The following is a 565259-nucleotide window of genomic DNA, read 5'->3' on the forward strand; positions in this document are numbered from 1 at the left end:
CCAGTTCTATTCCCGTGGATGAGGACATAAATATCCTGGCCAGAGGCTCAGCAATCTCTTCCCTCGCCTCGTGGAGCAGCCTGGGGAATATTCCGTCAGGCCCTGGGGACTTATCCGCCCTAACGTGTTTTAACAACTCCAACACCTCCTCTCCCTTAATATCAACATGCTCCAGAACATCAACCTCACTCATACTGTCCTCACCATCAAGTTCCCTCTCATTGGTGAATACCGAAGAGAATTATTCATTGAGAACCTCACTCACTTCCACAGCCTCCAGGCACATCTTCCCACCTTTATCTCTAATCGGTCCTACCCTCACTCCTGTCATCCTTTTTTTCTTCACATAATTGAAGAATGCCTTGGGGTTTTCCTTTACCCTATTCACCAAGGCCTTCTCATGCCCCCCTTCTTGCTCTTCTCAGCCCCTTCTTAAGCTCCTTTCTTGCTTCCCAATAATCCTCAATAGACCCATCTGATCTTTGCTTCCTAAACCTCATGTATGCTGCCTTCTTCTACCTGACTAGATTTTACACCTTATTTGTCACCCATGGTTCCTTCACCCTACCATTCTTTATCTTCCTCACCAGGACAAATTTATCCCTAACCTCCTGCAAGAGATCTCTAAACATCGACCACATGTCCATAGCACATTTCCCTGCAAAAACATCCTCCCAATTCACACCTGCAATTTCTAGCCTTATAGCCTCATAATTTGCCCTTCCCCAATTAAAAATTTTCCTGTCCTCTCTGATTCTATCCTTTTCCATGATAATGCTAAAGGTCAGGGAGCAGAGGTCACTGTCCCCCAGATGCTCACCCACTGAGAGATCTGTGACCTGACCCGGTTCATTACCTAGTACTAGACCTAGTATGGCATTCCCCCTAGTCGGCCTGTCCACATACCGTGACAGGAATCCGTCCTGGACACACTTAACAAACTCTGCCCCATCTAAACCCTTGGAACTAATCAGGTGCCAATCAATATTAGGGAAGTTAAAGTCACCCATGATAACAACCCTGTTATTTTTGCACCTTTCCAAAATCTGCCTCCCAATCTGCTCCTCTGTATCTCTGCTGCTACCGGGGGGGGGGGGGGGCTATAGAATACCCCCAATAGAGTAACTGCTCCCTTCCTGTTCCTGACTTCCACCCATACTGACTCAAAAGAGGATCCTGCTACATTACCCCACCCTTTCTGTAGCTGTAATAGTATCCCTGACCAGTAATGCCACCCCTCCTCCCCTTTTTCTGCCCTCTCTATCCCTTTTAAAGCACTGAAATCCAGGAATATTGAGAATCCATTCCTGCTCTGGTGCCAGCCAAGTCTCTGTAATGGCCACTACATAATTCCATGCACATATCCAAGCTCTCAGTTCATCAGCTTTATTCCTGATGCTTCTTGCATTGAGGTACACACATTTCAGCCCTTCTACCTTACTGTCTTTACACCGTTTATTCTGCTTCTCTTTCCTCAAAGCCTCTCTATATGTTAGATCTGGCTTTACTCCATACACATAACCTCTGTCACATTTACTAATCAAGAACTTCTCAACCACTGCTTTAAATATACTTGCCTTCACAGCCTCCTGTGGCAATGAATTCTAGATTCACTACCCTCTGATCCCAGACATCCAAGAAGAAATATAGGTCAATTTTTGAAGGACAAATTTGCAGATTTCTGCAAAAGCTGCTCAAACTAAAACTCCTGGAGACCAGATCGATATCAATGGTAACCACTTGCTTATGCAAACTTCATTTATCCAATTGTTTTAAAAGGTCTGTAATACTTCTATACTTTCTTCATTAATAATTTAAGCTTAATGATTCTCTGCAAAGGGAATTTATCCCTGGCATCTAACCCAACTATGAAACAGGTGACAATGGACACAATCTCTTTCACCAATTACAATATCCAGAAAAAAAAATTCACAAGATCAGTGGAAATGCAACTCATTTGCTTAGTACCTACCCATGAATGCAAAAAATTTAGATAGCACCTTATCATGAGCACGAGGCTAGAATGGTATTGACCCAATTACTTATTTTGCCTTAAGGGCTTATACGTACATTAATGAATATTGGTACAGGATTTTTAAAGCACTTCAATCACTGATATTATACTAGATGAACAATGAACCACAAAAGCAGAAACTGTCAATAAAGAATTACTATTCCTGCTTACATAACCTGCTTGTCATTTGCCTTCGAAGCAGAACTTTCCCCATTTCCAATAGGATTCTATCAATTGCTAATTCAAATAGGAAACAAGTTCAAGCATATACGTACTTACCACATTAAATATAACTGCACTGTTTATGAAATTGGTACAAAATATTTGAACCAAGCTTTATAAAATACGAAATTCAAATGAATAAAATGATTCCCTTGATGAATACTTGAAGGCATCCATTAGTCTTGTGAGACCATGGATCTATGCCTGGAAAGTCTTCACTCTCCAGGGCAAGGTTGTATGGAAGACCGGCAGTTGCCCATGCTGCAAGTCTCCCCTCTCCACGACACCGATAGTAAGGGCAAGGGCCGATATAGCTTGGCACTGTGTGGTTAAGTGCCTTGCTTAAGGACACAACATGCTGCCTTGGCTGGGGCTCGAACTCACGACCTGCAGGTTGCTAGCCGAATACCTTAACCACTTGGCCACGTGCCCAAACATGAATACTTACTCAGTGGTATTCATTTATCATCACATTGCTCAAATATTTAATTGAAGAAACATTTTGACAATAAAGAAAACATAGCTGGAAAACAGCTTGATATCAGACTGCAATGGGAAAAATTTTGTCAGTAGGTTCACCAAGTGGGCAAATAAATATTGCAAAAAAAACCTTTCCATATGAGAGAAACAAAGGTAATAATTTGCTTCATAACATCCCAAATAGTTAAGTAAACTTTAAGCAAAAGGTACTGAATTGCAATCCTCTGTTAGTTTTACATTGTTAATGCTAATCCTTTTGGTAAACCAGTTAACTTCGGAGTGAGAAGGTCAACTGAAATTAGTACAAGTGTACATATGACAAATTCATTCAACCATGCAGTACTAGACTTCTCAATACAATTTCTAAAAAATTGAATTCACTAGAAATGATGGTTTAAAGTAGAAGAAATTAACAAATTGCATCTCTTCTTCAAATTACCCAGAAAGGTGCCATGGAAATTTTGACGAAAAAAAGTCAATCTAGCAAACTATCTGCAGGGAAAATAAAGTATAGAATAAAGAACACTGATTACACGTTTCTTCGTACTCTTTAATTTCATATTTTCAATCAAAATAAGACAATAACAGATTCAGCTTTAAAATGTTTTAAATTCCTCCAATTTATATTATAGCGTTGTGCTGACAGGGACTGCGAATAAAAATATACATTATCATAGATTCTTCACCAGCCTATAAAAAGGACTTTATGACTGTTACTGCCTAATTTTATTATGCAAAGACCAGGCAACACCTTTTCTTCCAATTTAATGAAGTGTACAGTACATGATACATGCAAAACTGCATGAACAGTTATATCCTTTAAAATGGCCACTCTCCATAAGCACTGTCTTAGCAAGACAAACCGATTCTGTACACAGTCAGAGGATAAGCTTATGAGCCAAATCTTCCATCATCAAATACACGATTCTTCACTGGAAGACTTTTCAGTGACGTTTAAAAAAAACACAACTGGACTTATTCCTTCTGAGAATAAGCTTCTGGAAAAATAAAAGGACTTAAAATGAAATCTCTCCAACATGGGACAACCACTTAACAAGTTAAATTACCTTCTTGCTTTGGTTTCCTCGTTAGAACACCATTACTATAATGAGCTGGTTTGTTACTTTAACAAATATATTTGTAAAGTTGTGTAAGTCACAAACAACAATTTAGGATCTACCTAAAATGAGTGTAATGACAATAGGAAAAGTAAATGAACATGTAAAAAATAAAACAAAATGACTTTTTTTTAAAAAGCTAACAAAGAAAAAAGGTAATTTATAGTTAGTCAAGTTACAGTAAGTGTTGTCTTGTCTGCTTTTTTGTAAAGTCTATTCTCTTCTCAAAGTGGAAATGTCAGCTCACTGTAGATTCTCCCTGGAGAACATGTGGACTACTCCCTCCCCATCACAGGAAAAAAAAAATTCCCCATCCCTCCCCGATCAGGCTCTGCAAAGGACTATCCAAGCCACTCAGGACGACAAAGCAGTTTCCTTCTGTGTTTGCTGTGCTTGTGAACGTTGTTGCATTAACTTCTGATTTTCCAAATCTCTAAAATGTTTCTCAACCTAAAAGAAAGGAAGAGATGAACAAAAATGAGCAAAACACTATGTCTTCCTTTCTTTTTTTTAAATATAGTCTGATAGCTTCACTATACTAATAGAAGCCTTCCCCCCCCCCCCTCCATTTATCTTGCACACAAAGTTACAAATGACAAAGCTGAACATTTATGGAGTAAAAATGAATTTGATTATTTAGGGCAACCTAGTAGATCTGGTGCACAGGTCCAAGTAACCAAACTACTGTTAGAATATTGGCTAATAAATCAGCTCCATTCAAAATGACATTTTCTGCTCCCTCCTACCCCCCAGCCAATTTCTCTTAACCTCTGCAGCAATAGGTACTATTTTATTCCTTCCCAAATACACAATGATTTACTAATAGTTTGATGTTTTACTAGATATATACCAGGGTTTAAAAAGTTAAATTACGAAGTTTGTTAAGACTGAATTCCATGGAGTTGATGACAAAGATAATTTCTTTAAAACTATCAAAAGGATTCTTTAGAGAGCAATTAAAATTTTGTTTACAGTGGTAGAAGGAGACTGAACAAAGTGGCACTAATTCAAAATTAGAGAGGGGCCTTTCAGAGTGAAACATACAAAAGCAGTGGAAGGGCATTATCCATAAACTTTACAATCCATCATACTTTCTTCAGACAAGCCGTAGATGCTGAGTTAACTAAGATTTTCAACCCCCAAAAGGTTTTGAGGGAAATGAAACTGGTTAATTATGTAGAGATTAGTCCATAATTAACCACTCAATGAAATTAGTTCAGGACTGAAAGTTCAATGTTTGCGTATCTGCCAGCTTTAAAAGACTATTTTTACTTGACAAGCATAATGCATAATAGAGCACATTCAAGAATAAAACAGCCTTAATACATTGGAGGTCAAATGAAAGAGGAAAGTATACAGTAATGGTAGAACACTCAAGGGCATTAATCGAGAAAGGGATATTGCAGTCAGCACAAGCACATAGCTGCCCAAAATTGACAACACAAGTAGATAGGATGGTAAAGGTGGCAGATGGGCTTACTCCAGTCCTGTTCTACAAAAATATTTACCCAGAACTTTAGTGAAAACATGAACATTATACAATAATCTCAACTGGAATTTGAAGTCAGTTTATTTAATTACAAAATTAAAATTAAGATGAGAATAATTTTGAGAGATATTCTGTTCTAATAACGTCAAACACTTGACTAACACTGTACTTTGAAAGTAAATGAGTGTCACAGCCACTATGGAAAAGGCACATGCAGAATCTGAATGGCCTTGTTTCTAATTCAACACTTGCATGACACTGACCCATGCACCCCCATTTAAAATACATCTGGAATATAATAAATGCTTAACTTTAAAGTACTGTTTTCCAAACACAGAACCATTGTTTTGTATTTAGTAAAGGAGTACATCGCCTGTTTATGACATACTGCATCATCTGTCACTGCCTAAACTTTAGTAACTGCTTCTCCTCCTCTGCCATCAGATTTCTGAACAGTCCATGACTAACTCACTATTCTTAGGAAATATTTGTTTCATCATTGTCTATAAAGCAATGCTCCCATTTTCTTTAACCTTACCCACCAATCAATTCCATGACACACCCTGAATGAATAACTGACTCTAAAAATTCATGCTCAAGTGCCTAGCCACTCTACAGCTAATTAAAGATTCCAATACCTTCCCCACAATGCATGCCCAACCAACAGATTCCCAGAAAATGGTCGTATTCTAATATGAAAAACAAAGCTTTTCAAAGAAGTCTGTTCTTCCTGTGCTTTTGGGAAACATTGTCCTGGAACACCACCTCACCAAATCACATAAAAATTAGCGGAGTCTTTAATATTTCACAACACCAATCCACCCCACCCCCCATGCAGTTCTCCTTTGCCCCCTACCAATTACTTACTTTTTTAAAAAATCACATGATTTACCTCCACTTTTCCTTGCATTTGTAGGGTTATTTTCTTTTGGTGTGATACTACATGTTATCCTATTTGTTGGGCACAGCTGCTTAATTGGCCAAATGGAATTTGTCTTATTGGTATTATAACTAACTGATTAATTGCCGTCTTTGAACTGTGAAGCCTAGTTTACTATGGCTAATATATTTTTCATCTCTTCTGCTTCTTTTGCTGATTCAAATGCAATCATACTATCATAATTCAAAAGATCTTCCCGGTTGAATAAATGATATTATTAATCTACTAATACTCCTGCATTGTTAGTTCTTATCATAGGGACAACATAGATCAAAACGGTTCCTGTGTCGGCCGTAAATATTTATTAATGCCAGCTTTAAGTATACTCAGCAACCAAGTATCCACACTCAAAAGGTAGAAAGTGTTAAGTGTTCCAGAATACTGCCCAGAATATATTCTGATTATAAAATGTCTTCAACAGTTAAGCTGCTTAGCTTCCATCAGTCTCTGAAAGTTTAAATACAATTTCTGATACAAGATTTCATGATCTCCATATCTATACTTCCCTGCATGTATCATGACTACCTGGAGGACTTTCGGGAATTTCAAAGTCTTGCATTCAAGGTTCTTCTTAGTTCTGTCTAGTGTGCTTTGAAGCTTGCCCTCCCTCTTATTATTTAATCCAGTATTTAACATAACAAAAAATAAACTACTCAATACATGGAATATCAACTTGTCACCATCTAAATTCCTACAAATGTGTACAATTATAATGGGTCTGTCTAGTATTTTTTAAGATGCAAGGTACACTAGCAGCACAAAAACAAATGATAGGTGGAGATTGACATTTGGATTTTAACCAAACTGCATTCTATTTCACCTACTACTTCATAACAAAAGTTAATTAAAAATTAAGTACCTACCAGATTTAATTACCTGACAAAATTGTCAGTTCAACAGAACTTTAAACATGTTATAAGCAACCCCAACATTATCAAAATTTAAGATGTTTATTAAATATCTTATGAACACATACTTATAACAGTTATAAAAACCAGCATGTACTAACAAAATCCTTTGGTTAGATGGTGCCCATTCCATCATGAGCTCTCATTTCTCTTTTTACTCAAAGCAATTCCCAAGCACAAATGCTAGTTTAAGACACAGAATGGCAATGCCCAACTCTCACAGCTCTACAAATTATACTTAAATTGGTTACTTTTAAAACAGCCAAATAAAATATACTGCAAAAGACAACATACTGTGCAATCATAAGCAGCTTAGAAGATGGGTATGAGAATTATGAGAAATGCCGATTTCAGCATTGAGTAGTGGAAGTGGACAAACTCTTTAAATGTACAGCCTTCTTAGTCTAAATATAAATTAATGAACTAAAGTTCAGATCAGGCCTTCGTGCAAGGGCAATTCAGGTTGGAAATTTGATTCCGTTATTGGTACTAATACATGCTGTCCTTCAATATTAACTATTTTAGATTTGACTATAAAGCACAACTATGGGAAGCTTAGCACATCAGAATAACTCAAGGTTAAAACAAAAGCAGCTAACAATCAAGTATTTTCAGAAATGTAATAAAATAACATTTTCAGGGAAGTTTGATGATTTGCAAAACAAAATCAATTTTGAAGAATTCAAAAAGAAACTGCTGGAAAAACTTGGTAACAGATGCTCACCCTCACTCTTCTCCTCTGTCACTCGCATGTATCTTGTTTTGGGCAAATTGTAACATAGAACAGTACATAACAAGTAGTCCCGTCAACACATGATGCCAAATCAAACTAATCTATTTGCATGCACGTGACCCATATTCATTCATTCATTCTCTACACACTTATGAGCTTGTCTTATCTGCCAGTGTGCATACTTTCATTACCTTCCCAATTGTTTCTCCAACTGCTGGCAGCACAAAAAATAATGCAATCATTCCAACACTATGGATACAGCGTGGTAAGAAACCACTTGCAAAAATTTAAAGCACTGAAATATAAAGAATGAGCATGTGCTCAAACAGGTTTCATCTATTTTTTTTTGGAGGATGGAAGATGTTAAAGGTTAAATAAAAATTCTCCAAGCTCTGACTCCACTGACAGAAGAAATTCGCAATGCTTTCACTCTATTGGCAATTTCAGATCACTGAATTTAATTAGCCATAGAGAACTATTTGCTCACAAAAATGCCACAAAATTTGCCTGGGTATAAAAAGTGTCTACCAACGATCAAAGAATATCATGAGTGAGACCTTAAACAGGGAGAGAGAAAATGTACGTGTACTTACTATTTTACGTACGTGACTTAATGCGCTTCCTTCTTTGCCTCTACAGTTCTCAACTTGGTAAGGTGGTACAATTACAACTTCGTCCATGACAATTATGCTCTTCTCTTGCCATTTACATTCCTTGATGCTAAAAAAGTATACATTACATAAGAATGCTGGTTGACCAGACAATTAAATGGATTTCCGATCCATTTACCATTAAAATTATTTCAAACTTTGTTATCAACTAAAAGCTGTTGTAACTTCCAATCAAAGCACAATAGCTTTTGCACTCACATATGTCTGCAAATCAAATTAACAAGCTTGAAGGGCACCAACTGGGAATACAAACATCCTTAGTGTTAGTCACCATCACCAATACAAAACCCTGGCTCAAGACAACAAAATAAATTTTTTAATTCAAAGGGAAAATAGGATGTATGCTTGGAAAATTCCTGGCAGTTATAATAGAGCAACTTTATTCTCCTCTGTAACTGAGTATTTAGAAGCTCCGTGCAATCTTGCCCAATTGGCCATTATCTATGCAAGACAGCAGACAAAAATCATTACTTCAAAAGCGATTGGCTAATGCCTGTCTTTACTTACTGTTGTGCAGGCAAATATAACAGGCAATTTGCACACTGTAAATAAATAGATAAAATAATGCAGTGTTGATTAAGAAATATTGGCTATAATGCTAGCAGTACAGCCTGCATTTCTTCAGAAAGCAACATGCTTTTCAAATCCATTTACTTGAAAGGGACAATGACACTCACTTGGTGCTACACTGAGCTACCAATTTAAGATTACATGTTTATGTTCCTGAAGTGTGCAACAATAACTTTGCAAGCTTTTACACTGATCTTCTCCATTTTTGGCTCATTCTTCCTTGTCCTGATGAGCAGAAGCAGAGCATTGGCAAAATGGAAATTCAGGGCCTAGTTCAATCATTAGACAAGAGCAATGATTGCGTGACAGTGATAATATTGGAATACCTGACTAATGCTCTGCCAGGGAAAGCCTGTTCCTCTCATGCAGATCTATTGAAAATCTTAACCCCACAGTAAAATTCCTGGCATAAATATTGAACATCATATGATCTTTGCATTTCCAGAAATAATGCAAAACTTTAACACCACTCTAAACCTGTGTTAAGTGAACTATAATGAGGAACACGTGGAAAAAGAAAAAGTTAATGTATTGAGATAAAAAATGTTGAAAAAAATAATTTAAGCTTAGAGGAAGCTTATTCACCCAAGACACTGTTCAACCATGAAACTGTAGTACTATAACCATTTTGTCACCAGATATGGAAAACTAATTCCAAAATTTTCTTCTTTCTCCAATATCTTTCAAAGTGGCCATTTTCAAAATATTCACACATTTCCTTTCAGTAGATTAACTCCAAATTATCTTAAGGTTAAAACAGATAACTTGCAGCAGCAGTCAGTTTTACCTTGTTTAACAGTAGGGTTTTTTTTAAAAAGCAAATTCCTATCATCCCAGCTACACTATTTAACAATGACCAGTTAGATGGGATGGGGCGTATATAAGCTCTGGAATGGCGTGTTCTAGTTTAAAAAGTGAAATTGTGTAGCGATCCACTAAAAAGAAATAGATGCAAAAGTAAATTTGAATACCAGGGCATCTTACTTAACAGTTTATACAACCAACAACTCATGTAATCCATAAATCATATCTCTTAAGAGCTAAAATTTCAACATCACAAGATTGTGACAGAAAAGGTGAAAAAGAATAGACAGCATTCTGATCTCAATTGTTATCCAGCAACAACTGCCTGACATGCGCATGGATGTCACCAATGTACATAATCAAAATTAGCTTCAAGTTCAGAAAGAAAAGCCACTTGGACAGTTACTGAAGAACAAGTGTTGTTCAAAAGGTGTACAATTTCAGAAAGACATTGGAACTGAAAGAAGATGGAAAGTGGAATGGAGTGCAGCTAGGAGGAACATGGGTAGGGAGCGGAAGACAAAAATGGCATGGATAAAACAATTAGATGTTCTTTATTAAAAAATGTACATTTTGTGAAAAAATTGCATCTTGCTGGAGAGAAAAGTGGTTGATATTATTGCATCCTTGTAATAACGGAACTAATCGAACATTCTTGTTATAATCAATCCTCAGGCTGAATTTAAACAGAACAGATATTATGCAATAATGGCTTAATTCAATTCCACTGATAGAAAAATGTTTTGCATTATCCAAGGCAGAATTATACAATAAATATAATTAAGAATTTATGTAATTACATAATTTATATAATATTCTGGCAGTTAAGCAAGCAACTGAACAGAATTTATATTGATTTTACATTATGCCTCAAGTAAATATTATCAACTGATTGAGATAATCAATGAATGCCATGATTGCATAGTGTGTTTAAATTATTTAAAATCAATATTGGTTCAACTGGATCAGTACCCAGAAATTTATTCCTGCTTGGAAGCACTAAATCTACTTTACAGTCATGGCAATGCACCATACACCACTTCCAGAATGCACTATGTTAAATTCAATATAATGAATTTGGGAGGCAGTAACAAGCTCTGACATGACTATATAGTAAGCACTACAGAACAGGGATGAATCTTTAAGTATATATTGCTTTGACTTTTTACTTGAACAGATTCTCAAAATGTTTTCAAATTAAATCAACTGCTGTATCATACCACAACCTTTTTTTTAATTCATTGAACTAGAAAATTTCTCTATTTTTGATGAAATAAGCCATTTAGAAAAAAAAATGAACTTACGTCTTATGGATAGTCTGAAAAAGCTGCTGGCCTTCTGGAGAGACTCCGGCACTAATTGCATAAGCTTGGCTTAATTTCTCTTCCTTCTCTGTCCGTGCTCGATTGGCAAGCTAGTAATAAAACAACAGCTTAATCATCAGACACTGCCATCCTGAAGCAAGCAGCTGAAACAATTCAAATGGTTACCAAAACTGTTAGCACCAAGTTTTTAAATGGCAATTTAAAGCTAGCAAACAGATCTGCTGCAGTCATCGTATCAAAAGAAACATTTAATCATTCCTCCAATTAACATCAAAGTGTACAGTTCATTAAAAAAATCTTAGGCAGCAATTTTACAAGTTTGGAAGACAAAACTGGCAATATGGGTAGGCAATGGATATGGCATATATGGATGTTAGTAAAGCACTTGACAAGGTCCTTCATGGCAGACTGACCCAAAATATCAAAAAACATGGGAACCACAGTGACTCGATAGACTGGATTCAAACCTCTATGACCAGCAGTGTTCTGCAGTGATCAGTACTGGGACCTATTGTTTGTGCTTAGACATATGTAAATAACTGACAAAACAAGTGTTGGGTGGGAGGGGGGGGGGGAGAGAAAAGAGGAGAAGAAGAATTAGCTTGCAGACAACACAAAGGGAGAGCTGTGGATAATGAGAAAACTATTGCATCAGGAGGATGCAATAGAAAAGGCACCTCAAAATTAAAGTAGGAATTGATCTGAATAGTATTTGATCCACAAAGAAAACATTGCTTAAGATTTAATCTGTGCTTGCAAAAGTTTTGTCTATGGACTTGCAGTTAGGGAATTCAATTCTGCATATCATTCACTCACTTGCTCCACTGACAAAAACATGCAAAAGTCATGCAAATCTGAAGCCAGAACCTGGCTGCAGATTGGTTTTACAAGTTAGAGGTATCAAGGGCTGCGTTAGTTTAGGGCAGTGGAATCAGATACTGCAAACCATCAGGAAAGGGTAATGATCGGAAGGTCATCAAGATATTAACGAGCCTGAAAGAAAGTCAGGAAAATAAATTTATGGGGAACTAACTTAAGTGGTTCCCAATATCAACCTGGGACTTCCCAAACATCACCCCAATTTGGCAGAATTTATAGCACATTGAAATAAAATGGAAAGAACATCATGGGCTATACTTTTAAGCAACTGAAAATCCCAAATGTGAATTTAATTTCATTGCAACACACATCAAAGTTGCTGGTGAAAGCAGCAGGCCAGGCAGCATCTCTAGGAAGAGGTACAGTCGATGTTTCATAGAAACCATAGAAACTACGGCAGAAACAGGCCTTTTGGCCCTTCTTGGCTGTGCCGAACCATTTTCTGCCTAGTCCCACTGACCTGCACACGGATCATATCCCTCCATACACCTCCCATCCATGTATCTGTCCAATTTATTCTTAAATGTTAAAAAAGAACCCGCATTTACCACCTCGTCTGGCAGCTCATTCCATACTCCCACCACTCTGTGTGAAGCCCCCCCTAATGTTCCCTTTAAACTTTTCCGCCCTCACCCTAAACCCATGTCCTCTGGTTTTTTTCTCCCCTTGCCTCAGTGGAAAAAGCCTGCTTGCATTCACAAGGGTTTCAGGCCAAGACCCTTCGTCATTTCATTGGTCATTTCTGTGTACATTTGTGATAATCTGCAAACATTGTGAACCCCAGACTCAAGTCTGGTCAGAGAAACAACTGCCTCACGATCTGAAAGGCAAAGACTGATTTTCATTTTTTTTTAAAAATACAACTTCAACTGTACACTGCACCCAAATTAAGAACCACACAATCCAATTTCTAGACAGATACAAGACCATAAGATATCAGAGAAGTAGACCATTCAGCCCACCGAGTCTGCTCCGCCATTCAATTGTTCCAGTCATACCCACTCCCCTGCCTTCTCCCCATTCCCTTTGATGCCCTGGCTAATCAAGAACCTATCTATCTCTGCCTTAAATGCACCCAATGACCTGGCCTCCACAGCTGCTTGCAGCAACAAATTCCACAGATTTACCACCCTCTGACTAAAGGAATTTCTCTGCATCTCTGTTCTAAATGGACGTCCTTCAATCCTGAAGTCGTGCCCTCTTGTCCTGGATTCCCCTACCATGGGAAATAACTTTGCCATATGTAATCTGCTCAGGACTTTTAAGATTTGGAATGTTTCTAAGATACCCCTTCATTTGCCTGAACACCAGGGAATACAACCCAAGAGCTGCCAGACATTCATCATACAGTAACCCTTTCATTCCTGGAATTATTCTCGTGAATCTTCTCTGAACCCTCTCCAATGTCAGAAAACCTTTCTAAAATAAGGAACACAAAACTGCACACAATACTCCAAGTGTGGTCTCGCGAGTGCCTGAAAGAACCTCAACATCAAATCCCTGCTCTTATACTCTATGCCTCTAGAAGTGAATGCCCAACATTGCATTTACCTTCTTCACCACCGACTCAACTTACAATAAGAGCTATATTCTGAAGAGAGACAAGCCCAAGAATACAGATTAATCTGAATTAATGTTTTTGAAATGGGTAGCAAGCATCACTAACAACTGTTTTTGGAAAAAAGCCCCAACATGCAAGAATAACTATTATATCCACTGCAATGCAGCAAGCAAGGGAGATTGAAGAAATTGGGCACAAAGATGCAGGAATTTAATGTAATTAGTTTATATAATCGAAAATAGTTTGCATCCAGCAAGGGGCACACACAATTGATGCAATTTCAATAAGTAGCTTAAATGCTTATTCCAAAGGCTTCTAGAAGCACACCTCAGAATGTGAAAAAGCATTTCCATAGAGGACAAATGGAATGCGAAGTTTTAGGATATGCTTTTCAAAACTGATGGGTATTTAAACAGTGTGCGAAAAGATGGTCTTGGTGAATCTACATTTAATGAAATGAAAAAGATATTACTATTTCCTGCCAAGAGGAAACACACATCTGCAAAGTCACAAATTCAATCCTAAGCAAATGCTAACTAGATTGCCACTGAGGCAGCTATAAACAACAGTGACTCTTCAATATGAAACAGTTTTGCTCTTCCCATCCCACTGTGCCCGATGTAAATTACATGCACATAGATAGCACAATTAAGTTACATTCCAATGCCAACTGTATAAAAATATCCTGTTGACACATTACCAGAAGGAAAATATTGACTAATTACAAAGCTATCCAGGGATGATCTCTCAGATCTGTCACCTTCAGGAAGAAATACTTTTTCTGCAAACAGCATAAAGTAGCCTATATCTAGTACCTAGCACTTTTGACAGTGTACTTCCACAAAACAACATGCAAGCTATTTCCATTATGCCTAATTTGGTTCGTTGTGAGGCATAATTGGCTATGTGAATTGTCAGGCAAAAATCCTTTCAAGTTGAGAGGGAAAAGAGCTAGTAGCATCTAGTCTCCTCCAAAAATAATACCTAGCAGCTAAAACCAAAATGCACTGGAACTTCCAGAGGATGCATTCCAACGATCTAAGAACCATTGACTTCACTTGTACATTTCAGAAAAAGGAAATTACATTTCATGCAAATTTTGACAAAGATTACTGAGAGCACATTAAAAGAGGAAGAAGGGAAGACATACCAGGGTGGGGTGGAGAGAAATCAAGATTCTCAAAAGTAGAACCAAGCCAGCAAGCAACTAATAACATAGCAATCAGGTAGAAGTTGAGCGCAAGAGAGAAGAGAGTAGGATAAAAAACATCTATAAGACTACATTTAACTTCTTAATCAAGCAGCGGTAAGAGAAACTCAGATCTGGCTTTGATTTACACTCATAGTAGGCTTGACTGAGGTGACAACGGTCAAGGATAAATTTTCCAAGGCTCCTGACATCTAGAAAGGGCTAAAATTAGAAAACAAGCCCCAATAAGTAAATACATGTGAACCCTTCGCAATTACCTAGTTTTCTGCATTAATTACTCAAAATGTGGACTGATCTTCAAATAAGTCACAATAATAGACAAACTGCCTAAACTAATACAAACAATTGTACTACTTCTCGTCAATACCGAGTACACCATTTAAACAATCACAGTCTAGGTTCAACAAAGTACGTGAACCTTTGGGGTAATGCCTTCTACAAAACCTATTGGAGTCAGGTGTTCCAATCAATGAGTTGAGATTGGAGGTGTGGGTTGTAGATGTGATCTGCCCTACATATTAAAAAAAAAGACAGTCAGGTTACTGACAGAGTCTGCTCTTCTCAAGATCTATTTACAGTCGGCCCTCCTTATCCGCAAGGGATTGGTTCCGGGACCCCTCGCGGATACCAAAAAACGCAGATGCTCAAGTCCCTTATTCAACCTGTCTCAGTGCGGTGGACATTAGGACCCAGCAGCGGAGCTCTGAAGCCGCAGGGTTTCTGTTCATGAAAATAATCACTATTTAAAATAAAGTGGCAATAATAAAGTGATCGGAAAGAGGTGAAACGCCATCGGTCATTGGAAAAGCATTAGGCTACAGTTGGTCAATGATCGGAACAATTTTAAAAGGATAAAGTGAGAAGGGCCCTGCCCCGATGAAAGCTACAATTATTACTAAGCAACACAGTGTTTTAATATTGGGTTTTGGGGTATTGTGTTTTTGATCCTCCGTATCAACCCGGCATGGCTGGAGAGCGCGCTTGGGAGCACTCTGCCACTGGATCGAACTTGGGAATTTCCGTTTCCGAACCCGGCGCTGTAACATACGTTTCTTAAGTGTTTTATATGCATAGAAAGGTAAAATATATACTATATACTAAGACAAACGTTTGACTGACGCTAAATAATACCGGAGGTACCTGTTCCGACTTACTAAGAGAACTTCCGTTTTTTTTCCGATCCCGATCCACAATGACATACGCACATCCTTCCGTATACCTTAAATCACCTCTAGATTACTTATAATACCTAATACAATGTAAATGCGATGTAAAATAGTTGTTACACTGCATTGTTTAGGGAATAATGACAAGAAAAAAAAAAGTCTGTACATGTTTGAACAAGTGGCAGGGAGATTAGCGGGGGCTACTGAGGTGACTTTAAACTAGAATGGTTGGGGGGTGGGAATCAAATTAAAGCGGCTAGGTGTGAGGAGGTTAGTTCACAACAGAGGGATGGGAACCAGTGCAGAGAGACAGAGGGGTGTAAAGTGAGCGTAGAAGCAAAAAGTACAAAGGGGAAAAGTAAAAGTGGCAGGCCGACAAATCCAGGGCAAGCATTAAAAAGGGCTAAGAGAGTTGTAAAAGAGTGCCTGAAGGCTTTATGTGTCAATGCAAGGAGCATTCGTAATAAGGTGGATGAATTGAAAGTGCAGATTGTTATTAATGATTATGATATAGTTGGGATCACAGAGACATGGCTCCAGGGTGACCAGGGATGGGAGCTCAACGTTCAGGGATATTCAATATTCAGGAGGGATAGACACGAAGGAAGGGGAGGTGGGGTGGCGTTGCTGGTTAAAAAAGAGATTAACGCAATAGAAAGGAAGGACATAAGCCGGGAAGATGTGGAATCGATATGGGTAGAGCTGCGTAACACTAAGGGGCAGAAGACGCTGGTGGGAGTTGTGTACAGGCCACCTAACAGTAGTAGTGAGGTCGGAGATGGTATTAAACAGGAAATTAGAAATGTGTGCAATAAAGGAACAGCAGTTATAATGGGTGACTTCAATCTACATGTAGACTGGGTGAACCAAATTGGTAAAGGTGCTGAGGAAGAGGATTTCTTGGAATGTATGCGGGATGGTTTTTTGAACCAACATGTCGAGGAACCGACTAGAGAGCAGGCTATTCTGGACTGGGTTTTGAGCAATGAGGAAGGGTTAATTAGCGATCTTGTCGTGAGAGGCCCCTTGGGTAAGAGTGACCATAATATGGTGGAATTCTTCATTAACATGGAGAGTGACGTAGTTAATTCAGAAACAAAGGTTCTGAACTTAAAGAGGGGTAACTTTGAAGGTATGAGACATGAATTAGCTAAGATAGACTGGCAAATGACACTTCAAGGATTGACGGTGGATATGCAATGGCAGGCATTTAAAGGTTGCATGGATGAACTACAACAATTGTTCATCCCAGTTTGGCAAAAGAATAAATCAAGGAAGGTAGTGCACCCGTGGCTGACAAGAGAAATTAGGGATAGTATCAATTCCAAAGAAGTAGCATACAAATTAGCCAGAGAAAGTGGCTCACCTGAGGACTGGGAGAAATTCAGAGTTCAGCAGAGGAGGACAAAGGGCTTAATTAGGAAGGGGAAAAAAGATTATGAGAGAAAACTGGCAGAGAACATAAAAACGGACTGTAAAAGCTTTTATAGATATGTAAAAAGGAAAAGACTGATAAAGACAAATGTAGGTCCCCTGCAAACAGAAACAGGTGAATTGATTATGGGGAGCAAGGACATGGCAGACCAATTGAATAATTACTTTGGTTCTGTCTTCACTAAGGAGGACATAAATAATCTTCCAGAAATAGTAAGGGACAGAGGGTCCAGTGAGATGGAGGAACTGAGCGAAATACATGTTAGTAGGGAAGTGGTGTTAGGTAAATTGAAGGGATTGAAGGCAGATAAATCCCCAGGGCCAGATGGTCTGCATCCCAGAGTGCTTAAGGAAGTGGCCCAAGAAATAGTGGATGCATTAGTGATAATTTTTCAAAACTCGTTAGATTCTGGACTAGTTCCTGAGGATTGGAGGGTGGCTAATGTAACCCCACTTTTTAAAAAAGGAGGGAGAGAGAAACCGGGGAATTATAGGCCGGTTAGCCTAACATCGGTGGTGGGGAAACTGCTGGAGTCAGTTATCAAGGATGTGATAACAGTACATTTGGAAAGCGGTGAAATGATCGGACAAAGTCAGCATGGATTTGTGAAAGGAAAATCATGTCTGACGAATCTCATAGAATTTTTTGAGGATGTAACTAGTAGAGTGGATAGGGGAGAACCAGTGGATGTGGTATATTTGGATTTTCAAAAGGCTTTTGACAAGGTCCCACATAGGAGATTAGTGTGCAAACTTAAAGCACACGGTATTAGGGGTAAGGTATTGGTGTGGGTGGAGAATTGGTTAGCAGACAGGAAGCAAAGAGTGGGAATAAACGGGACCTTTTCAGAATGGCAGGCGGTGACTAGTGGGGTACCGCAAGGCTCAGTGCTGGGACCCCAGTTGTTTACAATATATATTAATGACTTGGATGAGGGAATTAAATGCAGCATCTCCAAGTTTGCGGATGACACGAAGCTGGGTGGCAGTGTTAGCAGTGAGGAGGATGCTAAGAGGATGCAGGGTGACTTGGATAGGTTGGGTGAGTGGGCAAACTCATGGCAGATGCAATTTAATGTGGATAAATGTGAAGTTATCCACTTTGGTGGCAAAAATAGGAAAACAGATTATTATCTGAATGGTGGCCGATTAGGAAAAGGGGAGGTGCAACGAGACCTGGGTGTCATTATACACCAGTCATTGAAAGTGGGCATGCAGGTACAGCAGGCGGTGAAAAAGGCGAACGGTATGCTGGCATTTATAGCGAGAGGATTCGAGTACAGGAGCAGGGAGGTACTACTGCAGTTGTACAAGGCCTTGGTGAGACCACACCTGGAGTATTGTGTGCAGTTTTGGTCCCCTAATCTGAGGAAAGACATCTTTGCCATAGAGGGAGTACAAAGAAGGTTCACCAGATTGATTCCTGGGATGGCAGGTCTTTCATATGAAGAAAGACTGGATGAACTGGGCTTGTACTCGTTGGAATTTAGAAGATTGAGGGGGGATCTGATTGAAACGTATAAGATCCTAAAGGGATTGGACAGGCTAGATGCAGGAAGATTGTTCCCGATGTTGGGGAGGTCTAGAACGAGGGGTCACAGTTTGAGGATAGAGGGGAAGCCTTTTAGGACCGAGGTTAGGAAAAACTTCTTCACACAGAGAGTGGTGAATCTGTGGAATTCTCTGCCACAGCAAACTGTTGAGGCCAGTTCATTAGCTATGTTTAAAAGGAAGTTAGATATGGCCCTTGTGGCTACAGGGGTCAGGGGGTATGGAGGGAAGGCTGGGTTCTGAGTTGGATGATCAGCCATGATCATAATAAATGGCGGTGCAGGCTCGAAGGGCCGAATGGCCTACTCCTGCACCTATTTTCTATGTTTCTATGTTTCTAAGTGCTGGAAGAGCACTTCCGGGTTTCTCAATGCGGTTGGTTGAATTTGCACATGCAGAACTCGCGGATAAGGAGGGCCGACTGTATGTGCACCATATTTCTTGATTAAAACATCTTTCAGAAGGAACTCAGAACTGTAGAGATGTATGAAACTGAAAAAGGCTACAAAAGCATTTCTGAAGACCACAGTAAGAGAAGCAGTCTGTCTACAAATGGAGGAAATTCAGTACTATTTCTACTCTCCCTACGAGCGGGCATCCTGCAAAGATCACACCAAGAGCACAATGTGGAATGGTGATGGAGGTGATAAAGGACAAGGTTAACAGCAAAAGACCTGCAAAAATCTTTAGAACTTGCTAAAGTCTCCATTCGTGTACCCACTACGAGAAAGACACTGAATAAGAATGGTGTTCATGGAAGGACACCATGGAGGAAGCCACTGTTCTTAAAATAAATAAATTAATAAATCATCCTTGCACGTCTCAAGTTTGCAAAAGACCACCTGGATGTTCCACAATGCTTCTGGGAGAACATTTTGTGAACAGATGAGACAAAAGTTTAACCTTTTGGCAAAAATGCACACCACAGTTTTTGGAGGAAAAAAAAAGCACTGCACACCAACACCAAAACCACCACCTAACTGTGAAGCATGGTGGAAAGAACATCATGGTTTGGGGCTGCTTTGCTGCCTCAGGGCCTGGACAGCTTGCAATTGTTGAGGGAACAATGAATTCAAAATTGTATGAAGACATCTTACAGGAGAATGTCAGGGTAGTGGTCCATCACCTGAAGCTTAACAGAAGTTGGATGATACAGCAAGACAGTGATCAGAAGCACAAGAGTAAATCAACAATTGGTTTAAAAAGAAGAAAATTTGTGTTTTAGAATGACCAAGTCAGAAGTCCAGACCTTAATCCAATCGAGATGCTGTAGCATGACCTGAAGTGGAACTGAAACAGTTTTGTATGGAGGAATGGTCTAAGATTCTTCTTCACCATTGTGCAAGTCATTTCAGCAGCTACAGGAAATATTTGGTAGAAGTTATTGCTGCTAAAGGAGGCTCTGCTAGTTACTAAATACAAGGATTTACATACTTTTTCCCGCCTGGACTGTGAATGATTAAACAACATGTTCAATAAAGACACGAAAAGTACAACTGTTCGCACATTATTAGTTTAGGCAGATTGTGTTTGTCTATTATTGTTACTTAGATGAAGATCAGACCACATTTTATGAGTAATTAATGTAGGAAACCAGTTAATTGCAAAGGGTTCACAAATTTTTTCTTGCAACTGTATATCTTATTTAGTGTTTGCCATTGCCCATCTACTTTCAACTTTTTAAAATAAATTGCTGAATTCATACCACATACTTTCATAGCTTCTTTTAGTTAACCTCAGAAGCAACATGATTTTGACCCTTCGAGTTTTATTTCTATACTTACTATAATCCTTAAGCTTCCTGCTATTAGGTTAACAGTGTCTCACTTTAACTAATTTGATTAAATCCAGAACACCCCAAGAGTGTGAACAGCCCCCATTTGTTATTTAGTTCAACACATCCAACTTTATTTGATAATCCTTCAACATATACAGTCGGCCTTCCTTATCCGCGAGTTCAACCAACCGCGAGTCGGGAAAACTCAGAAGTTCTCTCTCCAGCACTCGTTGTTCAAGCATTGTTCACCTCGTGTCTCGCTCATTCACTACTTTGTTTCTGTGGAAAAAAATGGCTCCTAAAAAGCAAACGACGTGGTCAAAGCAATTCCTCAAAGGCTAAGAGGGAGCGTAAAGTGCTATCTCTCGCCAAGAAATTAGAAATATTAGATCTTTTGAAAAGTGGCATGTTGCATTCCGAAGTGAGCCGTAAGGTCGGTAAGAACAAATCGAGCATTCGTACAATAAAGCAGAAAGAAGCTGAAATTCATGGAAGTGCTAGTGCTAGGGATAGCTGGCTGGCTACGTAAAGCGCTACAGCCTCAAGAACTGAAAGATCACGGGAGAATCGGCATCTGCGTTCCCAGAAGAGCTACGATGGTTGTGTCTGTACTGAATATGTACAAACTTTTTTTCTTGTCAGTATTCCCTAAACAATACAGTATAACAACTATTTTCATAGCATTTACATTTTATTAGGTATTATAAGTCAACGGAACAGAAACACAGAGTGGCGGGTCCTGTGCTGTCCTGGGTCCTAAAATCCACCCACACTGAGACAGGTTAAATAAGGGACTTGAACATCCACGTTTTTTTGGTATCCGCGTGGGATCTTGGAACCAATCCCTTGCGGATAAGGAGGGCCGACTGTACATGACTTTAACTGAGTAAGGAAACAAGGAGGAAAAGGTTACTTGAAGGACCGCAAATTGTTTGAAATGCCTACACCAAGATTGGGAATGCTTAGTCATTTAGTATATTCAAACTGAAATAAAAGTTTTTTTTTAATGCATTTTCTGTCTTTATTACAAAGATTGTGTTCAGGCTCTCAAATTACAAAAGGAAAAAGGTTGCCTTAAATAATGGTTAAATTGCACTTGGCAGGAAACCACAATGCATAACAGGATTGTGGTGTTGTAGTTTACGGGATAATAAAATACCTTCCCTTGTATTTGCACCATCCAGTTTTCTTTAAAAAAAAATAAAACAGACAAATAAAACAAAATCACAAAGATTCACAAGTTGTGTTGTAATAGCAGACTTGCATGGAACTAGATTGCAGCTGAAATGTTTGCACTGGCTGTGTATGGGTGCAGTGTCTGGCGATCAATACCAAAGTTTATTATTCTGCCCCAACAAAAGCCTCTTCAAAAATAAATACAAGTTATTTTGATATTAAAGGATTTGGTGGACTGAGCAAGAAAGAGGACCTGATGCATGATAAACTATCATCTTTGTCACATGACCAGATCAAAGTAATTTGGCTTAATCCTTTTTCCACTGTGTCTATTTTTCAATCATTTACAATTGGAATTGTCTTTACCAGCTGAAGTTTTCCATAATTTTCACAAACAAATATCTATACAAGTCTGCAGAGACTTACAATAACCATGATCCATTTTTTGTTCCAGTGAAAGGGGGAAAGTATTACATTCTCAGAAATCTGAAAATGCTGCAAACAATGTAAAAGCTGCATTACCACAAGCATGTTGCATGTTCTATTGGTACATTAAGATCATGATTATACTAGAGGGCACAGCCTCAGATGAAAGGGGCATCAATTTGGAAAAGATGAGAAGGAATCTCCTTAGCCAGAGGTTGGTGAATCTGTGGAATTCATTGCCATGGACTGCAGTGGAGGCCAGGTCATTGGGTATATTTAAAGCAGAGGTTGATAGGTTTGTGATTAGTCAGTGCATCAAAGGTTACAGTGAGAAGGCAGGAAAATGGGATTGAGAGGTATAATAAATCAGCCATAATAGAATGACAGAGCAAACTCGATAGGTCAAATGGCTTTGTTCTGTTCCCATGTCTTATGGTCTAACATTTAAATCAATTCAACAACTCACTATCAAACTTTGTTATACTATAAAACTTCATAGAGAAGCTCTTAAGATTAATCAAACAATAGTTATACCACTCTACAACTAAAACATCTCAGGAGCTCCTGCATTGAAAATTACATTCTCAAATAATTTGAGGGAATTAATATCTTTGTAGTTTAAACATTGAGTCATGTAACAATGTTAGTACTCAAAAGAAATACAAGAATGCAGTATGTAATCTGCAGGACAAAAATTTCCAAATTCACCTTGGGTGGAGAAAAGGGTAAATAATTTGCTTTGATGCAGAAAGTATACTGTAGCAATGCAATACTCTGAAGCTGATGAAGACCGGAAATATAGTAAAAGTGGGACTCACACCACTTCCTTCTCTCAAAGGAAAATTATAAACATAGATCACAGTTCAAATTAAATGTCAAGTAATCAATGTCATGATAATCATTTGAAACTAAAATAATTGTTAAAATTGTTAACTTTTCCAAACATTCTATAAATTTGTACTTTAAAAAAAACACACACACAATATTGACAATTGCAATTTGGACTGAAATTCAGAAAACTTTAATTATGGCACAATTTCTAGTAGTTCCATTTATCCAGAAGATGGGTGACCTATAAAGACTGGGACAGCCTAACTCAATTCTAGATCTGTGCTAAATTAGAATTTCTCAACAGAACTGACCCCAAGGGCTTCAACTTTAGATAACTAACATTGCTGCAAATAAACAAATTACTAAATTGTACTGACAACTAAATAATCAGCATTTATGGGACCATCATGTAAATTGTAAGGATATCTGGCAATTTCCTAGTTTAGCTTAAATTTATAACAATGGGCAATCAGAGATCCAAAACACAAGACATAGCTCACCCAGTTTCACCGATTGAGTATATAAGGCATCGACTCATGGTAGATTGTTGTTTTGAGCAGCAGCTAATCAGCGGTCACGATTGGCAACAAATTAAAATACGACAGGGGCAAGTGGAGCTGCCATCGTTGGAGTGGGGATTTTGATGCTTTAGTTCTTTGCGACTTCAGTGAGGAGAGGCTCGAGTGAGAGAAAGTGAAAAGCTATAGATGGATTTTCCACCCCCAGTTTATTGTGTTTCTTCCTTTCCATTTGCTCTGCTAGGACAGTAGAATGCTCCTCTTACAGGATGTGAGAAGGCAGGGAGATCTCCAGTGCCTCTGACGACTACACCTGCGAGAAGTGCATCCAGCAGCAGCTTCTAACACTCCACACTGAGTTGGAGCTGGAACTGGAACTGGATAAACTCCAGATCATTTGGGAAGCTGAAGGAGTGATAGATAAGACATATAGAGAGGTAGTTACACCCAAGGTGCAGGACAAAGGAAACAGGCTGACAGTCAGGAAGGGGAAAAGAGGTTAAATAGCCAGTACAGAGTACCCCTGTGGCCATCCCCCTCAACAACAGGTATACCACAGAAAGCAAGTTCTGTGGACGAGAACGAGACTCTTGGATGGTATGTTCCCTTTCAGATGCCAGGGTCCAGGACATCTTGGATTGAGTTCTCAGCACTCTTAAGTGAAAGGGTAAACAGCCAGAGGTCATGGTCCATGTAGGTATCAATGATATAGCTAGTGACAAGGTTCTGCAAAGTGAGTTCGGTGCTAAGTTAAGGGAAGGACCTCCAGGGTTGTGATCTCACGATTGCTACTCTTGCCACGTGCCAGTGAGGCCAGAAATAGGAAGATTATACAGTTTAACATGTAACTAAAGAGTTGGTGCAGAGAGAGGGAGTCAGATATTTGGATCATTTGACTCTCTTCCATGGAAGGTGGAGGCTGTACAGAAAAGACAATTTGCACCTAATCTGGGGGTGAGGGAGAGATGCGGGAAAGAGGAGTTAAATGTAACCAGAGTACCAGAACAGATAGTGGAGAGGCTGTGGAGACAGGTCTTAACACCTCAGACAAAGTCAGAGATCAAAAGATTGAGCATAGTGTGACTAACATCCTGAGCTGTGTACATTTCAACGCAAGTATCATCGCAAGAAAGTCAGGTGAGTTCAGGGCATTATTAACAAACACATGGAATTATGATATTGTAGTCATTAATGAAACATGGTTGCAGGAGGGGTAGGACTGGCAGCTCAATATTTGGGGGTTCCACTGTTTTAGATGTGAGAGTGGGAGGGATTAAAGGGGGAGGGACAGTGTTACTAGTTAGGGAAAATGTCATGGCAGTGCTCAGTCAGGACAGACTGGAGAACTCACCCAGTAAGGCTTTATGGGTCGAACTGAGGAATAAGAAAGGTATGACCATGTTAATGGGGCTATATTATAGACCACCCAACAGTCCACAGGATTTAGTGGAACAAATTTGTAGAGGGTTCACAGACTGCTGCAAGAAACACAAGGGTGTTTTAGTAGATGATTTTAGCTTTCCACATATTGACTAGGACTCTCCTACTGCAAAAGGACTAGATGGGATAGAGCTTGTCAAATGCGTTCAGGAAAGTTTCCTTAACCAGTACATAGAAGTCCCAACAAAAGAGTGTGCGATACAGCATCTCCTATTAGGAAATGAGACTGGGAAGGTGATAGAAGTTTGCGCAGGGGAACACTTTGCATCTTGATCATAGTGCCGTTAGTTTCAAAGCAAGTATGGAAAAGGATAGATCTGGTCTGCAGGTTGAGATTCTCAAATTGGAAAAAAGCCAATTTTGATGGTATCAGAAACGATCTGGCAAGTGTGGAATGGGACAGGCTGTTTCCTGACAAGGTGTACTTTGTAAGTGGGAGGCCTTCAAAAGTGAAATTTTGAGAGTACAAAGCTTATATATGCCTGTTAGAATAAAAGGTAAAGATAACAAGTTTTGGGAACCTATTTTCAAGGGATACTAAGGACCTAGCTAAGGGGGGGGGCGGGGGAAAGAGGTGCATAGCAGGTATAGGCAGACAAGAACAAATGAGGTACTTGAGAACAAGAATAACACTTAAGAAAAAAAGTCAGGAGGGATAAAAGGCAGCATGAGGTTTCCCTAGCAGATAAAGTGAAGATGAATCCCAAGGAATTCTACAAATATTTTAAGAGCAAAAGGATTGTGAGGGACAAAATTGGTCCTCTGGAAGGTTAGAATAGTAATCCATGTGTGGAGCCAAAAAGAGATTGGGAGATCTTTCATGGAGTTTTTGCATCTATATTTACTCGGGAGATGGACACAGAGTCTATAGAAGTGAGGTAAAGCAGCAGCAAGGTTATGAACCCAATACAGATTAGAGGAGGTGTTTGCAGTTTTTAGGATGGATAAATCTCCAGGGCCTGACAAGGTGTCCCCACGCACCCTGTGGAAGGCAAATGAGATATTTAAACCATCCTTAACAGGCAAGGTACTGGAGGATTGGAGAAGTGCTAATGTTGTTCCGTTGTTTAAGAAAGGTTCCAAGATTGAGCCAATAAGTTATAGCCTGGTAAGCCTGACATCAGTAGTAGGAAAGTTATTGGAAGGTATTCTAAAGGACCGGATATGAGCATTTGGATAGACATGCAACTGATGAGGGATAGTCAGCATGGTTTTGTGTGTGGTAGGTCATGTCCAACCAATGTTATAGTTTTATTTTAGGAAGTTACCAGGAAATTTGATGAAGGCAACACAGTGGATGTTTTCTACATGGACTTCAGCAAGACCTTTGACAAGGTCCTACATGGAGGGGTTGGTCATAAAGTTGCTTGGCATTCAAGATGAGGTAGTAAACTGAAATAGACATTGGCTTTGTAGAAGCCAGAGTATGGTAGTAGATGGTTGCCTCTCTGAATGGAAGCCACAGGGATCAGTGCTGGATCTGTTGTTGTTTGTCATCTATATCAATGATCTAGATGATAATATGGTTAACTGCATCAGAAAATTTGCAGATAACACCAAGATTGGGGGTGTAGTACAGTGAGGAAGGCTATCATGGCTTGCAGCAGGATCTGGACCAGCTTGAAAAAAAATGGACTGAAAACTGGCAGATGGAATTTAATGCAGACAAGTGTGAGGTGCTGTACTTTGGTAGGATCAACCAGGGTAGGTCTCACACAATGAGCAGTGGGGTACTGAGGAGTGCGGTAGAACAAATGGATTTGAGAATATAGGTCCATAATTCACTGAAAGTGGCAGCACAGGTAGATAGAGTTGTAAAGAAAGCTTTTGGCACATTGGCTTCCATAAATCAAAGTACTGAATACTAGAGGTATTGAAGTTGTACAACATGTTGAGAAGGCCTAATTTGAAGTATCATGTGCAGTTTTGATTACCTACCATCGGGAAAGCTGAAAATAAGGTTGAAAGTGGAAAGAGAAGATTTGCAAGGATGTTGCTGGAACTGGGGGACCTGAGTTATAAGGAAAGATTGAACAGGTTAGAACTTTATTCCCTGGAACATAGAAGATTGAGTAGAAATTTGATAGAGGTATATAAAATTATGAGGGGTATAGATAGGGTAAATGCAAGCAGGCTTTTGCCACTGAAGTTGGGGACTGCAACTAGAGGTATGGGTTAAAGGTGAAAGGGAACACAAGTGGAATCTTATTCACTTAGAGGGTCATGAGAGTGTGGAGTGAGCCGTCTGCAGAACTGGTGCATGCAAACTCGATTTCAATGTTCAAGAGAAATTTGAATAAGCACATGGATGGTAGGGGTGTGGTCCAGGTCAAAGGGAGTAGGCAGTTTAAATGGTTCTACACAGACTAGATGAGCTGAAGGGCCTGTTTCTGTGCTGTGAAAATTAATGCAAGTGATGAAACTGCCAAAGTGGACTTTCAACAGAGCTTGAGATCATATCAACAGTTGCTTGTCAAGACTCATGCCCGAGACCACACAAGGTCATGCAGCTTCAGTTCCCTATGGCTCATTCGGGAGAATGAGATGATAGATAGGAGCTACACAGAGATAATCACACTCAAGTTGCATAAGGAACATCACAGACACACAGAGGTAGGGAAAGGTTGGATTGATTTCAGGGTAGGTTAAAAGGCTGGCACAACATTGTGGTCTGAAGTGCCTGTACCGTTCTTTAAAAACACAAAACATTATCAAGATTGAAGAAAAGTGTTAAATTCATTTTGGAGAAGTACGTTCCTTTGGGTATAGGCAAAAACTATGCAGTTGAACATCTATGAATGAAGGTCCTCATCAGGTTATGAATGCCTGACTTATGGACATCCATACGTACAATCGAGCATTTGGGAGACCAGCAAGATGGACTTGCCAGTCATCTTGCTGGCAGATTAGGGAAAGCTGAGAAAAAAAATTACAGGTTTGTTATAGTGGATAAATTCAATTTCCCCAATACAGGTTCAGACTTCCCTACTGCAAGAGGATAAACGGGGTAGAATTTGTTAGGTGCATCCAATACGCTCTATAAACATTGTGTGATAGCCCATAATAAACTTTGCACTGGGAAATGAGCCTGGCCAGGGGGAGAGCAAGTTACAAGAGTATTAGGCAGATGCTAGGAAGAGTAAATTGGGAGCAGCTGTTTTTGGGCAAGTCCATATCTGACACATGGTGGTTGTTTAAGACCAACTACACTGAGTGTAGGACCAGCAAGTTCCTGACAGGATGGAAAGGGAAAGGAACCTTGGGTGATGACCAGTTGTGAATTTAGTCATGATAAAGGAAACATACAAGGTTAAATAAGCTACAAGCAAAGAGTGCCCTTGAGGAGTATAAAGAAACTAGTAAAGAACTTGAAGGGAATTGAGAGCCAGGAGGGCCATGAAAAGTCTTTGGCAAGTAGGATTAGAGAATCCCAAGTTATTTTGTGACCAAGAGCAGAGGGTAGGACTACTCAAAGATAAATTTAAAGTCATGCTCTCACGATAAAACTAAGTTAATTTTGTATGTACAAATTCATAGCACATCTAATTGGAAAAGTTATCAATTTAAGCATTTTTGTTTCAAATGGTTGCCTGAATATTTGAAATACACATTGGTAAAATCCTGTTTTTTTTTTGCAAAACTTAAGGATAAGTAAAGATAATCAAAAATTTCAAGATGTTATCTTTCCTTAGTTAAGATTCTTACCTTGCTAACATTCAGTGAAGCTAAGGGTGGTGGAGTTTCTGTGCGATCATTAATTGTTTTAACATCCGAAACATAAGCTAAATTAATCAGTAGAACATCATTATGGTTGGGCTTCCCACTGGAAGAAGGACATTCTGAGAAAATGGTTAAGGAATACAAATAATGAATGGTAATTCCTAATACACATATTGCATCTGAGTTCAATCAGTTCAATGGATTCATGCTGGCTCGTAGCAGAATATCCCAACAGTACCAGTCACCATTTCCCTGTAGCCCTGCAACTTATTCCTTGTTACATCCTCATCAGCATACACCTACAGTTTTGGCAAATGGAAGGAAAGTGAAGAACCTCGCAGAAACCCTCATGGTGGTAGGAAGAATGGTAGAATGAAGCAGCACCCAAGATCAGGAACAAACCTCAATTCCTGCAGCTGAGGCAACAACAGCAATCACTGCAACACACATAAAAGTTGCTGGTGAACGCAGCAGGCCAGGCAGCATCTCTAGGAAGAGGTGCAGTCGACGTTTCAGGCCGAGACCCTTCTGAAGAACTTCCTTCAGTTAGTCCTGACGAAGGGTCTCGGCCTGAAACGTCGACTGCACCTCTTCCTAGAGATGCTGCCTGGCCTGCTGCGTTCACCAGCAACTTTTATGCGTGTTGCTTGAATTTCCAACATCTGCAGAATTCCTGTTGTTTGCGTTTAAAAACAGCAATCACTGCACCACTTTACCACCCTTTGCCCATCTCCACTGCCAAATTTCAATAAATCTGTAAAAAGGAAAAAATTGAAGTACCGTTATTGTTCAACAATAGATACTCTAAGACGGAGAGAGATGAACAGCTGACATTTCAAGCCAAGACCCTTCACCAGGAATGGAAAGAAAGTTGCATGGAGCCAGAACACCCCACCCTTTTATTTTGGCTTCTGACCTTCCTGGTAGTCTTTCTGACAGTCCTGAGGGGTCTCAGCCCTAAACACCGACCATTCATCTCCTTCCATAAATACTGCATAACCTGCTGAGCTCCTCCAGTGATGTGTTGCTCCAGATTTCCAGCATCTGTAGTCTTTGCGTTTCTTCAAACCCAAGCACCATCTTTTCCAACTAAAATTTACAAATGTTGTAGACAAGTTACACATTGCACAATATTTCAGACTGCTTTGTTTAAAAAAAATTTGCTTTGTAGTATTGATGTATACTTGATTCAAAACAATCGCATGGAAATAGCATTATCCAATATTTACAAACAAGAGAAAATCTGCAGAAGCTGGAAATCCAAGCAATATACACAAAATGCTGCAGGAACTCAGCAAGCCAGGCAGCATCTATGGACTGGAGAAAAAAAAAGTCAGTGTTAGAAGGTTGGGAGGTGGTGGGAGAGGGGGAGGAAGAACAAGATGATAGGTGAAACTGGGAAGGGGGGTGGGTGAAGGAAAGAGCTGTGAAGTTGATTGGTATAAGAGATAATGGGTTAAAGAAGGAGGAACCTAACAGGAGAGGACAGAAGGCTACAGAAGAAAGAAAAAGTGGTGGAGCACAAGAGGAAAGTAATGGGCAGGTAAGGAGACAAAGTGAGAGGGGAGAGAGAAAAGGGAAAAGGAGTTGGGGGGGGGGTTGCGGCATTATCGGAAGTTCGAGAAATCGATGTTCATGCCATCAGGTTGGAGGCTAGCCAGATAGAATACAAGGTATCGCTTCTCCAACCTGAGTGGGGCCTCATCGCAACAGTAGAGGAGGCCACAGATTAACCAGTTGGAATGGGAAGTGAAATTAAAATGGGTGGCCAATGAGAGAGCTAGCTTTTTCTGGTGGATGGAGCAAAGGTGCTCAGCAAAGCAGTCTCCCGATCTACGTTGGGTCTCACCGATATACAGGAGGCCAATTCAGAATGCTGTGGGATAGCATTTGAAGATGGCAATTCTCCCATTCTCTTGCTGCCCTTGCCCTTCTCACTAATGACAGTGAAGGTTTGAAGTCAGCGTGGAAGAAATCTTAGCAGGCCATTTTTTAAAAAATGGGTATAAAGCTTGACAATGTCACCCAGCATCAAAAGTGAATTCCCAGTGACAGATGAAAACAAGAAAGTGGAGCTTACTTCAAACTGATCCTGCAGAAAATATGTTTATACAAACTTTTGATTTATATTCAATTACTTTAGGCAGGACTGAAATGTTATCTATCCTGCTAACATACACATTGTTTTAAAATTGATCGCTAATCCAACATGTAAAATATTCGAAGTTTAAATTAAAAACTAAGATATTACTCTACAAACTAAAAGCCTGATTAAATTCAAAATATCAGTTTTGCAATGTCAAGTTTAATAGATACATTCACTGTAACTATCTACCTAGTTCTGTTGTTTTATTAATTTGCCTGATCTGTGCATTTACATGTTTACTTTCTTTTACAGAACCACATGCTAATTCAAGATGGAACTTAAATAACACACACAAAATGCTGAAGGAACTCAGCAGGTCAGGCAGCATCTATGGAAATGAAAAATAGTTGACATTCTGGGCCGACACGCTTCTTCAGGACTGGAAAGGAAGGAGGGAGACAATAAAAAGGTTGTGGGAGAGAAAGGAAGACTAGCTAGGTGGTGACAGATGGGTGGGAAAGGTAAAAAGCTGAAGAAGGAATCTGATCAGAGAGGAGAGTGGACCATGGGAGAAAGTGAAGGAGGGGCAAAAGGGAAAGTTTTGGAGAAGAGGGAAGAGGCCAGAGTGAGGAATAGAAAAAGGGGGAGGAAAAAAATTACCAGAAGGAGAAATCAATGCTCATGCCATCAAGTTGGAGACTACCTAGATGGAATGAGATGTTGCACCTCCACCCTGAGAGTGACCTCATCGTGGCAAAAGAGGCAGCCATGGACCAACATGTCAGAACAAGAATGGGATACGAATTAAAAAGGTTGGCTACGAGGAAATTCTACTTGTGTTGAGTTTCACCAAGTAGCGGATGCCGCATTGGAAGCACTAGCTACAATAGCCGACCCCAACAGATTTACAGGTGAAGTGTTGCCTCATGTGGAAGGACTGTTTGGAGCCCTGAACGGAGGCAAGGGAGGAGGTGAATAGGTAGGTGCAGGTATCATGGAACTTAAAACATCCAGAATATTTTGGGGAAAGCACTAGGAAAAGATTCAGAATTTCAAAGGTCTTTGTGAAGACAAGAATCCCAGGTTGTTTAACTGCACTTTGAGGCTGAATCTGACAGCTTTAGCTTTTTCCACCTAAGCGATTCTGTTTAAACATCTGCATGAACTTCCTCTGATTGTATAAAATCAGAAAACTTGGGATTTGTATGGCATCATTCACAGAATGACTATTCACCTCAAGAACATTTCCCTACGTGCTCCACGGCTAACAAATGTCTGAATCATGACCAAATCCTCAAACCCATGCATTTATTGATGAATGGGTGCAACAGCCTTTCAGTCCAATATATCCATTATACAGTATGAAAATGAGTGCACATTTTCAAATGAACTGTCCTTGCATTTTCTAAAAGACTTCTAAAAGACTACACATCAATGATAGCTGAAAACCCATGTGCTAGAGTAACACAAATCTTGGGTTAGGCTACAAGCTTTACCATCTGTTCTTAACATACAAGTGGAGAAATATACAAACTCCATTCCAAAACCACCACATCCACACTCCAGACACCTTAAACCATACTAAATTGTTGACAATCTCAGTATCATTTCAACTTGTTATTTGTGCCACATCTCTTTGAAAGAGTTACTTTATGACATTACCTATGCCAACTTTGCCTCAATAGCTATTATTCACATCCCCAAATTCAAATCCAATCTTCTTTCAGCACTTGGGCATTGATCTGAGCCACCAGCTCATTTTTAAAATTCCCAACTTCAAGTTCTATTCCCAGTATGCGCACAGCCTCCACTTTCTCTTTAGTCTCACAAACCTGCATAAATCCCACACGCTTCCAATCCCGGTTATTTAGGATGCCTCACTTCCTTACTTTAATACATTAGGAACAAAATAGCTGTGTAGTTCCTTACCTAAATGTCACCTTTCTTTCCTCCTTTATATTTAAAATCTAGTTTACAAAGCTTTTGGTCAACTGTTATAATTTCTTTCCCTGCAGTTCTACCTTTTTTTCCTGCATAAACCCAAGATTTTACTATGCATACTATACAAAACAAGTTATTACTTTTAAAATTCAACATAATCCTAATTAAGTCCCAAAGGTTTAGGTGCAAATTTAAAACACCCATACTTCAATACCCTAGTTATAGTAGCACATTAACAGTAAAGTAGCGCATTGTTGGAAAATACCAAGTCGAACACAACCTTGTTTAAAACTGCATTTTAAATAAAAGTAGCTTTGCAGATCTGAAACTATAGCTTTACTAACCTGAGCAAGCACTTACTCGATGTAAACTACGAAAAATATTCTTCCCAAAATAACTAACCGCATGCCGATCATCTCAATCTACTTTCGATACCTTTCACGAATATATAAAAAAAATCATTTGTTTATTCTGAGACATTTGCGTTGCGATTTACCTATTTGGTAGAATTTAACAGCAAACAGAAAACCAAGACGGCGTACTCAAGCTTTGCCCTACCCATGGTAACGACATTAGCAGTTTGTTACCCTTACTGGGATGCAACCTCACGGTGCCAAGGCAACCCTTGGCCAAATTTTTTTTATATATATATATATATATATATATATATATATATATATATATATATATAATTTAAGGATTTCTATCGACGCAACTCTACCGTCGCTTAACAGTTGCTATAATCAAGTGCCACATAAGGGATTTTTCATACAATGAGCAGGGCCATGATGCAACCACCGAACTGCCACATAGTGTTCATCCAACCTCACCTTATGCCAAACAACGTGGTGACAATTAAAATGTGAAAGATTAGATTCAATCCGGAATTCTGGGAGATCACAGCAGAGAATGGCAAGGGATGTATTTTGCAGGTTACGGGCAATGATTATGGTTTCTCAAGAAGACACTTTGTGGCAGAGGCCAGAGGGTAGGTGAGCGCATGCGCTGACCCACTATCTGGCAGGACACCGGCGAAGGCCGCTCCATCCCCGCATTCGCTGGGCCTGCACCCGCTGACTTACACATCCCCTACCATGCTTCGTCCGAATCGCCGCGCACTCCAGACAAAGGATACTTAAAGTTAACATCTTGGATTGGTAATCGAAGGCAACCACCTCCCCGTGCAGCTGCTGGCCCAGGCACGTCAGACAGGAAACCTGGCTTCCGACGCTAAAGTATTCTCCCGGAGCAGCCATCTTGTTACTGCCGGGCCAGCAGCGCTTACCCAGCAGCCTTTCAGCCGACCTGAGCATGCGCAAGGGGAGGAGGCGGACGAAAGTCTGTCAATCAAGGAGGAAGGCGGATGGACTCTTCAAGGTCTGCAGTGAGAAAGTCATGGCAGCACTGTGTTAGTTTTGCCCAGAAACAGAAAGTAACTCGGCAACCTTCAAAGCCCTAATCAGCAGAACAGTGGAATATAAAAATGAGCACTCAGTCTATACCATCCACAAAGTGCACAACGGCCTCTCACTGTGGCTTATAGGTGATATTGGTGTTATAGTTAAAAACATGTTAACTACTGAATGTATTCAGCAAATAACACAAGGAAAATAAAAGGTTTTTGCACTCTTTTTTTCTGTATATGTATTTTCAATATAAAATTTATTTTTGAAATTAAAAGGAAGCACCTCACACCCGTGACCTTCATCACCCAGGAGGACGAGGGCACAAAGCACATGGGAAAAAAACAACAATCTTCCTTACAACACATGTACTCTGAATAAAATAGAATTATATTTGAATTCCGTAGCCTATTTAAAACTGAAAAGTGAGGTTATGATTGTATCGCCATTATGTATGTATTTATTTATCTAGAGATACAGAGCAGAAGAGGTACTTCCAGCCCTTCAAGTCACGCCGCCCAACAACCCACCTATCACGGGATAATTTACATTGACCAATTAACCTACTAATCGGTACATCTTTGGACGGGAAGAAACGTACAAACCTGCTTACAGAGGACGCCGGAATTGAACTCCAAAGTCCTAAACTGTAATAGCGTCGCAGTAACTGCTACCGAATGCACTCGATTGTGAAAGCTATCCTTCAAAATCCACAAAGATTCGTTCCTCAGCATTCCGGTGAATCAAGCTGTGCATTCTCATTGTGACTGAGCACCAGAGAATAGATTCTTCCCATTAGGTATTATTCTGGAGTTATGAAATTATGGATAACAGATGTTTATCAAATTGAAGACACATAACGAATGTCTTCACAATGTAACTTCAATTGATATTTTAGGGCTATTGAAACCAATCAATGGGTGTGGAGCATTCTGATTCCGTCTCATTGAAACTATGCAGGGGAGGACAATAGGTGAATGTTCTTGACAATTGGTTCTCAATAAAAATGTCAGGAAGTGATCAGGGAAGGCATTAAATGATCATCTCTTGCATTATCGCATCATTAAAGGCGTATCGCTGCCACTCAATGCATAGTTCAGGAAAGGTCTGCTTTGTCACTTAATATTCTGATTAGTTTTACATACATGGAGTCATCCCACTAAACTGTAACAAAAGAGGTATAATATGGGTGTATGAAATTTATACTGATAAATTTTGGACGAGCCACCTGTATTTAATATTCAAAGCAACACACATAAAATGCTGGAGGATCTCAGCAGGCCAGACAGCATGTATGGAGAAGAGTAAACAGTCAACATTTCAGGTCGGGACTCTTCATCAGCACTGTTTAAAAAAAAGATGAGCCTGGTCTTCTGCCTGCTCTGGATCTTTTCATTGCTAACTGCTGACAAGACATCAACTGCCTTAACTTTAACACTCCTCTCTCCAATTCCAACCTCACTCCTTCCAAATTCTCTGCACTTATCTGAACCTCACCATCAAACCCACAGATGGTGGGGGTGTTGTAGTAGTCTGGCAGACTGACCTTGCTGAGGCTAGGTGACAACTGTCAGACATCTCCTCTTAACCCTTGATCAGGATCCCAATAAGTACCAGGCCATTGTCACTTGCGCCATCACGGACCTTATTAACTCCGGGGATCTCCCACCAACCTCATAGTTCCCTTACCTCTTGTTTCTACCTCCTACCCAGATCCATAACCTGCCTGTCCAGGTAGACCCATTGTTTCAGCTTGCTCCTGCCCCACCAAACTTCTATCTGCATACCTTGACTCTGTTTTATACCTCCTGGTTCAGACCCTTCCTACCTACATCCGTGACACTTAACATGCCATGGATCTTTTCAATGACTTCAAGTTCCCTGGTTCCAATTGTCTCATTTTTACCATGGACGTCCATTTCCTATACACCCCCATCCTCCATCAGCTGGGCCTTAAACTCTCCTCTTCTTTCCAGCCAACAGACCCAACCTGTTCCCCTCTACCACCGCTCTCCTCCTTCTGGTGGAACTGGTCCTCACTAACACTAATTTCTCCTTTGGCTCCTCCCACTTCCTCTAAACAAAAGATATAACCATGGGCACTCGCATGGGTCCCACTATGCCTGTTTTTTTTGTTGGCTACATGGAACAGTCTGTGCTCCAAACCGACATTGGTGTTACTCCTCAACTTTTCCTATGCTACACCGACAACTAGATTGGGGTTGCTTCCGGTACCCACGGAGAGCTCGTCAACTTCATCAACTTTGCCTCCAATTTCCACCTTGCCCTCAAATTTACCTGGTCCATTTCAGACACCTCCCTCCCCTTTCTTGATCTTTTGAGACAGTTTATCGACTGGTATCTTTTACAAACCCACTGATTCTCACAGCGACTAGGACTATACCTCTTCCCACCCTGTCATTCTTAAAAACGCCATTCTCCTTCTCTACATTCCACCGTCTCTGCCACATCTGCTCTCAGGATGAGGCTTTTCACTCCAGAACTAATGAGATGTCATCCTTCCTCAAAGAAAGGGATTTTCTGTCCTCCACCATCAACACTACCCTCACCCGCATCTCTTCCATTTTGTGTACATCTGCCCTCACTCCGTCTTCCCGGCACCCCACCAGGGATAGGGTTCCTCTTGTCCTCACTTACTGCCCCCGTAGCCTCCATGTCCCTTGTCCATTCAATCCTCCCCACTGATCTCCCTCCTGGTACTCATCCTTGCAAGCGGAACAAGTGCCGCCCACCCCTACACCTCCTCCCTCACTACCATTCAGGGTCCCAAACAGTCCTTCCAGGTGAGGCGACACTTAACCTGTGAGTCTTTTGGGGTCATCTACTGTGACTGCTGCTCCTAGTGTGGCCTCTTCTAAATTGGTGAGACCCAAAGTAGATTGGGAGACCGCTTTGCTGAACACCTATGTTCCATCTGCCAGGAAAAGCAGGATCTTCTGGTAGCCACCCACTTCAATTCTACTTCCCATTCCCATTCCGACATGAGAGTCCACGGCCTCCTCCACTGTCGTGCTGAGGCCACACTCGGGTTGGAGGACCAACACCGTGTATTCCATCGGGGTAGCCACCAACCTGGTGGCATGAACATCAATTTCTCGAAATTCTGGTAATTGTCCCCCTTTCACCACTCCCCATTCCTGTTTCCCTCTCTCACCTTATCTCCTTACCTGCTCATCACCTCCCTCTGGTGTTCCTCCTCCTTCCCTTTCTTCCATGGTCTTCTGTCCTCTCCTATCAGGTTCCCTTCTCCGGCCTTTTATGTCTTTCCCCTGTCACCTTCCCAGCTCTGCACTTCACCCTCTCCCCCTCTTCCGGTTTCACCTACCACCTTCACTTCTTCTTCCCCTCCCCCCACCTTCCTGCTCTAACTTCTCATCTTTTTTTCCCCCAGTCTTGATGAAAAATCTCGGCCTAAAACTTCTGACTGTTTGCTCTTTTCCATAGATGCTGCCTGGCCTGCTATGTTCCTCCAGTATTTTGTGTGTGTTGCTTGGATTTCCGGCATCTGCAGATTTTCACGTGTTTATGCTACACAATACTCCAAATTAGGCCTCACCAATGTCTTATACAACTTCAACGTAACATCTCATCTTCTATATTCACTACATTGATTTATGAAGGCCAATGTGTCAAAAGTTTTGCTGATGACCCTATCTACCTGTGACACTACTTTCAACGAATGATGGACTTGTATTCCCAGATCCCTTTGTTCCATCTCACTCCTCGGAGCCCTACCACTCACTGTGTGAGTCCTACACTGGTTGGTCCCCTCAAAGTGCAACACCACACACTTATTAAATTTCATCTGCCATTTTTCAGCCCATTTATCCAGCAGGTCCAGATCCTGCTGCAACCCATGATAGACTTCCTTGCTATCAATGACACTCCCTAGTTTGGTGTCATCTGCAAATTTTCTGATCCAGTTAACCACGTTATCATCCAGATCATTGATATAGATGACAAACAACAACGGACCCAGCACTCCACTAGCCACAGGCCTCCAGTCAGAGAGGCAACCATCTACTACCACTCTCTGGCTTCTCCCACAAAGCCAATGTCTAATCCAATTTACTACCTCATCCTGAATGCTGAGTGCCAAAACCCATTCTTGATCAACCTCCTGTGCAGGACCTTATCAAATGCCTTGATAAAGTTCATGTAGACAACATCCACTGAGTAACCTTCATCAACTTCCTCGAAAACTCTATAAGATTGGTTGGACACGACCTACCACACACAAAGCTATGCCAACTATCCTTAGTCAGTGCATGTCCATCCAATACTCATATAACTGGTCCCTTAGAATACCTTCCAATAATTTTCCCAATACTGATGTCAGACTCATCGGCCTATAATTTCCTGTTTTATTTTTAGAGCTTTTCTTAAACAGCAGAACGACATTGGCTATCTTCCAATTCTCTGGTACCTTTCCTATTGCTAAGAATGATTTAAATATCTTTGCTAGAGCTCCAGAAATATCTGCACTTGCCTCCCACAGGGTCCAAGAGAACACCTTGTTAGGCCTTGGGGATTTATCCAGCCTAATTCACCTCAAGGTAGCAAACACCTACTCCTCTGTAATCTGTATAGGGTCCATGAAGTTGATGCTATTTTGCCTCACTTCTATAGACTCTGTGTCCATCTCCTGATCAACGTTCTCTCCAATTTGTAATGACCAGTGCGCGCAAAAATCTCGTGCTCTACAAATTTTTTGCCCAGTGACAACAACATGGTAGTACTAAATTTTATATATAGAGGTATTCATTTTAGATAGATAGATAGATAGATATACTTTATTGATCCCGAGGGAAATTGGGTTTCGTTACAGCCACACCAACCAATAACAGAGCATAAATATAGCAATACAAAAACCACAAACAATCAAACAACAAAATGCAAACTATGCCAGATGGAAAAAACTCCAGGACCAGTCTATTGGCTCAGGGTGTCTGACCCTCCACGGGAGGAGCTGCAAGTTCGATGGCCACAGGCAGGAACGACCCCCCGTGCCGCCCAGTGTTGTATCTCGGTGGAATATGGCCAAAGTCCAACAGTAAAAAGTTCAATATCCGGTCTACAAACACGTTCCTCGATTGTAATATAACCCGGATTGCACCATCTGTTGTTAACCAGAACAGTAATCACCCAACTCCTTTACGCTTACCGCTCTCAGTGCACTTCCAGTCAGCCGGAACGGTCTGGAAGCCGTCCATGGAAAAGTTTTGATCGGGGGGTATGTCCTTGTGCAGCCCCGTTCCAGTGAAACACATAACACTGCACTCCCGAAATGTTCTCTGATGCCTGGCTAGCGCCGGGAACTCATCCATTTTATTACCCACCGAATTCCTCTTCTCCATAAGTCTCTGTTGTCTCGACCCGGTCCTCTTTCCTCGACTTTGTGATCCCCCTCTGCATCCTCTGTATGTTTTCCTCCGGATTTCAGCAGGGGTGTCCGCCGCTCTGCTCGCTAAACCGGCTGGCATTAGCGCAAGCAGCTGGTCCCTGGAATGAACAATGTGACCATGCTTCTGTCCCACGTGTCGGGATGTAACTATTTCCAGCGCTAAAAACCCAAATAAAACTCTCTCTACCAGCATGTTAGAGAGGGTGCAGCTTCGACATGTTATCGTGAGAAAAAAAACACAAAAAATAATGTAGGTTAAAAAGTAAGAAGAAAAAAGTAAGAATCCGATCAGAACGGCTGTAACAGGCTGCATGCCCGACTGGCGCATGTGCACTAACAGCTCGCAAAACATGATCTCCTCTGAGTTTGACCGGTTTTGTTCTTGTTCATTTGCACGTATGTAGCAGGCCTGTAGCAGGTAATGGGTAAAACAGTGTATTGGCATCTATTTGAGAGAACAAGTGAAATCTTGGGTTTAGTGTATCATCCAAAATTCAACACCTTTAACAGTATCAGTCTAGATTTTTACGCGTCCCAATTCATGGGTCAATTGGTCATTGTAAATTGTCCCTTCATTGGACTCAGGTTAAATTGGGAGCTACTGGGTGGTGCGACTCAAAGGGCTGAAAAGGCCTATTCTGAGCTGTATCTCTAAATAAATAAACAAACTCAGGAACAGCTGACAACATCAATTTCTTCTGGAAAAATGCTTTGAATTATTACCAGTGCTGAGGTACAATGTAGGCAGCAAAGCTGGGGTTCTGCCCTAAACTCAAATATTGAAAGATATCTAGTGATAAGATGTTCATCTGGCTTGACTACTCCCACCCTTAACATCAAGGTCTGGACGCCACCCACACATTGGGTGTGGACTCAACCACCTTGAGTACATTAACACAGTAGCCTAGCATCTTTTTCTTCCCAGAGGTCAGGTAATGAAGACTGATAATCCTCACGTTGCCTTCTTCGTGTACAAGCATTTTTATCCTGCAAAGACATATATGAAGAAAGAATTATCTTTAGCTATTTCAGCTAATGGGATAAATTAAGGAATTTAATGGTCTACACCTCTCCAATTAAAATCAACAATATCTTTGTCACTTGTGTCTACTCCTGAATGCATGAGGGCTAGGATATGGAGAAGCTGAAGAGATTGTCATATCTTCAGTCTTCTTCCATAGCACTGAGCTCATCTCTCTCTGCCACGGCTGTTTCTTATGAAAATATATCACTTCACACTTTTTTACTAATGAATTCCATCTGCCACTTTTTATTTCACTCTCCAGTATTCCAGTACACATCCACATTCAATAAAGTCTTGGTAATCTACTGCATCGTTTCCCTCAGGCTCTTGGAATATATCCTATTGCGATTTGGCATCTTCTCTTTTTATTAAACTAATTTATCTGAATTTTCATTTTACTCAACATCTTCCTCTTCACCACTTAAAGATTCATCTTCTCTCTACTCTCCATGAAGGCAATGCACATGTCGACCAAACTGCCAGAGAAAGTAGTTGAAGCAGGTACAATAACGCCAGTTAAAAGACACTCGAAAAAGTAATAGATAGGAAAAGCTCAGAGGGATACAAGCCAACTTCAGGCAAGTGGGACTAGCCTAGGTGGGCACCTTGGTTGACATGCTATATTATTTTTTGACTCTGAGTTATTTTCTCACGGAGACAAAAGCAAAGTATTATAAAAGATCTCTGCTATTTCTGCTGTTTTAACAACTCTCTTTATTGATATACTTCTAAAATTACTGTAGCTTTTGTTGGACTTAAATTATTTTCTTTCCACATAACTCCACTTGTCTCTGCAAGTTCTCCTTGAAATAATTTTGCTTCCTTTTTCATATTATCTTTTTTATCATCTATACCATTCATAAATCCTTATAGTTCTACAGCACTTCTTCACTTATAACAGATTTCTATAACCATAGCACCTTGAAATGGTGCTGTCCACACTTCTCGCTGCCTCAGTAAAGCAGGCAATAAAGCATAATTAGAAATTTCACCCACCCCAGAAATTCTTTTCTTTTCAAATCTTTTTATTGTTATATTATACAGGAAAAATAACACAAGTACATTGAAGTAACAACACTTACAATGTCTCAAAAAAGACATTCTCTCTTCTCCTCTTCCACCAGGCTGAATGTCTGATAGCATGTACGACCAGGCTCAACGGTAGCCTCTACCTTGCTGTTATAAGACTACTGAATGGTTCCCTAGTATGATAAGAAGGACTCTTGACACCACAATCTACCTTGTTGTGAGCTTACACCTTATTGTTTACCTGCACTGCACTTTCTTTGTAGCGGTTACATTTTATTTTGTATTCTGTTATTGGTTTACCTTGTTTTGTCTCAATAGATGAGCAGTATACAAGACAAGCACAAGAGATTCTGCAGATGCTGGAAATCCAGAGTAACACAAACAAAATGCTGGAGGTACCTCAGCAGGTCGGACAGCATCTATTAAAAGGAATAAAGAGTCAACATTTCGGGCCTTGACCAGTGACCCTGATGAAGGGCAAACACGAGGAAATCTGCAGATGCTGGAATTTCAAGCAACACACACAAAAAATGCTGGTGAACACAGCAGGCCAGGTAGCATCTATAGGAAGAGGTACAGTCAACGTTTCGGGCCGAGACCCTTCATCAGGACTGACGAAGGGTCTCGGCCCGAAACGTTGACTGTACCTCTTCCTATAGTGGATCCTGATGAAGGGTCCTGATTAAGGGTCTCAGCCTAAAACATCAACTCTTTATTCCTTTTTGACCTGCTGAGTTCCTTCAGCATTTTGTGTGTTTTATTGTGCAAGTCGAGCTTTTCACTGTACCTTGGTACATGTGACAACAATAAACCAATACCAATTCCAAACTGTTGTCCTTTCTGTTTATGTTGGAATAAACAGAGTGTGAAGTTTGTTTTTGTTGCAGGATTCCTGTGTGGTTTCAGTGGCAAATATCTTTTCAAGAAAGTAACCATGCAAATAATTTAGAAAAGAGAAACAAAGGAAAATTCAGAATTCAAAAAATCCATCTTCTGCTCAGTGATTCCAGTCAGGAAGTGCCAGGGTGCAAATAGAATCACAGAGAAGATACAGCATGGATTAAGCCCACTGGCCGTTTGAGTCTACACTAACGATCAAGCACTTGTTTTTACTCTAATCTTCCTCTAACCTATTTAATTTTCACATTCCCATCAATCTCCTCCACCATTCATCTACACACCAGGTTTAAAGCAGTCAATTAACCTACGAAACCTGATGTTTTTGGAAGAACCTCTCACTATCACATGGAGAACATGTAATTGCCATGCGGAGTTTAGGACAGAACACTGTTAGCAGGAGCTGTGAGGCAACATATCTACTAGCTGTGCCACTCTACCACCATTTAGAGGTGTACAATCAGAATATATAATACTGGATACATAATTAGATATTTATTTTTGTTTCTACCTTTCTCCTTCAATTTGTGTTAAGCTCATGAATCACCAGCAGAGCAGGCTACAGACCAAATGCTGGTAAAGGGATTGATATGTGATGCTTAGATTGGACACAGCCGGTGAAGGGCTCTTGTTTTGTGCTGTATGAATCTAAGGCTTTGGCCTATTGCAGTTGACCCAAAAGCACCAACTGGATTGTTATCAATATCAAAAGCAAACTACTAGAAATGCCAGAAATCTGAAACTATATAAAAAAGGAAGATACAGCAAGTTAGGCAGCGTCTGTGGAGAACGAAACAGAGTTTACCTCTTTTGATGGTCAAGGACCTGAAGCGTTTCTCTCTTCCAGAATGTTGCCTTCCTTACCAGGTATCTCCGACATTTTTGTTGCTTTTCCCTCTTAAGATAGCAATTATTAACATTTACCTTTGCGATCTTTATCCAGTGAGAGCAGGCTATTTAGCAAGATCACGATCTCATTCTCCAGGTTTCACGGATATTTCACTAAACGATTTCATTCGTCCGACAAGTGACATCAACAGCGACGTCAGCGTTGAGAGGTTGAAACTTCAAGGAGCGTATGATTTTGCCTTGATTGTAATCGCCGTATGGAAAGCGAGGTTTGTCACCGTTGGTTTGCTGTCCGACAAACCCGGGGAAGAGAACGTAAGTGGTTCAGTCATTGAGACGTCCGGTGTTATTGCTGGCTGCGGTTCGCCGCGCTTGGCCGCCCTCAGAACGCGATGGAGCCGCTTTACAAGCACGGTATCCAAATGGCTGAGTTTCTGCAGCAAACTCTCGGTGGCTTTGAAAAGAGTATGCTCTTTATGAGTTGGATCGGGGATCCCAGAACCTCTTTTTTTATTTACTTCCCTGTAACGTACTACCTCAACAGAAAGATTGGGATTTCAGTGTTGTGGATCACTGTACTTACTGAATGGTTGAACTTAGTATTTAAATGGTAAGTTTCTCTTTATTGGGTCCAATTTTCTTTCTCCCTTCCAATGTATCCACGACCACTGTCGTTTCCCATTCTCCAAGGATGGTGATTGAATCATTGATATGCCCTTTGATGCTGTAACTCAAACATTCTTATTTGCACCTAATTAATGGCTTTTTAAGTATGCAGTGAACGGTCATTTCTAGTGCTGAGGTATTTTACTGCCTATCTGTTAGTGATAATCATCAGGTGAGATGAGGGAGTGCCCTTTTCGTCGCTGGATTGTTTGGGTCAATGTTAAAACCGCTAATTCACTATTGGAATGTTGTGTTGAGGAAACTTATTGAACAGCTTTTATTGCTTTTGCAAAATGGTTGCTTCATTGGCCTTCATAAAAAACTTTATTATGTAAAGCTTGTTTCAAAAAATAATCATGTATAATAGAATATAAACCATATATTTTATAGTTGAGATTACAAACTGAAGTGTCAAAATTGAAAGGAAGAGATTCGGTATCAAGCTCTAATGTCTTAAAATTGTTAGCCTAGAAGATAAAGTGAAGATCAACGTCTGTAACTATAGTTCCTCTTGAGGAAGGCGTTAGTGTAAAGTAGAGCTATCAACTTTGGGAGGATGTATCCTTGTAAGTTCAGAAACATTACTTCCTCTCTTCAAACCTCATGTCCCTACAAGCGACACAAATTATATGAGAGCGTGGCCATCCAAGATAGATTGGGTGTGTATTCTGGTTGCTATCCAGATCAGAATAATTTACCCAGTAAGATTAACATTAAGAGAGTTGAAAGTTTCAGATGTAATTGTGTTTCATCCTTAGATATTTCAGTTGTATGTTTGAGGTTCTTGTGTTTACAGTGATGGTTGAGATGGGTATAAAATGATTAGGTTTTGATTGTTTTGCTTTTGTACCTGAGAACAGCTTTAAGGGGTGTCCTCACAAAGCCCCTCCTTCTCATTCAACACACGCAAAATGCTGGAGGAACGCAGCAGGCCAGGCAGCATCTATGGAAAAAAGTACAGTCGATGTTTCGGGCTGAAACCCTTCGGCAGGACCTCCTCCTCATTGCTTGATGCTTTATTGATAGAGTACATGGTGGCATAGGAGCAATTGTTGCTTCCTCGCAGCTCCAGATTTAATCCAGAACTCAGATGCACCTGTATGGAGTTTGCACATTTTCCCTGTGATTGTGTGGGTTTACACTGGGTGTTTGGTTTTCTCCTGTGCTGATGGGTTAATTAGCTACTGTAGAAAAACTGTAAGGGACTAAAGGGGAATTGATGGGATGAAAAAAATGGCAATGCAATAGGCAAATAAGGAGCAGAAATGGAACTGATGGGATAGCTTTGGCAGCCAGCCACAACTTGATGGCCTGAATGGCCTCCTGTATCACAATAAGTAATCCTTCTCATTGCAGAACACTATAGAGACATGGAATATCCAGACACTATTAGGCACAGAGTATCTGTTTCAATATTAATTTAGAAAATGAGTTAAATTAAAATATAACTTTCTTTACTCCTCTTCTCACTAGACCATCTTTTTATATATTTAAGATTACATAATGTTGAAACCATCCCTGTAAAGATGAAAGAAGAGCCTGCCATTTTAAAACTAAACTACATAGTTCAAAAACCTGCCAAATTTGATTACTGGGCAGCATTGTGTCAGAAGAGTAACTTGAGGACGTGGGGTGTTGGGTATTGAATGTAGTTGGATTCAACAGTGGGAGAGACAAAATATTGGCAATATTTTCTGATTATGATTGCTGCTGCACAATGAGCTTATCCCACCATAAATCACTTACAGAGAACAGAGAGTAAAACTGGATTATTTTGAACAGTAAATTGAAAATATCATCAAACACGTTTTGGCAAAAAGATCGTATCCTTAAATGTGAATATAAATATCTATTAAGGGGAGTTAACTTTTTTCCTTTTTGTTGACTATTTCCGTATTTTAACTTTGACTACGTTATCTGTTTGCTGTAGATTAATGCTTCAATCATTTCTCAGTTGACAACAATTTATGTGCAATTTAATGATGAATGTTGAGAGGATATTTTAATGGGAGAGTCAATTGCACTTGAACTATATTTGCCTAGAAATTCAATAACATAACATGATTTTTTTCCAGTTTTATGCACTTTGAAATAAGATTTTCTTTCTGCAGTGAAATGCAATAGTAACATATTTAGATACAGTACTTTGAAAATTCAGCTGAATCACCTACATTGGAAGATTGGCATGAAATCATTTTGGGAATATTTAAAATGGAAAAGATGATCTACTCTCTGAGAATTCAAAAGGAAAAATTTTTATCAAATTTGGAACAAATGGATTGAATTTATAACCCCAGAGCGAGCAGACTTTAGGTGACTCTCCTAATGGTTTATATTGTTTGTCTCACCAACATAGTAATAGTGTTAACGTAAGCACCCTTGGCTCGAATGTTTACTGTTCTTTTTTTTTAGAAAATGTGGAATTAAGACAAGAAAAGATCTGGGGAAATTTTGGACCAGAAAGAAATGGACCAAAAGAGATGCATGGAAATTAGTATTCAACTACTATTATTAATATTTTTTATAACAACTATTATCATTACTTATTTTAATAGAGTGGAATTACAATTGCACATAAACATCTATTTGAGTGCCTAATTATTTTCTATATTATCTCAATGTGCACTTGTGAATGTACAAATTAATATAGATTTACTCACATAAAAAAATGGAAAAGGTTATATATGTAAAAAACAGTTTGTGTATTACTTGTGAATACCTTATCTAAATAAAAATAAAATTTTAAAAAAGAAAATTCAGCTGAATATGACTCTCCCTTGCACTGAGGATGGGGCTGCAGGAAATGCCATTCTTCATTTTTCCTTTTGAACCCTTATGGGAATATTTGGACAAAATTGTCACTGAAATTACTATTGTTTATTATTCCTTGAAAAACCCTGTCCTGCATCTCCCTCAGTTTAATGAAATAAATTTCTTATCATGGTTTTGAAGAGTGGCTGAAATGAAATCTTGAAAGTGTAATCTTGGCAAATATCAGTTTTACAGATCAAATTTGAGTGTTTCTTACTTTCCTAATAGGTTGCTGTTTGGTGAGCGTCCATTTTGGTGGATTCATGAATCGGGGGTCTATAGTAAGCACCAGATGCCAAAGTTACAGCAATTTTTCTGCTCCTGTGAAACTGGTCCAGGTTTGTTACAATGGAGTACAATATGACTTTTAAATGTATACTTGCTAGCTGCTTATTTTCAGAGAGTTCAGTCACAAATTAACATTTTAAATTTATTTAGAGGAATTAGGTTTCAAAGTTTGTAGTTAGAATTATTTTTAAAAATGTTTCAATACATATCTCTACTGTTAGGGTTTGTTTTAAATGTCACACGTTTACCCAAATCTTACTTCTATGAGAAAATAGTTGCAGTAAATTATCAGTCTAAGAACACATTTTATTGAATGCAGAACTGACTTGAATCTGCCAGTTTCAATATGTTTTATTAATTAGCAAATTAAAATTGAAAATTTGCTAATCTTCTCACAGTGTGGTCATTTTTAATGTGTCCAGTTGTTCGCTGTTCATTTGGTTGCTATTCAGGTAATTCTGACCTTCAATTAGAAGGCTTACCTTGAAGAAGCTTACATTTTCTCTCTACACCCCTTTAACATCTTTCAAAGTTTTTCTTTTTCACTGTATTAGTCTTTGCATCAATGCAAGTAGCAACTGGAGCTGTCCATTTGGTTCCCTTTCCAAATATCCTATCTAGCAAACCTCCTGGAAACTACCAATGGAAAAACCTTTCCTGTGCTGACATTGTGGACTCTGCCATCAATGACTTTTTGCTACCCCTCCCCCTTCTTCCTTTAGAATATTTCCTTCCTTGTAAAATCAGATTCCTGTCTTCCCTGACCCAATTGCAGATGATTGAAGTGATGGGAATCTGGCAAAGAGCTGGTGTTTTTCACTAATGAAACTTCCTTACCTAATTGTGCTTTTCATGGCTTTCCTCACCCACACTCCTGCATTTATAATGTGACTTTTCATCGAAAAATATTTTGCTCCACTCTTTTGACATATTTTCTTGTCTGACTCTCCAATCTTATTTCAGTTCTGCCAACTATTATTTAATATTCTTAAACTCTACCACCTGCTCAAGTACCACACTGTATTTTTGACAAGGCATCGTCACTGCTTTTCTTACTCCCTTTCTGTTCCATTTCATTTTATTCTCAGTAATTTCAATTTTTTATCTCTATGCACTCTCTCCTCTGAGTTTACTATCTTCCTTTTAGTTCATACAGCTCCTCGCCTTCCCCATAAAAACACCCTCATCTGTACTTACCATCTCACAAGCCTCACTACTGTGCCAATCACATAAATGGTCAAATAATGTTTCTTCTGTGCACCAATCTCCATCTGCATCCCATTTTTCCTTCCTAATCTCACTTGTTTCTGTGACCAGATGCTGCCTGACTTGTGGAGAATTCACAACATTTTCTGTTTCTGCAAAAAGGTGACTATTTCCTCTCGCCCTTTCTCAGGCTTCCACATCCTTCCTACAATGAGGTGACCAAAACTGATCACAAAATTGCAAGTGTGGTCTAACCAGGGTTTTATAGAGTTGTAGCATTACCTTGTGGCTCTTGAACTCAATCCTCCATAGATTCCTGAGATTATGTCCATGGCTGTGAACTGGTACCTTTCCTTCCTCTTTCCAAATTTATCTTGTCTATCAGGTCCATTTTTTCCCCTGAACCTTACTCCACCCAAACTGGTGAGCATGTAACTTTTCTTCCTGGCCTGTAACTAGCTTAATTGGGCACTCTTCCCTTTTCTCGGTTTTATCCCCCACCTTACAAATCTGCCATCTTCACCCTCAAGCTATCATGCTGTCTCCAAGCAACCTTTTATCTCCAAAATTGTAACATAGAACAGCACTACACAGGAATAGGGCCTTCAGCCCATGATGTCTCTGCTGACCATTTTGCCAAGTTACACTAATACAGGTGTCGTTGTACATCAGTCACTGAAAGCAAGCATGCAAGTACAGCAGGCAGTGAAGAAAGCTAATGGCATGTTGGCCTTCATAACAAGGGGAATTGAGTATAAGAGCAAAGAGGTCCTTCTGCAGCTGTACAGGGCCCTGGTGAGACCACACCTGGAGTATTGTGTGCAGTTTTGGTCTCCAAATTTGAGGAAGGACATTCTTGCTATTGAGGGAGTGCAGCATAGGTTCACAAGGTTAATTCCCGGGATGGTGGGACTGTCATATGTTGAAAGATTGGAGCGACTGGCTTGTATACTCTGGAATTTAGAAGGCTGAGAGGGGATCTTATTGAAACATATAAGATTATTAAGGGATTGGACATGCTGGAAGCAGAAAGCATGTTCCTACTGATGGGTGAGTCCAGAACCAGAGGCCACAGTTTAAGAATAAGGGGTAGGCCATTTAGAACGGAGTTGAGGAAAAACTTTTTCACCCAGAGAGTGGTGGATATATGGAATGCTGTGCCCCAGAAGGCTGTGGAGGCCAAGTCTCTGGATGCTTTCAAGAAAGAGATGGATAGAGCTCTTAAAGAGAGCGGAATCAAAGGTTATGGGGATCAGGCAGGAACTGGATACTGATTGTGGATGATCAGCCATGATCACAGTGAATGGCGGTGCTGGCTCAAAGGGCTGAATGGCCTACTCCTGCACCTATTGTCTGTTGTCTAATCCCATCTGTCTTTGTGTGGTCCATAATCACTCATTGCTTGCCTGATCATGTGCCTGTCTAAATGCCTTTTAAATGTCACTATCATATCTAGTAGTGCATTCCTGGCATCTGTTACTTAAAAAAACTTGTTTCATGTCTCCTTTAAATTTTCCTTCTCTCACTGTACCCCCTAATATTTGATATTTCCATTGTAGGGGAATAAAATAACATCTTGAAATTGTTCTCTTCTCAAATGCATACCCATCTTCTCTCCAGTTGTTGATTATCTGCCCCTCTATCTTCTACTGTAGCACCTGTGAACATTCCTGGAATTTTGTTTTGGATGTTTCAGTTTGTTAAAGTCCCAATGTAAATGCAAGTCATTATTGATCATTGGACAATGACTGCCCACTGGTATTGTGGTCCCAAGAATTGTTTACCCCATCCTGTGGTTCTGGCTTTGACTAAGATGTTCCATTCAGCTCAAGGACTCAAAATGCTAACTCAATCCACTATCCCTATCATACAAATGCATGAATCTACAGTTGTTTATTGTGGAGTAATACAGGTATAAATGGTTGTTAATGAACAAAAAAATAATAAAAGTATACTCACAATTTTCAATCTCTACTAATGACAGCCACAGAAGGCTAGAACTAACAAGTGACAGGAAATATTTTATTATAATTAATTCATGAGTGCATTCATTAGATTCCTTTTTATTTTTAATTAAATGTAGCTGTGAATTATTATCAGGACACATTTTTAAAACTGAAGTACTGTTATAATTCACACTATATTTCAGGTATGCAATTATTTTCATAATTGACTGAGATCCTATGAACATTCTATGGCCTGGTTACTATACCTATCTCTGCATTACAGACAGCTCGGATTCAGCTCTTGGAATCATTGTTGCATCAGATCTGTGACTTGTGATCTGGGAAATAAAATGCGAGTTCACTTGTAATGTTTGTTTATGCTTCAGGCAGTCCGTCAGGCCATGCGATGATCACAGCTGCAGCTTGGTGGCTTATGATGACCAGTTTTTCTACATTCATTTACAATCGCACTAGGAGGTTTGTGCTGCTTTAACTGATTAAACATAAAAATAGTTAAGAAATGTCACAACCCTGAAACACCGATTGTATAACTCACCCCCCTCACTGACAGTTACCTCCCTTTCTGAAGGAATTGAATGTTGTTTGCTTATTGTTTCATTGGGATCATTGGGCCCTGGTGATTTATTGTCTTCCAGTCAAATTAATTTCTCCTATACAGAGGCTCCTCAAATTACTGATGGCTTGACATATGGAAATACAACTTTCTTGAAATTCCCCTGTGTATGTTTAAACCTTTTTTAAGCTAGTAATAATAAAATGTTTATTACGTTCATTAATAACTGGATGTGGTATACAGTATATTCCATTGCTATAACAATGGATTACATTAGAGTGATCATTCAATTAAATGAATGAATTATACCAAGTGTGTGTAAAGCAGTACAATATGAGTACTATAGAAAATAAACAATTAAATTAAATTACAGACAGTTCACAAGAATGGCACATGGGGACTACTGTACTTATTTTCAGCAATATTAATTTCTTTGAGCTGCTCATTTACTCCAGACCTACACCCTCCTCCATTTCTGAAACGAAAATGAATAAAGCTGCAGATGCTGGTATCTGAAGCAAAAAATATTGGAAGAACTCAGCCAATCAAGCAGCATCTGTGGAAATAAATGTTAATATGCACTATTGCTTCCTGATGATTCAAAGTACATTTATTATCAAAGTATGTATACTATATAAAACCTTGAGATTTGTTGCCTTACGGGCAGCCACAAAACAAAGAAACCCAATAAAACCCATTTTAAAAAAGACTGTCAGACACCCAATGATCAGAAATTGTGCAATCTATAAAAATAAGCAAACAACATTCAGAACTGAAGTTCACAAAAGTGAGTCTACAGTCACAGCTGATCCAGGAGCCTGTTAGTTGCAGGCCACAGCCTCAAACAGCGGGTTGTTCCTCGCTCACAGACCCGGGCCTTGCTCCTTCGATAGGTTCTTGGGGCTCGAGCTCCACCGCTTCAATTCGGCCCATTTATGCCACACTGCAACGTCCTGCACTTTCATGACTCCAGTTCATGCTGCAAAAATGTCAGGTCATACAGGCAGTTCAAAAGCTCGACTCCAAAAGGGAAGTCACAGGCTATTGATTGAATTGATTGTTTTCTAGAAAAAGTGTGATTAATAAGGTAGTTAATAGTTGTTTTTGCTGTTAGCAAGTCATCGTCGTGCTTCATCAGTGCCATTTTCAATGGGAAAATTGTGGGGTTTTCATTAGCCATTTGGCTACCAGTACTGCTGCTTTCACTTTCTAACTTCCTCCTCATCAAACCCTCCCACCAACTATTTAGATTAAGGGCAATATGCTAACTTGTAGTTCACTGGGACACTAGTCCTAGCTTTATTCCTGCTTTTGCCTTTAAGGAATCTCTCTGTTCTCCCTGTAACCATGTGGGCTTCCTCCGGGTGCTCCAGTTTCCTTCCACAGTCTGAAGATGTACCATTTGGTAGGTTAATTGGTCATTGTAAATTGCCCCGTGATTAGGCTGGGATTACATTAGGGGCTTGCTGGGGGGCGTGGCTTGAGGGTCTGGAGGGGCCTATTCTGTGCTGTATCTCAATAAATAAATAAAGATAAGCCCATCCCAATGGAACAGCTTCCTCTTTCCCAGTACTGTTGCCAGTGCCCTATGAATTGAAACCCATTATTCTAATATTAACATTGAATCCCACATCCATTTTCCTTACTTCCTCTTTGCCAATTTTCACATATTTCAGACAGTAATCCAAAGATTATTACATTTATAATGCAGTTTGTCATATTTTAGCAGAACCTGCTTTGTCCTTTCAATTGTCATCGGTTCCTTAGCCCTGGCACTAAGCTGACAACACAGCCTTTGGGATTTGCGCTCATACCTGTAGAGAATATTACCTACTCCTCCAACTGTACTGTTGTTATTACACCACTCTTCATTCCCCCAGGGAAAAGCCATACTCTTCCTGTGTCATTTGACTATCAATTTTCATCGGACTAAATCTCAGTAGGGCGATTGTTTCAGATGGTTCTCCACTCCCTGAGGCAGGGTTTAGTGTCAAACCCTAGTTCATCTAGTTCATTCAAAGTGTCCTGTATATATGATGCACTTGCACACTGAGACTGCTGGTAAGACTCCAAGCCATCCATTGTCTCTTTTAACTTTTAACTTTTCATTGTTAGTGAAATCCTGAAGTCAATCTCCTTCTGCTCTCTGTCGATGCCCTCCAGCTACCCTGTTCTTAGACTTGATTTTGACATTGGGTACCTAAAGTGCAGAATCCCTTCCTAGTTAATCAAATATTGTATTTCTATACATTTCAACAATTAAAATATGCCAATAATAATGTTTTTTTTATCTACTTTAAGCACACTGGCAAGGAACATTCCTGTAGTATTGTATATCGCTCTGCTGCTGACAATTGGCATCTCCAGAATATTTATTTTGGCTCATTTTCCACATCAAGTACTTGCTGGAATAATTACAGGTTAGATCTTTAATTATCATGGGTGAATACAAGTGTCTGTATCGAAAAAGTGCATTGATATTTGTCTTTAATTTTCTCATTTGAAATTCATTCTCAAGATATGCCTCCTACTGTTCTTGTGGTGGCACACCAGTGGGTCTCAGGAGCTGCCGGTGCCTAACAGAATGAGTTGCAGAAAAAGCAGTTTATTAACATCAACACCTCTACCACTGCCAATTCTAAACACAAAGACATTGGCATATCATCCAAGATTACGAGCAGAACTCTGTATCCGCATATGCATCAGAACACTTTAGGATTTTAATCCTTAAATTAATTCAAAGAGATGCAAGTTAACATAGCTGCATCAGATAGTTCAAAGATTGGAAAAGGTGTTCAATATCGATATTGCGATTACATACAGAACCTAATACCCGATCCAAGGACTGCTGGACTACTTTAAGATGTAGATTCTTTGGAGGATTGTACAGAGTTTGTAACTGTAAGTACACACTTACACCTCCTATTAAAGGGAGTGAAGTGCCAGTACATTTTTCAATTAAAAGTGAAAACTATAACACACAGAACTTGGAGGGCACAGTGGCCTGAACTTTGAAGACAGTGAAAGTAGAGAGCTAGTGATCTCTTTTCCAGTCTTCCCCTTTTCCAACATTCTTTGTTGTCATGGAACACTTGGAAGGATCTATGGCAACCAGAGCAGCCAGTCATTGTCAAAAAAATTATTACAAGGAAGAAGAACTTAAAGCCATATGAAGCATTTTAATCTAACTTGAAGCATTTTACAGACTGTTTAAGATAAAGATTAGGGCATCAGATAAGTTCAAGGTGGAAGTGAAAATATAATCAACTTTCTAAACATTTAAAAAATATTTTGAGCTTCTCTAACTTCCGCTAATGTCCTACCTCCCCCTCGTACCCCATCTGTTATTTATTTATATATATACATTCTCTCTCTCTCTCTCTCTCTCCTTTTTCTCCCAATGTCCCTCTGACTATACCCCTTGCCCATCCTCTGTGTCCCCCCCCCTCTGTCTTTCTCCCTGGGCCTCCTGTCCCATGATCCTCTCATATCCCTTTTGCCAATCACCTGTCCAGCTCTTGGCTCCATCCCTCCCCCTCCTGTCTTCTCCTATCATTTTGGATCTCCCCCTCCCCCTCCCACTTTCAAATCTCTTGCTATCTCTTCTTTCAGTTAGACCTGACGAAGGGTCACGGCCCGAAACGTCGACTGTACCTCTTCCAATAGATGCTGCCTGGCCTGCTGCGTTCACCAGCAACTTTTATGTGTGTTGCTTGAGCTAATTACAATCTACATTGAATTATTATAGGATTGAAGCATTTACTATGCAATAATCATGGCATAATGCAGAATTTAAAAACTCAACAAGCATTGTGGAACAAAGTTCTAACCTGTACAAGGTTTTGTAATGAATACAATTGGTAAATATATGAAAAATTTATCATCTCAACAGACTTCTCTTTACTCCAGGGTAGAAGATTACAGCCAACAGAACTTGTCAGTGGTTAAATTCCCCTGAACAGCAACTTCAGGATTTAAGTGGTTCAAATCCTAAAGAGGCTGTTGGTCTCATGTGCAATGATGTCATTACTGGTGGTTTTCCAAAATTTGAACCATAGTAAACTGTGCATGATTAATGTCCAAAAATACAGAAATAGAGCAGTGCAGTCACTAGGCTTTTTTGCGCAGTTATCTCCATTCTGGCTGTTAGCTCTCCATGAGATCTTTAATTTCCAACTGGGTGTGATATTTATTAGTTAGATGTGTTTCCCTAAGCGGTGAATTAAAAAAAAAACAGCAAGGGATAATAGCTGTGAAAGCATCAGTATCATTTAGACATTGTGATGTAATATGGAGTGAATAAAATATGTAGTGTCACATTTTCAAATGCAAAGTTGGCACAATGAAGAAATTTGTAAGTAAGAATAATCATTTTACAACCTGCTCTGTGGAGCTTGCCACAGAGCAGGTTGTGAGAGGATTATTCTTATCGAGAATGATGTGGGGGGGGGGGGGAAAGAATTATATTGGTCCTGATGAAGGGTCTGGACCCGAAACGTCGACTGTACTCTTTTCCATGGATGCTGCCTGGTCTGCTGAGTTGCTCCAGCATTTTGTGTGTACTATATTGGTTCTGTTCCTTTTACACCACGAATATAGGTTTAAATCCATTTTAGACTGATAAGATATGTGTTTTCACCCGTTTCGTATCTTCGAGCAATGCTCAAAATGGGAATCCAGTTCTCATTCAGTTTTTAAAAATATAAAATAAGAAAACTAATATTCAATCATGGCACAAATATTATTGTACTTTTGATCTTTTAAATGTGTTTTGCTCATCTCCATCTACCTTAGGCCACAAACTTATTAATCACTCCGATGAGTTATTAACTGATGTGTTATTAATCTCAAACTTTCTGCATAATCACTGAAAGAGTTGGACTGCATGTGCATGTAACGAGAGCTGTATAACTCATCTCCTTCTACCTTAGGCCACGAACTTATCAATCACCCGTGCTGGAGGCACTTTCTGGAGGTCCAAGATCCGTATGCTCCACGACTGCTGGACTAAGTGTGTAAATGTAGAAGGGGTCTACGTTGAAAAATAAATGTGCTAGGTTTTCTAAAATTGACTCCTTCTACCTTAGGCCACGAACTTGTCAATCACCCCTCGTACACACTTTGTTTTTATGTGCTGAGTTGCTATATTTGGGGTTTGGTTTTCTTACTGCCCCTTCTTTAGCCAACTCAGCAGGTAGCAGGAAATAGAGGCAAGACTGCTGATGTGTTCATTTCATTCTTAAGGAATATGCTGTTAAGCCATTAAGTCATCAGAGAAGGAGAGATTGAGTCCCATTTCTCTTTTGAATCCTCCCTGATTTTTCTTGGCCAATGATCATATACAGCTGAGGTAAAGTTACCATGTGCTTCAATATCCATGTGAAACTGGATGCTACTGAGACTGATCCATGGTTACCTTTGTTGTCACGTTTTCTTGAGGTGTAGTATGACACTTTAGTCATACTGTTGATACCCCCAGGGTAAAATGGTTAGACCACGTATCACATCAGAATTTTAGTGGTAGGTGTTTAACATGTCATTGTGATTTAACTGTTCAACCAACTATTTAAAGATTATCTTGATGTAAAGGCTTAAAAGAAGGCAAATATTCTGTGAGCATTGATGTAAATAGTCATTAAAATTTCAATTTGGATTTTAGGTGCTGTACTTGGTTTTCTGCTAGGCCAACGTATACCCGAGAATTTGAAATTAATTCAATACGTTGTGACCTCAGTTGTATTGCTGCTCAGTGCTATGTGCCTGTACTGGGGATTGCATTACTTTGGAGTCAATGTTGCCTGGTAAGTACAGAATTTTTTACTCGTTGTCATTCTGGCAGTTATTGCTTGTGTGAAGTTTTATTTTGGAAAATTCCTGTGTGTTTTATGTGGCAAACTTCTTTAAGAGAAAGTAAGTACAATTAGGAAAGAGATGAAACACTGGTTTCCTCGGCTGCATAAGCCTAGGGAAGACAATCTTCAGCCCTGTCAAACGTGTGAGATTGAGGTGCGAGATCTCCCCCCTCCCCCCCAAGCCCCTGTTTGTGTGGATGCTGTGTAATTGGCTACGCTGTTACAAATTAGTGCTACGAAATAACAGACAGTACACTACATGCAATTAAAGGAATTATATTTATGAATCTTAACTAACGGGTTAGTAAAGAATAATAAAAAGAAAAGGGCCCATTTTAATTAAACAGTCAAATGTGCACAAGTTGGAGCTCATCTTGAACTTCTCTGTCACTCACGCACTGGGCCCTCGATAAACGTGAAAGCACACACCACCTTCCGAACGTCGCTCACAATGCATCTCGAACAAACGGGTCTCCCATTGGATCATATGTTATGACCAGTTCTCCTCAGTGTCTTCTCTCTTCATCTCCTCTCGAACAAACATGATCCCTTATCTTCAACAGTAACCTAAACAGGCTGAAAGTAGAACAAGCAGCTCTTACAAAGCTGCTAAATGAAATACCTACAGCATAACAGTAAAGATGTGAACCAGGGCACTACAAGGGGGAAAAAAAACAGATTTTAGGGAGAAGAAAATTTTTCTGCCCAATGATTGTAGTTAGAAGGTAGAGGTGAGAAATACAGCATAAAAACAGACCCTTCAGCTCACCAATCCCTGTTGACCATCAAACACTGATCCTCCCCTAACTCATTTTCTCCACTCCACATTCCAACCTGTCATTCCCAGATTCTACCATCTGCCCGCCAGGGGCAATTTACAGTGGTCAGTTCACGTACCAATCCACGCATACTTGAGACATGGGAGGAAACCAAAGCACCCAGAGAAAATCCTGACATTTTTATGCACCCAAACTCCACACAGACAGCATGAAGATCAGCATTGAACACAGGAAGCTGGATCTGCGAGGCAGCATTTCTACTAACTACACCATCTTCTACTCTCATGAAGAAAGTAAAATGCACATTTCTTAAATAGAACCAGCTCCTAAATTACTTTTTTTTAAAAGGTTATGGTATAGTTTAGTTGAAGGGACCTTTGCTGCTAAATAGTAAAAGATGTGTTGTTCAGGCAAAGCTAAAAGAAACACTTCTAGAACATCATCCCCAATTAGTAGCTAAACATGCTGTATAACAGCAGTGCTGCCTTTTACTTGGCTTGCAAATATAGTTCCATGGAAGCCAATGAAAATGAATTTTGGAAGTTGAGGGAAAATTCTTGACAAGGATTGCAATTTCTTACTTTTTTCCCCTACCTCATACATATTGCTGTGGTTTGAATATTGGCTAAATGTATTAACACCATAGTAGGTCAGAAGTTGCAGCTGAAAGTCAAGAGGTTATGTTGTTACTTTATAGAACTCTGGTTAGGCCACATCTGGAGTATTACATACAGTTCTGGTCACCCCACTCTAGGAAGGATGATGACGCTTTGGGGAGGGTGCAGAAGAGGTTTACCAGGATGCTGCCTGATTTAGAGGGCATGTGCTATCTTAAGAGGTTGGACAATCTTGGGTTGTTTTCTTTGGAACGGTAGAGGCAGAGGGGAGATCGTTAGAGGTTTATAAGCCTACAAGATAGATAGCGTAGACGGGGGAGATCTTTCTCCCAGGGCAGAAATGGCTAATACCTGAGGGCATGCATTGAAGGTGAGAGGGGGTAGGTTTGAGAGGGATGTGAGGGGTAAGATTTTTACTCAGAGGGTGGGGATGCCTGCCATCTGCTGCCTGGTATGGTGGTAGAGGCAAATACATTAGAGGCTTTTAAAGAGACATTTAAATAGGCACATGAATGTGAGGAAGATGGATGGAGATGGACATTGTGTAGATAGAAGGGATTAGTTTTTTTTGGGGAGGAGTGGTTGGTTTACTTTTCAGCTGATTTGGCGTGACATTGTGTGCTGAAGGGTCTGTTCCTGTGCTGTACTGTTCTATGTTCTATTTGTCAGCAACAGAGATAAGTGAGAAGGACAAAATAAATAGAGACACTCAAAAAAAAAAAAAAAAAAAAAAAGGGGGGGGGTTGGGGAAGACAAAGTTACAAATCAGCATTGACGGTGGATATGCAATGGCAAGCATTTAAAGGTTGCATGGATGAACTACAACAATTGTTCATCCCAGTTTGGCAAAAGAATAAATCAAGGAAGGTAGTGCACCCGTGACTGACAGGAGAAATTAGGGATAGTATCAATTCCAAAGAAGTAGCATACAAATTAGCCAGAGAAAGTGGCTCACCTGAGGACTGGGAGAAATTCAGAGTTCAGCAGAGGAGGACAAAGGGCTTAATTAGGAAGGGGAAAAAAGATTATGAGAGAAAACTGGCAGGGAACATAAAAATGGACTGTAAAAGCTTTTATAGATATGTAAAAAGGAAAAGACTGGTAAAGACAAATGTAGGTCCCCTGCAGACAGAAACAGGTGAATTGATTGTGGGGAGCAAGGACATGGCAGACCAATTGAATAATTACTTTGGTTCTGTCTTCACTAAGGAGGACATAAATAATCTTCCAGAAATAGTAGGGGACAGAGGGTCCAGTGAGATGGAGAAACTGAGTGAAATACATGTTAGTAGGGAAGTGGTGTTAGGTAAATTGAAGGGATTGAAGGCAGATAAATCCCCAGGGCCAGATGGTCTGCATCCTAGAGTGCTTAAGGAAGTAGCCCAAGAAATAGTGGATGCATTAGTGATAATTTTTCAAAACTCGTTAGATTCTGGACTAGTTCCTGAGGATTGGAGGGTGGCTAATGTAACCCCACTTTTTAAAAAAGGAGGGAGAGAGAAACCGGGGAATTATAGACCGGTTAGCCTAACGTTGGTGGTGGGGAAACTGCTGGAGTCAGTTACCAAAGATGTGATAACAGCACATTTGGAAAGCGGTGAAATCATCAGACAAAGTCAGCATGGATTTGTGAAAGGAAAATCATATCTGACGAATCTCATAGAATTTTTTGAGGATGTAACTAGTAGAGTGGATAGGGGAGAACCAGTGGATGTGGTATATTTGGATTTTCAAAAGGCTTTTGACAAGGTTCCACACAGGAGGTTAGTGTGCAAACTTAAAGCACACGGTATTGGGGGTAAGGTATTGGTGTGGGTGGAGAACTGGTTAGCAGACAGGAAGCAAAGAGTGGGACTAAACGGGACCTTTTCAGAATGGCAGGCGGTGACTAGTGGGGTACCGCAAGGTTCAGTGCTGGGACCCCAGTTGTTTACAATATATATTAATGACTTGGATGAGGGAATTAAATGCAGCATCTCCAAGTTTGCGGATGACACGAAGCTGGGTGGCAGTGTTAGCAGTGAGGAGGATGCTGAGAGGATGCAGGGTGACTTGGATAGGTTGGGTGAGTGGGCAAACTCATGGCAGATGCAATTTAATGTGGATAAATGTGAAGTTATCCACTTTGGTGGCAAAAATAGGAAAACAGATTATTATCTGAATGGTGGCCGATTAGGAAAAGGGGAGGTGCAACGAGACCTGGGTGTCATTATACACCAATCATTGAAAGAGGGCATGCAGGTACAGCAGGCGGTGAAAAAGGCGAATGGTATGCTGGCATTTATAGCGAGAGGATTCGAGTACAGGAGCAGGGAGGTACTACTGCAGTTGTACAAGGCCTTGGTGAGACCACACCTGGAGTATTGTGTGCAGTTTTGGTCCCCTAATCTGAGGAAAGACATCTTTGCCATTGAGGGAGTACAAAGAAGGTTCACCAGATTGATTCCTGGGATGGCAGGACTTTCATATGAAGAAAGACTGGATGAACTGGGCTTGTACTCGTTGGAATTTAAAAGATTGAGGGGGGATCTGATTGAAACGTATAAGATCCTTAAGGGATTGGACAGGCTAGATGCAGGAAGATTGTTCCCAATGTTGGGGAAGTCCAGAACGAGGGGCCACAGTTTGAGGATAGAGGGGAAGCCTTTTAGGACTGAGATTAGGAAAAACTTCTTCACACAGAGAGTGGTGAATCTGTGGAATTCTCTGCCACAGCAAACTGTTGAGGCCAGTTCATTGGCTATATTTAAGAGGGAGTTAGATATGGCCCTTGTGGCTACGGGGGTCAGGGGGTATGGAGGGAAGGCTGGGGCGGGGTTCTGAGTTGGATGATCAGCCATGATCATAATAAATGGCGGTGCAGCCTCGAAGGGCCGAATGGCCTACTCCTGCACCTATTTTCTATGTTTCTATGAAACAATGTAGCAAAGATATGAAAGACTTCAGTACACTTGACTTGCTATTGCATAGATACTCCAGACAATGGCAGTGGTATTCTATGTATGCCTGGATACAATTTCTGGAACTTTGTCCATAGCTTCCTGGTTCCTCAGCTCCTCCCCCAACCACCCTGTGCTTCAGTGAGATCCTCCTTCTCAGAAATTTCCTTCTCTATTCACCTCTGTCCAGCAGTGACTGTGCACCCCACATCGCTAAATACAGTCTTCCCAGAAGACCCCATTCAGTGATTATCACCCATCCCAATCCTCCACTGAAACCTACCAAATATTGAAACATCTAGATAGCGTGGACATGGAGAAGATGTCCTAGAGGGTACAGAGGGGACATCCTCAGAATACAAGGATGTCCCTTTAGAACAGAGATGAAGACGTATTCCATTAGCCAGAGGGTGGTGAATCTGTGGAACTCATTGCCATTGATGGTTCAAATTCAAGTTCCAAGTTTAATTATCATTTGACCATACACATGAATACAGCCAAACAAAACAGCATGGAGGCCAAGTCATTGGGTATATTTAAAGTGGATATTGATAGGTTCTTGATTAGTAAGGGAATCAAATGTTACAGGGAGAAGGCAGGCCATGGGGTTGAGGGGGAGAATAAATCAGCCAGGATTGAATGGTAGAGCAGACTTGATTGGTCAAATAGCCTAATTCTGCTCCTATGTCTTGTGGTCTAAAATCCACACCTCCACACAAGCCCCCAACAACCGATACCAGTTTCCCCTGCTCACCGCCCACTCCAACAACTGATTTCTTTTCATCTATACCTCACCACAGTCTCCAGCAGCTGACTCTGAATGTACGTCCATTGGTCCCGTTCCTTTACCAATCACAACCTCCCAGCTCTCTAATCCCTATCCTTACCCCACTTCTCCCCAGCCCCAAGTCAATCTTCACTATGGTAAGGCTTTTGCTGAGGTTCTGCACAGGCTTGTGCAGATGATTTGGGCATAAGTGATCAGAGGCATGTTAGAAAACTGGATCTATAATTGGCTTTGTCATAGGATGAGGGTAGTGGTGGATAGATGTTTTACTGACTGGAGATCAAGAGGTGTACTAAAGGGATCAGTATTATGACCATTGTTGTTTGTAATATACAGTACATAAATGACCTGGATGAGAATGTAGGTGGTATAAGTTTGCAGATGACATGAAAATTATTGAAGTCATAGGTTGTGAAGAAGGTGTCTAAGGATACAGCAGGACACAGATCAGCTGGAAAGTTAGGTGAAGCAACGACAGATGGAATTTAATGCAGACCAGTATGAGGTAAATTCTGATGGGATATATAAAGTAAGTGGCAGGGACCATAGGAGTGTTGTTGTATAGAGAGACCCTGGAGTAGGGGTCCAGAGCTCCCCGAAAATGGCAACATTGGTGGACAGTTTACTGAAATATTCATTTGGTATGATTGCCTTCATAGGATGAGGGACTGAGTGTAAGAGTTTGGATGTCATATTGCTTGTTACAAAATATTGGTAAGATCACACTTAAGTATTGTGTACACTTCTGGCCACCACACTATTGGGAGGATGTGGTTTCAATACAGTGAGTGCAGAAGACATTTAGTAGGATATTGCTTGGAATGGAGGGGTGTAAGGAGAGATTGGATAGGGTTATTCTCATTGAAGTAACATTATAGTGATTGATGCCTTGTCTGGGGTTCTTGGGGAGAGGAGACTGGCAGTGGGGGGGGGGGGGAGGAATCTATTTGGGAATTTTGGTGTGGATAGAGTTCAAAGCTTGAGAGGGGAAGGAACCTAGAGATTTAAGAAGGAATGGCTTCCTGTGCCTGGTGGATGCTCTCTGGCTAACAAATAGATCAGGTATGCTTAAAATTAAAGGGGTCCTACCAGAGCTGGCTTATTGGAGCTCAGGTCTGAATGCTGTGGGAGGTCTCCTTTAAATTAGCAAGCATACCTTGGAACAACATGTCCTAATGTCTCTGACAAAAGAGCACTTTATGGGAAATAACATCTTCGTACATGCTACTAGCGCATACAATGCATGGGACTACATGGTAAAATTTCTGAAATGAAGTGATTCAGTGTGGTCGCAACCACATTTCAGTCTGGAAATAAGTGATTTTAACATGCATGCTGCTGAACCAAAGAGCACACCAGAAATTCAGCACAAAGGTGTGACAAAACACAATATATGGGTGGGGGGGTGGTGGGTGTGCAATGCTTTGTAGGATGAAAGTGTATACAAAATGCATGGCACTGAGAATTAAGAGCATGACTGATGTAAGACGTCTCACCTTGATGCTGCTTCATAATGTAATGTATCAATCTTTTAATTAATACAATCAGAGCAATTTCAGTTAATTATTTTCATGCCAGACTCGTATAGGTAGTTTGTTAATTTTAGGTGGACATTATAATTTCAGAATGAATCTGAAACTGACTTTGCAATCAACAGGTGAAATGACTGAGCCTGGAAAATGTTGTGAATAGTTTTGTAACTGCAGTAGAAGTGTTTATTTAGTTTTCAGCTTTCATTTGGGCAGGCTTTCAGATCTTTTTAAATTCATTGCACTGCACATAAATGTTTCAAATGCGTTTGGCTAGTAAAGGAATTAAGCCTTCTGGATTTGAACAACTGCAGACACACAATGTTTCTTGTTTAGCTTTTTTTTTCAGTAGCAGGTCAAGTAATTGCTCAATAAACTGATTATTTTCATATTGCTAAGAGATGCATTGAAGCCAGACTAGTTAATTGATTATAACAGCAGCCCTTGTGGAAATTTCTCTTCCAAGAAATTCTTCACTCCAATTTTTATTCAAAGAATTCCACTTTATCCAGAAAATGGCAAGAATGAGACTGGAGCAGGGAAGCAACATCCTGTGCATGTTAACTCAACATTATTTCCTTTTTGCTTATAAAAGCATTCAGAAAATCTGTTGATTTTCTCTGAGTTCTTTTCTAGCTCCCTAAGTTGTTTCAGTAATTATTAAATAAATGAAGGCTGTTGAATAATTTAGCTTGGTGGTATGTTGATTACCTTTTATTAATAATCATTTGAGGAATATCCCTCAATTTACATCATTATTTTCCAGTTAGGCTTGCGTTAAAACAACACAGCAGGCCACTTCAGCCCATCAGGCTCTCAACTGAGCAATCCTGTTAGAATGTTTTTCCTGTCTTTATTTCTCTGTAACCTGCTCTTTTTCACATAAGCCCATCAGTGTACAGTGTATTATTCTTTTTTGCCATCCACCTCAGTCCAGGGTAATTTACAATGGCCATTTAATCTTTGCTGTTGGAGGAAAATGGATCACTCAGAGAGAAAGCCCACAAGGTCATGCTGAGAGCATGTAAACTTCACGCTGTCAGTAGGCGAAGTTGGGCTTCAACCTAGTTCTCTGCAATGCAAGCAGCCTCTGTGTCATCCAAGTACCTATAATCTCACACACTGAGTTCTTTATTTAGAGTGGAATTAATACCAGGTACTTTCCTCTGCAAGAAGAAAGACTTCAAAAGAAAAATTACTTCACTCCTTCAATTTTCAAGGAAGAGTTTACCTTTATGATTTTGAAGTACTTTAGATGAATTTTTTTTGTTGCAGCCTCTGAATTTACTACACCCAGCAAACATATGCCCAGTGATTTTTGTTCCCTTCATTATTTTGTTAACAACATCTATTATCTTTGCCAAGCAGGGAGAAAGTGACTATTTTCTTCCTGTGATGGAAATCTTTTCTTTTAACAGTTGATATAGTCAGTGTTTTGAAGTTGAGAAAGTGTTCTGAAGTGTGCAGAGTTCCACACACAGAAATGCTTACAAAGCACTGTTTTGCAACACAATTTGAAATTCTTATCATATGGTTTTATGCCAATCTGATCAGAGCTTTCAGGCAGGGAGAAGTGATGGTTAGTCTGATATTTTTCACAAATGCACATTGTTGCAGAGCCAATATTTAATGTCAGCATGTCCACTCTTCAGGCTTTTCCCACAGTCTGCAGGAATTAATCTTCTAAACGTTGCTCTAAGCAACCAGGTTTAAAAAAAAAGTGGATTTCTAAATAGGTATTTTTCTCCTTTCTTTTGTACATGTGGGAGCAATAGCTATTGATTGGCTGAAGCACATAATGAAAATTCCAATAAAAATGTTGCCTTGACTCTGGTTGCAAATTAAAGTATGTAAGAATTTTATTATGTTTAAAGGTGCATGCTCATTTGAAACTAATTCAGTCTTGGGTGTTCTAGGACAATTTTGCTTGCTACCAAGTGGTGTGCCAATCCTGAATGGATCCGACTGGACACTAGGCCGTTCTCCTCACTAAGCAGGGATGCAGGGGCAATCCTCGGACTTGGCATTGGACTCTCCTCACCGTTGTATGCAAGTACACTGGGATGGAAGATGACATGGAAGATGAAAGTAGTCTGCATTGCTCTCTGTGAGCTCATCATTGAGATAATGGATCAAGTCCCGATGCCGAAGTACTCCACTATTCTGTTTTATGTTCTGTGTTACCTGAAGAATGCATTTGTTCCCATTCTGGTGACTGCCATTATGCCCTGGCTGGTCCATTCCATTTTTCAAATTCAGCCAACTAAGAAACAACAGTAACAACCAAAAAAAGTATTTTAAAATGCTTTTTGCCTTCTCCTGATGCACTATTAGTACTAATATACATCACTCAAGACCACCTCAATATTGTATGCTCATCTGAATCAAAGCTGTGAAACTTTTGAGAGTGTGGATGGTCCTTACATTGAGCTATACTGTTTAGTGATATGCACTGCAGATGTGTCTAACTTCTAGCTCCCCTTCTACAGCTCTAAGTTTCCATAACCAGAGAAGCAACTACCTGACTACTACCCTTCATATATGATGTGTCAACTTAGTTAACTAAGACATACAGTACTGTACAAGTCTTGGGTGTGTCTGGTCCACCAGGCAAAGTGTCATTTGATTTTAGACAATTAGTTTATTGATCATTACAGAATGTCTCTCTGGTGTTTCCCACTCCCTCCCCTCTCCCTTCCCCTTTTTTCCAACCATGATTCCCCTCTTGCTGCCCCCTTTCCACTCAGCCCACAATGGAGACCCATATCAGAATCAGGTTTATCATCACTCACATATGTCATGAAATTCATTTTTTTTGTGTGGCAGCTGTACAGTGCAATACATAATACTACTACAGTACTGTGCAAAATTCTTAGGCACCCTAGTTATATATATGTGCCCAAAACTTGTACTGTAGGTCAATTTTGGCCCTTCCATTGTTCAAATGCATTGTTGACTTTCCCCTCCTTCTGCTAATTATTTCCAACTTCCCTGTTCTGCTGACTTTTCTGCCCATATTTCTGGCTATTCTTCCTAGTCCCTCTATAACTTGATCTCACTTTATCAAGTCAGAAAACAGGCCCTTCAGCCCAACTCATAATGTCTCTCAGAATAATTTATTTGCCTGTACATACAGTAGCCACTTAATTAGGTACAGGAGTGAACCCGGTGTGGTCTTCTGCTGCTATAGCCCGTCCATCTAACATGTTGTGCATTCAGAGATGCTCTTAACACCACTGTTGTAATGTGTGGTTATTTGAGTGACTGTCACCTTCCTGTTAGCTTGAACCAGTCTGGCCATTCTCTGACCTCTCTCATTGCCTCTACAACCTCCTCTGGTAGCTCATTCCAACAATCCACCAACCTCTGTGTTTTAAAAATTGCCCCTTTAGTTTTCCTTTTAATTACTTCCCCTGTCACCTTAAATGTATACCCTGTAGATTAGACTGTCCTAGACTGGGGTAAAAAAGACTCTGCTCCTCATGATTTTATATACGGTAAAGTCACCCCCTCAGCCCCATACACTCCAAGAAAAAAGGAAAAAACAGCCTATCCAGCCCTTCAGTCCTGGCTGGTAACATCCTCAAGAATCTTTTCTGCATCCTTTATGTTATGGCTACCATATAAAATTTTCCAGTGTCTCCTTGATCTAGAGGCAATCATAAGCTTACATTTAAAATTAAAATGTTAGGATGATACCATTGTCACTTCATCTGAATTTTCCAGGTTCTGTTCATATCTTCAATTTTGTTAGGTGTAAGGTGGTTATTGGGTTGTAACAGAAATAGATTAGGTGCAGCAAAGATCTACAAACATCAGAGAAGGAAAACAAAACACTCATTGTGTCTTAAGATGGATAAGCCTTTTTAAGACACAATTCTTAAAAGAGTGATCCTAGTTCTAGGTTCTCCTTTGAGGAAGCATCCTCTCCATATCCACCCTGTCAACTACACTCAGGACCTTATTTGTTTTTATCAAGTCCCCTCTGATTCTTCTTCATAACAGTTAATGCAAGTCTAACTTGTCCAACATTTCCTCATAAGACAACCTGCTCATTCCAGATGTTATTCTATAAGACATAGAAGCAGAATTTGACCATTTGGCTCATCGAGTCTGCTCTGCCATTCTATCGTGGCAGATTCATTATTCCTCTCCTGCCTTTTCTCCATAACCTTTGATGCCCTGACTAATCAAGAACCTGTTAACCTCCACTTTAAATATACTTAAACACTTGGCTTTTACAGCCATCTGTGGCACTGAATTCCACAGATTCACAAGCATCACACACAAAATTCTGGAGGAACTCAGAAGGCCAGGCAGCATCTATGGAAAAGAGCACAGTCGATGTTTTGGACTGAAACCCCACTCTTGGCCTTTCAATATTTGATGAGTCTCGATGAGATCCCCTCATTCTTCTAAACTCCAGTGAGTACAGGCCCAGCGCCTCATACATTAACCCTTTCATTAAACCTTTGTTAACCCCTTCGACTAAAACCTCTGAACTGCTTCCAAAGCATTGACATCCATACTAAAACCAAAAAAAACAATTTTGTTCAATGTATTGTAGATGTGATCATACCATTCCTCCCCACATTTCTATTCAGTTCCCTTACCTATAAATAATGATATAATTTCCAAATAATTTGCTGTATCTGCCTATCTGTTGTTTTGTGGATCATGCCCTAAGATACTCTGGTTCTTCTGCATTTAAAGTCTCCCATTGTTAAAGTAAATGTCTTTATTTTTGTATTTTCCCTGCCAAAATGGGCAACTTCATATTTTCTCATATAATCCATCTGCCAGCTTTTTGTGCACTGAACCTGTCTATATCTCCTTTGTCCTCTTCATGACTTGTATTCATATGTACCATTATATCATTGGCAAACTTAACAATCACATCTTAAACTCTAGAAGGAATGGTAGTATCACACCACTTGATATCTCTTGGAAGTATAGTACATTCACTGGTATCCACAGAACATGTTACTCTCTAAAGAACCTGAATAAATTGTTCAAACAAAATTTCCCATTCGCAAAACCATGTAGATTTTACCTGATGACCTTGAATTTTTCTAAGTTTCCCTGTGATAGATATTAAATAGACTCAAACCCTCGGTGAGATAGGGAGATGTCTATCCCAGCATGTGAAGACAGACTCCGGCGGATTGAGCGGACGAGACCAATGGAAGATCCAACGGTCAAGAAGGCGGTCTCTGCAAGCGTCGTGGAACGTGTAGAGCACGACAAGACAGAGAAGACGTCCTGGTCATCCACTGCGCCTAGTACCATCTCCAGCTGTCTCGACTCTGTCTTGCCACTGGATCCAGATGGGAATTGGGTAGAGAGAGTGAGGCTGACGCTGCACAACTCTCCCTCACTTAAATCCAAATCATGCGCGAGTCTCGACACCATCAATGGTGTTGAGGTCTTCATCAACGACGACGGACAAACTTTAAATAGACTGGCCAGTAAAGTCCTGTTTTCTATCTTCCTTTTTGAATTTAAATTGCTTGTGCTCGTTTTCAAAGTATCATTCAGTCACATGGAATTGAATTTGCTTGTAAGGTTAAATATTGGTGATCATAGTATTTTTAGATGTTATTACTGTATCAAAGTCCTCTCATGTTTGTAGGACTTTTTTCCCCAATGATTGATATACCTATTATTTATTTTAGGTGTTATTAATAGACTATAATGGAGTTTATTCGCTGCTTATTGTAATTTTCTCTAATTCTGCTTGCAAAACTAATAGTTGCAGGAAATTAAAAACAAAAGGAAAATGATTACATTAATTTTAATGTGATAAATCCACTAATAAGAAATTAGATGGTGTATTTCCTTTTTTTAGAAACAGCTAACCACATAAAATATGATTTCATTGCCAGCAGACCATACAAGCAATCATTCCTGGGTGAAATCACACCAAATGTGAAATTGTAATTTTTTTTTTAAGCCAGAGTGTGATGAATCTGTGGAGTTCATTGTCATTGGGTATTTTTAAAGCAGAGGTTAATAGGTTCTTGATTATAAAGGGTTTCAAAGGTTACAGGGAAAAGGCAGAAGAGTGATGTTGAAAGGTATAATATGTAAATCAGATATGATTGAATGGTGGAGCAGTCTTGATGAGCTGAATGGCCTAATTTTACTCCTATGCCTCATGTACTGGGTGCTTCCAAATGTCATCCACAATAAGGCACTTAACCTTTTTTCCCAGAGACAGATGTGACATCACTCTTTGTATAGTGTATTTCCCAACTTGTCCCGACTTGTCCTAACACATTGGAACTTAAAGCTCCACACTATGTCTGTCATGAAGTAGTCCCAGTAGAACTGGGAAAAAATTGGACTATAGGGACATTCCAAAGTCTATGCGAACAGTGAGTGCAGCATTTACCTTGAAGATGTCAACTCATTGCAGCATGCCATTATTGTTATGGCAATAAATGGCTACTTTTCAGAGCAAGAGGCACAAATGTGCCCATTTGTGAAGAGTCTATACATGCAGAGTTAAAGAAGAGTCACGTCCTACCTGTATCCCTCTGATGTAGGCTCCAATAGTCCAGCACTGTCATTGAGATACATGACTTTAGAAAGACATTCAGTCATACTCTCCCACCCAGACTGCTCCCTGTATGGAGCTCAAGGTTACTTTGAATCTTATCTACCTCACTATGGGATCTTATCAAGCAGCCACAGCAAATCTTTGTCTTGTTTCCTAATTTGCTGCTCACTGCTACATCAGTATTCATAAAGAAATAATTTTGTCAACTTTTAATTGCAACTGGGATTTTGGAGCACAGCACAAGTCCTTTGGGCACAATGTTGTGCCGTCCTTTTAACATTCTCAGCTATCAACCTTTCCAATAGCTTTTGCTTTCATCCATGTGCCTATCTAAGAATTTCTTAAATGTCCCCAATGTATCTGACTCTACCACCACCCCTGGCATCTCATGCACTTGTCACTCTCTGGGTAAAGAACTTCCCTTTGACATCTCCCCTATACCTTCCACCAGTCACCCTAAAAAATATGTTCTCCAGTATTAGCCGTTGCCACTCTAGGATTTTCCATCACTGCCGCTTTCCAACAAGTGCAGGCATCTACTGACCACACTCGTCTGTTCATAGTGCACCCATTGAGAACACAAACATTACCAAGAGAAAAAGATTTCCACCCTCTTATTATGGTTGTTGTGAATCACGAAAAGAATTTCTTCATGGTGAAGCAACATACATCAAAGTTGCTGGTGAATGCAGCAGGCCAAGCAGCATCTATAGGAAGAGGCGCAGTCGACGTTTCAGGCCGAGACCCTTCTTCATGGTGAATGCTATGTTTCTGGAAAGCACGCTTGACTTCACCATCCTACGTTTTCAGTGCTGGTGATGGAGGGATGAATCCCAGCACACAAGAGCTACCCTCTAATTCCAAGGCTGCTCACAGCAGTACACTCTGCTACGACAGAAGCTGAGCACAGATACAAGAGCCAAGCAGGAACCTGGGCAAAGATGAAACTTCGTTGCCTGCATTGGTCCACGTTTGTAATGTAGTATGCAGCAAAGAGATGTAGAGACTGTTGTACGCCATGTGCTGTACAATCTTGCATGAAGAAGAGCAACAAGGAGAGCTGGACCCTGAGGGCAATGAGCTGAAACCTACAGGACAACATAAGCATGGAAAGGAGGGGGGAAAAAGAAAGGTGTTGGGGTATATCCTTTCCCAGTATTTCCAGCCTTGTCTTCCAGCTCAGCACAGAAGGGAAGCACATGGAGTACAGCTTATAAGGGAGTTTGTGATGGTGATGCTCCTTAAGATTTTATAAAAGGGAGGGCCTCAATGGAACCAAGTGCCCATCTTTGTACCCCAACTATCAGGGGAGCCCAGGTCACACAAAATATCACTCACACCCAGCTTTGCAGGTACACTGCAATGAGCAGAACCCAAAATCATAAAATGCTGGAAACACTCAGCAGGTCCAGCAGCATCTGTGGAAAGAGAAACATTTGATGTTTCAGGTTCAGGCTTTTTGTAGAACTGATTTTCACACATAACGAATTGTTTCTCTGGTTACTTAAATAGCCTGTGTTGTTGTGGATATTGAGTGGCACTTGGTTTAACAACTCAGGACCTCTATAATAAAAAAACTATGAGGATTCCCTCTCTGTATATCTTATTTATTTTATTTAGAGATACAGCACCGTAACACGGCCTTCTGCCCAATTACACCCATGTGACCAATCAACCTTCTACCCTGTACATCATTGGGATGTGGGAGGAAAGCAGGGCACCCAGAGGAAAACCACACGGTCACGGGTAGAACATACATACTCCTTACAGACAGCAGCAGGAATTGAACCTGAGTCGCTGGTGCTACAGTGCAGCGATCCCCAACCACCAAAGTATGTGCTACCGGGCCACGAGGAAACGATATGAGTCAGCTGCACCTTTCCTCATTCCCTATCTCGCACTGTTGAACTTGAACATAGGGTTGCCAACCATCCCGTATTTGCCGGGACATCCCGTATATTGGGCTAAATTGGTTTGTCCCGTATTTCCCCCGCTGAGGCAGAGCGTACCTATGAAAACTTTTGTGCCAAAATGGCGTGAAGCGAAAAAGCAATTACCATTAATTTATATGGGAAAAATTTTTGAGTGTTCCCAGACCCAAAAAACAACCTAACAAATCATACCAAATAACACATAAAATGGAAAATAACACTAACATATAGTAAAAGCAGGAATAATATGATAAATACACAGCCTATATAAAGTAGAAATAACATACATACAGTATAGTTATAGTTGAGAAGATTAAGCCAAAACCAATTTGTGGGGGAAAAAAATCGGCACGTACGCGCATGCACACACAGGTGCCCATGCAAGGCTTCATAGTCATGGTAGTTTTACAGGGTAAACCCAAGTGTCCCGTATTTGACTGTTACTTTTGTCCCTTATTTGGGAGTGCGAAAGTTGGCAACCCTAACTGTAAGAGACATGTTGAGGTGAGTTTAACCCTACTTGAACATCCCCCCCCCCCCGGGTTGGCCAGTCCGCGGTGCAAAAAAGGTTGGGGATTGCTGCTATAGTGGCGTTACGCTAACCATTTGGCTATCATGCCACCCATGTCTAAGCAATGACAGCCTGACATATCTTGTGAGGATATGAACTTTCTTTCCTGCATCATCCCTGCTGGAAACGACTGTAGCTGCTCCTACTAGGCTCTTCCTACATAGATATCGTGATCTCTTTGCCACACAGGATTACCCTCCTGGCAAATCTTTCATTGACTGTGAATGACATTGTCCTTTGAAGTGAAAGTGGGAGTGTCTCCCTCTCACCCGAGTCATTGTGGCCTCTATGGCAACCATGATGTGTTACTGGTGTGTGGCTCTCATAGATACTGTAAAATTGAGGGGTGATCCCCATTTTATATTTCTGCACAGCAAAGGGTCAGGAGCTGGGATAAACTGAAGGGTCAGGTAGGAATCATGCAAATCTCAATTTAGTGCTTGCTTCTGCTTGTAAACCCCTAATTTTGCTTCAAAGTATTTTGGACAGTTTCACACTTGTTGCAATGGATAGATTTGGCGCAAGGAGTGTTTTAGCATCAAAATTGATGGGATCCAATTTCGAAGCAGATACATGCAAAGACCATAAGACATAGGAGCAGAATTAAGCCATCCAACCTGTCATGTCTGCTCCGCCGAATACAAAAGTATTCATCCTCCTGTGACATTTCTTTAAAGTTTCTACAAACATACAGTATACAGTTAGTTAGCCTGAACAGATTTGCAATGGAATATTAAATATGCTATTCCTACAAATATAAGGTCAGGGTACATTGGCCACAGACCAGATGCAAATCCAAACTCTGCAATAAAATTGTGCAGACACAGCATATGTTGAATAAATTGCAGTGCAGTGCAAAAAGGAAGCAAAAAGTCTTCATTACATAAGACATAGAATATGCCAGTACAGCACAGGAACAGACCCTTTAGCCCATGAGGTTTGTGTCAAGCAGGATGTCAAATTAAACTAATTCTCTTCTGTCTGTACACAATCCATATCCCCCATTCCCTGCATATTCGCGCATCTATCTAAAAGCCTCATAAATGGCACTATCTGGCAGCCTGTTCCACACAGCTATCACACTTTATGTAAAAAAAATACCATGCATATCTTCCTTAAACTTCCCCCATTACATTTTAAATGCAAGTCCTCTAGTTCATGAGATTACTACCCTGAAAAAAGAATTTGACTGTCAATGCCTCTCATGATTTTATAAATCTCTATCTGATTTTAGTATTTCATATTCCTTACATTGACAGATTTGGTTAACATTATCAGTGATTATTGTTTTAGTCTGCAGATCAGAACAGTTAAATTGCATTCAGTATTGACTAAATAAGGAGGTTTTACTGTATTCTACAAGAGGTATACACATTATGTTTCTGTATCACTGGAAGTTTGTGCTGATGTGAATTACAAATTGCTATATTATGTCAATTCTATGGAAACAAAATACCTGGAAATGTCATTTAAAATTGCCACTCTATTGTGGCCATATCTTATTGATGTAGAGTGTTCTATAGGCATTTCAAAAAGTAATGTTTTTTTAATCAATTATATTCCCTGTTGTGATCTCCTGGTGAGATGCAATTCCATGTAAAGTAAAAAGAAAATGGTGAAATTTGAACATCAGAAGCCTTGGTGATTAGTGTTATCCATTAGTTGTGCAGACACTCAATTAATGAAACATGTATATCATGGTGTTAATAGTTATTTTGTACTCTCTTTTAGGTCCCAGAAAATGAAAGCTGGTGCCTAGTGATGAGGTTAAAATGACTGCCTACAGAAGCTTTGCAACTGGTTATTAAATCTATTCATACTATTCTTTGGTCTTAACAGTCACATACTTACAGATTCTGATTGCGACATTTCAACGGTAAACTTGATTAACTTAATTAACCAATCAGAAATAGCAATTCAGATCCAGCCAATCAGGATTAAGCATTAAGCCCCACCCATGCCCTGCTCACTTGAGAGGGTATATAAGGAGGTGTCTCTAGGAGAGTTTGTCCTCGTGGCGGTAATGCGCCATTAAGCTGGATGCCAACCGCCGTAAAACAAGATACAGACAGAGTTTGTCCTTTTAACCAACTTGTGCTTGAGGAAGATGGCTCAGTTTACCATTGAAATGTTACAATCAGTATTTGTAAGTGTGTGACTGTTAAGGCTAATGTATAGTATGGATAGAGGTTAGAATGAGTTACAAGACAGTAACAGAGTGGGCTGAACTGGCTTCCCCATTCAAGCAAGGCCTGGACGTATGTGGTACTCCAGCAAGTCTTGGACATATTGAAGATACCACCGCATTTGTTGCTCTGCTCCATTGATGGACTGTTCATAGAACAGCCGATCCCTTAATGTTCTGTCAGTCATACCAGGCAAAGGGTCAAAGACCCTACAGACTCGATGACAATTCTGGGCCTAGGGCAGCTAATTGTTTAAATAATTTAAATCATTTTATTTTAACATTAATTTGTATGTTTTAATTAAAACAATATAAATATTTTGCTGTATGTCTGCAAAGTATTTATCTACATTACTTGTAATAGTTCTTACATATCCCTCAATTTCAGAAATATTTAAAAAAGGCTTTTATAAAGTTCCCAGCTTTGATGGAGATGAAGCTCCACCCACACCCTTGCTTCCTATCAAAGGAAACTTCACCTACTCACTATTGAGGCCTCGCTGTATAACTCCAGGGTGCAGAAGGTCAGCAAGATCACCTCTCCCCATCTGGGTCAGGTACTGTAGGTGGGAATATGCTGAGTGATCCCAGATGATGGATTAGATTCATAGGGTCAGCAAATTCTAAATTATCACAGCAAGTTCAATCATTTAAAGTATATACAGTGGCATGCAAACGTTTGGGCACCCCTGGTCAAAATTTCTGTTACTGTGAATAGCTAAGCGAGTAAAAGGTGAACTGATTTCCAAAAGGCATAAAGTTAAAGATGACACATTTCTTTAATATTTTAAGCAAGAACATTTTTTTATTTCCATCTTTTACAGTTTCAAAACAACAGAAAAAGGAAAAGGGCCCAAAGCAAAAGTTTGGGCACCCTGCATGGCAGTACTTAGTAACACCCCCTTTGGCAAGTATCACAGCTTGTAAACGCTTACTGTAGCCAGCTAAGAGTCTTTCAATTCTTGTTTGGGGGATTTTCACCCATTCTTCTTTGCAAAAGGCTTCCAGTTCTGTGAGGTTCTTGGGCTGTCTTGCATGTACTGCTCTTTTGAGGTCTATCCACTGATTTTCAATGATGTTTAGGTCAGGGGACTGTGAGGGCCATGGCAAAACCTTCAGCTTGCACCTCTTGAGGTAGTCCATTGTGGATTTTGAGGTGTGTTTAGGATCATTATCCTGTTGTAGAAGCCATCCTCTTTTCATCTTCGGCTTTTTTACAGAGGGTGTGATGTTTGCTTCCAGAATTTGCTGGTATTTAATTGAATTCATTCTTCCCTCTACCAGTGAAATGTTCCCCATGCCACTGGCTGCAACACAAGCCCAAAGCATGATCGATCCACCCCCCCATGCTTAACAGTTGGAGAGGTGTTCTTTTCATGAAATTCTGCACCCTTTTTTCTCCAAACATACCTTTGCTCATTGCGGCCAAAAAGTTCTATTTTAACTTCATCAGTCCACAGGACTTGTTTCCAAAATGCATCTGGGTTGTTTAGATGTTCCTTTGAACCTTTTGATTAGAACTTCTTGGCTGTAATGAGCAAAGGTATGTTTGGAGAAAAAAAGGGTGCAGAATTTCATGAAAAGAACCCCTCTCCAACTGTTAAGCATGGGGGTGGATCAATCCTGCTTTGGGCTTGTGTTGCAGCCAGTGGCACGGGGAACACTTCATTGGTAGAGGGAAGAATAATTTCAATTAAATACCAGCAAATTCTGGAAGCAAACAGCACACCCTCTGTAAAAAAGCCGAAGATGAAAAAAGGATGGCTTCTACAACAGGATAATGAACCTAAACGCACCTCAAAATCCACAATGGACTACCTCAAGAGGCGCAAGCTGAAGGTTTTGCCATGGTCCTCACAGTCCCCCGACCTAAACTTCATCGAAAATCTGTGGATAGACCTCAAAAGACCGCAGCTGTTTACAATATATATTAATGATTTAGATGACGGGAAAAAAAGCAAATTTGCAGATGACACAAAGCCGGGCGGCAGTGTGAAATGTGAGGGGGATGTTATGAGAATGCAGGGTGACTTGGACAGGCTGGGTGAGTGGGCAGATGCAGTTTAATGTGGATAAATGTGTGGTTATCCACTTTGGTGGTAAGAACAGGAAGGCAGATTATTATCTAAATGGAGTCAAGTTAGGAAAAGGGGAAACACAATGAGATCTAGGTGTTCTTGTACATCAGTCACTGAAAGCAAGCATGCAAGTACTGCAGGCAGTGAAGAAAGCTAATGGCATGCTGGCCTTCATAACAAGGGGAACTGAATATAAGAGCAAAGAGGTCCTTCTGCAGCTGTACAGGACCCTGGTGAGACCACACCTGCAGTACTGTGTGCAGTTTTGGTCTCCAAATTTGAGGAAGGACATTCTTGCTATTGAGGGAGTGCAGCGTAGGTTCACAAGGTTAATTCCTGGGATGGCGGGACTGTCATATGTCGAAAGATTGGAGCGACTGGACTTGTATACTCTGGAATTTAGAAGGCTGAGAGGGGATCTTATTGAAACATATAAGATTATTAAGGGATTGGACACGCTGGAGGCAGAAAGCATGTTCCTGCTGATAGGTGAGTTCAGAACCAGAGGCCACAGTTTAAGAATAAGGGGTAGGCCATTTAGAACGGAGCTGAGGAAAAACTTTTTCACCCAGAGAGTGGTGGATATATGGAATGCTCTGCCCCAGAAGGCTGTGGAGGCCAAGTCTCTGGATGCTTTCAAAAAAGAGATGGATAGAGCTCTTAAAGATAGCGGAATCAAAGATTATGGGGATCAGGCAGGAACTGGATACTGATTGTGGATGATCAGTCATGATCACAGTGAATGGCAGTGCTGGCTCGAAGGGCCGAATGGCCTACTCCTGCACCTATTGTCTATTGTCTATAAAAGAGCAGTGCATGCAAGACAGCCCAAGAATCTCACAGAACCAGAAGCCTATTGCAAGGAAGAATGGGCGAAAATCCCCCAAACAAGAATTAAAAGACTTTTAGCTGGCTACAGAAAGTGTTTACAAGCTGTGATACTTGCCAAAGGGGGGTGTTACTAAGTACTGCCATGCAGTGTGCCCAAACTTTTGCTTCGGGCCCTTTTCCTTTTTTGTTATTTTGAAACTGTAAGAGATGGAAATAAAATGTTTTCTTGCTTAAAATATTAAAGAAATGTGTTATCTTTCACTTTATGCCTTTTGGAAATCAGTCCATCTTTTACTCGCTTAGCTACTCACAGTAACAGAAATTTTGACCAGGGGTGCCTAAACTTTTGCATGCCATTGTATAATCAAACCTCTGGTTATATTCTATTCATGAACTACACTTCAAAGTTCAAAGTAAATTTATTATCAAAGTCATATAGGTCACCATATACTACCCTGAGATTCATTTTCTTGCAGGCATTCACAGTAAATACAAAGAAACACAATAGAATCAATGAAAAACTGCACGTAACAAGGATGGAGAAATAACCAATGTGCAAAAGACAACAAATTGTGCAAATACAAAAAGAGGAAGGAAGCTAATTGATAATAAATAAATAAATGAACAATAAATAATGAGAACATGAGTTGTAGAGTCCTTGAAAGTGAGTCCGTAGATTGTGAGAACTGTTCAGTGTTGGGTTGAGTGAAGTTGAATCCTCGGGCTCAAGAGCCTGATGGTTGAGGGGAAATAACTGTTCTTGAATTTGGTGGTATGGGACTTAAGGCTCCTGTACCTCCTTCCTGATAGCAGCAGTGAGAAGGGTGTGTTCCTGGCGGTAAGTGTTAATACATAAAGCATGTTTTCCAACTGCACACCATTTTGAAATATTTGGTTGCAAGTCTTCACAAGAAATAAAAACATTGGTTTCAATGAACAAATCATGTGAATTCATATTTGCAATATCTTGTACATGCGTAATAATTACACAATATAAAATGGTGAGAAAATATCACACGAGGAAAACGTATTTTATTTATCAACATCATAATCTTCAAAGGTTTCCTCATATTGCAAAATACAGTCATGGAGGGCAGCTCAGGCTTGTTGGGCTGTAAGAGCCTATTACCATGCTATACAGTATATCTCTAAATAAAATAAAATTAACTGCATTCAATGAAAAAAAAACATTACACTCTTAAGCCTCTCCAGGAGACCAATCATAAAAGGAACACACATAAAAGTTGCTGGTGAACGCAGCAGGCCAGGCAGTATCGCTAGGAAGAGGTGCAGTTGACGTTTCAGGCCGAGACCCTTCATCAGGACTAACTGAAGGAAGTTCTTCAGAAGGGTCTCGGCCTGAAATGTCGACTGCACCTCTTCCTAGAGATGCTGGCTGGCCTGCCGCGTTCACCAGCAACTTTGATGTGTGTTGCTTGAATTTCCAGCATCTGCAGAATTCCTGTTGTTTGCAATCATAAAAGGGCCAGGTTTTCAAGATCACTGCCCTGCTTGAATGGACCACAACCTGAAATATTCAGCAAACCCTGGAAGTATGTTGGAATGTTGCAGATGTGGTTGCAGGACAATGCTAGTAACAAAAAAAAACATGCTACTGTATACTCTTCTCTCAAGGCTGAGCTCAGAAAGTTGAGTTGGTATTGTGGCCAAGGCTGGAAGTTGGTGACGGGGAGAAGGAAGGAGGGAGGGCACGGAAGCACAGCATATGGGTGGGTAGTTTGTGACTGGGGAGACTGATGGCACCATTGGGGCTCTGGAAAGCAAGGAGAAAATATTATTGCTGAAGAGGACAGCAGATGGGAAGTTGAGGCACCATCCAGAAGCAGAGACACGTTGATGTTGCCAGTGACACCAGATGGACTGCGAATCCTAGCTACAGCATGGAAACAGGTCCTTTGGCCCACCAACACCACAACCAATCAGAAAATTCCCATTATTACACTAGTCCTACCCTGATCTATTCTCCACACACTCCCATCAAATACCACCCAAATTCCACCACTAACCTACAGAGTAGGAGAAGTTACAGTGAGCAAGCCATACATTTTAGGAATGTGGGAGGAAACCAGAGAAACGTATGCAATCACAGGGAGAGCATTTAAACTCTGCACAGACAGAATTGGCGATCAGGGTTGAATCCGGTTTGCTGGATCTGTGCAGGAGCTGCACCACTGTACATCCCCTAGTCTAGGGTCAGAAATGAGATTGGGGGGGCTGGGGATTGAAATTCCTTGTGGGGAATGGCCTTAGAATTTAGATAATTTACAGGAACACACTACGACACTGTTCCCAAAGAGGTGCTTTATGACTGGCCAATGTCTACACCTATCCACTGTAGTTCAAAAGCATTACACGGATGATAAATTCATGCCATGCAGACTGATATGCAAATCAGGACAGAGTTGCAAGAGTGACTGACAACAGGATGATTTTAATAATTGACTAGAATTTGACCTGAAACTGATCACAAACATGGCTTACCAGCATTTGATTGACTTTCAATGCTATGTAATCCAAGTTCGAGGTGCGTCAACTAAATTATATTGATGGCCAACCTTACCTATACAAAAATAAAATTCCACAGTTTAGCCAAAGAATAGTCCAGAGGGACGAGGGCTAGTGGAAGGTACCTGGCTTCAGGAAGATCTTAAGACCATGACATAGGAGCAGAATTAGGTCATTCCACCCATATCATGGCTGAATTATTATCCCTCTCAATCCCATTCTCCTACCTTCTCCCTGTGACCTTTGGCATCCTGACTCATGAGCCTCCGCTTTAAATACACTCAATGACTTGGTCTCCACAGCCATCCACGGCAATGAATTCCACAGATTCACCACCCTCTAGCGAAACAAATTCCTCATTTATGTTCTAAGTGGACATCCCTCTATTCTGATGCTGTGCCCTCTGGTCCTAGACTCCCCCTCTATAAGAAATATCCTCTCCACATTCACTCTATTTAGGCCTTTCAATATTTGATAGGTTTCAATGAGATCACCCCTCATTCTTCTAAACTTCAGCAAGTAAAGCCCCAGAACCATCAAATGCTCCTCAAACATTAACCCTTTCATTCTTGGAATCATTCTCGTAAACCTCTTCTGAAACCTCTCCAATGCCAGCATATCTTCTTTGATAAGGGGCCCAAAACTGCTCACACTACTCCAAGTGTGGTCTGACCAATACCTTATAAAGCCTCAGCATTACATCCTTGCTCTTATATTGCATTCCTCTCAAAATGAATGCTAACATTGCATTTGTCTTCCTTACCACTGACTCAACTTGCAAGTTAACCTTTAGGTAATCCTACCCAAGGACCTCCAAGTCCCTTTGCACCTCTGATTTTTGAATTTTCTCCCCGTTTAGAAGATAGTCTATGCCTTCATTCTTTCTACCAAAGTGCATGACCATACACTTCCCTACTCTATATTTCATCTGCCACTTCTTTGCCCATTCTGCCAATCTGTCTAAGTCATTTTTCAGACTCCCTGCTTCCTCAACACTACTTGCCCCTCTACCCAACCTTGTATTATCTGAAAACTCCATCATCCAAATCGTTGACATATAATGTGAAAAGAAGTGGTCCCATACTGACCCCTGCAGAACACAATTAGTCACCGACAGCCAACCTGAATATGCCCCCTTTAATTCCACTCAATCTCCAAACAGTCATCCAATCTTCTATCCATGCCAGTATATTTCCTGTAACACCATGAGCTCTTATCTCGTTAAGCAGTCTCATGTGCAGCACCTTGTCAAAGGCCTTCTGAAAATCCAAGTAAACAACATCCACTGACTCTCCTTTGTCTATCCTGCCTGTTATTTCTTCAAAGAATTCCAACAGGTTTTTCAGGCAAGATTTCACCTTAAAGAAACCATACTGACTTTGGCCTACCAAACACTGCAATCAGGCTACTGGTTTATAATTTCCTTTCTCTGCCTCCGTCCCTTCTTAAAGAGTGGAGTGACATTTGCAATTTTCTTGTCCTCCAGAACCATTTCAGAATCTAATGATTCTTGAAAGATTATTACTAATACCACCACAATCTCTTCAGCTACCTCTTTCTGAACCCTGGTGTGTAGTGCAACTGGTCCAGGTGACTTATCTATCTTTAGACTTTTTAGCTTCCCAAGCACCTTCTCCTTAGGAATAGCAACTACACTCACTTCTGCCCCTGACACTCTAGAATTTCTGGTATACTGCTAGTGTCTTCCACAGTGAAGACTGACATAAAATACTTAGTAAATTCATCTGTCATTTTTTTGTCCCCCATTACTACCTCACCAGTGTCATTTTCCAGCCGTCCGATATCCATCCTCACCTCTCTTTAACTCTTTATATATCTGAAAAAGCTTTTTGTATCCTCTTATGTTATTAGCTAGCTTACCTTCACATTTCACATCTTCTCTCCTTATGGCTTTTTAGTTACTTTCTGTTGAAGCCTCCCAATCCTCTAACTTCCCACTAATTTTTGCTCTATTATATGCCTTCTCTTTGGCTTTTATGTTGTCTTTCACTTTCCTTGTCACCCAGGGTTGCCTCATCCTTCCTTTAAAATACTTCTTCATCTTTGTGATGTATCTATCCTGCACATCCCGAATTGCCCCAGAAACACCAGACATCGCTGTTCTACCCTTATCCCTGATTGTGTCCCTTTCTAATCAACTCCTCTCTCATGCCTCTATAACTCCCTTTACTCCACTGTAATACTGGTACATCTGACTTTATCTTCTCCCTCTCAAACTGCAGGGTAAATTCTATCATATTATGATTACTGCCTCCTAAGGGTTTCTTTACCTTAAGCTCCCAAATGAAATCTGGTTGATTACACAACACTCAATCCAGAATTACCTTTCCCCTAGTGGGCTCAACCACAAGCTGCTCTAAAAAGCCACCTTGTAGGCATTCTACATATTCCCGCTTGGGATCCAGAACCAACCTGATTTTCCCAATCTACCTGCATATCAAAATCTCCTTATGACTATTGTAACATTGTCCTTATTACACACCTTTTCCATCTTCTGTTATAATTTATATCCCACATTCTCGCTACTCTTCAGAGGCTTGTATTCAGTGCCTATAAAAAGTATTCACTGCCCCTTGGAAGTTATCACATTTTATTGTTTTACAGCACTAAATAACAGTGGATTTAATTTGGCTTTTTTACAATGAACACTGATCAACAGAAAAAGACTCTTTCATGTCAAAGTGAAAACAGATCTCTACAAAGTGATCTAAATTAATTGCAGATATAAAACACAAAATAATTGATTGCATAAGTATTCACCTCCTTCAAGTCATTATTTAGTAGATGCACCTTTGGCAGCAATTACAGTCTTGAGTCTGTGTGGATAGGTCTCTATCAGCTTTGCACATCTGGACACTACAATTTTTCCACATTCTTTACAAAACTGCTCAAGCTCTGTCAGATTGCATGGGGATCGTGAGTGAACAGCCCTTTTCAAGTCCAGCCACAAATTCTCAATTGGATTGAGGTCTGGACTATGATTTGGCCACTCCAGGACATTAACTTTGTTGTTAAACTATTCCTGTGTAGCTTCAGCTTTATGCTTGGGGTCATTGTCTTGCTGGAAAACAAATTTTCTCTCAAGTTGCAGTTCTCTTGCAAACTGCATCAGGTTTTCCTCCAGGATTTCCCTGTACTTTGCTGCATTCATTTTATCCTCTACCTTCACAAGCCTTCCAGGGCCTGCTGCAGTGAAGCATCCCCACAACATGATGCAGCCACCACCATGCTTTACGACAGGGATGGTATGTTTTTGATGATGTGCAGTGTTTGGCTTATGCCAAACATAGCATTTAGTTTGATGGCCAAAACGCACAATTTTGGTTTCATCAGACCATAAAACCTTCTTCCAGCTGACATCTGGCAAACTCTAGCTGAGATTTCATGTGAGTTTTTTTTTAACAGTGGCTTTCTCTTTGCCACTCTCCCATAAAGCTGTGACTGGTGAAGCACCCAGGCAACAGTTGTATGCACCATCTCTCCCATCACAGTCACTGAAGCTTGTAACTCCTCCAGAGTTGTCATAGGTCTCTTGGTGGCCTCCCTCACTGGTCCCTTTCTTGCGCAGTCACTCAGTTTTTGAGGACAGCCTGCTCTAAGTTCTAAGACAGATTTACAGCTGTGCCATATTCTTTCCATTTCTTGATGATTGACTTAACTGTACTCCAAGAGATATTCAGTGACTTGGAAATTTTCTTCTATCCATCTGCTGACTTGGGCTTTTCAATAACCCTTTTGTGGAGTTGCTTAGAGTGTTTTTTTGACTTCATGGTATAGTTTTTGCCAGGATACTGACTCACCAGCAGTTGGACCTTCCAGATACAGGTGTATTTTTATCAACTCAAACACCTCGACTGCACACAGGTCTCCAAAAACAGATCGCCATTTAACTAACACACATAAAAATTGCTGGTGAACGCAGCAGGTCAGGCAGCATCTATAGGAAGAGGTACAGTCGATGTTTCGGGCCGAGACCCTTCGTCCGGAGTAACTGAAAGAAGAGATAGTAAGAGATTTGAAAGTGGGATGGCGTGAACATTGACTTCGCTAACTTCCCTTAGTGCCCCACCTCCCCTTCGTACCCCATCTGTTATTTATTATTATATTTTTTTTTTTCTCTCTCTCCTTTTTTTCCCTCTGTCCCTCTCACTATACTCTTTGCCCATCCTCTGGGCTTCCCCCCTCCCCCTTTCTTTCTCCCTAGGCCTCCCATCCCATCCCATGATCCTCTCATATCCCTTTTGCCAATCAATTTTCCAGTTCTTAGCTCCATCCCTCCCCCTCCTGTCTTTTCCTATCATTTCAGATCTCCCCCTCCCACTTTCAAATCTCTTCTTTCAGTTAGTCCTGACGAAAGGTCTCGGCCTGAAACGTCGACTGTACCTCTTCCTATTGATGCTGCCTGGCCTACTGCGTTCACCAGCAACTTTTATGTGTGTTGCTTGAAATTCCAGCATCTGCAGATTTCCTCGTGTTTGCGTCTCCACTTAACTAAATATGTGACTTCTAAAACTGATTGGCTGCACCAGTGATGATTTGGTCTGCCATATTAAAGGGGGAGGGGTGAATACTTATGCAATCAATTATTTTGTTTAATATTTGTAATTAATTTAGATCACTTTGTAGAGATCTATTTTAACTTTGATACAAAAGAGGCTTTTTCTGTTGATCAGTGTCAAAAAAGCCAAATTAAATCCACTACGATTCAATGTTGTAAAACAATAAAACATGAAAACTTCCGGGGGGGGGGTGAACACTTTTTATAGGTACTGTATAACTCCCAACAGGGTCTTTTTACCCTTGTAGTTTCTTAACCCTACCCACATGGATTCTACATTTTCTGATCCTATGTCACCTCTTTCTAAGGATTTGATTTTATTTTTAACCAACAGAGCCACCCCACTCCCTCTGCCTACCTGCTTGTCCTTTCAATAAAATGTGTACTCTTGGATGCTAAGCTCCCAACTATGATTTTTTCTCAGCCATGACTCAGTGGTGCCCACAATTTCATACCTGCCAATCTCTAACTGCACAACACGGTCATTTACCTTAATCTGTATACTGTGTGCATTCAAATGTAACACCTTCAGTCCTGTATCCTTCACCTTTTTTGACTTTGCCCCCATGTTACACTTCAACTCATCCCACTGAATGCAGATTTTTCCCTGCCATCTCCCTGTCCTTCCTCACAATCTCACTGCACAATGCATTGACTTGTATACCAACTGCCCCATCCTCAGCCCTATCACTCTGGTTCCCATCCCTTTGCCAAATTAGTTTAAACCCTTCCCAACAGCTCTAGTAAACCCACCTGCAAGGATATTGGTCCCCCTTGGGTTCAGGTGTAATGCGTCCTTTTTATACAGGTCATACCTTCCCCAGCAGAGATCCCAAGGATCTAGAAATCTGAAACCCTTCCCCCTGCACCAATTTCTTAGCCACTCTTTCATCTGCACTATCATCCTTTTCTTACTCTGACTATCATGTGGTACTAGGAATAACCTAGAGATTACTACCTTGAAAGTCCTGCTCTTCAGCCTGACTCCCTATACTCACTGTACAGAACCTTTTCCCCCTTTCTACTCATGTTATTGATGCCAATGTCCACCACAACCTCTGGCTGCTCACCCTCCCTCTTGAGAATCTTCTACATCCACTCTGAGACATCCTGGACCTAAGCACCTGGGAGACAACACACCACCTCTTTCATGGCCACAGAATGTCCTGTCCATCCCCCTAACTATAAAGTCTCTTATCACTCTCGCTCTGCCTGAATTTGCCTTTCTCTGCTGAGCCTCAGAGTTGTCACAATCCCACTGGCCTGGCTGCCGCTGTGCCCTGATAAGTCATTCCACCCCCACCCCCAGCAATATCCAAAGGGATATTGCTGCTGAGGGGATGGCCACAGTAGCAGGTAAACAATGAGCTAGAAATGTAAAACTGTCCCCTCTGAGGATCTGTATTTGCCTCATCTTTGGAAAATCAAGGAAATTTATTGATTAGTAAAACTTCCTTGACATGTATTAGTTTTAGTGCTATACAATTAGTTTAATTCAATTTCATACCTGAAAATTGCGGCTACCACAGATACTTGAAAATTCTAGTTATGCCCTCAGGTACAATTGACTTGGCATTGCTCTAACTTCCAGTGGAGGCCAGGATCAGGGCACAGTGTCAAATCTCTGCGTTGCTCTAGCAGGAGTGAGTATAGACAACACAACCTGGTATTTTGGATATTGAGGGGACAGGGGCTGGAAAGCAGAAATTGGGGCTGGAGTTTAGATGCTGCGGATGCAGATGGGGATCATGATCCATTCAACAGTCACTCAGACTGGGATGAGTGTAGCTGATTGGGACTGACATTTTCAGGTAGTCGAGGGATTGTCAGGGATCAGATTTGTGTATCCAGATCACTGTTCAGATAGCTAGTATTGACATCATCATTTTCAGTTGATATGTGGCATAGCAGTTAGCGTAACGCTATTGCAGTGCCAGAGACCTGGGTTCAATTCTTGTTGCTGTCTGCAAAGAGTTTGTACGTTCGCACCGTGACCGCGTGGGTTTCCTCCCACATTCCAAAGAAGTAAAAGTCAGCTTGTTAACTGGTCACATTGGTGTAGTTGAGCAGTGGGTTCATTGGGCTAGAAAGGCCTATGCTTTATCTCTAAATAAAAAAATAATAAGCGTGGGATTGGAAATGTCATTATATTTCCTTCTGGGGAAGAATTATTTTCTATTGTATGATGCAGAAAAATAATTGACAACTATGTCTGTATTAGGAATGGAGCCTACCTCATGGAAAATAAATGTTTCAGCCCAACTATTCTTTAATGGTAACTGTCCCCTCCACACAGCTACCTCATGCCACATGTCACTTAACGTCAGAGCTGAACTTCTGCTTTGAAATTTCTAGCTCTGGAAATAAACCTAGTAATTTGGATTGCTCATTTCTACAAGTCATTTTATTAACTTACATTTAATGTCTGCACCTTTGCTGCTGAGTTCCATTTTAAACCTTATTATCCCAGTAAAGAATCATAGAGTCATACAGCATGGATACAAGCCCTTCAGCTCAACATTGGCCATCAAATATCCATTTACATTAGTTCTACACAAATCCCATTTTATTCTCCCCATGTTCCCATCAGCCTCTCAGATTGAACCATTTATCTAGAGCAATGATTCATAGTGGCTAATTAGCCTATCAACCGAGATGTCTTTAGAATGTGTGAGGAAACCAGAGCACCTGTTTATCATGACTCTGTTCCAGTGCTCTAGTTCCCATCCCCCTGCAGTTCTAGTTTAATATTCCAATAATCAGTTATATTCATTGCACCTGGAACAACTTATCGAAGGAATAAAAAAAACAGTAAATCCTCTTTTAAAATACTTCACAATAGTTATTGGTCACATTAAAAGCACACCAAGATTTTGTGACTCCTTTGTGAGTCAAAAAAGTTTCAAATTCAAGTCTTACTTCAAAACTACAATGTACAAACATGCAGAAATGAGAAGTAAACCATCAGAAATGATGTAGGTAATTATGACAAAGATAAGACCATATATTACATAATTGTTTATGTCTATGTGTTTGTCTTGTAACATATTGTGCTGTTGAAAAAAGCTAACTTTCATAGTATTTATGTCCAGTATATGTATGCCTATGACAACAATAAACTTGGAACTTGAAGTAGATATTTGAACTTAAATAAAAAAGGTATTTTAGAACACACTTCACAACTTCAAAATGCCCTTAAGTGCTCTATAGCTGACAAAGTAAATCTGACATCACATCATTCGAGGGAGACTGTTTAATCTATACATAGTAAGAAATACAACAGCAAAGTAATGATGCCTAGATTACCTTATTCACTGATATTAGTTGAGGATAGATATTTAAAATAAAAATAAATTCAGACCAATTAATTTAGCACGCAGTGAAAAACGTATTTTTATGTGGCAGCAACATTTTAAGCACAGCGTCAGGAACATGTACCTAAAAAAAAGCTCAATTGGTCTGACAAAATAGTTTGACAGAGCAACCAGTATTCGTTTTCATTCAAACCAGTTAAAAGTTTACATGCGGGCAATATGAAACTAGCCTTTTAAAAATATGCTCATTCAATGTGAGGTACATTTTAGGGCAACACCAGTGGTTCGAGCAAGCATTCAAGTCTTCCAAAGGCACATTTGGAAGGGCAGGTTGTTCTTGCCTCCTGATCAAACAACAAGAAGAAGAAACTGAGCCAGAAACTGTGGAACTAAAACAAAGAAATTAAACAAGAAATCAACGAAACCAACGTCATCAAAAGGAAAGTCCTAAAGTGGCTCCTTTAGCCACTGAGACATGCTGACTTTCCCCATGCAAAAGCATTCACTTACTCCATTTTGTAACACGACTACGAATGGGGATCATCCGTCCTACTAAATGCAAACCTTTGCCTTTCACCACTGCCGCTGCTGCGCTCCCCTGGGAGGACGCTTGGGGGCGCATTAATCTGCAGCGACAAAATGAATTGTTAAAACATGACAACATACATTGGGCAAACCGTCCTTTACATAATTGTACAGTGACTTTTTTGAAAAATCATACTTTTCCTTGAATTTCCTTAAATTACTTTGAAGTGTACTTTGCAATAAATCAAAGTTTTTCTCCATGAAATCAAAATGGAACGAATTGGCTAGTACTTAAAGTTGTTCACATTTGCTCCTTTACAGGCAGTTTTCTCCCAGTCGGCTGCTTCTCCGTTATCTTCAGATGCGAGCGGATGCCTCATAAAATGTTTGACCTGAAGGGCAGATACATCAGCACTACAAGCAGAATTAATTGCATTTTTACATTTAAATTCACTTTAATTAGAGTCGGCGAGAAATTAGGTGAATGAAAAAATCCCGGTGTATTAATTTGCATGTCCGTTCAGACTGCGTCGCCAGTCCGTATAATTTAGCAAAAGAGCAAATAAAAGAGAAATACATTTTTTAAAATGAATTTGCAATCTAGAGTTAGCGGTCGGTAGTACAGAATCAACAAAGGAACGGCCTGTGGTCATCTTATGAAAAATGCACATTAATTCTTATGAGCAGAATTCAAACAGATGTTTAGAATCCACAGAGCATTTCATTTCTGGTGGAAATCTATCAACGCTATATCTACGTGTTACAACCTTAAAATAATCTAAAGCCTAAAATTCTTAGTCCGACCAACCAACTGAAGTGACTAATGTTTAAGCAGAGTTATACTTCACAGTCCGAATTCATGATGTCTCAAAGTGTAACCTTTCCATCTTTTGTTCCTGAATCGCGAATTCCTCCCGATTTAACCACCGCCGGCCTTATTTGCAAGCTTCGTTAACATGAAACGCTTTGTAGCCGGGTGCATTCCACTAAGATATCCTTTAAGATCAACTTTATTCTTTGGGAAAAAAATGGGAGTTGGTCCGCAGGCTGATTTTATACAGATGTTAGTGGGTGTTTTCTGCTCTGTTTGCCAACAGAATACTCCCACTCATTAGAGGGAATGTGGCCCAATCAGTTCTGAGCTTCCCCAGGATGTGGGCCCTCTCTTGGATCTTGAAAGCTAAAACCCCCACGAAACCAGTGAAAGATAGAAAGAAGAACTAAGGACCGCTGGGAGTAAAGTTGTTAAGCACATCTGTAAGTTTGTTTATTTTTACAAATTCACCATTTCTATTTACAGGGTCTGTTTTCCCTGCTTGCTGCCGCCAATCTTCGAAGCTTGGTTGACCACAATATGCAGGAGGATTCCAATTCCCCGTTTTCTCCTGTGGACAGTTCAAGCAACAGCGAGGGGGAACAGGACGCGCAGCAGAAGAGAAATGGCAGAAAGAGGCGTTCAGGCCAAAGGTCTCATAGACCCAGTACCGGGAAGAAAGGCATGAAAATTTCTCCTCTTGCCCAAAGTTTGGAAGATATTCATACCCAGAGAGTTGTAGCCAACGTGAGGGAACGCCAGAGGACACAGTCCCTGAATGATGCATTTGCAACTCTTCGGAAAATCATTCCCACTCTGCCTTCAGATAAACTCAGTAAAATCCAAATCCTTAAACTGGCCACTAGGTACATCGACTTCCTTTACCAAGTGCTGCAGAACGACGAAATGGACAGCAAGGTGACGAGCTGTAGTTATCTGTCACACGAGAGACTCAGTTATGCTTTCTCTGTCTGGAGGATGGAGGAATCTTGGCCCTTGTCTGCTGGGCCTTAGCGACTGCTACCAATCAGGTAAATGTGAAGGACTTGTTGTCGAGATGTTTTCAAAATAGGCCCCTTGTTTCCACTATGTAACCGAAACAGGCAGCTGCTCGAAAAGATAATGACATGTATAACCCGTGCTATGTAGAAGGGGTTAAATAAACACCTAGCAATAATGAGCTCTTTTCATCTGAGTTTCAAGCGTTCCCAGATGATACCAGCCGCATGCAGTTTAGTTACCCTTTCACGTATGCCCCCTTCAAACTATGTTTTCTCTCTGTTTTTTTCCTTGTATGTGTTTATTTGCTTTGCGTCCTGTCCTCTGAGTATAAGAAGGAATTTAGGAGAATAACTGGTAAGATCAAACAGCATTTTAAGTTGTGAAACTCAGCAATTGCGTATTTCCCTTGTCCAGGCTATTTATTGGTTGTGGATGTATAGCGTAAATGAAAGTTTAAGTCAACATGCGGCAATGGAGCGACCCCGGTTCTCACTGGTATCTTGAATTTAAATCTTAGCAAATGTTACTGTTACAGTCACCGTGTATTCTAATCTGCACACAGTCCAATACTCAAAACACCCCAAATCTGCTCTCTCCCAAAAAACAAAATTTCCAAATTTGATTACTTTTATAATCTGCAAATTCACACTCTATCGATACATCTTCCGCACTTTTTAAAAACAAAATATGTGTTTCACTACATCCAAATAATGGTCGGCCGTGGCGGTCCATACTGCACGTGAAACAAAACATCCGCATTCGTTTTTATGACTACAAAGGTCTGGTACACCTCAGAAGCGCCCAGTGAGGGGCTGGCAACTGGTATTAAAATTGTTTACTGTTAGTTCCTTTTCGATTAATTCACGCCACTTTCTCGTTGACTTTCAGGCACATTGATTTGCTACGTGGGAACTCTACGCCAGCACATTAAGAACATTTTAAAGATGAACTAAGTGTAATCAATTGTCAAGAGCACTTAAATACTGGGTTGCGGATGTGGGTATACCTAGAATTCTACCGGGAGATCAGGCAATGTTGGTCCGTGGATTCAATGTTATCTATTTATTTGCATGTCTTCTGCAAGGCTTCAATCCCACCGGATACCGTGTGGCGAGACTGGGAAATCGTGTTGTAAAACAAGGAAGAACACTGCGGGCACAAACTCAGAACTTTGTTGTGAAATATTATTATTTTTTTATACTTTAATTGGAAACCAAACTTTTATTTCTTGAGACTGGGCTCTGAATGTTGTGAAGTTCTTGATTTATTTTAAGAAAAGCTATATGGCGTTGTGTTTTGTAATAAATGCATATTGCATCCAGTTCCCTTCCCCCCTGTTTTATATATTGCCGTCGAATTTTGGTAACTCTGTTACTCCCTGGGGACCACGGAGGCCTTCAGTAGTTAAACAAAAATAATTTTTTCTTACAGATGCTCATAAGCTTCAAGAGAACTATGTTTTCCATATGCTTAAAGTGGTGATCTCTTCATAGAAACAAATATACTACACGGTTATCAGACAGGATAAAACAATATATCCATGAAGAGCTGTTTCTGAGGTTGTTCACACTTAACGTTTTATGCCGGGGGAGCGCAATGAAGACTCCGACTCATTTAGAACAATTCTCTTTTCCGAAAAAAATAATTGGGGTTAGTGATTCAGGAACGGAAAATAATCTCACTTTTAGTAAAGGATATCAAATTATGATTTGCTGATCACTTCCTATCAGTTCCTCCCCAGACTTAGTACATAACCAGAATTTTCAGCTTTAATTTAAAGTTCGCAGCAAATACAAGTTAGGCTTTGTTAGGAATTCCCTTTATGAAACTGAAGTTTTTATATAAAAATTATTGGGTGTATTATTAAAATCTATTTATTTCCTAAATGGTTCTTTCCCAACACTCGGTAGCCAGGTTACGTCAGTCTGAAATTCGGAAACACCGGTGGCTATTTTCCTAGTACAGGTGCAGACGGGGTTTACGCTGACTTTCAGTGGAAAAAGGGAGAAAGCGAGGCCGAAAAAAGGCATAGGATTCAACTAAAACAAAAGTTAACGACTCAGAGATTTGCTTTACTACCGTCAAAACAAGGAAAGAAAATGAAAAAGGGTAATTTGGTTTACACAATGATGCTGCTTCTATTTGCTGTTATCCAACAAAACTAGGTTTGTTGATCAAAGACAGAATTCAATGAAATGTTAAAATGTGCAGGATTACATGGTGCAAAAATTACTAGTTCTATTAAACGTTTGCAATATACTCTAAAATTTAGTCACGAACGATTTAAACTTGTGACGCATTTACCTTTTAAAAACAAAAATCAGATTTGCTTTTAATTTTTTTATAACTTGAAATAATAAAGCGTACAATAAAATAGAATAGTGCTTTGAAAATATTGAAACAGTACTTTGGTTTATTTACTATGCAGTCAATGGTTCCTGCTCGTTACCTAGCGATTTAGCATTTTAATACTGGAGTACACCTCTAATACAAACCAATGTTAATCATCTGCCCTGCTCGGCTTTGTTTGTACCCTGTAGAAATATAATGTTACAGAATTCTATTATAAAAAAGTAATTCTGGAAATCAGAGTAACCCTTTGTGCATTTCTCATTCTCCTCTGCATCTGCACTTCTAACACTGGGTTGTTCAGTATTTGTAATAAATCGTTCTACTTTTGACAACAGCAAACGTTATGTTTTCAGCTGGTTTTTATAAGATGGGGAAGGCTTAAAATTCCCAGCCGTCACTGGAGTGGGTTCGTTTCCTCTCTCTGACCCTCTTTGTGTAATTCCAGTTTCCTTGGGAGAAATTCTGCTCTATGACAGTTTAAAGCGCATTGCAAACACACAGTGTCTCTCTCGCATTGGGGTTTCAAACCACATCATTACACGAACAGAATTCAAAAGAACTCTGTCCTTTACCCCACCCAAGTGCAGATCCCGGAGTACATAATAACATACGCACCTAGACCAGGTTTAAAAAAAACACTCAAATCACAATCAAAAACAAGGCTCTTACTTTGTCCTACATATTTACCTTTGATTTTTTTTATTTTGTGTGATCAATATCAAAACCACCCAGACAAAAATCACTAAACCTCCATTGAAAGGAGATTGGGTTGTTTGTTCTTAATTGCCAGGATAATGAGAATAAGGGTTTCTGAATTCTCTCTGAAACGTTCATCTCAACATGTGTCTGTCTCCTGCAAATGTAAAGATTTTTAAAAATCCTCCTTTTGTTGTGATTTACAACAAAGCGGCTGTTCGCGTGGAACCCAACTCCTTTTTTTAGTCCATCATGGGCTAACCTCCCTAGTATCGAAGACACCTTTAAAAGGCGAAGCTACAAAAAGGAGTCATACATCATTAAGGACCCCCATCACCCTCTTGTCATTGCTACCATCAAGTAGGAGGCAAAAGAGCCTGAAAACAGACACACACTCAACGTTTTAGGAACAGCTTCTTTGCCTCCGCCATCAGATTTCTGTACACTGCCTCACTATTTTCTTTTTTGCTCTCTTTTTGCACTACTTGTTCAATTTGATTTTTAAAATATTATTACAATTTATAGATTGTTTTATTATTGCAAAGTTCTGCTGCCGCAAAACAACACATTTCACAGCGTATGCTCGTGATATTGATATTCTGACATTTTAACGTTCAAAGACAGGTCATGCAATGATTGAAAACAAATCGAGAGTAGGCAGATCAGATTGACAACTTTTTCTTGGAAGGATACGGAAAGTAAAGCCATCGAAGACGGCGAGAGATAAGACAGAGCATAACCATACGATGGACCCCAGGATGACCTGTAAAATCCTAGTGTTTTCATCTTGTAATACCCAACTGTAGAAATGGAGGACGCCCCCACATACACTTCACCTTGGTAATTCTTTTTCATTGGGACTTTCTCTGCAGCAAAGGAGAAGAGGGAGCAGAGCTTTCATTAAGGTTAGGGAGAATCGGAGGATGCTGAAGTAAAGGTCGCCTCTGGGCGGAGAGATCGTGACCGTGGTTAGCCTCATGGTTAACGAGGGGAGGAGGACTAGGCGAGATGGAGAGTTACCTCTAAATGTGGGGACAAAATAAACAGGAGGCGGAGGTTGCTGAGGGGTGAAGTGGGAAGGAAGGACTGGTGACCCAGATTTTGAGGGGTCCGATGTGTGATTATATTTGAATATGCAGACAATGGAAGGACATGGACCATGTATAGGCAGAATTGATTAATTGTGATTAGTTTAATTAGTTCGTAACAACATCGTGGGCCGAAGGGTCTGTTGCGTGATATACTGTTCTATGTAACATGACATCAAATTCATTCACGCTGTTCCCCGGGGAGCAGTAGATGAGACCCAGTGCTGATATTGCCAAGACTGACTGGTGTCCACTGTACTATCCTGGATGGATGGAAAGTTTAGATAAATCAGTTTTCCTGCGCTTAGGTTACTTATAATATCAACATTTTGTGTGCAAAGGGCCCTTCATGCAGTGTGTAATTTGATTTATTTTATACGACAGCTTATATCCGGAATAACAGTTTACAGATTAAGATAAACTTCCTCTTTTTTGTCAGTTTGATTTCCCATAAACCGTTATCAAACAACACTTTACCAATATCAGTCTTTAAGAAAAAGTGACAACTTTGTACTAATAACGGAGTGATTTATCTAAAAACCCTCATGCGTCCAGTTAACAGTAAATGAGGTGGTGACCGCGGCTGAACCGCGTGTAAAATGTGCGTGAGCTGCACCTAGTGGCGTAATTGATCATTGCACCCAAGCCCTGCTGAAACACTAGCGGATGCGCTGAAAATCAGTTATTCTTAAGAATGGTCGAAATTGACTTGCAACCTAAGTAAAACAACACCCACGAAGACTGGAAGTGAAAAGAATATTGAGCATTTCATTTACTCCACTTTTTTTTAACTTCTTAAAATGCTGTTCACGTCAGCAATTGAGGTATTATCTTTTTAATGGACCAAATTATCACAGGAAAGTTCCCAGACTCATCCTGATAAATTTGGTCTGGTAATGCATATAGGAATTGTTTTTATTAGGCTGAAGAACAGAAGTGGGTGACAGAAGTTATCAGATTTTCACTCGTTGGATCACCCGCTTTAAAACATTCACGTTGCCAAAACAGAACCTGTCCTTTTTACCATCATTAGCCGTTCTCCCGCCGTTTCAAAGTTTCCATTAAGTGGCTAAAATGCACCGCATGTCAGAAATTCGTCAACTCAGATGTAAATAGACGTGAAACTCATATTCAGAGAAGTTTCAGTTGAAAGCATCAACTAAAAATAATTTGATCCAGCAAATGCCAGCAAGATATTTATTGCATGTTGGATTTTACCAAAAGTAAAATGAATAGAATTCAGGTCCGCTGGCGGGTAAATTTTCAACAATCCATCTTCCATAATACTTAACGCTAAATGGAGACCCTGATTTTTTATCATCGGCTCGGTCACCGGACGCAGATGAAAGTCAGAATAAGAATTCTCACACAAATGCAGTACAATACGAGAGCTATCATTAGCTAAGAGATTGCAAAAATTGGCCTTTTATCGTGATAAGATTACCTGTTATAACTTGTTTGTGAAGTCATTGAATCTCTGGGGACCTATTTGCTTTATTATCTTTATATATTTCTTATATTATTTACGCGGATTAACTTGAATTAACGATTTTTTAACGAAACATTGAGCTTGTCAAAACAGAAAATACGGGTTGACAATTCACAAAAATATACCCGAGCCTAACGCTGCTCCTTCCCTGCCACATGCTTGCAGGCTGGTTGATTGGCTACATATGTGCTCTTTGTCCTTAAGCTCCTTCGCCAAGATCAAAGCCATCAGAAACCTCTCTTTCAACCGAGTAGAGAACAGCGTGGATTGTTTATGGGGTGTTTTTATGACCAAATCTATTATTTCACTGCGAATCCGACCCAGTTAAGATCACCATTTGTGCAGCGTACGATTAGGAAAATTATTAACTATCAACTTTGAAAGAAGTGCTTTGTTGCATCTTTTAGTCACTGGTACATAGCATGCTTTGAACTTTCCAGTCTCTAATTTGGGTCCGCCACGTTCCTTCAGTATGTAACAATACTTGTAATTTTGATTCATTCTGATAAGATTGTAGCCCTATGAGATTTATTTATTTCTTCCCTCCACTGTAAAATAGTTTGGCTCTAGAGGATTTGGCAGCATTTCAAGTATGTATTTGATGAAATCATGGATCACAAAACTTTAAAAGAGGCTGCAGTGAAACTCATTCACTCAAATCAAATTCTGCATTACACAAACATTTCCATTCTGTGAAATGCAACATATCACGTAAAGGTCATTTCTAAATGGTAAAATCTCACTTGCAGATCAACATTTTAAACTGTGCTCAAATTCCTGCTTTCTTTCCCATACCGCAGCAATGCACTAATCAAATCACCATGTGGCTGCAGATCAGAATCAGAATCAGGTTTATTATACTGACTTACATGACGTGAAATTTGTTGTTTCACCGCTGCAGTACAGTGCAAGGACATAAATTATTATAAATTACAAAACAAATAAATAATGCGAAATAAAAGGAATAAGGACATAGCATACATAGGTTCAAGGACTGTTCGGAAATCTGATCATGGAGGGGAAGAAGCAGTTCCTAAATAATAGTGTCAGTCTTCTTGTTCCTGTACCTCCTCCCTGGTGGTGCTAACGGGAAGAGGGCATGTCCTGGATAGTGAGGGCTCTTAGTGGTAGATGCCACTTTCTTGAGGTGTCACCCCTGGAAGATATCCTCAGCTGTTAGGAGGTTGTGCCTGTGATGGAGCTAGTTGAGTCTAACATTTCTCATCGGTTAGCTGCTCTGAAGCAGGAGGTTATCTGGCACTTCAGTATTACTTAACCAAAAGTTAAGACTCCAGTAAACTCTTATAAAAGTCTAGTAAACACCAGTTCAGCTACATCTGCAATATTGCATTCAATTCTGGTTACCCCATTATAGGAAGGACGTCGAGGCTTTGGAGAGAGTGCAGAAGAGATTTATCAGGATGTTGCCTGGATTAAAGGCATGTGCTATAACGAGAGGTTGGACAAATTTGGTTTGTTTTCTCTGGAGCAATGGAGGCCGAGAGGAGATCTGATAGAGGTTTATAAGATTATGATAGCCAGTATCTTTTGAAATGTCTAAGAGAGGGCATGCATTTAAGGTGAGAGTGGTAAGTTCAAAGGAGATGTATGGGCAAGTTTTTTTATACACAGTGGTGGCTGCCTGGGTTATGGTGGAGACCAATACGATAGAAGCATTCTCGAGGCTCTTTATATATAATTATTCATAAATTCTATTTAATTTCTTTATTTTCCTGCAAATGCCCACAAGAAAATAAATTTCAAGGTAGTATATGGTAACATATATGTACTTTGACTTTGACTTAGATAGGCACGTGAATGTGCAGAAAATGAAGGGTATGCACATTGTGCAGGTAGAAGGAATTAGTTTAGTTGGGCAGTTGATTACTAATTTAGTTAGTTCTGCACTACATTGTGAGCCAAAGGGCTGGTTTCTCTGCTCTGCTGTTCTATGCTCTATGCAAAAGACACTAGCATTAAAGGGTGAAAGGTCGTTATTTTTTCCCCAAAACTTTCAACAGCAACATCGTCACTCAGTGGGTAAATGTAACTCAAATATGATACTGAGTTACCCAGTTAGTTTCAGGCTTGTGGAGATATAAGAGACTACAGATGGTGGAATCTGGGGTGAAAAACAAACTGCTGGAGGAAGTCAGGGAGCATCTTGGTGGCAAATGAATAGTAAATGTTTTGGGTTAAAACATCGATTGTCCATTTCCCTCTATAGTTGCTGCCAAGTTCCTCCAGCAGTCTGGTTTTTGCTTTCAGCTTCAGGTTTAGTTCTCAGCTTGTGTTGAGTTAACTGATTTCTGTTAAAACACAAGCAAACGTGGCACAAATTGCTTCCAAGTGAACTTGGGGCACATGGAGATAAAAATAAAAAGAGCTAGGGTTCCTCTCCATACAGCTTGCCAAGGGCTTCCGCGGGAAAGTAAAGACATTTGTGCAGAATTGCATTCAGAGCTGGTGCCATTGAAGATGAGTAGTCCCCAGACACCCATTGCCGAAGTAAATATGTGAAAAATGGCTAATTATGTGAGCTTAATGTCAATCTGCAGGAAAACATAAAACCACATTGCAATATCTTTGGAATGAAGAACAAAGGGAAGAAATTTGGGCATCGGGTGGGGTGCATATTTACAATGTGCTTTGCATCATGGGAGAAGGACTTGCCAAGGCCTCTTGAAGTAAACAGTAAAATCTTTACATTACTACATTCCAGCATCAGAAACTGCCACTGAGACTGCTTTTAAAGAGTAGTAAAAAAAATGTTCTTGGCATAAAAAGTAATGATGGTATTGTCCATTGAAGAAGGTACTTTTTAAGAGGAAAGCAAATTAACTCTGATGGTTAAGGAATAATACGAAAGGATGTTGTGTTAGAATGGATGCATCATTCCCATAAGCAAGGGGACTAGTGTTACAGACATGGTAAGAAAAGAAAATGGTAGAAATACTCACCAGGTCCGGTAGCATCTGTGCAAAGCCAAAGGAAGTTAATATTTCATGTTTGAGACCCTTTATTAGTTCTTACGGATGGTCTCATACCTGAGACGTTAAATCTATTTCCCTTCAGAATCAGAATCAGGTTTAATATCACCAGCATATGTTGTGAAATTAGTTGTTTTGCAGCCGTACCATCCAATACATAAGAACTATAAATTAAAATAAAAATGTACATCTAAAACTAAATTAAATAAGTAGGGCAAAGAGGGAGCAAAAGATAATGAGGTAATGTTCATAGTTTGGTCCTTACCCATTTAGAAATCTGATGGCAGAGGGAAAGAAGCTGTTCCTAAACTGTTGAGTGTATATCTTCAGGCTCCTGTACCTTCTCCCTGGTGGTAGCAGTGTGAAGAGCGGATGCCCTGGGTGATGAGTGTATGAGTGCCCTTAATGATGGATGCTGCCTTTTGGATGCCTCACCTTTTGAAGATGTCTTTAATGCTGGTGTGGGGGGAGGAAACTGATGCCTATGATGGAGCTGGCTGTGTTTGCAGCTTTTCCCGATCCTGTGCAGCGGCCCCTCCATACTGGAGGGTGAGGCAACCAATAGATACTCTCCACGGTACATCTGTAGAAATTTGCTAGAGTATTTAACGGCATACTAAATATCCTCCAACTCTTCATGAAATATAGCCACTGTTGTGCCTTCTTTGCAATTACGTCAATATGTTGGGCCCAGGATAGAGCTTCAGAGATGTTGACACCCAAAAACTTGAAACTGCTCACTCTCCACGGCTGATCCCTCGATGAGGACTGATGTGTGTTCCTCGACTTCTCCTTCTTGAAGTCCACAATCAACTCCTCGGTCTTACTGACGTCGAGCGCAAGGTTGTTGTTGAGACACCACTCAACCATGGATCGATCTCACTCCTGTACACCTCTTGTCACCATCTGAAATTGTGCCAACAATAGCTGTGTCATCAGCAAATTTACAGATGGCATTTGAGCTGTGCCTAGCCACACAGTTGTGGGTATAGAGAGAGTAGAGCAGTGGGCTAAGCACACACCCCTGAGGTGCTCCAGTGTTGATCGTCAATGAGGAGAAAATGTTATTTTTGATCTGCACTGACTGTGGTCTTCCAATGAGGTAGTTAAGGATCTAGATGCAGAGGGAAGTACAGAGGCCCACATTTTGAAGTTTGTTGATTAGTACTGAGGGTATGATTGTATTGAACGCTGAACTGTAATTAATAAACACATGGGTATTGCTGTTGTCCAGGTGATGCAAGGCCCAGTGGAGAGCCAGTGAGATTGCACCACCGTAGACCTATTGTGGCAATAGGCAAATTGCAGTAGGTCCAGCTCCTTGCTTGGGCAGGAGTTGATTCTGGCCGTGACCAACCTCTCGAAGCCCCTCATCACAGTAGATGTGAGTGTAACTGGGTGATAGTTGTTGAGGCAGCTCACTCTGCTCTTTTTAGGCACTGCTATGATTGTCGCCCTTTTGAAGTTGGTGGGAACCTCTGACTGCAGCAGTGAGTGATTTAAGATGCCCTTGAACACTCCAGCCAGTTGGTCAGTGCCCTACCAGGTACACCATCAGGGCCTGATGGCTTGCGAGGGTTCACCCCTTGTAAGATGTTCTAATGTCAGCCTCCAGGATGGAGATCATAGGGTTACCAGATTCTGCAGGGATTTGTGTGGGTGTAGGTTTATTCTCACTTTCAAGCGTACATAAAAGGTGTTGAGCTCATCTGGGAGTGAAACATCACGGCCATTTATGATGTTAGTTTTCACCTTGGAGGAAGTAATGGCCTGCAAAACCTGCCAGAGCTGATGTGCATCCAATGCCATCTCTAATTTGAATTGGAGTTGTTTTTTCGCTCTTAAAGTAACCTTCTATAGGTTGTACCTAGACTTCTTGTACAGTTCTGCATCATTGTTCTTGAACACCACAGATTCTATCCCACAGATACTGCCCGACTTGCTGAGTATTTACAGCATTTTCTGACTTTATTTCAGATTTTCAGTATCTGCCATTTTTGTCTTGATTTTCGGTATCTCATCCCGTAGTATCTCAATTTGAAAAATAGGATGGTGAGAGTACAGGTTAAATTTTAATGTTATCTTAGACAATAAAAATGGACCTTTTGTATAATAACAAACCCCTTATAGCCATTGTGTATCCGTCTGTAATTCATGAGGAAAAATGAGAATTCTCATGAAAATTTATGAGAAGGGCCAGGAAGTGCTGTGGATGAAGACCCACAAGGGCTGGTGGTCCCCCTCCAGGTAGGTGGCTCCTGGGATAGGAAGTCCATGGAGGCAGGAGGAACAAGGGCTGATAATCAGAGAGCCCAGAGTTTGAGGCCTAGGGTTCCTGGTCCCATCATCAGGCCTGGAGGCGGCATGTCCTAGGGTTGGAGGTCTATCTGTGTGTGAGAGTGGGTGGGTGTGTTGGTGGGAGAGATGAAAAGGGGTTGATTTGCTGCTATTTTCTTGTTGCTGTTGTTCTGTTGGACATTGTCGGCATGCTATGTGGGCACTGCAATGTGTGGTAGCGCTTGTGGGCTGCCCCCAGCGCAAGCTTAGGTTGTGTTAGCTGTTAACAGAAACAAAGCGTTTCACTGTGTGTTTCAATGTACATGTGATAAATAAATGTATCTGAATTGAATCACTAATATAGCTGATCACAATAATATATAATTCAGATATAATTTGTGGTTCAGTACAATACTAACATAGGCTCAATTTTAACCTTGGAAGGAAGAAACATTTTGATATAACGTTTTATCTGTCTACTTGACAGAATAGCACCACTGCTTCCCCATCTCTTTACAAATTTGGATGATGAAATTGATGACTTTGTGGCCAAGTTTGCAGATGATACAAAGATAGGTGGTGTTGAGGAAGCAGAGACTCTGCAAACGGAACTGGACAGATTAGGAGAATGGGCAAAGAGGTAGCAGATGGAATATCATTTAGGCAAATGCATAGTCGTGCACTTTGGTAGAAGGAATAAAAGCTTGGATTATTTTCCAGGTGGTGAGAAAGTTCAGAAATCAGAGATGCAAATGAACTTGGGAGTCCTTGTGCAGGATTCCCTAAAGGTTAACTTGCAGGTTGAGTCGGCGGTGAGGAAGGCAAATGTAATGTTAACATTCATTTTGAGAGGACTAGAATATAAGAGCAAGGATGTGATGTTGAGGCTTTATAAGACACTGGTCATACTGCACTTGGAGTATTGTGAGCAGCTTTGGGCCCCGTAGCTAAGGAAAGATGTGCTGGCATTGGAGAGGGTCCAGAGGAGGCTCGTGAGAATGATTCCAGGAATGAAAGTGTTAATGTATGAGGAACTTTTGATGGTTCTGGATCTGGACTCTCTGCGGTTTAGAAGAATGAGGGGGGGATCTTAATGAAACCTATTGAATATTGAAAACCCTAGACAGAGTGGATGTGGAGAGGATATTTCCTATAGTGGGTGAGACCAAGACCAGAAGGCACAGCCTCAGAATACAGAGATGTCCGCTTAGAACAGACAAGAGGAGGAATTTCTGCTGCCAGAGGGTGGTGAATCTGTGGAATTCATTGCCATAGACGGCTGTGCAGGTATATTTAAAGCCGAAGTTGATAGCTTCTTGGTTAGTCAGGGTGTCAAAGGATATGCAGAGACACCGGGAGAATGGGATTGAGAGGAATAATGACTCAGTCGCGATGGAATAGCGGAGCAGACTCGATGAGCCGAGTGGCCTAATTCTGCTCCTATGTCTTATGGTCTGATATGTTTTCCCTATATTTTCAAAAACTAATAATCTAAATGTGCATTCCCTCATTTACTTTTTGCCTCAAGGGTATGGAAATTTTACCTGCAATATGTGGAACCTAATGTTAGAGAAGGCACTGAAAACAAACTATAGTATTATTAATTACATTCAGCCTTATGTGTAGCGAGCCGTGAAGAGGTAATGGGGCAATTAATGATCAATTATTGAGGAACAAAAGTTTTTCCTCTGTATCTCAGTATATGTGACAGTAATAAACAATTCAGCCAATACAACAACGCGACGTCAAGTATTCCAAACTGAGATTTTGTTTAGGTTGGGAGGACTGTGAAAATTTCCACAGGAAAGTACACAGATTACCTGTAACAATAGTAGGAGCATTGCTGAACTGCCTGCTCCACTGAAGCTGATCTGGAGTACCGTGAATGGACTGAACGAGGGTCTCCATGCCCTTCTTTTACGGGGGCAGTGTTCAATCAGAATTGAGATCGGAGTTTTCCCTTGAAATTTAATTTTCTAACTCTGAGATGACCAAGGCTGATATAATGCTTCACAGTATCTGAGAAATACACAGAATGTCAACAGAAAATGGGGAAAAATTGTTAGAATGTTTGTGAGCAGCTAATTTGTTTTTCTTTTGTTTTATATAAAAAGCAAAACCGTATAAAGCTATGAACTTTAATTGAGTCAAAAAAGCAAACTGCTGGTGGAAGGTAGTGGGTCAGGCACCATCTGTGGAGACAGAGGGATAGTCATCATTTCAAGCGGCAGTCCTGGATGATCTCTCACTGCACAGATGCTGCCTGACTCATTGAGTTCCTACAGCAGTTTGCTTTTTGCCCCAGATTCCAGCATCTACAGTCTCTTGGGTCTTAACATTTCATTGCACTCAGTTTGAGAAAAACATGGCTTTTTATAAATATATATAATTGACAATTATTCTTTGACCATCTATGTCTGCATTTTGATTTGTTTTTAGATCACAGCATCATTTTATCACTGTTCACACTAAAACAGTCTTCAGGGTCTCTTTTAGCAAGTATCAGCAGCAAACGTTTTGAAATTTTTTGACATTCCTGTCTTAGATGATTGAAAATCTATTGCTTCCACATCAGTAAAATACAGATGATCTTTGAACTAAAATCCTGTTTGTATTTGACAAGCGATAGCAAAGTTGTGCAGAACATAACATGCGAGAAAAACGTGGATTATTTTTCTGGCAGTACTTCAGTTGTGTTCAGGGCCAAAGGCTTTCTCAATTACACATCTGGCAGATGAAGGAGCTTAGTAATATTTGACCCATGCAACTACATTTTAAACTATACCTCTTGTTGTTTGCAAGCAAATTCCTTAAGCACATCAACCAATCAACAAATCATATAAGACAGTGATAAAAACCCCAATACTGAAATTCAGCATCTGGCAGTGCAGAATTTGCATATTCATCTATTAACTATACTTTGCATTTAGGTTAAATACACTTACTCCGGGCCCTGCTTGATTCTCAGTGTTCATTTGGTGACTTCTCAGTTTGGCAATCCCTACCATTTGAGATGCTGTCAGTGAGGCTGATGTTTGAAAGAGAAGAGAATCCTAGCCAGTGCAGTGCTGACATACAGGTAGATGATTGTTTTAATCAGCACATCACAGAAACGAGCTTCCCCTCCTTGGACACTGCCTCAGTAAACAGTCAACATGATCAAAGACCCCACCCACCCCAGACACTCTCTCTTCTCCCCCTCTGAAAACACGTACTACCAGGCTCAAGGACAGCTTCTATCCCACTGTTATCAGACTATTGAATATTCCCCAAGTGCAATAGGTGAATGCTTGACCTCGCAGTCTACCACGTTATGATCTCGCACCTTATTGTCTGCCTGCAAAGGGGGTGCAGAATCAGCATATAGGAAGGAGACTGAAAACCTGGCTGAGTGGTGCCACAACCTCTCACTCAACATCAGCAAGACCAAGGAGCTGATCACTGACTTCAGGAGGAGGAAACCAGAGGTCCACGAGCCAGTCCTCATCAGGGGATCAGAGGTGGAGAGGATCAGCAACTTTAAATTCCTTGGTGTTATCATTTCAAAGGACCTGGGTCCAGTATGTAACTGCAAATACAAAGAAAGCACGGCAGCGCCTCTACTTCCTTAGAAGTTTGCAAAGATTTGGCATGCCATTGAAAATTATGAGAAGCTTATATAGATAGGTATATGGATAGGAAAGGAATGGAGGATTATGGGCTGAGTGCAGGTCGGTGGGACTAGGTGAGAGTAGCGTTCGGCATGGACTAGAAGGGCCGAGATGGCCTGTTTCCATGCTGTAAGTGTTAAATGGTTATAGATGTGTGATGGAGTTGCACCATGGCCTGGTATGGAATTATGAATGCCCTTGAATAGAAAAGCCTACGAAAAGTAATGGAAACAACCCAGCCCATCATAAGTAAAGCCCTCGCCACCATTGAGCACATCTACATGGAGATGCAAGAAAACAAAATCCATCACCGAGGACTGCGGTTCAGGAAAAGTTCTTACCGCTCATCCATCAGGCTCTTGAACCAGAGGAGATACCTTTACTCACTCCACCACTGAACTGTTCTCACGACAAATGGACTCACTTTCAAGGACTCTTCAACTCATGTTCTCGATATTTATTGCTTATTTTATTTTTATTTTTGTTTCTTTGTAACTACTGCGAATGCCTGCAAGGAAATGAACCTCAGGGTTGTATATGGTGACGTGTGATGTGCTGAGTTGTGTCTACAACACTCTGGAGTTTCCTGCATTTATGAGCCACACCAAGCCATGGTGCCTCCAGACAGAATGCTTTCTACAGCACATTGTTAAGAATTGGTAAAGTCATTCTAGGATTGTTTTCCTTTGTATTACCCCAATGTACTGATGTGATGGAACAATCTGCGTGGATGGCACGCAAAACAGAACTTTTCACTGTACCTCAGTTCATGTAACAATAATAAACTGATTTGCCGATTTACCAACTTTGAGGGATGTTATCAGCATTATGAAGCAAAGGCAGCCAGAGTTAGGATAGCAAGCTAGCTGAGCAGAGCTGAGCTATTGCTTGCTGGCTTCAGTCACCAGGGAAATCCTGACCTCAGGGCTTTCTTTGCACATTCTTCCTGTAACTGAGTGGCTTCCCACAGTGCTCTCCTTTCCTCTCACCATAAAGTTTGCAGGTTGGTGAACCGGGAACTGTAAGTTGTCCTGGTGTGTAGGAATGTGGTAAGATCTAGGGAAATTGATGGGAAATTAAATATGATCAGTGTAACCAGGAGCTTGGTGGTTGGCACCGACTCGGAGGGCTGAAAGACAACTGTAATGTTAACTGACCTTTATAGGAATTGTTTGTTTCTGGATTATAGAAAAATCTGTTTACAGATAGCCCTCAGGACCACAACTCTGCTTGTATTTAACATCTCAGGAAGCAGTTGATGGGAGAATAGGATTAACTAAATTGGGGAATGTCAATGACGGGACTGGTCTGAGAGCTGGATTAGCCAAAATAAACTCAATGGGCCAAAAGGTCGGCTTCTATATTGTATGAAGATATGAAAAAAAAATAAAACATAATCCCCAATACTGAGACAAAGGGGTAGAATCCAAGTTTGAAAATATTGGGGTGTGGATTGAATTGTGATGAGACAGTAGACTGTAGGTCTAGGTGTAGCTGGGTCCCGTTTACCATGTATTAACCACACTCTTCATCTCCCATATGAGTGGTTGCAAAACCTGATAATGTTCTGCTTGGGTGAGAATGATGTGGACAAGGGACTGGGATATGATACAGGATATAATTACAAGACAGAAGTTGGCAAATTCGAATCCCCAGAGTTTACATGTCTCCAAACCAATATCACCAAAAATCAGTTTTACGTCATCCTCCCTTTTTGAACAGCTTCATTTGTGTGTATAAGTCAGTTGCTACTTTTTCCTAAATTATAATGATGATTGCACCTTCAAATAATTTATTGGATTATAAAGTACATTCAGATGTTCTGAAGTCATGGATGTATACTGAATCAATTTTTCTTCAAGGCGTGCCTTTGTCTGAAAAGACTATACTTTGGATCATTGCAATCATTTTCTTGTCTGACATCCACTGAGAAATTCCAATTTTGAACCTGAATGACTGAAGTTAATTGTAAGGAAACAATTATATAGCTGCTTCAAGTGTTATAAACTTTTAGCAACCATAACATTTGCTCTGAAAACCTCTTTCTTACTTTAATTTTAAATACTTTTGTACTGCAAGTTACAATTTATCAGCAAAAATAATTTCTGCTCATTTGGAAAGCACAATTAACTTCCTATAGCTTCGAATTTTCTCATGTATTATAGTATTAATATATAATCCCCCACCCAAAAAAGATTGATAAACCAGAACTTGATGTTTTCAACATAATGTAGCAATTCTTATCAGAATTAATTATTGAGTTGGATGGCACATTTTTCCAATGACTTTAACACCATGATTTATTGTAATGGAAATATGTAAGGAATAGAGAATGAAGTTTTGCACAAAGAAGTTTTGAATCAGAAGTAAGTTGTTAGGAGATTTCTTGAGACCTATGAAAGATAATCATAGCAAAAACAAATACTGTAACTGAAATAATAAAAAAGCAGCAAGTGAACATTTTCTAAGACTCTACCATATCATGCTGCATTATAAAACAGTGAGATTTATTATTTTGCTGTCAAAGCTTATTTTGAGAAACTTTTCAATCAGTTTTGCAGCCTTGTTAGTTACCCAAAACCATGTTACAAATGCCCCTGGCTAAATGTGTGAGCCAATTTACTCCCCTCGCTCACCTGCTCCTTTCTGATATGGCCTCCCTACAGCCATCTGCTGATGAAACCCTTATGCATGACACTCTCATCTCAAGATTCTTCCCTCCCCTCCTCTTCAGCCTAATATCCTTCACTTACCACAAACTTTAACTTATCCAAACCTTTACTTCACATACCTGGTCCACGATCAGTTCTAGTCACTCATCAAACCTGCTGTATAGTGGCTTCCTGCCCCTCCAACAATAGCCCCTTCTAACTTTCTTCATTTTTACAATAGTTCTTCCCATAAGCTTCTCAAACTCTCCAACTCTAGCGTAATGGATCTAACTCCTCACTTTTATTTTATCATTACCCAAGACCCTAGGTGTAAGAAATGGACCAAATAATAACTTGAATAAATTCTGACCATATTTCCTACGGCTAAATTCAAATAATTATTGAAAACAGTATACAACCTCAAACAAGGTTCATAATTTTAAGGTGATTGCAGGAAAGTGTAGGGGGGATGTCAGAGATAGGTTCTTTACACAGAGAGCAATGAGTGCTTGAAATGCCCTGCCAGGGGTGGCAGTAGAGGCTGATACATTAGAGCCATTTAAGGAACACAAGATAGGCACATGGATGACAGCAAAATGGAGGGGGATGTAGGAGGAAAGGGTTAAATTGATTTTAGAGTGGGTTAAGAGGTTGGCACAACATCGTGGGCTGAAGGGCCTGTACTGTGTTGTAATGTTCTATGTCACAGAATAGAATCAAAGAATCAATAGAATCAAATGGTGCCAAAAGCATGGTGACACCATGGACTCTCTCAAGCACATCCTCTGAGTTTGCTAGTCGTTGATGCAAACGGTGCATTTATTTATATATTTCGATGTACATGTGACAGATGAAGCTCCTCTCTCTATCTCCCCCTCTTGCTAATAGGGAAAACCTGCAATGACATCCAAATTGCAATTCCCCTTTAAATGGTGTTAGTTTCTTTTAAGTAGTGCCAGGAATCCTGGTAGTCCTGATTCTATTGTGTAAGTGACCAAGCAATTCCCGTAGTACTAATAACCCACTATTTGAATGCTAATAACCCACTATTTGAAGATGACAACTCTGATCAGTTTCATTTCCCAGTGACATCCAGGCTATTTGACCTGAGCTACACTTGCAATGTCCATTGTGGGCTTGAATGTGGGACCAAGATTACAATACACGTTGTTGTGAAACGAGAAGAATCTATTAACCATTTAAACCTACTTCTGCTGATGGACGTTTTGCTATTAATCACTTTTTATTGATTTTTTCACACAAGAAAACCAAAACCCTGCAACATATTTTCCAAATACAGATAAATACGAAATAGTCTGCTTTAAAACGGGGCCAGGTCTCTTGTGGAAGTTGTGGCTAAACAGAAGCTTATATTTTGGTGACTTCAGTTGGAAGTTCTCATTCAGCAGTAGTTCCATAGAATGATAAATTGGATCCTTGGCCTCACAACCTATCTCGTTATGATCTTGCAGCTTGCTATTAGCCTGTACTGCACTTTCACTGTAGCTATTATACTTTATTCTGCAATGCTATTGTTCAACTTGGTTACAGCACAGAAACAGTCACTTTGATCCATCTAGCCCACGCTGAACTATTACTCTGCTTAGTCCTATCCATCTGAACCTGGACCATAGCCCTCATACCCCTCCTATTCACATACCTAGCCAAATTTTTCTTAAATGTTGAAATTGAACCCACATTCACCACTTCTGCTGGCAGTCTGTTCCACACTCTCACCATCATTTGAGTGAAGTTTCCCCTCATGTTCCCTTTAAACATTTCAACTTTCACCCTTGACACATGACCTCTAGTTTTAATCTCAACCAACCTCCATGGAAAAGCCTGCTTGCACTTACCCTATCTATACCCTTCATAATTTTGTATACCTATGTTCTATGTTCTAACCTGCAGGAGTTGGTATGGAGCTAAAGCAAGAGTAGCCTCAGATTATGAAATTAATTCAGTTGCAGCGTGTGTGAAACTGAGGCAAGCCAGTGATCTGTAGCTGAAACCGATGTAATAACCGAGCTATGACAAATGATCAGACAGTAGAAAAACAAAAGGTACCAGAGACAAGGGTAACATAGGAAAGTGAAACCCGTATACATGCTAACATACTAATATGAAGACAGCCAGGAAAGTATAAAAAATTCTATGGCACGGCTGGGCAGACAAAGAATTGAGACACAAGTGACTGCAGATGCTGGAGAAACTCGATGGGTCAGGCAGTATCTATGGAGGGAAATGGACAGCCAGTACTTCAGGTCAAGACACTTCACCTGGTTTGAATCATTGAGGAATATTGGCACAAAGAATCATTGGGGAATCCAAATAACCCTTTCCTCTGTCACAGTCTCCTCTCTCTCACACTCATCCACTAAGATACGAGAGGATAGCTGGCAATTTACCCAGAGAAAGCATTTTATTAAACAAAAAAGTAACAGAGCCATTTCCTCTGTTTGCATTTTTCTTACGTACCCAGACCAACTTTATTCTGTTCTACACTGAAACAAGGGAGAGCACTTGGTCACGTGACACAACTCTTAAGAGAGTGCACACCCAATATTACATCAGCTGTAATGAAAACTGAAAATGCTGGAAACACTCAGCAGGTCACACTGCATCTGTGGGAAGAGAAACAAAGTCAATGTTTCAGGTCAGAGACTCCTTTAAAAACCCACTCCTTTGTCCAACCTGCAACACTCCATTTATATTTCTCTGCTTTGGTTTCGCAATTATTCTTATTTCAATGATTACTGAAAAGTACCTTGGATATTGCTCTGCATTTAAGATGCTAAACAAATGCAAGGTACATCTGATACTCAAATTGATTGAAATTCATTTGCAGCAAGCCAGAATCCAGCATTTGGTATGACTTGATCTTAATAACATGAACTAAAAAGATTTTCATCTTAATACAATGAAGTAACAGAATTCCATTTTTTAAAATAATCTGAATTAGTTCTAACAGGATCCTTTGATATCAATGTAACTTAGTGGCTGGAAACGTTTTAGCAGCTGAATGGATTGAAATAGGAACTAAACAGAAACAGCTTTTGCCTCTGCCTGTGTCTTGAAAGTTGCATCGTTTTTTTAAAATTTCAAAATATGTTTTATTCATTAAAAGTTCAAATGTAGTTAACAGAAAACATTCAAGTTACTATTTTCATCACAAGTCATGTGATTTCAATTATTTAACATTAGCACATCGGTTATCGTTTATATACGAATCATTGAGAACTAGTTCATGGGGTTTCAACACAGATGTGAATCACGTAATGTGCATTAGCAGGAAGCTCTAACACTGTGTATCTTCCCCTCTGCAATGGCTATACTCAGCGTTAGTGCATCCTTCTTCACCTAGCTTTGGATCTTAGTGGGCGACAGTGGCAGCATTCGACCGTGGGCAACAGCATGCTCTTGAAACACCTGTCATTTTTAGGCAGACCAGAGAGCATCTTTCACCGTGCTGATCTTTGTCTCCAGGAACAATCCTTGCAGTACAGGATCCTTTGTTAGACAAAGCTCAGCAAACACTCCAGCACCTGATGTTAGATTTTCCAGGCAAATGCATGTTCCAGAGGGAATTGGGCTAAAGTCTCATTTCTGATTGCACCATCATGAGGGCAGTGCTGTGACCATACATGAAATATCTGTTGGGGCCTTTCTCAGCAAACCAGGGTCTTGGCGCTTGTTGGAACACTTTGGTGCTGAGTTGTATTACACTTAGTAGTCTGGTCAGGAAACTGTCCCCGTTTCCTTTTCCTCGAGGGTTCTGATGATATTTTGCACAGACCAATGCCTAACTGACTTCTTGTCAAGTGTCAGGTCAAAGGTACTCAGCAATCTACAGATTGACAGGGGCCAAGGTAGGAGATAATGATGTCATTGTGTACAGAGAGGGTTTGGTCTGAGTGCCCTCACTGCCTGGGATTGTCACACCTCAGACTGTTGGATTATTCCTAATGGATTTGGTGAGAGGTTTTGTGCAGCACACAGATAGGGGAGCAGAGGGAGCAGCCTTGCCTAACTTCAAAGTTAATCAGTCCACCCACTGTTCAGGACATCACTACAGAAGTCAGTGCAGGACTGTTGTCATTTCCTAATTTTAGCTGATGACTTCAAGTTCAGGCATTGATCTCCTACAGATAGTCATCACCTTTTTCAAATAAGTGGTGAAACCTTTACAAGAGTAAACATTTTACTGAACATTCCTTACACCATGATTATCTCATATTCAGATGGAAGAAAGAACATGTAAAAACCTTAGCTTTTGAAATAAAAATAATCTCCTGGCAATAGAATTTCACAGTTAGACACAAAAAATCAGTTCTACCAATAAGCACTCTTTTGAACCCAACCACAAACTCAGTAAGATCCCAGAAAAACAATCTCAACAGAAAATTGCCTTACTGAGTTTCAATTTCCAGATTGTAAAGTGAAACTTTTCAAAATCTCTTATTTTTCCATCCTTATTAAGCATTCTGCAATAGTCCTGCTTCAATTTGCCATCAATATCAGACTGTGTCTTCATCACCTTAAAGCTGCCTTATGTACAGTCCTCTTATCTAATCTGCAAAGTCCAGTGAAGGACAACATACTGGACTCATCTCTGTTACTTCAATTTCCTTTCCAGTTTGTTCCTATTGCTTAGTGATTGAAACAATACTGAGGAGAGATCCAAATAAGTTAGCTCCATCAAACATTTGCAGTCAGACTTGCTTAAAGTTCTTCCTCTTGAAAAGACAACTCAGTGTGACCTGGATGATGGAATTGGTGGCTTTGTGGCCAAGTTTGCAGATGATACAAAGGTAGGTGGAGGGGCAGGTAGCGTTGAGGATGCAGGGAGCCTGCAGAAGGACTTGGACAGATTAGGAGAATTGGCAGAGAAGTGGCAGATTCAAGAATCAAGATTGTTTATTGCCATTCTTCAATACATGAGTATAAAGAGAACAGAAGGACTGTTCCTACAGATCTGATGCAGCATAAAATAACACAATAAGCATACAAACACAAATATAAATGTAAAAGCAATCCTATAAAACACAATGTTCAAGTAAATGTTGAATGTGGCCGTATATATGTACCTAAAATGAGCTTGTATCCATCAACTGATTGTATGAAGTGACACTAGATGCAGGAGTATATGAATATAAGGTGACTATAAGGTGCAATATAGTGTAGGCAAGCGTATGGTCATGCACTTTCGTAGAAGGAATAAAGACATAGACTATTTTCTAAAAGGGGCGTGAATTCAGAAATCTGTGGTATAATAGGACTTGGAAGTCCTTGTGCAGGATTCCGTAAAGGTTAACTTGCAGTTTGAGTTGGGAGTAAAGAAGGCAAATGCAGTGTTAGCATTCACTTCGAGAGGACTGGAACATAAAAGCAAGGATGCAATGCTGAATCTTTATAAGGCATCAATCAGACCACACTTTGGAGTATTGCGAGCAGTTTTGGGCCCCACATTCATGAAAGGATGAACTGGCATAGGAGAGGGTCTTGAGAAGATTCATGAGAATGAAAGGGTTAACATGTTACACTAATAGCTAAAAGATCCATCTTACTTAAATGGAAAGATTCTGATCCTCCTACTAGTTTTCAATGGTTTTCTTAAACTATATTATGTTTAAACCTGGAAAAAATTAGGTGTGATATGGTTGATTCTTCAGTTAAATTTGAAGAAATCTGGAGACCATTTATTCAACATTTTCATATGATGTAAGCTGTCCCTTTCAAAACCCTTTTATTAATAATCTTTTGTTCATCTATGGAGGGGTGGAGTTAATGACAAATAATGTTCTTATCTGAGGGAATAGGACATCCAAGTTTTTGTTTTTTTAGTTTAGGGGGTTCTTTATAAAACTCTTTTTTCATGTTCAATTACTCAGACTGGGAGGCTTGAATTATATATTTTAATCAAATTATGTTTGTATATGTTAACCATTATCAATGTTACACCGATCTCTTTGTATCATTAGTATTGTTATATATATTAATCTGAAACCTAATAAAAAGATTGAAAAAGAAAAAAGAAAGGGTTAACATATGAGGAGTGTCTGATGGCTCTGGACCTGTGCTTGCTGGAGTTTAGAAAAAAGAAGGGGGGCATTTTATTGAAACCTACAGAATATTGGAGAACCTAGAGAGAATGGACGTGGAGAGGATGTTTCCAATAGTGGGAGAATCTAGGACCACAGGCCACAGCCTTAGAATAAGAGGAAGTTGCTTTCAAGCAGAGATGAGGAGGAATTTCTTTAGCCAGAGAGTGGTGAATCTGTGGAAATTATTGCCAGAGAGGGCAGTGGAGGCAAAGTCATTAGATCTATTTAAATGAGTTTGATAGGTTTTAGATTAGTAAGGGTGTCAAAGGTTATGGGGCGAAGGCAGGAGTGCAGGGTGAGAGGGGTCACAATCAAATGGCAGAGCAGACTCAATGAGCCAAATGGCCTAATTCTGCTCCCTTGTCTTGTGGTTGCATTGTCAACATGTTGTTAAATGGCAAGAAACTCAAAAATTATAAATGTTTCCTGGTTCTTAATTTTATTAACACTTTTCTAATATTGACAACATTTTAATAATGTAAAAATAGGATCTGAAAAGTAACTTCTTCACACCAATTTAGCTTTGTGATTGATTCCTTTAAGGTATCGTGGGAGTGTTAGAAGCACCTGTAGGAATTCTTCCCAAAATTTAAATTAACAATGAAATACTTTGAAATGTATGGATACATTTGGCTCATTGTAAGAAACTAACAACATCAACTTCCTTTTATATAGCATCACTTATTAGCAAAAACATCCCAAGACACACTACAGGAACTTTGTCAATCAAAAAAAAAATGATGCTAGATTACATGAAAGGTATTAAGGAAGGTGACCTTAATTTAGTCACAGTGATAGATTTTAAGGACCTCCTTAAAGGAGTAAACAGTTACAGAGAAAATTAGGAACAGAACTACAGTGGTTAGCTTCTTGGCAGCTGATGATGGCGCAGTTGCCAATGGTGGACTGATAAGATCTAAGTACATTCAAGGGACTGAAGGAGCATTTTCGAAGGTGTTAAGGCCAGGGGAGGTGGCAAAGAGATGGAGGGCAAGGCTACAGAGGAATCTGCAAACAAGATGAAAAATATTAACACCATGACATTGATTAACAAGAAAGAATGTGAAGAAAAATAGAAGCCCATGATGGGAAGCAAGACATAGAGGCAAGCTTGGATACACGATTAACTGATTGTCAGGAAACAAAAAAGGGGTTTGGATTAGTGCTGGGTCACCTCTTTCTGATACTTATCATATGTAGACTGTGAATGCCAGTGTGGTTGGTTGTGAGAAAGAATATTCTCAGCAGGAGGAAGCTCCAGCTGCTCAAAATGAACTGGTCAAATGGAATTCTTTGTGAATAAACAGTTGACAAGGACCCGATGAAAGGTCTTGGCCCAAAACATTGACTGTTTATTCACTTCCATAGATGTTGCCTGACCTAATATCCTCCAGCATTTTGTGTGCGTTTATCCAGGATGATTGCTTTGTTGATTGAGACAGCCACTGGTTTATACCCACTCGCTTTTAGAATATGAACCAGAGCTTGAACATTGGTCTGATGGTCACATTGTAGGACAGATGTGACAATGATAGAGAGATTGCATAGGAAATTTAATGGGATTTTTCCAAAGCTGCAGAATTTATTTTTTTTGCGAGGATAAATTGGTGAGGCAAGGATTGTTTTCTTTGAAATAAAGAAGGCTGAGGAGATTTAAACAAAACTATAACAGTATGAAAGAGCTGGGATGGGTAAATGGAAATAACTTATTTTACTTTACAGAAAGGGCAATAGTTGAAGGATGTAAAATTAAATAATTGGTAGAAATCAGATTGAGGAAATGAGTGGTGGATGGAAAATGTGATTGCACTGGAGAGGATGCAGAGGGGATTTAAAAAGATGTAAAGACTGGAAAATTATAGCTATGAGGAAGAATTGGATAAGTTGGGGCTGTTTTCTTTGGAACAGAGGAGGCTCTGGGGAGACATAATTGAGGTGTATAAAATTATGAGGGGTCTAAATAGAATATATATGAAGACTTTGCTTCTTGAGCTGAAGGGTCAAAGAGCAGGGGTCTTAAGATTGATTGAAAGTAATTGGCATAAGGATCGGAGGGGAGTTAAAGAAGTATTTGTTTACCCAGAGGTGGCAGGGAGCTAGAGCTCACGGTCGGAAAGAGTGCATGAGGCAGAAACTATCATTTCATTCCCACAGTGCCCGATGTGTACATGAAATGTTGGGATGTCCAGAATACAGACCTGCTGCTGGAAGGATTAGGCAGGGGAGCTTCATCTAGCAAAGCCACAACAGCTCAAATTAGCATTCGCTATTGTCATAAAGCTTTCATGCTTTTTTGAAGGGAAGTGGACTGGGAAGTGGGAAGTGGCAAGTTTTTTTTCCTGGTTGGCATGCAAATTAACAGAATGTTCTCCTTGCCTGCTATAAATTCCCATGATCCAATGAATTACCTGGGAAATTAAAAGTTTCTGAGGTTTCATGGTAACTGTGCTAAAGAAAAATACTTGAAAGAAATATTTGGCATAAATCCACTTCCTACTAATTTTATTGGAAGAGTCTTCAGAATCTTAAAAATTGTTATGGGTCTAAACTCAAGCTTCTTTTAATTTAAAAAATAAATTATATTTATATTAAAAATGCATACAAGTGCATGGTACATTCATAGGATTGCTCTGTCTATACATCCACTGTGTCACTGGGTCTTTATGTCAGTAAGTGGTCACACGTTTTTATGTACATAGTGCCATTGACACTCGCGTGTCATCCTGGGACGATAGAAACTTCATATGTTTGAGTGGCTTCTACCTGAATTTCTCCCCTCAATGTGCAGCAGCACAAGGACTCTAGACTGCAGTCTTTTCCCATGAATCCTTTTGCTTTTGTCGCATCAAATTCAGTCAGTTCCTCGGCATGTACTCCTGCAGCCTGGAATGTGACAGGCATCACATTTTCTTATGGTCTTTTGTTGTACTGGAAAACCAACAGGTTTCCAGCAGACTGAAGTGTGTGTTCCACCATGTTGATGATCTTCCAGAAGTACTTGACATCCATCTCTCTGTGTGTTCCTGAGCCCGGTAGAGTCCTCAGAGTCCTCTAATGCAGGTGATAAGGCACCTTGCGTCCTTTTCCAGACCTTTGCAAATACACAGCCGCCAAGAGATGGATATTTTTCTCCTCCTTGTCACAGCTATCCGAGGGCAGTGTGCATCGGCATTGAAATTCCAACCAAACTTAAGGGATAAGACAGTGAGGGCTCCTCTCACTGCCAGTCAAGTGAAGCCCTGGTGCTTACTGGTGAGTTCTGGCAACAAGGCGTTCTGTCAGATGGCTTGTACAGTCTGTTAAGGGAACCACCCCACCCACCCACAAAATCCATTGTCTTTACCCTGCAGCATCTGCAGGATGTTCTGTGCTGAATGCTGCCTGAAAGACACGTGCTCCAAAGTATCTTGCTGAAAGAAGATTTCTTCAAAAGACAGGTGGTGCGTCAATGCCCTATGACTGAGACATTACACGACATCAGAGCCTGGCCTATCCTTTGCAACACAGGGGACAGGGTGCATGTAGTCACACTTGTTGCCTGCATAAACACAGCCTGCTGCAGTCACATAAATAGGTGACCATCAGGTTAATGGTGACGTTGGGTTCACTCTTGTCCTGTTCTCCAGGGACCTGTGCATTATGAGTCATTAGACCAGTTCTGTCTTGGATCCCCAGATGAACCAGACGACGACTCGGGTGACTACCAGCTAAGAGGAGCAGGCAAAGAACCAGACCTCAGTACCAGGAACAAGTTTATTCACACTGACATGTCATGAAATTTGTGGTTTTTCTGCAGCAGTACAGTGCAAAGCATAACAGTTACCATAGGTTACAATATAAATAAATAGCGCAATGGAGGAACAACGAGAACATGTCTGTGCGTTCATGGACTGCTCAGAAATTTGACAGCAGAAGGGAAGAAGCTGTCCTTAAAACAGTTTAGTGCGGGTCTTCAGGCTCCCACATCTCCTCCCTGATGGTAGTAACATGAAGAGGGGACATCTCGGATGGTGAGGGTCTTTGGCGCCCTTGATGTTGGGCAGGATTATGCCCATGATGAAGCTGGCAGGTCATACAACCCTTTGCAGCATCTTGCGATGTACATTAGCACTGAGAACTCCTTGCACCTGATGACCATGGTTTTACCAGTTATTGAGAGGGAGTGCCTCTCCCTCAGATCTAAATTTTGTTTAATCTTGCCTGTCCACGCCAGCTAATTTTGGTTACCTAAAACCAGGTCCCCAGCAGACAGATGGTGAAGGGGACAGAGGGCTGTGGTTGAAGAGCATGGCATCATTCTTGTTGCAGTTGACTCTGGTCCCAATTGAAACCAGTCACAAAAGTGGATCAATCTACGGACCGACCGTGAGTCTGAGCAGAAGACTGTGACAGCCCATTTACAGGGGAGCTTTGATCTGGGTCACCCCACTGATTGGCAACACCAACTCTCTGATGCCCTCCTCCTTCATGTTGAACTGGCAAGGGATTCAATGCAACAGGGAGAATGGGCAGCCCTACTTCACAGCAGACTTGATGGGGAAGTTGTTTGCCACCCGCTCATTTGAACTACACTATGGGTATCTGTGTGAAACAGTTGGTTCTAATTTCTGATTCAATGAATGTATTAGCAGTACACATTTAAAATGAAAACAACAGGATAATTTAATTGGCATGTAGCTCAAGAATACTTATCCACATTCTAGTAGGTGATACGATGATTAGGTTTTATTAATGAATTTGTCTACTAGGCAGCCATCGATCCCAGGGGATCATGGGTTTGCACCTCTGGTGGACTGTGTCCTCTCCAGGTCGCAAGCCTGGGTGGGAAGATTTGAAGAACCGGCTGTTCCCTATGCAGTGGGTTGCCCCTCTCCACGTCACTGATGTAGTCCAAGAGAAGGGCAAGTGTCGATACAGCTTGGCACCGGTGTTGTCGCAGAGGTTGCCAGAGTGAAGCTGTAAACAACATCAACCTGCCTTAGGGACCCCGGCTCCGGATTTCTTCCTTGGGGTTTACTCCCAAAGTCTTTCCCATGGGTGGGTATGGCTGCAAGGCAGCGGAGGTTTAAAATCTTCTCCAATAAAGTGTCTATGCAAATATATAATATCTTTAAAAAAAAAGTACGAACTTTTGTGATTTCCATATGTCAAATAAAATCCAGGCCCAAACCAAAAACAGTGTTGATTAGGGGTTGTTGGATAATAATTTAGATCGGGTATCCTGGCTAAATTTTCATTTGCTAATCCAAGGGATTATTTAATTTTCCATTATAGCTGACCCCTATGTTATGAGCAAAACACATAGTGGTCCAGCACTTGATGACTGTCCAGGACCCCATACATTGTGGCTGACCTATCAACACCACAGCTGAGAACCAGAAATTCCTTTGTCCTGCAAAGGTGCTGATTACTAAACAGCATTCTTTCCATGAATAATTATGATTTAAATGCTCATCACACACTTAAAAATCCTTGTAGTGAATGGCAGCAGGCTAGTTTTATTTTTATTACAAAGCTCAACAGAATTGAACCCAGTTATGTTCCAGGTGACATCCTAATGTATAGGCCTCTGGACAGTCATCAAGTGCTGGGTTACCACGTGTTTTGCTCATAAAATAGAGATCAGTTATAATGAAAAATTAAATAAAACTGCAAGTGCTGGAAATCTGAAATAAAGCAGAAATATTGTTAATGCGGCAGGATAGACTAAGTCCATGGATAAGGGATCTGAGTTAATGTTTCAGGATGAAGGTCATTTGCCAGCAACACTATCACTTATATTATTTCTACTGCAATCTGCTAGTCAAGCTAATTTTACACAACCTAGAACCTTCATGGTTCCTTAAGGTTGTTATAGCCAGGGGTGGTAATGGGGACAAGCTCCCACTACCTATCAAATAATTCCAATGACGTGCGTCTCAAATAGCCTCTGACAACCAAGTCGAGCTCCTGGCCTTCACATGTGGCTCCTAAACCTGGAGGAACTGTTTCTACTGACAGAAGAAAGGGCAAAGGTGGGTTTACTGGAGCCTTAAAACCAGTCGCTTCCTGCAGATGGGGCTTGTCAGCTGTGGTTGGCAGCTCATCTACAAGAAGGAAAACTGCCGCTGCCTTGCAGCTATACCCACTCATAGGGAAGGCTTCGGAAGTAAATACAGAGGGAAAAATTTGGAACTGGAGCCACACTGTATTGGTTTCTACCATTCCTTTGGATTCATCAGCTGCGTGGAGATGGGGAGGCCTTGCATGGGCAACAGCTTGCTCTACAATCATACTGCACTGGTTTGTGTAACTGGTTTGCATATCATGTGGACAGCTGGGATGCAATATCCACGGTCGACCCTGACCAACAGAGGGCCCCAGAACCTTCATAATCAATTTGGCTCAGCTGGTTAGCCACTCATTCTACTAGAGTCACAAGAGACTGGGTAGCAGTGGAAGGAACTGTCACCATTCCGGTCAAAACCTTGAATCAGGAGGTAGCCATGAAGGGAACTGTCCCTTCACAGTGCTGGTTCTGGACTCTTCAGCCTGAGGAAACAGTTGTCAACCATTTATTTAAACCCCTATTAGATTCTTTTTGTGAATCAATGAGATGACCTCCCACTTTTCTAAACTTCATTGAGTGTAGGTCAAAGGACAAACCCTCAGTCTCAGAATCAATGCAGTGACTCCATGCTCAGTATATCCCTACAAATCTACCAGTTTCACACATTAATGCTGGTTGCATGCTTTCCCAGAGTCTGATTGCTTCTCTCTTCTAAAGAGAATCTAAACTAACCATAATTTTCCTAACCAAAGCTGCTGGGCCTACATTGGACAAAGGGAAATCTGTTGTCTGTGGTATCCCAATTACATTTTCCCAAACTTTCTGTACTTCCAGTAACTGCAAGCATTAATTTTGTAAGACATCCATGCTTATTATAATTGACTCCAGCTGCACTGTTGTCATACAAACATGAATATATTTTATTCAAACTGGTCTATCTGATTGGAGGAAGCTAGTGGTAAGGACCGCTGCCAACTGTACTTAGCTGGGATCCTCCAACTTGATTCGACCGAGGACATTACTGCTGGGCTGTCATTCACTTACAGTACTGATCTGTGGAACTTCAGGCTAACAGTAAGAGACTTTAGCCAGAAAGGAAAAGAGCTTTAAAGGAACCTTAATGCATGCACAATGAGAATAGCTAGAATCTGTCTAACACCTTTCATTCCTCAGCGTGGTCTAAAATGCTTTGACAGCCATCCCACCCTGCAAAAACTCATTTCAGGAAGGTAGCACCATCAATTTGCGGGAGACTTCCAGTACTTCCGGGAGAGGTGGAATGTCTGCATAGAGTAGCTCCTTTGCAGCTAGCCAGCTAGCTTAAATAACGTTAGCTATGTTACGAACTATACCTGTTAAACTCACCTCAACATGTCTTTTACAGTCTTAACCCACCACAGGCAATAGAAAAGTCACTGTTGCAAACAGTGTAGCGAGCAACACTATCATTATTTCTGACCCCTATTAGGCAGGGGTACACTTTAGTGTAGTCTGGGGTGACGTACGTTTTATATTTTCTTTTTTTGGAACACTCTGCTATGGCACGCATGCTCTCTCTCTCTCTCGAAAAAATCAATTTCCAGGATATTGTCCATAATTTGCGGGCATCAGAGATCTGCTATCAATATGCGGGAGATTACCGGAACTTCCGGGAGAGGTGGGATGTCTGCTTTGAAGCCAACAAATTACTTTGGATTTTCTGCCTGGCTCATTTTGCAACTTTCTGAATTCAATCACAGTAGTTTTTTGTCCTTACCTAATTACTCTGGAGAAAGATCGCAGTGAATTCCCTGCTTATACCCCTGCAGTCCTTTTGGTAAAATATACTCGTGGTGGGTGGAGTTTTCCTGGATTTTTGAGCTGGTGGTAACAAAGAATTAGCAATTAGTTCTAATTCAGGATGATGCATGACTTGGATGGTGCTGGAGAAACAATCTGTTGGGGGAAGTCAGCGGGTTGAGCAGCATCTGTGGTGAAGGATGGGGATGAATTGTGGATGTTTTGGGTGGAAACCTTGCACCAACTTGTCAAGCTGCTCCAGTCCTGAAGAGGGGGCTTTGATTCCATACAGAATTTTCCCAGTACAGTCAGAACAGATACTTCTGCAATAGGGAAAGTGGGGAAGACTAAGTCAAGTAAGTTTGTCCCTTTGTTTTAGTTCACCATTCAACCTGGTAGATAATTGTTACCCAGTCCTAACAGAAAAATCAGCAAACTATTTCTGATGTAGGACAAGCAAGGATGTTGATCAAGGTGCCAGTACTTTCTTGAATAGTGTCTCGCTTATTTTAAGTTTACAATTACTAAGCTTCCCCATTGTTCAAAATGTAATGCAGATTAAGTACCCCTTATCCGAAATTCCAAAATGCAAACATTTTTTTGATGCTGACGTGACGTGACAAATGGAAAATTCCACAAGACACTCAGTAGATTCCCAGGCGATGGGCAGGTCTCTGCGCACCACAGACATTTCTGATAAGTGACTTCACATGTTGCATGTAATGAACAGAAGTTAATGAAAAACTGAAAACACCGCATAATGTGAAAAATGAAGATCTCAATAGTGTATTAAAAGAATGGATTCGTCAGCATTGGAGTGAACATATGCCACTTAAAGGTATGCTGATCATGAAACAAGTAAAGATCTATCAAAACAAACTGAAAATTGAAGATAATTGAGAATACTCAGCAGGCTGGTTGCAGAAATTTATGAAAAGGCACATTACATTTTTAAATGCAGCAGGCCAGGCAGCATCTCTAGGAAGAGGTACAGTCGACGTTTCAGGCCGAGACCCTTCGTTAGGCCTGACGAAAGGTCTCGGCCTGAAACGTCGACTGTACCTCTTCCTGGAGATGCTGCCTGGCCTGCTGCGTTCACCAGCAACTTTGATGTGTGTTGCTTGAATTTCCAGCATCTGCAGAATTCCTGTTGTTTACATTTTTAAAGATTTATTTATTTTATGTAGTGATACAGCGGAGAGTAACCCCTTACGGCCCTTTGAGTTACAACCCTGATTAACCCTAACCTAACCCAGGACAATTTACAATGACCAATTAACCTACCTGGTACCCCAAGGAACACTTACACATTCCACAGGGGGGACATACAGAGACTTCTTACCTGGAATTGAACTCCAAACACTAGAGTGACACAAGCTACAATAGGGTAGTGCTGACCACTACGTTACCATCGTTGTGATAAAGCATCTGCTGATCACGAAGCAGCAGATAAATTCATTGATGACTTTGTCAAGATTGCCGCTGATGAAAATCTAACATGCTGAATGGCTGCATCAGTACATGTGTGATAAACAAGTGCAAGACAAAGACAGCTTACCGGTAGCACACAAATTCAGAGCTGGAAATGATAGTGATCCCAAGCTATCTCATTATATATTCCAAAATCTAAAACACTTCTGGTCCTAAGCATTTTGGATAAGGAGTACTCAACTGTACATTTCTCAAATGGCATTAACCACTTACCAGTTTCATACTAATGGAATATTCATCATTCTGGCATCTTTCCAGCTTTTATTAGTTTGTCATATGTAAAAGATAATATTCTCGTGGTTGACAAGGTCAGATGATTCATATGCTATGATTTTATGTACTAAGGAACTACAGAAAATGTTAGTTCTAAAGGTGGCTTTAATTTCTTAAAACTGGAGTACATTTTGCAGTACATATTGAGCTCACTGTACATCCTGTGAAACTGATAAAAAAACCTTGAACCTTTTCGGTAGAATTCATTAAAAGATTTTAACAATGTAATGCTGCTCAAGTTATTTACTGCTGTTTTTACAGAGCCTTGTAAGAATATTAGTATGCTTAACAATTATTGTAATTTTATTTTACTTCAAAATGTAAATAAGCTTAAAACACATTACATGACGAAGAAATAACTCCTAGCAGAATTTTATAGAAACCATGAATCAATATTTCAGGGATTGACATGTTGGAATGAAAAAGGATACAAAATTTAGTGATAGGTCTTGCTTAACAAGATCCTCCTAAACCAACTATCAAGTTTCAAAGTAGTTTGGACAGTGAGATGTAGGGTTTAAAATTCTCGAGGGTAGGAAATAGATAATACTTATTGTAATGGTGATAACTAATTAGTAAAAGCATTTTGTACCTCAAAGTATCAACCTTTCACAATGAAATCCAATACTATTTACTTAGTACTAATGACCTTACAAACTAATCAATAAAAGTTTCTGATTTTTGGGGTTATTATTGAGGTCTGTAATTATACTAAGAGTAAGTTGTACTGATTCAGCCAGGTTGGTACTGTCTGAATACTTGATTCTTCATATGTGAGTGCTTTGAAAGTACAGGGCAGTGCAGTGGAACCTTATCTCACAAACACACACAAATTTTCAATGAGGTCACTGGACCACAAGTAGAAGTGCCAACTTCAGCAAATTCTTTATCCTGATATGAAACAGCCAAATTGCTGCTCATTGCAGTTGTGCTATCAGAGCCTGCACCATCCTGCATGTGGATTATCAACATTTTCACAGCACGAACAAAATTATATCAAATATTCCAGGACCACTGACACAAATGGGCAGCCTTATTCAGTAGAGAGAAGATTTTTCTCCTTTCTGTCGCACATCATTTCTCTGTCAGCATTTTAAACTTTGTTAAATGTGTGTATTCTTAAACATACATGTCAGATGATTGGATATGCAACAAACACATTTTGCCAGAAACAAATTATTTTATTTACACAAACACAAATGTTATAACATGATACAAAATACTGGACTCCAAACAATACAGAAAGGGAAGATGGAGTGAGAGGGGAGAAGGAAATTTGAGATTTACGTCAGCTTGATTATGACAAAAATTATAAACATCTGCTGCAATACAATACTGTTAATAAATCACTATACACACACTTAGCACTTCACCTAAATACAGACATTTAACTTATTGACAATTCTATTAGTGACACTGGGTGGTGTCAATGGATACAAAAACAATAAAATGTGGTTTAAATGCAAATTTAACAGTTTTTGTAGTTATATATTTGAAAATAAATTCAAATAGATTGTTGCCAACATAGCAAGGAAATTGTTACAGACAGACTGTTTCACCACATGATACATCCATCCTCCAGTAGATTCTAGATAAAGGCTTTTTACCTCATTGGAACAAATATATATCAAGGCAGAATAAAATCAACAGGAAAAGAATGTTCCATAGTCAATTATGGGTGCCAAGACTGTATGGTGAAAAGGTTAAAGCAACACAGTACACTTTAATAACACAAGCTATATCTGCACTTTGCTGTTATACAGTGTAATGCAAGCTGTCATCAAAACTTGCTTTTGTTCCTCCAACAGAGATGTCTATTATAATTGTACATTTGAACACCAAGCTATACCCTAGTGGAAAATCTAGCATACAGAATTTTGGCAAAGTTACTTTGCACCTGTAAAGAATCCTAAAGGGAAATAATGACTACACCTCTCCCAGTTAGAATGCTTATACAAACTAGGTAATTAATTAGAATGGCCTTTTGACTTATATTTAGTATTGCATTTCAATCTTTGTTGAAGGCATTTGATGTAACAAAAGAAAATTATGAAGCAAGTCCATCTATCACTAAAATCTACAGGGTGGGCTCTGGAAGAAGCATTTTCCAGACACGAGGCACACATTGGAAAAATCAATATTTGTACAGGAAACCCAGTTTCACTGTTTAAAACACATCACCTCCTCCATCTTACAGCTGAGCAGTTATGTTATATTTATCTTTAAACTGTATTTAAAACAATGTAACAGCACAATTTTTGTACAAACATTAAGATCTGAACAAATAATTTAAACCACCTCCCATCTTTACCCCAGTCTTGTACATTTAAGGTCACCATAAAGTCCATATTTCATATCAAATCACACTATCTTTATCAAATGAAATCGCTCCTTTCATCTTGAAAGCTAATACGCTGCAGCATTCTTATGGTCAGAAAAGCCCATCCAGTGGACCTTAAAATCAAAGCAACTTCTTATTAAAACTTTCCATCACTTCATAAATAGAGGAATGAAAACGGGATTCAACTAAAACTGAAAGAGGAATGTACGCAATAACTATTAAAACTGGAATTTTCAACTGCATTCCAGCTGAGACTTTAACATTACTATATCCACCCAAAGTCATTATTGAAAAAGTTATAGTATTTAATCCACCCAAACAGCAGCAAATCTATGAATTTAAACAATATATTCTATATATACAATTATTTATATTGTATGTTTTCAAGCTAAAAATGTAAAATATATTTTGTTTACTAAAATACATCAATACCAAGCTGCTTGCGTGAAAAAAAACACCATTTTACAAAATTCACGCCAATGTTGCAGATGGCAAGTAAAGCTTCATTTTACTGTTGTGAAATGCATGGCTGCACTTCTTTTACCTTCTATGGCCAACCCAAGTACGGCAGCAATTCTTAATTAACCTGTATTGAGAGGCCCAGCCTTTCACTTCAATCATTTACAGATTCACTGAATCAATCTTATAGCTGTCTGTCTATTGAAACAACTACTACCATGCTTAACACAGGTCCCGTCTGTCATCTCTTTGATGGTATATTTTTGTAACTATTGATTTAATGACAGGACGATGTTCACAAACATTCATTCAGTCTTGGTGTCTCTCACTTAGTTCTCATCAAATAACCCAACTTTTCTCTACTGGTGAAACTATAAAGCCTACTTCTCTCTAACCTTTACATTATTAAATATTTAAGATTTTGCATAAACCAGTTTTGAGAAACTCCTTCATTATTTTACCAGCGTTTGCAAATGGCTTGTTAATCAACTATATTGTCATGTTTTGAATTCCCTGCCAAGGCAGTAAAATGTTCTGACTTTTTAAAAACAGAAAAATAATCTATTTTACCATTTACTGTTCAATGAAAGAGTGAAATCCCCCATCCGCTGTTTAACTACTACATTCACATGAGTACATAGCTGTCTTCTGTAAGCCTTTAAAAAGCATGTATCTAATAGAATTCCTACTGCTAAATGCATCAATTCAGTCACACAAAATTATCAAGGTTATCAATTTGCTTCCATCTGGACATTACATTTAGTGCTACAATTCAACAATCGTTGTACCCGCTCTTTTAAAATCCGGCTGACTTAATTAGTTTGCCTTCTAGTTTTAGAAAAGCATTGAGATAAACATACATCATTTATAGCCTTCTTGATTGAAATATGAATTCTCTGAGCTTGGTGCTCAAATTAAACACTACGTTTTGTGAAGGAAAATGATTACAAGGACCTCTGAAGTTCAGCTGAAAATATTCCAATGTTAGACCTGCAGTCCAAAGAGCTCAGTTTGGTTCTCCTTGCCAGGTGAACCTCAATACAGAAAGCAAACAGCAAACCACCTTACCCAGCAGAAACTACAAGCCTGTTAAACATATTAGGAGTAAAAAAAAGACAAAAATAACAATTTTCTGAATATATAAACAATAAAATTGTATGAAAATTATATTGTGTTAACCTCTCTTTTCAAATTTTAAAACTTTAAGGTAACAAAGAAGGAAACCAAAATTAGGGTTCTTCAAACGGCAACTGGAGAACTTGAAAGGACATATTACAAGAGTATTTACACAACTAAACTGAAACAGTTGGTCATCAGCAAATACACAAATAAAGTTTAAGAAATTTTACAAAAAGAAATAAATAAACCAAATGTTTATACAGAGAGGGGTGTTGTTCATCTGTGACTAAAAGCAGCTGAAGATCTTTCAATCAGATGATCATGCCATTTTTGACTATGTTCCAAAAATCAACAGCAGTATTTCATTGATGTAAATTAAGGCATTTAAAAATGAAGTTGTGAGTTTCAACCATTTTTTTTTTAAAGGCACAAATTTCCTTTCAATTTTCCTGACAAAATTATTATACTGCTTCCTCTCCATCGTTTTTTCTTTCCTGCTTTTCAACATCCTCTAGGAAGCTGATTCATCAACTCTCATAAGCATTTCAAACGCTAATATCTTACCACTGCATTTAGGCTAGGGATCTGAAATCAAAGCCTCAAGTGTTTTGTAACCTTTAAAACATTATTCTCCCTTAAGGGAGAACAGATGAACTTTGAAGAAATACAAAGCTGCGGTGTCCCTTTAAACTCTTCAATTTCAGGTCTTCAAATACAGACAGATTGGCTAGTGAATCTAGCTTGAAGACTAGATGTTTTTCACAACAGTTCAAGTTCAATACAATAACACTGTCAGAGGCAGACAATGGACACTGTATGTCTGATAGACTTTAAAGGAGGTTACAAGAAAGATTCACACAGGTGACGGTAATATGACCATTGGCACTTTACATTGCTGGCTCTTCTTCCATTGGTTCGTCCCCTTGCCTGAAAAATAATAATGTCTTAATTTATCTCAATGGAAGTGGCCAGAAGAGTCCTACAATGTTTCAAACTTCCATGTACTGTGCCTTTTAAAAATAAATCAGTTTTTAGCACTTTGCAGTTTCAGTTATCTTTAATATCTTTATAGACTTTTCATATTAAAAAGTCAGCTGATTCGAATAACTATTTTCATGGTAAATTATCATGGTAAATTCCAAAGTGAAAAATAAACAGCATATTTAATTCACTGTATTTCTTGTTAAAGATGTAGAGTTTAAGTTATGGTACCCTACATTGTTAAATATTTTCAGATTATTAAAGAGGAAGAGGAAGGTGAATAGATCGCACATTTTTTCCAGTTCTGACAAACAGTCTCAGACCCGAAATGTTAACCGTTTCTCTTTGTACTTTGTTTTTATTTCTGATTTCCAGCTCCTGCAGTATTTTAATTTTCACATGACTTTTAATTGTGGCTAAAAAGCTGACAAAGAAATGGAGATTCAATTGAACATTCTATGCATTTAGCAAAATTATGAGAAACGGTGGCTCTTCCCATTAAATCAAAATTATCTCTCTTTACCACCTCCTCCCTCCCCTAGTTTTTTTTTAAAAAAGACTTAACCAATCAATTTAAAGTGTGAAGATAAGGTCAAAAACATTGCCAGATTTCAATGATGGAATTGACTCATGATGAATTGAACTCCAATAAACTGGATTGTACTGAGAGCTACCTGGAAAATCAGTGCCTGGCTAAAATGTATGCGTCAACATACTCCAAATTTCCAAGGCACAGAACATGTGGGTGCATTAGACACCTCACTAAAAAGTGAAGATAAGTTTTCAACTATTTTAATTATCTTGAGTGAACTTACATATTTAATGTGGTTTTATGCAAATTCATTAATAATTTTATTCACCATTTAAAATTATTTACATATTTTATTTTGCTGTTTCCAATCACCAGATTCATTCAGAAACTAACAAAGACCTTTAGTAGCATGTGCTAACACAAAGCCATTAGGGTGGTCTGCAAGCAAGGCCTTATTTTAAATTACCTGTGGCCTAGTCACTGCTGACAGATTGTTCTATTTTATCGATTGGTTGTGGCACTGGGTGGACATTGGAGGCTCTGTGACCTTGGGACTACCTAAGAGTAGTCAACATAAGACAAGGTTCACATCCAGCACAATCCAGGCCAAAAATGATGAAGCATGCAGCAGTTAAAAACTGCCAAAGTAGCTATCAGCATTTCTGCAGTCTATGTCATTGTCGTAAGTAGCCAGTTTGGATACTGAAAATGAAAATCTTGTAACTTGAACAACTTTAACTAACTTGACGTTTGGAGAAAGCTTGATTCAAAATACCAATCAAGCTACAATCTAAAACAGTTTCCAAATTCATACAACACTGCTTATGGTAAAAATCTCTTCCCTCAAAATCACTTCTCTCGTCAGCGTGTACTGACAGAAGTGGGCTGGAACATCAAAAGCACCATTTAAAGGGAATCACAAAGTGTCATCAATCAAATAAAACCATGAATATAGTTAATAAGATTTACTTCCAGGTTTGCTGGTGGCTCTGCCACTTGACATTGCATTTAGACTTAAACATTACAATGTCTACTAGACGCTTCTTATGGTGTAACTTCAACATTTGCTAGAAAATCTGAACACAGAAGATTTTAAGATGCTGCCAGTGGGAATTAATGACAAGAGTTTTATGTCTGTGCTGGCAACAAATTTACCAATTACTTCATGCTGGGAGGTTCTTCTGTCATATTAAGAACTGAAAGCCCAGTGACCAAGAGGACCAGATCATCAAAACACTCATGAACAAAATACAAGATCCCCACAAAAAGATTTTGTCCGAATTGGAATTTTGATTGAGTGAAAACCTGCAGAGGCCTACTAATTAGCTACAGCCAAGGATAGATGAAAAATTTCACTGGATTAAAAACAAAGGTAAACTTTACATAAAATCAATTTAGCATCTCTTCTATTATTTAGAAATAACCATAGCAAAAAAAAAATTGGTAACATTCAGCAGATTAAGCAGCAAGAGCAGAGGAAAAAAAAATCGAATCAATGTTTGGGTCATCGGAACTGGAAAAGTGAGAGAATATGAGGAGTTTTAACGTTGCAGAGAATGGTAAAGGTGGAGAAAGCAGAGGGAATTTCTATGAGATGTGCAGACCCAAGTTGTCAAGATAATGATTCCTTTAAAAAGCAGCAGTTACAAAGAGAGATCTTCCATCAATAGTCTTTTTTTCATCTGGTTGTACCTGCTCTTGCATTAAGCAACTTCCCCTTCAAATCAATTAGTTTCTCAAAATCAAAGTTTTAGCTATAGAATCTTGCACAGGCTCAAGCTATGCCTACCACTTTACTGAGAAACTAAGAGGTAAGCATAGCACTGGGTTAGCACTGTGGGAAATACCCATTTTCTCATTTATTCAGACCACGTACCATAATTCTTTCCAACTAATCTATATAATACTAAAACTCTCATGCTCTGTCTGTGACCTCCAATCAGCACAAAATGCGCATACAGCGGCACTTTTTTTGGCTAAATTGAATTAAAATGCGCTAACTTACAGAATGCAGGCAAAGTTCAGGGTTATATATTCGTATAAAATTGCTCATTTGCCAAAAAATCAACAGACTGACTTTCACCCGAGAGCTGATCGGCCATTATGGAAATCGGGGCGTGACAGCCTGATGCATGTGCACGGCTAGCCTCAGCAGCGACACCTACCGGAGCAAAAGGGCAGGGTAGCTCCATTTCGAGGGGTCACATTCTGCTTATCACCATCAGCATGTGCAGGATTGGGACAGATCTAACTGCCACCCATCAATAAGAGGTAATTACATCTTATTGTAATGACGTACTTTGAGACACTCATAAAACCCTTTGCTGAAGGACAGCGGTGACTATATCACGTCCATTTAGGAGAGCGCCAACCACATCAAGAATAATTAGCATCCTTTGGTGTTAGTGCTTCGTATCTTCTATCCAGCATTAGGGTAAAAAAAAAATGGTCAGCCTAATTATGCCGTGTGGAAAGGGAAGGGAGACATTACGGTCAAGAGATGACACCAAACGTCGGTGGGAAGCAGCAAGGCGAGGGAGAGAACAAGAATTGGATGAGGCCAGGGACTCCAGGATCAAAGAGTCAGGACAAAATAAGACGAGAGAAGAGGAGAGGTATGGACGTCTCCAGGATCAGAGACAAAGAATAAACAGAAGAGATGAAGAGACGGGATGAAAGGACTGCACGTCTCCAGAATGACAATGAGAGGCGCAAGGGTGGCAGGTAAACCAGAAATGATGCCATTAAAAGTGTCCTTCGTTAAATGAGGAGCTATATTTGCTTTGCTACGCATCGTTCTTCTTTAATAAACTGAGGTTTTCTACTTCAGTTTCCAAAGCAAAGCGATATCAATAGCATTCAGGAAAATTTAATGTTCATTCTGGTCACCTCAGACTGCACTATCCTTCTCTCAAAGTGTGCCCCAACGGGTCACCCCGTTGTCTAGTATTAAATATAACCTTTTTAGCTCCTGCTGCAATTGTGACTACAACAACTTTCAGTACATTTCCTTGTAAAAACTTTATTCCATTCTTTTAACTTTGTTATCTCTGTTGTACATGCTCTGACTCTGAGACTTTCCATATGAGTGCCTTAAGGCTGTCTTTCTTTTCTTTAACCACAACTTTTCCCCTCCTTGAAACTCAAGACTTCTGAACTGCTTCTCTACTTCTCACACTGCTGCTCCCAGCCAGCACAAGGATGAGATTCCTCCTGCCCCACCTTCAATGCTACCAGCCTCTATATTGAACAGATCATCCTCTGCCTACTTTAGTCAGATTCAACCAGATACAGTACTGAGCAAAAGTCTTAGGCACTCCAGATTTTTATATGGTTTCAGATGGTATGGCCTCCACAGAGCCCTGATCTCAACAGCATTGAGGCTGTCTGGGATTAGCTGGGGAGACCGAAACAAGCGAGACAGCCAAAGTCTGCAGAAGAACTGTGGGAAGTTCTCCAAGATGCTTGGAACAACATATCAGCTGAATTTCTTATACAACTGCACGACAATGTACCAAAGAAAACAGATGCAGTTTCAAAGGCAAAGGGTGGTCACACCAAATATTGATTTGCTTTAGTATTTTACTGTTTACTGCCCTTTATGGTAATTTTTTTGATACTTAGAAACATTTCACGTAATTTTTTTAAAGCATCTTTGCTTTAAAGATTTTTTTTAACATATGCCTACAACTTTTGCACAGGACTGTATCTTCTCATTTTTCTCTTCAGTATCCTGAAGGACCATTCCCTCCATAACTACACCTGGATCACTCTTCACTTCCACCAAGAATTCCCTTTCCCATGGAAGTATGGAACAATGACAAACCTGCTGTTTTATCACTTTCCTTCCCAGCATACAGAGACCCAAAAAGTCCTTCCTTGTGAAGCAGCTATTAGCTTGCACGTCCCCTCTTCTTTGACAAAATACAGATTTAGTGACAGTTTTGCAGAAAATCTCCATTCAGTTTACAAGGGGTATCCTGAGTTTCTAGCTGCCTATCAGTTAAATTCTCCATCCCACTCCGCCCCTTTATTATTCCTTATTTATATAAATTGATTTGAAGGCAAAAGCGCAAGGTTTGATCAATAAGTTTGTGGATGACATGAACTTAGGTGCTGTTAATAGTGAAGAAGGTTATTATGGATTAAAGGTGACCTGGGTCAGTTAGGGAAGTGGGTTGAGGAGTTGCAAGTGCATTTCAATACAGTTAAATGTGAAGTGATGCATTTTGGAAAGTTAAACCAGCATAGGATTTACCTTATTAATGGAAAGGTGCTAGGGAGTGTAATGGAACAGAGGGACTTAAGAGTACAAGTACACAGCTTGTTGAAAATGGTACCATAGGTAGACAGTGTGGTGAAAAAGGAATTTAGTACCCTGGCCTTCATCAATCAGGGCATTAAGTATAGGAGTAGGGGCATTATGTCGCAATTGTATAAGTGAGGCCACACTTGGAGTGCTGTGGACAGTTCTGGTCATCCAGTTATAGGAAAGATGTATTTAAGTTGGAAAGAGTGCATAAAAGATTTATGCAGATGTTGCCAGAGTAGAGGGCTAAAGTTACAGGGAGAGCTTGGTCAGGCCAAATTTTTATTTCTTGAAGTGTAGGAGAATGAGGGGACCTTATAGAAACTTTTAACATTATGAGAGGTATAGATAATGTGGATGGTAAGTCTTTTCTCCAGGGTAGGGAAGTGCAAAACTAGCTGACATGCAGAACTAGAGGGATTAGATGACAGCGCGAGAGGAAAGATTTAAAAGGGAGCTGAGGGACAACGTTTTCATGCAGAGAGTGGCAGGTATATGGAACAAGCTGCCAGAAGAAGTGGTTGAGGAAGGTACAATAGTATCATTTAAGCAGCACTTGGTAAGTGGGGTTTGGGGCTGACAGGGGCATGGAGGGAATGCAGGAAATTGGAACGAGCTGGGTGGGGCACAGATTCTTGGGCCGTGCTTTATTAATCTATGACTCTTGTATTGCTCCAACAATGCCCAATACAAGTGCAAAGAACAACACCTCAGTCTATGCTCTGGGCATGTTGTAGCTCTTGAGATTTATTTTATTTACTTATCTACTTAGGGATACTGCGCGGAGTAGGCCCTCCGGCCCATGCAACCCCCGACAACCCAATTAATCTTAATAGAATTCAGGGATTAATCTAACCGGTACATGTTTGGGCTGTGGAAGGAAACTGGAGCACTTGAGGAAAACTTATGCATTCCACAGGGATGACACACAGAGGCTACTTACAGACAGTGTTGTAATTAAACTCTGACACCCAGAATGGTTATAGCATCGTGCTAACCGCTATTTTTTCACTTTGAAGGATCCTTGACCCAAAAATGAAACTTCAAGTGTTTCTGTCCCCACTGCTGCTGCTCAACCTCATGAGTGCTTCCATCATTTTTTGTTTTTATCTTGCTTTGCAGCTTTTGCTCCGATTCTTATTCATTAGGCAAGAGATGAAATAATTACCTGGCCTCTGGTTCAGAACTGCTCTGCTCGGTGTCTACTGTCAGAGAGGCTAATGCTGTAACAGTTGCTGCTTCTTCTTTCTCGTGCTTTTGGGCCTCCAGTAGGGAGTAACTCACTGTGGAAGCAAAACGCTTCACCGAACTCCAGTGTTTGCCTGAAAGTCAAATTATCAATGCTTGGAAAATTTGTCAAGTTTTCTCATTAATGGGACATAAACAACTGCAGCTCATGTATATAGTGCAACTATTGTGCATATGGTGTACCTATCATTGCTGCAAAAAGATACAAGACTATATATGCAGTCAGTATTCAAGAAATTTCCTTTCTTCAATCAAGGCAGAGGAGTTTGAGATAAAGCACAGAATCATAATCTCACTGCACATTCTGGAAAGGATAATTTCCCATTGGCAATCTTATTCTAAAGATGCCCAAATTGGGGAATCCATCCAATGAGCATACATTCGGATCGAACAGTAATCTTCTGGTCTTTGTTTATTTTAATACAGACTTTACCAAGCAATCACTGGGAGAAGGTTGTGTCATTTACAAAAAGTGAGTCAGGATGGCATTGGTTCTACTATTGCCAATCTATACAACTTAGGCCCATTTTATAGCTGCATTTGAATTGCTTCAGATGGAGGCAGTTTTACAAATGTCAGGGGACTGTTCTGTTTATAATGCAGTGTAGATTTCAGAGCACTTTTGGCAACACAGCAATGGCTGCCCCTTTGAGGCTATTGATCAATTGCAAACATGGAAGGACAACCTAATTTGTGGCTCTTGATGTTTACGGAAATAAATGATTTATGGAGCTCTGTAATGTAAGAACATTCATATGGCATACTGTGCCCTCAGAATTAATGGCAGTTTTATGTTTGCGTGGCTGATAGCTTATATGTGCATGGTTGCTCTGAAGCTACAAGGAAAACATTTTCGAGGCACCATCATCGGATCAATTTTATTACAATGTTGCTACCAAGCCACTGTTGTGGTGAAGAGGAAGTACAGTCGGCCCTCCTTTTCCACGAGGGATTGGTTCTGGGACCCCTCGCGGGTACCAAAAAACACGGATGCTCAAGTCCCTTATTCAACCAGTCTCAATGCGGTGGACCTTTAGGACCCAGCGGAACCCCAGACCTTATTTAACCCCTCTCAGTATGGTGGACACTAGGACCCGGCAGCGGAGCTCTGAATCTGCAGTGTTTCAGTTCACGAAAATAATCACCATCACGATTTAAAATAAAGTGGAAATAATAAAGTGATCGGAAAGAGGTGAAACGCCATCGGTCATTGGAAAAGTGTTAGGTTACAGTCGGTCAACAATTGGAACAATTTTAAAGGATAAAGTGAGATAGGCCCTGCCCCGATGAAAGCTACAATTATTACTAAGCAACACAGTTGTTTCATTATTGGGTTTTGGGTTCTTGATCCTCTACATCAACCCGGCATGGATGGAGAGCACGCTCGGGAGTGATCTGTCACTGGATCAAACTCGGGAATTTCAGTTCCCGAGCCTGGCGCTGAAACATATGTTTCTTAAGTGTTTTATATGCATAGAAAGGTAAAATTTATACTATATACTAAGACAAATGTTTGACTAACTGATGCTAAATAATACCGGATGTACCTGTTCTGACTTACTTAGTAAGAGAACTTCCAGTTTTTTTCCGATCCCGATCCACGATAACCTACGCACATCCTCCCGTATACTTTAAATCATCTCTAGATTACTTATAATACCTAATACAAAGTAAATGCTATGTAAATAGTTGTTATACTGCATTGTTTAGGGAATAATGACAAGAAAAAAAAGTCTGTACATGTTCGAACAACAAGTGCTGGAAGAGCACTTCTGGGTTTTCTCGGTTGGTTGAATTTGCGCATGCGGAATTTGTAGATAAGGAGGGCCGACTGCATTAAGGAGCTTACTAATGTAATTTCTAACATTCCTGTCCATAAGCAGTACATCAACGAGAACATTAAGAGGTTACTTAGAGCAAAAACTTACTTTGAATCTCAATCACCTTCTCTAGTGATGCTACTGCATTTGCATTGGGTTTTTGCTGAAGTATTTCTTGAGGCAGAGGATCCAGCTGGTAAGATTTATTTAAAAAAACAAGGTATAAATTTTATATATACATATATACATTAATTATTCTAGCACTGGTAGGTAACAAGGAAGTAAAACTTACAAGGTAATTTATGTCAGAGGAAAAGGATCAAATTTCATAATTTACGGACAGCATTAAGGGGCAAAAGCCACTGCCTTCTATTAATTGAACTTGTAAAGGACATTCAATTAGTTATAAATTACAAGCAGACATGTTTATGAAAAAGAAAAAAGTTATGGTAAAATTCAAATATTCTATGGACTAAAAGTGATTTCAGCTGTGACTCTTCCATTTCATTTAATGTTATATTACCTTTCAAAGCGCACTGAATGCATCAATATATCAAAAAACAATTGTCAGTTTAGCACCTCTGCTGTTAAAAATGTATCTTTACAACATGATCTGGTTTTGATTTTGACTGTTCTGCATACCTCATTACCCAGCAGGGCTGATACACAGGCTTCAGATGCATCACAGATGGCAGTGAGATCATGTCCTCCTTCCAAGGCAAGAACCACACGTCCCGCAGCTAACTTCATCAGCTGTTTGGTCAGGTAGCCAAAACCTGAGAAAGAAACACACATGAAGTATACAGATTAGTTGTGAAAACATTTTGAGAAGTTATGTTATACAGAAATATTTTGATGATACATCATGAATTGACATCATGCCCTTGAACATAATTACAATAATTAAAATATGGATCATGCTTCTTGTCCCATCTTCTGAAAACAAAAGCACATACAAAAGCCACCAAGAACATTAGATAATGGCTTTATAAAGTAGTCCAATGAGTTAGACAGGGCTAAGTTTTGAAATTGGAAAACAGGTATAGCTGTTGCTATGTAGCATGCTTAATATTATTGATAAGGGGAGAATCTTTAGGAAGAAGTACTTTATTCATGCTAACAAGTTATTAACCTTTATTTAATCTGATAGGAACTACAACAAAACGTAAAAGCATTTCTGTTAGCTGTCAAATATCATCTGCAATAATTATGTTGATATATAAGGTAATTTTATTGTTAAGCTTTACAGCTGTCACATTTGTTAGATTTAATGACCTCTCATTCATTAACAAACTCATGAAGATACTTATAAATATCAGAAAACAAATAAAATTGCAGATGCTGGAAGCTCAAACAGAAATGCTGAAAGAACTCAGCCAGTCAAGCAGCATCTATTGAAAGGGTCTTTGACTTGAAATGTTAACTGGTTTCTCTTTCCCCAGCTCTTCCAGTACTTGTTTTTGTTTGCCTACAGATATTGCCTGACTTCAATGACAGAGTTTATCACAAAATTATAGATTATTGATAGAAGTTCAATGTATTAGTTAATTATTGTAAATTAAAACTATAGAATACAAAAAACTACTCCTTGTTATACGGAGTTCTTCTGAATTACACATTTGAGTTCATTTCATTTCAGTCCTTGAAAGGCTAATAAGATAAACACTGAATGCAAACGTTCCATTAGGTCACAACTTCCATGGTTTTCCACTTTCACTACAATACACAATCCATAAATTTGTATGAAGGTTGAATGATAAACTGGATGACATTAAATTGCACAATGAAAACATATTTAATGGGTAAACAAACTCATGGCATTGAAGCTACTCACTATCCTGCTTGCCAAAATATCAGTAATTTTTTTTCTGCACTTAACCTTAATAACCTCTGGTTTTAATTCCACAGTCCATGGCAAGGGACATGATATACTTCCCAAGTTGTATTTCAACTACAATTAAATATAAACAAATTTTATCTATGTACTTCTAAAGGAACTTAATGGATATATCAAAATATTTCTATGCAATGTGACCAATATATTGGTATATTTGAATGCTTTCTTCAAACTGCTACCTTTAATCTAATTCTGGAAAATGAAAGAATTAACACAGTACAGTTCATTACATCTTATCAAATAAGCTTTTTTAACATTTTAATGAGTAATAATCAATTTAGTGTCTAGTGTCTATTAACTTTGCTCAATAAAGGCTTATACAGTATAAAACCATTAATAGTTTTGTTTTAAAATGCGTACTTTTGCAGGAAGCTTATTGTGTGCACATGGGAAAGACTAGTACTTTCTATATAAGTATCTCTAGGTTTATTGAAGAAGTCTCTCTACAGCTACTTTTATAGTTCAGGTAAGATCATGAGGTGTTAATGTTAATAAACTAGCTTCTGTTTATTACACTTCTACCATGTTAAAAACCTGTATGTGAGCAAAGTGAATTGGAAACTGTGCTGTAAGTAACAGTATCCAATTCTTGAATGCCCGTCTTGAGGATTTCAAACCAAAGATATATTACTGTAAATTTTACATTCGGTAATTTAACATTGATATTTTTCTGTTACCTTATTAATATTTTCATCCAACTGTTATGTTACTTAAAATTTGGACAATACTTTCAAAATGTGAAAATTATCCAAATCAACATTATATGCACTTGACTCATTATACTTCAGTTTTCCCTGTATGCAGTCACAGTCAAGAAGATGAAGGCAGAATCATTGACTTTTTTGAAAAAAGTTACTGGTAGCATATAATCATTTGCTGTCCTGGGTAATTTTGAAATAGACCTGAAAGCTCAAGGCAGGAAATTATAAGTTAGAAATATTTTTATGTAACAAAGCAAGCTTGAAATAAATAGGGTATAAAATAACTTTTGCAGAGAATAGATTAAACTAATTTTATATTTTTAAATCTGAAAAGGTATTTTAATATTTAAAGCATTTTGTGTCTGAGATAACAAATACTGAAGTCCAAATATATTTGATTGATTTTGAATCAAAAACTAGAATTTGAACATGGTAGATTCTTGTCATCTCAAAACAGTGATGACTGCAGTGATTAAAGCAGAAATGCTTTAAATTGTGGAGGAATCATAACAAATGCACTCATGGAAATCTCATGAGACATGCTCTCTTATCTGGGCAGCATTCTGGTATATCTCCTCTGCACCCTCTCTGAAGCTTCCACATCCTTCATATGTAACATCCTTCCTATAAAGAGGTGACCAGAACTGAACTCAATACTCTAAGTGTGGTCTAACCAGAGTTTTATAGAGCTGCAACATTATCCAGCAGCTCTTGAAATCAATCCTGACTAATGAAGTAGTCAGTGACAACAGAAAAAATACAAAAAACTCAAGACGTCATACTGTCTAGTGCAGAATACCAATAACCCAATGACTTGGCAGATTTTTTCCCACTGACCCCAATCTAGAAATTGGTAAACTAAAGGTCTCACAAATAATATGCTGATCTCCAAAGTAACCTCAGATTACACTAGCAACATACATCAAAGTTGCTGCAGCATCTCTAGGAAGAGGTACAGTCGACGTTTCGGGCCGAGACCCTTCATCAGGACTAACTGAAGGAAGAGCTAGTAAGAGATTTGAAAGTGGGAGGGGGAGGGGGAGATCCAAAATGATAGGAGAAGACAGGAGGGGGAGGGATGGAGCCAAGAGCTGGACAGGTGATTGGCAAAAGGGATATGAGAGGATCATGGGACAGGAGGCCCAGGGAGAAGGAAAAGGGGGAGGGGGGGGGAAACCCAGAGGATGGGCAAGGGGTATAGTCAGAGGGACAGAGGGAGAAAAAGGAGAGAGAGAGAAAGAATGTGTGCATATAAATAACGGATGGGGTACGAGGGGGAGGTGGGGCATTAGCGGAAGTTAGAGAAGTCAATGTTCATGCCATCAGGTTGGAGGCTACCCAGATGGAATATAAGGTGTTGTTCCTCCAACCTGAGTGTAGCTTCATCTTTACAGTAGAGGAGGCTGTGGATAGACATATGGGAATGGGATATGGAATTAAAATGTGTGGCCACTGGGAGATCCTGCTTTCTCTGGCGGACAGAGCGTAGGTGTTCAGCAAAATGATCTCCCATTCTGCGTCGGGTTTCGCCAATATATAGAAGGCCACATCGGGAGCACTGGACGCAGTATATCACCCCAGCCGACTCACAGATGAAGTGTCACCTCACCTGGAAGGACTGTCTGGGGCCCTGAATGGTGGTAAGGGAGGAAGAGTAAGGGCATGTGTAGCACTTGTTCCGCTTACAAGGATGAGTGCCAGGAGGGAGATCAGTGGGGAGGGATGGGGGGACGGACAAGGGAGTCGTGTAGGGAGTGATCCTTGCGGAAAGCGGGGGGGGGGAAGGGAAAGATGTGCTTAGTGGTGGGATCTCGTTGGAGGTGGCGGAAGTTACGGAGAATAATATGTTGGACCCGGAGGCTGGTGGGGTGGTAGGTGAGGACCAGGGGAACCCTATTCCTAGTGGAGTGGCGGGAGGATGGCGTGAGAGCAGATGTGCATGAAATGGGGGAGATGCGTTTGAGAGCAGAGTTGATGGTGGAGGAAGGGAAACCCCTTTCTTTAAAAAGGACTTCTCCTTCGTCCTGGAATGAAAAGCCTCATCCTGAGAGCAGATGCGGCGGAGACGGAGGAATTGCGAGAAGGGGATGGCATTTTTGCAAGAGACAGGGTGAAAAGAGGAATAGCCCAGATAGCTGTGAGAGTCAGTAGGGTTATAGTAGACATCGGTAGATAAGCTGTCTGCAGAGAGAGAGACAGAAAGATCTAGAAAGGGGAGGGAGGTGTCGGAAATGGATCAGGTAAACTTGAGGGCACGGTGAAAGTTGAAGGCAAAGTTAATAAAGTCAACGAGCTCAGCATGCGTGCAGGAAGCAGTGCCAATGCAGTCGCCAATGTAGCGAAGGAAAAGTGGGGGACAGATACCAGAATAGGTTCGGAACATAGATTGTTCCACAAAGCCAACAAAAAGGCAGGCATAGCTCGGACCCATGCGGGTGCCCATAGCTACACCTCTAGTTTGGAGGAAGTGGGAGGAGCTCCCAGGGAGAAGGAAAAGGGGGAGGGGGGAAAAGCCCAGAGGATGGGCAAGGGGTATAGTCAGAGGGACAGAGGGAGAAAAAGGAGAGAGAGAAAGAATGTGTGTATATAAATAACAGATGGGGTACGAGGGGGAGGTGGGGCATTAGCAGAAGGATCTCCCCCTCCCCCTCTTAAATCTCTTACTAGCTCTTTCTTCAGTTAGTCCCGACGAAGGGTCTCGGCCCGAAACGTCGACTGTACCTCTTCCTAGAGATGCTGCCTGGCCTGCTGCGTTCACCAGCAACTTTGATGTGTGTTGCTTGAATTTCCAGCATCTGCAGAATTCCTCGTGTTTGCGTTCTCAGATTACACTATATAGTCATGGAGTCATACAGCATAGTATACAGTCACAGTGTTCCAACTTACACTTGGCTGTCGCAGAGTATCCACCAAGAGGTGAGGGATGTCCTTCGACAGCATCAAAACCAGCAGACACCAACACAACATCAGGGGAAAACTCACTGGCTATGGGCATCACAACCGTCCTAAAAAAAATCAAAACACATTCTATGCAAGGGGAAATAAGTAAATCCACTCAAGAAGGACTTCTTTTCTGGAGAATTTATGCTTTTAACAATTAAAATGGTTACAGTAATAAAATTCTGCACACTTTTCAAATGTATTTAACTGGAATAGATTGTACTTACTTTAAAAGTATAAACAGATTATATTTGGCGGATTTAATTTAATAGCTTTTACTTTCACATCATACAGGTTTACAAAAGGGACCCTATCTCTAATGCTATTCTGAAAGCAGTTTGCTAAACCCAAGTATGAGTTCATATCCATGAAATGGTTGAACAGTAGGTGGCTGCTACTCACATTTGAAGGACTCTGGACTAACAAATACCACATGCCCATATCGTGTAAACTTTAGTCCAACAGCATTATATCATTAATAGTGTTGGCACCATGCATATAAAAAGCACATGCAGTTCTATAAACTCTCTGCTGAAGGAGATTTTTTTCAATATGTCTGAAAGTTAGTTTTAATGCAAAATTCATTGATATGAGGTTTTCAATGTAAGAAGTGATTCAATTTGTATAACGTAAAGAACAGCACAAAAACACATAAAAACACATTTATGTTGCATAGAGTTGGATTATTCTGTCAATAGTTTGCCAGGTTCAATTCTTGATCATAATCAATGTAGTTGATCTAAGTTGTGGCAATAATGAAGCCACTTCAGTTTACTTCAATATTTTCATGCTTGGTTTGCTGAAGGACTGGGTGGTTGATGGTTGTGGTTGTGGGGATGCAGGGGAAAGGAAGTGCAAAGAAATTCTACTGAAGTCTAGTGACAGGAATGCCTGCAGTTGTAATAACTCCAATGGTCAAACCTACATAAGACTACTTGTCACTGGGATGGATTTAATGAACTGTTGGAAAAGGGGGAACTCAACCACAATGAGTTATCATCTCCTTGAAGACCTCAGGGATTAATATCTGTATATTTGCTTGTTGCTGCTCATAAACCAAAGAATTACAAATACAGAACATTTGATGAATATAGCTCTTAAAGAGATCATGAATATTGATCCCAATAAGGGACATCAGTGCAAATGTGGTCATAACATGTTAGGTATCACTACATGCATGCTGCCAGATGTAGTAGAAACATGTCTTGTTCAGATAGTCTGTAGTATCTATGATAGAATCTTTTGTCATTTCTGGACAACAAAAATAAAATTTTAACAACAAACATAAGGTCCTTTACACAGGAAATATATGCACAGAGTCTCCCATGAATCATAATAAACTTCGCAAAGCCTATGTAAAGGTTCTCTAACCAAAACAATTTAGATAAAGCTTGCTTGCAACTTTTCAAAATGATGCTGTTAAACAACCAACTCAATTTGTTTGCCATTATTAAAGACCATGCTATAAGTACAGCAATGCTTGCACCTTTTTTTTGTTTGCAAACAAGGAAACAGCAGACATATGGCTCTTAAAGTCAGTAAAGTCAGCTGAACTTCCATGATTGAAAACAGCACCAGGATAATTTTCTAACATCAAACAATGATGGCCTCAAAGACAGCAGCTGGAACTACACAAGTGTAAGAATGAACCTAAGTCTACAAAATTTGTGATATGCTGGGTATGCAAAAAGGAAAAAGGGCAGCCTTCTGGATTTCATTATATTCAATTATCTGATCCAACTCCAGCCTGACCCTGTAGCATGCAAGCAAGGAAATTTGGCTTCTAGTCTGTTTAGTGTTATCCTGCCTGAGGCTCTTGACCATTTCCTGAAAGCCCCTTTTACCAAATGTTAGTTCCTTTTAATAAAATATTTTCGCAAATTCTATAGACTTTTTTTGCTTGCACTTTATTAGACTCTGCCTAAATCAAAGGATTTACGTAGTATTTGTGGATGGTTCTTTTGATCGTAAACTAAAGTAGTACATGACTAAATATACAACTTGTACAATTAACAATTCCCCAACCCAGATAAAATTGCAGCAGTGCTAATTACATGCAGGTGAACACCTGAAGCAATATTCTAAGCCTGATTTCACTATAAGTAAAATAATTACAAGGTTCAGAAAAATAACTTAATTGTAGCAATCAATCAATATTTAATCCTCAGGCATTTAAATTAAAGCTGTTTTGTATGATTCTTAATGAATTTACCTCCATTTTAATTGCATTTTTTATATTTCTGCAGGAGAGTATTATGTAGGGTACAACTATTATACAAAAGAACACATGTATGTGGTAAGAGTACATGTGGGTACTGAGAGAAACACAATAATGTCATGCACATACTGTTATTAAGGAAAAAAATCAATCTTGCTAACACTGTTTTCTGACAATATAGGTAGTTCCATGTAATGAATGATCACCTGAAAGCTGTCAAGTACTCCACATCTCCATTAGAGGGATCCACACCACCTGTCCAAGCAATGTTGACATTGAATCCTACTCCAAGTCCTGTTCCAACCTTGAAAAGTCAATAAACAAAGGAGGATGTCTATAATAAAGCTTAATAAAAGGTAACTGCCAGAAGCAATTTTACTGAAGTGTGCAAATTCTGTTCACCAAGTTTAATTACTCTTATAGTTTCAAAGAAGATCGGAATATATGATGATAAAACATCTTTTATTTATTCATTTGTAGGATGCAGCTGTTGCTAGCAATGCTGGTCAGTCATATCTTTCATATTGCCTTTGGGGCTAGCATAAATGCAAGACTGAAATATAAAACTGATTCACTGACAAGTGGATGGCTTCTTCTGGTGAAAACATTTATCACCCAATATCTGCAAATGTCCTTATCCCAGGATGAATGTGACAGTGAGACAAACCTGATGCATTTTGGCAAGTTTCATTTAAAAAGTTAAGCCATGAAACAAAAATATGATTGCCAAGAAATCTCAGTACGTATTTGGAAGAATAGCTGCTTTTGCATGGAATCAGACATGGTGAATCTTCCTCTCGGAAAAAAAAACTCTGGGCCTCTTGTGAAGATTTCCGTGATGCTCATGATATCTTTGCACTATGTACAAAGTACATATGTTGCATTAAAGAACATTACAGCACAAGGACAGGCCCTTCTGCCCACAATGTTGTTTCTCTAACATAACCATTTACACATTCTGGAACAACACACATAGTGCTGGAGCAATTCAGTGGGTCAGGCTACACTTATGGAGGGAAATGGACAGTCAATATTTTAGGTCGAGATTCTGATGAAAATATCATCTGTCCATTTCCCTCCATAAATGCAGACTGACATTGAATTCCTCTTGCATTTCGTGTGTTGCTCCAGATTTCCAGCATCTGCTGTGTCACTAGTCTCTATTTGCACATACTGTTAGTAAATGCTAAGTATATTGTCATATAATTAAACTAATACAGGTACTCCCCAAGGTTCCATCCATGTGAACTGGTTATAACCTGAACTGTTTCGAAGTTCAAAATGCTGTAGTGAACTAAGTTCCTACACAGATGTCTGCAGCCCCCTAGCACCAAGTACATCCATCCCACAGGTCTACCAAACTTGTCAATGTACCAATACAGACACGGTTTATCAGATTCTTGCTGATAGGCTGGCATAAAAGAGCTAACAACATTGTATCACATTATATAAATAATATGCATTTGGACCATGAGGTTCTTGTCCACCTATAACCTTGGATTTGGTATAAAATTACTTCTTTGGCAGATTCCAGTGTTGGATACATCTTGTTGATGGTTCAAAAAGTGAAGTGAGATCAGACAATGGTCAACAAGTAAAAAACTGCTCCCTATAGCTTGAAGTCCAATTTGACTGAAATACAATGATTTAAAAATCGATGCATTAACATGAACAAAAGAAATGTGTAAGTGTCCAAATTCTATGATCAGTATATCTGTGACACCATTGGTTTACACAGAGAAATGGTATGGTGATAGTATAAACAATATTTTGTATGCGAAAGGTAGACGACCATTACGTACACTACTGATCTGTGTAAGGTAGGAATATGAGGTTGGATCCAGCAGCAAAATCTCATAGATGTTCATTATGTAGCACTGCATTAACCTAGCTGTAGTCCCAATGGGCACATTGATTTCAAATGGAAGTAGCAAATGTTAAGAAAGTAGCCAGTTGCCTTTTAATTTAAATGTGTTTAATTGTTTAACTACATGAGTTCTTTAATTTTTTAAATCAAGAAAAAGTATATTTTTCAAAAGTGCTTGAATATCACGTGTTCAATTTAAACCATTGCTCCAACTGTTATTATGATCTGAGGGCAAAGTGTTACAAACTGTCAAGTGGACCTGCGGAAGGTCCACCACTGACACTCCCTGTGTTAATCTGTGCCTCTTTGAGAACCACGGCCCATCCTCAGAGCAAAAGTACAGGCAGCAAAAAAGACATGCACTGCACGTGTAGATGATTGGCAAACTTGGCCAGCTTGTGGATCACCCCAATATGCTTTACTGTAGTTTGCAAGACAGCTAGGGCTTGCTAACTTAAAAAGTGCAAAAGACAGGGATTTGGTAAATGTAGTAGTTGGCTAAAAAAAAAAGGAACGACTCATCTTTACATCTCCAATACATGCGACTTTTGTTAGCTGAAGGCTGGAAGTATGTCTTAGTATAAACCAGAGTTTTATATTTTAAAAAATCATTAAACAGTACTATCAGGTATTGTGTATTAGTTCTTAATTGTTTTCAATGAATCCAGTGTAGGTTGCCGTGTTCTTTTGACTGTAAATGAACAAAATCAGCGCAGACAATTAGTGTACATAATGGACTGCCTTCATGCAATTTTTGCATCTTTCAAATCTTCATTTTCAATTTAACATTCAAGATGAATATTGATACTTACAAATTCTTTGTAGTTCCTAACTTGTTGAAGTAGTGAAATAGTTTCATTTTCACTCCTAGTAGTTCCTCGCATCTCCAAGCCTCAATGCTTGAAACCACAGTGAGCAAAATAGTTCAGAATCGTCTTACTGCTTATTTCTTGGCAACTATCAGTGACAAAAATCACTGCTTTTTGAACATTACCACATGGAACTGACACTATTTAAAAAACTGTTCACACTAAGCATGGTGTAGTGTTTAACAGCCACATAAGTGCATGTGTCTGACACTAGTTAGAAACTATTCAGCAAGTGTCTCCTGTCCCAGTTAAGTGGTATAGTATCCCAAATAAACTTTTTGGGGTTTAAGAGTTGTCCCAAATAATGGCTGTCCCAATTAACCAGAATCCACTGTATTGAGAGTTTCTGTCTCTGTCAGTCTTTCAGATAATAAGGTCCAGATTCACACAAACACATGGGTGAAAAATTCTTGCTCATCTGCACTCTAATCTTTCCACCATTTATGAAAGCCCAGGAACACCACACATTTCTATTACACATCTTCAGATATTGTTTGTATTCCAGAAACTTTAGCTGAGTGTTTAAGCTGGAGTCCTGAGTTGTTCTGAGTAGGGGCAGAATCTTCAAAGGATAGATATATTCTCTTCAGCTTAGTCTCAAAGGCTGTGTGGCTTGTCAAGTTTAAGGAAATCTCGTCAGGGTTAAAGAAGAACTTAAAGAGGGAGGAGAGGATGCAGTTTTTGTGGTGCTTGTAGGAACCAATCATCTAAGACTAAAGAAAACAGTCCTGTTGAAGTATGAGTATTTGGCTCTAAACTATCGATCAGCATCACATAGATAACGATCTCCTGGGTCATATGCAAACTGGCACAGACAAACTAAACATGTCAGAAAGATAAAAGGAGAGGAAAGAACTTCCAGTCAAGATGGTGTTGAGCTGTGATGTCTGTTGATATTGTGGCTCAGCATTTTTAGGTTCACAGGGATGGTTTTGGGACAGTGCAGATAGTTAAGTGTCACGTTTGGGTTTAGGGACAGGGATGAGGGAGAGATAGAGGTCAGGGATAAGAGCTAGTCTTCAGAGTCCAGGTCAGAGATTTCCAAAGTTGAAGTCAGGACATCAGGTGTTGAATAGACCAGACAGACAATCCCTGGGATGGCAAGTCCCAGATTAGAGGTCTACATGGGCAGGAGTCACAAGGGTCACCAGGGGTGGAGGTCTGTCTGTGCATCAAACCAATGATCAGTGGGTTCTGGGGTTGAGACCTGAAGGTCAAACTCATGACTGGTGAGTCCTAGGGTCGAAGCCTGAAGGTTGTCAAAGACAGGAGGACAAAGCCCAAAGGTCAAAGTCCAGAACTCAATCAATCTGGAAGTAGATGCCCCAAGGTGAAGCCCTGGGTCAGCACGTCCACAGTCAGAGGCCTGATGTCTCCAAGTCCAGGACAGAGACTAGAGGTTGGAGGACTAATGTTTGCAAGTCTGAGATTCTGGGGCCAAGGACGAGAGTACCTGAGGCAGCGTGTCCTGTGGTTGGAGGCCTGTGTATGTGAGTGGGTGGGTGGCAAAGGGGCTTGTTTTGCTGTTGCTGTCTTGTTTTTGTTGGTGCTGCTTGTGTTGCTCTGTTGAACATGGTGGGCATGCTATGTTGGCACTGAAATGTGTGGCAACATTTGCAGGCTGTGTTAGTTGTTAAAACAAACAAGGCATTTCTGTGTATGTTTCGATGTATATGTGATAAATAAATCTGAATCTGAAATTTGACTTTCAATTCACAGGTCACGGGGAAAGAGGGAGCTGTTCCTCTGGAAATGGACTTTATTTGAATTTTGCTGAGACCAGCATTCTGGCAAAATGAGCAAAAGGACAAGGTGATAACAGCAATATAGTTAATGATAAGCTGTTTGTGGCATGAAAGTCAACATGTACAATGATAAGGATGCAGTAACAGATCTGGTCAAAATAGAGAAAGATTGGAAAAGGTCAAAAGTACATGGTCTCCATCTGAACATGTATATTTGAAACAGAACAGATAAACTTATTACGCAAGTAGAGAAAAATGGATAAGATTTAAAAGTTATTGCAGAGATATGGCTGCAGGATAGTATGGGTAGAACAAAGAGAGAGGCACAGTACACCTGATAATAAAGATGCTGTTAGTACAGTGGTGAAACATGATCATGATTCAGAATATTGGGAAATAGATTGGCTGAGATACAAAATAATAGTTTGTAGAAATAAACTTTAGGTCATTTAACAGCTTTACATTGCACAGGGCATCAGTCAAGAAATATAGATGTGACTCTCAAAGCAGTGTGATATATGTGCATAACTTTTGGTCTATTAATGAAATCAAATTGGCCAAGGCAGTCCTGAGGTTGGAATACGATTGCCACTGTTTCCTGGATAACTATATCATGGACAAGAACAGGGAACTGTCTATTTTAGATCTGGTCATGTGTAATGAACATCCTATCCCATTATGGAAAATACCTACTGTACAGGAGGCATTGCCTCAAAAAGGCAATATCAATCAGAAATCTCCACCATTTGTTCTATGCTGTTTTCTTGCAGTTATTATCAGGCAGGAGGTACAGAAGCCCAAAGTCCCATACCACCTTGTTTAAGAATAGCTATGTCCCTTCAACCATTAGTTTCTAGGAAAACCCTAATCCGCAATCTCAGTATAACAACACTTTTTTTCATTTCTAATTGCTTTCTTTTTTGTATAATTCTGTATAATTTGTGTAACTTATGTTTCTCATGTGAATCTTATATCACTAATGTTATGTGCCTGTGATGTTACTGCAAGTAAGTTTTTCATTGCACTATGCATATATGTACTTATGCATGAGACAATAAACCTGTCTTTCGCATTTGACAAGGCTTCCTGTGGCAGGCTCATATAGAAAGTCAGGAGGCATGAAATCCAGGGAAACTTGGCTGCATGAATTCAGAATTGTCTTGCCCATAGAAGGCAGAGGGTGGTAGCAGATGGAGCTTATTCAACCTGGAGGTTGGTGACTACTAGTGTTCCACAGGGATCTGTTCTGGGACCCCTGCTCTTTGTGGCTTTTATAAATGATTTGGATGAGGAAGGGTGGGTTAGTAAGTTTGCAAGGTTGGTGGTGTTGTGGATAAGGTAAGAGGTTGTTGTAGGTTACAATGGGATATTGATAGGAGGCAGAGCTGGGCTGATAAGTGACGGAGTTCAATCCGGAAAAGTGTGAAGTGATATACTTTGGAAGGTTGAGCTCGAGGACAGAGCTTGAAGGGTTAATGGAAGGATTCTTAGCAGTGAGGAGGAACACATGGCCATGGGTGGTAGTAAATGCAGATATATTAGAGATATTTAACAGACTTTAACAGATAAGCATATTGATGAAAGAAAAATAGAGGGCTATGGGAGGAAGGGGTTAAATTGATTGATCTTGGAATAGGTTAAATGGTGAGCACAGCATCATGGGCCGAAGGGCATATACTGTGCTGTACTGTTCTATATTCTAACAACTCATGAACTGTTTGAGAACAGTGACTGTAGTGTGACAGAATTCAGTTAAAATATAACAAACAGTTTGAGACTAGGGATTTAAAGTTAAATGTTTTCAAAATTAGATTAAAAGATATTACTATGAATAACAGTAGCATATATTTGATATTACATTATAAAAAGCCATTCAAATGTAGAAATGATAAAAGAATAATTGTATTGGCATGAAAGATGTGGATTACAATGTGTTGTCTTCTGAAGATCTCCCTATTATATTTGACCTTATAATAGGGAGAACTTAAAAATATAATAAAAATGGATATAAGCTAGCAAGGAACAGAAAAAGAGGTTTTACGAGCTTTTATGATAATGTACAAATATGAAACTGTGAAAATAAAGGTTGGTCTCTTAGAAGCTGGAACAGTGTAATTAATTAAGAACATAAAAGTGTAGAAAACTATTTTGCATCGGTATTCATAGAGCAAGATCCCAAAACATTCCAAAAATTATAAAAAAAAACAAGACAAAAGAGATGAAGGGAGAAATGTAAAACAATTATTAACAAAGAAAACATACTCAGTAAACTAATGTGATTACAGGCTGACAAATTAACTCTGTCCAGGGTCCTTAAAAAATTGGCTGCAGAGATGGTGGATATATTGGTTATGACCTTTCAAAATCCCCAAGTGTCAGGAAGTGCCCTAATAGTTTGGAAAACTGCACATGAAGCCTCACTATTCAAGAAGGGAAGGGAAGTTGGCTTAATATATGCTGATGAAAAACTGCTGGAGTTCTTTATTAAGGAAGGAGTAACAAGACACATTATGAGATCATTTACTGATCCTGTCTCATTGCATATGACCAGATCTAAAATAGCCTATTCCCAGTTTTGCTGATGACATAATATCTTAGGAAATGGTCTCAATGGCATTTCATGAACTCATACTTAACATTACATTGATTTTCTCAGTCTACATTAAAAAAGCACGACAGCACCTCTGCTTCTACAGGAGTCTGCGGAGGTTCAGCATGTCAGCGAATACCTTGGCAAACTTCCATGGATGTGTGGTGGAAAGTGTGCTGACTGGCTGCATTACGGCCTGGTATGGGAACACCAACACTTTTGAGTGGAAAATCCTACAAAAGGTAGTGGATTCAGCCCAGTACATCACGAGTAACACCCTCCCAACCATTAAGCATATCCACACTAAATGCCGCCGTAGCAACCATCATCAAAAGTCTTCACCACCCACATACTCTTTTCTTGCTGCTGCCATCAGGTAGAAGGTACGAGTACCTCAGGATTCACACCACCAAGTTCAAGAACAGTTACTACCCCTCAACCATCAGGCTCTTGAACAAATGGGGATAACTACACTCATTTAAGGACTCTGTTATATTGATGGATGTTATACTGTTATTTCATGCTCGTTATTTATTGCTATTTATTTATATTTGCATTTGTACAATTTGTTTATAGTTAATAATTACTGTTCTATAGATTTGCTAAGTATGCTTGCAGAAAAAGAAACTCAGGGTTGTATGTGGTGACATGTATGTACTCTGATAGCTTCCATTTAGCGCGGGAGGGGGGAGCTGGGGGGTACTTTGGGGTTCTAACATTTAACTGTTCATTCTTTGGGGCACTCCTCTGTTTTCATGGATGGTTGTGAAGAAAAAGCATTTCAAGATGTATATTGTATACATTTCTCTGACATTAAATTGTACCTTTGAACCTTTTGATAATAAATTTCACTTTGAACTTTTGAAAAAAAAGAGCCAGCATGGCTTTATGAAAGGGCAACAGATCTTGACAACTTTATCAGAGTTTTTTTCCCCCCAAAGAGCATAAAGGAGAACCCAGAGATGCAGAATATTTAGATTTCCAAAATGCAATCATAGATTTAGAAATAACCTTTCAAATTATCTTTCGGAAGAATTGAAAAATTTAGAGCTAAACAGATTTAAAAATTTACTGTATGTAAGTGGAGGAAGAGGAGAAGAGAGCAAAAACATCTGTGAAAGGATGCAAGGCAAGACAAAGTAAATGACGTAAAGGACGACTCTTTCTCAGTGCAGCCCTAGTGCTTCACTTTTTGCTTTCAGGAGTTATGCTAACTTTAGTTTGTTGAATTAGGTGACCCAATTATGACTTGACTATTTCAAGGGAAACATTATACTCAAATATTTAAAAGCATTAAGTTAATGGTAGCTGACAGTAACTCACTTCATCTGGGGCACCACTGCCAGGAAAGAAGTTTCCATCATCATATCGATGAAGCGAAATGTATAACACATTAGGATCATTGTAAAAGGCCTGCTGTGTGCCATTTCCATGGTGAATATCCTGCAAGTAATGCAAACAAACAGATCAATTTCAAAAGCATAAAAATGGAGGAACAACAATATTGATTAATTTCCTGAGCCCTCCAAAATTACCTTTTAATTATCCAAGCTAGTTCATACATTCTTTGTACCAGAAATTGCTGCCTTAAACGTTCAGAATTCATATTTTTCCAAATATACAATTAGACAAAGCTTTCCGTCCAGTGATTAAATTGAACGAAAATTTAAGACAGCTACCATTGTTGTCTTAATAAACACAATCACTTGTACTGCAGAGATGTTGCCTGAATTTTAATATTATTTATAACTCTTTAATCAAATGTAAAACATACCCAATCCACAATTAAAATTTTTCCAATGCTAAGTTTCTGCTTGAGTAGTTTAGCTGATATTGCCACTGAGTTGAAAAAGCAAAATCCCCTGGAAGAGAAAATCAAAAAGACAGGAAAGCAAATTTAATCTAAAGGTAATGGTCATAGGTATCAAAATAACTTGGGGGTTAATGATTTTTGTTCCTAACAACAAGAAAAAACTTATTTTCATCATTATCACAAATATTAAGTTGTCAAAATTAACTTCAGATACTCTTTTATTTAGAAATTGTAAAGGCAACTATTATAGAATATGTTAAAAAACATTGAATTGTTCAAAAAGAACACTATTTGTTTAAAAGGGTCCATTTACCTCTCGTATTTCTTGAGAAAAATAATTCAATCCTCCAATCCAAAATATTAGAAGGCAATATACAATGTAATACAAAGCTAGATATTAAAATCTAACTTTAATATTACGGTAGCATGGCAGTTATTATGATGTTATTACAACTTGGGGCATTGTAGCTTGGACTTCAATTCCGACACCATCTGTAAGGAGTTCGTATGTCCCTCTCTGTGAATACGTGGGCTTTCTCTGGGTGCTCCAGGTTCCTCCCATGTTCAAAGATGTACCAGTTAGTAGGTTAATTAGTCATTATACATTTTCTGTGATTAAACTAGGGTTAAATAGATGGGTTGCTGGATGGTGCGGCTCTTTGGGCCGGAAGGGCCTGTTCCGCACTGTAACTCTAAACAAATAAACAGAAATTGTCTTTTGAGTATGCACTGCTATCTAGGCACTCTGAATATATTAGTTTAGTTCTGTGGACATGTCACCCTATGGATTTAACTTTTGTTGTAGAACTTACATTGCAGTGGATTCTTCTGCATGATGTCCAGGTGGTCTGACAACAGCAAAACCATTCTGTGCAAAACAAAATTCATCATAAATCCTGAAACATATACTTCACACAGATGACAAACTTCAATTCTTTTTGAAATTAATTTGCACATTCAGATTATACAAATGGAAAAAAAAATAATTGTATAAACACAGCACATTATGTAAATACAGTACAACGAATGCTCCACGAGCAAAAGGTATTTAAAACTATATACAGATTATTTTTCCTGATGGTTCACTTGAAGATTCTGTAGAATATTATAAAACTGAATGATAATAAAAAAAACTATGCTTATTTGATGAGACATAATTTAAGACTTATATGGGCGTGACATGGTATTTTCACAAGGACTCTGCAAGAACAAAATAACAGATAATTTTCTAGACTATCATCTCTCATATTGTGTGATGGATAGAAGCTGAAGCATACTAAAGACCTTATCTAACCGCCTGCAAAAGTCAAGCTGCAGGTGAACAGGATGAAATAATCACTGTTCAATGGGGCTATGTTTTAATTACCTAAGAATGCTATTTGATTTCAAATTATACTGAAACAAAAGAATCACCACACTGTTCCTGGCTTCCCAGGATGCCAATATAGGCATTACACATCTTTGGGCAAAAAAAAGCTTAAGTTAGTTTTTATGAATAGAGTAAGAAATGGTGAAATCATCTAATCAGGGTTAATAAACATAGAAATGGAAAAACACCCGAAACATTTGAAATTTGGTTAAGGACTACTAAAATTTAAGGAATGTTATATAATACTTAATTTGTTTGAATTGAGTAATACTGGATTTGTGGGATAGAACACTATTAAGCTTAAACCCATGATTAACTTCAAGGAGATATTCTGATGAGATACTTGCAATAAAAGCACTCAATGACAAGAGGATAGAGAGGCAAAAGTAAATGGGTGCTCCCACAAGGTATTCTCTCAATTTTGTGGATGCTCAGTTACAAGATAGACTATAATGAAGTTTTCCTCTAATTAGTTCCTCAACCGAAGGCTGATAAGAGATATTTAGAAAAGATAACTTATTTAAACTATTGTTAAATACCTTATGTAAATAAGTAAATAATGTTTCAGATTTTGTTGAGCATTTACGGCTGTCCTCATTTTTGGAAAAATATTACACACTTGCTTCCAGTGATTCTCCTACTTGAACTTAGAGAATTCTAACACCAAGGATATGACCAGAACTAAAATAGCCTATTCCCAAATATTCTTTTCATTTCCTGAGACGTGGCAGTATCAGCATCGAGTTCCTTCTGTTAGTTGCAGCTTGTAAGCCTAAATTCTTATGCCTATGCTGAGTTCAATGGTGAGCACAATTTACAGGATTGTGGCAAACCACTGATGGTAACGTAGATTTCTTGCATTTGAAAACTTGTGAAAAAATCATAGGGTTTCTGAGGGTTTCAAAGAAACCAAGAGTTTCCAACAGTGAAGCTACGCCATGTTTTTAAAAGCCATATAAGGGTTCTGTTCTTGTTCACAATAGATACAATAGTCCTCGTCATACCTTGAGCTCCCCTGCAGCCACCTTGAATGAAAGTTCAATGACACAGCCAACTGCCATGCGAACAGCGCTAGAAGAATGCATCTCATTCCACACAGTGTCACTGTCCACCTAGAAATATCAAAAAATCTTATTTTCTAATTATAAATTAGACATTCTAGAATCAGTTAGCCAAATAATTTGGTCACAAAAAATGGGTAAATTAGTTCATTATTATAAATAGCTACTATTTACATGCTTTTCTTCAATGGAAGGAAATGCTGGAATGTATATTTCAGATGTTATTGGACAGAAAGTGAGAGAATTTCAAAGCTGAGGTTTCCAACAACTCTAGCACAGCTAAGAATTGTTGGCTGAGGGAAGCTAAGAACACTAGAATTGAAGGAAAGCAAAGTTAGGGAGACGATATAAATTTGATGCAAGTCACAGAAATACTGAGAACCAAGCAGTGAACGGATATGACATAATTTTTATAGTTTGTGGGCTTATAGGTCAGTAAACTCAAAGGGATGGGTGAATGGGTCTTCCTCATTATAAAATGAACAGTAGAGTTTTGAATTTGTGCAGGTTTGCACAACATAAAATATTGAAGCCCAGGAGAGAAGAAGCATGGTTAAGTATAATGAAGACTGTAGCATAGCTGTGACCGGAGCAGCAGGTCTCTAAGGGCAAGGGTAAAATGTGGCAATGCTCTAAAGTTGCTAATCTTGATGCTGGAGTGTTTTTGGATTGAAAGGTCAGCCAGTACCAAATCCAATACCACAGATGCATTCTACAGGCCTCCAAAATAATAGTAATAAAACATAAATACATGTGTGAGCAATCACATTTTTGAGAAGCATTGCAATAAATGATATTGAAAATTTCTAGGTAGAACACGTGCTTGGTTGTATCTTGTTAAAAGTTTCAAAAAACACTCTCTGATGGCTGGCTTAAGAATACTGCTTAAAAATACTAAAAGTCTTAGCACTGTTATTGAGTAGCTGAGCTGGCTTGTTAACTTGCAGGTGTTTCGTTACCCAGCTAGGCAACATCATCAATGCAACTTTGAATGAAATGTTGGTGATCTACATTGTGAAGAAAATAGAGTTGTTCCCGTGTGGAGCTTTGCCAGCTAGCAAAGGTTTCCCATTGACAAGCAAGTTTGAGCTTGTTGCACCTGTGGGTCTTTAAGATGTTGGAAAAGATTTGTAGCTCGGGTTGAGGATGTTAATGTAGATAACCAACATTTCATTTGAAGTTGCACTGATGATGTTGCCTAGCTGGGCAACGAAACATCTGCAAGCTAACAAGCCAGCTCGGCGAGCTACATCCTCAACCCAAGCAACATCTTAAAGTCTTAGCACTCCTTATGCCAAAGGAAATTCAGCATAATTATTAATTCATAGGGTGCGACATCAGTAACAATGTCAGTATTTGCTCTTCATCTTCAACTGCTCTTTTCCTGAAAGACTGTTAGGAAGCAATCTGATTAATGAGTCTGGAGCTTCATTTGACCAGACCAGGTGAGGATGGCAGATTTCTTTTCCCAATGAACTTCAAGAATCAAAAGGGTTTTTGCATCAACTTACTAGATCCATGGATACCACTACAGTTGCTGGAAATCTGAAATAAAGGTGAATGGTGCAAATACCCAACAGGTCAAGGAGCATTTATCTCCTATTTAGACTTTCCTCAGACACAACCACTGCTATTAACAAGCCTTGAACAGCTTCTCTCAGTTGTGTTATCTAGTCAAATCACTTGTGTCATTTATTTTCTCTTGCTCTCTAGCTAATCACAGAAATTCCTTTTGCTTTCTCCTCCTCCGATGCAATTTAAAATATGTTTGAATTTAATTTTTCTTAGTTCTGATGAAAGGTCGGCCAACAGAAATTTTAACTTATTCTGATTGCCAGATTCTGCCAAACCTGCTGGTATTTCCAGCAATTTCCACTTTTAGTTCCGAATTCCCGCATCTGTCATTATTTTTGTTTTTCCATAGTGCTGTCACACTCTAATTTCCCTCAGGTTTATTTATTTCCAATATAAGGGCATATAATTCATAAACTTCAACAAATTCAGGTAAAAGTCATGTAACTTATTACACTCCAAAAAAACTGAAGATTTTGCTGACTGTACCATAAGCCTGCTTGATGAAAACACAACATAATCAATAACCATTTAAAAAGCAAAAAATACATTTAGTGCATGAAATATATTACTTTCACGAACTCCGTATTACAGGTGCTTCTATTTCTCAAGGAAACACTATGCAAAGTTTCTCCCGATCTCCAAAAGATAAAGGAACTAATTCCAAACTATCTAGTTAACTTACATACTTTACTTTTAAGTCACTTAGTTACTTTTGCAGTTCTAGCAGTATTTTTATATTTGAACTGATATTTAGAAATTACAGGAAGAAGATAATTCAAAGGAAACGTTTTAATAAAGAAGAATATCAGTGTCGATCAAAAATACAACTTAATTGCAGTGGAAAAATAGAGCTCAGTGGTACTTTGCACCTGCAGACAAGAATAAAATGCTTGGAATGTACAATTTTGGCTCCATTTATAAACCAATTTTGTATGAGAATACAGGTTTCCCCCGCCATCCAAAGGTAGAGCGTTCCTATGAAATGGTTCGTAAGCCGAAATGTCGTAAAACGAAGAAGCAATTACCATTTATTTATATGGGAAAATTTTGTGAGCATTCACAGACCCAAAAACAACCCACCAAATCATGCCAAATAACACATAAAACCTAAAATAACAGTAACATATAGTAAAAGCAGGAATGATATGATAAATACACAGCCTATATAAAGTAGAAATACTTTTCCACAATCATTACTGCACTGTTCTCCGTAGCGAAAATCTCACACAAGCGCCGTCGGCAGAAAATCTCACACAAGCGTTGTTGGCAAAAACACGCGCAAGCGCTCTCCAGTAACCTTTAAGCTATGAAGCTGCCAAATCATACCAAATAACACGTAAAAATACACAGCCTATATAAAGTAGAAATAATGTATGTACAGTGTAGTATCATTTACTGGAATTGGTTCAGCGCCGAGCATGCTGATGATGGTGTGTTAGACTGAGTCGTCACAGGTTGGGGTGGTGCAGTGGCCCCCCACCCTCCGGGCCGCTGACCAATACATTGCCGCGAAGCATGCAGGGGTGCGGCGGTAGCCGGGAGGCACACAGCACATCTTTAAGAAAAAAGCCGAAATAAACATGCTAATTAATTAGGTGCCGCCCAGCATGTAATTGTCGGCCCAGATCAGTGCCGATTTCCGACTGCGTTGTCTCTGATCTGGGCCGACAATTACGTGTCGGGCAGCACCTAATTAATTAGCATGTTTATTTCAGCTTTTTTCTTAAAGATGTGCTGTGTGTATCCCGGCTACTGCTGCATTCTCCGTGAATCGGTATCTCTCTGCGGCCTGGGTGTTGGGGTGGTGGGACACTGGGGTGTCATCTTGTCGCCTGTTTCCATTGGAGCAGGCAACTCATCTTCTCCTATGACTGGCTGGCTCGATTTCGAAAGTCAAGGTTCGTCGTCTGCTGTGGCTGATGTGGAACGCTAACTTGACTGCTGAGCCTTGCGCATTTTTCTATCATACAGTTCTTTGTAAGGACTCAAACCATCTTGCAAATATCCCCTAAACCTACGTACCCTTTCAAAATTAAAGTCGTACTTTATCATTGCAGCGAAAATCTCATGCAGTTGCTTCACGTTCAGTTCGCTACTGCATTCGGTTTCCATTGTTATCCTTTCTTCTTCCAATTGCATCAGCTCTTCATCTATCAGTTCTTGGTCATGGGATGCCAAAACCTCTTTAACATCATCTTCGTCACCTTCCACAAGCCAAACTCACGTTGTCCTTACTTTGTTCACCACGATCGAAATGCTTAATTATGTCTAGTTTTACGCTAAGTGCAACACCCTTACGAGCTCTTTTAGGCTTTTCGGATACCATAGAACTCATTTTGCTAAAGGCTGCTCACAGGCACGTGTTTAAGCAATGCCGGCGAGAATGCCGTTCCGAATCCGGGGGAGAGCGGCTGCCCGGGGCGCGCGCTGGTTTTTTATCGCGCACTGCTTTTTTTTCGTAACAGTGAAAATACCTTCTGAAAGCGAAAACAGGGAACTAATGTAGGTCTTTTGTAACAGTGAGGTTTCGTAAAGCGAACGTTTGAAAAACGGGGGACACCTGTAGTTAATAATATCAGGCAAAGCATTAGAGGATAATTTGTGCACAGTACAGACACACATAAATAAAGTACTGATGGCGGTGGATTCCTCATGGAGAACAATCATATAATGTTGGCTTTCAACATCAACAGTCACCTGTGAATGACACTCCTCCAGTGTGAAAATAAATTGATGTCAAGACATCCTCAATAAAATGTGTGCACAGCAGTAGTGAAAGAATAGAAACCAAACAATAAAAAAGTTTAAATTGTGACTTTGCATTGTAACAAGATTACTGCCAAATCTTGCTGATTCTTCATACCATTTAAGGCTTTAAAAGGGATATCATTTTTGAGAAACAGTGCCACTTTTTGATCATTGTAATTTGTGGTAACTAAGTACACACAGACATGAATGTAAACAAAAATCCTATCTTAATTAGAGTTATATAGCACAGAAACAGGTCCTTTAACCCAGCTTGTCTGTGCCAACGAAGGTGCTTTCCTGAGCTAGTCCCACTTGCCTGCATATGGACATTAATCCTTAAAACCTTTCCTATCCATGAACTCATCCAACTAAATGTCTTTTGAATGTTGTAATTGTACCCGCCCCTACCACTTTCTCAGGCAGCTCATTCCATGCACCCACCACTATCTGTACAACAAACATGCCCCTTAGGTCCTCTTTAAATCTTTCCCCCATCATAGTCGACCGTTATTTTGATCTTTGACGAGGTTATTTCCTGGCAATAGGCTGACAGTTGGCAATTGGATGACTGGAAGCCAGATGCTCATTATTACAACACCAAGTAACAATTCCATGAGATAGCTTGTCTAAAATTTCAGAGTACTACAAAGTCATTGTAACTTTTGTATTTTTTTTTAAAAACAGCTGGAATAAAGCTCTGAATGATCATGATTTAGGTAAGTCTGCCGTTTTAACTTTGTTTCTCTAATCTTCTTAGTAAATAAAGGTACTTCTGGGTAGACTTTCATTGTCATTGGAGAGATCCAATGGATGGTTCTACAGTAGTTCAGTGCTTGCCCAAACGACAAATTCAACTTTTAGTTTAGAAGTGAATGTTTCTCAAGGAAACTGTGCTTTGAACATAAATAAAAATGCATCAGGAAACCATGCTCATGTGAAATCTGGTGGACAGCTGTTAAATTCAATGGCTCCCAAAATCTGAAGAATGATGCCTTATTAGTCTTTGTTAATTGCAAATCTGCTTCCCCAGAGCAGGTACAGTGAACATCAAATTAAACAGGAAGCAGATATGTTTCTAACAAGTTGTGGTTGAACTTTACATGTTTGCTGAATTGATCTTCTGCTGCACATTGAAGACATTAAAATCTACTCCTACATAATCTAGCCACGCAACATTCGTATTATTTCATGAGCTTTAAACTCCAGATTTGTTTTTTCCTTTACGTCTGATCTTCCTATTTCCATTTCTTCTCTTTGCAAATTATTTCATCTTAACCTTTCCAGGTCCTTCTGTTCCATTTGTTTTTTTACCATTTTCTTTCATGGTAGTTACCAACAAATTTACTGCTCACTTAGCACACACTGTCCATTTCTTGTTTTTGTCAAGCCACATCAACATTTTTCCTTCTGTTGAAGTTTACAACAATATTTGGCATAAGTTTCACATAATCAATATGGGTGGTGTATACTTTGATTCAGTGGTATCAAGTCTTAGAGTTACATTCCAATTCAGCAATTTCCCTGGGTCAGCAAATCAGTGAAGGGCTGAACTACTGGAGTTATTCTCTGTGAAAACTGTTTTAGGAACATAATAAACAGGAACAGGAAGAGGCGCATTCTACCCTTTGAGAACACCTTGCCATTCATCAAGATGATGGGTATTGTACTTCAGCACGATACCATAATAAATGGATTCCTTGATACCCAGAAATTTATCGATCACAATAACTGAGCTTTCACAATCATCTTGGATAAAGAAATCCAGAAATTCATCACTGTAAGACAAGAACTTTCTCCATCTCACTGCTTATCATTCTCCCTGCATTTAACTCTTGAAACCCTTAAGAAATTATGTAAATTTCAATGAGATCTTGTCATATTCTCTGAATTCTAAAGAATACAGTCTCAGTACTCAATCCCTCTTGAAAAGGCAACCCCACCATCCTTGAAACTAGATAAGTGAATCTCCTTCACAATGCCTCTGGCATGTATTTCCTTTCTTAACTAAGGTGATCTAAACTAGACAATACTTCAGATGGAATCTCACCAGGGCTGTAAACAATTAAAGCAAGTTGTCCTTACTTCTGGAATCAAACCCTCTGCTTAGAAAGGCTGAAACCATTTGGTCCTTAATTGCCTGCTGCATCTGCATATTGGTCTTAGTAACTTGTGTACTTTGGTCTCTTTGAACATCAATCCTATTCATCTCTCACAATTTACCAGATACTCTTCTTTTCTGTTCTGTGCATCAAAGTGGATAACCTCACATTTTTCCACCTGGTGTTTCATCTGTCATGTTTTTGTTCACTTAAGTAGTTCATCCAAATCCGCTTGAAGTTCTCTACTCATAATCCCAACCAGTTTAGTGTTATCAGTGAATTTATAAATATAACAATTTGTCCCTTCAGACAAATCATGAATTGCTGGAGGCAAACGCTGATCCCTGCTGATTCCAACTAGATCTTAGTCTGTCTAACCTAACAAGGATACATTTAATCCTTTTCTCAGCTTTCTGTTCAATAACCAATTCTCAATAAGTACATGGCCCTTAATTTCTAGTGGTCAAACCCTGTTGATCAATTTCTTGTGCAGGACTTTATTAAATGCCCTCCAGGTATCTACTGGTTACCTCTTATTTACTCTACTAGTCATATCTTCAAAGAACACCAACAGATAAATCAAACCTTATTTTTCCTTCATAAATGAATGTTGACCCTGATCAATGCTTTTCTTCTTTCCATGGAGCTTTGTTATTACATCTTTCACTACCCATTCCAGCATTTTACCAACCACAGATTCTGGGCTACTGGGCTGGTAGTTTACTCTCTCTCCTTTGTTAAATAGTAAATAGCCATTTCCTTCCATTCCTCATTCTCATTATCTGGCAAGTTTTGTGCATCTTCTGTGAAGATAGACACAAAATAATTGTTTAATTTCTTTTCTTTTACCCCATTGCAAGCCACCCTGTCTATTAACTGCAGGAGTATCACATTTTCTCTTGTTATATCTTCCTTCTATAGAATCCTTTTGAGCATGTATCTTCGCTAGTCTATACTCAATTTGTATCTTGTCTTCCTTTATAAATTCCTTGGCTCTTTTCTGATGAGTTCCACGATACCCTCAATCTCCTGGTCTACTATCATTTGTGGCAAGTTTGTAAGCCTCTTCTTTCAATTCAATGCCACATTTAATTTCTCTGGTCAGCCACAGATGAATCACTTTCCTTTTTGTGTTTTTGCACCTTAAAGAAGTGCAATTCTTCTGTAACTTGTGTATATTTAAATGTTAATGCTATCAACTGTCAATTTTTTCATGTATTTTTGTAATCAATCAAAGCTAAACTCTCATATCAACACACACAAAATGCTGGAGGAACTCAGCAGGCCAGGCAGCATTTATGGAAAAAGAGTACAGGCGATGTTTCAGGCTTAGACCCTTCATCAGGACTGGAGAGAAAAATAATCTCCTGATGAAGGGTCTCGGCTCAAAATGTTCCTCCAGCATTTTGTGTGTTGCTTGGATTTCCAGCATCTGCAGATTTTCTCGTTTGTGATTAAACTCTCCTCTCATCCAGTTGTTAAACTGACACCCCATATAGAAGTAAAAAAAAATCTATAGTACTATTCAAACAGGTGCCTTGGCATACTTTTATTCTTCAAATAATACTCAAAGTCCATATCACTTGGGCATTTTTAATAATATTATTTGTGACACTGCAAATGTGCTCAATGGTTCGTACTTTTTATTTAAATTGATTATTCTTCTTAGAACATAGCTGTGTGAATTCTTTTTGTATTGAGTAGGGCATTCCACCTGAACTGTGTTGACACGTCCATAGCTTTGGCAAATGATGTCTTGAGTTAGCAGGCGAACTACAGAATACCCAAGTCTTGAAAATGTACAGAGAATTACATGCAATTACCACTGGCAGTGATAACTGTAACAGTTTTTGAAAAGATATTGTTAACTGTCACACTTAAAGTGCAGGTACTACCACAGCAACACTTGGTTCCTGTGTTTGTATCCAATGAAAACAAAAATCAGTGATATATTTCCAAATTGGAATGATATGACTTGGAGGAAAACCTGGAAGTGGTGTTCTCCTCAAGCACTCCCTTGTTAGTTTTGGTGGTAAAAGCCACAGATTTGAATGGTAGATTGAAAATATATTAACAGGTTGCTGCAGGGTAAACATGACACATCATGAGGAGAATGAATATTTAAGTTGGTGGATAACTTGCTAATCATGCAAGTTGTTTTTTCAAGAATGGCACTCATATTCATTTGCCTTACGACAGGGCCAGTTAACCCACCGAGTTTATAATCGGCTTTCAGAGCAATCCCATCAATCCCATTCCATTACGTGTTCCCCTTCAATCTATCCTTTCTTCCCGATTCATCCACCACTCACCCACACGAGTGATGATTTACATTAGCAAATTACCTACTAACTAGCAAGTCTTTTGGATATGCTAATAGAGGAAACAGAAGCATTCAAGGGAAACTAACACAGTCACTGGGAAAACACACATTCCACACGGACAGCATTGGAATTCAGGTCGTAGAGCCGGGAGGGAATCTTACTTGAACTGCAGTATTTGAACAAAGTGTTCATGTCTAATTGCTATAAGGGCTGCTGAGATTTAGCAGTTGATTCATAGCACTGGGTACCCAGTTTATGACCTATTTTACAGTATTTATATTACTCCTTCTGTTGAGATTCTGGTCACTGATAATATTGAGATGGGGGTATGAGTTTCTACTGAATAATGAGAAGTGGTTGGACTGCTGATGGAGCAGACGCTGTCACAAGCATAACAAGAATGATACTTGCCAGTTTCAGTTCAAACCTACGTACTTTTACATTCAGGCACAACTTACTCTGTTAGCTGGGCTGCATAGCCCCTCAGCACCCTTGTTATATCTTCTTTGGGAAATGGAACTGATTAAACTAGAATCAGCCCATTTCAGATATTTTAAAGGGCGAAAGATTATTGAAAAAGGATATAGATCAATCAATTTTAAATGAAACATTGAAGGGAGCGATAAAGAATATAGAAAATAAGGAGAGTTATTCTGCGTGGCTGCTGGGTGAAAACATATGGTAGAGCTTTTACAAAATGCCTCACCGTTTTACTACAGTCAACTCAAAGACCTCTTCAGAGTCTAACCAGGATCCTTTTATAATTTACAACAAATAAATGTGGTAAACAGTAAGGGATTTAAAGAGGTTTCAGAACACCTTCCAGATGAAGCAATAATTTATTACTTCCAATTTGGTGCTCACAATCGGGGGACAGGATGACTCTAAGGTCAAGAGCTGTGTTCTCCCTGCCATCAGGAAGGCAAAGCGAGAACACACAGAAAAAATTCACAGACACCTTTGTGACACCAAGGACACACAGTGCATGTGGCAAGGCATACAAACCATAACCAATTAAAAGTCCACCCTGCGCTTCAATGACAGCGACAGCTCTCTTCATGATAGGCCGAATGCCTTCTATGCACAATTTGACACACTGAATGATGTAACATCGAGGAAAGACTCCTCTCCCCCTAGGAACAGGAAACCTCTCAGGCAGCAGCCAAGGTGAGGAGGATCCCATGTAAAGTTGCAGGGCCAGACAACATGCCTGGTCAGGTGCTGAGGGACTATGCAGCCCAGCTAATAGAGGTCTTAATGAGGTCTTTAATATATCTCTGAAACAATCTACTGTCCCTGCAGACTTCCAGGTAGCCACCATCATTCTGGTGCCCAAGAGGGCAACAGTAACTGGCCTAAATGATTACAGCCCAGTGGCACTGACTTCAACAATCATGAAATTCTTTGGGCAGCTGATAATGGATCGTACAAAATCCCACTTTAAAGCTACAATGGACCCTTTTCAGTTCACCTACCGCTCAAACCAGTGCACTGATGATGCTACAACCACAGCCTTCCAACCCATCCTGTTACACCTAGAAAATGATGCATATGCCAAGATGCTGTTCATCAACTTCAGCTCAGTGTTTAACACGATCATTTCTCAGAGGCTGGTAGGTAAACTGTCCTTGATGGTACTCAAAACCTCTCTCTGTAACTGAATCGGGGATTTCTTGATGGAAATACCCCAGACAGTTCAAATTGGCAGCAACATTTCAAGCTCCATCACACTGAGCACTGGTGCCCCCAGGGCAGTGTGCCCAATACTGCTGACTCATGACTGCACTGCCAGATCCAGCTCAAACCACATCAAGTTTATTGATGATACAACAGTGGTTGGCCTCATCAGCAACAATGATGGGTCAGCATACAGAGTAAAGAGGCTTGTCAAATGGTGCAAGAACATCAACCTGAGTCTCAACGTGGACAAGACGATGATGATTGTGGACTTCAAGAAGGCACAAGTCAACCACTCTCTATTGCACATTAATGGCTTTGCTGTGGAGAGAGCGAAGACCACAAAGGTCCTTGGTGTGCACATAACAGATGATCTAACCTGGACCCACAACACCACCTCACAAGTCAAGAAGGCACAACAGTGTCTACACTTTCTGAGAAGATTGAGGTGTGCAAAACTCCGTCCCCATTCTAATAACTTTCCACAGGAGGACCATTGAGTGTCCTATCTGGCTACACCACTGTGTGGTATGGAAGCTGCAAGGCATCTGCAAGACCTTATAAAGTACTGCAAAAGATGCTGAGAGGATTATCGGGGATTCTCTTCCCCGTTATTTTTGTAATTTACCTGGAATGTTGCAGACAAAGATCTAGAAGCATTATTGAGGATCCCTACCACCCATCCCACAATCTCTTAGACCCATTACTGTCAGGAAGGAGGTACAGGAGCATTAGGATTAGGACTGCCAGACTGGGCAACACTTTCATCCCTAAGGCTGAGACTAATGAATACCCTGCCACCACCAAGGTCTTGTCACTAGGACAGTGAGCTGTTTACTATTTACTACACTGTTTACTTGTGCTGTACATAAACATGCATTTTCAATTATATTTTATTGACTTACTTATGATAATGTTTTGGTTGATGTGCTGTGTGTGATATGCGCTTTGTGGGTGCACTGTGGTCTCGAGGAACATTCTTTCACTTAGTTGTATATATGTACAGTCAGATGACTATGAACAATGTATCCTCTTCTACATTGGAGAAACTAAAAACAGATTTTACAGCTGCTTGTTACCTTCTAACTAGTTCTCAGGACTGAACAAGCTTCAACCCCTTTCTCAGCCAGCAGCATCAGCACTTGTGTCATTCATTGTCTTAGGAGTTGTACCCTATCACAGACATTTTGTTTGCTTTCTCTTCGATTTTTAACTTTTTCCAGCTCTGACAATTGTTTATCAACTTGAAACTAACTTTTCCTCCCTCCACATCTGCTGCCTGACCTGCTGAGTATTGTTAGTTCATTCTCCATTAATAACATTCTCTGTTATAACTGGTCTACAAACTTGGTCTGCCTCTTTGAGAGATAGAATATTTCCCTGCTATGATCTGTCAATTTTGTACATTATGACCAATAGCAAAGTAATGAAGCCAGTAAGCTGGAAGTGAACACTGCTTAATGTCTTATATCTTTGTGCATCATACATCCATTTGCTGCTGTAGCTTGAAATTTAACATGATCTGTCTCATTTGTAGAGTTGTGAAAGGAACATGGTTATGGTGCAGAGTAAGAAGAAGATATTTCAGAAAGAGAAAACACTTTTGAACCTACTGCATGCAGTTTGCCTGGTCTATTATATTGCCTAGCTAAGTCGGAGACATCATTCAACACGTTCTAAGGAAATTTTGAAAACTATGCCAAAAAATCCATATCCAGATTTATATTACTTTAACTGCTTTAAAAATTATTTGTGGTTTGGCAGATACATAAATGCCAAAGCCTTGAGGCTTTGAATCCCTCATGCAATGGGTTCATTGTTTGCAACCCAGATGTCTTACAGATTCATCACATTTTTTTAGCTGATGAAACACTGCAAGTGATGTGGTTTAAAATGAATGTTTTTTAAAAATTGAAGCACCATCCTAAGCTTTTGCCTTTGCGTAGTGAAAATTGCTGAAGATTATTCATAGGTGAACTTTGATTATTTTCAACAAAAAGTAATCTCCAAGACCATACCATCTAATAATCTTTGTCAAAGCAACAGTATATACAGTAATACAAACAGAAAAATACAGGAAACGTTCAACCAACAAAGCTTTGAAGTCTTTGACTTGAAATGTTAACAGTTTCTTTTAACACAGATGCTTCCTGATCTGCTGATACTTTCCAGCATTTTTGCTTTAAAACAGATTTCCAGAATTGCAATTTTCAAAATTTTCATAAATAGAATCTGTTTTGCACTGACTTTGATTAAATTATGCTCTTCATTGAAAGGTTGGTACACACACAATTTGAAATGAAATGGTAAATATTATGTATTTCAAGACCAAAGCTGATTTAATGACATCTTAATGATCTTATTTATTATTGTGTATAGCTATGATGATAAACATTCATTTTTAGAACAAAAATGTAACAGTGAGAACTACTTGACTTAAAAAAAAACAAATTTTGTCACAAAGCCAAAATATATTAATAACTATGTTAAATAAGTGCATTCGATCCAACAGCGATAGTATCAATTAAAATGGAAATGTTGCACCTCAATGAACAAATACCATAAACAACTTTATTAGATAATAAAGAAATATGAATGTTGAAAATTTATAATATTTTTGATATTCACAGAAACTGAATGGAAAAAAAGACTAATTAATAGTTCAGATGAAGACTGAAATTCTAATGGAGGCCTGCTGTGTACGTCCAGCCACGTCATCTTACTCTAACATAGATAAATGCAGTTCTGTTAGAAAAGGCACATAACATATTCACTACATAAATAATAAAACAAAAGGAGCATTAATATTAATTTCAATGGGCCTATTTAGGATTTTAGTCTATTTGAAATTGATCCTGCTAACTTGTTCCCATTCTTTGTTGCAATCTGAAAAGTTTCACTCAATTGATTTACCTTTTATCTATAGAGATCATGCTTAATACAACATGGTAACAAGCCTTTTTACCTCAAGTTTAATGCTGATGCCTTGAAAAGTGCAAGTTAATATTCAACATTTTTAAAGGCCACTTAGGTTACAAGGATATGGGGAAGCACAAATCCCTTCATTATCAGTGGTTACAGAACCAGGAATTGTGATATGCCCCAGCTGCTCATACAACCATTCACCACTTGCTCTCATGGCTGCACATGACCCTGATCAGGAGTCTAAGCAGGTGCTACACCTCGCCCAAGGGTGACCTGCAGGCTAGCGGAGGAAAGGAGTGCCTTGTACATCCTTTGGTAGAGACGTATCTCCAACTGCCACACAACCTATCTACACCTCTCATAATTCTAAACATTTATACAAGGTCATCCCTCATTCTCCTATATTCCAAGGAATAAAGACCTAGCCTGGCCAACCTCTCCTTAAAACTCAGATCCCCTAGTCCAGGCAAAATTCTTGTAAATCTGTTCTGCACTCTTTTTATTTTAACTACTTTCAGTAACTTTAAAGAGGTTTTCATCTTTGGGATTGTTGTTTATGGCTTTGATATTGAAGGAGTCATGTGAAATATTGTTGAGCATGGAAAAGGCCATCACTTTAAGAGAATTTTGCTATTTAGTGCGAGGAACGTATTCGTTTTCAAGATTGCTTTGTATCCATCAGACTTGAAAGGAGGCAATGCATGAAATTAAACAATAATCTGGCGAAAGTTGACTTTGATAGGTTTGACTGAAACTGCATCTTTTAAGTGGACATTTAAGGGTATATGATCATGTCTATCATTAGGAGGAAGGCCCACCAATCTAATTTTTAGAGCACAGCAGATGACATACTTTAGGTCTGAAATTTTGGTTAATGAGCCTGATTTGCTAGCCCCTGCCAGCTTAGAACTTGCTGTAGATGCTGAAAGTGCAAATTCTGATCTTGAATGAGATAACCTGGCATGATAATTACGTATTGATGTGCAGTTTGAATCATTCTAAAAGCCTAAAAATAATCAGTATTATTGTCTTTTAACACTTTATAAATGCCAATGAAAAGGAACATGGATCAATAAATTTTAAATGAAAACATTGAAAGGAATTATAAGAGTATACAGACTCAATTTTATGTGATGTTTTGAATATGGCATAGAAGGGGTAATTTCACTTGCCCCATCATTGAAATGTTCCCACAACTCATGGACTTACTTTCAAGAACTCTTTATCTCATGTTCTCGATATTTATTGCTTATTTATCTTTCTCTCTTTTTCTATTTGCAGTTTGTTGTCCTTTGCACACTAGTTGAATGCCCAAGCTGATGTCGTCTTTCATTGATTCCATTATGCTGTTATTCTATTATGAATTTACTGAGTATGCCTGCATGAAAATTAATCTCAGGTTTGTATATGGTGACATACATGCACTTTGTTAATAAGTTTACTTTGAATTTTGAAGTACTTCTGTAAGCTTCAAAAAAATGATCATATTCTCTATATATTATGCATGGGCCATTCTTCAACCACAGTAACTAAAGAAAATTCTGCAGACACTAATTTAAAACATAGAAAATGAATTGCAGCAGACATGGGATGCAATGTAATCGATATTCTGGGTTACTGAATTGGAAAGAGTTAAATGAAAAGCTGTAATTTAAGATCTAGTCAAACGTTCCACATTCCATTCTGCAAAAATGTTTGCAAGGTTTCAATTGCTAATATGCAAAACATTTTGTCCTGGTGCAGCAGCTTCCAAAGTTATAAGTGAAGAATAAAAAGCAGAATTGAAGGGACAAATCATAGCGTTATTTGATTCCCTCTTAAACCACATCAAATATAAAGAAAATAAAGAATTGTGCTTAGTTTTACTTACCCCAAGTCCACCACAGGGTAGCAGGGCATACATTTTCTGTGTAATAGGACCTAGACAAACATTCCAACACAATACTCTTCAGTCAATGATGAAAGCTGACAGAGGGGTTCACTTTCATTTCTTGACAAGCAATATAAAATCCTTCAATAATATTTAGAATACAAGGCCTGTCAGTAGATGATATTACTTTTCGGGTATTTTCAATTGTCAAAGTGTCCAATTTATAAACCTTCAAGCATTTGTATCCCAACAATGTAAGAAGCTCATTCTGCACAAGAAATCATATAGGAACAGCCTTCTTTAAAACCAGCAAGTAAGTCTAATATGAAAAACTTGATGCAAAGAGAACTCCTAACATGGACAATGAAAATGAAGTTCAACTGCTAATCTTTTGTCAAGTTTATTTTTCATTTGGCCTTTAAGTGATGAAGTGCAAATTATGGATTGGTATACATACCTAGCAACTTCTTACTGTCTAGTTTCTGTCTGTTCAGAGGGCTGGTGCCATACAATAATGTGTGATGTTCTGAATGCACAGTTTGAATTTCATCCAAAGTTGCTTTTCTACCTCGGATCCGCTGCAAAAATAAGTACAGAATATTAACTCTTTGAGGTGTGAAACAGCATTTCCTTACCATAATAAGATATGGAGCTTTTAGCAATTTATTCCAATGGATACCTTTAAATTAAAGGTCAAGGTAGTCTCTAACATTTAGAATATTTGCCATGCAAGCTTTTAATTTCTGAGGGTTTTGGAGATATCAGAAAGTGAAAAATCTCTGAATCAGAGGAATTATCATTTAGTTTGTACGTGAGAAATTTGCTGGCTGGGAAATGGCAATGACAATAAACACAAGGAAGAAGTTTCCAAATTGATTTGTTTCCTGTGAATAATGGCTTCAAACATGTTCCATAAATATGTATAAATCAGAGACATCAGCAGCATAAGTATTAGATTTGACATTTATTAGATAGTGTATATGGATACCTCGCAACTAAACACATCACTTTTATGTTGATTTTGAAAGTTCATTATGCTTTCAGGTTCAAACTTCTAAGTTGATTGTTTTACATCCCCATTTTCCTGTTAATAGTTAAACATCAGAAATTTAAAACTATGACATGCCCTGCAAGCTATCAATACCACATCTTTTCTCCACTAACAGATAAAACAATTGCGTGTATCTATTGATAAATATTCATTCTGAGATTCACTGCTGTGAGCGGAATGTTAGCAAGATTTTTAAATTGCGGCACAATGACCTTTGCCTTTGGTTATGGCTTCTGAATTAGCAATTATTGCAAAATAGAACATCAAAATTTCTTAAGGGTAGAACAATAACTTTTTGTTAAACTACAAAATATATATTAATTCAAATAATGCTTAAATTTGATTTAAACTATTTCAAAGTTGTGCTGTCAATTTCATTTACAGATTTGCTCAACTTTTTTTAATATAAAGTATACAATTTTCTGTCTTTCCAATGTTCTGTCTTTAATAGTGTTTTAGTGAAATTCTTGTGTGATGAATTCTCATAATGAAAGTACAATTACAACTATTCCTATATCATTTATGTACAGCTTAGTTACTCTGCTCAGAACAAGAATAATTTACAAAATATAACTAGAATGCATATTATCAAGATGTATATGTATTAACTAAATTTGTAAAATGATTTCAACAGGGATCTTACGTTTCAGTCTAACAGAATTTATGTAGTCCAAATAACAGACAAAATACTAAAAAGTGCAAGCAACAAGTTTTAATTATTTGCAGATCTTCATGTCAGTTATTTAATATAATAAATGTTGCATAAGTACGTAAATAAAACATATGAACATTCTCTAAGTGACAGCACACTACCTCAGCCAGTAGGTTTCCTAATAGACACAATAGCAGGGTATCTAAACTTCACTGTCCAAGAATGTTTCTTCCATTTCTCATCATTTAAGCTTTGTATGTTATTACCTGTATAAGTTTATGGGGCATCTTTGCATTATGTCTCTTTATATATTGTGAAATAAACTAAAACCATTCATTAGATCTTAATCATCAACTCAAAAACATTTAAAACTCCAGGCTTGAGGTTGTAAAGGACAATATGCTCGATTTACGCTATCCCAATTCTGCCTTTATTTTGAATTGATAGCCGGGGGGGGGGGCGGGGGGGGGGTTGTACTATGTAATAAAGATAAACCACTCGGCAGGATTATGCTTAATCTGACCCACATCTTGCTTTTGCCCCATGCATTATCTCAGAGCCCCACAAAACAAATCAAGTTCCAGGTCTTCCCACTGCAATCACTCTGCGAAACAGAGGCCCATGAGTAGTGACTGGGCCCTGAACACCATGGTGACCTTTTGATAGCTCATGCTGTCAAGGACCTTTCCAATGGTTCCTAAAAAAATTTAGAGACATTCAAAAAGAGTTGATTCAGATAATTAAAATATTTTAAAAAGTTATTTAAAACATATTTAGCTGCTGGAAATTCGGTAAAACATTACCATTAACTGAAATAAAGAAAAACAACCATTTGCTTTGTAAGTGATTGTGGTGGAGACAGATACATCAGGGACTTTCAAGAAACTCTTAGATAGGCACATCAATAAAAAAAAAAGCGGAGGATGATGCGAGTGGAAAGAGTTAGACTGATCTTGGAGAAGGTTAAAAGGTTGGCACAACATTGTGAGCTGAAGGGCCTGTAATGTCCTGTGCTGTTCTGTATACTTTTTCCATCCAGGTTGGGAATCCTGAGCCATGTATGACAGCCAAGTAATGCTAAAGAATTAGATACAAACTATATCCAGCCCTTAGACATGGTGCTGTATTCAGCAGGGGACCAGGGACAGGCACAGGTACTGTGAAAGTGATGACCAGTATAACACAAAAAGTCTTCACAAAGTTGCTAGTTGAAGTGGACACAACCATTGATGACAGATTTTTACAGTACATTAACCCAGAATATATCAGATGATTTTGAACTTTTATTTTTGCTTGCCATTTCTTTCCCAAATTTGTATTTTTATGTGGGTGCTGCAGTTTTGTCTTGATATTTCGATTACACATCATTTCAGACCTGTCAACTGAGTTCATAATGGAAATTTGCAAGTTTTCTTGGTACTTCTCCAAGTTTTAGTAATTTTAAACTTAATGATATTAAATGGTTAGTTAGAAGCTTAGAATTTCTTGCCAGATTCTGCAGCCTCGAAAGAGTTGGCTGGACAATTCATAGAACTGACAGATAGACTGAGGGGTAATAGGTTCATATTCGATTTGGTAATTGACAATCCTAATCTTAATCCTGAAAGAGGCGAGTTGATGTACAAGTTTTACTGCACAACTGCTCATTCTTGTTGCCCAATACAATTTAAACAAAGGTTTTCAAAAGATCCTCGTCTTCTTTTTAGTTTTGCACAAGGTGGATATTTGCAACAACCAATGAAGTGATCAAGACTTAAAATGTTTCTTTAAATGCAATTATAGACCATTCCAGTAAAGCTGCAAATTGTCATTCAAAGCAAAGTAAATCATATATACAGCAAAGCAGTTACTTCTTTAAACAGTGAAAAATACCATTGATCAAATTTCAGTTTTGGATTAGATCAGTGTTGTCTGTTGTTGTACATTTCACTCCTTTTCAGGTGCAGGTCCACATTTCCAAATTAATCAGTTTTGAGATTTTTTGGCCTGCAAACAGAATCTTCAAATAAAATTCAGGTTGTTTGTTCATAATGATTATTTCAGGGTCAGAGTTAAAATGCTAACATTTGCAAATTGAAACAACCCTCTGTTATTCATTCACTTCTGGGAAACTGTACTTAACTAATGTACAAACATATTTTTGGAAGGAATAAACCATAGTCAACAGTTCCCCTGGCTTTCTTACCTCACACTTGTTGATTAACCCTGTTTCCTGAAGCCTAGACCAGATGCTCTGTATTCTTCCTGCATGCTCGGGATGGTTGTTAGTATTCCCACAAGTGCACTGGTGTTTCAGCATAAATGTATCATAAACCAAACCTACAGAGGAGCAAATTTAACAGAAAGAGGAAAGATTAAAAACATCATGTAACTCACTTTACTTACTTATTTAACTGTGCAACATGTATGAATCAGTCACATAATATAGATTGATGGTCAGATTAATGAACAACCTGGGACACCATTTAAATATAGCTGGTGCACAATTTGTAGATTTTATTGACTGCTTCTTGTTCCACAGATGCTTCCTAGCCTCAGGTACTTTGATTTTAAGCAATACAAAGTTAACAATATTGCTTTTGTATTGAACTATAAACCGGAAGAAATGATGGCGAAGAACAAGACAGTACTGTTGAATTTATAGTATATGTGGCAATATTGACAACCACTCATCCAGTTATTCACCCTTTCTCATCTGAGGACAGAGAGACACACACTTAAGGGTATATAGATTATTGAGATACTATTTGGAACTTGATAAAACAAAACATGAGAAAGCCATATAATGCAGCTGCTAAAGGAGGTCATAATATACTGTTTAGTGAAACACAACATATAGCCAAAGACCATTTTGGAGAATAGCTTCCCCACGAAATGCAACAGATAGCTTGTTCAACAATAAGAACTTCTGCCTTGCTGGGTGCTAACATATGACTAGGCCACTGAGAGAAAATAGTGATTCTGATTAGTTCTTTCATTGCTTCAAGGTATCCAACGTAAGATAGAGAAAAGTAATGAAAGCCTTCAAGTTTTAGAAGACTGTATTGCAAAGATATTGTCAAACTAACTCTGGAGTATACAGGTCTAAAAGCAACTTGATAGACAGTTGTGATGTCTGGAAGTCTATTCTACCAAGTCAAAATTCCATACTCGTCAGCAGACATTGTTTGTGCACGTCAAAGTGGCTACCTTCTTTCGTGCAGCTACCTGAGATTATCTAAAGTGGGAGTCCATCTTTGAGTGTCAGGTTGCATTCTGCATTGTCATGCTTTGTTGTGGCTCTACAAGAGGGAAGACTATTATGAGAAATGTGTTACAGTCAGTGATTAATGTTTAATAATAGTATCATCATGCTTAGATGTTGGGTTTATGCTGGAAGAAGTTCAATGACCTAAAAAAGCAGGTCTTAATATAGCCCTTATTCTCTTCTAACAATACTTTCAGCTCCCTCTCTTACAACCGTCAGGATAAATCATAATAGTGTACCATAATGTATCTTCCAGAAAAAAAAATCACGTTCGCTTTATTCCTAACACACATTAATAAGTATTTTCTTTTCACGTCCTATTATTTGCGCAATCAGGAATTATTTCCACACAACACACTTAAGATACAGCTTTACCTCATTTACCTTGCCTACCTCATTTAATTTTGTTTCTTTTCCAGCTTGCTGGGAGTCTGTGGCTAAACTCTTGTAACTCTACTTGACATTTCAACAGCTGCACACCAACTCGTGTTTTCTTTCTCCAGAACAAGACTACATTTATTGTGAAAGATTACAAAACATATCAGCTCTTATCCAGATGGCAAGGATACCCTGGGTAGTTAAGGCCTGGAAAAAGCTATGCTAACCAGGACGTTGATGTTGGGTTTCTGATGAGGGAATATCCAAATTATTTTCACCTTGGCAAGTATGCAAATTTCACAAATTTTAGCTGCATATTGAATTATTGGCATTATTACCTGCTATAACACAGAGCTTGCAATGCTCCTAAATTGGTAACCACTTAGTCATCTTGTTTATTGCAGTCTTCCAAAACACACTTTGACATAACCCAGTACAGTACAGCACAGAAGCTGACTCTGCACAAGTGGGCTCTCTGAACCACTTTCACAATCAATGAGTCTTTGCACTCATGGTCTATCAAAGCTATGTATGACCTTTGACACAACCATACAGCAACAATTGAGACGTGTTAAAGATATAAAACACTTATAACTATTATTTTAGATTTAAAACTATGAAAACACATTTCACAGACTAAAAATCAATCTCAAACATTGAATATAGTCGAATGCACAACTCTTTAACTCCTCAATTTTCTTCTGGCAGCCTATTTCCCCTAGTGGGGACCACAATGGTTTCAGTAGGTTTAACCTGACACATGCTCAATAGGTAGGTTTTACAACCCAAGAGCTAGAAGTCTGTGTAAGCTCATGCTGTTGTTTCGGGTTCCACAAGTAGTAGATTGGCACTGAAACACAAGGACAGCGATAGAAATCAGAGGTGGATGCCAAGGGCTGGAAACCAGGATTTCTGCTGGGATCTCGAGGCAAGTCCTGGTAATAAGAGCTAACATAGTAGCACAAGGTCTACCCCAGTGTTAATCCTGATGGGGCTTTGTGCAGGATTTTAAGACTGAGACATAAGCAGTTCATACCTGTTACTGTTATGAATTATACCTGGGCTATTCAGAGGGATGTACAAGCCTTTATGTAAAAATGACCCCATGTAACTATCTTGGTATATTGATGGATTGTTCAAATACAGAAATGCTTGAGCATCCAGGATAAAATGATGATGATAGAAACGTGGATACACTGCACAATCTTAATACTGCAATAAGGGATTAGTTGGTCATTAACAGTGGTAGTACTCCCAATTCATACTATAAATGCTGTCTATTGTCCCAGCTGTGAGATCTGTCTGCAGTTAATAAATTCATGGAGAGGAGGGAAAACAATTGCTACTCAAAACTGCCAACCATTATTCCATTGACAATTAAGATTAGTAGGACAAAAAGAGCAACACTGACCTGGTTAATGCAGGTTTATACAGTAGACAGACAGACAAGAAGATGCCTTCTTCAAAGTCACTAAGGCTCCTTACCAAAACCACATATCCTTCCTTATGTGGGAAGATGCTACTTAAGTAAAGGGTTACGGGAATACTAACAGGTAGTACAGCAAAATATAGCCCCTGGTTCACCAGGTTCTGTAAGAGTTTAAGTAGAAGTGTGCTCTTTGATGTGCTACTCTTCAAACAGACAAAAGAAACTAACTCTTGGCTTAGCCATTTAATATACAGGACATGGCCTCCTTGAAGAAATCCCTTTAATTTGTTTTTCATCCTTTTACAGCTGCCCTTTAAACAGGCTATGAGAATTCTGTTAGCTTTCTTACTCAAAGCTTTCCCTCAATCCAAAACAAAAACATTGGTAGACCCAAAGTAGAAAGAGCTCAGGGGCGAAGACAAAAACAAAATCAGAAAGTTGCAATTCCCGATTTGTCATTCTGCAATCCAACAGTACCACTTAACAGATCCTTTGATGATTTGCTTCTATTTTTATATTGCTTCAGAGGCACTGAGAACGAACTCATTTAACCTCACTGGTAGGTTAAGTACTGGCTAGGTCATTGACAATTCATTTCAAATTCTGTTACAGGCAGCTCCAATTTGCACACACAAAGTCCCCGTTAATCTTTGGCGGACACTTCAACTTACTAAATTAGTGAAGGACAAAATACAGCCATTTTAACCACCCAACCACCACACCAAACAATTTGAATTGGATGCACACTGTTGCATTTGTTTCATTTGTCTGTTCCTTACTCATCTATGATGAGAACCTGATAGGATTTTCCATCATGGACTGAAGGAAAGCAGGTTTCATGACTATTTGAGTAGTAATATACAAAGTAACCATATTCATAAAGAATTTGAATATGAATTTAAAAAACTGCTGTCATTTATTAAAATGAATCATTGAAGATCATTAAGCTCATCTGCAAGCAATTCTAGTCCAAGAGTTCTGTGAACTCTGTATCCATGCAATTCACAACTTCTATGGATTTCGGACTCCTTTCACCCCATCAATTGCGCCTGGACCCCAAGTTCTGAAACCTCTTTCCTAATCTCTCCGCCTTTCTCATTAAATTCCACCCCCTTGATCACGGTTTCTCTAACAATACCTTATCTTTTGCCTCGGTGTCAATATTGTTGTGATTATATAATCTATGCATATGGGATGTCTTACTACATTCAAGGCATGATATAAATGTAAATTTGGAATATTGGTACAGAAACTGCTTTTGATTAACTTCTTATTAAATAGAACATGTGATATTAAGATGAAGGATTGGTCTATGGTCATACTTAGGTGAGAGGAGATTTTATGAAAACCATCAAGACATTGGTAAGATGCGACGGATTTTTGATGCACTAAACTTAACCAATGTGCATTATTCGTGCAAATAAATCCGCCTTGCAGATATTGTCACCACACCCATTGCTCATCAGTCATCTTTCACCGTTGGGAATAATCACCAGCAGCCTTCCCAGCGTAACACATGGGACATTTTTTTTTCTCTGTTAAGATATGAAGGACACATGCTTTCACAACTTGTGTGGCAATGCTATGCATGTAATGCAACATCCAGCCTTGGCAGACATCAAAATCTTTCATTTTCATCATGAAATGAAATACTTAATTACAACAAAATTGTACACAACCATAAACTGTCATTGACAATGTCCAGAAAAGATTCATGAAGTAGTAGGAAGAAAATTGTGTTGGAATGTTCCAAGTAATCATAGCATAATCTGACCAAAGAAATTAGAAACAAAATAATCAAAAACAAGAATGGGTAACACAACAAAGTGAATTATTTCCATTCAACAGAACTTGCATGAACAGTGATAATGCTTCTAAAACACATGAATACAATTAGAAAAAAATTAGCAGCTGATAGCTTTATTTAGATTGCTGCCGACAGAAAATGTTATTATTAGAGGGTTATTCTGTAACTGAAGCAAGTTGCTTTCATCTTTGATTGGTAATTCCATACATTGTGATCAATATCATCATTTAAATGCAAAGTCTAATTACAATTCCACTTGTTAGGTACTTTGAGGGTCAATTCTGCTACATTTCAAGAAATTCAAAGAAAAGCAGCTGCAAGTCTGATATCTCAATCATTACATTAATATAAATCCCTAATATTTGAATGGTTTATTTTTCATATACTTGCTCCCAATAAATTCTTCCAAAGAATCACCTAGAAATTAGGTCATACAGTACTACATTGGTCCTGAGCAATTTACAAATGCTTTTCAATAATGAATTTTTCTGTCCTTTCACATCGCCCCAGAAATTCAACTAGACACTTGCCATCAAGTCACACTCACAAGGGAGAAATGATTCTTCATTTATATCATGCTCCTTTTCCAGCATTCCAAGAAGAGGTGTGAAAAATTAGATCAAGAAGTCCTTGAAGCAACAATTATTAGGTACTTATGGGACAAGTTATTCATCATCCACTTTCTGACTGCCACTCAATTTCTACACCAAACTATTATCCCTTGGAATTCCCTCCTAGCCCCATCCCACCGGTGGCAAAAGCCCACCTACCAGAAAATAGGTCTCACTGCTACCTTCTAACTTGTCTCAAGGCTAATGCATTGACCCACCAGTTACCAACATCAAAATCCTGAATTCCCCAACTCAACAGTCTTCATCATCCACAATAGCTCCTGACTTATTTCACCTACCAACTTCCCTGGCGAATCACCAATTTCTACCATTCCCACAATGATTAGCCCAGGCTGATCACAACATTCACTGATTTCCTTCCAACCCTCTGATTGGTCTAGGCCCAATTCCCTACAACCCACTAATCAGCACCCTCAAATCTCTAATTAGCTCAAGACATACCTCACAATCTACTGATTTTGCCTTTTCACCTCATCCTGACCCTTCAATCACTCCTTTTCCCATTAAGTCGGCTAAGTGACATCCCTAATCTTTCAGTGAGCTTGCGATATGCCCATCTCCCGAACCCTTTATTTGTCCATTAAGTAATCACCATGTGACCTTCGAATCTGAACCTGATATCCTTCTTGCCCTTGGACACTTCCAAGGTCCAGATTGGGTCTATGACTACAAAGTTTCATTTCACAAAATGTGCAAAAACAATCCAGTTTTCAAATTTGATAATGTTTACAGTTTTTTTTAGTTTGTGGGAACTGGCCCACAACCAAATTTCTAGGTCTATTGTCTTCTAACTAATTCACATTAGCGCAGATGTTACTTTGAGATCTTGAAGCTATTTCTGAGGTTTCCTTACCAGTAGTGAAAAGGTGCTTGACAGGTTTCTCAGTACTAGGATTTTTTAAGTTTGCAGTTGCTGGAGAGGACTGGGCTCTGCAGAGTGGTTGATGCCTGTCCGTCACAGACATGCTTCCCATAGCTACAGAAGCCTGATACACATGAAGCTTTTGCATGCGCTGCTGGTCCAAGAATTGCTGCTGTAAAAATTGAAAACAAAACGCTGAACTTACTTTTTATTACAATAAAAAATGCAAATAAAGATAGTTCAAGTAAAAAAAAATTAAATCACTGAAAGTTTTAAGAGAAAAAAAGTACTTTCTCCAGGGTTGATGAAATGAAAAAAAAACAAGCCTTTCTCTTCATCTAGTTCACTATAACAACAAACATATGGATTTTTCAAAGTTGCTTTTCTTTCCACATTTGACATCTTACAACTTTTGAATTATTTCTTTATTAAATAACCTTGTGTTATTGGTATCCTTACCTAATGTTTAAAGATCAACGTTCTCTCAAAGAACACCATTATCTGGACCTACATGTTTTGTTTTAACCCAGATACATAAATCCATAATGATAGTTTTTATTTCTCTCAAAATTATTTTCCATTTTCTCTAGATGAAGGTGTGGAAATGATCCTGCTCTTTAACAGTTGTATTAGTACAAATATAAGTGACAAGGAACACTATTATACCTATTGAACATTCTTTTCTTTGGGGATTTTGTAATACTTAACTTCTTCCAAAAGTCAGAGCAAGGTTAGAAGATTCATAATTGCAAGCTATTTGCGCCATGTAAGTAAAAACTAATCAAACTAGGGTTTCCACATTTATCCCTCGGAAACCAAAGCATCATTTTATTTAAGCATTAACTGAACCCTTGTAATGATGTTTAAGACTCAAATAAGATAACTTAATTGATACTTTCTATCATGCAGTTTATCAGAAGGGTACCTTAATTAATTTTTTTTGAGATACAGCACAGAATAGGCCCTTCCAGCCCTTCAAGCCCAGCAACCCTGATTTAACCTCAACTTAATCAAGGGACAATTTACAATGGGCAATTAACCTACTAACTGGTGTGTCTTTGGACTGTGGAAGGAAACTAGCGCACCTGAGGAAAACCCATGCCTGAGGACGTACAGACTCCTTACTGATGACGTCAGAACTGAACTCTGCACTCCGACGCCTAGCTGTAACAGTGTTGCACTAACTGCTATGCTACTGTAGCACCCAAGGTTGGACTGACAGTCAGATTTCTGTCTGGTAAGGAAACAATATAAGTAACAAACATCGACCCCCCCCCTCTTAAATTTTGTCTTTGTTCCTTTATTCTGCTTAGAGCTTTTGTTGACAATCATATCAAGAGCTAGAGTTTACCTTATATAGAAAATATTTATGCAATTTTTGGCTGACTGCACCTTTATGCAGAAAGAGGTCATTCTAACCCTTTCACTTCACTATAAAACAGGTTAGGTTTGGATACTTACCAAATCTGAATGAGATATTATCCTACTCGTTATTTGTAGGAAGTTTTGCATTTAAAAAAAAGATTTGTGGCTAAAGCAGATTGCTAACTCCTTTTCCTTAAAATTCATCCCTTCCTAAATCTGCCTTAAATCCAATTACTGCAGGAAGACCTATTGAGCAACATTATAACACACAGAAAATGCCTAAAGCAAATCAGCATTTATCATAAACCTTTTTAGCTGCTGTCAAAAGCAGGAAATCTGAAAAGATGATTCGCTGTTTCTGAAGGAAGACATTTGATGTAAATACTAGATCCTTTGTACTCAGAGGTTGGAGGCCAAAATATCATATGAAAAATATCAGTTGCCTTTTTCATTATGTTGGGAAAAAAATTGAGTTTGTGGCCAAGTCTTTTGAAGAATGCCAAAAGTCAGTGACAGACATCTTAAAATTCCCCAGTCTATCTATCCAATATGTTTACTTAGGAGACACTATAAGCTAACTTTGAAAATATTTTAATATTGCCAACAGAACAATGTCAGACAGCAAAGAATAAAACAAAAAAGCATCTGTTCCATATAAACTGCTTAGACCTACATACCAACATAGAAGGGAAAGGCAGTGACAGCCTTTCCACACAGAAGGGAATTCCACCCAAAGAATGTTAATTGAGATTGTTCATTTTCTCACTTACTGAATATATGTAGCTTTCTTGACATTATACTTAAGGATGCATGGGATTTTATTTGCTCCAATTAACTCTTTTCCCTGTATCTTTTCACTTGTGTGGCAAACATACACAGCTGCATAATTACAAAAAAGCAGTTTTCTATTAATATCATTTAATGATCTTTATTTTTTTGACTTCCAAAAAATTAACAATCTCAACATCAGGTCAAAGTATGACAGCAGTTTTTCCATTTAATATGCAAATAATTACAGCTATTTAGAAACATGTCATTTCAGTTCTGGAATTTAGGCTCCATTCCAAGTCAGGAGAAAGATTTAAAAAGATCCTCAACTTGCTGGTGGTTCAAAGAATTAGAACCAAATTGAATTTGATTAGATGCAAACCTCTTTTGTTGGTTACAAATGTACAGCATATATAATTAAACTTCCAATTCTAATAAGCCTGCAGTGACATTCTCAAGGATTTTTAAGATGATGCATAATATATTTCTTACTATACTTGCAGAGAAAATTTAAAGAAATGTTGATTTAGTTTTGAACAAATGATAGGAGTACCCATTCAGTCACTCAAGTTATTCAATTAGAACATGACTGATCAGTATCACAATACTGCTCTCTGTACTCTTTAGTCCTTGTACCTAACAAAAAAGTTAGCAGTCTCAGTTTGAGGTTTTCTACTGACATAGACCTGACAGGTTTTTAGAGGAGCTCCAGACTTCCATCACCTATCTGTGAAGAAATATTTCCTGACATTACCTTGACCATGCTGAGGAAGGACTTTATATAATTTTTTTAAAACCAGTCACTGAAGGATATGATTTTGCTATCTGTCGAATTAAATATTCCAGTCACTTAAACACATGCCTTACCTTTCAGAGCAAATAACCTTGTCTATGTGATATTTCTTGTTTACCATTTTGGTGAATGGATGCTTTAACCACTCCAAGGTCAATACATCCTCTCAGAGTCATAGAGTCATACAGCATGGAAGCAGGCACTTTGGCCCAACTCATTCATGCTGACCAACACGCCCATCTAAACTACTCCTACTTGCCCAGATTTAGCTCATATCCCTCTAAACCTTTCCTATCCATGAACCTGCCCCCACTGGTCTCTTTTAAACCTTTCCCTTCACACCTTAAATCAATGATCTCTAGTTTCTGATACCTTTTCACTGGGGACAAAGATTGGTGCATTCACCTGATCTCATGATTTCATATACATCAACTTTGTCACCACTCAGTCTCTTATATTCCAATGAATAATGTCTGCCCAATCCCTCCCTATAACTCAGGCTCTCAACATTCACTGGGGTACTCACAGTTGAATGTACAACTCTCAGTCGAGAATTATAGACAATTAGATACCGGTTTGCATCTCTAATATCCTTCAGATTACGCATTTTCACACTTCAATGGAGATTCTCAGGTTGATCAGGTATTAAATACAGTCAATTCTCCATTGGAAAAGGAAAAGGGAGTATATGAAACACACCCAGTGGATTCCATCAGATTAAGTGATAAATTCTTACAAGTACTGGTCACTAAAAACTACCTCAGCTGGAGAGATTTGTGGAATTAAAAGTAAACAACATGCATCTATTTACTTCAAGGGCGATTTTTTTTCTTAAGTCAAAACTGTAAGGAGACATGTATATTTACTTGCAGCTTTTGCTTCTATTTTCTCAACATTACAGCCAAGACTCGCTATTATGACATAACCAAAAGTATATGGCCTGAAACGTCTTTTCCATAGATGCTGCCTGATCTGCTGAGTTCCTCCAGCATTTTGTGTGTGTTGTATATCCTTGATTGATCCACTGCAATTTTCATTATTACAAACCATTTATTTTTATTTAAAGATACAGCACAGAATTGGCCCTTCAAGCTGCACTACCCAGCAACTCCCAATTTAACCCTAGCCTTATCATGGGACAATTTATAATGACCAATTAACCTACTGATCCATTCATCTTTGGACTGTGGAAGGAAACTGGAGCACCCAGAAGAAATCCACACAATCGTGGGGAGGAGGTATAGACTCCTTATAGATGACGTCAGAATTGAGCTCTGAACTCCATCACCCTGAGCTGTAAAAATGTCCTGCTAACTGCAATGCTACCAATTATAACATGAACATTTATTTACTGTCTTCTCCTGTGTATTTACAATGGTATAGAATCAATTTCCTGCATCCAATGACTAGATTTGATGGCGGTGAAATATCTGACTAGATTTGATGGCAGTGAAATATCAATGGATGCTACATTGCTTGACAAAGTGTTTTGCAAGTGTCAATAGAAGAGATTTACCTCCCCAGTTCCCAAAGCAAATCTCTTAAGTGGGCTCCCACAATGAACTGGCAGGTGCATTCTGAAAGGCAATGCTTTGGTTTGATTACTGTGGAGAGAATACATGCACACAGTTTTCTTTTTGAAGACTGGTTGTCTTTTGAAAACTGTTGAAAAAAAATTAAACACTGCTTCAAAAATTAAAACCAGGCATAAGTTAGGAAACACTTATTTCAAGAAAGCGACAGCAATTTGGATTTTTTTCCCCTGCAACTGACCATTTTATTATGCAAATTGGTAAGTTTAAAGATAAGATTAATAATGGGGCTAGAATTCTGTTCCTCAAAGTTTACATGTGACCTATCCAGAATCCCATCACATTTATTAGAAACTTGACTAGTTTCAAATTCCATGTCCTTCAATAGAAACATTACTTTGCTGGCAGTGTTAATTAGTTTACCAATTATGATGATTTTAATGATTTGTTCATTCTTTGACCTAAATCTGGTCTGTCCCACCCATTTCACTTTATATTGACTGGTCTCTAGTCAAGAAGTCTTTATCTAGCTTCTCTTTTGCATACAAAGATAACATTAGCTATCTGTCTTGCTTCTTCAAAGGAACTTTTGTATATATTGTACATATAAAGTGGTGCTTCTGAATTTGCTTCTTTTACTTCCCCTAGACTTGGAACTTCTAATCATCTTCCTATTTTCTTAGTTTCTATTTCAATACATTACATTCTCAAGTCAACTACAAATTTCTTTAATGATAAATTACTTGTTTTTGAATATTTCTGCTATTTTCCATTACCAGTATGTTAACTTTATTCATTGGTTTTTAGCTGTTCATTTCCTACTTTATTTTTCTTTTTGTTATTTGTGCATCCATAGAAGAGTTTATTTCTTTTATCCCCTTTCATAGCGAGATTTTATACTTTTACTTTGGCTCCCTGATTAAGTGTTCATGACCTTTCCTCTATTCTTTAAGCACCTGTACTTTCGTCCTAGCTTTAGATCAACTGCCTCCATATTCCGTTGCATAACTACTAAAATAAAGTATTGCTATACAGTTGAAAATCAGCGTCATTCAGAGAACAGCAACATTGTACCCATTTCTGCTTGCCTCAGCAACTGTGGAGAAATTCAACCATTGACTTTTTGTTATGATTATTTGCTCTATTTCAGAATAAAACTTCCCTAAAATGATGTCAACAGAAGAACAAAATGCAAAATCTGTCTCCAGTGTGACTTTCTGGTCTGCAAAACACATTCTTAATTACTCAGGGAACCAATAGGTTTTATAAATGCTTTTTCCCTAAAACCACACAACTTAGCTGGTTAATATTGAAAATACGTTCTTGTCTTCATAACTTCAAGTGTGCCTGAACTACTTGCCAGCGGATGTCATGATCATGGCCACACTCAGCTTCCTTAGAATCATTCCAAACTCCTGTTGGTGATCTCTGCCCATCTCATGGTTTCTTGCTCAATGCTGTATTAAGAAGGTCACCTTAGCTGCACACTCAAGGAGACTTCATCTCTTAATGCTTGAACCCAGCAGGCAGAGCAGACATGAAAAGTTGCATCCATTGCAGGCTTTCCCAAAGTGGAAATTGTCATGCAGTATAACTTCTTTTACATACTTTCCTGGTAACCTCATATTAGAAGCATTTGGCTGGTAGCCACTGTGGTTCTCCATGATCCCCATGGATAAAAAGCACTGTTATGCACACACCATTTTTCACCTAGCCTGATCAAGGACCTTTGCTTTTGACTGGGGGCACTCATCCATCATTGTGACAATTATTCATTTAGTAGCAGCAACTCCTTGAAGCTGAAGGAGTGTACTGTTGTAAATCAGATCATAGTGTACATGAGTGAGGCTAAATTCTGGCAGCTAGGAGAACTTTCCTATTTTCCAAAACTATGAAAGCTGAGCTATCTCCTTAAACTGCTACAGTTCACTACAAGACCAGATATCCTCCAATATCTTGCAGCAAATGACTTGCTTAATACCCAGAAGCCTATCTACTTTTTATAGAGCACAAGTCAAAGGAGTGATAGAATACTTTTCACTTGCCTGGACAAGTGCAACTCCAACTACAGTGAAGAAGCTAAACATTATTTAGGAGAAAGTAGCCAGCTTGATTTGCATCTCACCCACCCTCAACATTTATTCCTTTCAACGCCACTGTTGAAAAGTGACTTAAAATATATTGCTACTGTTTCAATATTGATGAGGTTAACCCCTGGGATTCCCTATCCAAAACCATTGAGAGAAAACCCTCAACAGAAGGGCTGCCATAGTTTCCTCCTTCCGAAGATCAATTTTGTATGATGGTCTTGCCAGTGATGCTCACATCTTAAACAATGAAGAAATAAAGGCATGTGTAGTGAAGGTGCACAGTGGAGGGAGGTGTAATTGGACTCTTGTTGAGATGGTCATTACCTGCACTTGCCTGTGCCAAATATCACTTATCAGGTTTTCTAACTCAAAAGTTCAAAATTGAAAGAGAATTTTATTATCAAAATATCAACATATACTACCTTGAGATTCATTTTATTGCAGGCATTTATAGTATAACAAAGAAATAAAAAAGCAATGAAAAACTATGCACGAACAAAGACTGAAAAACAACCAATGTGCAACAGAAGATAAACTGTGCAAATACAAAAAAAACAGGTAAATAAATAAATAATACTGAGAACATGAGTTGTAGAAACCTTGAAATTGAAAGTCCTTGAAGGGTTGTGGAATCAGTTCAGAGTTGAGGGGAATGAAGCTATCCACACTGTTTCAGGACCCTGATGATTGAAGGGTAATAACTGTTCCTGAACCCTGTGGTGTGGGACCTATGGCCCCTGTACTTCTTTCCCGATGGCAACAGCATGGCCTGGATGGTGGGGGTACGTAATGATGGATGCTGCTTTCTTGTGGCAGCCCTCCTTGTAGATATGCCCTTTGGTGGGGAGGACTTTGCCTGTGATGGACTGAGCTGTATCCACCACTTTTCTAAAGCTTTTCTGTTCAAGGGCATTGGTGTTTCCATATCAGGCCATGATGCAATCAGTCAGGATACTCTCCACTGTGCACTTATAGAAGTGCGTCAAAGTTTTAGATGACATGCTGAATTTGCGCAGACTTTTAAGAAAGTAGAGGTGCTGTTGTGCCTTCTTTGTAAAGGCACTTACGTGCTGGTCACAGGACAGACCCTCTGATATGATAATGCCAAGGAATTTAAAGTTATTTGCTCATGCTACCACATCCTTCCAATAACAAGCTTTCACATCAAACGATGTAATATATCATTTATACCTTAACCACCTTATTCATCTATTCTACTGCATTCTAGCACCTATAGATTCGCAGTCTAAGGACATCCAGTTTCTTTAACCTTTCAGCATCCTATTACTCACAATACATTCCTGTGCTTCATTTGCTCTCCCCAAAATGTACTACCCAAGTTCTCTAGAAGGAAATTAAGTTGCAACATACACTTTAGATATCTTCCTGCAATCTGTAGCTTTCTTTCTTATTATCAATTACATTCATATTTTTGTGCCATCTACAACGATTAAACATGGTCCTCACATTTAAAATTAACTGAATGGTCTTTTAACAATCTGTTACTCAGCCCTTGAAAATCCCCCTATTGATTTCCAGTCATCATAGCACCTGCTGACAATTGCCTTTTGCTCCATGTCATTGAAATAATTCTGGATCTACTGGCCAGTCTCCCTTGGAAAATATGGACTTTTACTTTTCTGACAATCTGCCATGTGAGACCTCCTCAAAAACCTCACTGAAATTTACGAGACTATTGAAAACATTAATCTCACTGAACCTCCTTAGGCTTGTTAATAAAGGTTGTTAGACATTTCCTTCCCCCTCCATTTTACTTTGACTTGTACAGTCTTTCAGAACTGCCCACTTATAATATTAGGCTAACTGGTTGGCCCACAGTTATACAATCTATCTCTGGCTCCATTGCTGAACATAGATAGCACATTTACAGCCTTATAGTCCTCCAGTACCATAACTACAGCTAGAGGATTGGAAAAAGAAATTCCAAGCCCCTGTTATTTCCTTTCTTCCTTTCTAATGATAGATTGAGGTAAATTTCATCCAAGATTTCAAAGATACTTTCTTAATAATTTTTCAAAGTTGCTTGTGAACACAGCAGGCCAGGCAGCATCTCCAGGTAGAGGTACAGTCGACGTTTCGGGCCGAGACCCTTCATCAGGACTAACTGAAGGAAGAGCTAGTAAGGGATTCGAAAGTGGTAGGGGGAGGGGAGATCCAAAATGATAGGAGAAGACAGGAGGGGGAGGGATGGAGCCAGCTGCTGCATTCACCAGCAACTTTGATGTGTGTTGCTTGAATTTCCAGCATCTGCAGAATTCCTCGTGTTTGTGTTCTTAATAATTTATCCATTTTCAAGCGTACTATATCTCTTAACATTTTCATTCACTACTTTAATTCTGTCCATTACTCTGCACTTCAACAACTCTGCATTGTTCTTGTAAAGAAAAAGGTGACAAAGCACTTATTAAGATCCATACATAAATCTTGCATCACTATGAATACAAATTCAATTTGTTCCAATATACTGGGTCTCCTAGAAATCAAATTTTCAACATTATACAAATATCTTATCTGTAAAAATCACATTTGGTACCATTTCTGGATCAAATCATACTAACCAGGAAATGTGACTGGGCACATATGTGTGAATGATGTGATTTTGGCATCAGGAACACAGGTGATGATAATAATTTGGAACATACTGTAGATACGCTTTCCTAGGGGCAACATCGAGAAATTCTTGAAGCGGAAGCAATTAAAAAAAATGAACCAAGAAGATGGGATTGCCTTACAGACCCAAAAATCACTAGAATTCAGAATAATACCAGTGATCTTTTTGAAATGTACTAGATTCTGAACGGACTTGACAGGATGGATAAGAATGTATTGCCTTTTAAAGCAAGCTGGAACTTAAGGAGCATAATTTTAGACGAAGGGGTTGCCAATTCACGAATCTGAAATTCTCTACCTGTGGATGCTGCACAGGTTCAGTCATTGAGTATCGGCCAAGGTAGACAGATTTTTGGGATCAAGGAGGAAGTTAGCGTGGACACTAAGATCAGATTAGCAATGATCTTAATAAATGGTGGAACAGACTTGCAGGGCTGGGTGGTTTCTTCCTACTCTTACATCTTATGCTCTATAGAATTCATCCTAGCTCAACATCAATACACTTTTCTACCCTGTTTCTCTCATAGATATGCAATCTTCCAATAAGAAATAGATTATCAAATGTAAAACTTAAACTATTAAACATAATAAAATCAATGAAATTTGCTTGCATATTGCACATATAGAAGTGATTGCACTGAATAAAATGCTGCATCTGCTTGAACTTTGCTCAAAAATATCTTGTTCTGTATTTTGGAAAACCAATGGTAGTTATTTTGTTACCCAGTGAAATCATCTCATAATCAACTCCAGACATCCAATTTTAAACACTGCTTCATACTGTATCAAAGTAATTCAAAGGAAATGTTTTAAGCAATGCTCTCCTGCCACATCTCTCCGCCACTAAAGAATCCAATCCTCAAAAGTTATATTGGAAAAATGTCAAATAAATAAATAAATATTTTCATCTAATACCACACTGCAACAAAATTGATTTTCTTTTGGAAGATAATCTGAGTTTGCAATTGTGGTTACATTTCATTTACTTTTGCAACTTCCAGATAGATTACATTATGTCAAATGAAATTAACTGACAGGCTAAACGGTTGAAGGCTAAACAAATCGTTTTGTTTTAGCACTGATAAACATTTTACTCATGGAAACGGTTTTGTGTTTAAATCATGATAACTCTTTGTGCTAACCGAATTATGATTGCAATGAGCTAATACATTCAATTTTTCATTCACTTTTGCTAGAGCTAACAATCATTAGAAACACAGAGAGAATGGACACACACAAGGCTTACTAGAACGACAAATGAGAACTGATAAGTTATACCTTTCAAAAAGGCCCGATATGACAGATGTTTTCAGTTGCTGACATAATTAGAGTTAGGGGTGATAAATTTAAATTATAGTTGTAATAGATCCAAAAAGGAAGTCAGGAGAAATCTCTTTGTTCTCCATGCTGTAAATACATAATAATATTTTGCAATTTTTGGAACAATCACGACTCATGGTGGCAGTCAGCCAAAATAAATTTAAAACATTAATAGTTTGTTGTGTCCTCGGGTAATGCTGTATTCCTGTTTTGAGTCACCCTTGAAATCCTGATGTGATTTCCATGTCAGGAACGTGCATATATGATTTCCTCAAACCCTCTGCAGTGCGCTGCTAGGATGCTGTTTTAATCACACAGCTTCTCTGTGGAAGGCCCACAGCTAAATATAACACGTAACTGAATCTTCAAGCCATTTCTCTCTCCCTCTCTCATTGTATTGTTGCTTAACCCAGCCTTATCTCCCATTTCAGGGGACAGCTGGTCAGCAATTTTCTGCTCAATATAGAATCTGCTTGACTAAATATGTATAGTTCTATCCCTGAACATGGCTGGGAAGTTTCACCAGGAATTAGTGAAAAATGCAGCTCTAAACCACCACCCTGTATGACTGTCTAACCAATCTTCATGTCAGGTCTGTAGTATCTATTACACTATGTTTGCTGCTTGATATAATACATCAGTTAATATAAAAGTGATTGTTGAAAATCTTGTTTTGCTTATTACCTTTTGTGAAAGGAACTTCAAGTGACTTGTGCCCATTGAAATTCCTACCACAGAAAAGGAGAAGAAATACAAGATTTTCACCAAAAGAATCGGTATATTAGTTTAATAAACCCTTAAGACTGCTGGAGGTGACTCTGAAAGTCATAAGCCCCTCATGTTCTCAAATAGTCACAGACCAACTGTGGTCTCAGGTAAGCTCCAATTTTATGGCCAATTATAAGGCATTCAGGACTAGGCCTGGCATGGACGTGCCCCTGTATTCATAAGTCCAGGTGCACGAATTCAGGCTGGCACTGCTTGGATTGACGGTAACAGCAGCAAGGTCCAGGAGACTCCCTGAACTCAGCTAAATTAATGGAGAGCGAAATAAAAGATGGACAAATTAGGACCTTGCCCATTTGCTTGTCGTTCAACAAGTGATGAATGTTATGGTAGCAATGGTTGGTGGATCCTTGAAAGATTTGGTCCAAAATGTCAAATCAATTCTGTATTCCATACACCTTTCTTGCTTTTCTGTAACTTTCATTTTGCACCTGCATTGCTCTACTGGGGAATTTAACACAGAAAAATAAATCCTTAACTTTACATTGGGCATGCTGTTGTTATTATATTAATCTTAACTCTACGATGAATGGGTATACAAGTTAAAAAGGCATGTGAATGAAATATTTCTCACACTTCGTCCAAAAAAACTCGTAAATCAAGATAACACAATTGTATATATTGATATTTAAAATCTTTATTTTCACTCTTCAAATCAGACTGACATTCCCAGCAAGAATGGCATCTTTCTTGATTTTAAAAAACATTTAAACTTTCAAAAATAAAATAATCAATCTTGTTTCCTCCCACAAAAACTAACCTTAAATAATGAGGTTTATGAGGTATTGACTTAAGAATTATGCAGTGAATGAATATGAAATGAAAACTAAAGCATTGGAATTACCTGATTAAATTGCAAAGATTGCTCCTCAACTTCTTTCTGATCTTCTAATTGATCTTCCTCTTCACTATCTGGTGGCTCATCCTTCACTTGCATTGCAACCTGTACAGGATTTTCATCAGCTGCTTCATTTCCTCCAGTATTAATGCTGCCACTTCTTGGTGCTGGCTGATCCTCTTGCATGTCTTGTTGCTCACACAGTTCTTCTTCTGTTTCCTCAGGATGACTTGGAGGCTGCCGAGGTTGTTCATTTGACTTGGAAAGCATCTGTGAAAAAGTCAACCATAAAATGAAATAAAGCAAGAGTTTTTCTTTGCAAGTGAAGAACAGGGAAGCAGCTCATTAGTACTTGTCCCATCATGCTCATACCAGTAATTAGTCACAGTCCCCTAATCCTTGCTCTCTGCATATTCCTTCAAGTAATCATCCAATTCACTTTTGAATGCCAAATCTAATTATATTACTGAGTACATGGTGCTACAGATTAAAAATATTTGATATGCCAAAACCACAAGACTTCACAAGTTACCTTTTGCTTTTTTGCCAATCACCTTAAATTTGTTCCCGTAGTTATTGATGCATCAGGTAAAATATTATTTGTACTGGTCAACAAAATGGAAATGAGTAGCTCATAAACTTAAGGTTAATAATGGTATAAACAGGAATACAATTTTAGCACTCTTAAACTGTGTTAATCTTTCAATTTGTCAGAGCATTAGATTCCAGAAAAAAATGCATGGAGAAAAAATGAAGCCATGAACACCAATCACAGGCAAGTGTACCCATTACAATGCCCCAATGCACCAAAAGCCATATTTAGTGTTGAACATTTCATGACTGTTCAGAGGTCATTCCCTGCACAACTAATGGGAAAGAACAGGGACATGTGTCTAACTGGATGACTTTTCAGAAGGTTGGCAACTGCAATCTTTTGTCATATTATGGTAAAGCATCCAAATGTTTGCCTGAAAAATAAGATCTAATCATGAAACATGTCATTTACTGTAAATTGTAGATTCAAAATTTGAAATGCCGTCCCTTCAAGTTTAACTCTTTTTCGCACCTTAAGCTGCAGTTGTTGTTGGTACTGTTTCTGTTTCTCCAAAAACTGTTGGTGTTGTTGCTGCATTACCAGTTGCTGTAAGGCCTGGGGACTCTGGGGTAGAGGAGCTGACTGAGTTCGACTGAGTGGGCGGTGTCGAGGCAACTTGTTCACTGTTCGAAGACTAGTTGAAACTCTCTCACCCGTTACCAATGGTGACTGAGCATGCAGTGGCACTAAGATAAATAACAGGAACATTGTTATTCGTATGCTACAATACTTCAAATTTGAACATTTTCCATGACCAGTTTTGTAATATTTCATCTATTTATCACTGTGAGGTTTATGTAATCACTTTTAGTTTCACAGAATCAATCCTTTTGCAATGTTAATAACAGGAAGGCAGTAACCTAAAATATGAATCATAAATAATATTTCTTAATATTTGTGTGTTAAATTTCATACTTATATGTTGTGTACTTCAGAAGGTGTAACAGCATGAGTCAAGTGATAGTTATAGAGCAGTTATAATATTACCTGAAGGAGGAATCCTCATTTCAATAAAGCCCAAATGTTGCCCATATAACTAAAAGGTTATGGTTATTATTTATACTTTCTTCTATACATACAGTTCCTCAGTCCCATAGAGTTATTATATTGAAACATGAAAGATAAAATGGACAGTGCACCTATTTGATAAAATATTGTGATAGTGAGTTGTGTATTTGATTAATACATGGGAATTGATGATGTTTGATAATTATTTCTCCTTGAACGTTCTGGTATTTGTAAAGAACAATATAGAAACACAATTCTGGGCTTAAAAGAGAAAGCTGACCTTTCAACAAAAACTATAAAGTTCATTTTTCTTCTTACTGATATATGTTTATTCATTAATAAAGGGTATGGGATGTCTACAAGCTTTTGTTTTAGATTTTTCCTGACTGAATTAGGCTGGAACTTGCTGTGAAATGCTGGCAATTCCACAATTTTGTTCCTATCCTTCAGTAGATTCTCAGAATCATATAGTAGAGCACTGCAGTTACACAACAGGCCCTTTGGCTCATTTAGTCCATGCCGAACTGTTATTCTGCCTAGTCTCATACAATTTCAACATAACATCCCAACTCCTATCCTCAATACTCTGACTTATGAAACTCTCTTTACAACCCTATTTACCTGTTACGACACTCTCAAGGAATTACAGATCTGTATTCCCAGATCCCTTTGTTCTAATGTATTTCTCAGTGCACTGTGCAAGTCCTCCACTGGTTTGTCCTCCCAAAGTGCAACTCCTCACACTTACCTGTATTAAATTCCATCTACCATTTTTCAAAGCAACATGTGCAAAATTCTGGAGGAGTACAGCAGGTCAGGCAGCTTTTAAGGAGAGGCATAGACAGTCAATGTTTCAGGCTAAGACCCTTCATCAGGACTGGAAAGGAACGGGCTAGATGTCAGAATAAGAAGGTGGGGAGAGAACAAACTAGGTGACAGGTGAAACCAGGTGGATGGGGGAGGAGGAATAAAGTAAGAAGCTGTGAGGTGATAGGTGGAAAAGGTTAGGGCTGAAGAAGGAGGAATCTGATAGGAGAGGAGAGTGGATAGGCAGGTGAGGAGAAGAGGTAAGCAGGGAGCCAGAGTAGGGAATTGAAGAAGAAGGAAGGTGAGGGGAAAAATTACTGGAAGTTGAAGAACTCAATGTACGTGCCATTAAGTTGGAAGCTACTTAGATGGAATATGAGGTGTTGCTTCTCCAAGCTGAGTGACCTCATCATGGCAAAAAAGGAGGTCATGGACTGTCACGTTGGAATGGGAATGGGGATTGCAATTAAAATGGTTGGCCACCAGAAAATCCAGCTTTTTGAGGATGGAGTGAAGATGAAGTGAACTTAAGTCTTAAAACTCCACAAGGAGCTCTGCAATTGAACATGAGCTTGCTTTAACTTCCCATTAGTCATGCTGAGTATCTGCCTATTGAACTTACTACAGGTTTAGAGTTGTACAGGAACAGCAAACCAATTAATAGAATAGCGATTAGCTGCGAAGAAAAAGATTATTTACATTTTAAAAATAATATTTGTTTAAAATTATTTATTTCTCATTTAAAATATTTTAAACATATTTGAATAATTTAATATTTGATTACATTTTGAAATAGAGTTGATTAATTGATTTTTAATAGATTTTGAAAAGGGACATTTTCAAAGCCTTCAGAAATTGGAAAAACTGTAGATATTAGACATCTGAAATTTTAATATATATATATTGCTCAAAAATGATAGAATTAATATTTAAGGTAATCTTTCCACATATGTGATCTGACCAGAGTGTTTCCAACATTCTCTGTTTTTTTCCCCCTCATGTATGCATGCTAATTTTGCTAAGATCAAAAATTTTTCCACGGTTTTACCAGTTGGCATTTTTTTTTAGGTTTTAATTAGAGGAGTTTATTTTGCCCAAGGTGTCTTTTTCTTTGCAGGACTTCATCATTTTGTATAAAAATACTTACCAGCAGATTAATAGTTGGACATCCACAAAAAGTACAACATTTATGTCAGTGGTAACTGTCAAAATAACTAATGAAGGATTTCAACCACAGAGGAAGCCAATTAAAATTCATATTACATTTGGTGACACTACCTTTCTGCAAGTCCTCACAGAAATTGAAAAATGGAATGGCATGCATCTACAATGTAAAAATTTGAAGATCTGTATTTCAAATACCCTTAGTAAGGACAACGTACACTCAAATTTCACTGTACCTGTATTTGGAATCAATAGGATTTATGTCACAGTTACAGAGCAGTTAAGCTGATCCAGTTCTCCCAGCCAATTTTCATTTTTCTTATAATTTTCTTTTCTTTCAAGAACACATCCGGTTCTCTTTAAGTATCATAATTGAATCTACCTCCACTACTAGTCCCTACGATACAAACCTACTCACTCCTTGCATAAAAAAGTTTACCTCATGCCACTTTTGGTTCTTTAGCCAATTACTTTGTCAGTTGCTTCTTGACTCCTGCATCGATAACAACAGCTTCCCTCTAACTAACTCGTCAATACTTTCACCATTTTAAAACAGCTCTGTGAGATTCCCTCTCAACTTTCCCTGCTCTAAAGAAAACAACCCTAGCTTTTCCAGTCGATCTAACAATTTAAGTCTCTAATTCCTGGCAACATTCTTGAAAATCTTTTCTGTTTCTTCTTTCCATTAACTTCACTTCTTTCTTAAATTGTGCTGCCTGGAATTGGACATAATACTTGAGTTATGTTTCAGAAGGGTTCATCATGACTTCCTTATTCCAGTGGTCAAGTGCCTTGGTTTGTATAGCCCAAGATCTTGCCCTGGCACATTCAATAATCTCTGCACAAATTCCCCTGATCCCGCTGTTTGTATATTCTTTTAGAATATTTTATTGTATACATTAAAGTTTATTTTGCTTTTATTTGTTTTTCCTTTCAAAATGTAATACTTGGCATTTTCTCTTTTAAATTTCATCTGCTTATTTCCCCATGATATTTGCAGTTATTGTCCTTGCATTTCACAACTCTTTCAAACTGTGTACTGTTACAAATTCGGAAATAGTGTCCTACTCAGCCAAATTATAGTCATTAATATACCTCACAAGGACTGGTGCTACTATTGATGAACGGGGAAACCATTGCACAGTACCTCCAGTCAAAAAACAAATCTGTTCGTTATTACTCCTGTTCCCTCTTTGTCCTTTTTTTTTTAACCCCTACTGCTCCTGCACCTTGTATTGGGTGACATTCATCAGCTCAAAGCTGCCTTGCATCATTTTTTCTTGAGTCTTTTGAAAGAACAGGTCAAATCAAGGAAGTCTAATGCTTCCATAATGAACAATTTCCACTAGTAGGAGAGTCTAGGATCAGATGGCACAGACTCAGAATAGAAGAAAAGAGATGAGGAGAAGTTCCTTTAAGCCAGAGAATAGTGAATCTGTGGAATTCATTGCCACAGACGATTGTGGCGGCCAAGTCATTGGATATATTTAAAGTGGAAGCTGATAGGTTCTTGATTAGTAAGGGGGGGGTCAAAGGTTACGGGGAGAAGGCAGGAGAATACGTTTGAGGGGGAAAGAAAAATCAGCCATAATGGAATGGCAGAGCTGACTCAATGAGCCGAATAGCCTAATTCAGCTCCTACTAAGGAATAACCTCATGGGGACTTACATAATACATACTCCATTTAGAACAAAAGAAAGGTATCAATATAAATACTTAGTAATAAATACTCATCAACCTTCCCCATAAAATCAATTGTTCATCCCAGAGGTTCTCAGAATATTCTGTTTTGTCCACACTTTAATGTATGAATATTTTGTCCATACCTTAACACAACTTAGCTGCTCTCATACATTACTCACATATCTAGACAACATTATCAGACTACAAACAGTCTCTCCATGGATTTTGTTTTGTTTTCAAATAAAACTATTCACCAGCTATTAAAGCATTTTGTTGTCGAGCCTGTTCTAGTAGCAGCACATGTTGTAGAAGGGAGGGGTGACTGTGAGTATTGGCTTCTCCTTCAATTGCTGTTGTTGGCAAGCAGGATGGGAGTGAAGTGGTACTCATAAACTTCCCTGTTAAGGCACCACCTTGACGCAAAGACTGAATAGCCTGTCGCTCTGCTTCTTGCTGGGCTGATATCTTTTGTGAGGGCTATAACGAGAAAAGAATGACATTAACAAAATAAAAATGTAGTTTTGAAAAAAATGTGTTTCCTTCAATCTACTAATTCAAAGAAATATTTATCAGTTTCACTGCTTTCAGCTTTGTTTGTAGAAAGCAAACAAAAATCAAAACAGGAGCTACAAATTTTCAAAATTAATCATGGCTGCATTAATACTCAGTATATACGCTCCACCAGCAGAAGAATGGCCTGAATGTTAACTATGAGAATAAGCTTATGACTGCAGTTACCTTCACTTGGGTAGACCTTACATTTAAAAAAAATCAGCAATTGAAGGATCTCTGCACATTCTGTAGCTTCAAATGCAGATCTGCTCAGTGAAGGTTCTTGATTATGAGTATTAGTCTTGCAAATACATTTTGAATACAAAGGGAAATACTTTCAACTGTCATACAATTTATTGTACTGGAGTACTAGAAAGTAGATTCAGTTTTCAACTATTCTTGGCGATTCCATAAGAGTACATTATTGGGACGAACCTACATATGGGCCTATAGCTCGTGGAACCAGCTTTATGTCAAAAATCAATGGACAGCTGTACTTTTGAAACACAATTCCTTCAAAGTTCATTCCCAGTCAGTTGCTCTAATCATATCAATGTGTTTTATTCCATCTTTGAAATAGATTTCATTGCCTCTAACGGAATGAAGTATGAGACAATACCATGTGATGACCTGACTACATAGCACGTTTAGGAGTGAATAAGTGGAATGAATCTCAAGGCAAAAATAATAAAGCCAGTTTTTCTTCACTTGAAATGTTATTTTTTTATTGCTGGCTAATTCATTAACACCCACTAGTAGAAAGTCAATTAAAATAAAAGATACAAATCTAAAGAAATCTCATTTTTATTCAATTCAGTTCACTTAAAAGGATATATGGTGCCATAAATAGACATTGTCTACTTACATTGATTTGTGAGTTGGATCCTGTGACCGTTGCTGGGAGCCCCAGGGAAATGTTAGGCAGAGAAGGGGATGTGTAAAGGGTGAGCTGACTTGCTGACCCATCAGTGTTTACTGCTTTGTGATGTGGGGGCATATGCTGTGGATAACAACAAAACATTGCTTTATGTTCATTAATAAGAATATTTGACCAAATTTTTTCTTATTTTTTGTACCAGGGTTCAAATTCACACCATCTCTTCACTACACTTCATGAGAAACTGGATTCTTCACTATTCATTAAAGTGCCTCTCAATTCCACCCAATGGATGTCCAACTTTTTATATGGTTACTGAAGAGTTTGGTTGGAACTTTGATATCAACAGGTGCTCATTAAATATACCAGGTGAATACTCTGCCACTGACAGTATTCTGTTTTAATGTGAAGTATGTTAAGATTTGCACGAGATTTCCTTGTCCAATAAAATCATCTGTTAGCTTGAATATTTAATAAAGAATTATTCAAAGCACACTATGAAGTATATGTCAGCACAAGTACCAAAGATGAGCATTAAAGTATTTTTGAATCATAACCTTTTTAAAAACTTAGAAATATGTGAAATACTTAGCATATATTACTATTTTCAAAGTATCAATAACTTGACTGTGAATAATAAAAGTAAATTTATATTGGAATTCTTCGTATTAAGAGCAGTGATTTGCAAATCCCAACAGGGATACGAGAGCAAATTATATTTTAGTATTTGTTTTCAAGGAATTCTAGGAGATATGATTATTTTCAAAGTAAATTATGCCTACAACATGGAGGTGAATACTGAAAGCAAATACAGTCATGTCAAATGGTGGATTCACTGTCTGTATCTGCATAATTGAAAACTAAATCTCTGAGGTACTCTAAGATGCAACATACAATTAAATTGATCTGAAAGACCATCTTTTTGGTAACTGGTTAATTAGTCCGTTCATGTATCAATACACAATAAACCCAATGGATAATGTAAATACAATCCCTATGCCTAGCACGTACAAGTGAAACCTTCCTGCTGCATGAAATTACTTCGCATTACTTCACTTCTTTTGTCTCCAGTTTCTCTCTAAAATATGGCAATCAAATAAAAATGGAAACTAAATATTGGTGCTTACAATAAGGTAAAAGCCAATTAATTTAACTGCTGAGACAAATTAATCTCTATATTTCATTCTGAAAGGCATCTCAGAAGGGTAGAGTATATTTGTGTGACAAACGTTCATTTATTTCACACATCAGGACCTGATAATTGTTTCTCAACAATGATGGAGCAAGTAGTGAATAGTTAAGTAAGTGGCAGGCTTCTTCTAATATTTACATTTGGTTTTTGTGTCGTCCTGCCAAATTGTTGGGTTTCTCAATGTTGATATTTCAATTACTATGTAGAGTCAAGTTACTTGGCATACTTCAAGATGATATTGACATTGACTAACATTTTTCAAACGGAAACATACTATAAATATTATGCCAACAAGTTAATACACCACTACCGGATTTTTCACTTGATACTTTGGGAAAACAGTTTATGGCCCAACAATATACAAGAGAAAACCTAGGTCGCTGGACTAAGGATATTTCATATTGCAATTTATTACAGAACTTTGAACAACTATTATGCTTACAAACGTACACCTAGGTAACAGTTCAGCTTTTTAATCAACACAGTATTCTTGATCATGAAGCAACAAAACTATCCTCCACAAAATTTTGTCAACCTCTTCTCTCCCCCTAAATCATTACTTAATCTCTTGCAGCAAAAAAATCCTTTATAAAGCTTAAATAATGACAAGCCTTGACAAAAATCATTATTCTTGATATGAGGAGTGAATCATCATTTGTCACAATACTTGACATTTCACACAAGGTTCTTCATTTTATAAATGTTTGCTCTCTACAGAAGTTTCAAGGTTAAATTACTTGTAAATGGTCCTACTGTGCATGCAACCTCAAAATAACTGAGCTTAACAGTGCGATAGTGTAATCTAAAAGATAAAAATGTTAAACTGGAGACCGAAAATCTTTTTATCTGACTGCAGTCTTACATGTTACTGTATGTTTCAGTTGTTACCATGTAAATACAACTATATTACCCAACACAATCTCTAATGAAAAATATGTACTGTATTATTCTTAATAAATCAAAAATATTTGAAAGCCATATTGAGCACATATTTGAAGAGAGTAACACTGAAAACAATCTTGATTCAGATTCAAATAGGAGACACAAAATAACTCCCATATACTAGCAACAGTAGTCCTCAGAAAATCAAACATTAGCCAGCTGAATCTTTGCGCTATTTTAAGTATTTTCAGTAAATAGCTCAAAATATGTGCAATGTGTACAACCATGCAAATCAAACTGCAGAGGTGGAGCCATATACATATGAATATTAAATATCTAATTTAGAGCAAACTAGTAAAGGACTACTATAAAATAAATACAGTCAGTCTTGATCTAGATTATATTGGACTCTATCCCAAAAGAATAAAACTCATTCTAAAATCAGAAAATTTGCACTGGTTCAATTGACTTGGCATAAAACACACTGGTAAGCCAGACTGTGAATTTTAGTTTTAACTCCTCATATTCTGAATAATTGGAAGGGAGAGAAGAAGGAACTACCTACAATAAACTATTAAAGGATATTAGATTTTAAATAACTCAGTTTACAAAATCAGTATAGATAGTATATTGTATACATAGTTCAAAATTACTGAAGCCTATTACAGCGCAGTCTGGAATATCTGCTATTTTTAAGATCTAATGGTTTTCATTAATCTTAATTTGACTCTGCAGTCTTGAATACGAAAGCAAATGCACAACATAAGGTACAAATTAATTTATGCGAATACTTATAAGGCCAAAACTCAAAATTACTACCTATAGACTTTAAAGAAACAGCTTATAAAAAGGTTTGTTATTATATACTTGGAAATAACTGGTTTACAGATTTAATGGTAGGTACAAGCTATTACCTCAGCATGAATATTGGGTACAGAACTAGTTGTTCCGTTCTCTGCAGGAATATTGTTTGAATTGTTCGGAGAGCTAGGGCCAGAGCCAGGAGCGCTATTACAGACTGAGGAAACTGAAACAATCAAAACAAAGAAACTAGCATCAGGGAAACAGCAGTTTCATCAGATTCTAGTTAAATGCTCAAGAATAAAAAGCATAGTTTAACCCCTATTACTCAACACAAGCCATATTTAGACATTTCAAGGGATGATTTGTTCCCACCCACCCCCCAATGTAAGGTGTAATACCTTGATTGATTCATAAGCTACGTTTATCAACTCCTGCACTTGCCAACTTGGAACTTTCCAACTATTTGTATTAATGGGTGGAAAATTTCTGGTTGGCCAGTGGAGGCAGAAAATTTCCAAACACAAAATAATAACACAAATGTTTTTACAAGCATATAAGAAGTCACAAATGATTTTCTTGGTTTTAGTCTAAAATAAGGATTGTATTGAAATATCATGAAGGCAGATATGGCCTTCTTCAAATGTTCCCTTATGGTCAATGATTTAAAGTAAGTTGAAAGCATACAGAGCCTGTCTGAAAACACCTTTTGTATGAAAAAACATTCTGGTGAGGCACATCCATTTACAGTACATCTTTATGGTAAATATAATTTTTTTCCCACAACCTGTTTAGAACAGCGGATGCAATTTAGTTTATTTGTAAAATCCTTGAATTGAAACTTCCACCTTTCACATTGATAATGGGAAGCAGCTCTGCATTGCTTGCAATTACTCTGTTGCAAATGCTACAGGACATTTCTCATGACAGACATTAGGCAGCAGTAAGGAGAGGAGCAAGCCTTGCTGAAGGATCACAATTTCTCCAATTCACGTATTAGAAACAAAAGTCAATGATAGTCTATAAAAGAGTAAGAACTTAATAAGATGTTCTTTCTTCTATGAATAAAACACTAAAAATAAGTTTTTTCTTTGTTCATCATACATGTTAGCAATTATCATTCAACTTTTTAAACAAACCTATTACAATTGATCACCATATTAAATACACCTCAAACATGTGTATCTTAAAAACTGAGCATTAATTAGTTTTCACCTAACCCACCTATGATTTGGGGTAGATTAAGGAAACTTTGCAATACTTAAATGATGCAGCGTATATGACAGTTTTTCCAGCATTTTTTTCCTACCAGCCCATCCCGGATTATAAAATTACCAAATTACCCTTACAGTTACCAGGCACTGTGTGTGTGTGTACATATATACACACACACACATATTTTATATATATGAGAGAGAGAGAGAGAGAGAGAGAGAGAGAGAGAGAGAGAGAGAGAGAGAGAGAGAGAGAAAGAAAGAAAGAGACAGACAGACAGACAGACAGACAGAGACAGGTTCAGCAAATTTGAAATCATTTATGCACTGATGCATTAACGTTAAAAAGCAAAGAAAAATAGTGTCCTGCTTCCATGGAGTATAATGAGTTTGTGGGAGCTATTTTGTCTTTTTTCTCCTCCTAGCTTCAAGAGATACAATAATGGGAGATCCACCTCTCAGTTATTAAAGGACAGAAAACTAATGGAAGAATAAAAATCAGGACTAGGCATGCACACATATCACTTTGGCAGATGATTAGTGGGTCCAAGGCTTCATTCCAAATGGAGGATGTGCTCATATTCGTGTAGGCCTAGGAATGAAACACATATTACAGCACTAGAATTATAGCACTCATGTTTTTAGTAGTACAGGTGTTCAGGGTGGAAAAAGAATGGCATCAGCCAGCATAGCTTAATCGTCTAGAGCTCCAAAGATGGTCACCATATTTGAAATTGCACAATGTCAACTTAGTAATGACCATAGGGAACTGTCTTTGGTGAATCTGGAACAGTAGAAAGCAGATGCAGAGTTCTGGCATACGCTGCAAAGTCACTACTGTTAATACATATCAAATAACTTGCACAGGAATTAACAAAAGGCAATTACAACTTTAATTCTGCATCAATTATTGAAAGGATTCAGAAATTTTAATCACTGAGCACTGTAAGGGAGTAAATCACATGGGCAAGTCTTCTCAAAACCATCTAATTCAGCATCACCTTCAGAGTCCTGGCCTGACGAATCTTAATTATTATTTGTTTCCAGTCTTGCCAAAAGCTGCTCATAGATTTGTGTACCTTTTGATTTTCCATGGGAAGTTAAAAGCTAAATCCTCCTATTATACCATTTCTATTACATTACTTTTGTTCCTATACACATTCTCATCATTAATGTGGTCCTAGCACCTGTTTGAATCTACACCTATTGCTGAGGGCAGAAAAATTGGTACTTGGTTTATTTTTGTCACATGTACTGTGCTACAGTGCAATGCTGAAAGAATAGACAGTTGTCATTATCATACCAGGTCTACCAGTTGTGAACAATTTGGAACTAATTTAGATGGCCAGATTGCATTCATTGTGTTTTATGAATTCATCAAAAATGGAGGGAATCTACAACATTAAGATGACAACCCAAGTATTATTGGGATACCGATGTACCAAAATACTCCAGTTTCAGTACCATTAACCAAGAAACATTTTAATACACAACCAGATTACCTATACTCCCCATAACACTGGACAACAAAAATCTTGCTTCCTGAATACTTTTGTGTGTATCTTATGGATTTTGCCTGCCAATCATAATAATCAACATGAAATTGCCCTATCACGCATCATATTTTGTTTGAAAGTGCCTATATTTGTTATTTCAATTTGTAATTCAAGTGAATTAAAATGTTGCCCACAATGCAAGCTGAAAAGTTTTCTATCTTCCCAGGCATGCTTAGGCAGGGCGGATGCTGCACGGCAGAACAGGTTTAGAGAGGCTATAAAAGCACAACCACACACACTGTTCTTTGCATTGCATTTACATGTATAATGGGTTTGTGATCATGTTGATGCACATGCTCTACACACATAGCATACTGTGTGTACTCATTATAATAAAGTGATTGTATTTTCAGGAGTATTTGTGATAACAAAATATCATGCCAATGTTGCAACTTTCTGTTATTTGTGGCAAGTATATGCTTAAATCTCAAAGATGGAGCCTGACTCCTCTTATTAAAAAAGCTATGAGCTCTACTTGGGTGTAAAATTGGTGACCAAGTCAAAGCTTTGGCTCCTCACATTTCTTGTGCAACATGTACTGTCAATCTCAGAGCTTGGCGTAAAGGTACTTAGAAGTCAATGCCATTCGCTGTCCGGATGATATGGCGTGAACAGAAGGATCACGTGACCTGACTGCTACTTCAGTCTGACCAGTGTGTCTGGTTTCTCTGCGAAAAGCAAGAAATCTATTGAATCTCTCTTCAGCCACAAGACCTGTGCTGCATGATGATCATCTTCCTGTATCGAAGCCACCAGAGACATGGAAACCACAGGAGGCAGGCGAAGGTGCCATGATGCACGAGTCTCATCTGATAACTCAGAGTTACTGTAAATGATCTGGTCAGAGACTAGAGTTTACCAAAGGCAAAAGTAAAATTACTGGGTTCAACACTGCAAGAATGGAATCTGCTGTCACCAGGCACAAAAATTTCCGTGAAGTATTTTGATATTTGAGACAGATGTTTCCCAGAATAACTGAAGCCAAGATTAAGGACGGTATTTCTGTTGGTCCACAAATCAAACAGGTCATCAATGACAGGCAATTCGAAGAACTTCTAGTGGGACCAGAGAAAATCACATGGAAGGCATTCAAGGATGTTATTGAAAATTTTCTTGGCAACTACAGAGCACCAAACTACGTGCAGCTGGTTGACAACATGCTTCAAGCATACAAAACCACTCAGTGCAACATGTCACTAAAAACTTATTTTCTACATTTCTATTTAGACTTCTTCCCTGCAAATTCTGGCAATGTTAGTGACGAGCATGGTGAAAGGTTTCACCAGGACACTGCAGTCATGGAGAAACGGTATCAGGGCAACTAGAATACATCAGTGCTGGGTGATTATTGTTGGACACTTAAGCGAGAAGCCTCAGACATTGAGTACAAATAAAAATCATCAACAGAACGCTTTTAGCTTAGTTGAACTATTGTAAAGTGTCAGTACTGTTATGCAATTAAACACATTATATTCAATAAAAGTTAATTTCTTGTTTCTCCAAATTTCTTCATGATACAAGTAGCCTGAAATTATATTTGGGTTCAACTTCAAGCGGTCTATCATAACAAAAAAAATTTTGAGGATGCATCACTTCTGAAAAAATTTGCTGTTCAGTGTAATTAGAACACCCTATCTGGATTTAAATTATTTTATTTGAATATTCCAAAAATGGATATATGTAATTTATTTTAACTTGCTGCAGACACAAAGAATGTGGATCTTCTATCACATTAAAAATCTCTTACTCAGTACCATTTAAAGAACTAATGCTCCATAGTTTGCAGAGAACTCCAGGAACTGGGTAGGTGTTGCTCCCAAGGTCCACCAATTTTACACATTTTAGTTAGCTGAGTTAACATAGATTAGGAATGTCCCATCTTTGATTTCATCATCTTTGGACTAAGAAAAATAAATCATCTGGATACCCGACCACTAGCTGTGACCACTCTTAGAAGTTGCTTCTCCTGACTTCCAGTTAGTACAGTTCTGGGCACTTAGTTATTGTGTATGGATGACACAGTGTTGTTGCCTCACAGATCTGGATTCAATCCTGGACTTGGATACTGTCAGTGTGGAATTTGTATGTTCACTCTATTATCCCAAAGATTTCTCTGGCTGCTCAGATCCTAATTCCCTAAAATATGCTGGTGGGTTGGTTACTGTCTCCTGTAAAGGACCTTTACAGGAGGCTGGCTATGGGGAGTTCATGAGCATATGAGAAAGAATAAGCTACGTGAAAATAAGAAGACATGAGAAACAGCCAGGTTAAGTTCACAGGTCACATACACATGGATAATGATTTCATGGAGACCAATTTGCTCCCATGAAATCTTACAGGTATTTAACATTTTAGGAAAGGAGAGAAAATATTAGTAAAATTACTAAAGTAATGTGAGCAGTGTATTGAATATATGCCAACAAAGCTATTTGTTTAATTTCCAGATTACACAGTTATAAAGTGATGTTCAGTGCATTATGTTGTTTCTGTAACCTTACCTGTAATTTCGATTGCTCTCTTCTTGAATGTGCTAATTATTGTGCCATCTTTCCTCCTCAATAATGGGCTGCTTCTCCTTTCAGCCACTTTCTGTTTTAATCTGGAACGCACCTTCAAATTAGGTTCGGAAGCTGTAAATATTATTTGAACAAAAATGTAATTAAGCCTTAGATTTGTTGATTTTTTTTATCAGTCTTGAACAGCAAGTGCTAAAGATTTAATATTCATTAAGACAAACAGATGCAGAGAGGATGTTTAGCCAATTATTTTTAATGATACCGCCTAACAGAGTTTCTTCCTCCTGTCCTCTCTAAAATTATTCTAAATAGTGATGCAGGGATAAAGAACAGTATAGCACAGTAGAGGCCTTTCAGCCCATGATGTTATACCAACCCTTTAAACTACACCAAGATAAATTTAACCCATCCCTCCCACATAGCTCTCCATTTTTCTTTCATCCATGTACCTATCCAAGAGTCTCTTAAATGGCCCTAATGTATCTGTCTCCACCAGCACTGTGCTCAAACACCTACCACTTTCTGCACATAAAAAACTACCTCTGACATCCTCCTATACTTTTCCACAAATATCATAAAATTATGTCCTCTTATATTAGCCATTTCCGCCCTGGGAAAACATCTCTGGCTGTCCACTCTATTTAAGTCTCTTATCATCTTGTACACTTTTATCAGTCACTTCTTATCCTCCTCCTCTCCAAAGAGAAAAGCCTTAAGCTCGCTCACCTATCCTCACAAGACACGTTTTCTAATCCAGGCAGCATCCTGGGAAATCTTCTCTGCACCTTCTCTAAAGTTTCCACATCTTTCCTGTAATGAAATGACTATAATTGAACACAATACTCCAAGTGTGGTCTACCCAGAGGTTTATGGAGCTGCAACATTACCTTGCAATTCTTGAACCCAATCCCTGACTAATGAAGGCCAACATACCATATGCCTTCTGAACCACCCTAACAACTGCACTGCAACTTTGAGGGATCTATGAATGTGAACTCAAGATCCATCTGTTTGTTCACACTGTTAAGAATCGTGTCATTAACCTGTATTTTGCCTTCGAGTCTGTTCTTCTAAAGAAAATCACTTCACACTTTTCTGGATTGAACTCCATCTGCCACTTTTCAGCCTAGTTCTGCAACCTATTAATGCCATGTTGTAACCTAAGACAATCCTTACTTGAATGAAGTTTCACTTACCTCTTGTTGACCCACACTGCTGATATTAAAGCTATCATTATTGTTTGTCAACCATCTGTTGTGTCCCTCTCTATCTCTGTAATTGCTTCTAGCCCTGAAATTTTCTAAGATAGCTCTGTTCTGAGCTCATGAACATCATGATTTCAAGTATTCCACCAGTTGGAAGCTCCAAACTCCAAGCATTTCTTCTGCAAGTATCCACACCACTTTTCCTTCCTTAAAGATGATCTCAGAACCTTCCCCCATGAAAGCTTTTGGTCATGTGCTGTAACATATCCTTATATGGCTATTTTTATTTGATAATACTGTTGAAGCACTTCTGGGCAATTTAGAAAATTAGAAGCACTCCATTAAAAACACTTTTAGTGGAATTCCTGCATATTAATGCCCCAAAAATACATTGCAATAAGTTACAAGTTCTTGTTACTACTCAAAGAAATATACTATACATAAAAATATTAATAAATGTGGCTTATTACATTTGATTCAAGATTGTTAATGTCATTTCCAGTTTACAAGTGTAAAGGGTAACAAAATGCAGCACAGAAATAAAACACAATAAATATAAATACATAAGATAGCTTATATACATAAATTGTATGTACAGTATATAAAGCAATGCTTGGTACAGAATTGTCTATACATAAGGATATTGACAGTAACTGATAAAGTAGTGGTGGTGGGTGGGGGATGTGGAAGGCTGAGTTATTGGGTGAAGGTGTTGATCAGTCTTACTGCTTGGGGCAAGTAACTGTTTTTAAGCCTAGTGGTTTTGGCATGGATCCTCCCTGATGGGAGTGGGACAAACAGTCCATGAGCAGGGTGTGTAAGATTCTTCATGATGTCATAGGCTCTTCTCTGTACATACAGTACGTCTTTGATGGCGGGTAGGTTGGTGCGTTGGGCAGTTTTGACTACCCATTATAAAGCATTCCAGTCCGCCACTGTGAAGTTTCCGTACCATGCAGTAATGCAGCTCTCTACTGCTCATCTGTAGAAGGATGTAAGAATAGATGTACATAGTCCAGCTCTCTTCAGCCACCTCAGGAAGTAGAGGGATTGGTGAGCTTTCCTGACTGTGTAGGATGTGTTCTGGGACCATGAGAGGTTGTGTGAGATGTGCACTCCTAGGTGTTTGAAACTGATTGCAGTTTCCATTGCTATGCTGGCAACGTAAAGAGGGGTGTTAAGTAGTGCGGGAATTCCCAAGTCGATAACCACCTCCTTTATCTTGTAGACATTAAGGAAGAGGTTATTTGCCTGGCACTGGGTCTCGAGCACTTCCAACTCCTCTTTGTTGGCCCTCTCATCATTGTTGATGAGTCCCGCCACTGTCATGTCATTGGCAAACCAGACAATGTGATTACCCGGGTGTTTGGCCGTGCAATCATGTGTGAGTACAGTGTACAGCAATGGGCTCAGCACACAGTCCTGGTGGGGGGGGGGGGGGGGGGAAGCACCTGTGTTGAAGATGATGGGGAGGAAGGAACAGTTGTGCATCCTGACTATGTGAGGTCTACTCGTTAGTTAGTCCAATACCCAATTGCCCAGGGGTGTATTTAGACCAAGGAGTAGGAGTTTGTTCACCAAGGTCTGTGGGACAACAGTGTTGATTGCTGAACTAAAATCCAGAAACAGCATTCTGTCACGTGTTCTTGTTTTCTTGGTGTTTCAGGGCCAGGTGCACGACAGATGCTGTGATATCTGTCATAGAGCAGTTCTGTTAGTAAGCATATTGGTGAGTGTCCAGTGTGGTAGGAATGGAGTTGCTGATGTATGCCATTACCAGCCATTCAAAGCACTTCATAATGATTGGTGTCAGTGCCACTGGGCGGTAGTTGTTTAGCTCTGAAGGTGTAGAGTTCTTTGGTACAGGGATGATGGTGGCTGATTTGAAGTATGTGGAGACAGCAGCCTGGATGAGTGAAGTGTTGAAGATACCCATGAAGACATCAGTGAGCTACTGGTCTGCACTCAACCCAAGAAACTGCAGAGAGTTGTGGGCACAGCCCAGCAGATCACAGGAACCAGGGTCCCTTCCATGGATTTTGTCCACACTTCTCGCTGCCTCAGCAAAACAGCCAGCATAATCTAAGCAACACACATCAAAGTTGCTGGTGAACGCAGCAGGCCAGGCAGCATCTCTTGGAAGAGGTACAGTCGACGTTTCAGGCCGAGACCCTTCGTCAGGACTAACTGAAGGAAGAGTTAGTAAGAGATTTGAAAGTGGGAGGGGGAGAGGGAGACCCAAAATGATAGGAGAAGACAGGAGGGGGAGGGACGGAGCCAAGAGCTGGACAGGTGATTGGCAAAGGGGATATGAGAGGATCATGGGACAGGAGGCCCAGGGAGAAAGACAAGATCTCGGCCTGAAACATCGACAGTACCTCTTCCTAGAGATGCTGCCTGGCCTGCTGTGTTGTGTTGCTTGAATTTCCAGCATCTGCAGAATTCCTGTTGTCAGCATAATCTAAGACCCCACCCACTCTGGACATTCTCTTGAACTCTCTCCCATTGGGCAGAAGATATAAAAGCCTGAAAAACACCAGACTTAAGGGTAGCTTCTATCCCACTGCTGTCAGATTCTTGAACAAATCTCTTACACGATAAGATGGACTGAGTCTCACAATCTCTCGTTATGATCTTGCACTTTAGTGTTTACCTGTACTGCACATTTTCAGCAGCTTTTACACTTTACACTGCATTGTTATTATTAACCTTATTCTCGCTCAATGGACAATACAATGAATTGACTTGTTTAAACAGTATGCAAGACAAGCTTTTCACTGTATCTTGGCACATGTGACAATAATGAACCAATACCAATACTGCACTTTGAAAATATTTGAATGATCAGAATCAAAATATGAACTCCACAGTGTGAGGGGAAAAAAAAGCATACAAACATATTGGGAAGATCTATACTTTGCACTTTCCACTCAACTTTCAATAATTTTTCCAGCTTTCTGCATACCAAAAAGTAGCAGTGATATGCTTTTAGACTTTATTAATACTGCATATATAAAGATCATTTTCATCTAATTCTAATCAGTCTAATGTGATATCAAGAAACAATGGAGTACAACTACATGGCAAAGGCTATGGGCTCTGGCACCATGTAGCTTGTTGCTCTGAAGAGTGCTCATCACAGACACATTTGCATGATAAACTGAAAAATTGCCCAGATATGCCCTATTCACTGAAAGCAGTATGCATTTATCCTGCCAGTTATCACCCAATCAATCCACTCTCAATCCTAAAAATGATCGAAGGACTCGACAACAGTGTGTGGTGAGTGGTATGAATAACAAGACGACTGAAGCTCACTTTGGATTTCATAAGGATAACCTTCCTTGACACTTCACTACAACCTTGGTCTGTTCGGAGAAGGAAGTCTGAGAATCGGAGTGGGAGTGCGGCAGAAGTCATTTTGAATTTTTCGGTTTTTTTTTCATTGGAGTTCAGAGAGGCGGGACTGCGCAGGCATGTCATATCGGGCAGTGAAGCGCGGAAGATTTAAAAGGTCAGAAGTCCTGATTCGGGTTTAATTCAGAGAAGGAAGTCTGAGAATCGGAGCGGGGGTGCGGCAGAAGCCATTTTGAATTTTTCAGTTTTTTTTCCCCATTGGAGTTCAGAGAGGCGGGACTGCGCAGGCGTGTGACATCGGGCAGTGAAGCACGGAAGATTTAAAAGGAACACAGCCTTATACAGCAGGCAGCGTCGTTTGCGGGCTGTGGAGTGAGCCGGGAGCAGAGTGAGGGCTTAAGGGCTTTGGCTCAACGGGCTTAGGTGGAAATGGGCGAGGCGAAGAAGGTTTGGTTTTCATTTTTTCCTGTTATTTGAGGAGAGGGGGAAGTATGAGTGTGAGGGCAGTTTGTTGTTCTCGGTGTCGGATGTGGGAGGTCCTGGAGTCTCCCAGCCTCCCGGACGTCCACATCTGCGCCAGGTATACTGAGATGCAGCTCCTAAGGGACCGCGTTAGGGAACTGAAGCTGCAGCTCAATGGCCTTCGTCTGGTCAGGGAGAGTGAGGAGTCGATAGAGAGGAGTTAAAGGCAGGTGGTCACACCGGGGCCACAGGAGGCAGACAAGTGGGTCACGGTTAGGAGGGGGAAGAGGAAGGGTCAGGTACTAGAGAGTAAGTACCCCAGTGGCTGTGCCCCTTGACAATAAGTACTAAATATTCCAGGATTTCGTTGCTTCAGGTGTGATAGAATAGGAGGGGCAAGGGGGGAGGTGTTGCATTGCTTGTCAGAGAAAATATAACAGCAGTGCTCTGGCAGGATAGATTAGTGGACTCGTCTAGGGAGGCTATTTGGGTGGAATTGAGGAATGGGAAAGGTGTAGTGACGCTTATAGGGGTGTATTATAGACCACCTAATGGGGACCGAGAACTGGAGGAGCAAATTTGTAAGGAGATAGCAGATATTTGTAGTAAGCACAAGGTTGTGATTGTGGGAGATTTTAATTTTCCACACATAGACTAGGAAGCCCATTCTGTAAAAGGGCTGGATGGTTTGGTGTTTGTCAAATGTGTGCAAGATAGTTTTTTGCAACAATACATAGAGGTACCAACTAGAGAAGGGGCAGTGTTGGATCTCCTATTAGGGAATGAGATAGGTCAGGTGACGGAGGTATGTGTTGGGGAGCACTTCAGGTCCAGTGATCACAATACCATTAGTTTCAATATAATTATGGAGAAGGATATGACAGCACCCACGGTTGAGATTTTTGATTCGAGAAAGGCTAACTTTGAGGAGATGCGAAAGGACTTAGAAGGAGTGGATTGGGACAATTTGTTTTATGGGAAGGATGTAATAGAGAAATGGAGGTCATTTAAAGGTGAAATTCTGAGGGTACAGGATCTTTATGTTCCTGTTAGGTTGAAACGAAAGGTTAAAAGTTTGAGAGAGCCATGGTTTTCAAGGGATATAGGAAACTTGGTTCCACTACCATGCCCCTGCTGTCATGACATGACCATGAGCATGTCAACACACTTATGTTCCTCCACCTATGAACACAGGACCCAAGCCGGGCGACTTGCCTGAACCCCGGAAAGGCTCACAATGCTGATTTTAGTGAATTCTGAGGGGGTCTGTGCAGGGTAATGTAATTGATGGAAACGTATATTATTCACAACTACCGATAATGCACTGGGGTTCACTTTAAGAGGCTGGTCTTGACATGATGAGGTAATTACATAAAGGAATTTTACCTCCCCTGGTGTTCAATAAATGAGTTGCCAAAGATTTTCTTAAACATGAAATGCCTTTGATGTTTGTAAAAACCAACAGTTTGAACTGCCTTTAACTGCTTCAGTTGTTTGAATTAGTGCAGCTTTAACAACACTCAAGCAACTCCACATCCTCTTAATTAGCAATTTATCTGCTGTCTTAATCATTCCCCTTCTCCACCAATGGTGCTTGTGGTTGCAGCGCTCATCGTCTAAGTACAGGTATTGAACGTTTGCTTTACAAAACCTCACTGTTACGAAAGACCTACATTAGTTCCCTATTTTCGCTTTCAGAAGGTGTTTTCACTGTTACGAAAAAAAATTCAGCGCGCGATAAAAAATCAGCGTGCCACGAGCAGCCGTTCTCCCCTGGATTCTCGCCGGCATTGCTTAAACACGAGCCTGTGAGCAGCCGTTTGCAAGATGAGTTCTATGGTATCGAAAAAGCTTGAAAGAGCTCGTAAGGGTGTTACACTTAGCGTAAAACTAGACATAATTAAGCGTTTCGATCGTGGTGAACGAAGTAAGGACAATGTGAGTTTGGCTTGTGGAAGTTGACGAAGATGATGTTGAAGAGGTTTTGGCATCCCATCACCAAGAACTGACAGATGAAGAGCTGATGCAATTGGAAGAAAAAAGGATAACAATCGAAACCGAATGAGTAATGATAAAGTACGACTTTAATTTTGAAAGGGTACGTCAGTTTAGGGAATATTTGCAGGATGGTTTGAGTCCTTATTAAAGAGCTGTGTGATAGAAAAATACGCGAGGCTCAGCAGTCAAGCAAGCCTTCCACATCAGCCACAGCAGACGACGAACCTGGACCTTCGACATCGAGGCGGGCAGTCATAGGAGAAGACTAGGCTTATACTCGTTGGAATTTAGAAGATTGAGGGGGGATCTTATTGAAACGTATAAAATCCTAAAGGGATTGGACAGGCTAGATGCAGGAAGATTGTTCCCGATGTTGGGGAAGTCCAGAACGAGGGGTCACAGTTTGAGGATAAAGGGGAAGCCTTTTAGGACCGAGATTAGGAAAAACTTCTTCACACAGAGAGTGGTGAATCTGTGGAATTCTCTGCCAAAAGGAAACAGTTGAGGCCAGTTCATTGGCTATATTTAATAGGGAGTTAGATATGGCCCTTGTGGCTAAAGGGATCGGGGGTATGGAGGGAAGGCTGGTACAGGGTTCTGAGTTGGATGATCAGCCATGATCATACTGAATGGCGGTGCAGGCTTGAAGGGCCGAATGGCCTACTCCTGCACCTATTTTCTATGTTTCTATGTTTCTTTGTGCTGCCTGCTCTAATGGAAACAGGCGACGAGATGACACCCCAGTGTCCCACCACCCCAACCCCCAGGCCACGGACAGATACCGATTCACGGAGAATGCAAAGGTAGCCGGGAGGCACACAGCACATCTTTTAAGAAAAAAGCCAAAATAAACATACTAATTAATTAGGTGCCACCGACACGTAATTGTTGGCCCAGATCAGAGACAACGCAATTGGAAATCGGCACTGATCTGGGCCTACAATTACGGGCGGCATGTTCGTTTGGGCTTTTTTCTTAAAGATGTGCTGTGTACCTCCCGGCTACCGCTGGACCCCTGTGTTCTTCGCGGCAATGTATCGCTTAGTGGCCTGGAGAGTGGGGGGCCACTGCACCACCCAAACTCCGACGACTCAGTCTAACACACCATCATCAGTGTGCTCGGCGCTGTCCCGATTCCTGTAAGTGATACTACACTGTACATACATTATTTCTACTTTATATTGGCTGTGTATTTTTACGTGTTATTTGGTATGATTTGGCAGCTTCATAGCTTAAAGGTTACTGGAGAGCGCTTGCGCGTGTTTTTGCCAACAGCGCTTGCGTGAGATTTTCTGCTGATGGCACTTGCGTGAGATTTTCACTCCGGAGAACAGTTCAGTAATGATTGTGGAAAAGTATTTCTACTTTATATAGGCTGTGTATTTATCATATCATTCCTGCTTTTACTATATGCTACTGTTATTTTAGGTTTTATGTGTTATTTGGCATGATTTGGTAGGTTATTTTTGGGCCTGCGAACGCTCACAAAATTTTCCCATATAAATAAATGGTAATTGCTTCTTCGCTTTATGACATTTCGGCTTACAAACTGTTTCATAGGAACACTCTACCTTCGGATGGTGGGGGAAACCTGTATACGATACATTGGAGCAACTAACCAATCCTTAATCAATTATAAGATCAAAGGCAGAAGGCACTTGAGAACACCAATACCTTTATGTACCCTCTGAGTAATGGACCATTCCAACTTGCAAATTTTGTGCATTGTTTTATTATCAGTGTGTTAAAATTCTGGGAGGCTAATAACTTCTTACTTTATTTACACATTATTTAGAGCTTGAGCCTAACCAATAAACTAACATGAAGAACAGAACAGTTAACTAGGCTGAAAATATTTTTAAAATTCAAATACAAACTGCCTAAGTATTACTGAACATGTATTGGGGCACACTTTGCTCTTTTCATTTTTACATGGCATAAAAACTAAGCAAATGGGATTTGTGATTCATTGGGAGACATCATTTCAATTAATTCATCTATGGAAATTGAGCATAGCTGGTAAGGACAATATTTATTCTCCATCTGTGACTGCCTTTCAGAACTTGGTGGTGAGTCGCTTCCTCGACCACTATTGTAGCCCACAACTAATGACACATCTAAATGGTTGCTGGGTAGGCAGTTCTAGGATTTAGATTCAGTTATAATGAAGTAATTACAGTATTTCCATATCAGGATGGTGTATAGCTTGAAGGGAAAAGCAGCATGCACCTTCTGCTCTCGACTTTCATGGTAAATGGGGTCATGGGTCAAAGAACTACTATTGTATTAGCCCAGCAATGTATACTATAGATAGCACAAATAGCCAGTGTGTTCTGCACATGGAGGATAAGAATGTTAAGTAGAGCAGATGGGGTGGTGATCAAGTGAGCTGTCCTGTCCTGTGTGATGTTGAGCTTATTTTGCTTTTGCAGCTGTATGTATCCAGACAAGTGGACAATGTTCCATTACATTTCTGACGTGACTTGTATTTAGTGGATGGCTTTGGGATATGAGAAGGTCAATCACTTGTCAGAATACCTAGCATCTAACCAGCAATACTTGTAGTTCAAGTGCTTATCAGGCTAGTTGAATGGAAATTCTAGTCAATGTTGACTTCTAGAATGTTTGTTTTTTTAGGACTTAATGACAGTCAAGTCATTAAATGTGACAGATTAGTGGTCAGACACTCTCTTGCTTTTTATACCAGCCACTACCATCCGGGAAACGGTATTGCAGGATGAAAGCCAGGACCAATAGGCTCTGGGACAGCTTCTTCCACCAGGCCATCAGATTGACTAACTCATGCTGATTTGAGTGTATTCTATGTTACATTGACTGTTGTATTTATTATGAATTATTATTACAAATTATGATTGCACATTGCACATTTAGACGGAGACGTAACATAAAAGATTTTTACTCCTCATGTATGTGAAGGATGTAAGGAATAAAGTCAATTCAATACGCATCCCATGAAAGAATTTTAAAAAAAAGATGTTTATCAATGGCTTGATATTCCTCGGTTATCTAGAAGGAAATCTATTTTACTTTCTAAAATGGGATAAACCAGCCATCTACAATTTTTAGTTTTGATTCCTCAGAATCCCTTTTGTGGTGGAATGCAAAATGCAGATAGTTACAGTCACAGATGCATCACAAGAATCCTTCTGAAACACAGAGAAAGGCATTTGTTTGCAAACTGTGATGGTAATTTCAGGGAAAAAAAATCAATTTTCCTGGTAAAAAATACAAATAAGGAAATTATTTGAAAGTTATAATAATATGCACTTTCCGATATTCTAGTCATCTGCTGCAAGAAAACGCAGGTGCTGGAAATCTGAAGCAAAAACAGAAAATGCTGGAAGTACTCAGCAGTTCAAGCAGAATAGACAATATAGAAAGAACCGACATTACAGATTAAGGTCTTTGATACTTTGCAATTATTTGTATGCCTTTCCATATTTTCAAAGGTAATCTTAATTGCAACCACAGCTGGTTGAATATTTATAAACAGATTAAATACATCTTACTTAACCACTTATTACTGTTTAACAACTGCAAATGCATGAGAAAACTCATTAAACTGATGTACAAAATACAAACTTTTGTAAGTAATTCACTTATTTGCAAGTAAATAAAAATACCAAACAACTGAACCATAATGTTGATTAGAACTAAATTCCTGTCATTGTAGTTGACTTAGACTTAACCTAACTTTTAACATTAGTTCATTACTGCCTGCTACATTACTGGCATTTAGGGCAGCAATATTTAACATTATACTAACATTATTTCTATGACTCGAGTAAAATGGACATTTACTCTTCTTTGCTTTGAAAATAATTGTCATTAAATGCTGACTACTTACCAGTTTTTCGGAGTGGAAAGTCATCTTTACCATCATATGATCCCAGCAACGGAACTTTATAGGTGGGAGGTGTTGTACTCTGGGGTGGGGAGCTCTGGTCCAGTGATGCATGATGGGCTCCCCTGATAGAAGCAAGAGAAAAGCTTAACATTATAATGGGGTACTTCCAATTGCACACTTAATGTGTACATGGAGTGGACGAAGACTATAACAGTCAGAAGTAACCTTGATTTTCCAATTACTAAGAAAATAATGCTTACTGAATGAAATTCCCTGCAATTTATTTACTCACTTTAGTTCAACCATCCAGAAACACACCAACTTTATTCATTTCAACATTTAGTTAAATGATTCGAGGATTTTTGTCTCTACCATTAATGTGTGAAATGATGAGGTACAGTAACAAAGCAGTCATGTTAGTAGACTGCTTTGTAGAGGCCTAATTTATAACCTGGTGACAACAGATAGGATTATCTCAAACTATGGCTTTAATTTCAAATAATTAAGTGAATATGGAAGTGAAAAGCTAGAACATAGAAATATTACAGGCCCTTCGGCCCACAATGTTGTGCTGACCATGTAATCTACTCTAGAAACTGCCTAGAATTTCCCTACTGCATTTCCCTACCCGATTTTTCTAAACTCCATGTACCCATATAAGAGTTGTTTAAAAGACCCTATTATATCGGACTCCACCACCATCGCTGGCAGTACATTCCACGCACCCACCACTCCCTGTGTGAAAAACTTACTCCTGACATGCCTTCTGTACCTACTTCCAAGCACCTTAAAATATGCCCCCTCATGTTAGCCATTTCAGCCCTGAGAAAAACCTCTGGCTATCCATACGATCAATGCCTCTCATCATCTTATACACCTCTATCAGGTCACTTCTTATCCTCCAGTCAAAGGCTGAGTTCACTCTACCTATTTTCATAAGGCACACTCTCCAATCCAGGTAACATGCTTGTAAATCTGCTCTGCACTCTTTCTAGAGTATCCACATCCTTCCTGTAGTGCGGTACTTCAAGTGGGGTCTGACCAAGGACTTAAATAGCTGTAATATTACCTCACAGCTCTTGAACTCAATTTCATGGTTGATGAATGCCAACATACCATACACCTTCTTAACAACACCGTCAACCTGTGCAGTAGCTTTGAGTGTCCTATGGCCACGGACCCCAAGATCTTTCAAATCCTCCACACTGCCAAGAGTCTAACCATTAATACTATATTCTGTCTTCAAATTTGACCTACCAAATGAACCACTTCACACTTATCTGGGTTGAACCCCATGTACCACTTCTCAGCCCAATTTTGTATCTTATCAATGTCCTGCTGTAGCCTCTGACAACCCTCCAAACTATCCACAACACCCCTAACCTTTGTGTCATCAGCAAACTTACTAAGCCACCCTAGCTAGCTTAAAAGATAGTGACAATAACTGCTGTTAATATCCATTTGGTTCATTGCTGTCCATCAAAAAAACCTGCCACTCTTAACACTGTAGAACATATGTGACCAAGGACCATAGCAATGCTTCTAATGTTAAAATACCTGCAGAAATTGTATCAGCAGTTCAGGGACAGTTAGGGATTGGTTTTAAATGCTGGTTGAGTTAATAAACCCACTTTCTTTAAATGGATAAATAAAAAATAACCACTATATCTGTTACCAGCTTAAATCTGTCACTCCTTAAATTAACCTTGGAATTAATTGAAAATAATTTTTCAAAACTATCACTGCAGAACTTCCTTTAGCATGAGAATCTCAGATTTCTTTCAGCCTTTCTAAATGATGCAGATCTTCAAGACTCGGACTCAACCCTGTGATGCTTTGCTGCATCATCCCCAAAACTTACCAATGTTACTTCGAATATGCCTCAAGTTACCAACACTGAACTAGCACCAAAGTTGTGATTTGATCACAGTACGAAACAGTTTCATCGTTATTTTTACTCGAATAACGCAGTTCAACAGGTTGAGCATCTAATCCACTGTCACTTTTGACAATAAATATAGAAACATAGAAAATAGGTGCAGGAGTAGGCCATTCGGCCCTTCGAGCCTGCACCGCCATTTATTATGATCATGGCTGATCATCCAACTCAGAACCCCGCCCCAGCCTTCCCTCCATACCCCCTGACCCCTGTAGCCACAAGGGCCATATCTAACTCCCTCAAGACAAACTTCGAATTAAATTCTATTGTACTGGATTGACAGTAAAGAAGCTTAGATTCTGTCTGTGAGTATCTATTTAACTGCTGTGTCATAGCTTTTAAATAGTCTATACACAGAAAAGATCTAAGTCTCTCCACTTAAATGCACAATGCTTAAAAATCTTGTCCCGATTTAACAGCTTGTGTATCAATCTTGAACTCTGAACTTCTGATTAGAAATTTTAATTGTATTTTTTTTCTTGGCAATTAGGTCCCCACGTAGTGAAAACATTGAAAGAGAATAATGTTGTAATTAGATCACACCATATAATTTTGCACTGAGATTTTTGTTAAGTCAAACTGTCCAAAATAGATAATTAATTTTTATCCAGAAGTCATTTCAGCAACAGCATTACATTGATTCTGAGACATAATTTTGATCCCAGTATGGCAGTGTGGAATTTAAATTCAAATAATTAAATTAATTAAGGCTGATCAGTGTGGTTTGTGTAATGGACTGCCTTTTAGAGGACACTGCAGTTCATGTTACATGTGTTTCTGGTTACTCGGTTTTTTTAATTGCTATTTTGTGCAATTTTGATTGGGGCAGACTGGCTCTGCGGCCTGCAAAAAACAAACAACAGCGCTAAACTGAACTGAACATTCCCAGACTGTTTCAAAGACTCTGCGGTTTGATGTTCAATATCCTGTGTATTATTCGCTCTTTTTTTTGCCGTTTGCGCGATTTGTTCTTTGTTTGCGCGTTGGGTGTTTCATGTTTCTATGGTTTTTTTTGTTTTGTATACTGCATACATATTTTGATAATAAATGCACTTTGAATCTTTGATAAATCCACATTATAAATTTAGAACAGTGATTGTAAAAATAATATTTTGTTATATGAAGCTATTTTGCTATTATCCTTCACGGAAGGAAGTCATGGAGTCATAGAAAAGTACAGCACAGAAACTAGTCCATGCTGAACCATTTAAACTGCTTACTCCCATCGACCTGCACAAAGACCAGAGCCCTCCATACCATTACCATCCATGTAACTATCCAAACTTCTCTTATATGTTGAAATTGAGCTCACACACAACACTTGCACTGGCAGCTCATTCCACACTCTCACAACCCTGAGTGAAGAGGTCTCCCCTCATGTTCCTCTTAAACTTTTCACCTTTCACCCTTAACTCATGACCTCTGGTTTAGATCCACCAACCTCAGTGGAAAAAGCCTATACCCCTCATAATTTTGTATACTTCCATCAAATCTTCTCTCAGTCGTCTTTGTTCCAGCCAAGTTCTAACCAATTCAATTCAATCTTTCCTTACAACTCAAGTCCTTCAGTCCTGGCAACATCTTTGTAAATTTTTTTCTGCACTCTTTCAATCTTTCTTACATCTTTCCTGTATGTAGGTGACCAAATCTGCACACAATACTCCAAATTAGGCCTCACCAATATCTTATACAACTTCATCATAACATCCTACCTCCTATACTCAATACTTTGACTTATGAAGGTCAATGTGCCAAAAGCTTACTTTATGACCCTATCTACCTGTGACACCACTTTCAATGAATTATGACCTGTATTCCCAGATCTCTTTGTTCTACCACACTTAGTGCCCTACCATTCACAGTGGTCCTACCAAAGTGCAACACCTTGCACTTGTCTGCATTAAATTCCATCTTCCATTTTTCAGCTGGTCCAGATTCCACTTCAAGCCACGATAGCCTTCCTCACTGTCCACTACACCCCCAATCTTGGTGCCATCTGCAAATTTGCTAATCCAGTTAACCACATTATCATCCAGATCATTGATATAGATGACAAACAACGGACCCAGCACCGATTCCTGCAGCAATCCACTAGTCACAGGCCTTTAATAAGAGAATCAACCATCTACCACTCTCTGGCTTCTCCCACAAACCCAATGTCTAATCCAATCTACTATCTCATCCTGAATACCGAGTGATTGAAACTTCCTGTCCATCCTCCCATGTGGGACTTTGTCAAATGCCTTGAAGTCCACGTAGGCAACATTCACTGTCTCGCCTTCATCAAGTTTCTCGGATATCTTCCTCAAAAAACTATAAGGTTGGTTAGACATGACCTACCACACACAAAGCTATGCTGACTATCCTTAATCAGTCCATGTCTATCCAAATACTTGTATTAAACTCGTCTCTCCTATTTCACCCAGTCTAGCCTGGTTACAAAAATAGCCTTCTGTATTATGTAGAGAAAACAATATTAAATATTTCTTAGGTGGATTTTCTCCATTCCTATACTAAGGATGCAGAAGCTTTGAGCAGCACCCAATCAGAGAGGTCAGAACCTCGAGAAGTCAAAGTTCACTCAGGTTCACCAATTGAGTTGAAAAGGCAGCGACTCACGGCAGTTTGGAGCTTTGAGCAGCGCCCAGTTAGAGAGATCAGAAGCCTGAGAAGACGTAGTTCACTCAGGTTTGCTGAATGGTAGAAAAGCCAGTGACTCGCAGCAGTTTTGAGCTTTGAGCAGCTGCCAATCTGCGATCAGGATTGATTGGCAAGAACAAGTTAAACTGAGGCAGGGGCAAGCGGAGTAAGAGTGGGGATCTTGAGGCTTTAGCTCTTTGAGGCTTCAGCGAGAGAAGGCAAAAAAAAAGCTGTAGGTAGAGTTTATTGTTCTTCCTTCTTTATATTTGCTCAGTTAGAACAATAGAAATGCCAGGCAGGATAGTAGAATCCTCCTCTTGCGAGATGTGGGAAGTCAGGGAGACCTCCAGTGTCCCTGTCAACTACACTTGCAAGGAGTGCATCCAGTTGCTGCTTCCAACACTCCATGTTAAGTAGGTGGAAATGGAGCTAGATGAACTCTGGATCATTTGGGAGGCTGAGGTCACGATAGGTAGGACATAAAGAGAGGTAGTTACAGCCAAGGTGCAGGATACAAGAAACTGGGTGACAGTCAGTAAGGGGAAAGGGGTTAAGCAGCCAGTGCAGAGTACGCATGGGGTAATCACCTTTGATAACAGGTATACCATTTTGGATACTGCTGTTGGGGGAGGGGTGACCTAGCAGATGAAAGTCGGAGTGGTCAGGTCTATGCTACTGAGTCTGACTCTATGACTCAAAAGTGAAGGGGTGGGGAGGAGAGACTACTGTGGTGATAGGCGATTCATTAGGAAGTTCTATGGATGGGAACAAGATTCCTGGATAGTTTGTTGCCTCCCAGGAGCCAGGGTCTACGACATCACAAATCAAGTCCTCAGCATTCTTTAGCAGAAGGGTAAACAGCCAGAGGTTGTGGTGCATAATGACATATGCAGGAAGAGTGACGAGGTTCTGCAAAGTAAGTTCAGGGAGTTAAGTGATAAGTTAAAGGGCAGGACCTCCAGGGTTGTGATCTCAAGATTGCTACTCATGCTGCATGCTAGTGAGACTAGAACTAGGAAGATTATACAGTCTAATGTGTGGCTAAGAAGTTGGCGTAAGAGGGAGGGCATAGGATTTTTTGATCATTGGGCTCCCTTCCAGGGAAGGTGGGACATGTACAGAAGAGACAGTTTGAACCTGAACTGGAAGGGGACTAATATCATAGTGGGAAGGTTTGCTAGTGCTGTGGGCGGGGTGTTTAAACTAGAGTTGCAGGGGGATGGAAACCAGAACAGTTAGTGAAGAGGTTGTGGAGACAGATGTTGTTAACACCTCAGACAAAGTCAGGAATCAAAAGGTTGATCATAGTGCAACCATTGCCCTGAGTTGCATATATTTCAATGGAAGTAGTATTGTAGGAAAGCAGATGAGCTCAGGGCTGGATCGACACTTGGAATTATGATATTGTAGCCAGTGGTGAGACTTGGTTGCAGGAGGGGCAGGACTGGCAGCTCAATATTCTGGGGTTCAGTTGTTTTAGAAACGACTAGAGCGTGAGGGATTAAAGGAGGAGGAGTGGCGTTATTAGTCAGGGAAAACGTCACGGCAGTGCTCAGTCAGGAGAATTTGTCTTGGTGAGGCGTTCTGGGTGGAACTGAGGAATAAGAAAGGTATGACCATGTGAATGGGGCTATATTACAGACCATGCAACAGTTCAAGGGATTTAAAGGAACAGAATTTGTAAAGAGATCACAGACCATTGCAAGAAACATAACATTGTTGTAGTAGGCAATTTTAACTTTACATATATTGACTGAGACTCCTATACTGTAAAGGACTGGATGGGACAGAGTTTATTAAATGTGTTCAGGAAAGTCTCCTTAATTAGTACGTAGAAGTCCCAACGAGAGTGTGTTTGATACTTCATCTCCTATTAGGGAATGAGACTGGACAGGTGACAGAAATTTGTGTAGAACACTTTGTATCTAGTGATCACAATACCATAGGTTCCAAAGTAAATATGCAAAAAGATAGATCTAGTCTGCAGGGTGTGATCCTAAATTGGAAAAAAGGCCAATTTTGATGGTATCAAAAAGAATCTGGCAAGTGTGGATTGGAACAAGCTGTTTTCTGGCAAATGTGTGCTTGGTAGATGGGAGACCTTCAAAAGTGAAATGTTGAGAGTTCAAAGCTTGTATGTGCCTGTCAAAATAGAAGGTAAAGATAACAGGCGTAGAGAACCTTTATTTTCAAGAGATATTGAGGCCCTGGTTGAGAAAAAAAAAAGGAGGTGCATAGCTGGTACAGGCAGGTAAGACCAAATGAGGTGCATATGGAGTATAAGAAATGCTTAAGAACATCTGAGAAAGAAATCAGGAAGGCTAAGAGGCATGAGGTTGCCCTCACAGACAAGGTGAAGGAGAATTCTCAAGGATTCTATGGATATGTTAAGAGCAAAGGGATTACAAGGGACAAAATTTGTCCCCTGGAAGATCAGAATGGTAATCCATGTGTGAAGCCAAAAGAGATGTGGGAGATTTTAAATAAACGTTTTCCATCTGCATTCACTCAGGAGATGGACAGAGAGTCTATAGAAATGAGAAAAGCTGCATCAACTTCCTGGATGCTATAAAAATTACAGATGAGGAGGTGTTTGCTGTCCTGAGGCAGATTAGAGTGGATAAATCCCCAGGGCCTGACAAGGTGTTCCTTTGGACCCTGCGGGAGGCAAGTGCAAAAATTGCCAGGGCCCTAACAGACATATTTAAATCATCCTTAGCAACAGGTGAGGTACCAGAAGATTGGAGGATAGCCAATGTTGTTCCACTGTTCAAGAACGGCTCTAAAAATAAACCAGGAAATTATAAGTTAGTGAGCCTGACATCGGTAGTGGCAAGGTTATTGGAAGTTATTCTAAGGACTGGATATATAAGTATTTGAATAGACGTAGATGGATTAATAATAGTCAACATGGCTTTGAGTGTGGTAGGTTATGTCTAACCAATCTTACGGAGTTTTTTTGAGGAAGTTACTGTTGATGAGAGCAGGGCAGTGGATACTGTCTATATAGACTTTAGCACGGCATTTGACATGGCCCCACATCGGAGGTTGGACAAGAAGGTTCAGTATCTTGGCGTTCAAGATGAGGTAGTAAATTGGACTGGACATTGGCTTTGTGGGGGAAGACAGAGAGTGGTAGTAGATTGCTGCCTCTCTGACTGGAGGCCTGTGACTAGTGGAGTGCTGCAAGTATCGGTGCTGGGTCTGTTGTTACTTGTAGATGGAATTTAATGCAGACAAGTGTGCGAGGTGTTGCACTTTGGTAGGACCAATCAGGGTAGGTCATATACAGTGTGTGGTAGGGCACTGAGAAGGGATCTGGGAATACAGGTACTTAATTCATTAAAAGTGGCGGCATAGGTAGATAGGGTCATAAAGAAAGCTTTTGGCACATTGGCCTTCATAAATCAAAGTATTGAGTGCAAGAGATAGTAGGTTATGTTGAAGTTGTACAAGAGATTAGTGAGGCCTAATTTGGAGTATTGTGTGCAGTTTTGGTCATCTAATTGATTGCAGGAAAGATGTAAATAAGATTGAAAGAGTACAGAGATGCAAGCAGACTTTTTCTACTGAGGTTGAGTGGGACAACAACCAGAAGTCATGCGTTAAAGGTGAAAGGTGGAAAGTTGAAGGGAAATATGAGTGGAAACTTCTTCCCTCAGACTGTCGTGAGAGTGTGGAATGAGCTGTCAGTACAAGTGGTGCATAGAAGCTTGACTTCAATGTTTAAAAGAAGTTTGGATAGATACATAAGTGGTAGAGATATGGAGGGCCACGGTTCCGTGGCAAACCAACGAGAGTAGGCAGTTTAAATGGTCTGGCATGGACTAGATGGGCTGAAGGGCCTGTTTCTGCGCTGTACTTTTCAATGACTCTATTCGCTAAGTACTATTCAGAAATTCAAAATTAGATTTTGACTTGACTTCCTTTTTCGTATCACTTTCAGAGGTGGTATTCCATAAAAGTTATATTGGACTAAACAGCCAATTTGAAAAAAAATATATAAATTATTCTTTGAGGTCTCTGCCAGGATATATTTAAATTTAGTGGAAAATGACGCTGAACTCCAAAGACTAAAGTATATGTGGTTAACACACATAAGGTATGCATAACCGACAGTACAATATACACATACAGTACCAGTTTTTTGGATGCTGGGGGATGGAATGATTCAGTCCACTGGTCATAGAATCCTTTGAAGCTGTTTTACTTAATAGGAACTCCTGAAGTTTTAGTTTGACTTCTGTACTAGCTATTGCACCTAAAGAGTAGAAGGGGAACATATGAGAATACACAAGTCATAACAAATACTTTTTTCTTAAGCAGCAACAGTTAATTGTATTGTCCTTAGTACCACAGTTTTACAGTTGTTCTTCCTCATAACCTGAATGTTTCAGAAAGTTAAAACTTGAATCTGTATTGGTTTGGTTCAGCAACTGCAGCCTCTTGTCTCCACTTACCACCTTCTAGTCTCTGTCTCAAGCTCCATCCTTCCCTCTCTGCCCCACTCTTACTTCCCCTTTCCTTACCTGTCTCTACTTTAGGAGTTTGTAAAGACTTGGCATGACATCTAAAACTCTGACAAACATCTATAGATGTGTAGTGGAAAGAACATTGACTGGCAGCATCACAGGTAAAGTTCTCTCTACCACTGAGCACATCTATATGAAGCATTGTTCAGGAAAGCAGACCCATCATCAGGGACCCCTCACAACCCAGGACATGTTCTCTTCTCGCTGCTGCTGTCAGGAATGTGGTACAGGAGCCTCAGGACTCACACCACCAGGTTCAGGACCAGTTATTACCCCTCAATCATTAGGCTCTTGATCCAAGGGTATAACTTCATTCAGCTTCACTTACCCCATCATTGAAAAGTTCCCACAACCTATGGACTCACTTTTGAGGACTCTTCGTTTTATGCTCTTGATATTTATTGCTTATTTATTTATTGTTATTATTCCTCTCTTTTTCTATTTGCAGTTTGTTGTCTTCTGCACACTGGCTGAATGTCCAAGTTGGTGTGGTCTTTCATTGATTCTATTATGGTTGTTATTCTATTATGGATTTTTTGTGTATGTTTGCAAGAAAATGAATCTCAGGGTTGTACATGGTGACATATATGTACTTTGATAATAAATCTACTTTGAACTTACCGCCCACTAGCTGTTGTCTCCTAACTATATCCTATCTACACCTGCATTTGGCTCCACCGGTCATCATTCCCCCTCCTCACCTGGTTCAACCTACCACATGCCATTTTGTACTGGCAATCTTCTCTCCACAGACTCAATCTTGATGCTTTATTTTTAACCCAAACATCAACTATCCCTTTACCTCCACAGATGCATCCTAACTTACTGAATTTCTTAGTTTGCTTTTTGATCCAGATTACAGCATCTTTAGTCTTTTGTGTCTCTTAGTTTAGTTGCTTAATGCTTAACTTTTACATGCTTTTGAAAACTCTACCATTTATCAAACTGTACCAAAATTATAAAATAGGGCAACAAATAATATAATATGAAAAAAAATAATGATACTACATTGAACATTCTAACCAGCAGACATAGAAAATTAGTCAAATTTTTTTCAAAAATATAAAACATATTGTATCCTGTGTTTTATGGTAGCTCATCACGAGTGGGGGCGTGGTAAAAACAAAAGGAATAAGGTATGTATTTGTGCTATGTTGGGGCAGTTTGCAGCTGGGGGCCAAAGGATGGCATATTTTTTGTTGGATGCTCAATTACGTTTAATTTTGTTTATGTTTCATTGATTCAAGATTGCGTGTTTGCTAAATTGCTAATAAAGGATCAAATACATATTTTTGACTTTTGGAACAATTATTAGAGCTGAGGGAGCATAATAGAAGTATAACAAATCCATGGGGGTTGCCAGCAGCAGCAATTTGGTTTGGTTAGAATTGGCCACTACATTCGGTCAGCAAAAGATTTCGACAATTATACCTAAAGAACATCAGCATTCAGATTGATCTCTGAAATTACAGGCACTGAAACTAGGAGCAGCTTGTGGCAAGTAACGACATTTTGTTGATTCATGTTGGGTGTTTGGGTTTGGACCACAGTTTGAATGCCTGTCCAATTGGGGAGCCTAAGCTTTATAGTGTGGTGTTTGCCTTAGTGTTCAGCACTTGGTTCTGTTGAAATGCTGAACTATTTTGATTGTCGCCATCTGAATTGAATTGCCATTGCTTTGTCTGCTTCGCGCACTTGGAAAACAACATGAGTCAAGCTGGTAGCAGTGACCTTGAAGTCAGGACTAAGACAGAAATAAAACTTACTGGGGAAGCTTTGGTGACTAGAATTGACAACTTTTGAGACGAGTATAATAAAACTGTTAAAAAGATTAAAGATTTAGTATCATTAATTATTTACAAGTTGAGCAAGATATTTCACAAGTGCAGTGTCATTTGGATGATCTAAAAAATTTTCATGAAGATGTTTCTAAGTGATATAACTTGTTGTTGTCTTTAATGCCTATCTCTGAGCAAGATAATAAACCGAAAGCTATGTAAACATTGATACACTTATTAACAGTCACAGCAGAGCTAAACAATGGTTGAAACAAGCATGTGATGTTGAAGGTCAAATTACTGGAGGAAATGAAAATATTTATAAAGCCACAGAGCATGCTGTCACTACGCATAAAGCTGATGACTTTCAGGATGAAGTGTACTCTGAAGACAGCGCGTCTAATGTGTGTGCAGCAGGTTCTTTTGCTAGCAGAGCGACCCATGCGCCAGATACCTCCTTGGCACGCATTAGAATGGAGGCTGATTTAGCTGAGTTATGCGCAAGACAACAAATATTGAGGGATAAACACGCACTGGACGAAAAGATGGAACAGTTTTGGAGAAGCCATGAAGAAAATACGGAACAGCTTTGGAGAAGCCAGGAGCAGATGGAAGGACAGCTTCAGAGAAAGATGGAGCAGCTTAAGCTGCAGGAAGAAATTCCATCCAAGATGGCCACAGCTAAAGTGCAAAGGGCTTTAAATGCGGTGGGTGTGAAACATGCTCCAGCAGGAAAGTTCTATGGTGTGAGTTCCTATGTTGACATGGCACAGAAAAAGTCCAACATACGTGATATCAATGTGGATACATTTATTCCTTGAATATCTATGAGCCTCAAGTTTGAACCCCAAGGTGCAGTTCAGGGTGTTCACTCTCAGCCTGCACCAAGGAGGCACTCTGAATCTATGCCATATCCAATAGCACAAGGTGCTTCTGAGGACATTCATTTACAGTATAGTGACACTTGTGTTGCAGATGATAAAAGTCTAAGGCCATAAGGACACAAAAGCAAATAACAAGCATAGTGAAGCAATAACAGCACATTGAATCTCTGCCTAAAAGAGAGATTCAAATCTTTGATCGTGATCCATTGCTGTATCATTCACTTGAGGGGTTTCAAGACTGATAATTATGGTCTCTGTTTTCTCCAACAGTTCACTGGAAATTACGTTAAAGAGCCTGTCAAAGGTTTCCAGTGAGCCAGCCCAGAGCAGGGATATCTAAAGGCCCAAGCTTTTCTGCGGGAACATTTAGGTGATGAGTACAAAATTGCTGCGGCCTACAAGGTAAAGGCTCCTTCTTGGCCGCATATCAAATCAGAAGACGTGAAAGCTCTTCAAAATTAGTTTTTTTTAAAGAGGCTGTTGCAATGCCATGGAAGATGTGCAGGACATAACACGAGTTGGACATGCCTGCTAATATGTGGATTGTTGTAAACAAATTGCCCCGTAAACTCAGAGAAAAATGGAGGTTGGTAGTCTGTAAACTGCAAGAGAGGCACAACCGTAAGGTCACTTTCACTGATGTTGTTGATTTTATTGAAAGATAAGTAAAGATTGCTACACACCAAGTGTCTGGGAACGTACATGATGCTACACCACCAGCAGTAAGCAAGCCGTGAACAAAACTGTATCACAAATTCATTCTAAGGCTAAAGGAAGCAGCTTTGCCACTACTGTAGCTCCGGTGTAAAGTGAAGCTGCAACTGAGCCTGGAGCTGATGAAAAGTGTTCAAATTCGCAACAAGCCGTAGAAGAATTAATGACAGCAGCAAGTAATGCCCTGGTATCTAATGGCCTTACAGGGGGCTGGTGATCATGATTATAAACTTCCGATAATTCCAGTTTAGATAAAGTCTAAGAAGAGTAACAGTGGTTACTTATGCTTTCCTTGGTCAAGGAAGTACAGTGTTCTGCACAGTGAGCCTTAAGAACAAGCTCAACCTGACAAGACAAGGAACATGTGTTCTCTTACGCACCTTGGGTCAAGAGAAGGTTGTGAGTAGTTATCTCGTTTCAGGATTGGAAGTAGCTGTCTTAGATCGTGAAAACTACTGTAAACTGCCTAATGTCTATACGCAGGAAGGGATAGGTATACCTGTTTATGAAGGGAACATTCCTCAACAGAGGGATTTTCAGGAATGGTCTCACTTGAAGCATATTCATTTGCCAGAAATTGAGCAGCTGATAGGGGTGAATGTGCCAAAAGCACTGGAGCCATTGCATGTAATTTGCAGTGTTAATGATGGACCCTATGCAATCAGAACAATGTTGAAAGGAGACCATGGTGGTAGAAGAGACCTTGCTTAGCCAAAGCTGACAGTTAACAAGATTTCAGTTTTGAACTTCAATGAGCTTTGGCAGCAGCCATTCAAAGTGGATTTTCCTGAATGCAGTCAAGAGGAACAAACTGGCTTGTCAGGAAAAGATCATGATCCAGGATAGTCTGCTCACCAGAGAAAGGACATTTGTGTGACTATTGAGGTTTCATGACTCCTGCGTCTTGGTTGCCTGTAGTTGTAATTATTATAGTACAGTAATTAGGGGGCTGGAATGTAGGGGCCACACATCTGTTCTCTATCTGCATTGTATTCTGTGTTGCGCATTTATTATGGTAACTAGTCATATGAGTGGAGGTGTGGTAAAAGCAAAGGAAATAAGTTGCATATTCGTGCTTTTTTTGGGGGTAGTTTGCAGCTGGGGGCCGATGGATGTCATATCTTTTGTCGAATGTTCAATTATGCTTAATTTCACTTCGTTACGCTTAAAATTCATTGCTTCAAGATTGTATGTTTGCTAATAAAGGATAAAATACATATCTTCGATGTTTGGAACAATCATTATTGGAGCTGAGGGCACTTCACACAAGTATAACAAATCCATGGAAGTTGCCAGCAGCAGCAATTTGGTTTGATTAGAATTAGCTGCTACAATAATACTTATTCAAAATGCCCATTTATTTAATCAAGAAAATTAAATTTTATACAAATGAGAGTAGTGAAGAAACCAATCCTTTGTAGTAACTATTTAGATTAGTGTTACTCTATTGAAAAGATCACCTAACTGTGGGTACAATGCCCCATTGGTGGAGTTATAGATGTAAGCAATATAAAATTTAAATGAACAAAGTTCAATTTGTTCTATTTTGATTACTTCTTGCAATATCAAATAGATTTTTCTTAAACTAAACTTTCTGAAGTTCAAAATACAATGCTGACAACATAATATTCAGTTCTGAAAACTCAGAAGCTATTATTTCCTCACTGCAAGATATTCTGTTTGCATCATCAGGATGAATACAGAGCTAATGGCAATAGAAAACGGTATTGCAGAGCCCTCTTGTACCTCCTAGTGGTAAATTGAAAGGGGTACTATCTGAGTACTGAAATCAGGTTATTGCTGTTCAAACTTGATTATAGACTTATTAATGTGCACTACTAGGATATACCACCAACAAAATACTAAATATGAAGGTGTTCATAGGAAGGGAAATTTTGACAAAGATATATTAACATTTTTGAATATATTAATAAATTTATTAGATCATTTGTTTTATTTTCTGAAATATGGGAGAATGTTCTTTTTTTTAAATAAGTTGAGTGAAAAACTCAACTCTCTGCTTAGCTTCAAATCTGCGGCAATGTGTTTCACAGACTGCCACGTCAGTGTAACATAAATCCTAGTCTCCAAAGTAAATTCTCTTGTGCATCATAGATCTTCTCCCTGTACTCTTGGGAGCTCAACTGGGGCAGGTTTTGGAATCTGAACAAAAGCTCAGATTCACACACAGATTCCTTACTTTCCTTGCCTTTCTCTTTGTTCCGAAGCATAAGTAACTGCTGCTCCAGCCTCTGTTTCTCCAATTCTTCAAGCCGTTGCTGTTCAAGCTTGCGCTGTTGTTCCAATTCTTGCTGACGCTTCACTGCAAGGATCTCCTGTTGTTGCTTACACAAATGACATAGAAGTCCAGGTAAACAGGAAATTTTACAAATTTAATAGAACCATTTACAAGCCATTCATAGAGTACCACCAACTTATTTGGAATACATCAGAGTAGAATAATAATTCATTAGTCCAACTGCAAGGAAGCCTACCAAGAAAAACTCAGCTGTTCCCAAGAAATACTTATGTTCCATACGACACTATAATTATACAACAAGCTTATCAGACAAGGATATAAATACTGTAGTACTGGATGCAATCAACTATACAGTCTCATCAATTGCATCTTTGAATATACCGACTATAAAGGATGAGATGGCTGACAATATTCCAATTTTTCCCCAACATCACAGTGTCTTATTGAGAGTTGTAAAAAAGATTTCCTTCAAAGTTTAATCTGACAGAAGTTCAAACTCCATTTTTTAAATTAGGCTTAAATCAAAACTGAAAAAGCTGGAAGCACTCAATGGGGGGGGGGGCGGGGGAGTAGATTAGCTTCTGTGAAAAGAGTAACTCAGACAATGTTTCTAGTCTGAGACCTGAAACAATAACTCGGTTTCTCTTTCAATGGATGCTGCTTGTCCTACCAAGTGCTTCCAGTATTTTGCTTTTATTCCAGTTTTCCCAAGATCAGCATTTTAAAATAAAATTCCCAATTGAGCTTTTATTATTCTAGCTACCATATTTATAACTAGATATGAAGTCCAAATTTAAAATAAAACTGTTTTCATACCTGTAACAAAAATGTTTCTACTCTTGGCAAAGGTAATTGATAAATTTAAGATTGTTAAATAGATTAAACTTACAAAAATGCATTAAAATATCAGATTGAGATTACTGCAGGTAGATCACAAGGAATAAGGGAGAGAGACTGTAATGCCTGAAAAAGTCTCGGAAATACTTTTGATGTTTTCATGAAAAGTGTAACCCCACCATGGACGGTCCTAAGCCTGGCTGCAAAATGAGGGTTCGGCATAGGGTTAGCAACTCCATTCCATATAAAAAAAGTTACAGAAACGCCAAAGACCTCATCCCCAGGAGAGGCAGGATACACCAAGATGATGGGCCATACCTGCGGATAATTTGAAAGACTGGCACAGGACAGAGGACTCTGGCAAGCTGCTGTCGGTGGCCTAGTGTTCAGTAGGGGTGATGGGCTTAACAAACCATTAAAAATGTGACCACCATAAAAAGTGCAATCAGCCATAACTGACTAAATATCCTGTGCATCAAACTATGTTCACTTTTCAAATATAGCTTATTTTATCGTGTCTTTTAAAAAATATGGCAAGATTATCAATAGAAGAAGAGGAAAGCCCTTAAGTCCGAGTGGAGTCATCGGGACGCCGTCATGACGGCATTTTTTTTTTTTAGCAGGCTTTCTTATTTTTATGAGGCTGAGTTGCTAGCTCGACGCTCAACCCAGCACGGATGGAAAGCGTGCAAGGGAGCTGGCTATATTCGAACTCAGGAGCCTTTGCTCCAAAGACCGGCACTGATGCCACTACGCCACCAGTCGGCAAGTTTATCAGTAATGCAATAAAATTTAATGAACAATCAACTTTTATTGATAATGTGAATTTGCCTAAATATGTAAAAACAGTGGAAAAAATAACATGCAAGTTCACACAGTGAATGTTTACAATAAAATTAAAAATATTGTTTAAGTAATATAATCAAAATTATTTTAGGTAACATAAAAATACAACTATTGGAAAAGTTAACAGGTAGAGTCATAGAACACTACACATAGATACTGGCTCTTCAGTCCCGCAAGTCCATGCTGACCAGGGAACCCACCCACCTAGTCCCAATTTCCTGCATTCAGCTTGCACGTACCTGTACTTATCCAAGTGCTTTTTAAATAATACTACTGTACCTCCTCAAGCACCATCTTTGGCAGCTTGTTCAATATAATTATTCCCTCTGTGTGAAAAAATTACCCCATAAGTCCCTTTCCCTTCTCCCACTAAATCTATGGCCCCTACCTTGGACTCCGCAGCTCTGTTCCCAACAACCTCATCTATGCCCCTCATAATTTTAAAACCTTCTGTAAGATCATGCCTCATTCTCCTACGCTTCAAGGAATAAAGACTTAGCCTGGCCTACCTCTCCCTATAACTCAACCCGCTAGTCCTTGTAACATCTTTGTGAGATTTATATGATAATCTTCATAAATCTATAATTATAATTTTCTCAACAAAAGCACTGTTAATCTGTGATCTACAATGATAACTTTTCAGCAGTCTACAAATGAATTATTCTTTTCATACAGGTAGCATGCGGTAGGAAGTGAAATATTATGTCGAACTTCCTAATCTCTTGTTTCGGAACATTTCTAGAAATGATATTCAATAGAATGCATATCAAAGATAGTGTTAAGGTAAAGAGTGTCATTAAATTCTTAGCTTACATGAATAACTTGGAATAATCAAAGTACCTTCAAATGTTCCTGTATCTGAACCTCATGTTGTCTTGTCAGATGTTCATGTTGTTTCTGGAACTCAGCAAATAATAGCTGCTTCTGGATCTGCTGCTGCTGCTTAAGCATCAATAGTTCATGTTGCAGCTGCTGTTCGCGAAGGAGAGGGTCAACGTTCGAAACTGGGATTCTTGGATCTGTTCTCAAATCAACTGGAGTGGCAGTCTGCATAGTGACGGGCAGGGAGGATTTAACTTCAACTGCTGTGTGAAAGACAAAATAGATTTTAGAAAACAAAGCAACATTTTAAAATCACTAGACACAGAAAATGTTATGAACTAGATACAACAAATAACTGCATAACAGTTTAATCTAATCAGAAATAGGAGATGATTACTATGCCATTTTGCCATGAATAAAATTTTGCAACAGTTCTTTAGTAATGTCAAAAGAACCCAAAAGTTTGCAGTTGTGACCCCTACATGAAATTTAGATATAGTCATTTACTTCTGAGCTGAAGTAGTACAGGATGAAGAAGCATTCTGTGGCACGGAACTCCTAATGGCCTGCTACGTTTTGAATCATTGTACAGATCTACACTAATTAGCGAACTCTAACTAAGATCTAAAATGAACTAAGTCTGTACTAATCTGTAGCTAATTAACCTACCAAAACAACTTTTGCAATCTTAGCCGACAGCAATCTTAGTCAATTTATGGAAACTTGGGGTTACAGATTAGTCCTCAGAACCCTTATTTGACTCACGCAGTGTCCATATTTAAAAATATTATTCTCAGAGAAAGATGATCAAGGGCAATTTTGGTGGTCTGGTCCCAAGGCAGATAAATAAAAGTTTCAATCTGCCATGACTTCCGAAGTGGTCTATAAACACTGCATATAGAGACAAAATATCTTTTTATGTCTCTTCTACAAAAAAAAATTTGAAATGAAAATGAATTAACAAAGTTTATTAAAAAAAAATTGAATACCAAACTTAGTAACCAAATGCTAAGAAATGCAGCAAGGAGTTGTTGAAGAAATGTACAAGCTCATGTTGTATGTTGATGAGAATGTTTGGGCAAATACATCAAGAAGGCCATTGCATAACAACAGGTGTAATCATTAGGGAGCGCCTGTTAAGCACAAAGTTACTAATGTATTACAAATAAAGTTCTCACGAGCTTAAATACATTTTCATGAAAATTTTTGTCACAAGCTGCAATGCACTACTTGCTGAAGGAAGAAGGAACAACATGTAACATTATGATGTCATTAAGGTCCAAAGAGACACATTAAAGTCCTCTTTGGCTTCCCGAAATGGGGTCTAATAACATTATTTGAGATAAGCAGGGTAAGTTCTCTCTGCCTTGGTGAAAAGCAAATGAGTTATAAGCTTGGAAACTTGGTTTGAACACAGATAGAAGTGCTGTGTATAGTTCTAATCTCCTGAGATCTAAAAAAATTCTGAAGGGATTTGATAGGGCATACAGAGGGAAGATGTACCTAAGCATGGGAGTCTAAAATGAGAAACCAAAGTACAAAATAGCCCGGTTTAAAATAGAAATTGTTAATTAAAGTGGTGAAAGTGTGAAATTCGCCATCACATGGAATAAACAAGTCAAAGTCAGTTTGCAATTTCTCCCTTAGATCCCTTCCAGAAATTTTTGCTTCTCACTTAAACCTGTCCTCATTTTTGACACCTTTGCTATGGGGAAAAGTTTAGAGTCATTGACTCTGAATGTACAACACAGAGAAAGGCCTTTTGGTCTGTTTCTGTGCATGCCATTTTACTTACCCCATAGCGATTCCATTTCCCCATATTTGGTCCATAGCATTCTGTGCTTTGGTGATTCAAGTGTTTATTTCTTAATATCTACCCTATTTATGCACCTCAATTTTATACATCTCTATTGAGTCTCCACTCAGCCTGCTCTACTCCAAGGAAAATAAGTGCCTGTCCAATTCCTCCTCACAAATGAAACATTCCATTCCGGCCAACATTCCAGTGAATCCCATTTGCAACTTTCAATAGTAGCCAAACAATGTTTCATAAAGTTCTAGTGACCTTCCTGTTCTTATACTCTATGCCTTGGCTAATGATGAGAAGCATCCCATATAATACATATTTTCTTAACCATAGTATTTACCTGTACTGCCTCTGTAAAGATCTTTTGATATAAACACCAAAGTCCCTTTGTTCCTCAATACTTCTTAGAGCCCTACCATTTGGCCTTCCAAAATGCATCAACTTCACACTTAACAGGATTAAAATTTATCTGCTATTGCTCTGCCCAGCTTACTAGCTCATCAGTATCATTCTGTAACCAAACACCAACTTCCTCACCAGCAACACTACCACTATAATTTTCATATCATCTGCAAACATACCTCCTACATTGACATTTAAGTCATTAATATACAGATATCTGTAATATGCCACTGGTTGCAAGCTTACAACCTCAAAAGTAACCCTCTATCAATATCATCTGTCCCATATTACCAAGTCAAATTTAGATCTAATTTGTAATTTACCTTGGATTCCATGGTCTAACCTTTGGACTTTCTATGTGGGAACTTCGCAGAAGTCTTAATTAAGTCCATGTAAATTGCAACAACATCAATGTATTTAATCAGGTCCTCCAAAAAAAAACAACTCAGATAAATTCATGAGACCGGATCTACCACCAAAAGAAAATTTTGAGTATCCCTGACCAATCCATGCTTTTGCAAATCTACATTAATCTTATCTCTTGGATTGTTTTCCCAATAATTTCACAACCACTAACATTAAACTAACTGATGTATCTGATTTATCCTTTCATGAATAAGGGCAACGTATTTGTTATCTTCCATTTATCTGGCACGTCACTCGTGGGCAGAGGTTTAAATATTTCCATTAGGGCTCCTCTTCCCCTACCTTGCATAGCAGCCTGGCCTGGGGGATTTATTCACTTTTATGCTTGCTAAATATATATAATAAAATAGAAGGTCCATGTTTCCCATACATAGCTCAATAACATAACAACCTGGAAATCTGAAATCTTGCATCTAAGTTAGGTTTAGCATAAAGATGTGCACTACCCTCTCATTTTTTTCTGAAATTCCCATAGGAGTCCCTCTGTCAGCCAAAGGGGGCATAATTTTAATTTCTTTGTAGAAAATTGACGTTTTCCAGATCTGTGTTTGAGGTACTAAATGTTTGGATGGACCTGACCCAAATACTTTTGGTCTACCTGAACCACAAAGAGAAACCAAATATTTTCGCTCTGAGTTAGACAAATATATCTGAGAACTCTGAGATACTGGTAAAATGTTTTACATACTATTACAGAGACTGTTGATGATGACTAAGTGACTAAGGAAACATATTTCTTTTGGATGTTTCTGGAGCAACATAAAGACTTCCCTTATTAATCTATCTTTGGCTAAAAGTTTGAAGACAAAAACATGATAGCCCTGGCTGTGTCAGCATCAGGCACTGCTTCAATGTTTTTTGACAAGAGGGGTGTTATACATTTGGCTTTTAAACTGCCTTTAAATTTGACAAATGTGAAGGTTCCAATGTGTAACAGTGGTCAGGTAAGCGTAAAGGAAAGTATTCTAAAACATTACAAAATTATTGTCTGGGATGAATATACAATAGCTCACAAAACAAACACTGAAGGATTAGACTGAAAGATCTAAGGCATAATAAATTAAGTAGAGGTGTTACTTTATTACTAGCTAGATATTTTCGTCAAATGCTACCAGTAATTCCATTTGATATGAAAGTAATTGAATTGAAAGCATATATTCAAGCATTGTGTATTTGCAATTACACTGGAAAACTAAAATGCAAGTGCATTTGACAGATGATCTGTGACAAAGTTACTCAAATTAGGAAATGGGGAAATTATACATGTTGGCTCAACAGCAATGATTTTGATGAAAAACTTGTGCCATTTTACAAATATGGTGCTGGTGCCTCACATATTTTATTAATCACATCCTCAAATTTTGTTTAATAATCTCCTGTATAGTACCTTAAAGTCCAAATACAGTATGTCCACCGACTTTGCTAGCTACAGGCTGCAAAGTCCAACAGATTTCCAAACATGATTTTCTCTTCATAAATCTCTGCTGAATTTTATTATTTCTTATTGGCCTGCTACCGCTTCTTTAACAAGTAATTCAGAAGGCAAATAGTATGTTGCTCTTCATTACAAGGGAATCTGAGTAGAGTGGAGACATCTTGCTCCAAATTACATAGAACCCTGTTGAGACCAAATGGGAAAATATCAGGATAGATTTGTTTTAAGGAAAGTGCAGTGGGGGTTCAGCAGACTGATTCCAGGAATTGTGTGTTTGCTGTATGAAAAATTAAGCAGAATGAACAATAGCTCCTTGACTTTGGAAGAGAAGAGATCAAATTCTTAGGAAGCTGAGTCAGTAAATTCAGGGATTACTTTTCTCATGGTTTGAGTCTCTAGCATCAGAGATCACAGACTCAAAATATGACAAGAAGATTTTTTTTCCAGAATTGAGGGTAGTGAATCACTGGAGCTGCATGGGGCTCAGTCATTGAGATATTCACAACAAAGATCAATGGATTTTTGGATATTCTATGGATGTGTGAGTACTGAGATAAATGATTGGTCTTTTCATCAACTTAATTATGCAAAACAAAAGGACTGGATTTAAAATATCTTTATTACCTTGCAAATGGGAAATAATTACCCCTTATATAAATTTTATGGATCATTTAAGAACTTCTGATCAGATATCATAAAGGCCATTTCACAATTAGCAGCAGAATCATGCATATTGCAGAACCGTGAGGGGATTTAAGGCTGTAATCATGTTTGACGGTGGTTTATTTTAAAAAATATGTATTTCATCTTGCAGCAAGGAATACAGCAGAGTATGTAGATAATGTACTACACTGCAGAAAAAGAAATCATGGAATTGAGACTATATCTATTATTTTTGAAACAAACAGAACAAAAGTTCTACAGTAAGGGTGTGTTAACAATTTTTTTATGAAATGAATAGAGTGAAGCACCATATTCAAACATTGAGAATGGTCCAGTTAAAAAAAACGCAAGATGTCTTCCAGTAAGACATTTTCTATAGCAGTTTACATCCTGTTGTAATAAGATGTGGAGATAATGTGTGCAAATTTAACACATAGCTACCAGGAGCAATAACATAACAATATAACAGAATTTTCAGTGCTTTACATTTTTGATCCTCTTTCAAGTAATTTTATTAAAATGATGACAAATAAATACAAATAATAATGAAATCCCAAATTTGGATTTTGATAATCACACTTTAAGGAATCTATCTGATAACCCGTTGATTAAAGAGGGCTTATCGTGCATGATACATTTAATTTCAAACCCTTTGACCTCAGAATGTCCTGACACATAAATGATTTGCTTTCCTTCATTATTCAATCCTAGGAGTGAAGATTTTTTATAATGCAGCACAAGGTTTCCATGAGCCGTAGAACTGAACCTTCATCAAAAACCCTTTGCTCATGCAAAATTGATCAATGTACTTTGCATATATAACCTGTGCTGATAGAGGCCACTAGGCATGTACAGTGACATCAGAATCGAGTGTGCACTTTTATGTCTTGTTCAAAACTATTTATAGCTATAACGGCTGCACACATTATGAGCCCACACTAGGTTTCAAGCTTTAACTGAAATTTGAACTCTGCATTGGTATTATAATCCTACATGGCCAACTGTCAGAGAGCATAGATATCTTCTCCTTCAAGTGGTTTACATAACTTTCGTTAATACGCAGCTCTATCCCTTTTATCGCTAGTATCTTCTGGATCCAAATTGCCTGACTAACCAACCTCACCCCAATCACCTCTCCAACTTGATATTGGCCCAATAATCCAGCATGTTACCTTTAGTCAATTGATCCTTTCACATACCTGCTATCCAATACCCACTGACTTTATTAGATAGTTCTGTAATGGACACAACAAATGGCTTGAGACTGTTGATTGCAAGACTGGCTCTGTTCTGCACAAGATATGATAGAAATTTCAGCTAATGACCTTTGCCTAAAACAACCATTTGACCTAGCTTTGGTGTTCTAATGAAGCAACTTCTAGCCCCAAATGTTCTTCTGCCTGCTAACTTTTTTCCTTTAAGTGAAAAAACAGAAGCAAATTCATAATTGTGAGAAAATACACTCTTTGCTCCATGCATTAAGCGTTGATTAAAACTACTGTGGAAATAGTGCAAAACCAGCAAAATAATCAAATTATGCAAAAGACCATCACTAGTAATGAAAAGTGCTTCTTTCAAAATGGAGAACAACTACCAAATGAAAAACAAAACAACTGCAGGTGCTGGAAATCTGTTGAAAAAAAGAATAGAAAATGAAGGAAGCACTCAGCTAATCATGAAATGTTATTGGCCTGAACTCTGTTGCTTTCTGAAGATGTTACCTACCCTCCTGATAATTTTGTTCTTATGTCAGTACAACTGCCTGTTTGCATAAAAAATTATCATTCTGAATATTTACTGAATTAGAAAACAGTTACGTAATGGCATTTCAAAGTTCAAAGTAAATTTATTATCAAAATACATATATGTCACCATATACTACCCTGAAATTTAATTTCTTGGGAGCATTCAATGAAATACAATAGAACAGAATAGAAAAGCCACATACAACAAGATGGACAAACAACAAACGTGCAAAAGACATCAAACTGTGCAAATACAAAAAAAAATTAATAACAGTAAATAAATAAGCAATAAATACTGGGAACATGACATACAGAGCCCTTGAAAGTGAGTCCATAGGTTGTGGGAAGGTTCAGTGTTGGGGAGAGTGAAATTGGGAGTGATGTTATTCCCTCTGGTTCAAGAGCCTGATTGTTGAGGGAGAATAAATGTTCCTGAATCTAGTGGTGTGGGTCCCGAAGCTCCCGCACCTCCTTCCTGATGGCAGCAGTGAGAAGAGAGCATGGCCTGGATGGTGGGTATTCTTAATGATGGATGCTACTTTTCTGTGACAGTGCTCCATGTAGATGTACTCAATGGTGGGGAAGGCTTTACCCATGATATACTGGACTGTATCCACTACTTTTTGCAAGCTTTTCTGTTCTTGGGCATTGGTATTTACATACCAGACCGTAATGCAACCAGTCAATATACTCTCCACTGCACATCTGTAGAAGTTTGTAAGAATTTTAAATGACATGTTAAATCTTCGCAATCTCCTAAAAAAGAAAGTAGAGGTACTGCTGTACTCACGCAGGAAACAGAAGAATAAGAATAAAGATATCCTACCACATTCTAAAGATCTATTGCTACAATATCCTGAATTTCCAAACATCAAATTTTACCATAACAAAGATGCAAACTCAACTGTGTAACCAGTTTGGAGGTCTGGTCTAGCATAGCTTCCCTATGTAAAATCCTAAAATTCTAAAATTCTGAATAAAGTTATTAATATAATATTCTGGATATTAGTAAACAATAGTATCGCAACATAGTTGTAGCATGTTGCATAAACAGCATGTTGTAGCTTGCAGAGGATCACTAATTAATGGAAACTATTCTGTACTCTTACACTATATACTTAACAGTTTTGATATTGTAAAAATTCCATCCATATTACATATAGTTTATTTATTTAGCGATATAGCATGGAGTAGGCCCTTCCAGCCCTTTGTGCCATGCTGCCCCAGTGACCCCACAACCCTGATTAGCCCTAACCTGATCACGGGACAATTTACAATGACCTACCTAGAAAATAATTTAACTACATGAATAATTTTCAGTCAAAATAGTCAATTTATGATTGGTCTTATCTGGAGATGTCAGAATCTCCTACCAGAAACTGGGATGTCATCACCTTGTTATTTCAAAGTACTGATAAGAAATGTTTTATCTATTTGTCAAGCAAATTTCTATAAATCTTAATAACTGCCCATATATTTTAACTACAGGTACAATACGCAATCCTGTTACAAAATGTAAAAGGCTTCTAAAGAAGATAGCCCTTTCAGAAAATGCTGTCACTTAGAAAATGGATGTTTCATTTCTATTTCCACCCTCCTCAATCCTTAAAGGCTTTCCCTCACAAGAACTGATCAATCACAGTTTGGAAAAGTCCAACAGACTTGACCTCAACTTGCTATTTGTGGAGTGTTCTAGATTTCCTCTACCCTTTGCGGAGGGAAATACTTTCTGATATCATCAGAACAGCATAGCTGTAATTTTAAGGGCTTTTCCCTTTGCTCAGGACCTCCAGGCCAGAGAGCAAAAAAGTTTTATTGACCTTACAATTCCGTTGACTGCCTTAAACTCTTAATTGGATCATTTGCTAATATTCTACATTCCACACAATGTTACCTTATACAATCTATCTTCTTATACCATTTAGCTTTGAATTATTAGGGACAATATATCTTTCCTAAGATGCTGTCTGATTGCAAATGAGTTCCAATCAAAGCTTTCTATCTGCCTTAACATAAATGCCAGATCAAGATTAACATTCCAACAACTTTTGAACTATCTTTAATAGTTACTGGCTATACCTTGCAGGCTTTTATTTGGATTTACAAATATGTTGCAATATTGTTTAATGTTATTGTTGTTAATTAATACATTTCCTCTATTAGACTAGACAATTTTCTCAATGCCCAATGACATAGCCTCTCTTTGCTTCTGGAGAATGATATGGGGTACTGACCCACTCATGATTAGTGCTAACTAACATTGTTTAACCTATCAAATTGTAAGGAATGCTAGCAGGGATCTACTTTCCTTCTTTCCAATGGCAAAGCCAGCATTGACTGTCCATCCCAATTTGTCCGGCACAGCTGCTGTCTTAAACTGCTCAGTTAAGCAACATTGGTCTCACAAGAAATCTGACCGGAAAACTATGTCAAGGCAAATTTTCCACTCTTCACATGTAGGAATTTGGTAAATAGAACAATGCACATTGCTATAACCTGTATTATCTAACAGCCATTTTGCTCTACCTTATGGTTCAACACTGACTATAAAATGAAAATAGAAGTACAAATATAAAAACAATCAAACTTAATTTGATTAATTATTCAAAGTGTTAGATACTAAAGCAGATTTTAACAAATAATCATGTTGTTGTTCATAACAAGTTGAAGCATGGATTCTTTAATGTGATGAGGGACTGAGAGAATGCAGATGGAGTGGAATGATGTTGCAAAGGCAGAGGAGTATGTCAGGTAAGAAGCATGTGAGACAGCTGAAAAGTCTAATGACAGAAAGGCCATGACAATGCATCTTTGCATAGGCTTTCTTATTTTCATCTAGAGAAGTAGTGAAGGGGAAAAGGCAATGGGAGAGAGCTTTCAACAGGTAAGACTGACACCAAAGAATAATGTTGCGAAAACACAAATTACGGTTTTATTACAGAAGTGGATACAAATAATTAAAACTTTGAAATATGTTATCAATTACCACCATAATCACTTTCACACGTCAAAGGCTTTTATGTTGCACTTCATCCTGTGGAAGTGATTATGGTGGTCATATACAGCATATTTCAAACTTTTAATTATTTGTATGCACTTCTATTACAAATCTTAATGTGGGATAGATTGAAAGCCTAAAAGTAGAAAGGTCATATTTACATAAAGGTTTGCTTTTCTTTGATACCAATCTTCATTGAGATTGTCTGTGCTGCAGAAGATGGGGCTTGCATGCCATATTGAAGCAAACTTGCAACATTGAGAAGAGTGCTGCCTTGTTGATGGAGTTAAAAGTTTTAGACAGATTGATAAAAGGCTATATATGGTGGCTGAATTGCTTCTTTCATTTTTCATGTGGTTGTACAATGAAGGGCAATGTGCTGCATACATCTAGAGCACACCAACATTGATCTACACTGATTTGGAAAACAGCTGCTCAGCCACTTGGAGAAGATGGCTCAGGAGGGCTCTGACAATGATTTTCCCTGTTGCAGTCAGCAGGGAGACTCCTCACTATTAGACTTGTCTTTTTTGAAGATAATCACAATTGCAGCATTGGTGAGCTCCCCTGGTATAAACACCTCTTCCCAGATGTGGACAAAAGGATTGTGGATCTAGTGACTGGAGCTTGAGGAGATCTTTAGAGTTTCATCCTACAGGAATCAACTGCTTTTGAGCTTGGTGTTCTTAGCTCTCATAGGAGAGGGGCCTTCATTTTCTTGGGCTGTGAACAGCCTTGACAATGTTGAAGAACCCACGCATATCATAGCTGTCAGTGAATTGCTATGGCTCCTATGTTCTTTCCATCCAGCTTCTATTGTTTAGTCACAGGTTTACTTATTGGACCTCACTCTTCTCAGTGTCTGCAGCTGTTTCCTCCTTTCCATTGAGGACTGATGGGCTTCCAATCCGGGAATACCTTCCCTTTGTGGTTAGTTAGCTCATTGAACTCCTGGTATTCTCATCAAACCAAACCTACTTCAGCTGGATCAATCATGTGTTTGGGCTTCTGGTTTTGGTTGATTTCTTGCTGCTAATTATAGAATCAACTAGGCCACAAGCAAGAATTGATTCAAACATTCACAGATATTTCAAGTAAATCCAGCTGTTTTCATTTAGATATCATTTACCTTAGCAATTTTGGCAAGAATTTATCTTTCAAAACTCCAAGCACATGAAGAATAAAAAACAGGCACTAGGTACGAAGTACAAGACAGAACAGCATTTGTTTGATCAGCATAAAATGCCCTCATATCCCAAAGTGTATAACTACATTTCAATGTCATCCTTTCCTTGGGGAAACTCCCTTGTTACAGTTATTTTCAAACACTTAAAAAATAAACCTATTAGGTCATATCATTTTCTGATCTCATGATAACAGGTTGGAAATGTACATTTATATGTACTACTAATTTAGGATTTAATCTCAACATTAACCTAAGTTACAACAATACTTAACAAGCAGATTTTCATAATACTTCATTGCATTTTACTACTTTGCAATTTCATGGGGAGAAACTTGGAAATGATAGATCAAATTTTGCAGGCTTTCCTTGGCCGGAATCACCATCACAATCTCTCCACTACTATACTTGGATCTGCTCCATTTTGCCTACCAGAGCAACAGGTTTGACAGCAGATGCCATTTCATTAGCTCTTCACTCAACCGTGGAACATCTGCACAGCAAAGATACACACATCAGGATGCTCTTTATTGACTACAGTTCAACATTCAATACCATCATCACTTCACAACTAATCAATCCTTGTGCAATTGGATCTGATTTCCTCTCTTGCATATCCCAGTTAGTACTGATTGGCAACAACATCTCCTCCATGATCTCCATCAGCACAGGTGCACCACAGGGCTGTGTGCTTAGTCCCCTGCTCTACTCACTTAACACTTATGACTATATGGCTAAGCACAGCTCCAATGCCATAGTCAAGTTTACAGATGACAACACTGTTGTAGACCATATCAAAAGTGGTGATAAATCAGCATATAGGAGGGAAATTGAAAATCTGGCCGAGTGGTGTCACAACAACAACCTCTCACTCAAAGTCAGCAAGACCCAGGAGCCAATTATAGACTTCTGGAGAAGAATACCAGACAGCCATGGGCCAGTCCTCATCGGAAGATAAGAGGTGAAGAGGGTTAGCAACTTGATGTCATTATTTTGGAGGACCTGTCCTAAACCCAGCGGGCAAGTGCAATGACGAAGAAAGCATAGCAGTCCCTCTACTTCCTGAGGAGTTTGCGGCGATTCAGCATGACATCTAAAACTCTGACAAACTTCTATAGATGTGTAGTGGAGAGTATATTGATTGGCTTCATCACAGCCTGATATGGAAACACGAATGCCCTACAAAAAGTAGTGGATACAGCCCAGTCCACTGCAAGTAAAATCCTCCCAACCATTGAGCACATCTACGTGAAATGCTGTCGCAAGAAAGCAGCATCTGTCATCAGGGACACCCGCCACCCAAGATATGCTCTCCTCTTTCTGCTGGCATCAGGAAGAAGGTACAACAGCCTCAGGACTTACACCACCAGGTTCAGGAACAGTTACTACCCCTTAAACATCAGGCTCTTGAGCCAATGTACACTCACCTTCACTTGCCCCACCACTGAAATGGTTCCACAACCAACAGACTCACTTTCAAGGGCTCTTCATCTCATGCTCTTGATATCTATTGCTCATTTATTATTATAATTTCTTCTTTTTGTATTTGCAGTTTTTCCTTCAGGCCTTGGTGAGTAGGGTAAAGGAAAACCCCAAGGCATTCTTCAATTATGTGAAGAAAAAAAGGATGACAGGAGTGAAGGTAGGACCGATTAGAGATAAAGGTGGGAAGATGTGCCTGGAGGCTGTGGAAGTGAGCGAGGTCCTCAATGAATACTTCTCTTCAGTATTCACCAATGAGAGGGAACTTGATGATGCTGAGGATAATATGAGTGAGGTTGATGTTCTGGAGCATGTTGATATTAAGGGAGAGGTGGTGTTGGAGTTGTTAAAATACATTAAGACAGATAAGTCCCCGGGACCTGACGGATTATTCCCCAGGCTGCTCCACGAGGCGAGAGAAGAGATTGCCGAGCCTCTGGCTAGGATCTTTATGTCCTCGTTGTCCACAGGAATGGTACCGGAGAATTGGAGGGAGGCGAATGTTGTCCCCTTGTTCAAAAAAGGTAGTAGCGATAGTCCGGGTAACTATAGACCAGTGAGCCTTGCGTCTGTGGTGGGAAAGCTGTTCCAAAAGATTCTTAGAGATAGGATCTATAGATATTTAGAGAATCATGGTCTGATCAGGGACAGTCAGCATGGCTTCGTGAAGGGCAGATCGTGTCTAACAAGCCTGATAGAGTTCTTTGAGGAGGTGACCAGGCATATAGATGAGGGTAGTGCAGTGGATGTGATCTATATGGATTTTAGTAAGGCATTTGACAAGGTTCCACATGGTGGGCTTATTCAGAAAGTTAGAAGGCATGGGATCCAGGGAAGTTTGGCCAGGTGGATTCAGAATTGGCTTGCCTGCAGAAGGCAGAGGGTGGTGATGGAGGGAGTACATTCAGATTGGAGGATTGTGACTAGTGGTGTCCCACAAGGATCTGTTCTGGGACCTCTACTTTTCGTGATTTTTATTAACGACCTGGATGTGGGGGTAGAAGGGTGGGTTGGCAAGTTTGCAGACGACACAAAGGTTGGTGGTGTTGTAGATAGTGTAGAGGATTGTCAAAGATTGCAGCGAGATATTGATAGGATGCAGAAGTGGGCTGAGAAGTAGCAGATGGAGTTCAACCCAGAGAAGTGTGAGGTGGTACACTTTGGAAGGACCAACTTCAAGGCAGAGTACAAAGTAAATGGCAGGATACTTAGTAGTGTGGAGGAGCAGAGGGATCTCGGGGTACATGTCCACAGATCCCTGAAAGTTGCCTCGCAGGTGGATAGGGTAGTTAAGAAAGCTTATGGGGTGTTAGCTTTCATAAGTCGAGGGATAGAGTTTAAGAGTCGCGATGTAATGATGCAGCTCTATAAAACTCTGGTTAGGCCACACTTGGAGTACTGTGTCCAGTTCTGGTCACCTCACTATAGGAAGGATGTTGAAGCATTAGAAAGGGTACAGAGGAGATTTACCAGGATGCTGCCTGGTTTAGAAAGTATGCATTATGATCATTGATTAAGGGAGCTAGGGCTTTACTCTTTGGAGAGAAGGAGGATGAGAGGAGACATGATAGAGGTGTACAAGATAATGAGAGGAATAGATAGAGTGGACAGCCAGCACCTCTTCCCTAGGGCACCACAAGAGGACATGGCTTTAAGGTAAGGGGTGGGAAGTTCAAGGGGGATATTAGAGGAAGGTTTTTAACTCAGAGAGTGGTTGGTGCGTGGAATGCACTGCCTGAGTCAGTGGTGGAGGCAGATACACTAGTGAAGTTTAAGAGACTACTAGACAGGTATATGGAGGAATTTAAGGTGGGGGCTTATATGGGAGGCAGGGTTTGAGGGTTGGCACAACATTGTGGGCCGAAGGGCCTGTACTGTGCTGTACTATTCTATGTTCTATGTACTCAGGTTGAATGCCACAGTTGGGCAGTCTTTCATTGATTCTGCTATGGTTCTTATTCTATAGATTTATTAGGTATGCCCACAAGAAAATGAATCTCAGGGTTGTATAGTGTGGCATACGTACTTTGGTAATAACATTTACTCTGAACTTTCTCATATCCTCAAGCAGAGCACTCTGGCCCGAGGAATCTGAACAAAGGAACACATAACAAACGCTAATTATAAATACTTAGCACACAAAAAATGAAAACTTTTTAACTGATTTAAAAAGTGAACCCTTTCCAACCCTTGCTTTTTTATTTTGTGCTCCACAATCCAAAATTGAGTTGATGGAGTCTCAAATTTTGCTTTGTCAAATTTGGCATAGGATCGGAGGGACAAGCCACCAGTGTAATTGCTAGACAATCTCAGTTTGTCTGGGCTCAGTCCAGTTACAGAAATTCCAAATCTGTCAGAATATCTGGGACACAACAACACATGACAAGGTGTCCTCGTCTTCAATTAAATTGGTAAACGCCAGTGTTACAGTAAGTGTCTAACTTAGCCACTCAGTGAAAGCTCTTCCTACCTCTTGCCATTTAACTGATGATGTCGCAGTGCTGGAATAGTTTAAATCTGTGGGCAGTAACCACGTGGCCTCTTGTTGGTCTCTGGGTCACCATGGGCCAGGGTGCCATGGAAACAGTAAACAGTGGGGGTGTACTGCAGTAAAGAGGGCCTGGGTGCACACTTTAGATAAGTGTTTGCCACTGTGTGTATGTTTAATGTGTTTAGATAAATATTTGTAACCGAGTTTAGCTTGAAGGGTTTACTGAATGTTTTGTGTCTGTCTTGTAAATAGTTAACCTACTTACTGGTCGTGAGTCTCTTCTGTCCACATTCACCAATCTCATGAACCTGATTTCACAAAACAGCTAGTAGTTTTGAAACTTAAATATTTGATTTATGTTGAAAATATCTGTCTTATTTCAGATTTTCACCATCTAAAATATTTTAGTTTTGTATAATGATCTAGATTTTGCTGAGTAGAGCCCACCTTTCACCTTTGCTGCTGAACTTCACTATCATACATTCATCTTGTCTACAGCCAGAAAGGTAATCTTCCTGGCCAAGACTATCTTGGAGCTGAAAATCATCAGGGCTCATGTCTCTTATCTAAGACAGGTTCCAAACTTTGACTTTAGTAAAGATAAATGCTAGCAATTATACATAAAACCTCTGGCACAACATGGCAAACTACAGACTGATAGGTCAGCAAGTTTAATATTTGGTAATTATGCTACATCTACCACAAGAAATTTCAGGTATAATTAGATTTTCATGAATTATGGAAAGTTTCACACATTTTTCTGGAGGTGGTGGAGCATTGGGGTTGGTGTATAGATCTTTAACAACATTTATTTTGTCATTTATCTGTAATCAACTGCCATATTAAATCAAAAGGGGAAAAACTTACAACTCTTGCAGAGGTTCTGCAGAAGGAAAGAAACTAAAATTCATAAATGGTTCATGAGAAATCATTCAATGCAAATATCATTACAATATTTTTCAACAATGCTCACGTTCAAGATTATCACCTATACTCCAGCAACAGAAAGGAACTGAGCTACAGTCTCTCTATTTTATGAAAATTAATCCTCCCAGCCAATATTCACTAAAATTGTTCCAGATTCAGATTTGATGTCAGACAAAACTATCACCTTGCCTTTTCAAATGCTGTATTACAAAGCTGCTGAAGAATAGTACCTTCCAGTTATATTGACTTTTGTAAAGACTTAGTTATAGAAACAAATATTGCTAATCCATATAGTTGTTGATCACACCCTGACTAATCAAAGCACCACTATATAGTAATTGTCACACTGGAACAGTCTTTGAACAAAGTAAACTGCACAAGGTCAATTCTGCACTCCCTTCAGTGGTTAAGACAGTAAAGTTCAAAGTGAAATTTATTATCGGAGTACATGCAAGTCACCACATACAACCCTGAGATTCTTTTTTCCCTGAAGGCATACTCAGCAAATCTATAGAACAGCAACTATAAACAGGATCAGTGAACGAGCAAGAGTAAAGAAGACAAGCTGTGCAAATGCAGCTATAAATAAATAGCAATAAATAACAAGAGCATGAAATAAGAAGATAAAGAGTTCTTCAAGTGAGGTCACTGATTGTGGAAACATCTCAATAGATGAGTGTAGTTATCCCCTTTTGTTCAAGAGCATGATTGTTGAGGGGTAGTAGCTGTTCTTGAACCCAGTGGTGTGAGTCCTGAGTCACCTTCTACCCGATGACAACAGCGAGATAAGAACATAGCTTGTGTGGTGAGGCTCCTTGATGATGGAAGCTGCTTTCCTACAACAGCATTTCATGTAGATGTGCTTAATAGTTGGGAGGGCTTTATCCAGGGGCCAGTAACAAATAGTCTCTGCATCTTGCAAGACGGAACTTTGCTTTTTATTCATGCTTTGATACACAATAACTACAGAGCCACACTGTAGTTTCATACACTAAATCAAAATGCACATGGTTATTTTATAATTGGGTAACCCTGTGAGAACACCTGAACATTCACAAAGAACTTGTTCAAGTGACAACCATGATACATGCCGTGCTACTGTTGGCACTATCAAAACTGAATAACTTATAAAGGGGATTAACACTGTATTCAAACAGCAGTCATGGTCTGACTTCATGGGTCCAACAAAATGCCCTTAGAGATAATGTAAAACAAATATTGTATTGACTTTAAAGAACACAATATAGTTGTTGGCACAATGTGAAGTAAAACAAACAAGGTGGTGACCACAGGTTGCTTCTTTCTACTCAGGATCTAATATGAGAATGTTAAAACGAGCAACAAGAGGTTGGTTTCCAATCCAGACCTTTCAGTACACAAATTTAACATAGAGGGCAAACACGTAAACAAAACAGCAGATTTAAACCAGTGTATTGTGCTTGCTGTGCATCTTTGAACAGCTAACTAAACAGAACTGAACTGTTGAAAACTGAAGGATTACTGCTCTGAATAGACGTAATTGTGATAGCAGGATTATTACCGTACCAGAGATTATCTACTTTATACAACTGTAATCTCTTGAAAAGCTACACTAAATATAGATTGTATTCAGCAGCAGCTGTTGATGGAGATGGGTTATCTGTTCAAAAATAGAGCTTACATCAGCAGACGATGGCAACATAGGCTTGACTCATTTCACAATTCAATAAACATTACAGTCAAATCTTATCAGGATTACCATTCATGAACACAAACAGCCTGGACTCGAATAGTAGATCTCCCTAAATTTGTGATCTGTCTCTTCCATAGTAACTATGTTGGTGTTTTGACGTCAAAGGGCCAACAATGAGACAGGTGACCCTTTCGCTTCAATATTTTTATTGCAAAATAAAGTATATTAATCTAGTGCAGCTGCTACTAATGCCTTGCTGTAGGTGACTCCCACACAGTGTTTCTGCTGCTTTGGATTTAACCAAGTGCACTTGGTTCAATTAAGCTAATTGAACCAAATTATTTTATTGCAGCAAAGATAACACAATATTCAGCATTTTTGCCACTATAAATCAAGCAATCTCATATTCCCTGGAGTTCAGGAGAATGAGGAAGGATCTCATAGAAACATTCCGAATGTTAGAAGGCCTGAACAGATTAGATATGGCAAAGTTATTTCTCATGGTAGGGGAGTCCAGGACAAGAGGGCACAACTTCAGGATTGAAGGACGTCCATTTAGAACAGAGATGCGGAGACATTACTTGTGTCAGAGGGTGATAAATCTGTGGAATTTGTTGCCACAGGCGGCTGTGGAGGCCAAGTCATTGGGTGCATTTAAGGTAGAGATAGATGGGTTCTTGATTAGCCAGGGCATCAAAGAGTATGGGGAAAGGCAGGGGAGTGGGGAAGACTGGAAGAATTACATCAGCCCGTGATTGAATGGCGGAACAGACTGGGTCAAATGGACTACTTCTGCTCCTATATCTTATACACACACATATACACACACTATGTTCAGAATCATAACCTAAAAAAAAAATCATGCTTATATTTCACTAGTGCTAAACTGACTGTGTATTACACACTAATGTTGTTTGGAAAATCAATCTTTTATTGCATGGTTCCCAGATTAGCATGGTTGGGTTCCCCAGTATAAAGTTGTGCTATGTTAGTTTCAGTACAAGCTATTGCTTTGATCTTCTGCAAGATCTCACAGTTGCTGGCACTTCGCCTTGCAAATGGAACTTAAGGAGCTAACTATCAAAGAGGCAAATCAATAATACAAGCAACACTTCTCCAATTACTAAAGAGTGCTGCTGGTTCAAGAATGGTGCTGCAATAATGGGAGAGGAAAGGGTGTACTCCCAAAATCTACAAGATGCATTGAGATAGGTTTAATAAAGAAGCTCCAAGGTAACAATCAGGTACTCCTGTAAGGAGATTGCCTGGGAAGCCTCTAAACAGTAATAGCAGAAAAGCTGATGAATACCTGTACTTTGAGGAAGCAAGTGTATGTGTCAGCTTCCATAATTCCTCGAGTAGAGTTTGGGTGACCTCCATGATCTAACATTGAGCAACAAATTGCAAAAAACCGTAAGACCATAAGACATGAGAGCCGAATTTCACCATTCAAAATACTGAATCTGCTCCACCATTCTATCATGGCTGATTTATTATCCTTCTCAATCCCATTCTCCTGCTTTCTCCCCATAACCTTTGACACCCTTACTGATCAGAACCTATCAATCTCCACTTTAAATATACCCTCTGACTTGGCCTCCACAACCATCTGAGGCAGTGATCTCTTGTCTGAGAGTCATCCACTATAGTAAATTTCTTCTCCACATCCACTCTATGTAGGCCTTTCAATATCTGAAAAGTTTCAATGAGATTCCTCCCCCTGCTCCCCCCCCCAGTCTTCTAAATTCCAGCGAGTACCAGCCCAGAGCCATCAAATGTTCCTTTTACCCTTTCATTCCTGGGAGTACTCCAGTGAACCTCATTTGAACCCTCTCCAATGCCAGCACATCCTTTCCTTGATAAGAGGTCTCAAGCTGCTCACAATATTCCAAGTGTGGTCTGACCAGTGTCTTATGAAGCCTCTCAGCATTACGTCCTTGCTTTGACATCCAAGTCCTTTCGAAATGAATGCTAACATAGCATTTGCCTTCCTTACTACAAACTCAATCTGCAAGTTCAACTAGTCTATGCCTTTATACTTCCTATCAAAGTGCATAACCATACACTTCCATATACTGTCCAGCTCTTGGCTCCATCCCTCCCCCTCCTGTCTTCTTCTATCATTTTGGATCTCCCCCTCCCCCTCCCACTTTCAAATCTCTTACTAGCTCTTCCTTCAGTTAGTCCTGATGAAGGGTCTCGGCCTGAAACGTCGACTGTACCTCTTCCTAGAGATGCTGCCTGGCCTGCTGCATTCACCAGCAACTTTGATGCGTGTTGCTTGAATTTCCAGCATCTGCAGATTTCCTCGTGTTTGCAGCTGATCTTCTATCCATGCTGGTATCTTTCCTGTAATACCATGGTCTCTTATCTTGTTCAGCAGCCTCATGTGCAGCACCTTGTTAAAGACCTTCTGAAAATCCAAATAAACATCCACTGACTCTCCTTTGTCTATCCTGCTTGTTATTTCCTCAAAGAATTCCAACAGATTTGTCAAGCAAGATTCCGCTTTAACGAAACCATGCTGACTTTGACCTATTTTATAATGTGCCTCCAGGTGCCCTGAAACCTCATCCTTAACAATGCTCTCCAACATCCTCCCAACCACTGAAGTCAGGGTAACTGCCATATAATTTCCTGTCCTTTTAAGAATGGAGGATGGAAGAGTAGAGTGACATTTGCAATCTTCCAGTCCTTCGGAACTATTCCAGAATCCAGTGATCCTTGAAAGATCACCACTAATGCCTCCACAATCTCTTCAGTTACCTCTTTCAGAACCCTGGGGTGTAGATAATCTGGTCCACGTCACTTATCTATAGTACCTTCATACCTTTCAGCTTCCCTAGCATCTTCTCCTAAGTAATAGCAACTACACTCACTTCTACCCCCTAACACACTAGAAAACGTGTGCACATTTTATTCTATATCTGTACTTTAACTTCTAACTTAATCTTATACCATTCTTTATAACTGTTGTTGTTTTAATTGCATGTTGTATCAAATCACAAGTTCCTAATACATGTAAATATATATGGCGAATAAAGATGATCCTTGAAAATAGCAGCAATGGCATACAATGATTTTGAACCCGAGGAAGCTTTCTCCACCATTTATCGAGACCACAGCTGACTTTCTACCTCAGCATTTTCTTGCACTCAACTCTAAAGAATAAAGGGCAACTTTACACACTCATTCTAACCCCTATAGAAAACCCACAATTCTTGGAACTGGTTTAGTAAGTCTTTACTGCATTCTGTTTTTGGCAGGGCTATCTTTCCTTAGATAAGGAGACCAGAACTATACATAATATTCCAGCTGTGGTCTCAACAGGGGCACTGAGTCTTGCAGTAAGTCACAGATCTTAGCAAGGCCCTTCGTGCTGAAGCCTAACCTGCATTATTCCACAGACAAGTTTGGTACTATAGATCCTTGTAAGTGTCTTGATGAGCTCTTCTACACCTTCTCCTTATGGAATTTATGGCTGCTTGCAAGGTCTTCAGTATCATAAGGCAGGCATTGTTAGGTCCAAGCAAATTTCCACTGAAAGTCAATTTTCAGTATTAAAAAGATTTGTTTATGCAAGACCTAACAGCAATTAACATTTTGAATCAATGGCCTTACATTAGAACTGGATGAATCTATAAGATATAGAGGAATGGCAGGTTTAAAGTTTACCACAGGATGGTAGAGTTTAAGCTGAAAACCTGAAATAATATTTTGGTCAATGACCTTCATACGTAAATTTCAGAGCTCTGCTGAAACATTATTGACCAGATGTTAACTGTTCTTCTCTCCCCAAATGGTGCTGGCCTGCTGATCATCACAGTTTCACTCTGTTTACTGTTTTTATTTCAGTATGCAGCCAGTATTTTTGAGAAGTTGGATGTCGTGCAATGTAACTAGCATACACACACAATATCAAAACGCTTCATTTTAAATTGATGAAATGCACCAATATTTGTTAAGATTTTATTTCAACTTTTGTCTCTAGCAGCAAGATAGCTGAATTATCAATCAATTGTAAGCATTAACCCAAGACACAACACATGGGATTATTTACGAACAATATTTGACAAAATGGAAGCTTTTTGAACAGTAAGAATCACATAAGACAAGGTCATGCTGGAAGATACCAGCTCTACTTTTGTTCAATTACTGGCAACTCCAACCATTCAGGTGACAGCAATTTTCCCTTACAGAATTCACAAATAACTCCCCAAAATTGAGATGAGGAATCAAATTCTGAGAGTGAGTGAGAGAGAGTAGAGAGAGTACAGACAGAGAGACATTTCTTGTTGCATGTGCAGATGACACAAGAAAATAGGAAGTGTTTTTCAGGAACACAACCCTCCCCTGGAGCAGGAGTTGACTTTATATTAAAATAAACTCAATTCTGTTTTTGAAGTTATGACTAAGTGTGTTTCCATCATCCTTTGCACAATATATTCCAGATCCTAATATCAATATGCTTAAACAAAAAGATCACCCTTCAGATGCATGCTTGAGCCTAGCTTGAATATGTAGATATTAAGAAAGAGGATGTGCTGGAGCTTTTGGTAAGTACCAAGTTGGCTAAGTCACCAGGACCAGATGAGGTGTACCCCAGGCTACTGTGGGAGGCAAGGGAGGAGTTTGCTGAGCCTCTGGTGATGATCTTTGCATCATCAATGGGGACGGGAGAGGTTCCAGAGGATTGGAGGGTTGTGGATGTTGTTCCTTTATTCAAGAAAGGAAGTAGAGATAGCCCAGGAAATTATAGACTAGTGAGTCTTACTTCAGTGGTTGGTAAGTTGATGGAGAAGATCCTGAGAGGCAGGATTTATCAACATTTGGAGAGGTATAATATGATTAGGAATAGTCAGCATGGCTTTGTCAAGGGCAGGTCGTGCCTTACGAGCCTGATTGAATTTTTTGAGGATGTGACTAAACACATTGATGAAGATAGAGTAGTAGGTGTAGTGTATATGGATTTCAGCAAGGCATTTGATAAGGTACCCCATAGAAGGCTTATTGAGAAAGTAAGGAGGCATGGGATCCAAGGGGACATTGCTTTGTGGATCCCGAACTGACTTGCCCACAGAAGGCAAAGAGTGGTTGTAGACGGGTCATATTCTGCGTGGAGGTCGGTGACCAGTGGTGTGCCTCATGGATCTGTTCTGGGACCCTTACTCTTCGTGATTTTTATAAATGACCTGGATGAGGAAATGGAGGGATGGGTAAGTTTGCTGATGACACAAAGGTTGGGTGTGTTGTGGATACTGTGGAGGGCTGTCAGCGGTTACAGCAGGACATCGATAGGATGCAAAACTGGGCTGAGAAGTGGCAGATGGCATTCAACCTAGATAAGTGTGAGGTGGTTCATTTTGGTAGGTCAAATATGATAGCAGAATATAGTATTAATGGTAAGACTCTTGGCATTGTGGAGGATCAGAGGGATCTTGGGGTCTGAGTCCATAGGACACTCAAAGCAGCTGTGCAGGTTGACACTGTGGTTCAGAAGGACACGGTGTATTGGCCTTCATCAATCGTGGAATTGAATTTAGGAGCCGAGAGGTAATGTTGCAGCTGTATAGGACCCTGGTCAGACCCCACTTGGAGTACTGTGCTCAGTTCTGGTCGCCTCACTACAGAAAGGATGTGGAAGCCGTATAAGGGTGCAGAGGAGATTTACAAGGATGTTGCCTGGATTGGGGAGCATGCCTCATGAAAGCAGGTTGAGTGAACTCTGCCTTTTCTCCTTGGAGTGGAGAGGTAACCTGATAGAGGTGTATAATATGATGAGAGGCATTGATTGTGTGGATAGTCAGAGGCTTTTTCCCAGAGCTGAAATTGTTGCCACAAGAGGACACAGGTTTAAGGTGCTGGGGAGTAAGTACAGAGGAAATGTCAGGGGTAAGGTTTTTACTCAGAGAGTGGTGAGTGCGTGGAATGGGCTGCCAGCAACGGTGGTGGAGGTGGATATGATAAGGTCTTTTAAGAAACTTTTGGATAGGTACATGGAGCTTAGAAAAATAGAGGGCTATGGGTAAGCCTAGTAATTTCTAAGGTAGGGACATGTTCGGCACAACTTTGTGGGCCATAGGGCCTGCATTGTACTGTAGGTTTTCTATGTTTCTATGCCTTTCAACCATAAGACCATAAGACATGGAGCAGAATTAGGCCACTCAACCCATCAAGTCTGCTCCGCCTTTCCATCATGGCTGATTCCAGATCCCACTCAACCCCATACATCTGCCTTCTTGCCATAACCATTGATGTCCTGACCAATCAGGAAATTATCAATTGTTGCTTTAAATATACCCATGGTTTTGGCTTCCACAGCTGTCTGTGACAGAGCATTCCACGGATTCACTACTCTCTGGCTAAAAAAATTCATCCTTACCTCTGTTCTATCCGTGCCAGTATCTTTCCTGTAATGCCATGGGATTTTATCTTGTTAAGCAGCCTCATGTGTGGCACCTTATCAAATGCCTTCTGAAAATCTAAGATACAAGAAAGATACTGACATGGAATGGCTGATAGGCAGGAGGCAGTGAGTAAGAATAAAAGGGGCCTTAGCCTCAAAACCATCAATACCATTATCTAAATTATTGACAAACAATGTGAAAAATAGTCGTCCCAATACTGACCCCCTGAGGAACACCACTAGTCACTGGCAACCAACCAGTAAAGGCCCCAGTAAAGGGTCAGTATTGGGACGACTATTTTTCACATTGTTTGTCAATAATTTAGATAATGGTATTGATGGTTTTGAGGCTAAGTTTGTGGATTATACAGAGATAGGCGGAGGGGTAGGTAGCGCTGAGGAAGCAATGCGATTGCAGCAGGGCTTAGACAAACCGAAATAAGGTGGTGCCAGTAACTGGCGACTCTGCGTGTGCTCTCCCGAGCAAACTGCCCTCCACACTATCCTATATCCGAGAAACCCTTCTAAACCTTCAGTCTGCTATATCTAGCAAGATCAACAACACCCTGGCGAAGCTACTGACCCAGCTGGAGACCACCACGCCAGAACTGCTTCTTAAACTTCGAACCGCACCTGGACCCGACCAACGAGGCCTGGTCCGAGGCCCACCACGTTCTCGGAGACCCGCGGTCTGCTACCGTGCCAGAGCGCTTGGAGACACGGCCCATTCCGACCAGCACCTCTCCGGAGCAGACGACCACACAGAAGTGATGACGGAGACCTCAAGGTGCCCCAGACGCTTCTCCGGAGCGACCACCGTAAAGCCCCGTTGGTGGCCATCCACAGCCGCCGGAAGTGAGGCCTCTGCAACCGTGACTCAGTTTACGGACTTGTTTCAGCCAGGAGCCCGGCCCTCCGGGATTAAGTGTCGGCTTCGGGGCCTGACCCGATCGACAGCCCGGGCCCCCGGCAGCTGGAAGTGGCAGTGGAGCCTCCCCCGTCACTCGACCCGACCCGCCGATTGATCCCCGTGGGATGCGTCCACCAACCTCAAAGAGCTGACAACACACTGCATCGATGGAAACCTGGAAAGATGCACTATTTACTGAGGAAGCGTGGGAAACGAGCTGGGCTGCTGGTCAGATTGAAGCTGAGGGGCTTCAGGGTCCCTGTGCCCACCATCCTACTAGCTAATGTGCAAGCCATAGAGAACAAGGTGGATGATCTTAAAGGGAGACTCACCTACTGCAGGGAGATGCAGAACTGCTGTGTATTCTGTTTCACCGAGACCTGGCTCTCCCCTGCCACCCCCGACTGTGCCATCCGACCAGAGGGATTTTCGATCCATCGGATGGACCACACGGCGTCTTCCGGCAAGACAAGGGGAGGTGGTGTCTGCCTACTGATCAACACTGCGTGGTGCTCGGACACAGTGGCACTGACAAGCTCCTGCAGCCCAGACCTGGAACACCTGTCGTTGAAGTGTTGTCCCTACTATCTGCCACGGGAACTCATCTCGGTCATACTGAGAGCGGTCTACAATCCCCCCCAGGCGGACGTGGAGTGTGCTCTGAACATACTGTATGCCAACATCAGTGAACTTGAGACCAGGTATCTGGAGACTTTGCTCATTACAGCCGGGGACTTTAACCAGGCCAACCTCAGAAAGGCACTGCCAAAGTTATACCAACACGTCTCCTGCCCCACTAGAGGCACGAATATACTTGACCACTGCTACACAGCAGTCAAGGATGCCTACCGTTCCGTCCCATGACCTCACTTCGGAAAATCGGACCATCAGGCCGTACTCCGTATCTTGGGTAATGATGAGTTTGAGTACAGAGAGGAAATTAAGAACCTGGTGGCATGGTGCGAAGACAATAACCTATCCCTCAATGTCAGCAAGACGAAGGAATTGGTTGTTGACTTCAGAAGGAGTAGCGGACCGCACGACCCAATTTACATCGGTGGTGCGCAAGTGGACCAGGTCAAAAGCTTTAAGTTCCTCAGGGTCATTATCAAAAATGACCTGAGTTGGTCCAACCAAGCAAAGTCCACTGCCAAGAAGGCCCGTCAGCGCCTTTACTTCCTGAAAAAGCTAAAGAAATTTGGCCTGTCCCCTAAAATCTTCACTAATTTTTATAGATGCACCATAGAAAACATTCTTCTAAGGTGCATCACAACCTGGTACGGAAGTTGTCCTGTCCAAGACTGGAAGCAGCTGCAAAAGATCGTGAACACGGCGCAGCACATCACACAAACCAATCTTCTGTCCTTGGACTCACTTTACACTGCACGCTGTCGGAGCAGTGCTGCCAGGATAATCAAGGACACGACCCACCCAGTCAACACACTTTTCGTCCCTCTTCCCTCCGGGAGAAGGCTCAGGAGCTTGAAGACTCGTATGGCTAGATTTGGGAACAGCTTCTTTCCAACTGTGGTAAGACTGCTGAACGGATCCTGACGCGGATCTGGGCCGTACCCTCAAAATAAACTGACCTGCATTTCGTTTTTTTTGTACTACCTTACTTTCCATTTTTCTAATTTTTCTATTTATGATTTGTAATTTAAATTTTTAATGTTTACTATCGATGTGTAATCCAGGGAGTGTGAAGCGCAGAATCAAATATTGCTGTGATGATTGTACGTTCTAGTATCAATTGTTTGGTGACAATAAAGTATAAAGTATAAGTATAATTGGAAGAATGGGCAAAAAAAGTGGCAGATGGAATACAGGGTTGGGAAATTATGATAATGCATTTTGGGAAAAGGAACAATACTGTGAACTATTATCTAAAAGCGGAGAAGGTTCCAACATAAGAGGTGCAGAGGGAATAGAATATAAGAGCAAGGAGATAATGTTGGGCCTTTATAAGACACCAGTCAGGCCACTTGGAGTAATAGTCTTGGGTCCCATATCTCAGAAATAATGTGTTGTCATTGGAGAGAGAGTCCAGAGGATGTTCACGAGGACGATTCTGGGAATGAAGGGGTTAACACATGAGGAGCATTTGGCAGCTTTTGGCCTGTACTCACTGGAATTTAGAAGAACACGTGGTGATCTCATTGAAACCTACCGATTGTTGACAGGACTAAATAGGGTGGATGTGAAGAGGATGTTTCCTATGGTGGGGGTATCCAGAACTAGAGGGCACAGCCTCAAAATTGAGGAGTGACCCTTTAGAACAGACGTAAGGAGGAGTTTTTTTTCAGCCAGAGAGTAGTAAATCTGTGGAATGCTCTCCCACAAACTGTGGCGGAGGCCAAGTCCGTAGGTGTATTTATGGTGGAAGTTGATGGTTTCCTGATCGGTCAGGGCATCAAACGATATGGTGAGAAGGCAGGTGTAGGAGGTTGAGGGGGTCGAGGATCAGCCATGATGGAATGGCAGAGCAAACTTGATGGGCTGAATGGCCTAATTCTGCTCCCATGTCATATGAACATCCACTGCCTCTCCTTTGTCCACCCTACTTGTTACTTCCTCGACAAATTCTAACAGATTTGTCAGGCAAGATTTCCTTTTACAAAAACCATGCTGACTTTGACTTACTTTATCATTAGTCTCCAAGTACCCTGAAATCTCATCCTTAATAATTGACTCCAACACTTTCCCAACCACTGAGGTTAGGCTAACTGGCCTAAAATTTCCTCTCTTTTGTCTTCTTCGCTTCTTAAAGAGTGAAGAGACATTTGCAATTTTCCAGTCCTCTGGGGCTATGCCAGAATCAAGTGATTCTTTAAAGATCAAGACCAATGCATCCATTATCTCTTCAGCAACCTCTCTCAGGACTCTGGGTCCAACAGGTCCAGGTGATTTATCCACCCTAAGACCTTTCAGTTTGCCTAGCACTTTGTTCCTTTGTAATAGCAACAACACTTACTCCTGCTCCCTAATACTCACAGACCTCTGGCATACTGCTAGTGTCTTCCACAGTGAAGACTGATGCAAAGTACTTATTAAGTTCATCCACCATTTCTTAATCCCCCATTACTACCTCACCAGCATCATTTTACAGTGATCCTATCAACTCTCACCTCCCTTTTTCTCTTTATATAACTGAAAAAACTTTCAGTATCCTGCTTTATATTATTGGCTAGTTTGCCCTCATATTTCATCTTTTCCCTTCTTATGGCTTTTTTAGTTGCCTTTTGTTGGATTTTAAAAACTTCCCAATTATCCAAAAATTTTGCTACAATATATGCCCTTTCCTTGGCTTTAATGCAGTCCTTAGCTTCCCTTGTCAGCCAAGTTGCCTACCTCTGCTATTTGAGAACTACTTCTGTGGGACATATCTATCCTATGGCTTGTGAACTATTTCCAGAAACTTCAGCCACCTCTGCTCTGCTGTCATCCCTGCTGTATCTCCCTCCAACCCACATGGGTAAGTTTCTCTCTCATGCCTCTGTAATTCCCTTTATTCCATTGTGATACTGATACATCTGACCTATGATTTTTCCCTCTCAAATTGCAGTATAAATTCAATCATATTATGATCACTGCCTCCTGAGGGACCCTTTATCTTCAGCTCCCAAATAAAATCTGGATTATTACACAACACCCAATCTTAGATGGCCTTTCCCCAAGTAGGCTCAAGCACTTTAAAATTATAGCGAAAGTTATGCTCTCAACCACTGAATCTCTTGCCAATGCTTTTATCCAACTTTTTTTTTAAAAAACACTTTCAAGAAACTACAATTTCCTTTGTTTTTGTATAACTGAACACAGAAGCCTTGGAAATTTTTGATAGAATTTTTGCACTCATTTATAAACAAGAAGTCTCTTCAATTTTTTTTTATCCCTTTAAACTTGGAATAGCCTTTTGTACTCTGTTGCCTGAAAGTTCAATTGCTTCATGCTGCTTTTTCAGTGTTATGCAACTAAAGGTAGACTGTATCTAACCAGACTGAAATGCATTGACAGCCATTTTAAGCCTGTTTTGCCACAACGGAAATTTTGAGCACATCTGGGCATAAGATTGTCTGGTGTCAGTGGCTCAGAAACTTGTGTTCGAGACAACCAGAATAATGTTTTGTTTGCTAAATATATTTTTATTGAAGGAATGACACAATACAGAATACATAATGGATTACATTTTCCTCTATTTTTGTTTTTATATCTTACCCCTAAACAAACCTCCCCTCACCCGCCCTCCCCGAACATACCATGGCAGCTAATATACTTACAACAACTCACAAATACAAGTACGGATATTTCACAGCCATACCTCCACACTACTTCAAGACGAAGGCCCACACACATCCACAACATGTCAGATGATCCAAAATACACTCATATTTACAATGCATCAACCACCCTGTGAGGTAAATTGTAAGCGTGTTAAGAGGGAGGCAACTTCCCAAGTACAATCAAATGCCCTCAACTAGTAGGCAATTCCTTAAGACTCCCAAAATACGACAAGAAAGGTCCCCATTTCGAATAGAACTTTTTCATAGACCCCCTCAAAGTGAATTTAATCTTTTCTAGTTTCAGAAAAAACATTACGTCCTCTAACCAAGCAGCAACAGATGGGGGAGTGGCAGATTTCCAAACCAGCAAGATTCTTCTACGGGCCAATAGCGATGTAAATGCAATGATATCCGACTGGCTTGCATTTAAACCCAAAGCATCATCTGCCACATCAAATACAGCTATAAGCGGGCAAGGTCTCAGTGTCACCCCCAAAACCTCACTGATAATTTTAAAAACCAGTGCCCAATAGCCATCAAGACCAAAATGCATGCACTAAACCAGCCGGAGAGAAGGAACACATGTCACAGCCAGCGTCTGTCCCAGGATATATGTCAGCAAGCCTGGCTTTACTTAAATGTACCCTGTGTAAAACTTTAAATTGTATGAGCCCCAGTCTAGCACATGATAACGAGGAATGAACCCTATTCAATGCTTTTGCCCAATATTCCTCAGCCAGATCCATACCAAGGTCGTCCTCCCACCTAGTCTTGTTTAGATCTTGAACTCCCAAAGACATCAGCTGAGAGTATAGTACAAAGATCAGCCCTTTATTATTAAAGCTAAGAGTGAGTTTTTCCCACAACATAGCAGGTGTTAGATCAGGAAAAGAGGGAAATTTTTCCTTGACAAAGTGGTGAATCTGCAGGTATTTTAAAAAAATGATTATGCGGAAGGCCACATTTACTGCACAGGTTATCAAAACTATCAAATATGTTATCAGTGTACGAATCCTTAATGCACATAAGACTATTCAAACCCCATTGTCTAAAATCTGACTCGAGTGTGAAGGGAAGAAATAGATGGTTTCTATGAATGGGACCCAAATCTGAAACTGATGTGAACTAATAGTGGCAGCGAAATTGATTAAAAATTTTGAGGGTGGAGAGCACGACCGGGTTAGATGTGAATTGAGAGGATTTCAATGGTAAGGAAGAATATACTAAAGCTGGGAGAGACGAGGAGTGGCAAGACCGTGTCTCAAGCAGGCACCAGTTTATATCTGGCCGGTGGAGCCAAAATAATACCTTTTGAATGTTCGATGCCCAGTAATAATGAATAAAGCTAGGAAGGCCCATTCCACCTACGTCACGACCTCTTTGGAGAGTGCTCTTATTAACCCTTGGGACCTTATTTTCCCAAGGTTATAGCTTGTTCACACATGAGGAAATCTGCAGATGCTGGAATTTCAAGCGACACACATAAAAATTGCTGGTGAACGCAGCAGGCCAGGCAGCATCTATAGGAAGAGGTACAGTCGACGTTTTGGGCTGAGACCCTTCGTCAGGACTAACTGAAAGAAGTGATAGTAGGAGATGTAACAGAGATGTAAAAGAGCAAGTAATGTGTATTCCTAGGTATACAAAACCATCTTGAGATAAAGGAAAAGGCAAAGATTCCTGTCGGATCTGTAGGGCCAAGTTATTAATGGGAAAGCATTTGCTTTTTTCAAAGTTCACTTTATAGCCAGAGAAGGCTCCAAATTGACCTAATAATGACACAATAGCAGGATTACCACCTACAAGGTCGCTAACATAAAGTAAGAGGTCATCAGCAGAAAGGGATATACAGTGTTCCATGTTCCCTCTCCTAACACCTTGAAATAATGTAGTTGACTTAAGTGCAATAGAAAGAGGCTCAATTGCAATTGCAAAAAGAGGGGACAATGGGCAGTCTTGGCGAGTGCCACGTGTTAATGGGAAATAATCAGATCGAAAGTAATTTGTCTGCATACATGCTATAGGCGAGTGATATAATAGCTCAACCCAGGCTACAAATATTCTGCCAAATCCAAATTTCTCCAAAACACTAAACAAGTATACCCACTCCACTCTATCGAACGCCTTCTCCACGTCCAAGGAGCTAACAACCTCCGGACTTGAGAATCACTGGGTGAATAAACCACATCAGTCAGTAGACGGATATTAAAAAAAGAATGGTGATTTTTAATAAAACCTGTTTGATCATCTGAAATTATCTTGGGAAGGGGGCGTTCTAAATGGCATGCAAGCACTTTAGCCAAAATTTTCACATCCACATTCAAAAGTGAGATGGTACAATATGATCCACATTGAGTCGGGTCCTTGTCCTTTTTAAGAAGAAGTGAAATAGATGCCTGTGAAAGAGTAGGGGGTAAGGAACTGTCCTCCAAAGATTCCTGAAACACTTCTACAAGGACCGGTATGAGCTTATCCTTAAATTTCTTATAAAATTCTATCGGATAACCATCAGGACCTGGGGACTTACCACTCTGCATAGCCATAATGGCATTATTAATCTCTTCCTGCCCAAGAGCCCGATCTAAATTCTCCACCTCCTTTGGTTCAAGAGTTGGTATTTCCAAAAATGTTCCATATTTGTTATATCTGAGGGAAACTCTGAGGTACACAGAGAGGAATAAAAAGTTGCAAAGATGTTATTAATCTTTTTTGGATTGCTTGTCAAGTTTTGGCGTGTGTCTCTTATCTGGGGAATAAGTCGTGATGCAGCTTGACGCTTCAACTGATGAGCCATAAGCCGGCTCACCTTGTCACCATATTCATAACAGAGGCCATGTGTCTTAAGAATTAATTGTTCTGATAGGTATGTAGATAGAAGATTAAACATCGCTTGCAAATCAGCCCGGTTTTTATATAATGCCGCAGTGGGTGCCTCAGAATATTGCCTATCCAGGTCCAAAATAGATTGCAATAACACTTGCATTTTCTTCCTACACTCTTTATTAGCATGTGAAGTATAAGATATTATTTGACCCCTCAAGTAAGCTTTTAAAGTTTCCCAAAGTAAAGAGTACAATACCGACTGAGTTTTGTTAGTTTTGAAGAATGTGTCAATGTTAGCCGATATATAACTACAAAATATCTCAATGGAAAGCAAAAGGGGGTTAAGCCTCCACCGAAGCAGTTCTCTAATGTTTAAAGGAAAACGTAGGTTCAGCTTCACGGGCGAGTGATCAGATATAACTGTAGCAGTGTATTCAATTTGTCTAATCATTGGTATCAAGGAGTTGTCTAGCCTGGAATAGGAGTGGTGAACATGAGAAAAGAAAGAGAATTGCCTAACTGATGGATTCAAAAATCTCCAAGGATCCACATAACCATTTTGTTGCATAAACATTGAGAAGGCCTTTGCCATACCAGAAAATGTTCCCCTAGAGCTGGACCTATCAAGCAGTGGGTCAATAGCACAGTTCAAATCTCCTGAAAAGATTAGCTGGTGTGTATTCAGGTTAGGTATTAATGACAAAACCTTATTTGCAAAGTGGACATCGTCCCAATTGGGGCATAAACATTTACCAAAATGACAAGTATCTGAAAGAGAGATCCAGAGACTATAATAAAGTGAACATTAGGGTCACTGATTACATCAGATGGAGTAAACTGCATTCTTTTGGTGATTAATATTCCCACCCCCCTGGACCTACTATTAAATCTGGAATGAAAAACCTGACTAATGCATGCTTTACGAAGTCTATTATGGTCTTCCACTCTTAAATGTGTCTCTTGTAGAAATAGTACATCTGCTTTTAATTGTTTCAGGTGAGAGAAAACTTTAGCTCTTTTAACAGGACCATTGAGCCCCTTTACATTCCAAGAAACAAACCTCACAGGGTGGCCTCCATCAGCTGCACTCAGGTTAACCATATCAAAAGACACACAGGGCCTACAATCCAAAACAGTGCAAGGGTATAAGTTGCACACAATAATGTACAATGAAAAGAAAGTCTGGCCAATCCATAACACACAAAATAATAAGCTGCCATGGTAATCCCCCAAAACACTCCCCCCACCCCTTTACACAAACAACAAAAAAACCCAATTAACCCCCAAAACCTGGATCTACCTCCGCAACTGAGGATGATCGCAGGCATTACCAAACAAAAAACTTCCAAAACGTTCCCCATACAACCAAACTTTCAATCTAATCTAGAGTGGCTCCCCTCCTTAAAATTTATACATCACTTATTCTACCTTTAATATATATAGACTAAAGATAACACAGGTCAAGCAAAGCATTAAAAACAAAAAGAAACTAGGAAACTAAACACCCGAGATACAAATCCCAAATATTTACATATAGCTGGTTGAAAGTTTTTGTTAATCAGATTCCGCAGCATAGCAGTTCGACCCGATCGCGTTCCACAAATTAAACTGGAAAAAATGAAGAAGTGGATTGCGAAAATTAACAGTTTGCCTCAGCAGGAGGCCCCTTCAATGCTGCATGAATAACCTTAAAAAAAAGTTATTGCTCTTCTCATTCTTCTTCTCCCCAGTGCGAATGGTAAAACTCTTTGGCCGCCTCTGGTGTATCGAAATAATGCTTTTTACCTTCATGCATGACCCAGAGCCGGGCAGGATACAAGAGGCCGAACCTGATCCCTTTCCTGTAAAGCAGGGATTTCACCTCCTTGAGAGCTGCTCGTTTTTTCCCCAGCTCCGCACTAAAACCTTCATGAAAAAACATGTGATGTCCGCGGAAATACAGCTCCTGCTTCCGTCTATTGATGATGCATTGCTTATCTTGAAAGAAGTGAAAGAGAACCAGGAACGTTCTTGGTCTCGTTTGCTTGGCTCCAGGGACACCGGATGGTTTACGTCCGACTCGGTGAGCACGCGAAAGTACGAGAGGCCTTGGGAAAAAAAACTTGTCCCCAGCACTTTGTCAAAAAACTCGGTCATAAATTTAACAGGGTCCGAACCTTCCAAATTTTCAGGAATGCCGACCACTCTCAAATTGGATCTCCGTGACTGATTTTCGAGGTCATCCAGCTTTCCCTTCAGAAATGCGTTTTCGCTCTGCAACACTGCAATGGTAGCTTCAGTGCTCACCAGTCGGTCACTGTAATCATTCAGGCCATCTTCAACCTCACGAATGCGTTCGTCGTGCGACTCGTAAGAAGACATAATTTGTTCCATGGTAGCATTCACTGGTGACAAAGCATCTTCAAGTTCCCGTTTTAGGGCAGAATGCACCGCTTGCGTCATGTCAGTAATAAGTACTAAACAAGGCCTCTCCAAGTCATCGGATAGCACAGGTCCAGGTTGAGCAGTGTGCAACGGCGCCATTACTATAACATCAACTTTCTTGCTCGAGGCTTCGCTATCTTTTTCCCCAATTTTACTTTGAAGGTACATTTTATTTGCCATTTCAGTGTCCAGCAACATCCCGGGTTGTTCACAATGTTAAATATTCAGATATCTCGAGCATACAGCAAAGATAAACAGGTAGATTTTCAATAAAAATCGGGAGCCACACTCACTCGCACTCACTCATGCCATGCTCAACTCGGAAGTTCAAATAATGTCATCGCTAGCACAACACTCCTTGTGGAGCACAGTAGGAAACCTTGGATCACATTGTCTTCAGAGTACCTGTCACTGGATACTCATTGGACAACAGTGGTCTTGGTGTAGCACTAATGGGGACATCAACCAGGTTACCTATACAGGATGGAAAAGTAAATAAGTTCTTTTCATTGTTCAGATCTTCACCTCACCGCACCAATTTCTAATCAGCCATGCACGATTCCCACCACCCCACCCCTTTGCCTCAACTCCTCAGTCTGCCATTTGTTGCCTCAACAAACAGTATAAAACTCCGTTGACATTCACATCTCCAATTTCCATCCAAATCTCAGAGAATATACCAAACTTCCTTCCCACTCACTAGCCACTAGATAGATAGATAGATAGACAGACATACTTTATTGATCCCGAGGGAAATTGGGTGTCATTACAGTTGCACCAACTAAGAATAGAGTATAAATATAGCAATATAAAACCATAAATAATTAAATAATATGTAAATTATGCCAGATGGAAGTAAGTCTAGGACCAGCCTATTGGCTCAGGGTGTCTGACCCTCCAAGGGAGGAACAGTTGTTGGTCCCTGTTGGTTTCAGGATTCGACCCAAGCCTCAAATCCTCTACTCTGATTTCCACCTACTCTCGCAAATAACCATTCAATGCATATGTGCCATTCACTAACAATGGGGCATAGACTTAACATATCTGGCAAAAGACCCAAGCGAGATGCAAGATCAATGTTGGTGTGATCAGGAGTTCACCACTTATAGAGAGATTAAAAAGAATTGATCAGTTTCTTTAGGAACAATTTAGATAGATACAGGAGATAGAATAACCTGGAAGACTATAGTAAAAAGCAAGGGAATGGGCCTATTATATAGAACTGACACAAACTTAAGGGTCTAACTGACCTCCAGTATGCAATAACAACCATGGTTCGATAAATTGATCGCTCAGCTTTATTAAGCAGCAAAGAAATTGAAAAAAAAATGGGCTCTTGATAAGACAATAAATCATAGGAGCAGTATTAGGCGATTCAGCCCATTGAGACAGCTCTGACAACCCATCATAGCTGATTTATTATCCTTCTCAACCCTATTCTCCTGCCTTCGCCACATAATCTTTGACGCCCGGACTAATCAAGAACCTACCAACCCTTGCTTTAAATATACTCAATGTTCCAGGCAATGAATTCCACAGTTTACCACCTTCTGGCTAAAAAGATTTCTCCTCATCTTTGTTCTAAATGGACGTCCCTCTATCCTCAGGATGTGCTCCGTTTCTTGACTTACTCGCTATAGGGGAGATCCTCTCCACATTCACTCTATCTAGGCATTTCAATATTCGATAGGTTTCAACGAGATTCCCCCCCCCCATTCTTCTAAACTCCAGCAAGAAAAGGCTGCGAGCCATCAAACACACCTCACATATTAACCCTTTCATTCCCAGAATCATTCTTATGAACTTCCCCGGGCCCTCTCCAATGACAGCACATCTTTTCTTAGATAAGAGGCCCAAAACTGCTCATAATACTCCAAGTGTTGTCTGGCCAATGCTTTATAAAGCCTCAGCATCACATCCTTGCTCTTATATTCTAGTCCTCTTCCAAATGAATGCTAACATTGCATTTACCTTCCTTACCACTGACTGAACCTGCAAGTTTGGAAACCCACCACGAGGACTCCCAAGTCCCTTTTCACCTCTGATGTTTGAATTTTCTCCCCATTTAGAAAACAGTCCATGCCATTATTCCATCTACAAAGTGCATGACCATACACTTCTGTACATGATATTCCATCTGCCATTTTTCCCACTCTCTCAATCTATCTAGGTCCTTCTGCAGACCTGTTTCCTCAACACTACCTGCCCCTTTACCTACCTTTGTATCGTCTGCAAACTTGACCACAAAGCCATCATCAATTCAGTCATCTAAATCATTGAACTATAATGTGAAAAGAAGCCCAATACTGACCTCTGCAGAACACCACTAATCACCCGCAGCCAACCAGAACAGGCCCCCTTCATTCCCAGTCTTTGCCTCCTGCCAATCCAGCTGATTTTCTATCCATGTGAGTATTTTGCCTCATGTGTGACACCTTGTCAAAGGCCTTCTGAAAATCCAAGCACACTACATCCATTGACTCTCCTTTGTCTATCCTGCTTGTTATTTCCTCAAAGAATTCCAACAAATTTGTCAGGCAAGATTTCCCCTTAAGGAAACCAAGCTAACTTTGGCCTACTTCATCGTGTGTCTCCAAGTACCCAGAAAGTTCACCTTTAATAATGGACTCCAACATCTTCCCAACCACTGAAGACCGGCTAACTGGTGCATAATTTCCTTTCTTCTGCCTCCCTCTCTTCTTAAAGAGTGGAGTGACATTTGCAATTTTCCATTCCATCTGAACCATTCCAGAATTCAGTAATCTTGGCAGATCATTAAAATCTGGTGCAAATGAAAAATTATCATGACAATGGCTTTTCAGAACATTAAACTGAAGGTAAGAGTACAAGCAAGCTACTTCCACATATTAGAAAAAAAACCTCTCCAAGAGGTTGGAAATTTCATGTGTATTTAAGAATAACAAAAATTACTATTAGAGCAGCCGAGAGATTATGGAAAACTGCTTGTTAATTGTGGATTAAAGCCAACTTCAGATTAGGCTAATCAGAAAATCGTTAAAGACTGGCTCGGAGAAAAAATGTCAGGCTCAAGTTGAAATTCAGAGCATGCTGCATGTTCATTGATTACTTTGAATCAGGCGATATTTGCTTGTGATGCCTAACAAGCAGGTGTCTTTTGTACTGCATGGGGAAAACATACAGATGCAGGATTAAAAGAGGAAGATACCTTAGATAAATAACATGAATGTAAATTGGACCACACGTCCAAATACTTTCCATTTAGAGATCTGCAAGCAAGTTTAGTCTTTGATGGCTTCTTTGACTCAAGATTTTTTTCATTGGAATTAAGTACTTGTGCACTGATTTTCAGAAAGGGTGACAAATCAAATGTAAGAACTTCATTGACCTTACTCAAATACAAACTTTGTACATGATGTGATAGAATGTTGTCTTTGGTTCTTGTGACAAACAGAGAGAGCGCAAAGGAGATTTACAAGGACGTTGCCTGGATTGGAGGGCGTACCTTGAGAGAATAGGTTGAATGAACTTGGCCTTTTCTCCTTGGAGCGACGGAGGATGAGAGGTGACTTGATGGAGGTGTATAAGATGACAAAGGGGCATTGATTGTGTGGGTAGCAATAGGCTTTTTCCCAGGGCTGAAATAGCTAACACAAGGGGGCATAGTTTTAAGGTGCGTGGAAATAGGTATCAAGGGGATGTTAGGGGTAAGTTATTCACACAGAGAGTGGTGGGTGCATGAAATGCACTGCTGGAGACGGTGGTGGAAGTGGATACAATAGGGTCTTTTAAGAGCCTCTTAGATAGGTACATGGAGCTTAGAAAAATAGAGGGCTATGCACTAGGGAAATTCTAGGCAGTTTCTAGAGTAGGTTACATGGTCAGCACAACATTGTGGGCCGAAGGGCCTGTAATGTTCTGTAGATTTCTATGTCCTTATATGACGAAAAATTAATATTTTTATCAATAACATATAAAGTTATAAAGTTCATTTATGGTGAAACACTAGGTTACTGCATAAAATGCCCCAATTATTCTGTCATAACCATGTTAGGTCTGAAGTTATGATGTAATATGAATGTACGTGAGTGGCCAAGTTATTCAATTTCAATAGAATATTGTGGACACTATTTGAATATTGATCTGTTTGGAAATTATATTTTAAGATTACAAAATCTATCATAATTTACTTTGCTATACGGAGATTTTGAAAAGAATTGTGTGACCTCATTCCAATTCAATGGTCTGAAAACACATAGATCAGTCAAAGAGAGTGAGTAGAAGGTCAGCAGCGAAATGCAATGGAAAATTCAGTTAAGAACCTGAGACAAATCCAGCTCAAACTTAAGTTCAGTGCACAAAACTGAATGCAAATCTGTCTTCTGGATTCTTAAACTGAAAAATATTACAAATGTTCATTGCTTGCTTATAACCATAACATTTAATAGAAAATAAATTTCAAATATTCCTAGGTTTGATGAAATGTATTGACTTGAAATTTTAATCTTCTTCTGCAATAATACTGCCTAACCTGATACTTGTTTCCAGCATTTTCATTGTATATCCTAATTCCAAAAATTTCTGTTTTAGCTTTTTCATTCAATTGTGGTTAAGATGGCGCTACCGAACATGTGCAACAGCTTCCTGGTAGTCAAAAAGCTAAGAAATCCAAATAAAAACCTCACTACATCACCGAAAGGACCTTTTCTGAGTTGTGTTAAATTATCGCTGCAAACAGTGAAGGCAAGGCGAGCTTGGGGGATGAATCGATGTAGGTAAGAGTTCCGATGCCCATTCAGCTGGTCCGGGAGTGAGGTCGGATAGCTCTGGGCGCCATAAGGAGAAGTCATGGCCCAAGCAGAGGAGATTCGACTTCTATGCTCATACCACTGGCCCGGATGTGAGATTGGATCGCTCTGGGTGCCGAGCTGATTTGAAGAGCTTGAGAGTGGCTTCGGGCTGGGTGACGAAATCTGGGCCTGGAACGAGTTGCTCGGCAGCATGGTCTAGGCCTGGAGCCTTTCGCTGCACCAGTGCCTGGGTCCTACTGCGAGGGTACAATGTGCTGTTTAGACAATTTAAACACCTGCCCAGATCGGAGGCCAGAGCTAATTTCACCCGCTCTCCGTAATCTTCACTCATCTCTCCAGGGTGCAGAGCCGTTCGCTGTTCCATTGCTGGGTCAATTTAAACACCAGCCAGGTAGACTGAAAGACAGTGTCTCAGTCGGGATGAGAACAGATTTCTCGCGCGCTCTGCGATGGTCACTCCCCTCTCCGTGGTGCTGAGGCTATGAAGGCTGCCCCGGCTGCTGTGCTCCATGTCCGCTAATATGATGGGCTGATAAATGAGGCTTTGGGCCTACTCCGGGGTTCAGAATGCTGTTGTTCACTTCAGTTGTTTGCATGATTTGTATTTTTTTCTTTCTCTTGTGCATCAAGTGTTGGTCTTTTATTCTCATTTTTTCTTTAAATTGGTGTCTTTCAGGTTTCTTGCTTTGTAGCTACCTGTGAGCAAACAAAACTCAAGGTTGTATAATTTATACATTCTTTGATAATAAATGTACTTGAACTTGACCAATAAATCTACTGAGAAGTTAATGTCATTCTTAAAAAATAATTCAGCCAAGGACAAGGGCATTACAACAAACATTCATCAATTGAGAGGTGATAATTGTGAAAGTGTATTTGGAAAGCTGCAGTCCATATGGTGATTGCATTCCTTCTGTGCTATTAGGATCTTGAACTGATAATAAAGAAGAAGTTGTATTCTATTTCCAAGTCCATAAAGTGTAGTCTTGAATTCACAAGTATAATATTCATTCAATCCAAGGAGGATCAAGCAAAGGCACTGTATAATCCAAGAGCCCAAAATATATTGAAGGATTTTCTATATCTTTCTTCAACATTGGTCAGAAAAAATAAACTCCATTTTGTTGCAAGGATTCAACATTAAAAACGAGCATGCTGTTATGGTATTCCAAACTGCTGAGCTAGTGCAAATTACCTGGAATGAAAACTGACAGATGTGATAGTACAAATAGTTCCCTTCCCCACACCACCTCCTGCATATGCAAATTAATATGACACGAGGATAATGAGAGTTGTTTAAATTTCATTTGGTACTTAACCATGCCATGCTGCTAATTCTTTGGAAAGAAAGTGCTACAACTGCAGACATAATTTATGTTCAACTGTCAGTGGTTTACAAGCAATTAGTTCTAACTAGATTAACTGACAAATGTGGCACAAATTCTTCATACCATGTCAACAAACTATATCCATTATGTAATCACTGTGTAATGATAGAAAGCTGAGACATAGTATGAACTGTAAGGATAGGCCCAATTTCGGCCCTAAATTTTAGGGAAATAAAGACAGCTTAAGTGAATGGGCAAGGATGCAGGAGATGAAATACAATGCGGGGTGAATGTGGTGGCACCCATGTTTCAGCATTAGAATCAGATATTCATCTCACATGACATGAAATTTGTTTCTTTACAGCAACAGTACAATGCAAAGACAACATTGCAATAAATTACAAAAATTAATGCAAAAAAGGGAATAATAAGGCAGTATTCATGTACTATTTAGAAATCTAATGGAGGGGAAGAAGCTCTTCCTGAATCATTGAGGACCCTGTAGCTCCTACCTGACAGTAGTAGTGAGAAGGGGGCATTTCCTAGATGGTGAGGGTCCTTAATGATGGATGCCACTTTAATGAAGCATCCCCTCCTGAAGATGTATGTCCTCAGCAGTGGGAGAGTTATGTCTGTGCTGAAGCTGGCTGTGTCTACAATCCTCTGCAGCCTCTTGTAGTCCTGTGCATCAGAGCCTCCATACCAGGTGGTGACGCAACCAGTCAGAATGTTCACCACCGTACATTTGCAGAAAATTGCAAGAGTCTTTGGTGGCATACTGAATCTCCTCAAACTCCTAACGAAGTAGAGCAACTAGAGCACCTTCTTCTTGATTGCAATAATGTATTGGGCACAGAGATGTGTTCACTCTTCCCAAAGCTTACCTCTCAATGAAGGCTAGCATGTGTTCTCCCAACTTCGCCTTCCTTGGTCTCGTTGATGTTGTGTGCAAGATTATTGTTGCAACACCACTCCGCCAGCCAATTTATCTCACACCTGTATACCTCCTAATTACCTCCTCCATTTGAGATTTTACCCACAACAGTGATGCCATCTGTGAATAATTGGTGTTTGAGCTGTGCTAAGCCACAAAATCATGACAGGGGAAAGAGTAGAACAATGGGCTAAGCATGTATCCTTGAGGTACATGTGTCTTGATTTTCAGTTAGGAGATGTTATCCCTGATCATCAATACTGAAGGGCTGATGGCATTTAAACACTGAGCTATAATAAACAGCAACCTGACATAGACTACATTAGATGGGGTGACAAACTTGGGATCATAAGGGATGGTCAAGATTTAAAACAGTATTTGAACTTAATTCCATGCTGTGCTGTTCTACAATATTGCAACCCAGGAATAAAACAGAGCAGGGTTAAATTTGACTTGCACAAACTTCAGTCAGTGATCATGTGTGAGGTGGAAGTACATGGAGTCACAGATTCATTAGTATGAAGGTTGTATTGGAATCTGAAAATCATGGTTTCGTCCTTTCCAATTTTTAACTGGAGTAAAAAGCTGATAGAGGTCTAGGATTCAATACAGGATTGAAGTAAAAAAAAAGTTTACAAATGCAAAACAGAAGGGTTAACAGTGAATCAGAATCAGGTTTATTATCACCGCCCGCGATGTGACGTAGAATTAGTTGATTTAGTAGCAGCAGTTCAATGCAATACATAATAGAGAAGAAAAAATAATAATAAATAAATCTTATTCAGTATACTTTACACAGTATACATATATTGAATAGATTAAAATTGTGCTCCTGAATCACTGGGTGTGTGCCTTCAGGCTTCTGTACCTCCTACCTGATGGTAACAGTGAGAAAAAGGCATGTCCTGGGTGCTGAAAGTCCTTAATAATGGACGCTGCCTTTCTGAGACACCACTCCTTGAAGATGTCCTGGGTACTTTGTAGGCTTGTACCCAAGATGGAGCTGACTAGATTTACAACCCTCTGCAGCTTCTTTCAGTCCTGTGCAGTAGCCCCTCCATACCAGACAGAGATACAGCTTGTCAGAATTCCCCCCACAGTACATCTATAGAAGTTTTTGAGTGTATTTGTTGACATACCAAATCTCTTCAAACTCCTAATAAAGCATAGCCGCTGTCTTGCCTTCGTTATAACTGCAACAATATGTTGGGACCAGGTTAAGATCCTCAGAGATCTTGACATCCAAGAACTTGAAGCTGCTCACTCTCTCCACTTCTAATCCCTCTATGAAGATTGGTATGTGTTCCTTTGTCTTACCCTTTCTGAAGTCCACAATCAGCTCTTTTGTCTTACTGATGTTGAGTGCCAGGTTGTTGCTGCGACACCACTCCCCGAGTTGGCATATCTCACTCCTGTACGCCCTCTCGTCACCACCTGAGATTCTACCAACAATGGTTGTATTGTCAGCAAATTTATAGATGGTATTTGAGCTATGCCTAGCTACACAGTCATGGGTATATAGAGTAGAGCAGTGGGCTAAGCACACACCCCTGAGGTGCACAAGTGTTGATTGTCAGCAAGGAGTCGATTGTCGTCTTCCTTTTAGGAAGTCAAGGATCCAATTACAGAGGGAGGTACAGAGGCCCAGGTTCGGCAATTTGTCAATCAGGATTGTGGGAGTGATGGTATTAAATGCTAAGCTACAGTCAATGAACAGCATCCTGACGTCGGTGTCTGTGTTGTCCAAGTGGTCTAAAGCCATAGAAATTGCATCTGCCGTTGACCTATTGTGGCAATAGGCAAATTGCAATGGGTCCAGGTCCTTGCTGAGGCAGGAGTTCAGTCTAGTCATGACCAACCTCTCAAAGCATTTCATCATTGTAGATGTGAGTGCTACTGGCAATAGCCATTAAGGCAGCTCACGTTATTCCTCTTAGGCAGCGGTCCCCAACCACCGGGCCGCAAAGCACGCGCTACCAGGCTGCGAGGAAACGCTATGAGTCAGCTGCACCTTTCCTCATTCCCTGTCACGCCCACTGTTGGAACTTGAACGCACGCGTGGTCATTACGCATGCGTCATCCATGTCAGTGCGGGAAGGAGATCAACTCCTCGAGCTTGCAAATGACGGCGGGCTGAAAAGTATGTTTGACATAACATCTCTGCCGGCATTCTGGATCAAGGTCAAGGCTAAATATCCTGAGATCACCATGAAAGTACTGGAAGCGTTGCTTCCATTTCCAACACATCTCTGCAATGAATGCAACAAAAACTAAATTGCGGAATATACTGGACATAAGGAACCCCCTTTGAGTATCACTGTCTCCCGTCACCCCTCGATGGGACCGTCTTGTTGCAGAGAAACAAGCCCAGGGCTCCCACTGATTCAGCGATATTGGTGTGTTGCAATAATTTTATATGTTCATACGGGGAAAATATGTGCTGTGTGTTTAATATCCAGATGTTACTTAAAATGTTATGATGCTATTGACTTTTATAACCATATAACAATTATAGCACGGAAACGGGTCATCTCTGCCCTTCTAGTCTGTGCTGAACGCTACTCTCACCTAGTCCCACCGATCTGCACTCAGCCCATAACCCTCCATTCCTTTCCTGTCTATATACCTATCCAATTTTTCTTTAAATGATAATATCGAACCTTCCTCTGCCACTTCTACTGGAAGTTCGTTCAACACTTACTTCAAGCTCCCCTGTCCTCCCCTGATAATTGACTTATCACTATATTCATGCAAGGAAAATATGCGGTGTGTTTAATATTAAATTCGTTAGATAAACTCTTTTAGAAAGGAAATTGAGTGTATTAGCCACTTAACACCTATATTCCAGTCGTGATTAACACCTACCCCCCCCACCCCCGAACAGAATCGTTAAAAACGGAAAAAAATGGCACGTACACGCATGCAGACTGGTGCCCGCAAAAGGCTTCATGGTCATTCTAGTCTTTCTCGGGGTAAACACAATGTACTTGACTGCTACGCTTGTCCGTTGGCAACCCTACCCCACTGCCAACCCCTCCCCCCCCGGCCCGCAAGAATGTTGTCAATATTAAACCGGTCCGCAATGCAAAAAAGGTTGGGGACCCCTCCTCTTAGGCACTGGTATAATTGTTCCCTTTTTGAAGCAAATGGGAACTTCTGCCCGTATCAGTGAGAGCTTGAAAATGCCCTTGAAGACCCTTGCCAGTTGGTTGGCACAGGTTTTCAGAGCCTTAACAGATACTCCATCGGGACCTTCCACCTTGCGAGGGTTCCCTCTCTTTAAAGACAGCCTAACATCGGCCTCTGAGACAGAGATCACAGGGTCATCAAGTGCAGCAGGGATTTTCATAGCTGTAGTTGTATTTTCCCTTTCAAAGCGTGCATAGAAGCCATCGAGTTCATCTGGTAGTTAAGCATCACTGACATTCATGTTATTGGGTTTCGCTTTGTTGAAAGTAATGTCTTGCAAGCCCTGCCAGAGTTGTCGTACATCCGATGTCACCTCCAACCTTGTTCAAAATTGTCTCTTCACCCTTGAAATAGCCCTCCACAGATTATACCTGGCTTTCTGGTACAGTCCTGGATCACCAGACTTGAATGCCACAAATCTAGCCTTCAGAAGATGACGTACCTCCTGGTTCATCCATGGCTTTTGGTTTGGGAATGTGCAGCAAGTCTTTGTAGGCAGACACTCATCCACATAGGTTTTAATGAAGGTGGTAACAATTGCAGCATACTCATCCAGGTTTGAAGATGAATCCTTGAATGCAGTCCAGTCCACCAATTCAAAGCAGTCCTGTAGGTGTTCCTGTGCTTCCCTTGTCCATACCTTCTTGGTCCTCACTACTGGTGCTGCAGTCTTCAGTCTCTGCCTATACTCAGGGAGTAGAAGTACAGCCAGGTGATCAGACTTCCCAAAATGAGGGCGTGCAATAGCACGGTAGGCATTCTTGATGGTGGTGTAGCAACGGTCCAGTGTGTTGTTTCTTCTGGTATTGCAAGTGATCTGTTGATGGTAATTGCTTAGTGATTTATTTCAGACTGGCCTAGTTAAAATCTCCCAAAACAATGGCGAAGGTGTTAGGATGCGCTGTTTTGGGTATGTTGATCCCATTGCTCAGATCATCTAAAGCCTGACTGACATTAGCCTGAGGTGGAATGTATACTATTACCAAAATGACCCTGGAGAACTCCCGTGGCAGGTAAAAAGGACGGCACTTTACTGTTAGATATTCCAGCACTGGGACAGCACTGATATATTTGTGCACCAAGAAGAGTTGATCATGAGACATACTCCTTCACCTCTGCCTTTGAGAGACTCTATAGATCTATCCTGATGGTGTTTTGCAAACCTGTCAATCTGAATCGCTGCATCCAGTATGGAAGGGGTTAACCAGGATTCCGTGAAACAAAGGACACACGCAGTCCTCATGTCCCTCTGATTCAGCACCCTAGCTCTGAGATCATCAATTTTATTCACCAGAGACTGCACATTTGCCAGCGAGATAGTCGGTATAGGGAGTTTAAAACCCCGTTTCCTTAAATGCACTTGTAAACCCAATCTGCAGCCATGCTTCTTCCATAGACGCTTCCGTCCACAGTCAGAGTTAATTCCGTCAGTTTTAAGCAGCAATAGTTCATTTAAATACATTAAGACATCTTTGTTGACTGCATTGACCTTGGAAGCAGTTGTACTTTTTAGCTGCATCAGGCTGAAACGAGAATATTTAATCGTATCTGTTGAGAGTACTGCTGCTACTCGAGTCGCTCCTAGGCGCCCCGGAAGTTCTAGCTATCTGGTAATATAGAGGTCTTAATCTTTTCTATCCATGAATGAAATCTCACTAATGCATGATTCCAGAAGAATCAAGGCTAAGTATAAACTTATCGGAGACAATTCAGGTAATAGGGGTGAAGTTAGGTAATTTAATTCAAATTTAAGCACTGCAAGAAATAGTTCTCACTTACAATGATGTCAAAGTTACATTGCAGTTCAGAATCAATCCAGACCATTGGAAAGAAACAGCAGCAGGAGAAGGGGTAGAAGTCTCCCTGGAGTTGTATTAGACCTCACTGCATATAATGCAACTTTAGTATGACACTACATTTCATTTACGAGGAGCCCCAAGGAATTCCGTCGACCTCTTCACCAATTTTCAAATCTACCTGGAGTTAATTAAAATGTTTACAGAGTATGTATGCTGCAACCTACGTACTTTAATTATTTTTTTTAAGTCCTGACACTTTTATCTACGTGCATGGAGAGAACTTCCTTTGAGGCAAAAATTAAAGTTCGAATCTTGCCATAGCTGAACCACCATGTTATGAAGCACCTGTATCCTTTAGTAATTGGTTACTGTCAGAAAGCCGAGAGCAGAATTGAATAGTTTTTTTTAATCTCAGCATATGCTGGGATCCTTCAAGCAGTCAGTAACAGAGGCACTGTTGACTAGGATTTGAGTGTGAAAGTGCAATTTTGAAGTCTGTGGGCATTACAAAATTTAATACAGTAAATAGGGAGCAGGAAAGTAACAGACACTAAGAATACACAACAACTGAATTGGTTTAACATGACATAGGGAATGTTTTCAGTTTGTAGATATATTGAAAAGGCTAACATTATTTTCAGAAGGGAATATAGAACACAAAAGAATGACCTAACAGAGATATTCAAAATAGGATTTTCGAAAAGATAGAGATATTTGAAAGGCTTTGGGGATCAAGCATTGATAGCTTGAGGCCATAGATTTATAACTGGTGCAAGGGTTAGAAGGAAATTGGGAACCTTTTTTTTTTAAAAAAGAGTGCAGGCTGTCCAGTTCTATAACCCACCATGTGAAAGATCATTGGATACAGGTTCCATAGAAAATTGATAAAGATATTTAATTGAAAATTACTACTTTGGGGTAAATTGCGGTGGTATGGGGCTAACTGGACAACTCTTTCCAAGTGTTAGAATAGGATTGATGAAGGGAGGGGCTTCTTTCTATGTTGCAAGAACTTGTGGTTATTTACCTCATGCCCTTAATTTGGAGATACTAAAGATACAAAAGAGAAACCGAGGAAATTCATTTTTAGAGAATATTTATATCTTGTTTATGTTTATCTATAGGGTCACCCCAGTTTTACCCCGTCAGAGACATCCCCCTTCGCTCACCCTCGTTGCATCTTAAGCTTCTTTTGCCTCTTTCCCTGCTACAACGGATAAATTATGTTTTTTCCTCCTTTAACATTATGTACAAAAATTAATCATTAAATAAGTGATGAAAGAGCAAACCTGCAAATATACAAAGTGCATCCTGAGTGACTGCACACTTTGTGCATATTACATTTCAATTAATGTCTTTGTAATTGTTCGCCTGGATAAAGTGATTAAGAGGGAACAGAGGGAAAAAATTCAACTTGAATGAAAATAAGGAAACAAGTTTTTGAAATCACTTTTTAAATTTTATGTATAAGCTTCACAAAAACACTTTTTCTCCAAGTAGATATCTCAACTACATATTTTCAGTACAACCAAACTTTCTGAAAACAGCTTTCTAAAACAATTTCATAAAAATATTTTTGACACCTTTCAAAACATAGTGCATGCAAAAATATCAAGAATAATTGTAATTGATTATTTTCACAGCAGCCTTTGAAAGATTTTGACAATATAGTAAGAATAGAGGCAAACAGGGAGAATCTCATCATCAGCTAAATACTGTGTTAGATGAAAACATGTATTTTATGGTATAGTAGTATGTTATAACAGGTGGAAGGGAAAAAATTATCCAACATACATGATCTCAATTGTCATCAAGTGTACCTACTCAAAAGAACTTTTATATCAATAGCTTAAGGATAGGACTGAACCTGGCTGGTATGCTCTGTACAACTGATCAACTTTTTACACATATGAATGGTAATTTTGATTAGGTTCTTGAATCTTTTTCACATCTGCTCTCAGAGATAGTGTCAACATCTTTGGAAAGAGGAGAGCAAGAAAACTGGCAAAGAACAGAGAGAAAAATGTTGATAGATGCTCAAGTATTTGACTACTATTAATATACCTTAATATATTTGACACTAATATTGAAATTAAAATAAAAACCTGAAATGCTTGCATTTCAGATGCTAAATCCACGTATCTCACAGAATTATGCCCATGCAAATCATGAAACATTTTTGCATAATTTCTATTCAAATTAGTTTATTCTATTAAAATATTCAATTGACTTTATAATCTGTTCTGTAGTTTCACTTATTTACATAAACAGAAAATATATCACATTTTAGAATAACAAATTACTGTTTACTGCTTTACTATTTAATAAAGTTATATATATGGCCAAGGCTGCATACTATTTAGTAACACTGTGAAAAACTCCCTAATTTAGTATTGGGTAGTTACAAAGGGCACTTTCAAATCTCTTACTAGCTCTTCCTTCAGTTAGTCCTGACGAATGGTCTCGGCCTGGAACGTCGACTGTACCTCTTCCTGGAGATGCTGCCTGGCCTGCTGCGTTCACCAGCAACTTTGATGTGTGTTGCTGTATAACTCATCTCCTTCCGAGGCCACGAACTTATCAATCACCCATGCTGTGGATCAGCTGGAGTCCAAGACTCTCTCATTTCATGCATGTGCAGTTCAAATATTTGAGTAATAATGCTGAAAGTTTGAAGTTAATTACTCATCTCCTTCTACCTTAAGCCACGAACTTATCAATCACTCCTGCTGTGCACTACTTCTACAAAGAAGGGATCCGTATGCTCCAAGACTGTTGGACTAAGTGTGTACATGCGGGGGGGGGGGGGCACTATGTTGAAAAATAAATGTGCTAAGTTGTCTAAAATTGACTCCTTCTACCTTAAGCCACAAACTTATCAATCACCCCTCGTACTTCTCCTTGACTAAAGGCTCATTTCTCTTATTTGATAATTGCTGCAATTTTTTCCCCTAACCTAACCTAGTCCTGATACATTTAAGCCAGCAATTAACCTACAAATTACTAATAAACAATTACCTTGTTATTTAACACATTGATGTCCATGGAACTTGAGGTGCCTACTCTAGGTAGACCAGGTCTCAGATGCATACATGTGTATAGGTTTGCTGCTGACCAGCTAACCATGATTTTTTTGTGGATTCTGCATACTTCTGACATTTTGGACTATCTGCAGTAGGTACCCCAAGTCCTTGGAAGAATACCATCAATGCAATATCTGCAAAATATTTAAAATTTAGTGGATAGACTAGATAACGGGGCGACCTGTTGGGGCACCCTTTGAGAGAAGGGTAGTGCAGTCTGAAGTGACCAGAATGAACATTAAATTTTCCTGATTGCTATTGGTATTGCTTTGCTTTGGAAACTAAAGTAGAAAACCTCAGTTTATTAAAGAAGAACAACATGTAGCAAAGCAAATATTGCTGCTCCTCATTTAACGAAGGACACTTTTGATGGCATCATTTCTGGTTTAACTGCCACCCTTGTGCCTCTCATTGTCATTCTGGAGATGTGCAGTCCTTTCATCCCGTCTCTTCATCTCTTCTGCTGTTTGTTGTTTGTCTCTGATCCTGGAGACGTGCATGCCTCTCCTCCTCTGTCTCTTCTTCTCTCATCTTTTTCTGTCCTGACTCTTTGATCCTGGAGTCATGCGGCTCTGGCCTCATCCGATTCTTGTTCTCTCCCTCTCCTTGCCGCTTCCCGATGACGTTTGGCGTCATCTCTTGACCATAATGTCCCCCTTCCCTTTCCACGCGGCATAATTAAACTGACCTTTTTTTTTTAACCCTAATGCTGGATAGAAGATATGAAGCAGTAACACCAAAGGACGCTGATTATTCTTGAAGATGTGGTTGGCGCTCTCCTAAATGGACGTGATATAGTCACCGCTGTCCTTTGACTGCAGCAAAGGGTTTTATGGGTGACTCAAAATATGTCTTTACAATAAGATTTAATTATCTCTTATTGATAGGTGGCAGTTAGATCTGTCCCAATCCTGCACATGCTGATGATGATTAGCAGAATGTGACCCCTCGAAATAGAGCTGTCCTGTCCTTTTGCTCCGGTAGGTGTGTGAGAGAAGGGTAGTGCAGTCTGATGCAACCCCTTGAAACAGAGCTGCCCTTCCCTTTTGCTCCAGTAGGTGTCGCTGCTGAGGCTGGCTGTGCGCACGCGTCGGGCTGTCGCATCCCGATTTCCATGATGGCGGATTGGCTCTCGGGTCAAAGCGAGCCTGTTGATTCTGGCGAATGAGCAATTTTACACGAATATATAACCCTGAACTTTGCCTGCATTCTGTAAGTTAGGGCATTTTAATTCGATTTAGCCAAAAAAAGTGCCGTCGTAATGCACCGTTTGCGCTAATTGGACGTCACAAACAGACAGACAGAGCATGAGAGTTTTAGTAGTATACAGATAAGCAAGCATAATAACACAATTATAAAACCCGTAACATTTAATAGCTATAATTTATTACAGAAATTTAAAGAATTCATATTTTGTAAAACAATACTGAAAGAATTTAACAGTAGTTAGCTAATTCAATTAAAATCCTAGAGTACTGCTTTGATCAACATTTGTACAAAATATAGGTTCTTTTCTTGGCTTGGTGCAAAAATACAAACCTTTCACTACGTGCTTGTTGTCTCAGTTTCCCCCATTTTATTTAAAGTCATGGATCTTTATCGTAATAGGTTATCATATGAGCGGCTTGATACTACCCCACAATTTCTCATATGAATTGCTGTCAGTATTTTGGGGAAATGCTAAATATCAGTTTTTAACAAATTTAACTGTAACCATTTACAAATACAGTATGGAACTTGAGCAGTATTCAAGCATGCAAACAATGTCACTGTTTCTCACTCACTATTTACTTAAATATAAACAGTGTAAATTTGATAAGTCAAAAAGCTACAGTGCCAAAATATAAAAAGTATTTGTAAGAAGCTTAATCCAGTGACAAGCATAATGATAATTTCACCAGCATCTCCAAGAGCATGTATAATCATAACCTTCTTAGTAACAATACTTGAAGTGCATTGTGGATGAAGCTTTTTATTTGGCTCTTCTAACCTCAGCATGCCACAAGAGTTTAATGCAACTGAAGAGGATGAGGAAAGTTCTACTCTATCTTGTACTCATAAAAGGCTTGTATGAAATAATTTATACAGTTTCAACTCAGTTTCTCGATGAATGTAAAACAAAAAAAAGTACCAAACTTAATCTTTCTACTGCCAGTTATTCACTGAAAATGAAGAGTTCACTAGTTCTGAACGAAGTTCTGTTGCTCGTCTCCTGTTTGCTTTAAGATGTTTAATTAGTTGTGACAACCTAGTGAGATGGCTTGATAAAATTTGAAAAATTTTACTTTTACAGAATAAGTTTTGCAAAAGACTAAGGTTATAAACAGATATAAAATTATTTAACTGTAAATAAATAATATGCAATATCATAAAATAGCATTTATTAAATAGTATAGCTTGTTTGTAGCTAGTGGAGATTTAATTTACACTGGACTCCTGAAAGACATCCAGTATTTGAAAAATGCTGCACTCAGTAAAATAATGACCAGGACAAAATTTGAAAATAATATGCCAAAACATCTGTAACAATATACCAAACTATGCTTCCCAACCTAACATACATTAGGTTAGCCATTGTACCTTACTGTAATGGTTGAAAATGGTTGCTGTGATGTGTCTAGTATGGTAGTGTAGTATGTAGTGCTTGTCATCCTCACTTTCAGCTTCCACTGCTGGTTAGCAGTCTTGCAATAAGGAGAGCTGAATGTGCAAGTCTCTCCCGGCCAGTACATAGCCTCTTCAACAGCAAGCCTCATCGCTGTTGGATGCTTACGTGCCTCTTCGCTGGTGACACACAGAATGTGAACTCCTTTCAGACTCGTGCTGAACTACAGAGGACGGGCAGTAGGTCTGGTCCCTACACATGTAGCACACAGGCCCACAGGTGTGTGCACACGCCCTGGTGCTCCTGAACCAGATCCCCAGTTTCGGGTACTTAAATAGCCTCACTGTCTTGTGGGCAGCCTCGGGAGAGACGAAGGCTGTGGGAGTAAACCCAGACAGCAAATATGGAGTCGAGCCCCTAAGGAGGCTGAACGTAAATGAACAACCTTCTGGCACCTCCTGCAGCCAAGCTGGTGCCAAATGTATTGCTTCATAAGTTTTCCTTTGGACTACACTAGTGCGGCCGAGAGGGAGATCTTGATGACTGGGCATCTCAGGATCTCCATACAATCTGCCCTGACCTGTGATGATGATCATCATCACCCATTGTCCTTCGAGACAGACGGATGCCAACCACCACCTCCAATGGTTGAAAGTAATAGTCTTTTATTACTTTCTCAAGATTAATTTGAGATGGAAATAATTGATGGCCTTACCAGCAACATTTTTTTTCCACATTTGCTTGAATTATGTTGAATTATCTTTCACCATCCAAAAAGGTAGCAAGAAGGTAGAAGACTATGCAGTGTCTCCTGATGTCTAATCAAATTGCCATTTAGAAGCATCAAGAATGTTATTTTTCAAAACAAATCTTCATCAGCTGGCATTTGGACTTAGAAATAAGCTTTTGGATGATTTTGTTTTGCATGCTCCACCTTGAGAAAGTTGTTCCCATATGCCCATAGGATTTGAATGTTTTAGACAAACAGATCAGCCAGAAGTAGTTTTAAAATAAGGAAATACTATTTTCTAATTATGTTTGATCTGGGCTTCGGAAGAATCAAGCCAAAATCCCAGTCTCAAAAGTGATTTCCGACGACTATGAAAGAAACAATTTAATATTATACAGTAGTCCTATTTTTGAAATATAAACTATGGCTACATGATCATGTCTAGCTCACAGCAGCATATAAAACAACAACAAAGCAGTACCATTGGGAGATCAAAAATTTCTACTTTTAGACTGCTTTTCTGTCCCATAGTTTTATAGTCTAGTCAATGAATGCAGAGGAAAACTCAGAAATAAAATAGTGCCTCACTTGCATGTCTTTATACTGTCTTCACTCTGATGCCTGCCTTTTCTGACTCCAGATTCCATCTGTAGCTTTGCACGTCTTTGCTTCTCTTTTGCATTTTTCCTCTCCCAAATAACTTGGCCCTCTTCCTGCACTTTGTATGAATGTACTTTAATTTTTTTTCTGCAGTTTATAAAAACACAAGGATGGTCATAGTAGAACAAAATTTTTTTGCATACACAAACCTAAAATATATATATTTTAACTTCAAATCTATCTTTTTAACTTTCAAAGCTGTCTGAAGATGCTAACTGCCCAAATACTAAAATAAAATAATCAATCCGTTTTGTGAAAGCGGATACCACTGCACACGATCAGTCAGGTTCTTTAATCTAAAATGGATTTAGTTAAACTGTGGCTGAAAATATCAAGTCCAAACATTTGACCAAGACTATGAGCTCTGTATAACAATAGCAATAAAAGTATAAAATCCAATTTGCATTTTGTTTTCAGCTTGTCTTCATTCTGAGTTTGGAAATTTCTGTTGTTTAAGAAGAGGTAACTTTGAAAGGAAAATCCAAAAATAATTTGAGCAAATGCAGAGGTCCAATTAGAGCAACAAGTATCAAGATGCAGTACTTTAAATATAAATACTGAAAACATGCAGTAAGATTAAATGAAGATGGACAGTAAAGTAGTAAATACCAACACAGGATTATTTTCAAAATGCGTATCTCTGCTCGTGTTCTGTATCTTTGCATATGAAAATCTGCTATTGAATTAGGGTCAGGAACCAGGGGAAAACTAGATTAGGGAATAGAAATATCCAGTTTCTGTTTTAGAGCTACAAATTTCTAATAAAAATGACAAAAAGCAGATGTGACTATGCACGGTAATAAAAAAAATATAGTATTTCCATCCTCCTGCCAATGTTGGCCATCCACAAGTAGTAACGTGTAATTACAGGAGATAAGCTCATGTTATGAGCTTCTACAACAAAAAATGGCAAAAATAAATTCAGGTATAGATTTTGATTTTTGGTTCTACAAAAGGAGGCAATTGAAACTGAAGGAATTGACTTTCAGCAGCACACTGTTACTACTTTTTAATGAATTAGAGCTACTGACTGAGAACAAACTTACGGATAATTCATTAGTTCAGTTTAGGAAGCCTTTAAATGAGGTTTTCAACTTCAGGGAAATTATGGGAATTGTATCCACACAGGCAAACAGCACCCAGCTGATTCAAGGGCATTTCTTCTTAACAATATTGGAATCTGATTTCACAGATTTTTGCATTGACTGACATGTCCCAGTTAATCCAGCTACCATTGATGAAAATGGGCTCAATCTTGTCAAAATGTCAATGTTATCAACATGTTTTTAGTACCAGCTGTTGAAATAGTGGACTTGGCTCAGCTTTAACCCAGTCACATTCTTAGCATCTTAAGTTGATACATTCAAGCAAAAGAGATAATTTCCCAAGCCACTGCACTTCTTTATCTTCATTGGATGCTATTAATTTCTAGCTGGCTTTTTGGAGAATACTAGTCAAAAACCATTTTCTGCACCAACATGCTGACAAAACTAGTGTCTAAAAATTCAATCCTGTTAGCAATTTCTCTCTCTGCATTAGTAACTGAAAATTATTAATTTCTCCCAAGCGAAACATGAAACTGTTTCTGGGTTGTTTCTCATTGTTCTGGGATTTCCTGGTGTGGCTCCCTCATGCAGCTCAAAGCAATTCGAATGACAAAGGTACATGGGACAACATCATTCTCCATGCAATCCTCATCTTAGGGTATTGTAGGATAAGTCAGACATGCTGTCTCAGGAGCAGCCAACATTAAGCAACCAACCCTGATTACCAATGTTCACACCTTTGTGGCCAGTTTCCCATGACTTAGCCACAGCACATGTTTGATTGAGCACAGTGTGGATAGACATCCTTAATCCTACCCAGGAAGGGCGTACAGGGTTTAGATTTCTGATGCCTTGACCATAAATGAAGAATGCAGCAAGTCATTGGCTTTCCACTGCTGTGTCCTTCTAGCACAGGGGTCCCTAGCCTTTTTTGCACCACAGACCGGTTTAATATTGACAATATTCTTGCGGACCGGCCGACTGGAGGTGGTGTTCAAGTAGGATTAAACTCAACTCAACATGTCTTTTACAGTTAGGGTTGCCAACTTTCTCATTCCCAAATAAGGGACAAAAGTAGCAGTCAAATCCCAGGACACTTTACCCCAGGAAAAACTACCATGACCATGAAAGCTTGCGTGGGCACCTGTGTGCGCATGCGCGTACGTGCCGATTCCCCCCCCCCGACACAAATCGGTTTGGCCTTCCATCTTCCCGACCATACTGTACATACATTATTTCTACTTTATATAGGCTGTGTATTTATCATATCATTCCTGCTTTTACTAGTGTTACTTATTTTCGGTTTTATGTGTTATTTCGTATGATTTGTCAGTTTTTTTTTTAGGTCTGGGAATGCTCAAATTTTTCCCATATAAATTAATGGTAATTGCTTCTTCGCTTCATGCCATTTCCGCACGCAAGGTTTCATAGGAACGCTCTACCTTAGCGGGGGAAATACGGGACAAACCAATTTAGCCCAATATACAGGGTGTCCCGGCAAATACGGGACAGTTGGCAACCCTATATTCAAGTTCAACAGTGCGTGACAGGGAATGAAGAAAGGTGCAGCTGACTCATATCGCTTCCTCACATGCTTTGCGGCCCGGTGGTTGGGGACCGCTGATCCAGCAGATACTTATGTAAGCAACCATCTGTTTGCAATGTTGATTAGAAATGGCTATTGCAATTAGCATAATTTATAAATCATTGGTAGATGTTGATGAGAACATGCTGATCTCACTGTGTGGCACTTAGCTTATTCTGATAGGTTACTGCAAGTGAGAGTAACGATGGTGAAGCACACATTTTGAACTATCTTTAAAATTTCTGGCATAGTCTCTTGTAGTATGTTTTTTGGGTACTTGAATGCTTTGTTGCATCTCCTGTGACCATTTTCATAGCACATATTTTGTATTAAATCTGTCCTGAGAGGTATAGCCTATGCTGTTATTTTGCAGAGGTTCATTGCCAATCGTGAGAACACAGTTTCATTTAAAGTATATAGGGAATGAAAACAAAAACAAACAAGTTGATGAATTAACAAACTATTGAACATCAAAAAGTTCCTTGAAAACTGTTGATTTTCTGTCAAATTTTGAGGTCAGAGACTTGAAATGAAAACAATTCGCTGAATGGAATAAAGTGTTGGACAGTATCAGGATATCCTTAAGTGCTTTACAATTAAGTATTTTTGAAGTACAGTCACTGTTATAATGAAGGAAGAACCACTAGCAACATTGGCACAAGGTCACACAAACAGCAGTTTGGCAAAGTCTTGATTAATCTGTCTTAGTGTTACTTACTTTGGGAATAATATTAGTCAGGACACAGGAATAAATGTACTTTTAAAAACAGTGCCACATGTTCCTTTCATGTTTACCTGAGAAAACAGTTAGGCCATTCATTTAATATCTTATTTGAAAAATGGCACTTTCAAGTTGTGATGTTTATTCCAAAGCTGATTGGAGTGTCAGCTTATAGACCTTAGCGCACAGATCTTTTGAATGACACTTAAATCCATGATCTACTGAGTAGGAGCCACAGACAAGAGAAGTATTTGATAAATACATGTGAAAAATCAAAACTGTGTCCCTAACTTGCAATTTTGCATTTTCACATGTGTTCTGGCCTCAAGGCGCAGTTCGTTTTTTTTTTACGAACATCACTTCCCGTACGCAAGCTGTGTGGGTTAATTTGGATTTTGTTTTGAAGCACACAGTGGAAAGACATCTATCTTCATTCTCTCTTTATTTGCCCTTGAAACGGCAATATTTGAGTGTCATAAACAACAGGAAGTGTAAGGGCATGTGTAGCACTTGTTCCGCTTACAAGGATAAGTGCCTGGAGGGAGATTCTGTCCCAGTGGCCACACATTTTAATTCCACATCCCATTCCCATTCTGATATGTCTATTCACGGCCTCCTCTACTGTAAAGATGAAGCCACACTCAGGTTGGAGGAACAACACCTTATATTCCGTCTGGGTAGCCTCCAACCTGATATACTGCGTCCGGTGCTCCCGATGTGGCCTTCTATATATTGGCGAGACCCGACGCAGACTGGGAGACCGCTTTGCTGAACACCTACGCTCTGTCCGCCAGAGAAAGCAGGATCTCCCAGTGGCCACACATTTTAATTCCACATCCCATTCCCATTCTGACATGTCTATCCACGGCCTCCTCTACTGTAAAGATGAAGCCACACTCAGGTTGGAGGAACAACACCTTATATTCCATCTGGGTAGCCTCCAACCTGATGGCATGAACATCGACTTCTCTAACTTCCGCTAATGCCCCACCTCCCCCTCGTACCCCATCTGTTATTTATTTTTATACACACATTCTTTCTCTCACTCTCCTTTTTCTCCCTCTGTCCCTCTGAATATACCCCTTGCCCATCCTCTGGGTCCCCCCCCCCCGTCTTTCTTCCCGGACCTCCTGTCCCATGATCCTCTCGTATCCCTTTTGCCTATCACCTGTCCAGCTCTTGGCTCTATCCCTCCCCCTCCTGTCTTCTCCTATCATTTTGGATCTCCCCCTCCCCCTTTCAAATCCCTTACTAACTCTTCCTTCAGTTAGTCCTGACGAAGGGTCTCGGCCTGAAATGTCGACTGCACCTCTTCCTAGAGATGCTGCCTGGCCTGCTGCGTTCACCAGCTACTTTTTTGAGTGTCATAAGTTATGTTAATATTGGTAAACATTTAGTAGATTTATTTATTAAGTATCGCTGCACTACGAGTTACTCTTGTCTACACGACATAATTATGGAGTGTTGTGTGTGCTTATTACCTTGGTTAACACTGATTGAGAGAATAATCAACAGTATTAGTATATTCAGGTGTGCAACAATTCAATATCAAATTTAACACGTATTTTATTTAACTTTCTGCAGTTTCACAAGTAAGATCTCATTTCAGAAACCGGAAGGAGCTTCCATCTCAAGTGACTTTTGAGAAGGCGTTTGGCTCACTGCATAGCTTTGTATATCTGCACTGAGATGGCAGTAAGAACATGCATGAGCATTAAATCATCTGGGTTATCATTCTATAACTTTTGGGAGATGCAATGAAAATAATTTAACCTGGCAAAGTAAAACTTAAAAAGAGATACCACAGGAAGATGGCTTTAATTAAAAATAATCATGATTAATTATATAAAATATTAGAGACAAAGATTATACAGAAACAAAATGCATCTAAATGTTAGATTTTGACAGTTAGGATTGACAAGAATGAACTCTGATGGATTGAATGTCCATTTTCATTCATCCCTAGTGTATATTATGGGACTACAGTAAGTTTACATTTAATTAAAGCTGTCATAAACACGCCATAAATTGATCAGTGAGAAACAAGCAGATGAATGGCACATAAAGGAGTGTGCCAAATGGATAATAGGAAATTAGCCAGAGTGCAAATGTTAGAAAGTCAGTCTGGAAAAGTGAACACACAAAGTAATTTCCCCCATAAACTTAAATTTTCCAATCACAAAAATATTGTGATTAATCAAATCTATTACATATGGAATAGCACTGTACACTACAAATGTAACATAAAAGCACATTCAGATTTCAACTGAAGTGCCTCGTTTGTTTTTAGAAATAGAAACTAGAAAAACAACTAACAATTTGAAAGAATCTGGTTTCAGTTGTATATTAACCTCAGTGGAATCCTAGAAAGCACATTTCAGGAAAGATTTACATGAAGTACACTCTAATCTTTTTCACATAGCTTCAGAAAAAAGATACCTTGCCATTGGAAAAAATCATAATACAGCAATTTTGTGATCATTTCTAGGTGTCTTAACATGCATTAGGAAATTTCACTCCTGACTTCATTTACATTAGCAACTTCCTTGCAGAATGAAATTCCTCTAAATTATATAACCCATAATACAATGCCAAAAATTCAAATCCAGTGAGATGTTCAATTGGTTTTCTGGAAAATTATTCTTTTTATTCATTCACTAAATATCATGCTTTACTAACCCCATTGCACTTGAAGCAGCACTTAGGAAGCCAACAAATTGCATTCTTCGACTTTACCAAGATCTGTGAGTTGTTTTCAATTTTAAATACAACTTATAACTGCACCTTTGCTTGTGGAGGTGGTTCTCGGCTTCTGAGGCTCATGATCATTGCAGACTGCTGCTGATTTCTACCACATTACATTTTAATGTTCACTGTTGCACTAGGAGCTCATTCAAACACCACATTCAGGAATAGAAGACTTCATCATTTCCTCCCATTCAGAAGAGCAGGTAGAACTGGCATTCAATAATTACATTCATGTGTAGCAGATTTCTTACAGAAACCTCCATGACAGCTTCTGATCAGCAACACCTAGCTAAAACACTGTAAAGTGTATATGGTCACAACACACAAAAGAATATGATTTTGCTGGCACTATTTCTTTATCAATCTATTCAGGCACTACTAATCTGCCAGGAACAAGCTCTCACACTCCATTCACCTGTTACCGAATGACGTCATTATTGACATTATTACAGCATTCACTCTATAATTGAAAGAATTCATATGAAATTCTCACATGCCCATCCATTAGCTGGCTGCAGCGATCACAGCTGTGAGGTTAATATAGGTAGCTGTGAGAACTTTTAATAGATCATTACTGTACACCACATTGAAACAACGCAGTCCAGCATTACACAGAGAAACCGGAGAATGCTGTTTTATTTTAATCTTGCAACTAAAGACCATGCTCCTTATAGGATTTTGTCAAACAGAATCAGGGCCAGTTAAAAATACTATTCTAAATCTATTAGAAGATACTACGACTTAGGCCAAGGCTATTCCATTTGCAGTTTGTTCAAGTGCCAACCTTTAAAATCTTAGTTAAGTTCTGATCCCAGAAAAAACTTACTTGATCAGGTAACAATATATAATTCTATATGTATTGATACCAAAATGCAGTTGTCTTTAAGTGCTTTAATTGTTCTATGTTTTGAGCTCTGCATTCATGTGGTTTCTAGTCTACAATCATTAATGCATAAATATTAATATTCAGACAATACTGATGATTATATTAAATGGCACATTATTCACAATACTTTTCTATGGTACCAGAATTTTTCCACCTTTTCAGAATTGCAACAACTGAAAAATTGAATTATATTACACTTGCACTGGAGTTGGAAGCTAAAATTATATTACATCCATCCAGAGGAGGTGCAAAGAGAACATAAGTTAAAAACATTTTCAAAATGCTAATTGCTTTATCAAAAATAAATCACCAGAAGTACATATGATGCATCACTAGGAATGCTCAATCTGTAGTGACCAGCTACAAGCTGCGCAACATAATTCAACAGCTCCTCTTCCACCTCTAGATGGAGCTTTATGAGTTTCACTTCACTACTGCTCAATCACAATTAAGTAGATTTTTGGAATTCACAATCCAGTCTTAATAGATGTTTTAGTCTGGGTGCCTTCACAGACTATACACATTTATACCAGAATGATAAAATTCATATGACAATTTCAATTTTGTTATTAACTGACACATATTTTCTTAACAACCTCAACCAGTTCCAAATGGGACCTCATATTTGAGTCAAGAGCTTGAAAATGCAAATATATTGATTTTAAGTATACACCTAGCTGCATAATATTCTCATTTCCATAATTTCTGTTCCATGATTATGCTCATTTTCTTTCCAATTAATGCTACAACTGCTGTAGAAACAAGTCAGAACCTGATTTCAATGCTCTGATAGACGAATCAACTCAAATTATCATTGATCATTGTAGCAGAACTATTCTAAATTACAATGACCAACATGTCATACAATTTTATGGAATAAATTTATCAAAGTACAATGCCATTATATAACTCTGGTCACTGCTACAATAAAGCAGAAAATGTTATTAAAATATCCTTTACAAACAGACTATATCATTTAACCATGACTGATGGTCTTCAGTTACTCAACTTCAATCAGCATTAAATTGAAACTGTTGTGAACATGAGGGAAACAGTTGTGAATATTATCTTTCACATTTCATCATATTCAACAGCCTAGTGTAAGCACTTGGCACTTCACCCCAGCATGCAGTAATATATCTGAAAACTGAAATTACATAAAATTTCTTCAGAGGAGGCAAGCAGAGAAATGGTGAATTTAAATGTTGTAGTGAGCCAATTAAAATATTGATAGTCTTGATCATAATCAATGACAGTGAAAAGAGTTCAATTACAAAAGTATAAGCCTATACACAAAGTAGCCATGCTTGTTCTGTGATCAGGGCAGTGTGATTCATTCATCCCAAATAAAATACATGAACGGAAATCATTTTGGCATTAAGCATTGATAGAAAAAATAGTACATAAAGGAAGAAAAGAGAAGTCATGAATAAAAGATCAGAGGAATAAATGTAGGGCATACTGTATGAATGAAAGACTAAAAAAAATTAAGTATTTAGCTAATAGTACAAGTCTTTTGTTGAAATACCTAAAAAGCTGTCTATGAATACAAGTGGACAACTCATTTTTAAATCTATGAAATGTTCACCAATTAGCTAGTCAATTAGAAAGTCATGTTCAAAAGCTGTAAATTGTTGCCTTGTATAATTGTACAACCTCTACAGTTATAAAGGTATTGTAACACACACATATTGACAAAAACTTGAATTGTTCAACTCTATAGAGCTTCAATAATTTGCCTGAAATTAGCATAGTACATAAGGTTATTCCACAGCAATTTTTCTACTCATCTTCTATCAATGTAATAGTGTGAACAATCTGTTCAAGGTTTTGCTTATCTCTCAAAATGGGATTGCAATACCTTTAGATTTTGCTGGTCGATATGTTCTCAATAAGTTGCCAATTATGGCAAAGATTTTTTTTTAAGTATATGCAGTGTGCTCTTTAAAAAATCCTGAAATAAATGGAACAATCTATAAAAAAATAGAACAATTTGCAAGCTTCTAAAAGTGAAATAATTTGGGATATATCAATCTATTTTGTGCACTTTTAACAAACTTAGTAAGGAGCCTTTACTGTTTTTTTGGTGGGTCAGGAGGGGGTTGGTTGAAAGAGACACGGAGTTGGCTTAAATATTTTTGCTCAAGGACAAGCATCCTGAAATAAATCCCTATGACTTGGCAAGGTCTCCAGAACTGTGGTTGCCATGACAAGCCAATTAGTATGCCATGCACAAAACAGCTGAATTACTGCATCTCTAAGGCTTCCTGTTTAGATTAGAGCAGGTTATCTGCTTGGGTGTGGAATAAATGAGTTTACCAAAGAAAAGCAATATATCTAAAATCATATACTGTAGTGACAAACAGAAGGTACTGAACCTCGGTAATAATAAAATACAACTGAGTGGGGAAAAAAAACAATAGCAGTTCAAAACAGAAACACATTGCTCATGGGAAACCAGATTATTTGCACCCAAATAAATTTTGGTTATTTTGCTTAAAATTTAAAATCATCTTTAATTGCTTTTGAAGTTATAAGCTCATTCCTTAAACTTCAAAACTATTTTTTGGCCACAAGACTGACAACTTCAAAGTTGACAATTTTATTGAAAGTTACTAAAAAATTGAATTTTTAAAAAAAACCATCTAATATTTTGCCTAATCCAATAAGCTATGGTTTAAATATTTTGCTTAATTGTATTTTACTTTATTAACCATAAAAATCGTTTTTGCCCAAAAATATTAATTATGATTTTAAAAAATTCTGATTGTTGTTTTACATTTTATTTTGTACATAGCTTGCTTTTTTGCAAGGTTCCACTTATTTCCTTCAACCTCTGACAACTGAATGATTATACATTATTTTATTTTAATTATGAGAGAATTTGGAAGGAATCTGGTTTTATTTTAGGCATTTTTAAAATCACAGTGTCACTGGTATTAAAACTACAGCTAGTCTCAACTGATGGTTAAGTGTCCCTTGAATTTAAAATTAAAAAATGGTTATCAAATTAAATATGGAATAGAATATTATGAATATGGAATAGTAAACAAATTACTGGTTTCATGTGGTGTTTAAGTACTAAGAAAGGGAAATTAACTTCTGCAGTACTACTTTGTTAACAGGAAATGCTACTCCCTAAAGCATAAAGTAGGACTGCACTGAAAACTCCATGATGCACAGCACTAATTCCGACAAAGCCTTCAAACCAGACATCTTTAACTTCAGTAAAATATCAAGAAAAGGGGGGGCACTACAGATTGTCAGTGTGCTGACATAATTTTAAATATGATTATCAGCATAGTAGTCCTAAATACTTATGCTCCTTCTTGTTAGTGTTGTGTCTTCAATTATTACACAAAGGTCTCAACAGTACATTTTAAGCCAAAAAAACACAACCATCCATTTAACATGCTAAACATAACTGCAGTGAATTAAAATGAGAGAAGCTGGATTAACAAACTGTTTTAAACTGCTAAAGCTGTGCTGGCAGCATTAAGCTGCTTAAGTTTCCACCGCTAAAAATATCACAATATTCTTAGCTTTGGCATACCTCAGAAAGCAGTATGATATCACATAGCTATCTAGTGCTGACAAATAACCAGCCCGAGCTGAATAAACAGGTCCCTGAAATAACCGCTTGCACACAAATTAAAGTTAGCACCATTTAACAATTGTACTAATAACAAATTCCTGAAAAATTATGACCATACTGAAAAATCAATTTCTTGTGATAAGCCTTTAAAAGTAAATCCATCAATACTTGCAATGAAGTTACTACAACTTAAGTTATAAAAACTTACTTCAAAAATAGCATTTCATTACCACATTTCTGATTGATTTGCCATTTCTAATTATGTCATTCATGATATATGGTAAAAAAAAAAGAAAGCACCACCGTTAGCGCTGTCTAGTTTAATGTTATTATTTGAAATATTTTGCAGATATTGAAGTAACTACCAATAAGATAAATCATCCTGCTTACCTGAGGTTGGCATTGTGTGTATCCGATTTTGTGGCAACAATTCGAGGGGCTGCTCTCGTCCAGTTACACCATCTGAGGAAAAACACGATTCAGTTTCATATATAGTCTGTAACATCTTTTTCAGGCGAGGCACTGTGGGCTTCAGTAACATGGCAAAGTCATCAAACACAATAGTTTTGAGATCTTCTTTACAATTATTAAAACTTCTAAGCTGGTGAGTATAGTCTTATCCACTAAATGTTGCTGCTGGAAGCAGTACATAAAAAAACCCAGATTCTTTTTAACATAGCCAAGCCTGGTGAAATGCACAGTGGAAGAAACATCCTAATTAACATTGAGATTTTCAGCCGCTATAGCAAATGGTCATCTTCCTTTGAGCAAGAGATGCATGCAACCATCATGGCTAGATAGGGAAAGCCTTTTACCAAAAAAAGAACCGTAAGTGTACTGACAGATGCTATTCAGTTTGAAAATATTAATCCTCTCACTGTCAATGATCGCATGCAACCATACAAGCTACCTAAAGTAATGAAAGCTGGCACATTTACATACAAGTTAACAATAATACAGCCTGAAGCAGACTGAAATAGAATGATAGGAGGGGTCAGCTATAAATAGGTCATGCATGCTCAGGGAACAAGGAACATGCATACAAACACAGGCAACCAATCAGCTGCGATAAAACAGAGTTTCCAAGCTCGTGCACACTTTTAACATGAACATTATTATCAAGAGTAACTTAATTTTTCTGTGCATTGCTTAAATACATTAATAGAAAGCTATACAGAAGCTACAACACAACAAAAATCTCTAATGTAATTTAAAATGTGTTTAAATGTTCATTTGATTACTTGTGTTAAAAATCAAAATCAGTCAGATCCAAGCATCCGTACATAAATAATAGTTCTTCTGGATCCCACAATTACATTAAAGCTTTCTGATGAGATTCGTATATATTTCAACCCTAACAGTAACTATTTCCTTTGGAGCTGTAGAGCAGTGAAGAGGGGCAAGAAAAAATGTCTTCATACTTGAAGTGTTAAACTTCAAAAGTGTGGCAATTTAAAACAAATTGGAAGACTAAAGGGCTTTGATAAAAGTAAACAACTGCTGAACTCAGGAGAGGATTATATTGTTTTTCCAGAAGTCCTGAATTAGTATCAACACATTTAACCATTAACCTATAATGGGGTTAGTGCACCTCTAAACATGCTGCTGAGAAATCCAAATTCCAATACTTGTATTTATCCATTTGATTTTGTTAACTTTATCTGTTTAAAATTCAAGAATAGTTCATAAATAGCAAGCAAAGCCTGTATTTACTCTATGCTTTTTGAAGAATACAATGGAGAAAAACGGTGAATATGGAAGATGAAATGTATGCACGTTGTTGCTCTTCCGACTAAATCATATTTGCAATATTTCCGTCATTGACCATACAACTAATAATCTGACTGCATTTATATAGACTATTTAAAATTAACAAAATAAACAACCAAACAGAACACTGACGGCAAATTTGAGGCACGTTCACCAAAGGGCAGCCTTGTAACTCATGATCACCTGTCCTCAATTTGTTTTGAAGAGTGCATCTTTAACTAGTTAGTACATAGCTTGGGTATTAATATTATACCTACAGAACTGTCTAAAGCACACTTAAGTGCAAAAGAATGTATCATGCATTGATTGTAAGATCACTGGAAGAACACAATACTCTGGCCTCTCAAACTGTAGCTGTTTATCCACATTGTCAGCTGCTTCTATCTCTAGATATTACAGCAAGTTGACATCAGACAAAAAATGTTTCTGTAGTCAATTGAGTTTTGCATTCTTCATGTTATAAGCACATTCTCTCTGATGAAAAATACATATCAACAGCAACATAGGCACGCTGTTGTAAAAGTGCACCTGACTACATACAATGCAGAAGTATGAAGTGCCTCCTCCACAAGTATCTATCTTACATAACAGTGATTCCACTAATTAGAGTGGGTAGTTTCAGGTTGAACTATAAAAAGCTCAAGAATATTTTCAAGTGGAAAAATACTGCAAAAGTATTGTTGAAGAACTTGTATAAACAGTGTAATAAGTGCCTTCTGGCAACACGTGGATGACATGGATCCAATTATTTTCGTCAGTCTTACACCCACGCTAAACTACAAATAGCCACAGTAAATGCCTCTTCTGCAGGCGAAATTGTATATAGCTTTATTCCCTGTTATTAACACCTTCTTGCACAGTCCTGTTGTGTTTACTAAAAAGCTCTGAGAATTAAAGCATCACTGCTGTGATGTTTAAGTCCCCTGTCCTTTAAAAATTAAAATGTTTTCCAAAGAACATTGGGGCTTTTATTTAACTGCACCGTAGTCGTCTCTAAATCAAAACAAAAATCTTGCACAAATGCCAAAATTGAAATAAATATTGATACACAAACAATAACTCCAGGACCATTTTGCACCCTCTCAAGGTTGAAACAGTGTTGATGATAACTCAAGAATTGACAAGATCATTTGCTTAATTAACCCAAAAGTATATAATAGTCTGCAATAAAATATAAATTATGAAGTATTCAAAATCCAATACATAAAATAAAAAATATATAACTCACATCTTATGAAAAGAACTGAACAATCATTTGAAATGCTCCACTGAAAATTATGGGCATTAATACAACATCAAATTGTTATGTGTTGTGAAAATGATTGAATTAAGTTGTACAGAATTTTATTCTGCATTGTATAATACTGTTCTTCAGTGATAAATATACAGTTTTGAAAGCCTGAAATGAAGTACTAGGAAAAAATCTTATTTATTTTAAATCAAAAGGAATATATAATGATAACTAGGATTCTCTATCTAAAATGACAGCAGCGTACTCCTGAATTTTCCCAAGTTTTGACTCCATTGTGTTTATATTTACAAGCTAGGTCTTTAACAGCAATACATTCCGGAATATTATTCATTCCACCTTACTCACTGCCAAATTATGATGCTGTTCCCGGTTACAAATCTATCCCAATGAAGAAAATATCATAAGTTTATTTGGCCCTTGTAATCAATGGGATGTCAATTATGGCACGTCCAAGTATTTCCCAGACAGAATATCTCATTACATTAAGAACCCTGTGATCATGATTTGTGCATGAACTGTAAGATGGTCACATTAAGCTTCACTGTCTTTAACTTCCTTTTTCCCAAAACTATACACTAAATGAGGATTATGCAAGAAAGTCTATTTTTCTTGACCATCAATCAACTTAAAGCTAAGACAAAATTGACAGAAGTTTAGCAAATACATAGAGATCTTGGAGCTTTTTTTTAAAAACAATGATGCTGTTCAACTATTAAAATGCCTTTGACACTCACCATCCATTTTGCCACTGCTTCTTCATCAACCTCTTCTTAACCTAATTGTAAATGTTAAGTTTCTTCACCAATTCTCAAACTCTAATTTTAACCTACCTAAGAGACCTCATCCCCATGAATGGATAACTATCCAAAGACTTTCCCAATATGCATGCTAACATCGTAAATCTTCATTAAAATACTGCTTATTTTCATTACTTGATTACTATGACATTCAAAGTGCCACGTAATAGTGAGAAAAACAGAAAATTCCAGAAATGGTGCAGACCCAAAACATTGATAGTTTCTCTTTCCACAGATGTTGCCTAACCTGCTGTTTTTCTAACATTATTTGCTTTTGTTGCAGATGTCAAAGTTCAAAGTAAATTTTATTATCAGAGTGCGTACATGTCACCATATACAACCCTGAGATTATTTTTCCTGTGGGTATACAGTGGCATACAAAAGTTTGGGCACCCCTGGTCAAAATTTCTATTACTGTGAATAGCTAAGCGAGTAAAAGATGACCTGATTTTCAAAAGGCATAAAGTTAAAGATGACACATTTCTTTAATACTTTAAGCAGATTACTTTTTTTATTTCCATCTTTTACCAGTTTCAAAATAACAAAAAAGGAAAAGGGCCCGAAGCAAAAGTTTGGGCACCCTGCATGGTCAGTACTTAGTAACTCCCCCTTTACAAGTATCACAGCTTGTAAACGCTTTCTGTAGCCAGCTAAGAGTCTTTCAATTCTTGTTTGGGGGATTTCTGCCCATTCTTCCTGGCAAAAGGCTTCTAGTTCCGTGAGATTCTTGGGTCATCTTGCATGCACTGCTCTTTTGAGGTCTATCCACAGATTTTCCATGATGTTTAAGTCAGGGGACTGTGAGGGCCATGGCAAAACCTTCAGCTTGCGCCTCTTGAGGTAGTCCATTGTGGATTTTGAGGTGTGTTTAGGATCATTATCTTGTTGTAGAAGCCATCCGCTTTTCATCTTTGGCTTTTTTAAAAATATACAGACGGTGTGATGCTTGCTTCCAAAATTTGCTGGTATTTAATTGAATTCATTCTTCCCTCTAACAGTGAAATGTTCCTCGTGCCACTGGCTGCAACACAAGCCCAAAGTATGATCCATCCACCCTGTGCTTAACAGTTGGAGAGGTGTTCTTTTCATGAAATTCAACACCCTTTTTTCTCCAAACATACCTTTGCTCATTGCGGCCAAAAAGTTCTATTTTAACTTCATCAGTCCACAGGACTTGTTTCCAAAATGCATCACGCTTGTTTAGATGTTCCTTTGCAAACTTCTGACGCTGAATTTTGTGGTGAGGACACAGGAAAGGTTTTCTTCTGATGACTCTTCCATGAAGGTCATATTTGTGCAGGTATCACTGCAATCTTCCTGAAGGTCTTTTGCAGTCAAACAGGGGGTTTGATTTGCCTTTCTAGCAATCCTACAAGTAGTTCTCTCGGAAAGTTTTCTTGGTCTACCAGACCTCAACTTGACTTCCACCGTTCCTGTTAACTGCCATTTCTTAATTACATTACAAACTGAGGAAACGGCTACCTGAAAACGCTTTACTATCTTTTAAGAGCCCTCTCCTGCTTTGTGAGCATCATTTATTTTAATTTTCAGAGTGCTAGGCAGCTGCTTAGAGGAGCCCATGGCTGCTGATTGTTGGGACAAGGTTTGAGGAGTCAGGGTATTTATAAAGCTTTGAAATTTGCTTCACCTGGTCTTTCCTAACAATGACTGTGAACAAGCCATAGCCCTAACAAGCTAATTAAGGTCTGAGAGCTTGGTAAAAGTTATCTGAGAGCTCAAATCTCTTGGGGTGCCCAAACTTTTGCATGGTGCTCCTTTCCTTTTTTTTACTCTAATATTGTACAAAACAAAAATAATACACTAATCTTGCTTAAAATGTTGAAAAGAGTGTTTCATCTTTAACTTCATGATTTTTGGAGATCGGTTTATCTTCTACTCACTTAACTATTCACAGTAACAGAAATTTTGACCGGGGTGCCCAAACTTTTGCATGCCACAGTACTCAGCAAACCTATAGAACAGTAACTGTACACAAGATCAATGAAGGAGCAAGAGCATGGAAGACAACAAACTGTGCAAATAGAAATATAAATAAATAGTAATAAATAACAAGAGCATGAAATAACAAGATGAAGAGTTCTTAAAGTGAGATCATTGGTTGTGGGAACACCAGAAATAGAATGTTTAGTTATCCTCTTTTGTTCAAGAGCCTGATGGTTAAGGGGTAGTAGCTGTTCTTGAACCTGGTGGTCTGAGATTTCCAGCATTAACAGTTCATATTAGTAACAGTTTATATTAGTAAAAGCTTTCATATTCGTAAAAGCTTTCACACGAGTGAGTACAAAAAGAAGAAAGATTATAACAATGTGTGTAAATGTTGATGAGGCACCTGATTACATTTTGGAGCTCAACACATCATCTGAGGTCTTTTCTTAACTTCACTTAATAGAACATACCTGTACAGCAGGGAAGACCTCCTTCCAGTATAATTTGAAGTGAATATCAACTACACTGTAGTTAAGTTGCTAATTATTTCTACTGGATGTTGCTAAATTCTACAAATATTTGACCTGTTTGGAATTCTATTAAGTTGCTGAAATGAAAAAGCACTGCATCTTTATTCTCTTCAATCACTTTTTAGTGGGCTAGAGATATTGCAAGCAGTTGCAGATTTGGAGGCGAGCGAGCGCGAGATTTTTAAAGTGAGCAGGGCCTTTTGGAACTTTTCTCCAATGGCAAAGTACCTGTAAAAATGAGATTTAAGCAGAGCTGACACTGTGTGAATGGGCCAGTGACAGAGCAGAGAGCATGGAGTTTTGGCTCAAAAAGTTTTGGTGAGAAGAGGCAGCGGCTTAAGGTAAGTTTCTTTCTTTATCTGTCTACTAGTGCATAGCTAGTGCAGTGAGATGGCATATAGGGTCAGTGGGGTGTTCTTCATGTCCGATGTGAGAGGCGGAAACTACATCTCCGTGAAGTGCATCCAACTGCAGGTCCTTATGGACAGTCTTAGGGACAGGTGAGCCCCCAGGGCCAGATGGGATATACCCCAGATTATTATGGGATGCGAGGGAAGAGATTCCTGCTCTTTTGGAAATGATCTCTGCATCCTCACTGGCAATAGGAGGGTGGCAAATGTTATTCCTTTATTTAAGAAAGGGAGCAGGGATAACTCTGGGAATTACAGACCAGTGAGTGTTACTTCAGTGGTGGGTAACTTATTTGAGAGGATTACTAGAGACAGAAATTTATGAGAATTTGGAGAAGCATAGTCTGATTAGGCATAGTCAACATGCTTTTGTGAGGGGTAGGTCGTGCCTCATGAGCCAGATTAAATTCTTTGAGGATGTGACAAAACACATTTGTGAAGATTGAGCAGTGGATGTGATGTACATGGATTTTAGTACAGCGTTTGATAAGGTTCCCCATAGTATGTTCATTCAGAACAACAGGAGGCATGGGTTCCAGGGAAGTTTGGCTGTGTCAATTCAGAATTGGCTTGCCCACAAAAGGCAGATGATGTTGATGGAGCGAATTTTGCCTGCAGACTGATGACCAACAGTGTTCTGCAGGGATCTGTTCTGGGATCCTGCTCTTTGTGATTTTTTTTTAAAGTGTCTTACATAAGGAAGTGGAAGGGTAGGTTAGTAAGTTTGCAGATAACACAAGGTTGGTGGAGTTGTGGATAGTGTAAAAGATTGTTGTTGGTTACCACAGGACATTGGCAGGTAGAGTACAACTCAGAGAAGTGTGAAATAACTCACTTTGGAAGGTCGGATTTAATAGAATCGAGTTAATGGTAGAATTCTTAGGGTGGAAACATGGAAGGATCTTGGGGTTCATGTTCATAGATCCCTCAAAGTTGCCACACAAGTTGATTGCGTTGTTAAGGGGTACGTATTGTTGGCCTTCATTAGAAGGGAGATTGAGTTCAAGAGTCATGAGGTAATGTTGCAGCTCTATAAAACCCTGGTTATACAACACTTAGAATATTATGTTCAGTTCAGTCACCTCATTCTAGGAAAGATATGGAAACTTTAGAAGAGGGTTCAGAGGAGATTTACCTGGTTGCTGTCTGGATTAGAAAGCATGTCTCATGAGGATAGGTTGTACAAGCTAGGGCTTTTCTCTTTGAAGTAGTGACTAGCTAAGCGTTTCCAGCTTTTCTGCTTCTACGTTAAACCCTGAATTTTACTATTCATACTGCCTTAACTATATATAATGTTTGCATCGTTTTTATGTAACAGAATGTCATCCATCTTCCAGATTCATAGTAAACTATCAAGGTTTGATCCTAACTTGCTGATCAATTAAGCAGATTTACAACAGACAGACAGATCAAGTGTGTTGAGATGTGTTGAGAATTAAAATGATAATTCTTTATAACAATAATTCTTTCATGACATATTAATTTCAGTTTGAACTATTTAAATTGTAGAATATTTCCCAGCACTGCCTTTGATTTCTTCACAATTGTCATTCTTGTGGCCATACACAATTCCTGTGAAATCAATTTAGAAGAGTTCCACAAAGCTGTTTAATTTTTGTAGTTGTGCGCTACCGAACACTGCATCCCCAATGGAGGTATAGTAAAAAGTTACTAATTCCAGTTGCTGTATAAACAGCTATGTTGCAATAAAGTAACTTCTCAAAGATAAACATAGATGAAACATCAGAAGTTTATCAATTACACAATTATCTCTATTCTTGCAACAAAGTTTGAAAAAATCTGCTGACTAAAATATTTACAAGAGCACGTTCTTTTAACTGAGTGCAAATATATCACTTTTAAACTAACCCCTTGGGTCAAAAAATCCAACTTAAAAAAAAAGTAACATGATTATATTTTCAAATAAAAGCAGCGACTTGCATACATACAGCACTTACGTTACACAAATATATTCCGAAGAGATAAACTTTAAGTCATAGAAGAAAAATTGCAATTTTGATGGATAAACAATTCCTGCAAAAGGACTTTACAGCCAGAAATGGAAGATTTAGGAAAGGAGTCCTAGTCAGTACAATCACATATCTCCAAGTGAAAAACTCTAGAGTGATTAGAAGTGAACATATTTTTCCACACATGGCTTATTGACATGTTGGAATATACCGTAATCTTGACAAGTATTAAATTTATATGATAATTTTAGAACTATATCTCTTCTAGCATGGACTTCTGCAAGTACGGCAAACATTTTAATATCTAGGAACCTGAAACTACCTTGCAAACAATTTGACATCACAATGATAATCCCTAAATGCTAAACACTGTGCACTACCTCAGGCCCTGCCAAAAAAGGAGTGAACATATTATTTCAACGCCAAGTTTCAAATGCAAAAAAATGAGATAAAGATTTTCCAGTCACAAATTCAAAATATTTTACAATGAATTTCATTGAAAGAAATCTCACTATTAGCAATATCCAGTCATGATGATCTTTATGTTTCTTCAGTGATATTCACCAAATGGATACACATGAGTAAGACCTTGTGGAGTATCCCAGCTCAAACACAAGCCAGGATACATATATCGAAATAAAAACAAAAAAATACTGGAAAGCAAAACCAGCAGCATCTGTGGAAAGAGGGGAAGTTTCAAGTCAAGGACCTCCATGCAAGCTGGGATAAATTAAACAAATTTCAAGATTACTTCATAAAAACATCAGAAATGATAGAGGGAGTAGGCTTTCTAACTCTTCAAACTTACTCTATTATTCAGAGAACAGTAGAGAATATACTTAGAGAAGGACTTGTGCTGCAGCCTATAAAACAAGAGATTGAGATATAGGAAGACAGAATAATCCAATAACTCATTTTAGCCAGCACTGACAATGCTTGGTGAATGGATTCTTTCTGTGCCATGTGATTTTAGAATTACTGTCCAATTTTAGAATTACTAAAACTTACATGAGAGCAATATGGAAAACAATAAATTATAATTTATTAGTTTAAAATTTAACAAGACTTATCACTGACTTAAGGCTGAATAAAATAAAAATTACACATTACTATACACAGAAATAGACAGCCTGCAGGAAGCAAGGGATCAGAATAAAATCTGATTACTGTCAATGATTAATCTCCACACTCTGCCAGAAATAATGCTAAGAATGCAAACAAAGCATCTCTTTCAAATGCAATTAGTGTGCAGGATGTTAATCTATAACAAAGAAATTCAAAGTATGATTCACGCAAAATGTGCACTGTCTCAAAAACATGAGTGTTAAAAAAATCTACAGAACTGGAAATCCAAATTTAAAACAGGAAATTCTGGAAAAACTCAGTACAGACAGCACAAAAGGTCACCTTTCACAATTTCCACCAGTTTTAATAAGATTCCAGCACCAGACACATATAACCTTCCTCTTTCAGCATTTCAAAGGGCCCTCTCCCCGGTTCAGACATCCATTACGACCAACCACTTCCAAGCTTATGGCACCTTCCCAGGCAACTAAGGGATGTGCAAATACTTTGATATCTTCCCTAACCAGATTCATGTACCCAACGATCTTTTCAGGTAAAGCAGCAATTTGTTTGCAATTCTTCCAATCTAGTTTATTGTATTTGGTGTTCACAGTGTGGTTTCTTCTACAATGGAGAAACCAGGGAGTGGGTGAATGCTTTGCCTCTACTCAGCCAGTAGATATGACCCTCAGCTTCTGACTGCCCGTCACTTTACTTCTCACTGCATTCACACAATGACTTGTATTGGATTGCATTCCCTTTTCCATCATAAATGCTGCTTGACCGAGTTCTTCCAGCAATTTATTTCTTGCTCCAGATTCCAGCATCTGCTATCTCTTTTTCCCCCCTTAAGACGGCACCAAGCTGCGTTCTCCATCAAGATCGCAATTCAAGAGTTAGTTGTTTTTCTTAAAATTCATAGGGATGGTTTTGTGACAGAAATGACAGTTAGAGGTCAGATTAGGGATTAGGGACAGGGATAAGGAGGAGTTACAGGTCAGACCTCTGCTCTGAGTCCAAAGTCCAGGGACATAGACAGGTGTCAAAGGACATCTGCAGTCCAGACTTCTGCTCCACGCCTGAAAGACAGTGATGTGGACAGATGAGGAAGGACATCTGTGGACGTCCAACTGTCCCAATCAGTGTGCTCCAGGATCGGGTGCGAGGAGGCATGAGGGCCAGTCAGTTAGTGTGCCCACAGTTCAAGACTGGAATTCGGGTTCCTGTCATCACCTGGTACAGGGGTCGATACTGAAGGTCGGAGCTCAAAGGTCAATCAAAGTGTGAAAGTCGAAGCCAAATGGCCAAAGCCTAGAGACCTGTCCTGGAGCTGGAGGACTGTGTGCATGCGCATGAGAGAGAGCAAAGGGGCTTTTTTGGCTTTTGTTTTGTTGCTTATTGGGTTCTGCTTTGTCGGCTCCAGAATGTACGCAAAAAGACACATTTCATTCTGTTTTGATGTGCATATGATAAATAAATTCTGAATCAGATATCTGTTGTGTCTCTGTATTGACTTCAAATTGTACTCATATCTTCTGGTTCCACACAGATTATTACCCTTTCCCCAGTTACCCAACATTTGGTGTCACCCAGAGACATCCTCTTTGTCCAGTTTATCTCTCCCCCACATTTGGTGTAATTTAAAAACTTCTCTCCTTGCGAGTTCGTACAAAGAATCCCAAATCTGAAGCATTAACTCTTACTTCCCTGTCCACAGCTGCTGACTGACCTACTCACTGTTTCCAGCATTTTACACTTGTATCTCAAACAAAAATCATGGAAAGGAATTTTAGCTAGGATCACAGAAGAAGGAAGAGAACAAATTCAGGAAACACAAGCACTCAAATAATATTATTTGCTTCAAGTAAACTAATTAAAACACATTACCAAATAAACCCCATTCTCCATGATCAACTTGCCACTGACCTGCTAATCCAAAACATCAAAGACAGTTTACAGTATTGTGCAAAATGGTTGAATGAACTGATCTGATCCAGTCTACTTGTTTACTTTAAAATGTTGTGTTGAATTTATAAGATGTTAACTAAATCAACAAAAAAAATCTTTGAAGCAAATTTACTGACAAAGGGTTTGTTGGCAAAAGGTTTATGCATCACTGAAAGAAATGTAAATTTCATTTATTTCAAAAACTGATTGCCAAATAACTCAAGTCCTATCACATAATTTGGCAAAGACTAAAACTTATCCAAAATGGGGAGCCGGCAGGGTTCAAATCTAAACATTTGTTAAAATGAGTTAAAGTTAATTTCAAAGAAACTAACCAAGCAGTTTCAGTGAAGCAGCATGCTTAAATCCATAAATAAATATTGTATAGAAAATGATAATATGTTTACCAGATGAGACAACAGCTATGGAAAATGAAACAGTTAATATTTCAGACCAATCTTTTGTCAAAACTGGTGGAAACTTACTTAAGCTTAAAATAAGTGTCAAACCAACAAAAAGCTGTGGTGGTGGTGAGGGGAAGAAAAGGCAAAAATCTATGTCTGTTACAGGATGGAACACAGGAATAACTAAATAGTAAAGGAAAAAAAGTCAAAGCAAACTGGAATACTAATTCAGCAGTAAAGACACAAATAACAAGTACAAGAATGGAAAAAGCAAAACGATCACCAACATCTAATGAACAAAAAAAATAGCAATGGCTATGATTTGAAACTGCTTTATACTGAGTTGAAAACTTTGCAAAGAACCTAAATGAAATTGAAGCACTGCTAAAGTTTAAGTTTAGCTTTAGTGGAAAAGAAATAGCTAATGCTGGAAATACTTAGCAGTTCAGGCTTTATTATGAGGAGAGATTGAATTACTGATGAACCTTCATCAGAACTGACAATAAGGACCTACAAGTTTTAAAATACAAAGAATAAGGTTTGTGATAGAGAAACCCACATCATGAGCCTCAAACATTGTACACCAAACTGAAAGCAGTGTAAAGGGTTTCAAAGGGTTTCAGGAGGTGGAGCTGAGGTGACGATGGCACCTAACGGTGACACTTTTGCTTGCATCTTTGGAAACAGCTCTATTTCTATAATATCTCTATTGTTCCCTTTCACGGTTCTTTTGAAGACCCTGACCTGGAGTTACACACTGACTTCGGTTCTTTGCAGGAATGGGACCCGCTCTCGGGGTCTCATGGCTGGCCACTATTCGGCATACAAAGGACGCGGCTCGCCTTCAGGGTTCTGGGATTTTGAGGCTCTGGAGGCGGGCGGACTCGAGTTTCATGCCTCCACAGGGAATTGTGTGTCGTGGGAGATGGAAGATGGAAAGCATCAAGCTGACTGCTGGCTGAGTGCCCAGACAACTGAGTTCTTTGGGCACAGAGCTCAGAAAAAGCGACGCAACAGACTTTTAACATCATAAATCAGCAAGTTGTTTGTTATCTCTCCCCTCTTGCTGTGAAATGGGGAGACCTCTTTTTCCTTTATTAGGGGGAAGAGGGAGAGAGCCTGTGGTATGTCGAATTACTGGGTGAATGAGTTGTCTTTGGGATAGCGCAAGTCTGTGTCTTTATTGATATTTTGCTGCATGCTTGAGTGCTCGGTGGAGGGTGCAGATGTTTTTTTGCTGGTGGGAAGGGGGGGTCATCGCTTTGCTGCTGTTTATGCGTGGGGTGGAAGCTGGGGAGGTGCTTTGGGGTTCTAACATTTAACTGTCATTCATTCTTTGGGGCACTCCTCTGTTTTCGTGAATGGTTGTGAAGGAAAAATAAACCAGATCCTTCACACAGGTTATCCTGAAAATTTTGAGGCTTCTCTTTCTCCTACTGCATTTGTATACTGGCATATAGACAGGCAGATACTCCATTTCTCAGCTGTGAGATGCAAATGATTATACATCAAAACTGGCAGCCTGGCCCATCAGGATTTTATATAACAGGAGTATATAAACTTCAGGTTGACTTTGACTATAAATGTAAAACAGCCATTTAATGATGCAATGGGTGAGACAAACAAGAGTTCAGCTTGTTCTTTAGAATAACAATCATTGGATCTTTTAAACCATTTGGAGTCATATAGCACAGTAATGGGCCCTTTGGACCAACTGGTCCATGCAAACCAAGATGCCCAAGCAAGCTAGTCCCATTTTCACATAACTTTCTAAACTTTTCTTATACATGTACCTGTCCAACTATCTTTTAAAAATTGTTATTTTATGTTTCAATCACTTCCTCTGGCAGCTTATTCCACATATACCACCTAGTGTGTTTTCAAAAAGTTGCCCCTCAAGTTCATATTAAATCTCACCTTGAACTTATGCCCTCTAGTTGATGATTCCCCGACTCTGGGGGCAAAGACTGACTCTATTCACCTATCATTGTCCCTCATGACTTCAGACATCTCTGTAATATCATCTCACAGGTTCCTATGCTCCAAGAGTAAAAAAGAAAAGTCCTAGTTCTTCCCTATAACTCAATCAATCCCTTGTGTCCTGGCATTAAGATAATCCTTGTAATTATCTGCACTCTTTCCAGTTCAATAATATCTTATAAATCTCAGAGTCATCATGCTACATCATAAATGTGTGCAAACTGACGCATCTTGTAACCTAACCCAAGATGTTTCAGCATAAACAGCCCACTAAAAAAATTTTCTTCATTAGCATGCAAATCTTCTACCATGAATCACAAGCAAACTGTGAGAATGAAAGATCAAAGAATTAGGAAAAAAATAATGAAAATAGGTAGTAAATTCTGAGATCCATTTTTAAAATTCATTTTACAGGATGTAGGCATCAACAGCTAGGCAAGCATTTATTGCCCATCCCTAGTAGCCCTTGAGAAGGTGGTGATGAGCTGGTTTCTTGAACCACTGCAGTCCCTGAGATGTAGGTACACCCGCAGAGCTGTTAGGGAGGGAATTCCTGTGGAATTAGAGAACCATTGTTGTCCTTGACATACAAATGCATCCTTACTCTACAATTAAAATCCACCACCAAAATATTATGAATATATAGAAAAATCCTACAGGTATAGCAGCAGATTACAGCAACAGGAAGGAGCAATCATTTTCTTCATTCAATAGTTGACTTTAGATTTTAAACAATTCCAGATCACGATTAAGGGTACCAAAAATGTAAAAAATTAACCTTTCCAGAATTTCATTTTCCTTTTTTTTTAAAAACAAGTATTTATAAGCCTACATACAGAAATATTTTATAAGAGAACTTCAGTGAACTAGCCTGTTATCATTAGATCACCATTAATTGGCTGAATAACGAATATGTAATATAATCCCTTTGGAACATGCCTTTATTCCTCATTTCAAAAAGTAACTAAAGATTTTGTTTTCAGCAAGTTACTTTATTTCATAAGGTAACACTCACACTGGAGTGCAATATGAACAACATAAAATTATGTTTTTCACCCTAATTCAGCAGTACAAACAGAAATACCAAGTATTTTTTTTAAATGGTGGGTGATTGGGACATCCTGATTGTTAAGGGGTCACAACACTCACCTTGCACTCAACGTCAGTAAGACCAAGGAACTGATTGCGGACTTCAGGAAGGAGATGTTGGAAGAACACCAGTCCTCATTGAGGAATGAGCAGTGGAAAGGGTGAGCAGTTTAAAGTTCCTGGGTTCAACATCTGAGGGTCTATCCTGGCCCCAATACTTAGTTGTTTATTTATTGAGATGTAGTGCAAAATAGGCCTTTCCGGCCCTTCGAGTCACACCGCCTAGCAATCTCCCCAATTTTTAATCCTAGCCTAACTGCGAGCCAGGTTGAAAAGGTCAGGGTGTCAAGGCCCGAGGCAAGGTGGGAGCCAGTTCAGATTGCTGCTCCACGGTGTTTACTGGGCTCCATCATGTCAACTCCATCATGCGCAGAACTATGGGACTCTCTTCAGACTTCAGCTCAGAAACACAACTTGCTTGCGGTTACCTTTTGCATGATGTTTTTTTCCCCGCTGCACATTGAATATTCGATGATCTTTTTTTATGGGTTATTTTATTTTTTATGGGTTCTCTTTTATAGGCATGATGTGATTTTTACTCTCTGCACTTTGAGAGTGTGTGTGTGTGTGTGTGTGTGTGTGTGTGTGTGTGTGTGTGTGCGCGCGCGCGCGCACGCGCGCGCGTATACACAAACTCCTCATAGGAAGCAGTGGGAATTGAATCCAGGTCGCCTGTACTGAAAACCATTGTGCTAACCACTACGCTACCGTGCTGCAATAACGGAGAAGCCATGCCAGCAACTATATTTCATTAGAAGTCTGAGGAGATTTAGTATGTCACCAAGGACTCTAGCAAATTTCTACAAATGTACTATGGAGAGTATTTAACTGGTTGCACCACCGTCTGATACAGAAGCGTCAATGCACAGGATTGGAAAAAGCTGCAGAGGGCTGTAAACTCAGTCAGCTCCATCATGGGCACTAGCCTCCCATCATGGAGAATATCTTCAAAAGTCAATGCCTCAAGAAAGCAGCATTCATCATGAAGGAACATCACCATCCAGGCCATGCCCCCTTCTCATTACTACCATCAGGGAGGAGGTACAAGAGCCTGAAGACACACACTTTAAAACAGCTTCTTCCCCTCTGCCATCAGGTTTAGAATGGTCCATGAACCCATAAACACTATGCACTATATTGCTCTCTTTTTGCACTACCAATTTGTTTTATATTTCTTATTGTAACCAATATGGTTTTATTATGTATTGCACTGTACTGCTGCAGCAAAACAACAAATTTCACGACATATGTCAGTGATAATAAACCTGATTCTGATGTTCGTGTACACAAATGACTGAAAGTTAGTGTGCAAATTCAGCAGGCAAAGGCAAATGGTACATCCTGCAAAGGCAAATTTCAAACCCCTTCCCCCACCTTACTGGCATCACCTATCACCTTCTAGTTTGTACTCCTTCCCCTCCCCCACCTTCTTATTCTGGCTTCTTTCCCCTTCTCTTCCAGTCCTGATGAAGGGTTTGGCCCAAAACTGACTGTTTATTATCCACAGATGTTGCCAGCCTTGCTGAGTTCCTCTAGCATTTTGTGTGTGTTGCTTTGGATTTCCAACTTCTGCAGAATCTCTTGTGTTTATGATAAGGCAGCTTGCATTGCTAGTTTTGATGACAAAAGTAAAACTGTATACTACAATTATATAGAGAGTTGGAGAGAACATACCTGGAGTACTGTGTACAATTTTGCTCTCCTTACTTTAAAAAATATATATACTATAAAAGGGGAGTGCAGCAAAGACTCATCTAGTTTGTTCTTGCAATGGCAAACCAGTCATCAGAGACTGAAAATAGCAGGCCTTTATCAGCAGTTGCCAGGTTACATTAAGAGTTCATAATCCCAACAGTTTGCAAGTCGGAAATGAACAAATAGTGTATGGGAGAGGACCAGAGAAACAGCTGTGATGGGAAAGCAAGCAGGTGCAGCAAAAGAGGCTGCCAGCCGGCTCAGCGACACAGTGAGTGAGCCAGTGTGCTGAACCCTCCCTAATATGTTCAGCTCTACCCAACCTCTGATTGCTGTGGGAGAGGGTTAGAGAAAGCAAACATTTGGAACTGCCCCGTTCCCACCTAACAGAAGTGTCTTGCAAATCCATCCTCATACAGCCCACTAGTTTTCCAATTGCTTGACTGTATGTATGGGTTATCCATAAATCAGGTATTCAACACCTGGGGTTGACCTGTATTTTCTAGGGCTTATCTAACTGAAAAAAAATGCAAAATTGTTAAGAGGGTTAGTGGAAGAATTTATCTCATAGTTAAGGAGTCTCAAAATAAGAGGCTAGATATTTAGGACAGAAATGAGGAGAAATTTCTTCACTCACAAGATGTTTAATAATTGAAATGATCTACCCCCAGAGAGCTGTGGATACTCATCACTGGTTGCATTCAAGACAGAGACTAAAAACTTTCCAGATATTCAGGAGTAAGCCAAGAAAAATGGCATTGAGGAAGATGATCAGCCATGATCCAGTTGAATGAAGGAACAAGCTCAAGGAGTCAAATAGCCTACTTCTTACATTTATATTCTCTCATTTCCACAATTTTATTATGATACTACTGATCAATTAGATTTCATGATCAAAATTTAAAAGTTATAAAACAGACTACCTTCAGGAAAATTGCTTTATAACCATGTCACCCAGTGGTAATTCATCACAGAAATTCAAAGGAAATGCTCTTCCAATCCAACACTGTAAACTGGATTTCTACCCAATACATACTGCATGTGGTTTAGAGTTTTAGACAAGGATTAATTTACAAAATTGCTTAAAACATTTTGCAATTCTATATTTGGTAACACATCTCTTATTAATTAAGCAACATAAACCTGTATATTTACCAATGTTTCATTAACTCTAGGAGAACTTGCACAATTAAACAAAAGTTACTCATCTTTATGAACAAGCACCCAAAAAACTTTATGCAATTCAAGTACAGAACATTCCATCACAGCGATATCACTGTTTCTAAGATAAATACCATTAAAATTCAAGGGTATTGCCCAGAGGATGAAAAAAATCAATACCACAAACTAGATTCTAGTATGTGCATGAAAACACTAATTATAATAAGCAAAGATTATTTTGAATCTAATCAAGCTCTCCTTTTAAAAAGTTTTTTTTCACAAGCTATTTTTATAGTGTGTACTCTTGTAGCTGACGTGGTAGAGCTATTTTTAAATGAGAACAGGCGGACAGCCATGACTTGTTTGCACAGTTGATCCCTCAGAGTTAATGTCAAGGACTCCATTAGGCAACAAACAGCAAAATCATGTGCCAGTATTACTAGGCATAAAAAAAAGTTATAACATTTCTGTTCCAATAAACCTGTTCAGATTGTCAGACAAGACAAAACATTTTTTTAAAACAATAACCAAGAACAACAGTTTGCTTGTTTAATAAGTTGATAGATGGCTTCTTTTTCATTTTCAGGATGTGGAAGCTGCTGACAAAGAAAGCATTTAACGTTCATCCCTATGTAAAACAGCAATGCTGGACCTTACTCCACGGTATTAGGATTGCACAATAAGTAGTTTCTTTGGTCATACAATAAGGAAATTAAGTTTTAACCACATTACCACAATAATTTTACTTTAAAGATCATTGCACAGAAAGGTAATTAACAGCACAGCCATTACCTCATTGCCCAAATCTCTTCTTTTCACCAGTAGATTTACCCAAAACAATGAATGACAAATTTGTTCAGGAATAGTATACATCTAACAGGCCAGGTTGCCCAGGTACAATTGGACAGGTGCTGTATGTCAAATGTGCTATTTTCAATTTGGCAGAACAGGTCATACTGCAACATCTCTCTGATCATGATTGCACAAGCAAGCTTTGTTTTCTTTAAAATGATTGCTTTTGACGTCACTATTCAGAATATGGAAGCCATTCAGCCCTTTAAGTCTGCTCTTCATTAGGTCATGGCACACATCCCCAAGTTCTATACATATCTTCTTTAATTAGATATTGTTAACAATAAATTTGAACAATTCATGTTTATTTTGCTGGCTATATTGTTGAAACTATCAGAAGAGGTGCTCTAGTTAACGAACCAACAAGCAGAGACACAAGCTCAAAGCCCATAGGAACTAGGAATTCATATTCACTAATTTCTTTAGCTAGAATATGAAAAAAAGTTATTCTCAATAACGAAAACCATAAAATTATTAGACTTATGAAGAAAAAAATCTCCTTTAAGGAACAAAAATTCACTTTAATTGTTGCTGGTGAACGCAGCAGGCCAAGCAGCATCTATAGGAAGAGGCGCAGTCAAGGAGCCCTGATAAAACCAAAGTCAATGGGTATGATTGGTGAAAACTCAGCACTGACTTGGGTCATACCTCATACAAAGGCAAATCATCTCAACTCCTGGACACTATTGACAGAATTTGGCAAGGCAATCTCCGCAGCCCAACCTTTATTAAGTGCTTCATCAATTACCTTCCATCCATCACTAGGTCAGAAGTGCACATATTTGGTAACAATTTGCATAATGTTCATCATTCATAACTTATCTACATATAGCAAAGCAGATCTAATTCAGGCTCAAGTGATATTTGACCAATATAATGACCAGTTGCCAAGAAAAAGAGTATAATCATCTACCCTTGATACTTAATGGCATTAGCATCACTGAATCTCCACCATCAACATCCTGATCAGCATGATTGATTGGTAATTCAACAGCATAAGTCACATACGATTCACCTGACACCGAGCACACAAAAGTCAGAAGTAAAATAGAAAATTCTCCATGTGACTGGAAGTGTGCAACTCCAGGAACATTCAACATAATCAAGACCAACTACGCAGCCTACTTAAATTGCACCCCACCAACAAACGTAAACATTTAAAGTCTCCATCAATGAGCACAATGGCTCCATTATGTACCATCTACAAAATGCACTACAGTAACTTGCCTAACTTCTCCAACAGCACCACTCAAACTTGCAATCTCCACTATGAAAAACAAACAAAATAACATAAAAGTACCGAACCATGCTGAATTGGATATGTGTCACTCGATCATAATCCTGACATTTCCTATCTATTTCCAGTATGGAGTACCGTTATCTGAAGGATTGCAGCAGTCATAAAGGCTGCTAACCAACATCTTCCAGAAAAGTTAGAATTAGTCAGAAAATGCTGGCCTTTCCAGTGCTATCCACATCCTGTAAATTAAATGAACAAAAAAAAAGAACTGCTTCAGCCTACGGAGAAGGGATGGAGAAAGAAAATCCTGTAGCATTGTTCTGAGGCCAATGTGAGATCACCCTTCAGGAGGGCAAGCCCACACAAAGTATCCGGCCCAGATGATATACCTGGCCGAATATTGAACACCTATGCTAATCAACTGGCTGGGGTCTTTACTGACATTCTCAAACTCTCGCTCCAGCAGTATAAGGTACTGCTTCAAACAGGCTTCAATAATATATGTCCAAGAACTTGGTAACCTGCCTCAAAGACTACTACCCAGTACAACTTATATCCACTGTGAAGTGCTTTGTCAGGTTGGTGACTTGGATCTGCTCCAATTTGCCGATTGTCACAACAGATCCATGGCAGATGCCATTTCATTGGCTCCTTAGTCAGCCCTGGAACATTTGCACAATGAAGATGCATATATCACGATGCACTTCATTGACTTCAGCTTAGTATTCAACACTATCACCCTCTTATACCTAATCATTAAGCTCCAAGACCAAGGCCTTGTACAACTGGATCCTTGATTTCCTTACTTGCAGACTCCAGTCAGTTTGGATTGGCAACCACATTTCCTCCACAATCACGATCAGCACATGTGCAACAGGAGGCTGTGTGCACCTCTACTCTACATACTTTAAAACTATGATTGAGTGACTAAGTACAAGTCCAATGCCATATTTAAATTTGGTGGTGTCACCACTGTTGTTGGCTGAATCAAAGGCGGTGACTAAATGGCATACAGGATTAAAAATCGAGTTGAATGATACCATGACAATAACTTCTCACACAACATCAGCAAAACCAGAGATGACTATCAACTGCAGGAGGAAGAAGCCAGTGGTCCATGAGCGAGTCCTCATTAGGGGGAGGTGGAAAGGGTCAGTAACTTTAAATTCCTTGGTGCTACCATATCTGAGAATCTGTCCTGGGACCAGCATGAAAGTGTCATTACAAAGAAGTCACGACACTGTACCTACTTTGTTAGAAGTTTGCTTAGGTTCAGCATGTCATCTAAAACTATGACATAATTCGGTAGGTGCATAGTGCAGAGAATCCTAACTGGTTGCATCAGGCCCTGGGATGGAAACGCCAATACCCAGGAATGGAGAAGCCAACAAAAAGTGGTGGATACAGCCAAGTCCACCACAAGCATAGTCTTCCCCACCACTGAGCATATTTACAAGGAATGGTGCCACAAGAAAGTAGCATCCAACATCAAGGACCTCATTTTTCAGTACATGCTCTATTCTTACTATTACCATTGAGCAGGAGGTCATAGAGTCAAAGAAAAGTATAGCACAGAAACAGGCCCTTCAGCCCCTCTAGTCCATGCTGAACCACTTAAACTGCCTAATTCCATCGACCTGAACCAGGACTATAGTCCTCCATACCCCTACCATCCATGTATCTATCCAAACTTTTCCTAAACATTGAAATCGAGCTCGCATGCACCACTTGTGCTGGCAGCTCGTTCCAGACTCTCACAACCATCTGAGTGGAGAAGTTTCCCCTGATATTGCCCTTAAACTTTTCACCTATCACCCTTAACTGATTACCTCTGGCTGCACTCCCACTAACCTCAGCCTGTCTGCATTTATTCTATTGATTCCCTTCAATTTTCTATACCTCTATCAAATCTCCTCTCAATGTTTTACGTTCTAAGGAATAAAGTCCTAACCTATTCAATCTTTCCTTATAACTCAGGTCCTCCAGACCCAGCAACATCCTTGTAAATTTTATCTGTACATGTTCAACCGTAATCACAACTTTCCTGTAGGTAGGTGACTTAAACTGCACACAGTAGTCAAAATTAGGCCTCATCAATATCTTAAGACAACTTCACATAACATCCCATCTCTTGTACTACATACTTTGATTTATAAAGGCCAATGTGCCAAAAGCTTTCTTTACTACCCTATCGACTTGCGACATCACTTTCAATGAATTATGGACCTGTTTTCCCAGATCTCTCTGTTCTACTGCACCCTTCAGTATCCTAACATTCACTGTGCACAAGACCTACCCTGGTTGGGCTGCCGAAGTGCAACACCTCGCAGCACTTGTCTGTATTAAATTCCATCTGCCATTTTCAGCCCATTTTTCCAGTTGGTCCAGATCCAGCTGCAAGCCACGATAGTCTTCCTTGCTGTACACTACACCTCCAATCTTGGTGTCATCTGCAAATTTGCAGATCCAGTTAAACACATTATCATCGCGATTGCTGATAAAGATGACAAACAACAATGGACCCAGCACTGATTCCTGCAGCACTCCATTAGCCACAGGCCTCTGGTCAAAGAGGCAACCATCTATGACCACTCTCTGGCTTCTCTGACAAAGCCAATGTCTAATCCAATTTACTACCTCATCTTGAGTGCCGAGTGACTGAACCTTCTTGACCAACCTCCCATGCGGGACCTTGTCAAATGCCTTGCTAAAGTCCATGTAGACAACTTCTACTGTCTTGCCTTCATCCACTTTCTTGGTAACTTCCTCGAAAACCCCTCAACAAGATTGGTTAGACACTACCTGCCACGCACGAAGCCATGATCATCATTAATCAGTCCATGTCTATTTAAATACTTATATATACCGGTCCCATAAAATACCTTCCAATAACTTTCCCACTTTTGACGTCAGGCTCACCGGATTATAATTTCCTGCTTTACTATTACAGCCTTTCTTAAACAGTGGAATAACATTGGCTATCCTCAAATCCTTTGGTACCTCACCTGTCACTAGGGACAATTTAAAGATCTCGCTAGGGCTCCTGTAAATTCTGCAAATGCTTCTAACAGGGTCCAAGGGAACACCTTGTCAAGTCGCGTAGATTTAGCCACCCTAATTTGCCACAGCATAGCAAACACCTCCTCTTCTGTAATCTGTATAGGGTCCATGAAGTTGATGTCACTTTGCCTCATTTCTATAGACTCAATGTCCATCTGCCGAATAAATGCAGATGCAAGAAAAAAACTAATTTAAGATCTCCCCCCATCTCTTTTGGCTCCACACATGGACTGGCATTCCAATTTTCCAGGGAACCAATTTTGTCCCTTGCAATTCTTTTGCTCTTAACATATCTGTAGAATCCCTTGGGATTCTTCTTCACCTTGTCTGCAAGGGAAACACTATGCCTTCTTTTAGCCCATCTGATTTCTTTCTTAAGTGTTATCTTGCATTTCCTATACTCCATAAACATCCCATTTCTACCGACCTGCTATGCACTTCCCTTTTTTTCTTAACCAGGGCCTCAAAATCTCTTGAAAACCAAGGTTCCCTAAACCTGTATTCTTAACCTTTTATTCTGACAGGCATATACAAGCTCTGTACTCTCAAAATTTTACTTTTGAAGGCCTTCCGCTTATGAGTACACCTTTACCAGAAAGCAGCCTGCCCCAGTCCACACTTACCAGATCCTTTCTGATACCATCAAAATTAGCGTTTCTCTAATTTAGAATCTGAACCCGTGGGTCAGACCTATCTTTTTGCATATTTACTTTGAACTTATGGCACTGTGATCACCAGATGCAAAGTGTTCCCCTACACAATCTTGTCACCTGCCCTGCCTCATTCCCAAATAGCAGATGAAGTATTGTACACTCTCTCACTGGGACTTATATGCACTCATTAAGGAAACTTTCCTGAACACATCTGACAAATTCTATCCTATCGAGTCCATTTACTGTATAGGAATCCCAGTCAATATGTGGAAAGTTAAAAATCACCAACTATAACAACTGTTGCTTCTTGCAACAGTACGTGATCTCTCTACAAATTTGTTCCTCGAAATTCTGTTGGATGGTCTATAATACAGCCTCAGTAAAGTGGTCATACCTTTCTTATTCCTCAGATCCACCCATAACGCCTCAGTAAACGAATGCTCCAGTCTGTCCTGACTGAACATTGCCTCATAATACCACCCCTCCTCCTTTCATCCTACCAGCTCCATCGGGTCTTAGATAATGGAACCACAGAATACTGAGCTGCCAGTCCTGCCCCTCATGCAACCAAGTATCACCCATGGCTACAATATCAGAACTCTAGGTGTTGGTCCATGCCCTGATTATCTGCCTTTCCTCCAATACTTGCTTCTTTTTCACAGTAGAGCCCAAAAAACACAAGGGAAATTGATAACAATGAAAAGCTACAAATTCAAAAACTGAAATGTTAGTAGTTCAAAAGTATTCATTCCCTTTTTCTCAGTACTTAGTTGAACCACCTCTTGCAGCTATTACAGCAGTCTTTTTGGGCAAGTCTCTATTAGCTTTGCACAATGTGATAGAGCACAATTTGCCCATTTCTTCTTGCAAAAGTGCTGAAGCTGTGCCAGGTTAGTTTGCCACTCTTCCACAAATACCCTTTTTGTGCCAGGCCTTAGAGATTCGGGAGCCATGAATTTCATCTCCAGTTGCAACCACCGAATTCTGCAGCTCATTCAGAGTGACTGCTGGTGTCACAGTAGTGTTGAGTTCTGTTCATTTGGATTATGGAAGTATTGCATATGCATGCACACTCTCCCTGTTATGCGCATGCACTCAGGAGGAGGAAGGGGAACTGTGGGATTTAAAGGTCATGGCCCTCAAGTATTGAATGGAAACACTGAAAGTAAATGTGTTTAAACAAAAAAAACTTGTCCTTGTTGTTTGGATGTTAACAGTGGTAGCAGAGGATGGTTTCCAATTATAGGATGACAATAGCATTTGATGAGAGGAAGCCTTACGAAAGCTGGAAAAATGAAATTAGAATATGGACTCGTGTTACGGAACTGGAGGAGACAAAGCAAGCCTTAGCCGTTGCATTGTCTCTTTCGGGAATTTCAGTGGAAGGCTTGAGCAAGGATGATGGTATGAATACGCTAATAAATACATTTACCTTTTTTAAGGAAGGATCAGATTTATGAGGTATATTCAGACTTCAACAAAATTTATAGAGACAATTCTAAAAAAATATGGCTTACATTATTAATTTTAAACAAAAGTACACTCGCATGAGTAAATACAAAATGGAATTTCCTGACACTGTATTAGCTTCTAAATTGTTGGATACTGCATGTCTAGACAGAGAACTAGTGTTAACTGCATGCACAGAACTTACATTTGCATCTATGAAATCAGTACTGAAGAGAATTTTTGAAATAAAGGCGGCTAAGACAACAGTCCGAATTAGTTTGAGTCAGGAAACTGCCTACTTCACTGAACAGAAACACGAATATAGCGAGTGTAGATCCCAGAGGATTACCTGGCACAAATCCAATAAACAAGTACAGCAGGAGATCGAAAATGTGCAGTATGTCAAAGTACTTACCACCGGGAAAGAAACTATCTGCACAGAACCAGACAAGTTGGGCTAACTGAAGAAAATAACAAATCTGAAGATATAGAAGAGTGCCACATCACATTGTTTGCGAAGGAATCACTTATTAATGCAGAAACATCTGAGGCAGAAATTTTGATGATAAAATGTCTACGATCTGCTGATATTGATACAGCATTCAGATGCACAGTATATGGAGAAAAATGGCTAGAAAGATATGCATGTGAACTAAACCAGAATGAAGTGCAGAAACTGGTGAACACAGATACACCTAGAAAGAAAGCATTCAAATTTGGGGATGGAGAGATTGTATATTCCACCGAAAGAGCAAAAATTCCCACAAAAATAGGACAGACAAAATGTTGCATTGAAATGGAAGTGGTACCAGTGAACATTCTACTACCCTTGAGTACATCTTCCTTAAAGAAAGCAGGAGCAGTACTGGAAATGAAGAATGATCAAGCAACAATGTTTCAACAGCCAGTGTCTCTTGAGCTCACTAGCTCTGGACATTACTGTGTGAACATTCCAGATAAAGACATGACCGGGATCTAACGTGAGAATAAAATACTGTCACATGAAATATGACCATAGATAAGAATGTATCGCCATATCATTGATTAGTTCATACATTTCAGTGCTAGTAGCATTGTAAATACAAAGAGACCCTGGATAAGTGTCCATATCATTGATGAGTTTACACATTTTGGTGCTGGTAGCATCTTAAATACAAGGAGACCCTGGATAAGTGTGCATGGCCCACCTCAAAGTATTCAGTGATTATGGTGGTGAATTTAATAATGATGAATTCAGATATATAGCAGAGAACTTTAACATTGAAAAAAGACAACAGCGACATATAGTCCTTGGAGTAATGGACTTCTGGAGCGACACAACCAAATGCTTACTGACATGATGCTGAAGGTAAAGAAAAGCAATGGCTGTGATTGGAACACATCCCTGGACTGGGCCCTTATGGTGAAGAATACCACGTACAATGTACATGGCTATAACCCATATCAGTTGGTGTTCAGCCAGAATCCTAACCATCCCTCTGTACTGGTTGATAGACCACCTGCTCTGGAGAGCACTACAAGGAGTGAATGGGTTGAGAAACGTACTTAAGCACTGCATGCATCAAGGATGGCTTTCACTGAAGCAGAGTGTTCAGAGAGAATTCAAAGAGCATTGAGCGCACAGGTATGTCCTACAAATGACAAATATGACACAGGGGACAAAGTATTACAAAAGACCATACTGTACAGAATAGAAAGGTCCTGGAGTTGTCATTGGTCAGGATGGAGTTGTGGTACTCATGAGATATGGAGGTACATCTATGAGAATGCATCAGTCCAGACGATGTAAAGCACAAACTGAAGACCATCAGAACTCCATGGAGAATGACAAAAATTGAAAAGCACTTATCTGACACATGGTCACATAGCACAGACAGGGATGAGGAGAGCGCAACTGGGGACTCTAGAATAGAGTTGCTCAACAGCGGCACAGACAGTGCAGAAGAGAGTGCAGTTAAGGACTCAGACTTGCTTGAACAGAAATTATCTCAAATGCAAAGACAACATGTAAGTTTCAGTCTTAAAACAGGACAAACTGTGAGATTTGTAGACAAAGACACTGGTATCTCATACAAAGCTGAAGTCCGAGGATGAGCAGGCAAAACCACTGGGAGAAACAAAAGTTGGTACAACTTGAATTACCCTAGAACCAGTCATGGTTGCCAGGCACTGCAAGGTCAGTTGACATGTCATGTGTAGACAGACTTCATACTGAATTAAGTATAGAGCAAGCTGGACCATTTGAGAAATGTCAAAATGAGGATGTCCTAATAACTAAAGAGGTGTCACTTGAATCTGCAGAACAGGATGAAATCATAACATAGAAACATAGAAAACCTACAGCACAATACAGGCCCTTCGGCCCACAAAGCTGTGCCGAACATGTCCTTACCTTAAAACTACCTAGACTTTACCCATTGCCCTCTATTTTTCTAAGCTCTATGTAGCCATCCAGGAGTCTCTTAAAAGACCCTATCGTTTCCGCCTCCACCACCGCCGCTGGCAGCCCATTCCACGCACTCACCACTCTCTGCGTAAAAAACCTATCCCTGACATCTCCTCTGTACCTACTTCCAAGCACCTTAAAACTATGCCCTCTCGTGCTAGCCATTTCAGCCCTGGGGAAAAGCCTCTACACGATCAATGCCTCTCGTTATCTTGAATACCTCTATGGACTTCCGGTAGCGCTCATGGAGTGAAGTCGCGTTCTTGACTCGCTCCATTACCTCTGAGTTTTTCTTATGATCAGCTATATTTTAATTAACCATTAAGACATCGACTTTTACAATACTTTGAAACAAATTGGGCTCTTCGATAATCGGATGTTTTTAAGGTCTGCTATGGCTAAGAATGGAAAAAACGGGAAGGACGGCAAACCTCCGGGTAGACCGAAAGGTACCGATTTCCCTCCAACTTTGAAAGCTATATCGGAGCTAATTCAAAGGGAAATTTCAACCTCTATTACGGAGCTGATTCGTGAGGAAATTTCAATTAATTTCCAGAAAATTGCCGATTCAATCGAGAAGATACAAATATCTATTACGGAACATCAGTCGGCTATATCTGATCTTCAAAAATCCACGCAACAAAGTGAGCTCAAGATGGGGAAAATCGAAGAAACAATGAATGTAACGAAGAAGAAACTCGACTTTCTGACCTTTAAAAACTCTGACTTAGAATCCAGAATGTGACGGCAGAATCTTCGAATGATTGGGGTGCGTGAAGCTGTTGAATCTGATAACCCTATGAAGTATTTTTCTCAACTTTTAAAAGATGCATTTCCTACTGTATTTCCTGACCAACCACCGTTATTGGATCGTGTTCACAGAGTTCCATCATACTCGCTTAGGTCAGATAAACCTCGACATGTCATTTTATGCTTTCATTACTTTCAAGACAAGGAGAAACTGTTTCGTTTCGTTCGATCTAAAGGTTACATTGATTTTCTGGATCTTAAGTTCCGATTCGTGGAGGATTTCAGTAAACCAATTCGGGATCAACGGGTTCGTTACAGATCTGTGATGTCGGAACTCTACAAGATGGATTTAAAACCAGCGCTGCTTTACCCTGCACGTCTAAGGATTCGTACGTCGGATGGAGCCCTCCGTTTTTTTGAATCTCCATCAGATGCCCAGAGTTATCTGGATCAATTTTCACCTTCAACATCTTAATCGTAATTTTTAACTAACTCCGTTGATCGGAGGTTGTGAATTTGTCAGTCTTAATTTTTTTTTGCCCTATATGGGCAGAAAAGTTTATTTTTGATTATTTAATATGGTTGCTAAACTTTCTTTCTAACTGCATCATTCCTTTCTTTTTCCCAGGGGATTCTGGGTGGTTATTTCCTCACCGTCATTTTACGTATTTCCTTTGTGGCCTTAAATTTTGTAGTTTTTAAATCTACTTTGTTTTGTAGGTTTTCATAACTAGTTTATGTTAATAATCTCATTTTTTTTTGTTTGTTTTGTTTACTCATAGGGTCTGGGGTTTGTTGCGGTTTTTTATATTTTCTGGCTTTTACTCTGTTATATTAAGTGTTTGTTTTAATTGAGTTACCTTTTTTATTCTTTTACTGTTTTATAATTAGCTGATCTTTTTTATATTTACACTTTTTTTAGGGAGCGTATACCGGAAGTCATGGGGGTAGTTTTAGTGCTTGCTTCTTTCGGGCTGGTCTGCGTTAGATTTAGCCTTGAGGTCATGGGGTGGTGGGTGGTGGGAGGGGCTTCACGTTTTAGTTTCTTTCTTCTTGGGCTATGTACATTATTGAAGTATTGGTTGCGTTCTTCTTCCCGGTATCTCTTATTTGTTCTGTTCCCTTTCCGGGTTCGTGGGTCGAGCCTATCGTCAATCCTCCTTGTTGCGGGTTGACTTTAGGGTTTATGGAGTCTATTATTAATTTTGTCTCCTGGAATACTAATGGCCTTAATCATCCTATTAAAAGGAAAAAAGTTTTTAAAGTGCTCCGGAGACTTAAAGCACAAATTTTATTTTTACAAGAGACCCATGTGCGGAGGGGGGACAGACTACGTTTTTTTAAATTCTGGAAGGACAAACAGTTTCATTCGAACTCCAATGCTAAGATTCGAGGCGTCTCTATTTTTATAGACTCCTCAGTTACTTTTATACAACATGATACTATTTCTGATCCGAATGGTAGATTTCTATTGGTTAGTGGTCTACTATTTAATAAAAAGGTAGTATTGGTTAATGTTTATGCTCCTAATATGGACTGTCCGGAATTTTATAAATCATTATTCAATCAGTTCCCGAATTTGAATGAGTTTTCATTGATCTGGGGCGGAGATCTTAATACCTGTTTATCTCCAGCTTTGGACCGTTCGGCTCCTCTACGGACCTTACCTAATAAATCTGCAACTTTGATTAATTCATTCCTCTCTGATTCTGGGTCGATGGACATTTGGCGTTTTTTGCATCCTCAGGAAAAAGATTTTTCTCTTTTTTCCACATGTTCACCATTCCTATTCAAGAATTGATTATTTCTTTATTGACTCTCGTCTTATTTCTTCAGTGATTAAATGTGATTATGACTCTATAACCATTTCGGATCATGCTCCACTTAAGCTTTCTATTAAAATTCAGGCCAATACACAAAATAATAGACAATGGCGTTTTAATTCGCTGTTGCTTCAGGACTCGGACTTTGTTAACTTTATGAATGAACAGATTGATCTTTTTTTTACAATTAACTATACAGAGGATATTTCTGTGAACATTCTTTGGGATACTTTTAAAGCTTATATTCGTGGTCAGATTATCTCGTATTCTGCTGCTTTGAGGAAGAAGCTGAAGCAGGAGGAGTTGGTAATTGTGGACAAGATTAAGGAAATTGATAAGAAATATATTATAGCTCCTTCTGAGGAGTTATATAAACAAAGAACTGAACTTCAAATGGAACACAGTTTATTACTTTTGTCCTCGATTGTAAACCAATTAAAGAAAACAAGAAGTGAATTTTATGTACACAGTGACAAAATTGGCAAAGTATTGGCTAATCAACTGAAGTCTAATTATGCTAAATCTCAAATTAATCAGATTTATAACCAAAATGACCGACTGATACTTGATCATGCGGGGATTAATCAAACCTTCTGTGATTTTTATTCTTCCTTATATCAATCAGAGTCTCCTTGAGATTCTAAATATATGAATGATTTTTTAGATAACCTAGACTTCCCTGAGATTTCACAGGATATGTCTTCTATGTTAGATACTCCCATTACCACGGATGAGATTAAGAATGTTACTTTCTCTATGAATTTGGGGAAAGCTCCTGGCCCTGATGGGTTTACCGTAGAATTTTATAAATGTTTCGCACCTTTATTAATCCCTTGGTTCTGTAGGGTTTTTGAGGCTTCATTAAAACTTGGTAAACTTCCCGAATCTTTCAATAGAGCGTCAATCTCTCTAATATTAAAGAAGGATAAAGATCCTGCTCAATGTGCATCTTATAGACCAATATCTTTATTAAATGTTGATTCTAAAGTTTTTTCTAAGTTATTAGCAAATAGATTAGAAAAAGTACTTCCTTTTATTATTTCGGAAGACCAAACGGGTTTTATTAAAGGTCGTTACTTTTTATAATATTCGCACACTGTTAAATATTGTTTATACTCTCTCACAAAATGTTCCTGAGTGTGTTACCTCTTTAGATGCCGAGAAAGCTTTTGATAGAGTAGAATGGCCTTATTTATTTAAAGTGCTTGAAATGTTTAATTTTAGCTCGAAATTTATATCCTGGATTAAACTGTTATATCATTCTCCTCTGGCCTCGGTCCGTACTAACTCTCTAAGCTCACCTTTTTTCCCTCTTTTTTGAGGTACTCGACAAGGTTGTCCTCTTAGTCCTTTATTATTTGATATTGCATTAGAATCTCTTGCAATTGTCATTCGAGAATCTCCAAATATTACTGGGATAACTCGGGGCTTAAAGTCCCATAAAATATCACTCTATGCTGATGACTTACTTTTATATATTTCTAATCCCCAAAAATCCATCCCTGCTGTTTTAGAGCTATTAGCACAATTTGGTCTTTTTTCACGTTATAAATTAAATCTTAGTAAGAGTGAACTTTTCCCGATTAATAAACAACTTCCCTTATATCATGACTTTCCATTTAAATTGATTAATAATTATTTTTCATATCTTGGGATTAAAATTACTTGTAAATACAAAGATTTATTTAAGATTAACTTTTTACCCTTAATTGACCATATTATTCAACTTTCATCTAAATGGTTTCCTTTATATTTAACTTTGGTCGTATTAATGCAGTTACGATGTTTTTTTTGCCAAAATTTTTATATATATTTCAGGAGTTACCAATTTTTGTTCCAAAATCTTTTTTTGATAAAGTTGACTCCAAAATTTCTTCATTTATTTGGCAAAATAAAAACCCGAGACTGGGTAAAATACATTTACAGAAAGCTAAGAGAGATGGAGGTTTAGCATTACCTAACTTTAGATTTTATTATTGGGCAATTAATATTCGACATATGAAATTTTGGTTACTTGACCAGGATATACTATCCATTCCTAAATGGGTAGCATTGGAATTACAATCTGTTCAGGGTTATACACTTGGCTCTATTTTAGGTTCCTCTCTTCCTTTTGATTTGAAACGCCTTAAACAGGTATCTAACCCGATAGTTAAATATACCTTACGTATTTGGTTTCAATTCAGAAAATTTTTTGATCTTAACCAATTTGGGCTAGCAATTCCTATTTTAGGTAACATATTTTTTCCTCCCTCTTTTACGGATCGTGCTTTTCAAATTTGGAAGACTAAGGGTATTTCATGGTTTTTGGATTTATTTTTAGATGGTTCCCTTATGTCTTTTGAACAATTATCTAATAAATATAATTTATCAAGAATACATTTTTTTAGATATCCACAAGTTAGAAATTTCCTAAATACTATACTTTCTTCCTTTCCAATGCTTCCTCCTACATACATTTTAGATACTATAATTAACCTTAATCCATGTCAGAAAGGTGCATCGGCTATGATTTATAATATTATTATGAAACTTAGGAAAGCTCCATTTGATAAGATTAGGGTAGATTGGGAACAGGAATTGGGGTCTATCATTTCCGTGGATGACTGGGGGCAGATTTTACAATTAGTCAATACTTCCTCTATCTGTGCTAAACATTCCCTAATTCAATTTAAAGTTGTTCATAGAGTACACATGTCCAAAGATAAATTAGCTCGCTTTTATTCTCATATTAATCCTTTTTGTGATAGATGTCCGGGGCAGATAGCCTCTTTAACTCATATGTTTTGGTCTTGTCCTACTCTGGAAACTTTTTGGAGAGACATTTTTAATATTATCTCCAAGGTATTGAATATAGATATCTCTCCTCACCCTATTACTGCTATCTTTGGACTACCTAAAATTTCCAGTAATCTTTCTCCTTCAGCCCGTAGAATGATTGCATTTCTTACTTTAATGGCGAAAAGATGTATCTTACAACATTGGAAAGAGCTTAATGCTCCAACTACCTTTTTTTGGTTTTCTCAGACGATATTATGCTTGAATTTGGAGAAAATTAGAAGCAATCTTTATGATTCCTCATTTAAATTTGAACAGACCTGGAGATCTTTTATTCAATATTTTCATTTAATGTAATATATACCCTTCTTGTTTTTTTTTACTGTTTTTAATGGAGGTCGGGATTGAGGATGTGATTTTAAGTTTTTTAACTCTGTTTGGTTTCAAGTTAGCCCATTGCTTTGCTTTGCTTTTAGTTAGTTGCATGGTGGGTTTTTTTTTGTTTTTTTTTTCCTTTTCTCTATTGATATATATATAAAAATTAGTATACTATTATGTTACCTTGGTACGTTATGTTTAAATTACATTGTTTGTATTTTTTTGTATTAATATCTCCTGTAATTTTATTATATTCTAACAGTGTATTAGTGCCTATATGGCTTACCTTTTTGTATACTTATTCAATAAAAAGATTTAAAAAGAAAGAAAGAATACCTCTATCAGGTCACCTCTCATCCTCTGTCGCTCCAAGGAAAAAAGGCTGAGTTCACTCAACCTGTTCTCACAAGGCATGCTCCCCAATACAAGTAACATCCTTATAAATCTCCTTTGCAGCCTTTCTAAGTGGATGAAATAATGGAATGTTTCAGGAAGCCCGAGACATCGGCCAAAAGACTATCTACAAGATGGGTGTGCACCCCAAAAGAAATCCCGACAAGAATTATACCAAAAGCACATCTGGTGGCTAGGGGTTTTGAGGAATTGAACACAAAACAACTCCAACAAGATTCACCAACATTTACACAGTCTCTCTCCAACTACTTCTCTCAGTGATATGTCAGAAGCATTGCATGGATATAAAATCCACATTCTTGCAGGGAATGAGCTGTCAGATGGTATTTACATTACCACCCCCTCCCCCCCCCCAGTATGAAGCCAAAAGCAAAGGAACACTGTGGAAACTCAAAGAAGTGTGAGTATGGTCTAGCAGATGCATCACTCTACTGGTATAAAAAGGTCAAGGAAATAATGTTGAAAACAGTTGGAAAGATGACACAAGTGGATCCAACTGTTTTTTACTGGCAAGGTTCAGAATGTCATGTGACAGACATCCTTGCTGTTGACGGAACAGTACAACTGCACCAAGAAAGTTACATCAGGAATCTTCAGACGATCCACATGGAATCGTCACGTGCCACACGACGGGATGCACCCCTCAGTGAAGCTGAAGCTGAGCAACTTAGATCAAAGATAGGTCAGATTCTATGGGTGGCAAGGCAGAGCAGACTTGACAACATGTTTGATGCATGCTACTTGGCATCCAGCACAAAAAGTGCCATAGTACAAACTTTACATAAGGCAAACAAGGGTAGAGCGTAGAGTTCAATCTGAAAAAGTAGTCTTGAAGTTCCAACAGCTTGAAAAAGATAGCTCACTGAGGGTCTTTGTCTTCAGCGATGCCTCACAACAGATGGCGCACTGTCCGTGGTCGGGGAAAAGGCAGGTGTTGTTGGGAAACTCAGAGAGAATGTTCAGATGGAGCATCCAGAACAGGAATTCTGGAATTTTCATTGTATTATACACCAAGAGGCGTGATGTAGCAGGAGCCTGAAAATGGACAATGTCATGGGTGTAGTAATCAAAACGGTTAATTTTATTTGAGCCAAGGGACTCAACCATCGGCAATTTGACAATCTTTTGTCCGAAAGTAACATTGGACACGGCCTACCCTACCACACTGAAGTCCACTGGTTGAGCAGAGGGGTTGTGCTCAAGCATGTTTTTTCAATTACGTGCGAAAATTCATGAACGAGAAAGGGAAGCCAGTGGCAGAGTTGGATGACCCAGACTGGCTTCATGATCTTGCATTTTTGATGGATTTAACAGAGCAATTAAATGTGCTTAATGTTAACATGCAAGGCCGCAACAAACTTGTTCTGGAATACTACGACAGCATTCATGCCTTTCAAATTAAATTAGGCCTGTGGGAGATGCAACTACCCCGGAGCAACCTAGCTCATTTCCCCTCTTTGCGGTCTGCGTGTGTCGCTCATGGGAATAATGACAACGTGGACAGGGACAAGGACAAAATATCACAGCTGAAAAGTGAGTTTCAGAATCGTTTCCAAGTCTTCACTCAGCTCGAGAAGGAATTCTCACTATTTTGCTCGCTGTTTGCCGTCAACGTAGCATCAGATATGCCGGAGGAAATCCAAATGGAACTAATTGAAATTCAGTGTAACTCAGCTTTGAAATATAAATTTGAGACTGTGGGACTGGACTCATTCTTTCTTTTCAAATCTTTTCATTGTTATATATAGGAAAAATAAGATGAGTACATTAAAGTAACAACACTTACAATGCCTCAAAAAAACATTATCTTAAAGATTGAAAAAAAAATTTTGTGATAACAAAAAAAACCTACTGAGCAGAAAAGTGAGAAAAAAAAAGAACCCATTAGGTGTACAACCCCAGAGTCATGCGTCATACAAAAAGTTTCTGAAAGTAAACATCAGACTGGACTCATTCTATCAATACCGGGACCAATGTACCCCAAAGATGACAGACTTTGCCTCAAAGATCCTTTGCATGTTCAGGACAACATATCTCTATGAGCAGGAGTTCTCCATAATAAAAACTGCGCAAATCCAAACTACGCTTGCAGCTAACACACAGACATCTAAATGACATTATGAAAATCACAACTGCCCAGAATCTGGTCCCTGATGTTGACAGGCTGGTTAAAGCCTGGTCAGGTGTCTGGAAGCAGCAAGTGAAAAATGAGTGACACTGTTCGATGCACTGCAACATGTAAGCAAAATGCATTATGAAATATTGAGTGTCATAATATTGTGATTCATTCATTTTCTGACTATTCTATTATTGTAAATGTGATCACTTCAATAAAAATTAGAGGCTAACTGTGTTCATTGTCTGAGTTTGATTGCTGGAAGCAGGCTAATAAAAATTAGGTGCAGTTGTATAGCCTGCATTTACAATTTGTTTCGTTAGGTCTACATTTGTGTCTGCTAATGTTCGATTTCAAATGGTTTATTAATAGAAAGGGTGAGGCTCCTAAAACAATCTTAGACAAAATAGCACCATTTTTTTCTCTCCCTCATCACAACTTTCTTGCAGCCTACGACTGTAAGTTAATACCGACCATAAAAATAATGCTTGCTAGGCAATCTTCTTCATAAGAAACGAAATTTGTAAAGTGAAATACTTTGTAGTTATAGCAGAGACTGAGACACATGAGAGCAGGTTGAAAAAACGAAGGCAACGGAAGCTGTGGGAGCTCGCACGCGTGCACAATTGATGCCTGCATGAAGTCGCGTTTTGCCCAATCTGGCCCGTGACCTAAAATTAGCTTGACACCCCTGGTTTACAGGGATGGCCTGAACTAGGCAGTGTGGATGTAGTTTCATACTTCTTTCCACCTTTTCATGAGGGACTGCACTGAGCTCTGAAGTATATTCAGTGGCTTTGAGATGGTCTTGTACCCTTCCCCAAATCTGTGCTTCTCTATTAATTTCCCTGACATGTCTTGAACGCTCTTTTGGCTTCAGTTTGGTTTGGTCTGTTGAAAATCTACCATACTGTTGGACCTTACAGAGAGAGGGGGTATTTATTCTTATGAATTCATTGAAAACAGGTGATCCTCCAATTTTCTACATCAACAAATTGGGTGAGTTGGTAAGGTAATATACAGTATTGCACCTGAGGAAAGTTAGTGTAGTAATTACAAAGGGGATGAATACTTCTTCAGCCTCAATTCTGGTCTTTAATTTTTAGTAAATTGTTGACAGGTTTAGGAATTTTTCTTTTGACATGATGCACAGGGTTTTGTAGATTAGCTCAAAAAATCCTAGTTCAAGAGATTTTAAATTTAGAAAATGAGATAGTAAAGTGTGAAAATAGTTGTGGGGGCTGGATAATTTTCAAGGCACTATGAGTTTCTTAAATGCCCCTAATACATTTGCCTCTCTCAGCACCCCTGGCGGTGCACTTCATGTATCCACCATTACTAGCATTTTTAAAAACTTACCAGTCACTTGGCTGTGTGTTTGGGGTCATGGTCCTGCTGCAGAATAAAGATGGGCCACTGATCAAATGCCTCTTTGATGGCATTACATGATGGATGAGAATTTGCTTATACTTCTCAGCATTACAGATTCCATTAATTCTGACCAGACCACCAACTCCTTTTGCAGAAATGCAGCCCCAAGACTGAAGGGAACCTCCACCATGCTTCACTGTTGGCTGCGGACACTAATCCATGTAGTGCTCTCCAGTTCTTCTACGGACAAGCTGCCTCCTGCTTGAGCCAAATATTTCATATTTTGACTCCTCAGTCCAGAGCACTTGCTGCCACTGTTCAACACCCTAGTCCTTCTGTTTGTGCATAGGTTAGTCTCTTGGCTCCCCCCCCCCCGCCACCCCCACTTTAGAAGAATGGTTTTTTGGCAGCAACTTTTCCATGAAGGCCATTTCTGACAAGACTCCTTTGGACTATAGTGAGGGGTACTTGGATTCAGAATCAGAATCAGGTTTATTATCACCGGCATGTGACTTGAAATTTGTTAACTTAACAGCAGCAGTTCAATGCAATACATAATCTAGCAGAGAGAGAAAAAAATAATAATAAATAAAATAAAACATAATAAACAAGTAAATCAATTATATATATTGAAAAGATTACTAAAAAATGTACAAAAACAGAAATACTGTATATTTAAAAAGTGAGGTGGTGTCCAAAGCTTTAAAGTCCATTTAGGAATTAGATGGCAGAGGGGAAGAAGCTGTTCCTGAATCACTGAGTGTGTGCCTTCAAGCTTCTGTACCTCCTACCTGATGGTAACAGTGAGAAAAGGGCATCCCCTGGGTGCTGGGGGTCTTTAATAATGGACGCTGCTTTTCTGAGACACCAGCTCCTAAAGATGTCCTGCATACTTTGTAGGCTAGTACCCAAGATGGAGCTGGATAGATTTACAACCTTCTGCAGCTTCTTTCTGTCCTGTGCAGTAGCCCGTCCATACCAGACAGTGATGCAGCCTGTCAGAATGCTCTCCATGGTACAACTATAGAAGTGGTTCCAGTGGTTTTTGAGAGTTCAGAGCTGATACCAGTGCTGGACCTCTTCCAATTTAGAAGGGACGTCATTTTGATGTGTCTCATGTCTGCTGCACTCAGTTTCCATGGCTGACCACCAAGTTTCTGATCCCCAGCCACGCCCATTCCTTTGTGCATCCTTAGAAGAGCTTGGACAGCACATCTTGAAGCTCCTGTCTGCCACAAAATTTCAGCTTGGGAGAGACCTTGCCGATGCAGGATGCCTACCTTGTGTCTTGTTGCTATGCTCACTCTTACCATGGTGTAAGAATTGATGATTTGACGGTTAAACAGTCACATCTCCCACACAGTCACCTTTTTGTTTGGTTGCCCTTCACCCAGTTTGATTCCTTCCACATCCGTTTCTGTTTCAAATTAATCTGTTTAGTTCATTCAACTCATTATGTCATTGATCATTAGCACCTGCTTGTTACCTTTGTTTAATCATGCATTGAGCTATATACCTACAACACAATCAAGTTTTTATTTGATAATTTCTTTAACATAATACAATTTTCTGTAACATTTATTTTGGAAAATGAATGTTTGGAAATCTAAAATCTGCTCTTTTCTTCTGATACACTCATGAAGAAAAAAACAGCAAAAACAAAATTTATATTTAAAAAATCTAGACTGCCTAAGACTTTTGCACAGTACTGTGTAAGCTCAAAATGAAATTCACAGTGTTTATATTATGGTGCTCAAAATGTGCTTCTGTAATCATAAATTCAAGACACGGCTCCAAGCCTCACTGGGTCTAGAAATGTTTCTAATTAGGAAGTTGCATAATACACTTGGATTAAAGAAATAGATCAATAAAATGCTTTTGAAATGCAGAGTATAATCTTAAATGAGGTTAAAAACTAATTTTAAGCCTTAATGAATTATTCTGTATTCCTAAAATCATTTTGATAAAGCAAACTGAATTTTCTATCATTAAGCACCATAAGCATGTCTAGAGAACCTTCACATACATACATTTTTTGAAATGCACTGGTACCATCAAGTGGCTAAAATAGGTTCAGCAGACTATTTATGATTGGTGCACTCTCTCCGTGGGCCAGCTTGTCCTGGGCAAAGATGCAATTTAGTTAAAAAGTTTAAAAATTAATCCAATAGATTCAAATAATTAAAATTTACACAATGTTGAAAGAAGTAAGTAAAAATACCTTAAAATGCCAATAAATAATTTTAAAACTTCAGGTAAAGCAGATTAAGTTCTTAACTATTTGCAATGAGTGCCAGATTTAAATAAATGACCTCACTGTGACTTTGACCACCCTGACTTAAAGTGGAGGGTCAAGTGCATAGTATACCAGAATATTCTCTGCAGCAGTAACTGGACCACTACAAAAATGGTATATTCAACAAGCAGCAGAGAGTCAAATGTACCAGTATCTGACACCAACTTATGTCAATGACTGCACAAGTACAGAAGTCCAAGCCAGCTGGCTTTTATTCAGCATTTTTTGGCCGTTGATGTGTCAAACATTATAACTTCGATGAGAAAATGAATGCTTGTTTAGTTAATACAGTACTGTGCAAAAGTCTTCTGCATATATATGGGGAGGGAGCGGGAAGCACCGGAAAGGCGTTCTATAATGATCAATAAACCAAATGACCTTGCCTGGTGTCTCAGAACTGGCTGTGTCCGCACCTACACCACCCCGGCACTCCTTCTCTGTCACCTATCCCACACCCCTCCTGTGGCGCTTCGCCCTTGCCATTCTCAACATCCTTCGTACCTGCCAGATATACACACTTGCACACCACTCCATGTTGACATATACAGTACTGTGCAAGAGTCTATATGATTACTGATAAACTGGAAAAAAATTATAAGGAGCAAGCACTTAAGAATGTCTCGTCAAAACATTATACAATTTCCACCAGGGCTTCAAAATGTTTTTTCTTAGATTACCTAAACCAACATTTAATCTATCAGATTAGCAAAATCATAATTAATGCTCTCAATAAGGATTTCCTTTTTAAGTCTATTAGAAATAATAAACCCTTCTTTGTGCCTCTTCGCCTGTGTTGTATCTAACACCATAATATTAAGCATACAGTCGATTTTATTTTTATTTTAGCCATACAGTGTAGAGTAGACCTAATCACAGGACAATTTACAACAACCAGTTAACCTACCCAGCACACCTTTGGATATTGGGAGGAAACTGGAGCACCCAGGGAAAACCCACACATTCCATGGGAGGACATACAGAGACACCGTAAAGAATGACAACAGAATTGAACGCCAGAATGCCCTGAGCTGTAATGGCATCACGCTAACCACTAGGCTACCACAGTGCCCAATTTTATTTACATTAAAATGTAAATTTTTATTTCAGTATGGTATAAAATTTTGTGAAAAAGATATCTAGTCATCAGATTTCTAAGAAAGCTACCCACTCACAATTAAAAATTAGTGATCATTCACTAACTTGGATTTTCTTAGTCTTTCTAAATTAAATTATTCCAGTTAATATAGAATAACTTACTCAACATTAAACTTTATTGTCACAGTTATTCACTCATTTGCAAACCTAGGATTGCTGTCAATATTCTCACCTTCAGCATCAACAGTTTACCCCAATGAAAACAAAAGTAACTCAATCTTCTGCAAACACGAGGCAGCTGAGTTCTGTTGAATACCTATTTATATCAGCATAGCCCACAGGCATTCCAGTTGCTTGAAATACAATGGAAACCTCTTGTTTAAATTAACACTTTCTAAATCTTTCCTGAAGGAAAAATAGGTCAAAAGAATACCAAAGTATGAAATTTACACAGTTTTGCACTATCACTCAGATCCTGATGAAAAGATTATTGAAGATAATTACACTCGAGGGAAGTAACATCCAGTCCATCAGGGTTAACAGTAAAATGTCAATTATACAAATACTCCTTTAAGGAACTTTAAAGAGCATTACTGAAAAAGTTTCAGTTAACAATTGCCTCAGATGTTTAAATTCCATTAGAATCAATTCTTTATCTTATAAACATGACTGTGTGGCTTAGCATAGCTCCAATATCATACACAAATTTGCTGATAATATTACTTTTGTTGAACAAATTACAGGTGAAGATGAGTCATCATACAGTAATGCAATAGGACACCTGGTTGAGTCATGCTACAACACTTAATATCGGTAAAAGTAATGAAATGATTGCTGGCTTCAGTATTGGGAAAGGAGGTTGAACATGCACCAGTCTACATTGGGGAATCAGCAGTGAAGTGTGTCAGCAGCTTGAAATTTCTGGGTGTTTATATAGGATAACTCGTTCAAGTTCTAGGATGACTCATTCAAGTTATAGGATGACTCATATAATCTTTTAAGAAAGTAAAGATGCTGGCTTTCCTTCCTTAGAAGATTAAGGAGGTTCAACATATAACTGAACACTAATGCCTGCAGATGAACTGTTAAAAGTATCCTGACAGGTTACATCATGGTCTGGTATGGCATTTTAAATGCATAGGAATGTTAGAAACTGCAGAGAGCAGTAGACTCAGCCCAAAACAACATGGGCATGTCCCTCCCCACTACTGGTAACTTCCACGAGAGGCACTGCTTCAAAAAGGTAACATCCAAAGATTCACCACCATCTAGGCCATGCCATTTTCTCACAGCTACCACCGGGCAGCAGGAGAATAAGAAGCCTGAAGTCCCACCAGGTTCAAGAAAAGCTAATTCCCTTCAGCTGTTGAACCAACCAGCACAACCCTAATCAATTTCTCAGCATAGCAACACTATGACCACTTTGTACAATAATGCACTGTTTTATTTGTTCTAATTCTGTCCTTGTATAATTTCATTATGTTTAATGTACATTTATCTTGTGAATGTCACATAGCTGATGTGAGTTCAAGTTTTCATCTGTGCATACATGTATACGATAATAAACTTGACTTTGACTTATTATTCATGCATCCAAAAAATAATGTACAATGAATTTGTACTTTCAGGAATAGACTTCTCCTGTGAGAGAAGGTCTTGCTTTTCATCATCATCATGAGCTATGATGAAAACAAGGCCGACTTTATGTGAACATAAAATAAAATGATAAAATATGAGTTAATGGACCAGGGCATCAGCATTTAAAATATTATTCTAGGAGTTTGGCTCTGTTGGGATAAATCTAAGTTAATATAATTTAACCTTAGCAGAGAAGTACTTGCTGGAAATGACAATCAGAAACTAAATCATCATTTGTTTACTATAAACACAAGAGAGTCTGCAGATGTTGGAAATCCAGAGTAACACACACAAAATACTGGAAGAACCTGGAAGAACTCAGCAGGTTGATCCTGGTAAAAGGCATAGGATCAATTGTTTACTCCTCTCCATAGATGCTGCTTGACCTGCTAAATTCCTCCAGCATTTTGTGTGTATTGCAACCATTCTATTAGGCATTAATAAAAACTAAGTAGTATGGATTTAATAAAATCTAATCATCCTTAAACTTCATTGTGCTTCTTGATGATGGCATACTGCTGAAGTTCACTTGGGTTCAAAATACATTTAATGAATGCCACTTGATAAACTGGACACAAAACCGATGTCCATGGAATGCAAGGCTGTGGCACGGAGGAACAGGAAAGAGTTTGTCCTATTGGACATTTGTTTTTACAGCAGGAAAAAGGAATAGAATATTGTTTCTAAGTGCTGGTACTGGCACCACTACTTTTCTTAAATTATTTAGTAAACAGATGACCATTTCAAAATTTACAGATGACATAAAAAGCAAGCGATAGTAAACAACAAGAAAGGATAGACTTCAAAGGGATATAAACAGACAGAATGAATGAACACATAAATATCCAAGGGAATTTAAAGATGAGAAGTGTGAAGGAATGCATTTCAGAATCAGAATTGGGTTATCATCACTCACATATGTCAGAATCATAGAGCACTACAGGACAGAAAAAGGCCCTTCAGTCCAACCCGTCTGTGCCAAACTATTATTCTTCCTAGTCCCATGGCCCCGTACCTGGACCTTAGCCCTCCATTTCCCTCCCATCAACATACTTATCCAAACTTCCCTTAAATGCTACTATTGAACCTGCATCCACCACTTCCACGAGCAACTCATTCTGTACCCACAACACCCCAAGTGAAGAAGTTCCCCCTCAGATTCACCTTTCACCCTTAATCTGCGACCTGTAACTCTAGTCTCACCCAATCTCAGTGGGAAAAAAAAGCCTGCTTGCATTTACCCTATCTATACCCCTCATAATTTTGTATACCTTTCAGATCTCCCCTGATTGTTCAACGCTCAAGGTAGTAAAATACTAACTTATTCAACCTTTTCCTACAACTCAGGTCCTTGATACCCAGCAGCAGCCTTGATCAATTTTCTCTGTACTCTTTCAATCTTATTAATAACTTTCTTGTAGGTCGGTGACCAGAACTGCACACAATACTCCAAGTTTGATCTCACCAACATCTTATACAACTTGAACGTAACATCTCAACTCCTGTACTCAATACTCTGATTTATGAAGGCCAGTGTGCCAAAAGCTCTCTTTACAACCCATCCACCTGTGATGCCACTTTCAAGGAATTGTGGATCTGTGTTCCCATGGACCATCCAGAAATCTGACAGTGGAAGGGAAGCTGTTCAGGTGTATGTCTTCAAGCTCCTGTGCCTCCTCCCTGATGGTAGTAATGAGAAGAGGACATGCCGTGGATAGTGAGGGTCCTTCAAGATGGATGCTGCATTCTTGAGGCAACACCTTTTCAAGATGTCCTCGATGGTAGGGAAACAAGTGCCAATGATGAAGCTGGCTGAGTCTACAAACCTCTACAGCTTTTTCTGATTCTGTGCTTTGGCACCCCCATACCAAATAGTGATGCAACCGGTCAGAATGCTCTCCATAGTACATCTGTAGAAGTTTGTTATTTTGGTAGAAAGAATGAGCACAGACAATATGGTATTAAGGATACAAATCTCAGGGGTTTCCAAGAATGGTAAAAACAAGAAGTAAACTTGTATAAGTGTTTAAAGGTTGAGAACATGATTTCAGGGGGGAAAAAAAATCACAAGATCCAGGGCTTTAGGGCAAAGCTCTAGAATAGAAAACAACAAAGTTACATTGAACTATTTAGGCTACAGCCACAGGATTGTTTCCAACTGGTCCTTCCATGGAGAGAAAGGATGCGAATGGTGATGAGAATGCAGAAATGATCTACTGGAACTGTAATGGGGAAAAGGCTTTAAAACATTTTCAAACTAAAAAGGAAGTGGTTATTTATCATGACACAGAATAGGCCACTCAGCCTATTGGGCCAATGCTTTCTCTCAGTAGAAGAAGCCCAGCAGTCCCACCCCATCTTATTTACCCTTGGTTGTGTATCTTATTCTTTCTCATATCCCCAACAATGCCCTTTAATTCTTTTGGCTACTTACCTGAACCACAGGGTAATTTACACTGGAGCCATTTAACTTACCAATGCATTCTTGATTTGTGGGAGAAAACTAGAACATTGGGTAGAAACTTGGAGAATAAATACATACACTACACAGATAGCGGAAAGTCGGGAGCAAAGCCTAGTCCCTGGAGTTGTGAAGTAGATGTACTAACTGCTACATCACTAAGAGTGGTTATTAATATAGCAGGGAAGATCTGTTTCTATTATTTGATTAAATTATTAAAAATTATCAAAGATCATTATGAAATAAATAAAGAGATACAGTTTCTATTGGTTAAAGGATCAGGGACAAGATGACATAATTTTCAGGTGAAAGCACATGAGGAAAGGTGCATTGACAGAAAAAAGTCTACCATCCAAAGGGGCTTGGAGCAATTCAACCAGAAGTAGATACAAATTATGACCAAAAATAGGCCACTTTGCCCCTTGAATCTAATCTGCTAATCAATAAGATCATAGCTGAACTGACAGCAACCTTGACTCCACATTCTAGCCTACCCCAGTTATTTTTCCACCCCTTACTTAATTAACTCTGCTTAAAATATTCAATGGATCCAATTTCAGCACTCTAAGCATGAGAGTTTCAAAGACTGACAACTCAGTGAAAAAGAATCACCTCAAGTGTCTTAAAAGAGCACATCCTCATTTTAAAATGTCAACTACCGAAAATTTAGACAGGTAGATATGGAATGGAGGAAAAGTACAGGGAATGGGGGAAAAAACTAGTGAGCACTTTTGCAGACAGCCAGCAGACTCAAAAACACAAATGACATCCTGACTTGGTTTTGAATCTATTAAGCCTACAACAAAGAAATACTCATTAATTTGACAACAATCAGCAATGCTACTCAGAGATAGGGGAAAAAAAGGAAACTTTACATTATTGGACACAACACCTCACTCCTGACAGCAATGTTGCAGGCTATCTCGTTAAATATTTTACAAATAATGCTTCAAGGAAGATGGGTCCAGAAACTTATTAAATGTTCTTTTCCCAACACTGAAATTCTTTGCCCAACATATAATGAATCATATTTTTGTAACATAGATCTTTGACTCCACTCTTCTGGTTTCTTCCCAGTGTTCTAACACCGATTCCAAAAATATTCTTCTTATACTTTATGTTCAAATTCTTCAGAATTCTTCTCAGAAATCTAATAATTCAGATAGCTTCAATTTGTCTGCTATGAATAGATGATAGGTCTAGGATATGAATATATCACTGTGCAGGTGCACAGAAGCTGAATAAATGTGTTCTAAGCCACAGAAGATGCTATTTCTTCCAACTCCAGCACACAGTCGTTCATTAACCATTGAAACATGCTACATAACCAATAAAAGACAAAGAATGGCAGAAAAATAACTCCTAAGGGCAAATTAGCTAACAATCCAACTCTAGAATTGTTAATGCAATCCTATGAAAATAGTTCAAAATTCTATAAAAATCTTAAGTAGAAAATGTAAAATTATTCATTCCAGTATACTGTAATGCCAATGAATAAGCAGTCAATTAAGGTTATCACAAATATAACCTTAGTAATCAGCTGTACTTAAAAGTAGTTGATGAAAAAGGATTTTAAAGGAAGGACAGAAAAATGAGGCAAGAAGTCCCTTCTTTGATAACAAGCAATAACAGGGGGGTCCAATGACTTTTTCACTTGACGGATAACCTGTTAAATATGAGCCTCATTCAGGTTTTGTTATGAAGGTCTCTCAACACATTAAATTTCAAAAGAGCAAACACCCTTCAAGAGCCTACCTGGGGTGGGAGGTCGCTCCCACTTAGTTACCCAGAAGAGGAATGTGCAGGCGCAGGCAGCTCTGCAGCAAACTGTTCAGTTATGCAACCAGGGTACGAATGCAGTCAGATTGTAACTGGTTTCTCTATCTGGTCATGTTACACTTATGAGGATTTTCTATGATTCATACCACAGGTGGGGATTTGTACTATAATCAATGACACAGTGAGGAAACAATATTAAACTTTTTTTAATCCAGGCCAAATTTAATCATATAATCAATTTTTTAAATAGTGGAAATTCAGTTGTTGTCATAACAGACTTGACCTGTTTGACAAATCAAAGCACAAAATTAACATACATTCTCAATTCGTGCTTTCTTGCTCTGATTAACCCTTTCGCGTGGTCTGTGTCTCTATAACTCTACTGGTGATATTAATTGACGCTGTAACATCTAGTCAGCTAACTTACAGTATCTTCCATAAATCCAGCAACTGGAACAAATCCCTTAATGTCAGTTACAGTGGTGATAGCAAGTCAAGAAAAAAATTATCTTGTTCAATACTTTTATATCTGGCATGCACCACACTCATCGGGCAACTCTTCATCTCTTGAAAATATCCCTCACATTTGTACCCAATGGATTCCAACAAATAACCTATGTACAATTTTTTTTCAGCTGAACTATAAATAATGACATAATATGATTAGGAATAGGCATAATTTGATTAGGAATAATCAGCATGGCTTTGTCAAAGACAGGTCGTGCCTTAAGAGCCTGATTGAATTTTTTGAGAATGTGACGAAACACATTGAAGGTAGAGCAGTAGATGTAGTGTATATGAATTTCAGCAAGGCATTTGATAAGGTACCCCACTGCAAGGCTTATTGAGAAAGTAAGGAGGCATGGGATCCAAGGGGACCTTGCTTTGTGGATCCAGAACTGGCTTGCCCACAGAAGGCAAAGAGTGGTTGTAGACAGGTCTTATACGGCATGGAGGACGGTCACCAGTGGTGAGCCTCAGGGATCTGTTCTGGGACCCCTACTCTTTGTGATTGTTATAAATGACCTGGATGAGGAAGTGAAGGGTTGGGTTAGTGAATTTGCTGATGACACAAAGGTTGGGGTATTGTGGATAGTATGGAGGGTTGTCAGAGGTTAAAGCGGGACATTGATAGGATGCAGAACTGGGCTGAGAAGCAGCAGATGGAATTTAACCCAAATAAGTGTGAGGTGGTTCATTTTGGTAGGTCAAATACGATGGCAGATTATGTTATTAATGGTAAGACTCTTGACAGTGTAGAGGATGAGAAGGATCTTGGGGTCCGAGTCCATAGGACACTCAAAGCTGCTGCACAGGTTGACTGTGTGGTTAAGGCGGCATATGGTGCATTGGCCTTCATCAACCATGGGATTGAGTTTAAGAGCCGAGAGGTAATGTTACAGCTATATACGAGCCTGGTCAGACCCCACTTGGAGTACTGTGCTCAGTCCTGGTCACGTCACTACAGGAAGGATGTGGAAACTATAGAAAGGGTGCAGAGGAGATCAACAAGGATAGTGCCTGGATTGGGGAGCATGCCTTATGAGAACAGATTGTGTGAACTCGACCTTTACTCTTTGGAGCAGCGGAGGATGAGAGGTGACCTAATAAAGGTGTACAAGATGATGAGAGGCATTGATCGTGTGGATAATCGGAGGCTTTTTCCCCAGGGCTGAAATGGTTAACATGAGAGGACACAGTTTTAAGGTGCTTGGAAGTAGGTACAGAGATGTCAGGGGTTAAGTTTTTTTTTAAAAACGCAGGGAGTGGTGAGTGCGTGGAATGGGCTGCCGGCAACGGTGGTGGAGGCAGATACGATAGGGTTTTTTAAGAGACTCCTGGATAGGTACATGGAGCTTAGAAAAATAAAGGGCTATGGATTACCCTAGGTAATTTCAAAAGTAAGTACGTGTTTGGCACAGCATCTTGGGCTGAAGGGCCTGTATTGTGCTGTAGGTTTTCTATGTTTCTATGTAATGCTAGGGCCCTGACATTTCTCAGTCCAGTCATTAAGACATTTTTAAACTTTTGTTTGAGCAATCATATTGTTTCTTTAGCTAAAGCTACAAAGGGTTTGACATACAAACAGTAAATTCTAAATGCCCTTCAGGTCAGAGATGTGAAAAGAGAAACAGAATTTATATGAGGAAAGGTCTTTAACTTGTAATGTTAACTCTGTTCTTCTTTCACCAGATTCTACCACACCTGAAGGGTGCTTCCAGCAGTTACTGTGTTTATTTCAGATTTCCAGCATAGTTGTTCTGATTTACATATTGTATGCTTATATCCCCCAAGCACTCATCCTGGAGTTATTGCACATCTCTCTCTATTGTAATACTACCACATCTAAACACTGTATAAGTGGTCCCAGATTCCAGACCTAAAGCCACCCCAGACATGATGTCTCCAACCACTTGCATATTCCAGACCTCAATGCAGCTAGATTTCATCATCAACGTTTATTCTCAGGATCAGATTTGACGATCAGACAGTTATTTGTTCTAAAGGTGACTCTCCCAATCTCTATTTTCATCCCATCCAGCACAAGCAATCCTCCTCCAGGCCATCTCCAAACACCTGCTTCTTTTTTAACCCAAATCCTCATTGGGGTAGTCCCTCCTTACCAGAGGCCCTTTTATCCACAAGTTAACATTATTTTGTCTCTCTCACAACCACTCACTATCTATCCCTGATAATCCCATTACTTTAAGTTTCTCAGTTTTCAACACACTGCAAAAATAGGATTAAATATAGCACGGCAGTTAAGCAAAATGCACAAAAGAAAACTGAAGACCAAAGTAGGAGCAGATATTTAAATAATGGAACAATTAGATTGAAAAATGAGCAGCAAGACTACAATGAGATGAGAGTGCATGCATTATAGAAATGGAGAAAGAAAAAGAGCAAGGGGGAGGGAGGAGGAGGAGAGATTAAAGGTATAATGTCAAGGGAGAGCAACTACAACAGTTCATTTCCTGACACTGTTCCATTCAGCATGTCCCATGAACCACCTTATATAATAGAAGCTGTGCTGCCTCACAATCATTTCATCTAATGAAAAGAAAACAGCATCTGTATTCTTGGGTTACAATACCCAATTCCTCTATACTTCCACCATCACTTTTCTTGAAAGGAGACTCAACCAGTCAAAATTAGTCACTGACAAAATTGAGTTTCATGGGCAGTCTCCCCAGACTAAAATGCCACCTTGGTAAACCACACATCGAACTTCATCCTTTGCTATTCTTGCTTCTTAACCTCAAATGCCTAAATTAACTTCAGCACTCACTTTCCCCAACCCCTACACCTCCACAACTATGGGGCTCCGAAGTTCATGGGTTCCTGACTCTCCTGCAGCACAGAGTATCAACCCTCTTGTGATCACAGCCTTCCTATTGCCTTCAGTGTTCGATTCTCCCATAGATGCAATGACCCTCAACACAACCCACCTATTCCTGGTGGGTATATGATCATCATTTCTTTCTTCTCTGACTCTCCATTAGTCCATGGTATATTGATCAGCTCTACAGAGCCCATATTATCAAGTCCAACAGAGGATAAGAAACAATGATCATTAAGCCACTAATGCAAAAATTATATGCTGGCCTTAGTCACACATTTGGATATTTATAGTAATATTAAGCTGATATACCTGAACCTTAAAGTTGAACAGCTCAACTATACTGAACCATGTATACTAAAATTAATAAGATTTTCAAAATATATAAAATCTACTACAGTAAATAGTTCAACATAACACCTCTGAATGACAGATTAATAACTATATTTAAGCTTTGCCAAGATTAGTGCTTGATATCAACAGCAACAACAAATTTACAAGTTACTTATGCACTAAAGACCCTGAGACCCTCCACAGGAACGTTGAGGAAATTTCACACCTAGCATTAGGCCAAAAGCCAAGAGGCAGATTGTTAAGAGCATAGTGGTAATAGAAGTTTTGCAAGCAAATTCCTGAGCCCAAGTCAAAAACTGCTGCTGGAAATCTGAAATAAAAGCAGAAAATATTGGAAACAGTTCTGCAAGTCAGGCAACATCTGTGAAAAAGGAACAATTTTTCAGCTCCAAAACCTTGCAAAAAGCGGGAGTCAAGTTAGAAGGCAGGGAGGGTCATCCTGGATCAAACAATCAGAGAAATTCCCTTTATTTCATCCATCCCCCTCTCCAATTGTCTTTGTTACCTATACTAATTTGTTTCTCTCTTTCCCAATTCTGATGAAGGCTCCCTGAGTTTAATATTTTCTGTTTTTATTCCAGACATTCAGACTGGGTAAAGTTGTGAAGGAATAGTGAAGGAATTTTATTCAAGTGGCGTATAGTAATAATGTATTCTATTGTACCTTAAGCTAATACAGGGTTGAATGAAGTTAGATGGCAGCCTGGTTAATAACAGATACAAGGCTGCAATAAGAAAGGTATTAAGAATTCTGCGGCAGGTGAGGAAAACTGGGTACAGTCAGTGATAGATATACAGATGGTGTTTATTTGCAGCCTGGAACACAGTACAATCATTTATGATACGAAGGTGTAAATAGTCTGGTTTAGTTTCAGAAAGATGCCAGAGAGAATGATCCAGCCTAAGCCCAGCAAATGAACTTGTACATTTTCATGAGGGGATAGATTCAGAGGAAGGGCAACAAATTCCAAGTACAAAGAACATAGTGCATCAGGGGTGCAGCTGAAATCACAAAGAATGAGAAACTGTTTTAGAGAAAGTCAAGAGGTAAGAACTGCACATGGCAAGACATCCAGTACGGGTGATCTCCAAGGTATGAGGGTAAAGTCTTTTAAGCCAATAGTTATTCAATGCTATCTTCCAAAACCACTGGCGGTATGATACAAGGATAGTCTCTTTTCACTAGTCTTGGAGCAATCATTGGTTTGCATTACACAACATTTGGTTAAAGTAAATAGAGAAAAGGCAATCAAAAATGCAGCACAATGTTTAGCTGAAGTTTGAATGAGATAACAATTCTATTATAAATAGACTCACATGAGGACGTCACTGCACGAGAATTTAGGTGACTGATTGGTATCCATAATGAAACCTAGAAACATAGAAAATAGGTGCAGGAGTAGGCCATTCGGCCCTTCGAGCCTGCACCGCCATTCAACATGATCATGGCTGATCATCCAACTCAGATCCCTGTACCAGCCTTCCCTCCATACCCCCTGATCCCTTTAGCCACAAGGGCCATATCTAACTCCCTCTTAAATATAGCCAATGAACTGGCCTCAACTGTTTCCTGTGGCAGAGAATTCCACAGATTCACCACTCTCTGTGTGAAGAAGTTTTTTCCTAATCTTGGTATTGTAAACAACTGGGGTCCCAGCACTGAGCCTTGCGGTACTCCACTAGTCACTGCCTGCCATTCTGAAAAGGTCCCGTTTATTCCCACTCTTTGCTTCTTATCTGCCAACCAATTCTCTATCCACATCAATACCTTACCCCCAATACCGTGTGCTTTAAGTTTGCACACTAATCTCCTGTGTGGGATCTTGTCAAAAGCCTTTTGAAAATCCAAATATACCACATCCACTGGTTCTCCCCTATCCACTCTACTAGTTACATCCTCAAAAAATTCCATGAGATTCGTCAGACATGATTTTCCTTTCACAAATCCATGCTGACTTTGTCCGAAGATTTCACCACTTTCCAAATGTGCTGTTATCACATCTTTGATAACTGACTCTAGCATTTTCCCCACCACCGATGTCAGGCTATAATTCCCTGGTTTCTCTCTCGCTCCTTTTTTAGAAAGTGGGGTTACATTAGCCACCCTCCAATCCTCAGGAACTAGTCCAGAATCTAAAGAGTTTTGAAAAACTATCACTAATGCATCCACTATTTCTTGGGCTACTTCCTTAAGCACTCTGGGATGCAGAACATCTGGCCCTGGGGATTTATCTGCCTTTAATCCCTTCAATTTACCTAACACCACTTCCCTACTAACATGTATTTCCCTCAGTTCCTCCATCTCACTTGACCCTCTGTCCCTTACTATTTCCAGAAGATTATTTATGTCCTCCTTAGTGAAGACAGAACCAAAGTAGTTATTCAATTGGTCTGCCATGTCCTTGCTCCCCATAATCAATTCACCTGTTTCTGTCTGTAGGGGACCTACATTTGTCTTTACCAGTCTTTTCCTTTTTACATATCTATAAAAGCTTTTACAGTCAGTTTTTATGTTCCCTGCCAGTTTTCTCTCATAATCTTTTTTCCCTTTCCTAATTAAGCCCTTTGTCCTCCTCTGCTGGACTCTGAATTTCTCCCAGTCCTCAGGTGAGCCACTTTTTCTGGCTAATTTGTATGCTTCTTCTTTGGAATTGATACTATCCCTAATTTCCCTTGTCAGCCACGGGTGCACTACCTTCCCTGATTTATTCTTTTGCCAAACTGGGATGAACAATTGTTGTAGTTCATCCATGCGATCTTTAAATGCTTGCCATTGCATATCCACCGTCAACCCTTTAAGTGTCATTTGCCAGTCTATCTTAGCTAATTCACGTCTCATACCTTCAAAGTTACCCTTCTTTAAGTTCAGAACCTTTGTTTCTGAATTAACTATGTCACTCTCCATCTTAATGAAGAATTCCACCACATTATGGTCACTCTTACCCAAGGGGCCTCTCACGATAAGATTGCTAATTAACCCTTCCTCATTGCTCAATACCCAGTCTAGAATAGCCTGCTCTCTAGTTGGTTCTTCCACACGTTGGTTCAAAAAACCATCCCGCGTACATTCCAAGAAATCCTCTTCCTCAGCACCCTTACCAATTTGGTTCACCCAATCTATATGTAGATTGAAGTCACCCATTATAACTGCTGTTCCTTTATTGCACACATTTCTAATTTCCTGTTTAATACCATCCCCAAACTCACTACTACTGTTAGGTGGCCTGTACACAACTCCCACCAGCGTTTTCTGCCCCTTAGTGTTATGCAGCTCTACCCATATCGATTCCACATCCTCCCAGCTAATGTCCTTCCTTTCTATTGCGTTAATCTCCTCTCTAACCAGCAATGCTACCCCACCTTCTTTTCTTTCATGTCTATCCCTCCTGAATATTGAATATCCCTGAATGTTGAGCTCCCATCCTTGGTCACCCTGGAGCCATGTCTCTGTGATCCCAACTATATCTCGGGATTACTGCCTGTGCCATGCGACAGTGAGAGTAGGAATGCAAATAGAGTGAGAGGTGGAGGATAAATGCGTGGCTGAGGGATTGGAGCAGGGGGCAGGGATTCAAGTTTTTGGATCATTGGGACCTCTTTTGGCGCAGGTGTGACCTGTACAAAAAGGACGGGTTACACTTGAATCCTAGGGGGACCAATATCCTGGCGGGGAGATTTGCGAGGGCTACTGAGGTGACTTGAAGTGTTTGATGCATGGGAACAGCCTATATTTGTCAAGATTCATCGAGGGCACTTGCGTCAACTTGGATCCCAGTTGTAGCCAACTCAATTGTAGAACTAAGTTGTACAACCCAGTTGTAGAACTAACCACAATTCAAGATCTGACAGATGTTGCTGCTTATCGCGGATTGCAAGCAGCATATGGAGATGGACCACTTCATTAACTGAAGATTTGCTACCTGCCACACTTCCTGTCAATTATAGGATACACATCTTACTGGCAGCCATATAGCAAGTAGTTGAAGAGCAAGAACCAAAGGAAGGGGACACCAATAGGATAACTAGCAGAGGGAGTTCAGAATGTGACAATGTAATGTTAGACACAAGAGATTCTGCAGATGATGGAAACCCAGAACAATAGACACAAAATGCTGGAGGAACTCAGCAGGTCAGGCCGCATCTATGGAAATGAATAAACAGTCAATGTTTCCTGTTGAGATCCTTCATCGGGACTGGAAAAGAAGGGGGAAGGGAAGGCGTACAATCCAGAAGGTGATAGATGAAGCCAGGTGGGTGGGGGAGGGGGGAATGAAGCAAGAAACTGGGAGGTGATCGGTGGAAAAGGTAAAGGGCCGGAGAAGAAGGAATTGAATGGGAGAGGAGAGTGGACTACAGGAGAAAGGAAAGGAGGAGGGGCACCAGGGGGAGATGATAGATAGGTGAGGAGGAGGAAAAGAAGAGGTCAGGTGGGTGACAGAGTAGGAAATTGAAGAGGGGAGGGAGAATATTACCGGAGTTAAGAAGTCGATGTTCATGCCAAAAGGTTGAAGGTTATCTAGATGGTATACAAGGTGCTACTCCTCCAACTTGACAGTGTCCCATCGTGGCAGAAGAGGAGTGACATATTGGAATGGGAATGGGGAATGAAATTAAAATGGTTGGTCACTGGGAAATCCTGCTTTTTGCAGATGCAATGGACGTGCTCGACAAAGTGTTCCCCAATCTGCGTCAGGTCTCACCAATGTAGAGGACGCCGCATCAGGAACAGAAGATGACCCCAACAGATTTGCAAGCAAAGTATTGCCTCACCAGGAAGGAGTGTTTGGGGCTCTGAATGGAGGGGAGGGAGGAGATGAATGGGTAGGTGTAGCACTTCCTCAGTTCGCAGGAATAAGTGCCAGAAGGGAGATAATGTGGAAGGGACGAATGGACAAGGAAAACAGAGGGGGCGATCCCTGCGCAAAAACAGAGTGGGGGGGAGGGAGGGAGGGAGGGAGGGAAGGAAGGAAGAGGTAAAGCTGTGTTTGATGGTAGGGTCCTGTTGAAGATGACAGAAGTTGCACAGATTGATGTATTGAATGCGGAGGCTAAGGGGTGGTAGGTGAGGACAAGAGGAACTCTAGCATTGTTAAGGCAACGGGAAGATGGTGCGAGCTTGGATGTCCAGGAAATGGAGGAGATACAGGTGAGGGCATCATCAATGGTGGAGGAAATGAATAAGGAGGACATCTCTGATGTCCTGGAAAGGAAAGCCTCATCCTGGGAACAGATGCGGCGGAGACAAAGGAACTGAGAAAAGGGAATGGCATTTTTTTTTAAAGGAGACAGGGTGGGTAGAGGTATAGTCAAGATACCCATTGGAATTGGTCGGCTTATGAAAGATAGCGGTATATAGTTTGTCTCCAGAGATGGAGACAGAGAGATTGAAAAAGGACAGAGAGCTGTCAGAAATGGATCCAGTGAATTTAAGGGCTGGGTGGAAGTTGGAGGCAAAGTTGATGAAATTGACGAGCTCAGCATGGGTGTATGAAGCAGGACCAATGCAGTCACCAATGTCGTGCAGAAAGAGTTGGGGAGCATAAACATTGTTTGACGATGCCAAAGGAAAGGCAGGCATAGCTACGCCTCGAGCTTGGAGAAAGTGGAAGGAGCCAAAAGGGGAACTGTTGAGGGTTAGGACCAGTTCCACCAGGTGGAGAAGGGTATTGGTAGAGGAGAACTGGTCAGGTCTGCTGAAAAGAAAGAGGCAGAGAGCTTTAAAGCCTTCTTGATGGGGGATAGAAGTATATAGGGGACATCCATGGTGAAAATAAGGTGATCAGGGCCAGGGAATTGAACGTTGTTAAGGAGATCAAGAGAATGCAATTTTAGACCTTTGCCATCATGGCTGTGAATTACAGTATGCATAACAATCAGCAACACAAACACTTTGAATTTCGTTTTTCCACTACCAAATGCAGTAGGACTCTTCCTGAGTGATATATATTTTAAGATATGGTCTAACAAAGGCTTTATACTTTACCCCTTATACACTCACAATTGTGCGGCCAGATTCTGCTCAAACTCCATTGACATGTTTGCAGATGATAGCGCCATTGGGCCAAATCGCAAATACCAAGGAATCAGAGTATAGAACGGAGATAAGGAGCCTTGTGGAATGATATCATGACAACAACCTTTCCCACAATATAGGCAAAACAGAGCTGATCATTGGTTTCAGGAAAGTGGGGGTGATGCACACGCTCCTGCTCATATCAGTCGTGCTGAGGTCAAGAGAGTTGAGGACTTCAAGTCTCTGGAAGTGAGCTTCATTAAAAGCCTGCACCAGTCTAACCACATAAGTACCATGGCTAAGAGAGCATACCAGCACCCCTACTTCCTCAAGTGGTTAAAGAAATTTGACATGTCCCCTTTGACCATCATCAATATTTTACTCATGTTCTATAGAAAGCATCCTATCCAGATGCATCACAGCTTGATATTGTAACTGCTCTGCCCAAGACTGCAAGAAACTGCAGAGTTTTGACACAGCTCAACACATCAGAGAAACCAGTCTCACCTCCGTAGATTCAGTGCACACTTCAGGAAAGCAGTCAACATCATCAAAAGCCCCACCCACCCTGAACATTCACTTTCCTCCTCCTATCAGGCAAAAGATACAAAAGCCTGAATCATGCACCGAGAGGTTCAAGGACAGTTTCTATCATAAGACTGTTGAACAGTCCCCTGGTACAATAAGATAGACTTTTGACCTCACAATGTACCTCATTATGACTTTATTGCCTTCCTGCACTGCACTTTCTCTGTAACACATTGTTCTGCATTCTGTTATTACTTTCCTTTGTAATACTTCAATGCATTATCATAAAACGACCTATATGCACAGCATGCAAAACAAAGTGCAAAACAAAGTTTTACACTGCACCTTGAGACATGCGACAATAATAGTCTGATTTATCAGTAAGACTGGTATAATTTGGATTCCATTGTGTGCCCATTTTCTACATGCATGGCCCAACAATCTCCATATCTAGGTTATGGAAATTTGCCCTTGCATAATTTACAAATCACTTCCCAAACATTTAAACTCATGTGGAAAAAGGTAAATGAATAATCACTTTTTTTTTCAACTCACATTTCTTGAAGCATGCATCGATGACATAGTTTTGCATTATGAAAAGAAAATCACAATACGGATTATTTTCCAATAACACAAACCCCCACCCCTGTAACATAGAAATCATCTGTATAGTCTTTTAATGGTTGCAACACCACCACCTGCAGACTTCTGTCACCTAAACCAACTCTGGAAAATATTAAACACTTGTAGAATTGCAGCAGCCATTAACCACTAAATAGCCAATAATCCCTAGGAACAGAACTGAAGGTGGAATTTACCTGAAGCATGACACATTTCCTTACGCGTGTTTAAGAGATCTTATTGTTGGACAGGTAACATCAAAAGGTTGTTTGCCAAACGATGTCATGATCTGACAACTCTTCATACTTCACTAAATGTTTGGTGTACTCATGCTGCTGTCAATATGATGCCATAACTTGTAGCTGACAAGAGTGTACAAACAAATGACAGATATCATTTTGAACTTCTCATAGTCCTTGTCCTGTCCAAAAAAACACTACCAAATCCAATTTTGTCACATTGAATTAAAACCTAACTTGGAAATCAATTTATTGATTACAGGTTTGCCCCGCCATCCGAAGGTAGAGCGCTCTTATGAAACGGTTCGTAAGCCAGAATGTCATAAAGCGAAGAAGCAATTACCATTAATTTATATGGGAAAAATTTGTGAGCGTTCGCAGACCCAAAAATAACCTACCAAATCATGCCAAATAACACATAACCTAAAATAACAGTAACATATAGTAAAAGCAGGAATGATATGATAAATACACAGCCTATATAAAGTAGAAATACTTTTCCACAATCATTGCCTGCACTGTTCTCCGGAGCGAAAATCTCACGCAAGCGCTGTTGGCAAAAACACTCTCTCCAGTAACCTTTAAGCTATGAAGCTGCCAAATCATACCAAATAATACATAAAAATACACAGCCTATATAAAGTAGAAATAATGTATGTACAGTGTAGTATCACTTACCAGAATTGGGAAGACAGCACACAGCACACTGACGATGGTGTGTTAGGCTGGGTCGGAGGTTGGGGTGGTGCAGTGGCCCCCACCCTCCGGGCAGCGAACCGACACCGATCCACAAAGCATGCAGCAGTCCAGCGGTGCCAGGGACACACCGAACACATCTTTAAGAAAAAAGCCAGAATAAACAAGCTAATTAATTAGCATGTTTATTTCGACTTTTTTCCTTCAAGATGTGCTGTGTGTCTCCCAGCTACCGCTGCATTCTCCACAGATCGGTATCTGTCCGTGGCCCGGGGTGGTGGAACACTGGGGTGTCATCTCGTCGTCTGTTTCCATCAGGGCAGGCAGCTCATCTTCTCCTATGTCTGCCTGCCTCAATGTCGAAGGTCGAGGTTCGTCGTCTGCTGTGGCTGACGTGGAAGGCTTGCTTGACTGCTAGCCTCGCGCATTTTTCTATCTTACAGTTCTTTGTAAGCACTCAAACCATCTTGCAAATATGCCCTAAACCTCCGTACCCTTTCAAAATTAAAGTCGTACTTTATCATTACAGCGAAAATCTCACGCAGTTGCTTCACGTTCAGTTCCTGGACAAGTTCACTTTCAGTCCGTTCGCTACTGCATTTGGTTTCGATTGTTATCCTTTCCTCTTCCAATTGCATTAGCTCTTCATCTATCAGTTCTTGGTCATGGGATGCCAAAACCTCTTCAACATCATCTTCATCAACTTCCACAGGCCAAGCTCACTTTGTCCTTACTTCGTTCACCACGATCGAAACGCTTAATTATGTCTAGTTTTACGCTAAGTATAACACCCTTACGAGCTCTTTTAGGCTTTTCCGATACCTTAGAACTCATCCTGCAAACGGCTGCTCACAGGCACGGGTTTAAGCAATGCCGGCGAGAATACCACTCCAAATCCGGGGGAGAGTAGCTGCTTGGGGCGCGCGCTGTTTTTTATCGTGCGCTGCCTTTTCGTAAGTGAAAACATCTTCTGTTAGCGAAAACAGGGAACTAATGTAGGTCTTTCAGAACAGTGAGGTTTCGTAAAGTGAACGTTCGAAAAGCGGGGGACACCTGTATAGTGCAATATGCAGATTACTTTGTACACATCACCTTCTGTACCTTCCAACATAGAGTCATAGAAAGGTACAGCACAGAAACTGGCCCTTTGACCCACCTAATCTGTGCTGAACCGCTTAAGGTGCCTAGTCACATCAACCTGCAACTGACTGATAGCCCTCCATAAGTTTGCTATTGATGTACCTATCTAAATTTCTCTTAAACATTGAAATCGAGCTTGCATGCACCACTTCTGCTGGCAGCACATTCCACACTCTCACAACCCTCTGAGTTTCCCCTCATGTTCCCCTTAAACTTTTCATCTTTTACCCTTAACCCATGACCACTAAGTGTAGTCCCACCCAACCCCAGTGGAAAAAGTTTGTTTGCATTTACCCTTTCTGTACCCCTCAATTTTGTATACCTCTATCAAATCTCTCCTCAATCTTCTATGTTCCAAGAAATAAAGTCCTAACCTACTCAATATTTCTTTATAATTCAGGTCCTTCAGACCCAGCAACATCCTTGTAAATTCGCTTTCAACCTTGTTTACATCTTTCCTGTAGGTAGGTGACCTAAACTGCACACAATACTCCAAATTAGGCCTACCAATGTCTTAGACAACTTCAACATAACATCCCATCTCCTGTACTCTATACAACCCTATGAAGGCCAATGTGCCAAAAGCTTTCCTTACAACCCTATCTACCTGTGCCACCACTTTCAATGAATTATGGACCTGTATTCCCAGATCCTTTTCTTCTACCACATTCCTCAGTGCCCTACCGTTCATTGTGTAAGAGCTACCCTGGTTGGTCCTATCAAAGTGCAACACCTTGCACTTTCCTGCAGTAAATTCCATCTGACATTTCTCATCCCATTTTTCAGCTGGTCCGGATCCCACAGCAAGCTCTGATAGCCTTCCTCACTGTCCACTACACCTCCCAATCTTGTCATCTGCAAATTTACTGATCCAGCTAACTATATTATCATCCAGATCATTGATTTAGGTAACAAACAACAACGGACTCAGCACTGATCCCTGCAGCACTTCACTAGTCACAGGCCTCCAGTCAGAGAGGCAACCATCTACTACCACTCTCTGGCTTCTTCCACAAAGTCAATGTCTAATTCAAATTAATCTAAACCTCATCTTGAATGCCAAGTGGCTGAACCTTCTTGACCTTGCCTTCATCACATTTCCTGGTAACTTTCTCAAAAACTTCTAAGACTGGTTAGACACGACTTACCATGGCATGAAGCCATACTGACTATCCCTAATCAGTCACTGTCCATCCAAATACTCATAGCCAGTACTTTAGTATAGCTTCCAATAACATTCTGACTAACGTCAGGCTCACTGGCCTATAATTTCCTGGTTTATTTTCAGAGCTTTTCTTAAACAGTGGAACAACATTAGCTATCCTGCAATCCTTCATTACCTCACCTGTTCCCAAGGATGATTTAAATATCTCTGCTACGACCCCTCCAATTTCTGCACTTACCTCCCTTTCTTAAGCAGGGCTTCAATACCTCTTGAAAACCAAGGTTCCCTACACCTGTTATCTTTACCTTTAATTCTGACAAGCACATAGAAGATTTGCACTCTCAAAGTTTCACTTCTGAAGGCCTCGCACTTACCAAGTGCACCTTTGCCAAAAAAAACAGCCTGTCCCAATCCACACTGAATGAGAGTCTCACCCTGCGGGCCAGACCATTTTTTTTTGTATATTTACTTTGAAATTAAAGGCACTGTGATCACTGGATGCAAACTGTTCTACACAAATTTCTGTCACCTATCCAGGCTTATTCCCTAATAGGAGATCAAGTGTCATACATACTCTCGTTGGGGTTTCTACATATTGATTAAGGAAACTTTCCTGAATAAATCTGACAAACTCTATCCCATCTAGTCCTTTTACACTATGGAAGTCCCAGTCAAAATGTGCAAAATTAAAATCACCTACTATCACAACCTTGCTTTTTCCAACAGTCTGCAATCTCTCTATAAATTTGTTCCTCTAAATCCCACAGACTGTTGGGTGGTCTATAATCATAGTCCCATTTATGTGGTCATACTTTTCTTATTCCTCAGTTCCACCCACAAAGCCTCACCAGATGAGTTCTTCAATCCGTCCGAACTGCGTAACATTTTCCGACTAGTAACGCCACCCCTCCACTAATAATCCCCCTTGCTCTGCTGCGTCTGAAACAACAGAACCCCAGAATACTGAGCTGCCAATCCTGTCCCTCTTGCAACCACAAGTCTCACTAATGGCTACAATATCATGTATCCAGGTGTTGATCTACCCTGAGCTCATCTGCCTTTCCTATGATACTTCTTGCATTGTAATATAAGCAGTTCAGAACATCAATCCCACCATGCCAAACCTGATTCCTGACTCGTCTGATGTCTTAACAACATGTCTCCACAACCTTTCTATTATCTGTTTTGACACTCTGGCTCCCATTCCCCTGCAACTTTAGTTTAAGCTAGGATATTAGGGCCCCTCCAGTTCAAGTGGCAAGCCATCTCTTCTCTACAGGTCCCACCTTCCCTGGAAGAGAGCCCAATTATCCAAAAATCTGACATCCTCCCTCCTACACCAGCTCCTTAGCCACATGTTAAACTGTATGATCTTCCTATTTCTGGCACTAGCACATGGCATGGGTAGCAATCCTGAGATCACAACCCTGCAGGTCCTATCCTTTAGCTTAGCACCTACACCCTGAACTCACTTTGCAAAACCTCATCACTCAACCAACCCATGTCATTGGTACCTACACAGGTCACATCCTCTGGTAACTCACCCTCCCACTTAAGAATGCTGTGGACTGAATCCAAAGTGTCCCAGAGCCTGGCACATGGGAAGCAACATACCATCTGGGAACTTCATTCTCATCCACTGAGCCTCTTTCTGTTCCCTTACTAATGAATCCCCTATCAGCGCAGCTGGTCTCTTCTCCCCCTTTCCCTACTGAGTCACAGAGCCAGAGTCAGTGACGGAGACCTGACCACTGTGCCTTTCTTCTGTTAGCTCATCTCCCCCAACAGTACCCACGTGTTGTGAGGGGGATTCACACTGGCTGTTTAACCCTTTTCCCCTTCCTGTCACCCAGACTACTGTGTCCTGCACCTCTTTATATGTTCTATCTATCACCCCCTCAGCCTCCTGAATGATCTGGAGTTACCCAGTTGCAGCTTCACCTCCTTCATGTGGAATGTTAGAAGCTGGAGTTGGATGCACTTCTTGCCGATGTAGTCGTCAGAAACACCGCAGGTCTCGATATCTTCCCATATCCTGCAAGAGGTGCATTCAACTATCCTGCCTGGCATTCCTACTGTTCTAACTGAGCAAACATAAAGTAGGAAAAACAATAAATAAACTGGAAGAAAAAAAGTCGACCAACAGATTTTTGCCTTCTTTCACTCAAGTCTTTCGTGCTGAAGCGTCGAAGAGCTAAAACCTCAAGTAACCACCCTAACACTGTCCACTCCAGCAATGGCTGTTCCATCAACATGTACAACCATCTTTTATTCAACAGAACTGGTCAAAGCAACCTGGGGCAAGGGGGGGGGGAATGTCAACTATTATTCTCATTTATTGTTTGTACTAGAAAACCAATGAGCTGCCCATATACCAGTCCATCCACCCCACATTACCAAATCTCAACGCCTGTGTTTACAGACCCATCCCCAGTAACTACACCTCAACAATCCTGTAAACCTCACTTCTGGGAATAACTTCCACCTGTATTATCTTATAAACTTTGCAATGTCAGTCATGTTCCCAATCGCTCCCATTTCAAACATGAAGCTGTTCTCCTTGATTCCCAGGCACTTCCCAAAATGCACCAATAGCCACTTTCACAAAGTTAAAATTATTTTGCACTTGAAACAACTGGAGGCATTCCGCAAACCATTAGTGCAGCAGAGAAAAAAATTGCTGCAGATTTAACACACAATCTACAGTTATAACAAGAATAATAAAAAGCATTTCAGCAGGCTGGAATTACTCAATTACTCAAGACCTTTTCAATGCAAAGTATTCATCATGCTAAAAAAAAGCACAACCCTGAATGAGAATCATATTAGAAATAATTGAAAATTAGGGAAGTGCTCAGGGGTGTGTGCTTAGCCCACTGCTCTACTCTCTATATACACATAACTGTGCAGCTAGGTATAGCTCAAACACCATCTATAAATTTGCTGACGATACAACCATTGTTGGTAGAATCTCAGGTGGTGATGAGAGGGCGTACAGGAGTGAGATATGCCAACTAGTGGAGTGGTGTCACAGCAACAACCTGGCACTCAACGTCAGTAAGACGAAAGAGCTGATTGTAGACTTCAGGAAGGGTAAGATGAAGGAAAACAGAAGTGGAGAGAGTGAGCAGTTTCAAGTTCCTGGGTGTCAAAATCTCTGAGGATCTAACCTGGTCTCAACATATCGAAACAGTTACAAAGAAGGCAAGACAGCGGCTATATTTTATTAGGAGTTTGAAGAGATTTGGCATGTCAACAAATACACTCAGGAACTTCTATAGTACGTGGAGAGCATTCTAACAGGCTGCATCATTGTCTGGTATGGAGGGGCTACTGCACAGGACCAAAAAAAGCTGCAGAAGGTTGTAAATCTAGTCATCTCCATCTTGGGTACTAGCCTACATAGTACTCAGGACATCTTCAGGGAGCGGTGTCTCAGAAAGGCAGTGTCCATTGTTAAGGGCCTCCAGAACTCAGGGAATGCCCTTTTTTCACTGTTACCATCATCAGGTAGAAGGTACAGAAGCCTGAAGGTACACACTCTGCGATCCAGGAACAGCTTCTTCCCCTCTGCCATCCGATTTCTAAATGGACATTGAATCTTTGGACACTACCTCACTTTTAAAATATACAGTATTTCTGTTTTTGCACATTTTAAAAAATCTATTCAATATACGTATACTGTAATTGATTTACTTATTTATGTATTTTTTTTCACTCTGCTAGATTATGTATTGCATTGAACTGCCGCTGCTAACTTAACAAATTTCACGTCACATGCCGGCGATAATAAACCTGATTCTGAAGTAAAGAGAGGGAATTGAAAAATGTGGCTGGTAAAATAAAGGGAAAACCAGTCTGCTCCATAAATACATAAAGTTACAAGGTCTGGATGAAATGCACTCCAAGAATTTGAATGTATAGGAAGGAAAAACAGAAATAACAAAGGTTATAATTTTCTAATCCTCCTCCTCAACTTGTATAGAGCTGGAGGACTGGAAGAATGTTAACATGATGCAATTAGATAAAAAAGCTGTAAATGTATTGACTGAATGTTTAAAGGCCAGTCACTTAATCTAATAAACAGGCAATCCCCACATGGGTTCTGTTCCTGATAATTGTCCATCAACTGATTTCTCCCTGAATCAGAAACAATTGCTTTCTAAAACTACCAACATTGTCTCACTCCACATACAATTGCTACAATTCTTCCATTTCATTGAGTAATCATCCCAACACTACCTATAAATAAACCAAATTAACAAATATTGTATCTAGTCATTAATGAATACCATTAAACTTTTTAAATATCATCAGTTTGAAAAATGCAGGGGAGAGTTTCCATACAGTCAAATTTCTGACTTGATTAGTTATGATTTATAAAGTTACAAATTAGTTAATGATTAATCATGGAGAATCAGCTTGGGTATGTTAAGTAAATGTCTTGATATCTTTTTTGGGGAAAAAAAAGGGGCTGATATTTGTGCTCTGTGTGGAACTTAAAAGTTCTTGATAACTGAGATGAAAGGTCAAAATGTTGCAAACAACGTACTGAAATCAATATTAGATACAAAATTAGCAATGGAAGATGGTAACAAGCTTTAGTGAATAGAAGGCTACGTGAATTATAGTTCCACAGGACTCAATATTAAATACCTCTCTTTTTATGGTGGAAATAATGATTTGGGATTAAATGTACAGAACATGATTAAGTAATGTGTACATGAAACAGAAACTGACTGTGTGGTTGGTAATGAAGCAGCAAAAAGCAAACTTCAGAATTATACCAATGGAGGGCAAAGTAGCAGCAAATGGAATTCAATCTTATATATTAAAAAAAAGTGAGCAATAATGCATTTGAGCAGATGAAGCAAGGCGAGAGAATAGTAGGATAAAAAGACATGCAGAGAAGCAGATGGACTTTGGAATGAGGGTCCACAGATCACTGAAGGCAGCAGAACAAGATAAGGTGATTAAGGCATACATAATGCTGATTGGAGAAGTTGAAGAAAATTAGAGCAGGGTGATCATGTTGTAACTAAGTCAAGCTTCAGTATACAGTTCCAGTTACGAGCCCACAAGAGCATTTGATTGCGAAGGACAACACACAGAGAAAATATACAAGGATATATTTTCTGAATTGAAAGAATTTTTGTTATGGGAAGATTAAATTGGCAGGAGATCTTAACTCTTTTCTGGAACAGAGACCCAAGAAAAGATTAAAAGGAAGAATACAATATTATGAGTAGCCTAGGTAAAGGTTCAAAGGTTAATTTATTATGACAGGTGGTAAGAGTGGGCTCCCTCACCTCTGCCCCTCAGGGCTGTGTACTAAGCCCCCTCCTTTCCCCTCTGTACACCCATGATGGTGTCGCCACCTACAGCTCCAATCTGCTAATTAAATTTGCTGATGACTGATTGGCCTAATCTCAAATAATAATGAGGCACCCTACAGATAAATCATCACCCTGACACAGTGGTGTCAAGAAAACAACCTCTCCCTCAATGTGGCAAAAACAAAGGAGCTGGTTGTGGACTACAGGAGGGATGGAAACAGGCTAACCCCTACTGACATCAGTGGATCTGGGGTTGAGAGGGTGAAAGGCTTTAAGTTCCTCAGCATACACATCACCAAGGATCTCATGTGGTCTGTACATACCGGCTGTGTGGTGCAGAAGGCACAACAGCACCTCTTTCACCTCAGACGGCTGAGGAAGTTTGGTATGGGCCCCCAAATCCTAAGAACTTTCTATAGGGGCACAATTGAGAGCATCCCGACTGGCTGCATCACTGCCTGGTATGGGAACTGTACTTCCCTCAATCGCAGGACTGTGCAGAGAGTGGTGTGGACAGCTCAGCGCATCTGTAGACATGAACTTCCCACTATTCAGGACATTTACAAAGACAGCCATGTAAAAAGCACCCGAAGGATCATTGGGGACCCGAGTCACCCCAACCACAAACTGTTCCAGCTGCTACCATTGAGAAAACGGCACCACAGCATAAAAGCCAGGACCAACAGGCTCCGGGACAGCTTCTTCCATCAGGCCATCAGACTGATTAATTCATGCTGCTATAATTGCATTTCTATGCTATATCGATTGTCCTGTTGTACATACTATTTATTATAAATTACTATAAATTGCACATTTAGACAGATGTAATGTAAAGATTTTTACTCCTCATGTATACGAAGAATGTAAGTAATAAAGTCAATTCAATTCAATGTATGCAATATACAACTCAGATTCTTCTTCTCCAGATAGCCATGAAACATGGCAAAACCACAGAAGACAGTTCAGAGAAACAGCAAACCCACCCCCCGCACAAAACAATAACAATCATCAGCCCCCAAAACCCCTCTCCCCACACAAAACACAAGACCAGCCCCCAACTCCCTTCTCCCAGCATAAAAAACAAAAAAGCCACAAGAATATCGATCCTCAGACCCCCCCGACACAAAACTCCACTAGAACATTGACCCCCAAATACCCCTCCGACCACACAACAAAAATACAAGAAAGAATGGGAGAAAACACAGAATGTAAAAACTATAAGGCTGAAAAAAAGTTCACAGACCATAGTCCAAATCCATAAATGCAGAAAACCTTGGTAACATCCTCCAACATCATCGAAAGAGAGAGACCCAGAGGCCAACCTCTCTGGGCACAGCAATAGCCCAGACTCCCTTCTCTGACAGCAGCGATCCTACTAGTGATCAGAAGGCAGGCAATTGAAGCTCGCCCTCCTCATTTGCCTTGATGTATCAATCTCCTTCATCGCTCTGATTGGCGAAAAATGGAAGCTTTAATTGGTGAAATGAAAGGTTGATTCTTAGGCAAAAAAAAAGATACTACCTAGATATTTCCCAGTACAGGCAAGTACACAGGTTATGTCAGAGTTCCATTCTTGAGAACTGTTTGTTATCCAAACTGTTTAGGAGAAAGAAATTAACAAAAGTTAATTGTGGGAGGTGATTACAGAAATGGCTGCAACAGGACAGCAGGCAGACATGGGAAGATTGGACACCTCGTTCTCAGTGAGTGAGTGAAATGTTGAAAACTACCAACTCCGTATGACTCCACCCAAAGCTAATTGCTGTGGCTTGGGAGATGGGGATGATGGAGGTGGGGAAAAAGGCACATAGAAATGCCCTGTTCCCACTCAGCAGTAGATGCCTGCAGTCCTGCAGCAACCAGCAAATCTATTTGCATTCATCCCACCAGTCTCCCAAATGCTTCTTCATATGTAGATGTCTTTAAATCCACAATCATAGCCAGGGAAGGACTTGTACTAAGACCACTGCTTTCCTTTTGACATATAATAATTATAACACGAACTTTGGTGTACATAGACAAATGTAATACAATATATTCTGGGAGGAAAATTAAGAGCAAATATAAAGGTCCAATTTTAAAATGAATGTAGCACCGTTATGTGCACAAATCTTTGACGGTAGAATACAGGTTAAGAAAGTGAGTGCAGAAAGATTTATTAATGAACCTGTCAATCCTTGAAAGGATTAGAGTAGAGAAACTTCAAGCAGCAGTAAATCAGAGATTGGAAGCTTTAGAGGGCGTAGCTCATTCAGATTTGCTATTTGAGTAGAAAAGACACCGACTCACGCAATTGGGTGCTTTGAGCAGCAGCAAATCGGAGATCGGAAGACTGAGAAAACATGGCTCACTTAGGTTTGTTGATTGAGTAGAAATGGCAGCGACTTGTAGCAGTTTGGTGCTTTGAGCAGCAGCCAATCAGCATTCAGGATTGATTGGCAAGAACAAATTAAAATAAGGCGGGGCAAGCAGAGTGGTCATTGTTGGAGTGGCCATCATTGGACTGGTCATGGAGATAGTTTAGGCTTTAGCCCTTCAAGGCTTCAGTGAGGAGAGGCATCAGTGAGAGAGGGCAAAAAACCTGTAGGTGGAGCTCCCCCCTCCCCCCATCCCATAGTTCATTGTTCTTCCTTCTTTACATTTGCTCAGTTAGAACGGTAGAGATGGATCGTGGAATGCTCCTCTTGCGGGATGTGGGAAGGCAGGGTGTCTCCAGTGTCCCTGACAAATACACATGCAAGAAATGCATCCAACTGTAGCTCCTAATACTCTGTGTTAAGGAGTTGGAGCTGGAACTGGATGAATTCTTGATCATTCAGGAGGGTTATAGATAAGAATAGAGGGGTAGTTACACCAAGGTTCAGGAAACAGTCAGGAAGGGGAAAAGGGTTAAACAGCCAGTGCAGAGTACCCCTGTGGCCATCCCCCTCAACAACAGTTATATCACTTTGGATACTGTTGGGGGAAAAGTGACCGAGCAGAGGAAAGTTACAGTGGTCAGATCTCTGGCACTGAGTCTAACTCTATGAGTCAGAGGGGAAGGGGGAAGAAGAGGCAAGCCGTGGTGATAGGGGATTTGTTAGTTAGGGGAATAAAAAGGAAGCTCGGTGGATGAGAATGAGATTCCTGGATGGTATGTTACCTCCTGGGTGTCAGAGTCTGAGACATCTCAGATTGAGTCCTTAGCATTCTCAATTGGAAGGGTGAACAGCCAGAGATCATTGTGCATACGGTATCAATGAAGTAGGCAGGAAGAGTGACGAGGTTCTGTAAAAGGAGTTCAGGGAGTTAGGTGCCAAGTTAAAGGGCAGAACCTCCAGCGTTGTGATCTCAAGGTTGCCACCCATGCCAAGTGCGAGTGAGACCAGAACGAGGAAGATTATACAGTTTAACACGTGGCTAAGAAGTTGGTGTAGAAGAAGAACATAAGATTTTTGGATCATTGGGTTCTCTTCCAGGGAAGGTGAGACCTGTACAGAAGAAACTGTTTACCCTGAGCCAGAAGGGGACTAACATCCTAGTGGGAAGGTTTGCTGGTGCTGCAAAGTGGAGCTTAAACAAGACTTGCAGGAAGAAGGGAACCAGGGTCCTAAAGTAGTTAGTGGAGAGGCTGCGGAGACAGACCTTATTAAGAACTCAAAGTCAGGAATCGAAAGGTTGATCACAGTGCAACTGGTGTCCTGAGCTGTGTATATTTCAATGGAAGTAGTATTGCAGGAAAGGTAGATGAGCTCAGGGCATTATCAACACATGGAATTATGATATTGTAGCCATTAGTGAGACTTGGTTGCAGGAGGGGCAAGACTGGCGACTCAAAATTCCAGGGTTCTGTTGTATTAGACGTGGTAGAGCAGAAGGGATTTAAGGAGGAGGGCTGATGTTACAAGTCAGGGAAAAGGTCACAGCAGTGCACAGTCAGGAGAGACAGGTGAATTCATCTTGTGACGCATTATGGGTGGAACCTAGAAATAAGAAGGGTATGGCCATGTTAGTGGAGCTATATTACAGAACATGAAACAGTCCAAGGGATTTAGTAGAACAAAATTTGTGGAGAAATCACAGCCCATCGCAAGAAACATAAGGTTGTTATAGTATGTGATTTTAACTTTCCACATATTGACTGGGACTCCTATACTGTAAAAGGACTAGAAGGGATGGAGTTTGTCAAATGTGTTCAGGAAAGTTTCCTTAATCAGTACATAGTCATCCCAACAAGAGAGTGTGCAATTCTTGACCTGTTATTAGGGAATGAGACAGGGCAAGTGACAGAAGTTTATTAGGGGTATGCTTTGCACAATATATTAGCTTCAAAGTATATATGCAAAAAAGATAGGCCTGGTCCACGCTTTGAGATTCTAAATTGGAGAAAGGTCAATTTTGATGGTATCAGAAGGGATCTGGCAAGTGTAGATTGAGACTAGCTGTTTTCTGGCAAATGTGTACTGTGACGTCAAACCAAGTTATCAGACGATTTGCCGAGGCACAGCGACAACTCACGGATACCTCCTCTTATTTACCCCTCGATCGTGACCCCACTAAGGAGCACCAGGCCATTGTCTCCCACACCATCACAGACTTTATCCACTCAGGAGATCTCCCATCCACTGCTACCAACCTTACAGTTCCCACACCTCGCACTTCCCGTTTCTACCTCCTACCCAAGATCCACAAACCTGACTGTCCTGGCAGACCTATAGTCTCAGCTTGCTCCTGCCCCACCGAACTCGTTTCTGCATACCTCGACACGGTTTTAACTCCCCTTGTTCAATCCCTTCCTACCTATGTTCGTGACACTTCTCACGCTTTTAAACTTTTCGATGATTTTAAGTTCCCTGGCCCCCACTGCTTTATTTTCACCATGGATGTCCAGTCCCTATATACTTCCATCCCCCATCAGGAAGGTCTCAAAGTTCTACGCTTCTTTTTGGATTCCAGACCTAATCAGTTCCCCTCTATCACCACTTTGCTCCGTCTAGCGGAATTAGTCCTTACTCTTAATAATTTCTCCTTTGGCTCCTCCCACTTCCTCCAAACTAAAGGTATAGCCATGGGCACCCGTATGGGTCCTAGCTATGCCTGTCTTTTTGTTGGCTTTGTGGAACAATCTATGTTCCGTGCCTATTCTGGTATCTGTCCCCCACTTTTCCTTCGCTACATCGAAGACTGCATTGGCGCTGCTTCCTGCATGCATGCTGAGCTCGTTGACTTTATTAACTTTGCCTCCAACTTTTACCCTGCCCTCAAGTTTACCTGGTCCATTTCTGACACCTCCCTCCCCTTTCTAGATCTTTCTGTCTCTGTCTCTGGAGACAGCTTATCCACTGATGTCTACTATAAGCCTACTGACTCTCACAGCTATCTGGACTATTCCTCTTCTCACCCTGTCTCTTGCAAAAATGCCATCCCCTTCTCGCAATTCCTCCGTCTCCGCCGCATCTGCTCTCAGGATGAGGCTTTTCATTCCAGGACGAGGGAGATGTCCTCCTTTTTCAAAGAAAGGGGCTTCCCTTCCTCCACTATCAACTCTGCTCTCAAACGCATCTCCCCCATTTCACGTACATCTGCTCTCACTCCATCCTCCCGCCACCCCAATAGGAATAGGGTCCCCCTGGTCCTCACCTACCACCCCACCAGCCTCCAGGTCCAACATATTATTCTCCGTAACTTCCACCACCTCCAACGAGATCCCACCACTAAGCACATCTTTCCCTCCCCCCCCCGCCGCCTTCCACAGGGATTGCTCCCTACGTGACTCCCTTGTCCATTCGTCCCCCCCATCCCTCCCCACTGATCTGCCTCCTGGCACATCCTTGTAAGCGGAACAAGTGCTACACATGCCCTTCCACTTCCTCCCTTACCACCATTCAGGGCCCCAGACAGTCCTTCCAGGTGAGGCGACACTTCACCTGTGAGTCAGCTGGGGTGATATACTGCATCCGGTGCTCCCAATGTGGCCTTCTATATATTGGCGAGACCCGACTCAGACTGGGAGACCGCTTTGCTGAACACCTACGCTCTGTCCGCCAGAGAAAGCAGGATCTCCCAGTGGCCACACATTTTAATTCCACATCCCATTCCCATTCTGACATGTCTATCCACGGCCTCCTCTACTGTAAAGATGAAGCCACACTCAGGTTGGAGGAACAACACCTTATATTCCATCTGGGTAGCCTCCAACCTGATGGCATGAACATCGACTTCTCTAACTTCTGCTAATGCCCCACCTCCCCCTCGTACCCCATCCGTTATTTATTTTTATACACACATTCTTCCTCTCACTCTCCTTTTTCTCCCTCTGTCCCTCTGACTATACCCCTTGCCCATCCTCTGGGTTCCCCCCCCCCACTTGTCTTTCTCCTCAGACCTCCTGTCACATGATCCTCTCATATCCCCTTTGCCAATCACCTGTCCTGCTCTTGGCTCCATCCCTCCCCCTCCTGTCTTCTCCTATCATTTTGGATCTCCCCCTCCCCCTCCCACTTTCAAATCTCTTACTAACTCTTCCTTCAGTTAGTCCTGACGAAGGGTCTCGGGCTGAAATGTCGACTGTACCTCTTCCTAGAGATGCTGCCTGGCCTGCTGCGTTCACCAGCAACTTTGATGTGTGCTGTTATCAGACGATTGATGCTAATGAGAGAGATGAGGGAGACAATGGAGAAACGTTCAAAATGTTAATGACAGAGGAGAGAGAGATAACGGAAAAGAAACACAATTCACAATATTGACAGACCGGTTGCTTTGAACCTGAACTGTTTGAAGTTTGATGGACAGGCAATACCCCAGCAGGGGGATAAAAAGAACAGGTTTGCTAAGGCACGACACACCACGAGATAACGAGACCCTGGAAGAGCGGTGTGCCCCCACAAGTTGGTGGAGTTTGGAGGTCCGGTTCGCGGGAACCAACCATGGATGCACAGGGTGTAAAGGTACGATCGGTGGGAACCTGGCGTGTGTGTCCGCCCTTGCCTGGGTGCCGGGTTCACCGCGGAAGAACGATCGTATCCGGAATGGAGGGGTCACAGTCGGTGACCACAGCGGGATAGAAGACATAAAAGGGTCCGCCCGAAACCAACTGCGAAGAACATCAAAGGTCTGCCTGAATCAAATTTGCATCTCTCTCTCTAACGGCACAACAGCGATTACTGCGAACTGCACTAAGCTGAACTGAACTCTACGTCACTTAAGACTGATCATTTCACCCTTAGACTGCGATAGAACTTGGTTGATTCCTATTACCCTAGTTCTGTGTACATGTGTGTTTTATCATTGCTAACCTGTTGCATTTATATCCTTACGATTAGAGTACTGTGCTACTTATTTCTTTAATAAAACTTCATTCGTTTCTAGTAACCCAGACTCCAACTAGTGGTCCATTTCTGCTGGTTTGGCAACCCAGTTACGGGGTACGTAACAGTACTCAATAAGTGGGAGGCCTTCAAAAGTAAAATACTGAGAGTACAAAGCTTGTTTGTGCCTGTCAGAATAAAAGGTAAAGATAACATGTATAGGGAACGTTGAGTTTCAAGAGATATCGAGACCCTGGTCAAGAAAACAAAAGGAGGTGCACTGCAGATATAAGCAGGTAAGAACAAATGATGCGCTTATGGAGTACAAGAAATGCAAGAGAATACTTAAAGAAATCAGGAGGGCTAAAAGAAGCATGAAGTTGACCTGGCATACAAGGTGAAAGAGAATCCTAAAAGATTCTGTAGAGATGTTAAGAGCAAAAGGATTACAAGGGACAAAATTGGTGCTCTGGAAGATCAGCATAGTAATTCATGTGTGGAGCCCAAAAAGATGGGGAAAGATCTTGAATGGTTTTTTTTGCATACGTATTTACTCAGAAGATGGACATAGCATCTATAGAAGTGAGGCAAAGCGGCATCAACTTCATGGACCCTATACAGATAACAGAGGTGGTGGTGTTTGTTGTCCTGAGGCAAATCAGGCTGAATAAATCCCCAGGGCCTGACAAGGTGATCCCTTGGCCCCCACGGGAGGCAAGTGCAGAAATTGCCAGGTGCCTAGCAGAGATATTTAAATCATCCTTAGTGACAGGTGGCCAGAGGATTAGAGGATAGCCAATGTTATTCTACTGTTTAAGTAAGGCTGTAAAAATAAACCAGGAAATTATAGGCTGATAGGCCTGATGTCAGTAGTGGGCAAGTTTTTGGAAGGTGTTCTAAAGGACTGGATATATAGTATTTGAAGAGACATGGACTGATTAATGATAGTCAGCATGGTTTCGCGTGTGGTAGGTCATGTCTAACCAATCTTGTAGAGTTTTTTTTGAGGAAGTTACCAGGAAAATGGATAAAGGCAGTGCAATGGAAGTTGTCCACATGGACTTTGGCAAGGCATTTGACAGGGTCCCACATGGGAGGTTGGTCAAGAAGGTTCAGTCGCTCAGCATTCAGGGTGAAGTAGTAAATTGGATTAGACATTGGCTTTGTGGGAGAAGCCAGGGAGGAGTGGTAGTAGATGGTTGCCTCTCTGACTGGAGGCCTATAACTAGTGGAATGCCACAGGATCAGTGCTGGGCCTGTTGCTGTTTGTCATTTATAACAACAATTGCGATGATAATGTGGTTAACTGGATCAGCAAATTTGTGGATGACTCCAAGATTAGGGGGTGTAGTGGAGAGCAAAGAAGGCTATCACGGTTTGCAGCTGGATCTGGACCAGCTGAAAAAATGGGGTGAAAAACAGCCGATGGAATTTAATGCATACAAGAGCGAGGTGTTGTACTTTGGTAGGACCAACCAAGGTAGGTCTTACACAGTGAATGGTAGGACACTGAGGAGTGTAGGAGAACAACGGGATCTGGAAATACAGGGCCCATAATTCATTGACGGTAGCGGCACAGGTAGACAGGGTCGTAAGAAAGCTTCTGGCATACTGGCCTTCATAAATCAAAGTATAGAGTTCAGGAGATGGAATGTTATGTTGAAGGTGTCTACAACATTAGTGATGCCTAACTTGGAGCACCGTGTGGGGTTTTGGTCATCTATGTACAGGAAAGATGTAAACAAGGTTGAAAGAGTACAGAAAACATTTACAAGAATGTTGCCAGGTCTGGAGGACCTGAATTATAAAGGAAAGATTGAATAGGTTAGTATTTTATTCCTTGCAGCATAGATTAGAATATTGAGAGGAGATTTGATAGAGGTATACAAAGTTATGAGGGTATAGAACGGATAAATGCAAGCAGGCTTTTTCCACTAAGGTTGTGTGGGACTACAACTAGAGGTCGGGGTTAAGGACAAAAGGTGAAAAGTTTAAGGGGAACATGAGGAGAAACTTCTTCACTTAGATAGTCATGAGAGTCTGGAATGAGCTGTCAGCACAAATGGTGTATGCAAACTCGATTTCAACGTTTAAGTTTGAATAGGCCCATGGATGGTAGAGTTATGGAGGGCTATGGTCCCAGTTTACATCAATGGGAATAGGCAGTTTAAATACATCGGCATGGACTAGATAAGCCAAAGAGCCTGCCTGTATTGTAGTTCTCTATGACTCTACGTAAGGATGTTGCTGAAAGTGTGTTAAACTTGGGTTCAGATATTTCTGGAATGTTTTGTCCATTTCTGAGCACTATTTTTTTTTAGGAAAGATGTGAATAAATGAGAATAGTAGCTAGGACCTTTGACTTCAAAGCAGAGATAGTCAAGAGATGATTTCATAGAAGTTTCCAAAGAGATGAAACTGTTTTCAGTGATAGGATTGATAATCATGACAGATTTAAGATGACTGTTTAAACTAATAAAGGTGACAGCAAAACATTCATGAAGCTTGCAGTTGTGATCATGTACGAGAGGTTGTAAGGATGGCATAAGAATAGTCAATGTCTGCTTTCAAAAGTGACATTAGTGCGTATAATGAGGAGAAAGGTACAAGCTTATGGGAGTTGATTGGATTCCATTTGAAGAATGCTGGCACTGACACACTGTGGACAGTGGGCTCATTCAGCTTTGCAATTCTACATTTATATACCGGACCCTATCAAAAGTCTCATAATAGCCTTCACTGCTGTTCCAAGCAAAGCCACAATTTATGAAATACTGTAAACACTTTCAGTAAGAGCCACCCTTGTTTTAATCCCATCAAAGCAACCCCACCTTCCATTCTACAAGCGTCATTTGTCTCTTCAGTTTTGACAAGATGTCTCTGACCTGAAACAATGATGTTGTTTCTCTTCTACATAGATGTGACCATACCTGCTGAATATTTCCATCATTTTCTGTTTTTGTTTTATATTTCCATCATCTGTAAATTCAATTTTTCACTTTGAATAAGTGCTTGTTTTGAAATAAAATCTGACAATAATTGATTAGCAAAAGAAAGAGACAAAAGATTCTAGTATTTTCTTCACGGGAATATATATGATCGTTGTAACCAGGAACATTTTATTTAATCAACAGTAAAATCTGTTGCATCAGAGAATATTTATGTTCTTCTTCACAAGCCAGAGCTTCAGTCAACTTGGCAAGTGTAAAGGCATGGTAAACTTTATGACAAACATGCTTATTCTAATGATATGGAATTTATTGGACTAAAGTATGATCCCTTATAAATTTATAAATATAATTTAAATAAATAATGGTCCCTTACTCTAAATGCATACATAAGGCTGAACCACATATCTTCCATTTAGCGCACATCTGCCTTCACCCCATCCTACTGCCACCCTGCCAGAGATAGGATTCCTCATGTTCTCACCTACCACACCACCAGCATCCAGCACACAATTCTCCGTAACTTGCGCCATCACCAACAGGATCCCACCATCAAGCACATCTTTTCCTCCCCCCTCCACTCCCACTTTCTGCTTTCCGCAGGGATCGCACCTTACGTGATTCCCTTGTCCATTCATCCTTCCCCACTGATCTTCTTCCTGGCACTTATCCTTGCAAGCAGAACAAATGCCGCACCTGCCCCTACACCTCCTCCCTCACTACCATTCAGGGCCCCAAACAGTTCTTCCAGCTGAGGCGACACTTCACCTACAAGTCTGTTGGGTCATCGACTGTATCCAGTGCTCTTGGTGTGGCCTCCTGTATATTGGTGAGACCACTTCGCTAAGCACCTACACTCCATCCACCAGAAAAAGCATGATTTCCCAGTGGCCACAAATTTTAATTCCACTTCTCATTCCGACATGTCAGTCCATGGTCTCCTCTACTGCCGCAACAAAGCCACACTCAGGTTGGAGGAGTAACGCTTCATATTTCGTTTGGGTAAGCTCCAACTTGATGACATGAACATCGATTTCTTGAACTTCCAGTAATGCCCCCTTCCTTCACTATTCCGATTTCCTTCTTTTACCTCATCTCCTTACCTGCCCATCACTTCCCTCTAGTGCTCCTCTCCCTTCCCTTTCTTCTATCGTCTTCTACCCTCTCCTATCAGATTCTCCCTTTTCCAGTCCTTTATCTCTTTCACTAATGGACCCCAGCTCTCTACTTCACCCCTCCTCCAACTCCCAGTTTCACTTATCACCTCTACCTTGTGTTTCTTCCTCCTCTCTCCCCACCTTCTTACTTTGATTTCTCATCTTTGTTTCTTCTGTCCTGATGAAGGGTTTTGGCCTGAAATGTTGACTGTACTCTTTTCCATAGATGCTGCCTGGCCTGCTGAGTTCCTCTAGCATTTTGTGTGTGCTGCATAAGGCATGAAATTTGGTTTTAGTTTATTTTCTTAATGGCTGACACCAGTGTGAATAAAATATCCTGCCCCAAACACAAATTCATTCAAACACAATCAACCTAGTTTAATCAATTCAACTTGTAATTGAACTCATAAATCAGATTGCTTATACTGTAATTAAAACAATGTAAACTGCCAAGGAAAATGAGTAAAAGACACAGACATTTCAAAGACATGAGACACATTAAAGGCCTAAATTTATGAATATAACATTCAGCAAGATTTTAGTATATAACTAGACAACGGGGTGACCCGTTGGGGCACCCTTTGAGAGAAGGGTAGTGCAGTCTGATGTGACCAGAATGAACATTAAATTTTCCTGAATGCTATTGGTATCGCTTTGCTTTGGAAACTGAAGTAGAAAACCTCAGTTTATTAAAGAAGAATGACTCATAGCAAAGCAAATATAGCTCCTCCTCATTTAACGAAGTATCATTTCTGGTTTATCTGCCGCCCTTGTGCCTCTCGTTGTCATTCTGGAGACGTGCAGTCCTTTCATTCCCCGTCTCTTCATCTCTTCTGCTGTTTGTTTTTTGTCTCTGATCCTGGAGACGTGCATGCCTCTTCTCCTCTGTCTCTTCTTCTCTCATCTTTTTCTGTCCTGACTCTTTGATCCTGGAGTCGTGCGGCCCTGGCCTCATGCGATTCTTGTTCTCTCCCTCTCCTTGCCGCTTCCCGATGACGTTTGGCGTCAACTCATGAGCATAATGTCCCCCTTCCCTTTCCACACAGCATGATTAGGCTGACCATTTATTTTTACCCTAATGCTGGATAGAAGATACGAAGCAGTAACACCAAAGGATGCTGATTATTCTTGATGATGTGGTTGGCGCTCTCCTAAATGGACGTGATATAGTCACCGCTGTCCTTTGACTGCAGTGAAGGGTTTTATGGGTGTCTCGAAGTACATCATTACAATAAGATTTAATTATCTCTTATTGATGGGTGGCAGTTAGATCTGTCCCAATCCTGCACATGCTCATGGTGATAAGCAGAATGTGACCCCTTGAAATAGAGCTGCCCTGCCCTTTTGCTCCGGTAGGTGTCACTGCTGAGGCTGGCCGTGCGCATGCGTCGGGCTGTCGCATCCTGATTTCCATAATGGCGGATCGGTTCTCGGGTGAATGTGAGCCCGCTGATTTTTGCAACTGAGCAATTGTATACGAATACATAACCCTGAACTTTGCCTGCATTCTGTAAGTTAGCGCATTTTAATTAGATTTAGCCAAAAAAAAGTTTTGCTGTAATGCACCGTTTGCGCTAATCGGAGGTCACAAACAGGCAGATAGAGCATTAGTTTTAGTAGTATATAGAAAACAAGGACTCTTATGAAATAAAAACAGAAAACATCAGAAGCATTTCACAAGTCAAGCAGCATTTGTGAAAAACAAAACAGTTATCATTTCAAGTTGAAATTCCCTCTTCATAAGTGGGATGACAGAAAAATACTCGAGTATTATTTGCACAAATTTATGGTGACACATGGGAGCAGGTAGGAGGTGGGGAGAAAATCAAGAGGTTAGTCCTTTCTTGGTAAAATACAGTACTGCTATTGAGAAATCCCTTTCCTTATTATTGCACAAAGTTTTCTAATCTTGTAATACTTCTAATTCTGGATACTGCTTCTATATCTGAGTTGAGAAATAACTGAACAGTCTGCAACCATTTGAAAATCTCACACAAGAGGAAAACAAAGTTCATGTTTAATTGCTTTTCTACTATACATGAATAACCATGAACACATCCAAACCAAAGTGTACTCTGGGGCCAAGGTGCAAAACGCAGTACCAAAAGTCACACACAGCACAAGGCACATATAAGATAGCAAGAGCATTTATCAGTAAAATACAGTCACAGAAAAAAAAATATGGCCCAGGACACTGAGTCCATGAATATTTGCAGGAGTCTGCAGTCAAATACAATACAGCTCATCTTCTGCCAAGCAAACACTGGGAGGCAACACCAACTCCAGCTTGCACACTGCGCCACACTGCCTCCAGTGGAGTACACAGACTCAGATACCCCTCTACTGGGTGGCTGTAAACAGGCGACACTGCAGCTTGAAGCCTAGTCTTCACTACAGCTGAGACCTGCCATCCATCCCTGCGGTCCACCAATAAATCAGTGAATCAGACCTGCAGCACTCCACATTAATAATGTCCAATAGGGCCTTGCGATCACAAGAACAGCAACCGTCAATCATTTGCTGTTACACCGCACACCACCTTCACGGACTGACTCCTCTGACGCAGGCAGCAACATGATCCACACCAGGTCCAGCTCCTTCAGTTTCTCCACCAACGAGCAACTCACTGATGGGGTAGACCTGCAGTACTTCAAGGTCTTAATAAACCAGCAGTATCTTGCCATCGTAAAAAAAAATGTTTAAAAAGGACTATAAAAACCTTTGGTTGACCCCATAGAAGCCGCTGCGATCGATCGCGCCGCCATCTTACCAGAAGTAGCTACATTCCAAAGGGGGCAATGCCCCAGGGAATGCTAACAGCAATATCTTGGAGCTAAGATACTGACCTCCAATATTACCAAACATTTTCTTTGGTAGAGCTTTTTCAGTGACTTAATTTTTAATAGTGTTTCTTGTTCAGACACTGCTTTGATATCATGAGGAATCATCTGCATCTCCAGAATTCAGCCCTTTTGTCCACATCCATCCATTCCAAGTGCAGGCAACTTTGAGGCAATTCTCTCAGCAAGTCATATTTACTCAATCATCATAAGGGTTGTACAAAAGGGACAAAACAAACAAAACAAAAGCTACCTTGTGAGTACTTGAGCAAATTAACACAAAAATGCAACTTGCTCCGAGTGGCAAAACTGTCATGTGATTACCTGAGAAAAAATGCAACCTTTCTGAGTACTGAAATACCCAAACTTTAACTAATAAAGCAATGCCACAAAAGATTTTACATTATTGGACAGACTAACATGAATGCTATTTGGAAAAAAAGTTAAGTTATTTCATAATACTAATTTTTCAAGAAGCATTTTTAAATTATTGTGAATGAGCATCATACTGCTGGAAAGCAAATCAAACATGTTCAATGAACACAAACTTTTACTATTAACTTTCACTTAAATTTGAATACATACATCAGTCTAATAATCAAAGTACTACAAAGGGCAGAAAAAATTACCTGTGTTATCTGGTGAGCTCATGATTAAATGGAAGCACCTGCCACTCAGTGACTGTTCACAAGACACAAACTGATAGATCCTGCTGAGATTCAAGATGGAGATGATGCTGCTGATTCTCTACATTAGGCTGGATTCCCTTGCTACATCAGGTATGTGTAATTACTCTGAGCTGTAGTTCTGCATATCAAAAGAGAAACAAGGCCATAAGTGCGTCTTGCAATGATTTCATCCTTGGAAATGAGTAGCTTACTACAATTACAATTTTTCTGATATAAATATTAAGTAACACAATATATTATACTTTATTGTTGCCAAACAATTGATAACTAGAATGTACAATCATCACAGCGATATTAGATTCTGCGCTTCCCGCTCCCTGGATTACAAATCGATAGTAAATATTAAAAACTTAAATTATAAATCATAAATAGAAAATAGAAAAATGGGAGGTAAGGTAATGCAAAAAAAAAACCGAGAGGCAGGTCCGGATATTTGGAGGGTACGGCCCAGATCCGGGTCAGGATCCATTCAGCAGTCTTATCACAGTTGGAAAGAAGCTGTTCCCAAATCTGGCCGTACGAGTCTTCAAGCTCCTGAGCCTTCTCCCGGAGGGAAGAGGGACGAAAAGTGTGTTGGCTGGGTGGGTCGTGTCCTTGATTATCTTGGCAGCACTGCTCCAACAGCGTGCGGTGTAAAGTGAGTCCACGGACGGAAGATTGGTTTGTGTGATGTTAAAGAATAAAACATAAAATTACAGCTTATGTTCAATATGCCTTTTTCTTCATATGCTACCTAGGAATGTAAAGTTTTGAAAGCGCCCAATAATCATACATCTTCATGCAGTTTCATTTGAATCCCATTATAAATTACTGTCCACACTTCTTATGGAAATACATACATATGTCAAGTAGAATCAAACCACTGAAAGAAATGATAGAGCAGTATCAACTTTACATCTTCCAGACATTTGACCTTTACTGCAAAGAAACTTGTTTTTCTCAGTCAGTTCTACTTCTGTTTGGTATATTGGTTTATTTTGCTACTGAGTTATTGCTAACTAGACTAAAAAAAGCATCAAATGATGATGCAAAATTAGGACCATAAGACATAGAAGCAGAATTAGGCCATCCGGCTCACTGAGTCTTCTCCTGGCCTTCTCCCCGTAACCTCGTGCCTGAGACTCCCCCGCCATGAGAAATATCCTTTCCGCATTTACCATGTCTCGGCCTTCAACATTCAAAAGGTTTCAATAAGATCCCGCCCTCATCCTTCTAAATTCCAGCGAGTACAGACCTAGAGCTATTACACGTTCCTCATATGATAACCCTTCCACTCCCAAAATCATCCTTGTGAACCTCCTCTGAAGCCTCTCCAATGCCAGCACACTTTTGTTAGATGAGGAGCCCAGAACTGTCCACAATACTCAAGGTGAGGCCTCACCAGTGCCTTATAAAGCCTCAGCATCACATCCTTACTCTTGTATTCTAGACCTCTTGAAATGAATGCTAATATTGTATTTGCCTTCCTCACCACTGACTCAACCTGCAAGTTAGCTTTTAGGTTGTTCTGCACAAGGACTTGCAAGTTACTTTGCATCTCAGATTTCTGGATTTTCTCCCCATCTGGAAAATAGTCTGCACATTTATTTTTTCTACCAAAGTGCATGACCATGCAATTTCCAACATTGTATTTCATCTGCCACTTTTCTGTCCATTCTCCTAATTTGTCTAAGTCCTTCTGCAGCCTACCTGTTTCCTTAACACTATCTGCCCCATTACTTAAACATTGAGTTAATTTAGAAGTGTCTCAGTCAATTCTTCTGGATATGGTTCATATTACTGCATCCATAAATTCTACAAGAGACAGATACCTCGTGTAAGAGTTCCTTTCAAATTTTTAATAAACTTTTCCCAACTGTACTTCTGATTAAACAAAATAGAATCTAACTTCAAACAAGAGAAGATCTGCAGATGCTGGAAATCCAAGCATGGAAATCCATGCTGAGTTCCTCCAGTACTTTCTGTGTGTTGCATAGAATCTAACACAGTGGACCCCAACCACCGGGCCGCAAAGCATGCGCTACGGGGCTGCGAGGAAACGATATGATTTGGCGATAGGAGTCCGCTGCACCTTTCCTCATTCCTTGTCATTACTGTTGAGCCATTACGCATGCAAAGTCATTACCCGCACGTCATCCGTGTCAGCGCGGGAAGAAGATCAACTCCTCGAGCTTGCAAATGACGGCAGGCTGAAAAATATGTTTGACGTAACATCTCTGTTGGCATTCTGGATCTCAAAGTCAAGCACGAAAGCACTGAAAACGTTGCTTCCATTTCCAACATACCTCTGCCATGAATGCAACAGAAACCAACTTCCGTAATGGACTGGACATAAGGAACCCCGTTCGAGTATCGCTGTCTCCCATCACCCATCGATGGGACCATCTGGTTGCAGGGAAACAAGCATTCAGCCCAGGGCTCCCACTGATTCAGCGATATTGGTGTGTTGCAATGATTTTATATGTTCATACGGGGAAAATATGTGCTGTGTGTTTAATATCCAAACATTACTTAAAATGTTATGATGCTATTGACTTACTTATATAACCATATAACAATTACAGCACGGAAACAGGCCATCTCTGCCCTTCTAGTCCGTGCCGAACGCTACTCTCACCATAACCCTCCATTCCTTTCCTATCCATATACCTGTCCAATCTTTCTTTAAATAATATCGAACCTGCCTCTACCACTTCTACTGGAAGTTCGTTCAACACTTACTTCCAAGTTCCCCTGTCCTTTCCTGATAATTGACTTATCGCTATATTCATGCGAGGAAAAAAATGCACTGTGTGTTTAATATTAAATTCGTTAGATAAACCCTTTTAGAAACAAAATTGAGTGTATTAGCCACTTATCACCTATATTCCGGTCATGATTAACATAACGATTTGTAGGAAAAAAATCGGCACGTACACGCATGCGCACTGGTGCCCGCACAAGGCTTCATGGTCATTGTAGTCTCTCTGTAAACAACGTATTTGGCTCTATTCTTGTCCGTTGGCAACCCTATCCTCCTCCCCCCTCCCCCGCCCGGGTCAGCCGGTCTGCGAGAATATTGTCAATATGAAACAGGTCCGCAATGCAAAAAAGGTTGGAGACCCCTGATCTAACATATACACTTGGACTCATCACAAGCAAAACTATAAAGATCTGCTGGTAGTACACAGTGACAGTGCAAATGTAGTAAGTGCAAAGCCAGAAACCAGCTTAGTCCTGGACTCCACTCTTCATTACCAGTCAGAATTTCTGATCCTTACCCAGCTGGAAGCAAACCCCTGTGCATGTATTAAAATAAAGGAAAGAGATGGTCATAGTTGGATTTATTCCTGTTGAACCCATTAACACTCATCATCAGCTCTCAAAGAACAAGAATGGCTGCAGCATTTAATACCAAGAACCTCTTCTGTCAGTGTAGCCACAAAAAAAGCCATCAAAAATAACCTGCAAGTACTCTGCAGCTTCTTTCAGTCCTGTGCAGTAGCCCCCCCCCCCCATACCAGACAGTGATGCAGCCTGTCAGAATGCTCTCCACGGTACATCTATAGAAGTTTTTGAGTGTATTTGTTGACATACCAAATCTCTTCAAATCCCGAATGAAATGCAGCTGCTGTCTTGCTTTTTTATAACTACATCAATAAATTGGGTCCAGGTTAGATCTTGACATCCAGGAACTTGAAACTGCTCGCTCTCTCCACTTCTGATCCCTCTATGAGGATTGGTATGTGTTCCTTCGTCTTACCCTTCCTGAGTCCACAATCAGCTCTTTCGTCGTACTGACGTTGAGTGCCAGGTTGTTGCTGCGACACCACTCCACTAGTTGGCATATCTCACTCCTGTACGCCCTCTCGTCACCACCTGAGATTCTACCAACAATGGTTGTACAATCAGCAAATTTATAGATGGTATTTGAGCTGTGCCTAGCCATACAGTCATGTGTATAGAGAGTAGAGCAATGAGCTAAGCACATGCCTGTGAAGTGCGCCAGCGTTACACAGAAGCATAGAAAACCTACAACACAATACTGGCCCTTCAGCCCACAAAGCTGTGTCGAACATGTCCCTACCTTAGAAATTACCTCGGGTTACCCATAGCCCTTTATTTTTCTGAGCATGTACCTGTCCAGGAGTCTCTTAAAAGAACCTATCGTATCCACCTCCACTACTGTTCTCGGCAGCCCATTCCACACACTCATCACTCTCTGCATAAAAAAACCTACCACTGATATCTCCTCTGTACCTACTTCCAAGCACCTTAAAACTGTGCCCTCTCGTGCTAGCCATTTCAGCCCTAGGAAAAAGCCTCTGACTATCCACACCATCAATGCCTCTCATCATCTTATACATCTCTATAAGGTCACCTCTCATCCTCAGTCTCTCCAAGGAAAAAACCTATTCTCAACCTATTCTCATAAGGCATGCTCCCCAATCCAGGCAACATCCTAGTAAATCTCCTCTGCACCCTTTCTATGGCTTCCACATCCTTCCTGTAGTGAGGCGACCAGAACTGAGCACAGTACTCCAAGTGGGGTCTGTCCAGGGTCTTACATAGCTGCAACATTATCTCTCCGCTCTTAAACTCAATCCCACGATTGATGAAAGCCAGTGCACCGTATGCTTTCTTAACCACAGAGTCAACCTGCGCAGCAGCTTTGAGTGTCCTATGGACTCGGACCACAAGATCCCTCGGATCCTCCACACTGTCAAGACTTGTACCATTAATACTGTATTCTGCCATCATACCTGACCTACCAAAATGAACCACCTCACACTTTTCTGGGTTGAACTCCATCTGCCACTTCTCAGCCCAGTTTTGCATCCTATCAATGTCCTGCTGTAACCTCTGACAGCCCTCCACACTATCCACAACACCCCCAACCTTTGTGTTATCAGCAAATTTTCTAACCCATCCCTCCACTTCTTAATCCATGTCATTTATAAAAATTACGAAGAGTAGGCGTCCTAGAACAGATCCCTGAGGCACACCATTGGTCACCGACCTCCATGCAGAATATGACCCATCTACAACAACTCTTTGCCTTCTGTGGGCAAGCCAGTTCTGGATCTACAAAGAAAAGTCCCCTTGTATCCCATGCCTACCTTACTTTCTCAATAAGCCTTGCATGGAGTACCTTGTCAAATGCCTTGCTGAAATCCATATACATTATATCTACTACTCTACCTTCATCATTGTGTTTAGTCACATCCTCAAAAAAATTCAATCGGGCTCGTAAGGCACGATCTGCCTTTGACAAAGCTATGCTGACTATTCCAAATCAGATTATGCCTCTCCAAATTTTCATAAATCCTGCCTCTCAGGATCTTCTCCATCAACTTACCAACCACTGAAGTAAGACTCACTTTTCTATAATTTCCTGGGTTATCTCTACTCCCTTTCTTGAATAAGGGAACAACATCCGCAACCTTCTAATCCTCCAGAACCTCTCCCATCCCCATTGATGATGCAAAGATCATCGCCAGAGGCTCAGCAATCTCCTCCCTCGCCTCCCACAGTAGCCTGGGGGTACATCTTGTCCAGTCCCAATGACTTATCCAACTTGATGCTTTCCAAAAGCCCCAGCACATCCTCTTTCTTAATATCTACATGCTCAAGCTTTTCAGTCCACTGTAAGTCATCCCTACAATCTCCAAGATCCTTTTCCGTAGTGAACACTGAAGCAAAGTACTCATTAAGTACCACTGCTATCTCCTCCAGTTCCATGCACACTTCTCCACTGTCACACTTGATTGGTCCTATTCTCTCACGTCTTATCCTCTTGCTCTTCACATACTTGTAGAATGCCTTGGGGCTTTCCTTAATCCTGTCTGCCAAGGTCTTCTCATGGCCCCTTCTGGTTCTCCTAATTTCTTTCTTAAGCTCCTTCCTGCTAGCCTTATAATCTTCTAGATCGCTATCATTACCTAGCTTTTTTGAACCTTTGTAAGCTCTTCTTTTCTTCTTGACTAGATTTTCAACAGCCTTTGTACACCACGGTTCCTGTATCCTACCATCCTTTTCTTGTCTCATTGGAACGTAACTATGTAGAACTCCACGCAAACATCCCCTGAGCATTTGCCACATTTCTTCTGTACATTTCCCTGAGAACAATGTTCCCAATTTATGCTGCCAAGTTCCTGCCCGACAGCCTCATATTTCCCCTTTCTCCAATTAAATGCTTTCCCAACTTGTCTGTTCCTATCCCTCTCCAATGCTATGGTAAAAGAGCTGGAAATGTGATCACTATCTCCAAAATGCTCTTCCACTGAAAGACCAGACACCTGACCAGGTTCATTTCCTAATACCATATCAAGTACAACCTCTCCTCTTGTAGGCTTATCTACATATTGTGTCAGCAAACCTTCCTGAACACACCAAACAAACTACACCCCATCTAAACCCCTCGCTCTAGGGACATACCAAACAATATTTGGGAAATTAAGGTCTCTCACCACAACAACCCTGTTATTATTCACCCTTCCAGAATCTGTCTCCCTATCTGCTCCACGATGTCCCTGTTTTAAAAATACTCAGTAGAGTTATTGACCCCCTTCCTGTTTCTAACTTCCACCCACAGAAACTCAGTAGACAATCCCACCATGACTGCTTCTTTTTCTGCAGCCGTGACACTATCTCTGATCAGCAGTGCTATTCCCCCACCTCTTTTACCTCCCTCCCTGTCCTTTCTGAAACATCCAATGCCTGGCACTCTAAGTAGCCATTCCTGCCCCTGAGCCATCCAAGTCTCTCTCATGGCTGCAACATCATAGCTCCAAGTACTAATCCACGCTCTAAGCTCATCCACTTTGTTCACAGTACTCCTTGCATTAAAATAGACACATCTCAAACCATTGGTCTGAGCATGTCCCTTCTCTATCACCTGCCTATCCTCCCTCTTGCACTGTCTCCAGGCTTTCTCTATTTGTGAGCCAACCACCTTTTCCTCCATCTCTTCATTTCAGTTCCCACCCCCCAGCAATTCTAGTTTAAACTCTCCCCAATAGCCTTAGCAAACCTCCCTGCCAGGATATTGGTCCACCTCAGATTCAAGTGCAACATGTCCCTTTTGTACAGGTCACACCTGCCGCAAAAGAGGTCCCAATGATCCAGAAATCTGAATTCCTGCCCCCTGCTGTAATCCCTCAGCTACGCATTTATCCTTCACCTCACTCTATTCCTATACTCACTGTCGCATGGCATAGGCAGTAACCCGAGATTACTACCTTTGAGGTCCTGCTTCTCAATGTCCTTCCTAACTCCCACATAGCTGTTCTCAAAAGTCATATTAACAGTAATGAACTGGTCAGAGCTATACTATTCTAACATAATCTTTAATTATAAATAAATGCACAGTACATTATATTTCATCCTCACTCACTGGATTAGTGGCATCAATAAACTGCATGAACTTTTTAAAGTCAAAATATTACAGGAATATAATTAGTCACTGCAAAATCGCAAATGGCTTTTGAATTATATCTGGCACATAAGCCATTCTTTATTTTAAACACAATCATGAATTTGTTAGCCACTTCAGCATGGTGCAAATTTGGCATCCTACTGAAGTCAAGCTTTAAAAGGAAATCTATTCTTGGGAACAGTTGAGTAAGGTGTTGAAACTCAGTCCAAGTCGAATAAACACATGTGTCTGTGTGTTTGTGTGTGTGTATATTTTCCTCAATTTCGGATCCTCTACCAGAGACATGGGAGCTTGAGCATTTAGCACAGTATCCTTGCTGTTCCTAGTAGTACACTCTTCTGGACCGAGATCTCAGATGTTGTTCCTGGGATTTGTTGCAGCCACTCTCCCAGTCCAGGTGTCACAGACCCAGGTGCTCTCATCACCACCGGGATTACTCTGGCTTTAACCTCCCACATCCTTTCTATCTCCTCTTTAAAGCTCTGATATTTCCCCAGCATCACATATTCTTTCTTGCTGATCTTACTGTCATTGGATTTTGCCACATCTATTACTATTGCTTTCTTCTGTTCCTTGCTCAGTATTACTATGTCTGGTTGGTTGGCCAGTACCTGCTTTATCAGTTTGTATTTGCAGGTCCCACAGGATCCTAGCTCTGTCATTCTCCATTACCTTCTTGGGTATTTCCCATTTGGACTTGGGATTGTCCAATCCATACTCACTGTAGATGTTCCTGCACACAATTCCTACAACTTGGTTGTGCCATTCAGTGTCTGCTGTCCTTGCCTGCTACTATGTGCTGGATAGTTTCAGCAGATTCCTTGCATAGCCTGCATCTTGGGTCTTGTCTGGTGTGATAGACCCCTGCTTCTATTGCTCTTGCGCTCAGTGCCTGTTCTAGTGCAGCCATGAGCCAGGGGCAGGGATTCTTTTAAAGTATTGTTGAAGTACTGCCACCACTTCAATGACAGTGTTCAAACTTTGGACATAGTCCTCTGCATCCAGACCAGATAAGTATCTTTGGGAGATCATGGGTGACAACTGCAAATTTGTGTCTATTCTAATAAAGATTGTATCATAAAACTGAAATGAAGATATAACTGAAATAACTTATTTTTGAGATGATATAAACCATGCATTTATTTGAAGTGTTCTATCGAAAGCAGTAACCATTGATAGTCTTTTTTTTAAAAAAGGATCATAATGCTTTAGCAGAAATAAAGACGGTGCACTAATTAAAATGCTCAAGACTTTGCTAGGTTTTTAGACCATCATAAGACATAGGAGCAGAATTAGGTTGTTTGACCCATCGAGTCTGCTCTGCCATTCAATCATGGCTGATCCTTTTTTTTCCCTCCTCAACCCCAGGTTTCCCAGCCTTCTCCCCATGACCTTTGATGCCATGTCCAATCAAGAACCTATCAATCTCTGCCTTAAATACACCCAACGACCTGGACTCCACAGCTGCAAGTGGCAACAAATTCCATAAATTCACCACCCTTTAGCTAAAGAAATTTCTCTGCATCTCTGTTTTGAATGGACGCCCCTCTATCCTGAGGCCGTGCCCTCTTATCCTAGACTCACCATGGAAACATCCTTTCCACATCTACTCTGTCTCGGCCTTTCAACATTCAAAAGGTTTCGATGAGATCTCTCATCATCCTTCTGAAATCCACCGAGTACAGACCCAGAGCCATCAAACATTCCTTGTATAATAACCCTTTCATTCCTGGAATCATCCTTGTGAACCTCCTCTGGACCCTCCCCAATGCCAGCACACCTTTTCCAACATGAGGGGCCCAAAACTGTTCACAATACTCAAGGTGAGGCCTCGCCAGTGTCTTATAAAGCCTCAGCATCACATCCTTGCTCTTATATTCTCTAAACCTCTTGAAATGATTTCTAACATTGCATTTGCCTTCCTCACCACCGACTCAACCTGCAAGTTAACCTTTAGGGTGTTCTGCACAAGGGCTCCCAAGATCCTTTGCATCTCAGATTTTTGGATTTTCTCCCTGTACAGAAAATAGACCGCACACTTATTTCTACTACCAAAGTGCATGACCATACATTTTCTAACATTATATTTCACTTGCCACTTTCTTGCCCATTCTCCTTGTCTGTCTAAGTCCTTCTGCATCCTACCTGTTTCCTCAACACTATCTGCCCCTCCACCAATCTTCATATCATCTGGAAACTTGGCAACAAAGCCATCTATTGCATCATCTAAATCATTTACATACAGCAAAAAAAAGTGATTGCAACATCGACCCCTGCGGAACACCACTAGTCACTAGCAGCCAACCAGACAAGGATCCGTTTATTCCCACTCACTACCTCCTTCCAATCAGCCAATGCTCTAACAATGTCAGTAACTTTCCTGTAATATCACGGGCTCTTAACTTGGTAAGCAGCCTCATGTGTGGCACTTTGTCAAAGGCCTTCTGAAAGTCCAAATATACAACATCCACTGCATCCCCTTTATCTATCCTACTTGTAATCTCCTCAAAGAATTCCAACAGGCTCGGCAGGCAGGAATTTCCCTTAAGCAAATCATGCTGACTTTGTCCTATTGTGACCTGTGTCACCAAGTACTCCATCACCTCATCCTTAACAATCAAACATCTTCGCAACCACTGAGGTCAGGCTAACTGGTCTATATTTTCCTTTCTGCTGCCTTCCTCCTTTCTTAAAGAGTGGAATGATATTTGCAATTTTCCAGTCCTCTGGCATCATGCCAGAGTCCAATGATTTCTGAAAGATCATTGCTAATTCTGCCACAATCCCTAACTCTACCTCTTTCAGAACCCTAGGGTGCAGTTCATCTGATGGAGGTGACTTATGTACCTTTAGGTCTTTCAGCTTTTTGAGCGCCTTCTCCCTTGTAATAGTAACTGCACTCACTTCTCTTCCTTCACACACTACTACTTCTGGCACACTGCTAGTGTCTTCCACAGTGAGGACTGATGCAAAATACTCATTTAGTTCATCTGCCATCTCCTTGTCCCCCGTTATTATTTCTCCTGCATCATTTTCTAGCGGTTCTATATCCACTCTCATTTCTCTTTTATTTTTCACATACTTGAAAAAGCTTTTAGTATCCACTTCTATATTATTTGCTAGCTTGCTTTCATATTTCATCTTTTCCCTTCTAATGATTCTTTTAGTTGCTCTCAGTAAGTTTGCAAAAACTTCCCAAACCTCTATCTTCCCACAATTTTTTGCTTTGTAGTATGCCCTCTCTTTTGTTTTTACATTTGTTTTGATTTCCCTTGTCACCCATGGTTGTACTATTTTGCCATTTGAGTATTTCTTCATTTTTGGATACACGTCTTGCACCTTCCTCATTTTTCCATTTTTTTTCTTTTTGTGACTATAGCTACTTAAAACACATCAATTAAATGGCATCTGACTTTTTGAGGGGAGCTGCAAAACAGTATTTCCTGTGAAGAAGCAGAGGATCACAGAAAGCAACTTCTGGTTTTCTAAATTTAATTGCATATGTGTATTCTCTAAAAGTAATTACCAGATTTCTTCCACAATAAGTGTAAACTCTGAAAGCTTCACCATTATTTTTAAACACACATTCATGTGCTGACAATTCTGGGGTGGCAACTTTAGTCTTTTCAAATTTCTTTCGGACCCAATGAAAAGCAGAGAAATGACATTTTATTTTTCTAGATATTCTTTAAACAATAACCAAACTTGGATGTTAGTTAAATCTCTCTATTAAATTTGGATGTTCAAATGTTCCCTTGTCATTTTGAATTCCTGGGTATGTAACAAAAACTGCTTCCTTTTGTCCAAAGTGTGAAGGCCGGTTAACTGCAAATTACCTGATTATGCTGTACCACACGACAGATATCCATTGTACAGTTGACAATACAATTGACAGGAGATACAGATAGTTGGTCAGCCAGCCAAACTTATTAATGGACTAGAGGGAACTTAATGTGAGGAATAGGAAGGGAGTACAGGGAAGCCAATTCCTTTCCAAATTTCTTCAAGCATCTCTGTAAACCCTTGCTATATAATTAATCTTAACTACACTAAAATGTAAGAGAAAATTTGTCAGTAGCCTGTGCTTACAAATGTTTACATTTATTAAATTGTGAAAAAGGGTAATTCAAGAGAAAAATTTTAGAAACTGAATAAAGTAAATAAACATTTAACTCACCGACATTGAAAAGTTTATTTCACCTCTGTTACAAGAGGCAAGTAATTTTATTAGTAATTCCATGTTTACAGAGAAATATGAAATGATTCCGTTATCACCTTAATAAACATCCAAATTAATAGAATATGGCTCTGTTTAATCCAAAGAAAATGTCTATTTAAACAAAGCTTACAAAAAGTCAAGAACATAACAGTAGCTTGAAAGAAAGATATACAGACATACAGTAAATCCTTATTAAGGCCAAGAATTTGTACTCCATTTGATTGTTGAGGGGGATGGCCACTGGGAAACTCTGCACCGGCTGTTTAACCTCTTTCCCCTTCCAATTTCTTGTGTCCTGCACCTTGGGTGTAACTATTTCTCTATATGTCCTATCACTCCCTCAGCCTCCCGAGTATGACCATAAGATACAAGAACAGAAGTGGGCCATTTGGCCCACCAAGTCTGCACTGCCATTTTATCATGGCTGATCCATTTTCCCTCTCAGCCCCAAATCTTCAGCCTTCTCCCCGTATCCTTTCATGCCCTGACTAATTAAGAATCTATCTATCAACCTCTGCCTAAAATATACCCAATGACTTGGCCTCCTCAGCAGACTATGGGAACGGATTCCACAGATTCACCACTCTCTGACTAAAGGACACCTCTTTTCTAAAAGGACATCCCTGTATTCTGAGGCTGTGTCCTCCGGTCTTACTCTCCCACAACGAAACCATCTCCACATCCACTCTATCAAGGCTTTTTCACCATTCAATAGGTCACCACTCATTCTTTTGAATTCCAGTGAGTAGGGGCCCAGAGCCATCAAGCACTCCTCATCTGACAAGCCTTTTAATTGTGGAATACTTTTTGAAACCCTCCTTTAAACCCTTTCGACTGTCAGCACATCCTTTCTTAGATAAGGGGCCCAAAACTGCTCACAGTACTCCAAGTGAGGCCTCACCAGTGCCTTATGAAGCCTCAACGTTACATCCTTGATTTTATATTCTAGTCCTCTTGAAATGAATGCTAACATTGCATATGCCTTCCTCACCACTGACTCAACCTGCAAATTGACCTTTAGGGAATCCTGCACAAGGACTCCCAAGTCCCTTTGCACCTCAGATTTTTAAATTTTCTTTCCATTTAGGAAATAGTCTATCTATTTATTTCTTCTACCAAAGTGCATGTCCATACAGTTCCCGACACTGTACTCTATCTGCTACTTCACAACACGTTGGAGGAACTCAGCAGGTCAGGCAGCATCCGTGGAAACGATCAGTCGATGTTTCGGGCCGGAACCCCTCGTCAGGACTGTAGAGGGAAGGGGCAGAGGCCCTGTAAAGAAGGTGGGGGGAGGCTGGTAGGTTCCAGGTGAAAAATCAGTAAGGGGAAAGATAAAGGGGTGGGGGAAGGGAAGCAGGGAGGTGATAGGCAGGAAAGGTGAAGAAGGAATAGGGGAAAGCACAATGGGTAGTAGAAGGAGGCGGGACCATGAGGGAGGTGATAGGCAGCTGGGGAGGGGGCAGAGTGACATAGTGATAGGGGAAGGGAGAGGGAAGGAATTACCGGAAGTTGGAAAATTCAATGTTCATACCAAGGGGCTGGAAAGAGGTGGAGAGGGAAAGATATGCTTAGTGATGGGGTCCTGTTCAAGGTGGCAGAAGTTTTTGAAATGCTGAAATTGGGAGTACAAAAGGAGCAGAAGATGTGGCCTGGACATTCTCTCTTCTCTGCCCTTCTATTGCGCAGGAGACAGAAAAGTCTGGAAGCACAAGTTGTTGTTATTGACTCATGGAAACCCTATGGATAGTGTTGTCCATAGGGTTTTGGTGGTAAGATACAGAAGTCCTTTCTTCCGCACAGATGCTGTTGCTGCCCAGTTTTGGACCTGGCCAGATTCGAACTCAAGACCTTGAAGTCCAGTGGTGATACCACTACACCACCAGCTGGCCCTGAAAGCACATACTGCCAGGCTAAAGGATAACTTCTATCCCACTCACCTAAGGTTACTGAGTGGGCCTCTTGTATGACCTCACATTCTACCTTGTCATGGCCTTGCACCTTATTGTCTGCCTGCACTTTCTCTGTAACTGTAACACTTCATTCTGCATTCTGTTATTGCATTTTCCTTGTAGTACTTCAATGTACTGATGTGATGAAATTAGCTGTGTAGATGACAAATCAAAGTTTTCTCCTTGCATCATGGTACATGTGACAATAATAAACTGATGACAATTTATCAATCATGTCCCTCCGCGACTTCCTGGTCCACACGTCCCTCCCCACTGATCTCCCACCCGGCACTTACCCCTGTAAGCGTAAATGCTACACCTGTCCCTACACCTCCTCTCTTGCCACCATTCAGAGCCCCAAACAGTCCTTCCAGGTGAGGCAACACTTCACTTGTGAGTCTGTTGGGGTCATCTATTGCATCCGGTGCTCCTGGTGCGGCCTCCTCTACATCAGTGAAATCCAACGCAGATTGGGGGACCGCTTCGTCGAGCACCTCCGCTCCTTCCGCCACAACAGACAGGATCTCCCGATTGCCACCCACTTCAACTCTGCTTCCCACTCCCATTCAGATATGTCCATACATGGCCTCCTCTACTGCCATGATGAGACTAAACTCAGGTTGGAGGAGCAACACCTCATATACCGTCTTGGTAGTCTCCAGCACCTTGGTATGAACATTGAATTCTCCAAATTCTGGTAATTCCCTCCCCCTCCCTTCCCCTATCCCTATTTCACTCTGCTCCCTCCCCCTGCTGCCCACTACCTCCCTCATGGTTTCACCTCCTTCTACTACCCATTGTGCTTTCCCCTATTCCTTCTTCACCTTTCCTGCCTATCACCTCCCTGTCTCCCCTCCCCCACCCCTTTATCTTTCCCCTTACTGGTTTTTCACCTGGAACCTACCAGCCTTCTCCTTCCCACCCTCCCCCCACCTTCTTTATAGGGCCTCTGCCCCTTCCCTCTACAGTCCTGACGAAGGGTTCCGGCCCGAAACATTGACTGATTATTTCTACGGATGCTGCCCGACCTGCTGAGTTCCTCTAGTGTGTTGTGAGTGTTGCTTTGACCCCAGCATCTGCAGAGTATTTTGTGTTTTCTATCTGCTACTTCTTTGCCCATTTTCCCCAATCTGTCTAAATCCTTCTGTAGACTCTCTACCTCCTCAAAACTAACTGCCCCTCCACCAATCTTCATATCATTGGCAAACTTGGCCGAATTCCATCATAAAAGTCATTGACATATAACGCAAAAAGAATCGGTCCCAACGCAGACTCCTGTGGAACACCACTAGTCACCAGCAGCCAACCAGAAAACGCTCCCTTTATTCCCACTTTTTGCCTCCTGCCAGTCCAGTTGATCTTCTATCAATGCTCGGGCTCTTAACTTGTGAAGCTGCATCATGCATGGGACCTCGTCAAAGGCCTTTTGAAAATCCAAACAATATAACTGATTCTCCTTTGTCTATCCTGCTTGTTATTTCCTCAAAGAATTCCAATAACATTTGTCAAGCAAGATTTTCCTTGAGGAAACCATGCTGAATATGGCCTATTTTATCATGTGCCTCCAAGTACCCTAAACCCACATCCTTAACAATCAACTCCAACATCTTCCTAACCACTAAGGTCAGACTAACTGGCCTGTATTTTCCTTTCTTCTGCCTCTCTCCCTTCTTGAAGAGTGGAGTGACAGTTCAATTTTCCATTCCTTTGAAAACATTCCAGAATTTACTGATTCTTGAAAGATCATCACAAATGCCTCCACAATCTCTTCAGCCATCTCTTTCAGAACCCTGGGGTGTACACCATCTGGTCCAGGTGACTTATCTACCTTCAGACATCTCAGTTTCCCAAGAACCTTCTCCCTAGTAATGGCAACTTCACACACTTTTACCCTGTCACTCTTGCTAGAGTTTTCCACAGTGAAGACAAATGCAGCTTCCGCCATTTCCTTGTCCCCCATTACTACGTCTCCAGCAACAATTTCCAGTGGTCCGATATCTACTCTTGCCTCTCTTTTACACTTTATGTATCTGAAGAAGCATTTGTTATCCTCTTTAATATTATTGGCTAGCTTACTTTCATATTCCATTTTTACCTTCTTAACAACCTTTTTAGTTGCCTTCTGTTGCTTTTAAAAAGCTTCCCAATCCCCTAACTTCCCACTAATTTTTGCACTATTACATACCCTCTCTTTGGCTTTTATGTTGGCTTTGATTTCTCGTCAGCCATGGTTGTGTCATCCTGCATTTCGAATACTCTTCCTCTTTGGGCTGTATATATCCTGCATCTTCCGAATTGCTCCCAGAAATTCCAGCCATTGTTGCTCTGCTGTCATCCCTGCCAGTGAGTGTTCTTTTCCAATCAATTTTGGCCAGCTCTTTTCTCATTCCTCTGTAATTCCCCTTACTTCACTGTAATACTGATACATCCGACTTTAGCTTCTCCTTCTCAAATTTCAGGGTGAATTATATCATATTCTGAACACTTGCCCTTATTGTGATCCTTTTCCTTAAACTCTCTAAATCAATGCTGGTTCATTGCACAACATTTAATTCAGAATGGCTAATCCCCTAGTGGATTCATCCACGAGCTGCTCTAAAAAGCCATCTCATAGGCATTCTACAAATTCCCCCTCTTGGGATCTAACACCAACCTGACTTTCCCCAATCTACCTCCACTGAAATCCCCTATGACTATCGTAACATTACCCTTTTGGCATGCATTTTCTATCTCCTATTGTAATTTGTAGACCGCATCTTTACTACTGTTTGGAGGTTTGTATACAACTCCCATCAGGGTCTTTTTATCCTTGCGGTTCCTTAGCTCTATCCACAAAGATTCAACACCTTCTGACCCCATACCACTTCTTTCTAATGATTTGATTTCATTTTTTTTTACCAACAGAGCCATGCACCCCCTCTGCCTACCTACCTGTCCTTTCAATACAATGTGTATCCTTGGACATTAAGTTCCTAGCTATGAACTTCTTTCATCTATAATTCAGTGGTGCACACAAAGTCATACATGCCAATCCCCTGTACTACAAATTCATCTACCTTATTCCATATACTGTGCACATTCAAATACAACACCTTCAGTCCTGTATTCATCACCCTTTTTGAGTTTATCCCCCTTTTTATATTGCAACTGATCCCACTGACTGCAATTTTGCCCTATCAGCAGCCTCTCCTTGCTAGCAGTCTCATTGCACACTGCCTCTGTTTGCAAACCAACTACCTCATCCTCAAGGCCATCACTCCAGTTCTCACCGCCCCCCCCCAACCAAATTAGTTTAAACCTTCCCCAACAGCTCTAGCAAACCTACCCACAAGGATACTGGTCCCCCTCAGGTGCAGGTGTAATCCATCCCTCTTGTACAGGTCATACCTTCCCTAGAAGAGTTCCCAATGATCCATAAATCTGAACTCTGGACCCATGCACCAGTTCCTCACCCATGCTTTTATCTACCAAATCATCCTATTCTTACAGTCACTAGCGCATGGCATGGGGAACAATCCAGAAAATACTACATTGGAGGTCCTGTTTTTCAGCTTTCTACCTAGCTCCCTAAAATCTCTCTTCAGGACCTCTTCACCTTTCCTACCTATGCCATTGGCGCCAATTTGTACCATGACTTCTGGATGATTACCCTCCTCCTTTAGAATGCTGTGGACTCAAAGACATCCCTGACCTTGGCACCTGGGAGCAACATACCATCTTGGTGTCACTCTCACGCCCAAAGCATCTCACCTCTGTTCCTCTGACCATGGAATCTCCTATCACCACTGCATTCCCCTTTACCTCTCTTCTCTTCTGAGCCACAGCACCAGACTCAGTGCCAGAGACCTGGTCATCGTGGCTCTTCCCCACCACTCCTCCCCCAGTAGGTCATCCCCCTCAACAGTATCCAAAGTGGTATATTTATCATTGAGGAAAAAGGCCGCAAGGGTACTCTGTACTGGAATAGTACTCGGTCATTTCAGAATTGCACCAAACAAAACTATCTACTCCATCAACCCATATAAACAAATCAATATTTCAGTTATGCAATACCTCTGATAACGAAGGCTCGTGCAGAAACTGCAGGGGCTCCAGCAGAGGTATTTAAAACGTCTGTAGCCATGGGTGAGGTGCTGGAGGACTAGAGGATAGCTAATGTTGTTAGCTTGTTCATTAAAGGCTCTAAGAATAAACCAGGAAATTACAGGCCAGTGAGCCTGCCATTAGTCGTAGGTAACATATTAGAAGATATTCTAAAGGGCAGGATATAAGTACTTGGATAGATAGAGCCTGATTTTGGATAGTCTACACAGCATTGTACATGGTAGATCACTTCCAACCAATCTTAAGAGGTTACCAGGAAGATTCTTGAAGGAAAGGCAGTGGACATTGTCTACAACACACACAAAAATGCTGGGTGAACACAGCAGGCCAGACAGCATCTATGGGAAGAGGTACAGTCGACGTTTCGGGCCAGGACTCTTCGTCAGGACTAACTGAAAGAAGAGATAGTAAGAGATTTGAAAGTGGGAGGGGAGGGGGAGATCCAAAATGATAGGAGAAGACAGGAGGAGGAGGGTGGACCTAAGAGCCGGAAAGTTGATTGGCAAAAGGAATACCAGACTGGGAAGAGAGAGGATCATGGGACGGGAAGCCTGGGGAGAAAGAGAAAGGGGGAGGGGAGCCCAGAGGGTGGAGAGCAGACAAGGAGTTATAGTGAGAGGGACAGAGAGAGAAAAAGAGAGGAAAAAAGGGGGTGTTACATAATTCATGGATATCTTGTGACTGTCTTATGAGGATGATGTAATGGTCTTGGGGGGGGTCACATGATGTAATTTTCCCGCCTGTGAGGTCATGTGATGACCTGTTCTCAACAGGTATATAAAAGGGTAGACCCCTGGTGACGCAGTTAGTTTTCCCAGTTGAGTTTTAAGTTAGATCATCAGTCAGATACTCCATTACGCTGCGTATTAGTCTCAGGATGCAGTATAGTTTTAAAATGGACTTGTACTTTCTATTGTAAGGTACAGAAGTGTTGGGCCAGTAGTTTCACCAATCGCTGCCAGGTTTGTTGATGTATCTTTTCAGTAGTATTGAAGAGTGAAAATGAGAACCTGAAGGAGTCGTTCGGCAGTTTTGGAGAGGATTAACCATTATTGAATTCGTTCAAGTAAGAGTGATCTGCATGAGATAACCTCTGCTAAAAGCAGCAGAAAAGGTTGTGCAATATCCATTCTACAGAGAAAAAGGTCAGTGCCTTTAAACTGTTTTATTTCTGTCGTCGTGAATCCTGCGGACAAGGCAAGTTCCGGCTGGGATCAGCGTAACGTCAAGTCTTCAAGGAATTCTTTACTTCAGGAAAGTCTCTCCTAATTGACTGTATAAATATCTTGAAACTTTCAAATTTACCATTCTAAGAACTGTGTTCTAATTTACCACTTTAATACTGTGTTCGCATTTACCGCTTTAAGAACTAGTACTGAGTTTGGCGGTTTGTTAAATGGCCACATAGCAGTTTATTTCTGGTTTAGGTTTTCATTTATTTATCTTTTTACTAATTTTGAGCAGAGTTTAATAATTGTTTATTTGTTTATAAAACCTGACTCATTTCTATATTCATTGTTGCCGGTCACGTGACAGCAGGGAAAAATTTTAAAAATATATAAAAATATATATTAAACAACTAAATAAGGGATGGGGCGTGAAGGGGAGGAGGGGCATTAACAGAAGTTAGAGAAGTCAAAGTTCATGCTATCAGTTTGGAGGCTACCCAGATGGAATACAAGGTGTTGATCAAACAACCTGAGTGTGGCTTCATCTTTACAGTAGAGGAGGTCGTGGATAGACATATCAGAATGGGAACGGGACGTGGAATTAAAACGTGTGGCCACTGGGAGATCCTGCTTTCTCTGGCGAACAGAGCGTAGGTGTTCAGCGAAACGGTCTCCCAGCCTGTGTCGGGTCACGCCAATCTATAGAAGGCTGCACTGGGAGCATCGGACACAGTATATCACCCTAGCCGACTCACAAGTGAAGTGTCGCCTCACCTGTCTGGGGCCCTGAATGGTAGTGAGGGAGGAAGTGTAAGGGCATGTGTAGCACTTGTTCCACTTACAAGGATAAGTGCCGGGAGGGAGATCGGTGGGAAGGGATGGGGGGACGAATGGACAAGGGAGTCACATAGGGAGCGATCTCTGCGGAAATCGGAAGGGGGGGGAGGGAAAATTGTGCTTGGTGGTGGGATCCCGTTAGAGGTGATGGAAGTTACCGAGAATTTTATGTTGGACCCCGAGGCTGGTGGAGTGGTAGGTTAGGACAAGGGGAACTCTATTCCTAGTGGGATGGCGGGAGGATGGCAGATGTGCGTGAAATGGGGGAGATGCGTTTGAGAGCAGAGTTGATGGTGGAGGAAGGGAAGCCCCTTTCTTTAAAAAAGGAAGACATCTCCTTCGTCCTGGAATGAAAAGCTTCATTCTGAGAGCAGATGTGGCGGAGACGGAGGAATTGCAAGAAGGAGATGGCATTTTTGCAAAGACAGGGTGGGAAGAGGAATAGTCCAGGTAACTGTGAGAGCCTGTAGGCTTATAGTAGATATCAGTAGATAAGCTGTCTCCAGAGATAGAGACAGAAATATCAAGAAAGGGGAGGGAGGTGTCAGAAATGGACCAGGTAAAACTTGAGGGCAGGGTGAAAACTAGAGGCAAAGTTAATGAAGTCAACGAACTCAGCATGCATGCAGGATATTGTCTACATGAACTTTAGCAAGGCCTTTGACAAAGTCCTGCATGGAAGGTTCAGTCACGTGGCAATCAGGATAAAGTAGTAAATTGGATTCGACATTGGTTTTGCATGAGAAAGAGTGGTAGTAGACTCTTTGACTGGAGGTGTGTTGCAGGGATCAATGCTGGGTCTGTTGTTGATTGTCATCTATATCAACGATCTAGATGTTAATGTGGTAACTTGCAGAAGACTTGAAGATTAAGAGCATAGGAGACAGAGAGAAAAGCTATCAAAGCTGCAGCAGGAATTGAATCAGGTGGAAAAATGAGATGAAAAATGGCAGACGGAATCTAATGCAGACAAGTTGAGGTGTTGTACTTTGGAAGTACAAGCCAGGGTAGGACTTGCACAATGAATGGTAGTGCACTGTGAAATGTGGTATAACAGAGATCTGGGAATATGGATCCATAATTCTTTGAAAGTGGCATCACAAGTAGATAGGGTGGTAAAGAGAGTTGTTGCTACTTTGGCTGTAGTAAATCAAAGTACTGAATACAGGAGTTGGGATGTTAGATTGACATACAAGATGCTGGTGAAGCCAAATTTGGAGTATTGTGAGTCACCTACCTGCAAGAAAGAAATCAATAAGATTGAAAGAGTACAGAGAAAATCTACAATGATGTTGCTGAAACTTGAGGGCCTGAGTTATAGGGAAAGGTTGAAAAGGTTAGACCATCATTCCTTGGACCATCAGAGAATTATGCAAATACTATACCCCAAATAAAATGCAGATAACCCTGTATTATAGCTATTTAGATAATGGGTAAACAACAATAAGCAAACTTATAGAATTCACAAATCACAACCAAAAGTTTAGGATCTGAAATAAAAATTTGCTCATGAAATTTGTATGGGAAAAAAACTACTCGGGTGTCCCCCACTTTTCAAACGTTCGCTTTACAACACCTCGCTGTTACGAAAGACTTACATTAGTTACCTGCTTTCGCTAACAGAAGGTGTTTTCACTGTTACGAAAAAAGGCAGTGCGTGCCCCGAGCAGCCAAGCTCCTCCCCCGGAAATGCATTCTAGGCGGCATTGCTTACACACGTGCCTGTGAGCATCTGTGCTTTATGTCGATTTATTTTGAGCAAGATGAGTTCTAAGGTATCAGAAAAGCCTAAAAGAGCTCATAAGGGTATTACACTTGATGTAAACCTTGACATAATTAAGCATTTCGATCGTGGTGAAGTTGACGAAGATGATGTTGAAGAGGTTCTGGCATCCTCTGACCAAGAACTGGTAGATGAAGAACTGATGCAATTGATAGAGGAAAGGATAACAATCGAAACCGAATGCAGTAGCAAACGGACCGAAAGTGAAGTCGTCCAGGAACTGAACGTGAAGCAACTGCGTGAGATTTTCGCTGCAATTGACAACAATGATTGCAGAAAAGTACGACTTTTAATTTTGAAAGTGTACGTAGGTTTAGGGCATATTTGCAGGATGGTTTGAGTGCTTACAAAGAACTGTATGATAGAAAAATGCACGAGGCTAAGCAGTCAAGCATACTGTCGTTTTTCAAGTCTTCCACATCAGCCACAGCAGATGACGAACCTTGACCTTCGACATCGAGGCAGGCAGAGATAGAAGAAGATGACCTGCCTGCCCTGATGGAAACAGACGACGATGAAGTGACACCTCAGTGTCCCACCACCCCAGTGGTCCCAACCTCCAGGCCGCGGACCGATACATTACCACGAAGCACACAGGGGCCCAGTGGTAGCTGGGACACACCCAGCACATCGTTAAGAAAAAAAGCTGAAATAAACAAGCTAATTAATTAGGCGCCACCCGGCACGTAAATGTCGGCCCAGATCAGAGGCGACGCAATCGGCAATCACCTCTGATCTGGGCCAACATTTACATTGCGGGCGGCACCTAATTAATTAGCTTGTTTATTTCGATTTTTTCTTAAAGATGTGCTGGGTGCGTCTCGGCTGCCGCTGCACCACTGCATGCTTCACGGATTGGTCGGCAGCCTGGAGGTTGGGGACCACTGCACCACCCCAACCTCCGACAACTTAGCCTAACACACCATCATCAGTGTACTCGGCGCTATCTTCCCGGTTCCGGTAAGTGATACTACACTGTACATACATTATTTCTACTTTATATAGGCTGTGTATTTTTGTGTTATTTGGTATGACTTGGCAGCTTCATAGCTTAAAGGTTACTGGAGAGAGTGTTTCTGCCGAGAGCGCTTGCGTGAGATTTTCGCTATGGTGGACAGTGAGGCAATGATTGTAGAAAAGTATTTCTACTTTATATAGGCTGTATATTTATAATATCATTCCTGCTTTTACTATATGTTACTGTTATTTTAGGTTTTATGTGTTTTTTAGCATGACTTGGTAGGTTATTTTTTGGGTCTGCAAACGCTCACAAATTTTTCCCACATAAATAAATGGTAATTGCTTCTTCATTTTACGACATTCTGGCTTACGAACCGTTTCATAGGAACGCTCTACCTTCTGATAGCGGGGTATACCTGTATTTCCAACTAACAAATAGAAGAAATTCTGCAGATGTTAGAATTCCAGAGGATCGAACACGAACACACACACACACACACACACACACACACAAAATGCTGCAGGACTCAGCAGGTCAGGCAGTATCTATGGAAATGAGTAAACAGTTGACATTTCAGGCAGAGATCCTTCATTGTGACTGGAAAGGAAGGGAGGAAATGGGGGTGGGAGAGAGAGAAGAGAGGAAGAAGTACAAGCTTTAAGGTGATGTGAAGCCAGATGGGTGGGGGAGGGAGGATGCAGTTAGAAGCTGGGAGGTGATAGGTGGAAAAGGCAAAGGGGCGGAAGAGGAGGAATCTGACAGGAGAGAAGAGTAGACTATGGGAGGAAAGGGAAGAAGGAGGGGCACCCGGTGGAGGTGATTGGCAGATGGGAAGAGGTAAGAGGGAGGCCAAAAGTGGCATTTTGAAGAAGAGGGAATGGGAAGCGGTAAAAAAAATTACTGGAAGTTGGAGAAATCGATATTCATGCCATCAGTTTAGAGGCTACTTAGAAAGAATACGGGGTGTTGCTCCTCCAGACTTAGAGTGGCCTCATCCTTGCAGAAGAGGAAGCCACAGTCCGACGTCTCAGAATGGTAATGGGGATAGGAATTAAAATGGTTGGCCAGTGGAAAATCCTGCTTTTTCTGGATGGTGTGAAGGTGCTCAACAAAGCAGTCCCCCAGTCTACATCAGGTCTCGTCAATGTAGCAGAGGCCGCATTGGGAGCTACAGATTCAATAGATAGCCCAAACAGAATTGCAGGTGAAGTGTTGCCTCAGCTGGAAGCACTGTTTGGGGCCCTGAATGGAAGCGAGGGAGGAGGTGAATGGGCAGGTGTAGTATTTCTTTGGCATGTAGGGATAAGTGCCAAGAGGGAGAAACAAATGGACAAGGGAATCATGGAGGAAGTGATCCCTGCAGAAAGCAGGGAGTGGGGGTGGGGGGGGGAGAGAGAAAAGGTAAAAAAAAATTTTGGTGGGGTCTCAGAAAATGGCAGAATTGCAGAGAATGTTGTGTTGGATGCAGAACATGGGGTGGTAGTTGAGGGCAAGAGGAACTCTATCCTTGTTAAGGTGGTGGTAAGATGGCATGAGCGCAGATGTTGGGGAAACGGAGATGTGGATGAGGGCAGCGTCAATGGTGAAGAAAGGGAAACCCTTTCGTTTGAAGGAGGAGTAGATCCCTGATGCCCTGGAAAGGAAAACTCACCTTGGGAACAGATGCAGCAAACACAAAGGAACTGCAAAAAGGGAATAGCATTTTTACAGGAGACAGGGTGGGAAGAGTTACAGTCAAGACAGCCATGTAGGTTGTCTGTAGGTTTATAAAAGATATTGGTAGACAGTTTCTCTCCATCACAGAGAGAGGGGGAGGCAGAGGGAGCGAGAAAGAGAGATAGAGATAGAGATAGATCGAGAAAGGAGAGACAGGTGTCAGAAATGGACCAAGTGAATTTAAGGCATGGTGGAAATTGTAGGCAAAGTTGAAGAAGTTCACAAGCTCAGCAGGATGCACAAAGCAGCATCAACGCAGTCATCAATGTAGTGCAGAAAGAGTTTTTTTTACAATTTGAAGTTAAAATAACCAAGAACAAAGAGGACTACATTACACTGATATCTATCCTTACTGTGCTGGCATTTTAATTGAAAAGTTATTGACTTTCATGTTCAAATTTACTTGCTTATTAATATTCAACCATTCCCTTGGAAGACTGGATGGAAGAGGCTTATGAAAGGAAAAAGGACAAAGTACCAAGACTTGGTAGAGGAGTGCTGCAACAAGGGGTGGCAGGCACATTGTATGCCCAGAGAGGTGGTCTACAGAGGGTTTGCTGGCTGCTGAGCCGGCAGTAGAAGTAATTGTAATATACATAGACTGATTATACATGCTTAAATGATGTTAGGTGATGTGTCTGTAATGGTGGTGCAGTGGGTTAATGGGTGGAGGTGTTGATCAGCCTGACAGCTTGGGCAAAGTAACTGTTTCTGAGTCTAGTGATCCTAGCTTGGATGCTGCAGAGTAACTTCCCTGATAGGAGTGTGACAAACATTCCAAAAAAACAGGGTGGGTGGAATTCTTAATAATATTTTTGGCCTTTTCCTAGCAGCTTTCTTTATAATAGTCATAAAGTACAACACAGAAGCAGCCCCTTCAGTCCATCCAGTCCTTGCTGAAACAATTTAAACTGCCTATTCCGAACTACCTGCACCTGGACCACAGCCCTCCATATCCCTACTATCCATGTACCTATCTAAACTTATCTTAAATGTTGAAATCGAGCTTGCACGCACCACTTGCGCTGGCATCTCTCTCAAACATCTCAGTGAAGATGTTTCACCTCATGTTCCCCTTAAACTTCTCACCTTTCACCCTTAACCCATGGGTTCTGGTTGAAGTCCCACCCAACCTCAGCAGAAAAAACCAGCTTGCATCTACCCATAATATGAGGGGTATACAGTTGAAGTCAGAATTTTACATACACCTTTGCCAAATACATTTAAACTCAAGTTTTTCAGAATTCCTGACATTTAATCCTAGAAAACATTCCTTGTCTTAGGTCAGTTAGGGTCACTACTTGATTTTAAGAATGTGTAATGTCAGAATAATAGCAGAGAGAGTGATTTATTTCAGCCTTTATTTCTTTCGTCACTTTCCCAGTGGGTCAGAAGTTTACATACACTCTGTTAGTATTTGGTAGCATTGCTTTTAAATTGTTTAACTTGAGTCAAACGTTTTGGTTAGACTTCCACAAGCTTCTCACAGTAGGTTGCTGGAATTTTGTTCCATTCCTCCAGACAGAACTGGTGTAACTGAGTCAGGTTTGTAGGCCTCCTTGCTCGCACAAGCTTTTTCAGTTCTGCCCACAAATTTTCTACTGGATTGAGGTCAGAAAATGATGTCAAGTCTGGTTCATCCTTGGGAGCAATTTCCAAACGCCTGAAGATACCACTTTCATCTGTACAAACAATAGTACGCAACCGTCATACTGCTCAGGAAGGAGACGCATTCTGTCTCCTAGAGATGAACGTACTTTGGCACGAAAAGTGCAAATCAATCCCAGAACAACAGCAAAGGACCTTGTGAAGATGCTGGAGGAAACAGGTAGACAAGTATCTATATCCACAGTAAAACGAGTCCTATATCAAACTAACCTGAAAGGCTGCTCAGCAAGGAAGAAGCCACTGCTCCAAAACCGCCATAAAAAAGCCAGACTACAGTTTGCAAGTGCACATGGGGACAAAGACCTTCCTTTCTAGAGAAATGTCCTCTGGTCTGATGAAACAGAAATTGAACTGTTTGGCCATAATGACATTCGTTATGTTTGGAGGAAAAAGGGTGAGGCTTGCAAGCCGAAGAACACCATCCCAACCGTGAAGCATGGGGGGTGGCAGCATCATGTTGTGGGGGTGCTTTGCTGCAGGAGGGACTGGTGCACTTCACAAAATAGATGGTATCATGAGGAAGGAAAATTATATGGATATATTGAAGCAACATCTCAAGACATCAGCCAGGAAGTTAAAGCTTGGTCGCAAATGGGTCTTCCAAATGAACAATGACCCCTAACATACCTCCAAAGTTGTGGCAAAATTGCTTCAGGACAACAAAGTCAAGGTATTGGAGTGGCCGTCACAAAGCCCTGACCTCAATCCGATAGAAAATTTGTGGGCAGAAGTGAAAAATCGTGTGCGAGCAAGGAGACCTACAAACCTGACTCAGTTACACCGGTTCTGTCTGGAGGAATGGAACAAAATTCCAGCAATTTACTGTGAGAAGCTTGTGGAAGGCTACCCAAAACGTTTGACCCAAGTTAAACAATTTAAAGGCAATACTACCAAATACCAACAAAGTGTATATAAACTTCTGACCCACTAGGAAAGTGATGAAAGAAATAAGAGTTGAAATAAATCATTCCTCTCTATTATTCTAACATTTCATTAATAAAGTAGTGATCCTAACTGACCTAAGACAGGGAATGTTTTCTAGGATTAAATGTCAGGAACTGTGAAAAACTGAGCTTAAATGTATTTGGTTAGGGCGTATGTAATCTTCTGACTTCAACTCTATATGATATGTTTTATCAAGTTAGCTACTGTTTATGAAATTTTAGATCTAGCATCACTGCCAATATTTCACTTTCAGTGGATTGCAACAGAAATCACTGATTAACACTGCAACAGCAACACAAGTAATTTAAATTTAGCTGTCATCTGGTGGCTACACCAACATTAATTAGCATACGTTCTGTGATGGTGATGAAGAACGTTATTAAAGAATATTCAGAGAAGAGGCGATATTTGAACTTGTAATGCAATCAAATATATTGTTTAATATTACATCTAAGGGCCAAAAATACTTCTTGGGATTGCAGCGTCATGAGTGATCATAACAGATGAAGGACAGAGATAAAATATTGACAAACTAGTTATAATAAAATAAATCAATTTTTTGAAGCACACATTCAGCTGAAGGAAATGCTTTAGCATTACCAAATGTCAGATTTCCAAACTAATCACATTTCTAAAGATCTGAAAACATTTGATTCAACAACTTACAACAACCATAGTAGCACAGCAGTTAGCTTGACGTAGTTACAGCTCGGGGCATCAGAATTCAACTCCGGCGCTGTCTGCAAAGAGTCGGTACGTTCTCCCTGTGACAGCGTGGATATCCTTCGGGTGCTCTGCATTCCTCACACAGTCCAAATACATACTGGTTAGTAGCTTAACTGGTCATTGTAAATTGTCCTGTGATTAGGCTAGGGTTAAATAGATGGGTTGCTGGGTAGTGCAGCTCATTAGGCCTGTTCTGTACTGTGTCTCTGAAGAACTAAACAAACAACTTTATACATTGCCTTCAAAGTATTAAAAGGACCCAATAAATGACTGATAACAAGACTAATGAACTAGGATACAAGGAATAATTGTGAACAGACAATTAGAAAGAACAGTGGTAAAGTTTAGAAACAAAGTTCCAAAAACCAAGTTCAAGGTCAAGTTTGTCATTCAACAAATACACATGTAACAGCATTCCTCTAGTGCCAAGGTTCAAACACAGTACATACAGTCACAAGTTCCTGAGTGACATGACCTGAAGATTGATGATGAATGGGATATTGTCTTGGAGCTACATTTCTGCAAGAACAAGCACATAGCAGTTCCTCATCACACACTAGTGGAGCCGCAGGCAAACACAATCCAGCTTGTCCAGCAAATACTGGAGGGCAGGATAGATGGAAAGGACCTCCTTTGATGATACTGGCATCACCTTGTTACATCAGAATGACCCACAGTCTAAATAGAGGCCAAACCAACTTCTGCCCACCATCACCCTTCACCTTTTCAGAGCAAAAGCTTTTCTACCCACTTTCCCAAAATCAAAACTGAAGCTTCATCCAGTGACCCACATACACCTTCCAGCAATTCTCTTACTGTTCCTCCAAATTACTGTACTGCATTCAGTATTTAACACAGATTGGATGACAATTTAAAGAGTACTTCCCTTACAAGAGCATAAGAAATAGGAGCAGGAATAGGCCATCTGGTCTGGTGAGCCAGCTCTGCCATTCAATAACATCATGGCTAATCTGGCTGTGAATTCAGCCAGATTATGCCAAATCCTATGTGGAGACTGCCCTAAGCAATACATAGGACACCTAGGGAGAAAACTATTCACGAGACTACATGAATAACAAGGAGGACAAGATCCTCTGTCACTCATCTCAGTCCATCAAGACCAAGGACACAAATTCATCTTGGAAACCACAAAAATCTTGGCAGAAGCATAAAACAAGAAATGAAGACTATTCTTAGAAGTTTGGTTCTCAACAGAAGACTATTAATAAGCACGTTGAACTGGACACAATCTATGAACCTATGCATCTGTGGGATTGAGGTCGAGGGGTGACCGATGGACACCCAAGGAACCAATGCTCACGATGACCAATAACCATGAATAAGGGCCAACGGAGATCACTCAGCTATCCAGTTGGCTGGGACCCGGTGAAGACAAGTGGCCAGCGTGACAGCCAACTAATCAGAACAACGAGTTTGACCAATATAAATGTAAGCACTCGGCAGAACCAATATTCAATTGTGCATTGATGATGTCACTTCAACTGGTGCTGAAATGTTTGCAACCTAACCTTCAGGCTTAGTGAACAACCTTCCAAACAAGCAGCCAACCCAAGCTACCAATCTTCTCTTTCATTTCAATGATGAAAATATCATGGAAGGACAGAGTAACAAATGAGGAAGTGTTGCTGAAAGCCAGAATAACAGAGCTGATATCATCAATCAGGAAATAGCAGCTGGAATTTCTGGGACGTGTACTGAGGAAAGAGAAGTTCAAACATCTTGCAGTGACAGGAAAAAATGATGAAAGAAAGTCACAGTCGACAGCGTATGATATTCATGAGTTACATCAAAGAAAGGACAGGCAAAAGTTTTGAAGAGTTTATTAGATCTTCTCAGATTAAAGACAGATGGAAGACCATGATCACCCACGTCATATTAACACAGCACATGATGATGATGATGATGAATACGGTAGTAGTCTTGATAGTGTTCTAAATTGTTCTGTATTTCATTTAAATACATAACTTGTTACTCAGTTAAACAGTAGGTTTGTCTTTTTTTTTATACCTTTTTAACTATTTCCATGACACTTCAGCTAACTGGGGTTGCAGCTTAATTGGACCAAAATGTACTGGTCTCAATGTGTCCCAATTAAACAAATACACTGTACATTAATGAGGTAGCCTCTACTACTTCCATGAACAGAAAATTCCAATTACTCTCTGGGAAAAACAGCTTCTTTGTCATCTCCATTCTACATCCATTCCTCCAAAGTTTGATGCTAAGTTCCCTAGCTCGAGTCCAAACTACCAGTAGAAACAACTTTCCTGTCTCTTTCACAACTTTATACATTTCAGTAAGATCTGTCATTCTTCTCAATTGCACCAAGTACAGTCCCACGTGACTCAAAGGCCAACACTTTCATCTCTTGAATCAATATGGTGAACCTCCTCTGCATCACTTACAGTCAGTATTTTTTTTTCAGGAGACCAGAACTGTGCAAAGTTCTACTCCAGGTGCAGCCTCCTCCATAGTCTGTACAGGTGCAGCGTAATCTCCCTGCTCTTGACTTCACTTCCTCTAGCAATGAAGGTCAACATACCATTTGCCTTATTGATAACCTGTTGCACCTGAAAACCATTTGTGATTCATGCACTAGCACTCTCAAGTTCCTCTGCACAACAACATCAACATAGGTCTTCTTTCTCCACAGCAACTCCCCTTCTAGGATTTCCAGCATTCTTTTTATTGCAGAATTCCTGCTATTACTGTATTCTGTGCTTCAGTTCCAGCAATAATTTTTGCTTCCCTTTTCTGTTAGCCCGACATCTACAATTCCTCCCACAAAATTATCTGTTAAATGAGTTTTTGCCACCTGCTCGCATCCATCAACAATATGTTCTCCCCCAAAAGCTTAAAATATGCCAATTTCCCAAATTTTTTTTACATTAACACAAAAACATTATTTTGCTTCTCTACACATGCTTACCGACCTGCTGAGCATTTCCAGCAATTTGGTTTAATATGGCAGATTTGAAGTTCCACATGTAATGGATAGCTAGGAATTGATTTTGTGTACTGATTCTAGCAAGAATATCAACCTCTTTATTTTATTTATATTGGAAGCAAACTACTTAAACATAAGAACACACAGAAAAAATATTGGCATTATAAACCAAGATTATAGATTAATTTTTCTACTGCTGTTCTTACACTGTATCATGCAACTAAATTCAGGTTAGCCCCAAACGACAGGAGATTGAAAATAAATTAAAAGATACTCTAGAGAACAACTATCCATAGATCTCTTCACATCCTCACCATTGTAACAAAAAGCATCAGGAAATTAGAGAAAGGAGAAAATTTCTTAATGTACTCAAAACTTAATTGGTTCCTGTACAATAAAAGCCAAATACAGGAGTACAGCAACTCAAAAGCTGTGAAAATCTTGACAGAAGTGACTTTTCAATTAAGCAATAACAGAAAAGCAGTGCTCACATCTTCAAAACAAATTGGTTAGATTTGGAATTACAAGCTTTAGAAAAAGCTTTGAACACAAACAAAATTATGCAGTTTAACTTTCTGCACTTGTTTCAAAATTGTTCTGAAAACCATGAATAAGATAGATGAATCTGAAGTACTCAGAAAAAAAAACAAATGTACTGAGCTTAAAACTCAGTTTAACTGGTTCAAAAACTAAATAAACTCAAGAGGATTGATAGTCCAGAATCAGATTTATTATCACTGACATACGGCATGTCGTGAAATTTGTTGTTCTGCAACAGCAGATCAGTGCAATATGTATATAAATTACAATATATATAAATAACTAAGTAGTGCAAAAAGAGAGCGAACATACTGAGGTAGTGTTCATGGGTTCATTATCTGTTCAGAAATCTGATGGTGGAGGGGAAGAAGCTGTTTACATACATTGAGTGTGCGTCTTCAGGCTCATGTATTGGTAGTAAAGAGGAGAGGCCATCCCCGGGTGGTAAAAGTCCTTAATGATGGATACAGCCTTTATGAGGCATTGCCTTTCGAAGATGACCTTAATGGTGTGGAGGCTATTGCCTATGATGGAGCTGGCTGAGCTTCCAAGCCCCTGCAGCTTTTGCTGATCCTGTGCAGTGACCTATCATACAACCAGTGATGCAACCAGTCAAAGTGCTTTCCACCATACATCTGTAGAAATTTGTTAAGCTTTTGATGACATACCAAATCTCTCCAAAATCCTAATGAAATTTCGCATGCCTTCTTCGTAACTGCATCAATGTGTTGAGCCCAGGTTAGATCTTCAGAGATGGTGACACCCAGGAACTTGAAAGAGCTCATCCTTTCCACTGCTGATCCCTCGATGAGGACTGGTGCATGTTCCCTATCCAGTATGATGTCACGATCAGCTTTATATTTGATAATGATATCACACACTTCTCAAAAAAACAATGTAGAGTGGATTCCAGTTAATTGGGACACATCAGGACCAGTACGTTTCAGCCCAATTAAGTGGCTGCCCCAATTATCCGAAGTTTCATGGAAACAGTTAAAAAGGTATTTAAAAAAAAACAAACTGTTACCTAATCGAGTAACAAATTACATATTTAAATGAAATACAGAACAAATTAGAATGCTACCAATATTACACTATTAGTTTGTAATAGCTACCAATGAAGTAATTCATCGAGTGTACGTTGGTGTGTTGTTTAGATTGTATATGAACAAAATCAGCACAGGCACCTAATACAGATAATGGACTAGCTTCATTGCCTTCCTGCATAAAGTAATGTTGCAATCCAATAACAAATTTCCTGGTATCCTGTGCCGTTTCTAGCTCAGGTTCAATTGCGTTGTCCTCATTCCTCATCTTTATATTCCCTGCCTTGGTGTTTTGATACACTGCTTTCAACAATTGCATCCCCCAAATCTTTATTTTCATTGTAACATTCAACATGATTGTCCATACTCTCATACTGCGCAGTTCCTAACTTGAAGTAGTGAAATCATTTCATTTTCACTCCCAGCTGCTTTTGGCATCTCCAAGCCGGAATGCTTGAAACCACGGTGAGCAAGAGAGTTCTTGCTGCTCATTTCTGGCCAACTATCACTGACAAACTGTACTACCTGTAAATGGTTAACCCTTGCACTCACTTCCTTGGCTGTTGTAGAAGATGTCAGTAGATTTTCTGCAATTGCATCAAGAATGTGGTTCACCAACTTTCCACAAGACAATGTCTTTAAGTTTTTTTATGACTCTCATATCTACTGGCTGCACTAAGGATGTTGTATTGACAGGCAGACATTCCAGCGGGATGTTTCTCGAACATCTTACATTAGAACTTGCTGCATAATTGTCAACAAGCAGAAGAATTTTGCTCAATTTCCCAATTTAGCTCCATATTCCTACTCATCAGCCATTTCTCAAAAATTTTTACAAGTCACCCATGCAGTCTTATTAGCCTAGTATTCGATTGGTAAACTACCCCCTCCTAGTCGCTTAAAGTATTAAGGTCTAATGCATTTCCCAACAACCAACAATTTTTTAAAAATCAGTTTCTGACATATTTGCACAACACAAAACAGTTATGCGATCCATTGCATTTTTTGATCCTGATAGTGTTACGTGTTCGTAGCAAAGACAGCCATCCAGCATGGCACGATAAATAAAAGGCCTGTTTCATTGGCATTATAGATGGATATCATCCGCCCAAAATTTTTAAAGTCAGGGAGTTCTGTAGGTTTCCATGTTTTTGCACTTAGCATTCCATGTGCTTTCTTGAATTAATGTGTCTACATTTCCACTGAGACGACCAACAATCTGTTGCTTTAAACTCTTTGTGACGAAGCTTCTTAGATAGCTCCTCTGACTTGTTTTTTTTTAAAACAATGGTCCACTGACACGCACGCCTCATCTAGTTACAATGGAAAAACCATTGATTGAGGGCCTCTTCAACATCTGAATTCTTACCTTCATGCTTTCGTTTTTGGGATGTTCCCTCTTGCCCCACATGTAATGCTCAATATTCTTGCAGTTTATTTTGTTGATGTATCAAGTGTATAGTTGTAGATATCAGCACTCTAGTTATCTCTGCCAGCTGACAATGAGTGGTGTTAGGCAGAGGGCTTTTAATTTGGTCCAGTTGGGTAATTTTTTCAACTTGTGTCAAATCTTTTCATTGCATCTTGGCAAGGGTCTCAAAACAATTTTTTAAAATCAAAATTAAAAAATTCAAAAATCACTGCTTTTTGAATCAGCATCCATCAGCTCAAATGCATAAATTATCACAAATATATACTGACATATCTGTTTGCTCGAAGCACGATGTAGCATTTAACAGCCACACAAATGCACGTGACTGACCGTCTTCTGCCCCAATTAAGCAGCATAGTGTCCCAAATAAACGAAGGGAAGCCCGGCAATGTTCTCAATTTGTTTTTGTTCTTTAAGAGCTGTCCCAAAGAAGCAGCTGCCCCAAATAACCAATGGCCCAATTAACTAGAATCCACTACATTGTTTCTCTACTTAGACGTGATATAATCTAATTAAAATTAATAATAGTTATGTCCACCTTGGCTGAAAATAAAAGAACAGAGATAATGATTCAAAAATCCAAAACAAAGATTGCTCCATGCCTTGTGGTCAGTTATGAAGAAAAATCACAACCTATTCATCACGATGCCATCAGTGCATTGAATAGAGAATAGCTTCAATTGGACATCTGATCCAGTATGGTACCTCTGCACAAGTGACAATATGGTAGAGTCCAATACAGGAAGCATAAACTAGAAATAGAGTTTTATTCACTTATTGAAAATAAAATAATCCATTCAAAAGAAATGGTGCTGTGTGCTCTTAAAATTTAAAAAAAAAGAGCCTGCAAATCTGTTTGACAGTAATTGTGATTGACCAAACTATTAAAAAGAATTCAGTTACACAAATGTTTCAGCCCTAATTTTTTTAACCATATTTAGCAGTAACTAATGAACATGTCTTTATTTGGATTCCAATGCACAGTTCAACAGCAATGAGGAAACACTGGCACGTTTAACTGCACCATACAGTAGGTTGCAACTAATTTTTTCCATGACCACAACTATTCTCAATGTAATATATGGGTCACTGTGCCTCAACTGTTTTTCTCAATATTACAAATAGATGCTTTTGTTTATATCACACTTTAAATTGTGATATAAAACGTGAAATATTGATATAGTGAACAATACTTACAATGTGGCAAATAGAATGTATATTACTTAACGCATAGAAAGTAAAGCAAAAGGGAACAGAACACTTGAGGTTCATAATAAATAACATTTTAGGTAATGGATTTTTTTTAATTCCAAGAATTAAACAATTTATAAAAGTTGATCCTAATCAGAACTAATCAATGATTCATAAATTTTAAAATAATCCATGATCAATTTAAAAGCTTCAGTTCTGTTTTGAAGTTTCAACAAATTTAAACTATTAAATGATACGTTTCCAGAAGACAGTTCCCTCATGGCGGAATAAATGTTACACTGTGTATTCCAGAAGCATGCATATATTATGGTCATAGATCAAGAGCAACATTCTGGAATGGTACAAATCCCAAGGTATTATAGTTAATATAAGGTAATATAGTTGATATTGGTTTCAAGCAAAAATACTGTTCCTGGCAGGTAGAGATGGGCTTGCAGGAAAAGCACTGAGCAGTGGGACATCAGCTGTTCCTAGTATTAACTTGCTTACATCTATCTATTAGTGCTAAGCCTTAGCACATACAGATGTTACTGGTATGAAGTGTACAGCGTGAATTTTCTCATCTCCAAATCCAAATTTGACTGTGGGTTCACATTGAGAATAAGTGTTTAGAAAACTCAGTATACAGTAGGACAAGGGAATACTATTCTGCCACTATGACTGTGAGGCTAAATAAAGCACCAATACCACATTTAAGTTTGCTGATGACATCACTATTGTTAGCTGAATCAAATACATAGGAGGGAGATTGAAAATCAAGTTGAATGGTTCCATAACAACCTCTCAATCAACATTGCAAAACCAAACAGCTGATTATTGACTATCGGAGGAAGAAACCCGAGGTCTATAAAACAGCCTTCATTATGGGATTAGAGATGAAAGGTCAGTAACCTTAAGTGCCATTATCAGTCCTGAGGATCTGTCCTGGGACCAACACTTAAGTGCCTTTACAAAGAAGATGCAGCAGCGCCTCTACTTTCTTAGAGGTTTGTGCAGCTTCAGCATGTCATCTAAAATGTTGACAATTTCTATAGATGGACAGTGGAGAGTATCATAGGCCTGGTATGGAAACACCAATGTCCAAGAACGGAAAAGCTTTCAAATAGTGGTGGATACAGCCCAGTCCATCCTCTCCACCGTGGATCATATCAACAAGGAATGCTGGCACAAGAAAATAGCATCCATCAAGGACATCACCATTCAGGCCATGCTCCTTTCTCATTGGGACCATCAGGAAGGAGGTACAAAAGCCTTTGGTCACACACTGCCATGTTCGGGAACAATTATTACCCATCAACCACAAGACCCCTAAATCAGCGCTGATAACCTTACACACATCTGTCACTGATTCCACAGCCTCGGTACTTACTTTTGATTATTCTAGAACTCATGATCTCAGTATTGTTGTTTTTTCAGTGTGTTTGCACAGTTCACCTTCTTTTGCACATTGGTTGCTTGTCGCTGTGTGTAGTTTATCACTAATTCTATTGTATTTCTTTGTTCTACTCAAAGAAAGCTAATCTCAGCATGGTATATGGTAACATACATGTACTTTGATAATAAGTTTACTTTGAACTTTTCTGTGTGTATTTGCCCATTTTCTCTACTACTCCCTAGATTCCTTACCACATCCCAAAGACATGCAGTTAATAGGTTAATTGGCCACTGTATGTTGCCTGTAGTGTGTACTGTACAATCAGGGTAAAGTTATCAGGAATATGAAGAGAAAAAAATTAGATTAGTGTAAATGGGTATTTAATTGCTGGCATAAACTCAGTGGGCAGAAGGGCTCATTTCTGTGCTATATGATTCCATAAAGTTGACTTTAATTGCTTTTGGGCAACTATTAATTTTGGAATCAATTTGAATAGTGGATAATTTTATTCAAGTTAAATGCACTCCATTGTTTGTTTTTAATTCAGTTGCAACTTAGATGTCACTCTAAATAACTCAGATGTTATTTTAAATTTACTTATTGTGTTTTTAAGTAATTGAATTGCCGGAATGAAGCAGTACTACAATTTTGCTGTCCTGAACAATGACAATAAAGCTCTTAAATATGGCGGTAAGAGATTTTTGTTTGGAAACTTAAAAGATCTAGTAGAAAACAACCTAATTTGCAATTGGCCCCATTATTTCAAATAATTAGACACAAAATTCAAAAAGTACAAAAGTTTAAACTCAATGTAAATGTCAATTGTCTCAGAGAGTAGCAAAATGCTGAAGTGAACCGAAGTGTTACTAGTTACGCAAATGCTTCCAATCAAATAAAGCAAAAAAGTTAATTTAAAACATTATTGCCCTGAGTGTCAAAGTACCAAATATGCAAGACCTTGTTTTAAACTGCAGTAATGCAGGAACATAGTTGAGATCGAATACAGTGTAAATCTGCAATGAGCCCAATCACTCAACCTGTGTCCCGAGGTCTTCAACTGAGTGACCTTGTCTGCAACTCAGCTGCTTTTTTTTTTTAAGTTCATCCCACAATAGCCTCAAATAAAATTACCTGAAGTATTAAAAGATAAATCCTACTGTAACCTTTGAAGCCAATGAGAATTCCTGGGTGTCAATATCTCCGAGGACCTAACCTCGACCCACCATATCGATGCAGCTACAAAGGTGGCAAGACTTCAAGAGGAACCTGAAGGGATTTGGTATGTCACCAAAACAAACTGCAAATTTCTACAGATGTCCCATGGGGAGCATTCTAACTGGCTGCATCACCATATGGTATTGGGGGAAGTGGGTGTTACGGCAGTAGATCTAAGTAATCTGCAGAGAGCTGTAAAATTAGTCAGCTCCATCATGGGCACTCGCCTTCACAATAACCAGGACATCTTCAAGGAGCAGTGCCTCAAAAAGATGTGGGTGGAGTTAAGATGTCACCAGATGGTGGCTTCTTCAAGCTCAACTGTGAATCAGCTTAGTTTCTTCCCTTTAATGTCCCTTTTTTTCCCATTTCAAGGTGGATGGGGTTCTATCAGAGTCTGTGATGTACAGCTGCACTGAAACAACAGTCCTTTACGGCAGTGGTTCCCGCTCCGTGAGCTTACTGACTAGCCAATTTTTGATATCCCAGGATGCAGCCTTGAAGACGCACACCTTCGGGGTAAGGTTTTGCAGCCCTACAGACAAACCGATTACATGCTGGTATTGCCAATTGAGGCATCACAGAAGAAACGGAACCCCGCAAACAGCGGATCAGCCGTCGGAGGCCTCTGTTTGTTCCCCCTTTCCCGCTCTCTCCTCAAGTCAGAGAACTCGGAATAAAAGCAACACGGCAGACTGTAACATTGGAATCGAGTTGCTTTGTTTTGCTGGTCTCCCCTCTCACTGTGGTGACACCTCTCTGTCCCTTGTTAAGGAGAAAGAGCAAGCCTGTGGCATGTTGAATTGTCAGGTGAACAATTAGTTTATGTTGGACTGCAGATTATGGTCTCTCTTTGGGGACTTTGCTATTGCTTGCTTGGTGGATGGTGGATGGTGGATGCTGATGCTTCCTGCTGAAATAAGTGGAGGAGTGGGAGCGGGAGGGTTGATGGTTTGCTGCTGCTTGTACATGGGGGGGGGGGAAGAGGAAGGGGGGAGGAAGAGGAAGGGGGAGCTTTGGGGTTCAAATATTTTTGTTTTCATGGATGTCTGCGGACAGCAAGAATTTCATGTTGTATACTGTATACATTCTCTGATATTAGATGGAATTACTGAACCATTGAAAAGGCAGCGTCCATTATTAAGAACCCCCAATCACCAAGGACATGCCTTCTAAAGGCACACACTCAACAATTCAGGAATACCTTCCCCTCTGTCATCCGATTTCTGAATGGGCATTGAACACATGAACACTACTTTTTTTTTGCACTACCTAATGTAACAATTATATATATATATTCATATTATAATTGTTTTTTTGTTTTTTCCGTCTATTATGTATTGTATTGTATTGCTGCTGCTGCCAAGTTAGCAAATTTCACAACACATGCTCATGATAGTAAACCTATCTCTTGGTATGAACATAGAATTCTCCAATTCCCGGTAATTCCCTCCCCCTCCCTTCCCCTATCCCTATGTCACTCTGCCCCCTCCCCCAGCTGCCTATCACCTCCCTCGTGGTTCTGCCTCCTTCTACTACTCATTGTGTTTTCCCCTATTCCTTCTTCGCCTTTCCTGCCTATCACCTCCCTGCTTCCCCTCCCCCACCCCTTTATCTTTCCCCTTACCGGTTTTTCACCTGGAACCTATCAGCCTCCCCCCACCTTCTTTATAGGGCCCTTCCCCCAACAGTCCTGATGAAGGGTTCCGGCCCAAAACGTCGACCGATCTTTTCCACGGATGCTGCCCGAGCTGCTGAGTTCCTCCAGTGTGTTGTGAGTGTTGATAGTAAACCTGATTCTGATAAGTCAATTTCTACAGAACCTTGTTCTGAAGAAATTCGAGTTATGGCTTAATGAAAATGTCATAGGATAATATAGCACACAAAATGTGCATTTGTAATTTGTGCTAAATGTGGCAAGCTGGGATAGATGTTCAAAGTATTCAGTCTGGTTCTTGATAAGTATTACCCAAAATATCCAAATACATAATCTGACTCGGGAACAGCTTCTTTCCCTCTGTCATCCAATTTCTGAATGGACACTGAACCCATGAATACTACCTTACTACTTTTTTCATTACTATTTTAATACATTTACTGTAATTCATTTTTTCTCTATTATGTACAGCACTCTACTGCTGCCGCAAAGACAACAAATTTCACGACAGGTGCCAGTGATATTAAACCTGATTCTGAATAATCAAATGTTGGAAAGATACTTTTTTTTTTAAATCAGCATGTTTTGGAAAATATGGACGGTACCACACAGGCAGATCAAACTTTTTGTTCTTTGTTGTGTCCCATAAATTTATTAAAGTAGATGGAAATTATAGAAGCAGGTATCAATTATAGAAACTTTGCCAATCAGCTAATATTACCAAAGAATGGCAACAAAAGAATGAACAAGTCTATTTGCCTCATCAGTTAGTCTTCCTTATAAAATGGTCCAAAACAAAAATTGGGGCTATTTTGGTTTATAAGATTAAACCTAAACTCTGATCTGCCTGATAAGATGATCCCTCTTAGTTAGTTACATTCCAAGTGCAACAGGAAAAATAAACTACTTCCAGGTAACAGTATTTAATACAATTCAGATACAGGTACAATGGTCTGCTCAAGTTTTGGAATCATTAGAAGATTTTTAAAAGAGATATTGATTAGTTCTTAAAGAAACCATGTCATTTCCTATTAAGATTTTAATAAAAATATTCTACCTTTGAACAGCAAAAGCAGGAAAGCAGTTTTATTAAGACTTTAATTTTAATGTAAATGAGGTCACAACCCTTATACCATTTGCTTGCAACCAACGCAGAAAATATAGTCAACAAGCCAAAGACCTAAGAGGTGTATCAATACAAAGAAGCAAAGGACACATTAAGGCAAGTGACCAAGAATTGGAAGCAGTACATTTTAAGAGGCTTCTGAGCAAGGGGGGGGGGGGGTGGGCATGGGAGAGAAAGAGAGTAGAGTTGGTGGGGAGTGGGTTACACTTTAGAAAGTGGAGGACTGATGCATGGAGGTGGACTGAAAGTGACAGGAGAGTGGAATTTCTTGAAGTGACACAAAACAAACAACACTGAGTACTGTGGGCATTTCTTATTCTGAGATCTTCTTTTGTAGGATTTTAAAAATAAACTTTAAAAGTTTTTTTTTTAATAAGTGGACTCCATTTTCAGACATTTTTATCTAAACATAGCTTTTTCTTGGGCAGTACCTCAAGACTGAGATGACTGCTTCTACTTGATTTTGTAGGTTCATGGGAAGCTGATGAAGACAAGGTGGAGACAGCAGACCAGTGGGGAGGAAGTAGTCAATAGATTGCGTAGGGAATACGCATTTTCCACCATTATGCTGGATGTTTGTGTACTCCTGACAAAAAGCTACACTTTTCATAGTGAATAGCGCTGGTCAATATTGAGTGACTCCTGACTCACAGGATATTCATGAGTCAGTGTAAAAATGTTGCACTTGTTCAAGGAAGGTTTGAGTATACCCTTCAGTTATTTCCTCTGTCCTAATGATAGTCTGTTGCCATGACCAAGCTTGGAACAAAGCAAATTGAATTAAGGCAGTGATGCTGGGGTCATTGGTCTGGCAATGAGCACCAAGGTTGATTTGCTAATCCCATCACTTAGAGGATTTTTGCAGAGATGGCATTGATTGTAGACTTCCAGTGCTTTGATGCGACTGATAAATTGCTAACAACTCAAATGTATAAAAGGAGGGCACAGCCTTGAGTTTTGCACTAGTTTCGCACTAGTTTCAGGCCTCAAATATCTTTTCTTCTTTTGGTCAAAAGTGAACTTCAGGGGCAAATTTCATTTTCAATGCCAGCCTTCACTGACAGGTGTCTCCAGAGAAGAAGAAACAGCATATATTTTCAAGGGTCCTATTGTGGACCTTCTTTGTCAGAGGAATTTTATTTTCAAGATGTTTCAAGGAACAAGTCGATACTGACTTCTGAACTTGACCTCCGGACATTAACATACGTAAGCATCACATGGAGATTGATGACCAAATCAGGACAACCTTGCTTCTGACAGACAGAGGTTAGACATTATCCAATCTGGCCTGTAGATTAGCTCAATTTTATCAAGAAGCTTGTTAGAGCCAAAATGTGACACTATAGCTAGAAAGATTAATAGATTAAAAAGTGTTCCAGTCACCCTTAAATGAAGGAGTCAAATGTTTCTGAGAGTTCAAAAAAAAGAGGCTGTTTAAGGGGTACTCCCTGCATTTTTTTGCATGACAAAAATCACATTTGTGACTCCAGCTGGAAAGAATTCAGGGAGCCGATCATCAGTAAGTGGAAGGAAGTAGTTAAAGAAGAATTCTGTGTGTCAATCCCTGCACCTGGCCTAGTGCACAGACGAAGATTCTGCTAGACTTCTTGGCTTCTACCTTTCAACCCGAAGTTCAAAGACTCCAGAAGACTATTCAAGGTTGGTCAATGTAATTTCCAGTACAGTACATCAGTGTAAAGGAGAACAAAATAATTGTTACTCCAGATCCAATGCACCACACAAAAAAAAGAAAGGAGAAAAACAATAATAAAAAAACAAAATAAATATTGCTGGCCATGATGGATTTAAAATATGGAAGAAAACATTGAACTCAAATGGGCCAAGGACAGTGGAAGCAGACAGATCAATTGTCTTTGTTCCTGCCACATGCTTGGAGATGGAGGCTACCATTTTGTGGCACTGTTTTACATCCTCCATTCTGTGAGATGGAATTGCTTTGCTTTCTGTGTTTAAAGTAGACACAGTGATGTTTCAGGTAATCTGCTGGACTGGAGGTCATTTCCAAATAATAAGTTATGTGTGAGGTGTTCTTCAATATAACATAACATGCAGGTTTGTGAATGCTGGGGCTGGTGCCTGCCTGGAGTGATTCGAGCTGGTTACGGAAGAGAACAAAGAACCATAAATTACCAATTGTCACTTGCTGGGAAGAGAGCAAATAAATGGATGCTGGCCTGGCGCAGAGCCAATAAAAAGATGTTAAAGATCAATCAGATAACCTACAGCCAATGACACTGGAATGCAACATTTGAATTGGTAAGCAACGAGTATAAAAGTGGACACTTCGAGCATGCTATCAGCTTTAACTCTCTCAAGGTACCCACCATTGTAAGGAAGAACCCCCATGCCAGGGGCTGGGCGAAGAAAGAATCGATCATCCGGCCAATGGAGAACCCCTATTTTAGTGTTATAAATTGGACAAGTGGTCTGAGTATTGGTACAGAGGGAATAGTAGAATTCATGTTCTAAACTGTTGGCCCGGGGTCAACATAGTTATGCTGCTGTTTGTACAGAGACAATAAAGTACGAGCTTCGATTAATTACAAGTTGCGTAGTGAATTTCCTAACCTAGTTCTGTTGACAGTCAACAATATCAGTATACAAAATAGATTGATTGTATGTATGCAAAGTGATGCTAGGTACAGAAGTGTCTTCACGTAAGGTGACTGACAGGAAATGATGAAGTAGTGGTGGTGGGGGTGTGTGGCAGGGTGGGTTAGTGGGTGGAGGTGTTGATTAGCCTCACTGCTTGAAGAAAGTAACTGTTTTTGAGTCCTGATGGGAGTGGGGTAAACAGTCCATGAGCTGGGTAGGTGGGATCCTTCATGATATCGCTGGCCTAGTTCTGGCACCTTTCTGTATATAGGTCCTTGTTGGCGGGTAGGCTGGTGCTAGTGATGCATTAGGCAGTTTTGACTAGCCTCTGTAAAGCCTTCCAGTCTGCTGCAGTGCAATTTCCATAACATGCGGTGAAGCAGCATGTTAGGGTGCTCTCTACTGTGCATTTGTAGGTGGTCGTGAGCATTAATGTGCAGAGTCAAGCTCATTTCAGGCTCCTCAGAAAGTATAGGCATTGGTGAGTTTTCTTGATTGTATAGGATGTGTTCTGCGACCATGAGAGGCTGTGCGAGATGTGAACTCCCAGGAGAATTAAACTGCTCGCAGTTTCTATTGCTGTGCTACTGATGTAAAGAGGGGTGTGAGCCTGAAGTCGATAACCATCCCCTTTGTCTTGTTGACATTGAGGAAGAGCTTATCTGCCTGGCACCAGGCCTTGAGCTTTTTCACCTCCTCACTGCAGGCCATATTATTGTTGGTGATGAGCCCCACCACTGTTGTGTCATTGGTGAACTCGATAATGTAAATTACTCAGTTGTTTGGTCATGCATTGTGTGTGAGCAGGGTGTACAGCAATGGGATCAGCACACAGCCCTGCCCCCCCCCCACCACCCCCTTGCTGAGGACAATTGGAAGGGTGGAACAGAACTGTTCTGTTGGTAAGCATATTGATGAGTGTCCAGTGTGGCAGGACTGGAGTCTTGAGGTGTGCCACTACCAGCCATTCAAAATGCTTCATGATGATTTGCATCAGTGCCACTGTGCAGTAGTCATTTATTTCTGAAGGTGTGGAGTTCTTTAGTATAGAGATTATGGTGGCTGATTTGAAGAATGTGGGACAGTAGCCTGGATAAGCGAAGTGTTGAAGATATCCATGGAGACATCAGTGAGCTGCAAGGTTGTCTTGCCCAGCAGCCTTGGGTGTTGGTTGGGGGGTGGGGGTGGGGGGGGGGAAGAGGAGGGTGAGGAAGGAGGGGTTGAGTCTCTGCAGAATCTTTCTCACATATGCTGTTGCTACAGACAGTGGCTACTCACCTGGAAGGGGGCTGATGTGTTGCATGCCTTAAAGCATGTACAAAAGCTGTTTAGAGCGTTAGGAAGGGAGGCATCACTGGTATAGTCGATACTGTTTTTACCTTGCGTAGTTACCGTATAGTTGCAGTGACAGTAAAACTTGATGTTTCAGTACAGTCATGCCTTTGGTGGTGTCAGCCTAGTAGCTTTTCCAGACCACTAAACATTATAACAAACAATATTCCAACACACTTCTATAACTTTTAAAAAATGTTACATAACAATTATGGTAGTATAATATATTTTTTTTTAGCAAACCTGGTGAGTTTGAGAGCATGTGAGACAGAGCCCTTGTGAGTTTATAAAGGAAGGTGAACATCAGCAATTGATAAGTCAGATGCCAAACGATCAGGATTTCCAAACAAGCCAGATAGTGGATTATCAGCTTCAATGTAAATACACATTTCTCAGGCTCAGGATTCTCACGTAGTAAGTACCTGTTTACAAATTTCAGGTGCTAGCTCAATAGCTGCCTGATTCTCCAACTATAACAAAATGTGAAGCACACCACAAAAATAGGAATGACCTCTGTATATTTGACACAATCAAAAAGGACATCCATGCATGTAATTAAAACATGAATAAATCTTAAAAAAATATTTTTTGCCATCTAAAGCAGAGTTTACACCTGATAAATGCATTAAACAATACATTTTGTGGGAATAGGTTAGGAAATACAGGTTTTATTTTGTTACATTAAATTTCATTATGAAATACTTGCTACTGCAATTAGATAGTCAGACTCCATGGGGAACTGCAATAAAGGAACATCCAACTTCAGACTATTTTCAGATGTACTGTTAAATACACTGATGGACATGAATCATCTCAAAAAAGAACAAAGGTGATGACAAGAACTCCCTTATTACATTTAAAAGATTCAAAGAACAGCTTCAAGTTTGTATGGGGTTATTAGCACAAAATTCAACTTGGTGTTAAGACATGAAGATTGTAAAGATAACAGATTTTTGCTCATGATGGAACAACCAGCAATACTGTAAAATATAGAATTTTTCAAACACCAGTTCCTAACAATACCACATTTTATAACGAACAATAAATTTGATCATTTGATAATACAAATGAAATTTCTGTGTAACATACCGTACATTACAATAATTTAATTATTCATTTCATTTGAAAGTCAAGGTAGACATAAAGGGATAATGACATAACGATACATATATTAAAGGATTTTAGTACTGAGGCACTGAGAAAGTTCCTGTTGCACCTGTAGTCTACAGTGATGACTTATATAATTTTCATGCTGTGCATCTTCGAATAAAATTACGGAGTGAATTAGCACCAATTTTAGAATCCATGCACACTTAATAAAATCAATAACTTTATGGCGATATACACTTCATGCACAAATTTAAAGGCTATAGCACTTTACCAATAAGTAAATTTTAGTGGACAGATAACATGGAACTGGGATCCCAGCAAGTGAGACAGAGTATGACAAATACTATCTGGCAAACCATATTCTAAACCATTGTGATTTCTGAACTGTTGAAGAGTATACTTTTTCATTCATTCCTATTTTAATTGTCCTTAATAGCACATTTCTTTATCTATAAATTGCTTTTGTGCAAAATTTTAGATAGAAGTAAATATGCTAACCTTCTGGTTCAGACGTTGCATATTGATTCTTTAATCTGACTGATTAAAGGTGACACATGGTTGCATAAGTCTAGGAATCAACAACACAGATTTGGAATAAATAATAACCTATTACAGGTTGAGTACCCCTCATCCAAAATGCTTCAGCCCGGAAGGGTTTCGGAGTTTGGAATATATAATGAGTTAGCTTGGGACCATCATTATTTTTGGCTCTGAATTTATGTGCTACTGATAAGCAGTCTTTGCCTTACACTTGCTCATCACAGATAGGTACTTAAAAGTAAAAATTATTACATACCATTAATATAATGAAAATATAATATGTGTAAGCTAACAAAAGCAGTACAGCAGCATCAGGAGAATACCTGAATCAGCTGTTGAACAACAGGCTTTCAGTCTCCATCTTCAATGCCATGTTTTGATTAAAACGTTACAGTACACTATTTGCATTTTACTTATTTGAAAAGAAGTTTTATGTAAGGTATAAAAATAATCTGCATTGTAGATTTGTTCTGGTGCTAGATTTTCATCAGCAACAATCTTCACAAATTCAATGAATTTCTCTGCTGTTTCTTGATCAGCAGATTATCCTTTCTTCAACAGTGATTGAGAAATCTATTTCATATGCATTATTAGTAATATACATTATGCCTAATCTTTATGTAAATAATGTTGCTGTATTATCTCTTACATGCACCTCTAACGTCTCATGTCATTATTACTGTTGAGGCATACAAACAACTCCCAATGTATTCTGTTCCTTTTTGCTGCTCATCTCCACCCAAAGAGATTCTGATTTTATATTCCCATCTGTCAAGCAATAATTCTTTCAAACTATTGTACTAACATAATTTTTTTTTTAAACTGTACTATCCTACCTCCTTTTCCATTTTAACTATCGATCCTAAATATAGAACATACAGCACTGGATAGGCTTTTCGGCCCATGACTTTGTGCCAATCATGATGCCAATTTATACTAAATAACCTCCTCCTGTGTGTCATCCATATCCCTCCATTCACTTCATAATCATATGTCTATCCAAAAGCCTCAAACTGCCTGGTTCCACGACTACCCTTGTAACCATTTCAAGCACTTACCACACTCTGCATAAAAAAATTTATCCCTCGTCATTCTTAGATCAGTCACCCCCCCCCAACTTAAAAAGCATGCCCTTTGGTATTTGTCATTTCTATTATGTGGAAAACATTATAACTGTTTCATCTATACATCTCAATTTTAAAAACCTCTAGCAGGTCTACCCTTAGCCTCCAACTCCGAAGGAAGAATAATCCAATTCTGTCCAACCTTACTTTATAGTACATACCTTCTGATCCAGCAGCATCCTGGTAAACCTCTTCTGTGCCCTTTTTGAGTTTCTACATCCTTCCTACAATGAGACACGAGAACTGTACATAATACTCTAAGTGTAGTCTGACTAAAGTTTTCTGTAGCTGCAGCATGACTTCCTCCTATACTCAACACCCCTACCAATGAAGACAAGCATGCCACATGCCTTACTTATCACCAAAACATTAATTTTCTCTAATATTTCATTTTCACCTTTGATTCACCCTACAGCCACATTTCTCCAAAGGTAATTGTATCAGACTTTTACTATTTAGGTTGTCAATTCTTCAATCTTGTTTCAGATGCAGTGGGCATTTAGATACATATGACTGAAGTTGACAACATGAATAATTCTCCTTACTCTAACTTATTTACTGCCTGTCTTTATGCTATACATTTTAGTATGTTTTTCACTTCTAACTTTTTCTCTCTCATTTGCAACTCCTATGTCGCATTCTCTACTAAGCCAGTTTAAATTCTCTTCTAAAAATACCAGCAAACACTCCTGTAATAATATTGCTTACAGTCCAGTTGAAGAATAACGTGTGTGAATTGCGCTCCATTCTGTAGTTTCTTTCCACCACATAATTCATTGTCAACACATGGCATTGAGAGTAATCCTCAGATAATTACCTTCAGGGTGATGCTGCTTAACCTCTTTCCAAGCTCTCGAAAATCTGCTTGTAGGACCAATGTGGATCACAACTTCTGGCTCTCCACCCTATCCCTTCAGGACACATTGCAGCCATTCAGGGGCATCCTTGATCCTGGCACCAAGGAGGCAACATAACAAATTTAACATCAAAAATGCTGGAAGCAATCAACAGATTAGGCATCATCTGCGGGATGAGAAATGTTCAATGATTCAGATTAAGGATTCTCCATCAGAACTTTCTGGTCCAAATACTAGGCAACAGCTCCCAAAATACTTATCTGTTCCCTTAACTATAAAATTTTCTATCACTATTCTTCTCACTCTTCAACCCTCATCCCTTCATAACTGAGCTACTGATGGAACCATGCTAGCATTTCAATAACAAAATGTGCAAATGAGAGAAACAAACACACATCAGCTTCCTCAATCAGTCTGGTGATCACCAATTCTCATGACCATACATTCTTCAGGTGCATTATAGCTATTTTCCCTCAAAGTTTCAGCCTTGAGAATGTGCCACAGTGACTCAACTATTCAACTTCTAACATCTGGAATTTAAGCTGTGCAGCTGCAGACATTCCCTGGGCATGATTATATGTCACTGGAGAAACAGTCAATTTCCCAAAAATCACAAAATGCACTCACTCCACTCAGTAGAGCCACCTGCTATACCTCTAATTTTTTTAAAGTTGTTCTTTTAGGTTCGTAGGGATGGTTTTAGAGATGGAGAGGAGAATTAGGGTCTAGGCCAGGACTGTGGGGAAATTATAGGCCTCAGCTCCGCATTTGAAGGTCAGTGACGCAGACATGGGAGATCCATGGTTAGATATCAGACTGGCAGACCATCGAGGTTGAGGGCTGGTGGTTCCTCCTCTCCCACCCCCCGGGTCAGTGAGTGATTAGTGCGTTCCAGGATCTTAATTCCAGGTGGGCAGGAGGTGAGAAGGCCGGTGACCCCAGAGGCATGCAAGTCAGCAAGACCAAAGTTTGAGGCCTAGTGTCCTGGGTCCTCATTCATCATCATTCGAATGTCCTGGGGTCAACACTGAGGATGACGTCCGAAGGTCAATCTGAAGTCTGCAGAAGCTTGGGCCTAAGTCGGCTGGCAAACTTGAAGCCAAATGTCTGTGAATCCACAAGTCTGCTGGAGGCCAAAGAAAACTTGTTCTGGGCTTGGAGGACTACTTACGTGCATGGGTGGGCAGGTACAAGGGAAGGACGGACCTTGTGTTGCTGGTGTTGTTTTGTTGCTTGTTGTGTTGTGTTTTGTTTTGTTGAATACTCTTGTTCTGCCGAGCAATGTGAGCATGTCATGTTGGTGCCAGAATATGTGGTGATACTTGCGGGCTGCCTTCAGCACACCATTTGGTTGTGTTGGTTGTTATTGCAAACAATACATTTCACTGTACATTTCCACACATGTGATATGTGAATCCGAAACAAAATACTCATCAATCAATCGTCTTGAACTAATGTACCTCTTGAACTGTGGGATCATATTTTCAAACCAATGCTAGCACAAGCCCTCTCTAGTTACAAAAAGATTCCGTTTTTAATGACACCCAAAAGCCAATTTTGTAAGTCAGAAAATACACAGAAATCACTCTATATGGTAACCATATCTCCAAAGTATTGCAATGAATAAAATCAAAAGCACACAAGACTGCTAAAGAGGAAACAATTACTATAAGTGGAGAGAGAGGAAACTAGTTGTGTCATTACATTCATATGTATGTGCTTTGGACTTTTGAATTCAATATAATTTAATATTATAACAATATTATGGGAACATTAATACAAGTTAGGCATTGTAACCTAGGGATGGAGTATATTGAGCTGCTCCTACCAATCCTACTTTTTATGCATCCGTTAGTCCCACGAGACCATGGATTTGCACCTTGGAAGGTTTCTAGGGTGCAGGCCTGGGCAAGGTTGTATGGAAGACCAGCAGTTGCCCATACTGCAAGTCTCCCTTCTCCACGCCACCAACATTGTCCAAGGGAAGGGCATTAGGACCCATACAGCTTGGCACCGGTGTCGTCACAGAGCAATGTGTGGTTAAGTGCCTTGCTCGAGGACACACACGCTGCTTCAGCTAAGGCTCGAACTCACAACCTTTAAATCACTAGACCGACACCTTAACCACCTGGCCACGCACCAACCGATCCTACTTACCGTAACTCAAATTTTCAGAAGTCCCTAATTCAAAGTCTGTACTCTATGGAGCATGCACTCACAAGACTGCTGTCTGCACACCAATTTTACTCAAGGCCCAAGGCCCAGAAGCCAAGAATACAAACTTTAACTGGAAGCCAACAGCCAAGTCTTCCCAAATAGATAGGCAAATTTCTATGTTACATGTTTACCATTTGAACTGAAAGACCACAACACCAGTGATGAGAAGCACAAAGATATGACTGAGGGAGGCAGAGGAACTGGACTGTTTTGAATCGGTGGACTGGACCACATTCAGAGTGTAGGGCTCTCAGTAATACTAGACGGACTGTTAACTGTTAATCGCTTATTACCAAAGTGACTTCTCTGAGGTGTTATATTAAAATGGCTTCTCGTACTGTTAACAGTTGAGCAAGGGGTTCTCTGTAACAGCAATGTTTGGGTTATACAATGTGATAATGCAAAACTGTATTCATTTGTTAGCCAATGGAAGTCACGTTCTGTTATCTTGTATATGTGTGCTGAGTTGAGGAGCGCGGGCTTTTTCGGGAGGCGAGCAGAGGGGATGGACATGTGGGGAATGGACAGCGGTTTCAGGGCAGCAGATACTGGACCTCGGGGGTTCGGAGGGTGGCCGGAGTCTCGGAAGGACGTTGTGGATGGAATCGGAGGCGTGAGCTCCAATGTATTAAAATATTATGTGCACAAGACTGATAAGTTGCTTATATGGCACCTTTTCTTTTAGTTGTTGCTACTAACCCATCACCAAAATTTGCTATAAAGTATAATTCTTTACTCGCACTTGGTATATTGTTTCATATTTGTGTCGTAGCTGATCATTGGGCAACTCACACCTTATCCGCACCCAAGCATTTGCACTGTTTGGCGGGGTCGACAGCTATTCACCCCAGGCAATGGGTGTCAGTGGGGGCAAAGGACAAGAGATTCACTTGCGGATTTGAATGCCATCACTGACCTCAAGCCCTGCATACCATGAGAACATACCGAGTTTCCAAAAACCAGAAGCCCTGGAGTCCCAAAATGAGCGATATTACCCCCCATCCTTCTGTGGGCGGCGGTGGTGGTGGGGGGGGCGTAGCTGAGAGAGATTACAGTCTTAAATTAAAAAATTAATTATAAGCATTTGATTCTCAGTGTCTCATAATTGATTATAAAGATCACATAAACACTTCTACTCTTGCTAACCCACTGTTCTCTTAGACTTTGCTCGAAGCACGTCATAATTGTTGAAAAGCAACTTGACACTTTTGTATTTTGCTTATCATGAGAAATCTGGACTGAAGAAATTGTATTATTTCCGGGCCCAGCCTGTGCATTATTGACATTCACTACTGTAGTATAGCATTAGCTTGTACGATTCCCATACTCTAATCACACAGTGACAATTCCTGTGCATTAGGGTATGGCATTCAATGTGGTAAAGTTCAGAATCTGTTCTTTTGAATGATCTTGACCGCATTTCTCCAGCCCACGGCCCACAGATATTGCTGCTCCACTTCATGCATCTTCAGGCAGAGAGTCAGGTTTTACTTGAGCTCTGACAATGGCCCAACTTTCCCCTTTATTGATCACAGCACTTGAGGTTAGACTTAAACAGTTAGTGATTGATCGTGGTCGTTATCCATAACAAAAATGGCAGAAGCAGATGAAATGAAAAGGTGTAGACAGTATAGTATGGAGTATCTGAAAAGTGTATTTATACCAGCACCACACAACCAACAACAACCAATGTCTGTTATATGAAAAAGTTTTCTCAACTGAGGCAATGAAACCATTCAGGCTCCTTGAACATCTGAACAGAATACACTCTGATAAAGCAACAAGAACTTGGCTTATTGTCAGTCACTTCGTGAAAACTTTTAGAAATAGAAAGCACGACATGTTTGCCAGCATTTCACAACAAAACAGTGATGATTTGCATACTTCATACAACACATCATTGGTCACTGTTAAATCTGGAAAGCCCTTACAACTGGAGAAGAATTTTCACCTTTCGTTCTGAACCTATGACCTCTAGTTCAAGTCTCACCCAAACTCAGAGAAAAGTGTGCATGCATCTACCCTATCTATACACCTCAATTTTGTATAACTCCGCAAAATCTCCCCTGATTGATCTACACTCAAGGTAATACAGTCCTAACCTATTCAACCTTTTCCTATAACTCAGGTCGTCAAGCCCTGGCAACAGGGAATTAGAAATTAGAAAGGCTAAAAGAAGATATGAGGCTGCTTTGCCAAGTAAGGTGAAAATAAATCCAAAGGGTTTCTACAGTTATATTAAAAGCAAAAGGATAGTGAGGGATAAAATTGGTCCCTTAGAGAATCAGAGTGGACAGCTATGTGTGGAGTCAAAAGAGATGGGGGAGATTTTGAATAATTTCTTTTCTTCAGTATATATAATTATCTGGATAGACAGGGTCTGACTAGGAACAGTCAACATGGATTTGTGCATGGAAGGTCATATTTGACAAATCTTATTGAATTTTTTGATGAGGTTACTAGGAAAGTTGACAAGGGTAAAGCAGTGGATGTTGTCTATATGGACTTCAGTAAGGCCTTTGACAAGGTTCCACACGGAAGGTTAGTTAGGAAGCTTCAATTGTTAGGCATTAATATTGAAGTAGTAAAATGGATTCATCAGTGGCTGGATGGGAGACGCCAGAGAGTAGTGGTGGATAACTGTGTGTCAGATTGGAGGACGGTGTGTAGCGGTGTGCCTCAGAGATCCGTACTGGGTCCAATGTTGGTTGTCATATATATTAATGATCTGGATGATGGGGTGGTAAATTGGATTAGTAAGTGTGCAGAAGATACTAAGATAGGTGGAGTTGTGGATAATGAAGTAGGTCTTCAAAGCTTGCAGAGAGATTTAGGCCAGTTAGAAGAGTGGGCTGAAAGATGGCAGATGGAGTTTAATGCTGAAACATGTGAGGTGCTACATTTTGGTAGGACTAATCAAAATAGGACATACATGGTAAATGGTAGGGATTTGAAGAATGCTGTAGAATAGAGGGATCTAGGAATAATAGTGCATAGTTCCCTGACGGTGGAATCTCATGCGGATAGGGTGGTGAAGAAAGCTTTTGGTATGTTGGCCTTTATTAGTCAGAGAATTGAGTATAGGAGTTGGGATGTAATGTTGAAATTGTATAAGGCATTGGTAAGGCCAAATTTGGACTATTGTGTACAGTTCTGGTCACCAAATTATAGGAAAGATGTCAATAAAATTGAGAGTACAGAGGAGATTTACTAAAATGTTGCCTGGGTTTCATCTCCAGGTTACAGAGAAAGGTTGAACAAGTTAGGTCTTTATTCTTTGGAGCGTAGAAGGTTGAGGGGGGACTTGATAGAGGTGTTTAAAATTATGAGGGGGATTGATAGAATTAACGTGGATAGGCTTTTTCTATTGAGAGTGGGGGAGATTCAAACAAGAGGACATGAGCTGAGAGTTAAAGGGCAAAAGTTTAGGGGTAACATGAGGGGGAACTTCTTTACTCAGAGAGTGGTAGCTGTGTGGAACGAGCTTCCAGCAGAAGTGGTAGAGGCAGGTTCGATGTTGTCGTTTAAAGTTAAATTGGATAGATATATAGACAGGAAAGGCATGGAGGGTTATGGGCTGAGATGGCCTGTTTCCGTGCTGTAATTGTATGTGATTATAACATCCTTGAAAACTTTCTCAGCACTCTTTCAAGCTTATTGATATCTTTACTGTAGGTACTTGACCAGCACTGCATACGATATGACCAATGCCTTATACAACTTCAACTAGCCTGAAATTTTCCATCTTATTCTTCGAGTCTTTCAGCACGTCACCAGTGGCCAAGGACATTTTAAATACCTCAAGGCCCCTGCAATTTCAGCACTAGCCTCTTGCAAGGTCCAAAGGGACATCTTCTTATGCCCTGCAGATTATTCAACCTAAAGTGCCTCAAGACAGCAAGCACCTCCTCTTTTGTAATCAGGATATGGTCCATGACTTGACTAACCTTTTGCCTCAGTTATATAGAATTTACACCTGTCTCCTGAGTAAATACAGATGCAAAGAAAAAATATTATGATCTCCCACATTTCTTTTGGCTTCATGCATAGATGACCACGCTGATCTTCAAGAGGACCAATTCTGTCCCTTTTACCCTTAATAGATCTACAGAAACCCTTGGAATTCCCTTTTACCTTGTCTGCCAGAGCAATAGCATGTTCTCTTTTAGCCCTCCCGATTTCCCTCGTGTTCTCTTGCATTTCTTACACTCCTGAAGCACCTCATTTGATCCAAACTGCCCATACCTGATTTATGCCCCTTTCTTCTTAACCTCAATATTGCTTGAAAAAAAAAATCAAGGTTTCCTGACATGTTAGCTTTGCCTTTTATTCTAACAGGAACACACAGATTCTGTACAATACTTCACTTTTCAAGGTCACCCACTTACCAAGTATCCCTTTGCCAGAAAACAACCTGTCCCAATTCACACATGCCAGACCTCCTGATGCCATCAAAATTGGCCTTTCCCCAAATTAAAATCTCAACCCAATGACCCTTCTCCAAAATTATCTTGAAACTAATGCAATTATGATTACTGGATCCAAAATGCTCCCCTACAACAGTGGTCCCCAACCACCGGGCCGCAAAGATGTGCTACTAGGCCGCAAGGAAACGATATGATTTGGCGATATGAAACGATGAGTTAGCTGCACCTTTCCTCATTCCCTGTCACGCACTGTTGAACTTGAACACCACCACCACCCCGTCCCTGTAATAGCAGTTCATGTACAAACCACCCCATTTGTACAGATCCCACCTTCCCTGGAAGAGAGATCAATGAAGCCCTCCCTCCCAACTATGTAATGCAGTTTACATATAGCTAGCCATCTTCTTAACTACATTATCTTCCCATTTCTGGCCTCAGGAGCACATGACACAGATAGCAACCCTGTGATCAACACCCTGGAGGATCTATCTTTTAACTTCGCACCTAATTTCGTGAACTCATTTCGTCACATTTCCTCCCCACATCATTGATACCGACTTGGGTCACAACCTCTGGGTGCTCACCATCCCCTTAAGAATGGTATGAACTTGATTCTAGATGTCCCTGACCCTGGCATCTAGGAGGCAACATACTATCCAGGAACCTTATTCTCGCCCACAGAATCACCTGTCTGCCCCCGTAACCAATGAATTCCTTATCACCACTGCTCACTTTTTCTCCCCATCTTCCCTTATAAGCCACAGAGCTTGATTCAATGCCAGAGACCTGACTGCTGTGGCTTTCCTCTGATAGGTTCTTCCCACCACACTCCCAACAGTATCCAACATTATGTACTTGCTATTGAGAGGAACAGCCACAGGGGCACTCTGCACTGACTGCATATTCCTTTTCCTTCTCCTGATAGTCACCCAGTTACCTGCACCTTAGGAGTAACTGCCTTCCTGTAACTATTGCCAGTCAACTTGTTTCCTGAATGACCTGTAGGTCATCCAGCTCCCTAAAGCACTCTGTAAGGAACTGCAGCTAAATGCACTTCTCACAGGTGTAGTCATCAGGGACACTGGAAGTCTCCTCGACTTCCATGTCATGCAAGAGGACAATACCACTGCTCTGGGTTCCACTGAACTGACTCAACAACTATTACCCAGCAGCACTCACTCAACTACTGTGATGAAGTACTTGAAGAGGTTCGTTACGGTCAGAATTAACTCTTGCCTGAGCAAGGAACTAGACCCACTGTGATTTACTGACAGCCACAACAGGTCTACAGAGTACACAATCTCACTGGTTCTCCATGCAGCTTTGGAGCAGCTAGACCACAGCAATACATTCACCAGGAGGCTGTTTATTGATTACAGCATGGCATTCAATACTATCAGTCACTTAGCACTAATCAACAAGTGTCAAAATCTGGACCTCTGTACTACCTCTGCAAATGCATCCTTGACTTCCTCATCAGATCACTGTCATTACAGATTAGTAATAACATCTCCTCCGCACTGACAATCAACACAGGAGCAGAGGATGCATGCTTAGTCCAAAGCTCGTGAGTTGGAGAGCAGAGAGAGGAGGCGGCACACAGGTTCGGGAGCGAAATTTAAAAAGAGAAAGCTTCGCGGGAACTCGGCTATAACTGGAGCGCCAATCGTGAGCTGGAGAGCAGAGAAGGTTCAGGCATAAAAGGGATTTACTGCCAAGTGGAACGGTCATTGACAGAGTGGTCTGAGGCAGACTGGTAGGGCTTTGGCAAGGTAAATTTGCCCTTGCATTTTTTTTGGAGGAATAGAGAACACGTCTGTAGGGTTAGTACTTTGCTCTGGATGTCAGATATGGAAATCCTGGGAATCTTCCAGTCTCCCAGATGGCCACATCCACACAGGTGCACCGAGATGCAGCTTCTGAGGGTCCGTGTTAGGGATCTGGAGCTGCGGCTTGATGACCTACAGATTAGGGAAAGTGAGTAGGAGATAGATAGCAGCGACAAGGAGTTTGTCACCCTGAGGTTGCAGAGTTAGGTAAAGTGGGTGACTGTCAGTAAAGGGATGGGAAGAGCTCAGATAGTAGAGAACACCCCTGTGGCCTTCACTCTCAGTAATCGTTACCTCATTTTGGTTGCTGTTTTTGGGGGGGGGGGGCACCTGACAGAAGACGACCACAGTGATCGGGTCTCTGGCCCTGAGCCTGGTTCCGTGGTGCAGAAGGGAGAGAAGATCAGGAATGAGGTAGCCATAGGGGATTCATAGTAAGGGGAACAGACAGGAGGTTCTGTCAGCCTGGTAGAGATACCCGCATGGTGTGTTGCCTCCCAGGTGCCAGGGTATGGGATGTCTCAGATCGGGTGAAGAGTATTCTGAAGGGAGAGGGTGAACAGCCAGAAGTCTTGGTACACGTTGGTACCAATGACATAGGTAGAAGGAGGAGGTCCTGAAGCAAGAATTCAGGAAGTTGGGTAGGAAGCTGAAAAGCAGGACCTCCCAGGGTAGTAATCTCAGGATTGCTGTCTGTGCCATGTGCTAACAAGCACAAGAATAGCATGATCAGGCATTTTAATGCATGGCTGAAAGATGCTGTAGGGGGCAGGGCTTCGGTTTCTTGGATCATTGGGGCCTCTTCTGGGCGAGGCACGACCTGTACAAAAAGGACGGGTTACACCTGAACCCAAAAGGGTCTAATATCCTAGCAGGCAGGTTTAATAGAGCTGTTCAGGAGGGTTTAAAATAATTTGACAGGGGGATGGGAGCCTGAGTGATGGGGCTAAGGAAGGAGAAAACAGAAATAATTCAAAGATAGCGTGCAACAGAGATGATAGAATGGACAGGCAGGAGATGAGGCATAATTACAGCCAGTGGGATGAGTTACAGGGCAATAGAGGTGTGGTGCAGTTAAAACAGAAAGCAACAAATACTGAACTGAAAATGTTATATTTGAATGCACACAGCACAAGAAATTATACTGACGATCTTGAATTTCAGCTACAGATTGGCAAATATGATGTTGCGGCCATCTCTGAAACTTGGCTAAAGGATGGCTGCCACTGGGAGCTGAACGTCCAAGGATATACGGTATATCGCAAAGATAGGTTAGTCGGCAGAAGGGGTGGTGTGGCCCTGTGTATAAGAAATAATATTAAAATTTTAGAAAGGGATGACATTGGATCGTAAGGTGTAGAATCTCTATGGCTTGAGTTAAGAAATGACAAGGGTAAAAGAACCCTAATGGCAGTTGTATACAGGCCAACAGCAGCTGGGATGTGAATTACAAATTACAGCAGGAGATGGAAAAGGTGTGTCAGAAGGGCAATGTCATGATAATCGTTGGGGATTTTAACATGAAAGTGGATTGGGAAAACCAGGCCAGTACTGGACCTCAATAGAGACAATTTGTAGTATGTCTAAGGGATGGCTTTTTAGAACAGCTTATTGTGAGCCCACTAGGGGATCAGCTGTGCTGGATTGGGTGTTGTACAATGATCCAGAGGTGATAAGAGAGCTTAAGGTTAAGGAACCTTGAAGGAACAGTGATCAAAATATGATCGTGTTCACTTAGAAATTAGAGAAGGAGAAACTAAATTCCAATATGTCGGTATTTCAGTGGAATAAAGGAAATTACAATGGCATGAGAGGGGAACTGGCAAGGGTGACTGTAAAGAGACACTAGCAGGAAGGACAGCACAGTAGCAATGGCTGGAATTTCTGCGAAAAATGAGGGAAGTGCAAGAGAGATATATACCAAATAAGAAGAAATTTTCAAATGGAAGAAGGACACTATTGTGGCTGACAAGTGAAGTCAATATCAAAGTAAAAGCAAAAGAGAGTTTATACAAGGAAGGCAAAGTTAGTGGGAAGATAGAGGATTGGAAAGTTTTTAAAAACTTGCAGAAGTAAACTAAGGTGGTCATTAGGAAGGAAAAGGTGAATTATGAAAGGAAGCTGGCGACTAATATCAAAGAAGATACTAACAGCTTTTTAAGTATATAAAGGGTAAAAGAGAGTTGAGGGTAGATATAGGACCAATAGAAAATGATGCTGGAGATATTATTGTAATGAGAGACACAGAGATGGCAGAGGAACTGAATACATATTTTGCATTAGTCTTCACAGTGGAAGATATCTGCAGTATACCGGACATTCAAGAGTGTCAGGGAAGTGAAATATGTACAGTGAAAATTATGACTGAGAAGGTGCTCAGGAAGCTTGATGGTCTGAGGTAGATAAATCTCCAGGACCTGATGGAATGCACCCTTGGGTTCTGAAGGAAGAAGGTGGAGAAATTGAGGAGGCATCTTTCAAGAATTGATAGATTCTGGCATTATACCGGATGACCGGAAAATTGCAAGCGTTACTCCGCTATTTAAGAAGGGTAGGAGGCGGCAGAAAGGAAACTACAGACTTGTTGGGCTGACACCAGTGGTTGGGAAGTTGCTGGAATCGATTGTTAGGGATGAGATTACGTAGTACCTGGAGGGACATGACAAGGTAGGCTAAAGCCAGCATGGTTTCCTGAAAGGAAAATCCTGCCTGACTAACCAACTGCAATTTTTTGAGGAAATTACAAGCAGGGTGGACAAAGGAGGTGCAGTAGATGTGGTGTACTTGGACTTTCAGAAGGCTTTTGACATGGTGCCGCACACAAGGCGGCTTAGCAAGATAAGATCCCATGGAATTACAGAGGAGTTACTAGCATGGGTGGAGCATTGGCTGGTTGGCAGAAAACAGAGAGTGGGAATAAAGGGATCCTATTCTGGCTGGCTGCCCGTTACCAATGGAGTTCCACAGGGGCCAGTGTTGGGACCGCTGCTTTTTTTACAATGTACGTCAATGACTTGGACTATGGGACGAAAGGATTTGTGGCTAAATTTGCCGATGATACAAAGATCAGTGGAGGAGCGGGTAGTGTTGAGGAAACAGAGAGCCTGCAGAGAGACTTAGATAGTTTAGGGAAATGGGCAAAGAAGTGGCAAATGAAATACAATGTTGGAAAGTGTATGGTCATGCACTTTGGTGGAAGAAATAAATGGGCAGACTATTATTTAGATGGGGGCAGAATTCAAAATGCAGAGATGCAAAGGGACTTGAGAGTCCTTGTGCAGGATACACTACAGGTTAGCCTCCAGGTTGAGTCAGTGGTGAAGGTGGCAAATGCAATGTTGGCATTCATTTCTAGAGATATAGAATACAAGAGCAGGGATGTGATGTTGAGGCTCTATAAGGTACTTGTGTGTAGTTTTGGACTCCTTATTTTAGAAAGGATATACTGACATTGGAGAGGGTTCACAGAAGATTCACAAGAATGATTCCAGGAATGAAAGGGTTACTGTATGAGGAACATCTGGCAACACTTGGGCTATATTCCCTGGAGTTCAGGAGAATGAGGGGGGAATCGCATAGAAACATTCCAAGTGTTAAAAGGTCTGAACAGATTAGATATGGCAAAGTTATTTCCCATAGTAGGGGTGTCCAGGACAAAAGGGCACGACTTCAGGATTGAAGGACGTCCATTCAGAACAGAGATGTGCAGAAATTACTTTAGTCAGAGGGTGGTAAATCTGTGGAATTTGTTGCCACGAGTGGCTGTGGAGGCCAAGTCATTGGGTGCATTTAAGGCAGAGATAGATAGGTTCTTGATTGACCAGGGCATCAAAGGGTATGGGGAGAAGGCAGTGGAGTGGGGTTGACTGGAAGAATTGGACCAGCCCCTGATTGAATGGCGGAGCAGACTCGATGGGCTGAATGGCCTACTCCTGCTCCTATATCTTATGGTCTCTATTCTCTCTACACTCATGACTGCATATACTACCCTGAAATTCATTTTCTTGCAAGCATTTACAGAAAAACAAAATTTATGAAAAAAACTACACATAAAGAAAGACTAACAAACAACAAACGTGCAAAAATTGACAAAATATGCAAATAAAAAATAAGTAATACTGAGAACATGAGTCTTTGAAAGTGAGTCTGCAAGTTATGGCATCCGTTCAGAGTTGTGGTGAGTTAAGTTATCCATGCCAGTTCATAAGCCTGATGGTTGTTGGGTAACAACTGTTCCTGAACCTGGCGGTGTGGGACCCAAGGCTCCTGCCCAATGCTAGCAGCAAGAGGACAGCATGGCCTGGGTAGTGGGGATTCTTGATGATGGAGGCCACTTTCTTTAGGCAGTACACCTTCTAGATATGCTTAATGGTGAGGAGGGCTTTTCCTGTGATGGACTGGGCTGTATCCACCATATTCTGCAGCCTTTTCAGTTCCTGGGCATTGGTGTTTCAATACCAGGCCATGATGCCACAAGCTAGGATACTCTCCAACATGCCTCTAGAGAGGTTTATCAAAGTATTAGGTGACATGCCAAACCTATGCAAACTTCTAAGAAAGTAGAGGCACTGTTGTGGCTTCTTTGTGATGGCATTTACATGCCAATCCCAGGACAGATCCTCAAATGTGTTGCTCAAATGTCATCTGCAAATTCAACAACACCACCACTGCTGTTGGCAGAATCTCAGATGGCAATATGGTGTACAAGAGTGAAACAAATTGGGTGGTGAGAGCTGTTGCAACAACACACTTGCACTCAATGTCAGCAAGACCAAAAAATTGATTGTGAACTTCAGAAAGTGAAAGTCTGAAGAATACACAATGGTCCATATTGAGGGGTTAGTAGTGGAAAGGGTGAGCAGCTTCAAGTTCCTGGTCGTCAACATCTCAAGAGGTTCTATCCTGGGCCCAAATCACTGAAGCAATCATGAAGGCATGCCAGCAGCTATACTTCATTAGGAGTTTGAGATTTGGTATGTCAATAAAGACTGGCAAATTTCTACAGATGTACAGTAGACAGCATTCTGACAGGATGCATCACAACCTGGTGTGGAGGGGCCATTGCACAGGATCACAAGAGGTTGCAGAGGGTTGTAGACTCAGCCAACTCCATTATAGACACAACCTCCCCACATCAAGGGCATCTTCAAGACGCAGTGCCTCAAGATGGCAGCTTTCCCTCATCATCTGGGACATGCCCTCTTCTTACTGCTACTATTGGGTAGGAGGTACAGGAGCCAGAAGATCCACACTCAGTTGTTTTTTTTCCCCCAAACTGATTCAACATTAATTTGAAGGCACTAAGTTTACCTAAATTTAGTACGATAAGTATGCTGCAGATTAAATGAAGGGCCTCAAGAATTGGTGCACATGAAACTTTTAATTATCCAAATCCAAAATATGCATTCAAATCAAGACTCAACAATTGAGAATAATCAGAAATGTACCAAAATATTAATTGGAAATTACAAAATACACAGTATTTGGTCACCTTCAAATTTTTGAACATGGAATGAAATTCAAATGAGTTTTGATGTCTGGTCTCCAAATTTGAAAAAAAATACACAGCTGGATGCCATCACAACTGAGTTAAGATGAAAACATATGTCCACAACCTTCACAGCTGTAATGTGACTGAAACAAACTTAAGCAATAATGATGAATGTGTAGAGAATCATTTTTTGTACTTCATGAGATAGTTTTGCACCACCCAGTCTTATGACCAGTCACTTATGCTTCCTACTCACTACAGAACTAAATTTGCCTCAAGTAACAAAAAAAATCAATTTCAGATTCCTTATAATGGAATTTGAATTACAGCCAAAGTTCAGTATTTATTTCCATTAATAGTTTAAAACTTTCTCTTTCTCAGACTTAGTGCATGCTGTAGTAAGATAAAAGCCCCACAATATTCTCATTTCTATATTTACTTTAGTCTATTAAATAACAAATTTCCCACCCCCTCCAAAGAAAAAAAAATTGGCACTAATTCTAGGTGACTCGCTGGAGGGGGTCACAAACTGAATGGTCTTTCCACTACCTTACGGACAGGAAAATATTTAATTTCTATGCCCTTACCCAAAAAGCTCACAGAAATACTAAAAACTGCCCATGTGCTCTTCCGAAATGGTCATTCTCTGAAAGTTGAAACTGACCATCACATAGCGGTCTGATTGCTATGAGCCCTCACCCCGCCCCCCCCCCCCAGAACATGACAAACATTATGATTTAAATAATAGTTATGAAATGTGTTCCATACTAACAAATGTTTCTTAACTGGATAAAAGCCAAAATTCAAGTACAATACAAAACACAGAACAAGATCAGTTGACCTAACTAGCCAATGCTTATGCCTTCCATTTCTTCATCTAAGCCCACCTTTTATGTCTTTCTACTCATGAGTTCACCAATCTTCCCATTAAATACATTCCTAGATAATCAGAAAGGTTTGATCTCATCAACCTCAGCCATTTATTTCTGAAGAAAACCCAACTTGTTCAGCCTTTCCAGAAAAGACACAATTTCCACATTCTATATGAAAAAAAAATATGCCTTCAACCTCCCCCATCCTGAACAGGCATCTTACACTCATCATTTGGAGACCTGCTCTCTGAACTCTACCCCAACAGTGATCTAACCATTCTGTTACAATGTAACAATTTATCCCCTTTTCAGTAACTGTATCTTTTTAAATACCATTACATAAGTCATTCTCATTGAACCACCTATAAAAATGTATTTAAGACTCCCCCTCCCCCATAATTCAGCAAGTGGTATCTAGTTTGCTCACTAATCTCCAATCTTATTCTATCACCTTAATTTCTATCTTTAACATTAAATTATCTTCATAGAAAATGTTGATATAACTCCTCCTCAAGCCAAGTTATTGATTTTCAATTTGCTAGAAGACATTTTTATTTCCTATTTTGAAGCTTGTATTGAAATCGAAAGATGCATTTCAAATATGCCCCCACAATCTGAACTCCAAAGTCCCTAACTCATAATCATATTTTAGTCCAAACTATTGAATTACAAGTAAATTGAAAACTATACTTCTGTACTAGTTACAATCACTGTTAGATTGTGTTAAAGTATACCTTTAGTATATTTTATTAAATTGTACTTTTAACATTTTGATAAAACAAATAACAAATGTGGAATTAACCAATAACCAGGTGATATTTAATACTATTGTAAAGGAAGTTATGTCTAATTATTACATTTATCATCTCAGAATATACAGTATAAAGTCCATTTTATCAATGTCAATAAAAATGCAATGACATCTTCAATAAAACTAAATAGTAAACATTTTAAAATATTAATTGCTCAGCTGTGTTTTTAAAAAATAATTTCTGAAAAACCATGCCAAAAATTGATGTAAACAAGTTCCCATATCAGGAAGGTGCTCAGTCTAATATCAGAAAAGCGATTCACCACTGTCATGGAGGAAATTAAAATAGAAGTTAACCTCACACCTTTTTGTCAAATGAGAGTGAACAATGCAAAACCTAGACATTACCACAACAAAAGTCAGGAATCAATATGTCAAAATTTAATGGAAAAGGTCCATAAAAGATCAAATGTGAAACTAATTACTGTCTTGAAATCGAATTGAGGCTGTAAAAAGCATGAAGGCTTAAAAAGTCAAAGGTTCATAACCCAGAATACAAAACAAAAATCATTCCTGAAGTTTTGCTGACCACACATTACAAAGAACAGCATATTGCTACACAAAAACATCACCTTAAACTAGGATGATATTCTGATTTAACATTTGTAATATATGCTGATAAGAAATCCTACTCATTTCAACTCTATTTTATAAACAATTAAATACTATATATGCTTGAAGAAAAGATAAGAATTTTAGTCCCTTCTCAAGTCTGTCAAAATCAAGGATAACTTGCTTCCACTCCAGAAGGTTCTGAATGGCAGAAAAATATGGAAGCCACACATTCAGCCACAAGTAGTGCAGGTGAAAATTCTATTCATGCCAAATGTTATTAACAAACAGCTGAGACATTGGACACTGTAAAGGTTTTAGAAATACACGGCATCCCAGCTCTCATGATTAAAACCTGCACCCTAACCTAGATACATTTTTGCCTGAGCCCTTTCTGGACCATTAGGATTTTGGCACCCATCCAGCAATGTATAAAATTCATTGGTTTGTATCCTGTTAACAAAAAAAATCCGATCAGCTAATTACTGTCCAATCTGTCTACTTTCAATCAGCGGCAAAGCGATGAAGGTGTCACTGTCAGTGTTAACAAGTGGCACTCACTGTCAGTGTTAACAAGTGGCACTTACTCATCGATAACAGCTCATAAATGCAGGTTTCATCAGCATCATTCATCGCCAAACCTTAACACAGCCTTAATCCAAATAGAGACCAAAGAACACAATTCTGGAGGTAAGTGAGAGTGATTGCTCTTGACATCAAGAGAGCATTTTACTGAGTATGGCATCAAAGAGCCCTGTTAAAACTGAAGCCCAATGAGCAATGAAGGGAAAATGCTCAATAGGTGGAGTACTCCTTCATACATAGGAGGATAGTTATGGTTTCTGGTGGCCAATTATTATAGTCTAGGTCATTACTGCAGGTGTTCCTCAGGACAGTGTACTGGGCCTAACCCATCGTTAGTTTTATAAATGGCCTTCCTTCCATCATAAAGACAGATGTGGAGATGTTCACTGAAGATTTCCTTATGTCCAGTTCCATATGTACTTCCTCAGAAAATATTGTAGCTTGTGCATGACATTATCAACCATTAATCAGTCAATGCTTATTAGTACCAACAAATGGCCTCTGCCAACCACAGAGAGACCAATGTTACCATTACTGAGTACCTTGTCATTAATGGGGTATGAATGGTGGGGTTGTCACCATTGACAAGAGAAAATAGGACCATCTACTGTGGCTTCGAGGGCTGAGTGTCTTGTGACAAGCAATTTAACACATGATATCTTAAAACATTTCTGCTATCTGCAAGACACAAGTTAGGAGTGTGATGGGACACATTCCACCTACCTGGATAAGTGCTGCCTAGCACATGACAAAGCAGTTCACTTGACTAGCACCCTACCCTTCATCCAGAATCTTCATTCCTTCCACTACTTGTGCATAGCATCTCATATATTATATCATCTACAAGATGAACTGATTACTCACCTAACCTACTCTGATAGCAGTTCTTAAACCCATGGTACCATCACTACGAAGGACAAGGGCAGCAGGTACGTAAGACCACTACCAACTACATGCTCTCCTCCCAGTTACACAGTGCCCTAGTTTGGAAATATATAACCTTATTTCACCGTCCAGGAACTCTTGCATTATCCTCAGCAGTAAACTGCAGCAGTTCAAAAAGGCCTACTTTTTTCCCCAAGACAAATAAGCTTGGCAATAATTGCTGGCCTCAGTGACACCCAAATATTAAAAAAGTACCAAAAATATCAGAAAAGGGGATTCATTATATTCTCACTACTCAATAATAATCACCGCCCTGTAATTCCCTCTATAGTCTTTTCGAAGACCCATACATACACTACCAATACAAGTAACTTAAGTCCCTTTCATTTACTGCTCACATACGATCTGAAATACCATCAGGACAGAGAATCACCAACCACTGATTTAAAAAAATCACATAGAATATTACTTATACCTCTCATTGTCTGTAAGTATGCCCAAATAAATTAGTCTTACAGCTTATAAAACTTGAGAATCCACCATGATCATTCTAAATTACGTCACAAGCCACATAATTTCAGCTCTCCTATATCCGCTTCATTTTTTTTTCCCCTTTATTCTCTTATGCAACAGCTTGTACCATCTTAACATAAAACATTCACAATGGTTTACAGAATTCAGTATCAAATAACAGTGGGAACAGTATGGGGAGGGGAAGAGGGGAAGAAAAGTCTGCTGAGAAGCAAGCGAACAGCTGGGGCATCTCTTTTATTGCAGTGAACCCCAGACACGGTGTTCTGATGAAAGCCTGCTCCCAGATCATTACAGAGTTTAATTGTGACAAAGGATCTCTCAAACTGAAGGACAAGTTCTGCCACTGGAATGCTTTGAAAGCCAGAGGACCCATCACACCCCCATACTCCCCCCCCCCACCACAATATCAAGATTTTTCCTCAAATTAAACAATGGGTCTATTACAAGGATTAATGGTTAATGGCAATTGAATGCTTTGTGAAAACACCCACAAGCTCTCCATGGCTTTCAATCTTGCAATTTATTGGGATTAGAAATCCCTTTCAGTACAGTGTCCTCTAAAGGGAATCTGACACCTGGAAGAACAAGACAAAAAAAACTGCATTCAATCTTCACCAACTACATATTGCTTTAAAGTTTAAACTAATTGAACAACACTTTTTGAGGCACAAAGCACACAAACAACAGCATGCATGCTGGAACCCTAATTTATACAAATCATGTGTAAAATAGAGAGGGAAAGAAAGAATGAACAAGAGAATAAATGAACAAGTCGAGAAAAGAGAAAGAGTGCACTGGAGGGAGTCAGAGCGAAAGAGGAGACAAGTTTCCCCAAGGGTATCAGTGGGCAACAAGTTTGCACAAGGGGAAAGAAAGCAGAAGAAATTTATGAAAACAGTTCCTAAACTCAGACTTCAGTTGATGGTTCAGCAGCGATTGATTGAGAACAGACAATTCGGACACATAAATGGTCTATACTGGAAGGAGTGCCATAGGAACAATTATGAATTCATCACTTCAAACATTCAATGTGTTAAAGCAATTAAACACATAAAATTATGAGAAAACAGGAGATTAGTGTGCAAACTTAAAGCACGCGGTATTGGGGGTAAGGTATTGGTGTGGGTGGAGAATTGGTTAGCAGACAGGAAGCAAAGAGTGGGACTAAACGGGACCTTTTCAGAATGGCAGGCGGTGACTAGTGGGGTACCGCAAGGCTCAGTGCTGGGACCCCAGTTGTTTACAATATATATTAATGACTTGGATGAGGGAATTAAATGCAGCATCTCCAAGTTTGCGGATGACACGAAGCTGGGTGGCAGTGTTAGCAGTGAGGAGGATGCTAAGAGGATGCAGGGTGACTTGGATAGGTTGGGTGAGTGGGCAAACTCATGGCAGATGCAATTTAATGTGGATAAATGTGAAGTTATCCACTTTGGTGACAAAAATAGGAAAACAGATTATTATCTGAATGGTGGCCGATTAGGAAAAGGGGAGGTGCAACGAGACCTGGGTGTCATTATACACCAGTCATTGAAAGTGGGCATGCAGGTACAGCAGGCGGTGAAAAAGGCGAATGGTATGCTGGCATTTATAGCGAGAGGATTCGAGTACAGGAGCAGGGAGGTACTACTGCAGTTGTACAAGGCCTTGGTGAGACCACACCTGGAGTATTGGGTGCAGTTTTGGTCCCCTAATCTGAGGAAAGACATCTTTGCCATTGAGGGAGTACAAAGAAGGTTCACCAGATTGATTCCTGGGATGGCAGGACTTTCATATGAAGAAAGACTGGATGAACTGGGCTCGTACTCGTTGGAATTTAGAAGATTGAGGGGGGATCTGATTGAAACGTACAAGATCCTAAAGGGATTGGACAGGCTAGATGCAGGAAGATTGTTCCCGATGTTGGGGAAGTCCAGAACGAGGGGTCACAGTTTGAGGATAGAGGGGAAGCCTTTTAGGACCGAGATTAGGAAAAACTTCTTCACACAGAGAGTGGTGAATCTGTGGAATTCTCTGCCACAGCAAACTGTTGAGGCCAGTTCATTGGCTATGTTTAAGAGGGAGTTAGATATGGCCCTTGTGGCTACAGGGGTCAGGGGGTATGGAGGGAAGGCTGGGGCGGGGTTCTGAGTTGGATGATCAGCCATGATCATAATAAATGGTGGTGCAGGCTCAAAGGGCCGAATGGCCTACTCCTGCACCTATCTTCTATGTTTCTAAAATAGAGATACAAAATCAACACCGCCTTATAATCCATTGATTAGACCACATTCACAGAACTCCAAGTGCACTGATCTGAACACAGTTAAGCAAGAGCAACTCAAAATATTCAACTGATAAGCCATGATAGAAAATTAAAGACCAAACTCACAGTCCAAAAGATTGGGGGATGGGGCAGTGGAGAACAGGATAAAAGTCAGGAAAAATGGCCATTAATAGCACAGTTGCACACATCCAAGAAATAAAAACAGAAAAGTGCAAGAGAGGCAACAACCTTGAAGAACATAAACTGTGTTGCAATCCTCAACTGTTTAAAATATTCAAATATTTGTACCTCTGGTACTCTTGCTAACCTGGTGAAGATTTAAACCAAGGAATAGCCTAACATTACTCCTAGCATTAATTTTTCTTAATATTATGTCTCTAAGTCACTTGGCATAAATTTCCTAAATTCATCTTTTACAATGCTCATATCACAGGCTTCCTTCAAACAGACTTGGGGGAGATTTCAACTAATGCAAGGGTTCAAGGTGCTGCATTTGAGTTCACCTATTTCATCTGCTGGTTATCACTTTTGTGACCAAACCGGACACAATATTGAATACGTAAACACGAGGAATTCTGCAGATGCTGGGAATTCAAGCAACGAGGTACAGTCGACGTTTCAGGCCGAGACCCTTCGTCAGTACTAACTGAAGGAAGAGCTAGTAAGAGATTTGAAAGTGGGAAGGGGAGGGGGAGATCCAAAATGATAGGAGAAGACAGGAGGGGGAGGGATGGAGCCAAAAGCTGGAGAGGTTACTTCAGAAACGAGTTCGGTGGGGCAGGAGCAAGCTGAGATAATAGGTCTGCCAGGACAGGCCGGTTTGTGGATCTTGGGTAGGAGGTAGAAACAGGAAGTACAAGGTGTGGGAACTATAAGGTTGGTAGCAGTGGATGGGAGATCCCCTGAGCGGATAAAGTCGGTGATGGTGTGGGAGACAATGTCCTGGTGCTCCTTAGTGGGGTCACAATCAAGGGATAAATAAGAGGAGGTATCCGCGAGTTGTCGCTGTGCCTCAGCAAGGTAGAGGTCAGTATGCCAGACTACAACAGCACCCCCCTTATTGGCGGGTTTAATAGTAAGGTCCAGCTCTTGGCTCCATCCCTCCCCCTCCTGTCTTCTCCTATCATTTTGGTTCTCCCCCTCCCCCTCCCACTTTCAAATCTCTTACTAGCTCTTCCTTCAGTTAGTCCTGACGAAGGGTCTCAGCCCGAAATGTCAACTGTACCTCTTCCTAGAGATGCTGCCTGGCCTGCTGCATTTACCAGCAACTTTGATGTGTGTTACAATATTGAATATGTGGTCTGACAAAGAACTACAGAATTAAATTATGACTGAATTCTATTACTTTTGCTAGGTTTCAGGCTACCAGGGTGGAAAAGCTCTGAACTTCCCTATTCTTCATTGATACTTTTGAATATGCACACCATGTGAGTTTGTTTCTGATCTACTAATGTCAAAGTCATCCACTGGCTTCCTTTAATGGTTATCAATATATTGCCAAACTTCTCTTAGCACAACTGAGTAAACATCATCCATCCTAGAGAATTAATTTCTTTTCAGTGTATTGTGTCAAATTGGCCAGTTATCTCAGGCTTCAGAGGCTACGTCACTCATATCGTTAAAGATTTTTTTTCCTAATATCTATTTATTATTGTATTTATATTGTTAGCAACTCTTCTCTGAATGCTTCATAGTATTAAATTATTTATTTTGCTGCTACATTTCACAGTCACAGCTATGTGAGTTTTCCTTTCCTTGTCTAACTATATTCATCATGATGAAATCTTTCCTTCCCTTTCTTCTGAAGTTACAAACACTAGTTTTCCCTATTTCACACTTAATTAGTATTGCACAATTTTTGAAGGCCATACCCATCAAGTTTAGTTTTCTGATTAAGTGAAGACTTACCCTGAATTTTCAAGATCATACTTCCAAAGATCCATTTATTGTTTACAAATCTCACAACTTATTTCAATAAAAACTTGATTTTGTTTTTGAAAAAGTTAACCATTTTAAATCATGCACTTGTCACTTGATTTTTGACATTTCAAAGTCCTAGAACTTATTTAATTTGATTATTCTGCTATCCCCAAAAAGGGGGGGAAAAAAATGGCATTTCTTTACTTTTGACTGGGTCATCTACAAATACAGAAGCTGGCACTGATTACATTTATCAATTGTGACTCTAAATCATTTTTGGTTTTAAAATTGTACTTTTTTTTAAATTGATGCTTCCTGTCAAGTAAATCTCTCTTGCTCCAAAATACCCTTCATGTTTCTTTCCAAGGTAAACAACCTTTCATTGGCTTATTTGCAGCATACACCTCGTATGAGATGCTTCCCCACATTAGAAATATAATTAGTTCACAATACTGCCTACCATTTCCTCCACAAAGATCACTTTACATTTATTCCATGTGGTCTGACATCAAAGCAGTATTATCTTTCTTGAACACTCTTAATCAGAATATTCTGTTAACAATTTCTCCCACACACCAGATTGGAGAATTCTTTTTTGACATAAACAAAAGCATAGAAGTATTCTTTCCATTCCCCAATTTTGACTATTCAAATCTTAAGGATCCTACCCAACTGAAAAGCGAAAAAAAAACAAATGCTGGAAAATTGAAGTAGCTAAAACTTTCTTCTCTGTACTCAGCAGAATACATTATAAAGTAAACTTACTTTATGTTTCTCTAGTCCCAGCTAAACAAAAGGCCTCTGGCATCTTCCCCCTTCCTTTCCAGTCCTGAAGAAGGGTCTCAGCCCAAAACGTCAACAACTTGTGCATTTCCATAGATGCTGGCTGACCTGTTGAGCTCCTCCAACATTTTGTGTGTGCTGTTCGGTATTAAATATCCTTAAAAGCCCATGACTGAACATTATCTGGAGTACACTGCCAAAAATTGATGTCCCTTTAAGTTGTAAAGGGCAATGAGAACTTAATCGATAGTAAACTATTTGAATTACCTGCAATGACTCATTTACCAACTTTCCACAAAATATGCCTTTGATAATCCCTGTACAGGAAAGCAGCCAAGGAACATACATTTAACTGACTGAAAAGGTTTATCTCCTAGACTTTTGATAATTTTTAAACATGGAATATCGTAAATAATTTGCAGGTAGCACAGTAAAGGGAAGCTTTTGGAATACTCAAAATACAGTTGAAGACAACAAAACCAAAAGGTCCAAGTTTGAACTGATGTATTTACGTTATGACAAACAATCAATAGAGACTCTTTAAAGTGAGTCTATAGGACGTGGGAACAGTTCAGTGATGGGAGTTGGTGAAGTTATGCCCTTTTGTTCAAGAGCCCAATGATTGAGGGGTAATAACTGTTCCTGAACCTGGTGGTGGGAGTCCTGAGGCTCCTGTACCTTCTTTCCTAAGATGAAAGACGAAAGCATGACCTGGGTAGTGGGGATCTTTGATGATGGATGCTGCTTTCCTCCTACAATACTTAGTGTAAGGAAGTAGAAGCGCCGCTGTTTTCTGTTCATAATTGCACTTATGTGCTGGGCACAAGATAGGCCCTCCGAAAGAAAAATACCAAGTAATTTAAACTTGCTGACCCTCTCCACCTCTGATCCCCCGATCCTCTGGTGAGGACTGGCTCAAGGACCTCCAGTTTCCTCATCCTAAAGTCAATAACCAGCTCCTTGGTCTCGCTAACATTGAGTAAGAGGTTGTTGCTGTGGCACCACTCAGCCAGATTTCCAATCTCTCTCCTATATGCTGATTTGTCACCACCGTTGATTCAGCCTACAACAGTGGTGGCATCAGCAAATGTGATTATGGCATTGAAGCTGTGCTAAGCCACAAAGAAAAGTGTAAAACAAATAGAGCAAGGGGCTAAGCACACAGCTTTGTGGTGTACCTGTACAGATGGAGATTGTGGAGGAGTCCTGTACCTTTTATGAAGAGAGCAAGAAAACTAAGAGGATTTATAGGTGAACTTAGCTGCAAAAGTGCAAATTGTGGGTTTTCCTTGAACAATTTGAAAAGATATTGAAGACTTAGCACTCCTTCAAGTGGAAAGACAAGACATTATGAAGCAAAATATTAAAAAAGTGCAAAGCAAAGGCTCTCTAGAAATCAGGTTTGATTGCTGGGTCAAAGTAGAAGGGGGCACTCTATACAAGAACTATATTTCAGACAACCTGATTTTTGAAAGTGAAACAGCACACCATTCACAAGCTAGTCATCCTTATTTCAAGATAGATTAGTCAAAAAAAAATGTTTTTCCTAAAGCTGCTGACTTTAAGCTTTGTTACAAGGTCAATTATTAATTTTGTTTGAATTTCACTGCCATTTTTCAAAAAATCCTGGAAGTTTTGTTTACAATGATACCCAAAATGAGATTGTGACTGGAGGTATAATAAAATTCAGAATATGAAGTGCATAAAAAACATCATGGGACACAAATAAAACTGAGTTCCCAGTTTCAAAGCCCATCAAAAGTTTAAAGTTCTGCTTTGTAACTTCTTCCTCCCACCACAGTAAAATTAATTTTTGCCTGAATGAATCAGGAAATCAAAACCTGCAAACACTAGCATATACTTGAAGTGTCACGCAACATTCAGTATTTTATAAAAAGTCTTGTTTGTATTTACTGTGGTATACTAATGAATATTTCTAGCACCTGTTTCACTAGTACACAGACAACTTATGTTCATAACCACAATCCATACATCAAGAGACAATTGTGAACAAAATATTTATAATTTTACCACCAATTTTTAGAATTTGTCAATCTACTCCAAATATCAGGGGGGGAAAAAAAAAATCACAAAGCCTTTATCCAAAAAATGAAACAGCAATTTACCCTCCAGCACAATACTTTAGAAATAGCTTTTCTTTCGATAAAATATAAACACACTGGAGCTGCTGCTGTGATACATGAACAACCTTATAAGTCACAGGTACTTCACTGTGTATGTGACTCATACAATATGTTATTACTGCTAAGCATATTTAAATACATTGGCAGCTCTTTCGCACACTTCAGTGGTAAATCACACAAACAGTAACATGCTAATGAGGCTGTTATGTCTCAAAAAAATCTTTGGTGAGCATTACAGTACAATGTGTTAGTTTAAGTATATGTCCCTTTTTAATAAGAATCTTTTTTGGTCAGCAATGAAAGGAAACTGAAAGTTGGGATTTAAGCTCATTAGTGAATCAGCCAGCCTCTGAATATTACAGATAGCTTTGATCTTATCTTAATAACCATGCTTTTCTATATTTCCTGCAGAATATCTAACAGTTTTTTTAAAAAGGTCACTTGTTCCATTGCATCAAAACCACCAAGGTCTCCAAGATTTATTAAACCGACCTTAAGATGACTTTAAATAAGACGATTGAGAACTGGCATCATATAGCACATTGGAAGGAATTTAATTGCTTTCGGACAATTTTTAAAGTGCCCAAAATTTACTTTAATATTTTTGTGGTTAAAAATGGTCATCTATAAACACGAAAAAAAAGTTCTGCAAGTGGTTTGGCAAATAGTTTCACTGATCTGTGAAAGAACATTTAACTTTCACTGCCCCACAATGTAATTAAGAAAACATTCATCTACAAGAACCTTAGTTTTAAAGCAAATAGCAAAATAATCTCAAGTCAGCACAATAATTTAGGTGTAATACGGTTTACTCCAAACATTGCACTAATTGTCTTCATGTATGCTGTCCTGTACATATATGAACACAGAATTGAACACACAATAAAGTGATCATTACTTTACATAAGTCACATAAATTTTTAACGTTAAAATCACCTAACTTAACAACACCGTCAACCTGCAACAGCAAATTTGGCAATTAATTCTAACTCCTGTTTTGCAGCAGGTAGCATTTTAAATTCAAAAACATGCGTGTAAATACATTTTACAGGAAATAGCTATGTCAAAATGGTATCTCAAATTAGGGCTCGGATTTGTTCTTTCACTTAGTGTATTTACACCAAACAAGTTAATGTATAGAAAAAAAACTTACAGCTACATTTCTATAGTGGCAATATTTGGCAGAGGTTTAAACCGTTGGTCTAGCGAGCCGAACTCTGTGCGTGTTTTTGTTACAACACTACTAATCCAATAATTTTAATATCGTAACCCGTAATTCCACAGTTGATTGCTTCATATTCACAACTGATGCTGGACATCTAGTGTGCGCGCGAGTTGATAACAATAAAGAAAATAATAACAAAATGCAAAGTAAATTGTCTCCGTAATAATAGTTGTTACACAGGAAACTTTGTTTTTTTCGCAATTTTTGTCTGGCTTATTCGCCCACCAGTCCCACTGCACAATATCATTCCAAGCAATATACAAACATATCTTTAAAAATCACCTACACTCTTTTTCCATCCCTTGGGAAACAAATATTGTCCTTCAATTTACTCTGCATTTCTTTGCAGTCCTTGGAGTGGCCTCGCTCGACTGGAAGCATCTTCCCCCTATCACTAGTAAACTCCTACCCTTCAGCGCCATGTTACGGAGACATTTGCTACCGTGCAGTTGGTTTGAAAAGTGAAAAATATACTCACTCTTTTTCAGTAGTACCTTGGCTCAGCCAGTCGATGAGTGTCCACTGTGCCGGAGCTGAGCGACGTTCGCCGTTTTAATTCCCCGCTGCCCGCACTCGCTGTCAAACTCCACACTCCGCCATCTTCCACCACCGCCGCACAACAACATCCCGCCACGTGACCGTCCAGTCAGCCAACCACGCGCCGTCCCAGCTCCAACCTAAAAATAGCCGCTTTAGATCAGTGCAGTATGAATAATGCAAGAGCATGTGGCTCAGTGAAGAACAGCAGATGCACTGTGTATGAATGAGAAAACCTAGCAAGCATGGATGCAATATTCTCTTTGCAAAAACATCTTATTTTATCATAATAAAACACTGCACTACTAAGTAGTGCAAGCAAGCCTTTCTTGGGAACTAACTGCCAAGAAAATACATTTACTGCAACATTGTGAGAGGTTCATTCAATATTTTTGTTAAGATGTAACCTTTTTTTGGCACATATTAAAAATAAACACACCATTTGTTTAAATAGATCCGCAACCTGCTTTACTCATTTTGGTTATAAAACTCGTTAAACATTTCCCGTGGTGCCAGCCCTGCAAAATATATTTATAGCTTTTTCTCCAACTCGGAATTTGTCATTCTGGTTGGTGCATCCCGATTTCTCCGAAATAGGTGGAAGAAAACCACTTAAAGGAAACACTTGCTTGACAAACAAATTGTACTTTTTATCCCATAAGAAACCTTATTAAAATTGCGTTTCATCTTTTTAAAAATAACAATTCAAACAACATTTCAATGCTATCTGCAACATATTGGTCCACAATCGTGTTTTTTTTCGGAACGGCACCAGTTTCAACGCTGGGATTATGGCTACGTGTCGCCGCATCCAGAATGCAGTCTATATCGGTGTCTTTCAGTTTTCAGAAATGGAAATGAGCTGCCATTTGGGCTCCACGCTCGTCTCAGAAGAAATTGTCGCCGATTTGTCTAAGATGCAGTTTATTATTACTTTTCATCACGTCACCTGGAATTTCGCCGGACGATCATCCGCGTTCCTGTCGTCAACACCGCTGGGTCCGCTTGACTAGGAAACGATGTTCACATTTTGGTTAAACGTTTAAAACAATAGTGAGACATGTATATTTAAATGTTTCTTCCATTCATTAAGACTGCAGTTAGACCACATTTATGTATTCACGTGAATTAGTATCAGAACATAAATACAAGATGACTATTTTTATTAACAATAAGCTGCATCTTAAACAAATCGGGAACAATTTATTCTGGTACATTCCAAGTACAAATTTTATCCAAGGTTGGTTCGAAATTTACTTCTTAGTGATTTCCTTTTATGTTATCTTGCTCTACTCTGTTGGCTTTTTTTGAACAAACAATTTGCTTTATCCCTATCATTTAATAGTTTGAATATTCCAAAGGAGATACCACTTTATTTAAAGACTGACAAACAGTAATTTTATTTACTTTTTCTGGTACCAAATGCCACAACATATTTTTTTCAGTACCATTTCCTTTGTCTTCTTAAGCAATAGGTGGGGTTGAAGATGACTTGCTCTCACTGGGAGGAAGGATAGGGGTTGATAGTGGTGGGAGGGTAAGTGAGGAGCACAGCAGCTACCACATGGACTTGACAGAGAATAGTGTTGGCTGAAGAGCTTCAAGAAGATCTGTGACCTAGCTCTGATGCAAGTCTTAGAACACCCCTTCTCTGAGGCAGTCCTTGCTACTCAGTATAGTCTTTGAAAGGTAGCTTGAACAATTTGTGTGTCCAAAGGCCTGATGAAGAAAACTCCTCAAATTTAGTTGTTTTATACATTCACAGGAATGAACAGAGGTTAAATATCCGTCAACGTTAACCAAAGCCAAGATAAATGAAAGAGTGTCATTCAAAGCATGAAATAAAATAAAAGCAAATGCAGAAATGCAAGATCAAGGTTGTAGCCATAGCTGCATGTCATTGAAAACTTGCTAAGTGAACATGTTGACAAAAAAATATTAATATGTGGAGGCATGACCTCTTTGGCACTTCTTTTACATAATTTTCAGAAGACAGCAATGGACCTTGCATGATGAGGTGGCAGCTATCGTACAAAAATTTATAATGATCTACAAAGCTGTGGAAATGTCAGTTGCCAGGAAAACCTCAAAATCTGATCAACCTGTTCCTTTTTTTTTCTGGTGAACTTGAAAAATTGTTTTCCTTGCAGATAAAGCTCTTTGATGCATTGTGGCAGGCACTTGTAACAGATGGGGTCTTTGATAGATTTGGTGAACCAAAAATTAATGTAATATTAATCTTCACCCACGAGAAGAGTGGGTTCTGTGATATGCTTTCTCCACTTCAGTCATCAGAAGATGATGTATGTCTGTAGCAGCCTCTTTTATTAGTGGATGCACAGAAGTTGTTGTCCTCTGAGATGCACAGGAATAGCAACTGAAATCACGATGGCACTAAGAAACAGTTGGGAAAAAAAACACTGCACTGCAAAAATTTAGGGCCAAGCAGCAAAATGTCAATGCACTAACAAAAATGCTGATAATACAATTTAATAAGCAAAAACACCCAAAATTTCCATCCAGTAATTCTAAAGTGATTTTCAAGTTTAACTTATTTGTGCCTACATAGCATACTACAACACTTTCACATTGGTCATGGTACTTACAAAAAGCAGCAAGAAAGGCACTAAATTTAGTGAGGGAAATATTGACATAATTTTTGAAGCTCCCCTGAGATTTCAACTCATCAGCTTTACAGTATAAAAGCCCAATATTTTCTAAACCATAAATCAGATACACTAACCCATGAGCCTGATTTCAGAATGTGTAGAATCCCACAGAAACATAAATCCATGGTTCAAACAATAAAGTTTACAAAACAGTTTTTGCTTGTCTAAACATTAAATGCAAAGAATCAGTTTATGCAGCAAAATCTTTTAAATAAATCTCTTGGGTGATATCCACTCTACAGGCAGTACGTAACTAATAATATTGAATTAGTAGCGTCTCACACAACTCATATGATTTCCCTTTTTTTCCCCAAAGTCAGGTACATTTCAGTGAGGAATATAACGACAAGCCAATAAAGAGTAATTGATGTTATAATATTGCAAAATGTTAAAACTACTGCCTCTTGATGTGCTAATTCAATTCTACATTCAGGTTTATTTTTATCATTATATTAGTATCTAGTATACTTTGCTATATTACTGCTGAATCACAAAAGGTGCGTTGATAGCACTCCATGCTTTAAATCCAGGAGAAAAATTGCTCAGCTACGCTTGGTTTTGGTATCACAGACATCTAGAAACAAGGTGATGGCCAGATATAATCATTACTGTGGCTAAACACAAAATTCTGGAGGAACTCAGCAGATCAGACAGCATCTATAGAGGGAAATGAATAACCAGTCAACATGTCAGTCTGAGACCCTTCATCAGGACTGGAAAGAAAGAGAAGGGAAACCATAATAAAAGGGTGGGGGAGGAGTGGAGCAAGAGCTGATGTGTAATAGGTGGATCCAAGAGAGGGGCGTTGGGGAGGGTGAGAGTGGGAATGATGTGAGAAGCTGGAGGTGATAGGTGGTAGTGACAAAGGGCAGAAAAGGGTGGAATCTGATAGGGGAGCACAGTGGACCATGGAATAAGAGAAAGGAGGTGAAGGGGGAACTGGAGAAAGTAATGTGTAGGTGATGGGTGGATTGAGATGGCTGGGGAGGGGAAAGCGGAGGGATGATGGGGTCAGTGGGCTAAGGAGATAGGGGGAGTAATCCTAATTGCTTCTTTTTTTAGACCTTGAGGGTTGGCTGTGCATTTTCATAATGTCAATCCTTTGTTTTATGTATTTGCTGCCTATTATGGCACAATTAGATTATATCCAGTTAATTATGTTATAATCTATGTGCTGCAAACCTCCCTTGGTCTTTAGCATGGTGGCACAACAGTTCAATCTGTGGCCTCAGAGTTCCTGGGACATGGGTTTGACCCAGACACCAGGTGCTGTCTCTGCAGATTATGTCTATTCTCTCTATGATAATGTGGGTTTCTGCTTTAATTTCCTCCTATACCACAAACATGTGCTGGTAGATTAATTGGTCACTGTAAATAATGCTTTAATGTAAGCAAATGGCAAAATAATCAAAGAGAAGTTGTTAACACACCTGAGAGAAAATAAGTTGCTGGGAAAATAGGAGAGGGTAATGGGAGAGATGAGATTGCTAAGAGAGTTGATATCCTGGGTGCCAGCATATTCCTGATATGATAAATGGCTTCCTTCTATCTTCTCGTAAGTTACTATTGATAATATTAATTAAACTCTTAGAAATCACTAAGTAATTATGAAACTGAAGGAGACCATTCAGCCCATCATGTCAGTATTTATTGATAAATAATAATTTGGATTAATTTAATTTAATGCACTTCAACTGTGTCTTCCTTCAACCTTCTCTGTTCCAAAGAAGAAAAATCCCTAGCCTACTCACTTTTTCCTCATTGTTTAAGTTTTCCAGTCTGCCAACATCTTTATAAATGCCCTCTATATCCTGTTTCTTATAATGTGGTAACCAGAATTGTTTGCACTACTCAGTGCCCTGCACAGTTCTGGCATTATTTCCTTGTTCTTATATTCTATGCCCTGGCTAATAAAAAAAAAGTGCTTCACATGGACAGATCATCAAAATGAAACTTTGATTGTTTCTCTCATTATAGATGCTCCTGACCTGCTGAATATATTCAGCATTTTCTGTTTTTATTTCAAGACTCCCATATTGTTTTCCACCCATATCTTATTCACATTACTGAAGTTATTCTGGAAAACCTTGTCTAGAAATTTAGTAACATAGCACTGCATTTTTCAATACTACCCATGCTTTTCATAGTTAAATTAATATTCCCTGAAGTAGAATGAGTTAGCAATAGCTTCCATGAAAATAGTACATCTGGAAATTTGTCTGGGCACTTCCTATCATGAAGCAAAGAAAAATTATGTAGACGTTTTCTGCATCAAGCCCAGAGAGAGTGATATAGTCCAGTCTGAAACTGTAAGTCCCACTGAGGCTGGATGTCCTCAGGGCCCCACTGTCCACTCCCCCCCCCCCATCATCTATCATAACAGTCTCAACTTTTCCCCCATGCTTACCACTATCATTCCCCCAGCTGACAAACCTTGATCTATTATCTCCACCTCCCTCACATATAGGTGCCTATCTCAAAATCCAACCCCCACTTCCAATTCCCAGGTCGTGATCACCTACCTCAGCTGTTCCCTCCTCACAGGGCAACAATCCCACAACCTGACTATCACATGCACACCTTGATCCTATTAATGAATTACAAGGTCCTGATCACCTAAACTCAATTAGCAGCCCCCAAGTTTGCCACCTCTGACCTGACACAATTCACGCAGGGTATGGATTCATGAACATCCTCTACCTCAACTCACCAACCTTTCCCCAAGTCCCGGTGACTGGACCCAAACTCACTGATCCACTACCCTGCCCAACACAACTGTCGGTTACAGTTCCACACTCACCATCTTCCTCCAACTACTGATTGCCACCTGCAGATTCCCTGACCGCTGATCACAGGCCTGCAATCATCAAACTCCCAGCAACAACTGGACACAAGTTCTGGACTCTAAGATACACTTGAATGCTAATTACAGACCCTCAACTCACTGAATTCCAATTATGACCCTTAAATACATTTTCTAACTCACTGTTTTCCAACCTCAAACAATGGCCACAGCCTTCTGAAGCATTGATCACCAACATCTGACCCTCTCCATGTCTCCTTCTGATTCACAACACTCAGCAGCCCCACCTACCTTCTTGGTTCTCTCTTCTAGAACACTCCAGGTCCAGCCCCTGATGCAATAACTTTCTTGCTGTCTTCTTTGGCAGTATGTCAAAGAAAAGTTTTCCTCACCACAAGGCCACTTCAACACCATCCAGTACCTTGTGACCCCAGCACCACTGAATTCGACCTGGCAATCTCTTAACCAAAGCAGCTGCTGAGAAATTCATCTGAATCTGTACAGCTGACTTGCTGTAGGCACCTGCTCCGTCCTCTTCATTCATAGTAATAGATTCTAGAAATGAAGAAGATAATGGTGGTATGTTTTCGCCCATGAAATTGCTTTAAAATATCAATTCAAGGATGCCAATAGTAAGACCATTTATTTCCCATCCCTTTAGGAAGGTGGTGATGGCACTGAGTGAATTCTTTAGCCACATCAGAGAAGAGTCAACCACATACCCACAGTTTTGGAATTATATGTACAACAGGTAAGAATGATTCAGAGAAACATCAGTAAACTAGATGAGATTTTAGAATCACTGTCATTACTGCCATTTCATTCTTGCCATTACTTAAACACATCTTTATTCTGGATTTATTTAATTAATTTAAATTCCCCAGTTACTATTTAAATAATTCCTTACTATTATTGATGCAGGCCTCTGGATTACTAGTCAGGTATAATAACATGCCATTGTAACTCTCCCTCAAACTTAATTCAGAATGAGAATAACATCAAGCTCCATTTGTTAGGGAGAGTGTTATTTTAATTTTAGATTGTAACACATTTATTTTTAATCCTCATTGACAAAACCTAATTGCGTGCAAAGAATTGAATAATACAGTATTGTGCAATTATTAATTCTTCATAATTCTTCAAACATGAATATTTCTTCTTAAATTTTCTTCCTGAGTATTTGCAATTATTATCACTTCTTATTCTGATATTGCAGGGGTGTTTTCTCATATTTAGTATGTTTTCACATATAACATATTTTTTTATTTGTGTTCCTATGGATTTGTGTGAAATATCAATTTGGTTTTTGTGACACTTAAAAACTTCATACATTGCATATTGTTTTGTTCTTTGGCTTAAGTTACAACCATCTTATTTTCATACTTTTGTTTCAGGTCAACAACAGTTGCTCAATTACTGCTCAAACAACAGTTAACATTTCAAAGTAACACATACAAAATGCTGGAGGAACTCAGCAGGTCAGGCAACATCTATGGAAAAGAATAAACAGTCGACATTTCAAGCCGAGACCCTCCATCAAGACTAGAAGGAAAGGGGAATAAGCCAGAATAAGAAGATGGGTGGAGGGGAAGGAGTACAAGCTGGCAGGTCATGGTGAAACCAAATGAGCAGGAAGGTGGGATGAAGTGAGAGGTGATTGGTGGAAAAGGCAAAGAGTTGAAGAAGAAGGAATTTGATGGAGAATAGGGTGGACCATGGGAGAAAGGGAAGGAGGAGGGGCACCGAAGGGGGGCTGATAGGCAGGTGAGAAGAGGAGAAGGGTGAGAGAGGAGCCAAAATAGGGAATGGGAAAAGAGAGAGGGGAGGCAGAAGAAATTACCAGAAGTTAGAGAAATTGATGTTCAGGCCATCAGGTTTGAGGCTACCCAGATGAAATATGTGGTGTTGCTGCTCCAACCCGAGAGTTGCGTCATCATGGCAGTAAAAGAGGCTATGGACTAACATGTCAGAATAAGAGTGGGAAGTAGAATTAAAATGGGTGGCCATGGGAAATCCCATCTGTTGTGGCAGACAGTTGACCCGTCTGTTGTACTTTCCAGTGGCCCCTTGGCTTCCCTCTTATTCAGGTCGCAAAGAAGCAGCTCTGCTGTCCCTTTGATTCCCTAGACAGGTAAGTCTGTAAATGACTGAGGAGTTTGGCTCCTGAAGCAAACTGAAGACTGCCCACATGTACAAATAATAGACTTATGACAATAATTAAACCCCAGCTGGAAAGTTCAGGTATAAATAAGCCACGGATACTCTGCCAAGTTTTTGCTGGCACTGAAGCAACGAAGCAGTGATCATTAAAAGGTCTATAGGCCAACTGAACATTGGTCCAGGAAATTTTCAGCTTTTCTCTTTGTAGCTCTTTGAGAGACAGCATTGCTCATCTTTGGCCAATCAATTATATCCTTGCCTGCCGTATATCTATTAAAGTACCTTTCTTGATCTCAGTTTGCCTTCAGAGATTGCAACCTCTTCTCAAGACATAATCATGCTTCGGTTTGGAGCCACCTAAAATGCTACCTGTCCCAATGAGTGAGCTGTAGCAGGAACTGCACTGGAACCCACAGCCTATTTGTTACGTGCAAATAAGACTTGAACTCGCTTTGGCTTCAATCCAGCAAGAACTGGCAAGTTGTTTGGACAGATCGGCTACTATACATTATTTATCCATTTTAATGTGTCAATATGAATTCCATCAGATTTGCATACAGGAATGCAAAATTGTGCCATAAGGCATTGGTTTCTTCAGTACAACTACAGTGCCAGTGGAGCTTCCAACTTCAATTAGAAATCACAAGTGCACATTTTTAGCATGACTCACAGTGCTCTGTATTGTGTGCATGCGTCAAAAGTATGCAGAGTAGCCAGTCTGTGATGCAAAGCCTTGTGCAATGCACATCTGAAACCAACCCTGTGAAATTGGACTGTAATGATTCAGTTAACACCATGTGTTGATCATATACAAGAAACCTGGCATTTGGCAAAGTGAAGAAACCTCAAAAGATGTTATTTAAAGTGATCCTCAAAAACTTACAGATTGAGTAGTAGTTCAGGTCACTGGAGAGAGATGTGTTAACTCTTTTGATTGAGAACCAAAATTTTGCTATCTGGATGCAAACTGGTTGGACTTATATGAAATATCTATTGCATTTTGTTGGCACAAATGAGGGATTTGGAGTCCATTACTTTGGACCACCAACATGATAGAGTGGAAGAACAAGCAGAAGAGGCTTGAAAAATTGGACAGGAGCTCATACAAGGAGTGCATGTCCAAAGAGAGAACTCAGAGTGGAGTGCCCATGTGTCCATAAACCTGAATGTGAAGTGGTAATTTGAAAGCCAGGTCCTCAAGGAAGGTGGGAACAGGTATTCAAAATGCTGCAGTAATAGAGTCATGTCAGCAATGCAGTGGCACTAAACATTTTGTTTGTTATCAGCATTAGCATTACCTACCATTTAGCTATCATCGGTTGAATCAGAGAGGATATAGGTGCTCTCCTCTTCAGAAAAAGAAGTCAGTAATTTCTTCTTCACAGTGAACAGTCGATAGGTTGAGACTCAACTGCTCAATGGCCCAAGTAATAGTGTATTACACCCATACAGTTATAGAACACTACAGCACAGAAACAAGTCCTTCGGCCCATCTAGTTTCTCCTGAAGCATTCATCTGCCTAGTCCTATCAACCTGCACCTGGACTAGAGCCTTCTATACCCCTCTCGTCAGTGAACCTAATGAATCAGTGAAATTATTTCAAATTTCTCTTGAATGTTGAAATCGACCCCGCATCCATCACTTGTCCTGGTAGCTTGTTCCCCTCTCCTACTGTCCTCTGAGTAAAGAAGTTCCCACTCATGTTCCCTTTAAACATTTCACCTTTCAACCTTAACCCATGACATCTAGTTGTAGTCTCACCCAACCTCAGTGGAAAAAAAGCCTGCTTGCATATACCCTATCTATACCCTCTATACCCCTCATTATTCTTGTATACCTCAATCAATTCTCTCTAATTCTTCTACATTCTAGGGAATAAAGTCCTAACTTATTTAACTGTTCCTGATAACTCAGGTCCTCAAGTTCCCACAACATCTTTGTAAATTTTATCTGCACTCTTTCAGTCTTATTTATATCTTCCTTGTAGGTAGGTGATCAAAACTGCACAGAATACTCCAAATTAGGCCTCACCAACATCTTATACAATTTCAACATAATATCCCAAGTCCTGTACTCAATATTTTGATTTATGAAGGCTAATGTGCCAAAAGCTTTCTTTATGACCCTATCAACCTATGATGCTACTTTCAAGGAATGATGGATCTGTATTCCCAGGTCCCTCTGTCCTACCACACTCCTCAGTGCCCTACCACTCACTGTGTAAGACCGACCCTGGTTGGTCCTCCCAAATTGCAACACCTCACACTTGTCTGCATTAAATTTCATCTGCCATTTTTCAGCCCATATTTCCAGCTGGTCCAGATCCTGCAGCAAGCTTTGGTAGTCTTCCTCACTGTCCACTACACCCCCAATCTTAGTGTCATCTGCAAATCTACTGATCCAGTTTACCACATTATCATCCAGATCGCTGATACAGATGACAAGCATCAAGAGACCCAGCTCCAATCCCTGAAGCACACCACTAGTCACAGGCCTCCAGTCAGAGAGGCAATCATCCACTACCACTCTCTGGCTTCTTCCATGAAGCAAATGTTTAATCCAGTTTACTACCTCATCTTGAATGCCAAGCGCCTGAGCCTTCTTGACCAAACTCCCATGCAGGACTGTGTCAAATGCCTTGCTAAAGTCCATGGAAATAATATTCACTGTCCTGCCTTCATCAACTTTCCTGGTAAATTCCTTGAAAAACTCTATAAGATTGGTTGGACATGACTTAACACACACAAAGCCATGTAGACTCTCCCTTATCAGTCCCTGTCTATCTAAATACTTATATATTCAGTCCCTTGGAATACCTTTCAATACTTTTCCCACTATTGATGTCAGGCTCACTGATGTATAATTTACTGGCTTATTCTTAGAACCTTTCTTAAATAACGGAACAACTTTAGCTGCCCTCCAATCCTCCAGTACCTCACCTGTGGCTAAGGATGTTTTCAATATCTCTGTTGCCCCTGCAGTTTCTGCACTAACCTCCCACAGGGTCCAAGGGAACACCTTCTCAGGCCCTGGGGATTTATCCACCATAATTTGCCTCAAGATACCAAATACATCCTTTTCTGTAACACACATAAAAGTTGCTGGTGAACACAGCAGGCCAGGCAGCATCTATTGGAAGAGGTACAGTCAACGTTTCGGGCCAAGACCCTTCGTCAGGACTAACTGAAGGAAGAGCTAGTAAGAGATTTGAAAGTGGGAGGGGGAGGGGAGATCCAAAATGATAGGAGAAGACAGGAGGGGGAGGGATGGAGCCAAGAGTTGGGCAGGTGATTGGCAAAGGGGATATGAGAGGATCATGGGACAGGAGGCCTACGGAGAAAGAAAAGGGGGAGGGGGGAAAACCCAGAGGATGCGCAAAAGGTATAGTGAGAGGGACAGAGGGAGAAAAAGGAGAGAGAGAAAAAGAATATGTGTATATGTGTGTGAATCCTTTTCTGTAATCTGTACAGGGTCCATAACCTCGTTGCTGCATTTCCTCACATCTATAAACTCTGTGTCTGTCTCCCGAGTAAATATAGATGTAAAAACTCCATTTAAGATCTCCCCTGTCTCTTTCAGCTCCATGGATAGATTAGCTCTGATCTTCTAGAAGACCAATTTTGTCCCTTGCTATCCTTTTGCTCTTAATATATCTGTAGAAGCCCTTAGGATTCTCCTTCACCTTGTTTGCTAGAGCAACCTTATGTTTTCTTTTAGCCCTCCTGATTTCCTTCCTGTGTTCTTTTGTATTCCTATGTCCCTCAAGTTCCTATATCCCTCTTGCCTGCCTACACTGGCTATGCACCTCCTTCTTTTTCTTACCCATGGCCTCAATATTTTTTGAAAACCAAGGTTCCCTATACCTATTATCTTTACTTTTTATTCTGACAAGCACACATAGGTTTGTATTCTCAAAATTTCACTTTTGAATGTCTCTCACTTACCAAGTACATATTTGCCAGAAAACAACTTATTCCAATCCACACTTGCCAGATCCTTTCTGATGCCATCAAAATTGCCCTTTTACCAATTCTGAGTCTCAAACAGAGGACCAGACTTATCCTCTTCCATAATTACCTTGAAACTAATGACATTAGTAATGTACTAATGTACAGTTTGTACATCAACGATTTGGATTATGGAATAGATGGCTTTGTTGTACATCAACGATTTGGATTATGGAATAGATGGCTTTGTTGTACATCAACGATTTGGATTATGGAATAGATGGCTTTGTGCCTAAGTTTGCTGATGATACGAAGATAGGTGGAGGGGCCGGTAGTGCTGAGGAAACGGAGAATCTGCAGAGAGACTTGGATAGATTGGAAGAACGGGCAGAGAAGTGGCAAATGAAGTACAATGTTGGAAAGTGTATGGTTATGCACTTTGGCAGAAAAAATAAACGGGCAGACTATTATTTAAATGGGGAAAGAATTCAAAGTTCGGAGATGCAACGGGACTTGGGAGTCCTCGTACAGGATACCCTTAAAGTTAACCTCCAGGTTGAGTCAGTAGTGAAGAAGGCGAATGCAATGTTGGCATTCATTTCTAGAGGAATAGAGTATAGGAGCAGGGATGTGACGTTGAGGCTCTATAAGGCGCTGGTGAGACCTCACTTGGAATACTGTGGGCAGTTTTGGTCTCCTTATTTAAGAAAGGATGTGCTGACGTTGGAGAGGGTACAGAGAAGATTCACTAGAATGATTCCGGGAATGAGTGGGTTAACATATGAGGAACGTTTGTCCGCTCTTGGACTGTATTCCTTGGAGTTTAGAAGAATGAGGGGAGACCTCATAGAAACATTTCGAATGTTGAAAGGCATGGACAGAGTGGATGTGGCAAAGTTGTTTCCCATGATGGGAGAGTCTAGTACGAGAGGGCATGACTTAAGGATTGAAGGGTGCCCATTCAGAACAGAAATGTGAAGAAATTTTTTTAGTCAGAGGGTGGTGAATCTATGGAATTTGTTGCCACGGGCAGCAGTGGAGGCCAAGTCATTGGGTGTATTTAAGGCAGAGATTGATAGGTATCTGAGTAGCCAGGGCATCAAAGGTTATGGTGAGAAGGTGGGGGAATGGGACTAAATGGGAGAATGGATCAGCTCATGATAAAATGGCGGAGCAGACTCGATGGGCCGAATGGCCGACTTCTGCTCCTTTGTCTTATGGTCTTATGGTCTTACTATGATCACTAGGTGCAAAGTGTTTCCCTCTACAAACTTTAGTCACCTTCCCTGCCTCATTCCCTAATAGATCTGGTAACACACTCCCCCTAGTTGGAACTTCTTAAGGAAACTTTCCTGAACACATTTGACAAATTCTTTCCCATCCAGCCTTTTTACAGTATGGGAGTCCCAGTCAATATATGGAAAATTAAAATCACCAACTATCACAACTTTATGTTTCTTGCAACAATCTGCGATCTCTCGACAAATTTGTTTGTCTAAATCCCATAGACTGTTTGGTGGTCTATAATATAGTCCCAGTAACGTGGTCATACCTTTCTTATTCCTCAGTTCCACCCATAAAGCCTCACTAGGCGAGTTCTCCAGTTTGTCCTGAGCACTGCTGTGATATTTTCCCTGACTAGTAATACTATCCCTCCCACTATATCACATCTAAGGCCAAATAGTTTTAAGACTAGATTAGAGTCTTTAGTGTTCCAATCGAATCACTGCTGGAAGCTCAAGAATTTTCAGTTTCTGTGCGTGCAAGTTATCTGAAGTCACATTTGAAAGAGCCTAGTAGATAATACCAGACACCTGGAAAGTAACTGCAGAAGTAGTTACAGCTGCAGTGATAATTGCCAGTGCCCTCTCCTCTCAGCCTTGAGCTCATGAACATAGGCATTCTTCATTAACCCATTTAATGCTGTGGTGTGCCATCTTCTCCTGCAAGGAAGTGGTGAATGTGATGGTATTCTCCTATTTACACTCTCATCCACCAATGCACAGCTGTACCATGTTCTAAAATCACTATCTCCGACAACAGGAAGGGCAAGGGCAGTAAAACTTGAGAATACCATCGCCTTGTTTTGCTGTTGTTGTGGTCTGTTTAGTGGTACTCTGTGTTGTTCTGCCGAGCATTGTGGGAATGCTATGTTGGCATGGGAATGTGTGTCGACACTTGCGGGCTGCCCCAGCATATCATTAGGTTGTGCTGGTTGGTAACAATAACCAACACATTTCACTGCATGTTTTGATGTACATGAGACAAATAAGTTCTGAATCTGGAAGTTGTCTGAGAAATATATAGCCATTCCTTCACCACTGCTGAGTCAAAATCCCGGAACTCTCCCACTAAGAGTATCGTGGATATACCCACACCTCAAGGACTGCACTAAGGAGGCACCTCACCACCATCTTCTCAAGGGAAGTTAAGGATGTACAATTAAATGCTGGCTTAGCAGCTGAAGCTGACATCCCATGAATGAATAAATAAATAACTACATGGTTTGCCTGCCCCAGTTAAATGGCTGTGTGGAGAATGTTGAAAATATGAAGCTGGGGGTAATGATAAATCTGTGAAAGTTTGTTAGAATTCAGGAACGTCAGAGAGCAGTTATGATTGAAAAAGATTCTTGTTATGTATTCCTGGCCTCCGCATGTGGCTTCATGATTAAGCTCTCCAGAACCATTTCTACTGACAGGAGAAGGTGCAAAGGTAGGTTTCTGGCGCCTGAAAACCAATCACTTCAGGCAGATGAGGCTCGTCAGCCGTGGTTGGCAGCTCGTCTAGGAGAAGGAAAACTGTTCTCAAAGCTCTGCTGCCGTGCAGATATACCCTCTCATGGGGAAGGCTTCAGCAGTAAACCCCAAAGAAAAATCTGGAGCAGAAATGCCTAAGGCAGTCCCACGTTGAGTTCAATGCTGACTGGCAACTCCTGCAATGCTGCTGGTGCCAAACTGTATCGGTCTCTGCCATTCCTTTGGATGCATCAGCTGTGTGGAGACGGGGAACAGCTTGTTCTCCATATCTTACTGCCCTGGCTTTGATGCAGACAGCGAGGACACAACATCCATGATTGACCCCGACCAATGGAGAGCCTTACATTTGGTTTGATAGGAGTGTATTGCATGAAAGATATATTGCCTTGTATGAGATTACTATCATAGTCCTTGGGAAATAGTGATGTCTTCACTCACACTGATAACACATGTTAGGTCATTAAACTTACTGGGACCTTGTATCAATGTCATATAATCAGAGGAAGATATAGTATGGAAACGAGCTCTTTGTCCCACCAAATTTGCACCGTCAATCTTCTATCCATTTACACTAATCATACATTAATCCCATTTTTAAAATTCACTCTATTGTCTCTCTCCAAATTCTCCCACTCACTTCCACACAAGGAGCAAATTACAATGGTCAATTAACCTCCCAACCTGGATGTTTTTGCGATGTGGGAAGAAACTGGAGCAGCTGGATGAAACCCACGCAGTCACAGGGAGAACATGAAAATTCCACACAGACAACACGCACGGTCAAAGTTGAACTTGGGTCTATAGTGCTGTGAGGACAATGGTTCTACTAGCTATGCTACTGGTGACTTTGTCTGCAATCTCTTGTCACTGATGCTCAATTATGGACCCACAGGGCTTTTTGGGCCATGAGAGTAGAGCACCTCCCATGTACTACTCATATCATATTTAATAATTATAGTTCTCATATTGGTTTCCAAAAGCCTTTCCATATCTTTGGAATGCCAGTGTTTGCTGGCAAGGTTTCTATCAACACCGTTAACAACTAATTAGTCGAGAGGCAAAGAATTGTTTTAACATTGCTGTGCTGTAAATTTAACATTTTCTTTCTCCACAGATACTGCCTGGCCTGCAGAGTATTTTCAACGTCTTCCATTGTTATCTTAGATTCAACTACCTCTAGCCAGTCACAAAACTGGGTCACATGGGTGTGTGCTAAGGCAAGAGATGTTGGCATTTTTGACTGAACTCTATAGTTATGACACAAGGTGAGCCAACAAAGTTTTTCCAATGTTATTCAAGACAAACTATTGAGATCAGGTACAACAAATTCAGCAAGCAATCATCAACCAAAAGCATCAACATTATGCACTTCTGTTCAACATGCACAATAATAAATACATAAAACCTGATTTCCATGCTATTCAATATTAATGAACTGTATATTGTGTTATGGTACAAATCATTGAAAAATAAAATAAATTACTTTCTGCAAAGCTTTAAAGTTGAATATCACAAGCCAGGCAATCATGGCCATTGATTTTGCATCCGTAACACAGATAGGAGTAATTTTAAAGCAAGTTGTATTGATAGAACCCAGCCAAGCAGTGGGTAATATCAACAATCATAACACAAATGGCTAGATTGACATTCTGTCCTTCATGCCCCATAAAAATATGCCTCCTGTTGGACAAAGCATATGGCTGCAACAGACTCTGAGGACATGAAGTCTCCATTCAAGTTGTCTTTTGTGCTGGAGAGACTTAGGGATTACGAGCTAGGAATGACAAAAAATTGTTGAAATGGTCCAACAGAACGGCCTTTGTTGATCGAAATAAACAGCATGATTTAATGGTCATAATTTTATGGAAGAGTGAAGTTAACCACAAATATTTCTTTAATCCAGTCAACCAACCAAGTGCTGTTTCAATTCATCATAGAAATACAAAGTGATGGTTACACTTTTTATGATGCAAAGCACTTGAAAGAAAAATCTATGTCATTCAGTTCAAAATAAGTTTGAAATAAAAATATGTCCTATGAAGAAAAAAATAATTCTTGGTATTTGATTGTGGAACATAGAATTTCTTTTAATAAATATGTGAAGTGATTCACTTCAGAAGGTCGAACTTAAAGGCCAAATACAGGGCTAATGGCTGGATACTAAGCAGTGTGGAGGAACTGAGGGATCTTGGGGCTCACATCCATAGATCCCTCAACGTTTCTGCACAAGTTGAAATTTTGTTAATTTGGCATAAGGTACATGGGCCTTCATTAGTCAAGGAATTGAGTTTAAGAACTGCGAGGTAATGCTACAGCTTTACAAAACCCTGGTTAAATCACACTTGGAATCTTGTGTTCAGTTCTAGTCACTTCTTTACAGGAAGGATGTGGAAGCTTTAGAGAGGATGTAAAGGAGATGTACTAGAATGCTGTCTGGATTAGAGAGCATGTCTTATGTGGATAAGTTGAACGAGCCAGGGCTTTTCTCTTTGGAGCTTAGAAAGATGAGAGGTGACTTGATAGAGCTGTACAGGATGATAAGAAGCATGGATTGAGTGGATAGCCAGAAGCCTTTTTCCAGGATGGAAATGGCTAATACGAGAGGGCATAATTTTAAGATAATTGGAAGAACATATAGGGGGACTTCAGAGGTAAGTTTTTTATACAGAATGGTGGGTGCGTGGAATACACTGCCAGAGGCGGTGGTAGAGGCAGATACATTAGGGTCATTTAAGAAGCTCTTAAATAGGCTCATGGATGATAGAAAAAATGGAGGTCAATGTGGGAAGGGAGGGTTAGATTGATCTCGGAGTAGGTTAAAAAGTCAGTGCAACATCGTGGGCTGAAGAGCCTGTACTGTGCTATAATGTTTTATATTCTACAGTATATTCTAAATATTCCTAAATAAATCACACTAAAATAATGCCAAGAATCTGAAAAACAAAGGTAATGTGCATTTTAAGTTATTTATAATTTTTAAACTGAGTCTTTAAGCCACAAAACAAACTCAGAGGTGTAAAGGTCATTCAGTAATACCTGCACACATTTTCAAAGGTCCCAAAAGGTTGTGAAAGATTATTTGTTTTCTATCTTCTTAACAATTTCTGCTTTTAACTTTTCTTCTCTTATGTTATTGAATGTTGGAAATAATTGCAATTTCTACAGATTTTATCTTTGGGGAATTTCTAAATGGCTTTTCATTTACATCATTGAAATGAGTAAAATTAGTTTAAAATGTACTATTTTTGTTAATGCTTTTCTCTGAACGCCCCTCAGTAAACCACAAGCAAATTTTCCACTTCCTTGTGATTTTCATTCTCTCAAAATATTCAGTAATGTGCATTTCATTTTTAATGTAGAAAATGATAAGATAATCAGTAACAAACAAATCTGATCAGCAGCAGAGCTCTACCAAATCATAGTTCCATTCATAAAATTTATCCCATGCCTTGTACTCACAAATCATTCAATTTTGGTACATTCTTAAAAAGATTATTTGTCTTCTTATTGATAGTCATGAGGATTACTTATCTGTAAGATAAAATGTTGGATGACAAAATAATTCAGTTTAAAATAAGGTAAAGTACCAGAACACATGATCCAACTGAGACATAATAATTTAACTTGTGTAATTTGAAGAGTACGGCATGCTTTTTGTTAATCACGCATATGAAATATTTTAACAAATTTCAATATTTAACTGATTGTAACAGGAGATCAAACTGAATTGAAAAGGTAAGGAACAGCATGTAGGAATGCTATATTTAGCTTTATCTTATCACAATACCAGTCATGTCAGCAGTCCAGCTGTATCCATGGAAACAAACTTCAACCAATCCATAACAATATTTTTTAGCTTCTCATACAAATTTGGCAGCTCACTTCTTGGGCTTGTCTCAAAGAATGTTATGTAAATTCTTCAGAGTTACACATATGTAGCTCCGGCCAGAACTCTTCAGATGTGCAAAAATTTTCCAAGACCAAAGTGTTTCGTTATAAATTTTATTTTTCAACTGAACCAAAATATTTGGGGGTTTGTTTTTAGTCTTGATGATGTGCCCAGATATCCAATAGTATTGAAGTAAGTATCAGGGTCAATAATATGATTTCATATTTTGTAATTATACATAATTGAATCAATATACCAAGTCCTGAAAATATTGAATCACACCTAAGTGCAAATATACCAATGTTGTCAAAGTAAATATTTGTCCAATAGCTTTAGATCTTGACTGTTATTTTCTGAACAGCTGTGTCAATACAATGATTGCCAATAAACCAATAAACCAACTTCAAACCCTTCCTTCTGCATTTTTTTCTGTGGATCACTTGGCAAAAAAGAACACTGATTCTCAAATAGCTTTATTGGCAATTTTGAAAAAAGGTCTTCCATTAAACAGTAATGGACCTTTCTAGTAAATTTTGAAAAAAAACTCTAGTTGTATCTTTTACAGCAATCAACTGTATTGCTAAAACAACACAAATTCCACTGACCCACTGAATTTAGTTTAGTCTGCCAGTTATGGGTCACATCTCTCCCCATAACAAAAAAGTTCATGCTTGCAAAGCTATTCTGGGCTTCATTATTAAATTCTTAATGTTATTCTGGTAAGGTCAAGTGAGTTAATAGTGGGAAACACCTACTTTATGGAAGTTCTGATCTTCCCCCAGCCTCGTTGCACATTACCTTGAGATAAGGGGATGATTTGATATTTGATCTTAAGGGACAACGTCCCTTGTTTTGTGGGTTTTGAGAATTCGAATGTGGCTCTTGAGACCAATGAGGGAGCTGCAGGCTCTTTCTCATTGGTGGGCCTTGAGGTTTTTGGCAGTGCTAGTAAGAAGGTATTTGGGGTAGTAATGTGTTTCTTCTGCTGTTCATGTGGGATACCTGCATTGTCAATAAATGGAATCGATTCCTCAATACAAACTTTTACGGTTCTTCTCTATTTTGAATAGTTATGGGTGACAGAGATCCCATGAATCAGTGGAGATGTTATATTCTTTCCCAGAGGCTTTGAGAACATCCTTGAATTGTTTCCTCTTGTCATGATGGAGCTCAGAGTAGAATGGCCATTTCAGGAGTCTGGTGCCATGGTGAAAGATATGGCCTGCCCATGACTGTATGTAAGTAAGCCCTTAATGGTGGAGATGTTGACCTGGGAGAGTATACTGACACTGGTTCACTTATCCTCCCAATGTATTTGAAGGATTTTGCAGACACTGCTTTGCTGGTTCCCTCCACCACTTTGGGAAGCCTGTTGTAGGTAGTCAACATCTTATAAGGAAGGCAGTGATCACTGTTGGCCAGCAGACCATAAGCTTTGTGAAAGGTCTGAGGTCTCAATCTTTGAGTGCTATGTTCCTCAGTGAGTCATTGCACGCAATGTTTAATGATTAACATGTTATCTGCCAAATTTCAGTTCAAAATGAGTGCAAAACTAGTGGGAAGCACTGCCACTATGCAGAAACTTGGATTGGACTTCCCATCAGCACACAGAGAAGTGTAGGAATGAGCAGTTTGGGAGCAGTCTCAGCAGAAAGATAAAGGACTCAAGAAGGAAATTCTAAGAAGTAAATGATCTATTTTACATCTAAGGGAGAAGACTAGATTTGAAAGATTGCAATTCCAACAATACAGTTCACCCACAGATTTTTCACTCATCCCTGGAGTGCAAACGAACCTCTAACATCCTGATGCTGATGAGAAAATTCTAGTTGATACTGGCAAACACTATAGCTTCCAAGGTACTGAGAACAATTTCAAGCAATTCTGCTCTCAGAAAGCAGCTCTATTTTCTACTCTTTGAATGATACAAATTCCCCGAGGTCACTGGGTGAAAATTTCTCCTCTGGATATAATCCGAGTTTCTCATCTCTAGTCAGGTGGGAGATATTTCTCCTAAATTTCATGGAATGGATATACAGTCACTGAGTTTTAATCCAGGCAGAGTGAAAGGCAGGCTTTGGTTTTATTTAACATTGGCACTGCAGATTCTTCAGGAAGTTATTATGAAATCAAAAGAAACTAATTACTCTTAAGAAGCACGTTCCTTCTAATACAGACAATGTGATTTGATATATGTATTGAGATGCTGCATCTGATGTTTGAGAAGGAAGAAGTACTTGAATGTGTGACTAAGTGCAGGGGGGGAGAATAAGCATCTTGGTCCCAGACAGGCTTAGAAACTGACTCACCTTCTAATTTTAGACTCAGCCCCTCTCTTGCCTTTGAGAGTATAGTGATGACTAGGACCTCACAAAGGAGGAAGCATGGCAAGGATGACTAACTGAAATCAGAAGAGAGACGCACAGAATATTGTCTGAGGTTTTTAACTGATAAGTCAGTTTGTAATTTTTGTGAACCTTCAGATATTCCATTTCTTTGTTGCAATAATCGATGCTATTGTAAGTCATTGGACACAGCCTCATTTAATGGGTTTGACATTTAGGAAAATATTTGTCTCATGATGTAAAATGTTATGAGAAAGGTCAAGTCCATAATCTGGGTAGTGTTGCTGATGATATTTGTAAATTTTGCAGGAATCGTGTTTTCTTAGCTAGAGGTAATTTCAATTGATTTTTAAAATGTGAAGCATTAGAATTAAAATCATTAATTCATTAAGTTGAGTTTATTGTCATATGCACAAGTACAGTGAGATACAGGTACAATGATAAGTTTGCTGGCTTTAAAAAGAAAGAAAGGAAAGCTGGTTATGGTCTTATTGGTGATTATAATATTTTTAATCAATATATTAACTGACCACTTCACTAGTAAGAGAGATATTATCTAAATAGGTTGAAGGCCTTGTTTTGTAAGACCAGCATTTATTTGTTGATCTTAAGTGAAACATTACAGGTAACGCTGTATTTTACCCCACCTGTGAAGCTTTCTGCTGAAAGATATGGCTTCCATTGTCAATCTCAAACTTGTTCCACTCTGAGACCCAACCAAGCCTTCCATCTGTCAAATTGTATAGATGCACAACAGAGAGTATCCTGACTAGTTGTATCACAGCCTGGTATGGAAACACCAATGCCCAGGAATGGAAATATCGACAGAAAGTGATAGCTTCAACCCAGTCCATTACGGGCAAAGCCCTCTCCACCATTAACCAAATCTACAAGGGACACTGCCACAAGAAAGCAACATCCATCATCAAGGTCATCCAGGCCATGCTCCCTTCTCACTCCTACCATTGGGCAAGAGGTCCCACACCACCACTTACTACCCTAAAACCATCAGGCTTCTGCACCAGTGTGCATAACTTCACTTACCACAACTCTGAACTGATTCTACATCCTACAGATGTGTTTTCAAGGACTCTTTACAACTTGTGTTCTCTGTATTATTTTGTATTTGCACAATTTGTCTTCTTTCGCACATTGGTTGTTTGTCAGTCTGTTTATGTATAGCTATTCATAAATTTTATTGTATTTCTTCACTTTCTAGTAAATGCCTGCAATAAATGAACTTCGAGATACAATATGGTAACATTTTCGTCCTTTGATAATAGATTTTACTTAGACTTGACTGACTTCATGAAAAATGCAGCAAACAGCATCCACCATGTACATGGACATCTTCAACCTCACAAAAGCTTTACACTTCGTCATACCATGGCATGAGGTTCTTTCAAAGGCGGGGGGGCGAATAATCATAAGGGGTGGTAGAACATAGAACAGTTCAGAATAGGATAATGTCTATGTTGAACATGATGCTAAATTAAAATAATCCCTTCTGCCTTCAAAAGATCTGTATCCCTCCATTCTCTGCACATTTGTGCACCTATCTAAAAGCCTCTTGAATGCCACTATCATATTTGCTTCTGCTACCACCCCTGGTAGCATGCTCTAAGCATCTTCCACTCTCTCTGTAAAAATCTTGCCTCATTCATCCCTTTAAACTTACTCTTCACCCAAAAGCTACATCCATTATTATTTAATATTTCTACACCGGGAAAAAGAACCTGGCTCTCTAGCCAATCTATTCCTTCTCCCAACAGGTGCTGAGAAAAACTGCGAAGTCTTCTCACGTCAAGGATTTTATTTGATTCTGGGGAGCCTCTGGGCATCCCTAGCACAAATGCTATACTTCCACTCTACCTCCCCATCAGAATGTTTAGATTATTGTCTTTAAAATGGAGAGCATGTCCCCTTCTCCATTCAGTGATTCTCCTGAAGTCAGTTGATATCTGACATAAACGCCAAATACATTTTCAGCAGTGCTGTGACCCAATGGGAAGTCCCTTGAAGGGCTGAAGTCTTGACATCAAGGCGTATACTGCTAGGTCTGCTTAACTGAAGCAGATTTTCTCGGCGCCTGTGCATCTGGTAGTTTAAGGTAGCAAAGGGCATCCCAAATGCAACTGCACACTTACCCAAGGATTGCAATCAGTCTTTTGTCCAGGTGACACCTTTGTTCATAGATGGGTTCAGTATGACATTGTGAGTTAGTGCCTGTATTTATGAATGATCTGATCACGAGACAGTTTCACAGCGCATGGCAAGGAGGAATGTTGTAATGTCTAGGTCTGGATTCTAACCTGGATCACTTCATCGGACAGCAAAAACCAAGAATTTGGCACTCCCTTAACTCTGATGTAAGTATGCGGTACTACCTTTCTCAGGGGATAGTCAGCATAGCAACACTTTCCACTCAGCTTAGAACTGTGCTCCTTTTGTTACAGGCACCTGCTGAAAATATTTGATGGTGTTGACCTAAGATCATTGAAAAAAGTTGGGAATAGAGATTGCCAGAATTGTGGGATTCCTGTTCATTTGTACTCTGGTAACTGTGGGGTGTGAAGAGTTTCAACCTTTGGATAGGAAGGTTGGGGTATATGAGCAGTGTGCTTCAGTGAGCTGAATAAATTTTCATAAACTTGATTTTTTTTACATTTATAATTTCAATACTCACATAGTCTACAAAAGGGCTGCTGGGCACAGACAAATAGGGATTTAGAAGTTGGCTTTGATGGAGGGTGCTAGCATGGGGAGTCGAAAGTGTTAATTAAACTCACTTACTCATTATTGCACATTTACAACTCACATTCAAAAACACGTAACACCACACCAGAGATATAAAACAAAATAATACCAGATGTTTCTATTTTGGTAAATTGGGAAACTGGTTTGTTCTCCACTGTGCATCACTTCAGTTTCCTGTGCAACAGAAAGTCTTTATCACATTGGTGAAACAAAATTGACCACAAACGAAGGAAAATATTCAAGGTTGATTACCCAGTCTGAAGACATTGCTGCAGGGGATTCTCAGGATTGAAACTCAAAATCCTCAGTTACGTCATCAGTGCCCTTCGTTCAATCAGAAAGTGTTTGCTGGTGATTGCAGTGTTCAATTCCATTTGTATAACCTCATCAAATAAACTAGTCCACGCCTACTGCAAGATGCAGACAGCACCCAGTCATGTGCTGATATGTGGCCAGGAACTTCTATGCCACAGAGTCCATTTTTATCAAGAGAGAATCTAACCTAGCCTTGTCATTTAAAGGCATCCACCATCAATCCTCCTCCATCAATGTGCTGGAAATCACCATTAGCCAGATGTTCCACTGGACCTATCTCATAAATAGAACATGTCAGAAGCTGGATATCCTGCAGTGACTCCTGTCCTGTCCTGCCAAGGCCTTTCCATTATCTTCAAGGTATAAATCAGGAGTGTGAAGGAAAACACTCAACAAGAATGGATGTAAGTGCTCCAACAATACTCCACCATTTATGCTTTGCACCATTTATGACAAAGCAACCTATTTAATTGACACCCAATTTATCAGATTAAATGTTCATTCCCACAACTACTTAGACAACTTCAGTAAACACTATCTTCAAGTAGCACCGTGGTTACTCATCTCGATATTCTGACCGCATCTAACTCATGACTGTTAGAAGGATAAGGATCAATACACATGTGAGTGCTACAACCTGCTAAATCAAGCACATTCCTGAAAATATCTCATCTTCATCAACACTAGATCTAAATCCTGGAAGTCCTTCCCCAAAAGCATGAGCCTCTCACCAGAAGGATTGCAGCTGCTTAAAATGGGATTCACTATCACTTTCTCAAGGACAATTAAAGATAGAGAATAAACTGCCAGCAATGGTCATATCCCAATACGAGGATACATTTTTAAAAAGTTAAAGGCTCGTAGAATGCAAAATAATATGTAAATAATCTATATTTAAAATGCTAATCCTATTAAAAATAAATTATTTACTTATTCTTTTGGTATTTTTGTTTCTACACAGATTAAGGTAGTCCATATTCAGGAAGGCTGTACCAGAATGTAACATCACCTAATGTTTACTAAGTTGTCTGCTTTTAACCTTTAAGGGAGAAGGATCTCTATTGGTGAGGTGCAAGAGCATAGTTGATAATTATATTAAAAAGACATGTAGAGAGAGAGAAGACAATGTCACACGTCCAGTGCGCAAATCTTTGGAACTAGAAGGAGTGGAGTTAAACATTTTTTGGGGGTGACAGTAACCTTGTTTTTCTACAATTTAATTGATAATACAATTGTGGGAAATTTCAGCTTTGATATGTGTGATTTTAAGCTAAAGAAGTGTGAGCAGCAATAGAAATAGTCAGCTATTCGTAATGTACCTGCAAAATATTTTATTTTGCACTTTAACACATAACCATATAACTGGTATATGAGATTGAACAATTTGATCATCTGACACTTGGGGTAAACTCAGAATGTTGACAAGTAAATGACATTCAAACAAATAATTTAAGAGATAGTGTAATGAAAGTAGATTTAAGGTAGAGGACCTGACTATGAAATAAAACAGGTTTATGCGACATTACAATAGTGATGTCCCTTTCAAATAAGAACCGGACGAGTATTTGAAGGTAAGTAATTTTCACTGGATTGTTCTAAATGCGACTGGCTAAATGGTTTCCTTTAGTGCTGCAACAAGTTTATGATTTAATGATTTTGCATTTAGGACTCTATTTCATGTAAGATCAATTTCATGACAGGGAAAGAATCCAAATTTAGCCAATTATTGTACTCACAGTGGGGAACATAACCCTTATTTTAAAAGCTTGGTGCTAAGTCATGCAGAAGAAAGCAAACTTTCAACATCGTCGAGCATGTACTGAAAGTTCCTTCGAGAAAATAATTACTTTTTGAAAAGTTATAACTTCACAGCTGAGTTACCAAACACAAGTTCTCTGTGGAAGTGAACATACCTGTAATTATGGTCCTCAGAAGCTAACAGCTTATGAGGAAACATGGACTGCATCCAATTAACCTCCAAACAGTGGGAGATTGGCTGGAATATCATGTTATGCGCTGGTAGAAATTCAAGCTCTGTGCCAATGGTATTTTCATAGGATTGATTACTTTGTGAAACAAAGCCCTAATACTATTTTTTGACTTTATTAAGCGCCGAACAAGATGGTCATTTTTTTCAGCTACTGAACTGAAAATAAGCAGATATCAAATTCTTTATAATGATTTGGGCTGGAGTACCTTAAGCTCTGCTCATAATACGTGTAGTCAGGAAGAATGAATAGTTCTACATGGTCTAGTATAGGAACACAAACAACACAAAACTTTAGGGAGGCCGAAATTCATCCCCACAACTGCACAAAATACACAATATAGTAATAGCTGTGTAATGTATTTTGTTCTGATATTTGCTACTATTGAAGTCATTCTGCACGCCACACATCACTTGGAGATGTTGGACTGTACGTAATTAGGCAATTGGCAAGGTCCAATAAAAAGAAGTTGGGCTTAAGGGGAGCAGCCATTGTGTAAGTGGGCCAGTGTTAGAGTGGGAAATTCAGGCTTTGGGAAGAAGGGGCAAAGGTTGGAGGTAGACTTTTTGCGTTGAACTTTTCTTTCTTTTCTTTCTTTCTTTCATTTTTAAAAATCTTATTGCACAGTTAGAGCATTGGGGATGCCAGGCAAGATAGTTGAATGCTCCTCTTGGGGGATGTGGGAAGGCAGGGAGACCACTAGTGTCTCTGACGACTACACCTGCAAGGAATGCATCCAGCTGCAGCTTCTTTCAGACCATGTTAAGGAATTGGATGAACTCTGGATCATTTGGGGGGCTGGGGGGGGGGTTTCCTCAACAGGACATACAGGAAGGTAGTTACAACCAAGATGCAGGATACAGGTAACTGGGTGACTGTCAGGCGGGGTAAAGCGGATAGGTAGCCAGTGCAGAGTACCCTGTAGCTGTTCCCCTCAATAACTTTGGATACTGTTGGGGATGATGATCTTGCAGAGTAAAGCCACAGCAGTCAGGTCTCGGCACTGAATCTGGCTCTGTGGCTCAGACAGGAAGTGGGGTGGGGTGAGGAGAAGAGGCAATCTGTAGTGATAGGGGATTCAATGGTTAGGGAATCAGACAGGAGGTTCTGTGGATGAGAACAAGATTCCCAGATGTCATGTTTCCTTCTGGGCACCAGGGTCAGGGAAATCTCAGATTGACTCCACAGCATTCTTAAGTGGGAGGGTGAGCAGTCAGAGGCCATGGTCCACATTGGTGCCAAGGACATGAGGAGGAAGGTTATGAAGTCTTGCAAAGGGAGTTCAGGGAATTAGGTACTAAGTTAAGGGACAGAACCTCCAAGGTTGTGATCTCATGATTGCTACCCATGCCATGCGCCAGTGAGGCCAAGAATAGGAAGATAATGCAGTTTATCATGTGGCTAAGGAGGTGGTGCAGGAGGGTGGGTTTCATATTTTTGGATCATTGGGCTTTCTTCCCTGGAAGATGGAACCTGTACAGGTGGGACGGTATGCACCTGAACTGGAGGGAACTAATATCCTTGCAGGAAGGTTTACAGTGTTGCATGCAGGTGTTTAAAATATGGGAACTAGAGCACAAGAGCAGATAGTGGAGTGGTTGTGGGGAAAGATGTTTTTAAGCCTACATACAAAGTCAGGAATCGAAAGGCTGAGCATAGTGGGCCTAATGTTCTAAGTTGTGTGTATTTCAATGCAAGGAGTATTGTAGGAAAGGTGGATAAGTTTAGGGCATGGATCAGCATGTGGAATTATGACATTGTAGCCATTAGTGAGACTTAGTGCAGGAGAGGCAGGACTGGCAGCTCAATATTCCAGGATTCCGTTGTTTTAGATGTGATAGAATGATAGAGGGGGAGGGGTGGCATTACTCGTCAGGGAAAATGTTACGGCAGTGCTCAGTCAGAATAGACTGGAGAGGTCATCTAATGAGGCTTTATGGGTGGAACTGAGGAATAAAAAAGGTATGACCATGTTAATGAGATTATATTATAGAGCATCCAGCAGTCAGCAGGATTTGAGGAGCAAACTTGTAGAGAGATTGCAGACTGTTGCAAGAAACATAAGGTGGTGATACAAGGTGATTTTAACTTTCCTCATATTGATTGCGACTCCTATACTGTAAAAGGGCTGGATTACATAGAGTTTGTCAAATGTATTCAGGAAAGTTTCATTAATAGACACACTGAGGTCCCAAATAGAGGGAGTGCACTACTAGATCTCCTATTAGGGAATGAGATAGGGCAGGTGACAGAAGTTTGTGTAGGGGAACACTTCACATCTGGTGACCATAATGCCATTGGTTTCAATATAATTATGGAGAGGATAGGTATGGTCTTTGGGATGAGATTCTAAATTGGAGAAAAGTCAATATTGATGGTATCAGAAAGGATCTGGAAAGTGTGGACTGGAACAGGTTATTTTCAAGAAAAGGTGTGCTTGGTAAGTGGGAGGTCTTCAAAAGTGAAATTTTAAAAGTACGGAGTGTGTACTGGGAGTTAGGAAGGAAGCTGAGAAGTAGGACCTCAAAGGTAGTAATCTTGGGATTGCTGCCAGTGCCACACGACAATGAGGATAGGAATAGAATGAGGTGGCAGATAAATGCGTGGCTGAAGAACTGGAGCAGTGGGCAGGGTTTTAGATTTCTGGATCATTGGGACCTCTTCTGGGGCAGGTGGGACCTGTAGAAAAGGGATGGATTGCACTTGAATCCCAGGGGGACCAATATTTTTGCAAGCAGGTTTACTAGAGTGTTGGGAGTGGTTTAAACTAATACGGCAGGGGAATGGGAACCAGTATGATAGAGCTGAGGATGAGCCAGCAGGTTTACAAGTAGTAGTAACATGAATGTAAGGAAGGACAAGCCAATGATTGGGAAGAAATGCAGACAGAGCAAAGAGTTAGATTGTACCTCAGAGGCAAAAATCAAAAGGGCAAAGAATGCAGGACTGAAGGTGCTCTATTTAAATGCGCGTAGGATTCAGAATTAGGTGGACGAACTTGTGGCGCAATTAGAGATTGGTCAGAATGACGTGGGAATCACTGAATTGTGGCCGAAAGGAGGCCATAGTTGGGAGCTTAACATCAAAGGATATACTTTGTATCGAAAGTTCAGGTAGGAAGGCATAGGCAGTGGTGTTGGTAAGAGATGGAATTGCATTTTTAGAAAGAGGTGACATAGGGTCAGAGATTGTTGAATCTTTGTGGGTGGAGTTAAGAAACTGCAAGGGTCAAAAAACCATTATGGGAATCATAGCTGGGCCTCCAAATAGTAGCCAAGATCTAGGGTTGAGATTGCAAAGGGAGCTGGAAAAGGCATGTATTAAGGGTAATGACATAATTGTAATGGGGGACTTAAATATGCAAGGGGATTGGGAAAACCAGTTTGGTGTCATATCGCAGGAGGGGGCATTTGTTGAATGCCTACAAGATGGCTTTTTAGAGCAGCTTGTGCTTGAGCCTACTTGGGGAAAGGCTGTCTTAGGTTGGGTGTTGTGTAATAACCCAGATCTTATCAGGGAGCTTAATGTAAAGGAACCCTTAGGAGCATAATATGGTTGAATTCATACTACAATTTGAGAGAGAGAAACATAAGTCAGGTGTATCAGTATCGTAATGGAATAAAGAGAATTGCAGAGGCATGAGAGAGAAGCTTGCCCAGGTAGATCGGAGGGAGATACTGTCAAGGATGACAGCAGAGCAGAGGTGGCTGAAGTTTCTGAGAATATTTCTCAAGGCACAGGATAGATATGTCCCACAGAAGAAGAAATTCTCAAATGGCATGGGTAGGCAACCATGGCTGACAATGGAAATTAAGGACTGCATAAAAGCTAAGGAAAGGGCATAGAAGGTAGCAAAAGTGAGTTGGAAGTTGGATGGTTGGGAAGCTTTCAAAATCCAACAAAAGGCAGTTAAAAAGCTATAAGAAGGGAAAAGCTGAAATATGAGGCAATCTTGCTAATAATATAAAGCAGGATACCAAAGGTTATTTTCAGTTATATAAAGAGTAAAAGGGAGGTGAGAGTTGATATTAGACCACTGGAAAATAATGCTGGTGAGGTAGTAAAGGGCGACAAAGAAATGGCAGACGAACTTAACGGCTATTTTGCATTTGTGGAAGACACAAGCTGTATCCCAGAGGTCCATGAGTGTCATGGAGCAAGAGTGAGTACCATTGCTATTACAAAGGAAAAAGTGCTAGGCAAACTGAAAGGTCTTAAGGTGGATAAGTCACCTGGACCAGATGGACTACATCCCAGAGTCCTGAGAGAGGTTGCTGAAGAGATAACGAATGCATTGGTCATGACCTTTCAAGAATCACTTGATTCTGGCATGGTCCCCGGAGGACTGGAAGATTAAAAATGTCACTCTACTCTTTAAGAAGAGAGGAAGGCAAAAGAAAGGAAATTATAGGTCAGTTAGCCCAACCTCGGTGGTTGGGAAAGTGTTGGAATCTATATTAAGGATGAGGTTTTGGGGTACTTGGAGACTAATGATAAAATTAATCAAAGTCAGCATGGTTTCTGTAAAGGGAAATCTAGCCTGACAAATCTGTTAGAGTTCTTCAAGGAAGTAACAAGCAGGGTGAACGAAGGAGAGGCAGTGGATGTCATTTACTTGGATTTTCAGAAGGCATTTGATAAGGTGCCACACTTGAGGCTGCTTAACAAGATAAGATCCTATGGCATTACAGGAAAGATACTGGCATGGATAGAGGAATGGCTGACAGGCAGGAGGCAGTGAGTGGGAATAAAGGGGCCTTTTCTGGTTGACTGCCAGTGACTAGTGCTGTTCTCAGGAGTCAGTATTGGGACCGCTACTTTTCACATTGTTTGTCAATGATTTAGATAATGGCTTTGTGGCAAAGTTTGTGGATGATATGAAGATAGATGGAGGGATAGGTAGTGCTGAGGAATCAATGAGATTGCTGAAGGACTTAGACAAATTGGAAGAATGGACAAAAATGTAGCTGTCACAATGGCGGGGCATTGGGAGCAAGGGTGGACCCAAATGCAAGACACATCTTGTGAGGTTACTCAGATGTAGTTTATTGTTCGATACCAGGAGAGCAAGGCAGGAGCAGGAGTAGCGAACTGGACAAGGACTCACAACTACGACTAGGCTGGGACCAAGGGTCTGGGCTTGGACTCGGAATCGGCTCCCAGAACTAGAGGAGACATGAAGAAGCTAGGGTATGGACTCTGAGCCAGAGACTGGGCAAGGACCCAGTACCTGGGTCTTGCCTTGGGTTCGGACCCCAGAACCAGGCAAGGACATGACATGGGCTAGGGAGAGGAGGAACATGGGAACGCAGAGCCTCGATCTCGGGAGAGCAGGTACATGGAACCATGGACACAGAGTCGGGACCCCTCCGTGGGTACAGGACATAGGGCCGGGACTCACACACAGAACAGAGAGCCGGGACCCCTCCTTGGGTACAGGACATAGGGCCGGGACTCATGACCCTCCACGGGGCAACAGCAAGACGGCCTGACTTACCCCACAGAGGCAAGGACAAGACGAGACAAGACATGACTCCCCGCGGGGCAACGGCAAGACGGCCAGACTTACCCCCACGGAGGCGAGGACCAGACAAGACAAGACCAACACGAATGAACACAAGACAGTACCTATCTAGTTCCGGTGATGGAACTAGACCGAAGTGCAGGCAGGGGCTGCAGACGAAGGCTAGAGGCGAGAGGGGCAGAGAAGGGATTCAGACAAGGGGGTAGGACAGGAATCACAGACCGCCAGGGCCAGGACTTGATTCAGAACTGGGAAGCCGCCAGGGCCAGGACTTGACTTGGTGCTTGAACGCCCCCGGAGCCAGGTCTTGACTTGGAGCCTTCGCGTAGTGGCGAGCTCTCGACTCGGCCCGGGAACAGTAGACAGCGGTTGTTGATTCCCTCCGGCGGGCTAACTGACGGACCCACCTCGGTGAGGAAACTTTGCAGGCTCGCTTTGGCAAGGTAACTTGACAGGGTTGCTCCGGTGAGGAAAGGCGAATTACCGGCACTCGCTTCGGGCGGAGACTAGGCTTGCTCCGGCCAGATGACATTAGCACGCCGTACCTTGGTGACTTTGCAAACGCTCCTGCACCAAACGGCTGAAAGCCGGTGACTATAAACTACTGGTTCAGCCGAGTGTTAATTGCCTCTAATCACCAAAGTCGAGGGACACGGGAAAACAGGGAATCAATGGTACGGATCATAACATTGTTACGTACCCCGTAACTGGGTTGCCAAACCAGCAGAAATGGATCACTCAGTTGGAGTCTGGATTACTGGAACTAAGAAAGTTTTATTAAAGAAATAAGCAACACAATATTCTAATAGTAAGGATATAAATGCAACAGGTTAGCAATGAATAAACACACATGTACACAGATCTAGGATAATAGGATCAATCAAGCTCTATCGTCGTCTAGGGGTAAATGACCAGTTTCAAAGTGACGCAGTTCAGTTCAGTTCACAGTAATCACTGCCGTGGGAGAGAGAGAGAGAGAGCAAATGAATATTCAAATCGGATTCCAAACAGACCTTCGATATTCCTCACAGTCAGCTTTCGGGCGAGCCCTTTGTAATGTCTTCCGAGGTCACCGACTGTGACCCCTCCGTTTCAGATACGATCGTTCCTCTGTAGTGAACCAGGCACCCAGGCAAGGGCGGACACACATCAGGTTCCCGCCGATCGTACCTTTCCACCCTGTGCGTCTATGGCTTGGTCCTGCGATCAGCCCTCCAAAAACTCCCACCGACTTGTGGGAGGCGCACCGCTTCCAGGGTCTCGTTACCACGTGGTGTCGTGTGTGTCCTGCCTTAGTGAACCTGTCCCTTTTTATCCCCCTGCTGGGGTATCGCCTATCCATCACACTTCAAACAGTTCAGGGTTCAAAAAGGAGCCGATCTTGACAGCTCTCAGACCGTGTCTCCTTCCGTTAAACTCTCCCATCTCTTTATTAACATTTCCAAATGCTGCTCCATTGTCTTCCTTATCTCTCTTTCTCCTGAAGACAGGTGGCAGATCAACTGTTGATCCCACTGGTGCCAGCACAGGACAGTTAGCATCTTAATCTATGTGTACTCTTCGTAACCCTCTTTCGTCACGACATAAACAAGCTAAATTTAAAGGGACCCTGATCCGGACCATGACAGTAGCAGATGGAATACAGTTTTGGGAAATGATGATAATGCATTTTGGTAAAAGGAACAATAGTGTGGACTATTATCCAAATGGGAGAAGGCTCAAACATCAGAGGTGCAGAGGGACTTAGGAGTCCTCATGCAAGATTCCCAGAAGGTTAACTTACAGGTTGAGTCTGTGGTCAAGAAGGCAAATGCAATGTTGGCATTTATTTCAAAGGGAACAGAATATAAAAGCAAGGAGATAATGCTGAGTATTTATAAGACACTAGTCTGGCTGTACTTGGAGTATTGTCAACAGTTTTGGGCCCCACACCTCAGAAAGGATGTGTTGTCATTGGAGAGAGTCCAGAGGAGGTTCACGAGGATGATTCTGGGAGTGAAAGGTTTAACATATGAGGAGTGTTTGGCAGCTTTGGGCCTGTACTCACTGGAATTTAGAATAATGCATGTGGATCTCATTAAAACTTACCGAATGTTGAAAGGACTAGGTAGGGTGGATATGGAGAGGATGTTTCCTATGGTAGGGGTATCCAGAACTGGAGAGCAAAGCCTCAAAATTGAGGGGCGACTTTTTAGAACAGAGGTAAGAAGGAATTTTTTTAGCTGGAGAGTAGCGAATCTGTGGAATGCTCTGCCACAGTGCAGTGGAGGCCAAGTCTGTGGGTATATTTAAGGCGGAAGTTGATCATTTCCCGATTTGTCAGGGCATCAAAGGATATGGTAAGGAGGCAGGTGTATGGGTTTGAGTGGGATCTGGGATCAGCCATGATGAAATGGTGGGGTAGACTCAATGGGCTGAATGGCCTAATTCTGTTTCTATGTCTTATGGTCTTATGTTTCTGTCAGAATAAAAGGCAAGGATAACAGGTTTATGGAATCTTGGTTTTCAAGAGATATTGAGGCTCTGGTTAAGAAGAAGAAGGTATCGGCAGGAAGGAACAAATGAGTTACTTGAGAAGTATAAAACATGCAAGAAGGAATTCAGGAGGGTATAAAGAAATCATAAGGTTGCTGTAGTAGACAAGGTGAAGGAGAATCCCAAGGGCTTTGACAGATATATTAAGAGCAAAATGATAGCAAGGGATAAAATTGATCCTCTTGAAGATCAGAATGATCATCTATCCATAGAACTGAAAGAGATGGGGGAGATCTAAATGGATTTTTTGCATTTGTATTTCCTCAGGAGACGGACACTGAGTCTATAGGAGTGAGTCAAAACAGCAGTGAGGTCATAAACCATATAGAGATTACAGAAGAGGAGGTGTTTGCTGTCTTGAGACAAATAAGAGTGGATAAATCCCTCAGGCCTGACAAGTTTTTCCCTTGGGCCCTGTAGAAGGCAAGTGAAGAAATTGCAGGGGCCCTAGTGGAGATATTTAAATCATTCTTAGTGACTGTGAGCTGCCTGAGGATTGGAGGATAGCTAATGTTGTTCCAGTGTTTAAGAAAGGCTCTAAGAAAAAGATGAGAAATTATAGGCTGATGAACCTGACATCATTAAGTTATTAGAAATTAATCTAAGGGACCAAATATGTAATTATTTGGATAGACATGGACTGATTTGGGATAGTCAACATGGCTATGTGTGTGGTAGGTAATGTCTAATCAATTTTATAGAGTTTTTCAAGGAACATTCCAGGAACATTGATAAAGACAAGGCAGTGGATGTTGTCTTCATGAACATTTACAAGGCCTTTGACAAGGTCCCACATAGGAGGTTGGTCAAGAAGGTTCAGTCTCTTGGCATTCAAAATAAATTAGTAGGTTGGATTAGACATTAGCTTTGCAGGAAAAGCCAGAGAAAGTAGATGGTTACCTCTCTGACTGGAGACTCATGTCTAGTGGAGTGCCGCAGGGATCAGTGCTGGGTCCTTTGTTGCTTGTCATCTATATCAATGATCTGGATGATAATGTGGTCAACTGGATCAGCAAATTTGCACATGACACCAAGGTTGGGTGTGCAGTGGACAACGAGGAAGGCTATCATGGTTATAGGGAAAGGTTGAATAGTTCGGATTAGTAGTGCAGAGTAATAGATTGGCAAAGGGCCTGTTTCTGTGCTGTAGTGTTCTATTTCTGAATGAATTTCAAGGTTTAAATATAAGGTAAATAGATTAAAATATAAATATAATGCTGTTAGTGGAAAAGACTGAGGGAAATCTTCGCAAGTATAATGAACCAATTTCACAGATGCAATCAGGCAACTAAAAATATTATCAGGAAGTTAGGTTTTAAGGAAGTTCCTAGAAGAGGGAGAGGTGAAACATCTAGGACCTAGATGACTCAAAGTATAACCACCAAAGATGGGGGCAAAATATGATAGGATGCACCATTGAATGTGATTTGAAAATTTGGTGGGGTAGGTCGGACAGACTGGAAAATACTTGGGATTTGAGGAAGGATGAAAAGGTAAATATGTACTGTATATTGTGTTTGTAGTTCTGAAAGAATGTGAGCCAATGTAGACTGATGAAATCTGAGAACTCTAGTGACTGAAAGATAGTTATGAGTCAATCTTCAGTTTAAGTTAAAATCAAACTCGGAAATTTTGGGAAATGTGCTGTTGTTATAAACAAAAATTGTCAAAGAACCTCCATATATCACAAATATGTTCTGTTAATTTCATATTTTTTGTTCTATAATGGGCCACACACAACCTGCCTACAATGACCAACACCCACCTTTTATACAATTGTGATTTATCTTGCCATTACCCCTTTGAATATTTTAGCAAACCAACAGTATACATACACTCAGTGGCCACTTTATTTGGTACACCTGTATACCATTTTTTTTATTGAGTGCAATCGTGAACAATAGCCAGATCAGAAATGCTGATCTAGTCAACTAGTTTCCAATGAGAACTCTGATAGGCCGATCAGATGGTTCACTGCTGCTCAGCAATAACAGGCACAAGGGTCGCTAGCCCCTCTACCCCAGAAACACACCTGAACAGTGTGGCGGAGGTATGTGCTATGCATGATCTGATCTGAAAGCATCATGTTGGCTCATATCAGATTGTGTTCACGGTAGAACAGCTTAGTCAAGGATGGGGTGATCAGCACAGATGGACAAATTATACCTCCACTACCCTGGAAAACTGCTTGTTAATGCAAATATCTAATCAGCCAATCATGTGTCACCAACTCAGTGCATAAAAGTTTGCAGATGTGGTCAAGAGGTTCAGTTGTTGTTCAGACCAAACAACAGAATGGGGAAGAAATGGGATCGAAGTGACTTTGACTGTGGAATGATTGTTGGTGCCTTATGGGTTGGTTTGAATATCCTGAGATTCATTTTCTTGTGAACATACTCAATAAATCCATAATAGAATAATAGTCACAATAGAAGCAATGAAAGACCGCAGCAACTTGGACATTCAACCAGCGTGCAAAAGATAAAATACTGAGCTGCTAAATTAACAAATTTCACAATACATGCCAGTGACAGTAAACTCGATTCTGATACTGATTCAAATACAAAAAAAGGAAATACTATCAATAAATAAATAAGCAATAACTATTGAGAACATGAGATAAAGAGTCCTTGAAAGTGAGTCCATAGTTCGTGGAAACATTTCAGTGATGGGGCAAGTGAAGTTGAGGGAAGTTATCCCCTTTGGTTCAAGAGCCTGATGGTTGAGGGGTAATAACTGTTCCTGAACCTGGTGGTGTGAATCCTGAAGCTCCTGACCTTTTTCCCAGTGGCAGCAGTGAGAAGAGAGCATGATCTGGGTGGTGGGGCTTCCTGATGATGGTTGCTGCTTTCCTGCGACAAAGCTTCATGTAGATATGGAGGGCTTTACCCGTGATAGACTGGGCAGTATCCATTACTCTTTGTAGGATTTTCCATTCAAAGGAAATGGTATTTCCATACCAGTTAATCAGAATGATTGAATTTATTGCACTGAAATCAGTTCATCATTGTGACATAAACTGAGACTTTAGGAAATGGGTGGTGAGGGGTGATAGTGGACACAACTGGAAATGCAAAAAGCTATTGCATTGATGAAGGATGTTAAAGACATTGTCAGCCTAATGGAGATATGGATTGTTGCATTATGTCAGTGGTGTTCAGAATTAACTGAGTTACATAATGCAACAGTAGGTTACACAACATTCATTTGAAAGATCTTATTGTACCTGCAGGGAGGTTGTTATTTTGAAATATTTCCAGTTTATGTATTAGTCATTCAATCAATGAACTGAAAGAAGAGACTAAGCAAATCTCTCAAGAGTCCACCAACATCATATTATGTTCATACTTCTTCCCTCATGGGCAATGGGCCCATTGCGTCTGTTCATCTGGTTCCAATTTTAAACTAGCATTTGAGGAACTTGTGACTTTATGCCAGTTTTCTCAATAACCTGAAGACGGTAACAGTTCAGATCCGTTTCTCCATAGGTCCACATGAGTCAGACCATACTTGCTATTCTTTGCTGGATTGCATATTTATTACAAAGCTCATGCCAATCTGGCAAAAAAAAAACACAAATCACATGATTTCCATGTGCATTGCTGAGGAGGAAGAACAGGAAATCTTATTGTTAGAGCTCTAAAATATTTTCAACTTGTATATTCTACAAGCTGAGTGGATGTTGAGGTGGACGGGTGAATTAAATGATTTTGTGTCCTTAGAAAGCTTGGCTGTCTAAACATGTGATACCTCTGCAGCCATCTATTTATTTGTTCAAAATATTCAATGACACTTGATATTGAGATGTAATGAACAAATAAAATGTCTCTCAGAAATTTCAGAGATAATTGTGCAATAGTCAAAACAGGTGACTGTGAAGTGGCAGTCAAATTTACATTACCAATCTAAAAATTAGCATTGATATACATAGAGGAACACTGTTGCCCATTTTACAACAGAGCAAAATTATCTAAATTATCCTCTCTGGCACTAGATGAGAGGACTAGAGTTGACAATAATATTGTTTCTCCTTTACTGTCGACATCAAACCAGAGTTAAAGGAGTTTTGCTAAAATTTGTGCTTTTAAAACAATACAGATTGAATCATACAATACCAATTGATTGCAAACAAAAATTCACACCATAGTTTACAGAGGTATTCATAATTTGAATTCACAATTTCACCTCTGTAATTATGGTACAATTGTGAAGTCCACTGTCAACATCGTTTTACAAGGCTAAGTTACCAGCAGGAGACCTCACCTGCTAGGATGACTTATTGGAAGTTCAGGCATAAATTAAAATGATTGGATAAAAACTGAACTCTTGCAGGGTAATTTCGTACTTCCAACATCGCAAGATTGCAGGCTGATTACATTTCATTATATTTTAAGTTCAAGTGTCAAGGCATACTTTGAAGATGTCGATGACTGACAACAGGATATCTTATTTTCAAACAACATCACAAGATTGCAAGTTGATTACATTTCATTATATTTTAAGTTCGAGTATCAGTGAATGTTTTGAACATGGAGATGAATGACTGCAGAATATCTTATTTTCAGGCAACAATGACAAAATCCATATTTACTTCTTAAAATCAAACAATTCCAAACAATATTTCCTATTATTTCTCCATATATGTCCATGCAAGTGTGTAATCCAGTCTGGAATTAGCCATGTGATAAAATGCAATCCATGAGAATTCTAAGCATAGACAAACTCATGTGATCTGGTGGGTAATCTCATCTACTGACGTCATGACATGGTAACTAAATTAGCAATACCTGTTGGATCAGAGGACACAAAGGATGGGACAAGTATGCAAATTGGCAAAAGAATAACAGTTAAAATTTCTTGCATATATAACATTTGACACCGATGGTAGAGATGAAGTAATTCAGCTCTGGTCTGAGATTCTCTTTCCCTTTCCTATCCTAGGCTCCTGTTAGCTTGCACTGGACAGAATAAATGTAATCTATAAACCAGATATAAACAGCACTTGGCCATTTGGTCCTCAAGTCTGCTGTGCCGTCTAATAAGGTCATGGCTGATCTAATTGTAATCTGAGCTCCATGTTCTATTTACCTGCATTTACATTTCACCCTATTGTTTACAAAGATCCATCGATATCTGCTTTAAAAATACTCACTCTATTTCCACCACTCTTTGCGAAAGAGATTTCTGAAGACGCGACGGCATGGGAGAAGAAAATTTAGCCTCATTTTTGTCATAATAGTAACCCACTTATTCTAGGTTCTCCCATAAAATGAAACATTCATTTTACCTCTACTTTGTCAAGATCTCTGCTGATCTTGTTTTAATCAATTCTCCTCTCACTCCAGCCTAACCATTCCTTATTTAACAACCCATCCATTTCAGGTATTGGTCTAGTAAACTTTATCTGCATTGCTTTCAATGGAATAATATCCTTTCTTAAATACAGAGCCCAAAAATATACACAATACTCCAACATGTAATCTCGTTACTGCCCTATATTACCAAAATCTAACAAAAAGAAAAAATGCTAGAAACACTCAGCAGGTCAGGCAGCATCTCTGGGAAGAGAATCACAGTTAATTTTCCAGGATCAAGGATCAAGCTGTTGGACTCCGGCCATATTCTACCGAGATACAACACTGGGCGTCATGGGAGGTTGTTCCTGCCTGTGGCCATCGAACTTTGCAGCTCCTCCCGTGGAGGGTCAGACACCCTGAGCCAGTAGGCTGGTCCTGGACTTATTTCCATCTGGCATAGTTTGCATATTGTTGTTTGATTGTTTGTGGTTTTTGTATTGCTATATTTATGTTCTATTCTTGGTTGGTGCAGCTGTAAAAAAACCCAATTTCCCTCGGGATCAATAAAGTATATCTATCTATCTATCTATCTTTGAAAGAGTCTTGGATATTAAACATTAACTTTGTTCTCACTGTAGATGGTGGGTCTCAGACCTGAAACGTTCTCTGTTCTCTTTTCATAGATGCTGTCTGACCTGCTGAATGTTTTCATCGACCTCTGTTTTAATTTCAGATGTTCAGTTTCTATGTATTTTGGGTTTTTTTTCACAAAAATAACACCTCTACTTCAACATTCAGTCCTCTTGCAACAAATAATATTTTGTTAGCTTTCCAAACTACTTGCTCTAATGCACACTAGATTCAGCTGTATTTCAAAGCATACCATGCTTCTTTTTTATGTTTTTGTGCCAAAATCAGAATCCAAATTAGGCTTATTATCTCTGACATACTGTATAATAATAATAATAATAATAATAAATGCTTCATTGATCCCAAGTGGGAAATACATTCATTACAGCAGCAACATTTAAAAACACAGTTAGCAGTGTGCAGACTTAACTAATAGTAAAGTACAGAATAATAATATTAACAATAATAATTTACCAATATGCAATCATTTGAAATAATGTGCAATAATAATGTATGAAATAATAAAACAGGCTATTGTACTATGATATGTGTTCTCCTGTCACACAGAGATGAACTGTTGTACATGCTTATTACATTTGGTTGGAAAGGTTTTCTGTAACGATCCTTGTGACAGTGGAGTTGAATGAGTCTGTTTGAAAGGGTGCTCTGCTGCTTATTCAGTAGGTCGTGGAGAGGATGTGCCAGATTGTCCATAATGGATAACAGTTTGTTTAGTGACCTCCTCTCTGACACTAACTCAGCAGAGTCTGGGTACTTCTGATAATATATATACTGTTGATAATAAATTTGCTTTGAACTTTGCAAAATAATGTGTGCCAGTCCTGAAACTTGACTGACAAGTGGAAAAAATCTCTATGAAATGATATGGCCTTACATTAGATAAAGTATTGCAGCAAACTATTGAATTGTATTATTGAATTGAACACATTGAAAAGTCATAGAAACATAGAATTATACAACACTGAAATAGATCCATCAGCCAACCAAGCCTATGTCAAACATTGAACAGTTATCAATCTCCTCAATTCCCATCAACTCAAATGCATGTCGCACACTTCCACTCTTACCCCTCACTTGGACACAAGGTGATACTTACAGCAGCCTCTGGGGTGTGAGAGGTAACTGAGCATCCTGAAGAAACAACAGAGTACAGGAAAAATGTGCATTCTGCACACTGAAAGCACCAAAACCAGGCTCATTGGAGCTGTGAGGAAGCAGCTGTACTGGTTGTGTCGCTGAGCTGTCATAAATTGGAATGATTGGCTTTGCATACTTTATAGCTACGGCAGGGCTTGAATACTATCGCCTCTTACAAAGTTAAATTAAGTGACATGGGGACAGCAGGGCTTTGTTTCCAGATGAACTCTGTGCTCACTTTCACCGTCAACATGGAGAAACCATAACAAACTCACACATCCCCGATGATCCTATGACTTCAGTCTCTGATGCCGACGTGCGGGCAGCTTTCAGAAGGGTGAACCCACGAAAAGCATCCAGCCCAGAAAGGATACCCGGCCAAGTACTAAAGACCTGTGCTGATCGACTGGCTGGTGTGTTCACTGAGATCTTTAACCTCTCACTTCAGCAGTGTGAGGTACCCACCTGCTTCACGCAGGCTTCAATTATACCAGTGCCCAGGAAGAGCATGGTGACTCACCTCAATGACTATCGTCCAGTAGCACTTACATCCAGTGTGATGAATTGTTTTGAGAGGTTGGTGATGAAACATTTCAACTCCTGCCTGAGAAGCAAATTGGATCCGCTCCAGTTTACCTACCGGAGCAACAGGTTCACAGCAGATGCCATCTCATTAGCTCTTCACTCAACCCTGGAACATCTGGACAGCAAAGATGCATACATCAGGATGCTCTTTATCAACTATAGCTCAGCATTCAATACCATCATCCCCTCAAGACTAGTCAATAAGCTCCAAGACCTTAGCCTCAATAACTCCTTGTGTAACTGGATCCTCAATTGCCTCATTTGTAGATCCCAGTCAGTGCAGATTGGCAACAACATCACCGCCATGATCTCCATCAGCACAGCTGCACCACAGGACTGTGTGCTTAGCCCCCTGCTCTACTCACTTTATACTTATGACTGTGAGGCTAAACACATTTCCAATGCCATATTCAAGTTCGCTGATGACACTGCTGCCGTTGGCCAAATTAAAGGTATTGATGAATCAGCATATAGGATTGAAAATCTGGCTGAGTGGTGTCATAACATCAACCTCTTACTCAATGTCAGCAAGACCAAGGAGCTGATTATTAACTTCAGGAGGAGGAAACCAGAGGTCCATGAGCCAGTCCTCGTCAGAGGATCAGAGATAGAGGGGTCAGCAAATTTAACTACCTTGGTGTTATTATTTCAGAGGATCTGTCCTGGGCCCAGCACATACGTGCAAATATGAAGAAAGTACAGCCGTGTCTTTACTTCCTTAGAGGTTTGCGGCGATTCAGCGTGACATCTAAGACTTTGACAAACTTCTATAGATGTCTAGTGGAGAGTTTATTGTCCGGCTGTATCACAGCCTGGCATGGAAACGCCAATGCCCTTGAGCAGAAAAGCCTGCAAAAAGTAGTGGATTCAGCCCGGTCCATCATGGGTAAAGCCCTCCGACCAATTAGGAAAGCAGCAATCATTATCAAGAACCCCCCATCATCCAGGCCATGCTCTCTTCTCGCTGCTGCCATCAGGAAGAAGGTACAGGAGCCTCAGGACCCACACCACCAGGTTCAGGAACAGTTATTACCCCTCAACCATCAGGCTCTTGAACCAAAGGGGATAACTTCACTCAACTTCATGCCCTGTCATTGAACTGTTCTCACAATCTATGGACTCATTTTCAAGGACTCTTCATCTCATGTTCTCGATACTTAATTGCTTATTTATTTATTATTGTTATTATTTCTTTCTTTTTGTATTTGCACTGTTTGTTGCCTTCTGCATTCTGTTTGAATGCTCCAGTTGGGTGGTTTTTCACTGATTCTGACTGCCCTGAGCAGCCTTTGGTCCCTGATGATGCATTTTTCAGTTTGTTCTTACTTTGGACAAAGGGTATTACATCAGAAACATCCTCTGTTTGCCTTTCTGTTGGCTCAGAACTAGAAGCTGTGTTGTGGTTATGAAACATTCTCAACACGCTGGAGGAACTCAGCAGGTCGGGCAGCATCCGTGGAAAAGATCGGTCGACGTTTCGGGCTGGAACCCTCCTGACGAAGGGTTCCGGCCCAAAACGTTGACCGATCTTTTCCACGGACGCTGCCCGATCTGCTGAGTTCCTCCAGCATGTTGTGAGTGTTGCTTTGACCCCAGCATCTGCAGATTATTTTGCGTTTGTGGTTATGAACTCTGCACACGGGGAATGTGGAAGATGTGGACTGTCTGCACCAACTGGTGCTTGTGGTGTGGTCAGTTTGTTGGAGGGGTTGGGTTGGAGAGTGTGGATGGACCAGAGCCTGCGTGTGGTTGTGAAAAGGAGGTCAAAGCTGAGGATTCGGGTGGGTGAGGGTGGTAGTGCCATTGAGGGTCGGAATGGGTTGAAACCTGGGGCTGGGAGTTAGGGCCAAGAATTGAGGACAGATACTGAGAATTTAAGGAATGTGGGCCAGGGCTGACCATTGACTGGGGGGGGGGGCGGTGGAGGGTCTGGAGGCATTGGAGTCTCCATTGGGAGTCTAGTTGGCATCAAGAATATCATTCTCAGGGAGTCATGGTCTGGAGTTTTGGCATGGGGTAGGTAAACAACGAAGCTTAGATTTTGATGCTGTACTGGGGGTGGTAGAAAGATTAATGGTAAGTATGGACCTTACCTACTAGGGTTCCCGTTTAGCATTTCTGAGTGAAGATCTCATTATTCCTAGAATGCCCAAGAATGGCTGTCTGACTTACTGAGTTCCTCCAGCATTTTGTGTGTGTTGCTCCCAGTTCAGTTTGATTTAATTTTCCCACACTGCTCCATGTTTTCCTGTGTACAATTGACATGGAAATTGTGTCAGGGATGCTAGAAGATACTCAGGCAGAATTCCTTCAAATATTCATTGTCATGTTTTACTCTGGATAAATGATTTTCAATTGCCGAACCTCAGCAAAAACCTTAATAGGTATTCTATGCATACAAGAAATGGGGATCGCTAGCTGTGGTCAGACAGAATGGACTCAGTCAATGCATTAATATAGGTCTAATGTGCTTACCAAATTGGACATATGTGACTTTCTACTGTGTATGTTGAATATCAAAGCTTGATGGGAGATGAACAAGGATTTTCACTGGTTCAAGAGTGGAGGCATGCTGAATGACAGGAAGAATGATTCAGTGTCATGAAATAAATTGGTTCTAAAAACTGGGTGGCGCATTAATGCAGCTCATGGAGACACTGCCTCATAGTGCGAGACAGCTGGGTTCAGTCCTGATCTTGGGTGCTGTGTGTGGACTTGCATGTTCCCTCTGTGTTTATGTGTACTACCTCCACATCCCAAACACTTCTGGGATTGCTTGGCAACAGTCAATGGCTCCTAGTGTGTAGGTGAATGGTAGAATCTCTGGAGAGGGGGAGAGGATGTGGGGAGAGAATAAAATAATGGGATTAATAATCACAAGAGATTCTGCAGATGCTGGAAATCCAGAGCAACACACACAAGATGCTGGAGGAACTCAGCGGGCTAGTTGATGTTTTGGGCCGAGACTGTTCATCAGGACTGGGAAGGGAGGGGGAAGACGCCAGAATAAAAAGGTGGGGAGGAGGGGAAGGAGGACAAGCTAGAAGCTGATTGGTGAAGTCAAGTGGGTGGGAAAAGTAAAGGGCTGGAGAAGTAGGAATCTGCTAGGAGAGGAGAGTGGACCATGGAAAAAAGGGAAGGAGGGGCACTGGGGGGAGGTGATCTGGCCTGTTACCCAGAGTGGGGAATAGAAGAAAAAGGAAGGGGAAGTGGAAAAGAATAAGAGAGAAAAAAATTACCGGAAGCAGAAATCGATGTTCATGGCATCACGTTGGAGGCTACCTAAATGGAATATGAGTGTTCCTCCTCCACCCTGAGGCTGGCCTCACCGTGGCAGAAGAGGCAGCTATGGACTTACATGTCAGAACTGGAATGAGGATAGGAATTAAAATGGCTGGCCAATGGGAAATTAATGGGATTAATGTTGGATTAGCGTAGGTGTGGTGACTGATGGTCAACACAAACCTGCGAGGTTGAAGGGGTTGAGTCCCTGCTGTATCTCTCTGTGACTCTTCAGCAAAAGCATGTCCATACTTTTGTGAAGTTCTGATCAGAACTCCAACTTAAGGTACATGTTTTAATTTTATTTCACTTTGGTTCTTTATCACCTATAGACTCCATTGCAAACGTTTACAAGAATTTTGCAGATTATTAACTAGTGTAAGAAACTCAAACTGAAGTGACTAATTTTCCTCCCACATGTATAAATTTTCTTAGCTCTGATGAAAGATCAATGAGCTGAAATGTCAGCTGATTTCTTTCTCCATGAATGCTGCCTGACTAGTTGACTATTTCCAACATTTCTTTCATTTTATTATTGAACATTGAATATCCTGCACTGGTAGCAAACAGAGTTATTAGTTGGTTAAGTGTCGATTTGTGTTGAATCACCATGGAATGCCTTAGCTGAAATAGCCACAGCAGGCCAGTAGGCTGACCTTGCTGGTTTACTTCTACTAACACATCATTTCTCTCTGGTTTCAAAAGCATTGCTTTGCAGTAAAAGGATCAAACATCAGTGGTATATTCCCTAATTCACTGCAAATATAAGAATGCAAATTTTAGTCCATATGAGGTCCAGTCTCTTCATGCAAGCTACATTTTTGTTATAAATGTGAGGTAAATGTATTGCAGAGAAAAAGGGATCTTGACACCTTAATATTAATGATATAGAAGCAATAAAGCATCAGTGATTGTTATAATGACAACCAGCTTTTATGTAAATAGGATATTTAATCCTTCAGTAGTTTGTCTTCAAATGTCACCATTACATCACCTAAATTCCCTCAGGGATTTCTTTCAACTCTACAAACGTGCTTGCACTATTGAAGTTAAACATTCTTTACCAAACATTCTTACCTTCACTTTCAATTATTGTTTTCCTGCTGTCTGGAATGCTGGGTGGAGACTCCTGCTTTAATAAGCCTCTTATTCTTTTCTCTACCCATTTATTTTCCTTTTGGCCGTTGAAGTTACTCTGACAAACATGTCTGACTTGAATAATAACAACACTATAAACAAAGCACAGGTAAGTTATCGGGACCCCAGTGCATAGTTCCCTCTAAGCTGTGTGTGTGTGCGCACACACACACGTTTTTCAACCAGCGCACAAAGGGAATTAATGTGCGCACAAAAGGTTAGTTACCTAAAATAGTGTAGTAATTAATAATTATACTTATTGAAAATAATCTTTTAGCTAAATGTCTCTGCTAACTAGTTTTTTTAAAAACGTAAACACGAGGAATTCTGCAGATGCTGGAAATTCAAGCAACACACATCAAAGTTGCTGGTGAACGCAGCAGGCCAGGCAGCATCTCTAGGAAGAGGTACAGTCGACGTTTGTTCCTAGAGATGCTGCCTGGCCTGCTGCGATCACCAGGTCCTGACGAAAGGTCTCGGCCCGAAACGTCGACTGTACCTCTTCATAGAGATGCTGCCTGGCCTACTGCGTTCACTAGCAACTTTGATGTGTGTGACTTAAATATGTATGTTATTTTGTTGTTATTCTGTGCAGTTTTATGTCAAATATTTTGCAAACCTACATAAACTATGTCATGTGTGCATTCAATGCGCCCATACTTTTGTCACAGGAAAAAAATTTGCACAACATAAGATTTTTGTGCACACTGACTACTAAAAATTAGAGGGAACATTGCCCCAGTGTCTTGTCTGTGGCTCTATAATGGGGGTTCCCAACCTTTTTTATGCCATGGAGCTTTACCATTTACCGAGGGGTCTGTGGAGCCCAGGTTAGAAACCCTTGCTAAGTCTCTTGCCTCAGTGCCACTTTCTAGCTAAAGAAATTCACTGCCTTATATAACCATATAGCAATATAACAATTACAGCACGGAAACAGGCCATTTCGGCCCTTCTAGTCCGTGCCGAACTCTTACTCTCACCTAGTCCCACCGACCTGCACTCACCCCATAACCCTCCATTCCTTTCCTGTCCATATAACTGTCCAATTTAACTTTAAACGACAACATCGAACCTGCCTCAACCACTTCTGCTGGAAGCTCGTTCCACACAGCTACCACTCTCTGAGTAAAGAAGTTCCCCTTCATGTTACCCCTAAACTTTTGCCCTTTACCTCTCAACTCATGTCCTCTTGTTTGAATTTCCCCCACTCTCAATGGAAAAAGCCTATCCACATCAACTCTATCTATCCCCCTCATAATTTTAAATACCTCTATCAAGTCTCCCCTCAACCTTTTGGGTGAAGAAATTTCTTCACGTAGTAGTAGGCAGCCGTCGATCCCAGGGGATCATGGGTTTACACCTCTGGTGGACTTTGTCCTCTCCAGGGCACAAGCCTGGGTGGGAAGATTTGAAGAACCGGCTGTTCTCCATGCAGTGGGTTCCCCCTCTCCACGTCACTGATGTAGTCCAAGGGAAGGGCAGGCGCCCATACAGCTTGGCACCAGTGTCGTCGCAGAGCTTGCCAGAATGAAATTGTAAACAACATCAAATTGCTCTAGAGACCCTAGCTCCAGATTTCTTCCTCAGGGCTTACACCCGAAGCCTTTCCCATGGGTGGGTATGGCTGCAAGGCAATGGAGGTTTAAAATCAGAGTTTTCCTTCTCCTCAGCAGGCTGCCGTCCAAGGCTGACGAGCCCCACCTGCCAGAAGCAACTGGTTTTGAGGCGTCAGTGGTCTGCCTTTGCCCCTTCCCTTGTCAGTAGAATCAGTTCCACCCTCATGCACCTCCTCTAACCTGATATAACCATATAACCATATAACAATTACAGCACGGAAACAGGCCATCTCGGCCCTTCTAGTCTGTGCTGAACTCTTACTCTCACCTAGTCCCACCGACCTGCACTCGGTCCATAAACCTCCATGCCTTTCCTGTCTATATAGCTATCCAATTTAACTTTAAACGACAACATCGAACCTGCCTCTACCACTTCTGCTGGAAGCTCGTTCCACACAGCTACCACTCTCTGAGTAAAGAAGTCCCACCTCATGTTACCCCTAAACTTTTGCCCTTTAACTCTCAACTCATTTCCTCTTGTTTGAATCTCCCCCACTCTTAATGGAAAAAGCCTATCCACGTCAACTCTATCAATCCCCCTCATAATTTTAAACACCTCTATCAAGTCCCCCCTCAACCTTCTACGATCCAAAGAATAAAGACCTAACTTGTTCAACCTTTCTCTGTAACTTAGGAGATGAAACCCAGGCAACATCCTAGTAAATCTCCTCTGCACTCTCTCAATTTTATTAACATCTTTCCTATAATTCAGTGACCAGAACTGTACACAAGACTCCAAATTTGGCCTTACCAATGCCTTATACAATTTCAACATTGCATCCCAACTCCTATACTCAATGCTCTGATTAATAAAGGCCAGCATACCAAAAGCTTTCTTCACCACCCTATCCACATGAGATTCCATCTTCAAGGAGCTATGCACCATTATTCCTAGATCCCTCTGTTCTACAGCATTCTTCAATGCCCTACCATTTACCATGTTTGTCCTATTTTGATTAGTCCTACCAAAATGTAGCACCTCACATGTTTCAGCATTAAACTCCATCTGCCATCTTTCTGCCCACTCTTCTAACTGGCCTAAATCTCTCTGCAAGCTTTGAAAACCTACTTCATTATCCACAACTCCACCTATCTTAGTATCATCTGCATACTTACTCATCCAATTTACCACCCCATCATCCAGATCATTAATATATATGACAAACAACATTGGACCCAGTACAGATCCCTGAGGCACACCGCTACACACTGTCCCCCAATCTGACACACAGTTATCCACCACTACTCTCTGGCATCTCCCATCCAGCCACTGCTGAATCCATTTTACTACTTCAATATTAATGCCTAATGATTGAACCTTCCTAACTAACCTTCCATGTGGAACCTTGTCAAAGGCTTTACTGAAGTCCATATAGACAACATCCACCGCTTTACCCTCGTCAACTTTCCGAGTAACCTCATTAAAAAATTCAATAAGATTTGTCAAACATGACCTTCCACGCACAAATCCATGTTGACTGTTCCTAATCAGACCCTGTCTATCCAGATAATTATATATACCATCTCTAAGAATACTTCCCATCAATTTACACACCACTGACGTCAAACTCACAGGCCGATAATTGTTAGGTTTACTCTTAGAACCATTTTTAAACAATGGAACCACATGAGCAATACGCCAATCCTCCGGCACCATCCCCGTTTCTAATGACATTTGAAATATTTCTGTCAGAGGCCCTGCTATTTCCACACTAACTTCCCTCAAGGTCCTAGGGAATATCTTGTCCGGACCTGGAGACTTATTCACTTTTATATTCCTTAAAAGCGCCATTACTTCCTCCTCTTTAATTGTCATACTTTCCATAACTACCCTTCTTGTTTCCTTTACTTTACACAATTCAATATCCTTCTCCTTAGTGAATACCAAAGTAAAGAAATTGTTCAAAATCTCCCCCCTCTTTTGGCTCCGCACATAGCCGTCCACTCTGATTCTCTAAGGGACCAATTTTATCCTTCACTATCCTTTTGCTATTTATATAACTGTAGAAACCCTTTGGATTTATTTTCACCTTGCTTGCCAAAGCAGCCTTGTATCTTCTTTTAGCTTTTCTAATTTCTTTCTTAAGATTCTTTTTACATTCTTTATATTCCTCGAGCATCTCATTAACTCCAAGCTGCCTATATTTATTGTAAATCCTTCTCTTTTTCCGAACCAAGTTTCATATATCCTTTGAAAACCATGGCTCTCTCAAACTTTTAACTTTTCCTTTCAACCTGACAGGAACATAAAGATCCTGTACCCTCAAAATTTCACCTTTAAATGACCTCCATTTCTCTATTACATCCTTCCCATAAAACAAATTGTCCCAATCCACTCCTTCTAAATCCTTTTGCATCTCCTCAAAGTTAGCCTTTCTCCAATCAAAAATCTAAACCTTGGGTTCAGTCCTATCCTTCTCCATAATTATATTGAAACTAATGGTATTGTGATCACTGGACCCGAAGTGCTCCCCAGCACATACCTCTGTCACCTGCCCTATCTCATTCCCTAACAGGAGATCCAACACTGCCCCTTCTCTAGCTGGTACCTCTATGTATTGCTGCAAAAAACTATCTTGCACACATTTTACAAACTCCAAACCATCCAGCCCTTTTACAGAATGGGCTTTCCAGTCTTTGTGTGGAAAATTAAAATCTCCCACAATCACAACCTTGAGCTTACTACAAATATCTGCTATCTCCTTACAAATTTGCTCCTCCAGTTCTCGGTCCCCATTAGGTGGTCTATAATACACCCCTATAAGCATCACTACTCCTTTCCTATTCCTCAATTCCACCCAAATAGCCTCCCTGGATGAGTCCACTTATCTATCCTGCCAGAGCACTGCTGTTATATTTTCTCTGACAAGCAATGCAACACCTCCCCGTCTTGCCCCTCCTATTCTATCACACCTGAAGCAACGAAATCCTGGAATATTTAGTTGCCAATCACACCCCTCCTGCAACCATATTTCACTAATAGCTACAACATCATATTTCCAGGTATCAATCCATACTCTAAGCTCATCCATCTTTCTTGCAATGCTCCTAGCATTAAAATAGATGCATTTAAGAAACTCTCCACCTCTTACTCCCTGTTTATCCTTAATAGAGCAAACAACTTTGTTATCTTTTTCTTCCTTGTCCCCTACATCTTTGGTCTGAGTGCTCCAGATCTCTGTCCCCTGCCTATCCTCCCTCACACGCTGTCCACTAGCTTTCTCTATTTGTGAACTGACCTCCTCTCTCCTAGTCTCTTCAATTTGATTCTCACCCCCCAACCATTCTAGTTTAAAGTCACCTCAGTAGCCCTCGCAAATCTCCCTGCCAGGATATTGGTCCCCCGAGGATTCAAGTGTAACCCGTCCTTTTTGTACAGGTCACACCTGCGCCAAAAGGGGTCCCAATGATCCAAAAACTTGAATCCCTGCCCCCTGCTCCAATCCCTCAGCCACGCATTTATCCTCCACTTCATTGCATTCCTACCCTCACTGTCGCGTAGCACAGGCAGTAATCCCGAGATTACTACCTTTGCGGTCCTTTTTCTCAACTCCCTTCCTAACTCCCTATATTCTCCTTTGATCTACTATGTTCAGTGCTCTCAATATAGCCTCATGTACATTGGTATAATTATGTGAGACTTGGCCGCCAGTTTGTAGAGTACCTGCACTCTGTCCTCAGTGATCATCATGAACTCCAGGTTGCATGCCATTTCAACTCACTTTCACATTTGCCAGAATTCTTTTTTCTCAATTGATCTCAGGACTTTTGTCTCCTTTAGACACTAATAACTTGAGGATGGGAACAGGCTCTGCGTAACTACAACACCTCAGAATAATCTTCGCTTTCTTGTCTGTGAGCCATGATTGCAGATGTCCTTGAAGCTGATACTCAGCCCTAAGCACCCTACTACCGCAAAAATCCATCAGGCATTGCTGATCAGCCGGTTGCAATTTTCGAAGTCCCTTCTTTGGCATTCAGCTGTCATCCTAAATGCACTTTGCTTATTGATAAACTCCATTCTGAAGAGAAGACCGGTGAAGTCCTAGCAGGTAGCCAAAACAAGCATGTAATTGAGATTTTATTCAGTTTTTCCTCCAACAACTCACTACTTTAATGTCTCAGTATTTTGATCTGTGTTGTACTTCATATCAGGGGGATTGTGTAATGCAAAGTTCTGGTCGATACTGAGAGCGTGGGCATAGCTAATTGATGTGGATTCATCTGGGAAAGTGCTTAAGGGAAAGGAAGTTGTGTTGCAAAACTTGTAGGAGAATCAAGGGAGGAGAATGCTTTTTTTTGTTTAATATATATGGAAGATAAACGAGTTAATTGCTGAAAGAGGACATGTGGATTACACAATGACTAGGCTATTCATTCATCTATCAGAATTACTGAGGAATGTCTTTTCAAATCTCATTCCATTCCCAATCCATGGTTACTTATGGTCTTGGTGATAGAGTAACAGAGTAATATAATGGGGATATAGACCTTTTGGACCAATGATTCCATGCTGAACATAGCACCCACCCAGCTTGTTTCAAGTGCTTCTTAAATTATGCTATTGTACCTGCCTTAAGCACATGCTCTGGCAGCTCATTCAATGTACTTACTGCCTTCTGCATGAAAAAGTTGCCCCTCAGGTCCCATCTGAGTCTTTCCCCTGTCACATTAAACCTATTCCCCCTAGTTTTGGACTGCGGAAAGTCCGTTACCATCCACCTTATCTATGCCTCTCATAATTTTAATTACTTATATAAGGTTGTCCCTCATTCTCCCACATTCCAAGCAATACAGACCTAGCCTGGTCAACCTTTCCCCGTAACTCAGGCCCAATAGTCCTAGCAACATTATTGCAATCTTTTCTGGACTCTTTCCTGTTTAACCACATCCTTCGTATAACAGGGTGACCAAAACGGTACACAGTACTCCAAATGCAGCGTCACTAATTGCATACAACTGTAATATAAATGTCCAAATTCCTGACTGCTGAAGGATTGTGTGTGAAACACCAGTTTCACCACCCTATCTATCTGTGATAGTGCTTTCAATGAACTCTGAATTTGCTCTAAGTGCCTCTGGTCCTTTGCATTCCCTAGTACCATTGTAGGTTTTATTTATTGTATAAAACCTACACTGGTTTAACTTTCCACAGTGCATCACTTGATAGATACATGTATCTGTATTGTAAAGCAGTGAATATTCTTAAATCAATATCAGAATGCTGCTAGGGCCAAAAATCCTCAACATTATTGAACTTCCAAGGATTGATGTGGGGTGTAAAACCGCTTCAAGCAAATTAAGCTGTCAAGCATTCTTTCTGATATCAGGAAGTTTCTTCCTTATTTGGTTCCAATGCCCCATTTAGCAAGTTAACTTTATGAACTATCTGAAAGAGTGATCATGCCTTTTAGCACTGGGAAACATTTTTTTTTGCCTGATTATGAAACTTCCATCCTTTTAAATGAAAACAACAGCCTTTTGGGAGTTGCTGCTTTGCTCTATCTCACTCTCTCAGCTAATTATGCTGTTAACTCAGCTCCCTGCACCTGTTTTCCATTGCTCAGTCAGCTGTTAAGTTTATAAAACAGCATTAGAAAGCTTAAGTGTCTCCAAACCTTATCACTCTCTAACAACTGTGCATAGTGCCATAGTTTGTCTCAAGTTTTGCTTCCATTGGGAAACTGATTTTTGTAATAAATTCATAAGACATTTTGGAGTCAATCTTCCACTTTGATCTTCACAGAACTCTGGCAGATGTGGCTGTTGACCGGGCTATTCCAGATTCAAATAGTAAGTTAATGTTAATAAATACAAAATAGTGGGTGGGAGGGAACTTATCTTAGTGGGGATCCAATCTAACTTGCTGTATGAAAACATGGCTGCCTTGGGGATGACCAACCTGGATACCACTCCCAGGCCAATAGTCGCCAGGTTTTCCCACTGTGGTCCATGAGGACTTCAGGATAGTGATACCACTTGTTGCAGATCTGCTGAGCAAACCTAACAGTATCACAAACACAAGAAAATCTGCAGATACTGGAAATCCAAAACAACACACACAAAATGCTGGAGGAACTCAGCAGGCCAGAATTCTGACTTCTTTCCTTCCTTTCCGGTCCTGATGAAGGGTCTCGGCCCGAATTGTCGACTGTTTACTCTTTTCAATATATGCTGCCTGGCCATGATTATAGCAGGACTTACTGAGTTGACAAAGTGAAATGAAATGGTTGTTATCATATTTCCCTTTGTCCACAGTGAAATATGATAATAGCCATTGAATTGAATTGTGTTAAAATAAACAGCAACATATGATTTAACTTCTTGGCCTCTTGCAGCCCCTTTATGAGTCACTGCTCAGGTTGCCAGAGAACCCTAAGCAAAGCTTCCTCAAGTTATAACATGGACGCAGTTATTAGCCTTTAATTTACAGTGCCTATAACAAGTATTCCCCTCCCCCCCACTGGAAGTTTTCATGTTTTATCATTTTGCAACATTGAATCACAGTGGATTTAATTTGGCTTTTTTTTGACACTGATCAACAGAAAAAGTCTCTTTTGTATCCAAGTGAAAACAGATCTCGACAAAGATATATATACTAATTACAAATATAAAACACAAAATAATTGATTGCATAAGTATTCACCCCTTCAAGTCAGTATTTAGTAGATGCACCCCTTTGGCAGCAATTACAGTCTTGAGTCTGTGTGGATAGGTCTCTATCAGCTTTGCACATCTGGATACTGCAATTTTTCCCCATTCTTCTTTACAAAGCTGTTCAAGCTCTGTCAGATTCCATGGGGATTGTGAGTGAACAACCCTTTTTAAGTCCAGGCACAAATTCTCCGTTGGATTGAAGTCTGGACTCTGACTTGGCCACTCGAGGATATTAACTTTGTGTATCTTTGGCTTTATGCTTGGGGTCATTGTCTTGCTGGAAAACAAATCTTCTAAGTTGCTGTTCTCTTGCAGACTGCATCAGATTTTCCTCCGGAATTTCCTCCTATTTTACTGCATTCATTTTACCCTCTACGCCAGCTGGTGGCGTAGTGGCATCAGCACCGGACTTCGGAGCGAAGGCTCTCAAGTTCGAATCCAGCTGGTTCCCTTGAATGCTTTCCATCTGTGCTGGGTTGAGCGTCGAGCTAGCAACTTGGCCTCGTAACAATAAGAAAGCCTGCTAAAAAAAAAACGCTGTCATGACGGCGTCCCGATGACTCCACTTGGAGTTAAGGGCTAAATAAATATTTTACCCTTTGCTTTCACAAGCCTTCCAGGGCCTGCTGCAGTGAAGCATCCCCACAGCATGATGCAGCCACCACCATGCTTCACGGTAGGGATGGTGTGTTTTTGATAATGTATGCCAACATAGCATTTAGTTTGATGGCCTAAAAGCTCAATTTTGGTTTCATCAGAACATAGAACCTTCTTCCAGCTGACTTCTGAGACTCCCACGTGCCTTCTGGCAAACTCTAGCTGAGGTTTCATGTGAGATTTTTTTCAACAGTAGCTTTCTCTTTGCCACTCTCTCATAAAGCTGCGACTGTGAAGCACCTGGGTAAAAGCTGTTGTGTGTGCCGTCTCTCCCATCTCAGCCACTGAAGCTTGTAACTCTGCCAGAGATGTCATAGGTCTCTTGGTGGCCTCCCTCACTAGTCCCCTTCTTGCATATTCTTTCCATTTCTTGACGATTGACTTAACTGTACTCCAAGGGATATTCAGAGACTTGGAAATTTTCTTGTATCCATCTCCTGACTCGTGCTTTTCAATAACCTTTTCGTGGAGTTGCTTGGTGTGTTCCTTTGGCTTCATGATATAGGTTTTGCCAGGCTACTGACTCACCAGCAGTTGTACCTTCCAGATACATGTGTATTTTTACTACAATCATTGAACCACCTTGACTGTACACAGGTCTCCATTTAACTAATAATGTGTCTTCTAAAACCAATTGGCTGCACCAGTGATGATTTGGTGTGTTATATTAAAGGGGGTGAACACTTATGCAATCAATTATTTTGTGTTTTATATTTGTAATTAATTTAGATCACTTTGTAGAGATCTGTTTTCACTTTGACACAAAAGAGTATTTTTCTGTTCATCAGTGTCAAAAAAGCCAAATTAAATCCACTGTGATTCAATGTTGTAAAATAATAAAACATGAAATTTTCCAAGGGAGGAGGATAAACATTTTTTATTGGCACGTATGTATGAAATGATCCTGTTTTAGGCAACAGCTAAAGAACTCTGAGCATTGTTCAATCCAACACCACATTGGAAAATTTTCAGGCAGCTTGAGACAGAATGGGGACTGATGCTCTTGATTGCTTTACTATACCTGAAAGGTGGATGGAGCATGATTCCATCTTGATCTCATTAAGAATAACACCACTTGAACCTGATTAGATTTGTTGAGTTTCCACAGTTTAATGTAAACCTATCTGTTGCGATGTTTACTTGATTTGATCATGTTCTTGAAATTCTGTAGGGGTCAGACCAGCCTCCAGGTAGAACAGAGCAGAGTCTTCAGGAAAATGGCAGAAAAGGTTGTACTAAGCCATTTCACTGAATTTCCCTTCTGTCACCTGTAGAGCTGAGGTTGCTTGTTGGTAAAGCAAGAAAAAAATCAGGCCTTTCGAGGTTTTGTGGACCACTTAAGAAATTATTTAAGTGGATCAGAGACTATTAATTTATTATGTATGTCAAACAGAATTAAAAATGTAGCAGAAGTGAGTTCCCACCTCTTTCTTACCCTATAGCTTGCATAAATTCAGCAAGATATGTGCTGCATTGACAGTATGTGACATCTGCTGTGAAAACCCAAGTAGAACAGAAACATTTGTTGCAGTAAATATTCTTTGGCATTTTGCATCAGTTGGCATATTCTTATACAAAAATTAGCATCAAACAAAGGCCTATTAAATATTCACTGCAGAGTTCTATTTCTTGTTCATTTATAAAATATAGCCAATCGAAATAAGGAACACTGACAGTGGTGCAACGAAAATAACTCATATTTTACAATCCACATGATTTTACTAGTCATAGTCATACTTTATTGATCCCGGGGGAAACTGGTTTTCGTTACAGTTGCACCATAAATAATAAATAGTAATAAAACAATAAATAGTTAAATAGTAATGTGTAAATTATGCCAGGAAATAAGTCCAGGACTAGCCTATTGGCTCAGAGTGTCTGACCCTCCAAGGGAGGAGTTGTAAAGTTTGATGGCCACAGGCAGGAATGACTTCCTATGACGCTCTGTGTTGCATCTCGGTGGAATGAGTCTCTGGCTGAATGTACTCCTGTGCCCAACCAGTACATTATGTAGTGTATGGGAGACATTGACCAAGATGGCATGCAACTTGGACAGCATCCTCTTTTCAGACACCACCGTCAGGGAGTCCAGTTCCATCCCCACAACATCACTGGCCTTACGAATGAGTTTGTTGATTCTGTTGGTGTCTGCTACCCTCAGCCTGCTGCCCCAGCACACAACAGCAAACATGATAGCACTGGCCACCACAGACTCGTGGAACATCCTCAGCATCATCCGGCAGATGTTAAAGGACCTCAGTCTCCTCAGGAAATAGAGACAGCTCTGACCCTTCTTGTAGACAGCCTCAGTGTTCTTTGACCAGTCCAGTTTATTGTCAATTCATATCCCCAGGTATTTGTAATCCTCCACCATGTCCACACTGACCCCCTGGTTGGAAACAGGAAACAGGGGACTGAGGACTTTTTTAAAAACTTTATTTTTAAATTGATCTCAGTATTGTGGTGACTTGGATGAAACAATATTTCATGATAATTGTTAATTGAAAAGGTGATAGAGATATAGAATCATAGAACCGAACCACACAGAAACAGGTCTTCACCTTACCACGTGCACACTAACATTTTTGCCATTCTGCATTAATCCTATTTGCCCACGTTAGGACCATATCCTTCCATAGCTAGCCTATTAAAGTGCCTAGGCATTAAGAAGAGAATTATATCGATTTAGGTTTATTAAAATTCATAGTTTGCCAACTGCTTGGATAGGCTGTCGGGAATCAACCACATACACTCATAAGATGATAGAGCCCATCTGGAGACCATTCAGTCATGTGCTTTTGGTTAAGTTACTTTGGGTAACATATCCCATTGTTTTGCTCTTGCCCCATTCTTTTTCCTTCAATTAACTTAACTTGTTCTCTCTTGAATTGTGCTGCTCAGCACTGTTCCCTCTAAGCTTTGCGGGTGCGTAGTCGTGCAGCAACTGAAATCCTCCTGCGCAGCAGGAATTTTCTTTTACATAATTCTAATATAATTTTGAAATATATTTTAATATTATTGTGAAATAGTCTATAATTCATAGTGTTAATGAATATAATCCATAAATTTTCTAAATAATAAACATACCACAACCCGTACTTTGAAACATTTTAGAGCTTCAACATATTTACATTGTCAGCATTTCAAGTTATAACACTGTTACAAATTGTAAGAATAAACACAGAATGCAAGTTGGTGGTTCCTTGTTAATAAACCACTGGCCCACTGAACATTGAGGGATTTTACTTTTGCATTGTGCCTGTCAGTTGTTTTGACTGCCTGATATGATTTAATTGTGTTGTGAGTTGTGGTTTGTATCTGTTTGATGTGAAAATTTCTATATTCTGACCTTTTTCATAAGTAATCTTTCAAAAAAATCATAATCCAGTAAGGAAGAAGATGATGCCAGTGATCAACGCTATCAAGGGTGACATCCTCAAGATGGGTCGCTGAGTAACTTCTATTATATCTTCTGTTTACTTCTACTATGGTTGAAGTCTGTTAACTACATTCTGCTGGTGTGCTTTTGGGTCGAACTGATGACCTGGTGCTTTGCTGTCTCTGAGAGAGCACCACAAAGTTGGGAGCAAAGCATGTGGCATGGAGATCAGGAGACCAGCAGACTATGGTCAACTCCACCTCTCACCGATCTCGCCAATTAAAGTGCTGCGGAAGATTGAAATCATCAAGGCATATGTTGAGGCGAACAAGTGTTCAGCACCGTTTACCAGCCTCTCGCTCGCTGCTGCCAGAGGAGTGTATCTGCGTGTGGTGGTCTCTTGCTCTCTCTCGCTCGCTGCTTCCAAGGAAAGATCACGCTCTCTCCCTCGGTGCTATTGGAGGATGGTGCCAGAGCAAGGTTTAATCGACGTGGTTTGTAGACATGGACTCTAATTCACGTTTATGATGTGTTCCAGTTTTCTGGTCATTCTTTTTTTGGTTGCTAGTTTGGGCAATTTTGATTTGGGGCGGCCTGCAAATAATGAATGCTGAGCTGAACTGAAACATGCTTTTTGATTTTGTGTTTTATATCCTGTGTTTTCACAATTTTTTTTTGTGTGGAGGTGGGGGGGTTTGATGTTCTTTGTTCTTCGAATGAGTTCTGTGGTTCTTCCTTGTTTCATGGCTGTCTTTGGGAAGATGAATCTCAGAGTAGAATGTAGAGTAGAGCTACTAGGACTTGATGTTTCAATCCCCGTGGTAAGTTGGCACTCTTGATGTTGGCAGTGGGTTTGGAGTGGTGACAAGGAGGGAAGGTAGGTACGTCATCGGGGTCATCAGGTGGGCACCCTCCTTCTTTGACGTTGCGTTGATAAGCCCACGACGTCTCCAGAGGGCTCAACGGTGCTACCTGGCGTCCCAGATACACCCCCCTCAGTTCCATACTCTCCTGTCTTCATCTTGCAGCCCAGTTGTTGTCTTTCCTTTTAATCCAAATCCAATTGCTGCTTTCTTCTGCTGCATTTGACAAGAATATACTGTATACATAATTTGATAATAAATATACTTGGAATCTTTGAACTTTTTAATTTAATTTTTGAGGATGTAACTAGTAGAGCGGATAGGGGAGAACCAGTGGATGTGGTATATTTGGATTTTCAAAAGGCTTTTGACAAGGTCCCACACAGGAGATTAGTGTGCAAATTTAAAGCACACGGTATTGGGGGTAAGGTATTGATGTGGATAGAGAATTGGTTGGCAGACAGGAAGCAAAGAGTGGGAATAAATGAGACCTTTTCAGAATGGCAGGCAGTGACTAGTGGGGTACCGCAAGGCTCAATGCTGGGACCCCAGTTGTTTACAATATATATTAATGACTTAGACAAGGGAATTAAATGCAGCATCTCCAAGTTTGCGGATGACACAAAGCTGGGCGGCAGTGTTAGCTGTGAGGAGGTTGCTAAGAGGATGCAGGGTGAGTTGGATAGGTTAGGTGAGTGGGCAAATTCATGGCAGATGCAATTTAATGTGGATAAATGTGAGGTTATCCACTTTGGTGGCAAAAACAGGAAAACAGATTATTATCTGAATAGTGGCCGATTAGGAAAAGGGGAGGTGCAACGAGACCTGGGTGTCATTGTACACCAGTCATTGAAAGTTGGCATGCAGGTACAGCAGGCAGTGAAAAAGGCGAATGGTATGCTGGTATTCATAGCAAGAGGATTCGAGTACAGGAGCAGGGAGGTACTACTGCAGTTGTACAAGGTCTTGGTGAGACTACACCTAGAGTATTGTGTGCAGTTTTGGTCCCCTAACCTGAGGAAAGACATCTTTGCCATAGAGGGAGTACAAAGAAGGTTCACCAGATTGATTCCTGGGATGGCAGGACTTTCATATGAAGAAAGACTGGATTGACTAGGCTTATACTCGCTGGAATTTAGAAGATTGAGGGGGGATCTGATTGAAACGTATAAAATTCTAAAGGGATTGGACAGGCTAGATGCAGGAAGATTGTTCCCGATGTTGGGGAAGTCCAGAACGAGGGGCCACAGTTTGAGGATAAAGGGGGAGCCTTTTAGGACCGAGATGAGGAAAACCTTCTTCACACGGAGAGTGGTGAATCTGTGGAATTCTCTGCCACAGGAAACAGTTGAGGCCAGTTCATTGGGAGTTAGATAAGGCCCTTGTGGCTGAAGGGATCAGGGGGTATGGGGAGAGGGCAGGTATGGGGTTCTGAGTTGGATGATCAGCCATGATCGTAATGAATGGCGGTGCAGGCTGGAAGGGCAGAAAGGCCTACTCCTGCACCTATTTTCTATGTTTCTATGTTTCTAAAAATCATTAGAACAAGGTAAAAATTCATTTCTATAAAATTGATTGCATGACTGTGGTTACTTTATTAAAATTATAAATTTTTCAACTTACCTTGTTGTTAAATTTTTCAAATAATAATAATTATTATGTTTAGCATCCTAAGGATGTCAAAATGAAAAGCAGAAGAGTTAAATGCTTTGAAGAACAACGCTTGTACAAAATTTAAGATAGAATGGCTTTTGCAATTCATAGATACTGAACTACCAATCTCACATCAAAAACAAAAAATTAAAAATTGGAGATATTTTCATGTACCAAGATACTGCCAATACTGTATGCACCATTTGTGCGGAAGCAAAAGTCGGGAACCTGTTCAGTAGTGGAAAAAATGAAAAGGATTTAAGTTCCATTACTTAAAACAACATTTTAACCACAGAATTCATATAAATACAGTTACCAAATTACACAACCAGACAAAATGTGGAATTTTGCAAATGTTAGCTGAAATTCCAAAAGAATGTGAAGCAAGAGAAAAACCAGATGCACGAAAGAAGTCTAATTCTGATATGGTCAAAATTGTAATTGATAACATTATCTGAACCATTAAAATTAATGTTTCTATGCATTCCGGGCAAGAAATTCATGCAGATGTGGCCAAATATGTAAGTATACCAGAGAGTTGGCACAGCAAGAACAATGTGTTTGAGGTTATTGAGTGCATCAGCTTTGTGCTCCAGAAACAAATAATGGAAGAATTGCAGAAATCTGCTTTCTATACATGAATTGCTGATGAAAGTACAAACATTTCTGTACAGAAAATGTTAGTTTTGTCTTTTAAGTTTTGACTGGAAAATGAAACTTCCTATAAGACTTTGTAGGAATTTTGAAACTAACTGTATGTGACAGTATTACTATTGTTGAAGCAATAAAAAATTATTTCAATAACCATCTTGCTATTCAAAAGATGGTGATACTAACATCAGATAGGGCAAATGTTTTGCTTGGAAAGAATAATGGTGCGGCAGCAATTCTTCGACGAGGAATAAAGCATTCGTCTGAGCAACATTGCTTTGACACAAATAAGATCTAGAAGATGACACATGGAAAAAGTATCAATTATGCAGGATATGGAAACACAGGTACAAACAGTGTGTACAATGTTCAGCAGGTTGTTGATTAAAAAGAAAGCTAGAAGAATTAGCTAATGTCACAAAATGTGATGTTGTGTCATTTAGACCACTAAACGAAGCAAGGCGGCTATCAAGACATTTTGCTATTACTGCTTTAATGTGGAATTATGAAGTTTCGATCTAGTCTTGCAAAGAGCAAGTTAATGAATGTAAGAATCCAATCAGCAACATATTGCCTGAAGATGACTAAATATTGAGGAGCATTAACTGTCCTTAATGATGTTTTAGAAGATCTGGTATCTGTTTGTAAATTTGTTCAGAAAAGCTGTTTGAATACAATTGAAGCACTACAGTATGCAAAAGCAAAAATTAACAAGTTACGCTCACGGTATCTTGGCTTTACCATTTAATGGAGTGACAAACTGAAAGATCTGCTTGCACCTATAAATTCTAATGTCGATACTGTGCCTAATATTCGATTCATTCAACTTGTGTGTAATCACTTGTATGATAGATTTCCTGTTGTTGAGTGAAGAGAATGGCAAGCTTTTGATGCTGTTGCTATTGCAAATGCAACCAATTTTGAATTTGGAAAAGAGAATGTTGTACAACTAACAAAAAAAACTCAGCTAGTATTATGAGCTATGACAAAAGCTTTACCTCAAAAATATTGCAGCAATACTGTAATTTCAAATTTGTCATTTCTGAGAAAGTTAAGTATGGTTCAATTAAGATGTTCACTTATATGTTGAACTACATGCTTAGAAATGAAGAATTTGAAGAACTATCAATCTTTGTTGAGATCGTTGGAACATTTCAAGCTTCTCGTGCTGACTGCAATGTGGATTCAATCTTATGAATTCAATCAAATGAAAATCCAGAAACAGACTAAAAGTGGAACATTTGGATGATCTAATGAAAATTAAAATGTACCTTTCATCTGGATGTGAAATTAATTTGGAAAATGGATTTGTAATACAGGTAGACAAGAAAGTTTATGAAATATGAATGATTTTTGTTGTACTATATTTCATTATACCCATCAATAAATAAAAGTATGTGAATTTTCAATTTTCATTCTGAATTTTCATATGCATATTACAAAGAAAACATTTAAAGAGCTGTGCAGTTTTCAGGCTGTGTAAAAATGTCCTGCTCAGGTGGTACACACATCCATAAATAAAAATAGAGGAAACATTACTGCTGAGTGAATATCCCCTCATTTTCAGCAGCAACCATTGTAAAAGATATTTCCTCATTGTATCAAGTTGTTTTCCCAATCATCCTGAAACCATGTCCTCTATTATTGCCTCTTCTGCCATGGAAACTGCTTCTCCTTGATTATTCTGTCAAACTATTTATGAATATCAACTTTTTTCTTAACTTTCTCTGCTTTAGGATAATCCAAACTTCTGTGCAAAACCAAAATTCCTCTTTTAAATCACTTCTGCATCCTTGCCAAGGCCTGAACATTACTCCCAAGACATAGTGTCTAGCTACTATGGAAATGGAGTAACTTCAAAGTCAAGTAAAGTAGAGGTGGCAGAGCCCCTTCTTTTAGGACAAACTTGCTAAAATATTAACCAGAATTCTGAGGAAAGTGACAGCTTTGCAGAAGGTTTAACCAGTGACCCTGAAAAGGCTGGTGGCTGAGATCACTGAATAAGTGTAAAAGTAATATGCAATTGTCAAACTATTGGAGTGCAATTTTTACAATTTCTTTCTCTGTACTCTAAATCCATATTTAGTCAAACTATTGGAGAGGAGTTTTTACAATTTTTTCTCTGTGTTCTAAATCCATATTTTGTCAATACTGCACGAAGTTATGGTACCTGGAAAGTATCACAACACTGGGTTAGACTGTATAGGCATGTTGTGGCTGTTATTATTATAGGCTGTTCCTGGATTATGAATGAGTCCTGGACTTATGAGTGAACCTGGATGAACTGAATAAGTATCTTGCATCAGTCTCCACTGTGGAAGACACGATCAGTATGGTGGAAGTTCCAGCTGTCAGGGGTCATGAAGTGTGTGAAGTTACCATTATGAGAGAGAAGGTTCTTGGAAAATTGAAAGGTCTGAAGGTAGATAAGTCACCTGGACCTGATGGTGTATACCCCAAGGTTCTGAAAGAGGTGGCTGAAGAGATTGTGGAGGCATTAATAATGATCTTTCAAGAATCACTAGATTCTGGAATTGTTCTAGAAAGACTGGAAAATTGCAAATGCCACTCCACTCTTTAAGAAGAGAGAGAGGCAGAAGAAAAGGAATTACAGGCCAGTTAGTCTGACCTCAGTGGTAGGGAAGATGGAGTCGATTATCAAGGATGAGGTCTCAGGGTACTTGGAGGTACGTGATAAAATAGGTCGAAGTCAGCATGGTTTCCTCAGGGGAAAATCTTGTCTGACAACTCTGTTGGAGTTCTTTAAAGAAACAACAAGCAGGGTAGACAAAGGAGAATCGGATGATGGATGCTGTAAACTAGTATTTTCAGGAGGCCTTTGACAAGGTACCACACATGAGGCTGCTTAACAAGATAAGAGCCCATGGTATGACAGGAAAGATTCTAGCATGGATAAAGCAGTGGATGATTGGCAGGAGACAAAGAGTGGGAATGAAGGAAGCATTTTCTGGTTGGCTGCCGGTGACCAGTGGTATCCCACAGGGGTCTGTTTACATTATATGTCATTTATTTGGATGATGCAGTTGATGGTTTTTTGCAAAGTTAGCAGAAATGGCTGATGGAATGCAGGGGCTGGAAGTGTGTGGTCATGCACTTTGGTAGAAGAATTAAAGGATTGACTATTATCTAAATGGAGAGAAAATCCAAAAAACTGAGGTGCAAAGGGATTTGGGAGTCCTTGTGCAGGACTTCCTGAAGGTTAATTTGCAAGTTGAGTCTGTGGTGAGGAAGGCAAATGCAATGTTAGCATTCATTTCAGGAAGACTAGAATATAAGAGCAATGTTGTAATGTTGAGACTTTATAAAGCCCTGGTGAGGCCTCACATGGAGTATTGTGAGCAGTTTTGGGCCCCTTATCTTAGTAAGGATATGCTGAAACTGGAGAGGGTTCAAAGAAAATGATTCCAGGATTGAATGGCTTGTCATATGAAGGGTGTTTGATGGCTTTGGGCCTTGACAGAGTGGATATGGAGAATCTAAGACCAGAGGGGTGCCCTTTTAGGATGGAGATGAGGAGGAATTTCTTTAGCCAGAGGGTGGTGAATCTGTGGAATTTGTTGCCACAGGCAGCTGTGCAGGCCACATCTTTATCTATATTTAAGGCAGAGGTTGACAGATTCTTGATTGGTCAGGGCACGAAGGGATGTGGGGAGAAGGCAGGAGATTGGGGCTGAGAGGAAAATTGGATCAGCCATGATGAAATGGCAGAACAGACTCGATGGGCCAAATGGCTCAATTCTGCTCCTATATCGTTTAGTCTTCTAATAAACAGTTGATTTATGAACACCCATTCAATAATATTATTAAATTCAAGGAATGTCTGTAAATATATTCATACTTAGTTACCTCTCTCTCCAGTTTTAGCAATTGTTCCTTTTTATCTGTCTCACGTACTTTGGGTGCCATTCGTTTCAATACTGTAGGGGTATAGTTATCATATCAAGATATTTTATATTTTCTAACTAATGGAGAATATCAACTTTTGACACTTCAGCTTGGTGACACTTTGTCTGTAATAATAAAACTTGTTCATAACCCAGGGACAGTCTATATTAATTTTGTAGCTTATTGAGACAATATTTGAACTCAGAATCTCAAAATCTGGTCTAATTGCTGAACTAATATTTTACTGTTTCCTACATGAGTTTGCAATGGTGGTCAAATACTGCTAATTGGAAAATTTAGGTGTGCCAGATGAAATCTCAAAATGGCAAGAAATTGTTACCATAAGCTCTCTACTCTGACACCTCTATCCATTCTATCACAATAAACAACAACATAAATTTAACTAGTTTGGCTGATTGCTAATACTAATTTACTTGCTGCTACCTGCCTTTTGCAGCCTTCATTTTGTAATGGAATGATTTTCCCAGGTAAATGAATAATTGAAATTTACATCAGAGTGAACTGCCTGCATTTTCTTCCATTCATTTATGCAGAGAAACATCAGCTCGGTTTCCTTGTAATTCTGCTCATTTCAATTTTCCAAAATTTCAAGGAAATCTAATATACCTGGATGCAGTCCCAGGAAAGCCATCTTTACATTCACAATGTGTCCATTTTCTGAAGCTACTGTGCAGTTAGATTATATAACACTGTGGGGTTTACTGTACTTGCATTGGAAGCAGAGCAATCTTCTATCAGTTTCTCTTCCTTTCCTGCCCTGTTATATTTAAGAGAACAATTTCTTTTTAAGAGTGCAGCAATTGTTAGCTCTAACATGAATCCATTGCCTTTATGTAGGCAAACTCCAATGCAAAACTAGAAGGGAATTGTTTCTTTGCAGAGTGCATGATAATAGAATTACTAATGCTCTAAGTCTTTGAACAATGATCTCAGGTATTTATTTCTAGTTATTTAGGTATTATTTTATACAGCTGGATTTATATGTATAATCTGGTCTGTCACTCTAACCACTTTCACTGCATGAGTGCCCGGAAAACAACAACAATTTCCTGCTAACATAACAAAACATCCAAACAGAGCTTCACAGGAACAGTGTCAAATAAAATCTGACACTAGTCAATTAAATTTGTGTACAGAGTCTGCCTTCCTGCCAGATGGTAAATGATAAGGAGAAGACTTTGGCAGAATGGGAAGGTGGGAATGTGTCCAGACAGAAACTCTCTTGTGAACCCTGGAGAAGGAACTCCTCTTTGTTTGGTTTAACAAAATAGATTTTAACACCAGCAAGAGAAAATCTACAGATGCAGGAAATCCAAGCAGCACACACAAAATGCTGGAGGAACTCAGCAGGCCAGGCAGCATCTATGGAGAAAGAGTACAGCTGGCGTTTTGGCCCAAAACATCAACTGTCTACTCTTTTCCATGGGTGCTGCCTGGACTGCTGAGTTCCTCCAGCATTTTGTGTGTGATGCTTAGATTTTAATGCCAATCTTTTACAGCACACCACTGAGCAGAGCATAAGAGAAAGAATATTTAACTTGTATTGCAACCTACTGTCAATGAAGCTCACAAAATATTACAAACTATGATAAATGATAGATATGTAAATTAGGAATCCTAAGACAGACAGGGCACAGTGATTCCTCTGGACGCTCCATTTGAAATTGCCTCACATAAATATAATAGCTCGAGAATATACTGTAATTGTTCTGGAATATTGTACCCACTGTGATTTGGGTGACCATCTCTTCCAAATACAAAAGTTAATAGTTTTAAAAAATAAATTGAGGAGGGTATTTACAGTGTAGATCCATAAGTTTGACACTATTTAAAAATGGCAATTAAAATTAGATGTCAAGGCGTCTGGTTCCTGTGTATCTTTGTCTTTGCAATCTTGCTTCAATGTGCTGGTGTCACCACATTGAAAGCTGCCGCCATTTGGAAAGTGGCCTCTCCCATTTTTATCACACCGGCTTCTACCACCTTCACTGTCCTGGATCGTCCTCCAGTGGCTGACCACTAGACAATGGCAAAGTCATTTTTGCCAACAGATTTCCAAACAATTCAAATGGTTTGTCGCCTTGACTCCAGGTCAAGTTCGCCTCATTTTCAGTCATCAAGCTGCAGTAAGTAGATAATATTTACAGATGTAAACATTCAGAAGCCAGGCTCCAAGTCACTATTGATTTGTTCACTGAAACATAATATCCAAAAAACACAGATCTTCTATCAACCTTTCCCATCTGCACAACACTACTCTCCAATAATAAGGTCCACAATAAGCCTCTGGAAGATGAAGACAAATGTCACCTCTTAATACAAGCAGACATTATGATAAAATTCATCATCCTTTTCAGTGTGGCAGCACAGCCTTCGACTACCTAACCAAACAAGTACTTGAGGGTTAATATCCGAACATGACACAGAGCATTGGTTCTCTTGTCCTTTTGTGTTCTTCTACAGCAGAAAATTCAAAGTACTGGAGCATTGCTGCCATTGCTGTCTTTGTGAATACTCTGGTAGAATAAATGAAGCAGAAACTGTATCATCTCCCAAGCCAACCTGTCCAGCATTGAAGTCCTAGTTGCTTGAAGGTAGTTGGCTCAAACAGACAAAAACATAGAAAAGAGAACATCGAGAAAACATACAGCACAATACAGGCCCTTCGGCCCACAAGGCTGTGCCGAACATATCCCTACCTTAGAACTACCTAGGCTTTACCCATAGCCCTCTATTTTTCTAAGCTCCATGTAGCCATCCAGGAGTCTCTTAAAAGACCCTGTCGTTTCTGCCTCCAGCACCATCCCCGGCAGCCCATTCCACACACTCACCACTCTCTGCGTAAAATACTTACCCCTGACATCTCCTCTGTACCTACTTCCAAACATATTAAAACTATGCCCTCTTGTGCTAGCCATTTCAGGCCTGGGGAAAAGCCTCTGACTATCCACACGATCAATGCCTCTCGTTATCTTGTACACCTCTATCAAGTCAGCTCTCATTCTCCATCGCTCCATGGAGAAAACGCCAAGTTGACTCAACCTGTTCTCATAAGGCATGCTCCCCAATCCAGGCAACATTCTTGTAAATCTCCTCTGCACCCTTTCTATGGTTCCCACGCCCTTCCTATATTGAGTTGACCAGAACTGAGCACACTACTCCAAGTGGGGTCTGACCAGGGTCCTACATAGCTGCAACGTTACCTCTTGGCTCTTAAACTCAATCCGACGATTGATGAAGGCCAATACACTGTGTCCTTCTGAACCACAGTGTCAACCTGTGCAGCAGCTTTGAGCAGCCTATGGACTCTGACCCCAAGGTCCCTCTGATCCTCCACACTTCCAAGAGTCTTACCATTAATACTATATTCTGCCGTCCATTCTCCCTATACACTCTTTTGGGACTCCATCAAAGCAAGAGATTATGAGAGATGGACATAAGGAAATATTGTATTCAATGATGTTTTAAGATATCCTTGGAAAAGTGTAACATGTTCACTGAATACCTGACCTGTGATTGCTCAAAGTGGACCATTTAGAATGGGTCAAGTCCCTTCATTGGGAACACACGGAAACCCGATATTGTCAACAACTAGTAGGGTGCCGTGCACAATCCTGCTTTGATGGAGACACATGTGAGAGCTCAGAGGAACATCTGGTGAAACTTCTGAGATGCCTGTTTTGCTGCCGCTGCTACTGTGTGGTCCAGAATCTCCGGAGGGGAAGGCCCCGAGTCCTCGGCTTTGCTTGCTGCTCAGCGGCCGAGGTGGGGTTGAAGCGCTCGGCAGAGATGGTGCTCGGTGCTCGGTGTTGGAGGCTCGAAGTTTTCGGACGGACTCAGAGTCGGCTGTGGTCGGTTGGGTGCTTCCAGGGTGCTGCATCGGCAAGTTTGCGGCACTGGAGGTTCATGGCAGGGAGGGTTTCTCCCTTCTACCGTCTGCGTGAGATGATGGGGCTATCGGGACTTGGAGACTTTTTTTTAACCGTGCCCATGGTCTGCTCTTCATCAAATTACAGTATTGCTTTGCACTGTTGTAACTATATGTTATAATTATGTGGTTTTTGTCAGTTTTAGTCTTGGTCTGTCCTGTGCTTCTGTGATATCATACTGGAGGAACATTGTATCATTTCTTCATGCATGCATTTCTAAATGACAATAAATGAGGACTGAGTGTCCTCATAATCTAATCTAATCTAATTTAGTCCTCACCGGCTGGTGGTGTAGTGGCATCAGCACTGGACTTCAAGGCAGTCGGTCCTGAGTTCAAACCCAGCCGGGTCCCACCTGGGCAGTGGCAGTATCTGTGCGGAAGAAAGGCCTGGCAATTTACTTCCATACCGTGCCATGAAAACCCGATGGACCATGCCATGAGGTCACAAAGTGTTGGACTGGACTTAATGAATGAACTACAACAGTGCTCACCACTTCCTAAAACAATCACCTTCCTATCCATCTTTGGCTGAGTCTACAGATGCCCATTGGCCTCTGCAGCTACCTCAGAACCCACTGCACAGAAGTAGAAGCAAATCATCCTCATACTGAGGGAGTGACTGAGACATACTATATCAGAAAAATATGAGAATTTAGTGTGGATTGGTTTTCAATCTGACTTGCCATCCACTTTTTATGCAATACCTGTTTATAAAAAAAATCTTGTGTCCAGCACATCTGCCAATGTGCAGACAACACACTTTGTATAAAGCAAACAAATCCCAGTGGAACAAACATATAAATAGTGGACTAAAGACAGAAAGATTCCTGCTGCAGTTTCTAACCTTCAGGTAGCCTGAACATAATATGATTCTAAGACTATTCTAGTATCTATTCATGGACATTCCTAAAGTAAATTTTGTATGGCAGTACTCCAAATTGATAGAACTTGTGACGAATTGTGAGATAACTCTATTGCTTTTGGTAGACATGAAAATAATCCTATGGTGCCATTTCAAACAATGATTAGGGAGATTCTGGCTGTTATTTAAGCTTTATCCAAAAACAAAAAGCAGATTTATCTGGTTATTTTCCTAATGCTGCTTATTACATGTTGCTGAGTACAATTTGGCTGCCATATTTCCTATACTTCAGTGATGATTATCCTATGTTTAAAAAAAATAAATACATAATTTGCTGCAATTTTGCTTTGAGTTTACGAGTTTCTGAAAAGCTATTTGACAGAAATGTCAGCTTTGGGCAAAACCTAGCCTGAAATTGAACAGTTTTCCCAGACAACACATCATTGGGTTGGTCAGGATTCAAAGGAATTTGGTTCATCCTATGATTGTGAAAAACACCACTATTCTTTAGGAGCTGTCCTGAGGGAATGTGATGATAATTATTGGAAGATTAGGACATCCCCCCCCCTCCATTACAATTATAGCTGAAAAAATCCACTTAGAAATCTGACAAGCATTTTATACACCAAGTTATAATTTTGTTTACCAAGGGTAAACTGTGGCAGAAATACAATTATTTGGACAATTCTGATTGGATGCTGTGCTACAATTTATCTAGTCTCCAAATCTATTCCAGTGCAAATTTTTAATATCTAGTAAAGTCATTTAGTACTCACAATGAGAGTGAAAAAAGAGAGATGACAAATGCATGTGAAGATTAATTGAAAACTTCTGTCGCCTCCTATACATACAATGCAGTCCTTTAATTGAACCAACCTTATTAGCTGCACTTATCATGTTATCAACTGTTCAAACCAACAAGCATTGTCCATATGAAAAGATTTGGAAACAAAAAGATCTGTATTTACTTTTGATATTTACTTTGTGTTGTTTATTGCTTTATGTTTCTATTTTCTCCGTGTGATGTGTATGTCATTTTTCTTTTGAGTAACTGATTTCTGTGTGCTCTCTGAATGGGTGGGATAGCTGAGCTGTCCATGGGTAGGAGCTGATAACAACCTAGTGATTCTGAATCATCTGCACAATTATAAATTGAAATAACATACCTTATCAGTATTAAGTGTGACCAGCAGCAGGAATACCACACCCTTCCAGCCCCAGTGCAGATACTTAGGACCTATGTCTTGAAGTAATCTTAAAAGCCCCGGAGTCACAAAGTCAGCAGAAAAACAGGCCCTTCAGCCCATTATGTCCATGCTGACCTATTACACTCATCCTAAAAAGAGGATGCTGTCCAAGTTGCATGCCATCTTGGACGATGTCTCCCATCCACTACATAATGTACTGGGTGGGCACAGGAGTACATTCAGCCAGAGACTCATTCCACCGAGATGCAACACAGAGCGTCATAGGAAGTCATTCCTGCCTGTGGCCATCAAACTTTACAACTCCTCCCTTGGAGGGTCAGACACCCTGAGCCAATAGGCTGGTCCTGGACTTATTTCATAATTTCCTGGCATAATTTACATATTACTATTTAACTATTTATGGTTTTATTACTATTTATTATTTATGGTGCAACTGTAACGAAAACCAATTTCCCCCGGGATCAATAAAGTATGACTATGACTATGACTACACAATTTCCATTTTATTTTATGTTATATTTTGTGGTTTCATAATTTGTTGTTTGACTCAACTTATATAATGAATTACATTGGTCTAAAGTTTTCATTTTGAGATATATACAAACATGTTAAAACAACGGTTCAGATGCCTTCAGCGATCAGGAATTTCCTACTCTAATCCAAATGAAGTTTTCAGAGTGTGCTACATCTTCCGCGTATAAAAAGGCTTTGATTGTGAGAATGCTAGAAGTAAGATGGCAGTGAATAGGAGTAAGAAGATAATGTTAGCATGACACACAGCAAAAGAAGAACATTGGCTAGTTGATAACATTTGAAAGAGCCTTATTGAACAAACTTTCATTTTGCCCAACATAATCATCAACATTCCCAAAACAAGAGCAGCACTCAATAAGAATTCTATACTGCATTTAGTTGTAAGAAAACAGGGATAAAGGAATTCAGGTCTCAGGAGAGCAATGAGATTTGTAAGAGTGTTTTTCCACAATGCCGACAAGCCAGACGTAAAGTGAGCAGAATGGATCAGAACCTGAAGCAGTGCTGGCCACCTATTCATTTATTATGCTTTTAAATTGAGTATCAACTTGTATTAAAATGACCCAAGAATACATTTCCAGGGGATAGCGATTAAGGTCGTTTTCACTGATCAATAGATATGACGTGAAAGCAATCCAGAAAAGTTAACCAAGGGTGACATACATCATCAATCCTTTTAAACTATAATACAGATAAATAAATTCAGAGAATTATTCATTTGCAATATGAAGAAAGAATCTGTACTTTGAACTGAGGTTTATTCAGATCTGATTCATTTAACAGGCCAATTTAGAGCAAATTATTTCCATTCTATATTATATTTTTTTAAAGATGTAAACATTGAAAAAGGATCTAGTGCTTTCCCGATGTTTATGACAAATAAACTCTCCTCAGGATTCCAGCCAGATACAGGTATCAATTTTAACTGTTGTTTTGATGACAAACTCTGCCATCTTCATTAGAGATGATGCCTGTGCCTGTCTAGTCCAGTGGTATTTATTCCTCTGTTGTCTGTCCCTCCTGATTGGTTGGTCCTCATCAATCAGGTTCCCACTCTCCCACTACAATCGAATTCCAGTTTTCTCACTTAGAATGAGACCTTCATCTTTGTTAAAACTCTATTTGTCTAGCTTTATTTCAATGGCTTCCTTCACCAGGTGGTCCCAAAAGCCATTGGTGCAGCATAGTAGTTTTGTGTTGTCAAAGTCAATCCCATGGCCATTAGGAATGCAGTGTCCTGCTGCTGCCAATTTCTCTGGGTGACCCAAACAGGTACACCTCCTGTGCTCTTTGATGTGGGTTTCCACTATGCATTCTGTCTGGTCAAAATACACTGCTCCGCATTCACAGGCAATTCTGTAAACACCAGCCGACCTGAGGCCCAGGCCATCTTTGACCCACATAATCTGTGACTTGAGCTTTCTTACAGGTTTGTGGATGGTATTTTTGCAGTATTAATAGCATTTTGGCAGTTTCTCAGAATGTGTCAATGCACTGCAGAGATCATCAACTACTTTTGAAATATGGTCCCAATAGAGAATTATGGATCCAAACCTAATAGACAATTGACCAGAGATTGGGCCATGTAGTAACATATCTTTGTGTGCTACAGGATCTACCTTCAATGGAAATTAATATGTCAATTGATATCATCAATTTTTAATCTTGAGGATGTCAGATTGTCTGAAGTATAACATGTAGAGCACTCTGGATATACACTGTGTATTTATTGATGTTCAAAGCACATTCAGACATTACTTGCAAGAACTTTAGTAGCTTTTGAATTGCCTGTGCCATTCTTAATGGAGAAGCAGGCTTCCAATGGACTGATGAAGCTTGCTTATCTGTGAGTTATAGTGGGACCTCTCCAGCAGATTCCTAGTCAGCGTAGGGACAAAGGTAAAGGTTAATCTGCTTTTGGCAGTTTACTTATCCTCCTTTTCATTGGGCACCTTAAACACCCAACCAGATACTTACTCCCACCTATTTTATCACAACCCTTGGTGAACACCCCACCACTGATCTCCCAGATGAACCTAAAAGAGAAACCACAAAGTGTAACATTCCCACACCAGCCACAAAACTCTACTGAATACTGATCACCACTTCCAAGCAATGATCCCTGCCTGCCAACTTGCCAACTTGCTGAAAGCCACCAGCAATGCAGCAGTGGGAGCAGTTAGTAAAGCCCGAGTAACCTTGGTTCAATCCAGATTGCATTGCTGTCTGTATGTAGTTTTTACGTACACTATTTGAATGCATGGGTTTCTGTTGGACACTCTGGTTTCCTTCAATATCCTCAAGACATACTGTTTAGAAGGCTAATTAGCTTCCTGTAGCAGAATATGAGGGTGGGGGAGAAGTGGGGTGGGGTGGGTATAGCTAATGGGATGTGGACTGGACAAGATTGCCTTAGTGTAGGATTTATGTAAATGATGGTCAGTGCAGAATCTGTGGACCAAAAGGCCTGTTTCCATGCTGTGTGACACTTTCTCTTTGGATGATCATGGTCCCAACTCTTGCCTTATCCAGCTGCCAGTGACTGTTACTCTCTAATTTATGGATCACCATCACTACTCAACAGTTGGCACCTCACCAACACAGCCTGCAGGGTCTCATGCAACAATGAATCCTTAACAGCTTCACCTTTCCTTGACTCTTTTACTCACTCATCTGATCTTTCAACCTTCCCATCAACCATGGTTCCACCTCCTTTGGAGATTCCAAAGCCTTACCCCAGCCTTGACTTACCCTTGTGTGCCCCATAGGTTACTTAAGGCATGCTTGCAAATTAAAATTTTAGGCAAGTGTGTATACATCAAGATGTTGCACAGAATAATTTAATGAATGAGCAAATAATATGTTTATGATGATGGTGGCTGATGGAGTAAGATCTGTCAGAACTCATTGCATTTATTGAATAAGCTCACAAGAATTTCACATTCGACTGATAAGGCAGAAAGACCATGGATTAACATTCTATCAGAAAGGAACACCTCGAGCAATTCTGCTTCCTCTCAGTGTTGCCCTGAAGTATCATCTTAGATTATAACTTCAAGTCCATTGTGTTCTTGAACCCACTGCCTACAAAAGGTGAAAATACTGCCAAGAGAGATGACATTTAATATGTAATTTTATCAGTCATGCTTGCCATTTTCTCGTTAATTGCATAGTAATTTACTGCTGATAGTAAATTAGGGAGGTTGAGTTTTACATTTAAATATGCCTTCCAAGAATGACCCTCTGAGGTCTCTGCAATGAACATATTAACTGGTGTGAGTTAACGAAGTCCCAAGTTCAATAAGATTCCAGGGATGAATCAGCACAAACACACTGGGCCTGAAAAGGCGAGCCAGAGTGAGGGTTGAGTTGCAATGAAAAAGTAGCAGACTACATTAGTAATACAGATTGAACTGCCAAACCTGGGCAACAACACTCAGTTTTCCTTCAAAGCCTATAGTCTGACTTCTCCAGTGAAGCACATCTGAATTGCACCTTTGGACAGCTGCATACGAGGGAGATTTTGTGATTATTATATAAAGTGTAATATAGATTTCCTGTTGCCTGAAGGGAATTCAGGCACTATTAGTCATAGTCATACTTTATTGATCCCGGGGGATATTGGTTTTCGTTACAGTTGCACCATAAATAATAAATAGTAATAGAACCATAAATAGTTAAATAGTAATATGTAAATTATGCCAGTAAATTATGAAATAAGTCCAGGACCAGCCTATTGGTTCAGGGTGTCTGACCTTCCAAGGAAGGAGTTGTAAAGTTTGATGGCCACAGGCTGGAATGACTTCCTATGACGCTCTGTGCTGCATCTCGGTGGAATGAGTCTCTGGCTGAATGTACTCCTGTGCCCACCCAGTACATTATGTAGTGGATGGGAGACATTGACCAAGATGGCGTGCAACTTAGACAGCATCCTCTTTTCAGACACCACCGTCAGAGAGTCCAGTTCCATCCCCACAACATTACTGGCCTTACGAATGATTTCTACAACATTAATTTCCACACTAATATATGCAAATTTTGTATTTATTTATTTTACTGTATTATTTTGAGATACGGCACAGTAACTGACCCTCGAGCTGTGTCACCCAATTACACCCATGTGACCAATTACCTACTAACTTGTACATCTTTGGAATGTGGGAGGAAACTGGAGCACCCAGAGGAAACCCATGTTGTCACAGGGAGAACATACACACTCCTTACAGACTGACACAACTGAACCAGAGTTGCTGGCACTATAATAGTTTACACTAAATGCTATGCTACCATGCTGCTCTACATTTATTCTTGTGATGGGAAAAATTACAATATTCAGATCAAGGTTAGAGTGAAAGAGTACTAATATTGAATAAAATCAAAAATATTTATACAAGTGAAATATCTAAGTTACATTCAAAGATTACTGCGTGCTGTGCTTACTTCCTCTTGCGTAGATAGATAGATAGATAGGTAGATAGATAGATAGATAGATACACTTTATCAATCCCGAGGGAAATTTGGTAAAAAAAGAGAAAAAACCCCAACAATCAAACACCAAAATGCAAACTATGCCAGATGGAAAATAAGTCCAGGACCAGTCTATTAGCTCAGGGTGTCTGACCCTCCACGGGAGGAGCTGCAAGTTCGATGGCCACAGGCAGGAACGACCTCCCGTGCCGCCCAGTGTTGTATCTCGGTGGAATGTGGCCGAAGTCCAACAGTAAAAAGTTCAATATCCAGTCTGCAAACACGTTGCATCAGGCAGATCACACCAGGTATTGCATCTTTCATCGCCTAAGTTACAGAGAAAGGTTGAACAAGTTGAGTCTTTACTCTTTGGAGCGTAGAAGGTTGAGAGGGGACTTGATAGAGATATTTAAAATTATGAGGGGGATAGATAGAGTTGACGTGGATAGGCTTTTTCCATTGTGAGTGGGGTAGATTCAAACAAGAGGACATGAGTTGAGAGTTAAAGGGAAAAAGTTCAGGGGTAACATGAGGGGGAACTTCTTTACTCAGAGAGTGGTAGCTGTGTGGAATGAGTTTCCAGCAGAAGTGGTAGAGGCAGGTTCGATGTTGTCATTTAAAGTTAAATTGGATAGCTATATGGACAAGAAAGGAATGGAGGGTTATGAGCTGAGTGCAGGTCGGCGGGACAAGGTGAGGGTAAGAGTTCGGCACGGACTAGAAAGGCTGAGATGGCCTGTTTCCGTGCTGTAATTGTTATATGGTTATATGGTTGATGAAAGACCCAAAAAAAAAAGCATTTAGAGCCTGGAAACACCAAAATATGCTGAAAAGAAGGTACTCAACAATAATATGGTCTAAGAAACAAATAAAACTTCTATTGCCATACATTTTATTCCCCTCTCACCATGGGTCACACCGGTGATGAGTCAGTAGAATCACGTTGGAAGGAGTACCTTTTTGGATGAGGAATATGCGGTACCTTGGTCACGTGATCTCTCCCTCAGCATCTGTCCAGTGAGTGGCCACCTATGGAATGTTTACTGTCATGAGCACTGTAGAGCTCTGCGGCTTGCTGTAAAGCGTTGGGCTTATAGGTTTCTTGAGCATCTGTATTGACTAATTGTTGTCTCAACTAGAGTGGTGAAGCCCTGGTGCTTTCTGATTAATCTTTTCAAATTAATTAAGTCAAGTTTACTAACCACTCAGTGCTTGAATTTGTACTTCAAGAGCTGTGAGATTTGGGGTTACAGACCCAATGCTGGAAAGTGGGGTAAGGTTTGGAAGCTCTTTTTCAACTGGCACCTGCATAATAGACCAAATGACTGCTTCTGTGTCCCACAGTTTCTGTGCCCAATGCTTCTTCATCCACTTTTCATGAGCACCCTCAAGAAAGCTAGTAATCATTTGCTTGTTGAGCTAAAGCTAAATAAGGATAAGTTGCATAAATTGAGGTCTATGTAGAATGAAATGAAAAGAATTGGCCTCTTTCTATGTCATAAGAAAATGGGAGATCATACCCATGACTCCAAGCTTCTCCATCATTTACCTTGGAAGAGGAAGACAGATTCCAGTCCTTTCAAGGTGAAGAGAAAATCCCAGAAACTTTGGTAAATTGAGAGTGGGAATTGGGTTCCTGCTAATTTCTGAGGGTTTATGAAGCCGCTTTATTGGGATTACAGTGAAAGACTGGTGGAATCCACAAGGAATTTTGACTTTGTGCATGTTATATTGAATGCTGAACTTTATTATTGTGGCATTATATCAATATTAAATATTTACCATTAGAGCCATAATGTCAAAATTGTAAACACAAGAAATTCTGCAGATGCTTCTTCCCCCTTCCTTTCCAGTCCTGATGAATAAACTCTAACTGTCCATTCCCCTGCATAAATGCTGCCTGACCTGCTGAGTTCCTCCAGTATTTTGTGTGTGTTACTCAAATATTAAAATCATCTATGTATATATGTAAGTACTCAGCCACACTAGAGAAACTTGTGAGTAGTGAACTTTGAGATCTACATAGGTACTTCACACAGTATGATATATATTAACTTCAATTGAAAAGACTTAAATCATTCACATTTATTCATCTTTAATCCAATGGCCTAGACATAGTCAAAATGGAGTAACACACTGCACCACAGCATGCATACCAACTAGTCACACAATTGGCAGTGTGAATAAATTAATTGAATCTGTGGCATCCCATCTCCCACTCTGTAAATAATTGAAATACTGTTTTTATTTCTCTGCTGTAAAAATTTCTACTTTATTTCAAACATAGAATGTGAACTGATATAAAAACTACTCAAATAAATTTAATAGCTGGACTGCAATTTACCACTAAACAGTGAACTGGTGAATTGACATCCAGGCAGAGATCATGCAATTAAAGAGTGCTGCAGTTATTTATATATTTATGGGCATGGGAGTGCCAGGATGTTCAGAGCTGAGGGGCATTGCTAATCAAGGAGAATGAAAACTCACTGGCAACTGTTCCACCACTTGAGCAGGTGAGATAAGGCATAAATCGTGGTGTGTTCATCAGTCCGTAAAGGCATCCGTTAGTCTTGCGAGACCATGGATCTGCGCCTGGAAAGTCTTCACTCTCCAGGGCGCAGGCCTGGGCAAGGTTGTATGGAAGACCAGCAGTTGCCCATGCTGCAAGTCTCCCCTCTCCATGACACCAATGTTGTCCAAGGGAAGGGCATTAGGACCCATACAGCTTGGCATTAGTGTCATCGCAGAGCACTGTGTGATTTAGTGCTTTGCTCAAGGACACAACACGTTCCCTCGGCTGGGGCTCGAACTCATGACCTTCAGGTCGCTAGTCCAATGCCTTGATGTACTGGTTTCCTTAAGACAGAGCTTGACGATAGCCCATGGGACAATGAGTGTGAGGTTTGGGCTAAGAGGTGTGCAAAGTGGTTAAAAATGATATCTTCCCCAGAGGGTGTAAGCCAAAAGTTGGCCCAGTACATGCAGTAGATACAGGTCAGGTAGATCAGGGGTCCCCAACCTTTTTTGCGCTGCGGACCGGTTTAATATTGACAATATTCTTCGGACCGGCCGACCCGGGGTGGGGGGGGGGCGCGGGTAACGAACTCTTGCCAACGGACAAGAGTAGCGGTCAAAAAATACGTTGTGTTTATCCCAGGAAAGACTACAATGACCATGAAGCCTTGCGGGGGCACCAGTGTGCATGCGTGACCTGCGCATGTGTGTACCTGCCGATATGATTCTCTGCAAATTGTTTTTAGCGATTCTGTCCAGCGGGGTGGGGTTAGGGGGTGTTAATCACGACCGGAATATTGGTAATAAGGGGCTAATACACTCAATTTCGTTTCTAAAAGGGTTTATCTAACGAATTTAATATTAAGCACACAGCACATATTTTCCTCGCATGAATATAGTGATAAGTCAATCATCAGGGGAGGACGGGGAGCTTGAAGTAAGTGTTGAAAGAACTTCCAGTAGAAGTGGTAGAGGCAGGTTCAATATTATTTAAAGAAAAATTGGATAGGTATATGGACAGGAAAGGAATGGAGGGTTATGGGCTGAGTGCAGGTCGGTGGGACTAGGTGAGAGTAGCTTTCGGTATGGACTAGAAGGGCCGAGATCGCCTATTTCCGTGCTGTAATTGTTAAATGGTTATATAAGTCACTTATCAGTCAATAGCATTATAACATTTTAAGTAACGTTTGGATATTAAACACACAGCATATATTTTCCCCGTATGAACATATCAAATCATTGCAATGCACCAATATCGCTGAATCAGTGGGAGCCCTGGGCTTGTTTACCTGCAACAAGACGGTGCCATCGAGGGAGACAGCGATACTCGAACGGGGTTCCTTATGTCCAGTCTATTCCGCAATTTGGTTTTTGTTACATTCATTGCAGAGATATGTTGGAAATGGAAGCAACGTTTTCGGTACTTTCGTGGCTATCTCAGGATATTTAGCAGAGATGTTATGTCAAACATACTTTTCAGCCCGCCGTCATTTGCAAGCTGGAGGAGTTGATCTTCTTCCCGCGCTGACATGGATGACGCGCTGTTAATGACCTCACGTGTGTTCAAGCTCAACAGTGGGTGTGACAGGGAATGAGGAAAGGTGCAGCTGACTGCTATCGCCAAATCATTTCATTTCCTTACGGCCCGGTAGCAAATGCTCTGCGGCCTGGTACTGGTCCGCGGCCCAGTGGTTGGGGACCGCTGAGGTAGATGGCTGGAAGATCCAAAGATATAAAGCCAAACTTGTAGTGAATTCACATAGGACTGGAAGGAAAGATGATATTCCTAGATGTGGAGTTCTAGTGCCAGTTGGTACGAGCCACATAGAATAGACCTTCTAGGAAATTAAAAGCATTTTGGGTAACTTACGTGTTTGCTGTGTCTGCCAGTAAAAATGGCACAGAACTAAAGCAACACACACAAAATGCTGGAAGAACTCAGCAGGTCAGGCAGCACCTATGGAAATGAATAAACAGTTGACATTTTGGGCCAGACCCTTCTTCAAGACGGAGAAGGAAGGGGAGGGGGAAGTTGCCAGAATAACAAGGTAGGGGAGGGGAAAGAGGCTAGCTGGAAAGTGATACGTGAAGTCAGGTTGGTGGGAAAAGTCAAGGCTTGAAGAAAGTTCTTTAAAATGAACCTTACTTCACTCCAGAGGGCTAGTAAAATAAATGCTGCAGGACACCGGCAGTGAGATACACAGGAAGAAGGCATCCATGGTGAATGTGTCTGCAGTGACCATCACAGGGTGGATAGGCAATGTTCTGGCATGTAATCACAAGAGAGCCACTAATGTAGCTCAGGGTGACATGTCCTTGAAGAGCAGTTTGAGTTCAGCCAGTTAGGACAGTGATCTTGCCTTTCCTGAGTAACAGGAATACTCATAGTCCTCAGAAGCACGCAGTTCAGAAATAGAAACTGTGATTTGCCTGATTCACCAGAGAGCTGGGACAATGTCTGCACAGTTGCAACAATCCATTGTTGAAGTAGAAGGTCAGAAGCTTGACATGTGGGGTTGCAGTGAGTCATTATAAATAAGTCAGATGATACCACTGCAGGGGATGAGGCTGCATAAATCCAAGAATTTGCGTAGGGACTACTAGATTTCTGTCACTCACAGTTACTAAATAGAATGAATCAAGCTCAGAGTTAGCTAGATGCCTTGAAAGAGGAATGTGTTGTGATGTGGAGGTAATCTAAGAACATTGAAGATTCTGTCAAAGATGTTATATAGGCCCTGACATAAGGATGTTGGGTAGTCGTAAGAAGAACAAACTAAGATGTGCTATTGATAATTTATGGACTTGAGGATATATTAGTAAAAATGTATCGTAGTAATTACTGTAGAAGTTAGTGAGTGTTTTAGTCTGTACAAAGCTCAGCAGTTACAATAGATGCACACTGTGAATTATGATTATCCATAAGTAAGACAACTGTAATGTGAAGTGTACAATTTGTTATTTGTGAAGCCTATTGCAAAAGTAATCCACTGAGATCATTGGTACTAGGAGCACGTATTTTAGAGATGTAAAATTCAGAATCAGGTTTATTATCACCGGCATGTGACGTGAAATTTGTTAACTTAGCAGCAGCAGTTCAATGCAATACATAATCTAGCAGAGAGAAAAATAAATAATAAATAAAATAGTAATAATAATAATAAATAAACAAGTAGATCCATTACGTACTGTATATTGAACAGATTAAAAAACGTGCAAAAACAGAAATACTGTATATTAAAAAAAAAGTGAGGTAGTGTCCAAAGATTCAATGTCCATTTAGGAATCGGATGGCAGGGGGGAAGAAGCTTTTCCTGAATCGCTGAGTGTGTGCCTTCAGGCTTCTGTATCTCCTACCTGATGGTAACAGTGAGAAAAGGGCATGCCCTGGGTGCTGGGGGTCCTTAATGATGGACGCTGCCTTTCTGAGACACTGCTCCCTAAAGATGTCCTTGGTAATTTGTAGGCTAGTACCCAAGATGGAGCTGACTAGATTTACAACCTTCTGCAGCTTCTTTCAGTCCTGTGCAGTAGCCCCTCCATACCAGACAGTGATGCAGCCTGTCAGAATGCTCTCCATGCTACAACTATAGAAGTTTTTGAGTGTATTTGTTGACATGCCAAATTGCTTCAAACTCCTAATGAAGTATAGTCGCTGTCTTGCCTTCTTTATAACGGTATCGAGATGTTGGGACCAGGTTAGATCCTCAGAGATCTTGACACCCAGGAACTTAAAGCTGCTCACTCTCTCCACTTCTGATCCCTCTATAAGGATTGGTATGTGTTCCTTTGTCTTACCCTTCCTGAAGTCCACAATCAGCTCTTTCGTCTTACTGATGTTGAGTGCCAGGTTGTTGCTGCGACACCACTCCACTAGTTGGCATATCTCACTCCTGTACGCCCTCTCGTCACCACCTGAGATTCTATCAACAATGGTTGTATCGTCAGCAAATTTATAGATGTTATTTGAGCTATACCTAGCCACACAGTCATGTCTATACAGAGAGTAGAGCAGTGGGCTAAGCACACACCCCTGAGGTGCACCAGTGTTGATCGTCAGTGAGGAGGAGATGTTAACACCAATCTGCACAGATTGTGGGCTTCCGGTTAGGAAGTTGAGGATCCAATTGCAGAGGGAGGTACAGAGGCCCAGGTTCTGCAACTTCCCAATCAGGATTGTGGGAATGTTGGTATTAAATGCTGAGCTATAGTTGATGAACAGCATCCTGACATAGGTGTTTGTGTTGTTCAGGTGGTCTAAAGCCGTGTGAAGAGCCATTGAGATTGCATCTGCCATTGACCTATTGTGGCGATAGGCAAATTGCAATGGGTCCATGTCCTTGCTGAGGCAGGAGTTCAGTCTAGTCATGACCAACCTCTCAAAGCATTTCATCACTGCAGATCTGAGTGCTACTGGGCGATAGTCATTAAGGCAGCTCACATTATTCTTCTTAGGTACTGGTATAATTGTTGCCTTTTCAAAGCAAGTGGGAACTTCCACCCGTAGCAGTGAGAGGTTGAAACTGTCCTTGAATACTCCTGCCAGTTGGTTGGCACAGGTTTTCAGAGCCTTACCAGGTACTCCATCGGGACCTTCCACCTTGCGAGGGTTCACTCTCTTTAAAGGCAGCCTAAAATTGGCCTTTGAGACAGAGATCACAGGGTCATCAGGTGTAGCAGGGATCCTCACAGCTGTAGTTGTATTCTCCCTTTCAAAGTGTGCGTAGAAGGCGCTGAGTTCATCTGGTAATGAAGCATTGCTGCCATTCATGCTATTGGGTTTCGCTTTGTAGGAAGTAACGTCTTGCAAACCCTGCCAATGTCGCCTCCAACCTCATTCGAAATTGTCTCTTTGCCCTTGAAATAGCCCTCTGCAAATCATACCTGGTTTTCTGGTACAGGCCTGGGTTACCAGACTTGAATGCCACAGATCTAGCCTTCAGCAGACGATGTACCTCCTGGTTCATCCACAGCTTTTGGTTTGGGAATGTACAGTAAGTTTTTGTTTGCACACACTCATCCACACAGGTTTTAATGAAGTCAGTAACACTGCAGCATACTCATCCAGGTTCAAAGATGAGAATACAGTCTAGACCACCAACTCAAAGCTGTCCTGTAGGCGGTCCTGTGCTTCCCTTGTCCAAATCTTCTTGGTCCTCACTACTAGTGCTGCAATCTGCAGTCTCTGCCTATACTCAGGGAGTAGAAGTACAATAAAATAATAAATACAATAATAATAATTTAAACACAGTAAATATAAATACATAAGATAGCCTATATTCATACATTGATTGCATGTCCACTAAATGACACTGGGCACCTGCCGTTGACCTGTTGTGGCGATAGGCAAATTATCTTGGTGACCTAAACTGCACATAATACTCCAAATTAGGCCTTATACAACTTCAACATAACATCCTATCTTCTATACGCAATAATTTGATTTATGCAGGCCAATGTGCCGAAAGCTTTCTTTATGACCCTATCTACTTGTGCTGCCACTTTCAATGAATTTTGGACCTGTATTCCCAGATCTCTTTGTTTTACCACACTCATCAGTGCCCTAGTGTTTACTGTGTAAGACTTACCCTGGTTGGTCTAACTGAAGTGCAACACCTTGCACTTGTCTGCATTGAATTCCACCTGCCATTTTTACAACTAGTCCAGATCCTGGGCGAGCTCTGATAGACTTCCTCGCTGCACACTTCACCCTCAATCTTGGTGCCATCCACATATTTTCTGATCTAGTTAACCACATTATCATCCAGATTATTGATATACAGTAAATAACAGACAACAATGGACCCAGCATCAATCCCTGTGGCACTCCACTGATCACAAACCTCCAGTCAGAGAGGCAACTATCTACTACCACTCTTTGGCTTCTCCCACAACGCCAATGTCTAATCCAATTTACTACCTCATTTTGAATGTGAGCGACTGAACCTTCTTGACCAACCTCCCATGAGGGACCTTGTCAAATGCCTTGCTAAACTCCATGTAGACAACATCCACTGCCTTGCCTTCATCAACTTTCCTGGTAATTTCCTCGAAAAACTCTATAAGTTTAGTTAGACATGACCTCCCATGCATGAAGCCATGCTGACTATCCCTAATCAGTCCATGTCTTACCAAGTACTCATAAATCAGGTCCCTTAGAATTGTTAATGTTGTTAGTGTCTGTTATGCCGCTGGCATTTAGGGCAGCAATAAAGGTCCTCCATCTCTGTCTGTCCTTGGCCATCTTCTCTATTGTACCCCAGGTGTAGTTCAGGGTCCTCATTTCTGCCTCTGTGGTACGGCACCAAGTTGTCTTTCATTTCCTGCGTTTCCTCCACCTTTTAGGGGTCCATTGAAGTGCTGCCTTGATGATGGAGTTGGCCTCTCTTCCCATCAAGTGCCCAATCAATCTCCTTTTCCATTTTTCAATATTTTATTAGTTTTGACATAAAACAATACAGAGTACAAGAAAGTATATATAAAGGTAAAAAAAACAACTACTAATTACATTATATCTATTCATAATAACAATCTCATTACCCCGTATTCATGTAGGTTAGTCAAAGTTATATTGAAATATACTAATTTATTACAAAAGAAGAGTCAAACCCCTACCGAGACTGAAGCTGTTTATTAAGGAGAAAAAAAGGTAAAATACCTTTTCGTATAATAAAAATTAATAATAGACAACATCTAAATTTAAACAACGAATTGAGGGTTTTGAAAGTTTTGAAAATAATTCAGAAAGGGTCCCCACAATGTTTGAAAGTCTTGACGAGATTCAGAAATTGAACAAAGAACCTTCTCTAAATCTAAGCATGACATAACGTCGCATAACCATTGAGCACAAGTAGGAGGAGAAACATCTTTCCATTTAAACAAAAGCGCTCTCCTAGCTATAAGAGAGCTAAAGGCCACAATATGTAAATCAAATGTCTTCAGCTTGATATCTTGTCCTACAACAATACCGAATAGGGCCGTCAGAGGATTAGGCTTAAAATTGACTTTGAAAAGTAAAGAAAAAGTTTGAAAAACTTCCTTCCAATATTTTTCAAGACATGGACATGTCCAAAACATATGAATTAATGAAGCTTCTCCATTATTACATCTGTCACAGTAGGGAGATATATCCGAATAAAAACGAGATAGCTTATCTTTAGTCACATGGACTCTATGTACCACCTTAAATTGTATGAGGGAATGGCTAACACATAGCGATGAAGTATTAACCAGTTTAAAAATTTCATTCCAAGTTTCCTCAGATATTGATGTCTGTAAATCTTGTTCCCAGAGATTCTGAATTTTGTCTAAAGGAACATTCCTTGTCTCCAGCAACATACCATAAATATTAGATACTGAACCATTATGAAAAGGTGTCAAATTAAAAATTACGTCTAGTAAGTTCTTATCTGAGCTTATAGGAAATGTGAATAATTGAGATCTTAAAAAGTCTCTGATTGTCATGGTCCGGTCCGTGAAGTCCGGATTCCGGTTCACGGTCCGATCCAATGTTCCTTATTCCTGTTTTTCTAGTTTTACCTTTTTCTGTTGGGTGCTCTAATTGAGGTAGCTGATTCTCATTTTGGGCTGGCTAAATAATAGCTCCTTGGTTCAGCTTCAGTTGCTGGACTGTTCCCTTCACCTTCCTCCTGAAGCCGTGCCTGTATCACTGTAAAGTTCTACTGCTGGAGCAAGACCGGAGCCTTGCTGTGTCTAGATAAGGAACTGTCTATCGTTGTTTGGAACTGTCTCTGTGTTCATACCTTTGCTAGGCGGGTCTGGCTGTTTGCTGCTACCTCGTGTTCGGAACTGTCTCTGTGTCCTCGCCTTTGCTAGGCAGGTCTGGCCATTTGCCTTTACCTTGTGTTGAGAACCGTCTCTGTGTCCATGCCTTTGCTAGGTAGATCTGGCTGTTTGCTGCTACCTTGTGTTGGGAACCGTCTCTTTGTGTTCTGAGTATGAGTCTCTGCCCTATGTCCTGCTCCCTAGGAGGGGTCCTGACTCTTTGTTGAGCCCCTGCCCCAAGTCCTGTTCCCAAGGAGGGGTCCTGGCTCTGTGTTCCATGTTACTGTCTCAAGTCCAAGGCTCCATGTTCCCATGCTCTAGACCAAGGCTCCGAGCGTCCAGTCCTCATCCAAGTCTCTGAGTCTCTGTTCTGCCAAGGCCAAGTCAAGGCTTCGGGGTCTCGTCCTGTCCATGTGCCTCACCCAGCCCAGGAGTACCTTGCTCAAATGAAAAAAGATTTCATCCAACAAACAGATCCCAAAAACGTTTAATACCCAACCTGTCCCATTCTTTAAAAACTAAATCAGTCATGGAGGGTTTAAAAAAATTAGAATAAATGGGACTAGAAAAGGAAAATCTCAATAAACCAAAATGTTTCCTAAATTGTATCCAGATCCTCAGAGTATGTTTAACTATTTAATTTCAGTTAGTTTACTTACAAATAAAGGAACTGAGGGTCCAAGAAGAGAAATAATAGAAAGTTTATTAACAAAATTAGCTTCTAAAGAAACCCATACCGGACAGTCTACGTGATTAATGTAATATAGCCAAAATGTAAGATATCGTATATTAACTGCCCAGTAATAAAACCTAAAATTAGGTAAGGCTAAACCTCCAGACTTTTAAGGTTTTTGAAGATGAACTTTATTTAAACGAGGACGTTTATCTTTCCATATATAGGAGGATAAAATAGATTCAAGAGAGTCAAAAAAGATTTGGGAATAAAAATGGGTAAAACCTAAAAAAGATATATAAATTTAGGTAGAATATTCATTTTAATAGAATTAATTCGTCCCATCAACAATATTGAAAGAGATAACCAATTTAATAATATCTTTTTCACATCGTTCAATAAAGTAAGAAAGTTTTCTTTAAAAAGGTGTTTGTAATTCTTAGTAATTGTTATACCCAAATAAGTAAATTGATTCCTTACAATTTTAAAAGGGAGATTAGTATTAATTGATATCAAATTATTAAAAGGAAATAATTCACTCTTATGTAGGTTCAATTTATATCCTGAAATCTGGCTAAAACGGGAGAGTAAAGAAAGTACGCAAGGTAATGAGGTCTCAACATTAGAGATAAAAAGCAATATATCATCAGCGTAAAGTGAGATTTTGAGGGTGATACCTCTCCTTGAAATACCACAGATATCATTAGATTCTCAAAAAGCAATGGCAAGGAGATCTAAAGCTAGATCAAAAAGCAAAGGACTCAACAGACAGCCTTGTCTAGTTCTGCGGTGAAGTTTAAATGGTTTGAAATTTTGAAATTTCAAACCATTTTGTAAGAACCCAAGTAGAAGGAGATAAATAAAGTACAAACTTTGTAATTTAATCCATTGTATAAAATCTGGTCCAAAATTAAATTTTTCTGAGGTTTTAAATAAATAATTCCATTCAACCCGATCGAAGGCCTTCTCGGCATCTAAAGATATCACACATTCCGATATCTCCTGAGAAGTAGAGTAAGTAACATTTAATACACAGCGTATATTAAAATAGGAATGTTGGTTTTTAATAAATCCAGTCTGATCATCAGAAGTAATAGGTAAAATATTTTCAATCCTACGAGCCAGAACTTTAGAAAGAATTTTAGTATCTACATTAAATAATGAAATGGCCTATATAAAGAGCATTTAGTTGGATCCTTGTTCTCTTTTAGGATAAGCAAAATAGAAGCTTCATAAAAATATTGAGGCAAACTACCCAATTTGAAAGAATCCAAAAAGACTAAGTGTAACTGCGGTATAATTAATGAAGAAAAAGCCTTATAAAATTCTCCAGAAAATCCATCTGGACCCGGGGCCTTACCCGAGTATAATGAACGTATAGCCTCGGCGATTTCCTCATAAGAAATGGGTTGATCCATCTGTTTGCAATTATCTACAGAAAGTGCAGGGATATTTAATTGATCCAGAAAATTATTCATTACAGTATTATCTTTAGGGGAATCAGAACTATAAAATTGAGAATAGAATTCTCTAGAGGTATCATTTATTTCAGAGTAATCAGTTGTCCTATCACCATTAGTTTTGCAAATTTCTTTAATTTGTCGTTTAACTACAGAAGTTTTTAGTTGGTTGGCCAATATTTTGCTGATTTATCTCTGTGAATGTAAAATAGATTTTTATCTTTAAGAAGTTCAATTGGATATGTTAACAGAAGATCATATTTAGTTTTAACTTCAACACGTCTTTTACATAAAACAGGATCTGGAGCTATAGCATATTTTTGATCTCATTGTTTCAATTGATTGGCTAATTCAATTCTTTCTTTATTAGCTTTATTCTTAACACTCGCAGTATAAGAAATAATTTGTCCTCTAATACAGGCCTTGAAAGTATCCCATACAATAAGATTAGAAGTCTCTTCCTTTCTATTCTCTTCAAAAAACAAAATAATATGCTTCTCAAGAAATGTTAAAAATTCCTTATCAGATAACAAAGTTGTATTAAAATGCCAAAATCTTTTGGTTTGAAGAAGACCAGGGAGTTTCCTGATCAATCTCCAACGTTTCCTGATGATGATTGTGGCCATGTTCTCTTGGTGACACTGAAGGAGTAGGCTGTGGTTGGAGATCGTTCTTGGCCAGAAAATACAAAGGATCTTCTGGAGGTTCATTATATGGAATAACAACAGCTTGGCAAGGTCACAGTCTATCATGTGCCAGCAGTCTGATCTATACAAGAGTGTGGACAGATCACTGCTGTGGTACAGCTTCACCTTGGCGTGAACGTTGTCCTTGTTTGATCCCCATCTGCTGCTCATTGATCTGAAGACATTTCCAGCTTTGCTGAGTCAGCAGTGAATGTCTTCCTTGGTCCCACCATCATGCCAAATGATGCTTCCTGGGTCGGTGAATCTGTCAGTACTGGGTAAGTGGACGCCATTTGCTTGACGGGAGGAGGGGACTCTACCTTTCTCTGGCTGATTCTGCATCCAACCTGTCCACCAAAGGTACACAGGTGCTGAGATTTCTCTTGCATGTGCTGGTATGTATGTGACTGTAATGTGAGGTCATCTGCAAGGTCAAGGTCTTCTAAAGTAGAGAAGAGAGTCCACTTAATCCCTCTCTGTTTATCTTTCATTATTTGCCTCATAAACCAATCAATCACTAGGTTAAATCACACCCTTGCCTGACTCCTGTCTTGACTTCAAAACTCAAATTGGAGCTCAACTGTGCAGGAGAAATTAGCATAGAAACTCTTATAGAAATTAGCATAGAGAATTTGCCAGTGGCTGTCCCTGTGGATGCTATCGAAAGTCTTTTCAAAATCCACAAAATTCACATATAGTTGTCTCTGCCACTCTGTGCACTGTTCTATGATGTTACACAGCATGAAGATCTGGTTGACACGGCCTCTGTTTCTCCTGAAGCCAGCTTGCTCTTTCCTCAAGCGCATATTGACAGCATCTGTAATCCATTGGACAATGACTTTTGTGAGAATCTTGCCGGGCACTGACAAAAGTGTGATGCTATGCCAGTTGTTGCAATCACCTGGTGCTCCTTTCCTGGGGACCCTAACAATAACTCTGTTTGTCCATTTCTTGGGTAATTGTCCCTGTTCCCAGATTATAGTAAACAGTGGTTGCAGGATGGCTGCTGCAATATTTGGTTCAGCTTTGAACAGTTTGGCATTCAAATTGTTATGTCCTGGAGCTTTAATCACAGCAACAATTTCTTCTGTGGATCTGTGTTGATGTTGAGGTCCTCTGCTGCCTCTTGTATGTCAGGTTCTTCACCTGATGGTGGTCTATTCAGTAATTCTCTGAAAAACTCTGTCCATTGTGCTTCTTGCTCTTTCGCAGTTGTTAAAAGCAGATTATTCTTATCTGTCATGGGACCACTGGATCTGGCCTGGAAATTTACACATAGCAATTTTGAAATCTTTTACATATTTCCATGATCACTTTCTCTGTAAGGTCTTCCATGTGGACTCTTATCCTTTCTTACAAGTTTCTTCACTTTCTTGTTAGCTTCAGTATATACTAGTTGAAGTTTCTCCTTGATTTGTGTAGGCTTTCTATCTAACACTTCTTAACATTCCGTCTTTCTTCTAAGGCTGTCCATGCTTCCTGCTGTATCAATTCTTTGTTCTTCTTTCCAGCTCTGTAACTTAGACAAGCTCTCCTTAAAGACTGAAGCATTTGGTCTCCACATTGTGTCGATCCTGTTTGCTGACAAAAATCCTTGTCAAGGTCTTGCAAGGCCTGGAATCTGTTTTTAAGCTGAATGGTGAAGGCAGATGTCACACTGGTGTCCTTGAGCTTCTCACCATCAAAATGTCTTTGTACATGTGTTCTGATCCCCATGCTTCACAGCTTGAGTTTCATCACTGCTGCAACAGGCTGGTGATCACTTCCTGTATCTGCTCCTCTCTTCACCTTTACATCCTGCAAGGATCATCTCCATGTACTATTGATCATTAAATGGTCAGTCTGGTTCTTGTCACGTCTATTGAGCGAGCACCATGTTAGTTTGAGGATTTTACAGTGTGGAAGGAGGGATTACCAAGACCAGACTGTTCCTGGCACAGAATTCCACCAGTCTCCCACCATTGTTATTCAGCATTCCACATCCGGGGGGCATCACGTGATGACATGGGATTGAGACGTGTAAATCCAGCTCTCCCATAAAAAAATCAGCAAAGTACCGTTTAAACAAAGTAAAGTTAATAAATACTTTCCGAAAACTACTTATAAACTTTGTAAGACTACTCTACGATTTGCCTCGTAAACCGCAACAGAAGAAGTCTGTTGTTGTGAAGTCGCCGCGAGATGGGAAGAAAAAAGGGCCTACTGCAGCGATGGAGCCTCGGATTCAGGTTGGATCTCCTTCGGAGGAGACACATTTTATCTCTGGTGTAGAAGAACAGGGAGCAATGGCAGCGGTAGCGGTCTCTTGGAAGAAGATGCCGAAAATGCGCATGTGCAAAGAAGTACGCATGCGCAAATCGACACAACTTAAACTACAAGAACCGACGGCCACTGCAACTGGAAGTGACTCAGAGTCAGAATTGGATACCGCAGAGAATACAGATGAAGAAGAGGAGGAAGAACTGGAAGAGACTGGAAGTAAAGGAGACGACGGAGATATAAGAGAGACTTTATTGCACTTAATGGCTGAACTAAGAAAATTAAGAACAGAGCTTAGAGACGTGAAGATGTGCTATGATAAAGCTATGAAAAGACAGGATAAAATGGATAAGAAACTTCAGAAGATGGAAAGAATAATGGAGCATATTAACGATAAAGTGGAAAAAACAGAAAATGATGTGCTCGTCTGGAACACGGAAAGAAATCGACTCTTGGAGAAAGTGAACGTGTTGGAAAATTTTAGTAGATGTAATAACATTAAAATTGTTGGTCTTAAAGAAGGTATAGAGAGAGATAATCCAATAGAATTTTTTCAAAGATGGATCCCGAATACCTTGCAAATGAAAGTGGAAGACTGATCAATTGAAATTGAACGGGTACATAGAGCTCTAAGACCAAAACCACAAGATGACCAATATCCACGATCAATTTTAATAAAATTCTTAAGATTTCAAGACAAAGAAAGGATTCTACAGGCGGCTGCCCAAGCTGCCAAGAAGAGAAAAGGGCCACTGATGATAGAAGGGAAGAAAATTTTTTTCTACCCTGACATAAGTTATGAAATTTTGAAGAAAAGGAAGAAATTTAATTCAGTGAAAAAAGCCCTTTGGGATCACGGTTATCAATTTATACTGCGTTATCCTGCAACCCTGAAGATTTTTTTGCCTGGTGGAGAAAAAAAGATTTTTTGATGATTACCAGAAAGCAGAGGAGTTTGTGCGAGATTCTTTGAATATTCACCAGATACAAGAACAAACCCAGGGGAGCGAGATGGATTGAAGATGAAGACTGGAATAAGGAATAGGCCTGTTGGATTTTTAGGTGGACGAATATATAAATATATTATTAATTATATGAGGGAGGGGAAGAAAGGTTAAAATTTGAGGAATACTAGCTGGGAATAATGACATTAATTTCTTTTTTATATACATACAATTTTTTGTTACGGGGGAGCTGGAAGAAACACTGACCAATCGCTACGTTATTCATGTGTGCAAACGTGGCAATAGCCACAACCTGCAAAATGGAGGGGGGTAGTGTTGTGTATCTTTTCATTCACAACATTAGTGGGGGAGTATTTTGTTTTTTCTTTTTTTGTATCCCATCTTTTTTTTGCCTGGATGATTGGGAGGGAAACACATAGCAACATGGTGAAGTTCAAAGAGATTCCCCAGGGAACTATGAGAGTTGAGAAGCTAAGTAATGTTTCAGATATGATAAAGATCTTGGTTCCTTGGGGAAAGTAACAAATATATATAAAATTTATTTTTAATCCCATGGAGCATGTGGAAACCTTCCAATATTCAGACAGTTCTTTTTTTTTCTCTTTTTTTTCCTTTTCTCTTTAGGTAGTAGTATATATCGGGGGGTGGAGAGGGTTAAGGGGAGGGGGGAGTGTAGATATTTTTTTCTCTTGTATTTACTTTGAAAACTCAATAAAAATTATATTAAAAAAAAACATTCCACATCTATGTGAGCCCATGATCCTAGTGAAGTGTGAGTTGTTTCCCACTTTGGCATTTAGATCTCCTGTGATGATGACATGGGATGGTGTTAATTCTACCTCCAATTGCAGCTGTTCATTGAAACCATCCTTTTCTTCAATGTTACTGTTGTTAATTGAGGCATAGCACAAGATCACAATCATGTTCATTTGCTTCCCTTTCAGCCTGACTCTCATCAGCCTACTGTTAATTAGTTTCCAGTCCAGCAAGCCCTTTCTTCAATATGACAGCTACACATCATGATGCTGACCATCTTCCCTTCCTGAGTATAAAACAATTTCACCAATTGCTGCCTTTAGTCTGCCGGATTCTGTCCATCTACTTTCGTTCAAGCCCAGTATATGTAGGTTGTAATGACACATTTCTGCAGTTATTTGTGCTAGCTTGCCAGTGTTGTACATGGTTTGTACGTTCCAAAAAAACAATTTTAGTCTTGATCTTGGCAGTGTTCAGGCCTTCCTTCATCCTGCCAGTAGTTTCCTCTGGGTTTTCACTACTGTTAGTCATGTAAATCCCGGGTGGGGACTCAGCAGCACGATGTGCATTGGTATAAGATTCTTCATTGTTGCTTCTGAAACGATTTTTTTTTGCCCAGTCAGGGTTGTTAGCCATGAGCTGGACCCCTGTACCTGGAGAACCAGTGGACCTCTTAGTCTGGCCTCTATCCTTTGACCTGTTTGGCATGGGTGATCCTACCAGGAATCAAAGCACAGCTTGGCAAGGTTATTCTGTCATGTGCCAGCATTCTGACCCATAAAAGAGTGTGGACAGAACACAGCTCTGGTACAGTTTCACCTTAGTGTGGACACTACCTGGCTAATCTCCATATGTTGTTCACTGATCTAAAGACGTTTCTAGCTTTGCTGTGTCTGCACTGAATGTTGTCTTTGGTCTCACCATCCTGCCAAATGATATAGATGACAAACAACAATGGATCCTACGGCACTCTACTAGTCACAAGTCTTCAGTCAGAGAGGCAATCATCTACTACAACTCTCTGGCTTCTCCCACAAAGCCAATGTCTAATCCAATTTACTACCTCATCCTGAACGCCGAGTGACTGAACCTTCTTGATCAAACTTCTATTTGGGATCTTGCCAAATGCCCTGCTGAAGTCCATTTTGATAACATCCACTGCTTTGTCCTCATCAATTTTCCTGGTAACTTCTTTGAAAAACTATAAGATTAATTAGACATGACCTACCGCACACAAAGCCATGCTAACTATACCTTATCAGTCCCTGTCTCTCCAAATACTGATATATCCGGTCCCTTAGAATACCTTCCAATAATTTTGCCACTACAGATGTCTGTCATGGTCCGGTCCATGAAGTCCAGATTCTGGTTCATGGTCCAGTCCATCGTTCCTTTATCCAGGTTTTCTGGTTTTCCCTTTTTCTGTTGGGTGCTCTAATTGAGGCAGCTGATTCACATCTTGGGCTGGCTACATAAATAGCTCATTGGTTCAGCTTCAGTTGCTGGATTGTTCCTTTCCAAACCCTCTGTCTGAATCCCTTCTCTGCCCCTTCCTCCTGGAGCCTCACCTGAAACCCTTGCCTGTGAACTTTGCCTGTACTGTTGTCAACTTCAGCTGCCGGAGCAAGATAAGGAACTGTCTGTCATTGTTTTGAACTGTCTCTGTGTCCAAGCCTTTACTAGGTAGGTCTGGCTGTTTGCTGCTACCTAGTGTTGGGAACTGTCTCTGTGTCCATGCCTTCACTAGGTAGGTCCAGCCATTTGCCGCTACCTTGAGTGGCGAACTGTCTCAGTGTTCTGTGTATGAGTCCCCGCCCTATGTCTTGCTCCATAAGAGGGGTCCTGACTCTGTGTAGAGCCCTGGCCCCAAGTCCTTTTCCCTAGGTGGGATCCTGGCTCTGCGTTCCATGTCCCTGTTCCTGTCTCTGCCAAGACCAAGGCTCTGCGTTCCTGTCCTTGTGCCTTGCCCAGCCCAGAAGTACCTCATCCTGCCCAGGAAAGCCTCGAAGAATCCAAGCCTCATCCAGTCCTGTAGCCACATGTCCTTGCCTAGTTCCGGGGTATGAGCCTGAGTCAAGACTCAGGTTCTGGGTCCTTGTCCAGTCTCTGGCCCAGAGTCCATGCCCAAGCTCCTAGTTCCCAGTTCCTGGTCCTGGTCCTGCTTGCCTAGCCCAAGTCAGTGTTCTTGTCCCAGCTCCTAGTCTGCATCCAGTCACGTCCCTAACTCTAGTCCTGTCCTGTTCCTAGTACTTCAGTGTCTGTGTCTTGCATTTGGGTCCACTCCCAGCGCCCCCTTTATGACAATGTCAGGCTCACTGGATTGTAATTTCCTGGTTTACTTTAGAGTCTCTTACACAGTGGAGCAACATTGGCTTTCCCCCAGTCCTCTGGTACCTCATCTGTATTTAAGGATAATTTAAATATCTCTGCTAGGGCACCTCCATTTTCTGCACTTGCCTTCCACAGGGTCCGAGGAAACACCTTGTCAGGCCCTGGAGATTTATCCATCCTAATATCCCTCAAGACAGCAAACACCCCCTCCTCTGTAATCTGTGTAGGGTCCATGATCCTTGCTGCTGCTTTTCCGCACTCTATAGATCCTGTCTCCCGAGTAAATACAGATGCAAAAAATCCATTTAAGATCTCCTCCAGTTCTTTTGGTTCCACATGTGCACTACCATTCTGATCTTCCAGAGAACCAATTTTGTCCCTTGCAATCCTTTTGCTCTTAACATTTCTGTAGAATCCCTTGGGATTCTCCTTCACCTTGTCTTCTAGGGCAACCTCATGCCTCTTTTGGCCTTCATGATTTCTTAGTGTTTTCTTACATTTCTTACACTCCATCAGCAACTCATTTCTTCCTACCTATCTATACCTTCTATGCACCTCCTTTTTCTCTTAACCAGGGCGTCAATATCTCTTGAAAACTTAAGTTCTCAAAACCTGTTATCTTTATGTTTTATTCTGACAGGCACATACAAGCTTTGTACTCTCTAAGTTTCACTTTTGAAAGCCTTCCACTTAGCAACTACACCTTTGCCAGAAAACAGCCTGTCCCATTCCACACTTGCCTGATCCTTTCTGATACCATCAAAATTGGCTTTTTTCCAATTTGAGAATCTCAACCTGCAGACCAGATCTATCCTTTTCCATACTTGCTTTGAAACAAACAGCATTATGATCACCAGATACAAAGTGATCATCTGCACAAACTTCTGTCAGCTGCCTTGCTTCATTCCCCTACAGCAGATCAAGTATCGCACATTCTTTTATTGGAACTTCTACGTACTGATGAAGAACATTTCCCAACTACATTTGACAAACTCTATCCCATCTAGTCCATTTACAATATGGGATTCCCAGTCAATATCTGGAAAGTTAAAGTCACCTATTATAACAACGGGTTTCAGCCTAAAATGTCAACTGTACATTTTTTTTCCATAGATGCTGGTTGGCCTGCTGAGTTCCTCCAGCATTTTGTGTGTGTTTCTCAGATTTCCAGCACCTGCAGATTTTCTCTTGTTTGCATTATAACAACCTTATGTTTCTTGCGAGACTCTGTGTTCTCTCTGTAAACTTGTTCCTCTAAATCCTGCGGACAATTGGGTGGTCTGTAATATAGCCCCATTAAAATGGTCATACCTTTCTTATTTCTCAGTTCCACCCCTAACGCTTCACCAGACGAGTTCACTACTCTGTCCTGACGGAGCACTGGTGACATTTTCCTGACTAGTAATGACACCCCTCCTCCTTTAATCCCTCCCATTTTGTCGCATCTAAAATAATGGAACCCCAGAATATTGAGCTGCCAGTCCTGCCTCTCCTGCATTCAAGTCTCATTAATGGCTATAATATCATAATTTCATCTGTTGATTCATGCCCTGAGCTCATCTGCCTTTCCTACGATACTACTTCCATTGAAATATATGCAGCTCAGGACATTAGTCAAACCATGCTCAACGTTTTGATTCGCGACTTTGTCTGAGGTCTTAACAACAGCCATCTCCACAACTTTTCCACTATCTGTTCTGGCACTCTAGTTCCCAGCCCCCTGCAACTCTAGTTTAACCAGCCCCCTCCCCAACCCACTCATACAGCACTAGCAAACCTTCCCGCTAGGATATTGGTCCCCCTCCAGTTCAGGTGCAAACTGTCTCTTCTGTGCAGGTTTCACCTTCCCTGGAAGAGAACCCAATGATCCAAAAATCTGCACCCTCCCTCCTACACCAGCTCCTTAGCCACATGTTACACTGTATAACACTCCTATTTCTGGCCTCACTTTTGAACCAGTTTTGAGTAATTCTACTTAAAGTAAAAATATATTCTACATGTAGCTGCTCTTACTCAAGTTCCCTTAAAATTTATCTCTGCAACCCAAAACCAACTCCAATCTCATTTGTGGATTGCAATCCCACCCGATTCCTTGACCCTGTGTTTGGGGTTTGGGTCCAACTCCAAAGGATTCTCTGATCCTCCTTCTCCCTTATGGACCCCCCCCTCCTCCTGACTCAGTCAATGATCTATCTGACAAACTGGATGCAGGAAAGCTCTGAGTGCATTAACTGTGCAAGGCCTGTTTCATTACACATTATGCCTCAGGCTTTTTGTCTGTCTTGTTTAACTCTCCTGTCCAAGTACTGCAGAACTTCAATGCTTTTACATGTACACAAAACTGACACACTTAATTACACTTTTCAAAAATTTTCAGAGGTTGGGAAGTTGTTTTGTGCACTGTAATATCTCTTATCAAAACTGACAAGCAGGACTTCCTGTCTGAGCGATTCAAATTTTCATAAACAGTGAGCGATCTGATCTCTGGATCCAAGAACAAAATAAATTCATATCTCAGTGATAGAATCAAACAGTTTCAAAGCTAAAATTTACACTTCATTAGGAGCTTGAGGAGAACTGATAGGTCACCAAAGACTCTTCCAAATTTTTAGAGGTACGATGGAAAGCATTATGACTGATTGCATCACAGAACGATATGGAGGTTCCAATGCACAGGATAGCAAAAGTACGTAGACAGCCCATCATGGGCACAACCTTCCCCGCAATCAACAGCAACTTCATTAGTTGGTGCTTCATAAGGATGGCATTCATCATGGAGGACCTTTACCATCCAGGACATGCTCTCTTCTCACTACTACCATTGGAGTAGAGGTACAGGAGCCTGAAGACTCTCACACAATGATTCAGAAGCAGCTTCTTCCTCTCCACCATCAGATTTGTGATGAACTCATGAACACCACCTCGTTATTCTTTTTTTTCAGTATCTACTAATTTTTGTAGTTCATAGTAACTTTATGTCAACATTGTACCGCTGATGCAATACAACAAATTTCATGTCATCTAAGTCAGTGATAATGAATCTGATGCCGCTTCTGAAGTTTCAGTTCTGCTGAACAAGCTGTGGAATAAACAAATGTAGATCATTGTTCGACTAGGGTCATTAAGTCACTCTTTGAACAAATCACTTATAGATGTCATATTAGCGGGTAAGACCATAAGATATAGGAGTAGGAGCAGAAGCAGGCCATTTGGCCCATCGAGTCTGCTCTGCCATTCAATCATGGGCTGATCCAATTCTTCCAGTCATCTCCACTCCCCTGCCTTCTCCCCATACCCTTTGATGCCCCGGCTAATCATGAACCTATGTATCTCTGCTTTAAATGCATCCAATGACTTGGCCTCCACAGCCGCTCCTGGAAACAAATTCCACAGATTTACCACCCTCTGACTATAGTAATTTCTCCTCATCTCTGGTCTAAATGAGCATCCTTCAATCCTGAAGTTGTGCCCTCTTGTCCTGGACACCCCTACCATGGGAAATAACTTTGCCATATCTAATCTGTTCAGGCCTTTTACCCCCTTATTCTCCTGAACTCCAGGGAATGCTGCCAGACATTCCTCATACGGTAACCCTTTCATTCCTGGAATCATTCTCATGAATCTCCTCTGAACCCTCTTCAATGTCAGTATAAGGAAAGGTACGTCGCACCTGGAGTCTCTCTGGTTAGTGGATGATTTCCCCACGTAGTGGGAAACTGCGTACGAGGCAAATTACAGCAGTGGTTTGCCATTGCCTTCAGCTGGGTGAGTTTCCAAAGAGATTACCAGCTCGTAACCCAGCACCGATGGAAAGTGTGCAGGGGAGCCGGCTGGCTGGATTCGAACTCAGTACCTTTCGTCCCGAAGTTCGGCGCTGATGCCACTATGCCACCAGCCGGGTCAATGTCAGTATATCCTTTCTAAAATAAGGAGCCCAAAACTGCACACAATACTCTAAGTGTGGTCTCACAAATGCCTTATAGAGCCTCAACGTCACATCCCTGCTCTTATATTCTATACCTCTAGAAAGGAATGCCAACATTGCATTTGCCTTCTTCACCACTGACTCAACCTGGAGGTTAACCTGTAGTGTATCCTGTACAAGGACTCTCAAGTCCCTTTGCATCTCTGCATTTTGAATTCTCTCCCCATCTAAATAATAGTCTGCCTGTTTTTTTTCTTCCACCAATGTGCATGACAATACACTTTCCAACATTGTATTTCATTTGCCACTTCTTTACCAATTCCCCTAAACTATCTAAGTCTCTCTGCAGGCTCTCTGTTTCCTCAATACTACCTATTCCTCCACCTATCTTTGTATCATCGGCAAATTTAACCACAAATCCATTAATCCCATAGTCCAAATCATTGACATGCATCGTTAAAAGCAGCGGTCCCAACACGAACCCCTGTGGAACTCCACTGGTAACCGGCAGCCAGCCAGAATAGGATCCCTTTATTACCACTCTCTGTTTTCTGCCGATCAGCCAATGCTCCACCCATGCTCGTAACTTCCCTGTAATTCCATGGGCTCTTATCTTACTAAGCAGCCTCATGTGTGGCACCTTGTCAAAGGCCTTCTGAAAATCCAAGCACACCACATTTACTGTATCTCCTTTGTCTACCCTACTTGTAATTTCCTCAAAAAATTGCAGTAGGTTAGTCAGGCAGGATTTTCCTTTCAGGAAACCATGCTGGCTTTGGCCTACCTTGTCATGTGCCTCCAGGTATTCCGTAATCTCATCCCTAACAATTGATTCTAACAACTTCTCAACCACTGATGTCAGGCTAACAAGCCTATAGTTTCCTTTCTGCTGCTTCCCACCCTTCTTAAATAGTGGTGTAACATTTGCAATTTTCCAGCCATCCGGTACAATGCCAGAATCTATCGATTCTTGAAAGATCATTGTTAATGCTTCCACAATCTCTCCAGTCACTTCCTTCAGAACCTGAGGGTGCATTCCATCAGGGCCAGGAGATTTATCCACCCTCAGAACATTAAGCTTCCTGCAGATGTCTTCCACTGTGAAGACTGATGCAAAATACGCATTCAGTTCCTCTGCCATCTCTGCGTCTCTCATTACAATATCTAAAGCGTCACTTTCTGTTGGTCCTATATCTACTCTTGACTCTCTTTTACCCTTTATATGCTTAAGAAAGCTTTTAGTATCTTCTTTGATATTAGTCACCAGCTTCCTTTCATAATTCATCTTTTCCTTCCTAATGACCTTCTTAGTTTCCTTCTGCAAGTTTTTAAAAGCTTCCCAATCCTCCATCTTCCCACTAGCTTTGGCTTCCTTGTATGCCCCCTCTTTTGCTTTTACTTTGGCTCTGACTTCACCTGTCAGCCATGGTAGTGCCCTTCCATTTGAAAATTTCTTCTTATTTGGAATATATCTGTCTTGCACTTCCCACATTTTTCGCAGAAACTCCAGCCATTGCTGCTCTGCTGTCCTTCCTGCTAGTGTCTCTCTACAGTCACCCTTGCTAGTTCCCCTCTAATGCCATTGTAATTTCCTTTATTCCACTGAAATACCGACACATTGGAATTTAGTTCTTTTTAGGATGTTACCCTTAGAAGTGTTGCAATTTAGCTGTTCTCTGGGCTGTGACATCATTTTGTAGAAGTTTCCTGACTACGTTGGTGGGGTGGGGATGTGCTATTTGAATAATCATATATTTTGATATATGATGAATGAGTTTAACACTCCCCACTATAATTAAACAGAGAACCGAGATACTATTGACCTTAAACTGACCTTATTCTAACTAGACTTAAATGTGAACTTGCTGCTTTCAGTATTTATCAAATTCTCAGTTCAAACACCAAGTTACCAGTGTTATCAACATTTTCTTACTCACAATTACATACTCTATATCACTTTTTTCATTGCAAACTGAACTGCAAAACCAAGACAACTAAATATTGAAATAAAAGCGGAAGGGATTGGAATCATTCAGCCGATTAGACAACGTCTGTGGAGAGGGAAAGTATTTAATATTTAATGTGTAATAAAGGTTCATGACCTTTAGGCATTTCCAGCAGCTGCAGGTTGCCGAAAGTGCTTTCTGACGACTGAAACTTGCATTTTTTTTCCCTTCAAACCATTCCTTCCATTCAGATTAATAACTCTGACACAGAAGTTATTGTACATTGGCAGCCCCATTTGAGTGAGGCCATTAAGACCAACAAATACTTCCATACATTAATTCTTTCTTATAATTGTTATTGTGAAATATTTGCTGATGTTATAATTATCTGATTGTATTGTAAAAACTTAAGACTCATTCCAGCTCTCCTCCACTCTGGTCCTTCCATAAATCTTATGAATATGAACCCATTCCCTCTTTACAGCATTTCTTCTGGCTAGTTCATTTTGAAAGGTAACATTCTGAAATAGTGTGGTGTCAATTTTGGTCCATCTATTTGAGAGTTGTTTTGCAGAGAATTCTGCAGCACTGCCTGTGACTACAGGTGACGTGTGTCATTTAAATAATGCACAATATAAGCCTTTAGCATTATTGAAGGTCATTTCTTTCTGTTTTTCAGTGGTACCATTGTATCTAGCTTGTCATTCAGACCAATTAAAATTTTACATGTAGATTTTATTGGTGGGCATTAGTTTAATTAGTTTCGGCCAGCTGTTCCTGTGTTGTACTGTTCTCTGTTCTACGCGTTGCACATATTTAAGTGAGAGAGGGAAACCTTAAAGGAAGTCAAAGTTAAGTTCATTGTCATCTGCACACGTGCAATGAAAAAGGGATATGCAGGGTAAATGGTTTTGCACCATGCGTGGTAGAAAGCTGGAACGCGCTGCCAGAGTTCATGGTAGAAACAGATACAATAGTGGTATTTAAGAGGCTTTTAGATAGACACATGAAAATGCAAGGAAGTGAGAGATATGGATCACGCGCAGGCAGAAGGGAATTAGTTTAACGTGGCATTGTTTTCAGCACAGACATTGTGGACTGATGGACCTGTTCTCTATTGTACTGTACTAAGAATTCCAGCCCCTGATTTTGTTGATTGGACGATGAAAGACAAACAAAAGGAGAGAAAATCAGATGAGTGTGGACATTTTAATGCAGCTGTTATATTTTTAATTTTTAATGGACATTTGTAATTTTGGAAATGGTCACCTAAATAATAACATCTCTGTGTTGTCAGCTGCATGATTAACAAACAGCATTTATAATAATATCTTTTTGAAGCTTATTCTTTGCAGATCACATTCTTTGGCATCTCAGACACTCAAGAATGTGATGAATATGTAATAAAGCATGGCAAAAATGTGATAAATTGTAGGAAATATGTTTAAGTAGTTCTGTTAGTAAAAGTAATAGCTCAAATATTATCTCCTCAAAACTGTTCTATAAACAATTTGAATTTCTTAAGATTTGCATGGCTATAATGGGTTGTAACTTTATTTAAAACTTATAAACTTTCTTGCAAGTTCTTGATTGTAACCTCCTCGGTTCAAGTGGCATCTGTAAGTATTGTAATGTCCTTCAGGCCTAACTTGAAGGAAATATGTGAAGGCAGCAGTAAAGTGAGATGAAACACAAGTTTCAGAAATTGTTGTTAACCTTTTCAGCCTCCCAGTTTGAACTACCTCACTAAAAGTTCACTTAGTCTAAAATAGTGCAATGAAATCTGAGAGTTCAGACTTCCAGATGACCAGTATAATAAAACCGTCTATTACTAAACAGCTTTAGTTAGCTGAAGTCTGCACTGGTAGTACAGAATTAAATTTTTATGTAACTGCTGTGAAGGGTGCTGTTTTGACAGCTGGCAGAAAAAATAAATGCCTAGAGTAACACGATGGTATTCTGGAGTGTTCTTGGCTTGTATGTTACCTAAGATGGAAGGAAATGTTTACTGGTCTCAGGAGGGTCCGAAGAGGAAGTTCATTCATTCTGAAGTAAAGTCACCTTCATCAATTCAACAATTTAAAACCAAAAAAAAAAGGCTAGACCATAGAAGGTTGTGTAAAATAGAAATATATTCTCACACTCTGTATATGGTAATCCGTTAAATAAACAACTTGAGTTTATGTTGAAAATACTTGGCAGGTCAGGCAGCAACTGTAGACCGTTTGAACATAAGACATACAGTAGGAGCCGAATAATGCCATTAGGCCCGTTGAGTCTGTCCCACCATTCAATCTTGGCAGATCTTTTTAAACACAATAGATTTTGCAGATGCTGGAAATCTTTTGTAAGCCTTTTCTCCCACATTCTGCTCATGATCCTTAATCCCCTTACTAATCAAGAACCCACCAATCTTTGCATTAATTATGCCTAACGACTTGGCCTCCACAGACCTCTGTGGCAACAAATTCCACAGATTCACCACTCTCTGGCTGAAGAAATTCCTTCTCATCTCAGTTTAAAGGGATGTTCCTTAATTCTGTGGCTGTGTCCTTGGATGCTAATCTCATCTACTAATGGTAATACCCTCTGCATATCCACTCAATTCAAGCCTTTCCATATAAGGTAGATTTCCCCTCACTCTTCTACACTCTATTGAGTACAAGACAGAGACATCAAATGTGCCTCATATGTTAAGCCTTTCATTTCTGAGATCATTCATGTGAACCTTTCTGAACCATTTCCAGGGCCAGCACATCCTTACTTACAAAAGGAGTCCAACATTGCTCATAATTGGATTGGACAGCTTCAGAGGGTCAAAATTATTGACTGAAGTATGGATGGACATCTAAAAAGCACCAGTTGATTCATTATAGGAGACACTTGGGAGCTGCCCAAATCTGAATGAAAGGCTTTGGTAATTTACAGGTTTCTAGGCTCTGGGACATCTGGGTGAACTCTTGGTCACTCTTGCTTTCTAGGAAGGGCACCTTGTACACTGCTTTTAAACTGGCAGCAGAAAAGCACTGATTCTTTTTTTTTTGCAAGATTGCACTGGTGACATATGGTGAAATTTTGTGGGCAGCTCACCAAACTACTAGAGATACATCCTCTGAATTGTTATCGCTGCAATCTGCAGCCTATAATTTCCCTTTAAGAAATGAACTTCTGAACTATGCAAATGCACTAATGATCTTATGAGCCTGAAGGACTTGCTGAACTTGCTGTCAGAAATGCAGGTATGGTAACTCGAAGCAGACAGATGTCTGCCATCATAGGAAAAGAGGGCATGTTGCAAAAGAGGGGGTCTTCAGTCTAAAAAGAAGTGATGGGGAACATGACCATTGCTCCCTGGCATCCACCTGGCCAATGTGCAGTCATTGGAGAACAAATAGAGGATCTAAGGACAAGATTGCTGTATCAGGGGGCAATGAGGAATTGCAGCATTCTTTGTTTCACTGAGACATGGCTCAACCTCACACTCCAGGTACAGTACTCCAGCCCGTGGGGTTCTCAATCCACCGGAAGGACCGGACAGCAGCATCTGAAGAGGGCAGGGGTGGTGGTGTCAGCTTCATGATAAACTCATTGTGGTATTCGGATGTAACTCTCTTGCTCTCCTGACCTGGAACATCTAATGCTTAAGTCCTTATTGTTCTATTTACTGAAAGAGTTCTCCACCGTGATTCTGACTACAGTTTACATACTGCCAAAGACAGATGTCAAACAGGAACTCAGAGTATTGAGCGCCATGATTAACAGACAAGAAACAGCCTGCCCTGAAGCTATTCACATCCTTGTCAATCAAGAAATTTTTGCCCAACTATAATCAGCACATCACCTGCAGCACCAGAGGACCCAACACACTGGACCACTGCTACACTGCCAGCTGAGTTTAAAAAAATACCTATATATCCAGTGACTAAGTTGTTTTCAGGTCCTACTGTTTATAATACGACAGATATTGTGATTGGTGAAATTAATCCAAATGGTTTATTTAAAAAAAATGTGCTACTTCAAGGCACGTATTAGCATAGATTAATCTGTACAAACTAGCTCCAACTGCGATTCCTGCAGTGATATTCCAGGAAAGGGTTTAAATTTAAATAAACAATGCCTGATCAAGTTACCAACACTACATGGAAGCAAAATGGTAAATTACTTCTCAGGAATTTGAGTCTCTTGCCAACATACCTGGTAACCCTCCAGATTTGCCCAGGGCTTCTGGAGAGTTAGCCAGTACACTGAAAGGCTCCATTTCTGAAATGTAATTTCCCTTCAATATTAAGGTAATTTTAAGGAGTATCTGGGACTCCCATGCCTTGGAGCTGTTCCCCTGGGTCAAGTAAACTTCATTTTGCAAAGTAAGAAGTTTTCATGCATTGTGGTACTATGGATAATCCAAAGAGATTGTGGACATTATACAGCAGATTTTTTTCCCTCACTCTCCAGCCACATCAGAGTGAAGTGGTGCTGAGGCCTGGGGTTGAAGGGAGACAGAAAGTGCCTGGTTGCAGAAAAAAAATACAATTCTTTCTGCACTTTTGCATGTGTTTAGAGAATCTGAATTCACCAACTCACAATTCCTGATGCATCTGCGTCTGACACTGCAGCAGTGAATGTAGCCTGTTCTATTTAAACTTGAGGAAATTCAAAACTTTCCTGCTCATTACTAATTCATCAAGACATGTTCACACATCACTCTGCACTTATTGGCCTATACTGGGTCTATTTATGCAATATTTACACATTTTCACATTTGTTTTCAAATCCCTTCATGGCCTTGCCCCACTCTGTATCATCTCCTCAAATTCTAGCATCTTGGTCATTGTCAAACTTAATCACTGTATTGCCTTCTGTTTCCAGATTCCTCCTTAAACCTTTTAACTTTTCTGTGGTTCTTAAAACTTATCTATTTAAGTAAGGTTTTGGTCATCAGTTCCAGTGTTACCCAATGCAATAAATTAGACACAGTGGCACAGCCAGTAGAGTTGGTGATGCAGTTTCGGTGACCCAGGTTCAATCCTAACTTCGGGTGCTGTATGAAATTTGCATGTTTTTCTTGCGACCTCCTGCATCTCCTGTGAGTCCTCCAGTTCCCAAAGATGTGGGCTGATCAGTTAATTGGCAATGGAAAATTGTCCTTAGTAGTAGGGGGTTGTTGAGGAGAATAGATTAGAGGGTAGACTGCATCGTCATGCACCTCTGCTCCACATGTTAAAAGCAGAACTTCCAGGTGGCCAAACATTTTAATTCTGATTCATATTCCCTTTCTGACATGTCGGTCCATGACCTCCTCTTGTGCAGCTGCGGAGGCTAAGTCTTTATGTGTATTTAAGGCAGATGTTGATAGATTCTTGATTGATCAGGGCACGAAGAGATACGGGGAGAAGGCAGGAAATTGGGGCCGAGAGGGAAAATGGATCAGTCATGATGAAATGGGGGAGCAGACTTGATGGGCCAAATGGCCTAATTCTGCTCCTATATTTTATAGTCTTACTTTGATTGTGTTGCTTTGGACTTCCAGCATCTGTAGAATTTCTCGTGTTTAAAATTAGTGAGAGAATGGGATTGCTCTGAGAGCCAGCATGGACCCAATGAGTCAAAGTGTTTTTTTCTTTTATGTTGTATGGAAATATGAAATTATCATTTTGTTCAGTGGTGCTCCTGTGAAGCATTTAGGGACATGTTGTGACATGAAGGTGTCATTAAATGGTAATTATTGTTGTTGTTGTAGCTGCTGCCTATGGCTCAAAACATCCAGTGGTCAGCAGAGTGTATAATTTCCCATACTTATATTTTATTGAGTTTGTATGTCTAATGAAATATTTATTGATTTGCTAGTGTGGGCCATCTTTTGTGAGTACAAGTTTAGCCAGAAAAAAACTTCTCAATAGATAAATAAAGAGACAAAAAGTCCAGATGACACAGAATAAACACATTTAGAGCTCTGGTAACTAAAGTAGTGAAGTGCTGTACTTTTTATATGCTGCAGTTTGATCCTCTTTTTCAAATTGAGCTTTAATGGAAAAATAAGCATTAAAATGCAGGAATACTCAGGGAAGTTTGTTTACTATCAGCAGGATGTCTGTGTTAAACTTTACTCCCACTCTTACAATAAAGTATAGGATGTGAACAAAAGCATATGCTTAACTTTGTTTGCCTCTAAAGTTCCAAACCTTATCCAAATTTCATTGTTTAAAACCCAGTGGAGTTAATGATAAGTTTAGCTGCGTAAAATATAATACTGCCAGCTTCAGTTGTTGAACAGCCCACATATTAATAGATTAGAGCTAATAGAATAATATTTTACCCCAGTAGTCACTAGCTGCTCCGCTGGGTACCATTAGTAAAATGTGTCCCAATGGGGATGAGAGAGACTGTTCTTGCTGTGAAAGAAGTGATGGCTCTTCGGTGTGTACTGTACCCAGGACTTTAATGCACATATGTGCATGGAAAGAGATCTCTTGCCTGTGTCTGTGAAAATTTTGAAGGGATCTGCCAGCAAATAATATTATTATTTCATTTATTCTGCCAATGCCATTGCAAAATCTGCAGAAATAGAGTTAGTGTTTTCCTTATTGTGCCTTGTGATGTTTGCTATAGTTGAACAAGACTTCGAAGCTCACTGGGGGCTGAATTCATTCGAACTGCTCAAAAAAGTTAGGATGTCATATTACAACTGTACAAGATGCTGGTGAGATCACACTTGGAATACTGTGTGCAGTTTTTGTTGTCTGGGTATATAAATGATGTCATTAAGCTGATAGTGTTGCAGAATAGATTCTTGAGGATGTTATTGGAGCTGGCTGGCTTGAGCTACGCCATAAGGAGATACTGTTTAGTTTTGGACTTGCTTCCCTGGAGCGCAGGAGGCTGAGGGACAACTTTATAGAGGTTTATAAAATCAGGATATTGAGGCATATAAAAGGCTCTTAGGGTCTAAGAGGTGTTTTGGAAGGCTCTTAAATGGCGGGTAAATACACAGAGAATGGAGAGATATGGACCAAGGATAGGCAGAATGGATTAGTTTAATGAGGTATCATTAGCTTAATTAGTCTGACACAATGTTGTGGGTTGAAGGGCCCATTCCTGAGCTATACTGTTCTGTATTTTATAGCCTTTGAGTTTATGGTCTTGATCCATTCATTTTTAATGTACACGAAAACTCACCAGCAGGACTTTTCCCAAACAAGGTTCAAGAGATGCTTTTTGCTTTCTATTTAAAAGTCAGGACTCATGTGATCCACAATTTGACTAAAATATATTTGACAAGATCAAAGCCAGACCATTGCTAAATATTTAGCCACTAGCTGTGAGTTAGGCAATAAAGGCCCTGGAAATGTTGAGTGAAATGGCTGGCCAGAACAGCACCACTCATCTAGACAAGGGGGCGCTGTATGGGGTTCAGAAGTGAAATTTGGAAGCTTTCAAGGGGTGGAAGTAACTGATTGAAATTAGCTTCCAATTCTTGTTGTGCCCCTTCTTATTTCTTTAACATTCACCATCAGTTGGACTTATGCAGGATAACTAAGTAGGAGAGAAGACACCATGTTTATTTGTATTGCAACTGCTCTGGCCAGGTATGATGCTTGTAACCCAATGGTAGGAGGATATGAAGGACTTTCCAACACCTGTCTGATCCTTGCAGGCACCAGCCCTGTCCCAATTACCAGTTGTCACCAACATATCACCTGCAGAAGCAGAGGAGCCAACACACTTGATCGCTGTTACACCATCAAGAACACATACAGTGCCATTTCATGCCCGCACTTTGGGAAGACCAATCACCCGGCTGTACTTCTATCAGTGGCATGTAGGCAGGACAGCAGCCCAAGCAGTGAGAAGGCAGAGGAAGGTTTACAGAACTGCTTTGAATTGGCAGACTGGACCATATTCAGGGATTCATTTTTGGACCTGACGGAATATGCCCCGGCTGTCATTGGCTACATCAAGACCTGTGTGGATGAGTGTGTGCCTTTGAAAATGTACTAAGTTTTCCCAAACCAGAATTCCAGAATGAACCAGTAGATTTGCAGTCTCCGGGGTACTAGATCTCTGTGGGGAGGGTTGGGGGAAGGGGGTTTCAAGACCAGTGATCCAGAACCTGAGAAGAAGGCAGATACGACCTACAGAGCACCCTTGTGAGAGCAAAGAAGCAATTCCATGTGAAGTTAGAGACACAGTCTAATGTATGACAGCTGTGGCAGGGTTTGCATGCCAATATTTCCAAACAGGTGAAATTTAACATCATGAATAGCGGTGATGCTTCACTTCTCAATGAGCTTCATCATTTTGTGCACACTTTGAAAGTGAGAATAAAACTACACCTGTGCAGAATCCCCACAGCATCCGGTGACCCTGTGATCTCTCTCCCCAAGCCAATGCCAGAACATCCTTCAAGAGGGTAAACCCTCGCAGGCCATTAGGCAGGCAGGGAACTGAAAATCTGTGCTGACCAACTGGATGTCTGCACCCTCTCACTCTGAAGTCACTGGATCCCCCTTGCTTCAAATGCACATCAATCATACCAGTCTCCAAGAAGAGAAGGATGAGGTG

At 40.0% G+C, this 565259-nt stretch overlaps 5 protein-coding genes across 17 annotated transcripts; 2 read left to right on the forward strand and 3 right to left on the reverse strand.

The window, feature by feature from the left end:
* Positions 1–3210: 3210 nt before the first annotated feature.
* LOC134340578 (protein LSM12-like) lies at positions 3211–43783 on the reverse strand. 2 transcript variants are annotated; one of them, XM_063037989.1, is made up of 7 exons: positions 43693–43783; positions 42172–42290; positions 34126–34369; positions 28949–29082; positions 11254–11363; positions 8498–8624; positions 3211–4284 (listed from the first exon to the last, which is right to left on the reverse strand). In XM_063037989.1, the coding sequence occupies exons 3-7, from the start codon at positions 34301–34303 to the stop codon at positions 4189–4191; spliced, it is 645 nt and encodes a 214-aa protein (XP_062894059.1). In that variant the 5' UTR covers positions 34304–34369; positions 42172–42290; positions 43693–43783; the 3' UTR covers positions 3211–4188. The 2 variants fall into 2 exon arrangements, with proteins under 2 accessions (XP_062894059.1, XP_062894060.1); XM_063037990.1 differs by lacking the exon at positions 42172–42290 and having other exon boundaries at positions 43574–43714.
* An 84-nt stretch (positions 43784–43867) lies between these two features.
* Positions 43868–74283, forward strand: g6pc3 (glucose-6-phosphatase catalytic subunit 3). Its single transcript, XM_063037987.1, has 6 exons — positions 43868–44227; positions 47323–47432; positions 50921–51011; positions 53410–53528; positions 56768–56909; positions 65528–74283. The coding sequence occupies exons 1-6, from the start codon at positions 44010–44012 to the stop codon at positions 65889–65891; spliced, it is 1044 nt and encodes a 347-aa protein (XP_062894057.1). The 5' UTR covers positions 43868–44009; the 3' UTR covers positions 65892–74283.
* Positions 74284–89536: 15253 nt separating this feature from the next.
* On the forward strand, positions 89537–93198 carry LOC134340076 (twist-related protein 2-like). Its single transcript, XM_063036902.1, has 3 exons — positions 89537–89587; positions 90014–90558; positions 91418–93198. The coding sequence occupies exons 1-2, from the start codon at positions 89537–89539 to the stop codon at positions 90539–90541; spliced, it is 579 nt and encodes a 192-aa protein (XP_062892972.1). The 3' UTR covers positions 90542–90558; positions 91418–93198.
* Positions 93199–124561: 31363 nt separating this feature from the next.
* Positions 124562–455289, reverse strand: hdac5 (histone deacetylase 5). Of its 12 annotated transcripts, XM_063037382.1 has the most exons (29): positions 455153–455281; positions 428091–428224; positions 426108–426177; positions 380424–380601; positions 299846–299917; positions 235704–235948; positions 233121–233265; positions 227153–227273; positions 218434–218555; positions 207526–207657; positions 202371–202483; positions 199371–199505; positions 198208–198430; positions 193763–193977; positions 192703–192966; positions 180565–180745; positions 174404–174537; positions 170973–171093; positions 170516–170565; positions 155241–155348; positions 153680–153735; positions 152829–152916; positions 152378–152497; positions 144190–144287; positions 141712–141830; positions 136870–137003; positions 136336–136420; positions 134328–134481; positions 124562–128264 (listed from the first exon to the last, which is right to left on the reverse strand). In XM_063037382.1, exons 4-29 carry the CDS (start codon positions 380443–380445, stop codon positions 128225–128227), a joined length of 3297 nt encoding a protein of 1098 aa, XP_062893452.1. In that variant the 5' UTR covers positions 380446–380601; positions 426108–426177; positions 428091–428224; positions 455153–455281; the 3' UTR covers positions 124562–128224. The 12 variants fall into 12 exon arrangements, 11 of the variants coding, with proteins under 11 accessions (XP_062893452.1, XP_062893451.1, XP_062893453.1 ...); XM_063037381.1 differs by lacking the exon at positions 426108–426177; XM_063037383.1 differs by lacking the exons at positions 426108–426177; positions 428091–428224 and having other exon boundaries at positions 235704–235945; positions 455153–455289.
* Positions 268694–272087, reverse strand: LOC134340309 (uncharacterized). Its single transcript, XM_063037387.1, has 2 exons — positions 272068–272087; positions 268694–270230 (listed from the first exon to the last, which is right to left on the reverse strand). Exon 2 carries the CDS (start codon positions 269952–269954, stop codon positions 269190–269192), a length of 765 nt encoding a protein of 254 aa, XP_062893457.1. The 5' UTR covers positions 269955–270230; positions 272068–272087; the 3' UTR covers positions 268694–269189.
* Positions 455290–565259: the final 109970 nt, after the last annotated feature.

Source organism: Mobula hypostoma, chromosome X1, assembly GCF_963921235.1.
Source record: "Mobula hypostoma chromosome X1, sMobHyp1.1, whole genome shotgun sequence".
NCBI lineage: Eukaryota > Metazoa > Chordata > Chondrichthyes > Myliobatiformes > Myliobatidae > Mobula > Mobula hypostoma.

What these genes read in the sequence shown, in the direction of transcription:
- hdac5 (XM_063037376.1), bottom strand. Translation starts at nt 299,996, where the DNA reads ATGTTACTGAAGCCCACAGTGCCTCGCCTGAAAAAGATGTTACAGACT. An exon ending in GCAGAAGAATCCACTGCAAT is followed by an intron (nt 152,917 to 153,679) that starts GTAAGTTCTACA and finishes TTTCTCTTCCAG; the next exon opens with GGGATTTTGCTTTTTCAACT. An exon ending in AGTTCTGAACCAGAGGCCAG is followed by an intron (nt 128,265 to 134,327) that starts GTAATTATTTCA and finishes ATTATTTTTCAG; the next exon opens with GCAAGGGGACGAACCAATGG.
- LOC134340076 (XM_063036902.1), top strand. Translation starts at nt 89,537, where the DNA reads ATGTTTAAGCAGAGTTATACTTCACAGTCCGAATTCATGATGTCTCAA. An exon ending in AATTCATGATGTCTCAAAGT is followed by an intron (nt 89,588 to 90,013) that starts GTAACCTTTCCA and finishes TTCTATTTACAG; the next exon opens with GGTCTGTTTTCCCTGCTTGC.
- LOC134340309 (XM_063037387.1), bottom strand. Translation starts at nt 269,954, where the DNA reads ATGTTGCTGGACACTGAAATGGCAAATAAAATGTACCTTCAAAGTAAA.
- g6pc3 (XM_063037987.1), top strand. Translation starts at nt 44,010, where the DNA reads ATGGAGCCGCTTTACAAGCACGGTATCCAAATGGCTGAGTTTCTGCAG. An exon ending in CTCCTGTGAAACTGGTCCAG is followed by an intron (nt 47,433 to 50,920) that starts GTTTGTTACAAT and finishes TTTATGCTTCAG; the next exon opens with GCAGTCCGTCAGGCCATGCG. An exon ending in ACTTGCTGGAATAATTACAG is followed by an intron (nt 53,529 to 56,767) that starts GTTAGATCTTTA and finishes TTTGGATTTTAG; the next exon opens with GTGCTGTACTTGGTTTTCTG.
- LOC134340578 (XM_063037989.1), bottom strand. Translation starts at nt 34,303, where the DNA reads ATGCTCAGGTCGGCTGAAAGGCTGCTGGGTAAGCGCTGCTGGCCCGGC. An exon ending in ATCCAAGATGTTAACTTTAA is followed by an intron (nt 29,083 to 34,125) that starts GTATCCTTTGTC and finishes CCATTTTCTCAG; the next exon opens with AATGTCCTTCTTCCAGTGGG. An exon ending in TAAGTCACGTACGTAAAATA is followed by an intron (nt 4,285 to 8,497) that starts GTAAGTACACGT and finishes CCTTTCTTTTAG; the next exon opens with GTTGAGAAACATTTTAGAGA.